A 576716-nucleotide genomic window follows, 5' to 3' on the forward strand; every position below is an offset into this window, starting at 1 on the left:
GTGTTCCCACCATTTGGCTATTAAAAACTAGTACTGCTGTGAACATTCATGCACAGAGTTTTGTAGGAGTCCTGGTTTTCAACTATGTGGGGTATGCGACCCTAGCCTCTGCATTCCCTCGTTGCACTGCCTGTCGCATATTGTGTGTTGTGTGTACCACTGTCGTTGAAAGACAGCGGCAGGTAGGTCTCCGCTGTTGGAGACCATAGGACTGTAGTAGCAATTATTGCCCACAAGGTGGCCCCATACACTTAGAAAAACTGCCGCCTTCTCCAGGATCTCCAGGCTGCACCAAGTTCCTTGTGTCCTTTATTTGGTCAGAAGTGGAGGCATTTCCTCGTGGGCACTCCGCAGGGCTAAAGGCAGAAACAGCTGCTTTACAACCCAATACTCCTGGGACTGACCCACATCCAGATACCCAGAGATCAGGTTGTTCATAACCTGAGAACTTTGTTTTTGCTTCAGACAGCTTCCCAAGGTTCTCATTGGTTCCTGTCCCTGAAAGCACAGGATTAGTTAGGTAATATGGACATTTTAACTATGTTGATTCATGTCAAAACCAACATTATAACTATTTCTTGATAGCTAGCATTTCCTTTGTATTCATCAGCTTAAAGAGTGGATTCTCTTCACATTAGTCAGTCTGATGCACAGAGCTCAGGTACAAGACACATTATATATATTTTTCCAATTCACTTCTAACAGGATTCTTGGCAACATTGTTTGGAATACTAAGAACAATGTTGGCAGCTCAGCAGGAGACTCTCCAGCCTCCATGTCCCCTCCTTCAGGCAAAAGCCCCAATTGGGGGTCCATCCCTGATCCTCAGTGGAGAGTGCTGTTCCAGGCTACAAGGCTGACCATGACTCAGGTCTGAGTAAATCACATCTCATCCCTCTGGCCACTGTGATTGGTTGAGGTTAGGGGGTGGGATGTCACATCAACTGCAGCCATCAGCCTGAACCTCAAGGTCTTTGCTTGCACTAGCAAAAAGGAGCTTTCTCCCAGCCTGTGCACCTGAGCCTGGCAGGGTTGAGGCCAGAGTTCGTAAGGGCAGTCGGCCCTTCCGGTCCAGTCCTGCCAGAAACAGAATGGATGGATACGGCCTGAAAGTGAAGCCCACGTGACAAAGGCAACCAGCAGATGGAAACTTTCTGAACCAAGCGATGGCCAAAGCCAAGTCACCAGGATTTTGGAATATGGGGACCTTTTTTTTTTAATTGATTTTTAGAGAGGAATGGGTTGAGACAGAAACATCTATATGTTCCTAAATGTGCCCTGACCGGAGATCGAACTGGCAACCTCTGTGCTCCTGGACGACACTAACCATCTGAGCTATTCGGCTAGGGATCTTTTTTTTTCCCCCACTGGTTTGAATTTGATATCCTGACACTTACAACTAAAATATCTTAAATGACAATACCTGTACCAAAAAAACTTCCCAGAAGTAATTCTGCCCTTCATCATAAGATTTTAGCTGAATTTGGTGGCAAGGGAAGACATCACCCTAAATCTCGAGTAAAGCATCATCTTTAGCTTATATATTGAAATAGAGACTGCAAGTACCATGAGGGGCAGGGACAGCCATTACTGCTGGCCAGTCCGTCCCTGGTGCCACCGCATACCCAGCTTGCAGCGGGCCACCCTAAGCCTGGGAGGAGGCCAGAGCAGGCTGGGAGGGTGGGAGTTCAGAGCTCCGCCCTTTGCCGCATTGTGTTGGTGGTGGTTATCAAAGCTAACGTACAGATTTGGATTTGTTGGCAGTGAACCCCACTTCATCTTGGAGCAACACAAACTGGACTACCCTGTCGTTGCCAGCTGGTCAATAAAACCCTGGTCTCCTCACTGAGACACACTTGTTTCAGGTAGGAACAGTTGTAGAGCAATTAGACTTATTTATATATGAATATACAACCTAAAGAATTTTTACTTGTATCTTCATTATTTTAAATTTAGTAACATTGCTTTGCTTTCATCATTTATATAACGCCTTCTATTCATGGCAGCTAGATGCTATTTTATATATGGCAATAAGGTACTTTTAAAACTTTTTAAAAGTATACAAATTGATTTAAGAGAAAAAGTAAATAATAGTCCAAGTATATGCATATATGACGAAAAGTGTGAAATGCTATTCAAATAAGCCAAATTAGTCGTTAGTGGACTGGGGTCATTTATCAGGATGTGGCTTAGCTTGAGTGAAAGACCAGGAGTCAAGCAGTGAGCTTTATTACTTCCCTGACACTGCCTGCAAAAATTATACAGGTGTTATTTTTGAGAGGATCAGACTTTCCCTCAAATTCTTAAAGGAAATCTGCAATCCAAACATGGTAACTAACTTCACAAACTACTACTGTGATTCAACTCTTTTTGCTCCAGTTTCATTGCTCACCAAGGCGTCTTCGGATTCCTAACTTACTAACAATAAATGGCCGACTTGCCAGGCCCCTTGACTAAAGGGAGGCAGTGTTCTGGACAGGAGGTTCCAAGTGTGGTCACTGGCAAGACAGACCTCACTTAAAATGACTGACATCTGGTTTCCACATCAGTCTCATGATTGGTCTAGCACGAATCTGTCCCATGTGATCCACATCATGTTTTTCTAGTTCGAGCACGGAGAACCAATCTTAGACATGAAGCGTCTCTTTCCTGGTTCCCTCCCCCTCTCTGCGGGCAGGGGTGGGAGTCCCGTGTCGGCGTCATCCTTAGTGCCTAGCACAGAGCCTGCCACAGGCGGACAGGCCATAGGTATTTAATTAAAGCACGCGAAACAAAAGCTCTTCACCCAGTCGGGGAGGGGTGTGGTGGTAAATAACGTGACCCGGGAGCACAGGGACGGCTTTTCTACATGGCAGCCTGTCTTTGGGTCACTGAGACGGAGGACGGGTTACCCAAAAAAGCGAAGAAAGAGTAGCACTGTTTTTAATGAGTTTTAGTCTGGAATACAAAACAAGGTGCTAGCTGTGGCCTCGATGTTAGTACAAGTGTAAACAATGACTCCTCCTTCCCCCACAGAGGCAAGTTATGAAAGTGTTTCAGATGGCCGGGAAGAGACAGTTAAGTCTGTTTTTGAAAAATCACCCTGAAGCTGGTAGGACTGTTGCAGTTTCAGAGGCTTTTCACACCCTCTTTGCCGCACACCCACCCAATAGCAATTCAAATTCTGGGACCTTGAACCAAAAGATTTTTTGTGGGAGAATTTTTCTTTTGAGATTTTTAGAGTGCAGGGGTCATTTTTCTCGGTTTTATTGTTGATCTCGTTGAGCTTTCCATTGCTGGATGGGTACGGAAGCTGGAGTGGTTCTTTATGAGTTCTTCTGAGGAACTTTGACTGTGATCTGTAGGAAAGGTGCAGAGAAGTGGTTAGAGCTCTCTGCTGCCCTGTGGCACCTTCAGCTCCGTGCCGCCAGTAGGAGCTTTCCTCCCCTTCTAACATCTGCATGGCCACCTGGCCAGTCCCACAAGGCTATGTCCAGTGTGAGTTCACACTCTGTCTTCCTTCACCCCATCATTTTTGGCTGTACGGGATGGGGGTGGGAATTCCTGCTGGCATCTAGAGGACAGAAGTCAAGGATGCTGCACAGCTGTCCCGCAGTGCACAGGACAGTCCCCCTGACAATTATACAGCCCCAAGTGTCAGAAGTGCCAAGGTTGAGGGGCCCTGACCTAAGTCTGTACTTTCCTCCTAAAGAAGCAAAGGGAAATGTCATGTGCAGAAACTTGCAGGTGTCTCAGTGTCTTGAGTGAGAAGATTCTAGATTCAGATGGGTTTACCCCCTACAGGGCAAGGACTTTCCTCTACATGCCTATTTCCTCATCTGTAAAATAGGATAACAACTGTATCTACTTCACGAGGTTGTGAGCACTAAATGAGGCGACACAATAAAGTCCAGCACAGATTCTGGCCCAACATAAGCATGCAATAAAAATGAGTTTGAAAGGAAATTTTTTCATCAGTCCCCCTTGCAAACTTGACTTCTTTCCTGAAAAATCCCTGTTGTTTTAGTACAGTATCCTCATTTGAATCCCAGAGCTCAAAATCCAGGAATCTTTATCACAAGCACTAAGCACAGTGCCTGGCACACTGAGTGCTGAGCTGATGGGTCAAGTCCTGCCACTTCTTTCTTCAAAAGCTTTCTCTCCTGCCTGACCTGTGGTGGCGCAGTGGATAAAGCGTCGACCTGGAAATGCTGAGGTCGCCGGTTTGAAACCCTGGGCTTGCCTGGTCAAGGCACATATGGGAGTTGATGCTTCCAGCTCCTCCTCCCTTCTCTTTCTCTGTCTCTCTCTCTCTCCCTCTCCTCTCTAAAAAAAATGAATAAATAAAAAATTTAAAAAAAAAAAAAAAAAAAAAAAAAGCTTTCTCTCCTCTTGGCCCCAACATCTCAGTTCCTGAGGCCTCCAGTGCCAGCAGCCTGGCGCATTTGGCTTCCTCCCTGACCCACCTCAACTCAAGCCCCCTCTTTGCAGGCTCTCCGCCCCCCATCCGTCCATAGATACTGGGATTCCTTGGGCTCAGTCCTAACCCTGCCCATCCCCTCCCCCACACCTCAGTAACCTCATCCATGACTGTTGTTTTGATGAACATTTATAAGCCAGTGTCAACTTCAGATCTGGGTCTCTCCTCTTGTCTGTAAACAAGCAAGTATGTTTACTGTGTTCCTGTGAGCCTCTTGAGAACACAGGTGTGTCTCGTTAGTCATCTGTTCTCAGGCTCACCACCGCCGGACTGAGTGAAGTCCTCTGCCTTCTCTTACCCTGCACCCTCCCTCACTGGTCTGCGTCCCTAGCAAAGCCATCTCTCTTTCCTTTAAATGTCACTTGTGAGCATGTTTCCTGGTTAAACTGGAATTTGTGTTCACTGTAGAGAGAAAATCCCTCTCACTTTAATGTCTGTCTTTCCTTTTTCATATTTATAAATAAAGGTATCTAAGTACCTACATATGTGATACAGCTTTCGGTTGGACTCGTACTGCATATATTACTTCATATTGCTTTTTTACTTTAAAGGATAAGCATTTTTCACATCAGCTATTCTATAAAAATTATTATTATTATTTTTTTGGTATTTTTCTGAAGCTGGAAACGGGGAGAGACAAACAGACTCCCGCATGCGCCTGACCGGGATCCACCCAGCACGCCCACCAGGGGCAACGCTCTGCCCACCAGGGGGTGATGCTCTGCCCCTCCGGGGCGTCGCTCTGCCGCGACCAGAGCCACTCTAGCGCCTGGGGCAGAGGCCAAGGAGCCATCCCCAGTGCCCGGGCCATCTTTGCTCCAATGGAGCCTTGGCTGCAGGAGGGGAAGAGAGAGACAGAGAGGAAGGGGGGGGGGGGTGGAGAAGCAAATGGGCGCTTCTCCTATGTGCCCTGGCCAGTATAAAAATATTTTAATGGCATTTTAGTGCTCCATGATCTGGGTATTCTGTAAATTACTGAACATTTATGTTGCATCTGATTTCTGCCTTCTAGACAGATAATGCTGCGATGGACATTTCTGGAAATGAGGCTTCCTTTGTCTTTCTGAAGTTCTTCAGGCTATATTTCTATCACTGAAATTGCAAAATCAATGTGGGTATGGATATGGGTATACTTATGGCCCTTGATTATCTAATGCAGACGTCCCCAAACTACGGCCCGCGGGCAGCATGCAGCCCCGAGGCCATTTATCCGCTCCCCCCCCCCCCCCGCACTTCCGGAAGGAGCACCTCTTTCATTGGTGGTCAGTGAGAGGAGCACTGTATGTGGCAGTCCCCCAAAGGTCTGACGGACAGTGAACTGGCCCCCTGTGTAAAAAGTTTGGGGACCCCTGATCTAATGCCTCATGATTGATAATTACTAGATTTTCCTCAGTGCTTCGGCCCACGGGGATCTCGCCTTCCTCTCGGGTTCTACAGAGCGTGGCGCGTGGTGAAGCCCAGCAAAAGGCTGTGTAGGTGGAGGGGCAGTCAGGCCTCCAGTTCCTTCTGACAGGACAGAGCACAGACTGGGTCACTGCCCTATCTTGTAGCTTCTCTGGCTTTAAACAAGAAACCAGTGGTAGATACAAGTGGACTGGCACGGCGGAGCGGGCACACTCACCGTCTTCACCTCGGTGTACGCCTGCAGGCCGTACTCGCCCAGCTCTCGGCCGTTCCCGGACATCTTGTAGCCTCCGAACGGCGACTGGGCCCCAAACACGTCGTAGCAGTTGACCCTTTAATTTGAAACAAGATTTCAGAAGTGACTCTTCGGAGGGGGGTCACACCCCTCAGACCCCCGGTGCTGCCCTAACATTTTACTGAGACGAGATGGACGGGAAGAGCCAGCCCCGGAGGAGCTGAAAGCAGCCGACGGCACCTCTCCTTCGTTATGTGCTCCCAGACGGGTGTCAGAAACAGGGAGCACCCCATGACGTCTCATTTTAGCAACTCAATTTTGCTCATTAGGTGCTAAGCCCTTTTTTTCTTTTTTGCAATTTAAAAAAATTATTAAGTTTCAATTGTTTTTAAAATGCATTAAAGTGTACAATTCGATGTTTTATAGTATGTTTACAGTGTTGACCAAAACGTCACCACTAGTATTTCTATCACCTCACAAAGAAACCCTGAGTCCTATAAGTGGTCACTCCCCATTCTCCCCTCCCCCCAAGGCCTGGCAGCCACTAATCTACTTTCTGACTCAATGGAATTTCCTATAAGTTGAATCACACAATATGTGGCCCTTTGTGCCTGGCTTCTCTCACTCAGCCTCATGTCTTCAAGGTTCATCCATGTCGTGGCAGCTGTCTGTGCTTCATTCCTGTTTATGGCCAAATAAGATTCCATTGCATGGACAGACCATATATCTGTTCATCAGTTGATGGACTTTTAGGCTTTTTCCAGCTTTTCACTATTGTGAATAATCTGCTATGAACATTTGGGTACACTTTTTTGTGTGTTCATGTCTCTCTTTCTCCTAGATTTATACCTAGGAGTAGAATTGCTGGGTTCCATGGTAATGCTGTTTTCTACAGTGGCTGTAAGGTTTTTACAGTCCCAGCTGTAAAGTTTTACATTCCCACCAGCAACATGCAAGGGTTCCAATCTCTCCACAGCCTCATCAACACTTGGTATTTTCTGGATTTTAAAATTACAGCCATCCTAATGAGTGTGAAGTAAGTGCTAAGCTTTTAAGATTGTGTGATGGACCCTTACCTCTAGTCTACCGCACTTGTTACAGTTTGGTAAGGAGCCCCTGTCATCCATCTGCTTGTCCAAGAATAGGTGCAAAGACATATGCAATCGGGGGGAGGGGCAGGAATGCCCTCACCTGTCTGCTGTACCACACACACCCTGAGCCAGGAGCAACTTGAGCCCTGTACCGCAGATTCTGTGATGTGAGCACTGATTCTGGAGGACCCTGGCTCGGGGGGACCCCTGCCCGGATGCAAGGGGCTGCTGGGAGGCTCTTACCACACAGTGCCAGCCTGGAGGGCTTGGGACAGATAGTTGGCTTTGTCCAAGTCCTTTGTGAAGACAGCAGCAGCCAGCCCGTACTTGGAATCGTTAGCTCTCCCGATGACTTCCTCTATGGTCTTGAACTTCAGGATCTGCATTACTGGCCCAAAGATCTGGGGTGAGAAAGCAGAGTGGGGAGACAGTGGCAGACCTGGAGCCACCTGTTCTCCAGCTCACACCGTGCTGATCAGATTTCAGATGTGGCAGCGGGTCCCCAGATGGGCCCTCACAGTCCCAGAGGGAGATGACAGCACCTGAGGTCATTGAAGCACAAAAGGAAGAAAGCTAACGGGGATCAGTGACCTTCTGTGTACCGTGTGCTTTACATACGGTGTCTTATTTCCAAATGACTCTGCAATGTTCTGCATTAGTGGCATGTTACACATAGATTTAGTGTCATTCAGCAAGGCATACTTTAGAGGCTGAAGAAACAGCTGTGAACCAAATAGTCTCTGCCCTCGAGACATTCCAGATTTATCTTGTATTTTCACTGCCCTATTCCTGGAGTGAGCCCTTTATTCAAGGAACTCTGGTTCCTTTTAGTGAAGCATGGGATCTAGAAACCAAGATGTGGAAGCTAAGTGTGCTCATTGATGTCAGGGTGATGGCTCATTGATGGCAGTCCTCGGTCCTCTCGGGAGAGCACTGGGGAGGGGGACTGAGTGATCATAATGTAATCAGGTGATTAGAATGTCACCCCTATAAGCAGTGTAACGAGTGGTAGGAGCCCAAAGGAGCTTCCTGGCCTGAGTGGTGGGGGAGAGGGTATCTCAGGAGACCTCAAAAAAGTGGCAGCTGAGCTGTGATGTAGGAGCAGAAACTGGCCAAACCAGAGTGGACGTGAGGAGCAGGGTGGAGGGAAACAGAGCTCCAGGCATAAGCACACTTGGTGCCCCTGCCCCGTCTCATGAAATCCCTGTAGGAAACTAGGACGTCTTGAAGAAACGGCTGATTCAAGGGCTGGAAAGAATCGAGACAGAGGGAGAAGAAAACTGCAGGAGCTCTTCGTGTTGGGAGCAGTGACTGTGAGCGAGGCATCATTCACCTTGGGCGCTAGCAAAGCAGAAGCACAGCCCCCCTCACCCTTCCAGAAAATTGATACTTGAGATTTCCCCCAAAAAGCATCACAGTATTCATGAGGGAAGAAGGAAGAACTCTGTTGGAGTGTCTCACTCTGATTTTAGATTTTACTTAGAATTATACATGAAAGGAGGTGACACTATAATATTACCCCTGAGGGGACCACTATAGGGCTTAACCCAGCTGGGGGACGTGGAATAAAGGCACAGAACATGTTTTGCATGCCCCTGGCTCTCCAGGATCTGCAGAGAGCCTGGCACGTAGTAGGCACTCAATCAGTATTTGTGAAACAAATGGATGAAGCAGAGTGGCTGCCCTGTGTTCCCAACAAGTGCCGAGGGAAGACCACCAAAGGGAATTCCGCCAGGTGGGGAGGTCAGTCCTTTGGTCTAGTCCAATGTCCTACTTATGTGAAGACCACAGGAGAGGCTAGACAATGTCATTCCTTGACTCATGGTTGGCAGGGACCAGAACACAATAGGCCTACAGACGGTGCCAGGGAATGCAGACGCCCTCCCCAACAGTGGACAGCCAATGAGAGGCTGAAGAGATGGATGAGATCTGATGTGAATTGTAAATAACTTGTCCTAGGCATAGAGCCGGGACTTGTCCTAAAGCAGCTGCCGGGTCACAATGTCAAGATGCTGGACGGAATGGTCCAATTCCAAGAATATTCCCCAGAGCTTGAGCCCCACGCTAACCTCCTCTTTTGCAATGGTCATGCCATCTTGCACATCTCCGAACACAGTGGGCTGAATGAAGTAGCCACGGTCCGCGGCTGCCCCTCCGCCACACAGCAGCCTCGCCCCCTCCTCCTTCCCGGACTTGATGTAGCCGAGGATCTTCTTAAACTGAGTCTCGTCCACCTGTGGGAGAAGGAGCCCAGGGTTAGAGGTACTAGAGCCAGAACCACACTGGCAAGGAGATAACTGGGAGATGGGCCAAGGCCGTGTATCACAAGGTCCAGAGAGGAACTACAAAGGGCCAGTAAATATAAGAAAAAAGTTCTAACAACCTCATTAGCCCTCAAAGAAATGTACAGCAAACACAGTTATTTTTCAACTATGAAATTACTAAAAATTTAAAATAGAAAATACACTGATAGCAAGGATATGTCACAGACACTGTAATGTTCACACACTGTTAGGAGGACTAATACCTATGTTCTATGTTACTTGTATCTCAGTTTTTAAAAAGGAGGACCGTAAGCTGGTACAGCTCTTTTGGCAAGTAGTTTATTAATATCAGACAAAAAAATATCACCTCATACTCTCTGACTGAGCGATTTAACTTCTAGGAATTAATTCTACATATGATGAAGGGACCTAAACAAGGATATTCACTGGTGGGGGGGGAGGGTACTTTGTATAAGCCAAAAAAAAAAAAAAAGATTAAGAAAAAACAATTCTAGCCTGACCAGGCAGTGGTGCAAGGGATAAAGCGTTGAACTCGGAGGACCCAAGTTCGAAACCCTGAGGTCGCCAGCTTGAGCGCGGGATCATCTGGTTTGACCACAGCTCACCAGCTTGAGCCCAAGGTCGCTGGCTTGAGCAAGGGGTCACTTGCTCTGCTGTAGCCCCCCAGTCAAGGCACACACGAGAAAGCAATCAATGAACAACAAAGTGCCTCAATGAAGAATTGATGCCTCTCATCTCTCCCTTCCTGTCTGTCTGTCCCTATCTGTCCCTGTCAAAAAACAACAACAAAAAAAAAGTTCTAAATATACATTAGTAGAGGGAGAGGTTGATATAATTACATTATATTCATTTATTGTGTTATCATTAACAACAGATCTGTAAACTGACTAACACAGAAAGCCTAAGATATTTTATAATGAGGAAGGAAAGCTTATAAAACAATATATATTACATAATTCTGTTTTTGTTAAAACAAACACAGAAATCTAACTGTATGAGTATGATACATGATTCCAATAGGGAATGGACATGGAAGGGAGCATGGGGTGTCTTCGATTGTAAACACTTTTTTTTTTTAATGTATTCATTTTAGAGAGGAGAGAGAGAGATAAGAGAGAGGAGGGGGGAGGAGCAGGAAGCATCAACTCCCATTATGTGCCTTGACGAGGCAAGCCCAGGGATTCGAACTGGCGACCTCAGTGTTTCCAGGTCGATGCTTTATCCACTGAGCCACCACAGGTCAGGCCTAAACACTTTTTTTTATTGTTTTATACAAATTTATATTACCTTAATAATTAAATAGCCATAAACCACAAAGAAAAACGAGAGAAAAAGAGATGTTGAGATTCATAGCATTATTTACAATAGCCAAAAAGCAGAAACCATTCCAGGGTCCATCAGTAGATGAGTGGATAAAGAAAAGGTGATATATCCATTGAATGGGATATTATTCAGCCACGAAAAGGAATGAGCTATCAAGTCATGAAAAGACATGGAAGGGCCTAAGCAGGCAATGGCACAGTGAATAGAGCACAGGCCTGGGATGCAGAGGACCCAGGTTCGAAACCCTGAGGTCGTGCTTGAGCGCGGGCTCATCTAGCTTGAGCGTGGGGTTGCTGGCTTTAGTGTGGGATCATAGACTTGAGCCCAAAGGTCACTGGCTTGAGTTCAGTGTCACTGGCTTAATCAAGGGGTCACTGGCTTAGCGGGAGCCCCCCAGGCAAGGCACATATAAGAAAGCAATCAATGAACAACTAAGGTGTGCCACAACTATGAGTTGATGCTTCTCATCTCTCTCCCTTCTGGTCTGTCCCTTTCTGTCTCTTTCTGTCTGTCTCTTGCAAAAAAGGAAAAAAAAAAGTCTGTTAATTAAAAGTTTCCTGGCTGCCCTGGTGCCTGGGGACACCACAGCACAGACCGCCTCAGGAGGACGGAGCCTCCCCAGAGATACCCGTGGGCCCAGAAGGAGGCTCAGGGCCATGTGACCAGGGACTTGTGAGAGCTGGGAGCATCCCTGACCCTACAGACTCCTTGTCACTAGAAGGGTTGGCTGGAGGTCAGTGCAGGACCCTGTGGAATGACCCCAGGGCAGGCTGGGTCTAAGGGCAGTGCTGGAAAGAGGACCAGGACGTGAGAGGAAGTGGTGGGGAGATGCACTGTATTTCCTATAATTATCATTGACTATAGAGATTTATTGATTAAAATGAACACAGAGTCCTGGTTAAAAATAATTTTAAAAATATTTTAATCATACAACTCAGTAGAATATGAAATGAAGTCCCTCCACCCTTCATGTCATGGCCCTCCACCACACTGCCCAGAGATAACCATGGTTAATAGATCCGTGTCTATCTTTCTGGTTGATGCATTTGTATGGGTGGCCAAGGTCCAGGAAACAAGCATTACGTTCTACATTGACACTCCTAGTATTTTTTATGTACTGTCATTTACAAAGTGCTTTCTATTATTAATTTCCCCTCCACAGCCACCCTGTGAATTATGAAGGGCAAGTGTTAAGGATGAGAGAATGGCAGCTCAGAGAGGGCATGTGCTTCTCAGGGACACACAGCTGGTACATGGCAGAGGCGAGACTTGAAGCGAAGCCTGCCTGACTCCATGCTGGTCCCAGACACCCAGACCCACCTGCAGCTGCTGGCTTACCTGCGGCCCCTGCTCAGTCTGGCTGTCAAAGGGGTTCCCAACCACCCGAGACTTGGCCCGGGCAACACTCCGCTCCACAAACTCGGCGTACACATCCTCCTGTACAAAGGTCCGGGAGCCCGCACAACAGCACTGGCCCTGGTTGAAGAACAGGGCAAAGTGGGCCTGCTCCACGGCCCAGTCCACTGGGGAGGCACAGAGACAACCATGAGGACAGAAGAATGACCCTGGCCCCCGGGGCTGCCTCCCTCAACCCATTCACGCCACCAACGGCATGGAGCCTGCTGAGGGCTGACCATGTGCCAGAGCAGGAGGGGCCTGATCTCTCCCCTCTGAGTGTGGAGAGCACGTGGCAGAGAGACACGGTTGGTAATGGTCATGACCCTCAGTGGTGACGGAGCCAAAGGCGGCTGAAGTTGGTTCCGACGGATGAGGATTGCCGGAATGAGGGACCAGAGTAGGGACAGCGACAGGCTGCCTTCAACGCCAGACCTCCTCCCCCTGAAAACTCACTGTCCGCATCGGACATGATGATGTTGGGGCTCTTTCCCCCCAGCTCCAGGGTCACTCTCTTGAGGTTACTGTTCCCCGCAGCAACCTGGATTAGGCGGCCAACCTGCAAGGGAACAGAAACAGAGACAAGCTCTCAGGGGGAGAAGGAACCAAACACTCTCACAGACACAGAACAGAGGACTACACAGCTTGTGGGAAGTGACAAGACACCTGGAGAATTTCACCAAATCGGCCATACACTTGACTACCGCTGCCCAGCGCCTGCGTGGTTAGGATGACAATGACAATAATGACACAAGTAGAGTCACTGCCGTGTGAGCACCACCTACATACCAGGCACTGTGCTAAGTGCTTTATGTGCATCAAGTTCAATCCTCACGATCATGTCAGAGGTAGGGGAGACCCCTTTCCTTGATTTAGAAGCAGAGGAGCTGCATCTCAGCGTGGCCAAGTCATGGACTCAAAGTCACACTGCTGGTGAATGTGGAATCAGAATTCACACTTGGCCCTGGAGGGCTAGCTCAGTGGTAGAGCGTTGGCCCAGCCTGTGAAAGTCCCAGGTTCAATTCCTGGCCAGGACAGGAGAAGCCCCCATCTGCTTCTCCACCCTTCCCTCTCCCTTTCCTCTCTATCTCTTCCCTTCCCGCAGCCAAGGCTCCATTGGAGCAAAGTTGGCCCAGGCACTGAGAATGATTCCATGGCCTCCACCTCAGACACTAGAATGGCTCCGGCCCAGAGGGGCAGTACATCGCCCCTGGTGGGCATGTCGGGTGGATCCCAGTCGGGCACATGTGGGAACCTGTCTGCCTGCCTCCCCACTGCTTCTCACTTGGCAAAAATACAAAAGAAAAAAAAAAAAGAATTCACACTTGGGCAGCCCACGTCCAGCAGCAGTGTAGACCCGCTATCCTGCCTCCTTCCCATGATGCTGAGAGTGCAGTCCCCTGCACACACAGCACCCTCAATGAGGACAAGGGGTGCTTCCCACCTCCACAGTCTCAGAGCGGGTTGGAAGGCACAAAGCCGCCCCGGGAAGTCATCCCTTTGGCTAAGAAAAGGAGTAACCCGGACAGTGTTATCCTGGCCACTGTTCTGCGGGAACCACCAGCACTGTGGACACACCGAATATTTGAAGGTGTCTGTCTCAGGGCGCACTCTGAAGACTACATTACATCACTCACAGTGTCTTCGCTGAAGTCATGCGATGAAAGCCTCCCAAGAATTCAGGGATAGGAAAGAGCGACCTCTTTAGGAGGAACGGTGTCCCTGCTTTTAAGATTCCTTTTAAGGTTTCATTGGGCACCTCCTTCACCTTCGTCTCTGGGGGGCCTGGTTCAGAGCTGCACCGTACCCCCCACTCATTCACTTGGCTAGACCACTGCTGGACACCTCCTGAGCTTTACCTCACTCGTTCCACTCCTAGGAGGTGGGTGTGCTTATTATCCTCATTTTACAGATGGAGAAATGGAGGCTTCAGGAGGCTAAGTGACTTGCCCAGGGTCACATGGCTAGTAAATGCTGCTGAGACAGACTCCAAAGCCCATCATCTAACCCACTACACCATCCATACTCTTTCTGTTGCAGATACTGCCCCCTCATTTTAAAGACAACAAACAAGGCCCTGGCCGGTTGGGTCAGTGGTAGAGCATCGGCCTGGTGTGTAGAAGTCCCGGGTTCGATTCCCGGCCAGGGCACACAGGAGAAGCGCCCCTTTGCTTCTCCACCCCTCCCCCTCTCCTTCCTCTCTGTCTCTCTCTTCCCCTCCTGCAGCGAGGATCCATTGGAGCAAAGATGGCCCGGGCGCTGGGGATGGCTCCTTGGCCTCTGCCCCAGGCGCTAGAGTGGCTCTGGTCGCAACAGAGCGGTGCCCTGGAGGGGCAGAGCATCGCCCCTGGTGGGCGTGCTGGGTGGATCCCGGTCCCCGTTTCTAGCTTCAGAAAAAATAAAAAAATAAAAATAAATAAAAAATAAATAAAAAAAATAAAGACAACAAACAGAGCCCCAAGGATATCCAGTGAATCACCCCAGGTCAAATGGCAGGGCCAGAACTTGAACTCATGTCTGTCTGAAGCCCACGCTCTCTTTAACCACCAGGACAGTGCCAGTCAAGGAGCCTGAAATGGCCAAAGTGCTTTGACCTTAGACAGGCAGTCAGCTCTGGGCTTTCTGGAGTCTAGGCAGTCCCGCCTCTTTATTCTACATGGGACGTGGCCCCTCCAACAGCAGCCGGTGTATCAACCCACCCACAAAGGGCTCGACCCTGCACAGTCAGTCCTGGCACGTTCACTCGAGCTACTCGGAGGCAGTCCTGGGGCAGACTCCACACGCAGCACCCAGAGGCTGATCTCGAAAGCATCATCCTTTTTAGGAATAATGAGAGCTCGAGCCAAACACTCAACAAGCTTCAGGTCCTGGAGACACCTTACCTCAGTGGAGCCTGTGAAGGCCACTTTGTCCACATCCTTATGGGAAGCGATGGCAGCCCCAGCCGTGGGGCCAAACCCAGGAATAATGTTGACCACGCCGGGGGGGAAGCCAGCCTGAACGCAAACAGCCAGGAGACAGCGGGCATCACTCTCCCACTCCAAAGGGCCTGGACGGAGAAGCACACACCCTTCCCAGAGAGGCCAGCGCAGTGTGGCCCGGACACAGGAGCCAGAGCAGTCTTATGGGGTGCCTCTCAGGACTTCTAAAATGGTACAGCAAGGAACATGTATCGTGGAGCTCCTGGTGGCTGCTATCCCTGACCCCATGGTATTCACTTAGAACAGTTTTATTATTCAAAGGGGCCTTACAGTGCAGCCCAAGCTAGAAAACAGGTAAGATGGGCAGGGCCTCTCTGGCTGAAGTATGGCGCTAGGGGGGGCTTAGCCCCTGCTCTACAAACACGCCCTCAGCTTGGGCCCGAGGCCCTTCCTCAGCACCGCTTTAGAGACAGCCTGTACAAGAGCATTCAGAGGTCACACGGACAGCCACGCACCTCCTTGATCAAGTTGGCCACGTAGAGGGCGGTGAGTGGAGTCTGCTCTGCCACCTTCATCACAACCACGTTTCCGGTCGCCAGGGCTGGGCCCAGTTTCCACGCTTGCATCAAGAGCGGGAAGTTCCACTGCAATAAACAACAGCCACTCCCGGAATCCAAGCCACAGCAGGTGACTCCTCTGAACCCCTTCTGTCTCCCCACAATGCAGTCGCAGGTTTAAGACAGATGGGGGGACAGGTGGCAGGTGAAATAGCAGCAACTCGGATTCATGAGTGCTTTTTCTGTACCGAGCACCCTGCTAAGCCAATGCACCCCCATCCTAACTGCCCTTACACCCTGGGACAGGCTCTGTGTTCACATCCACTTCCCGGATAAGGAAACTCAAGCTTGGGGCCACAGAGACTGGACCAAGGTCACAGGATTCATGAGTGGCAGGGCTGCGACCTGAACCCAAGTTGGCTTTGTCAAAGCCTACAAGCCTGCCGGAGACAGCTGCATCTCAAGGCATTCCTGATAAACCTTTGCTGATTGATTATGAGGCTGAGACTCACCGGGATGATCTGTCCACACACCCCCACAGGCTCGTGGCGGGTGTAACTGAAGAAGTCCCCATCGATGGGAATGGTTTTCCCGTGGTACTTATCGGCCCAGCCGGCATAATAACTTAAAAATAAAAAGTCCAAGCTTCATCAGTGACTGTCAGGGACCCCTGTAAACCCTGGCAGAAAGAAAAGACTCAGACTCTAACTGGGTGTTTCTCATAACTGCCCTTGCTCTTGGCTTCTTCCCAGAACAAGTTAACTGCTAAAGTCACAATAATCCATTCGAGGGAACTAACCTCTAAGTCTAATAAAAACACCAAATTCTAAGAGCCCACTTCTGATTTAATCTGGCTCTCTGGGGTAGGTGCCCAGGAATCGGTATTTTTAATAAACACTCAGATTTATTAAACAGTGACTGCTGTACCAGCCCAACACCACAGGTCAGCATCTGACAAGCACGGAGCGGGTCTGTCGGAAAAGTGCAAACCCACCTAGCGGCCGGCACGTCCTGTGTGCACAGTGCTGTGCTACGTCTGAGTGGACAGTCACCAGAGAAACAAGTCCACACCTGGGCCCCAACCCTAGTAAACCTTATTACCTAGCACAGGGGCACAAGGATCCCACAAGCCTGAGCTGGGGAGGAAACAGCATGTGTTTATACTATGCGATGGTTGAGTTTTCAGGGAAGTAGGAAGAATGAAAGATGTCTGAAATGAGTGTGTCTGGCAAGGTCTGCCCGAGACCAAAGCTGACCTGGGTTTGAACACGGGTTTGTGACACTGGAAAGAAAAACAAGCCCAGGGAGTTATACAAGTTAGGGCATCGCTGGTCCCTTCCTCCCAGGTCTGTTACTGCATGGGTTTGCAGGCCTCAGTCGTTACTTAATCAGCACAAAGGCATACTGCTGAAACTCAGGGAGGCGTGGGGCTCTTCCCAAGAGCCACCGGACGGCTCTCTGGGGCATCCTCATAGAGCGAGGCTCTCACTTCTGTCACTGTTGACATGTGGAGCTGGATGACTCTGTGGTGGGGGGATTTCTGGTGCACTGTAGGATATAGCACAGCATCCCTGGCCTCTACACACCGGATACCAGTAGCGCACTTTCCCACCCAGTTGTGACAACCAAAAAATGTCTCCAGACACTGCCTACGGTCCCCCAGGTACCATAACTGTCCTAGTTGAGAACCCATTATGTTGTCCAACCCCAACGTTTCTGGTGTTGCTTCTCTTTCCCCATCTCAGTCCACACGGTCACAGGGGAGCAGCCATTGTTTACAAAGTGATCTCTGCCTGCCCCCCACCACAGCTGGTCAGACTCAGGGCCAGCCACTCAGTGTCCCTCCCCCAGGAATCTGGCTGGAATAGCCAGGTTCCAACATGCAGACTGGCCCCGAAGGAGGGTGGGTGCGCAGCTGTGAGACTCGGTGGCCTTCTGGATTTAGTAGTCCTGACTCTACTGCCCACGTGAGACCACGTCTCCATTCCTGACTGTTAGAGAGCTCTAACAAAGCTCTCACTCCTCATCCTGGATTTCTTCATCACTAAAATGTTCATGATCAAACCGACAAAGCTAGCCAGAAGGAAATAATAAAGATTAGAGCAGACAGATGAAATGGAGGATAAAAAATCAACAGAAACAATCAACAAAACCAAAAGTTGGTTCTTTGAAAACATTCACAAAATTTATAGCCTTCAGCTTAATTTTTTTTTTAATTATTTATTCATTTTAGAGAGGAGAGAGAGAGAGAGAGTCAGAGAGAGAGGAGAGAGAGACGGGGGAAGAGCTGGAAGCATCAACTCCCATATGTGCCTTGACCAGGCAAGCCCAGGGTTTCGAACCGGTGACCTCAGCATTTCCAGGTTGACGCTTTATCCACTGCGCCACCACAGGTCAGGCCAGCCTTTAGCTTAGACTAAGGAAAAATGGAGACAAGTAACTAAAATCAGAAATGAGAGGAGAGAAATTATGACCAACCTCACAGAGATAAAAACGATTATAAGAGAATACTATAATATGAACTGAAGCCAACAAATTAGATGACCTACACGATATGGACAAATCCAACTAAAACACGAATTACCAAAACAGACTCAAGAAGTAAGAGAAATGTTTGTGACTGGATTACAAGTTCAGCATTGAGGGGTTTTCCCGAGATGGAGCCTACAACATGTCTCTCCAAGCCTTGTGATCCCCTTACTTCTTCTCTTTCTGCCTCCCCAACAGTACTCCCTCCTCATTGTCATGGCCAGAACAAAACCTGGAAGCCCGAGCCCCTACCGGAGACACTTGAGGACCATGTTCAAATCCACCAGGTAGGAGATGATGTAAGGCTTGCCATTGTCCAAGGTCTCCAAGGCCTGGGAAAAGAGAACAAGGTCAGCGCAGACGGGCTGCAGCAGGAACTAGTCAAAGCAGGCGAGTGGCCGGGCAGCGCAGAGGCTCAGCATGGGCCAGGAAGGGCCGGTGGCCGCTCTGTGCTGCTGACTGCTGTGGCGTTTCTGGGTCGCCGCCCCTCCTACTGCAAAGGCAGGGAGAGTGAGGGGTGGGGCAGGAGGAATGACACCGCCTCTTTTTTTTTTAAACTATTTATTTAATTATTCATTTTAGAGAAGGGAGATAGAGCTAGAGATACAAAGAGAGATAGAGAGAGAGACAGAGAGAGAGAAGGGGGGAGGAGCAGGAAGCATCAACTCCCATATATGCCTTGACCAGGCAAGCCTAGGATTTTGAACTGGCGACCTCAGCATTCCAGGTCGACACTTTATCCACTGTGCCACCACAGGTCAGGCGTCCCCTCTTCTCAGCCAGTCATTTCACCAACATTTTTTGAGCGTCTGCTCTGTGCCAGATCCAGGTGCTTGGAAGACAGAGACAGACAAGGGTGCCCAGAGCTAAGAGCAGGTGAAGAAAGACATGACTCATCAGTCACAGGGGGTAAGAGTGCTTGGACGAAGGAGGCCAGGCTGCCCAGTCCAGTAAGAGAAATTCTAACCTGAAGGCTACATAGGCAGTGACAAGGCAAAGGGGAAAGGCAGAGATAGTGAGGAAGGAAAAGAGCTTCCCAGACAGAGGAATGGCATGTGCAAAGGCCCTGATACACAAAGAAGCTTGGTAGTCAGGAAGTTGAGGGAAGGCAGGCGAGCTGAGCTGTGTGTGGGGCCATGGTCCCACATGAGCTGGGAGATGGAGCCAGGCCAGGCAGGGCCTCACAGCCCATGTTGGGGGAACAGGACTGGATCCTAAGGATACAGGATGCCACGGAAGGCTTAGAAGTGGAGCTCCATGGTGTAATTTGCCTTCTAGAAGGCTCACTCTGCCTGCTATGTGCAGAATAGATTGAGGAGAAGAAAAGGTATTGCCTCTTGGTTTCTTCTGTCTCTGGCAGCCGGAGAAAAGGCCCAGGAGAGGTGTCCATCCCTGGGGGTCTTTCCCGGGAAGGCTCCCCAACATGGCCCCCACCTCCTAGTCTCCTCCTTTCTTAGCCAAACCCACTGCATCAAAGGAGACATGGAGAGACTCCTCTGGTTGGTACAGAGGCATATCCCAAAAGGTGTCCAGCCTATGCCATTCCGACCAGTTACTTGTCATCAGCGTGGCCCCTTCCTGGCTGTCTACAGGATGCTCTGAACACACCTACCACGTGGGGTGAGAGGAAAGAGGGCTGGGAACTCACTGCCAGGTAGGTCCGGTCCCGCTCAATCAGATCGGCCAGGCGGTTCAGCAGCCGGCCCCTGTCGGACGCGTCCATGCGGCGCCAGGGCGAGCCCAGCTGGAAGGCGTCCCGGGCAGCCTTGACTGCCCTGTCCACATCTTCCTAGAAAACACCAAGCAAGGCAGCTCAGGCCTTCTCAGCAATGACCACCTCCAGATCCTGCCCCCACTGCCGCTCCAGTCAGTGCCTGAGCAGCAGTCTGCCCCTACCAGGCCTTCCCCACCAGGAAGGGCCCGCCGCGAGCTTGACTCTCCTTTCCAGGAGTCCAGGCAGAGTGAGGACCCCGACAGTTTCTATATATTTCTGTATTTGCATTTCTAAATCCCCCAGAGTTCTGGAAGGAGAAGCACTCCGGGGTCAGTGCTTAGAATGTGACCGTTTCCCCCCTTCCTATGAAAGCATGCCGCGTGAACTGAACCACTCCTCAGGCGACTGGCAATGTCCAACAAGGGCAAACTCCCCACCTGCCCTCTGCATGGGGAGCAGTAAGCCAGCCCAGCTGGCATTTTTCTTTTTTTTCTTTCTTTCTTTTTTTTTTTACAGGGACAGAGAGAGTCAGAGAGAGGGATAGATAGGGACAGACAGACAGGAATGGAGAGAGATGAGAAGCATCAATCAACAGTTTTTTGTTGTGACACCTTAGTTGTTCATTGATTGCTTTCTCATATGTGCCTTGACCGGGGGGCTACAGCAGACTGAGTGACTGACCCCTTGCTCGAGCCAGCGACCTTGGGTCCAAGCTGGTGAGCTTTGCTCAAACTAGATGAGCCCACGCTCAAGCTGGCGACCTTGGGGTCTCAAACCTGGGTCCTCCGCATCCCAGTCTGACACTCTATCCACTGCACCACCGCCTGGTCAGGCCCAGCTGGCATTTTTCATGTAGGGAGACGTGTGTCAGGAGGTAGGGAGCGTGGTTTTCATTCATCACACTTACCATTAGACTACCCTATAAGCTACAAGAATATTCGCATTTGCCTTTAACAAAGGGAGCAAGGCCTTACTCGTGAATGCAGCAGACTGTCTTAAAGCAGAGAGCAGGAGGCATTTTGAATTATTTTTTAATGCCTTTTCTATTTATGAAAAGTCTTAATTTTTAAAGTTATTATTACTATTACTATTTAATTCCCACAAGTATACATATTGCAAACAAAACATACTACTAATGCCAGAACTAGATTTCAGGAGACCCAAATTCTACTCATTAAGATTTCCATCTAGCTGTGTACCACCCTCCAGCTCTGGAAAGGAGAGATTGGATGGGATATCCTCAAATTCATTTCATCTACAGTACGAAACAGTATGAATTAGTGAATGTGGATACCAGCCAGCACCTGTCTGCAGGGAAGGGTTTCCGTTGATTCATTTACTCAAAAATTAATTTAATTTGCTTTTTTTTAAGTTATGAAAGTAAAGCACACATTAAAGTTTTAATCATATAAAAACACATTAAGTAAAAACTTAAATTATCCTCGCCCGCCCCTTCTTCCCCTCTCAGCCCCTCTCCGAGGTAAGTCACCAGTCCTCACCTTGTCCCCTTCAGCTACTTGACAGATGATCTCCCCGGTGGACGGATTGATGGTGGGGAACGTTTTCTTGCTGACAGCATCGTGCCACTCGTTGTTTATGAAGATCTGCAATGAAAGGGCAGAAAGTTTTCAGGACTAGGTCCCAACCCAGACCTGACCACCAGTGAGTGATGTTTAAAAAGAAAGAGAAAGAACACGTGTGAATTAGCTTCAGACGGATGTGACCTGGAGATAATCCGAACTTGAGTGCCTGCTCTGCCAACTGACCTTGGGTAAGTCATTTGATCTTTCACTGCCTTGGTTTCTTTGATCTGGAAAACGAGGTATCGTCCTGCATTATCGTTTATCCATATAGATTGCTGTGTAACATGACTTCAGAACATGGCAGCTTCAACTGACTTGTATCTCACAGTTGATTCCACTGATTGGGCTTGCTCATGTGGTTGCAAAGCAAGGGTGCCTAGGGCTGGATGTGCAAAATGCTTCTTCTCTCGTGTCTGGCACCACATGGCTGCTTGGGCCTCCTGACCATATGGTGGACTCAAGCTAGCCAGACTTCTCACATGACAGCTGGCTTGCTCAGAAAGAATGTTCCAAGACACCGAGGCAGAAGCTGAAAGGCTTCTGAAGATCTAGCTTTAGAAGTTACACGGCCTCATTTTTGACACCAAATTCCTTTGGTCCAAAGTGAGTCGCACGCCCAGGCCGCTTCATGGGCAGGGGAGAGAGCCTCCACCTCTCCTAGGGAAGAGCTGCAAGAATTGCAGCCTTTTTTCCTTAGCACACCAGTGCACAGGGTTGTGGTGAGAACAAGGTAGATTATTTTTTTGTCCACCCAGGAAATATTTAGTGGGCACCTGCGATGTTGAGCCAGGCATGGGTTTAGGGCTGAGGACACAGTGGAAACCAAACCCAATAAGGGCCCTTCTCTCATGGAGCTGGCATTCTGGTAGACACAGAAAATAAAGAAGCAATCAAATACACAAGGCAACCTCAGACTGCCCTGGTAGGTGCAAAGGAGGAAAACAGGACTCACAGAGAGGACTTGGAGGGGAGGGGGCATAGAGAACTTTTAACAAGGATGAAGAGGGCGGGGGGGGGGGGTCTGAGGAGCAGACATTTGACTTGAGCCCTGACCAATAAAAAGAAGCCACCAAGCAAAACTGAGTGCTTAGCTCAACCCAGGGCCAGCAGGGCCCAGGGAGGCTCTCCCAGCTCAGTGCTCAGGAGCAGGCATCGGGAGTAGAATCCAGGGGCTTTCCCTCCGGTAGTGTCCCCTGGCACAGCGCTCTTCACCTCCCCATGCCTCTGGAATCACTACAGTGCCCTCCTAAAGGGGCATGTGACAGTTCCAGTGCTTGCGTTAAGCCTCTCGTGGAGTAAGGGTACAACGCTGTGACAGTGACAGTAGGGACAGGAAGGAGCCGGTCAGGAAAGGGCCTACCAAAGGTCACTTTCCCAGGCTCAAATTTAGCACTCCCGCGCCATCCCTCCCCCCCCCCCCCCCCACACACACACCACACATACAGCGGCGTCTGCAATGCTGCACCTGCAGTAAGAGGCTCTTGGTATCTGGCAGGAGAATGTGGGTAAACATTAGTCAGGTTCTTTGGAAATGTTTGTGTGGTTTCAGACTGGTTGGTTGATCATTAATCTTAAGGAAAATGACATGTTTGTTTATTCCCAAAGAGAAACTGGAGGGCTGGGTCGTGTTCACCGTGGGGAGCAGGTGTGACAGTCCAGGCCCCAAGCCAGGTAGACCTGAGTTCAAGTAGGACTTGGCCTTGCCCTGGGGGAACCCCGCACAGTGTTCCCCTCTCTGAGAACCCGCCTCCTCCTCCTGGGGAGCATGGAAGGGGCTCCCAGGGAAGGGTAGAGCCCACACCTGGGGAGGAAGGGAGGAAGGAGGGCCTGGCACCAGCTCTGCCACCGTTTGCTAAGTGAGCATCTTGCCCTGGCTGCCCTGAGTGTGGGTCGGGTTGCCCAGCCACTTCCCTGAGCTCTGGAGAAGCCAGCGTGTGCGCGGAGGAGTGACCAGGGCACAAGCTGAGGAGAGGCCAGCGTGTACGCAGAGGAGCGCGGGCTGCTCCTGCCCTGCTGCACCCCGTGGTCTGCTCGCTGCCCTGCCCAGCCGCACGTTTGACTTGGAGTTTTTATTCTGGGTGCTGTAAAAAGAACCAGCCTGAGCCACACAGTCCTGGGTGGAGTCCCAGCTCACTCGACCCCTGTGACCTTGAGCCACTTCCAGATGGTTCATCAGTCCTTGGGGGTAATACGTCTTAGGGCTGATGTGAGGATTAAATGCAACAGGGGGCGGAAAGTCCCTAAACCAGGCCTCGGGCTCACAGGAGTGTCACCCCTGCACTTAATAAAACACTCCAGCCTGACCTGTGGTGGCGCAGTGGACAGAGCGTCGATCTGGAACACTGAGGTTGCCAGTTCAAAACCCGGGGCTTGCCTGGTCAAGGCACATACAATAATCAATCAATGAACAACTAAAGTGAAGCAACTATGAGTTGGCATTCTCCCCCACTCTCTCCTTTCTCTGTAGAATCAATCAATAAAATCTTTTTTTTTTTTTTTTTTTTGTATTTTTCTGAAGCTGGAAACGGGAGAGACAGACTCCCGCATGCGCCGGACCGGGACCCACCCGGCACGCCCACCAGGGGACGATGCTCTGCCCCTCCGGGCGTCGCACGACCAGAGCCACTCTAGCGCCTGGGGCAGAGGCCAAGGAGCCATCCCCAGCGCCCGGGCCATCTTTGCTCCAATGGAGCCTTGGCTGTGGGAGGGGAAGAGAGAGACAGAGAGGAAGGAGGGGGGGGTGGAGAAGCAAATGGGCGCTTCTCCTATGTGCCCCGGCCGGGAATCGAACCTGGGTCTCCCGCACGCCAGGCCGACACTCTACCGCTGAGCCAACCGGCCAGGGCCTAATAAAATCTTTTTAAAAAGCCAAAACACTCTAGATCCCGGGGATCTCTTGGGTGTAAGATTTTTTCTTTCTTTTCTTTTCCTTTTTTTTTTTTTAGCAAAAGAGACAGAGAAAGAGACAGATAGGGACAGACAGACAGGAAGGGAGAGAGATAAAAAGCATCAATACTTTGTCGCAGCACCTTAGTTGTTCATTGGTTGCTTTCTCATATGTGCCTTAGTGGGGGGCAGGGCGGGGACCTACAGCTGAGCCAGTGACCCCTTGCTCAAGCCAGCGACCTTGGGCTCAAACCAGCGACCTTGGGGTTTCAAACCTGGGTCCTCTCCATCCCAGGCTGACACTCTATCCACTGTGCCACCACCTGGTCAGGCTGGGTGTAAGATTTCTAGGCGCATGAGCCAGGTAGGTCTGTGAATCTCTTTCCGTGTTGTTCCCTGCACAGCAGTGTGTACTCAATTAGTAGTCTGTCCTGACAAAGTTCTAATTGTTATTTTGCAAAGATCAGGAAGGATGAAGCAGAGGTGGGCTAGTCTGACTAAATTCCCACTGTCCTCACCCCTCTCTCAGGCAGGACCATGTCCCATCCCGTGTCGTGTCCTCACCCCCACCCAGATCTTAGACTGAGAACCCTGGAAAGGCCACTCCCTGGCACCTCTCTGCCTTTCAGAGCTCTGAATTTGCTGAGTCAGTCTCCATTGTTGAATGTTCAACAATCCTCCCTCCTTCCTAACTGATAAGATAATCCTGGGTTTGCAGGAATTTGGCATTTTCCTTCTGTTGAGAGTTCCCATTTCCCTTCTGCGAGAGCCAGGCCTCAGTGGTCTTCCCTCCCTCCCTGGGAGGGGGCCAGGGTGGGAAGTTCTGCATCCAGTGAGGAGCTCCACGGTGACTTCTGAGTAAGCGCAAGGGCAGCCTCCAAGCCAAACGCACCATAACCTCCTGCCAGAAACCCAGAGCCTGACTTACATAACATGCTCAACTCGGTCACCCTGGGAACTGGGGTGGGATGCGGTGGGGAGGGGGCTGCTCACAGCTCACACTTCCTCGCTGTAGTTTCCAGAAGCAGAGCAACACTCCAGCCACCTCAGGATTGGGCGCTTTGACTCTGGACTGTTGGCAAGACTCCTAGAGCTCTTCCATCAAAATGCTGTATTTTCTATACATTATAGTAAACCTCAATTCGTTTTGTAAAAGTTGGATTCACTTGTCCACACATTCGATAAGTTTTAGCCAAGCGCCACTGCCACAGCAGGCACTCAGTGAAAAGCCGAGTCCTGCATCCCTAGCCAGTGTCCCAGGTGGGAAGGGCCCAGCCAGCCAGCAGCCTGTCCCTGGTGGAAAGGGCCCAGCCAGCCAGCAGCCCGACACAGTGCAAAGGCAAAGGGGAGACAAACAGGCCAGAGTGGGGAACAGCCCGTGGGATCAGAGGGCACCAGGGGTAACCTGAGGCCGAGCATGGGGACAGGAGGGAGCAAAAGGTGGCTGCGGAGGGGCGGTGGGTATGCGTGTGCTGGGACACTGGAGGGGACGGCAGGGATGGGGAGCGTCCGTCCTAAGTGAGGGAGCGTGGACTTCCCATTTTGTAACTCGCTTTTCTCAGTAACCAATTGCCTTGGACAGCATTCCACAGGCAGACCCACCTCATTGTTCTAAGCAGCAGAGCATTGCTCACTACGAACCAGACCACAGCTGCTTTAGCCATTTCCCACGAATGCAATTTTAGGACAAGTTTTCACTATTTCCGACTGTGTTTGCTGCAGCAAACACCCTTTAATCCACACCTTTGCAAACTGGGGACAGATTATAGTGTAACTATTAGAACTGCTGAGTTTACGTGATCCTTGGCTGCCTCGGGTGTCTGTCTTCCAGACCCCAGTGGGTTAGGAATGGCAAGCAGAAACTTGGCGGTGGGAGAGGTGGCTTAGAAGCTAGGGCAGGCACAGCAGAGCCAGGAGAAGGACTGCAGGACCCTGGCAGGGTGATGTCCTCATGCCACCTCCTCCCACAGCAATGGACAGTCAGTATCTGCACAAGGTCCCGCATAAAAGGTTAAATGACGTTTAGCAATGCCAATTTAAAGAGGTAGGACACGTTCTAGAAAGATTTCAGTTCAACCTTTGATGCATGAAAGAATTGGGATCTGTTACCTAGGAAATCGACATCCCTGGAATATGTTATTTTCCCCAAGGGTGAGTGAGCAAACACTGCGATTCTCCATCCTGGAGTGGGTGACTCCTGCTGTCATTTCCTTTTCAGTGGCAGTTAAGTAGCTTCTGTCCAATAGACAGCATATGCTATCTTTTGTATTACAAGATCCCAAGGAGAAAAGTTCAAGATAAACACGGAGTGCTACACACATTCACACTTTTCCACACAATGATCTAAAACCTCGGTCGGCAAACTGTGGCTCGCGAGCCACATGTGGCTCTTTGGCCCCTTGAGTGTGGCTCTTCCACAAAATACCATGTGCGGCACTACCTCAATAAGGAACGTACCTACCTATATAGTTTAAGTTTAAAAAATTTGGCTCTCAAAAGACATTTCAATTGTTGTACTATTGATATTTGGTTGTGTTGACTGAGTTTGCCGACCGCTAATCTAGAAACTTCTGGGCTAGTTTGGGATTAAAGCCAAGAGACAGCCACTTCCCCCCGAGTCGGGGTAGACATGCTGGCACCTGACCCCAGGCCAGGCTCCTCCCCCCTTCCCGGGTGGGAAGGCTGGTTTGACCCTGGACTGCCAGCTGCCAGCCTTGGTTTCAATTCATTGATCTTGCTACAGTCACTTCCCTTGCCAGTGTCAGCATTTCCTGCATGTCCACACAGGCCGGTTCATGTTAGCTCCTAAACTCTTTGCAAAAAGGCCTTTGGAGTGGAGATATTCGTTTCCCATTCCTTGCACAAACTGTAAACAGTTTCATAAGTCATAAGTGGCAAGCATTCTTGCCCTCAATAAATAGTTACTTAGCAACAGTCATATTCCAATCTCAGTGCTTGGTGCTGGGAATACAAATGTGAACAAAAACATGGCTCCTCCCTCTTTACTTTCAAATATTACATTCAATTGTCCCTTAAATATTTACATCCTTAGCCCTGGCTGGGTAGCTCTTTTGGTTGTTAGAGCACCTTCTGATACACCAAGGCCACGGGTTCAGTCCCGGGTTGGGGCACCAATGAATAATCAACCAATGAATGCATAAATAAGTAGAACAAAGTTGATGTTTCTCTCCCTCCCTTCCTCTTTCTCTAAAATCAATTTTTAAAAATTTTAAAAATACATACATCCTTGTCTGACCATAAGACCTGGTCATGAGGCAGCAAGCAGGTGGCTAAGGGCATGCATGTCCCCAAGGTGGATAGGGCTAAGTCTGAACTCTGGTACAATACTTACTACTTGTGGTCAAGAGGCTAATAACACAGATATAAATTTAATGCACCCCAACTCCCGTTCAGGAAGCAAGTCACATCTCCAACAGCACCCATTGCTGGAGTTACATCACCATTTTCTTGAAAGCACTGTTACCCCCGGCTGTTTAAGGCTCTGCAGTAAATAGGGAAGCACCAATGAGCCAGGCAGCTGCTAAGGGCTGTACGAGGAAACCCCATCTCATCCATCCAGCAATCCTATGATGTAGACGAGGTTTTCACCCCATTCTACAGATGCAACAACTGAGGGTACAGAACTAAGCAACTGTACCACCCTCCCTCCATAACCCCCTTTCCTGCCTTATTTTTTTTCATAACACTGATTGCTTTGTGCCATACTGTCCGTTTCACTTAGTTGTTTGTCTGTCTCTACCTTCTATGACACAAGGTTCCCACAGGCAAGGACTCCTGTCTGTTTTGTTGACTGGAACTGGGGGAGCTGAGGAAATGTCTGATGAACGATGGATGAACCTGCCCATGCAGATACTAGTGACTGCCAGGCAGTCTGAGTTCAGAGTGTGAGACGGTGTCTAACAATAGTCTCGTCTCCATCACTGTACCTACCACCATGAATTGGTGAGGCTGAAGGTGCAAGTACTAGCCACGCCCCACGTGGAGGGAGTATTTTGCTGAAACCAGTCCAGGGGGTTTTCCTGAATTGCTTTTCCAGATCTCAATTACTCTCCAAGTCAGGGAAGAAAAAAAGTTATGTTACCAGAGGTGTGTCCCTGAAATCCACCAAGGATGAGAAATGTTGATATTCAAGGAGCATGGCCATTCATCAGCAACCTCCACAGGTCCCTGCTGGTGAGTGGAAGAAGGGAAACTCACCCAGAAATCTTCCCAGCGCAAACAAGAAGTTTACCCCAGCGTGCAGCCCTACCCAGGGCAAGTAGAAGCGAGAGAGCCCTAGGAAGGTGGACCAAGGCACCCCGCTCAGCCTCTTCTGAGCTGAGAAACAGAGGTGGGAACTATTGTAGAAGACTTTTTCCCTGTGCCCAACCTTCCATCCAGGTGAGACCTGACAAGGTTGAAGTGCATGCACTGCTGTTGGGCAAATAAGTTTGTAAAATTTGTGTTTTTTGAGTTTGCTCACTTTTATTGTTAAAAATGGCGCTGGTGCCTGACCTGTGGTGGCGCAGTGGATAAAGCATTGACCTGGAATGCTGAGGTCGCCGGTTCAAAACCCTGGGTTTGCCTGGTCAAGGCACATATGGGAGTTGATGCTTCCTGCTCCTCCCCCTGTTCTCTCTCTATCTCTCCCTCTCTCTCTCCCCTCTCTCTCTAATAAAAATGAATAAAAATGAATAAATAAAATCTAAAAAAGTAATTAAATAAAAAATTAAAAAAACAAAAAACTAAGCTTTAAAAATGGTGCTGGTCTGTGAAATTGCTAATTACCTTCCTGCTTGGGACGGGCCATTTTTATACTAATGTTTGCTGGAGGAGGAGTTTCATGCCAAAATGTTTTAAAAAGAGAAGGAAGAAGGAAGCCAAGATGGCAGGGTGCTGAAGGAGAAGCCAGTTTGTGCAGAGAGAAGGCAGGAGAAGGTGTGCAGATGGGGAACCAGAGGTGACTGAGACTGGTGGGGGCCTCTGATTCTAGGAAAAACTGGATGTGTCAGTAGCTTTGTGAGCTCTGAGTGAAAGGGAAGTGTTCCCTGCGTGTATGTTTTACTTGCCGGCCAATGTGAGGCTAGAATAAAGGAATGACCCACTATTTTTTGGCTCCACTGTTTCTTTCCTGTCTGCCGAAATCTAACGGGAACCTGCATGTGCATGGCAGCGATGGTGGTGGCCCCTGACCATACAACTCCCCTACCACCACCACCAAAGTACAAAAGCCCCCAAATGTCCTCAGCAGGAAAACCTGCGCCTGACCTGTGGTGGCGCAGGGGATAAAGCGTTGACCTGGAACAGTGAGGTCACCGGTTCAAAACCCTAGGCTTGTCTAGTCAAGGCACATATGGAGTTGATGCTTCCTGCTCCTCCTCTTCCCCTCTCTCTCTCTCTCCTCTCTGAAAAAAAGTTGAGTAAATAAAGTCATTAAAAAAAAAAAAGAAGAAAAGACCATGTTTTAAAAAGAAAAGGAAAATCTGCTTCTAGCACCTGCAGAAATATCTTCAAAGCTTATCCGAGTATCTCCTTTTGGAAACTCAACTTCAGACTCCAGAACAATTCATTGACCGTCAAGGAACTAATAACCTCCAGGAAGGTGTCAACTTTGTACCCAGAGTTCCTGGCAAGAGGTACAGGAAGTTTAGGATTAGGCCTCAGCATTTATTTATTTGTTTGTTTATAGAGACAGACAGGAAGGGAGAGAGATGAGAAGCATCAACTCATAGTTTTGGCACGTTAGTTGTTCACTGATTGTTTCTCATATGTGCCTTGACCAGGGTGGGAGCTCCAGCTGAGCCAGTGATCCCTTGCTCAAGCCAGCGACCTTGGGATTCAGTGTGACCTTTGGGCTCAAGCCATTTGACCATGGGATCATGTTGATGAACCCACGCTCAAGCTACTCATCCTGCATTCAAGCTGGTAAATATGCACTCAAGCCAGATGAGCCCGTGCTCAAGCCAGCAACCTGAGGGTTTCAAACCGGGACTTCAGCATCCCAGGTCAATGCTCTATGCCCTGCACCACCACTGGGCCTGGCAAGCCTCAGCAATCTTGCCAGCAGGATTTGCAACAACCTAACACTGAAAACAGCCTAAGGAACTTTAAGAGGAGCCAGTGCCAGCATGGTGGAAGACAGCAATCCTTGGTAAATATAAGGAACATGTGCAGGTGCCACTGAGAAAGATAATGCAGATACATGGTTCAATGAGATAGCTGCAGAAAAGGCAGTGCTAGAATCTCATTTACATTAAAAAAAAAAAAACACCTGGTGCACCCTCTCGCTGTTTCTCTCACTCACAAATGCAGAGAAAATGTCTGCAGGTCACACCCTGTGCTAACAGTGCTCTTAGAGGGAATGCCTTGGGCTATGTGGGAAGTCTTACAGTACACTCTGCATTTGTATACAGTGGGCACAAGTTACTTTTATGATCTCAGAAAATCTGATTTTAAATAGCCGCAGAGAGAATTCACTGTGCTCCCCAACTGATCTTCCTGGACTAAATTTAGAGAACAGGACTTGGGCTGTCTACCCTGACCTGTGTGTTTGTTTGTACCCCTTTTTCTCGCCTCCATGTGAGCACAAGGGAGAATATAATTAGATCCTGTTGCCATAAAGCAGCGGTTCTCAACCCCGGCGGGGGTCGAACGACCAAAACACAAGGGTCGCCTAAAGCCGTCGGAAAATACATACCATAGGTTGAGAACCGCTGCCATAAAGGCTCTGGATGCTGATGTCTTTCCCACAAAGATTATTCTGCTGGACCTTTTGATGTTCAAGTCTCTCAAGCATGAACTCCTCCTTACACAGCTTACCAAGGGAGCTACAGCTGCTGCACTTCTGCTTTGTGTTATAAAAGGACATTTTGTTTTTATTCTCTTGAAACATTCCTTAACATCACATGGATGTGCCTTTACCCATCACCTGTGTGCAGATTTGCAGCCAAACTCTGGGCCAGACAAGCAGGTGCGCTGTTGAAAGCAGTGACCTGTGGGCCTATCTCCAGCATCCCAGGTCAGCAGGAGGGGGTCCCCTATTCCCGCCCAGAGTTGCATCTTTAGCACCACAGAATGGTTTGGTTAGGGGCTTCCTCTTGGGAATCTTGATATGAACCCCAACTCTGCCACTGACTTCAGTCTTTAAGCAAGTTACTAAACCTCTTTGTAACTCTCTCTTCATCTGTAAAATGGAGATAACCACAGTACCTACCACAAAAGGCTGTTGTAAGGATTAAACAGCAAAACAGGTCAATGCTTATCATGGTTCCCGGAGCAGAGGTGGTGCGGTAACGGTGGGAATGGAAGGCACCCCCCTCGAACCCCTTCCCCACCCACAGAAGAAACGGAAGCTTGGAGAAGAGCAGCAACAACACTTGTTGCACACACAAAGTGAACGCTTTTACAACTGATTTCTTTCTCTGTGAATCCTAGCACTTGACCCCAACTCAAAATCAAGAGAGAAAACATTACAAAGTCCTGTTTGAACAGGAAACCGGCCACTGGAAATGTGTTATCCTGCAAAGCACCCCCTTGGTTTGGTCAAAGAAAGCCAAGTCCCCGGAAGACGAACACACTGGGGGACTGAAGCACCCTTTCCCAGTCTTCAGCACTGAAAGCAGCCGGCGGTGCCCAGTGGCCTTGGCCTGTTCCTAAGCAAACCATGACCCTTAGCTGAAAAGGACCTCCTTTCCTTGTTTTGCCTTTTGGAATTTCTTGGAAACAGGAATGAGGAGAGGAAAAGAGGTGACCAGAGGAAAAGTTCCTGCAAAGCGGGGCTTGCAAAGATGTCCTCTGGGTGGTAATGACGAAGACCGCCCGCAGACACAGGGGCGACGAAGAGGACTGAAACCAAACACGGGACGGTGGAACTGGAACACCAAGAGTTGGAAGGGTGGCGGCAGTCGTACGAAAATCAGTCAAGGACCCAAGTCACAGCTGGATTGCAGAACGGCAGCTGCCAGAGGTGGCGAAAGGTTCAAAATGCTCGCAGGCAGGGAAGGTGTGCACGAAGGCCAACCGCAGCTAACTCCTCGAGCCCAGCTCGGTAAACTGAGGCTCACAGAGGCCTAGGGCCTTCCCACCCAGCGGGCTCCGTTCCCTGGGGAGAACAAAGCCCCGGCGGGGTCGACGGCCTCACCTGGTTGTAGAAGACCTCCGGCTGCTGGTTAGGAACTGGCACCGCCTGGGTGGCGGCGCTGGACAAGAGGCGGCGGCCCAGGCGGGGTCCGAGGCCGGCAGCCGAGAGCACGGCAGCGCGCAACATACTGCAGCGGGAGCGGGTGTGAGCGACTGGCGCCGGGACTGCGCGTGCGGGGCGGCAGGTCCGAGGGGCTCACTGCGTCCGCGACCTCTCCCCGCCCCCCTGCACGGCCGCCAATGGGCAGGCGCGGGCGGGGCGGGGCGGGGCGGGGTGAAGGGCTCGCCACCTCCCCCGCGTTCAGGGCGGGGCTGGCCTGAGGCTGCTGGTGCGAGCGCTAGCGGCGGGGAGCGGTACGCGTGGGGCTGCGGGCCAGCCGCCCTCGGCCGATGTCCCACCACCCGCGCCCCCTCTGTGCTCGGCACTGCCCCCCGCGTGGCACCCCGCGTGTCTGGCTGGGACGACCTGGTCACACGACTTCACATTGGTCGAACCTAATGTGAACTTAATGTGCATAGGCCTGAACGGCAGCACCCCGAGCCCTGACTTCAGGGGCTTTGCGCTCCACTGGAAGAGGACAACGTTAAACCGGACGCGAGATGGCGTCAGAGAGTGACAAGGGTGATGAAGGAAATTAATAGGGTGAAGGCATGGTTGGGGCACAGAGCATTGATGGGACCATCCTGGCACGTGTTAGAGAAATGGAAAGAGTGGAGCCCGGTGAACGAGAGGAGCGTGTTGGGAGGGGAGGGGAAAGGAGGGGAGAGAAGTGGGCTGGTAGTGCCTTCGAGGCTGTGATGAGTTTAGAACGGAAGGAAGACTTGCTTGATTTGCATCTTAAACTTACTGGTTTCTCATTCCGTGGACAATGGGCTACAGGAGGGCAGGGGTGAAAGTACTGATCTTGCAAAATCATATTGCGTGGACATCCCGGGGTTGGGCACTGAGGATGCAGGAAGGAATGAGAGAAATGTTGGATAGGGTGGGGAATGGGTACAGGTCAAATTCACTCCAACCAGATCATTCTGGGCAAAAGTCCAGGGAAGAGGTGAAGAAACGTGGCAGGATGAGCTGAGTTGTGCAAACATAAATACGTTGTGCAGCAGAGGAGGGACACATCTAGCAGCAAGTATTGCTGTTTGAGGCTTGAACCCCTGGAGCTGAAGCCCAAGAGGTTGACCAAGGCCAGCTATGAGGTTCCAGGCAAAGGTGTTGATCCACAGGCTGAAAGAAACCAACTCTGTGTGCGCGTGTGTTTTGTTGTTTTACTTTGAAGCACTAATGTGATATCAGCAGGATAACATAATACATAGTTAACAGAGCTGCCATAACAAATATGCCATGAAATTCCAGTGGCTAACCACAATAAAATCCCTGTTCAAATTGAATCTCACAGTGACATTCCCCTCCAGGCAGGAACTAGGGACCCAGGAGCTTTTCTATGTGTAACTGTTGTCAACACCTGATTCCCAAGCCACAGCCAGAGGAGAAAGTGGCACAAGGGAAGGTTTTGGAGGCTGAGCCTGTTTCATTAGCTAGAATTCAGTCTTGTGACCATTCCTCCATATATAGGAGTCTGGGAACTGAGTCAAGCTGTGTGCCCAGAGAGAAGGGGAAATAGGATTGGAGATCGGTTGCAGAAATAAACTGAAAAATGAGTCTCCCTCTCTTCTCTCAATGCATTCCCCTCCCCCCAACCTCCACTTCCTCTTTCCCCAGACAGCTTGTAGTTTTCACTTGATAATGTGTGTGGGAGATGGTCCTGTAACAGCATACGGTGAAAGTGTCCTGTTTTCTTTCAAAACGACATAGAATTGGCCCTGGCCAGTTGGCTCAGCGGTAGAGCATCGGCCTAGCGTGCAGAGGACCCGGGTTCGATTCCCGGCCAGGGCACACAGGAGAAGCGCCCATTTGCTTCTCCACCCCTCCCCCCCCCCTTCCTCTCTGTCTCTCTCTTCCCCTCCCGCAGCCGAGGCTCCATTGGAGCAAATATGGCCCAGGCGCTGGGGATGGCTCTGTGGCCTCTGCCTCAGGCGCTAGAGTGGCTCTGGTCGCATCATGGCGTCACCCAGGATGGGCAGAGCATCGCCCCCTGGTGGGCAGAGCGTCGCCCCATGGTGGGCGTGCCGGGTGGATCCCGGTCGGGCGCATGCGGGAGTCTGTCTGACTGTCTCTCCCTGTTTCCAGCTTCAGAAAAATGAAAAAAAAAAAAAAAAAAGACATAGAATTCAATTGGATACCTGTACCATTTTTTATTTAATGAATTTTCTATAGATGGACATTTAGATTGTTTCTAACCTTTTGCCAATACAAACAATGCTAAAATGTGTTGCATCCACCGGGTACGAGAACAAACGTCGGAGACTTTCAGGAGTTTAGATGTTACTTTATTGGCCAGTTTAACCTGCACAGGGGCGAACTCCCAAGATGTCCGGAGACACCGTGCTCACTAGGAGCTACAAATGGAAGCCGTGCCTGGCGCTTACAGCTAGGTCCTTATATATCCTAAGTGAGCAAGCAATAATACAGAAGCAAATGTGGCAGTTTAGCTATTGGCTAGGGAGGTCGCACGCAGCATAGTAACAAGGGCTGGCATAGCAACAGGGGCCAGTTTTAGCTTAGTGGCAAATTTCAAACATAAACTTCTCATAAGGGTCTCTGACCTTCTTTGTTCTCAGCCTCACAGGGGCCATATCAGTACTCCCGGTTCCTTCAATAGTTACACTCTTGGCAGCCCCAGAATATCAGTACTCCCTGAATCTAACATTCCCCCATCTCTTTTGGGCATAAATCAAACCCTTGATTCTTCATCAGTGGGGAGACTGGTATAAGGTTGGGGCTTTTCCTTTTTCTTTTCAAAAGTACCTCTACACCTTATACCTTCTATTATCAAAACTATACAATTCCTTTCTAACTAATCAAAATTCTTAATTCCTAAAAACCTTAACCTTTAGTGACAATTAAGTTGACTTTCTTTTTATCCTAGTTTCCCTTTTCCTAAAGCCTGATTAAAAGAGTCCTTAGTTGTTGTTTTTTTACTCTAGGCATTAGCCATGCGTGGACTAGTTAACTTCTGGTTTGTGGCTGAAGCAGGGCATGCTGTCCTTCTTCTAAGTTCCTATTCTTTAATCTGTTTGCAAGTACCTTAATATTCTCTCTAATTACTCTAGAATGGTTAGCGTAAAAACAACATTCTTCTTTTAAAGCAGCACACAGTCCTCCTTGCTCAAGGAGGAGGAGGTCTAGCCCTCTCCTATTCTGAAGGGCTACCTCGGCTAGGGAGTCTATTTGCTTCTCGAGGTATATTACCTGGTTTAGGTGGACTCTATTGAAATTCACTGACTAGGGTCTCATAACCCTACTTTTTACAAAAATAATCTGAGTGAGACCCGTATATGCGACGCCGTCCAAAAGGGGGTTCGGGGCAAGCATAGTGTGGAGTATACTATAAAGCCCTATTTTTTACATTGGTGTTACACCTATTACCTAAGGTGTATGAGCTAGGCAAATCATCAGCGAGAGGGCTCCTGGCTGAATCAGAATGTCTCCAAGCTGCTGGTGAATCACAGAACTTGTCTTCAAAGAACTTTGATAAGTCAGCTTGGAGAGTTATGGGGTTATTATCCTAGGTGTTATTCTGTGCTATAACTGTGCCATCTGCTGTCCTGATTAAAACCTATTTCTGTAACTCTAGTCCCTTGCTGGATAAACAATAAAAAGTCATCAGTCTTAAGTGGAGGAGAAGGTGAGCTTTAGAGGCTCTCCTTGACTTGCTATCTCCGAGATCCTTCGTCAGGTGGTTGGGCCGGTTACACGTGGGAAAGGTGGATCCAGTAGGGCTTTTCAGCTACCTTAATAGTTGTGGGTGTACTCAGGATCACCTGGAACAGTCTATTCTACTGCAGCTCAAGGTTGCCTCGTCGGTGGTTGAGAATTTACACCTACTGTCTAGGCTCTAGTGGCTTCGGTAGTCGGGAGCTGTGTTCCTCATTCGATTGGGCTGATCTCTGGAGGGCCTGCACCTCGCTTCTGATGTGTTGCAGGGCCTGTAAGGACTTGAGGAAATTATGATTAGAAATCTCTAGTTCCCCTCTGGTCAATCGAGGTACAAGGGGCACAGGTTGCCCAAATAAGGTTTCATAAGGGGTCTATTTATTAAGATAGGGGGTACATCTGGTTCTAAAAAGGGCAAAAGGGAGGAGCTCAACCCAGTTTTCGCTGGTCTCCCCTCTCAACTTAATTATAGTTTCCTTCAGAGTCCTGTTTATTCTTTCTATCTGTCCTGAATTTTGGGGCCTATAAATGCAATGCAATTTCTAATTAATACCTAACTTAGTGGCTAATTCTTGAGATATCCTGGATATAAATGCAGGTCCATTGTCTGATCCTGGGCTAGGGGAATGCCATATCTAGGTATGATTTCCCTTAATAAGACTTTACAGACTGTGGAAGCAGCCTCTCCTCGCGTGGGGAATATTTCTACCTATTCTGAGAAGGTGTCTAATAATACTAATAGATACTTATAACCTGACTTCCTAGGGGTCATCTCTGTGAAATCTATTTCCTACAGTTCTCCCGGAGCTTTCCCCAGATACCTCATAAAGGGGGGTAGCTTCTTATTCTGCGCATTTACTCTGGCACAGATGCTGTACCTTGAGACAATGTAGTGGACAATATCCCTGATGTTGGGCCCTACATAATACTTCCTGATAAGTTGTTCTAGCTTGTTTTGTCCTAGATGGGTACTAGTATGAATACTTCCTACTATTTCTCTTACTATTCCTTGGGGTATATAGAGCCGGGAGTCAGGAAGCTCTATTTATCCCTGCTAATTTTTCTTCCCTTTTAACTGCATCCCTTCCTGCTCTTCTTCTGGGGAATATCTAGGATCCGGAGGTAGCGTTGGCTTAGGCAGCAATGGCAGAAGGCTTTCTAGTGGCCTAGTGGCTGCCTCTCTTGCAGCTGAGTCTGCTAGGTTGTTACCCTTTACAATAGGCGAGTCCCCTCTCTGGTGTCCTTTGCAGTGAACGATGGCAACTTTGGTAGGTAGCCAAATGGCATTTAGGAGGGCAAAAATTTCATTGCGATTTTTAATGTCTTTCCCCCCTGCTGTCAGTAAGCCTCTATCCTTGTATATGGCTCCGTGGACATGGGCAGTGGCGAATGCATACCAGCTGTCAGTGTAGATGTTGGCAACTTTTCCCTCTGCTATCTGTAAGGCTCGGGTTAGTCCTATTAGCTCTGCCCTTTGTGCAGATGTTCCTGCGGGCAGTGCTTTCTGCCACAGGACCTTATTTTCCGTGGTCACTGCTGCCCCTGCATGTCGCTGTTTATCCTTAATAAAACCGCTCCCATCAGTAGAGGGTCAGGTCTGCCTTCCTGTATGCTTGATTCCTTAAGTCCGGGCGGGAGCCAGTTACTGTGTCAAGGATTTGTTTGCAACTGTGGACCAAAGTGGAGTCGCTGGGTTCAGGGCCGCAGTTTTGAGGAACTGAACAGATGGAGGGTTCAGCAGCTGAGCCTGATACTGCGTTAGCCGCGCATTAGATAGCCACCTGTCAGGAGGTGCTTACAGCACTTGCTCTACGTAGTGTTCCTCAATGACTTTGATGTCCTGCCCTAAAGTTAATTTACTAGCCTCCTTGACTAGTATGGAGGTGGCAGCAAGTGCCCTCAGACATGTTGGCCATCCCGAGGCTACAGGATCGTCTCTTGGACAGTTAGGCGACAGGCCTCTTCTACGACCCAAGTTCCTGGCTCAGTACCCCTAAAGCAGGGGTCTCAAACTCAACTCAGCATGTGGGCCGCAGAGCAAGATCACAACCATTCGGCGGGCCGCACTAGGTCTACAAAAGGCAACTGTTACGCAACACTTTTCTTGAACCTCGTGGATTAGTCTGCGGGCCGCACAAAATTGTTTGGCGGACCGCAAGTTTGAGACCCCTGCCCTAAAGCTACCCCTCCCTTTTCTGCTATAAATAGCTGAAAGGGTTTGGCCAGATCTGGCAGGGCCAAAGCTGGGGCAGCCACCAGGGCCTCTTTCAGCACTTGGAACGCTTGTTTCTTCTTATCTGTCTATGTGAACTGCTCTTCCTTACCCCTGGTTAGTTCGTGCTGGGGTTTAGCTAGTTCTGCAAAGCCTAATATCTACAGTCGGCAGTATCCTACTGCATCTAGGAATTCTCGTACCTGTCTCTTGTTAGTAGGCTCGGGGATCTGTAAGACCGTCTGAATTCGCTGGCTGGGCAATGTTCTTTGCCCTCTCTGTAAGTTATATCCCAAATAACTTACAGTTTGAGTCACAATCTGGGCCTTCTTGGCGGAGACTCGATACCCTATTCGCCTGAGACCTTGTAGCAGGTTCAAGGTAGCTTCCTTACACTCTCCTTCGTCCTTGGCAGCTATGAGGATGTCATCCACATACTGGAGCAGTACGATCGATGTATAGGAGGAGTGGAAAGCCTGCAGATCTTTGCTGAGGGCTTCGTTAAAAATGGTGGAGGAATTCTTTTTTTTTTTTTTAAACAATTTTCTTTTTTTTTAATTAATTAATTAATTTTTTATTTATTCATTTTAGAGAGGAGAGGGAGAGACACACAGAGAGAGAGGAGAGACAGAGAGAGAGAAGGGGGAGGAGCTGGAAGCATCAACTCCCATATGTGCCTTGACCAGGCAAGCCCAGGGTTTCGAACCAGCACCCTCAGCATTTCCAGGTAGACGCTTTATCCACTGTGCCACCACAGGTCAGGCGGAGGAATTCTTTTTTTTTTTTTTTTTTAAAGATTTTATTTATTCATTATAGAGAAGGGAGAGGGGGGGGGGAGGAGCAGAAAGCATCAACTCCCATATGTGCCTTGACCAGGCAAGCCCAGGGTTTTGAACCGGCAACCTCAGCGTTTCCAGGTTGACGCTTTATCCACTGCGCCACCACAGGTCAGGCGGAGGAATTATTAAACCCTTGTGATAGTCTGGTCCAAGTGAACTGCCCCACCAGTCTATTATCTGGGTCATTCTATTCAAAGGCAAAGATACCTTGGCTCTGAGGTGCCAGGGGAATACAAAAGAAGGCATCCTTCAAATCCAGGACAGAATAATAGATATGGGTTGGGGCAATGAGCTCAGTAAGGTATACGGATTGGGCACCATGGGATGAATAGAAATGTATATCCTTGACATACTTGAGAAATTCATAGAAATGCAACTACTAAGTCAGGGTATTTACAATTTTATTTTATTTATTTATTTTTTTACAGAGACAGAGAGAGAGACAGGAACGGAGAGAGATGAGAAGCATCAATCATCAGTTTTTTGTTGCGACACCTTAGTTGTTCATTGATTGCTTTCTCATATGTGCCTTGACCGCGGGCCTTCAGCAGACTGAGTAACCCCTTGCTTGAGCCAGAGACTCTGGGTCCAAGCTGGTGAGCTTTTGTGGAGGTTTTATAAGATTTTATTTACTAATTTTACAGAGAGAGGAGTGGGGGTTAGCGAAAAGTATCAACTCACAGTTGCTTCTTCACTTCAGTTGTCATAGGTGCCATGACCGGGACAAGCCCAGGGATTCGAACCGACGACCTCAGTGTTCCAGGTCGAGGCTTTATTCCCTGCGCCACCACAGGTCAGGCTAGTGTCCTCTTTATCTTTGACAGCTCTTACCAGTTAGCTATCTGCTATCTATCTAATGACGATAAGACTTCTTGGTGAGCCCTGGCTGGATGGCTCAGTTGGTTAGAACATCATCCCGAAGCACAGAGGTTCCCGGTTTGATTCTCAGGGCACATACAGGAGCAGAGTTATGTTCCTATTTCTCTCTCTCTATCTCTCTCCCTTCCTCTCTCTCTCTAAAAAGAATCAATAAAATATACATTTAAAAAAAAAAAGACTTCTTGGTGAGGCCCTGGCCGGTTGGCTCAGTGGTAGAGTGTCAGCCTGGCATGCAGGAGTCCTGGGTTCGATTCCCGGCCAGGACACACAGGAGAAGCGCCCATCTGCTTCTCCACCCCTCCCCCTCTCCTTCCTCTCTGTCTCTCTCTTCCCCTCCCCGCAGCTGGAGCTCCATTGGAGCAAGGTTGGCCTGGGCGCTGAGGATGGCTCCGTGGCCTCTACCTCAGGCGCTAGAATGGCTCTGGTTGCAGCAGAGCAATGCCCCAGATGGGCAGAGCATTGCCCTCTGGTGGGCATGCCAGGTGGATCCCAGTCGGGCACATGCAGGAGTCTGACTGCCTCCCATTTCCAGCTTCGGAAAAATACAAAAAAAAAAAAAAAAAGACTTCTCGGTGAAAAGAAACTCTGCTCCCAGAGTACTTGTCCCACAGGTAACACCAGGTGTGGACCCCAGGTTGCTGGAATCTAAGTCCATCTGTCTGTCCCAACGAATCACAGTTGCTAAGGTCTGGGGGAAGGGGGCGGGACAAGCCTGTAGCCATGTGGCACCACAGAGGGCAGAGTAAATATAGACCTCGATGTCTCTGAGGTTATTTTTTTATTTATTTTTTTAACAGGGACAGAGAGAGAGTCAGAGAGAAGGACAGACAGGGACAGACAGACAGGAACGGAGAGAGATGAGAAGCATCAATCATCAGTTTTTCATTTTGACACCTTAGTTGTTCATTAATTGCTTTCTCATATGTGCCTTGACCACGGGCCTTCAGCAGACCGAGTAACCAGCGACCTTGGGTCCAAGCTGGTGAGCTTTTTGCTCAAACCAGATGTACCCGCGCTCAAGCTGACAACCTTGGGGTCTTTAACCTGGGTCCTTCCGCATCCCAGTCCAACACTTTATCTACTCTATCTACTGCGCCACCGCCTGGTCAGGCTGTCTCTGAGGTTCTTAAGTGACCGCTTCAGCCTTGGGGCTGTGCTGCATTTGCAGTGACTACAGACAGGCCCTAGCATCCCTCACGGCTTCCCTGGGGAACTCTGAAGGCCTGGGGGTGACAGACAGGGGCGTCTCTAGGCAACCACAAAGGACTAAGCTGAGGGGGGGGGAATCTGTGGCAGAGAACACTGGAGCTGTTCTTGCAGCCTGACTCCCAGCTGCTGCCTGGAAGGGGCCACACCTGGGCGAGCTGCTTGGAATTCAGTCTCTTTCTGCCTCTATAGGATTATCTTGGAATTATCTGACAGTATCTGAAATCAGGACTGGGGGAGCACAGGCAGCTTGTGGATGCCAAGGCCACAATTCAGTGCAGACGGAAGTGGAGGAGGGAGAGCAGGGAAGGACGGAAGACTTCTCCAGAGCTGGCATCTTTTTTTTTTTTTTTTTTATTTTTATTTATTTTTTTTTCTGAAGCTGGAAACAGGGAGAGACAGTCAGACAGACTCCTGCATGCGCCCGACCGGGATCCACCCGGCACGCCCACCAGGGGGCGACGCCCTGCCCACCAGGGGGTGATGCTCTGCCCCTCCAGGGCGTTGCTCTGTTGCGACCAGAGCCACTCTAGCGCCTGGGGCAGAGGCCAAGGAGCCATCCCCAGTGCCCGGGCCATCTTTGCTCCAATGGAGCCTTGGCTGCGGGAGGGGAAGAGAGAGACAGAGAGGAAGGAGAGGGAGAGGGGTGGAGAAGCAGATGGGCGCTTCTCCTGTGTGCCCTGGCCGGGAATCGAACCCAGGACTTCTGCACGCCAGGCCAACGCTCTACCACTGAGCCAACTGGCCAGGGCCCAGAGCTGGCATCTTTGATGGAACCCTGTGGTCCTGTGGCTGTCACCAGACCCCTGGGGAGGGCTCAAGCTAGCCACCTGTGCCTGCCAGGAGAGCAGCAGAAGAATGTGTGTTCAGTTGCTTTGGGATAGAATATTGCTGTAAGAAGAAAAATGATTAGTACGTTATGATCACATTGTGTTCTCTTCCCCAAGATGGGCTAATAAGACAGGTCCAACCACATAGGGATGGTGGCAAGATGTGTAAGATGTGAAGTGTCTCAACAGATAAAACTGGCTGGGCACAGCCACTGCCACACCAGGCTCATTCATGCCCAAGCAGGCCCCCCAGACACAAGCTGACTTCCCTTCCAGAGAAGCACCTGCCAAGGGCATCTCCATGACTCAGTACCATGACTTAGCACATTTGGCCAACCAACCAGAAATGCCAGTTGTTGTCTGAAGGTGGAAAGGGCCCCTGGCTCCTTTACCCTTATTTTTTTAAGGCCCTTCCTTTTCTTTTTCAAATTTTGCAGGTGGGGCTTTTGGGGCCCTCTGCAATGTTAGGGAACTCTGAACTGGCTCTAATCTCCCTTTATCCCTTCTTTGTCCTGGTGAACTTGAAAGAGCAGAGGATATTTTAAAAATTCAAATCAAGTCCTATCAAACCACAACCATTTTGTCACATTTATTTTTCACTTAAAAAAAAAAAGATTTTAGCCTGACCTGTGGTGGCGCATTGGATGGAGCGTTGACCTGGAAATGCTGAGGTCGCTGGTTCGAGACCCTGGGCTTGCCTGGTCGGGGCACATATGGGAGTTGATGCTTCCTGCTCCTCCCCCCTTCTCTCTCTCTCGGTCTTTCTCTCCTCTCTCTCTCTCTGTCTCTCCCTCTCTCTCTCTCCTTTCTAAAAAACAAACAAACAACAAAAAAAACCAAAACAAAACAACAAAAAAAAAGATTTTAGAGTGGAGAGAGCAACCAAGAAAGGGGAGGAGCACAAAACATCAATTTTTAGTTATTGCTTCTCATATGTGCCTTGACCGGCAAGCCTGGGGCTTTGACCCAGCGACCTCAGCATTCCAGGTGGACGCTTTATCCACTGCACCACCACAGGTCAGGCTATTTGATGACATTTAGAATCAGCACCAAATCCTATGGCCCCCACATGACAGGCAGCTCCTACTTTCTGCTCCTCATCCCAGACACGTGGGCTGCTGGCCAGGGCCTCTGCACCTGCGCCCGTCTTCTAGGACAGTAGTCCCCAACCCCCGGGCCGCAGACCGGTACCAGTCCATGGGCCATTTGGTACCGGTCCGCAGAGAAGGAATAAATAACTTCCATTATTTCCGTTTTATTTATATTTAAGTCTGAACGTTTTATTTTTAAAAAATGACCAGATTGGCCCTCGCCGGTTGGCTCAGTGGTAGAGTGTCAGCCTGGCGTGCAGAAGTCCCGGGTTCGATTCCCAGCCAGGGCACACAGGAGAGGCGCCCATCTGCTTCTCCACCCCTCCCCCCCCCTTCCTCTCTGTCTCTCTCTTCCTCTCCCGCAGCCCAGGCTCCATTGGAGCAAAAGATGGCCCGGACGCTGGGGATGGCTCCTTGGCCTCTGCCCCAGGCGCTAGAGTGGCTCTGGTTGCGACAGAGCGACACCCCGGATGGGCAGAGCATTGCCTCCTGGTGGGCGTGCCGGATGGATCCCGGTCGGGCGCATGCGGGAGTCTGTCTGACTGCCTCCCGTTTCCAGCTTCAGAAAAATACAAAAAAAAAAAAAAAGACCAGATTCCCTCTGTTACATCCGTCTAAGACTCACTCTTGATGCTTGTCTCAGTCACGTGATACATTTATCCATCCCACCCTAAAGGCTGGTCTGTGAAAATATTTTCTGACATTAAACCAGTCCGTGGCCCAAAAAAGGTTGGGCACCCTCGCCCGTTCCCGTCAGGCAGGTCTGGCTCCGATGCCTCTTCCGGAAAAGCCCCTCCTGAGGCCCCGGACCCCCACCCCCAGCAGCACCTGCCACCTGTCCACCAGTCTCGGGGCACTCACTGCCACTCCCACTTGAGATGTGAATGCCCCAGGAGCAGCAGCTTTGCTTGGTTTCCTGCGCATTCCCCAAGGGCGAGAACAGTGCCAGGCCCGGCTGGGTGCCGCTGGCAGTGGTGGGTAGGATGATTTAACAGAGTTGGGGACCCTGGGTGAGGGGATGCCAGTGGCCGCACCTCTGAGACTTGACGTTCCCAGGGGACGTTCGCCACCCCACCTGAGCGCCTCCACCTTTGCAGTGGAGTATTTGAGGGAGGCGCAGGGTCACCACACATACGGCTTCTGTTTCATCCATGCTGTTGTACCAACTTGTCCACTAGTTAAGCAAGGTTAGCCTCAGAGGCCACAAGAGAATTTCTGGGGGTCATGTGCTATGTCAGGCCACAGCGGCTGAGGCACTTCCTTTCTTTTTTTTTTTTTTTAAATAGCACTTTATTTTTAAGATTTTATTTATTTATTTTAGACAGAGGGGGGAGAGAGAGAGAGAGAAGTGGGGAGGAGCAGGAAGCATCAACTTCCATATGTGCCTTGACCAGGTAAGCCCAGGGTATCAAACCAGCAACCTCAGCGTTCCAGGTTGATGCTTTATCCACTGTGCCACCACAGGTCAGGTGAGGCACTTCCTTTCTTAAAACACCCCCTTTCCTGCTGAGGCCTGAAGCAAGAACTTAGGCTACCCTGAAAGGCTTTGCAAAAGATTGTTTGCCGTGTGGCTGGTGTTGTGATAGCCATTAGTTTGGGGGTTTGAATTTAACATGAGCTTTCATGAGCAATAAGCACTATGGTAGGAGACGGCCTGCCTCCCTAGCCCACTGGGACAGACTGTCTGGGGGGCCTCTCACAGACCCACAGCAGTCTCCAGACCCTGAAGGCACGAGGCCCTGGCTGCAGCGGGTGGGCACGCTCTTGGGTAAAGCAGTTCCCTTGAGGTCAAGTCTGCGATGCAGGGGACAAGGGGGATAAGTCCCCGCCCATCGGGTCTGACCTGAAATGGGCAGCTGTTGGCCACATCATCACGAATTATATTAGCAGACGGGGTCCTAACAGGTGGTGGCTTCATCCTCACGCTGCCTGAGCCCATGCAGCATCCACTGCTGGAAGAACTCTGACCTCACATAAGCGAGCATTCCCACGCTCCTCCCGGAGGGGGCGGTGCTCTCTGCAGTGCAATGCCCGTCCTCTACCTCCTGCCTCTTTCCCTGTCAGCCCCTCCCACAGCGTCCCCTGCCAACCCCTCCCTCCCACCGCACTCGCTGACGACCCGAGTGGGTGGAGGAGTGCAGAAGCCCAGGGGCCCTCACACACCAGACAGCCACGGTCCTTTGTGACATTCACACGAGCAATGATGAGGGGGCTCATCCGGGACCTACCCCACCAGAGGTCACAGCTTTTGTGTCCCCCACATGTGTGGGCTGAAGCTGGGCAGGTTCCTGTGTAAATGCAAGTGTGAGGAGACAAGTGACGCACGGAGAAAGAGGGGCTGAAGTGTGAACCTTTATTTTCAACTCCTTTCATATGACATACAGACACTCATGAAGTATGAGGTGTGTTTTCCTATTCTTCCGTGTTCCCAGAATGACACCTTAACCAGCGTTCTGTGTGGTGGACGTGCAGACAAAGATGATCAGGTGGCTGTGACTTCACAATTTCCGTTTCCCTTTCCCAGCAACTCTCGCGTGGGTCGCTGCCCTCTGCTCTTGGGGAGGGGCCCACAGACTAGGAAGCCCCCTCCCTGTATTGGGAGCCAGCATGGGCACAACACTCAGCAGGGCTCCTGACATTTGTCCAATTCCCACAACCTTAGCCAGCCAGCAGCAGAGGGCACGTGCGGGCTGCCCCTGCAGCAGCGAGACCAAAGACCAGTTTCCACTCGGCTCTCAGCCGTGCCCTCCCCCCTGCCTGGAACAGCCAACTCAAGGCTCCTCGTGGAACTGCCTTCTGTGGGGACCCAGAAAGGTTGTGTTCACAGTGACTGTCCCAGGAGATGGCTGCTGATGGGATGCAAGAATCACACATACTGGGCCTCTCAAAGTGCATCCTTGAACGATTTGGGTGTCGTGGCCCAGGAGAAGTTCTGGCTGTTGCAGTTCTGCCCGTCTAAATGCGGTGCTTCAGTTCCATCTTGGCCACCACCGCCCGGTGCACCTCGTCAGGGCCATCGGCGAAGCGGAGCGCGCGGGCCCAGGCAAAGAACTGAGCCAGCGGGTAGTCGTTGCTCAGCCCTGCTGCTCCGAAGGCCTGGCAGACAGGGCGGGAGGAAGGGAGCCTGGGTGAGCCCTCATGGGAGAGCCCCAGAATATGGGCCTGCCGAATGCCTCAGAACTCTCTTCCTGGGGAGTCCCCAATGCCTGTGTGCCAACTACTGTTCTGGAAGACTTCAAGTGGGGCCACACTTGCTGTCCCATGAACACAAAATTCCCCAAGTCTACTCTGCTTGGTCACTTCTGCTACCAGGAAACTCAGTGTTGGCGCCAGGTGTTAAGATTTAGGAAGGAAAAAATAAAAAAAGATTTGGGAAGGAAACATCCTGCATGGTTAGGGGGCAGGCTGTGGTATAACAAGTTCCCATAAATCCAAGATCAGCTATCTCTAAGCCTAGTGACCCTGGACAAGTCACTGCACTTTTCTGTGTCTCTGTTTCCTCATATTCAGAGTAGGTATACAAATGTGCCCCCTGTTGTAGGGCTGTCCCAAAGGGAAGAAGGGAAATGACATACACGGTAAGTGTGTGACAATGGGGGCTGTTAGAGTTTACAGAAGGCACAGGAGTTCTGCATGAGTTGTGAATAGTTCAGAGAGCCAGCGATCCACAGTCCGTGCTCACCTGTATAGCGCGATCGATCACTCGGTACGCCATGGACGGGGCCACCATTTTAATCATGGCAATCTCTAAGGCTGCAGCCTGCGAGGAAGCGGAGGAGATGAGATTAGAAGGGCAGACCTGAGGGCAGAATACTTGCAAGAATAAATAGTTTCACAGAGGAGCAGAAACAATGGCTCAGAACAGAGACCTGAGGTCTAGCTGGACCACAAGGTCCGTGAGGCGGCCCCTGCCTGGTACACGGCCGTGCCCAGCACCTGGGGGGATGGAAGGCTCAGTGGTAGTGACAGTGAGGGTGATTGAGGATGTGGTGAGGTGTGAGCAGATGCCTGGTCAAGGACAGCCCTGGGCACGCAGATGTCCTCCCAGATGAGGGGGAGCATCGCCAACACACACAGAAGGCAGCATGGGGAGCGGCTTGTGCTCTGATGACAGTCACAGCTGGCTTTGTCTCCAACCTGACAGAGGACTGGGTCAGCCAGGACTCCAGAGACTGAGCTGTAGGAACCTGCCCTGGGTTGGGGCATTGGAGCCAGGCCAAGCGCCTCCACTATGTCCAGCACCAGAGTGCCAAGGAGCCGGGAATTTGAGCCTGCCCCTCTCCCCCCGACTGCTGAGGCCTCTTGGCTAAGGGGTAAAGGCTGCCCCGAAGACGGCTGGAGAAGGCAGGGGTCAATGTAGGCATCGTGCCACTAAATGCACTCAGAAAGAGCTGTTTAAAGAATAATGTCACATTTGAAAATACAGCTGCTCTTGGGGTGAATTCCCACACTTATTCTTAGTTTGCCTGATGCCTGCACCAACAGGGCCTCAGGTTTAGGCTGGTGCAGAGCTGAGGCCGGGGGGCCCTGCGACCCTGTCAGGCCCACTGTCTTGGACCCAGAAGTTCACCAGCTCAGTAAACGGAAAGTTCAGTCCTATTCTAGTCCTTGAACATTTTCAAAAAGCTGTCTGGAGAGTTCCAAGTGGAGTTGAAGCGAAGTTACTAATGTCGAGAAGCCAAGCACTTTCTCCAGGGCTGCTGAGTGGGGCAGTAAGGGCCAGGATCTGTAGATTCCCAGAAGAGACTCCCTCAGGACCGGTCACCTAAGGCCCCTTGGTCTCCTACCTTATTTCCTGCTACATCCATGAGGTGGGCGGCTTTCAGCACCAACAGCCGGGCCTGCTCGATCTCCACACGCGACTGGGCGATGTCTGCCAGGATTGTGCCCTGCTCCACTAGGGGCTTCCCAAAGGCCATGCGGGACTTCACCTGTGGACACAGGAGATACAGCCTGAGGCATGGGGCACGGGGCTGGCACCTGCAGAGGAGGTGGCTGGGGCATACAGGAGAGGGCAGGAGCAGAGGCAGGAGGGGGCTGCTCATCTGCCAGTCTGCCAGCTCCCTAGCCAGCCAGATTCCAGGGAGATCAGCTGCAGACAGCATTCATGTGGCCTACAGAGCCAGCCAGCATGGTGGCAGCACAGATTACATCCCAGAAGCCCTTTACTTCAGCGATCCTGCTGCTTCTGGGCTGCCAGGCAGGAACAGTTCTTTTGATCTGAGCCAGCATCTGGTCCAGGGCTACTCCGGGAACTAGGTGGTGACTTCCAGTCCTCCACACAGGTTGGGGGAGGGCGCCCTCTGCTGACGGAGGCTCAACTTTACGTTCGGGTGCCAGAGCCCCATTGTGGGCAGCTGTTTCTGCAGAGGTCACTCTAGGCGCAGGGGTCCCCAAACTTTTTACACAGGGGGCTAGTTCACTGTCCCTCAGACCGTTGGAGGGCCGCCACATACAGTGCTCCTCTCACTGACCACCAATGAAAGAGGTGCCCCTTCTGGAAGTACGGTAGGGACTGGATAAATGGCCTCAGGGGGCTGCATGAGGCCCATAGTCCAGGCAGTAGTTTGGGGACGCCTGCAGGGTCTTTGAAAACCTTAAGCCAGGGGTCCCCAAACTACGGCCCGCAGGCCACATGCGGCCCCCTGAGGCCATTTATCCGGCCCCCGCCGCACTTCTGGAAGGGTACCTCTTTCATTGGTGGTCAGTGAGAGGAGCATAGTTCCCATTGAAATATTGGTCAGTTTGTTGATTTAAATTTACTTGTTCTTTATTTTAAATATTATATTTGTTCCCGTTTTGTTTTTTTTACTTTAAAATAAGATATGTGCAGTGTGCATAGGAATTTGTTCATAGTTTTTTTTATAGTCCGGCCCTCCAACGGTCTGAGAGACAGTGAACTGGCCCCCTGTGTAAAAAGTTTGGGGACCTCTGCCTTAAGCAATCAGAAAAGCTTTAAGGGATTTTTTTTTCTTTTTTAGTTTTTGTTTTGTTTTAACTAAAAGCTATTATTATACTAATAATATATTGCATGACAGAAAAAGTATAAATTTTCAGACAAAAAAAAGTGGATTCATACTCTACATATTGCTTTGTAGCCTGCTTCTTGTCATTTAAGAGTAACTGAACAAGTCTCTGTTAAGAAACAGATTTCCTTGCCTGACCTGTGGTGGCGCAGTGGATAAAGCGTCGACCTGGAAATGCTGAGGTCGCTGGTTCGAAACCCTGGGCTTGCCTGGTCAAGGCACATATGGGAGTTGATGCTTCCAGCTCCTCCCCCCCTTCCCTCTCTCTCTCTCTCTCTCTATCTCTCCTCTCTAAAATGAATAAATAAAAAATTAAAATTAAAATAAACTTTCCTTTAAAAAAAAAAGAAACAGAGTGTTGGACTGGGATGTGGAGGACCCAGGTTCAAGACCCTGAGGTCGCCAGCTTGAGCGTGGGCTCATATGGCTTGAGCAAAGCTCACCAGCTTGGACCCAAGGTTGCTGGCTCAAGCAAGGGGTTATTCGGCCTGCTGAAGGCCCGTGGTCAAGGCACATATGAGAAAGCAATCAATGAACAATTAAGGCGTAGCAATGCTCAATGAAAAACTAATGAGAGATGCTTCTCATCTCTCCGTTCCTGTCTGTCTGTCCTTGTCTATCCCTCACTCTGACTCTCTCTCTGTCTCTGTAAAAAAAAAACGAAAAAACAGATTTCCATAGCAGCATTTTGGAATTTCACTGCATGCCTGTACCAGCATTTATCTGACCAGGCTCTCTATTCATTAGCCTTACAAGTTGTCCCCAACATTTGTTTTTACATTCAGTGTTGTGGTAAGCCTCCTAGTGTCACATCTTCTGTAGACTCCTAATTAGTCCCTTGCGACCAAGTCCTACAAGTGGAGCTGCCATGTCACTGCTCTGCCCCCTGAAGATGGCCTCCCCCCTGTGTGAGGCTCAGCACAGGGCTCCGAGAGCCAGTCTGAGCCCTTCAAGGACAGCATTTGCAAAATAATAATAATAATAATAATAAATTGGTCAGTCTCAACTTGAAGGGCTGTAAATCACAGGTCTGATCAGTAATCCAAATGCACTGGACTGCCTCTGGTCTTTGTATATGGTTTCCTGTGAGACATTTGTTTGGTCTCAAGGGTTTGCTTCATCTCTGTGAAGTCGATACCACTGATGTGAATGACCATTCCCAGCAACAGCTCTTTTCCGTGGCCTTCCAGTCTTGGAGGGCAGTCACAGCAGAAGAGTTTTCTGGACACGCTCAGGGAAGAGGATGGTAGAGGGTTAGGTGCTGGAACTCCAGGGACATACCTACCAAAAGGGGTTCTTCCTGGTATCTGATTTTTTAAGGTGAGTTAGTATCAGGAATGGCCCTTCGCAGCCTGTGATCCTTTGGATGTGGGAACCTTGCCCTCTGCTGCTACAGAGCCCAGCCTTTTCCTTCTAGTCACCTCAACAGGGTAAGACCCATTCTACTCGCAGTTTCAAACTTCAGCAAAGTAGCAGATGCAAAGCAAAGACAGCTTCTTGGCAAGAACATCACCTCGTTTCATTTGCTAAGTCAGCTCTCAGAAAAGTTATGATTTAAGGTCTGATAGCAAAGCAGATAGGTGGCTGTGGGTCAGATGCAGGAGCGAGGAGAAGCACTCACGCGGGCCTTCATGAGCGCCAGGGCCCTCTCTGAGTGCCCGATCAGCCTCATGCAGTGATGGATCCTGCCGGGGCCCAGTCGGCCCTGGGCGATCTCAAAGCCTCGGCCAGGGCCTAGGACCATGCTCTCCTTGGGCACGCGCACCTGCTCAAACAGGACTTCACCGTGGCCACCTGAAAGACCCAAACAGTTCCTCCTGAGAGATCTACCTACTCGTTCTGGATGTGTTTATTATCCCTTGCCTCAGTTCAAGCCACTAGCTGGCAATTTTCCTGCCTTTTTTCAGCCTTCTAACTGGGACAAGGTTGGGGGCAGGGCCGGAAGGAGACTATCAGAGATGGAAAAATAAATTGCTGACTTACAATGTCCGCCATTCCTCTTCTAAAACATAACAGACTCTGCTGTAAGCTGACACTTCCTGTGAGTATGGGACTATACAATGTAGTGGTCCTGGGAACACTGGAAGGAAACGTGTGAATGCAGCCAGCAGATGGAAAGAGGACCTCCAGGCCTGCACGCCAGCTGCCCATCGGGACCCAGAAGAGACGGTTGGGAGTGCACTCCTGCTTCTGTCCTGAGGGGCCTGTTAATCTCACAGATTCTGGCTTAGCTTCTAAGTTTAGAAGAAGGAAAAAAGAACAGATAATTCCCTGCCTGAAATTTGCCTATGTGGTTGATGTTCACCTATGGAAATGAAAGGCGGAGCATGTGGCCATCCGAATGTCATCATGCCCTCAGAGGTCTTGACTGCATCCTGATGTATTTCGCAGGCACAGACCCTCACACGGACAGGAGCAGCGGGGCCTCACCTGGTGCGTCATCTAGTCCATACACCGTCAGAGGCCGAATGACCTTTATCCCCGGGGTATCCATGGGAACCAAGAGCACGGACTGCTGCTGGTGGCGCGGGGCATGCGGGTTGGTTTTCCCCATAAACACACAGAGCTGGCAGCGAGGATCCAGGATGCCTGCCAGCAAAGGGGAGAGACAGACTCTCATCATGTGACGCCAAGGCCATCGGGCCGCTCCACAGACTCAGTCCTGGCCCAGGGAAGCCTAAGCCAACATGCAGAGATCTTTTTTTTTTTTTTAGCGAGAGAGAGTGAGAGAGACAGATAGGGACAGACAGACAGGAAGGGAGGGAGATGAGAAGCATCAATTCTTTGTTGCAATTCCTTAGTTGTTCATTGACTGCTTTCTCATATGTGCCTTGACTAGGGACTATAGCAGAGCAAGTGACCCCTTGTTCAAGCCATCAACTTTTGGGCTTCAAGGCAGTGACCTTGGGCTCAAGCCAGTGACCATGGGATCATGTCTATGATCTCATGCTCAAGCCAGCGACCCCATGCTCATGCTGGTGACCCCCTGCTCAAGCTGGTGAGCCCTCGCTCAAGCCAGTGACCTCAGGGTTTTGAACCTGGATCCTCAGCATCCCAGGCCAATGCTCTGTCCACTGTGCCACCGCCTGGCCAGACCAGAGAGAGCTCTTTAAGACGTCACATTATCAGATGACTATGAGCAGGTTCTAGACCAGGAGTGAGTGACTGGTTTTCATTCCAGTGAGGAATGAATCCAACATCATAAGAACAATTTTTTAAAAGTGCTATGTAGAGTTGAAAAGACGAGAGGAAAACTGCTGCTGTCGCTGGCAGCCACTCCGCTCTCCCGGACGGCACACACACACCGGCTCTGGGCACGGGCTCACAATCAGGCTAGAGCTGATCCAGATTCCCTACTTCCTTGTGTGGGGGAGTGTTGGTACCTGAAGTCACTTCTCTGACCTAGCTGAGGAAACTACGTCCCTCCTCTGTGGATGGGGATAATCATATGCACCTCCTGGGAGGTGCAGGGACTCAAGTGTGGTGAGGTCCGTGCAGCACATGGGGGGACCCTGTAGAGTCAGCCTGCGATGAATGGTGGATTACCACTAAACCCTGATGTTGCCACCTGATCTCGCAGCAGGGGGAGGCCACTGAGGAAGTGACCGTCTGCCTTTCCAAAGGCAGAAGGAAGGCAGTGGGGAGAGTAAGTGAGCATTCTAGAACTCTCATAGGTGTGGTCATCTGTGACCTACGCAGAACCTCTGGCTCCCCTGGGGTTTGCTGAGAGCACAAAGGCAGAATCTCTTTTGCATCAACTGAAAAAAAGCGGCCCCCTACCACTGTTTCCCAGACAACAGCAGGGCAGAGAGAGACGTACTTATCAACAAAGACCCACCGAAGTGTAACTGAAAAGTGAATTTCAGGCCACATACCTGAGATCCACCACTTGCGGCCATTGATGACATAGAAGCCATCCTCCTCTCTGATGGAAGACTCAATGTTGGTGGCATCTGAGGAGGCGACCTGATTGAGAGCACACTCTGCTGAGGGATGGCAAGGGTGCCGCGTCCCCTGTGCGGCAGGGACCACATGGGGCCTGGCCTGGGTCTGGCCTGAACAGGGGCCCCTGGGGCGGTACCTGGGGCTCCGTCATAGCGAAGCAGGAGCGGGCCCTTCCCTCCAGCAGCGGAGGCAGCCAGCGGGCCTTCTGCTCCTCGGTGCCGTAGCGCACCAGAAGCTCCATGTTCCCTGTGTCTGGGGCAGAACAGTTAAATATCTGAAAAGGAAAAAGCAGAATAGTGACTCCCAGGTGCATATTTAACACTTCCAACACCCAGGAAGTGTGTACCGGGGCATCTTCTAAGTCACAGGCCCTGTGACCACCTCATGAAAGTTCTTCCTCTCCTGAAGGACGTGCAAAGACACCAACACTCTGAATATAGTATGTCAGAGCCCAAGAAGCCCAGCCATGGACCTCCTTCGTTGAGAGGAGACTGGAGCTAATGGGTTGGAGACTCAGAGGACCACCAGGCTCGTGCCTTGCACGGCTCCACCTTCCCCAAAGAGTTTAAGTTCGTATCAGCGCTCCTGAGTCCAGTTCAAGCTAGAGGAGGCCCCATCAGTTCAGGAGGGTGAACGGTGTGCCATGGAGGATGAGGACATCCTCACACAGGGAGAACTTTAAAGAAGGTACCTCAGGAGCATACAGAGACATGCCCATGAGCTCGCACAGATGTGCATACTCGACGTTGGTCAGTCCTGCTCCATATTTTCTCTCGGGATCGGTCTCCAAGGGTAGGAAAAGGTTCCAAAGTCCTTCGGCCTTGGCTTTCTCCTAGCATGGGAAAAGTAAGTCAGGGAAGCACAGTGATGGTTTGGTTTTACTTTGGCCTGTGCAAAATAATGGAAAGGACTGGAGAGAAGAGGGTAGACAGCTAAAGATGATGCACGTGCCAAAAATAATGACCTGAGTCCGCACCTTTGGGCTGGATCTGGGTGACGCCCAAGGAGGCTTGGGACGGCCAAGTTCTAGCACCGACAGCAGCAGTTAGTTCACTCCCCAGTCTGCACTTCCCAGACACCCCACATGTCCCACCTCCACCACCGTTGACATTACTAGCGTCATAATGATGAATCTTCTGAGCACATGCTCCGTGTGGCCAGGAGACTGAAGGACCCTTTCGCATGCCTGAGAGGGATCGCCCAGCACACTTGGCTGCTTTGCTGTGGCACCTAAGGAGATCCCCTGAACCATCACCTACTGTCTTCTAACGCGGGGTCTGCAGCCTCCTTGTCCATGTCAGCAGCTCACTAACAGCCATGGCTCCTTAACTGACCCACAGTTGGCTTCTGTGACTTGCACCAAGACTGTTGGCGCAAGTGTACCTCAGCCAAGGGAGGGCAGACAAAGTATGGTGCACTCACACTGCAGAACCCCTCAGAGGTCCATCTCAGGCGCTGGCATGGGGAGGCGATATGTTATATGAAGCAAGCAGGAGATTCGAATGTACAGGATGATTCCATTACAACACAGGAGTAATATATGTTAGTATGTAACAGAAAAAAGAAGCTGGCAGCCTAAGACACTAAATTGTTGATGGTGACTCTTTCAGAAGGCAGAGTTTCAGAGAACTCTATGTTCTGTACTTTGTCATGTTTGAGCTTTGCAATAGGTTTGTAACTAGAAAAAAGTGATAATGCTTTTTTTTTCTTGAAGTGAGAGGAGGGGAGATATAGACTCTCACATGCACCTCAACTGGGATCTACCCAGCAACCCCCATCTGGGGCCAATGCTCAAATCAACTGAGCTATTTTCATTGCCCGGGGCTGACACTCGAAGCAACAGAGCCACTGGCTATGGGAGGCAAAGAGAGAGACAAGGGGAAGAGGGAGGGAAAGTGAAGCAGATGGTCACTTCTCATGCCCTGACCAGGGGTCAAACCCGAGATGTTCACACACCAGGCCGAAGCTCTATCCACTGAGCCAACCAGTGAGGGCCTATTTTTTAAAAAGTAGATGATGGTTGTATCATAGGCAAAATATGTGTTCCTTAAGACCTCAAATAACTTAAAAACTAAAACAAGGCAAGACTAATCCTGACAAAGAACTGAGTACTTTTCTTTCTCAGCTGAAGTGGTGTCACCATGTGACAAAAGCACAAACCCAATTTATAACCTATTTGGCCCTTTAGCTTTGACATACGGGTTCTTTACAGAAAGACTGTATTAACTGATGTATTTAATATCACACTGCTTCAAATATATGTAATTCAAATATGCACAGTAAGCCCACCCGCCCCAGGGTCATAAACCCTAGGCAAGAAAGACCACTGTGATCTAGGAAAGCAAAGACAATTCAACTCAGCTCTCCTGTCCCCTCTCTGCTGGGGAGGGAACAGATGTGCCGGGAACAAGGTCTCACTGAAAGGCTGCTTTACCTTGAGCTCTTCGAGCAGGGGGGCGGGGGTCCATCTCTCTGCAGAAGCCTGGTGGCTCCGCAGCGCCGGCTCAGCGGGGTACACATGCCGTTCCATAAACTGCTTCAGCTGCTCGTACAGCGCCCTGACTGGCGGGGAGAGGCCCTCTGGAGAGACAACCAGGGCTCCCTTTGAGGCACGAGCTGAGGAAGACTCTGGATGGGGGGTATAGCTCCTCACTCCTGGGGTGCTCAGCAGGGACCGTGGGCCAGCCCACGTGTGGTAGGGCCTTGTTAAGGGCTTTGTGGCTGGCATCTCTTTGAAAACCCGGAACCCTTCTTTGATTGCGAACTCCCAGGCCAGCTCAGACGTAAACTCAGCTAGCTTTCCACTCTGTTCAGCCGTGGTCGAGCTTGCTTGCCCTAAGCGAAGAAAAACAGTGATTACTCCCAAATAACCCTTAATGATAATACTAACGTGAGAATACGGTATCACATTAGCCACTATGACCATTTGCAGAGTGCTTGCCAGGACCAAGACATGGCGTTTCGTGCTTTACATGTGTCCTATGGCTGACTGGACTCCTGGGGCAATGTGAGTTTCAATCCCACTTTAACACAAGGATGTGATTCTTAAGGAAGGACACGTGTCCAAGCTTTCCCCAGGGGCCCGGGAGCTGCAGTCTGTCCCCCACGGCATGCTTCCTGCTCTCTATCTCTTCTTTTCTTAAGGAAACTACATAAAACCAGTAACACTCCACATTACTCCTGCTGTCACCAGTGGGCGACAGGAAGCCCTGTGTTGCCCTGGACGGCCTGTGCTGTGAAGCTGATAATAAGTGACAGTGTCACAGAAACAGTGGGTTAAGGGCAATTTCTGGGCACCATCCTGTCAGATCAGCACCGTCGCCAGCATCACAGAGCTCACTGGTCATACTCTCTCTGTCCGGTTTTCTTTAATATGTTCTTCAACACTTTAAAAGAATTAAGGTATAGTGTATATATACCTTCTTTATAAAGTGTATAATTCTGCGGGTTTAGTCAGGTAACCACCACCATTATCAAGATAAAGAATATTCCCATCATCCCAAAACTTCCACAGTGTCCCTTTGTACCCAACCATTTTTCTTTTCTTTTCTTTTCTTTTTTTTTGACAGAGACAGAATCAGAGAGAGGGACAAACAGGAAGGGAGAGAGATGAGAAGCATCATTTCTTTGTTGTAGCACTTTAGTTGTTTATTGATTGCTTTCTCATATGTGCCTTGACCGAGGGGCTGCAGCAGAACAAGTGACCCCTTGCTCAAGCCAGCAACCCCTCGCTCAAGCCAGCAACCCCTCGCTCAAGCTGGTGAGCCCATGCTCAAGTCAGTGACTTTGAGGTTTCGAACCTGGGTCCTCCGCGTCCCAGTCCGATGCTCTATCCTCTGTGCCACCGCCTGGTCAGGCCCAACCATTTCTTTACCCCAGCCCCTGGTAACACCGATCTCTGTGCCTATAGTGTGTCGTTCCCACAGTGTCACAAATACACTCAGCGAGGCCTCTTCCACTCAGCGTATGGCATCTGAGGTCTATCCAGGTTGTGTGTATACTGACTCCTTACAGTGGACTGTCTTACAGCCAGCTCTCCTGAGCTATTTTTAGCATTTCCAGGGTCTAAAGAGACTGTTTAACATTCAGTTCTTTAAAAATTTTCTGAAGCCCTGGCCGGTTGGCTCAGCGGTAGAGCGTCGGCCTAGCGTGCGGAGGACCCGGGTTCGATTCCCGGCCAGGGCACATAGGAGAAGCGCCCATTTGCTTCTCCACACCTCCGCCGCGCTTTCCTCTCTGTCTCTCTCTTCCCCTCCCGCAGCCAAGGCTCCATTGGAGCAAAGATGGCCCGGGCGCTGGGGATGGCTCTGTGGCCTCTGCCTCAGGCGCTAGAGTGGCTCTGGTCGCAATATAGCGACGCCCAGGATGGGCAGAGCATCGCCCCCTGGTGGGCGTGCCGGGTGGATCCCGGTCGGGCGCATGCGGGAGTCTATCTGACTGTCTCTCCCCGTTTCCAGCTTCAGAAAAATGAAAAGAAAAAAAAAAATTTTTTTCTGAAAATTCACAACACTTTTGACAAGCTCCCAGCATGCCAGTATCTGCAGCAGTGACTAACTCTGTGCACCACGTAATAACATGTACCCCTCAGGAGGCAGACGTGTGCGAAAAATCAGACCTCAGAAATAACCCTGAGCAGTAGGACATAACTCCCACGTTACTACTGTTCCACTAAGGGAACGTGAAGCATAAATGGGTTGGTGATTTAAAATTTAAATATTTGAAAGAATACAATCATATGATACATATTTAATTACAAATGTACAAATGGTTGAACTAATGGAATCTTTTTTTTTTTTTTTTGTATTTTTCTGAAGTTGGAAATGGGGAGGCAGTCAGACAGACTCCCGCATGTGCCCCGACCAGGATCCACCTGGCACGCCCACCAGGGGGCGATGCTCTGCCCATCTGGGGTGTCGCTCTGTTGCAACCAGAGCCATTCTAGCACCTGAGGCAGAGGCCATAGAGCCATCCTCAGTGCCCAGGCCAACTTTGCTCCAATGGAGCCTTGGCTGCGGGAGGGGAAGAGAGAGATAGAGAGGAAGGAGAGGGGGAGGGGTGGAGAAGCAGATGGGCGCTTCTCCTGTGTGCCCTGGCCGGAAATCGAACCCGGGACTCCTGCACGCCAGGCCGACGCTCTACCACTGAGCCAACCGGTGGTAGAGCGTTAATGGAATCTTAAAGATTCTGGGCAAACTGGTCCCTTGGAAGCCTCTGTGACCATGGAGCTGACTCCAACCCCAGGCTGGCTCTCTCAGGCCACCATTACCTGTGAGCGAGCGCTTGAAGACTCCCTGTAGGATCGCAGCCACTCGGAAAAAGGAGAAAGCCATGTAGAAGTTCCAGTTGTCAGTGGGGGGGATCCCCATGTGAAGACAGTACATCCTGAAATACTCCTCTGCTGTAGGGATGCCCAGCTGAGTCAGATCACAGCCACTCAAACCTGCAAAGACAGAGCCATCCTGGGCAGTCACCCCATACTCCTCTGTGGCCACAAGTATTTAAATTCTGAAAATCACTTCCTCCTCCCTCGGAGGTCAGTTTCACAGCTAGTTTAAAGGGTTAGCTCATTATTTCCCAGGCTTATAATTATTAAAAAATATTACTGATTTGCTTAATTTGTAACATTTTCATAGTTTAGAAGCATATTATATGTTCCATTCCTAGGAATTTATCCTAGGAGTATACCTTATATATATAAGTAAATATATTACTACAAAGATGTTCACTGCCTTTTTGTGAAGGCAGGGGGTAACATATAAAAAATTGGAAACAAATTAAATATTCAAATAGGAGTCAAGACAAATGTCTTAGGTTAATTCTATATAATAAAATTCTAAGTTGTCATTAAAAAATGATACTGGGCCTGACCTGTGGTGGCGCAGTGGATAAAGCGTCGACCTGGAAATGCTGAGGTCGCTGGTTCGAAACCCTGGGCTTGCCTGGTCAAGGCACATATGGGAGTTGATGCTTCCAGCTCCTCCCCCCCTTCTCTCTCTCTGTCTCTCCTCTCTCTCTCTCTCTCTCTCTCTCCCCCTCTCCTCTCTAAAATGAATTTAAAAAAATTAAAAAAAATGATACTGTAGAAGAAATACTTAATGACATGAAGACATGTCCAAGGTATATAATTAAGTGAAAAAAAAAACAGGTCATGAAATCATATAATCACATTTTTAACTTAAACAAATGTATGTTTAACACATCGGAGAAAAGATGACAAGAATGGAAAGATTAGCAGTGGTTCTCTCTGGGCTACTGACAATTTTAACTTTCCTTTTTGTTACCTGTTGGTTCTTTAAAATTTTAAATAAACGTGTTTTTAATTTTAAAAAGTAAATAGAAATTAGTCATGTAAAAGCATAAGAGGTGCCTATACTCATATCCTTCTCATTTAAAATACTCCCTACACCCATTCCGCCCGCTGTGACAGGAACGCATCCCAAACGCATTTTCTATCAAAACCACCAGGACCTCAATTTCATGCACCAGCCCAATCACAACTACTTCCGTGAGTCTGCCCAGATGCTGGAGAATGGAGCTGGAGCAACCCCTCCCCCTCCCGTCAGCAGTTCCTACCTCGCAGTATGGGGAAACTGGGTGGCAGGTGGTGAGCCAGGCAGCTGAAGGCCACATCCACAAGCGGGTCTCCTAACGTGGAGAGTTCCCAGTCAAGGACAGCAAGCACCTCGGGCTTTTCTGGGTGAAACACCAGGTTGTCCAGCCTGAAGAAGCCACAGAAGGCATGAAGAGACAACTCTAAGAAAAGTGACCACTAAGGGGGTACTCTGTGCTGGGTATCTTCCATTGGCTCTCCAGATGCACCCCTTCCTCGGCCCCTCCCCTCCATGCCCTGGAGCCTCAGGGGCTGTGGCCATACCCACCAGCTCCCCTGCCCTCTGGCTCAGCTGGGCTCAGCCCATGGGGGTCCCAGCAGGTGATGGGAAGGGGGGGATGCAAGCAGGTGAGGGGAAGGGGCTATGTGTCAGCCAGCTCCCTCTCAGACAGCTGAGGGCCGGCTGTACTCCTCTCCTAAGGGCCACAGCTTTGGTCAGGTAACCCCCTCTACATAGCTGACCTTGCTGGGCGCTGGTAATTTGGCCTTCCCTGTGGTGGTTTTAAAACAGGGCCATAAATTCTTTGATAATCCTTCCACAAAAGGAAGAGTCTAATTTTTCGCCCTGTGAAGCGACTTGTTTCTGACAGATCTAATGTAGGTGGAAGCGATGCTGAGTGACTCCGAGACTGGGTTAGAACAGGTGACCAGCCCTGCCGGCCCTCTCTCAGAACACACACCTCTAGAGTGCTCTGCCTCGAGGCACAAAGTCCAGCTACCCTGAAGCTGCCGTACCAGGGAGACCATGTGGGACGCCACAGAGCGACAGAGAGGGGCCCAAGGAGTCTAGCTGTTCACATCTCCTCTGCCACGGTGCCACGCATTTGAGCGAGCCTTCGGGTGGTCCCAGCCCCCAGCCTGAAAGCCACCCAGTTTAAACAAGCTCTCCTGTTCCCAGACTGCAGATTTGTGAAAAACAATGGTGTCATCGTTAACAGCCAGTTTGGGAGGAACTGGTTATGCAGTACAAACTGGAGCACATGTGTGCACCTTCAGACCCAGATGTGGTAATAACCCCCGCAGCTGCACAGAACAGCCCTCAGCACAGTTATCTGGCCCAAAATGTCTGTGGAGCCAAGGCTGAGAAACCCCACCTTAAAACGCCATGCACAGGGAGATCCTTTGCATTGGGAATAATTCACAACTGTAAATTGGGACAGGACCCGTGGCTTAATTTCCCCTTATGATGACCTTGACATCACTTTTCACATCTAACTAGTAACTCCTCGCATCTACCTGAAGTCCCCATGCACCACCGTGACCTTCTGTTGTCTGGGCAGATGAAGCGGCAGCCATTCAATGAGCCTCTCCATGGCCGGGAGGGTGCTGGTTTCCGAGGCGCGATACTGCTTAATCCAGGTTTGCACCTGGCGCGGGATGTAGTCCCCTGAGGGAAAGGGAGTTCAAGCATGGAGCGCCAGTCCAACAACCTTGGAAGGTTTCAAAGATTAACCAGGGCCTTGAAAGCCTCTGAATGCTCTGTGGCACCATCATCCTGTGATTGGGATTCCCCACAGGATGGTCCTGCTGTCCCAGATGGAGGCCACTGGATATTTTGTCTTGGTTAGATCAGTGTGACCTGGACATTGTTCCCGGCCACGCGGCCTCCAAACCTGATCCCTGACCCTCTCAGAGATCCTGTGAACTTCCTAATAGCCTTTAGGAAATCCCTTCTTGGCTAAACAACAATGGTTGTCTAATAGCATGGACGCTAGGGCCAGACTGCTGGGATCTGAATCCTGGCCCTTCATTCTCTCTCTGTGCTCAGTTGACCCTTATCAGTGCGATGTCCTCATCGAGCTGTTGGGAGGTTAAAACAGGAAAACCGTTCCTAGCATGTAGGTAACTCCTACATCAGGATTTGCTGTTATTATTCAGTTGTTTGCTAAGAAAGCCAAGAGATAAACAGTTGAGGAAATTGCAAGTTACATCTGGGACCGGACACTGAAAGGAATTCTGGAGCTCACCTGGTTCACAGTCAAGGTCTTCAGCTGCGGCACCCTCTGTGTCTCCCTCCCTGCTTCTTCTGCCTGAGTATACTGACACTGAACTCCGTAGGACTGTCGTAAAGGCTACGTGAAACCCATACACGCCGTGCCAAACACCGAGCTAGTGCCGGAGGAAGCGCAGTGAGTGTGGACATTGCTATTGAGACCGTGTCACCGTTATTGTGGATGGACAATTACTGATTATCAGTTATTATGACTGATAATAAACATGTCAGGACCTTGGCTTTAGGCCAAGCCCTCACCCCTCCTGTGAGAGAAAAATGGTCCCCAGAGGCTAAGGGGTTTGCAGACAGGGACAGAGAGGTCAGGCTTCCTCTGTGCAGTCCACTGCACGCACAGAGCATCCAGACACCTGGCCTTCAGAGGACCCAGCTGGGCTGAGAGGTGAAGGTCCAAGTCCACAGGAATTTAACCCGAAACAAATCAACCTGTTAGAATGAACTTCCGGTTTTCAGAATTACAGGAAATAGAGGGTAGCAGTAAATGAAACAATAAGGAACTAATCGAGATAAATATATAAGACAGCTGACTTGGCCTCTTGAAAAATTCATTAAAAAACAGGTGTTGGAGGGACTGTGTTAGATAGATTCCTGATTGGATCCTGATTTGGGAAAAACCTTCATTTATAAAAGATATGAGGGGGATAACAGGATATCTGAACATGAACTGAGTTTTAGGTATTCTGGAAAAATGGTATATTTTCTTGGATGTGATAACAGCACTGAGGAATGTCCCTATTTTTAGGAAATGCATACTGAAGTATTTAGGAATGATGTATCAGGTCTCTACAACTTTGTAAATCATACATGTGTGTGCGCACACACACACAGACTGATAAGTGAAATGGCAAAAGTTAACCATTGTTAAAATTAATAGTGGGCATATAGAGTTATTCATTGTACTATTTCATGTTTTTCTAAGTTGGAAAATTATAGTAGCAAGTCAAATACAAAGCCACAGGAGCTGAGCCTTTGTGGAAGGAGTCCCTCCAGGTGCTCCCCGGTGTGGACTTGGGAGCCGCCCCCATATACACCAACCCAGTGCCGCGCACATTCCCTCATGAGAGGCAGGTGCAGCTGTCCCTGTTTCTCTGCTTCTGTTGGCCACTGGTCCCTAGAAGGCCTCCTGCCAGGGCACGGAAACGTCCTTCCCTTCCAAAGCCGCCTGCCCTCAGGGGTGACAAGAGGATTACATGCTCCCTGCAGGTCCTCGGTGGAAAGGATAATTGGACTGTACCTCAGTGATCTTTGTCAAAAGACTCTTTTGCTTAGAAATCATGTTTGTGTCCTTTTCTTTTTTTTAAATTTAAATGTGTTTCCTTGAATAGCTAATACATTCACACGGCTTGAAATTAAAGGGACAAAAGGTAATGCAGTGGATCTTTCTCTTATTCCTCTGCCCACTCAGTTCTTTTCCCCTCAGAGTAACCCGTGTGACCAATTTCTAATGTGTCATTTTATAGATATTCTTCACTGAGCAAACAACATTTAAATTTATTTAAACACACCCTCTTTTACACATATGGTAGCATATACATCTAGCCAACACCCTGCCCAGCAGCTGGGTTCCAGACATAACTTGAGAAATTGTGGGATTCTCAAAAAGGAAGATCTGATGGCCCTGTAGCTGGATCAGTGACTGAAATAGGATGAAACTACTTATGCTCTCAAGCTCAAAACAGCCAGTGGCCCAGGAGGCTGCCCTGGGTCACATGAAACCAGTCAGATTTCTGCTTTGTCTCTACTTGCTAACAGGTCAATGGCAAAAGCGTCAAAATAGTCCACTTTAAAAATAAAAGGCAAGCCTGACCAGGAGGTGGTGCAGTGAATAGAGCGTCAGACTGGGACACAGAGGACCCAGGCTCGAAACCCCAAGGTTGTTGGCTTGAATGTGGGCTCACCAGCTTGAGTGCGGGCTCACTGGCTTGAGTGTGAGATCATAGACATGACCCCATTGTCACTGGCTTAAGCCCAAAGGTTGCTGGCTTGAAGCCTAAGGTCACTGGCTTGAACAAGGGGTCACTCAGTCTGCTGTAGCCCCCTGGTCAAGGCACATATGAGAAAGCAATCAATGAACAACTAAGGTGCCACAATGAAGAATTGATGTTTTTGCCCTGGCCGGTTGGCTCAGCGGTAGAGCGTCGGCCTAGCGTGCGGAGGACCCGGGTTCGATTCCCGGCCAGGGCACACAGGAGAAGCGCCCATTTGCTTCTCCACCCCTCCGCCGCGCTTTCCTCTCTGTCTCTCTCTTCCCCTCCCGCAGCCGAGGCTCCATTGGAGCAAAGATGGCCCGGGCGCTGGGGATGGCTCTGTGGCCTCTGCCTCAGGCGCTAGAGTGGCTCTGGTCGCAACATGGAGACGCCCAGGATGGGCAGAGCATCGCCCCCTGGTGGGCAGAGCGTCGCCCCTGGTGGGCGTGCCGGGTGGATCCCGGTCGGGCGCATGCGGGAGTCTGACTGTCTCTCCCTGTTTCCAGCTTCAGAAAAATGAAAAAGAAAAAAAAAAAAAGAATTGATGTTTTTCATCTCCTTTCCTGTCTGTCTTTCCCTATCAGTCCCTCTCCCTGTCTCTGTCACAAAAAAATAAATAAATAAAATAAAATAAAAGGCAAGCCAAACCTGGTGGTGGTGCAGTGAATAGAGCATCAAACTGAGACACTGAGGTCCCAGGTTCGAAACCCCAAGGTCACCAGTTTGAGCACAAGCTCATCTGGCTTAAGCCCAGGCTCACCAGCTTGAGTGTGGGGTCACCAACTTGAGTGCAAGGTCGCCAGCTTGAATGTGGGATCATAAACATGACCTCATGGTCGCTGGCTTGAGCCCAAGAACAAGGGGTCACTGGCATGGCTGGAGCCCCCTGGTCAAGGTACATATGAGAAGCAATCAATGAACAAGGAGCTGCAACTACGAGTTGATGTTTCTCATTCCTCTCTCCTCCTGTCTGTCTCTCTCTGTCAAAAAGAAAAAAAGAAAGAAAGAAAAAGAAGGCAAAAGGTTCATTCAGCATTAAGGGAGCCTTCCTTCAGCTGTCCTCCTGTGCTGGGATGTCAGTGCGCATTTCTTCAACTGCCAGAGGCTGTCACCTATTTTGCTTTTCACATCAGCCCTGTAAGGGAGGCAGGGCTATTTTTTTTTTTTTTTAAGATTCCACTTATTGAATTTTAGAAGGAAGATATAGAGAAATAAAGGGGAAGTGGAGGAACAGGAAGCATCAACTCCTAGTAGTTGCTTCTCATACGTGCCTTGACCGGGCAAGCCTGGGGCTTCGAACCAGCGACCTCAGCATTCCACAGAGATGCTTTATCCACTGCACCACCACAGACCAGGCTTTTTCTTATTTTAACCACTATTACTATTGGAAAACTGTGACAAAGTGATGGTGATGTGACTTGTCTAAGGTCACCCGACAAATTAACATCTAACTTCTGGTCCAGTGCTCTTTCTATCTGAAACAATGGATTCATATAGGTGACATTTGCTGTCTTTGCCTGTTGGCCCTTTCGTAGGTAACTAGGGCTGCCAGATTAAATTCAGGGTGCCCATTTAAATTTGAATTTCAGATGAATTATGAATATATTTTTAGTATTTCCCAATGTGGCCACCAAGATGGAGGGGAACCCCCACTGAGTGTGTATATCTGGTCAACAGGCTAGAATACGGGGGATGATATGGATCTGGTTATACCTGGAAGGGGTGAGGAGGTGAGGACCCCTCAATTTGGACCAGGAATTTGGCAAGCCTGCTCTGAAGTAGCAAAGTATCTCAAACTGTTAGTTTTGGAGACTCAGATCACGTGCCTGCGGAGTGGTGAACTTGAGGTAACTTGGCAGAAATATGTTAGGAAGATGAGGTACTTTGATAATGGTCCTATAGAGAACAGGCATGTTTTGGTTACAAGCAGAGAAAAAAGAAAATATAGCTTAACTGAAAGATTCTTTTGGCTATGGCCAAGACTCCATGCTGGTCAAGAGTCAGATAATCTTGAACTCTGCAGGATAGAAAAAGGGAGATTCTTTGACTCAAGCTGAAGTTTCTGCCTGCAAAATCATGGAGATGATGGTGGAGGTGATAAAAGTGCATTTGCCCAGATTCACAAAACACTACACTTCAACACACTGACTTAAAAAACAAAACTGATGCCCTGGCTGGTTTGCTCAGCGGTAGAGCGTCGGCCTGGTGTGCGGGGGACCCAGGTTCGATTCCCGGCCAGGGCACATAGGAGAAGCACCCATTTGCTTCTCCACCCCCACCCCCTCCTTCCTCTCTGTCTCTCTCTTCCCCTCCCGAAGCCAAGGCTCCATTGGAGCAAAGATGGCCCGGGCGCTGGGGATGGCTCCTTGGCCTCTGCCCCAGGCGCTAGAGTGGCTCTGGTCACGGCAGAGCGATGCCCCGGAGGGGCAGAGCATCGCCCCCTGGTGGGCAGAGCATCGCCCCTGGTGGGCATGCCGGGTGGATCCCAGTCGGGCGCATGCGGGAGTCTGTCTGACTGTCTCCCCATTTCCAGCTTCAGAAAAATACAAAAAAAAAACCAAACAACCCCCCCCCAAAAAAAAAAAAACTGATGATATCAGATGCTAGCAAGGATGAAGAGCAACTGGAACTCTCAGACATTTAAAAAAAAAGGCAAAACCAAACTATACAAACAAAACATCGACATATTGGCATTTAAAAAAAATCTATTCCTGTTGAAAAGGATATTTAAGGGAAAGAATGAAAAGCAGAGAGGAAAGTAACTTAAATATCCTTGGCCAGTATCAGGAAAAAGACAGATTTAAATGATTTAAATCTGAGCTAAAAGTTGCAGGGAAGAGAGATTCTGTAGTGCATGGAGGAATTTCTCCCAGGACAAAATGTCTGGGTAAGTGACACCTCCATTAAAATGAAACTGGATTTCAAAAAAAAAAGAGAAAGAAACTGGATTTCCACATGAGAAGCGTATAAGCCCAGCTCACACTTGGCAACCACTTGGTGCACTGCCACCCTGACACTGTGCAAATGCCAAAAGCAGAGGCAACAGTGAGGAAACGCTCAGCACAGACACAAGCGGCTCGCGCTCACCGTGTTTCCCGTAGTCTCCCAGGCCCGCAGCCTTGAAGTCCACACTGTGGATTCTGCACAAGACTCTGTTCATGGCAGTGTATATGGCCTGCCTCTGGCTGGGCTCCAGGCCTGGCAGAGAGGGGTCTTTGTAGATGAGGCCTGGACAGTACTCCATCAGGTAGAAGGGCGTGCCGATGACGCTGGGAGGGATACAGACAGGTGTTTCAGTGGCTCACAGTGTGGCAGCTGTTGGTCACAGCACTGCTCTTTCTGTCCCGTGTGTACGCTGAGTGCTGGGGAAGGATTCGGACCCAGCATACTGGACATTCCCTTTTTCCTTCACACATGAGCATAGGGGGTTAGAGGTACTCCCTTCAAACCAGTTCACACACACAGCCCTGTCCATACTGTTGACCAGCATGCTCTCTTTTCTTTGGTCCACGTGTAGAAGTCAGTGGAATGGGTTTAAGATTGATAACGGGGAAGCAGCATGCTTAGAGGAGAGGGCTATGGAGTCATACAGAACCTCCACCCCTTCCTAGCACTGTGATTATGAGAGATATACTAAACCTCTCTGGGCTTTGTTTGTTTTTTAAATCTGTAAAGCTTCAAAGGGTTGTCTTGAGAATCTGGAGAGCAATATGTATATATGGAGTGTCTGGCATAGGTGTCGTTCCAATGAGGGGTCAATAAATGTCCCTTATCAATTTTATCCTTATCCTTATCCAGCAGTACAACTGGCGCATCCACCACCCTGTGAGATGACGGTGACACATTGAAATCTCATCTCTTAGTCATTACTAGAAATCAGTTTACTACTCTAAAAAGTTGTTTCAAAACTTCTACTGTTATAACTTTGTCCCGACTTGAACATGAACTAGGTATTAAGTAATATCATCAAGTTATAACTAATTATCTTAAGTGTAATAATGCTGCTATGGTCATGAAAGAAAACGCCTTTATATTGAGGGATGTATGCTGCCTGCAACTTCAAAAGGTTCAGCTAAAAATAATGTGTACAAACACATAAAATATACTTATGTATAATATAATTGTATGATTATACTATAAAGTATATGAAATACTATTTACATACAATTATTTTATGTATATAATCCAATCCACATACACACACACATATAGAAGGAAAATGTGGCAAAATGGTAACAATGTTTTAATCTAGATGAAGTGTAAATGGGTGCTCATTATGCTATTATTTCTTCTTTCAACTCTTATGTATGTTTGACAGTTTTCATAATTAAAATGTTAGGGAAAAGGGACAGGCTCAAGATAACATAAAGATCTGTGAACTTCTACGGGAGTTGCTATAAAGTCTCTTTTCTCTCCTACCCAAACTTATTTGTTTTTACTGTAACAAACTGGAATCTGAGTTAGTAAATTGGCTTTTCTCTTCTGTAGCCTGAACATGCAATGGAAAAAATAAAACTGAACATTACCTTGAATCTTCACAGAGGTCAAGAACTTTGGGGACAGGTATTCCAGCATTGGCAAGGGCTTTCATTATCCTGCTGGGACAAAGAAAATGAGGATCACTGCTGGTTGAACTGATGAGACTGTCTTACAATTATTTTCCTGATTTATTTATTTATTTATTTATTTTAGTAAGTGAGAGGAGGGGAAATAGACAGATTCCTGCCTAAGCCCTGACCGAGCTCCACCTGGCAACCCCTATCTGGGACTAATACTCGAATCAACCGAGCTATACTCAGTGTCTGAGGCTGACGCTTGGACCAACTGAGCTATCCCTAGCACCTGGGGCTGATGCTCAAAGCAACTAAGCCACTGGCTGCAAGAGGGGAAGAGAAAGAAAAGGGGACGAGGGAGGGGAAGAGAATCAGATAGTTGCTTCTCATGTGTGCCCTGACCAGGGATCAAACCCAGGATGTCCACACACTGGGTCGACACTCTATCCACTGAGTCAACTGGCCAGGGCCAATTATTTTTCTGATTTAAAAATTGGTACATAAGCCTGACCAGGCGGTGGCACAGTGGATAGAGCGTTGGACTGGGATGCAGAGGACCCAGGTTCGAGACCCCTGAGGTTGCCAGATTGAGCGCGGGCTCATCTGGTTTGAGAAAAAAAAAAAAAAAAAAGCCCACCAGCTTGAATCCAAGGTTGCTGGCTCCAGCAAGGGGTTACTCGGTCTGCTGAAGGCCCGCGGTCAAGGCACATATGGGAAGGCAATCAATGAAAGCTAAAGTGTTGCAACGCACAATGAAAAACTAATGATTGATGCTTCTCATCTCTCTCCGTTCCTGTCTGTCTGTCCCTGTCTATCCCTCTCTCTCTGAAAAAACAAAAACAAAAACAAACAATAAAAATTGGTACACGCAGCCTGACCAGGCAGTGGCACAGTGGATAGAACGTCGACCTGGGATGCTGAGGACCAGGTTCAAAACCCCAAAGTTGCTGGCTTGAGTGCAGGCTTGCCACCTTGAGTGCAGGGCCACTAGCTTGAGCGTGGGATCATAGACATGATTTCCTATACCCATGACCCAGTTCCAACAACTGTCAACTTATGGTCATGCTTCTTGAGCTGCAGCCCCACTAATATATTGATTGATTTATGACTAAAGGTCTTAGACTAAAGCACTGGTTCTCAAAGTGTGTTCCAGGACACACTGGTATGCCCTAGAAGATTTCCAGGTGCGCCCTATGGTATTACAGAGAAATATGTGCCTGTTGGGGATCGAAAAGCCAACAGGGTTTTTGGAGTTTAGAAATTTGGGGGACAGAGGTGTGGGGAATTGGCTGTAAGCTGACAGTCTGCCCAACACCCCACCTCATTTGCCTGATTAGGTTGCAAAATGCTGTTAAGCTGTGATTGTTTACACTACCCCTCATGTTCCTCAGAAAGACTGGAGCCAAGTTTCTTCTATCCTTTGTTTGGTGTAAAGTTAAGATGATATGTATGGTGGGGGTTTTCTGCACTTGGTAAAAATTCTTGGGTTGCCTTGGAAACATGATCAAAGATCTCATTGATTTGTTAATGGTCCACTTGCCCTATAAATAAAGCAAGATGCGGTTTGGGGGCGCATTTTGTTCTTGACAGCAGCAATTACAGGGCACTCCCAACCCCATATTTTCTTTTTTTTTTTTAAATTTTTTTTAAAATTCATTTTAGAGAGGAGAGGGAGAGACAGAGAGAGAGAAGGGGGGAGGAGCAGGAAGCATCAACTCCCATATGTGCCTTGACCAGGCAAGCCCAGGGTTTCGAACTGGCGACCTCAGCATTTCCAGGTCAACGCTTTATACACTGCGTCACCACAGGTCAGGCCCAACCCCATATTTTCTTAATTCTGCACCATTCCCACTCGGGACTCAGAATTATTAGCTGTGCTGGTTCGCCGCATGTGCCCAGATATAAAAATAAATATAGTTACTCTATTATATCATTTCATTATGGAAATACCGCTCTTTGTTAACACATCATTATTCTATTTATTATTAACACATTATTATATTATTTTTAGATAAATACACCCAAATAAAATGGATAGATTTCTCAAAAAGAAGCGTGATATTGAAGAATCTGATTCTGGTAGTGAGCAAAAGTTAAGTGTAAATAAAATAGGACTTGAAGGCTGACGGGCAGAATTTAATTTATAGCATTTTCCATCATTTAACACTGAACAATACAATTGGATTAGAAACCCATTCATGGCCTGACCAGGTGGTGGCGCAGTGGATACAGTGTCGGACTGGGATGTGGAAGGACCCAGGTTTGAGACCCCGGGGTTGCCAGCTTGAGCGTGGGCTCATCTGGCTTGAGCAAAAAAAAAAAAAAAAAAAAAGCTCACTAGCATAAATCCAAGGTCACTGGCTCGCGTGGGGGGTTACTCAGTCTGCTGAAGGACCACGGTCATGGCACATACGAGAAAGCAATCAATGAACAACTACAGTGTCGCAACGAAAAACTGATGATTGATGCTTCTCATCTCTCTCTGTTCCTGTCTGTCTGTCCCTATCTATCCCTCTATCTGACTCTCTCTCTGTCCCTGTAACAAAAAGGAAATTAAAAATAAATAAATAAATAAATAAATAAAAATAAATAAAATATAAAAAAAGAAACCCATCCATGGAAGCTTCAAGTGATTTTGGTTTAACATTAACAGAAGGAGAAGAACTGGCAGCTATATCCACTGATCGTGGACTGATGATTAAACACGAGGAATTGTCTCTTGAAGCCTTTTGGATTTCTATAACAGAAGAATATGTGGCAATATCTAAAAAAGCTTTGAACATTTTACTATAATTTTCAACATCCTATTTGTGAATTAGGATTTTCTACCCTCAACACAAGAATAAAGAGGAATTCTTCAATGTATTGACGAGGAAATGAGAGTTTGCCTTTCAAACATATGCCTAAACATTGAAGAAATCGCTAGGACACATCAGGCTCATGTTTCTCATAAACACAAGAATGAAAAAACTTAACATATTTGTGCCGGGACCTGCTGAATTTACTAAGTCTTACTAAGAATGTATCTATCTATCTATATATAAAGATAACTTTTTTTTGTTTTTTTATTTTTTAACCTCTCTTTTTTATGAATTCTAAAAAGCATAACTCAAATAATGTAACATAAAAATGTTTTTTAATGTCAGAATAAATTTAATTTTGGATTTATTTCATTTAATTACCATAAAAGCATGCTTGGACTTTATATATTTTTTCTTTAATATCTGACTTAATTATTATAACATATTTCTCAGAAATTTGTATATAGTGCATCTACAATTATTTGTAGGATTTTTTATTCTTTTATTGTTTTTATTTTTATTTTATTTATTCATTTTTAGAGAGGAGAGAGAGAGAGACAGAAAGGGAGAGAGAGGAAAGAAGGGGGGAGGAGCTGGAAGCATCAACTCCCATATGTGCCTTGACCCGGCAAGCCCAGGGTTTCGAACCGGCGACCTCAGCATTTCCAGGTCAACGCTTTATCCACTGCGCCACCACAGGTCAGGCATTTTTTTATTGTTTTTAAAGACTTTATTTATTTATTCATTTTAGAGAGAAGAGAGAGAGAGAGAGAGAGAGAGAAGGGAGGAGCAAGAAGCATCAACTCCCATATGTGCCTTGACCAGGCAAGCCCAGGGTTTTGAACCAGCGACTTCAGCGTTCTAGGTCGAAGCTTTATCCACTGTGTCACCACAGGTCAGGCATTTTGTAGGATTTTAAATGTGCCCCGACTTCAAAAAGTTTGAGAACCACTGGACTAAAGGGTAAGACTAAAGAGTATCTTAATGATGCTTTTGTTCATCTAGAACAGTGGTAGTCAACCTGGTCCCTACCGCTCACTAGTGGGCATTCCAGCTTTCATGGTGGGCAATAGCGGAGCAACCAAAGTATAAATAAAAAGATAGCTTTAACTATAGTAAGTTGTTTTATAAACAGATTTATTCTGCCAAACTTAGCGAAAATCTGACATAAAGTACTTGGTAAGTAATTATTATTATATGCTTTAACTTGCTGTAACCATGCTTTATAAATTTTATAAAGTAAAGTTACTTCCCTACTTTATAAATTACCATTACTATGGAACCGGTGGGCAGTTAGAAAATTTTACTACTAACAGAGATACAAAAGTGGGTGGTAGGTATAAAAAGATTGACTACCCTTCCAAAAGTGTCTAGTCTCCTACAGTTTAGGTATAGAAAAGAAAACAAACTTATGAATAAAATTAGGTTGCATGTTCTAAATTGAAATAATTTTGGATGGTCACACTTGTAGTTTTTTGGGGTTTTTTTTTGTTTTGTTTTGTTTTTGTATTTTTCTGAAGCTGGAAACGGGGAGAGACAGTCAGACAGACTCCCGCATGCGCCTGACCAGGATTCACCCGACACGAGGCTCTGCCCACCAGGGGGCGATGCTCTGCCGCAACCAGAGCCACTCTAGTGCCTGGGGCAGAGGCCAAGGAGCCATCCCAGTGCCCAGGCCATCTTTGCTCCAATGGAGCCTTGGCTGTGGGAGGGGAAGAGAGAGACAGAGAGGAAGGAGGGGGGGTGTGGAGAAGCAAATGGGCGCTTCTCCTATGTGCCCTGGCCAGGAATCGAACCCGGGACTTCTGCACGCCAGGCCGATGCTCTACCACTGAGTCAACCGGCCAGGGCCTCACACTTGTAGTTTTAATCTCAAGGCCTTGAGTAGAGCGCTGACTTGTCAGCTCAGGGTCTGGGTGGTTAGTGCGCCGCAGGCCCTGAGACCTCACCTGAATTCCCTCTCCACTGCATGGGCAGAGGGAAGCAGTGTCCCTGGGGGCTTCTTCCTCAGAACCAGCTGTTGCTCGGCCAGCCTGATGAAGTAAGTTGGATTTGACTGCCCGTGATCAAACTGTCGAAGTTCCAGTGGGCCTGCAGATTTGAAAACAAAGAAAACTCACACCAGCGCTGAAGGGCAGACCTGGAAAGACATTCTTTGTTTCTACCGAGTTCAGCATTTGGGACACATAACCTCCTGCCTCAGGACGCACTGTAGGAACGGCACCATCCCCCCAGCGTGGGTCCTGGACCACATGCCACCACAGTGTAGCAAGGTCACTGGATTTACACCACAGTCGTATTCCCCCCATATGGGTGTCCAGTTTGGTCCTGCTTGCCAACTCCTTCTCTGGGACAGGAAGCTTTTCAGTTCTGTTTACCAGCCTCGGGCACAGTCATGGCAACCCATCCTGCTAAATGGAATGCTCTAAGCCTGAGAACTGCCCTTGTGCGTCCCTCAGCCCGTGCTCAGCCAGGCCACGTGTGACACTGGCGTGGCAGCTGAAAGGGGCGACGCAGAGGCCCACAGCCTGAGCCGGAGCTGCTTTCACAGGATGCCATTTCCCACCCCTGCGGGCTAAGCCCTGTCTCCCCACAAAAACATCCTCATTAGCCCTCGGCTCCATAACAGGGCTGAACTCTGGACACAGATTCGTTTCATTTGATCAGAAGAGCAGGAAAGGGAGTTTGCCTGAGTTTGGGCAGAAAGGGCTCCTCAGTCTATGGCCATACCACCTGCACACACCTGGTTCCATCTGATCGCAGAAGCTAGGCAGGGTCAGGCCTGCTGAGTACCTGGGTGGGAGGCAGGTGGCCCCGCGGCTCTGCAGGGGCCCTAAGAAAATGCCAATCCCTGGGACACACCATCGTGTGAAGCTCCACACAGTTTTTCTCTAGGATCGCCTGGGTGAGGTAAAACCATCATCACCAGGGAGACATTTCTTCAAAGGCTCCTGAGGCACCTTGTTTCTCAAGTGGGAATGTGAAGGAGGGTGGGAGCTTTGAAGAGACAGAGACAACCTGGCACATTTTATATTTACGCAGGGGCCCCCAAACTTTTTACACAGGGGGCCAGTTCACTGTCCCTCAGACCGTTGGAGGGCCGGACTATAAAAAAAACTATGAACAAATCCCTATGCACACTGCACATATCTTATTTTAAAGTAAAAAAACAAAACGGGAACAAATACAATATTTAAAATAAAAAACAAGTAAATTTAAATCAAGAAACTGACCAGTATTTTAATGGGAACTATGGGCCTGCTTTTGGCTAATGAGATGGTCAATGTGCTCCTTTCATTGACCACCAATGAAAGAGGTGCCCCTTCCGGAAGTGCAGTGGGGGCTGGATAAATGGCCTCAGGGGGCCACATGTGGCCTGCGGGCCGGGTCGTAGTTTGGGGACCCCTGTATTTACGCAACTTCTAAGTCACCTTTACAAACAGGTTGTCATCTCAAAAAAAACCCAAAACAGAAACATTCAAATGCCCCTGAGCACACACTGAAGTCCCCACGTTCCTCCCCTCCTCGCCAGCTGTTCGTAGGTGACTGCGACCACATCACACCCTCAGTGGCAGAGCGGGCAAGTATACTCTCGGGGATCCACAAAAAATAGGTTTATGCTTTTTCCCAAGCAAGACTGAGAGCAGTGCTCCAACCCACTGGGCTGACTAGCTGCCTTCGTCACCACACTGTGTCTCTGTCTCTGGCACATTCCATGAGGGTCAGGAAGTGAGAACGAACTGAAAGCCTAGCCTTGGAAAGAGTTACCAAGATACAGACACTTAAATACCTGTGGTCCGGGTCCCCAGCAAGGCTTTGAGGTGCTTCTCTAAGGACTCTACTGGAATTTCCATCGTCTTGCTCATGGGGCGAGTGTTTGGAGGAGCCTTCCTCAAGGTAAAGCCCAAGAGCGCTTCTAACTCCTTCACTGCAACCTCTGGGTCATCAACCTGGTTTCAGAGACAATACTGAAGACACCACCAGTCAACCCTGACCTCTCTTCCTGTCTGTTCTCTAAGATGGAAATTTTTAGAAGAAAATATCTGAGAACTCAGTTCTTCTCTGAGCAAGGACTTTAAAGTCAGGATATTCTGCTAATGGGGAAGCACAGAATGGGTTTCCTCTTCCCGTCTAATTCCTAAACACATTAACCTTTTTTTTTTTTTTTTTTCATTTTTCCGAAGCTGGAAACGGGGAGGCAGTCAGACAGACACCCGCATGCGCCCGACCGGGATCCACCCGGCACGCCCACCAGGGGGCGATGCTTTGCCCCTCTGGGGCGTCGCTCTGTTGCATCCAAAGCCATTCTAGCGCCTGGGGCAGAGGCCAAGGAGCCATCCCCAGTGCCCGGGCCATCTTTGCTTCAATGGAGCCTCGCTGCGGGAGGGGAAGAGAGAGACAGAGAGGAAGGAGAGGGGGAAGGGTGGAGAAGCAAATGGGCGCCTCTCCTGTGTGCCCTGGCCGGGAATTGAACCCGGGACTCCTGCACGCCGGGCCGACGCTCTACCGCTGAGTCAACCGGCCAGGGCCTCACATTAACCTTTCTATCTGCCGGGAATAGCCCCAGTTAAGGGCCCACGGTGCTCCCTCGGGCCAGGAGGGAGGACTGTTGTGCTACAGTACCCCTCGTGTCCCCCTGAGCCTGTCGGCTTCGAAAGGAGAACGCAAACGTCAAAGCTGGACACAAACCTCATGTGGCTTCTCATGCTTCATAGCCATGACCGATAGTGGCCCATGTGGCCGGGAGCTCCTGGATCCCCCCCAAAAGTGTCACTAGGACAGCCTGACTGCCATCCCGAGTGTCTGACGCCTGCCATTCAGCTCCTTGGTGTAACTCTTCTCAAACTGCCTTCTTAGTGCATGTTTGTCTTAACTTCCCATTAAAAACACAAGCAGCGCCTGACCAGGAGGTGGCGCAGTGGATAGAGCGTCAGACTGGGATGCGGAAGGACCCAGGTTCGAAACCCCGAGGTCGCCAGCTTGAGTGCAGACTCATCTGGTTTGAGCAAAGCTCACCAGCTTGGACCCAAGGTCGCTGGCTCAAGCAAGGGGTTACTCGGTCTGCTGAAGGCCCTCGGTCAAGGCACATATGAGAAAGCAATCAATGAACAACTAAGGTGTTGCAACATGCAATGAAAAACTAATGATTGATGCTTCTCATCTCTCTCCATTCCTGTCTATCTGTCCCTGTCTATCCCTCTCTCTGACTTACTCTCTGTCTCTGTAAAAAACAAACAAACAAACAAAAAAAAACACAAGCAGCTAGCCTAACCAGGCGGTGGCGCAGTGGATAGAGCGTCGAACTGGGATAACAAGGACCCAGGTTCGAGACCCCGAGGTCGCCAGCTTGAGCGCAGGCTCATCTGGTTTGAGCAAAGCTCACCAGCTTGGACCCAAGGTCACTGGCTCGAGCAAGGGGTCACTTGGTCTGCTGTAGCCCCCTGGTCAAGGCACATATGAGAAAGCAATCAATGAACAACTAAGGTGTCGCAACGAAAAACTAATGATTAATGCTTTTCATCTTTCTTCGTTCCTGTCTGTCTGTCCCTATCTATCCCTCTCTCTCTCTCACTGTCTCTGTAAAAAAAACAACAAACAAAAAAACCCAAAAAAACACAAGCAGCTAGTCACACAGATTTCATAATTAAAAAATTAACAGACTACAGCAACATGGGGAGGGGGGCCCACTAAAGGCAGCTATTGATACAACTCTGAATGTAAGAGGACTGCACAGAAATGCTTCCACAGTGCCTGGAGCACAGTAGGGGCTCAAAGACCAGTGACGTTACCTTAATGGTGCGGATACCAAGGCTGGCAGCTGCTTTGAGATTGTGTCCAAGGTCATCAAGAAAGATGGACTCGGAAGGCTGCAGGCCGAGCCGCTCTAAGCACAGCTTGTATATCCAGGGGTCTGGCTTACAGACACCTTCCACACAGGACTCTACAACCTGAGGGAGGGGGAGGAATAGGAAATAAATGTCTCTAAAAGTGCTGCTCCCACGTGCATGCTGGTACATGGAAGAGCAGAAGGAAGGCAGTTGAGATTTGTTATAACAAGTAACTGAAGAGTATTATGATAAAAAATGATGCTGCTTTTTAAAATTGAGTGATTTGAACATGCTGGATTAAAACCTGGGGGCAAACTCAGAAAATCAGAGTTCTGGGTCAGATACAGCAGCCTTGTGCAAACAGAGAAGCCACGGCGGGGCTCATTTCATCATTCGTACAGTGGGAATAGCCGCCTTACCTATCCTAATGGTTGTTGTGAAACTTAATAAAACTTGAACGAGTTCCAAAATGACAAAGCATTTTGCTGTTAGATGCCGTGCCTACACTGAGCAGAGGAAAAGCTGTACATTTCAGTTTTAGGGAAAGTATTTCACAATTTTTTCAGAAAGAAGGCACTTTTTTACTGCTATAAAAGAAACATAACTTTAATGTCTGTATTTCAGGAGTTAAAAAACAGCCGTTCTCAATTTATACAAATAAATCCTACAGGAGGGCTGACACCAAAGATACCACCAATGACAAAGACACATCCTTTCTTTTAAAGAGCCTCCTGTATCCTGACAGCCTGGCTTCCACTGTGTATCTGATCTGGAACCACAGGGTTTCTGAGGTTCAGGAGAAGCCTGAGAAAGCCACCTGAGCATCAGGCCATCTCTGATCCAGAAACCCCCTGGAAGTCCTCTCTTCCACTGTCCCCAGGGCTTTAAGCTCCTATAAAGTGGGCCTCAGCTACCATTTGTTACCTCAGCCTGTAACAAATAGCCTCTGGTCTGCCCTAAGAATACAACTCAATCCCTGGCTCACTCTTGGGATGACCCATGCTCTCCAAGACCAAGGGCAAAAGTGAGGGCCCCTCCCTCTGCTACACATTGGCCTTTTCAGCATTAGGCAAGAACTGCCCTTTCTGTTAAATAAATGTCCTGAGTCAACAGGCTCTCTCGACTTTCTCTTCCTGGTCTCCTAAGGACCTGAGTGAGCTGAAGGAAGACAAAGAAACTCCTTCTAAAGAAAATGGCAGTAGTAGGTAGCACAGAAGCCAGCATATCAGACACCAATCAATGTATCCCACTTCAGGGAAGCCACACAGCGGTGCAGGTTGAGACAAGACAGGAGAGGGGGCCGAGAGCCCAGGGGAGCGGGGCCAAGTCCAGTAAGCACACGTCTCTTTGTGTGGGCGGTTATGTTTTGGGGAAGTAAAAAATTCTTAAAATTTAAGATTTTAAAAAAATTGACTTGGCCCTGGCCAGTTGGCTCAGTGGTAGAGCGTCAGCCTGGCCTGTGGAAGTCCCGGGTTTAATTTCTGGACAGGGCACACAGGAGAAGTGCCCATCTGCTTCTGCACCCTTCCCCCTCTCTTTCTCTCCCTGTCTTTCTCTTCTCCTCCCACAGCCATGGCTTGTTCCAAGCCAGTTGGCCTTTGGCACTGAGGATGGCTCCACGGCCTCGCCTCACCTCACCTCAGGCGCTAAGAAATGGCTCAGGTTGCAACATAGCAACGCCCCAGATGGGTACAGCATCACCCCCTATGGGCTTGCCGTGTGGATCCTGGTCAGGCACAAAAGGGAGTTTGTCTCTGCTTCCCCTCCTCTCACTAAAATACAAAAAAATTTTTAATTGACTTTTAGCCTGACCAGGCGGTGGCGCAGTGGATAGTGTTGGACTGGGATGCGGAAGACCTAGGTTTGAGACCCCGAGGTCGCCAGCTTAAGTGCAGGCTCATCTGGTTTGAGCAAAGCTCACCAGCTTGGACTCAAGGTCGCTGGCTCAAGCAAGGGGTTACTCAGTCTGCTGTAACAGCCCATGGTCAAGGCACATATGAGAAAGCAATCAATAAACTAAGGTGTCGCAATGAAAAACTGATGATTGATGCTTCTCATCTCTCTCTGTTCCTCTCTCTGTCCCTATCTATCCCTCTCTCTGACTCTCTGTCTCTGTAAAAATATAAAATAAAATAAATAAATAAAAATTGACTTTTAGAGAGAGAGAGGAAGGAAGAGAGAAAGGTCAATTTGTTGTTCCACTTATACAAGCATTCATTGGTTGATTCTGGTTTGTGTTCTGCCTGAGGAGTGAACCCACAACTTTGGCATATCGGGATGAAGCTCTAACCGACTGAGCTACCTGGCCAGGGCCTTAAGATTTAAGTTTGATATAACCTCTGTTCTTCTCATTCTGTTCTACCTTGCAAGATGATAAAGTTCTGGAGATTTGTTTCACAGCATTGTGAGTACACTTAACACTACTGAATTATACGCTTAAAAGTAATTAAGGCCAACCAGGCAGTGGCACAGTGGGTAGAGCGTCAGCCTGGGACGCTGAGGACCTGGGTTCAAAACCCCGAGGTCGTGAGCTTGAGCGCAGGGTTGCTGGCTTGAGCAAGGTGTCACTGGCTCTGCTGGTGCCCCTGGGGCAAGGCACATATGAGAAGCAATCAGTGAACAACTAAGGTGTTGCAACTATGAGTTTATGCTTCTCATTTCTCTCCCTTTCTGTCTGTCCCTCTCTTGCTCTCCCTTAAAAAAAAAAGATAGTGAAGTTTATGTAATGTGTTCTTTTAGAATAAAAACTAATGTGAAAAATTTTAATTTAAAAATTAGATGAATTCTTTTAAAAAGCCACGTACACCTAAACAGAGACAGATTCCTGTCTGAAGAGTTCGGGAAGAGCCTCAAGTGTTGACAGAGATCATAGGAGTGGTTACACTATCTCTACCTCTATCAAAATAATTTTTTTTTCTGCCTTATACTTAGCTTCAGAGAACACACACTTAAACCCTTGTTCTTGAAGAAATGGTTTTTCAAAACTCTAGGTCTCTTACAGACCTAAAATATGAAAACCCATCAGAAAAGCTGGCAGTCCAAATAAACAAGTCTATTGTTTTAAAAAACACACACAGATCTTTTCAGGTGTAGTTCCTAGTAGAAGAGCCCAGTGTGAGCCTGGCTAACTTAATTTGTCCAGATGAAATTATCAGACCTATACCCACACTTGATAGGAAGAATCTCTGTATTGAACCCTCACCTATAGGCCAGACACTGTGCAGAGTGCTCTGCATGCATTATCCTCTGGGATCTGCACAGCTGCCCTATAACACGAAACTGCTATTCCTATATTACAGGTGAGGAAACAGGTCAAGGGAAGCAAGGCTGCCGGCCATGGTCACCGGGCTGGCAAACTGCGAGACAGGACTGGATCCTGGCTGAGGTCTCTGAGCCCTCGGAGGGGAGAAAGCTTGGAAGAGGGCAGCTTTGCAGACGAGTGGGGAAACCAACAATCAAAGCAGGTAAGGAGCCAGGCAGTGTCCAGATGGGAAAAAAAAGAGGGCCGACAGAAGTGTGTGTGTGTTATGTGATGACTAAGGTTCAAATCTAGAGTATATAAGGAAGTCTCAAAAGCTGAGGTTTCAACCAGTTGTCAAATCCCATAAATGTTTGACTTCACTAAGAGCTCAGAGATATTTTAAAAGTTCTCTCTTCATCCTGTTATGTGTAAACCTAACTTAGTCAGTGTCTGAATAAAAAGGCCCATTCACTCAAGACCTGCTGAAAGGCAGCATTCAGTGTTGTGTCTTAAGTAAGGACAGACTGTTTTGATAACTGTTTTGTATCGCTTCAAACTTACCACATCAAACTGTTTCCGGTCCAGGGGCAAAAAGCTTTTGCCATTGGAAAGATAAAAATTATTGCTCAAGACTGCAGTCTTGAGGCCTTTTGCCCGAATCTGAGTGATGGCCTCAGTCATCACTGGCAGCTGCTTTGCCACTTGCTCACTGGTCAGCAGAGAGAAGAAGGAGTCCGCGGGTACAGAGGTCTCTGCCTAGAATGGGGGCAGGAAGGAGAGTGGCAATCATTAAGAGTAAAGACAGAGACAAATACGCATTCTCAGCTTCCTGGCTATAGAAGCCCTGGCCTTTGGCTTGTTGCCTAAAGAGGATTCTTCTTCCTCAGTCATAGTGTAGAAATTTGCTTATAAGATTATAAAAAGTGCCTGACCAGGTGGTGGCACAGTGGATAGAGCATCAGATTGAAATGCAGAGGACCCAGGTTCAAAACCCCAAGTTCGCCAGCTTGAGCGGGGGCTCACCAGCTTGAGCGTGGGGTCTCTGGCTTGAGTGTGGGATCACAGACATGACCCCATGGTCGCTGGCTTGAGTCCAAGGTTGTTGGCTTGAATCCCAGGGTCACTGGCTTGAGCCCAAGGTTGATGACTTGAGCAAGGGGTCAATCGCTCTGCTGTAGTCCCCCAGTCAAGGCACATATGAGAAAGTAATCAATGAACAACTAAGGAGACTAAGGAGGCACAACAAAGAATTGATGCGTCTCATCTCTCTCTCTTTCTGCCTGTCTGTCCCTATCTGTCCCTCTGTCTCTCTCTCTGTCTTTGTCACACACAGAAAAAATGATAAGAAGTGACTTAGAATTAGTTACAATGATTAGAGAATGGAACTATTTATATCAAGATGCATTAAAGGAGTTCTTTATTTCACTACTGGGTTATCAATTTTAAAAAGAAGCAACACCATAAGAGAACACATTTAACTCTAAAAGCGTAATAAGTAGATGTAATTTAGTATTTAGTGGCCCAGAAGATATTGAATGACCTCAGCATCACCATTATGAACTGCAGTTTTTGGTCAATGTTTTTAAAGTTCAATCTGTGTGGTTTTTGAAAAGTTATTTGATCATGTTTTAAAATCTACAAAGGCAAGTCTGCTATTTTGTACACATACACATTTTACAACAGCTTTAATGAAATACAATTCACATACCATACAACTCACCCATTTAAACTGTACAATTCAGTGGTTTGTAATATATGCATAACCATCACCACAATCAATCTTAGAACATTTTCATCACCCAAAAAAGAAATCTCATATCTCTTAGCAGTCAAATCCCTCACGCCTCAAATACTCCCAGTCTGAGCAAACCACTAATCCTTTTGTTTCTTATAGATTTACCTATTCTGGACATTTCATATCAATGCAATCACAGTCTGCGGTCTTTCTTGCTGGCTTCCCCCCCCCCCCCACTTAGCATGTTTCCAAACTATATATATTTTTAAATTGTGGTAAAATATAAATAACATAAAATTTACTATTTTAAGCACTTTAACTGTAAAGCTGAATGCCAGTAAGTACACTCATTGTTGTACAACCATCTCTACCAAACATTTACAGAACTTTATTTACTATTTTGAATTATGTTTGTAAAGGTTACATGAGTTAATAATGCTTAGAAAAATGCATAGCAGAGAGAAAAGGCTCAATGTTATTATAGCCTTAAATCAGCTTTCTGATCAAAGCCATTATGCAGACAGCTCCTGTTTTGGATGAACAGTAGCTGCGGGAGGGGCTCAGTAAAGGAGTTTTACTTATTCATATTTGCACTTAAAGTTGAGTGCCTGGGGATGGAAGAAACAGTTTAAAAACTTATAATGGATTTTTAAATTTTCACTTCTTTATTTGCAGTTTAATAAATATGGATGAGTGTTACAGCCATTACTCTAGGCGAGAAGAGTATGGGAATTCAAGCGTGTTTATCACTCACAATTTCAGAGCAGAGTCTCCCAAATTCTTGTAAGAAATCCTCTTCTGTTAGCTCTCCTCTCATAAATGTCATCCAAGGCCCATTTTCGCCACCTGAGATGAAGGCCTTCAATATTGTTCCGGAAGGGATGCGGTTTTGTACCTCCCATTCTATAGGAAGTAAAATAGGCAATAAGTCCAATCCAGTAACAAAGGGCTGGAGTTTAGGGAGCTCCGGAGAATTACCATACCAGTTCCTGTGGCCTCACTGGGGTGCCAACTGGGTTCGCTTGGGAATTAGGAGAAATTCCGGAAAGGCAAATCTCAGCCTTAGATCTCCCAGGGAACAGCAGTACTAATTTGTGTGACTGCGGGGACACTGCTGCTAAGCTTCATGTCCTTACCACCTGCTTGGGATGACACTGGACGCCACATTAGAAATTGTCTTCCCTGGTTTCTCGTTTCTCATTAGCTGGCTCATATATATGAGGTTACTCACACAGTCCTGGCCACATAGTAAGGAGGTACACATGGTAATAAACCAGACTGACAGCACTCCAAAACAAGCCTTTCATTTTGTAAACTGTAGTAATACACGGAAGCATTCACTTGGGGGATGTCATTTTCGTGGAACAAAGAAAAAAATGTCTCTCTGCTAAGAGCTAAGGCAGTGGATCAATGGGCATGTGTATATACTGGAAGCATTTGGACAGGGCTTGCTTTTTCTTATACAAGGTTGTTCTATAATGCAGCTGCTATGAGACAAATACATATGTACTTATATATATATATGAAACATTCATAATATATCTAAAATAATAGAATTACACTTATCTTTTGGTTTGTAAAGTAGTGACCATATATTGAAAACATTTCAGACAAAATAGAAAGGAATAAAAAAGAAACTAAAATCACAAGCAACCTCATTCTTAGAAATAACCAATGTCATCAATTTAGAGTATGTCTTTTGAGAACAGAAAGACTTTTAAAACTCATTCCAAATAGCAATAGTTTTTTAATTTTAGAACTAGAGGGTATCATATCTTTCATGGTCTCAGAGTTGGCTGGTATGGAAGGAAATTGGCTCCCTCCGGTAGTGTTGGCAGGATTATAAACAAGTACTACCTCAATGGAGAGCACAGTTATAAATGCACATACATTAATGTAGCAATTCCACTTCTAGGAATTTCTCTAACACATGTATTTATAAAAGTAAGCAAAGAGTATGTACGAGCTGTGCAGAATTGCTTGTAATAAAAATATTTAAATATATTAATCAAGAGCTAATTAAATCAATGATGGTAGATCCATATAAAGGAATACCACACAGATGTTAAGACTAGAATAGCAATTTTCAACCTTTTCCATCTCATGGCACATATAAACTAATTACTGAGATTCTGTGGCACGCCAAAAAATACATTATTTGCTGATCTGATTAAAAAAAAAGGTATAATTTTGATTTATTCATACCATATGGCTATTGTCATTTTCTTATTTGACAATCCATCTAAGAAAGAAAAAAAGTCAGTGTCCCTGACTAAATAGTCAAGTATTGCATATTTTAAAAATTCTTGCAGCATACCAGTTGAAAATCGCTGAACTAGACCACAGACTGGCAAAATGTGGCCTGAGGGCCAAATCTGTCTCCCATCTGTTTTTGTAAATAAAGTTTTATTGGAACACAAACACACTTATTCTTTTACTATTGTCTATCACTGCTTTCTCCCTACAACAGTAGAGTTCAATAGTTGAGACAGAGACATACGGCTCTCAGAGCCTATCTAACGCTTTATTTTAAAAGTTTGTTAACCCCAGGCCTGACCTGTGGTGGCACAGTGGATAAAATGTCAACCTGGAAAGCTGAGGTCACAGGTTCAAAATCCTGGGCTTACCCAGTCAAGGCACATATGGGAGTTTATGCTTCCTGCTCCTCTCTTTCTCCTCTCTCTCATGAATAAATAAAATCTTTAAAAAACTAAAGTTTGCTAACCCCTGAACTATACCAATGCCTAGTGATGTAAAACAGTTGCTAAGAGGCCTTGACTGGGTGGCTTAGTGGATAGAGCATTGTACTGGCACACCAAGGTCGCAGGTTTGATCCCTGGTCAGGGCACATAGGAGAAGCAACCAGTAAGTGCACAACTAAATGGAACAAGTGGAACAATAAGTTGATGCCTCTCTCTCTTTCTCTCTCCTTCCCCCCTTTTCTCTCAAATCAATAGAAAATTAAAAAAAAAATTGCCAAGATACTCTACTGAATCAAAAAAAGGAAAAGTAGGGAAAAGTTTGTAGAGTATGATCCAATCTGTGCATACACATTTTATACACACATACATATACATACACAAGAGTGTGTGTGTATGTATGTATGTATATGTGTGTGTATTTTTACATATACATGTGCAATTTTTTTAAGGATAAACAAGAACCATTTCACAGTGATAACCAATGGAGCCTGGGACCACCAGGGAAGGGTGGAGGTGGCAGCAGAAATGTACCTTTGCATTTTATACACATTTAGCACTAACTATTCAATAAATGAGGCTAGCACAACTTGAGTTTCAATATGAAAAAAAAAATTAAATCTCTCTTGCACACCATCACAAAAATCAATTCCCAATAGAGAAAATTCCAAATCAGAAAAAACCCTCAAAAACTTAGAAAGAAAACAACACAGAACATCTTTATAAACTTGAAGAAGAGATTTTCTTAGCCAAGACTCATAAAGCTCATGCCATCAAGAAAAACACAAGTGATTTTGATGACACTGAAAATGAAAAGTTTGGCTCTTTCCATCTCCAGCATCTGCAGTGCTCGGAGCTGTTGCCAAGTCTACGCACCTGCAAGGGGCAGGTGTGCAGAACCGCTCCAGCTCCCTCAGCAAGAGCAGCAAGCTGATCTGCAGCACCGAAGCCAGTAGTCAAAAAGCCTGTAACTCCATTCTCTGCAAACCAGCTGATTCAGAGCAAGACCGTGGGTGTGGAGCCCGCAGCTGACTGCAGAGGTGTGGTCGCAATGAAGCCAAGATCCGGCCAGTGGAAGCCAGCCACCTCCAACATGCAGACCACCATCAATCAACAAGAGGCCCAGGTCACCGGGGGCAGCATCCTGCATAAGATCCACAAGGACAAGTGCCAAATGGATCTGCCCAGGGCCGCCACCTGACTATCCAGCAGAGTCAGAAGCCTGGGATGGTGAAAAGGAAGCGGCTGCCACATCAAGATGTCCTGAACACCCCCACCCCCAAAGCAATAAAGGTATCTGCCAACTTTTCTTTTTTCTTTTTTTTTTCTTTTTTGCATTTTTCCGAAGCTGGAAACGGGGAGGCAGTCAGACTCCCGCATGTGCCTGATCGGGATCCACCTGGCATGCCCACCAGGGGGTGATGCTCTGCCCATCTGGGGAGTCGCTCTGTTGCATCCAGAGCCATTCTAGCGCCTGAGGCAGAGGCCACAAAGCCATCCTCAGCACTCGGGCCATCTTTGCTCCAATGGAGCCTCAGCTGCAGGAGGGGAAGAGAGAGACAGAGAGGAAGGAGAGGGGGAGGGGTGGAGAAGCTGATGGGCACTTCTCTTGTGTGCCCTGGCCGGGAATCAAACTCGGGACTCCTGCATGCCAGGCCGACGCTCTACCACTGAGTGCCAACTTTTCTTAAACAAAACAAAACACCCAACTTTGATATGGCAAAACACTACATATAAAATAAATGACAAGCCATAGAAGGGAGAAAATATTTGCAAGAAAATATCAACAGGTTATTACTGCAAATCAGCAACAAAAATAGCCATTCTCAGAAAGGAAAAAATGAATAACCAATAAATATACCAAAACAGAGCTCAACTCAAATATTAAAATAACTGCAAGAGAGAAAAAGAGAATACAGAGAGTGCATTTTCAGCCATCACACTAACAAAAATTAAACAGTCTGACCATATTATACACCCTGAATACAATGCTAAGTGGTTTGGGTTGCACTCTCAATTTTTGTCATGTGTATACTAATTTGATAGTAAACCAGCAGTTCAAATCAGAAGTTGGCAAATTTCCTGAAAAGGGCCAGACGTGAACAAAATGTAAACCAACGAGCATGGCTGTTTCAAAATAACTTCATTTTTAGGGACACAAATTTGAATTTTGTATAATTTTCACATGTCACATAATATTACTCTTGTTTTGACATTTTTCAACTATTTCAAAACATAAAAACCATTCTTGGTTGACAAGCCATACACTAAAACCCTATACTAGCAGGCCAGATCTGGCCCACAGGCTGTAGTGGACTGACCCCTGGTTTAACTGTAAAAAAATATTAAGAGTATGGTATTGGAAGCAATCTTTTTATTTATTTATTTATTTATTTATTTATTTATTTATTTATTTTTGGTGGGAGAGTCAGAGAGAGGGACAGATAGGGACAGACAGACAGGAAGGGAGAGAGATGAGAAACATCAATTCTTCGTTGTGGTTCCTTAGTTGTTCATTGATTGATTTCTCATATGTGCCTTGACCACGGGGCTACAGCAGACTGAGTAACCCTTTGCTCGAGCCAATGACCTTGGGCTCAAGGTGGTGAGCTTTGCTCAAACCAGATGAGCTGGCGACCTCAGTGTCTCGAACCTGTGTCCTCCACATCCCAGTCGACGCTCTATCCACTGAGCCTCCGCCTGGTCAGGCTGAAGGCAATCTTAATTCTAGTACTTGCTTATCACAACCATAAGATTTATTGAGTGCTCAAAAGATTGCAGGCCCTGAGCTGAGTAAGATTCCACTGAGCTTGTCATTAAAGGTATGAGTAGGATTTGAACAGGCAGAGGAGGCAGGAAGAGAGCTGCCAGCAGAGGGAACAGAACTTGCAGAGGCACTGGGCTATAAAAGTGTTTGGCAAATTGGAGAGAACATTGAGTAATCTACGGTGGCTGAAACACAGACCCTCGGTGGGAAATGGTATGACAGGAAGATACAGGGGCTAAGTGTGAAAGGTGCTGAATATCAGGCGAAACCTTCTGGAACTAAGTTAAGGGACAAAGTGCAGACAATCAAGGATTTGACGCAGAGGAGGGAAAGGATAAGATCTATGTTTTAGAAAGGTAGTTCTGGCTTGACCTGTGGTGGCCCAGTGGATTAAGCGTCGATCTGGAACGCTGAGGTCACTGGTTCAAAATCCTGGGCTTGCCTGGTCAAGGCATATATGGGAATCAATGCTTACTGCTCCTCCCCCCTTCTCTCTCTCCCTCTCTCCCCTCTCTAAAATGAATTAAAAAAAAAAAATCTTTTTTTTTTTTTTTGTATTTTTCTGAAGCTGGAAACAGGGAGAGACAGTCAGACAGACTCCCGCATGTGCCCGACCGGGATCCACCCGGCACGCCCACCAGGGGCAACGCTCTGCCCACCAGGGGGCGCTCTGCCCCTCCGGGGCGTCGCTCTGTTGTGACCAGAGCCACTCTAGCGCCTGGGGCAGAGGCCAAGGAGCCATCCCCAGCGCCCGGGCCATCTTTGCTCCAATGGAGCCTCGGCTGCGGGAGGGGAAGAGAGAGACAGAGAGGAAGGAGAGGGGGAAGGGTGGAGAAGCAAATGGGCGCTTCTCCTGTGTGCCCTGGCCGGGAATCGAACCCGGGACTTCTGCACGCCAGGCCGACGCTCTACCACTGAGCAAACCGGCCAGGGCCAAAAAAAATCTTTTTTTAAAAGTCTTTATTAAAAAAAAAAAAGAAAGGCCTGACCAGGCGGTGGTGCAGTGGATAGAGCGTCAGACTGGGATGCGGAAGGACCCAGGTTTGAGACCCCAAGGTCGCCAGCTTGAGCGCGGGCTCATCTGGTTTGAGCAAAGCTCACCAGCTTGGACCCAAGGTCGCTGGCTCCAGCAAGGGGTTACTCGGTCTGCTAAAGGCCCGCGGTCAAGGCACATATGAGAAAGCAGTCAATGAACAACTAAGGTGTTGCAATGCGCAATGAGAAACTGATGATTGATGCTTCTCATCTCTCCGTTCCTGTCTGTCTGTTCCTGTCTATCCCCCTCTCTGACTCTCTCTCTGTCTCTGTAAACAAACAAACAAACAAACAAACAAAAAGAAAGGTAGTTCTGGCCTGACCAGGCAGTGGCGCAGTGGATAGAGCATCAGACTGGGATATGGAAGACCCAGTTCGAGACCCCAAGGTTTCCAGCTTGAGCACGGGTTCATCTGGTTTGGGCAAGGCTCACCAGCTTGAGCCCAAGGTCACTGGCTCAAGCAAGGGGTCCCTCGATCTGCTGTAGCCCCCCAGGTCAAGGCACATATGAGAAATCAATCAATGAACAACTAAGGATGCAACGAAGAATTGATGTTTCTCATCTCTCTCCCTTCCTGTCTGTCTGTCCCTATCTGTCCCTCTCTCTGACTCTCCCACAATTTAAAAAAAAAAAAAAAGAAAGGTAGTTCTGGAGGCTGTATGGAGGGTGGTGGAAAAGCCAGAGAGCCAGAGGCAGAGAGCAGAGTTAGGAGGCCAATTGATCATGCAGGCAGGAAGAGACAGGGATATAAATGGGTAGAGGCAGTGGGCATGGAGAAAACCCAATAGGTTCTCAACATATTCCAGAGAATGTCAAGAGGATTCCTGCCCAGTAATCTTCAGGTTCTCTGTCTGCCAAATATGAAGGTTGGGGTGGAGGAGTACCATGACTCGTGAGGTGTTTGGAAAAGCCCTGTGGTAAAAGCAAGAAGAACCGGAGTGGAGGAATAAAGGCTGAGGGCCCAGCTGCTGCTGGAGCTTAAAAAAATTTTTTTTTAAATAAATAGCTCACTTAGCCGGTTTGCATAGTTGAATAATGTTTTACCACGAAGCACAGGAAACCTGCACATGCATTGATTTAGCACGCAGAACTGCCCACTCAGCCACTACAGGAGGTCAAAAGGATAGGGACAGCTGTTAGGCCCTTTTTCCTTCCTGCTGGCTGGAATGAGAATGTAATGGCAGCAGGTGAAACAGCCAAGACAGACCATGAAGTGAAACTGGAAATGAACTCACAACAAAGCAACACAATGGAAGGAGCCTGAATCTATACTAATATCACAGAGCAACACAACATACTGGCCCCAGGCCCTATACCTGGGCTTTCAGGTGCAAAAGAAATAAACCCTATCTTGTTTCAGTCACTGTTTCCTTAGGTTTTCTAACACCTAGAGCCCAAACAACTCAAACTTAAGTCAGTTGAACTAAGTAGGAAAAATGTCAAACCAGGAGGGGGCTGATAAAGAAAGGCTCTTCCAGGTGGCTTAGTTGGTTAGCCCTGGTCGGCAAACTGTGGCTCGCGAGCCACATGTGGCTCTTTGGCTCTTTGAGTGTGGCTCTTCCACAAAATACCACGTGTTGTACTACCTCAATAAGGAATGTACCCACCTATATAGTTTAAGTTTAAAAAATTTGGCTCTCAAAAGAAATTTCAATCGTTGTACTGTTGATATTTGGCTCTGTTGACTAATGAGTTTGCAGACCACTGGTAGAGCATCATCCCAATACGCCAATGTTGTGGGTTCGATCCCAGTCAGGGCATATACAAGAATCAACCGATGATTGCATGAATAAGTGGAACAACAAATTGATGTTTGTCTCTCTCTACCTCCCTCTCTCTCTCAAATCAATTTTTAAAATTTTTGAGGAAAAGAATCAGATGGTCCTGCCTGGACAGCTCAGTTGGTTAGATCATCATCCCAAAGCAAGAGGTTGCCAGTTTGATCCTGGGTCAGGGCGCATACAGGAATGTTCCTGTCTCTCTCTCCCTTCCTCTCTCACTAAAATCAATTTTTAAAAAAAGATCAGAGCCTGACCTGTGGTGGCGCAGTGGATAAAGCGTCGACCTGGAAATGCTGAGGTCGCCGGTTCGAAACCCTGGGCTTGCCTGGTCAAGGCACATATGGGAGTGGATGCTTCCAGCTCCTCCCCCTTCTCTCTCTCTGTCTCCTCTCTCTCTCTCTCTCTCTCTGTCTCTCCCTCTCCTCTCTAAAATGAATAAATAAATAAAAATTAAAAAAAATATATCAGAGACTGGAGGTTTGCTCTTGCAGGTTTAGAGGAGGCTGGTGGAATAGGGAAGGTTGTGATCAAAGGTGGGGGCGTTTCAGCATTCATAATTTCAGAAGTAGCACAGTTCTCAGGGAAAGGCAGTTAAATCCTACCGACAACACTACAGCTCATCACGTGTTGAGAACTTGAGGTGAACCGAACACTCACTGTGCTAAGCAAGTGCTTTGCGTGAACACCTCGTCTCACTCTCCTTGGACGCCAACGAAGTAAAGGCTATTAGTCTTGATTTAATGATGAGGAAACTAAGACTGCAGAGAAGCTATATAATTTGCCCAACACAGTCACTAAGTGGTGCTTGGGGTTTGATTTAATAGCCAGAATATTACCCCCTTGGACACACTGCTGCCGAAATGTTCCCGCCTGCCCTCCCCACCCTCCATTCCCCCGCCTCCACCACTGCTCCTACCCCAGTCTTCACAGGTGAAACCCAAGGATGCGCTCACCTGCAGCCACTCTCCCTGGAGAAGGAATGAGAACTCCACCCATGTCAAAAATGACGGCTCTGTAGGGGCCACCTCCAGAATGTGTCCATCGCCAGGCTCCCTGGTGCCCACACTGGCCGTGTTTCCGGAAGGCTGCCCGCCAGGCCCGCTGGAGAGGCGAGAACTGGAGAAGCCGCCTTAAGCACATGCTAAGGCCAAAGCTGCCTAGGAAGGCACAGGGCACAGTTTGCACAGTTTACCTTCACTGCTCTAATCCAGACCTCCGTCCTGGCACTCAGGGGTGCCAACTTGACACCTCCACTGGTCACTAACAAACACTTCAAACCACCACCAGAACTGAACACTCTCTCCGCCCTCCCGTACTACTCCTTTTCCTGGGTTCCTTAGCTCAGTGAAGGGCTTCGCCATCCCCTAGCTGCCCATGTTAGAGAACTGGAGGTCGCTCCTGCTTCCGTCGTCCTCCAACCAGCCACCTCAGCTCCAGTCGTCCTGGGCTGTCACTTCCAACATCTCCAGAACCTCTCCCCTCTCACTGCTGTTATCTCACCCACAGGTCACTGCAACAGCCTCCTAAATGGTCCCTTTGCCTCTTCTCATAGCTCCTGCCCATTCTCTCTTCACTCTTCAACCAGAGTCATCTTTCAAAAGTGCAAATTTAATCACATCCTAACCCCATTTAAAAACTTTAATGGCTCCCCATTGTCCTCAAGATAAACTTCCTTAAGCCCCCAGCCGGAAGCTCAGTTGGTTAGAGCATCATCCGGATTCGCCAAGGTTGCAGGGGTTTTTTTTGTTTGTTTTTTTGTTTTATTATTTATTTATTCATTTTAGAGAGGAGAGGGAGAGACAGAGAGAGAGAGGAGAGACAGAGAGAGAGAAGGGGGGGAGGAGCTGGAAGCATCAACTCCCATATGTGCCTTGACCAGGCAAGCCCAGGGTTTCGAACCGGCGACCTCAGCATTTCCAGGTCGACGCTTTATCCACTGCGCCACCACAGGTCAGGCAAGGTTGAAGGTTTGATACTTGGTCAGGGCACATACAAGAATCAACCAATGAATGCATAAATAAGTGGAACAACAAACTGATGTTTCTCTCTTAAATAAATAAAAAATTTTAAAAACCTCCTTAACCTGACTTAAAAGACCCTTTGAAATCTGCCTCCACCCCCCCACGGCTCTTACACTTAACCTGGACGATCGCGGCACAAATCTTCACACAGCTTCCTCAAGCAATGATGCTCTTTTCCTGCTACAGTTGTTTCGGATGCTGTTTCCTTGGCCTGGGATGCTTCCTTTCACCCGTCACCTGGCTAATTCCAAACTGTTGTTTAGGTCATAGTGTACCTGTCACTTCCAGAAGTCTCGTCTGGCTACAAAAAAAAAAAAGGTAGATGAGGAGTCTCTCCTGTGTGTCCCCAAGATGCCCTGTGTGCACCTTCTCCTAGCACGTCTGATGCCACCATCACACCCTCATCCCCCCTTCAGATGCCTGCAGTGGCCTCCTAACTGTTCTCCAGTGCCTCTTTCCTAAACTTATTTTCAAAAGGTTCAGGAAAAAAACAAACATACACATTTATAACACACACACATATAAATATATAACTATAGACACATGTAGAGAGACAAATCAAATGTGGTAAAATGTTCATAGTCAGTGTAAGTGAGAGGTATATGATGAGGGTATTGAGAGATCTTATACTATTCTTTAAATTTTTCTATAGATCTCAGATAAAAAGCTGGGGAAAAACAAAATAATTAAAGCAAATTCTATTTGTAGTCAGTGCCTCATGAAAATCCTTAAGCTTTTTTTAAAAAAGACTTTATTTATTCATTTTAGACAGGAGAGAGAGAGAGAGAGAGAATTTGTGTGAGAGAGAGAAAGAAGGGAGGAGCAGGAAGCATCAGCTCCCATATGTGCCTTGACCAGGCAAGCCCAGGGTTTTTTGTTTTTTGGGGTTTTTTTTGTGGCAGAGACAGAGAGAGTCAGAAAGAGGGACAGATAGGGGCAGAAAGACAGGAAGGGAGAGAGATGAGAAACATCAATTCTTTGTTGCGGTTCCTTAGTCGTTCATTGATTGATTTCTCATATGTGCCTTGACTGGGGGGCTACAGCAGACTGAGTGACCCCTTGCTCGAGCCAGTGACCTTGGGCTCAAGCTGGTGAGCCTTGCTTAAACCAGATGAGCCCACGCTTAAGCTGGCGACCTTGGGGTCTTGAACCTGGTTCCTCCACATCCCAGTCTGACGCTCTATCCACTGCACCACCACCTGCTCAGGCAAGCCCAGGGTTTTGAACCAGCGACCTCAGCATTCCAGGTCGACGCTTTATCCACTGCGCCACCACAGGTCAGGCTCCTTAAGCTTTTTATGTGATTTCTCTAGTTGAAAATCTCACTGAAAATCAAGTTAGGGCAAAACACGTTGGTAAGACAGCCTACAAGTTAAGCGAGTCATTTTGGTGCTACCATAAGGATTCAATAAACTAAGAATTCAAAGTTAAGATTCTTTTTTTTTTTAAATCTTTTATTTTATTTTTATTTATTCATTTTTAGAGAGGAGAGAGAGAGGGAGAGAGAGGAGAGAGAGACAGAGAGAGAGAAGGGGGGAGGAGCTGGAAGCATCAACTCCATATGTGCCTTGACCAGGCAAGCCCAGGGTTTTGAACTGGTGACCTCAGCATTTCCAGGTCCACGCTTTATCCACTGCGCCACCACAGGTCAGGCCAAAGTTAAGATTCTTAAGCAGTAAATCTTCAAAATGATAAAATGTGTTTCTCATGTAATTGGAAATTTACTGAATTGGGGAGTGAATTTTGAAATAAAAAACTTAGCCTGACCAGGCGGTGGCGCAGTGGATAGAGCATCGGACTGGGATGCGGAGGACCCAGGTTCGAGAGCCCAAGTTCACCAGTTTGAGCATGGGCTCATCTGGTTTGAGCAAAGCTCACCAGCTTTGGACCCAAGGTCGCTGGCTAAAGCAAGGGGTCACTCGGTCCGCTTTAACCCCCCCCCACCCCCGTCAAGGCACATATGAGAAAGCAATCAATGAACAACTAAGGTGTCGCAATGAAAAACTAATGATTGATGCTTCTCATTTCTCTCCGTTCCTGTCTGTCCCTATCTATCCCTCTCTCTGACTCTCTCTCTGTCTCTATAAAAAAAAAAAAAAAGAAATAAAAAACTTATAGGCTGATTTGCATTTTCAGTTTTACTTACATTCATATGCCAAGGCGAAAGTTTATCATGGAAGGAGAAATTTATTTATAAGCTCCTAAAAGTATCAACACATTTCGTGTGAGGGCTCAACAGAGATGAAAAGTGTCTCTGGGGCCTGAAGGACTGACTTTCATCCTTACCGAGGACAGTGTCCTCCACATACTCCAACTAATGGACGAGTGGGCAGTGCTCCCATGACTAGCTTGCTTATTCTTTCCATTTAGAGACGACAGCTCTGTTCTAGCCACTTCCCAACACTTTGTTCAGAGAAGGAAAATGCTGTGATTTCTCATGTCTCCAGGCTGTGGGACCTGCCATGTCCACGGACTGAACCACCTTTCCCTGCCTTACTGACCTGGTGAGCTTCCGCTCACTATTACATGACAGTCTCAGCTCCAGAGGGAGAGAAACTTTTTTTTCTTTTTCCAGGCAGACTGTTAACTCCTTTTTTTTTTTTTTATTCACATTGCTTTTTCTCCATAACTTCACTAGAACAGTTGGTAATCCCATTACACAGTAACTGTTTTCGTGTCTATTTGCTCCTATAATTGTAAACTTGTCAGGGCAGGGGTTATCTTATTTTTGTATATATCCACCCTCTAGGAACTAGCAGTGTCTAGACACATAGCAGATGCTCAGTATTAATGAGTGGGAAGGATGAATAAACTGGATGAATCAGAAAACAGGAAAACAGGGGGACAGGTTTAGTTGTTGCCAGCCCCAAAGTACTGTTAACAAGACCAACTTGCCCACTCCTCAGCTAACAATTCTAGGCCTCTGAAACAGGCATCTTCCTACTGTATTATAAACTATATCTGCCTTCTCTCTGCCTCTCAGAATGACATTAGTAAAATATAGATTGCTATCGAAACTATGTTATCGTAAAAATGCATATACACACTGCATGTTGTCATACATTAAGATGATCTAGTAAAAAGATTGAATGTTGGCTCTGGAATCAGATTGCCTGGGTTCAGATTTCCAGCTCTGACACTTATTAAGAGTGAGATCCTGAACAAATTTCTCTCTCTTTCTGAGTCTCAGGTTTCTCGTCTGTAAAATGGGAATGATTTTTTTTTTTTTGTATTTTTCTGAAGTTGGAAACGGGGAGGCAGTCAGACAGACTCCCGCATGCGCCCGACCGGGATCCACCCGGCATGCCCACAAGAGGGCGATGCTCTGCCCACCTGGGGCATCACTCTTTTGCAACCAGAGCCATTCTAGCGCCTGAGGCAGAGGCCACAGAGCCATCCTCAGTGCCCGGGCCAGCTTTGCTTGAATGGAGCCTTGGCTGCGGGAGGGGAAGAGAGAGACAGAGAGGAAGGAGAGGGTGAGGGGTGGAGAAGCAGATGGGTGCTTCTCCTGTGTGCCCTGACCTGGAATCGAACCAGGGACTCCTGCACGCCAGGCCGACGCTCTACCACTGATCCAACCGGCCAGGGCCTAAAATGGGAATGATTTTAGTACCCGTCTCATAAAGTCATTATTACTATTACATGAGGTAACATGTAAAGCACTCAACTTTACATGTTACTTTACTACTGTAATATACTATAAAATGTTCACAAGAGGGTTCATGTTATATGCATACACTGTGTGCATATGGCATATGTACTCTCACATAAACCAGTGATTCTTAAAGGGGACCTTTGGCAACGTCTGGAGACATTTTGGTTGTCACCACTTGGGGAATGCCACTGGTATCTAGTGGGTCAGGCCAGGAATGGTGTTAAACACCTTAGAAAGCATAGGAAACACATACACCAGGAAGAATGATCAAGAGCCAAAATGTCAACAACGCAGGTTGGGAAACCCTGTTATAAACTGTGTATACCGAAATATATTTCATAGGGTACAGTTACAAGACATATATACACATGTCATGTGGTCATGTTATGTGGATATATAGTCTATACATCTATACATATTCAGGCCCAGCTGTGACACATCTCGACATCATTATGGCACACCTAGAATAGCGCCTGTCATGTATGCACGTATGTACAGATTGTGGCTCTCAATACCTATGTACTAAAGGCATACTGGAAAGAATGCTGAATCTCAGAAAAACTGATGTGTATAGAGCCCCAGGCTCTATTCATTTCATCCTCACAGATGTATGAGAATAGTATTCCAATTTTATGCAAAACTTAGATCAAGGTCACACAACTGGTGCTCAAGGACGACTGCATAAGAACAGGTTAGGGATGTTTATCTTATTCACCAAACTACTCCCACTAGCCCAACAGTGCCCTGGGCTCTCAATAAACGTCTGTGTAGTGATGGGGCGGGGGAGCAGTGTCCAGATTTATGTCCAGCACTTTGCGCTTAACCGGCCCACCGCCCTACCTTAGGAGAGTCGGAATCACTGCAATCGAGTCCCTACTCTTCCCACCGGTCCTCAGAGAGGTGGATTCGCCCGAGTCTCAGCGACCCATCCGCAAAGTGGGGTTGACACAAAGCAACTCTACCTAGAACTAGGACTGGCAGTTAAACAACAAAAAGAGGAAAGGTTTCCCCGGAAACGCGGGTTCCTCCAACAATTCAGAGACCTCGGGGCTTCAGCTGGCGTGGTCTGAAAGCGAGGCGGCTCCGGTAGACTAACTCTGGCCTGGGCTCAGCCCACCGATTGGCTCAATGTGGGGGAGGAGTGCCCGCAACACCCACAACATACCTCCTTCCCCACCTTTCGAGATCCGGTTCTGAGGACTCAGAGTCCACACCACCACGCCAGTCACGTGGCTGCCACCCTAGCCAATCGGGGCGCGCTAGTCCGCGCATGCGTAACCCTGCGTGCCGGCGACGGCGGCCGGGAGGCGGAAGTGAAGGTTGTTGTGGCTCTGAGGGTTGTGAGAGAAGCTGCTACGCTGAAGCGGCGGCTGCGGCGCTGAGGCGGTGGCGGCGCTGCCCCCCTCGGGCCTCTCGGCCTCTCGGCTCGTCCCCCAGCCTCTCCTGAGCCCGCCGGGGCCCGCGCCGGCCAGCGCCTGCCCTATGAGTGTGTCACTCGTTGTCATCCGACTGGAGCTCGCAGAACACTCGCCCATCCCCGCCGGCTTCGGCTTCAGCGCCGCAGGTGAGTCCTGCGGCCTCGTCGCCCTCCGCGTAGCCGCGCCCGGGCCCCGGGGCGGGAGGGCCTCGTCCCCCCAGAGTACGGGCGCCAGGAGAGGCCGCGGCGGGGGCCGCTGCCTCAGGAAGCAGCCGGGAGGGGGTGGTCCCCCTCGCCCCATCCTCCCGTCGGAGGCCTTCCCAGGTGTCCTCCCGGGAAGCCCTCCCCGGCGCCTCTGGCCCGGTGCCGGTCCGCAGAGCTCTTCACACCTGGCGCGTCCCGTCCGTTCCGCGGGTTTCGCGAAGGCAGGAAATGGGTTCCCAGCGACGCTGACGGCCCCCGGTTGAATGAACCCGTGTTTAGACGCGCTGTAACAGTGGCAATGATTAGAACTAGCATTTGCGTACTTCCTGTCTTCCAGCCCTGCACTGGACGCATTTTTGTCTCCCCAACAACCCTATTCAGTGAAATGGGTGGGTGCCCCTTTTCACAGACTGGGCAGCTGAAGCCCCGCGACGAGGTAGATGCCTTGCCTGCGAGTATCAGTAAGTGGTGGACCTGGGATTCTAACCCAGGGAGCTGGACCGGAGAGCCGGAGCTCTGCCCTGGGCGCCAGATGACCTCCTTAGGTTGGGAATGCAGCTGGGTCTGTTCCCTGGGGCCCAGGTAGTTCCCTAACAATAACATTCGTTCGGGAAGTACTTACTGAATGCGCCCTATCTTCGAGAGCTCTCGTTTGTGTGCAGAATCAGGCATGGTCCCCGCTTGGATGGGACCAGCAGTGCGCTTAGAGAGACAAGAATAAATTACAGACTAAATGTAGAACTACAGCTGTGAGAAGCGCTGTGAAAAAACTGTTTGGAAAAGGATTGCAAGAAGGCCCGTTTGGTTTGGGGAGGGGGACTGAGGCAGGTGGGGATGCTGTGGTCGGAAACCTACCTGAGTATGTGAATTTTGGAGCTGCAACTTAAAGGTTAAATATGGTTTAATGAGTTCTGGGTCTTTTTCAAGGGCTAAAAGCCATGTCTGAGTTCTGAAAGGCGACCATATCTACATTAGCCACATAGTCACTTCTACATGGGTCAGTCATCAATGCATTTAGTCATTTATTCAATAAATCTTTAAAGAGCTTCTAGTGTGCGCTAGGATTGGCGTGTAAGTGGTGGGCAGAACAGGCCTGGTCTCTGCCCTGATAGAACTAATATTAAAGATATTTTAGTCGAGTCCTCAAATTTCTTTAGCATTTTTGTGTGTTTATTTATTTATTTTTTTCATTTTTCTTAAATGAGAAGCAGGGAGGCAAAGAGACAGACTCCCGCATGTGCCCCTACTGGGATCCACCTGGCAAGCCCCTATGGGGCATGCTCTGTCTGTCTAGGGCTGATGCTCTGTAACTTGGCAATTGAACTATTTTAGTACCTGAGGCAAGGTCATGGAGCCATCATCAGTGCCTTGGTTGGCCAACTTGCTCCAACCAAGCCAAGGCTGTGGGATGGGGAGAAAGAGAGCAAGAAAGAGAAAGGAGAGGGGAGGGGTGGAGAAGCACATGGTTGCTTCTCCTATGTGCTCTGACTGGGAATTGAACCCGGGACATTCACATGCCGGACCAAAGCTCTACTGTTGAGCCAACTTGCCAGGTCCATTTTTGTGTGTTTGTTTCATTGATGATTTGCATGATATGAACCATAGCATGAGTACAACACCAGGTGTGTAAGAAGACTACCTCAAGGATTTTTGAAGGTTTTTTTTGCTAATGACAATAATTTGATTCCTTCATTTTGGGCACTTTATTAGGTATTATAAAAAGGATGGTTTAAAAAAAAAAGAAGAATGGTTTATCTGGACATAATCACTGTCAAACCTTTCAGTTATTACTCTCCTTGAATTGCTTGAAAGTGAGTAAGTTCAATAGAACAGTCCTGCATGTCTAAATTTTTGTACCACTTGTTTATTAACTGTATGCTGGGCACTGCAGGAGAACCAGAAGTAAGTACGATGGACACTGCAAAGCATCTTAATATCAGCAGAGAGAAAGGGGAAACCTTTCAGCGGGTACATTAAGAGTAGAGAGGAGCCTGTTTTATTGTCAGGTATTAATCATTCATGTGTTCTTTAGCCGGGGAAATGTCTGATGAGGAGATTAAAAAGAAGACACTGGCTTCAGCTGTAGCCTGTTTAGAAGGGAAGTCACCAGGGGAGAAAGCAGCAATCATACATCAGCATCTTGGCCGTCGAGAAATGACAGATGTGATTATTGAGACCATGAAGTCCAACCCAGGTATGCTTTCTGAAACCCTCTTTTGTTACATAAGCCCCCGGTTGCCTGTTTTACACATGTTGGTCAATGAGCCTGTGATTTTGACCTCTAGCATACTTTTATTTTTCACTGACCGTGCCTTGTGTGAGATTGTCAGGCCACATTTCACCTTCCCCAAATATTTCTCCTACCTTGATCCTAACAAGCTGGGTTGACAACTCTGTTCAGTGAAGAGAGCTACTGACACCTAGGTCAGTGGCAGATCATGAATGAATCCAGATGAGCATGCTGTGTCTCCCTTTGCTCTGCCAGCTTATTCCAACCAGGGAAGTGGATGTGTGGATGGATCCTACATCTCCAACATGGAGGCGGTTAGAACTGGTAGGGTTAGTTTTCAAACTTAATAGCTCTGGATGCTTGTCCCACTTAAAAATGCAGGATGTAAGGCACCTGCTTTTATTTTGGTGCTGCTAAATGTAGGAGCCACCCTTGAGTTTCTGAGGGTGCTAATGAGATTTTTGTGGGACAAAGCACTTTCAAGTTGATTGCGGTGCCCCCAAAACACAGCTGTTCTGTGAATATAGTTCTCTTTTTTTTTTTTTGTATTCTTCTGAAGTTGGAAACAGGGAGGCAGTCAGACAGACTCCCGCATGCGCCCGACAGGGATTCACCCGGCACATCCACCACCAGAGGGCGACGCTCTGCCCATCTGGTGCATCGCTCTGTTGCATCCAGAGCCATTCTAGCGCCTGAGGCAGAGGCCACAGAGCCATCCTCAGCGCCCAGGCCAACTTTCGCTCCAGTGGAGCCTTGGCTGAGGGAGGGGAAGAGAGAGACAGAGAGGAAGGAGAGAGGGAGGGGTGGAGAAGCAGATGGCGCCTCTCCTGTGTGCCCTGGCTGGGAATCGAACCCAGGACTCCCGCATGCCAGGCCAACACTCTACCACTGAGCCAACCGGCCAGGGCCTGTGTTCTTAATGCAGCACATTACAATTCCTCTGTCAGAGTTTATTCTTCTGACTCAAAATTTTAATTCAATTAGAACCTTTCAGCATATTTCCCATCAGTTTATAACCTACTAATTTTTGATTTGTGAAAGATGAACTGAAAGCTACGATGGAAGAAAGAAAGTCTTCAGAAGCATCCCCCACTGCACAGAGAAGTAAAGATCAAAGTAATGAAAGCATAAATGCTGCTCCCGATTCCCCATCCAAACAGCTTCCAGATCAGATTTCATTCTTCAGTGGAAATCCGTCAGTTGAAATAGTTCATGGTATTATGCATCTATATAAAACAAAGTAAGAAAAACCTTTTCCCTTTTAAGTTGGTCTATGCTTTGCTTTAGGAAAGAGAAAAATCTTTTGTCCTGAAAGGAAGTAGATGTTTTAAGCTTCAAAAAGACAGTACTTTCATATATTGTGTGTTCCTCTTATTGACAATTCTTAAATGTTTTACATTTCGCTAATCTTGTAGATTGTATTAGAGCTTCTCCTAATGAAACATGTAGATAGACTTCTTAAGAAAATATTCCCTGAGAAGGTAGGCATGCAAGATGATTGAAAAATTGAAAGAGAATAGAAAACAAAAATTGTAGATGATTCATAACATTGCAGTAGTCTTGTATCCCCACTAAATCTTTATGAAAGAAACTAAGAAATCAGGTAATGGATTGCAATTTTATCACCTCTTTATGCCTGTTTTTTGTGTGTCCAAGCAAAGCTTGCAGGGGGCTAAAAGAAAGGAGGCATTTGGTTAGATAATCTATAAGCTAGGCGATCAGCTCCTGTGATAATTGGCAGCTAATCTCTTTAAAGGCCCAACTTGTTCTAATTTGTTTGCTAAATTCCCACCAGGAAACAGTGTACACTCAGATAGCCATTTGGACTCACAGCTGTTGAAATGGGTTTGCAGCATTTCAAAAGCAAATTGTTTTATGGGAGGATTTTTCTCCCCCTCTCTATTCTAGTTATTCAACCCAGCAACACTTTGTGTAATCTTCAGAGTCACAGCCTCATGGTTCAGAATTGTCTTTCATATATTTAGAGCTCTTTCTTTTCTTTTTAGACTCTTTAGAAAAGTCTACAGTTATAATTGTGCTTCTAAGTTACATAATGAGAGATTATTATTTAAAAAGCTAATGAAAATAAAACACGAACTTCAAATTTGCTTAATGCAGATTTGTAACCATAACAAGCCTTTAACTGAAGATTAAAAATTTCAGTACTTGGTGTAATGTAGAACATTTCGAAGTTTACCTTAAACTCCATTGCAGATATGTTTAAGGGATTCTGCATTTACCCATGTAATGTGGATATTCAGGTAAAATAATAAGCTGTTTAAATTGATTTGTGAAGTATTAAAAGTTCTTGTTTTTTCCTATTTTTTAGACATAAAGGTTGTCTAATTAGTATTGTGTGAACTAACCATACCTCATCTATTCAAGACAGTCTAATTATTGTCTTATTAGTAAGATGACATCCTTAAAAGAAGACGTGAGGCGCAGTGCCATGCTGTGTATTCTAACAGTCCCTGCTACAATGACCAGTCATGACCTTATGAAGTTTGTCGCCCCATTTAATGAAGTAATTGAACAAATGAAAATCATCAGAGACTCTACTCCAAATCAATATATGGTGCTGATAAAGTTTAGTGCACAGGTAAAAGTTAAGATGTTAGAAATTTCTTTGCCACAGAAACTGTGTTTTTGAAACTGTATGATACTAGCTGTGTATGATTTACAACATTTTGAACTTTAGATTCTAGGGTATTGTAATTCTAGAAATAATTCTGAATTCATAGGCAGACACTAAATTCTAATTCATACCTGTACTTTTTCATAAATAAGATTGGTATGAAATTTGGGTTGTGTTTGTTTGTTTATCCAATAGTAACCCAGTAGAACAGTAGTTTCCAAACTTTTAAAAATTGACACCAATTATTTGCCATAAAATACTGTTCCCCTGCTTCTTTCATTCTCTTTTTAAAAGACTTTCTTTGGAACATTTTAGAATATAGTTATTTGTTTGTTTTGGTGATAAGGGGTTTTTCTGACATTCTTTAAAGTACTAAAGATGCTTTAGAATTCTGATTGGAAATCACTGCAACAGACAAACACTGAGTGGCGATATTAACAGTTTTTTTGTTTTTGTTTTTTACAGGGACAGAGAGAGTGTCAGAGAAATAGATAGGGACAGACAGACAGGAACGGAGAGAGATGAGAAACATCAATCATCAGTTTTTTGTTGCAACACCTTAGTAGTTCATTGATTGCTTTCTCATATGTGCCTTGACCGTGGGGCTACAGCAGACCGAGTAACCCCTCTCTCAGGCCAGCAACCTTGGGTCCAAGCTGGTGAGCTTTGCTCAAACCAGATGAGCTAGCGCTCAAGTTGGCAACCTCAGGGCCTTGAATCTGGGTCCTCTGCATCCCAGTCCGATGCTCTATCCACTGCACCACTGCCTGGTCAGGCGATATTGTCGGTTTTTAAAAGTACTTGTGCATTATAACACATAATTTGATATATGAAGGAGGTCTCCGTCCACTTCAGTTTACTAGTTGCATTCAGCAATATTTTCCAAGGGTCTCAGTTCTAAAGATGTTAGAATGATATTCTCGTAGTTTTTCATGTTCATTTTGAGTATGCGTATTTCTATATGAATATAAAAATGAGGTAAGCTTTAGGTATTATCCAGCTACCTTATCTGTCAGTTTCATTCCATTTATTTATTTTCATTCAGTAAATAGCATTTTTTTTTTTTCCATTTTTCTGAAGCTGGAAACAGGGAGAGACAGTCAGACAGACTCCCGCATGCACCCGACCGGGATCCACCCAGCACGCCCACCATGGGGCGATGCTCTGCCCACCAGGGGGCGATGCCCTGCCCATCCTGGGCGTCGCCATGTTGCCACCAGAGCCACTCTAGCGCCTGAGGCAGAGGCCACAGAGCCATCCCCAGCGCCCGGGCCATCCCCGCTCCAATGGAGCCCTGGCCGCGGGAGGGGAAGAGAGAGACAGAGAGGAAAGCGTGGCGGAGGGGTGGAGAAGCAAATGGGCGCTTCTCCTGTGTGCCCTGGCCGGGAATCGAACCCGGGTCCCCCACACGCTAGGCCGACGCTCTACCGCTGAGCCAACCGGCCAGGGCCTAAATAGCATTTTTATATCTATCCACTCAGTAAAATGCAGCTTTGTCAAAAATTACTTGTGTCTCACCTCATTGATAAACAGCTTACCTGAATTTACCCCAGATAAACTGTTCCAATCTGCAGATTGATAAACTTGGGTGTGCCTACTGTAGGATCATTTGCCATTGTTTCTGGCTGGTCACTGAGATTTGTGGGTGTAAAGGAGCCCATGACACAAGGCCCACTTGTTGTTTCCTTCTCCCTTATTATAGAAGTCCATAGTTGACAGCAGTAGCAGCCATTTATTGGCCATGGGAAGGAAATTAGAAGTGTGAGTTGGATTATATGTGTAACTGTGCCATGGCCCACAGAAAGAGAGCCCTTAGCATGGAGTTCAGTGTACAAGAAGGTTCACAATTATTTTCTTTACCCTTTCGAAGCACCCTCACATTGAAGGAGACATTTAAAACAAGTGTTTCAACTATCCTGGAGACTAGACTTCACAAGTTGAGAATGGAAAAGCACTTAAACAACTACTTTCACTGTCAAGAGACCTTCCAGAGTCACTGGAGAGCTTTGCAAACAATGTGCAAAAGACATGCTAAACCTTTTCAATTTGGCAGCAGGTGTAACAATAAGGGTGATAACATGCAAGCTTTATTAACTACTTACTTTATACTATTCACTGTGCTAAATGCTTACCTGCCTTATTTCATTTAATCTGCACTACAACCCTTTGAAGTAGACAAGTACTGTCGTTATTCTTGTTTTACAAATGAGGACACTGACTACAGCTAGAAATAAGTGACTGAGTTGGAATTGAGCTCTCACTTTTAATCTTTAGGTTGTACCCCTCTTCCAGTAGGAATAGGATGAAAGTATAGGAAAGGGAAGATAGTCACTGTCGGCAAGAAATCGTGTAATGGCAATAATTTAGTTACTGCTGCTTAACAATGAAGGGCATTCGGTGAATAACACAGGAAAAGTCACAGAAACAGATTGGGGGAAATGTTTAACGTATAGACTTATTCGATAGCTGAAGTCTAATAAACCATTTTCCTGTAACAGGTGCTTTGTAGTGTATATGCCACAGGAGTTCTGTTACTTTTAATAGGTTTTCTTTTGTACTCGTACACTGTTCACCTGTCTTTTGACAAGTGCAGGTCACTCAAATTGGCAGTTGTTTTCCGAGACTTTGAAACAGCTTCCTGCATGCTCTTTCCTATGGGGATAGGAACCTTGACCTTAATATCGTAAGTTGTATTATTTATTGCTAATGCTGAATCTTAGGGTCTGAGGCTCATCCTATCAGGGATTTTCTAAGGCCTAAAAACTCTCCTGGTGTAAGACTTGATGGTTGTTAAATTAATTTTGGGCCCTAAAGTGAATAATAGACTGAATACCTACCAAATGTTGGACACTCACTAAGTATCGGGCCTGTGCTGAGTGCTTCTTATGCATTAGCTTCTTAGTCCTCAACAAACCGATGCGGTAGATGTTATGTTACTTTTATAATTGAGGAAACAAGCATGGCTAAGACACTTGCCTAAAGCTACACGACTAACAGGGTCAGAGTTAGGATCAAACCCAGGCAGCCTGCCTGACTACATAGTCTGGGCAGCTAACTATATTCTTATTCTTTTCTCTTTCTCACCAGAGAATTTTTATTAAGAACTAGTGGGCCTAGCCTGACCTGTGGTGGCGCAGTGGGATAAAGCGTCGACCTGGAACACTGAGGTTGCCGGTTCAAAACCTTGGGTTTGCCTAGTCAAGGCACATATGGGAGTTGATGCTTCCTCCTCCTCTCTCTCTCTCTCTCTCTCTCTCTCTCTCTCCAAAAATCAATCAATAAAATATTTTTTTAAAAAAGAACTAATGGGCCTTGCCTGACCAAGCGGTGGTGCAGTGGATAGAGCATCGGACTGGGATGCGGAGGACCCAGGTTCGAGACCCCGAGGTCGTCAGCTTGAGCATGGGCTCATCTGGTTTGAGCTAAAGCTCACCAGCTTGGACCCCAGGTTGCTGGCTCGAGCAAGGGGTTACTCGGTCTGCTGAAGGCCCACGGTCAAGGCACATATGAGAAAGCAATCAATGAACAACTAAGGTGTCGCAATGTGCAATGAAAAACTAATGATTGATGCTTCTCATCTCCGTTCCTGTCTGTCTGTCCCTGTCTATCCTTTCCTCTCTCTCTCTCTGTCTCTGTAAAAAAAAAAGAACTAATGGGCCTTTCCTGACTGGTGGTGGTACAGTGGATAGAGCGCCAACCTGGGACACAGGTCGCTGGCTTTAGTGCAGGTTCATCTGGCTTGAGCACAGGCTCACCAGGTCGTGCGTGGGATCATAGATGTGATCCCGTGGTCGCTGGCTTGAGCAAGGGGTCACTGGCTCAGCGAGAGCCCTCTCATCAAGGCTCATATGAGCAGCAATCAATGAACAACTAAAGTGCTGCAACGACGAGTTGATGCCCCTCATCTCTGTCTCCCTTTCTGTCTCTGTCTGTCTCTCACTTTAAAAAAACAAAAAACTAATGGGCCTTCTCTACATCTTTTATAATTTCCTGAATTTCTTTTGGCCTCATCTTTATGCTGGAGGTGTTATAAAAGAGATGTGCTTACAAAGTTATACTGTGACTTTAGGAATGCATCAGGATACAGGAAGGCAGGAGGGCGTTCAATTTTCTGGTTCCTGGAGATGAAACAAATATAACTGTTCAGAATTGGCCATCCTTCCTCAGCTGTTTAGCTCCCTTGCTCATCTCAAGAAAGCATAAATAATCAAGAATCCACACTTGATTACATCGTCAGAGTGAAATGAAAAGCTGCTGAAAAGCTTACAGATTTTTGCTGTTAAGAGTCAGGACCCCCCCCCCCAAAAAAAAAGAGTCAGGACCCCATGACGGTAGGCCTAGGGGACAGTTTTGCCTGGTACAGATTTGACTCTCTTCCTGGATGTTAACGGTGCGGAATTTCCTTTTGCAGAACACTCTTCCTCCCCACAAGCAGCCTGTCTACAATTGATAGCGCCAAAGCACACAACTTTCTGAGTTTTTGGGCTAATGGCTATGTGAGAGTGAAATCCAGACGAGACTTGACCTCTCAGCTGCCTCTAAAAATTGAGTTTAAAAACTGAAATCATTTCTTTGTTACTTTCTATGAAGGCTAGTCTAAAAGGTGTGATTTACTTGTACCCACATTCACAAATGTACATGTGCCTTTGCACAGGAGTGTTTCTTCTGATCCCATCCTTCTTCTACTCCAAGGGAAGGAGACTCTTAATATTTCAAAGCCTCCATCTTGATTTTGGCTAAGAGTTTTGCTTTTTGTATTACATATTAGGTTGTTTAACTCTAACTGAATCATTATCTATCATGTATTATTATTACTTGTTTTATTGAAAAGGAATTAGCTTCTCACTCCATACCAGTTCCACTGGTCCTTTATTTTTTCAAACACAGATGTTGACATTTTTTTTAAAAGACTATTCCCTGACAGTCGTCAGTTATGATTTGGTTCCAAGCTTTGCAAAAGTGTTTACTTTTAACTGCTGCAAAAGTGCTGACTAGAGGAAAAAATACTGCTATCAAAGGAAATGTTGACTGTTACTAGTTGAATATTATAATTATACTAGCTGTCAGCTTATTGCACTTCAGTAACTTCTGCTAGTTCCAGTAAATTGTCACACATCAGGAAATATTGCAGAGATGTCGGATGAACCTGTAGAGTTCGATTAGCCTATGAACCTGCTTTCTACTTCCATAGATGTTACGGTTGGCTGTTGCTCTCTTTCTCTTAAGTATAAGTTTAAAAGCTGATGAAGGTAGTAATTGAAGCTATGCATCTTGAATGTAAAGCATGTTTTCAGGATATCTCTCTTAATTTTTTTCTTTTCCCCATTGGTGTACCTAGGCTGATGCAGATAGTTTTTACATGGCATGCAATGGCCGCCAGTTCAACTCCATAGAAGATGATGTTTGCCAGCTGGTCTATGTGGAAAGGGCTGAAGTACTGAAATCTGAAGATGTAAGTGTGAATAATTCTTATACACCTATCAGAGTGGTATAAAATTGAACATTAAGATACCTATGAAGATGTCCAGAATAGGCCAATCCACAGAGACGGAAAGCTTAAAATGGTTGCCAGAAGCTGGGGGAAGAGAGAATGGAGAGTAACTGCTGTTGAGTACCAGGTGTCTTTATAGGGTGAGAGAAATTATCTAGAATTAGGTAGTGGTGATGGTAGCTCAAACTTGTGAATATACTAAAAAATCCACTGAATTGTGCATTTTAAAATGCTGACTTTTATCAATTTTTTAAAATTGCCAAGAAATTTATATAAAAATTTGTAATTATTCTAATGTACTACCCCCCCCATCGGAACCTTTCCTGCAGTGTGTGCTCACTTGAATCAAAGTAGTAGATTCAGCTGTTATATTTTTAAGATTTCTTTTTCTTTAAAATAGACCTAAATGTCGTTATACCTTGAAATCAGCTTGATGGAAGTTCTTATTACTTTGTTCTATCATTGGATTAGGTAAAATAAAAATTGATAAGTGGTAAAATTAGGCTTCTTTTGTGCCAGGCACCCAGGGCCTCAGTTTTAGAGATTCTTTTCTCTAAAAGAACGTGAGGTGTCCTGTAGATATGTACACTTCAGGGACCATTGATTCTGTGACTTTTCTCGGCATGTCTTTAGGTGCATGCCTCAATAATTCCTGTTCATCTTTTTTTCTTCCCTTAAAAATAATCTGCTTTAATTGAGCCAACATAATTAATGAAGTAGCCAAGTGTCAAGATAGCCACAACTTTTATATTACTGAGGATTCCACGACTTGTAATTTCTCTAGCTGTGGCTCCATTTTGAAGTCTTACAGAGAAATTGGGCACTACTTTCTTGACTGAGTGCATGAGGGTTTTTACTCTGTTTTCTGTAGCTCCATTGAAAAATATTTGCCCCCTGCCTGAACAGGCAGTGTCACAGTGGATAGAGCGTTGACTGGGACGCAGAGGAACCATGTTTGAAACCCCAAGGTCGCCGGCTTGAGCGTGGGGTCACTGGCTTGAGTTTGGGATCATAGACATGTCTGGCGTGAAGCCCAAGGTTTCTAGCTTGTGCCCAGAGTCGCTGGCTCGAGCAAGGGGTCACTCGCTCTGCTAAAGTTCCCAATCAAGGCATATATGAGCAAGCAATCAATGAATAACTAAGGTGCTGCAACAAAGAATTGATGCTTCTCATCTCTCTCCCTTTCTGTCTGTCCCTATCTGTCCCTCCCTCTGACTCTCTCTCTGTCTCTGTCAAAAAAAAAAAAAAAAAGTTTGCCCCAAGTACTTAATTCCTACTCATCTTACAGTTGGCAGGTGTCAGGTAAATATTACTGCCCTAGGGGTGCCTTTCTTGACCACCTACATCATCATGTCCCCTATTTCACATCCTGTTATAACTTCCTGTATTTCTTTTTCATAGTACTTACGACTCTTGGCAGTTTCACTTTTTTTAAACTTGATTTTTGTCTCTCTACTAGATTGTCAGCTCTATGGGGCAGGGCTGGCTTTGTTGTTGTTGTTTTTGTTTTTGAGTCACTGAATCTGTTTTTACTCCCCATGTTCCATACCTAGAACAGCATCTGGCACACAGACTAGGCATTCTCCAAGTATGAATTAAATGAATAAGTAAATAAATAAAACCAGTGTTGTTGATATTATTATCACTTACTAGAAAGTGTTAAGCTTTCATTTACTCTGTGAACAGTCATTCAGATCCATCCCTGTTCTGCTTTTCTTCAGTTGCATTCTGTTGTGGTCATAGGCCTCAAGAGTTAGAGTGAGGGGTCCAGTAACATTTCAGCCTCTCTGGTAAGGTTGGCAGCAGTCTGCCTTCCTAGAATGTCAGCGCCAGGAGGGCAGGGGTTTTCGTCTGCTTTGTTCACCTCTGCATCCCCAGTCCTAGCACCGTGCCGGGGACGTAGGAAGTGCTCAGTCAGTTTTCATTCAATTGGCCTGAATAAAAATCTGGCCAATTAAAATTGTTTGCACAGAGCAATAACATTGAGAACATCCTGCCAGAAGTCAAAAAGCAACAGGAAAACTAGTTCTTAAAAAATTAGAACCTGTGGGTGAAGAGTGAGGCTTATGTGAGGTGCTCACTCTAGGGTGCCAGCCTCCCCGTGATGGACTTGACCGAGCTGCCCAAGTGCACGGTGTGTCTGGAGCGCATGGACGAGTCTGTGAACGGCATCCTCACCACGTTGTGTAACCACAGCTTCCACAGCCAGTGTCTGCAGCGCTGGGACGACACGACGTGAGTACCCTGCCAAAACCCACCCTTCCCCGGAATTAACAGTAGCCACCACCAAAACGAACCTTTCCAAGTATTTTACTTTTTGGATCTGGGTTCACATGGAAGGACCTTCCACTTTTCATTTTTGCTTTCCCAAGTTCACATGGCAGTCAGCATTCTTAGACAAATTCCTTTTTAATATGCTGATTCTGGATCCTTGTGGAATTTCCCAAGGCAGTAGATTTGTTTCCTCCCAGTAGCCCAAGAATGAGGAAAAAAAATAGAGTGAAGCTTAGCTTTGAGGCTCTTAAACTAAAATTAAACCTAGGTCTAAAAGCTTGTTTATTTCCTGTACTTGATTATTTATTATTTTAATTTATTTTTTATAGAGACAGAGAGTGAGTCAGAGAGAGGGATGGACAGGGACAGACAGACAGGAATGGAAAGAGATGAGAAGCATCAATCATTAGTTTTTCATTGCGCGTTGCAACACCTTAGTTGTTTATTGATTGCTTTCTCATATGTGCCTTGACCGCAGGCCTTCAGCAGACCGAGCAACCCCTTGCTGGAGCCAGCGACCTTGGGTTCAAGCTGGTGGGCTTTTGCTCAAACCAGATGAGCCTGCGCTCAAGCTGGCGACCTCAGGGTCTTGAACCTGGGTCCTCTGCATCCCAGTCCAACGCTCTATCCACTGCGCCACCGCCTGGTCAGGCTCCTATACTTGATTTACTTCAGCTTCCTTATCCACTGGCCTGTACCAATCTGATATCTAAGATGTATCACTGCTAATAAACATGACGCATGCTGATGGCTCAGTGGCCAGTAGTAATAGCAGTCACTGAGTATGAGGTGCTCATGTACCTGCAGTGTCCTGTTTCCCTGTGCAGCAGAGGCCTTACTTGTACGGTGGGGTTGTGCAGATAAAGAACCTATTCCTTTTTTTTTTTTAAATCAAGCATTGTTGCTCCCTTTGCAAACTGCACTGTGGGACTTAGCTAGAAAGGCAGATCAGACCTTGGCCTCATGGGTTTTCCAGTATAGAGAGAAAGAGGCAGAATCAAATAATTATATAAATGTGAAGTCATAGCTGTAATAGGGGTTACAGAGGAGCAGTAGGCAGCATTGTGACTGGAGAACTAGGCTCTGACACAGCCAGAGCTGTCTGGGGAGTGACTTCTGAAGGAGGAAGAGGAGGAGTTACCCAGGATGAAGGGGGAACCTGAGAGAAGGCAGTGCAGGGGAGTAGGTGGGGTAATCACAGGAAGGGGGGGGGAGGGACACCTAAAGCCCAGAAGTTAGGAGGGGTGAAAGTTCATAGGAATCTGTTCTCTGCAGTGACTAGATGAATGCCAGGTTTCACAGAGCAGGGACCTGGTCTGACTTGTTCACTTGATATGCCCTTCACACCTAGCCGGAGACCTGGTACATAATAGGAGCTCAGAAAATATTCTTGAGCAAATAAATAAACTTGAGGTTTTCTGTTGCTTTTTTTTAGCTGGAAAAGAATCTTGCCCCAATTCTGTAGAGTCCTCAGTTAATTCTGTGGTGTCATTTGCGAGAATTGTCCAGGTTTAACTTTGCTTTGAATAAAGCCACGCAGTTATGTGCATTCTGTGAAGTGCTTGTTTATTATCTTGTGTCCAACTGCTATACTGTGTAAGTTCTGGACACTTCTTTGTTCCCTGCCACTCTGAATTTAGTTTCAGTACAGGTTAATTGCCATAGAACCATAGCATTTTACACTTGATCTTAGCCCAAAGGCCAAAAAGTGATAGAACCATAGCATTTTAAAGTGAGAAGTTTCCTGAGGTCCAGAAATGATAGTGTCTCAGCTAGAGAATGCCAGAACTGGGACTAGAATTCAACCTCCTAACAGAGGTGAAGGCAGTTTCTTCAGCAACTTCTGAGCCTTAGTATATGCACAGTATAGCAGGGAGAGAATCAGAAACAGATCCTCCTCAGGACAGTGCAGTCTGCTAAGGGGCTTTCCCCACGTAAGAAATGCGTACAGTGCAGGGAGAGAGGGAGAGATTGGAGGAGATAGTGAGGGTTCCCCCATGAAGGTGGTCAGGACAGGCTGCTGGAGAAGGCAGCATGGATACCAGGTCTTAAAGGGTGTTTTTTTGTTTTGTTTTGTTTTTTGACAAATGGAGGTGTCAGGGAAGGGCATTCCGGGAAGGTTTCCCCAAATACTTCCTCAAGAAAATTAGATGACAATTCACAATCTTTTTTATTTTTTTTATTTTTTTATTTTTCCAAAGCTGGAAACGGGGAGAGACAGACTCCCGCATGTGCCCGACCGGGATCCACCCAGCACGCCCACCAGGGGGCGATGCTCTGCCCCTCCGGGGCGTCGCTCTGTCGTGACCAGAGCCACTCTAGCGCCTGGGGCAGAGGCCAAGGAGCCATCCCCAGCGCCTGGGCCATCTTTGCTCCAATGGAGCCTCGCTGCGAGAGGGGAAGAGAGAGACAGAGAGGAAGGAGAGGGGGAGGGGTGGAGAAGCAGATGGGCGCCTCTCCTGTGTGCCCTGGCCGGGAATCGAACCCAGGACCCCTGCACGCCAGGCCGACGCTCTACCACTGAGCCAACCGGCCAGGGCCCACAATTATTTTTGAAGGGGAGAGCAGGAAGAATTGAATAAACTATTAATTATTATTATTATTATTTTTAGAAAGATGAGATGATACATCATAGAGTGTTAGTTGTATAATACAAACAAGTTTATTTTACTTTTTTATTCTCAGGATCATACTTACATTCCAGAAAGACCGTTCTGGCACAACAGAGAAAATTCTATTTCAGAATTAGTTGTTTTATTCAGCCACACTGCAGCCACCACAGGATCAAAGGGATGACAGAGAACTACTTTCTAGCTTTGACAAGATGCCTGCTGCTTACCAGCTGCCCTTTTGTTCTTTCTTCAAGTTGTCTCTGTCTTTTCTTGATACTAAAGAAAGAAACAGACTAGATCCTTTAACTTTCTCTTAGGAAACACAGACAGACTGTTCCTTAATTTATGACAAGAGCTTAGTGTTTTTCTTACTGATTTCCTTTTCTTGGTTTTATTTGTGCAATTGGGTAACAAACTGATACTAGTTGTATCTTGAGTATTCTTGTTGCCAATTCAGTTTGCCTCAACTATATATAATTCACTTGGTATCATTTTTGCTTATCTGACAAAAAATACTGGCCTGACCTGTGGTAGCGCAGTGGATAAAGCGTCGACCTGGAAATGCTGAGGTCGCCGGTTCAAAACCCTGGGCTTGCCTGGTCAAGGCACATATGGGAGTTGATGCTTCCTGCTCCTCCCCCCATCTCTCTCTCCTCTCTCTCTCTCCCTCTCTCTCTCCTCTCTAAAATGAATAAATAAAATAAAAAAAAATACTAATGGCTGGTATTTAACTCTGTTACTTTGTCTTGAGTATAATAGAAAAGGGTTAATGGATTTTTCAGTGTCCCCCATTTTTCATCTTTATTGAGGTATTGATAGTCAGAAATTATATATTTAAGGTGTATCACTCCATCTGATATACATTTTGAAATATTCACCACAACCAAGCGAGTCAACATATTCATCACTTCATACCTTTACCATTTCCCTTTTTTTGTTTCTTTGTTTTTGTGGTAAGAACGCTCAAGATCTACCTTCTTAGCAAATTTCAAGTGTACAGTATAGTACTGTCAACTGTTGTCATATTGATGTACACCAATTCTGCAAAGGTACTCATCTTCCATAACTGAAACTTTGTACCCCATGACCTCCTCTTCCCTGGTAACCACCTTTCTGCGTGTATCTATGACTTTGCCTTCAGTGCCATTTATATTGGCTTTTCATAAGTTGAAACCTGTGTACTCACAGAGCACTGTTTCTTCCACATGATTTCATTGTATGGAAATGTCATGTGCATTTCAGGAAGTACGTTAACTTTTTTTTTTTAAGTTGGTGAAGTTTCCTGTAAATTTTAGTTCCAACTCTTAGCAACCTTGAGAGGACAAAATACATTTTAAATTATTCAAACCAAAGTAGGGATAAGATAGAGTGTTTTTAAAGTAAAAATACCTTATGGATAACCAAACATGAAACAAAACTAGTAACTTGTCTCAAGTCCCTGAGTCTAACCTGTAGATGTTCTTTGACAGTAGAGTGGGAAAAGGTATGAGGCTGACCAAGATTTCTCTTTTCCTCTGCTTTATCAAGATTTTGTATTTTTTTCATTTTGTTTGCAAATAGCTTCGGAAGTGTCTTTTTTAGTGATTTTTTTAGTTGGGATAAAAATATGTAAGAGGGAGGATTAAAAATTCAGTTTTTTACTTTTGGGTTGTGTAACAGCTGTTTTATATTTAATCAGTATCATTATCTTCTGGTGTCCTGGACAGGTGCCCTGTCTGCCGGTACTGTCAGACTCCAGAGCCAGTAGAAGAAAATAAGTGCTTCGAGTGTGGTGTTCAGGAAGTAAGTAATGGGTGGTGGGAAAGAATAATGAACACAGCTTTAATTGTCTGGGCTTTCTTCTTCCCTGCATGGCTTAAATTCTTGTAAATTCTTTTTTGGGACTGATTTTTTGTCTTTTTTGTCTCGTGTCAGGCAAGAAATATAACTATGGAAATTATTTGACTTCTAAGCAAAAAAAATTTTTTTTTTTTTTTCATTTTTCCGAAGCTGGAAACGGGGAGGCAGTCAGACAGACTCCCGCATGCGCCTGACTGGGATCCACCCGGCATGCCCACCAGGGGGCGATGTTCTGCCCCTCTGGGGCATCGCTCTGTTGCATCCAGAGCCATTCTAGTGCCTGAGGCAGAGGCCACAGAGCCATCCCCAGCGCCCGGGCCATCTTTGCTCCAATGGAGCCTTGGCTGTGGGAGGGGAAGAGAGAGACAGAGAGGAAGGAGAGGGGGAGGGGTGGAGAAGCAGATGGGCGCTTCTCCTGTGTGCCCTGGCCGGGAATCGAACCCGGGACTCCTGCACGCCAGGCCAACGCTGTACCGCTGAGCCAACCGGCCAGGGCCAGCAAAATATTTTATTCTTTGAAAAACCTTAGACACTTCTTGATAAATTAACTTTTTCTTGTTATTTACATAGAGTTCCATTAAAATCAGAGTGAGGAAATGATCCATGAAAGCACCCTTGCTTGTTGAGTTTTAAAATACAGTTATTCAAAACTCTAGATCTTAGTTCTGTGTCAGCCTCGTTCCTACCATGAGTGGGGCAGGTCATGTGTTTTTATTTACCGAATTAAATCATACCTTCTTTCTGGCAGAACCTTTGGATTTGTTTAATATGTGGCCACATAGGATGTGGACGATATGTAAGTCGACATGCTTACAAGCATTTTGAGGAAACCCAGCATACGTATGCCATGCAGCTCACCAACCATCGAGTCTGGGACTATGCTGGGGGTGAGTGCCACTCAGTCTTGAATTTGGGTTCATTCTGTATGAACACTTCTTCAGACTCTCTTCATTTTCTCTCACAGCTTGAAATCTTCCTGATAGCTGTGGCAGTTTAGAGCCCTGTAGGGCAGTGGTCCCCAACCCCTGGGCTGTGGACCGGTACTGGTCCGTGGGCCATTTGGTACCGGTCCGCAGAGAAAGAAGAAATAACTTATATTATTTCCGTTTTATTTATATTTAAGTCTGAACGATGTTTTAATTTTAAAAAATGACTAGATTCCCTCTGTTACATCTGTCTAAGACTCACTCATGATGCTTGTCTCGGTCACATGATACATTTATCTGTCCCACCCTAAAAGCCGGTCCGTGAAAATATTTTCTGACATTAAACTGGTCTGTGACCCAAAAAAAGTTGGGGACCACTGCTGTAGGGCACCATTTCCTGTGAATGGCTTGAGTTGCCTGTTATAAAGAGAGTAATACTTTCCCTCTCACTCTTTTTTAAATTCAAATGAATTAGCTCACTTTTAAAGAAATACTGCAATTTAGCTCTATAAAAAAATTGTTAGTGAAAGAGAGACAGGAAGGGAGAGGGATGAGAAGCATGGACTCCTAGTTGTGTCACTTTAGTTGTTCATTGCTTCTCATATGTGCCTTAGTGGGGGGGCTCCAGCTGAGCCAGTGACCCCTTGCTCAAGTCAACGACTTTGGGCTTCAAGCTAGTGACCTCTGGGCCCAAGCCAGTGACCCCTTGCTCAAGTCAACGACTTTGGGCTTCAAGCTAGTGACCTCTGGGCCCAAGCCAGCAACCATGGGATCATTTTGATGATTCCACGCTCAAGCTGGGAAGCCTACACTCAAGCTGGATGAGCCCGTGCTCAAGCCAACAACCTTAGGATTTTGAACCAGGGACCTCAGCATCCTAGGTCAACACTATCCATCACCAGTCAAGCTATAAAAACAAAAATCTATCAGAAGAGAATGGAGACCCTTTTCATTCTGAGACCTTGGTTGACTCATTCTTTTCTTTAGATAATTATGTCCATCGACTGGTTGCAAGTAAAACAGATGGAAAAATAGTACAATATGAATGTGAGGGTGATACTTGCCAGGAAGAGAAAATAGATGCCTTACAGTTAGAGGTAAGATAAGTTATTAGTTATTACTAAGTAACTATTGCTACTGCTTTTTACTAAATTTCTATTACTGCTGTGAAGGATTATTGAAATATTTTTATTCTGATTTTCTTCTCTGAAAGTCTAATTTTTGCTTTGCATTATTTTCAGTGTGATGTTGTGAGTTGTCTCAAGTTCAGTATTAAGGTTGTACTCTGTAGCTGCAATGAAACTGGAATTTAGACTCTTCCTGTTGGCATTATGTCAGCAGTTGGAAACTGAGTGGACTTGGTCAGAATGAGGAAACCCCCTTAGTATCTGTCAATGCCTGAGGAGCTTATCCCTATACATTGGACTGGCATTTTATGAATTAGAGGTTTATATAGACAAATATATACCCAAAGTGTCTGTTTTCTAATTTGACACTTGTATACCTAAAACCATTTTGGGGGGTATTCATGTATTTGAAGAAACAACAAAAATGAACACAATCTGATTTTTCTCCGTAGCAGTAAATCCCATCTACTATGAAACTGGTGTCACGTAAATTTTGTTAATGAAGAAGTTTAACATGAGTCCTGTTTTATATAAATTTCAAAATGATTGTTTTAAAAACAAATACCTTAACCTTGGGAGGAGATGGACATTTGAAAACTTGCTCAACTCCAGACTTTCAAGGTCTGATAGATCAGTAGAGTGGCTTAAAATAAGGCTGGTGTTGTTACCATTAATAAACCGTGCTGAGGTACCCACTTCCTCCCAGGAGCATTCCCACACCTTCCCCATCTCCTCTGTCCCAGCTCTTCTTTCTCCTCCAGTATGTTTTCCTTGCCTCTCTTTCTCTTAAGCTCTAAGGACCCCACAACACTTGCAACCAGGATCAGCGGGCAGCGGCAGCTCATCCCAGGCTCACCCCCTGAAGCTGTCTCCAAGGCCCCCCTTTCTCCGACTTCCCAGTGTGGGCTGCTTTCCCATCAGGTTTTCAGTGAGTTGAAGCAGCCCTGCCTAGGCTCTCCTGCTGCTTCTTTGACCTTGTCCCTTCCTTATTTCACTTTCCTGAGCTCTGTAACTAGTCTGGGCACTCCTTCTCTCTAGTGAGTTGCCCGCTTACTCCCTTCTAAGTGCATGGCCAATAAATTCTTGCTTTTCCTGCTGCAAAACAAACAATAATAAATTATGTTGATATGACAAAAGTTCAAACCTTTTACATTAACTTTTGAGAATAAGTAACCCTTCCACAATAACTGTAAGTATGTCCATTCGGTGAATATTTATTGAGGGCTGTTGTCTGTCAGCCACTCTTCCTGGTGGTGGGATTGCAGCATTAATCGAACTGCCTGCCCTCACGGAGCATACGTTCTGGTGACACACATTCTCCCAATTGGCCTTTTTCCCTGTTGCACTTCTGTAGCCTGCAAACATGTTTAGCTCTCTTCTAGTCTCCTAGAATAGTCTTTCCAAAATGCAGATGTGATCTGGCCACTCCTTGTAATACCACATTCTCAGTGTAATACCCCAGAGCCTTGCATAGATCCCATCTCTCCATATGCTACATTGCAGTCTCTTTAGTGTTATTTCTTCTCTGAAGAGACCTGACCATCCACAGTTCACATCAGGGTCCAGTAGTTCTATGGAATCAGACCTCTGTCTTTCTGTCTCCTTCTCCTGTCTCTCAAGAACCCTCTCAGATCTACTTTCTTTCAGAAGTCCTCCCACACCCTCCAGTCAGAAGCCATCCATCCTTTCCCTGCATTACACAGCACTGCTCATGTCGTCAGGAAGCAAACATTTCTAAACACCCACTGTGTGCCAGGCCCTGGGGGTACAGAAATAAAGATATAACCCTTGCTTTTCAAAGAGTTCCCAGTCCAGTCCAGGAAGACAGGCAGATAAGCTGGTGATTAAGTGCTTTGTGCTATAAGTGCTATTAATGATAGGAATGGTGCTGAGAGCTGAGAAAGGGGGTGCTTAACCCAAGGCTGGGAGGGGCTAGGACAGCTTCCTGCAAGAGGGGTGAGGTGGGATTAGATGAATGAGCTGATCTGAGTTACATTTTCATATAGAAACCATGTGGTTTTTCTTAAAGTCAGCTTGAACAGGACCATAAGGTGTTTTTACTATACATTTCTGTTTGTCCCTGACTAGATTGTAAACCCTGGGAAGACAGGAGTATAATTGTGGTTTAGGGAGTAGAGTGGAACTAAGGTACATTATATATTTTGATGGTTACTCTTATTCTTCTGTAGGTTGTTAAAAGTCAGGTTTTAATTGGATTTCAGAGACTGACGGCAGTGACTTATGTTTTATTTACTCTGTTTCCAGTATTCATATTTACTAACGAGCCAGCTGGAATCTCAGCGAATCTACTGGGAAAACAAGATAGTTCGGATAGAGAAGGACACAGCAGAAGAGGTAAGTTTCTGGTTTAGTGGCTGCTGAAGTGCCATGTGGCCCGGTAGTCTGATGTAAGGTGAAAAAGCAAAGTATTGGGACAGAATCTTAGAATCTTCCTTTTTAGTCTGATAGGTGAAGAATTGTGTTGCTTCTAAAAAAAAACCCTTTGTTCTACATGTGTCGGTTATATCTCAGGAGAGCTGGAATTTGGGGGAAGAAAAAAGAAAACATGAATTTGGGATCATTTGGCTCATCCCAGTAACCTTAAACTCTAGAGAAGTGGTGGGTTGTCATATTATTAGAGACTTAGCCTATGAAGGCAATATCAGGGAATAAGCACGTCTAGACCACAATGAGAATGACAATCAAAAAGATAAAGAGGAAGAGATGAAAATACTTTATTGTAAATGCAGCCAAATCAGTATAATTTAAGAAGGGGAGAATTAATGAATCAAGAGGAAGATGTTAAAATCTTGTACGCTGAGCTCTATACCTAACTTAAGGAAGAAATAAAATACCTGGCATGTACCCTAAAAAAAAGAAACCTTGAATTTAAAGGCTTTAGTATTTGGGGGCTTGGGATTAAGGTTTTCTAGTTCCTTGTGTAATTCTATTTAAAAAATGTAAGTGAGGGGCCCTGGCCGGTTGGCTCAGCGGTAGAGCATCGGCCTGGCGTGCGGGGGACCCGGGTTCGATTCCCGGCCAGGGCACATAGGAGAAGCGTCCATTTGCTTCTCCACCCCCCCCCCCTCTGTCTCTCTCTTCCCCTCCCGCAGCCGAGGCTCCATTGGAGCAAAGATGGCCTGGGTGCTGGGGATGGCTCCTTGGCCTCTGCCCCAGGCGCTAGAGTGGCTCTGGTCTCGGCAGAGCGACGCCCCCTGGTGGGCGTGCCGGGTGGATCCCGGTGGGGCGCGTGCGGGAGTCTGTCTGTCTCTCCCCGTTTCCAGCTTCAGAAAAAAAAAAAAAAAAAAGATGTAAGTGAGGGTTTGTAATTTGAGTCAGCCAGTTGGTTTGTCAACTTGGGAACAGCTGCTTTATTTAAGGAGCTGAACGTGGACCTCTGAGGCAAAAAGATGTTACTTCAAAGTTAATGGAAACAAAACTGGGTAGAAATGCTGGAACTTCATTGATCACCGTGGTTCCTTATTGGTCTAGGACAGTGGGCTTCAGATTTTAACAAAGATGCCATTTAAAAAAAAGGTGCTATTCACTACTCCAACATTTAAAAGGGAAAAGTTATGAAATTTTGGTAGAAACCCAGATGGAGGGCCCAGGGCTCCACCGCCTTGGATTTCCCTTTGTCTCCAGCATTATAGGGAACCCAGAGGATTCCAAAGAGCAGGGGTCCCCAAACTACGGCCCACGGGCTGCATGCGGCTCCCTGAAGCCATTTATCCAGCCCCCACCGCACTTCCGGAAGGGTACCTCTTTCATTGGTGGTCAGTGAGAGGAGCATAGTTTCCATTGAAATACTGGTCGGTTTGTTGATTTAAATTTACTTGTTCTTTATTTTAAATATTGTATTTGTTCCCGTTTTGTTTTTTTACTTTAAACTATGTGCAGTGTGCATAGGGATTTGTTCATAGTTTTTTTTATAGTCCGGCCCTCCAACGGTCTGAGGGACAGTGAACTGGCCCCCTGTGTAAAAATTTGGGGACCCCTGCCAAAGAGGGTGTTTGGGAACCAGTGAGCACTGGAGGGTTCGCGTATAATTAGAATTCTAGGACCATTTTCTGGACCTGCAGACGGTGTTCATAATTCATTGATTCCCGTAATATTAAAGAAAGGCTTTGAAATTTTTTTTTTGTTTGTTTTTTTGTTTTTTAAAGAGACAGAGAGAGTCAGAGAGAGGGATAGACAGGGACAGACAGGAACGGAGAGAGATGAGAAGCATCAATAATTAGTTTTTCGTTGTGCATTGAGACACCTTAGTTGTTCATTGACTGCTCTCCCATATGTGCCTTGACCATGGGCCTTCAGCAGACCGAGTAACCCCCTGCTCGAGCCAGTGACCTTGGGTCCAAGCTGGTGAGCTTTTTGCTCAAACCAGATGAGCCTGTGCTCAAGCTGGCGACCTCAGGGTCTCGAACCTGGGTCCTCGGCATCCCAGTCTGACGCTCTATCCACTGTGCCACCACCTGGTCAGGCGGCTTTGAAATTTTTTAAATGATTATTTTAATAACTTTGTGGATTCCCACCACTGTTGAGCTGGGGTTAGGGCTCACCTCCAAGTAGGATCATCTGGAGCTTAGCAGGCAGGTCTGAACTCTCACTTTATGCCAGGCTCATGGGCCCCAGTTGCTAGGAACACCTACAAATGAGGAGAAATCAAGTTTTTAAAAATAAGGATTGGCCCTGGCCGGTTGGCTCAGTGGTAGAGCATCGGTCTGGCATGCGGGGGACCCGGGTTCGATTCCCGGCCAGACACATAAGAGAGGCGCCCATTTGCTTCTCCCCCCTCCCCCCTCCTTCTTCCTCTCTGTCTCTCTCTCCCTTTCCCACAGCCAAGGCTTTATTGGAGCAAAGATGGCCCCGGGCGCTGGGATGGCTCCTTGGCCTCTGCCCCAGGCGCTAGAGTGGCTCTGGTCTTGGCAGAGCGACGCCCCAGAGGGGCAGAGCGGCGTGCCGGGTGGATCCCGGTCGGGCGCATGCAGGAGTCTGTCTGACTGTCTCTCTCCGTTTCCAGCTTCAGAAAAATACAAAAAAAAAAAAAAAAAAAGAAGGATTAATACCGACTCTAAAATGATCTTTAGTTAAAAGTTCCTGATGAAATTCTTACAAGAACCTTCCAAGCAATGGCAAAGCCTTTCCAGAGGCATTCAAGTTCTGAATAGGACTTGATTGGAGTACATGGGGAAAGGACACGCCTCTGACAGCACTTGGGAGAGAGCACTGGTAGCTGCCACTTGGTGTCAAGTTATGGACTCCCGGGGAGGAGGAGCGCTGGCAACCCAGCAGCCTCACTAATGGGTTTTCCACGGGCTGCACCAGCGTGACCACCTAAAGCACTTCCTGCAGACCCTTGAGAGCTAAGCTCAGGATTCTCTCTGCCTTTTAAGATTCTTTAGGATTAACTGCATTCTCTAACTCATGCCCATGAAAAGTTGAGGGGCGGGCAGGGAAGTTAAAAACTGTGAAACTTGTGTTTACATTTAGATAGGGGCAAGATGGAGGCAAGAACTTATGTATTTCCGATGGCTTTAGGCGACCCCTGTGTTTTGGGTCGTGACCCACAGGTTGAGGACCCCTGACTTAAAGGGCTTGAAAAGGATGTTTTGTTTTCTGATGACAATTGTTGCTTACTCATAAGTGAATGGATGATGCAAGCCTTTTGTTCCTGCCACTGCCCTCCTTTTGACCAGTCCTCTGCCTGTTGGCACCTCCAGCAGCAAAGCATGTGCAGGGATTAGCAGTAACCGACTGTGGGTTTCACTGACAGAGATTCTTGTTCATGGGCCTCATAAAAAGTTAATGTGGGGGTGGGGAGGGAATGAAGGCTGAAATCTATTGTGAACTTCAGTTGTAGTACCAGTACTATATAGCATGTGAGCAGAGTCTGTTCTAGAAAATAAAGCTCATATCCACTTGAAATTCTTAGTTTTTTTGTTTGTTTGTTTTTTAACAGACAGAGAGAGAGTCAGAGAGAGGGATAGACAGGGACAGACAGACAGAAACGGAGAAATGAGAAGCATCAGTCATTAGTTTTTCGTTGCACATTGCGACACCTTAGTTGTTCACTGATTGCTTTCTCATATGTGCCTTGACCACAGGTCTTCAGCAGACCGAGTAACCGCTTGCTCGAGCCAGTAACCTTGGGTCCAAGCTGGTGAGCTTTTGCTCAAACCAGATGAGCCCTCGCTCAAGCTGGCGACCTCGGGGTCTGGAACCTAGGTCTTCCACATCCCAGTCCAACGCTCTATCCACTGCGCCACCACCGGGTCAGGCGAAGATTCTTAGTTTTAATGGAGTTGTGTCTGAAGAACACAGATAGGCTGTCAGGACAGGTGAATTCCCCTCAAAATACAGCTTTTCTTTTTGGACCTCTAGATCATGTTATCAATCGTTTTTTTCCCAACTGTACTGTGAAATGAGTTTGAACCACAACCAGCATTTTTATAAAACAGAATAGGATAGGTGTAAAATAACAGTGTGTGTCACATTTAATATCGTTTTGTGAAACTCCTTTTCAAGTGTTTGTGTGTGTGTGTGTGTGTGTGTTTATGTACCACGTGTTTTGGGCTAATGGTCAACTATTTTAAAAAGCACTAATTTAAACCATTGTAACATTCATCTATAGCAGTATTAAAAGGCTTTTTGGGGTTACTTGTATTTTTCATTTTGGCTTAAGTATCTGGAATGACCAAAACATTACCATTTGATCCCATTTCTGTCCTTTCCAATTTCTCTAAACTAACAGGAATCGGTTTAGGAGAAAATGTCAAAAGGACCTGATGGTCTTTTATTTTAAAGCAATATTCAGGAGAAAATGAATACCAAACTAGAATTAAAGCAATTTTAAAGCTATTTTTATGACAGAAAAACTTCTAGAAATATCCCGTTAACTGCCTGTTTTTCCAAACTTAATGGTAGTTAGTTATAAACTTAATTTCTCCAAAGCAGTTATTTTCTTATTATTAAAAAAAGGGATGGGGGCAATGCTTTTAGAGACCTGCTGGGTGGGCCATATGGCAAATGTATAAAAAGAAAGTGTTTAAAGCAGTAGTGGCCCTTTCTCTGGGATGATGTATGCATCCTAGATCTCTGCTGAGTTTAGATCTTGCCCAGAAATCACTTTTCCTTCGCTATACAGCTTTGGCCTCCTGTCTGGTGCAGAGAGAGGTTCAGAACTTGGCTTGGGGGCCATACTTGTGGTCCAGACCTTTAGTACACTCTAGCTAGGTGAACTTGGATGTATTGCCTCACCTTTCAGTAAGCCTCAGTTTCTGTAAAAAGTTGACATATCTAAGTCATAGGCATGTTATAAGGAGATACCGCTTATAAAACACCGAGCAGGTGCCTGGGCCATAGGATTTAAATTCTGTTACTTTCATTCCCTATTATTATTGCCTCATGCTTTACCCAGCCTCACTACTTCCCCTTCCCACCTAATCTCCTCATGTCCTGAGACCAGTAAAGTTGTGGCATTTCCCAAGTCTGTAGATGTTCACACCTAAATAATCTAGTGTCGGCCTAGCTAGACTTCAGACTTTTGTCTAGGATTACTGCCATCTGACACATAATATGGCAGAATTTTCAATTCCCTTAAGTTTTTAAGACAATGTGATTTGGATTAGTTCTATATATATTGCATTTATAAATGAACTCAGTAAAACAAGAACCAATTATGTTCCATATGGCTTTATGATACATGAGAAATTTAATAGTAAGTTGGACGTGGGGAACCCCAAACAGAATCAGTTATCACATATTTCTTAGGCTAGGTGAGTCTCTTGGATTATTTGGATAATTGATTTTGTAAGGTAATCTTAAGAGGGAAAAAAATGATGGTGAGTTAAGAATGGGAGGCCCTGCCCTGGCTGGATGGCTGGGTTGGTTAGAGCTTCGTCTCAAAGGGCAGGGGTTGCTGGTTTACCCTTTGTCTGGGCACATACAGGAACGAATTGGTGTTCCTGTCTCATTTTCTCTCTCTCTCCTTTCCTCTCTCTCTCAAAATCATTTTAAAAATATGCCTGACCTGTGGTGGCGCAGTGGATCAAGCGTAGACCTGGAACGCTGAGGTTGCCGGTTCGAAACCCTGGGCTTGCCTGGTCAGGGCACATATGGGAGTTGATGCTTCCTGCTCCTTCTCCCTTCTCTCTCTCTGTCTCTCTTCCCTAAAAAAATGAATAAATTAAAAAAAATAAAATAAAAAATAAAAAAGAGGCCCTGTTCTAATGTCTTTGACATACTATCTCCTGTCCTGCTGTTTGAAGCTCTTTCTTTACTTTCAAGCAGCTTCACTTAACGTTCAGAGCTCCTGGTCCCTTTTGTTCATCCTGGGATAGAGAAATAGTAAGAAAAAAAAGGATTTCTCAAGGTTTTTTTTTTTGTTTGTTTGTTTGTTTTTGGTATTTTTCCAAAGCTGGAAACGGGGAGGCAGACTCCCGCATGCGCCCGACCGGGATCCACCCGGCATGCCCACCAGGGGGCGCTGCTCTGCCCATCTTGGGGCGTCGCTCTGCCGCAATCAGAGCCATTCTAGTGCCTGAGGCAGAGGCCACAGAGCCATCCTCAGCACCTGGGCAAACTTTTGCTCCAGTGGAGCCTTGGCTTCGGGAGGGGAAGAGAGAGACAGAGAGGAAGGAGAGGGGGAGGAGGAGGGGTGGAGAAGCAGATAGGCGCTTCTCCTGTGTGCCCTGGCCGGGAATCGAACCTGGGACTCCTGCACGCCAGTCCGACGCTCTACCACTGAGCCAACCGGCCAGGGCTGATTTCTCAAGTTTTTTATTCCTACTACAGGAATTCTTTTTTTTTTAATTTACTCATTTTAGAGAGGAGAGGGAGAGAGAGAGAGAGAGAGAGAGAGAGAGAGAGGAGAAACAGAAAGAGAAAAGAGGGGGAGGAGCTGGAAGCATCAACTCCCATATGTGCCTTGACCAGGCAAGCCCAGGGTTTCGAACCGGCAACCTCAGCATTTCCAGGTCGATGCTTTATCCACTGCGTCACCACAAGTCAGGCCTACTACAGGAATTCTTTAAAATGACTGTCTTATCTTTTCTAAGTTTGGGTTGTCAAGTTATACATAGGTAATTGGGGAAAAAAATATTTGAGAAGTTAGCCCCAAAGGCCACACAACCTTGTCTTTGTGAAATGAAACTGATCTCTGTTTGCTTTTTCAGATTAACAACATGAAGGCTAAATTTAAAGAAACAATTGAGAAGTGTGATAATCTGGAGCACAGACTAAATGATCTTCTAAAAGAAAAGCAGTCGGTAGAAAGAAAGTAGGTATAATTGGTTTAATCTTCAAAGTAGGTATTTTATTGTAACAGCAACATAAACAGTTAATTTCCTTCATTCCTAAGGAAATACTCATTTTCAAGTATATCACCAGATTTTTAGGGGTCTACCTTTATGTGAAACACACTTACTGTTACTTATTATAAAAAACATGTTTGCCCTGGCTAGGTTGCCAGGTCACCAGGTCATTCAGTTGGTTAGAGGGTTGTCCTTATATGCCAGGGTTATGGGTTTGATCCCCGGTCAGGGCACATACAAGAATTAACCAATGTAACAACAAACTGATGTTTCTTTCTCTCTTCTCTTCCTTTCTCTCTAAAATCAGTCAATCAAGAAATTTTTTAAAAGACCCACAATGTTTTATGCCAGGTGGATGCTGTGTGGAATACAGTGTTCTCTCCTGATATTTGTGTGCCTATGATATGCGCCACTATCTTCCACTTTTGCCTGTAGAAAGTAATTTCCTTGTGCCCAGAGCCTGTAGCTTCTATGAGCCATAGTGGCTGAGAAATGGCAGTTAGGAAAGAGACTGTGTCTTAGTTGGCAGTGGCACGTGTTCTGACCTTGGACAGTAATTAAAGGCCAAAGATGTTGAACATGGAGCAAACAACTCATGAACAGCATGACTAGAACATAACTTGACTACTGTTATATGGGAAGACAATCGCTACGGATTGAAATTGCCTTTCTTGTTTAAGTTATACTCACAAAAATAACTGGATTTTCACCTCTGGACAGATGAATAAAAATAACCTTCAGGGGGATAATTGTTCCTTAAAAAGTTTTTTTTAATAGAACTTTTATCTTGGAGTAAATTTAGATGTACAGAAGTTATAAGGATAGCACAGAGAGTTCCCGTTTTTTGTGTGTGTGTGAGATAAAAAACTATATAACATAAATTTTTCCACTTTACCAATTGCAAGTGGCATTAAGTATATTCACAATGTTGGGCAACTGGAACCAGTATGTTTCCAAAATTTTTCATCACCCCATTCAAAAACTCTTTACCAAAGGTTTTTAACTGTTGTAAAAACACTGCAACATGCCTGACTAGGTGGTGACGCAGTGGATAGAGCATCAGACTGGGACTCAGAGGACCCAGGTTCAAAACTCCGAGGTCACGGGCTGGAGCACAGGCTCATCTGGTTTGAGCACAGCTCACCAGCTTGAACCCAAGGTCACTGGCTTGAGCAAGGGGTCACTGAGTCTGTTATAACCCCCCCCCCATCAAGGCACATATGAACAGCTAAGGTGTCACAATGAAAAATTGATGCTTCTCATCTCCCTCCCTTTCTGTCTGTTCCTCTCTCTCTCTGTCACAAAAACAAAAACAAACTGCAACATTAGTAGAAATAAAAATTTTTTAAAATCCTCCTATACTTTTATCACCCTAATAAATTGAACTGTATTGGCTTGACCTGTGGTGGCACAGTGGGATAAAGCGTCAACTTGGAACACTGAGGTCGCCGGTTCAAAACCTTGGGCTTGCCTGGTCAAGGCACATATGGGAGTTGATGCTTCCTGCTCCTCCCCCTTCTCTCTCTCTCTGTCTCTCTCTCTCACTCCTCCTCTAAAAAATCAATAAATAAAATATTAAAAAAAAATTGAACTGTATTAAAGAATTAAAAAGTTAAAACTGGAAATTTTCCTAGATCTCAATATCTGGAGGTTACCATTATTAATGGCACCAGTGACTATTTCCTCTTGTAGATCTTTTGCTGTACCTATGTAAGCATCTCACACACAGCATCTTTTCTTCTACAAAATCAGAATAATATTAGGTATTCTATTTGGTAAAATACTCTGTTTTGGAGGGGGGTTTTTGTTTTGATTTTTTTGTTTGTTTTTGTTTTTTGCATTTTTCCGAAGCTGGAAACGGGGAGGCAGTCAGACAGACTCCATGCACCCGATTGGGATCCACCCGGCATGTCCACCAGGGGGCGATGCTCTGCCCCTCTGGGGCATCGCTCTGTTGCATCCAGAGCCATTCTACCGCCTGAGGCAGAGGCCACAGAGCCATCCTCAGTGCCCGGGCCATCTTTGCTCCAATGGAACCTCGGCTGCAGGAGGGGTTAGAGAGAGACAGAGAGGAAGGAGAGGGGGAGGGATGGAGAAGCAGATGGGCACTTCTCCTGTGTGCCCTGGCCGGGAATCGAACCTGGGACTCCTACACACCAGGCCAACACTCTACCACTGAGCCAACCGGCCAGGGCTCTTTTTTCTTTTTTGTGTGTGCTGGCACATTTAGCTCTATCTTTATCTTTGTAACGGCTATGTGTACCCCATTGTGTAGCAGTCCCATAACTTCAAGCAGTTCCCATTGAAGGACATGTTAAGTTGTCTCAAATTTTAAACAACGTTGCAATGAGCCTCCTTTTTTTTTTTTTTTTTTTTTTTTTAATTTTAATTTTATTTATTCATTTTAGAGAGGAGAGAGAGACAGAGAGAGAGAGAGGAGAGAGAGACAGGGGGGAGGAGCTGGAAGCATCAACTCCCATATTGTGCCCTGACCAGGCAAGCCCAGGGTTTCGAACCGGCGACCTCAGCATTTCCAGGTCGACGCTTTATCCACTGCGCCACCACAGGCCAGGCTTTTTTTTTTTCATGAAGTGAGAAGCAGGGAGGCAGAGAGACAGACTCCCTCATGTGCCCAACCAGGATCCACCCGGCATGCCCACTAGGGGGCAATGCTTCACCTATCTGGGGTGTTGCTCCCTTACAACTGGAGCCATCCTCAGAGCCTGGGCCAACTTTGCTCCAATGGAGCCTTGGCTGTGGGAGGGGAAGAGAGAGATAAAAAAAAAAGGAGAGGGGAAGGGTGGAGAAGTAGATGGACGCTTCTCCTGTGTGCCCTGACCAGGAATCAAACCCGAGACTTCCAATGCTGGGCTGATGCTCTACCACTGAGCCAACCGGCCAGGGTGCAATGAGCCTCTTTCTCCATGTGTCTTTCAGCACTGTGGAGTATAGCTATTTTATAGGATACTGTATTTTTTGCTCCATATGATGCAGTTGACCATAAGACACACCTAGAATATTAAGGAGGAAAATAAGAAAAAAATATTCTGAACCAAGTGGTGTGTTAAAATATTTAATGAAATACCGTATTTTTTTGTTCCATAAGACACACAGGCATTTTCCCCTCAGCTTTTGGGTGGAAAAAAGTCTGTCTTATGGAGCGAAAAATATGTCAAGTTCCTAGGAGTAGACTAGCTGTGTCAAAGGGCATATGAAATTGACTTTTTAGTCATCTCCAAGTTGACTTTGAGAATTTGTACCAGTTCACACTCCAGTGCCATGTGTGGGAGTGCCTCTTGCCATGTGTGAGCTGGTTGGCATTCTGATGTAAAACAAATGGTGTTTAAGTTTGTGAGTCTTTACTTATGAGTAAGATTGAGCATCAAGAATAGGGCACTCCCTGTTCTTGAAAACCCTTCTCCTGTAAATGCAGTGAGGTCAGATCACTTGACTCTCCAAGAATGTCACTTTTCCTCATAACTTCTTTATCACCATTACCCTCTCTGAGCCACCGATTTAACCACTGACTACAAAACAGGGAAGCAGTAGTTTTACCATGAGTCACAGAATAGTTTCTTCTATGGAAAATTTTCTATGCTTAAAAAAGAAAAATTATCTTGAAACTATGCTTGAGTTAACTCGAGCAAAATTCTTGTTTTGTGTAGCTGTTGCAATGGCAGCAAACCAGTCTCCCTGAACAGGGAGGGAGGAGTCCACCCTAAATGGATTCTGAGGTCATGACTCCTCTGTTCAATCCCAGAGCAGAAAGGGGACTGTGTCAGCAAATGAAAAATGTGCTTTTGTCTTCCTTTGTTTTGCAAAAGGTGCACTCAGCTAAATACAAAAGTAGCCAAACTCACCACAGAGCTCAAAGAGGAGCAGGAAATGAACAAGTGTTTAAGAGCCAATCAGGTCCTCCTGCAGAACAAGCTGAAGGAGGAGGAGAGGGTTTTGAAGGAGACCTGTGACCAGAAGGATCTGCAAATCACTGAGATCCAGGAGCAGCTGCGTGACGTCATGTTCTACCTGGAGGCCCAACAGAAGATCAACCACCTGCCTGCTGAGACCCGACAGGAAATCCAGGAGGGACAGATCAACATTCCCATGGCCTCTGCCTCAAGCCCTCCCTCTTCCGGGGGCAGTGGGAAGCTGCCCTCCAGGAAGGGCCGCAGCAAAAGGGGCAAGTGACCCTCACAGAAACAGGTGTCCCTGAGACTGTTTTCCCTGGCACAGCTAGGGTGTGCTGGGGCCTAACTGTGAGGGTGGGTCCTAAATAAGTACAAATGAGGATCACTCTGCAGTTGTTTGGATCTTTCATTTGCTGTGTTTGGTGTGATGAATGTAAAGGGTTGAGGACTGGGAGAACTGATGGCAAGGGGCAGTGATTTTTAGAGGGTGGCTGCTTTTTCCAACCTAATAGTTCACTAACCTCAGACATTCTAATGACCATTTTGCCTTCCTACTTAATAGATGCCCCAAATCTGCTGTGTATTTTTCTGTTGTATTTATTGAGTTGATGTTTTTGACATTCAGTTCTGGGTCAGTAGGTAACTTGATGTTACCTAGCACTAAAGCACCAAACCTCCCTGAGGTCATAGCAGCTGCCTTAGAGTGAGGTGAGGTTCCATGAGATTTATGAAACTTCCCGTGCATTAGTCTTCTATCATTGTCATCCATCCCTGCCTCTGGGGAATGGAAGGACTGGTCAAGTGTTATATGAATAGAGGCTGGGCCTGTAAACCAGGCACTGGCTTGTCTCCAGCAGCCATATCATCTTGCTCTAGGGCTAGCCAGGAAAAACAAACAACCCTGGGCAGACTGAGTAGACCTAGTATAGGAAAAATGGTGGTGTTTCCACTTTATTTTTGATGACTCTACACCTCCCTGTGAACCTCAAAGGAGGAGGAAGCTTAATGGTGACTCCAAGACTCAAATCTCAGAGTGAATTTCCTTGCATCTAGCAAGAATGAGTAGGCAGATTTATCATCCGTGTGAAAATGTAGAATGAGGCCTCTAACTATTTTGCTGGGATCAGTATTTTTTGAATGTTTACAAAAGATCAGGCTGCATGTTCATATTGCGGCTAGAGGGAGCTTGGGCAGATTTTCAATTATGCTTTCAAGCTATAACCAAAGGCTGTTTCTAAATCCGAAAATTAGAAGTTTTACAGAGCCCCCTTTACAACAGTCATGTAATGCTTTTTGTGGGCCTACAGAGGGGCTGTGCACATTCTCTAGAAACATCAAATAATTAGTAATGTGCAGTAATGAGCAAAGTTAAAGTAAGAGCTGTTGGAATTTCGCTTCCAAAAGAGGTAGCTGGACAGGTTAACAAGACATACTATTAAATGATAAGTTTTCTGCATATTAGCCAAAGTTCAAATGATCACCTTTCAGAATTTTTTAGCCTATGGTTAGGCCTCATCCCCTTTGACCTAAGTGTCTTACAAGTTACTTGTTAGCACACCAACTGTGTTGTTGATCACCATCCATTGTTGTGGGATGTGCTGCCGCATTTCCCAAAGAACCTTATCTGTAACTGCAAAATGAATGTACTTAAGACATTCTCAATTTTTACTTAGAGCAGACTGACTATAAGTCCCCTTAGGTCCTATTAGATACCACAGATATCCTAGAGCAAGAGTGGGAATGTAAAGCATAACCTAATTCTCTTTCCTATAGAGATTCTATTTTATTTAAAATCTATTTTTACACTAGTTAGAATCCTGCTTTTTTGGCCAAGACTTGTCTTGCGTGTCTGACCTTGCAGAAGCTGAGGTGGATCGTAGCATACTAATGACAAAAACTAGAAGTAGTTTACAAAGCTTGCTCGCTCCTCACTTCCCTGTGATCACCTCCAGCAAGCAGCCCCCCCACACACACACACACACCCCTGCTGGGAGAATGCAGGTTTTCTGTACAGGTGGGATAAATGTTCTGAAAGGCTGTACCCAGGAATGAGCAAGTAGGCAAATATTTCCAGACTACTTAAAGGTTTCTAAAAAATGTTGCAGAAAATAAAAATCTTAAGATACATCCAGAAAATGTTTTTTAAAAAGTGGTTAAAGAGTTTTGTTTGAATATGACAAAATTATATAAGATAGAAGTTAGTGTTTTCTCCAGGATGGACATGAACCACTTAACATATCCATACTACCTTGAACGGTGAAATTGGATTAAAGTAATCAAACTTTGAAATTATTCTGTTTCATGTGAAATTTGTTTTTCTTGTTGATATTTGCTTGGGAGCTTCTATCTACATCTAAGAAAGTATTAGTGGCCTGGATTTCAATCTCACAACAATGTAGTGAGCAGCTAGATTATATTCATCTTTCTGCTGCTTTGCTCCAACTTCCCTAATAAATACCTGAACAGAGACAGAATAGGAAAAAAAAAAATTTAATTTGGAGGATTGGGGTAGGGGAAGATCCAGGCATGACTCTTGCAAACTTAAAAGCAATGAATTTATACACCTAAGACTTTTTTCCAGGCCCAACAAACACCAAGCTGAGATTGTTCTATTTTTAGAAACTGTCACAAATGTGACTTGTTAGGATACTCGGGTTAAGATAAAGCACTGAGTAGCCACCCCCTCCTTGCTTGCATGGTGAAATTGTCCTCATCAAAAAGGCTGAGCCTAAAACAGCCAGCCAGCTGAGTGTGGAGAGCTTGGCAGATCATAAATGAACAACCTTCTGTCATCACTTGGAAACCCCTCTCCTAAGGCAGTCAGGATCCACACAAGCTACAAATACTACCCTTAAGATTTGGCTGCTGTGTCGATGCCCCATTGCATGGTCTTGGTGGCAAGTTCTGGCTCATGTACTGGAGTCCATGGGCCCATTCAAAAAAGGGAAAGTCACAACATTTGAGGAAAGCTATTTCGTTTTCTCCAGGAAAAAGAACTGAATTAACTGTCATGGTGATTTTGGTGTGGTACTTCTTTCTTGGCAGCAGGAAGGAAATTTTTCAGGAGTCAAGCCCTGACTCCTCCGTAATGGCTCCGAGGGACACCTAAACCACTCAAAGACCTCACCTCTGGCGAGTTCAGGAAGCCACCAAGTAAGTGTTCTCTGGCAGGCCTCCACTGCTGGCCAGACTTCGTTCTTGCCTGTGAAAACTTCTGAAATGAGGGACCTAGAATATCTATATAAGTGCCCCCACCAATAGATGGAGCTTTTCAAGTTAAATTTTTAAGTGACAGGAATGAAATGGTACCAGGGAGAAAGGCCGTTTCCCTCCAGGAACCGAGTGTTGACCCTGCAGCCAATGCCGAGTGTGTTCTCTGAGGTTGTTTCTTCCCCCAAACAGTGCTGTGGTCAGTTTGGAGCAAATGAAAACACATTCTTTGTATTTGTGTGTTAGGGGATTTCAGGGAAGTTAAATAAGGCTCTTATTTTTTTAAACTTTTTATGGGTGGGGGAGTAGGGAGGAGTTGTGGCCTGTTTATCCTGATTAATGTCATAATCTCTTCTCTTCCGTGCTCTCTTCATTTTTTAAGAAGTTCATGGTAACCGTTTACCACTGAATGGTGACCCTCTTTACTTTGCATCCCTGGCACTCATGCCCACCCTGGAATGCTCAGACACTGTTTGTGATAATAGGTTTTATCAAACGCTAATTTTGAAAACTGTATTTTCCAGAAGCCAAAATTCTTTCCGAGTTTTTTTAGCCAGTCCAGTTTTGGACCAGTCTCTCACTGTAACTTTGGAATCTTAGGAGAGCGTGAGAGGGGCCCCGCAGTTGTTTCTTAATCTGGATTTTGCATTCTCGCTGCATTAAAGAAGGCCAGGAAGAGATGAACAATCTGTTGTTTTATACAAGATGATTGGTCTTTGGGGCCTAATGTTGAAGGGCTTTGGGTCAGAAACATCTCGCTGGAACCATTTGGAAAATGTGGCTTGATACTTGGCGTGGGGCTGCGCTGGTGCAGATAACATTTGTTATTCGGAGGCTAATTACGTGAACTAAAGCGGCTTTGCTTCTTTTCAGACGTCCTCTAAATCCCCTGACCTGAGGCTCCTTTTAGATTCAGCCTCTCAAAATAAATGCAGAGAGGTTTGTCCAGAGAGTGAAATCAAAGAGTGAAATCAGCTGCAAGGTTTTGGAACCTGGTGTAGGATACCCAGGACAGCGCTACCCTAGCATAGGAGTGATAGTGCAGTTCTTTTCAAGAGACAAACCTGTAGCATTGAGCATACATGTTGAACAGGAAAAACATTTCTGACTTGGCCTCCCTGTCTGTGCAGTCCCACAGAAAATCTTATACTTTTCCTCCCTCATTAATGCACTGGCCAGGTAGCTCATTTGATTAGAACGTCATTCCAATATGCTAAGGTTGCAGGTTCGATCCTGGTCAGGGCACATACAAGATGAATGCATGGATAAGTGGAACAACAAATCGATGTTTTGCTCTCTATCTCAAATCAATAAATAAAAATTAAAAAATTAAAAAGAAGAGTCCACTGAGACCCCTCCAGCTGTGTCAATTCCTGATTTTAAATTGGTTGTGGCCCAATGGGCCAAGTTCACACCTTCCCTAGAGGGCTGGGAGAAATGGAGTACCATTAAAAGAAAGGTGTTTCCACCACTTGAGAAACTTGCCTGTATCACTTTACATCGTTAACATAATGCTTAGCACCAAAAGACTTTGGATGCTAACTGAAAAGAAGCACAAACTAATGTCTGGGCTGGGGAGCAGATCACAGAGAAAGACCTGCAAGTAAAGAAGAGTAAGCGGAAATTTTAGGAGGGATAAGGAGGGTTGCTGACTTGGAAACGTGCCAGCAGAAAGCAAGCAGATTGTGGTTTATCACACATAGCCAGAGGCTCCTCCCGCAGCATTTTCCAGGAATTATCTTTTGTGAAAGACAGCCTTCATCATAGCTATGCCCATTCACACGGTGGAAACAGCCCGAAAGGGGTTGTAAAGGGAAAAGCAGGGGAACAGCCACATCACAACTCCCCCACCTCCCCACTCCACCTGTCCTTGGGTAAAAAAAATTAAAAATTAAAATCCTCATTTCAAAATGCACGCCTCTGGAAAACAGCTTCATTACATTTGTTTCCATGCTGTGGAAAATCAACACTCACTGGCTTTGATCCCAAACGGGACCAACTGCAGAATGCGGAGATTCTGCAGCCAGGAAGAATCCTGAGGCCTCCTCAGGCCACCCTCCCCCAGCACATTCGACTTCAATTATGTAGGAACATGCCTGGGCTGGGGGCTGCTGCCAGAACTCTCTTGGCCTCAGTGGAGGAGGCCTCGTGCTGTGGCCCAAAATCTTTCCTAAAAGTCTACACAGGATCTCTCAGTTGCTGCCAATACTGCACTTTCTTTTTGGCAAGATTCCTGGCTTTCTTGAGCCAGAGTAACTCTAAAGCTTTCTCTTGTTCCTTTCTCCCTATACGCTGGGTTCTCTTCCTGCTGCCCCTTTGTCCCACACAGCTGTAAATGTTCCTGCTTTTCAGAGCCAGAATTATCTCGAAAAGGATTGTCCACACCAACCCCCCACACACACACACATACACATACCCATTTTGGTTAGCCCTTAGGAGAGCTGCCTTTTTGGTGAACTCTTAAAACTAGTGTTCTTTTCACCTTTGAGGTAACATTCTTGTGGGAAAGGAGGTAACTGATGCTAAAGAACCATGATTGGGCCCTAGCCTGGTGGCTTAGTGGATAAAATGTCATCCAGACACACCAAGGTCGCAGGTTTGATCCCAGTCAAGGCACGTATGAGAAGCAATCAGTGGAGTGCACAACTAAGCAGAATGAGTTGATGCTTCTCTCTCCCTCCCTCCTTCCCTTTTTGTCTCTCTCAAATCAATGGAAAAATTTAAAAAAAAAGAAAGAAAGAAACCCGATTGGATTACTGTTTGCTTGTGTGAACCCAAGTGGACTAGGAAAAAACTAGAACATCCCTATGAGAGACCTCTTTCCCAGTGCTGGTTACCCTGAGTAGGCAATCCAGACTGGCAGACCAATAATCTCAGTTTTATTTGGTAGGACCCAAAGCTGATAGAAACACCTAGCCCTTGCTGAGAATCAGGGGTGGAAGCAAATCTTGTTCTGCCTTGACATATTTTACTCTAAAGCTAGCCCCCACTTCTTGTATCTCGAAGCACTTACCGAACTACAGTCACTATGCTAAAGTACTTGCCATGTACTGTTTCATTCAGCCCTCAACACCAGCCTGCAAGGTAGGCAGAATTACCCCATTTTACGAATCAGGAAGCCTGCGCTCAGTGGAAGAGAAGTGAGAACTCGACCAACATTGACTTGAAATCACATAGCTAATATGTGGTAAAGGAGTGAGCAATCTTAGCATTGGCTGACCCCCAAATCTGAGCTCTCACTAGTGTACTCTACTTCCCCAACTCTGGATCTTGGGAGCAGAAAGGACACAGTTCCCAGTTTCTGTCTGGTTGCTTTAACTCAGCATTCTGCTTACAACTCAGCAGAGTACTGAGTTAAGACCACTTTTGTACCCTGGCTGGGTAACTCAGTTGGCTAGAGGGTCATCACAATACACCAAGGTTGTGGCTTCAGTCCTGGTCAGGGCACATACAAGAATCAATGAGTGCAGCCCTGGCCGGTTGGCTCAGCAGTAGATCGTCGGCCTGGCGTACGGGATTCCTGGGTTCGATTCCCAGCCAGGGCACACGAGAGGCGCCCATTTGCTTCTCCACCCCTCCCCCTCTCCTTCCTCTCTGTCTCTCTCTTCCCCTCCCGCAGCCAAGGCTCCATTGGAGCAAAGATGGCCCGGGCACTGAGGATGGCTCCATGGCCTCTGCCTCAGGTGCTGGAGTGGCTCTGGATGCGACAGAGCAACGCCCTGGAGGGGCAGAGCATCGCCCCCTGGTGGGCGTGCCGGGTGGATCCCGGTCGGGCGCATGCGGGAGTCTGTCTGACTGCCTCCCCGTTTCCAGCTTCAGAAAAAAGAAAAAAAATAAGAAAGAAAAAAAAAAAGAATCAATGAGTGCATAAATTAGTGGAACAATAAATTGATGTTTCTCTTTCTCCCCCTTCTTCCTTTACTAAGAACAATAAAAAATTTTAAAGGTTTTTAAAGAAAAATATAAAAGAAGACCACTCTTGTGTGAATAAATAAACCAGGCCTGTATACCCACCCTCTTCATGGAACTTTCTAACTTCTCCCTGTCCTTTCTCCCACTCCACTGGGACATGAGCCAGAACTGATAAAGAAGGAAGAAAACAATGCCAATTTCTTTCCCCACTTAACCCAAGGGCTGGCTTTGGGAAAAGAATTGCGTAGCAGATTGTGGGACCTTCAGCAGTGGGAGGCCTGGGCCCCAGTCCACACCAACCACTTAAGCTGACACCTCAGTTCTTTTATATCGAGCTTCCTGGGAACCAAGGTGCTTCCCTAGCTGGAAAAGTTGCTTCTGGAACAAAACTGTCGAGACTTTAAGGAGTCCTTTCTTTGAGAGTGTAGACTCAGTTACTGCCCCCAGAGGCACAAACAGGCATAAACAAGCTAACTGCAAACTTTAGATTCTGGAGGGATCAGCTTAATTTGCGGCTTCAATTTATTACAGAGAAACAAGGGAGAGAGCCTAGAACAAAAATTTTCTAAACCTACTGGGAGATATTATAAAGCTCTGTTAATTTGGCCAGTATAAATTGGTGTGTATGCTGTGTGCAAATGTCTCCCAAGAGTTTTTTTTTTAGAGTTTATTTATTGATTTTACAAAGAGAGGAGAGGGTGATGGGAGCGAGAAATATCAACTCATAGTTGCTTCACTTCAGTTATTCATTGGTTCTTTGTTATATGTGCCTTGACTGAGTTAGCCCAGGGTTTCAAACTGGTGACCTCAGCATTCCAGGTTGATGCTTTCTCCACTGTGCCACCACAAGTCAGGCCCAAGAGCTTGTTATTTATTTATGTAGTTAAAAATTTCTTTTAGCCTGACCAGGCGGTGGCGCAATGGATAGGGCGTCAACGACTGGGATGCGGAAGGCCCAGGTTCGAGACCCCGAGGTCGCCAGCTTGAGCGCGGGCTCATCTGGTTTGAGCAAGGCTCACCAGCTTGGACCCAAGGTCGCTGGCTCGAGCAAGGGGTCACTTGGTCTACTGTAACCCCACGGTCAAGGCACATATGAGAAAGCAATCAACGAACAACTAAGGTGTCACAGCAAAAAACTAATGATTGATGTTTCTCATCTCTCTCCGTTCCCGTCTGTCTGTCCCTAACTATCCCTCTCTCTGACTCTCTGTCTCTGTAAAAAAAAAAAAAAAAATTCTTTTAATTGATTTTAGGGAACAGAGAGAGGAAGCATTCATTTGTTGTTCCACTTAGTTGTGCATTCATTAGTCATTTCCTATATGTGCCTTGACCAGGGATCAAACCCGCAATGTTGGTGTTTTAGGACAGTGCTCTAACTGACTGAGCTAACCAGCCAGGGCTCGAGAGCTTTTTCTTATTCTTTTTTAAAAAATATTGTAACAGGTCAGCCTGGCCTGTGGTGGTACAGTGAATAAAGCATCAACCTGAAATGTTGGGGTTTCCAGTTGGAGGTCCCAGGCTTCCTGGGTTGAGGCACATGTGAGAAGTGACTACAAGTTGATGCTCCCACTCTTTCCCCCCACCTTTCTCTTTCTCTCTCTTCCTCTCTCAAATCAATAAACTATTTAAAATATATATTATAACAAGTCTGATTTATCATATAGACCCAATATCTATTTTATGTTATGTAACTTTTGTGTGTGTGTGTGTGTGTGTGTGAGAGAGAGAGAGAGAGAGAGAAGAGACAGAGACAGAGAAAGAGACAGGGACAGACAGACAGGAAGGGAGAGAGAAGAGAAGCATCAATTCTTCGTTGTGGCACCTTAGTTGTTCATTGATTGCTTTCTCATATGTGCCTTGACTGGGGGGGCTCCAGTTGAGCCAGTGACCTCTTCCTAAAGCCAGCAACCTTGGGCTTCAAGCCAATGACCTTTGGGCTCAAGCCAGTGACCACGGGGTCATGTCTATGATCCCATGCTCAAGCCAGTGACCCTGCACTCAAGCCGGGTGAGCCCTCACTCAAACCGGTGACCTCGGGGTTATGAACCTGGGTCTTAAGCGTCCCAGGCTGATGTTCTATCCACTGTGCAACCGCCTGGTCAGACTGTTATGTAACTCTTCTGCTTATTTCTATTTATTTTATTTATATAGTCTAAATGCTACAAAACAATAGCAAGAATGTTATCTTTTAAAATACACAAGGATGCCTAACCTGTGGTGGCGCAATGGACAAAGCATCGACCTGGAACACTGAGGTCACCAGTTCAAAACACTGGGCTTGCCTGGTCAAGGCACATACAAGAAGCAATTACTATGAGTTGATGCTTCCCACTTCTACTCTCTCTCTTTAAAAATCAATCAAAAAATTTTTTTAAAAAGATGCTTTATAAAAAACACAAGGATATCATTCTTATTTTTTTTTCATTCTTATTTTTAAATTTTTGAGATATAATTAACATAATAGAATGTAGTTGTTTTTTTTGTTTTGTTTTTTTTTACAGAGACAGAGAGAGGGATAGATAGGGACAGACAGACAGGAACAGAGAGAGATGAGAAGCATCAATCATCAGTTGTTTTTTTTGTTTTTTTGTATTTTTCTGAAGCTGGAAACGGGGAGAGACAGTCAGACTCCCGCATGCGCCCGACCGGGATCCACCCGGCACGCCCACCAGGGGGCGATGCTCTGCCCCTCTGGGGCGTCACTCTGCCGCAACCAGAGCCACTCTAGCGCCTGGGGCAGAGGCCAAGGAGCCATCCCCAGCGCCCGGGCCATCTTTGCTCCAATGGAGCCTTGGCTGCAGGAGGGGAAGAGAGAGACAGTGAGGAAGGAGGGGGGGTGGAGAAGCAAATGGGCGCTTCTCCTATGTGCCCTGGCCGGGAATCGAACCTGGGTCCCCCGCACGCCAGGCTGACGCTCTACCACTGAGCCAACCGGCCAGGGCCAATCATCAGTTTTTCATTGCCATTGTGAAACCTTAGTTGTTCATTGATTGCTTTCTCATATGTGCCTTGACTACAGGCCTTCAGCAGACCGAGTTAACCCCTTGCTCAAGCCAGTGACCTTGGGCCCAAGCTGGTGACCTTTTGCTCAAACCAGATGAGCCCACGCTCAAGCTGGCGACCTTGGGGTCTCAAACCTGGGTCCTCTGCATCCCAGTCTGACGCTCTATCCACTGCGCCACCGCCTGGTCAGGCTAGAATGCAGTTCTTAAGCGTTCAGTAGAAACATTTCCATCTCCTTCCAAAAAGTAGGATGCTTTATTTTTAAAGCAGAAAAATAGAAGAAAATTAATACCATTATCTCAACAGAATTTCATTAACACCTTGTATTTCTTCCAGCATTTTCTGTGCATACTGTTTTTATATATTTTTTTAATTTTTAAAAAATGTATTGATTTGAGTAAAGGTAAGCAAGAAAGACAGAGAGAAACATCAATTTGTTGTCCCACTTATTTATGCATTCATTGGTTGATTCTTGAGCCCCTGACTGGGGCTCAAACCAACAACCTTGGTATATAGGAATGACACTAATCATCTGAACTACCCAGCCAGGGCTCTGCATACTGATTTTATAAGGTTTATTTGGTGTCTTAATAATTACTTAAAGGCCTACTAAGTGCCAGACACTGTCTAGATCAGGGGTCCCCAAACTTTTTACACAGGGGGCCAGTTCACTGTCCCTCAGACCATTGGAGGGCCGGACTATAAAAAAAACTATGAACAAATCCCTATGTACACTGCACATATCTTATTTTAAAGTAAAAAAACAAAACGGGAACAAACACAATATTTAAAATAAAGAACAAGTAAATTTAAATCAACAAACTGACCAGTATTTCAATGGGAACTATGCTCCTCTCACTGACCACCAATGAAAGAGGTGCCCCTTCCGGAAGTGCGGCGGGGGCTGGATAAGTGGCCTCAGGGGGCCGCATGCGGCCCGCGGGCCGTAGTTTGGGGACCCCTGGTCTAGATTCTGGGGATGCAGCAGCAAATATAACAGTCCCAGTCAGAGCCATCCTACAAACAAACACATTTCAGATAATGGTAAGTGCCAGTTAGGTAAATGACACGGTGTAAGGGGAGAGGGGGAAGAGCTATTTTTAGGTAGGCTGGTCAGGGTATTCCTCCATGGTCGAGTGTGTGCAAAAAAATGCTTGATTCAGACTATGGGTCTCCAGAACTATGAGAGAAGGACTTCTGTTGTTCTAAGCCCTCCAGCTTGTGATATGTCATGATCCTCAGAAACTAAACCGCTGGTTTTTGCTTCTGTTCCCTCTAACAGATACTCTCTTCCCCTAGTCAACTCATGCATGCCATCAACTTAACTTTAAACTCGGCTTAAGACAGTTATCAAATCTATTAACAGTTTTCCTAGTCTCAGAATAAAATCCAGTCTTACTCAAGCTTGCAAGTTCTTGTGTGATCAGGCTTCGACTTGCCTTTCTAATCTCATCTCATACCACTCTCCTCCTTTATTTCTTCCCAGCTACCTTGAGATTTACATGGTGGATTGCTTTGCTAGGGCCACTGTAACAAAGTGCCACACACTGAATGACATAACCAACAGAAAATTACCGTCTCCTAGTCTGGAAACCGAAAGTCTGAGGTCAAGGTGTCTACATAGAGTTGGTTCCTTCTGAGGGCTGCGAGGGAAGGCTCCATGCCAGGCCTCTCCTGGCTAGCAGATATCTGGTGAGTATACCACTGAGCGTGGGTGGGCACTGTGGTGCAGAGGTTTGTGCCTGGGCCTGCAGTCAGCCTGCCTGGGTTCGGACCCCAGCTCTGCTGCCCGGCTGTGTGATCTGGGGAAAGTTATTTGCGATCTTCGAGCAGAAAACAGATTTCAGAAAAAGTGGGGATGATAGTCATGTCGGCCAAAGATTATTGTTTGGTAGCTTCCATCCTGCTCCCTAGGGGCCCCTGGGTTTATCGCTTTCACTCTTCTCTGGCTAGACGAGCATTTTGAAAGTGGGGACCATTTTCCTTCATCGGCACAAGGTCTTGCCCAGAGAAGCCCCTCAATATGGGACTGTTGGAAGGGATGAAGGAACGAACATGGGCCAAGCAGAGTAAAACCGAGCTGACTTTGTACAACTGAAGGCAAGGAAGAGGCATCATCACCTGTGCACTGCCAGCACCTAGCGTGTCCCCTGGAATGTACTGGTCTTTAAGGAACACTTGGAATGAATTAGAAAGGGCAATGAGAAGAATGCACAAAATGCCAGAGAGATTCAGAAAAGGGCAAGGTCATGATGACTGAGCATGCCAGGAATGGCTTCAGGACATGGTGGCATTTGGGATGAACCTAGAAGGACAGAGCTACTGGCCTGCCCTGGGGCCTCTGTCTCTGGAATGCCAAGGTAAGTTTGGAGTATTGCTTTGAGCAAATTCTGCGGGAGTTGGAAGAATGTATCTATGAAATGTTTCTTACTGCAAGTAACAGAATCCCAACTCAACATGGCTCCCATAATGAGGGGATTTATTATTGAACAATGCAAGAATGGAGGTAGGTTATTTCTGGATTGGTTAAATGAGTACCTCAATGATCTTACCAAAGACTTGGTCCAGAATTGCTCCCAAGAGACTTTCCCCATGTTCCATGAGGCCAACCACGTCTCACCCCCCAAGACTGGGGAAGGGCCTTGACAATATCTGTACAACTGTGCTGCATTCTTTTTTTTTTTTTTTTTTTTAATTTATTCATTTTAGAGAGGAGAGAGAGAGAGACAGAGAGAGAGACAGGGGGGAGGAGCTGGAAGCATCAACTCCCATATGTGCTTTGACCAGGCAAGCCCAGGGTTTTGAACCGGCGACCTCAGCATTTCTAGGTCGACACTTTATCCACTGCGCCACCACAGGTCAGGCTGTGCTGCATTCTTATTAAAGAGATAAATTATGATTAGTTGTAGCCAACCTTAGCAATCCTTTCCCCCTATGTAAGAGATTGGTCAGGGATGGTCATATGACTTGATTTTGGCCAATGAGAGGGAGAGAGGGCTATGCTGGTGGTTCTGAAAAAGATTTTATTTAGCCCCTGGAAAAAAGGTGAAAATGAGAAAGCTCTTTTCGCTCCTGCCTCCTTCCTTCTTTCTCAGGATGCCTGTGTGAAGATGTGGTGCTCAGTGTCACAGCAGCCATTTTGTGATCCAATGGGACAGTGCTGCTGACATGCTGAGGATGGCAGAACAGAAAGAGAAACAACCTAGCTCCTGATGACATAGTTGAATCATTGAACTAATCTTGGGATTGCTTACCTCCAGACAGTTAATACAGGCAAACAATAAACCATTATCATTTAAGTCCCACTAGTAGGGTATTCTGTTACTTAGATTAAAGCATTCCTACATGATAGAGTCTCTAACTCTATCAAAAGAAGGGAAGGAGAGGTGAAAGGAGGAGACAAATCAGGGTGTTGGAAAGAGATTGTTGCTGAGTCTTGACACTGTGCAGAGCATTAGACCATATGGCCTTACTTAAAACTTGTATTAGTCAAGATTCATTCAGGCACAAGTGTCGGAAATCCAACCCCAATTTGTTTGAAGCTAATCATTTAGTCCAGCCCAGTTACAAGGGAACTAGAATTAAGCTCACTTCTTTAAAAAAAAATTTTTTTTTAAGCTCACTTCTTAAAGAGGCATATCAGAGAATTTGTGGGCACATTTTAAATGTTTTATTTAAATTTTTATTGATTGATTTTAGAGAGAGGGGAAAGGAGGGAGAGAGGGGGCAAAGGAGAGAGAGAGAGAAAGAAAGAAACATTAATTTGTTTTTCTATTTATTTGTGCATTCACTGGTTGTTTCTTGTATGTGTCCTGACCGGGGATTGAACCCACAAGCTTGGCATATCGGAACAATGCTCTAATTGATTGAGCTACCTGGCCAGGGCCATGAGCACATTTTTTAAACCACCATGCCGCCAGTCAAGCTGTCCCCTAACACCTCGTTCATGAGATTTGGGCCACAGGGCTATTCCTGAACCAGTCACTGGTAAGGGGAATGGATTATCCTGATCAGTCCCTCTGGGGCTGGGCACAGCTTCCCTGAGGCTCAGGGCTGTGTGGGCAAAGGGAGTTGCCTGAACAAAATCGGTACTTTGGGAGGAAGGAAAGGATGGGTGCTGGTGAGGAACCAATAGTGAGTGCTGTGGGCAGCACCCTGGGGCGAGTAACTGGAATAGGCAGGGAAGATGTTTCAAAGGAAGAGGAACTCAATTGAATACATAATTAAGCACTACATTTTAGTAATATATATTTACCAGAAGAAGGAGGAAAGTAAGATGAATGGAGTTCCCTCTCTGACTTGAAACCCTGTTTTGTTCCTTGTGCCCTAGAAATTTTGTAATTTATGTTCTCTACAGAGACACAATAATCCTTTTTATCACAGAGTTTTTGCAAAAATAGGTATTTTATAATGAAAATGAAGGTTGTGCTAATTAAAGGATCTAACATGAAATCAAGACAGGTTTTGTTTTCAATTCAAGTGAAATTGACATAACAAAGTTAACCATTTAAAAGTGAACAATTCAGTGGTACTTAGTACATTCACAGTGTTGTATGTCCACCACTCTATCTAGTTCCAAAAACATTTCATCACCTCAGAAGGAAACCCCATACCTATTAGCCGCCTCTCCTCATTCTCCCCCCTACCCCTGACCCTGGCAACTGCCAATCTGCTTTCTGTCTCTAAGGATTTGCCTATTCTGGACATTTCATATAAATGGAATTATATACAATGTGTGGCCTTTTGTGTTTGGATTCTTTCACGTAGCATAATGTTTTTGAGATTCATTCATGGCGGTATGTATCAGAATGTCACTCTTTTTGATGACTGAATAATATTCCATTGTATGGATAGACCACTTTTGTTTATCTATCCACTCAATTGAGGGCATTTGGGATGTTTTACCTTTTGGCTATTGTGACTAGTGCTGTTATGAACATGCATGTACATATATTACTTGGCCTGTTTTCAGTTTGGGGGGGTATATACCAGGAATGAAACTGCTGGGTCATTTAGTACTTCTATGTTTAACTTTTTTGAGGAACCAACAAAGTTTTCTAAAACAGCTACACCATTTACATTCTCACCAGCAATGTACAAAGGTTCCAATTTCTCCACATCCTTGCCAACACGTTATTTTCCACTGTTTTTTTAAAAATATTTTTTAAACTTTATTCAGTTTTTGTTTGTTTGTTTTAGAGAGTCAGAGAGAGAGAGAGAGAGAGAGAGAGAGAGAGAGAAGGGAGAGGAGCAGAAAGCATCAACTCTCATATGTGCCTTGGCCAGGCAAGCCCAGGGTTTTGAACCGGTGACCTCAGCGTTCCCAGGTCAACACTTTATCCACTGCGTCACCACAGGTCAGGCCTATTTTCCACTGTTTTGAATGTGGCCACCCTAAGTGGGTAGGTATGATAGCTTTTAGAGGTGTCCATTAATAACCTATTTATCTATTTCAGACCAACAGGGTTAAAATACCAAGAGAGTCAAAATCTTGCATTTGATTTAAAAAAAAAAAAAAGAAATGCAAGGAAGAAATAGACCTAGGCTTCTGCCCTTCATTCTCAATAATGCTTGGCCTTATTCATAGTGGAAATCAACACCCTTAGGAAGTTTAAATTCATGGAGATGTGCTGGTTGTACAAAAATGTGAGTGTACTTCATATCACAGAACTGTACACTTAAAAATGGTAAATTTTACATATATTTTATCACAGTAAGAAATAAAAAGAGGCAGTGGTGAAGATTAAATGACATAATCTACCTAAGGTATAACCAATTCTTGTTACATACATATATATCTTGGTATATATCAACTCTTGTTATTTGTTGGGTATGAATTCCCAGTAGAGGCTTGTTCTGTTATTTGGTGCTCCCTTACCATTTACAATGGAAAAGACAGGTTATAATTGTTCTATGATTCTGGTCGTTCTGCTCCAATATTAGAGCAAAATAGACGAGACTGGAGTGGAGAACACCATGGAAGTGAATTTGGCTGTCATTATTATAAAGAACAACTGACAATGAGCATACTTGCATAATCCTCAGGTTGGCTTATTCAAACGCAATACAAAAAGGCTGTTCCCTGAGCTGTAACTCATGAACTTTGGGGGTTGAGAAGTTATGAATTTCCCTCCTCAGTTCCTGGTTACCTAAGGCTTTCCCAACAGGCCAAACTGGCACCAGCCAAGCCTGTCTTTTGCCACTGTGAGGTGGCCTTGCACCTCAGTTGCTTCAGGTCTGTCGCAGAACATAGAACACTCAGTGTTCTGAATGCAGCATACCCAGGGCCTCGTTAGGACTGAGGTGGGAAAGGCTAGAAAGGCATGGCCCTGAGGGAGACAGATAGGCACAGGCCTCCACACACCCCTTCTCTTCTCCCTTCCTGACAGCTTCTTGCCTTTCTCTCCCTTTGGGCTATGGAGAACACACAAGGTAAATTCAGCCCAACTCTTATTTTTCATCTGGAAGGGGATGGAGAAGAGTGTGAGTGAATCCATTACTCAATTACTAGAAATATACAAAAAAACAAAGCCTGTAGCTTAGTATATAATAGCCTAATCAGCCCTGGCCAGACAGCTTGGTTGGTTAGAGCATTATCCTGACATGCAAAAGTTGCCAATTTGATCCAATACAATGGAATATTATTCAATCCTAAAAAGGAGAGAAATTCTGGCACATGATATAACTTGGATGAACCTTGAGAACATCATGCCAAATCAAAGAAGCTAGCTACAGTCAGGCACATACAGTGTGATTCCACTTACATGAGGTCCCTAGAGGAGTCAAATTCATTCCAATGGACAGTACGACATTGGTTTCCAAGGACCAGAGAACAGGAAGTTAGAGTTTCAGTTTGGGATGATAAATAAGTTCTGAAGTCCTGGCTGGATAGCTCAGTTGGTTGGAACGTTATCCTGACATGCCAAGGTTGCAGGTTCGATCCCTGATGAGGGCACATATGAGAATCAACCAATAATGCATAAATAGTGAATAACAAATTAATGTTTCTCTCTCTCTCCTGCCCCCACACTATTCCTCTCTCTGTCTAAAACCCATTAAAAAAAAGTTCTGGAGATGGATGGTGGTGATGGTTGTATAAAACTCTGAACGTGTATGACACCACTGAGGAGGAAGAGGAGAAGTAAGTTGATTGGCAGAAAATAGATAAGGGGAGGAATGGGGAGTGATTGCTAATGGGTATGGGATTTCCTTTTGGAATGATGAAATGTTCTAAAATTACACTGTGGTGATGGTTGCACAATTCTGTAAATATACCAAAAACCACTGAAATGTACACACTTTAAAGGGTGAATTATCTACAATGTGAATTATATGTCAACTAAGCTGGACATCTTAGGGAATGTGCTAAGTTAACAAATTCTCTTTATTCATTTACCTTCATGCTCTTTTCTCCCTTCCTGGCCTTCATTTATTTGAACATTTTTAAGCACCTGCTACATGCCCTTCTCCCTTTTTAAATCTAGTATTGTTGAGTGTCTCACTAACCATGAATGCCCTTCAAGAAATGGGGGAAAGGAAAGGATTCTAAGGTCAGCCTGGAATAAATGGTGTGTTTGTAAAGTGGCATAACAATATTGCCCAATAAAATGAGATCAAAGGGTTTAATCGGGCCTATGAGGAGGAAAAGCTGAAAATCACAGACTCAAAGACTATGCCAACAATATGGATGAAAGCTGAGGATTTCAGCCCCAAGCTTGGTCGTCTTATCTCTACACGCAGGGCTTGGGTCATTCAGCATGTGCCCTGTTGTCCTTTCTTTTTCCTGCAACAACTTCAGAAAGGTCCTGTGTAACTCACCATCTAGGGTAGCTCTCGCTGTCAACAAAGGACAACGAGGATGACCTTCCCAAGGTCATGCGATTGCATTTCTGGAGAACCAGTCTATTAGGGTCCTCCTGGCTCACCTGATTATGGAGGTTAAGAAGTCCCACAATCTGTTATCTACAAGCTGGGGACCCAGGAACGTTGGTGGTCTAAATCCAAAGACCTGACAACCAGGAGAATGGATGGTGTAAGTTCTAGTTCAAGTCCAAAGGCCTGAGAAAAAGGAGTGCTGATGGCATAATTCCCAGTCTGAGGGCAGGAGAAGACCTATGTCCCAGCATGAGTGGTGAGGCAGAGAGAATTCTCCCTCTACCTTTTTGTTCTATTCAGATTCTCAATGGATTGGATGTTGCCCACACACATTGGAGAGGGCAATCTGCTTTACTAAGTCTACCAATTCAAATGTGAAAATTTTTTGCCCTCACAGACATATCCAGAAATAATGTTTAATGAGATATCTGGGCATCCGTTGGCTCAGTCAAGTTGACACATAAAATTAACCATCACAACTAGCTTTGCAGAGACTATGCCTGGTACTATTTTCTTTTTTTGTTTGTTTTTGTAAGATATTTTATTTACTGATTTTAGAGAGAGGAGCGAGAGAGCAGGGGGGAGGAGCAGGAAGCACAACATCTAGTAGTTGCTTCTCATTTGTACTTTCACCAGGCAAGCCCAGGGTTTTGAACCAGCAACCTCAGCATTTCAGGTTGACTCCTTATCCACTGTGCCACCACGGCCTAGGCACCTGGTGCTATTTTCATCAGGACGGTTCTACCAGTCTCGAGTGGAATGACCAGAACTGGAGGTTTGAAAATCATCAGATTGCTAAAAGTAGCCTTCTCAGCATCAGCATTCTTCTGACTACTCAGATGCATCTTACTAAAAAAAAAAAAGAGAGAGAGAGAAAGTTTTAAAATTGATTTTCTTTCTTTTTTTTTTTTTTTTACAGAGACAGAGAGTGAGTCAGAGAGAGGGATAGACAGGGACAGACAAACAGGAACGGAGAGAGATGAGAAGCATCAATCATTAGTTTTTTCATTGCATGTTGCAACACCTTAGTTGTTCATTGATTGCTTTCTCATATGTGCCTTGACGCGGGCCTTCAGCAGACCAAGTAGCCCCTTGCTGGAGCCAGCGACCTTGGGTTCAAGCTGGTGGGCTTTTGCTCAAATCAGATGAGCCTGCGCTCAAACTGGTGACCTCGGGGTCTCAAACCTGGGTCCTCTGCATCGCAGTCCGACGTTCTATCCACTGCGCCATCGCCTGGTCAGGCAAAATTGATTTTCAAATGGCATAATTCTACTATGATATATTACCAAAGAAGGCCACAAATCCTTTCCTCCCTGCATGCCCATTCTTTGCAAAGTGTTTTTGCAGCTTATGCTATCAAGAGATATAGAGTTTACTTCTCTACCTCTTGAATCTGAGCTTGGCCATGTGTCTTGCTTTGACTTAATGGAACATTAGTAATGTGACACAAGAACAGACCTAAAAAGTGCCGGTGCCTTGGGTTTGTCTTCTCTTGCTGCTCTTGGGAATCTTGTGACCACCACCACGTGAACATGCTCAGGACAGTCAGCTGTATGACTGTAGATACGTTGTCTTTATTATTCTCCAGCTGACATAGAGCCAATTGCTACAGACATCAAAAGGCCATCCTAGACCATTCAGCCCCAGTTGAGGCAGCCCAGAAAGGAAGAATTGTTCAGATAACCCACAGAATTTTAAGAAATAAAATAAGGTGTGTTGTTTTAAGCCTCTACGTTGCGGGTAGTCTGTTACACAGCAGATGTTAACTGATACACAAATATTCAGGATGTTCTTAAAAAGACTTATCTAACTTTAAAAACAAAACAAAACAAAACAAAAAAACTTCACGTGTCAGGATTCCTGAGTCATTTTCAGGAAACCAGAAGCCTACCATTTGCTATTGCTGCATAAGGACTTGCCCTGTATTGACCCTCTGAGGACAGAAATGAACCACTGTGCAATGGAAGAGAACCCTGATCAAAGGAGAGTGAAACTAATCTTCACAGGGCCTCAGCTCCAGCCTCCTTTAAGGCTACAGAAGGCTAGTGACTAGGAGTTACTTCTCCAGAAGGCCCCTCGTGGTTTCTTGGCTCCAGTGTCTTCTAATGAATTAGACGGACACTTCCCTGAATGCCTTTAAGGACACATCACAAGCTATTAACTGGAAGAGAAATAAGTGTTATCCAGGGGTGAATGCAAACCCTGCCCAAACCACATGGGATGGAAACATGTGAATAAGAAAGGCTAGTTGTTTAACTGTCCCCCTCACTGCCTGGAAATGCTTGGGTCAGTCAGGGCTGGCCTTGGATGTTGGCCCCATCATGGGGGCCCATGGCTGGTAGCAATTAGCAGATATGAATAGGAAGCATATGTCATTTCAGCTCAAATAAGCAAACATGTATAAAATGAGAATTAGTGTCTATCAAGTCAAAGCAACTCAGCTTTATTAAGTGCCTATTACGTACAGATGGACTCTGAAGGTGAACTTATTTCTGGAGCTCCAGTGTGGCACTTCAGCAGAAAGCAATATAAACATGGCAGAAAGGGACAGGCCTTTTCTATTTCTATGTGACCAAGGATTTACTGCCTAGAGCTTGAGAATGGCAGCTTGCGGCTGAATAAAATAAAAGTGGTAGAGACAGTAATTGATCTGACTGAGGGAAATGAGAAAGGGCAGCATGTGGGGGTGTGGACAGGGAGTGACTTTGGGTAGTTCATGCCACTTCTCTGCTCTGGTGGTGTTGCCATCTTTGGTGAGTGCCAAAGGGAACAATGCAAATAAAACTATGCTTTGTAAACCCATGAAGTGTGGTACAAATATTAGCTACTTGTTATGATGCCCTGACATTTTATTTTGTTATATTTTTTGAAAAAGATAACTTGTACATGGTAAAATAAATTTTCAAAAGTAAATTTTCAAACAGTCCAGAGGTATACGGTAAGTTTTTCTCCTCCCTAGTATCAATTTTTTCATGGAAATATACACAGACACATACACATACATATATATACTTATACTTACTTCCCTTTGATGAACACAAATTGGTGTATACCATAGAAATAGTCTACACATTTACTTATTGCTTTATTTTATTTTTAAATTTTCTGCTTTTTGACTTAACAGGTTTCCTCTGCCCAGCTTTACTGAGGTATAATCGACAAAAACTTTATGTATTTTAAGCATACAACATGATCTGATATTTGCACATTGTGAAATGATTACCACAACCCAGTAAATGAACACATCTATCACCTCACATTCACCTTTTGAATTTTTTTTTAAAACAACAGGTCTTAAAGATCTTTTTTGCATCACTGCAAAGATCTACCTCTTTCTGATTGAATAGCTAAGGACATTCTGTATTCCACTGCATTTGGGAAACACTATAAGGCATTTAACCATCCCTGCTAGAGTTTCTAGTCTGTGTTCCAAATAACACTCCAATGATTATCCTTTTTTATTTATTTCTTTTTTTACTGAGAGACAGAGAGAGGGACAGACAGGGACAGGGAGACAGGAAAAGAGAGAGGTGAGAAGCATCAATTCTTTGTTGGGACACCTTAGTTGTCCATTGATTGCTTTCTCATGTGTCTTGACCAGGGGGCTACAGCAGTGCAAGTGACCCCTTGCTCAAGCCAGCAACCTTGGACTTCAAGCCAGTAACCTAGGACTCAAGCCAGTGACCATGGGGTCATGTCTGGGATCCCACGCTCAAGCTGGTAAGCCCACACTCAAGCTCGATGAGCCCACGCTCAAGCCGGTGACCTCGGGGTTTCGAACCAGGGTCCTCTGCCTCCCAGAATGACGCTCTGTCTGCTGCGCCACCACCTGGTCAGGCCCAATGATTATCCTTATATATTCAGGTTTTTTGTTGTTTTTTTTTACAGAGACAGAGAGTGAGTCAGAGAGAGGGATAGACAGGAACAGACAAACAGGAACGGAGAGAGATGAGAAGCATCAATCATTAGTTTTTCATTGCGCATTGCAATACCTTAGTTGTTCATTGATTGCTTTCTCATATGTGCCTTGACCATGGGCCTTCAGCAGACTGAGTAACCCCTTGCTGGAGCCAGCGACCTTGGGTTCAAGCTGGTGGGATTTTGCTCAAACCAGATGAGCCCGCGCTCAAGCTGGCGACCTCGGGGTCTCGAACCTGGGTCCTCTGCATCCCTGTCCGACGCTCTATCCACTCTGCCACTGCCTGGTCAGGCTATATTCAGTTTTTCACCCTTGTTGGAAAGGTGCTATTTCAGTTCTGATAGGCGCTGCTGGCTTGTCCCCTGCTGATGGTGACTTTTATAATGGTAAGCTCTCTCCCTAATCAAGAAATAGGCAGTTACTGGTGGTGCCAGTGCACTAGAAGCTTGCATTGGATGAAACCAAAGAGAGAAGTTTATTTTTCCCAGAGAGTCACCTTGGGCCTTCACTAGTTCATACAAACAAAGTGGCTGAGAGCCAAGATGTTGGAGACCGACTTTGTGGGTTCAAGTCCCAGCTTTGCCATTTAATGAGTGTGACCTTAAGTCAAAGTGACTTAACATCTCTGTGCCTCAGTATCCCCACCTGTCAGATGAGAAGATCCCCTCTACTTCACAGGGTTACTGCAAAGTTTCTCAACCAGCCTTGTCACTGCTGATGTTTCTGGCGGGCTATATGGTTCTCTGTTGGGGCTGTCCTGTGCTCTGTACGGTGTTTAGCATCATCCCTGGCCTCTACCCACAAGATGCCAGTAGCATTTCCCTTCAATTGTGACAACCATAAATATCTCTGGAATTGCCAAATGTTCCCTGGAGGGTGGGGCAAAATTCTCCCCTCCTATTGAGCATCAGTGGATTACTGTGAGTGTTGTATGAGTTATTATGTAGAAAGACAGCACTTAGAACAGAGCTGGTACTAGTAAATGCTATAGGGAGGTTTACAGTCCTCATCGTTCCTGAGCCCTAAGGCTTACCTTATGTAAAATAAGTAGTTTTGATCATATGTGGACTTGAGCAAGACAGTGAGCATTGTTAAGCCCATATCTGATTCCACTCCGGAACAAGACTCCAAGTCCCTATTCTGAGACCACAGGTCAGCAATGTCAGTATTAATTATAGTCTGATTCCTCTGGGGTTCCATTGTGGGGCTCCCGGTATCCTGTAGCAAACTTAAGAAGATCCCAGCTCAGCTGTCGCCCGAGCTGCACACATCCATTTTACATCCCCTCCTAAATTCTCCAAATGGTGCATACTTCACATCTCTGGCTTTCCATAAATCTGTGGCCCCTGAAACAACAGGCTGCCCGCACGCAACATTCTCCACAAAAAGGGGGCAAATGAAAACAGAAAGGGAGAATGAGGCAGAACAAAAAGGCTGAGTTTCTTTAAATGTCTGGCTCTGTACTGCACAAGCATTTCCAATAAAAAATAAAGAATTCTTTCTTCTGTGTCTATTTCAGCTGGCATCCAGCTTTTGCCTTGTGAATAATGTCACCGCATCATTATTCTGTCCCACAAGGTAAAACAAAATGAGCAACTTAACAACCAGAAGTGTGCTTGTGTGGAGGAAAGAGCTCATTTAAAAACGTCTTCAAATAATATTGCTGTGGTCCTTATTTGATCACACCATCCCTCAGTATTTTTCAAACCTATGGAAAAGTTGTTACTTTGTAGACAAGGTGTATAAATAATGCCTATTGGAAGCAACCCCGCGCCCCACATTACACTTTTTTTTTTTATTGCTTTTAGTCTTTTGGGATTCCTGGAGTGTCTACAAATAGATTAGCCTCTAAGAATTCTGAGTAACCATGGTTAGAAAAAAACACTGGTTTAATTAGCCATGGTCCTATTTTTGAAATTACATCTGCTCTCTCTCTTTCTCATTTTTTAAATGAGGGTTGGTCTATGCAAAAACTTTAAGAGGATGGATTTTTTTTTTTGGGGGGGGTGCATGTTAGTTTTGATTTGAATTAATTTTCATGCTTTTGAAAGTGAAATCAAGAGTTTTGAGTGAATAATGTAGCATCATACATTAAACATGATCAAATGAAGAGAGCTGAAGAGAAATGATTGCAGAAAAATGAGTTGCTGGAAATACTGGATCATCGGATGCGTCTGCTCTACTGAGTGTGACAGCAGATCATTCTCTACATTTCTGCTTTGCATGGCTACATTAGTTTTTAGGCCCCAAATCCCCAGACTTGATTAATCATTGAAGTGATGAAAATTAGAGGGCCGCGTGGCTTGCTGAAGGGTCATTGAGAATCAGAAAGCAAGTACAGAATCCACAGGACTGGATTCCCCATTTGAAAGTCTAGATGGTTTCTCACTTGATACTAATTTTCATCTCTAAAATAGTGGTTAAAATGGCCGCAGCTTTTTTATTTATTGGATTTTAAAAAGCAAGGAAAGGAGAGAGAGAGAGAAATACATTGATTTGTTGCTCCACTTATTTATGTGTTTGTTGGTTGATTCTTGTATGTGCTCTGACTGGGAATCAAACCCGCAACCTTGATATATTGGAACAACGCTCTAACCAACTGAGCTATCTGGGCAGGACCATTGCCTGTTTTAGAAGCTAAAATATTAGCAATACCTATTCATATCAGAATTCTTTCAGGACAATGTTCCTCATTGCCTTTGATGACCACTCTCCAGTGATACTTGGGTTTTTTTTAATTTTTTATTTTTTTGTATTTTTCTGAAGCTGGAAACGGGGAGAGACAGTCAGACAGACTCCCGCATGCGCCCAACCAGGATCCACCCGGCACGCCCACCAGGGGGCGATGCTCTGCCCCTCCGGGGCGTCGCTCTGCCGCGACCAGAGCCACTCTAGCACCTGGGGCAGAGGCCAAGGAGCCATCCCCAGCGCCCGGGCCATCTTTGCTCCAATGGAGCCTTGGCTGCGGGAGGGGAAAAGAGAGACAGAGAGGAAGGAGGGGAGGGGGTGGAGAAGCAAATGGGCGCTTCTCCTATGTGCCCTGGCCGGGAATCGAACCCGGGTCCCCCGCACGCCAGGCCGACGCTCTACCGCTGAGCCAACCGGCCAGGGCCACTTGGTTTTGTTTAAATGGCTTCCCAAGAATCGTTAGGGGGTCACTCAAAAATTTAATTTGGATTGGATATAATATTAGTTCCTGACTTCAGTATCTGTCTTTAAAGAATTCTGAATGCACTTTTTGTAAGGCATCTATATTCTCTATTGCTGCAAATTACCCCAAAATTTATTAACTTGAACAACAAGAGTTAGGAATCTGGTGTGTCTTAGCTGAGTATCTCTAGTTCAGGGTCTCTGACAAAGCCTAATTAAGGTGCACTGACCAGGGCTGAGGTCATATCGAGACTTGTTGGGGGATGATCCGCTTCGAATCTCACTCGTGTGGCGGCTGGCAGTCATTAAGTTCTTGCCATGAAGGCCTCTCCGTAGGGCCACTCTTAACATGGCGCTGTCTTTCTTCAAAGCAAGCGAGTGAGAGAGGACAGTCCAAAACAAAAGCAACAGTCGTTTTTAACCTAATCTTGGATGTGAAGACCCCTAATTTTTTCTTTCTGTTAGAAGGAAGCCACTAGGTCCAGCTCATATTCAAGGAGAGGGTATTTCATAGGATCTGAATACCAGGAACAGTATCATGTGGGGTCATCTGAAAAGCTGCCTGCCACACCATTTTGTCTGGGGAGCATTATCTTTTCATAACTGAAAGCCCTCTGACACCACAGGTGCTGATAAATAACCACGACTTCAGATGTCTAGAATTCAGGTGAAGAGTTTGCAATAATAGATATTCCTTGATTTGGGGTGGTAATCCTTCCATAAAGAAAAATGGGTGGTAGTGGTGTATACAATAGAATGACAGTAGAGGTTCTCTCGGTTTCCATTTTAATATGAAAGCAGAAATCAAACTTTAATGATAAACAAACATTCCAAGTATGACTATAAAATGGCACAGTCACTTTGGAAAAAAAGTCTGATAGTATCTTTACAAAGTTAAATATAAATTTATCACGTCACTGAACATTTCATTCCAAGGCACCTACTCAGGAGAAATGAAAACGTGTTCATGGGAGGACATGTTTACAAATGTTCATAGAAGCATTATTCTTGAAAACCTGAAACAATTGAAATGTCCACCAACTGTAGAGTAGATACACAAATAGAACAGAGTACTACCCAGTGATAAAAAGTGAAACACTGCCTGACCTGTGGTGACACAGTGGATCAAGCATCAAACTGGAACGCTGAGGTCCCCAGTTCAAAACCCCGGGCTTGCCCGGTCAAGGCACATATGGGAGTTGATGCTACCTGCTCCTCCCCCACTTCTCTCTCTCTCTCCCTCTCTTTCTTCTCTAAAATGAATGAATAAATAAAAATAATTTTAAAAATATTTTAAAAAGGTGAAAAATACTGATATATGCTGCAACATGGATAAGCCTCAAAAACAGTATACTAAGAGAAAGAAGGCAAAGACCACCAATTGTAAGATTCCATTAATGTGAGACGTCTAGAACATACACATTCGTTGAGACAGAAGGTAAATTAGTTGTTGGGATTGAGGGTGGGAACTGGAGTAACTGCAAATGGGTATGAAGCAGTCTTTTGGGGTGAGGAAAAGTTCTGAAATTAGTAGTCATGGTTGCACAACTCTGTAAATTTAATGAGAATCACTGACTTGCATAAAGAACAGGTGAATTTCCTAACATGCAAATTATGCCTTAATAAAACGGATAAAAAATATTTTCAATGATCATGGGTAAAAATGTGAGTTTTCTCAGCGTAAATTAAATCAAGGTCAGCTGTGTCTGCTTTAGATCTTTTTATTCCACTTCCCTTTTCCCTCCTATCTGTCTGAAATTCGATTGTAAGATTGAATTCTGGGACCTTGGTCTCTGATATGGCTAATTTAGTCAAATCATTAAACCACAGAAAGTTGATTGTATTTCTCTTATGGCCCTTCTATTCCCCCCCCCCCCATCTGGTTTTTTATTTTGTTTTTTTTTTTTTTTTAGTCTCAATTTCCTTTTGGTTAATTTTTAAAAGATTTTGCAACTACTGGTTTAAAAGAATACTACTCCCCCTCCCCCAATCCCCTTTTTACCTCAGATGGGAGATAAAGCTGATACTTTTCAGGTGTGTGCAGAATTAACGATCATTTCTGCCTGGGTCATATAGGAGATTAATTCCAGTTTGGCTACTGGAGACTCGTGGCTTAATGATTCTCAAAGTTTTTCTATGTCATTACCTTTTTATCTGACAGTTCTGGATACTGAGGGGAATTTTGGTGTTTTCCTCCTATCATTTCCTAAAGTAATTTCACTCTTTAAGAAACTAGATTCTTCACTCAGACAGTTACCTACTTGCTTCCAGTTTAATTGCAACACATTTACAAAACGGACTACTGTGCTGGCTAGCGACCTAAGTTAAAGTAAAACTTCTAAAGGGGTCAAGGTCTAAAGTTCGCACATTCTTATGAGGTCTGTTCTGCCTCCACCGAAGGAGACCCCATTATCCATAGCTCTACCAATCACGCACATTTCCTTTTGAGTCTCATGAATGAAGAAAAAGAAGTTCAAGGGACGGGAAATGGGTTCAAATGAAGGTCAGATCCCCAAGTTTTCTGGTTACTGTGTTGCAGGGGTGGAAAAAGTGGGGAAAAGGTGACCAGATATGAGTGGCCCTGGGAGGTTGCTTGATTCCAACCATTAGTCTTGGCAGGGAAAGAGAGGACGGCCTGCCTTTGAGACACTTAGTAAATCACTGAGAGCGCCTACTGTGTGCCTGATGCTGGGGATACAAAGGAAACTATGGGATGCTTGTGCTCAAGGTGCTTTATACGTAGCAAGACGTAGTGTCTGCCCTAAAGGCCCTCGCAGTCCTTTTTTTAGGTTGCATCAGGTGGGGGCAATCTCGGGTTCTCCCAGCAATCTGAGGACGTTGAAGGAATATCAAGGGGCGGGGAAGAAACGCTTCCCTCCGGTGCTCTACACTAGGCCGGCACTGAGGCGAAGACAGACACGGCCTCTCCAAAGGGCAGACCCGCCTCGAGGAGGGCGGATCCGGGCAGGACCGGCCGCCGGGCCCTAACCCGACCCCCGCGAACGCGGCCCAGCGCGGCGCCCGTTCCTCACGTGTCCCTCCCAACCCTGGAGCCGCCTTACATTCTGCTTCCGCCTGACCCTTCCGACTTCCGGTAAAGAGTCCCCGTCCCGCACCTCCGCGCCCACCCGGCAAGGCTACGGGGCGCCGCTCTGCGCCCGACCTCCGATGCGCTCGGCGGCCACAGGTCCTCGGGGCCCAGCAGCAGCCATCGAGCCTCGCCGCCTCGCCACGGCCAGGTGGCCCGGGCGGCGCTCGCTCCCGCGTCCGGAGCGGCGGGGCGGCGGGAACGCAGCTCCAGGCCCGTATCCCTCCGCCGCCCCTCCTCCGCCCGGCCCCGGCCCCCCTCCCTCCGGGCAGCGCTCGCCTCCCTCCGCCTCAGACTGTTTTGGTAGCAACGGCAACGGCGGCGGCGCGGCCCGGCCCGGCTCCCGGCAGCTCCTCGGTCTCGGCGGGCCTCCCCGCCCCTTCATCGTCCTATTCCTCCCCTTCGCGGGCCCAGGCGCCCCCCCGGCCGCACCAGCCCGCACCGCCCCGGTTGGCGCCCGCGCGTCCCCGCCGCACTCCGGCGTCCCCTCGGCGCGCCCGGCTCCCGGCTGTCCCCGCCCGGCGTGCGGGCCGGTGTATGGGCCCCTCACCATGTCGCTGAAGCCCCAGCAGCAGCAGCAGCAGCAGCAGCAGCAGCAGCAGCCGTCCGCGGCCGCCAATGCCCGCAAGCCCGGTGGCGGCGGCCTAATCACGTCGCCCGCCGTGGCGCCGTCCTCACCCTCGGTCTCGTCGTCCTCGGCCGCGGCTTCCTCCTCCTCGGCAGTGGCGAGCGCTGGCGGTGGGCGGCCGGGCCTGGGCAGGTGGGTGTCGCGCCCCAGTTAGCTCCGGGCCGGGACGAGCCCGGGCCTCGCGTCCCCTCCCCCGCAGCCCGCACCGCCGTCCCCGCCCCGTGACCGGCCGGGCTTCGGGGGGTAGGCTGGGGGCCTGCAGTGGGGGTGGGGCTCCCCGCTCCGGGCTGAAACCCGGGGGGTTGGGTGGGAGGCGCCGCGGGGTCCCTCCGGGAATGTCAGGCCGTGTCCAGTCTCCTGCAACACCCACGGCCCCTCCCCCAGACGGTCAAGATGGAAGGACTGGGCAGCCTCCGTCTCTCCATCTAAGTGTTTGGGAGCGGTTCACAGGTCTTGGCGATTGTCAGCCCCTGTTCCACCTCCTTCAAGTCTCCGCCCCAAGTGGGGGGCCGCTTGGGCAGCGCCCCCACCTTCAATGTAAATAGTAACGTGTGGAAGGGTCTGGAGGTTTGGGTGCTGTCTCCCGAAACTTGCCAATGCCCCCAATGGGGATTCACGGGGGAGGGGGGAAAGTTGGGGCCGCGTCCCCCCCCCCCTTCCTGCACCGTTAACAGGGCAGCCCCAGGGCACATCTGGAATCATCAGGATCCATCTAGTGCCCTTAGCCACCTCGCTGTCCTGGGACAGCTGGGAGGACTGACCGGGCTGGGGCGGTGGGCAGCGGTCCCTGCGCCCCTCCGCACTCGGTGGCAAGCGGCGGGGGCCCAGAACTCCGCGGAGTCGGCCGGCTCGGTGCGGTGCCCCGCAGCGCCTGCCCTCCCCCACCTGGGGAGGGGGTGCGTAGTGCCCGGCCCCCTGCCGGCCTCCCTTCTTCCCCCGCGAGGCCTCTCCCGCGCGGGTGGTGGCCGAGCCGCATTGCTGTTCCGAGGCCGCGGAGGAGAAGGCGCCTTTGAGTAGTGGTGGGCGAGGGCCGGACCCGGGCGTGCGCTTAATTCCAGGTTGGACTGGGGGCCGGGTGGGGTGGTTATGGGGCAGGGAGCGGCACATTGCGCACTTCTCCCCAGCCCCCGCCCCAGTTCTTTAATTTTGAGTGGAGAGGGATTGCAGCAGGCAGCATGGTGGGGGTTCCTGAAGGCAGAAATGCGGGTGTTTCCTTGCATGTTGTCACCTCCATCCCCCAGTACCCAGGTTTGTGGTAGGAACGGGGGGCTCGGTGTTCTCAGGTAGCCGGGTCTTACTCTGGAAGGTGTGTTGGTGCAGCAAGTCCTGTGGTGTGTGTAGGGGTTGGGGGTGGTGGTTCGTATTCCACGAACTAAGAAAATGCTTAGTGTTCAAATGGGGCAGCAAATGTCAATAGACTCCATTCCATTGTGGCCAGTGTCCTTAACATGGGGAGTGCCGCCAGAGCTCACCAAGGGCACGCAAGTCCATTTCCCCTGTGCCCCGAGCCCATTGGTGCTGTCGGCATTGCCATGTCTCCCTTAGGCCTAGGCGGGGTTGGCAGGGTTGGTGATCAGGGTCCTCCTTAAATAGACAGGCACCCTGGCCTTTAGAAGGAGGGAGAACGGGACTTTTATTTTTTTCGTGGACTGAGTTTTCTTTTTGAGAACAGTTTTCAGCAGTCTAAAGAATTTTTATTTATGGCAGAAATTACCCATCAAGATGAAACTGAACTGATTTTTAAGTAATGCTGCTGTCTTCAGTGGGGGGAGGGGGAGCATTGGTTTTTTGACTTCTACCCTACTACCTCTGCTACCCCCAAACAGTTCCCTCTTCTCTCAGACATCTGCAAAAGCTGTGTAGCTAAACTAGTTCAAGTAAAGTGCCTATTTCCCCAGCTTTGTCCAATTAGGATTTTGTAACTTAAGTTTCCCTTTCTCGGTGGCATCCATAGTAGAAAAATGGAAAAGATTTAAATATAATTTTTATGGAAAAAGATACACTGTTTTTTCTTTCTTAGGTATCAGAAATTGGCAGATATATTCAACTTGTTCCAATAAGAATTAAAACTAAGGCTTTTAAGTTGCGGAGGCTTTCCTTAGGCTTCAAGTTCTTTTACTTGAGGCATAAATTGTAGCCCTTACTCCTTTTCATAAAAAGTGGTTTTGTTTAATGTATCAGATTCATAGAATGTGAAATTGTATTGTGCAGATCTTCAGCTAATGTACTTGTAGAATTGTTTAAATTTTGAATCACTGTTATTGGGTTCTTTATAAACCAATTGCAATTTCTAGAGTATCCTCACTTGTGTTTAACTTGAGTGTTTCAGCAGTTAAAATAAGTTTCTGGGACCAAAGGTGAAGAAAGAAAATGATGCATTGGGTTTGACATGCTCAGAGATAATAACAAAATATTCTTGAAAGTCTAGAAATTCACATTTGCTTTTTTTTTTTTAATTTTTTAAAATTCATTTTAGAGAAGGGAGGGAGGGGGAGAGAGAGAGAGAGAGAGAGAAGAGGGAGGAGCAGGAAGCATCAACTCCTATATGTGCCTTGACCAGGCAAGCCAGGGTTTTGAACTGGCAACCTCAGTGTTTCCAGGTTGACACTTTATCCACTGCGCCACCACAGGTCAGACATTATTGCTTTAAATAATACAATATTTCTTCATATTTGACTTTTGAGGTTTGGAGGGGGTAAATAGTGGATTTGGATGGCTTTCAAAAATTTGTCTTTGTCATATATGTTTCAGAAGGTGGCTTTTTTCCTTAGAACAATATAATCACAATGTTAACAGTTTGAATATAATTTTACCTTAACTCAATTTTTATTTTGGCTTTTTACTGTTTCGTTTTTATGTATTTTTTTAAAAAATGTAGTTTTAGTGTGTGTCAATTTGTGTTCAGCTTTTTACTTCAACGCTTTTTTTTTTTTTAGGTTTCTTTTTAACTGTTCTGTTGTTGGGAGATGGGTTTCCACATTATTGATGTTATAGATAATAATGTAGTAAATATCTTCATACTAATAGCTTTTTGGTTCAGTCTAATTATTTCCTTAGAGAAAGTTCCCAGGAGTGGTTTACTAGGTCAAAGGGCTTGAAGATTTTTATGGCTCTTGCTAACTGTGCCATATTACTCTTCGGAAGACTTGTGTAAGTTTCCAGTGCCAAGAAGGTGGATCTTCTATAGAGTGGTTTCTTCATAGTTTGTCAGACACAGTGAGGATTGTCAAGGGAAAATGTTGCACTTACTGTTAAAGTGCCTACATTAATAAGTGCTTTTGTTAGTTTTATGATTATTTATATTTGAATTTGAATTTATTTTTTCTGAGGATTTAATGAAATAGTATCTATTGTGTTGGTTATTTCTCTTGAATAAGCAGAGGAATGAAAGTCCTGACGAACTCGTTTATAAGCTTTTTGGTGGTTTGTTAACTTTCCTCATTCATCAAAGTATTTTTTGATTAGCTGCTAGCCTATGACCAGTTTATTTTTGGTAACTTTCATGTAGTTTCATGATACATTGGGAATTGTCACTGGTTAACCCATATCTTTCATTTTCCCCATTTAAAAAAGTGGTTTATAATCAGAATCTCAATTCTAAATAATATAACAAGAATTTATTTCAGGAGATTAAGGGTGAATAAAAAACTTTTTAGTAATTTTCAGCTTAGTGTTGTTACTGTTTCTTTCTCTAAATACCTTGCAGCTTAGAAATTATGCTGCAATTTAGGGTAACTGTTCATGATCCATTTAAACATCAATGAGACATTTATCCTTTAAATTAGATACCTTTAGAAGAGCCTAAACACATCTACAATTATTCAACACAAATTTATTGAAAATATATGTATAAAGCAGTAGCTGTAGGTGCCTGGGATATATCTGAATAAAAGATAGCTACTCCCTTGGTGCTTAATGTGATGAACCAGACTATAGACATGACATTAAATTAGCAAACTATTCCTGTTAGGTAAGAGTGATGAGATTAGAGAGGAGCATATGAAAGATGTCATATGGGGGTCTGGGGGGAGTGAGTTGTAATATCAGATGGGTTAGGGGAGGCCTCATTGAGAGATTAACATTTGAGCAAAGGTTTGAAGGTGAGGTAGTTAGCCATTTGGTTTTTATCTTGATTAGTCACATAGCCCCATTTGCAATTTATAAGGTTTAACAAGTGAACTTGACTCAAAGGAATCACTGAGCTAAAGCCAACCCGTGCAATTTTTAAGGTTTAAACTGCATCATCTTTTGTTAGAAGGCTTTTTTTTTTATATACAGAGAGAGGGATAGACAGACAGGAATGGGAATGGAGAGAGATGAGAAGTATCAATCATCAGTTTTTCGTTGCAACATTTTAGTTGGTTTTTTTTTTTTTTGTGTATTTTTCTGAAGCTGGAAACGGGGAGAGACAGTCAGACAGACTCCCGCATGCGCCCGACCGGGATCCACCCGGCACGCCCATCAGGGGCAAAGCTCTGCCCACCAGGGGGCGATGCTCTGCCTCTCCGGGGCGTCGCTCTGCTGCGACCAGAGCCACTCTAGCGTCTGGGGCAGAGGCCAAGGAGCCATCCCCAGCGCTCGGGCCATCTTGGCTCCAATGGAGCCTTGGCTGCGGGAGGGGAAGAGAGAGACAGAGAGGAAGGAGGGGGTGGGGGAGCAAATGGGTGCTTCTCCTATGTGCCCTGGCCGGAAATCGAACCCGGGTCCCCCGCATGCCAGGCCGACACTCTACCGCTGAGCCAACTGGCCAGGGCCCATTTTAGTTGTTTATTGATTGCTTTCTCATTATGTGCCTTGACTGTGGGCCTTCAGCAGACCGCGTAACCCCTTGCTCAAGCCAGAGACCTTGGATCCAAGCTAGTGAGCTTTGCTCAAACTAGATGAGCCTGTGCTCAAGCTGGCAACCTCGGGGGTCTCGAACCTGGGTCCTTGGCGTCCCAGTCCAATGCTCTATCCACTGCGCCACCACCCTGTCAGGCAATAGAATAACCAAATTTGGTGTTGACAATAACCAAATTTGAAGTTGGACTAAAATTTAATTGGCATTTAGATCATTAGAAGCAAGCTGTGAATGGCTGTTAAAAGAGGTACATTCTCGTTTTTCTATTGGCCTTATTTACTTTATCTAATTAGTTTAATTTTCATCCCAAGTACCTAGAGAAAATATACTTTTTAAGACTTCAAAAACCTACGTCATATTGCTTATCAAAGAAAAATGTCTATAGTTGCTCAAAGATTTGCATTCTTAAAAAGTCAAAACATTCATTGTATTGTGTTCCTTTTTTGGTTAAATGTAATCTAGTATTTTCTGTGTTTCTCTGATTAGGGAGACAGTTACAATTTTACACAAGGGATGTTAATTCATATCGTAGCTATTTAATAGCCATATGTTTCGACTTAAAGAGGATCTGATTTTGTCCTAAATAGCTACAGCTGCGTTAGAACAGCTTTTCACCATAGCAAAGTGTTTTTATACCTTGAAACGAATTTTAAGTTTTTAGAAAAGTTTTTTTTCTTAGAACTGTAATTTTCTGTTTTGGCTAGATAGTAATAGTATTTTGATTTTTTTTTTTTTACAGAGACAGAGAGTGAATCAGAGAGAGGGATAGACAGGGACAGACAGACAGGAATGGAGAGAGATGAGAAGCATCAATCAGTTTTTCATTGCGCGTTGCAACACCTTAGTTGTTTATTGCTTGCTTTCTCATATGTGCCTTGACCGCGGGCCTTCAGCAGACCAAGTAACCCCTTGCTAGAGCCAGCGACCTTGGGTTCAAGCTGGTGGGATTTTGCTCAAACCAGATAAGCCCGCACTCAAGCTGGCAACCTCGGGGTCTCGAACCTGGGTCCTCTGCATCCCAGTCCAGCGCTCTATCCACTGCACCACTGCCTGATCAGGCAGTATTTTGATATTGTATAGAATGTTGAGCCTGAACAAAACTCTTTTGGTAGCTATTTCAAATGATTGGGACTACTTCAATGGATATATAAGTAGTTTATTAACAGGCCTACCTGCTAATGCATCTTTTTAAGTGAAGGTACTTTTTTTTTTTTAAAGCATATATGGGCCATCTTTGACTATTTCCAATACCAGGATTTTTTTTTTCTAATTTTTTTTCTTATAAATTTTTTTTTAATTTTTTATTCATTTTAGAGAGGAGAGGGAGAGAGAGAGAGAGAGAGAGAGAGAGAAGGGGGAGGAGCTAGAAGCATCAATTTCCATATGTGCCTTGACCAGGCAAGCCCAGGGTTTCGAACTGGCGACCTCAGCATTTCCAGGTCAATGTTTTATCCACTGAGCCACCACAGGTCAGGCTCAATACCAAGATTTTAAGAGATTGATTGATACAGTGATCTTTTTAGCAAGAATGTTACTAAAAAGTAGAGTGCTTCTTTCTCTTGAGGTCTTTTTGCCTCCTTAGATGTTAGACTTCAAAAAGGATTTTTTTTTTTTTTTTTTGTATTTTTCTGAAGCTGGAAACGGGGAGAGACAGTCAGACTCCTGCATGCGCCTGACTGGGATCCACCCGGCACGCCCACCAGGGGCTGGACGCTCTGCCTACCAGGGGGCGACGATGCTCTGCCCCTCTGGGGCCTAGCTCTGCCTCGACCAGAGCCACTCCAGCGCCTGGGGCAGAGGCCAAGGAGCCATCCCCAGCGCCCGGGCCATCTTTGCTCCAATGGAGCCTCGGCTGCGGGAGGGGAAGAGAGAGACAGAGAGGAAGGAGGGGGGGTGGAGAAGCAAATAGGCGCCTCTCCTATGTGCCCTGGCCGGGAATCGAACCCGGGTCCTCCGCACGCCAGGCCGACGCTCTACCGCTGAGCCAACCGGCCAGGGCCAAAAAGGATTTTTTTTTTTTTTTTCTTTTTTCATTTTTCTGAAGCTTGGAAACAGGGAGAGACAGTCAGACAGACTCCCACATGCGCCTGACCGGGATCCACCCGGCACGCCCACCAGGGGCGACGCTCTGCCCACCAGGGGGCGACGCTCTGCCCACCAGGGGGCGATGCTCTGCCCATCCTGGGCGTCGCCATGTTGCGACCAGAGCCACTCTAGCGCCTGAGGCAGAGGCCACAGAGCCATCCCCAGCGCCCAGGCCATCTTTGCTCCAATGGAGCCTTGGCTGCGGGAGGGGAAGAGAGAGACAGAGAGGAAAGCGCGGGGGAGGGGTGGAGAAGCAAATGGGCGCTTCTCCTGTGTGCCCTGGCCGGGAATCGAACCCGGGTCCTCCGCAAAAAGGATTTTTTAAAATCAGAAATATTCTCATCGGTGATTATGAAGCTGGTATAAAGCCTTTGAAATATTGTAGCATCTAAATCAGGGGTCTCAAACTCAACTCAGCATGTGGGCCGCAGAGCAAGATCACAGCCGTTAGGCGGGCCGCACTAGGTCTACAAAAGGCAACTGTTACGCAACACTTTTCAGTGTCACAAAACGACCAGAAACTGTAGTTCGTGGATTAGTCTGCGGGCCGCACAAAATTGTTCGGCGGACCGGACCGTGAGTTTGAGACCCTTGATCTAAATCTGGAGTTTGTAATGTAGATACTTTTGAACTTTTGTTAGCATTACTTATGATTGGAAACAGGTTGAGCTATATTTTAATGTTTTTGATATTCATACAGTATGGTTTTCTATTCAAAAAGAATTTCTTCTGCTCTTAAAGATGAACATCCTATGTAGAAGAATAGTATTCCCCACAGAGGTGCTTGCCAGACAAAGTGGAGGTATATAATTTTGTAGTTAGTTGTTTTGTAAACTACTTTCCTGTTACTTAGAACAGTGGTCCCCAACCTTTTTTGGGCCACGGACTGGTTTGATGTCAGAAAATATTTTCACGGACCAGCCTTTAGGGTGGGACGGATAAATTTATCACGTGACCGAGACAAGCGTCAAGAGTGAGTCTTAGATGGATGTAACAGCAGGGAATCTGGTCATTTTTAAAAAATAAAACATCGTTCAGACTTAAATATAAATAAAATGGAAATAATGTAAGTTATTTATTCTTTCTCTGGACCGGTACCAAATGGCCCACGGCCGCTACTGCTCGGCAGCCCGGGGGTTGGGGACCACTGATTTAGAACACCTATTTAAAAGATTTTATGTAATATATATTACATATAAAATTTATAGCTTTGAGACATGTAGAGAATGTGGTCCTTCATCTTAAGCTGCTTATAGTATAATAGAGAAAGGGACGTGCTTGAACCAGTGTCCAGAACAAATTTATTCTTTTTTTTTTTAATTGGGTTTTTTTTTTTTTGTTTGTTTTGTTTTGTTTTACAGAGAGAGGGATAGATAGGTCAGACAGGAACAGAGAGATGAGAAGCATCAATCATTAGTTTTTTGTTGCACATTGCAACACCTTAATTGTTTATTGATTGCCCTCTCATATGTGCCTTGACCGCGGGCCTTCAGCAGACCGAGTAACCCCTTGCTAGAGCCAGCCACATTGGGTCCAAGCTGGCGATTATTTTGCTCAAACCAGATGAGCCCATGCTCAAGCTGGCGACTTCAGGGTCTTGAACCTGGGTCCTCAGCGTCCCGGTCCGATGCTCTATCCACTGTGCCACTGCCTGGTCAGGCTATTTTTATTTTTTTTATTTTTTTAATTGATTTTATAGAGGGAGAGACAGAGACAGAGACAGGAACTTCAATCTGTTCCTGTATGTGCCCTGTCCAGGGATCGAACCGGCAACCTCTGCACTTAAGGACAGTGGTCTAATCTACTGAGGCCAGAACAGATTTACTTTTGAAATTAATGAATTGAAATATTCTTTGTATGAGTACTCTATGTTGGTTATATTTGAAAGTTCTCATTTAATTTGAAAAAGTTTTATTTATTTTTAATACTCATTGTAGAAAAGTAAGAATGCAAAGAATCGAGCCAGTTAGGTCATTTGGTTTGAGTGTCATTTTGATACTTCAGGGTTGTGGATTTGATTCCAAGTCAGGGCACATACAAGAATCAACCAATGAGTGCATAAATAAATGAAGCAACAACTTGATCTCTCTCTCTTGTCTAAAATCAATCAATAAAAATTTAAAAAAGGAATGCAGAGAATCAAGAAACAAAAGCCCAAATTCTTTTTTTTTTAATTTTATTTTATTCATTTTAGAGAGGAGAGAGAAATGGAGAGAGAGAGAGAGAGAGAGACAAAGAGAAAGTGGGGAGGAGCTGGAAGCATCAACTCCCATATGTGCCTTGACCAGGCAAGCCCAGGGTTTCGAACCGGCGACCTCAGCATTTCCAGGTCGACACTTTATCCACTGCACCACCACAGGTCAGGCCCAAATTCTTATAAAGTTAAAATTGCCCACAATTTTTCCTTTGGGCTAACCACTCTTATAAATTTGGTGTTCATCTTTTAGATTCTTTGTGAACATACACATATGTTAAAGTAGATTCATGTAGTACATACTGTTTTAGATTCAATGGTATATGTCATCTTTTTAAATATATTCTTCCCTTAAAACAAATTTTTTAAAAATATGATTATAGAGAGACAGGACAGGTGGGGGAGAAAGAAGTATTCATTTGTTTCACTTAGTTGTGCACCCCCTTGTTGCTTTCTGTATGTGTACTGACCAGGGATCGAACCCACAACCGTGGTATTTCAGGATGACACTGACTGGGCTAACTGCCCAGGGCCTAAAACTGTAGACTCTTAGAACAAGAAGTAGTATTAGACAATATTATCTTACAATAGAAGGGAAAAACCCCGAAGCTTTGAGAGGTTATTGCCCTGATGGCAAACCTTTTTATAAAAACCGCCCACTTTCGCAGTGCTGGTCAACCTGGTCCCTCCAGCCCACTAGTGGGCGTTCCAGCTTTCATGGTGGGCCAATCGCGGCATGCTTTGGTTGCTCCCCTAAGGTCCACCATGAAAGCTGGAACGCCCACTAGTGGGCTGAAGGGACCAGGTTGACCAGCACTGCGAAAGTGGGCGGTTTTTATAAAAAGGTTCACCAACACGGGGTTGTTAGATTCAGTACAACATACGTATTTGTAGAATTTATGACATCCCTTCCTTTAAATAAAGGCAGACGTGGACACAGACAAGATCATGTTGTGTATTTTAAAGAATATACAACTACAGATAGTCCTTGCCCTTCAAGAAATCTTTTTGTAACCTTGAATTTGGCTTGCTAAAATAGGAAGTCTAGTTCTTTATCTTTAATATATATATATATGTAATTTTGTACATATTTGGTATGATATTTAATGTGAATTCCTTGGTTTAAAATTTTTTAATGATATAGCATTGTTATGGGCCTGGGTGGTTTATGAAAATGACAACTATTATTAACCTTGGGTTTTATTTGCTAAAAGTTATTTGTAGTTGTATGCTTGTGAAAATTTGAAATTCCCTGTAAAATTAAAAAAATTCTTATGTAGTAGATTACTTACACTTTAAGCCTTGAAGTTGAGTGGCTATAAAGTATCAATTTATGGCCATAATTAATAGCATTTTGGGAACTGGATAAAATGGCATTCTATAATGGAGTCTTTGTAAATCCCATCAGTTTGTGGTATGAGGCTTATCTACAGTGTAATTATAAATGAGTGGCTTATTTTTATCAAGTGTATCAGAACTTTAGAATGTTAAACTCTTATAAATGTTACCTTGAGAGGATTTATTTAATAGTATTGTCAGTGTTTGTGATTGTCAGTTTATGTTCAAATTGCTTTTTATAAATCATGTAAAAAAATATTCTCTTATAAATGTTACTTTGAGAGGATTTATTTAACAGTATTGTCAATATTTGTGATTGTCAGTTTATGTTCTGACAATACTGTTCATACTGCCTTTTTTTCCCATATTGCTTTTTTTTTTAAGATTTTATTTATTCATTATAGAGAGGGGAGTGGGGGGGAGAGGAGCAGGAAGCATCAACTCCCATATATGCCTTGACCAGGCAAGCCCAGGGTTTTGAACTGGCAACCTCAGCGTTTCCAGGTTGACGCTTTATCCACTGCGCCACCGCTGGTCAGGCCTCCATATTGCTTTTTATAAATCATGTAAAAAATATTCTTGGCCCTGGCTGGGTAGCTCAGTTAGTTAGAACGTCATCCCCATACACCAAGGTTGCAGGTTAGATCCCTTGTCAGGGCACATAGAAGAATCAATGAATGAATGTATAAGTGAAACAAAAAATCGACTTCTTTCCCTTCATCTTCCTCTCTCTAAATCCAATCAATAAATAAAAACATAAAATTTAAAAAAAAGATTCTTGGCAGTAATCTTTGTAAATAGTCAAGATTAATTTTTTTTTCATTTATTGATTTTAGAGAGGAAGCAAGGAAAGAGGGAGAAACATCTAATTTGCTTTTTTAAAAATTTTATTCATTTTAGAGAGGAGAGAGAGAGAGAAAGAAAAAGAAGGGGGGAGGAGCAGGAAGCATCAACTCCCATTTGTGCCTTGACTAGACAAGTGCAGGGTTTTGAACTGGCAACCTCAGCATTCCAGGTCAGTGTTTTATCCACTGCACCACCACAGGTCAGGCCTACTTTGCTTTTTTGATTGACAGATTGCTAGCAAATAGAAAAGCCAAACTTTTAGAGGCAAACATATTGACAGCAATTAGAAATAATAATGGTATGATAAAAAGTTAAAAGATGGGCCTGATCAGGCAGTGGCACAGTGAATAGAGCGTCAGACTGGAACACAGAGGACCCAGGTTCGAAACTCTGAGTTCGCCAGCTTGAGTGTGGACTCATCTGGTTTGAGCAAGGCTCACCAGCTTGAGCCCAAGGTCCCTGGCTTGAGCAAGGGGTCACTCGGTCTGCGGTAGCTCCCTTGGTCAAGGGACATATGAGAAAGCAATCAATGAACAACTAAGTAGCCCCAATGAAGAATTTATGCTTCTCGTCTCTCTCCCTTCCTGTCTGTCCTTCTCTTTGTCTCTGTCAAAAAAAAAAAAAAAAAAATTATAAATAAGGAACTCAAAAAGTAGTCATGAGCTGCTCATTTATGGGAATACGTTCTAAGAAATGTGTGGTTAAGGTAAATTCTAGTGTACTTACACAAATCAAGATGGTATAACTTAGTACTGTGATTGTACATATACTTTTATATGGTTTGTTTGTTTATACAGCATTAACAAAAACGTGATGCATTGTATTAAGTGAGAGGAATTTTTCAGCTCCATTATAATCTTAGGAGTCTACCATCATAGATATGGTCCATTGCAGACCAAAATGTTACACGGTCCATAACTATTAATATATACCATCCTGGTTGTGACTATAAGTTTTTAGCTCTACACTATAGCAGACCCCAGAGATATTACTGTTTTATAGCACAGTGTAGTTAATTGGTGTGCTCATAAGGGTGACTCATAAGACAAAGTTAACTTGTTTTTCATATTTCTCAAAGAAATAATTTTTAAATTGTAGGTCTTGACCCCTTAGTACAGCGGTTCTCAACCTGTGGGTTGCGACCCCAGCGGGGTTGCCTAAAGCCATCGGAAAATACATAATGCATATCAGGTATTTACATTCCGAATCATAACTGTAGCAAAATTAGTTAAGAAGTAGCCACCAAAATTATTTTTTGGTTTGGGGTCACTGCAACATGAGGAACTGTATTGCGGGGTCACGGCATTAGAAAGGTTGAGAACCACTGCCTTAGTAGATTGTAAAACCACTTTAGTAGATCATGACAAGCATTTTTAGAAAAATGAAAAATAGCCTGACCAGGTGGTGGTGCAGTGGATAGAGCATCGGACTGGGATTTGGAGTACCCAGGTTTGAGACCCCGAGGTTGCCAGCTTGAGCGTGGGCTCATCTGGTTTGAGCAAGGCTCACTAGCTTGAGCCCAAGGTCGCTGGCTCGAGCAAGGAGTCACTTGGTCTGCTGTAGCGCCCCGGTCAAGGCACATATGAGAAATCAATCAGTGAACAACTAAGGAGCCACAATGAAGAATTGATGTTTCTCATCTCTCTCCCTTCCTTCTGTCTGTCCCTCTCTCTGACTCTCTCTGTCTCTGCCACAAAAAAAAAAAAAAGAAAAATAGTGGAAGATATTAAAATGATAAATTGTTTTAAAGCACTGCTTCACGTATACATATGCTGTGTTGCAGTGGAAACTTTTTTTTTGTGACAGACAGAGATAAGGACAGACAGGAAAGGAGAGAGATGAGAAGCATCAATTTGTTGTTGCGGCACCTTAGTTGTTCATTGATTGCTTTCTGATATGTACCTTGACCTGGGGGCTCCAGCAGAGCAAATGACCCCTTGCTCAAGCCAGCGACCTTGGGCTTAAGCCAAGTGACCTTTGGGCTCAAGCCAGAGACCATGGGTTCATGTCTATGATCCCTCGCTCAAGCCAGTGACCCTGCACTTAAGCTGGGTGAGCCCTCGCTCAAACCAGTTACCTCGGGGGTTTTTTTTTTTTTTTTTTTTTTTTCATTTTTCTGAAGCTGGAAACGGGGAGAGACAGTCAGACAGACTCCCGCATGCGCCCGACCGGGATCCACCCGGCACGCCCACCATGGGGCGACGCTCTGCCCACCAGGGGGCGATGCTCTGCCCATCCTGGGCGTCGCCATATTGCGACCAGAGCCACTCTAGCGCCTGGGGCAGAGGCCACAGAGCCATCCCCAGCGCCCGGGCCATCTTTGCTCCAATGGAGCCTTGGCTGCGGGAGGGGAAGAGAGAGACAGAGAGGAAGGTGCGGCGGAGGGGTGGAGAAGCAAATGGGCGCTTCTCCTGTGTGCCCTGGCCGGGAATCGAACCCGGGTCCTCCGCACGCTAGGCCGACGCTCTACCGCTGAGCCAACCGGCCAGGGCCTACCTCGGGGTTTTGAACCTGGGTCCTCAGCATCCCAGTCTGACGCTCTATCCACTGTGCCACTGCCTGGTCAGGCAAAACTAATTTTTCATTGGTGTAATCAAAGTCACTATGTAGATGCACTGAGATGCAGTAACAGGACTGAAGAAGGGTTTTGCGGTTACGTCTAGGCTGGGGTTACCAGATTTAGCAAAGAAAAATAAGGAATGTGCAGTTAACTTGAATTTCTGATAAACATGATTAATTTTTTAGTATAAATATGTTCCAAAATTGCATGAGACAAAAATATTATTCATTTGAAATTCAAATTTAACCGGGCATCCTTTATTTTATCTGGCAACCCCAGTCTAGGCTAGAATTGGGTTCACCTCTTCGAAACTAAAATTGAACTCTGTGGGTGGGAACTTTATTTTGCTCACTGCTATATTCCAATCTCCCTGAACAGGCTTGGCACTCAGTGAATCACATGTTTGAGAGAATGAATGGGCAAGTCACTCACTCTCAGGCTTAGTTGTTGTATCTATTAAAAGGAGAAAAAATACTTTTCTTCAAAAGTGGGATACTACATTTTTATTACATTCTATTCTAGACACATAGTAGACCCTCAGTATTTTAGAATTGTACATTTTTTAAATTGAAGTGGCTCTGGTGATTTTTAGTTTCTTATTCTCTTTACAAGTGAGGAAACTAAGGCCCCAGAGATTATTTTTCAGAGTTCTCCCATCATTGGTTGCATACCTGGCTTTAGAATCTTGTTTCCTTTTCTTTCTAATATAATATGTTTCTTAAGACTTGTTTTCAAAATTTGATATTTATTCAGTAATCTAAAAAAAGATTGATGTATCCAGAAAAAATTATTTTCTAAATGTGCCAATTAGCAGAGGCTCTACTTCGCTGTTTTTTTGTTTCATTTTGTTTTTTTGTCACATATTTCAAGTGGAAAAGTGTGTTCATCCTTTTTTACTTAGGAACTCGGATTCAAAATAAAGTTCCTCTGTAGTGTTTTTTTTTTTTTTTAATTCAACGAGAGGAGGGAAGGAAGAGACAGACTCCCACATGCACCCCAACTGGGATCCACCCAGCAAGTCCACTAGGGGTGATACTCTGCCCATCTGGGGCATTGCTCCATTGCTCAGCAACCAAGCTTTTCTTAGCACCTGAGGTGGAGGCCATGGAGCCATTCTCAGTGCCCAGAGCCAACTTGCTCCAATTGAGCCATGGCTGTAGGAGGGGAGGAGAAGGGAGAGGGAGAGGGATGGAGAGGTGGATGGGCACTTCTGTGTGCCCTGACTGGAAACTGAACTCAGGACATCCATATACCTACACTCTACCACTGAGCCAGCCAGCCAGGGCCCCTCTGTAATGTTTCTACCAGACATTCCTTTCTTCTCTGAGTATCCTATTTTGATCCTTAACATAGATGGCAAATAGATTTTACCTCACATGCCAATTCTGATTGATTGTAGTGTTGTTATGTAGAGCAGGGGTCGTGAACCTATGGCTCGTGAGCCAGATGTGGCTCTTTTGATGGCTACACCTGGCTTGCAGACAAATCTTTAATTTAAAAAAAATGTTAAAAATATAAAACATTCTCATGTATTCATGTATTACAATCCATTCATTTCCTACCGCTCATGTGCATGGTTGCGGGTGGCTGGAGCCAATCACAGCTGTCCTCTGGGACACCACCAAATTTTTATGGGATAATGCGTAACCTACATAGGTCATTGTATGGCTCTCACGGAATTACATTTTAAAATATGTGGCGTTCATGGCTCTCTCAGCCAAAAAGTTTCCTGACCCCTGATGTAGAGGATTTTGAGATTTCTTTTGGTTTTAGACAAGTGTTGTGAATAGGGAAGGAGGTGGGGTGATTTTTTTTTTTCTGTCATGAGTACCAGAAAGTTTATATGCTGACTAGCTGAGCAAGCCTCCTCATTGGTCATTTCTTGTTCAGATACTTTGTACACACTTAGCCTTAAAAAATCTCCCCAAACATCTTTCATCGTGTTCTCTTTCTATTGAGAAACTTTTAGTGGCTCTCATCACTAGCTGAATCAAATCCAGACTATTTGGCCTGATGGTCCAGTCCCTTTACAGACTGTGTTTATTTTTTCAGCATAAATCAAATTCTTCCAATCTAGTCATTTTGTCCTTTAAACATAAGTCTTTAAAGGCTTATCCCAGATTCTTTCCTGCGTAGTGTCTCACCGTATTTACCCTAGGAAAATGGAATTCCTTCTTCTGGCAGCTTCTCATTCATTGCGCAGTATCTTGTATTTAAGTACTGTGCAGCAGCTTGTCTACTTACAAACTTTCTACTTAGGATATACTGAGATAGGAGCAAAGCTACACCCCAGAACAAAAGTGGGTTAACCTCATCAGCAGATGGTCTTTTTAAAAAGTTTGTTTATGGTCATTTCACAGTCAAACCATTCCTGTTGTTGTAAAATTCTCTATGTGTTTACTGTGTTTGAACTTTGTTGTTAAAGCTGCGATTTTAGACAGTTACTGCAGTACTGAGTATTGACAGTATTAGCTTTTTTTTTTTTTAATTCATTTTAGAAAGGGGAGGGAGAAAGAAAGGGAGGAGGCAGGGAGGAGCAGGAAGCATTAACTCCCATATGTGCCTTGACCAGGCAAGCCCAGGGTTTGAGCCAGAGACCTCAGCATTCCAGGTTGACACTTAATCCACTGCATCACCACAGGTCAGGCGACAGTGTTAGCATTTAATTGTGGTAGAAATGAGAAATTTTTTAAAAATTCATCCTTTTATTTTTTTATTTTTTTTATTTTTATTTTTTACAGGAACAGAGAGAGAGTCAGAGAGAGGGATAGATAGGGACAGACAGAAATGGAGAGAGATGAGAAGAATCATCAGTTTTTCATTGCAACATCTTAGTTGTTCATTGATTGCTTTCTCATATGTGCCTTTACTGTGGGCCTTCAGCAGACCAAGTAACCCCTTGCTCAAGCCAGCGACCTTGGGTCCAAGCTGGTGAGCTTTTTGCTCAAGCCAGATGAGCCCGCGCTCAAGCTGGCGACCTCGGGGTCTCGAACCTGGATCCTCCGCATCCCAGTCTGATGCTCTATCCACTGCGCCACCGCTTGGTCAGGCAGAAATGAGAAATTTAAAAAATTGTAAGTTGTAAGAAAATGATGGCATGGTACAGGATGAATTATTCTGAAGGACAAATTATAAAGTACCATCTTTAATTTTTATTTATTGATTTTAGAAAGAGAGGGAGAGAAAGAGAGGGGAGATGAAACATAGAGCTGTTTCTGTATGTGTCTTGACCAGGGATTGAACCTACACCTCTATATATTGGGACAATGCTCTAACCAACTAAGCTATCCAGCCAGGGCACAAAAATTACCCTCTTTATTTAGTCAGTAATCAGCAAAAGACCTCTCAGTTGCTCAGTCAGTTGGAGTGTCATCCCAATGCACCAAGGTCTCAGGTTTGATCCCTAGTCAGGGCACATACAAGAGTTAACCAATGAAGGCATAAATGGGTTGAACAACGGGTCATTGTCTTTCTCTCTCTCTCTAATAAATAACTTAAAAATAATTAGCAAAGGAAAAAGAATTAATGATATGGAAAAACTTGGAAATTTTCAGCTAAAGATGGGAGAAGTTTGGGAGAGAGCTGAAGTAAAGTGCAATAGCTGAAACTTTTGTCAGACCCACAAACAGTGTTATAGTTTTACAGTCCATTTATTTTTTTTAAAAACAATTGTCTTATATTTCTTTTAATGTTTATTTTTAACAATTCTATTATTCAGAGAGGAGGGGAGGCAGAGACAGACTCCCACATGTGCCCCAGCTGGAATCCACCGAGCAAGCCCACTAGGTGCCGATGCTCTGCCCATGTGGGATGTTGCTTGGTTGCTCACAACTGAAGTCTTCCAAGTGCCTGAGGCAGAGGCCATGGAGCCATTCTCAGCACCCCACCCAGGCCAACTTGCTCCAATTGAGCCATGGCTGCAGGAGGAGAGGAGAAGAGAGAGAGAGAGAGAAGTGAGAGGGGAAGGGGTGGAGAAGCAGATGGGCGCTTCTCCTGTGTGCCCTGACCAGGAATTGAACCCAGGACATCCAAACACTGGGCTCACACTCTACCACTGAACCAACTGGCCAGGGCCTATTTTTTTTTTTTAAGTTGGAAACGGGGAGGCAGTCAGACAGACTCCTGCATGCACCCGACTGGGATCCACCCAGCATGCCCACCAGGGGGCGATGCTCTGCCGCAATCACAGCCATTCTAGCGCCTGAGGCAGAGGCCATAGAGCCATCCTCAGCGCCCGGGCAAACTTTGCTCCAATGGAGCCTTGGCTGCGGGAGGGGAAGAGAGAGACAGAGAGGAAGGAGAGGGGGAGGGGTGGAGAAGCAGATGGGCGCTTCTCCTGTGTGCGCTGGCCGGGAATCCAACCCGGGACTCCTGCATGCCAGGCCGACGCTCTACCACTGAGCCGATCGGCCAGGGCTTTTTTTTTTTTTTTTTTGTATTTTTCTGAAGCTGGAAATGGGGAGAGACAGTTAGACAGACTCCTGCATGCGCCCGACCAGGATCCACCCAGCACGCCCACCAGGGGATTGACGCTCTGCCCCTCCGGGGCATCACTCTGTTGCTACCAGAGCCACTCTAGCGCCTGGGGCAGAGGCCAAGGAGCCATCCCCAGCGCCTGGGCCATCTTTGCTCCAATGGAGCCTTGGCTGCAGGAGGGGAAGAGAGAGACGGAGAGGAAGGAGAGGGGGAGGGGTGGAGAAGCAGATGGGCGCTTCTCCTGTGTGCCCTGGCCAGGAATCAAACCCGGGTCCCCTGCACGCCAGGCCGACGCTCTACCACTGAGCTAACCGGCCAGGGCTGGCCAGGGCTATTTTTGATGATTATAGAACCAGAGCCAAGTGGTGGTAGTAGCCTTTTTTTTTTTTTTTAAACAGAAACAGAGAGGGATAGATAAGGACAGACAGACAGGAATGGAGAGAGATGAGAAGCATCAATCATCAGTTTTTCCTTGCAACACCTTAGTTGTTCATTGATTGCTTTCTCATGTGTGCCTTGACCGTGGGCCTTCAGCAGACTAACCCCTTGCTCAAGCCAGCGACCTTGGATCCAAGCTGGTGAGTTTTGCTCAAACCAGATGAGCTGCGCTCAAGTTGGTGACCTTGGGGTCTCAAACCTGGGTCCTCCGCATCCCAGTTCGACGCTCTATTCACTGCGCCATCGCCTGGTCAGGCAGTAGCCATTGTCTTGAAGAAAATAATTTAGATATCTGTGACATAAAAACAGTTTATGGAGAATTTTTTTTTTTTTGGTGACAGAGCGTGACAGATGGGGACAGACAGGAAGGGAGAGAGATGAGAAGCATAAATTCTTCATTGGGGCTCCTTGTTTATTGATTGCTTTCCATATGTGCCTTGACTGGGGGACTTCAACATAGCGAGTGACCCCTTGCTCAAGCCAGCAACCTTGGGCTTCAAGCCAGCGACTGGTGGGTTCAAGCCAACAACCATGGGTTTTCAAACCTGGGTCCTCCCTGTCCCAGTCTGACACTCTATCCGCTGTGCCACTGCTTGGTCAGGCTGGAGAAATTTTTTAAAACTGATTTTTAAGAGAAACATCAGTTTTATTGTTCCACTTATTTAAACATTCTTGGTTATTGCTTTTATATGTGCCCTGACTGGGAATTGAACCCACAACTTTGAGTATAGGGATGATGCTCTAACCAACTAAGCTACCTGGCCAGGGCCTGTGGAGCACTTTCTATTTATATAATGATAATTACCATTTATTATGTGCTTAATTAGGTTTCAGGGATGCTTTCATACATATCCTTTACTCCCCTACAGCAGCCCAGCCTGTCAGGTTTGATAGTGCCATATCCATTTTACAGATGAGGAAGAGGTGGTTCAGAGAAATGAAGGAACTTGCCCAGGGTCAAAGAGCTAGCAAGTGATGAAGTTGACATTCTAACCCTGTAAGACTTCAAAACTTTTGCTTTTAAAAATTTTTTAAAGTTTTTATTGGGAAAGAGACAAGAAGGGAGAGAGGCAAGAAGCATTAACTTGTAGTTAGTTACGTTGCTTTAGTTGTTCATTGAATGCTTCTCGTATGTGCCTTGATTGGGGGCGAGGAGTGGCTCAAGCCAAGTCAGTGACTCCTCACTCAAGTCGGCAACCTTGGGTTCAAGCAAGCAACCTTGGGATCCTGTTGATGAGCCTGTGCTCAAGGTGATGACCTTGATGTTTCTAACTTGAGTCCTCAGGTTCCCAGGTTGATGCTCTATCCACTGTATCACCACTGGCCAGGCCAAGATGTTTAAAGATTTTATTTATTGATTTTACAGAGAGAGGAGATGGAGGGTGGGGTTTGTGACAAGTATCAACTGAGTTGCTTTACTTTAGTTGTTCATTGATTGCTTGTTGTATGAGCCTTGAGTGGACAAGCCCAGGGTTTCAAACTGGTGACCTCAGCATTCCAGGTCGATTCTTTATCCATTGCACCACAAGTCAGACTAAAACTTTTGTTTTTAATATCTGTGCTCTCCTTCTATTAATAGTATCAGTTCATGACAAAAGAAAAGATGATAAAAGTCAATAAAGAAACAATTCAGTCATCATTGTTATGCATAAAATGAGTTTAATTACCCATGCCTTAGTCCTGCCAGTACTCAATTTATAATTGAGTCTGGGTCCGAAAGTTTATGGTTTTTTTTTTTTTTTCCCTTTTATTTTTCTGAAGCTGGAAACAGGGAAAGACAGTCAGACAGACTCCCACATGTGCCCGACTGGGATCCACCCGGCACGCCCACCAGGGGGCGATGCTCTGCCCCTCCAGGGCGTCGCTCTGCCGCCTGGGGCAGAGGCCAAGGAGCCATCCCCAGCGCCCGGGCCATCTTTGCTCCAATGGAGCCTTGGCTGCGGGAGGGGAAGAGAGAGACAGAGAGGAAGGGGGGGGGGGTGGAGAAGCAAATGGGCGCTTCTCCTATGTGCCCTGGCCGGGAATCGAACCCGGGTCCCCCGCACACCAGGCCGACGCTCTACCGCTGAGCCAACTGGCCAGGGCCCGAAAGTTTATGGTTCTAATTTTCAAATTTGGAAACAATGTTATAAGTGGTAGTTAATTTTCTATATCTGCCTATTTTATCAGATAGTCAATTATAACTCATAAGTAATTTGAATTAAGTAGTAGTATACCATATTGTGGGTTAAGAAGGTGTTTGTGGCTTGATCCAAGAACCCAAACACCACTTAGAATGTTTCATTAGGAAAATTTGAGTGTAGAACCCCTTCTCCACTCTCCATGTCCGTGATGTTAGAGGCTGCATGGCCTTTGGGCTGGAAGGACACACTGAACAAGACTTCTGTGTGCATTAGTTCTCCAAAAAGAAGGGATTAAATAATTGAGAAAATAATTCCTGTTTTTTGTGGCTTGAGGGAAATCCTGGCTATGTTGGAGTTATTTATGTGAGCCAAACAATCATGTTAGGCAATCATACATTTATTTCTTAATTACTGCAATGCATTAATTTTGCCACCAGTTTAACCTAGATTATTTTTTGTTATTAGACTTAAACTCTTGTTGGGTCACTCTCCTGATCAAAAATTACCCTAGTCCTGTCTGAGCAGGCAGTGGCACAGAGAATAGAGCGTCAGTCTGGGACGCTGAGGACCCAGGTTCGAAGCCCCAAGGACACTGGTGTGAGCGCGGGCTTACCAACTTGAGTGTGGGGTTGCTGGCTTAACTGTGGAATCATAGACATGATCCCATGATCGCTGACTGGCTTGAGCCCAAAGGTTGCTGGCTTGAGCAAGGGGGTCACTGGCTTGGCTGAAGCCCCCTGGTCAAGGCACATATGAGAAAGCAATCAATGAACACCCCAGGTGTTGCAACTATGAATTGATGCTTCTCATCTCTCTTCCTGTCTGTCTGTCTCTCTCTTTTTTTTTTAAATTACCCTAGTCTCAATCCTGAGGCCCTCTTCACCTTCAAGGTGTTCTATGATCTAACCCAGATGTTGGCAAACAATTTCTGTAAACAGCCAGATAATAAATATTTTAGGCTTTTTTGCAGGACACATAGAGTCTTTTTTTGCAGATTGTTCTTCTTTTTAACCCTTTTAAAATGTAAAAAGCATTGTTAGCTCTGGGCCATATAAAAACATCATACGACCTGGTGGTGCAGTGGATAGAAGTTCAGACTGGGACACAGAGGACCCAGGTCCGAAACCCCAAGATTGCCAGCTTGAGCAAGGGGTCACTCACTCTGCTAGTCAAGGCACGTATGAGAAAGCAGTCAGTGAACAACTAATGTGCCTCAATGAAGAATTGATGCTTCTCATCTCTCTCCCTTCCTGTCTGTCTGTCCCTATCTGTCCCTCTCTCTGTTTCTGTCACACACACAAAAAATATATAGCAATAACAAAAAAAAAACACAAATAAACCCAGACCATAGGACCACGGGCATTTGCTGATCCTTTACATAGAACACCATTTTATCTTCCTGGTCATGTTTTCCATCAATTCTTCAAAACATAATCTCTATTTAAATCACGATGGTTTCCTTCCTCAAATTGCTTCTGTAGGTTCCATCTTTCCACGGCTGTGCTTCCATTATTGTTCTGCCTTTCCACATCCTCATTCTTTAAGATCTAGCTCAAATCTTCCATGAAGCTAATTCTCATTTTTTTTACTAACTCTTGTAGATCTTAGTTTGTCTTATATAAGTTAAGTTTCTTAACTGAGAACATTTTCTATATTTTTCCATAGTAGATTTTTATAAACTACAGAAATAAAAGGATTTACATTTTTTCTCAAATTATTTTATGGAGATTGCCAAAAGTTACTTTTTCCTTCATAGTGTTCCTAGTATTTGACATCTATTTCCATCCCCAAATCTGAATTTTAGAGTTGGAAGCTTGCATTTAAGATCATCATGGCTTATCTAATTTTCAGCAGGAGCAGGAACTTTAAATGACTTGTCCAAAGTCACACAACAAGTTACTTAGCATTCCAGCTCCTGTTGGAAGGCAGGCAACTTCACTTGTGCTTGAGTTTCTTCCTCTGTGAAATGGGGATGATTAGGATTAAAGGAGTTATATGGGTAAAGTGTTTAAATCAGTGTTTGGCTTAGTAACTTTTTTTTTTTAGGGCTTAGTAACTTTTAGCTGTTATTAGCATGCTTGGAAACCACTAAAAAACTACACATGCAAGTTTTTTTATTTTTATTTTATTCATTTTAGAGTGGAGAGGGAGAGACAGAGAGAGAGAGAAGGGGGGGAGGAGCTGGAAGCATCAACTCCCATATATGCCTTGACCAGGCAAGTCCAGGGTTTCGAACCAGCGACCTCAGCATTTCCAGGTTGACACTTTATCCACTGCGCCACCACAGGTCAGGCCTACACATTCAAGTTAAGATTGAAAAGTGGTGTCAATGGGTTTGATGTAGTGCTGTTTGAATGAATGCTGTCCAGCATTTCGTTGAGCTTGTGTCTATATATACCGTTCATTAATTCAGTGAAAGTCTGAAGCTGTAAGACTGGGACAGTTAAGAGAGCAGTGAAACACCTCTGCTTCCGAGTTACCCTGTATAGTGGGGAAGGTAGGCATGCAGATAGTGTAAATTAGCACTGAGGACGGAGTGAATGACAGCCTTGGGTGCGTGGGTGCGTGGTGAAGAAAAAAAGCTGAAGAAAGTGATGATGGTTGAAGTGGATCTTGAAGAATGATAATCAGTTTTCAGTGAGGCCATCGGAAAAAAAGAAGTTCCAAGCTGGGACAAGTTTGTGCTAAAGCACAGAGATGCTATAAGCACTGTATGTATAGAAAAACTTGATTCACAATGTGGTAGAAGAATTGGAATAGATACTTAACTGAAAGCAGGGAGACAGATTTGAAAGGCCTTGTAGTCAGAGAAGAAATGAAGTGAGCTTGAAATTAATGCTAATACATTTTAATAGAAAATTCCAACATATGAAAAATATTGTAGAATAGTTAAATGTGCCTTGTGTGTCTATCAGCTTCTGCAGTTATCAGTAAATGGCTCATCCTGTTTGACCTATACTCCTGTCTTCCCCATTATATCTAGTCTTTTTTTTTTTTTTTTGCATTTTTCTGAAGTTGGAAATGGGAGGCAGTCAGACTCCCGCATGCGCCCGCCCGGGATCCACCCGGCATGCCCACCAGGGGGCGATGCTCTGCCCATCTAGGGCATGCAATCAGAGCCATTCTAGTGCCTGAGGCAGAGGCCCCAGAGCCATCCCCAGCGCCCGGGCAAACTTTGCTCCAATGGAGCCTTGGCTGCGGGAGGGGAAGAGACAGAGAGGAAGGAGAGGGGGAGGGGTGGAGAAGCAGATGGGCGCTTGTCCTGTGTGCCCTGGCCGGGAATCAAACCCAGGACTCCCGCACGCCAGGCTGACGCTCTACCACTGAGCTAACGGGCCAGGGCCTCTTGTAGTCTTTTGAAGTTGCTTCGAGGCCCCAGGAAAGATTAATGACCAATGGATAAAACCATTGGGAGAGAGACTTGAGTTTACTTATAGGGAAGCACTCTTGGTGCATTAACCCTAGGGGGTGAGTGCTTTGCAAGGTAGATACTGCCTGTCATTGGAGAACCTCGATCAGAGGACTGGAACTACACTGTCCTGTATGGTGGCTGCTGTCCACACACACCTATTTACATTTAAAATTAAGTTAGTTAAAATAAAAAAAATTAGTACCTTAGTCACAGTAGCCATATTTTAGCCACCTCATGTGTTTAATGTCTACCATATTGGGCAGCATGAATATAGAACTTTTTAAAAAATAATTACAGGAAATTCTGTTGGAGAACATTGCACTTGAACCCCCCAATGTCTCTTGTTACCTGAATCCTGTGGCACTTTTGGTGTGTCTAGGTCACATCTAATTATGCAAAGCTTTATGGCCAAGCCTCTTATTCTTTCCTCTAAATAAAACAATGTGAAGAAGTTCCCTCTCCACCCCAACTCTAGTGTGTGCTGGAATATGAGGAACAGAATTGTATTAGCTAACAATTATTAGGTACTTGGTAATGTGCCAGACACTGTTCTTAAGCCAGACTGTGTATATGGAATATCATTTAATTCTCACAACCTGATGAGAAGATACTTTTTTAAATTTTTTAAAACTTTTTTATTTTTTACAGAGACAGAGAGTGAGTCAGAGAGAGGGATAGACAGGGACAGACAGACAGGAACAGAGAGATGAGAAGCATCAATCATTAGTTTTTCATTGCACGTTGCAACACCTTAGTTGTTCATTGATTACTTTCTCATATGTGCCTTGACCATGGGGCTTCAGCAGACCGAGCAACCCCTTGCTGGAGCCAGCGACCTTGGGCTCAAGCTGGTGGAATTTTGCTCAAACCAGATGAGCCCACGCTCAAGCTGGCAACCTCAGGGGTCTCGAACCTGGGTCCTCTGCATCCCAGTCCGACACTCTATCCACTGCGCCACTGCCTGGTCAGGCGATACTTTTTTTTTTTAAGCAAGAGAATGAGAGAGGCAGACAGAAAGGGAGAGATGAGAAGCATAAAGTCTTTGTTGAGATAGTTGTTCATTGATTGCTTTCTCATGTGCCTTGACTGGGGTGGGGGCGGTTACAGCAGAGTAACTGACCCCTTGCTCAAGCCAGTGACCTTGGGCTTCAAGCCAGCGACCATGGGTCATGTCTGTGAGCCCTCGCAGAGGCTGGAGATCTTGGGGTTTCGAACCCAGGTCCTTAGTGTACCAAGCTGATGCTCTATCTACTGACTACCACTTGGTCAGGCGAGAAGGTATTATTTTTTTTAATCAACATTTTATGGATGTTGAAATTGGGACACAAAGAGCTGAAGTCATGAGGTTAATGTCACAGAGCTGAGAAGTGATAGGGCCAATATTTGAACCCAAGTAATTTGCAGACAACTGAAATTATTATTACTATTTTATTTATTTATTTATTTTCATGAACTGTCACTCATGCAGCTCCTACACCAAAGACATCAAACTCAAGGGCAGGAAAAGGGCTACAAAGCATTTAGTTTACGCCTTTTTTGACACCACATGCACTAGTTTCCAAAAGTGAATGGGCAACACAAAGGCGACCTGAAATTATTTTTTGTGGGGATTGTAGTCAGTTTGAAACTTTGATTCTAGATGATTTATGTGATGGGATTAATCTAGTAATTGTTATGTGTAAATTTAGGGTTGCCCCTCACCTCAGTTTGCTAAAAAAAATCTCTAGCTGACCCTAGAATTTTGCTTAAAATTTTTTTTTAATTTTTATGTTTGTGTTGTCTTGAGCTGCTCTCTACTGTCATCTTGTTTAACTCATCTTTTCAGTGAGTGGTTATTCAGTATCAGTATACAGTTTCCGTTTTTATTATAAAAACTGAGATGTGAAGGACAAAATGATTTGCCTAAGTTAACGAGAATAGCTGGAATTAGATTTCTAGTTAATTGCCTTTTTTCTTTTTTCTTTCGTTTTGTTTGTGTGTGGCAGAGACAGAGTCAGAGAGAGGGACAGATAGGGACAGACAGACAGGAAGAGGGAGAGACGAGAAACATCAATTCTTCGTTGCAGTTCCTTAGTTGTTCATTGATTGATTTCTCATATGTGCCTTGATTTGGGGGGCTACAGCAGACCAAGTGACCCCTTGCTCAAGCCAGCAACCTTGGTTGGACTCAAGCTGGTGAGCTTTTGCTCAAACCAGATGAGCCTGTGCTCAAGCTGGCGACCTCGGGGTCTCAAACCTGGGTCCTCTGCATCCCAGTTTGATGCTGTATCTAATGTGCCACCGCCCAGTTAGGCTAATTGTCCTTTTTCTTGACAGCTATAGTTTTTCTGGACTATAAAGACATTGAATTAGTCAATACTTGTCATAATTCACATAAACTATGCTATATACTTAATTTACCTTACAATTTAAGAGTATTTACTATGTACCAGCTCTCTTCATCTTTATTTTTATATCTTATTTTTAATTTTTAATTTATATTGATTGATTTTTAAACAGAGGAAGGGGGAGAGAGTGAGTGGAGCATTCATTTGTAGTTCCACTTAGTTGTGCATTCATTGGTCATTTCCTGTATATGCTCTGATTGGGAATCAAACCCCCAACCTTGGACAACACTCTGACTGAGCTAACTAGCCAGGACCCCAAAGTCTCTTCTTCCAAGATCAGAGGAGATCAGGTGCATTCAGGGTGATTTGGCTGTAGACCAGGCTCTCTTCTTAAGCTCCGGGCACACAGTGGTGAAGAGACAGTCAGAAGTGTTTGTCCTTACGGAATTTATGTTCTGGGGGTGAACAGACAGAAAGATGAGCACATAATAAAATTTCAAATACCATATTCCCCCATGTATAAGACACACCATTTTCCCCAAAAAATTGTGTTCTAAAAACTGAGTGCGTCTTATACAGTGGCTGTAGATTTTTTTACTTGCATTTCCTGCTTTTTTGCGCTTGTTGTCTTTGCACTCATTGTTTCATGATGAATAAAACTTGAGTTCAATAACTTTATGTAATACATTTTTTTTTTCAAATTTCAGGCCCCAAAATTAAGGTGCGTCTTGTACATGGGAGCGTCTTATACATGGGGAAATACGGTAATAAGTACTATGATATATTAATATTAGTCACAAGTACCAAACGGTGATATAATAATGGTTAGGGAGCAAATTTTTTTTTTTTAATCCATTGATTTGAGAGAGAGAAAGAAAGGAGGGGGGAGAGAGAGAGAAAGGTAGGGGGAGAGAGGAAAGCATCAACTTGTAGATCCACTTAGTTGTGTATTCATTGATGCTTCTCATATATGCCCTGACTGGGGGTCAAACCCATGACCTCTGGAGTACTGGTTCAATGCTTGAGCCACTGATCTCTCCCTGGCCAGGGCAGGGAGCTACTTTTGATGGGGTTGTCATGGCAGGCCTGTCTGAGGAGGTGACATTTAGGTTGAGATCTAAATAGCAAGAAGCAGTTGGCCATGTGAATATCTTGAGAGAAGAGTATCATTATAATTTTACTGGGAAGGATTTGGAGGTATGTAGTTTTTTTGTTTTTTTTTAAAGATTTTTTTTTTGTTTATTTTAGAGTCAGAGACAAGAAGCATCAACTTGTAGTTGTGACACTTTTGTTGTTTATTGATGCCTCTCATAAGTGCCTTGACCAGGGGACTCCAGCCGAACCAGTGACCCCTTGCTCAAGCTGGTGACCCTGGGCTCAAGCTGGCAACCTTGTGCTTAAGCCAGATAAGCCCATGTTCAAGCCAGATGACGTGCTCAAGCCGGCAACTGCGGGGTTTTGAACTTGGGACCTCAGTACTCTAGGTTATGCTCTATCCTGTTGCCACCACCAGTCAGGTTGTAGTAGTATTACTATGCTAAAAAGTATTAGTTACATCTGTATAGCTAGTTTGGTTCTACAAATCTGGAGAAATGAAAATTTGATTTTATAAATCTGTTACTCAGGCCTGCTGAAATAGTTGTAGAAATTAATGAATGACATGTATCAGTATAGTGTTGAAAACAGGTGATGAATGAGCAGAATGGTGAAAAATGAAAAAGTAAGAAGTTCTATAATTATATTGTATAGTTACAGTGCAAAATGGTGAAAAATGAAAAAGAAGTTCTATAATTATATTGTATAGTTACAGTGCAAAATGGTGAAAAATGAAAAAGAAGTTCTATAATTATATTGTATAGTTACAGTGCCAGTAGAAATTTCATGATTTCCCCCAACCTGCAGAATTTTGAAATAGTGTTGAAAGGAAATTTTATTCTTTAACTATTTTTATTTTATTTTATTTTATTTTATTTTATTTTTTTTTATTCATTTTAGAGAGGAGAGAGAGAGGGGGAGAGAGAGAGAGAGAGAGAGAGAGAGAAGGGGGGAGGAGCTGGAAGCATCAACTCCCATATGTGCCTTGACCAGGCAAGCCCAGGGTTTCGAACCGGCAACCTCAGCATTTCCAGGTCGACGCTTTATCCGCTGCGCCACCACAGGTCAGGCCAACTATTTAATATGTTTCACTATCAGGAGTGCTATTGGATTATTTGTCTTTATTTTTACTTGTTAATTCCAGTGGTAAATGAGACAGATAAAATACAGGTAGGAAAATATTGACTATAATTGTAAGAGGTTATTTCTGGGTTATCAGTGCATTTCATTGATTTGTGTATCTGTCCTTATGCCAGTACCATACTGTCTGATTACTGTAGCATCTCCAGATTATTTTGAAATAATTACGGTATCAAGTCATTTCTTTTTGTAAATATTTTAATATATTGCTCTTGAAGAGAATGGAAGTTTTATTTTTATTTATTTATTTATTTATTTTTTTCATTTTTTCTGAAGCTGGAAACAGGGAGAGACAGTCAGACAGACTCCCACATGCGCCCGACCGGGATCCACCCGGCACGCCCACCATGGGGCGACGCTCTGCCCATCAGGGGGCGATGCTCTGCCCATCCTGGGCGTCGCCATGTTGCGACCAGAGCCACTCTAGCGCCTGGGGCAGAGGCCACAGAGCCATCCCCAGCGCCCGGGCCATCTTTGCTCCAATGGAGCCTTGGCTGCGGGAGGGGAAGAGAGAGACAGAGAGGAAAGCGCGGCGGAGGGGTGGAGAAGCAAATGGGCGCTTCTCCTGTGTGCCCTGGCCGGAATCGAACCCGGGTCCTCCGCACGCTAGGCCGACGCTCTACCGCTGAGCCAACCGGCCAGGGCCGAAGAGAATGGAAGTTTTAAAAAAATACTATTATCACATGTAATAGTTTAACATTAATTCCTGAGTATTATTTAATATCCATTCAGTTAAAAAAAATTTTAAAGATTTTAATTATTGATTTAATTTTAATTTTAATTTTTTTCATAAGTGAGAAGCAGAGAGGCAGAGAGACTCCCACATGCGCCCTGACTGGGATCCACCCGGCAGGCCCCCTATGGGGCGATGCTGTGCCCATCTGGAGCTGTTGCTCTGTTGTTCAGCAACCGAACTACTTTAGTGCCTGAGGTGGAGACCAAGGAGCCATCCACAGTGCCCAGGGCCAACTTGCTCCAACCAAGTCATGGCTGTGGGGAGAAGAGAGACATAAGAGAGAGAAGGGAGAAGGGGAGGGGTGGAGAAGCAGGTGGAAGCTTCTGTGTGCCCTGAGAATTGAACCCAGGACATCCACACACCAGACTGATGCTCTACCACTGAGCCAACCACCCAGGGCCTAATATTGATTTTAGAGCGAGATGGAAAAGGGGGAGGTAGGAGTAGGAAGCATCAACTTGTAGTAGTTGCAGCTTATATGTGCCTTGACCTGGGAAGCCCAGGGTTTTGAATGGGTGACCTCAGCATTCCAGGTCAATGCTTTATCCACTGTGCTACCACAGGTCAGGCTCTTCAGTTAAAAATTTCCCAACTTTTTTTTTTTTTAATCAGCTTTACTGGCCCTGGCCGGTTGGCTCAGTGGTAGAGCGTCGGCCTGGCGTGCAGGGGACCCGGGTTCGATTCCTGGCCAGGGCACATAGGAGAAGCGCCTATTTGCTTCTCCACCCCCCCCCCCCCCCCTCCTTCCTCTCTGTCTCTCTCTTCCCCTCCCGCAACCAAGGCTCCATTGGAGCAAAGATGGCCTGGGCGCTGGGGATGGCTCCTTGGCCTCTGCCCCAGGCGCTAGAGTGGCTCAGGTCGCGGCAGAGCGACGTTCCGGAGGGGCAGAGCGTCGCCCCTGGTGGGCGTGCCTGGTGGATCCCGGTCGGGCGCATGCGGGAGTTTGTCTGACTGTCTCTCCCGTTTCCAGCTTCAGAAAAAAATAAAAATAAAAATAAAAAATAAATCAGCTTTACTGAAGTTTGACTTACAGTGAAATTTGAAATTCACCAATTTTAAACATGCGATGTAATGAGGTTTTTTTTTTTTTTTTTTTTTTCTTAAGCTGGAAACGGGGAGAGACAGTCAGACAGACTCCCGCATGCGCCCGACCGGGATCCACCCGGCACGCCCACCAGGGGCGACGCTCTGCCCACCAGAGCCACTCTAGCGTCTGGGGCAGAGGCCAAGGAGCCATCCCCAGCGTCCTGGCCATCTTTGCTCCAGTGGAGCCTCCGCTGTGGGAGGGGAAGAGAGAGACAGAGAGGAAGGAGAGGGGGAGGGGTGGAGAAGCAGATGGGCGCTTCTCCTGTGTGATCTGGCCGGGAATCGAACCCGGGACTTCTGCACGCCAGGCCGACGCTCTAACACTGAGCCAACCGGCCAGGGCTGTAATGAGTTTTTAACATCATAATTATTTAGTTACAACTTACCATAAAATTCATTCTTTTTTAGGTATAAGTTTTAGAGGTTTCTTTGGCTCTACCTTTGGTTTGTGGGGTGGCATTTTTTATTTTTTTTTATTTTTTTAGAGAGAGAGGAGTGAGAGAAAGAGAGAGAGAGAGAGAAAGGGGAGGAGCAGGAAGCATCAACTCCCATATGTGCCTTGACCAGGCAAGCCCAAGGTTTCGAACCGGCAACCTCAGTGTTCCAGGTTGACGCTTTATCCCACTGTGCCACCACAGGTCAGGCTGTGGGGTGGCATGTTTTTTGAGATATAATTTACATACAGTAAACTCAACCTACTTAGTGTAAAGTTCTTTGAGTTTTAACAGATGTATATAGTCATGTAATTAATACCACAAATAAAGATACCACCCTGTGAAGTTCCCTCTGTGCTTTTATATTAAATCTCTTCCCTTCCCTCAGTCTCTGGCAATCATTGATCTATTTTCTTTATTTATTGATTTACCTTCCAGAATGTCATATAAATGGAATCATGGATTATGTAGCTTTTTTCACGTAGACAGGTTTCTTTCTCATAGTGCTTTTCAACTTCATCTGTATTGTGTGTAGTAGTATGTACCAGTAATTTGTAACTTTATAACTGTTGGTTTTTCCTTTTTAAGGATGTACACTGTATAATCCTCAATATCCATAGGGGATTGATTCCAGGACACCACTCCACCCCAAGATGTTCAAGTCCCTTATATAAAATAGCATAGTATTTGCATATAATTTATGTACATCTTCCTGTATACTTTAAATCTCTAGATTACTTATAATACCTAATAACCATATAAATGCTATGTAAACAGTTATTATACTGTATTATTTGGGGAATAATGGCAAGAAAAAAAGTATGTACCTGTTCAGTACAGCCACACACACCCATTATAGGCCTAACAACATAGTGCGTGTTGACAACACTTTTTTTCCCTCATGAATAGTTTTGATCTGCCATTCGTTGAATCTGCAGGTGCAGAACCCATTGATACAGAGGGCTGACTGTATTATTTATCACAGTTTGTTTATTCATTCACCAAAAATTGAACATTTGGGCTGTTTTCCCATTTTTGGCTATTATGAACAAACCAACTTGGAACATTTACATTCATTGCTTTTGAATAATTACCTAGGAGTAGGATTTTTAGGTTGTATATTTAAGTTTAAAAGAAACTGCCAAACTTTTTTCCAAAATGACTATACCATTTTCCCTTCCTACCAGCAATGTATGACAGTTTCAATTGCTTAGCATCCTCACTAGTAGTTGGTATTGTCAGTTTTTAAATTTACCCAAGAAATTTTACTTGGTTAAATGAGCAAGTCTATTGAATATCTATTGGGCTTTTTAAAACCTTTTTATTAATAAGCTATATGAGTTCTTCGTGTATTCTATGTCTGTTATCATATATTTGCAAATATTTCCTCATCTGTGATTGACTTTTCATTTTAACAGCATCTTTCAAAGAATGGAATATTTAAAAATTTGATGGTCTAATTTACCAGTTTTTTGCTTTTATGGTTTGTATTTTTTTTCCGTCCTGTCTGAAAACTTTGTCAAATCCTAGGTCATAAAGATTTTCTCTGGTTTTATTTAAACCTTTTATGATTAGGTCATTGATCCATTTCAAGTTAGCCTCCTACTACCCTCTTATTTGTAGTAGATTATTTGTAGATTTGCTTAGGATTTTCTGCATAAATGATCATGTGGTCTTTTAAAAAAACAGTCTTCCTTCTTCCTGTGCCTTTTCTTTTTCTTGCCTTTATTGCACAAGCTAGAAGCTCCAGTTTGAGTATCTCATCAGTTTGTTTATTTTTACAGTTTGTGCTAATCAGGATTCACACGAGGTTCACAAGTTGTTTGATATGTCTCAGGTCTATTTTAATCTATCTATAGTTTACCCCTTCATTTTATGCTGTGTGCTGTTGATTCACTGATCAGTACAAAGTTCCTGCCTTTATGGAACTTCTTTATAAAATGTACATTAAAAAAATATATACCTTGATGTTTTGTTAACAGGTGGATCAACCTCATTGGATTCCATTGTAAAGCTTAAAAATAATTAAATGAGAATAAGAACATTTTCATGACATTTCTCAATTATGTATACATTAAACTTTTTTAAGTGTTCTTTTTTAAAAATTTTAATTTATTTTTTAATGTGGTGACATTGATAAATCAGGGTACATATGTTCAAAGAAAACATCTCCAGATTATTTTGACATTTGATTATGTTGCATACCCCTCACCCAAAGTCAAATTGTCTTCTGTCACCTTCTATCTGGTTTTCTTTGTGCCCCTCCCCTCTCCCCACCCCTCTCTCTCCTCTCCCCCCTTACCATCACATTCTAGTCCATGTTTCTGAGTCTCATTTTTTTATGTCCCATCTATGTATGGATTCATATAGTTCTTAGTACATTAAACTTTTATGAAAAGCAATGCTATTGGGAAGTTTCTGTTAGAAGTACTGGTTTATGTAAAATAGCAACAGACTTTTTTTTTTTTTTTGTATTTTTCTGAAGCTGGAAACGGGGAGAGACAGTCAGACAGACTCCTGCATGCGCCCGACCGGGATCCACCCGGCACGCCCACCAGGGGGCGACGCTCTGCCCACCAGGGGGCGTTGCTCTGTTGCAACCAGAGCCACCCTAGCGCCTGGGGCAGAGGCCAAGGAGCCATCCCCAGCGCCGGGGCCATCTTTGCTCCAATGGAGCCTCAGCTGCGGGAGGGGAAGAGAAAGAGACAGAGAGGAAGGAGAGGGGGAGGGGTAGAGAAGCAAATGGGTGCCTCTCCTGTGTGATCTGGCCGGGAATCGAACCCGGGACTTCTGCACGCCAGGCCGACGCTCTACCACTGAGCCAACCGGCCAGGGCAGACTTTGTTTTTAAATTGCAGTTACTGACACTGTAGCCACATTTTCTTTTCTTTTTTTTTTTACAGAGACAGAGAGTCAGTGAGAGGGCTAGATAGGAACGGAGAGAGATGAGAAGCATCGATCATCAGTTTTTTGTTGTGACACCTTAGTTGTTCACTGACTGCTTTCTCATATGTGCCTTGACCGCGGGCCTTCAGCAGACCAAGTAACCCCCTTGCTCAAGCCAGCGACCTTGGGTCCAAGCTGGTGAGCTTTTGCTCAAGTCTGATGAGCCCGTGCTCAAGCTGGTGACCTCAGGGTCTCGAACCTGGGTTCTCTGCTTCCCAGTCCAATGCTCTATCCACTGCGCCACTGCCTAGTCAGGCACATTTTATTTTCTTTAAAAAAATTTTTTTAAATTGTTCTCAAAGTGAGAGCAGGGAGGCAGACAGATAGATTCCTGCATGTGTCCAACCGGGATCCCCTCGGCATGCCCACCAGGGGGCGATGCTCTGTCCATCTGGGGCGCCACTCCGTTGCAACCGGAGCCATTCTAGAGCCTGAGGCAGAGGCCATGGAGCCATCCTCAGCAGGGGCCAACCCCGCTCCAGTGGTGCCTTGACTGCAGGGGGGGAAGAGAGAGACAGAGAAAGGAGAGGAGGAAGGGTAAAGAAGCAGATGGGTGCTTCTCCTGTGTGCCTTGTCCGGAAATCGAACCCAGGACTTCTACACGCCGGGCCGACATTCTACTGCTGAGTCAACCAGCCAGGGCCTGTAGCCACATTTTTTTCAGGACAGATGTTGGCAGACTATTCTTGTAATGACCCAGACAGTAAATATATATTTTAGGTTTTATAGGCTAGATCACTTCTTTGTTGCATAGTCTTTCTGGCTTTCCTGCCTTTTTAAATTTTATTTCTTGAATTTATTGGGGTACAGGTTTGAAGTGTACAACTCAATAAAACATCATCTGCATGCTGCATTGTTTTTCTTTTCTAAAACAAACTTTTAAGAACAAAAAAAATCCCAGAAGCCAAATGAAAACAGGTTGCTTGCTATAGTTTAATATTTTATTTCTATTTTTTTCTTTCTCAGACTGAATTCATTGCCTTATTAAATAGTTATTAAGTGTGTATCATGCACAATGCACAGTTTCTTTGTGCTGACTTTGGTTGGTGATACAAATATGAATTAGAAACTCTATTGCCAACCTTGCTTGTCCCAGCTTTATTTTGTCCAAGTGCTCTTAGACAAGGGCATGCACGATAGGTGTAATCTAGGAGTTTCTTTGGTCATGTGATGTGCTTTTTCAGGCTGCATCTGTTCCTGGTGTCTGCTCATCTTCACAAAGGGTGGCTACTCACTGCGCCCTTTCCTTTAGGGTGGGGCTGTGACCCCCTGGAGGAGCATCATTTTCTTTCTTTTTTTTCTTTTTAAAGATTTTATTTATTCATTTTACAGAGGGCTCAGGGAGAGCGTGAAGTATCAATTCCTAATTGCTTCTCTTCTGTTGGTTGTTGGTTGCTTCTCATACGCGCCTTGACTGGACAAGCCTGGGTTACCAACCAGTGACTTCAGCATTCCAGGTCAGCACTTCATCCACTGCACCACCACAGGCCAGGCCATCATTTTCTGATTTGCACCAAAGCACCATGTGGTCAGGACCAGAGTAGTGAGCGTATGACCAGTTCACCAGTAACTATACTACAAAGCAGATCATGCTGAATTCCAATCTAGAGACTTGAAGACAGTACCTTGTATTTGATTAGGATGGCATAATTCAAGAAAAGCCTCTTAAAAAGGTGGCATTTGTATAGACTGGGCAGTTAAATTTTTTACTTATAAAAAATTGAAGATATTTTGGACAATAAAGTAAAAGTTAATAAATCACAGTTTCTAATTTTTTTAAAATAGTTTTGTTTAGATCTGTGGTGGCGCAGTGGATAAAGCGTCAACCTGGAAACGCTGAGGTTGCCGGTTCAAAACCCTGGGCTTGCCTGGTCAAGGCACATATGGGAGTTGATGCTTCCTGCTCCTCTCCCTTTTCTCTCTCTCTCTCAAAAAAAAAAAAAATAAAAATAAAAGTTTTGTTTAAAAAAAAGGAAACAGACCCTGGCCGGTTGGCTCAGTGGTAGAGCGTCGGCCTGGCGTGCGGGGGACCCGGGTTCGATTCCCGGCCAGGGCACATAGGAGAAGTGCCCATTTGCTTCTCCACCCCCCCCCTTCCTCTCTGTCTCTCTCTTCCCCTCCTGCAGCCAAGGCTCCATTGGAGCAAAGATGGCCCGGGCGCTGGGGATGGCTCCTTGGCCTCTGCCCCAGGCGCTAGAGTGGCTCTGGTCGCAGCAGAGCGACGCCCCAGAGGGGCAGAGCATCGCCCCCTGGTAGGCAGAGCATCGCCCCTGGTGGGTGTGCCGGGTGGATCCCGGTCGGGCGCATGCGGGAGTCTGTCTGACTGTCTCTCCCCGTTTCCAGCTTCGGAAAAATAAAAAAAAAATTAAAAAAAGGAAACAAAAGTACCCCCCCAAATTTATTTTTTTCATACATGAAAGTTTGCAACAATTAGTACAAAGAATTCTATATGCTTCACCTATCTTCAATTAACATTTCACTGTGTTTACTTTTTCATTTTCTCTTTAATATTAAATTAATATATACACATTTAATATACAGTTAAAATTATTTTATTAAATATATGAAAGAAATATGGTATTCCTTAGCCCTAAATACTTCAGAGTGTATTTCCTAATAACAACATTCTCTTGTGTGTGTGACAGAGACAGAGACAAGAGGGACAGATAGGAACAGACAGACAGGAAGGGAGAGAAATGAGAAGCATCAATTCTTTGTTGCGGCACCTTTGTTGTTCATTTCTTTCTTATGTGCCTTGACTGGGTTGGGGGGCTACAGCAGAGCGAGTGACCCTTTGCTCAATGACCTTAGGCTCAAGCCAGTGACCTTTGGGCTTAAGCCAGTGACCATGGGGTCATGTCTAGGATCCCACGCTTAAGCCAGCGACACCACACTCTAGTTGGTGAGCCCTTGTTCAAGCCTGATGAGCCCACGCTCAAACCAGCGAACTCGGGGATTGGAACCTAGGTCCTCTGCATCCCAGTCCGACACTCTATCTACTGTACAGCACCTGCTCAGGCAACGTTATTTTCTTACTAAACCACAGGAAATAACTATCATGTCAAACTGTTATCAATAGGTCTTACTTATTTTACCCCCCTGGTCCAAGAACTATTCCAGGGTTATACGTTACACACGTGTCATGTCTTTATAGCTTCCTTTAATCTGATGGAACTCCTTAGTTTTTCTTGGTCTTTTAAGACTTGACACTTGAAGATTAGTTGTTTTATAGAATGTTTCTTAATTGCAGCTTACCTGATATTTCCTCATGATTAGATTAAGATTATATGTTTTTAGCAGGGATAACAAAAAGTGATGCATATATGTATTTTTATTGTATATCAGGAGATACATGGTGTACATTTGTCCCTTTGCTGGTACAGTTAACTTTGAAGACCTGATTAGGATGGTTTCTGGGAGATTCCTTTACTACTAAATAATGTTATTTTTCACTGTCATTAATCAATACCTGTGGAGAGTTATTTTGTGAGTTTATAAATATACTGTTTCTTTTTTTTTTTCTTTTTTTTTTTTTTTTACAGGGACAGAGAGAGAGGGGGAGATGGATAGGGACAGACAGACAGGAAGAGAGAGAGATGAGAAGCATCAATCATCAGATTTTCATTGTGACACCTTAGTTGTTCATTGATTGCTTTCTCATATGTTCCTTGACCGTGGGCCTTCAGCAGACCATGTAATCCCTTGCTCAAGCCATCGACCTTGGGTCCAAGCTAGTGAGCTTTTTGCTCAAGCCAGATGAGCCTGCGCTCAAGCTGGTGACCTCGGGGTCTCGAACTTGGGTCCTCAGTATCAGTCCAATGCTCTATCCACTGCGCCACTGCCTGGTCAGGCAAGTTTATAAATATACTGTTTCTACGTCACTCAATTTAGCATCCATTGGCAATTTTTGCCGGAAACAGTTGTTAGTATAGTGGTTCCCAAATGGCAGCCTTCTAATCCCATCATTCCTTCTGTGTTTGTTAGTTGGGATTGGGTTGTCAGGTCGATCATATGATGAGGAGATGGAGCATGAGATACACTAAGTGGAGGAGTAAGGCTCTGGCTCAGGGTGGACATATCATTTCTGTGAAGAGTTCATCTTCCTTTGCTCGACAGGTAGCAGCACAATGGTTACAGTGTCGACCTGGGCACAGAGGTCCCTGGTTTGAAACCCTGAGGTGATCATCTCGAGTGCATCATCATTGACATGATCCTGAGATCACTGGTTCTGCTTGAACCCCCCCTCCCCCATCAAGGTGCATACGAAAAGCAATCAGTGAACAACTGAAGTGGAGCAGTTATGAGTTGATATTTCTCGCTCCTCCCTCCCTCTCTCCTCCCTTCCTCTGTCTCTTTTTCTAAAAAAAAAAAAGTTTATCTTTTTTAGTCCAGGAGTTTATGTGAAAGGGTAGGGAGAGTCCAGGTAGAATGCCTCTTCTTCCTTATAGTTTGACCCTTTTGTTATTGTAAAATAACCCTTTTTATCTCTATTAACATTTTTGTTTTAAAGCTTGTTTTGTCTCATTAATACAGCTTCTCCAGCTTTCTTGTATGTGCTGTGCACAATACAGCATTTTCCATCCTTTTACTTTCAGTCTATTTGTGTCTGACTAGAGTATCTCTCTTACAGACATTTGTGTAGTTGGATCTTATTTCTTATCCAGTTAAGCCTGTATCTCTAGTGATTCTACTAATCTACCAATTGCCATTGACTATAATCTCCACTGTTTTGGGAGCACTTGTAGGCATGAACTTCTTTACACACATGTGCAAATGAAGTTAACTTCGGGAAGAAAATCTGAGCTTATGTTTTGTTTTTGCTTTCTTTTTAATTGTGGTCAAATATACATAACATCAAAGTTACCCTTTAAACCATTTTTAAAAATCTATTTTTAGCCCTGGCCGGTTGGCTCAGTGGTAGAGCGTTGGCCTGGCGTGTAGAAGTCCCAGGTTCGATTCCTGGCCAGGGTACACAGGAGAAGCGCCCATTTGCTTCTCCACCCCTCCCCCTCTCCTTCCTCTCTGTCTCTCTCTTCCCCTCCTGCAGCGAGGATCCATTGGAGTAAAAATGGACCGGCGCTGGGGATGGCTCCTTGGCCTCTGCCCCAGGTGCTAGAGTGTCTCTGGTCGCGGCAGAGCGATGCCCCGGAGGGGCAGAGCATTGCCCCCTGGTGGGCAGAGCGTCGCCCCCTGGTGGGCGTGCCGGGTGGATCCCGGTCGGGCGCATGCGGGAGTCTGTCTGACTGTCTCTCCTCGTTTCCAGCTTCAGAAAAATACAAAAAAAAACAAAACAAAACTATTTTTATTTATTGGAAGAACAATATTGACTAATAACATCATATAAATTTCAGATGTACAACTTGATAATACAGCATCTGTATAGTCTGTTGTGTGCTCAGCTCTCAAGTCTAGGTAGGCTGTTTCCTTCCTTCACCTTGTGTTTGACCCCCTCTACCCTCTTTGTCTTCCTTACTCCCTTCCCGGCTGGTAACCACCATTCTGTTGGCGGTTTTTATGAGGTTTTTTTTTTCTTGCTTGTTTTGTTTGTGCATTTATTGCTTTTTGTTTTATATCCCATATCTGAGTGAAGTCATAAGTTTTTGTTGTTTTTTTCATCTGACTCATTTCACCTAGCATAATACTCTCAAAAGAATCCATGTTGTTGCAGATGGCAATATTTCATCTATTTTTATGGCTGAGTAGTATAACCACTTAAAATGTAGTTTAGTGGCATTAAGTATATTCACATTATTGTGCTACCACCACTTCTATCAAGTTCCAAAAGACTTTTACTCCAAAAGGAAGCCTGGTACCCATTAAGCTGTCACTTTCTATTCTAACCATGCTCTAGCCCCTGGCATTTACAACGCTACTTCTATGAATTTGACTTTTACATATCTCATTTAAGTAGCATTGTACAACAGTTGTCCTTTGGCTTTTTTCACTTAGTATATCTTCAAGGTTCATCTATGCTGGAGCATGTACCAGAATTGCATTTGTTTTTACAGCTGAATAATATTTCATTGTATGGATGTTCCATACTGTGTTTGTTCATTGGTTAATTGACATTTCAGTTTTTCCCCGCACAATTTGTCCGTTGTAAATAATGCTGTTATGAATGTTGATGTACAAATATTTGTTCAACTCCTTGCTTTCAGTTATTTTGGGTATATATTGATAGGTGCAGTTGCTGGGTCATAGGGTGATTGTATGTTTAATTTGTGAGGAGCTGCCATGCTGTTTTCTACAGCAGTTGTACCATTTTACATTTCCACTAGCAGTGCACAAGGGTTCCTCTTTCTTTTTTTTGCCACCATGTTATTTATTTATTTATTTTAATAATAACCATCTAGTAAGGCTGAAGTGATAGCTGTTTTTGTTTTTTTAATATTTATTCATTTTAGAGAGAGGAGAGAAAGAGAGAGAGAGAGAGAGAGAAGGGGTGGAGGAGCAGGAAGCATCAACTCCCATATGTGCCTTGACCGGGCAAGCCCAGGGTTTTGAACTGGCGACCTAGGCGTTCAAGGTTGATGCTTTATCCACTGCGCCACCACATATCGGACTCACTGTGTTTCTGATACACATTCTCTAATGACTAGTGATGTTGATTATATTTTCATGTGCTTTTAAAAGGCCAACTGCTTTGGAGTAATGTCTATTGAAGTCTTGCCCATTTTTGAATTAGATTGTATTTTTTGTTATTTAGTTGTAGTTCTTTAGGTATTCCGGATATCAACTCCTTGTTAGATATATGATATACAGATACTTTCTTCCATTCTGTGTGTTGTGTTTTCACTGTCTGATAGCATCCTTTGCACAGAAGTTTTAAATTTTAATGAAGTTCTTGTTATCTTATTTTTTCTTATGTTGTCTATGCTTTTTTTTTTTTTTTAAATATTTTATTTATTGACTTTTAGAGAGAGAGAGAGAGAGAAGGGGGGGAGCAGGAAGCATCAACTCCCATATGTGCCTTGACCAGGCAAGCCCAGGGTTTCAAACCAGCGACCTCAGTGTTCCAGGTTGACGCTTTATCCCACTGCGCCACCACAGGTCAGGCGTTGTTGTCTATGCTTTTGATATCGCAGTTAAGAAATCATTGCTAAGTTTTAGGTCATGAAGATTTTCCCCTATGTTTCTTTCTGAGTTTTATAATTTTAGATCTTAAATTTAGGTCTTTGATCCATTTTGAGTTAGCTTGTGTATATTGTATAAGGTTAACTCTTTAGCTTCATTGTTTTGCATGTGGAGATCCAGTTTTTCCAGAATCGTTTGTTGAAAAGATTGTCTTTTCCCCAGTGAACACTCTTAACCCCTTTATTAAAATAAAAAATCAGTTGTCTGTCTATTCGAGGATTTATTTCTGAGCTCTCTATTCTTTTCTGTTTTTTTAATGTCCTTATGCCAGTACCTTACAGATTTATAAGTGTATCTTATACTAGTGTACTATTTTGATTATTACAGCAATGTAATAAGTTTTGAAATTGGGAAGCCACACTTAGCTTTTGTGCATTTTTAAATTTATAGTAATTCTTCCTCCCTCAATGCTATTTTTTTTGTCATGCCATTGAGTTGTTGAAGAAACTGTCATTTGTTGAATTTACCACATTCTGGATTTAACTGATTTGTAACCTCATGATATCAGTTAATCCCTTCTTCTTCCCCGTGTTTCCTGTATCCTGGTAGATTTGTAAACTTGATTATATCCAGGCTCCGACTGCATGTCATCAGAAGGCAGTTTTTCTTTTGGTTTTGAGTTAAGGAAATTGTCACCTGTCACCTACTTCAACAATTACCAACTCATGCCAGTCTTTCTTTTTTTAAAAAAAAAAAAATTTATTGATTTTTATGGGGTGGGGTTGGAACAAGAAGTGTCAACTCGCCTGACCTGGCGGTGGCGCAGTTGATAGAGCGTTGGACTGGGACGCGGAGGACCCAGGTTCAAGACCCCGAGGTCACCAGCTTGAGTGCTGGCTCATCTGGTTTGAACAAAAGCTCACCAGCTTGAACCCAAGGTCACTGGCTCGAGCAAGGGGTTTCTTGGTCTGCTGTAGCCCCACGGTCAAGGCACATATGAGAAAGCAATCAATGAACAACTAAGGTGTCGCAACAAAAAACTAATGATTGATGCTTCTCATCTCTCTTCGTTCCTGTCTGTCTGTCCCTATCTATCCCTTTCTCTGACTCTCTCCTCTGTCTCTGTAATTAAAAAAAAAAAGTACCACCTCATAGTTGCTTCCTTCACTTTAGTTGTTCATTGATTACTTGTCATATGTGTCTTGACAAGCTCAGAGTTTTGAACCGGCAACCTAAGTGTTCCAGGTTGACACTTATCCACTGTGCCACAACAGGGCAGACTTATTTCATTATGTTTTTTTATTTTTTTTTTTTACAGAGACAGAGTCAGAGAGAGGGATAGATAGGGACAGACAGACAGGAACGGAGAGAGATGAGAAGCATCAATCATTAGTTTTTCGTTGCGACACCTTAGTTGTTCATTGATTGCTTTCTCATATGTGCCTCGATGGGGGGAGGGGCTACAGCAGACCAAGTAACCCCTTGCTCGAGCCGATAAGCTTTGCTCAAACCAGATGAGTCCACACTCAAGCTGGTGACCTCGGGATCTCGAACCTGGGTCCTCCGCATCCCAGTTTGACGCTCTATCCACTGCGCCACTGCCTGGTCAGGCTTATTTCATTGTTAACCTCATCTACTTCCTTCTTCCTGTATTATTTTGAATAATAAAAACTTTATTATTTTTGTAAATTGATTTATGCTAATTGGACATTTTCAATCACACTTTAACATCACTTAGTAACTATTGGAAGCTTAGAATCTTGGATATAGTTTTGTTAAATCTTATCAATCTAATCATAAATATATTTAGGACCAGAATGTAATCTTCACTTTTGAGATTCAACGTTTTGTTACTATATGAAATATGTTACTATAGGGTGGCTTTATTTCAGAATACCAAAGAAAAAAATTAAAGCATAATCTGACTGGATATCCTAAAAGAGAAAAATGAGAACGCGTTTGGGATTTTATCAGTTTCAGAGAATGCTGCTCTTAATATGCTGACATTCCCCTTGGTGGTTCAACCACCTGGTATATCAGGGGAAGTCAGTGTACCACTTTACACCATTGTGAGTCTTTTATTATTTTCCCTGTTGAACTATTCTAAGTAAATTGGATTGCAAAACAATTGCTCTTTATTAGTCACAGATATAAATGCATAATTAATAAAAAATAGTGTTAGTACTATAAAAGTTTTATGTTCTAAACTCTTAAGTAGCTTTGTGGGGATACCACATGAGTTTAAGGAATAATTGGTGGCATTTGCTTAAGTCTTTTAACTGTGGCATCTCAGCAACTACTAAAATAAGTAATCCTTCTAAACCAAGATTTAGCTATTAAACCTTTGGTTACAGACTACAAAAAATAGAAAAACCTAATAAATTCAGATAATGTTAGAAAAAAATGTGCATATTTGGTTAGGCTTAATTGTGAGGTTAGTTTATTCCCTGTGATGCAATTTCAGAGAGGCAGCATCACCTGAAATGAAAAGTCTGGATTTTGTATTGCTCGGTTCAAAAAGCACTCTATCGCTCACAAGATAGATTTGGTCAAGATGCTTAACTGCTAAGGTTCATTTTCCTCACCTGTAGAGTGGGGGTGAGAGATTTGACATTGTACTCACCATAGTGTCTGGTTGGTAGTCAGTTTGATACATGATGAATTATTGGTCGCATTTCTTAGACTTTAGGAATTTCTCTCTCCGTGCTGTGTCTGAGGCAAAGAGTCACTGAGTTAGAATATTAGAAAAGGAAGGAATCTCAGAGGTAATTTGGTTCAAAACATTATTTTCTAGATGAGAGAAAGTGACAAATGAAATCAGCTCTGGCCTCGGATTGCTGAGATCAGTGCTACTTTACTGGGAATTGGCACCGTTCTAACTGCTAGACTTTTTGGACCTGAATTGTGCTTCTCTTTGACTGTTTTAAGTTTGGCTTAATTTGAGAGTTGTGATTTTATTAAAACGAGATTCCAGTTTTGTTATTCCAGAGTAACTGATGTTTATGAGGAATGTAGCATTTCACTTTTAGTGTTTTTATCATTGTATAGTGGGCCTAATCTTTTCTAATGGTACAAGCCTTAGGGTGTATTCTGTTCTATAATTCAGTTAACTTGAAAATAGAGTCCACATTACATGACAGCCAGCTTTGTTGGTACTGCATTGTTTCAGAAGTGGGGGTGGCAGGGAAAGGCACTTATTACATAGATACTGCTTAGAGGTGAAAGTGCTTTGAGTGATTTAACTTATTCTCAAATGTTTTTCTGCAGTTGTAAACATGGTACCTATATTTAAAAGTGAGGGGCAAACATGAGAGGTGACTTGGTGTCTGTCACATCAGGAACAGAATCTATATTTCGCTCCTGAGTAGCTTTTTATAACAGAGTTATTGGTTATTTCTTCCGGTTGGCTATTTTTATTTTTACTTCATTTATTTGAGTTTGATGACATTCACTTTCTTTCCATGACCCATACCTGTTCTGGGCCTTTGAGCCAGCAAAGTGCAGAGAGCGCCATACCATACTAAAGTAGCTTTTATTCTTAATATTAGGTTGAGCCCACCCCCCCAGATGATCACTTGTGCTTTATTTGAATGGAATTACAAGATAATTTAAATTTGAAAATATTTTTAACTTGTTTAGCCTGTTGAATTTAACAAACATAATCTTTAATCTTTTCAGAGGTCGTAACAATAACAAGGGACTGCCTCAGTCTACGGTGAGTATCTTGAATGTTATTTGTTTGGAAAAATTGGTAAATAAAATGTGATTTCTAAACCATAGACCAAAAACCAAGGCAAAAAAAATTCCCCTTTTCAATTTTGTATCTCAGATATCTTTTATGGATCAATATGTATAAAATTATTAGCTGTATGTGGTTGTTGATGATGACTGTAATATTATCTATAAATAATATATTTCATGTATAATAATGTCATTTGTTCTTTTGTAAGTGACTGAAGGCAAATTGAACTCCTGAAAGATAAGTAGAACAGCAGAACTGGAGTTTGCAGAGTTCTTTCAGTTTTTGATTTTGAATTAATGTGCTTTTTATTCCTTTTGTTTTTTTTTATTATTATTATTTATTTATTTATTTATTTTTGATATTTTTCTGAAGCTGGAAACGGGGAGAGACAGTCAGACAGACTCCCGCATGCACCCGACCGGGATCCACCTGGCATGCCCACCAGGGGGCGACGCTCTGCCCACCAGGGGGCGACGCTCTGCCCACCAGGGGGCGATGCTCTGCCCCTCCGGGGCGTCGCTCTGTCGCAACCAGAGCCACTCTAGCGCCTGGGGCAGAGGCCAAGGAGCCATCCCCAGCGCCCGGGCCATCTTTGCTCCAATGGAGCCTCGCTGCGGGAGGGGAAGAGAGAGACAGAGAGGAAGGAGAAAGGGAGGAGTGGAGAAGCAGATGGGTGCCTCTCCTGTGTGCCCTGGCTGGGAATTGAACCCGGGACTTCTGCACGCCAGGCCGACACTCTACCACTGAGCCAACCGGCCAGGGCTGTTTTTATTATTTTTAATATTTTAATTTTTTAATTTTGGTGAAAGAGGAAAAGAGAGAGAGAGAGAGAGAGAGACAGGAACATTGATCTGTTCCTGTTGTGCCCGGACTGGGCATCAAACCGGCAACCTCTGTGCTTCGGACGATGCTCTAACCAACTGAGCTATCCGGCCAGGGCAGGGCCTTTTGGTTTTAAATTTTAGAACTTGATCACTGAAATTAAATTGGGTAGAAACGGGAGAAGGTATAAGTTCCACATCATGGAAGAAATGAATGAGAAGCTAGCTCACTAATCTTTGAGACTTTGTCTTCAGTGGACAGATACTCTTCTTTAGCATCAGGAGGACACACACTTATGTGTTATGTAATAAGGAGTGGTGTGGTCGATTAATCCTTAGACCACTATCATTATTTCATATATGCTGAAAGCATATAGTCGGGATGTTCTACAAAGAGGTCCCCAAATCTATCTACCCCATTTATTTGTTAAGGTATTCTTAACTCTGTTTAGTGTAGGTCTATGAATTTTGATGTATATATACAGTGTGTAATCACCACTATAATCAAGATAGTAGAACAGTTCTATCACCTCCAAAAATCCCTGAGGCCACTTTGTAGTGACACCTATTCCCCAACCATTGCTCTGTCTCTTCTGTTTCTTATTTATTTATTTATTTATTTTTGTATTTTTCCGAAGCTGGAAACAGGGAGGCAGTCAGACAGACTCCCGCATGCGCCCAACTGGGATCCACCCAGCATGCCCACCAGAGGGCAATGCTCTGCCCATCTTGGCGTGTCACTCTGCCACAATCAGAGCCATTTTAACACCTGAGGCAGAGGCCACAGAGCCATCCTCAGTGCCCGGGCCAACTTTGCTCCAGTGGAGCCTTGGCTGCGGGAGGGGAAGAGAGAGACAGAGAGGAAGGAGAGGGGGAGGGGTGGAGAAGCAGATGGGCACCTCTCCTGTGTGACCTGGCCGGGAATGGAACCTGGGACTCCTGCACGCCAGGCCGACACTCTACCACTGAGCCAACCGGCCAGGGCTGTCTCTTCTGTTTCTATGGTTTTTTTTTTTTTTTAATAAATTTTTATTTTAATGGGGTGACATCAATAAATCAGGGTACATACATTCAAATAAAACATTTCCAGGTTATCTTGTCATTTAGTTCTGTTGCATACCCATCACCCGAAGAGAGATCGTCCTCCGCCACCCTCCATCCAGTTCTCTCTGTACCCCTCCCCCTCCCCCTCTCCCTCCTTCCCTCCCCCCACCCCCCATAACCACCACACTCCTGTCCATGCCTCTTAGTTTTGCTTTTATGTCCCACCAATGTATGGAATCCTGCAGTTCCTGTTTTTTTCTGATTCGCTTATTTCACCCCGCACAATGCTACCAAGACTCCACCATTCCGCTGTAAGTGATCCGATGTCACCATTTCTCCTAGCTGAATAGTATACCATGGTGTATATGTGCCCCATCTTCTTCATCCAGACCTCTATTTTTTTTTTACAGTGATTAAAAGCCTTTAAGCAAACTCTTGGCCAATACAGCAAGGATCCATTAAAGAGTAGTGTCCTTAACATGTTCACCAAGTCCAAGTTGGCCCCGTCACCATGCCAAATCCCTGAAAAATGCAACCCAACCACAGTTCAGTCTGTTAGGAGCTGTCACAGGAAGCAGGAGTCCAGGAAAGTTCCCCACAGGAAAAGTCCGCATGGCACTGGAATTGTTGTCACCATTCTATACTTTGCAGCTCATGTCCAAGTCCCAATGACTGCTGCTTCTAGCTGGTAATGATTCAGGTAGACTGGAAAAAGCCATTTGCAGCATGCGTGGATATGGAGCTTCTGTTCTCCTCTGCCTGGAGAGTTGAGACCAGGTTGCTTTTCCCTGGAGCTCTGTGACTGTGGCATGGTAAAGAGAACCTTGGGATACACTAAGCTGGGTGGCAAAGGTAAATTCATAATACAAGTTGGTAAAAGGAGGAAAGAGAGCTCTAAATTAGGAGTAGGTCCCAGCCTGAAATATGATGGGGCATTGAGGTAGGAGGGATAAAGGAAACACTATATATTAAGCAAAGCAGCAGAAAATAGGACTATCAACACCCACAACAGAGATCTTTGAGGGAAGAATAAAAAACCTGACTATTCAGGCAAGACATAGTTAAGTGGCCCTTGTGCAAAGAAGATCAGTTTACCTGCTTCTTGGAAGAAATACCCTAGGCTCGTCCACAGTGTCGTAGATGGGGCCGACGGCCCTGGGCACCTTCAGCCTTCAGTGGCAAATCCCAGCTTTCTGGGCAAGGTTAGGTCATAGATGGCTGGAGCAGGGCTGGAAGAGACTGAACCCTCCCTTAGAGGAGCGAGGGAGAAGCCCACCTTCCAGTGTCCCTGTTTCCTCACAGCAGAGGCGTGTAAGCCTGGCAGACTTTAGCTCAATGACCTTCCTTTCCACTATTGAAGCAGGATCCAGATGGCATCCTATGAACCCCTTTGAGGCGTTGGAGCCTTTAAGGGTGTATCCTAAAAGCTGGTAGTTCCCCTGATCTCTATTGGGCTTTTTCTGCCTCTAGGTATCTTAAAAGCCATTCTCAGAAGATCTCGCTGAGGGGTTTGAGGATCCCCATCCGCCTATATAAATCTTTTCCATATATCTGGAGCTATTTGGAAAAAGACAAAACAGTGTTATTAGCTAGATCTAATAAAGAAGGTAGTAGTTTGCAGGTGAAAAAGATTTGGTGTCTCCTGTTCATCAGCATTCAAAAGAAATGTAAATTTTTTTTTTTTTAAGTAAAAAGCATGATATGGTAGACCCGTCGGAGTCATTGGCCTGGTGTTCAGGATTCCCGGGTTCGATTCCTGGCCAGAGCATACAGGAGAAGCGCCCATCTACCTCTCCACCCCTCCCCCTCTCCTTCCTCTTCGTCTCTCTCCTCCCGCCCGCAGCCAAGACTCCACCAGAGCAAAGCCACCCCGGGCACTAAGGATGGCCTCATGGCCTCCGCCCCATGTTTCTATGGTTTTATCTTTCCTTATATATGATATATAAGTTCGCTTTTACTTTTTGTCAAAACATTGTTAGTTGGCATGACTGATTTTACTTTTGAAAATGTAAGCTTCTGTTCTCTAAGGAATCAAAAGACTGTAGTAAACCAAATCTTTCTTTAATGCATGTAAGGTATTACAAACCTAACTGAACATTTTATAACAAAATAAATGTTAACTTTAATTATATATACAAGGATAAATACTGATTGTTAATAATGTTTTTTCTTAATATTGCAGATTTCTTTTGATGGAATCTATGCAAATATGAGGATGGTTCATATACTTACATCAGTTGTTGTAAGTTATCAGATTATTGGGGAGAAACTGCCTTGGGAGTAGAATAAAGTAATTTTATGAAGTTAAAATGTAGGTAAATGAGTCTTTATGTAACATTTCTTAGATCATGTATAATCAGGATAATTTAGAAAAAGATTAGTATTTTACCCAAGTTACTGTAACTCACTATAAAAAGCTTTCTTGCTGTGTGCATAATATTAGTGGTTGTTTTAGTGTATTACTTTGTCACCTAATAAAATTGGCGTCAGAAATACTTAACTTAAATATTTAAGTTCATACTGTAAATTCTGAGCAGGATCCTCTGAAGAATTTTTTGAATCTTTGTATTGCTGACGTTTTAAAATTTTTTTTATTGTTCTGTGAATGAAGTCCCTGATATATTGAATGAAGCCTGATGAGCTATGGAAAGTAAATTACCCCCATGACTGGGTGGCACTGTTTGATAAATTACTTATATGTTTTTAGGGATCCAAATGTGAAGTACAAGTGAAAAATGGAGGTATATATGAAGGAGTTTTTAAAACATACAGTCCTAAGGTAATTTTTGCTCTTTTCCTTTTTGTGGTACGTGAAAGTCTATGAATCTTAGACTGCCATATGTTTGTGTGGCTTCCCAACAGTTTCTATTAGTGTCTGATTTAGCAATTTATAGTTGTGAGGTGGGTTTGTTTGTCACATTTTCTTTCTTTCTTTTTTTTTTTTTTAACAGAGACAGAGAGTCAGAAAGAGGGATAGACAGGGATAGACAGACAGGAACAGAGATGAGAAGCATCAATTATCAGTTTTCTGTTGTGACACTTTAGTTGCTCATTGATTGCTTTCTCATATGTGCCTTGACCGTTGGGCTACAGCAGACTGAGTAACCCCTTGCTTGAGCCAGCGACCTTGGGTTTAAGCTGGTGAGCTTTGCTCAAACCGGATGAGCCGCGCTCAAGCTGACGACCTCGGCCTCTCGAACCTGGGTCCTCCGCATCCTAGTCAAAACACTCTATCCACTGTGCCACCACCTGGTCAGGGTGTTTGTCACATTTTCATGCTCAGTGCTTTACTTTAAAAGCACTTTTTAAAACCACTCTGAATGACTTCTGCTCTTCAGTTTCAAATTCTGATTATTTTATAGATGGTATGTATAAGCAAAAGACTTTTTGCTCTGTGTGTTTATTAAAATATTTTGGCCTTTTCAAGCATTGTTGGGCCAGAAGAGGGAGGGATTGGGTTGTTTTGTTTGTTTTCCTTTTTATTACTATTAATGTGCTTTAAGACATAGCATGATAGCAAGAACCAACTTTTAGGTGAGAACATTTTTGAATGATGGAAATGGAAAACAAATCATATTTCTGCAAAAAAAGGTACAAATTTTCTTGAGATAGATTATTTTTGACAAAGGCATATAATAATAGTACCTTGATGTGCTGAAGAATTCCTGTCAAGTTTTATATTGTAAATGCTTGAATATTTACTCATGTTTTTTATTCTAGTGTGATTTGGTACTTGATGCTGCACATGAGAAAAGTACAGAATCCAGTTCAGGGCCAAAACGTGAAGAAATAATGGAGAGTATTTTATTCAAGTGTTCAGACTTTGTTGTGGTGCAGTTTAAAGATATGGACTCGAGTTATGCAAGAAGAGGTAAGTTTTGATTTCCAAAATATCCTTTGTGGTTTATGAGATTCGTTGAAGCAGATTCTACAGACTTTCTTTTTTTTAAAGAAATATGGGCTTTTAGCCTGACCAGGCAGTGGCGCAAGTGGATAGAGTCGGCCTGGGACACAGAGGACCCATGTTCAAAACTTCAAGGTCCCTGGCTTGAGGGCAGGCTCATCAGTATTGAGCATGGGCTCACCAGCTTGATTGTGGTTTTGCTGGCTTGAGCATGGGGCCATAGATATGACCCTATGGTTGCTGGCTTAAGCCCAAGGTCACTAGCTTGAGCAAGGGATCACTGGCTACACTGTAGTCCCCCGTCAAGGCACATATGAGAAAGCAATCAACAACTAAAAGGCCGCAACAAAGAGTTGATGCTTCTCATCTCTCTCCCTTCCTGTCCTTCTCTCTGTCTCTCTTGCTAAAAAAGAATAAGGAAATATGGGCTTAAAATAACCTAATTAAAACAAATGAGGGTTTTAATGCATTTTATTTGGAAAATAAATTCAAAACTTTAGTGGAAGATTTCTTGGTACTTTTAGTAACATAAATAATAAGAGATTGTGTTCTATTAAAAAATAGTTTGTAAAGGATTTTCTACAGTTTTGTAATTAAGAATGCTACTGATTATACTCAACTGAAAATTTCTTGTCCCATTTGTTGTACAGCGCTTTAGTTTATAAATTTTTAGTTTTATAATGCTTATAATTAATGTTTACAGTTTTATTATGCTTATAGTTCTATAAATGCTTTAATTTTAGTTCTATAAATGCTCTGGAAAGAAATCAAAAGCACGGGGCTAAGGGAGAAAGGCAGAGAGCTGTGGATGGCAAACAAGTATCTAATGAAGATAAGTGGTAAAGTAGAACATGTATATTTCAAAAACATTTAGAGTATGAGACTACTTTTGAGAATATACACTGTTGACATGGTTAAATTAAAATTTAGTATGTTTCAAGTGTGCACTGAGGAGGAAAATGTAGGAATTGCTGTTAATCATTTAGAAAGCATACTTTGCAGTGCTGAGTGTTCAATAACATTGAAAGACTTTTGGGCAATTTTGAACTTGGTTCTAAAAATTCTCAAATAGAGTTTTTTATTTCTTTTGGTCAAATTTCATAATTCTTTTTTTTTTTTTTTTTGTATTTTTCTGAAGCTGGAAATGGGGAGAGACAGTCAGACAGACTCCTGCATGCACCTGACCGGGATTCACCCGACACGCCCACCAGGGGGCGATGCTCTGCCCCTCCAGGGTGTCGCTCTGTTGCGACCAGAGCCACTCTAGCGCCTGGGGCAGAGGCCAAGGAGCCATCCCCAGCGCCCGGGCCATCCCTGCTCCAATGGAGCCTCGCTGCGGGAGGGGAAGAGAGAGACAGAGAGGAAGGAGAGGGGGAGGGGTGGAGAAGCAGATGGGTGCTTCTCCTGTGTGCCCTGGCCGGGAATCGAACCCAGGACTTCCGCACGCCAGGCCGACGCTCTACCACTGAGCCAACCGGACAGGGCCACAAATTTCATAATTCTATTGCAAATTATAACTCAATTTTTTTATGTGTGACAGAGAGACAGATAGGGACAGACGGACAGGAATGGAGAGAGATAAGAAGTATCAGTTCTTTGTTGCGGTACCTTAGTTGTTCATTGATTGCTTTATCAAGTGCCTTGATCGGGGGGCTACAGCAGAGTGAGTGACCCCTTGCTCAAGCCAGTGACCTTGGGCTCAAGCCAGCGACCTTGGGGTTATGTCTGTGATCCCACGCTCAAGCCAGCAACCTTGAGGTTTTGACCCTGGGTCCTCCACATCTCAGTTTGACACTTACCCACTGCACCACCGCCTGGTCAGCTAACTCAGCAACTTTTAATTTTTATGATTGAACTTATGTCAACAACTGTTTTCGTTGTGCTAATTTTTCTATACTGTTATTTAGAAGTTATAAGCCACCCTAAAGTTAGAGCCTATCTCTTGGACCTCTTAGTAAAAAGTTCTTACCTATAGTTAACAGGTTGCTTTTTCAGTAGCTAACAGTGTTAGTTAGGTAGTCTATAACTGCTTTACAGTGCTGATGAAAGCACTGTGTCCTGTTCTTATATTTTTTCAAGTGTTGGTGTCTTTGATTCATATCTCTTTGAGAGTCTTTCAGTGGCCCATACAAGGAAACAAGTCCTTCTTTAGTTGCTGTCTTTGTTTATTGGTTATGCCTAGTAGCACAAATATGTAACTTGTACTGTTGAAGTGTTTCACTGTTTTAAATTTAAAAATTGACTTTGACCTGACCAGGTGGTGGTGCAGTAGATAGAGTGTTGGACTGAGACGCAGAGGACCCAGATTCAAAATCCCGAGGTCGCCGGCTTGAGCGCGGGGTCACTGGCTTGAGTGTTGGATCATAGACATGACCCCATGGTCACTAGCTTGAGCCCAAAGATCACTGGCTTGAAGCCCAAGGTCATTGGCTTGAGCAAAGGGTCACTCGCTCTGCTGTAGCCCCCCCCCATCCCCCCGCAAGGCACATATGAGAAAGCTATCAATGAACAAGCAATCAACAGAAAACTAAGATGCTGCAACAAAGAATTGATGCTTCTTATCTCTCTGCCTTCCGGTCTGTCTATCCCTATCTGTCCCTCTCCCTGATTCTCTTTCTCTGTCAAAAAAAAAAAAAAAAAAATTGACTTTGGATCATAAGCCAAAGGGAAAATAAAATTTTAGTTGGATTTTGTACATAGCACTCTCAGAAAATGTATTGGCCACAACAACAAAATTGTGAATGGCTAATAGCCATTCACAATATACTTTGTTTTTTTATTCTTAAAGTGAGTTGGCATTCACCAAATTTCAAGCCTAACTATTAGTTGGAGGTACTTAAGGGATTCCATTCCTCTTCAAAATTTATATCTTTACATTTTATTATTTTATTTTATTATTCCTTTATTTATCAAGTAATTTGTGTTTATTTTAGAAAGCAAATACAGATCAGACGTTGACAGTCAAATACAGCTTTGACAGTGTTCAGTACACTCAGTAAGGATGGATGCATTTTGTTACATACTTTTTTTTGTTATGAGACAGAGAGAGGGACAGATAGGCAGGAAGGGAGAGAGATGAGAAGCATCAATTCTTTGTTGCGTCTCCTTCATTATTCATTGATTACTTTGTCATATGTGCCTTGACTGGGGGGCTATGGCAGAGCCATGACCCCTTGCTCAAGCCAGTAACCATGGGGTCATGTCTGTGATCCACGCTCAAGCCTGCAACCTTGAGGTTTCGAACCTGTGTCCTCCACGTCCCAGTCTGATGCTGTATCCACTGCGCCATCACCAGGTCAGGCCTAAAAAGAATCTTTTTTATCCTGAATTTTTCTAGTGACTATCCTGTCCTTTCCTGTTTATTTATTTACTTTTTTTAAGCAAGAGAGATAGGGAGAGACAGAAAGAGGGACAGACACAGGAAGGGAGAGAGATTAGAATCATCAATTCTTCTTTGTGGCACCTTAGTTGCTTTCTCATATGTACCTTGATCAGGGGACTCCCGCCAAGCCAGTAACCCTGGATCAAGCCAGCAACCTTGAGCTCAAGCCAGCGACTAAGGGGTCATGTTTATGATCCCACGCTAAAGCTGGCGACCTTGGGGTTTTGAACCTGTGTCCTCAGAGTCCCAGGCCAACACTTTATCCACTGTGCCACCACCTGGTCAGGCCTTTTTTCCTTTCTTTTTTTCCTTTCTTATGACAGAGACAGAGAAAGTCAGAGAGAAGGACAGAAAGTAGGGACAGATAGGGAGATGAAAAGCATCAATTCTTTTTTTTACAGAAACAGAGTGAGAGTCAGAGAGAGGAACAGACAGAAATGGAGAGAGTTGAGAAGCATCAATTACCAGTTTTTTGTTGCGACACCTTAGTTGTTCATTGATTGCTTTCTCATATGTGCCTTGACTGTGGGCCTTCAGCAGATCGAGTAACCCCTTTCTCAAACCAGCATCTTTGGGCCCAAGCTGGTGAGCTTTGCTCAAACCCGATGAGCCCGCGCTCAAGCTGGCGACCTCGGGGTCTCGAACCTGGGTCCTCTACATCCCAGTCCGATGCGCTATCCACTGTGCCACTGCCTAGTCAGGTCTTTTTTCTTTTCTCATCCAAACTTTATTTTTTCTTTCTTTTCTTTTTTTTTTAATACAGAGACAGAGAGAGTCATAGAGAAGGATAGACAGGGACAGACAGACAGGAACGGAGAGATGAGAAGCATCAATCATCAGTTTTTTGTTGCGAGTTGCAACACCTTAATTGTTCATTGATTGCTTTCTCATACGTGCCTTGACCACGGGCCTTCAGCAGACCAAGTGCCCAAGCTGGCGACCTCGAGGTCTTGAACCTGGATCTTCCGCATCCCAGTCCGATGCTCTACCCATTGCGCCACCGCCCAGTCAGGCTCTTATTCAAACTTTTTAATTCTTATTTTCTACTGACTTCTTATCCCATTGTAATCTCCCTTTTATACTCACAACTTGGGAACTTCTGAGGTTACCAATAATTTCTAATTGCTAGGTTTTTTGGACTCAGCCTTTACTACTGATTTCACCCTCCTTCAGAAGTTGTTACTCTGTTTCTTTTTTTTTTTGCACTTTTCCGAAGCTGGAAACGGGGAGGCAGTCAGACAGACTCCTGCATGCGCCCGACTGGGATCCGCCCGACTGGGATCCACCCGGCATGCCCACCAGGGGGCTATGCTCTGCCCCTCTGGGGTATCACTCTGCTGCATCCAGAGCCATCCTAGCGCCTGAGGCAGAGGCCACAGAGCCATCCTCAGCGCCCAGGTCATCTTTGCTCCAATGGAGCCTTGGCTGCCGGAGGGGAAGAGAGAGACAGAGAGGAAGGAGAGGGGAAGGGGTGGAGAAGCAGATGGGCACTTCACCTGTGTGCCCTGGCCGGGAATCGAACCCGGGACTCCTGCACGCCAGGCCAACGCTCTATCACTGAGCCAACCGGCCAGGGCTGTTACTCTGTTTCTTATCTGTCTTACTGCTTTATATTCCTTTCCTGCTTTGTTTCTGTCACATGTGTTCCCAGTGTTTCTTTCTTTGCCCTCCGCTTACCATATATCAGTCTATATCAGTTGCGTGGATATGCTCATAATTTCAGCTAGCACACAGAAGCCCTCTCCCCGTAATGGCTGTATCATTGCCCATGTAACATGTTGTATTATAAGTAGATGTTTCTGTCTTTCTCATTATTATACTTTGAGCTCCTTATATGTGGATACTGTAGTTTTTTCTTCTCCAAAATAGTGTTTTGGCATCTAGTTGGTATAATATAAATGTCTGTTGAATGAATAAAATTAGAGCCTTCGTGTGAAGAGTGAGAAAGCTATATATATCATACGTGTTCTTATAGACACAGCTTGCCAACAAATACTTAATGAGTAGTGGGATGTGTTCATTGCTCTGCTCTCGCTATGGACAGTACAGAGAAACTTAAGACTTAAATCTATTTTGGGTACCTTTTGAGAACTTAGTGAAAGTGTATACCCTCATCCCAGGACAAAAACACACACAGACGTCTGCACTTAATTCTGTGGTGTTCACAGTTCCCTAGGGAGTTCATATACTCCATGTGAAGAAGCCCTACTCTAGGCATTTTTAGAGTTGGAGATACCAAGCATATGAAAGAGATCAAGAAAAGTGGAATGTTGAAATTGGTGGCATTGTTTTCCAAATGGAATCCAGACACATGAAGAGAACTATATAAATTATATTTGGAGGAATTTGTGATGTAAATGTGTAATAGCAGTGAGAAATAATATAGAGGTTATTTTATTCTAGTGTTGCATTATAATGTTCTCTTGTGGGTGCCCTGGAGGTCTGATATGACAAGGCTCTATGAGTGGCAGTAGAAAGATCTCTTCTGTAGGGTGTGGCATTAGTAGTGCCATGGCTGTCATCTGAGGAAGAGGCAGGTCCCAGAGAAGGGTCTGGGCAGCCTTGGATTCTGAGGAGTTCAAACATGTTTCAGATTCGTTTATATTTGGTGCTCTCGGCACGTTACTGGAGATATAAGCAGTAGGCTCCTGTAGATGGGCCAGAAGTGCTAAAGTTGGGCAGGCAGTCAGCCTTAAAGCTGTCCTCCAGAGAGCAGGCTGGAGGAGAGGCCCTGTGTAGGTAGGCAGGTGGGATGATGGGTAGGCAGATGATCTTGTGGCTGGGGGCTGTCCAGGTAGTGGGACAGGAAAGCCCTATAAGGAGGTTGGCCTGGCCTTGTGGGCTTTGAGGAGTAGCTTTTCTCAGGAGCCAGCTCTGAGTAACTCCATGTACTAATATTCTTTTGTTAAAACTGAGCCATTAGCCTGACCAGGCAGTGGCACAGTGGATAGAGTGTAGAACTGCGATGCGGAGGACCCAGGTTCAAGACCCCGAGGTCGCCAGCTTGAGCGTGGGCTCATCTACTTTGAGCAAAGCTCACCAGCTTGGACCCAAGGTCTCTGGCTAGAGCAAGGGGTTACTCGGTCTGCTGAAGGCCCGTGGTCAAGGCACATATGAGAATGCAATCAATGAACAACTAAGGTGTTGCAAGAAAAAAACTGATGATTGATGCTTCTCATCTCTCTCTGTTCCTGTCTGTCTGTCCCTATCTATCCCTCTCTCTGACTCTCTCTCTGTCTCTGTTAAAAAAAAACAAAACAAAAAAACAAACTGAGCCATTAGAAAGTTTACTGCCTCAGCTTGGCTGTATACTAGTAAAAGGATATAAATCTTTGCTGGGGGCAAGTAGTAAATGGAGACTAGCATTTATAGAGGGGACAGACAGACAGGAATGGAGAGAGATGAGAAGCAGCAATCATCAGTTTCTCGTTGCGACACCTTATTTGTTCATTGATTGCTTTCTCACATGTGCCTTGACCACAGGCCTTGAGCAGACCGAGTGACCCCTTGCTCCAGCCAGCGACCTTGGGTCCAAACTGGTGAGTTTTTTTTGCTCAAGCCAGATGAGCTTGCGCTCAAGCTGGCGACCTCGGGGTCTCAAACCTGGGTCTTCCGCATCCCAGTTCAACGTTGTATCCACTGCGCCACCATCTGGTCAGGCAATATTTATACATTTTTAGAGCATATGGAAAATCTCTGCTAAGGTCAAAGCAATAACTATTTATTAAAAACATAAAAGCAAAAAACTCTATAGTATAAAGTAGAATTTTATCTATTTATTTATTTATTTATTTTTTTTTTTCAAAATTTTTAAAAATTATTGTTTAATTCACTATTATTTTGTATTAGATTGAGGTGTATAGCTTAGTGGTCATGGTGTCAAGGTTTGATTTAATTATCCTGTTCATGAATATATACCATATTTCCCCATGTATAGATGCACTTTTTTTTTTTTTTTTTTTTTTTTTTTTTTTAAATAAATTTTTATTAATGGTAATGGGATGACATTAATAAATCAGGGTACATATATTCAAAGAAAACATGTCTAGGTTATTTTGTCATTAAATTATGTTGCATACCCCTCGCCCAAAGTCAGATTGTCCTTCGCCACCCTCTATCTAGTTCTCTGTGCCCCTCCCCCTCCCCCTAACTCTCCCCCTGTCCTCCCTCTCCCCACCCCTGGTAACCACCACACTCTTGTCCATGTCTCTTAGTCTCATTTTTATGTTCCACCAATGTATGGAATCATGTAGTTCTTGTTTTTTTCTGATTTACTTATTTCACTCCTTATAATGTTATCAAGATCCCACCATTTTGCTGTAAATGATCTGATGTCATCGTTTCTTATGGCTGAGTAGTATTCCATAGTGTATATGTGCCACATCTTCTTTATCCAGTCTTCTATTGAAGGGCTTTTTGGTTGTTTCCATGTCTTGGCCACTGTGAACAGTGCTGCAATGAACATGGGGCTACATGTGTCTTCACGTATCAATGTTTCTGAGTTTTGGGGGTATATACCCAGTAGAGGGATTGCTGGGTCATAAGGTAGTTCTATTTGCAGTTTTTTGAGGAACCACCATACTTTCCTCCATAATGGTTGTACTACCTTACAGTCCCACCAACAGTGAATGAGGGTTCCTTTTTCTCCACAGCCTCTCCAACATTTGCTATTACCCGTCTTGTTGATAATAGCTAATCTAACAGGGGTGAGGTGGTATCTCATTGTAGTTTTGATTTGCATTTCCCTAATAACTAATGAAGCTGAGCATTTTTTCATATATCTGTTGGCCATTTGTATCTCTTCCTGGGAGAAGTGTCTATAGAATTTTATTTAGACAAAATAAAAATAAAATACTGTGGTACCTTGAGATACGAGTTTAATTCGTTCTGTAACCGAGCTCGTAAGTCAGTCAACTCGTATATCAAACAAATCTCTCCCATTTAAAATAACTGAAATAGATTTAATCTGTTCCAGCCCTGTGAAACATCCCCAAACCATTCTAAATTATGAAAAAGACGTTTTTAATTAAGAAACACACATGTATACTTTACCAATGCATAACAAAATATATGAAATAAAAGAAAAAAGTGTTATTTAGTACTGTATTCTTACCTTGGAGACAGACGAGTGCGGCTAAAGGAGGTGAATGGCGGAGGAGGAGGGAGGGAGGAAGGGATGCAGGCACTGTAGACACGTAAACTAAAACTGCACTTTCTTAACACTAAATGTAAACTAAAACTTCATTTTCTTTACTTTAAACAAAACTAAAACTGTACTTTAATTAAAATGAAACCACAAAAACTTAATTGTAAAAAAATGCATTTTCTTAACTTTAAACTTAACCTAAGCTTAACATTACGTATTTTTCATTTAATCATCACCGGTTTTTGCCTTTTTGCCTGCACTTTTGGCACTTTCACTTGCAGGATTTTTGAATAAAAGACTATTCAAAGAAGTTTGCTTTTGCCTGCCTTTTAAAATGTTATGGAAATGTGACAAACAAGTGTCATTAAAAAGTGCTGAAGCACGACCAGTTGAAACTTTTTCTGGGTATTTCTTTTCAATGAAACTTGAAAGCTTCTCCCACATTGCCAGCATGTCTTTAATTTCACTTGTAGAAATCACTTCCTCCGACTCTACCTCCTCCTCACTACTAATCTCTTGCAGAAGCTCCATATGTTGCATCGTCTGTAGCTCCTTCAACTCCTCAGTTGAGAGTTCCTCCTCATGTTACTCGATGAGCTCTTACGTCACCCTGGTCTACCTCCAGACCCATCGACTTTACGAGGGACACAGTCTCCTCCAACACTTCTACCTCGGTCTCGGTCTCTATTTCGAATCCTTCAAAGTCCCTGTCTGCAACAACATCAGGCCGTAACTTTTTCCATGATGAGTTCAATGTTCTTTTTGTAACCTCTTGCCATGCCAAGTCAATAATGCATAAACATATCACAATGTTGTAGTGATCTTTCCAAAACTCTCGAAGGGTTAGAATTGTATTCTCAGTCACCTCAAAGCAGCAGCGGAACAAGTGCTTTGTGTAAAACTTTTTAAAGTTAGAAATGACCTGCTGATCCATAGGTTGCAAGATTGAAGTTGTGTTGGGTGGGATGTAGAGGACTTTCATGAATTTGAACTCATTGAGAATGTCATCTTCAAGACCAGGTGGGTTGGCTGGAGCATTATCAAGGATTAGTAATGCTTTCATCAGGAGTTTATTTGCTTGAAGATATTTCTTCACTGCAGGACCAAAGATGAGATTTACCCATTCAAAAAAACTGCTGTGTAACCCATGCCCTAGCATTGGTGCACCACATAACCTGCAGTTTTTCTTTAAGAATCTTGTGAGTCACCTGACTAGGTGGTTGTACAGTGGTTAGAGCATCGGACTGGGATGCGGAAGGACCTAGATTCAAGACCCCGAGGTTGCCAGCTTGAGCGTGGGCTCATCTAGCTTGAGAAAAAAAAATAAATAAAGCTCACCAGCTTGGACCCAAGGTCACTGGCTCGAGCAAGGGGTTACTCCGTCTGCTGAAGGCCTGCGGTCATGGCACATATGAGAAGGCAATCAATGAACAAATAAGGTGTTGCAACGAAAAACTGATGATTGATACTTCTCATCTCTCTCCATTCCTGTCTGTCTGTTCCTATCTATCCCTCTATCTGACTCTCTCTCTGTCCCTGTAAAAAAAAAAAAAAGAATCTTGTGAGTCTTAAAAGGCTCGAGGATTTTTTGGAATGATACACTAGTAGTGGCTTTACAGTTACCGACAGCATTTGCATACAATGCAAGGGTCAGACGTCCTTCATGGGTTTATGGCCTGGCAGCTTCTTCTCCTCTGTGGTGATGAAAGTCCTCCAGGGAATTTTTTTCCAAAACAATCCTGTTTCGTCACAGTTGAACACTTGTTGGGGGCTGTAGTCTTCCTTTGTGATAAGCGCAGCAAAATGTGCGATATATTCCTCAGCTGTCTTAATGTCAGCGCTTGCAGCTTCACCATGCCTCACCACCAAGTGGATGCTAGATCTCTTCGTGAAATTTTCAAACCAGCCGTGACTTGCTTTAAACGTATCTTCTGTTGGCTCTTTTGAGGTTGATGGTTCTTTTTTCTTCAGGTCACCGTAAATAATACGTGCCTTTTCGCATATTAAAGTCTCCGTCACTGTATCTCCTGTCAGCTCTTTCTCTTTCACCCACACCAGCAGAAGCTTCTCCATTTCTTCATGGATATTTGTCCTTAATTGAGACAGAATTGTAGTTCCTTTTGCTGGATTTGTGCTTTTGATGGCATCCTTTTGTTTAAGGATGGTATAAATTGTAGATGTAGTACAGTCGTACAGCCTTGCCAGTTCAATCACTCATACACCATGCTCATGTTTTTCTATTATTTCTTGCTTTACTTTTATCAACATCATTCTCTTCTTCTTCTCACCACTGTCCTTTACACTCACTTTCTTCGGCCCCATAACAGCACACAAAAAAAGTTAGTAAAAAAATGCAAATATGATGCAAGAACAAGTACAGTGCATGAGATTCGACTTGATTCTGCGGGTAATACGTGAGAAAGAATGAGATGCTGGTGTTGTGCTGCCGATACTGGACCTGTGTGCCAACGCGCCAACTAGCGGCAGCTTCCCAAATCACTACTTGTATCTCGGAATTTTGCTCGGATCTCAAAGAAAAATATGGACCAATTCGCAGCTTGTATCTTAAAAATTTGTATGTTGGTCTGCTCATATCTCAAGGTACCACTGTATTGTTTAGTAATAATAAGATAGAGTAAGTGGTTTGATTCAAGTTATGTATGGAAGCTACTGATTTCTGTGTATTTAACAACATTAACCAGCTAGACAGTAAAGAATGAAAACATTCACAATAGGAACAGAACTTCAAGTGTGTAAAAATAAGACTAGCTTGGCCTGTGGTGACACATTGGAGAGAGCATCAAGCTGGAAAGCTGAGGTTGCCATTTTGAAACCTTGGGCTTGTCCAGTCAAGGCACATACGAGAAGCAATCGATGAATAATTAAGGTGAAGCAACTATGAGTTCATACTTCTCGCTTCTTGTTCCTCTCTCTCTTCTTTCTGTAAAATCAATAAATAAAATCTTCAAAAAAAAAAAGCATACTATGTGGATATACTGAAGACTAAAAAAACTATGGAAGGACATAAAAGATTTGACTAAATGAAGAAATGTTTCATACTTTGGGAATATGTAACACTCTAAGGCTGGAGTAGTCAACCTTTTTATACCTACCGCCCACTTTTGTATCTCTGTTAGTAGTAAAATTTTCTAACCGCCCCCGGTTCCACAGTAATGGTGATTTATAAAGTAGGGAAGTAACTTTACTTTATAAAATTTATAAAGCAGAGTTACAGCAAGGTAAAGCATATAATACTTTATGTCAGATTTTTGCTAAGTTTGGCAGAATAAATCTTTATAAAACAACTTACTATAGTTAAATCTATCTTTTTATTTATACTTTGGTTGCGCTGCTACTGCCCACCATGAAAGCTGGAATGCCCACTAGTGGGTGGTAGGGACCAGGCTGACTACCACTGCTCTAAGGTTTGGTCTCAAAAGTAATCTTGAAAGAGAATATCTATATTGTAGAAATTGACAAAATGAGTCGAAATTTGTAAGTTAATATAGTATGTAATAACAGTTGGATTTTGGAAATTTTTTTCTAGAAGAGTCACAAAACAGGACTTGCCCTACCATATAGTAAAATGTATTAGTATTAAAACATAGTTATCATAGTGGTAAAGAATATAGAATCCAAATATAATTTATATGAGTATTTTATTATGTGATAAAGATAATATTTATATATGGAGCAAAGGTAGATTATTCAGTAGATGGTGGTTCAAAATTTGGGGTGAATTAGATTTCTGCTTAACACCTATCACCAAAAAAAACTTAAGTGGGTAGCCTGACCGGGCAGTAGTGCAGTGGATAGAGAGTTGGACTGGGGTGCAGAGGACCCAGGTTCGAGACCCCGAGGTTGCCAGCTTGAGCGCAGGCTCAACTGGCTTGAGCAAAAAGCTCAACAGCTTGGACCCAGGGTTGCTGGCTCGAGCAAGGGGTTACTCGGTCTGCTGAAGGCCCACGGTCAAGGCACATATAAGAAAGCAATCAATGAACAACTAAGATGTCACCATTAAAAACTGATGATAGGCCCTGGCCGGTTGGCTCAGTGGTAGAGCGTCGGCCTGGCGTGCAGAGGTCCCGGGTTCGATTCCCGGCCAGGGCACACAGGAGAAGCGTCCATCTGCTTCTCCACCCCTTCCCTTCTCCTTCCTCTCTATCTCTCTCTTCCCCTCCTGCAGCCGAGGCTCTATTGGAGCAAAGATGGCCTGGGCGCTGGGGATGGCTCCTTGGCCTCTGCCCCAGGCGCTGGGGTGGCTCTGGTCTCAAGAGAGCGACGCCCCAGAGGGGCAGAGCATCGCCCCCTGGTGGGCGTGCCGGGTGGATCCCGGTCGGGCGCATGCGGGAGTCTGTCTGACTGTCTCTCCCCGTTTCCAGCTTCAGAAAAATACAAAAAAACAACAACAACAAAAAAACCCCAAAAAACCCTGATGATTGATGCTTCTCATCTCTCTCCGTTCCTGTCTGTCTATCCCTGTCTATCCCTCTCTCTGACTCTCTGTCCCTGAAAAAAAAATTAAATCTTTTTTTTTTTTTTTTTTTTTTCATTTTTCTGAAGCTGGAAACAGGGAGAGACAGTCAGACAGACTCCTGCATGCGCCCTACCGGGATCCACCCGGCACGCCCACCAGGGGCGATGCTCTGCCCATCCTGGGCGTCGCCATGTTGCGACCAGAGCCACTCTAGCGCCTGAGGCAGAGGCCACAGAGCCATCCCCAGCGTCCAGGCCATCTTTGCTCCAATGGAGCCTTGGCTGTGGGAGGGGAAGAGAGAGACAGAGAGGAAAGCGCGGCGGAGGTGTGGAGAAGCAAATGGGCGCCTCTCCTGTGTGCCCTGGCCGGGAACTGAACCTGGGTCCTCCGCACGCTAGGCCTACGCTCTACCGCTGAGCCAACCGGCCAGGGCTAAAAAATAAATCTTAACCTTAAAAAAAAAAACTTAAGTGGGTAAAGAGGAAAAACATTAAAAAAAAAAACTGTAAAGAAATATGGAACAAATCTTTGAATTTGTATCATTTTGAAATGGAGAAGGATTTTCAAAGCAAAAATTCATAAGGAGATTGAAATAGATTATAAAAAAATTAAAGTCATGTATGCAGAAGTACCATACATTTTATTTTTATTCTTTTTATTTAAAAATATATATACATATAGGCCCTGGCTGGTTTGCTCAGTGGTAGAGCGTTGGCCTGGCATGTGGAAGTCCAGGGTTCAATTCCCGGCCAGGGCACACAGGAGAAGCACCTGTCTGCTTCTCTACCCTTCCGCCTCTCCTTCCTCTCTGTCTCTCTCTTCCCCTTCCTCAGCCAAGGCTCCATTGGAGCAAAGTTGGCCCGGGTGGTGAGGACAGCTCTATGGCCTCTGCCTCAGGTGCTGGAATGGATCCTGTTGGTAACAGAGCAACGGCTCCTGGTCAGCATGCCAGGTGGATCCGAGTCAGGCACATGCAGAGTCTGTCTTTCTGCCTTCCTGCTTCTCACTTCAAAAAGATACACAAAAAAATTTTTAAAAATTAAAAAATACATATAGAATGCTTCACAAATTTGTGTGCCATTCTTGTGTAGGGGCATGCTAAAAGTCTGTGTATTGTTCCGATTTTATTATATGTGTTGATGAAGTGAGCACTGAAACACCATACATTTTAGAAGACATGCTCCAAATGGGTAAAAATAGAATAAAAGAAATTTTACAAATGGCTAGTTAACATGTGGAACGATAGTTCCCTTCACTCGTAATCAAAGAAATGTAGTTTCAAAGCAGCAGAATGTGATTTTTTCATTTCTCAGCTTGCTGAGTGGTCAAAGTGTGGAAGATTAATATTACCTGTGATAGTGAGGGGCTCAGAATATGACTTACACTCTGCTAGTGGGACAGTTAAGGAAAAACAAGTAGCATTCTTGAACTCTGTAGTTAGGTAATTCAGAATGGGTCCACAGCATTTTCAGGAAGACAGTTTACTTGGTAGTATTGCATAATGTTAGTATACCCAGCTACTATCTGGTTGTAGTTTTATTTTTTCTTGCTCTGCGGACTCTCAGTGGAGTCTAACGAATAGCGAATATTATTAAAACCAGTAATAAAGCAGGGTGTGAAAGACTGTGGACAAATTGTCTCTGTTTTAATTTCTGTTTCATCTAACTAAATAGAAAAATGATTGCTTTTTTACCCAGTCAGCACTGGCAAAGAGTTTTAAGTGAGCATGTGCATTTGAACAGTTGTTCTTCTCATTTATATTAGAAAAGAACAGTCTGAATCTGTAAACTGTTTTAGATATTTGCCAAGGAAACAGAAAGGCATGCATGTAAACTAAGAATTGGGATTAATTTAATTTACTTTTTCTTTATTTCTGAACACTTTTGCTATAGGTTTGTGAAAGGACTAATGTGTTTGCTAATAGTACTATCCCCGAATCTGATTTTTTTCCTGTATCTTTCTGAATTTACTTTTTTTTTCTCTAAATATTCTCCAAAATTTATTTTCGTTTTCCTTTCTTATCCTTTAAATTTTGAGGTGAAAACAGTACCTTTTATAAAAATCTGCACAATGATTAGAGCCGTTTTGATCTTTCAGATGGTACAGACTTACAGCTCCCGCCCTCTGAAGGGGGTTCTGAGCCAGGAGCCCAGTGGAGAAGCTGGAAGTGGCATGTTCCCTTCCTGAGGCCTCACCCACCAAGTGTATCTTTATGTTGGCATCGCTGTTATAGTTTCTTTTGATGTCTTTTGGAGGAAATGCAGGAATAAGAAATCTTACATTTTGTGAAGTCTGTCACCTTGTATTTTAAGTATAGCAAGACTCATGAAATGGTCTTTTGTTTTTCTCTGGTTTTTCTGTGTTACACTAGTCTGGCTTTGCTGTGGAATTGGGTATGAGCTTGATTCTGTGGAGTCTTGACTATTGATCTTCATTCAGATCTTCCAAAAGAATCTGGTTAGTGGGTTTAAATTTTCCCTTGATACTTCATTGATTTTTTAAGTCAAAAACAGCAGCACTTAATTTTTTAAAAAATTTCTATTTTTTCCTTTTTATCGTTTTTTTGGGTGTCACACTGGTTAACAAAATTATATAGGTGCATCATCTGTACACTCACTGTATTGTGTTCACTACCCCAAGGCAAGTCTCCTTCCATCATCATTTATCCCCAATACTTTCCTGTACCCTTCCCCTGGTAGTCACCATACTGTTGTCCATAGGGGTGCATTTGTCTTTGTGTATTAGTGTTTTCTAGTTTTTTGGGTAGATACCCAATAGAAAGATTGCTGGGTCATATGGTAGCTCTATTCTTAGTTTTTTGAGGAACCACCATGCTGTCTTTTATAATGGCTGTACCAGTTTATATTCCCAACAGCAGTGAATGGGCGTTCCTTTTTTTCCCACAGCCTCTCCAACACTTATTATCTGTCTTGTTGATACAGTCAATCTATAGTTGTGAGATAGTATCTCATTATAGTTTTTTTTTCCCCCCAAAGCTAGAAGCGGGAAGTCAGTCAGACTCCTGCATGCACCCGAACAGAACCCACCCAGCATGCTCACCAGGGGGCATTGGGACCCCATCTGGGACATTACTCCGTTGTGGCTGGAACCATTCTAGTGCCTGAGGCGGAGGCCATGGAGCCATCCTCAGCGCCCGGGCCAACTTTGCTCCAACAGAGCCTTGGCTGTGGGAGGGGAAGAGAGAGATAGAGAGAAAGGAGAGGGGGAAGGGTGGAGAAGCAGATGGGTGCTTCTCTTGTGTGCCCTTGCCAGGAATCAAACCAGGTACATCCACACACCAGGACGATGCTCTACTGCTGAGCCAACCGGGCAGGGCCTCATTATAGTTTTGATTTGCATTTCTTTAATCGCTAGTGAAGATGAGCATCTTCTCATATATCTATTTGTTGTTTGTATGTCTTCATGGGAGAAGTGTCTGTTCAGGTCCTCTCCTCATATTTTTTTTTATTCTATTGTATTTTTCTGAAATGAGAAGCGGGGAGGCAGAGAGACTCCCACATGCACTCAACTGGGATCCACCAGCAAGCCCACGAGGGGGCGATGCTCTGCTTGTCTGAGTTGGAAGCCATAGAGCCATCCTCAGTACCCGGGGCAACTTTGCTCCAGTGGAGCCTTGGCTGCAGGAGGGGGAGAGAGAGATAGAGAGAAAGGAGAGGGGGAAAGGTGGAGAAGCAGATGGGTGCTTCTCCTGTATGTCCTGACCGGGAATTGAACCCAGGACTTCAACATGCTGGGCCAACGCTCTACCACTGAGCCAACTGGCCAGGGCCTATTCAGGGTGTTTTAATGGTACCATACAGATCGTTCTATGTCTTTAAAATGTGACATTGGGATTTTAATGGGGATTGCATTAAATTTGTATACTGCTTTGGGTAATATGGACATTTTAAGGAAAATTTTTAAAATTTGCTTATTGAATGTTTAATTACTTAATAAAGTGCCATTTTTTAAATCACTAGCAGGCTTAGCAAAACTAAGATTAAATATTTTATTTAAAAAACATTTTGCGCCTGACCTGTGGTGCCGCAGTGGATAAAGTGTCAACCTGGAAATGCTGAGGTCGCTGGTTTGAAACCCTGGGCTTGCCTGGTCAAGGCACATATGGGAGTTGATGCTTCCAGCTCCTCCCCCTGTCTCTCTCTCCTCTCTCTCTCTCTGTCTGTCTCTCTCTCCTCTCTAAAAATGAATAAATAAAAATTAAAATTAAAAAACATTTTGCTTCAAGTTTTAACTAGAAATTTTAATTTGTGCATCTCACAAATAGAGTTTTTTTAGTAGGGAAAATAAGAACCAATGTTTTTAAATATTTAAGTAGGATATATTTTTCTCTCAGGGATATTTTTCTGATTTTATTTCATTTTATCACAGTACTATAAAATTTAATTATTTTATATAGGAAGAATATGAGGTTTCTTCATTATTTATGCTTTCTGGAGCAAATGTGTTGCCTAAATAGAGCTATAGGCTCTAAGCAATTTATTCTACCTTTGTATGAAATATTGTATCATCAAAAGTATTTGTATAGTCATTTATGAAGTCTTCTGCCCTGTGCTCTTTCTGAATGGTTCATTGATGGAGATGTGTGCTTTCTGGTCATATTCTAAACTTTTTTGTTTGTCTCCATAAGAGGGACAGAGGCATAAATTAAATTGCAAACTATTTTTAACAAGAACAGTACTTTGGGGTTTGCTTTTTCATGTCAGTTGACTCTTTTCGGACTTTGGTCAAAAAGATACTTAAGTCAGATCTCAGAAAAGAAAATCAATTGGATGGTTTGCTTTGTTTTTTAACTCTTAATTTTTCTTTTTTTTTAACAAAGCAGTTGATGTTTGGACTGAAACTAAATATTTAACATGACATTCTATCCTTTAACTTGGAGCTGCTTGTTGCTATGGAAAGAACTTACTCAGGTAGTTTACTGTGTTTAAGAGTTCATTACTTCTGCTTTCCCTCCACTTCTTGCCCTTTTGAAGCTGGCATCTTTTACATCTCCTGTTGTTCCACTTATGCATGCTGTCATTTGTTGGTTCTTTTTTTTTTTTTCAGAGACAGAGAGAGGGATAGAAAGGGACAGACAGATCGGAATGGCAGAGAGATGAGAAGCATCAATCATCAGTTTTCGTGTGGCACTTAGTTGTTCATTGATTGCTTTCTCATATGTGCCTTGACCGTGGGGCTGCAGCACACCGCATAACCCCTTGCTCGAGCCAGCGACCTTGGGTCCAAGCTAGTGAGCTTTGCTCAATCCAGATGAGCCCGCGCTCAAGCTGGCTACCTCGGGGTCTCGAACGTGGGTCCTCCACATCCAAGTCCGACGCTCTATCCACTGTGCCACTGCCTGGTCAGGCTCATTTGTTGGTTTTGTGTGAGCCCTGACCAGAGATTGAACTAGCCACCTCGGTCTGTTAGGACAATGCTCTAACCAACTGAGCTACCCAGCCAAGGCCTTATAAAGATTATTTTGAGGGGTCATATTCTTACTGTGTTTCTTTGTAGTTTCAAAATTTAACAGTACTTTACAAAACAACTTGTTAGAGATAAAAGGAAAAATCTTTCCTTATCATTTCCTACCTTCGAAGCAAATGATAAAGTAAAATGGTCATTTATTGTACTACAAGACTTTGACATCTAAAATGGCCATTATCGATTGAGTTTTCAAAACCAAACTTATCTGAATTTATTCTTTTAGCTTAAGATAGTGCACTTCCAAAAAAGGTTCACATCTTTTTCATCCACTATTTTTCTTCAGCTGCTTATAATGAAATAAAATTTATACAATGGTTCTTTCAGTTTAAATTTGGGAAGGAAATTGTTTTTCTTTTCATGTTGCTCTGTAAACTTTTCTGTGGTAATATTCACATTCTTGTCTTTCTATTTGATAATTTATATCCAAACATTGTTGTAATTTCCTAATTAAGTTTTTCTCCAAATTCCATCACTTCCAGTTAACCTTGGACATTATCAGAAAGAATTTTTTTTTTTTTCTGAGAGAGAGACAGGAACATCGAGCTGCTCCTGTATGTACCCTGACCAGGGAATTGCACCGGCAGCCTCCGTGCTCTGGGACAACGCTCCAACCAACTTAGCTATCCAGCCAGGGCTTAATTTTTATTGATTTTTAGAGAGACAGAGAAAGGAAAGGCGAGAGAGGAGAAGGGGAAGAGATGCCTCCCGTGTGTGCCCTGACCAGGGATTGAACCCACAACTGTGTTGTTTTGGGACGATGCTCTCAGCTTGCCAAGCTTAACTGGCCAGGGCCCAAAGAAATTTCTTAAACATTGCTTTCATTATTATTATCTCAGAAATCTTCAATGGCCAATATTGTTTACAGAATAAGTTTGGATAAATACCTGGCTTTCAGAGCCCTTCCCAGCGGAACTTCTCTTTTTTCAACCTAATCTCTCATTACCTATCAATGTCAACTAAACTTTATTGTATTTTATTTTTTGCACAGAATAGTTTTTTCTCTTTATTCCCGATGAACTGTCAGACTGAATCCGAGTTACAACAAAGCAGGTGGGAGGTGTTCTGTAACCTTACTCAGCTTTCCATCTATTGGATTGAGGTCTCCTTAAGAAATCATAGGGATCTACAGAGCACAATTCGAGAACCAGTTGTCTGCCTCATCCTGAACACTTAGCTTTACAAAGCAGTGTGTGGTATCTTTTGCCAGTATATTTTGTCCCCATGCGTTACAGTTTTCTAGAGTTTAAAAATTATGTTAATAAAACTAGGGATGTGTACCCCCTTTGCTGTCTAGCATAATACCTTACAGATAGTAGGTACTCAATGTATATTTATTTTTTTCTACTGAAATATTTTAAATTTTATGTATTTTTACACTCACTACACCAAACCGGGAAAAAACTAGTTTAATCATTTTTTACATCAGCGGTTCTCAACCTGTGAGTCGCGACCCCAGCGGGGGTAAATAGCTTTAGGTGACCCCTGTGTTTTGGTCGCGACCCACAGGTTGAGAACCGCTGTTTTACATAGACATGTTGCCATAGATGATTAGAATTATAATTACCACTCATTTATAGGAAACTCAAGAAAGCAGTTGTTTCTAGCTAAGTCTAAAAACAGCTTCCCTATAATATGACATATCCAGAGTCTTTCCCTAACAGAAGGTTGCTCTGGTAGGCATTTTAAAATCCTTTTGAAATATAAAATACAAAACCCAAGTGTTAACTTTGAAAATAAGCCCCAAGTGATCCTTATTCAAGTGAGAAAAGTCAGAAGCCTAGATAGAGAAGGAAGTGTGGTGTTAAAACATGTGCATGGCATTCCCGGTCAGGGCACATACAGAAATCGACCAGAGAGTGTATGGATAAGCGGAACAACAAATCAATGGTTTGTTTTGTTTTTCTCTCTTTATCTCTCTCTCTCCCCCCCCCAATATAAATCTTAAAAAATTAACATGTATTGTTTTAAAAAGCATGCATACAGGCTAAATGAAGGTTTTTTGAAATAATTAATTTGCCTGGCTGTTGTTAGAAATGCACACATATTTCAGTGTATATCTATGTACCTAATGTATTCATTTGTGAAGAATAGAGGAAATCAACTTTACTTTGGTTCAATTTGAAATCATAGGATTAAAAGTTACTATACCTTAGAGATACATTTGCTTTATTTTTGTGCTAACTAGGGTAAAAACAACCCCCTTTCTACTTAAGATTCACAAAACTAATTTTTTTTTTAATCAAGTGCCCTAGAGACAAAGATATGATTAGGTGACATCTTTTTTTTTTTTTTTTTTTTTACAGAGAGAGGGATAGATAGGGACAGACAGACAGGAATGGAGAGAGATGAGAAGCATCAATCATCAGTTTTTCATTGTGGCACTTTAGTTGTTCATTCATTGCTTTTTCATGTGCCTTGACCGTGGGCCTTCAGCAGACTGAGTAACCCCTTGCTCAAGCTGGCGACCTTGGGGTCTTGAACCTGGGTCTTCCACATCCTAGTTCGACGTTCTATCCACTGAGCCACCACCTGGTCAGGCTGGCCTTTCATTCTTAATTTTGTTGTATTGGGCTGTCCTGCTCTGCAAAAAGTTGTCTGGTCATATGACTGCTCACCATTGTGTTTTCTATGGTAACATCTTCATCTACTGGGAAGCCACGATTTTGCCACCGTTGGCTTTTATTTTATTTACATGAAAACTTTTAAAGACCGGCGTATAGTCAAGAATTTCAGCTGCTGGGACAAGAGATTTTAAGCAAAGAAGGCTCAGTTGCCCATTTTGGGGGTATATTTGTTGCAGAGACGGATCCTAGGTTTTTGTCCTGACCCTACCATGTGTGAATTTAGGATGACCCTATGTTATGTTTTTATACTAGTTATTTCTGGTTCATTCTATTCTAAAATTATTTCATGGGAAGGAAAGACTTTGGGACTGACTTTTATGGATCTGATCTCAAATACTTGAATTTTATTGTTATATAACTGTCATTTCCATGGTATAGCATATCACATAAACCACGTCTTACATTTCAAATACGAAATAATTCTGCTTATAGAATTACAATTAGAAGATAGTTGTGTGGTCATTCAAAATGAACATTGTGGACAATGTGCTTGTCTGGTGTATTTTATAATGTAGCTTTAATTTCTAAGCATTTAGAACAAAGTCTTTCAAGTTTCCCATAGTTTTGTGACTGGGACCCTGATACTTTCAAATGTTAGTGTACAAATGGTAGATTTTAGGAAAATTGATTTTCAAGGTTGTTATTTGGAACAGAACTCGATTCCTGTAGAAACCAGTCTTCTGAGCTCTGTTCTTCTGTGTCTTTCATCTCCCTCCGATTTCTGCAGCGCCCGTGGCATATCCTCCCTTGTCACTGCTGCTCTTCCGGAGTGCCCTGAGCTCCCTGCATGGCCGGCTTGGCCTGGACCCTTCCTTTCGCTTTCCTCTTTGCTCCTCACGGCTTTTTGATGCTTCCCTGGCCTTCCATTTGTTTAGATCAGGGGTAGTCAACTTTTTTATACCTACCGCCCACTTTTGTATCTCCATGAGTAATAAAATTTTCTAACCTCCCACCTGTTCCACAGTAATGGTGATTTATAAAGTAGGGAAGTAACTTTACTTTATAATAAATTTATAAAGCAGAGTTACAGCAAGTTAAAGCATATAATAATAATTATTTACCAAGTACTTTATGTTGGAATTTTGCTAAGTTTTGTAGAATAAATCTTTTTATTTATACTTTGATTGCTCCGCTACTGCCCACCATGAAGGCTGAAATGCTCACTAGTGGGTGGTAGGGACCAGGTTGACTACCACTGGTTTAGATGAAGAAATGGGGTCATTTGTTTGATCCTTCTCTGGCCTTCCATTTAAAAACTCCTCTCTTTTACTCCTGTAGCTGCCCACTGGGTATGGCTGGGAAAGTCCTGTTGTGCGGCTGGTTAGTTAGGAATAGAAGGTTTCTGGTTCTTGGTGGAGCTACAGGAGAGGTCACTAGACCTTCTTTTACTTGTTTCTCTGATCTTTAATGGCCGCGTTCTTCAGTCTCTTACCCCGTTTACCCCATTTCCTTTGTCCAGAGCAGAAAGCTCGCTCTTCCTACTTTTTAGAGCATACAGTTAATCCAGATCCATGGATTCCCACACAGTTCGTGGAACAGATTCAAGGCATCAAAGAACTTGGTTCGGAAAAAGTATTATATTTTTTATTTTCTTTAATCTTAAATCGAAATTTAGCATTTTTCTCCATTACTAATGTTGGCAACAAGCAACTAGTATTTGCAATATATATGACTAACACCTGTAGAATTCACTTAATATTACTTGTATGGATGTGGATATGTCAAAATACTACTTATGCTTGTTGCCTCTTTATAATTGCAGTAGTTATTAGGATTAGGATTGCTGTTAGGTCTGATTGTTTACTGTTTAGTAACAACATAGTGTTACTGTGGCACCAACTGGTATTTTATTTTATTTTTTATTTTTATTCTTTTAAAGATTTTATTGAGGAGGGTGACAAGAAGTAGTTGCTTCGCTCTGGCTGTTTATTGGTTGCTTGTTGTATATGCATTGACTGGCCCACCCCAGGGTTTTGAACCAGCAACCTTAGTGTTTCAGGTTGGTGCTCTATGCACTGCGCCAGGCCAGGCCAGACTTGGTTTTTTAGATTTTGATACCTGCATTATAATCGATTTCCTATGTATTTTACACAATTAAATCCTTAAAATGCCCCAAAACGCCAAAGGGGTACATGGATCAAAGAAAAAAGGATAAGAATCCTTAATCTAGAGGCTCTCTGTGCCCCGCCCCCTCACACAACACCCCCCACCCCCCACCCGGTATCCTGTCTCCCTGCAGTCCTCTCTCATCTTTTTTCTTCCTTCTCCTGGAAAGCATTGCCTCTACTTGTCCCCTGGTTCTGTTGTTCCTACCCATACACCCTGGACTGGACCCTTGCTATGTTCATCATTCCCATCTTGTTTCTTTATGCTATTCTTTAATATTGTATTCTTTAATATTATCTATATTATAAAATACATGGTTTAGTATATACTTATAGTGTGCAAATTCATAAAAATAGATGAATACAAAATACCAAGTTAATCTCACCTATTGACTTGTGTACAACTCGGAGAAATTTTATTTTTAATGCTACTGTAGTCTATGTAACAGCTCCTTTACTTCCCCCTGCTTAATTCTTGCTTGTAGTCCCCTCCCATTGATTTGAGAGAGGGGAAGGCGGAGAGAGGGGGAAGAGAGAGAGAGAGGAGAGAAGCATCAAGTTATTGTTCCACTTGCTTCTTGTATGTGCCCTAACCAGGAATCAAACCTGCAACCTGGGTGTATCAGGATGACACTCTAGCCTACTGAACTCTTTGGCCAGGGTTCTGATGATGATTTTTTAAACTTTGTCTAGTTTTTGTCATTTTTTAATTTTAATAAATTTAACTTATAGTATTTTACTAGCATTAAACTTATTTCACCATTATTCTGGCTCTTTAAAATATTCTCAGACAACTTTTTTTTTTTTTTTTTTTACAGAGGCAGAGATAGACAGGGACAGACAGGAACGGAGAGAGATGAGAAGCATCAATCATCAGTTTCTCGTTGTGCGTTGAGACTTCTTAGTTGTTCATTGATTGCTTTCTCACATGTGCCTTGACCGTGGGCCTTCAGCAGACCGAGTAACCCCCTGCTGGAGCCAGCGACCTTGGGTCCAAGCTGGTGAGCTCTTTGCTCAAGCCAGATGAGCCCGCGCTCAAGCTGGCGACCTCGGGGTCTCGAACCTGGGTCCTTCCGCATCCCAGTCCGATGCTCTATCCACTGCGCCACCACCTGGTCAGGCATCAGACAACTTTTCTTTTCCAGAGTTATAATTGAGAAGTAAAAGAATAAAAGTTTAGGAGGAGAGCAACTGTCTTACTCCTGGGTGTGGGTGGGGCTGAGGGATACCCATGTGCCAGAGGTGGGGAGATGGTAGCATATTGGTGGAGGCATTTCTTTCTGATTACCACCAGGTGGCATTACTGGCCCAGAATGACTGGCTTTCTGCCCGGAAGCAGAAGGAAAGGAAGGCTTTGAGAGCCCACCTGCTGTGGGAGTTGAATAGGGGGGTTAGGAAGGGGAGGAGGATAATCTTGTATTCCTTTTTCCTTCTAGTCTAGAGACTTTTGTAAATTGGATGTTCAAAAAGCAAGGAACTATAAGCACATGATGAATTTATATCTATTATAATTTATATCTATTATTTCAACTGATCATTTTCATTGTTTTAGTTTTTCTTTCTGCACCTGTAGTTCCTTCAGAAACAGGTAACATTTTTGTAACAGTCACTTTGTATTCCTGCATCATGCCTTTATAATGTTTTGTTTCTTACCATAGAGGATAATGGTAAATTAATATACTCTGATTTACGGCATTGGAAAAATCTACATGTAAACTCCCACAATTGCAGTTAGATTATAGCCAGCTGATTTTCTGAACTTTGCAGAAATTCTGGATACAACACTATACTATGTAATTCCAACAATGTTTTTTCAAAAAATCCAAACATGGCTGTTAATAAAATAGCACTTTTAGAATTTCCAGTAGTGGATATTGGTAACAGTATAGAATGGAGTATCCAAGTCTTGCTCTCTTCTAGCTAATGATACAGTGTTGACCTGAAATAAAATATTTATGACCTGAGTGCTCCCCAGCATCCTGATACTATAGCCTGATTTTGTGCTGACTCTCTACTTCTGCACATCTTTCCCTAAAACCTTGACTCGTTTTTTAAAAGGGACTTTCTTGCCGTGGCCAGATAGCTCAGTTGGTTAGAGCATCGTCCCGAAGCACAGAGATTGCTGGTTTGATAGCCGATTAAGGCACAGAGAGGAGCAGTCTCTCTCTCTCTCCTTCCCCTCTCTCTCTCTCTCTCTAAAATCAATAAATTTAAATATTAAAAAGGTAATTTCTTTGGGGAAAATTTTAAAAGGAATACCATTCTTTATAAAGAGAAACAATTATTTTTTCTTCCCCTATTGCTGCCTTGAAAGAAAATGATAATGTTAAGTAAAAACATGAATAGTTATATAGTATTATATAATTCCTTTTTATCAGGTTGGTATTGTAAACAGAAGATTTAAGGTAAAAATGTAATGTTGAAAAAAATAGGTTATTTAATAAATGGCCTCTTACTACAACCTAAATTGTGATCATCAGATTAAAACTTGGTTCAGTGAAGTTTGCTGCTTCACCTTGGCTTCCATTGAGGAGCCTTTCTGTTTGTTTAGAACAATACTGATGAAAGTACATTTAGCTTTCTTTAATTTTTTAATTTTAATCTTAATTTCAGGACAGCTTGGCTTAGTCTCTAGTCTTTCCTAAATATTTTCCCATGCACACACACAGACACCTGCAGTGAGAAAAAATCCATTTAAGTGGTTCTGTAAAAAAAATTTTTTGCTGGTTTGAGGTTTAATTTTGTGAATAAAAAGAATGTTATTTTTATTGCTGGGTTTCTATCTAAGTATATGCTTTATTCGCTTAAATTTATGCTTTTTAAAAATTAGTGTGATTAGTCTGACCAGGCAGTGGCGCAGTGGATAGGGCATTGGACTAGGACGTGAAGGACCCAGGTTTGAAACCCCTAGGTTGCTGGCTTGAGCACGGGCTCATCCGACTTGAACACGGGCTTACTAGCTTGAGTGCTGGGTCACTGGCTTGAGCATGGGATCATAGACATGAACCCATGGTCGCTGGCTTACAGCCCAAGGTTTCTGGCTTGAACTCAAGGTTGCTGGCTTGAGCAAGGGGTCACTTACTCTGCTAGTGCCTTGACACCCCCCCCCCCCCCAGGTCAAGGCACATTTGAGAAAGCAATCAATGAACAAATGAGGTGCCACAACGAAGAATTGATGCTCCTCATCTTTCTCCTTTCCTGTCTGTCTGTCTCTATCTGTCCCTCTATCTCTCTCTGTCTCTGTCACACACATACACACACAAAATTAGTGTGGTTAAAATATTAATAATCCTGTTGCTTCTTGTAGAAGATAACATGACTGGTGAAAATTAGGGAATTTCAGCATCCTAATGTCAATTATTATTTGATGTTTTCTTGGAGCATTTCACATTTAAAAAAATATATGGCAAAATTAACTGTCACCAAGATTTTGTGTAACTTTAAGATGATCTAGAGTAGGGCTTGATTCAGGTAAATGTCATATAAAGCCAAGTTTTTAGGACCATCAATGGCTTCCAGCTGAAGATAGCATTATGAAGACAGCATCGGTCTTTCAGAACCTCTAAGAAAGCTTTTCCCAGTTGCAGTCACCTTCTAGTGACAACTCCATCCCACTCCCATCTGGGGTGTGCAGCTCTGGGAACCCCTCTGTACCCTCTCGGCTCTTATAATTGCCAGCAGCAGGAGTCGTGCTGCTGATAGAGCTGGCAGCTTGGCCCATCAGTGCAGTTAGCACACACACACACACACACTCCGTCTACCCCTAGTTTGTGATGAGAGGGGGTCACAGCTGGCTAGACTTGTAGTGCCTTCCCTAAATTTGCTGGCTTAAATTTCTTATTTTGTCATCACCTTGCCCATCAGGGAGCTGATGATAGTTACAGAAGCCAAGTCAAAAGTCCCTCTGAAATTGGCTCTTTCAGAGGAGGCACAGCTGTTGCTTCTACCCTACTCCCTTCCCTTGGTGGCAGCTTGCAGTAAAGGTGAGAGCACAATGATTGGGAGCCAGTTCTCTCTAGAAAAGCCAGATTGGCAGAAGTATCACTGCCTAGCCCTGTGCTAAGCGATACCCGAGTGGTCCAGCCATACAAATGCAAGCCTTTATCGCCACAGCATTTTCTAACACTCATTGGACCTTTATTTAGCTGGGTCCTAACTCTCAACTAGGGAAAAATGTCCTTTGCTGGATTGCAGCTGTAGATAAAATAGTTCCTATCAGCTGAACATACTGCTGATGGCCATGACGTTCTCACGAGCCAGTGGTCCTCAGTAACATTAGCAGAGTAAAAGAGGACATGAGTGAGAAAGAGTTGATAGGAAGTCCAGAGAAGCTTGCTGCTTAGGGACTGGTAACACTGTAGGACCTGAGCTTTGTAGCAAGGTGGCTGCAGGGGAAAAGAGGTTCTGTGAAGGGACAGGCCGTTTAGAATAGTTAAGTTACTCATGGCAAGAGCGTACTCAACAATAGGATATTTGCATATAGACATTGGTTCAGAAAGTTAAAAAATCTTATGTTTGGCTACAGGAGCTCTGAGAGTATCTCTGATTACTGGGTTCATTAAATGAAAGGGATCTTGTTTTAGATGGATGGATAGAAATTTCCTGGATTACTTCTAAAATGCTAATTATTTTTAGTGTAATTCAATGACTTGTGAATACATGAAAACATTTCATGTGGCTTAAAATTATGTGGGAACACATATCTTCATTAATAATTAACCTGTGAATGATGCAAAGTAATTTTTTTTATTATTATTATTTTCCATTGATTGGAGAGAAAGAGGAAGGAAGGAGCTTGGAGAAGGGAGAGAAGCATCAACTCGCTCCACTAGTTGTTCCATTTAGTTGTGCACTCATTGCTTGCTTCTCACATGTGCCTTGACCGGGGTCAAACCTGCGACTGCGTGTGAGCTGGAACAAGGCTGTATCCACTGATCCACCTGGCCAGGGCACCAATTAAGTTTTTTGAAGGTTATTGTATTAGAAGCATTACATATCTGAAAGCATACTGTTAATGAATGTTATTCTTTCTGTATTAGAATTCCCTTCCCATTATTATTTTTAGCATACCTCTTTGTTGATAATTTGTGTGTGTTTAGTGTAGGCCAGTGATAGTCAACCTGGACCCTACCACCCACTAGTGGGCGTTCCAGCTTTCATGGTGGGCGGTAGCGGAGCAACCAAAGTATAAATAAAAATATAGATTTAACTATAGTAAGTTGTTTTATAAAGATTTATTCTGCCAAACTTAGCGAAAATTCATCATAAAGTACTTGATAAGTAGTATTATATGCTTTACCTTGCTGTAACTCTGCTTTATAAATTTTATAAAGTGAAGTTATTTCCCTACTTTGTAAATCACCATTACTGTGGAACCAGTGGGCAGTTAGAAAATTTTACTACTAACAGAGATACAAAAGTGGGCGGTAGGTATAAAAAGTTTGACTATCCCTGGTGTAGTCCATTGTCTAGTTGGTTTTATGATCTTTTAGAACTTTATTTTTTATTTATTCATTTTAGAGAAGAGAGAGAAAGAGAGAGAGAGAGAGAGAGAGAAGGGGTGGGGAGGAGCAGGAAGCATCAACTCCCATATGTGCCTTGACCAGGCAAGCCCAGGGTTTTGAACCGGCAACCTCAGTGTTCCAGATGGACACTTGATCCACTGCGCCACCACAGGTCAGGCCACGGTTTTATGATCTTTTAACCAAAAGTATCCTTTGCAGATGCTTTTACTGACTCTGCCATCAGTGCTAAAGTGAACGGTGAGCACAAAGAGAAGGACCTGGAGCCCTGGGATGCCGGTGACCTCACTGCCACTGAGGAGCTTGAGGCTCTGGAAAATGACGTCGTAAGTAAACTCTTGGGATTAGTATCAGGCTATGGCCATGTGACGTGGTGTGACATTTTATCACTTGGCTTTAATTTAAGTATCTAGTTATTGTTGTCATAAGTATATGTAAAGCAGCAGTTTTATTGTGTAAATACAGACTGTCCTCTATATTTCCCACCACCACCCCAGGGCAGCAAACACAGGAAAATGTTTCTTTGGGATGCTTATGTATTATTTCTGTGTTTTAAAGGTAAGTCATAAAAAGAAACTTAAAAATTTAAGTTGGAAACCATGAGAAACTATAAATACAAACATATTTTGTTTTGATTGTTCTGCCCCAGTAAGGCAGCCCAAGGCAAGTGATGTGGGATCTTAATTGTCTTACGACTTATGGTGAGGTCAGAGTACAACCTCTAGGCTTGTCTGAGGGAAAAGTATTCATTATCAAGGTATATAGTTAGGTTATATTAGAATCAAAGCAACAAGTAAATTTCTTGGTCTTAAATTAGGATCATTCTCCAGAAAAATCTGTTTCTAAAAGCCTGTTGGCAAATATTTTTACTTTTCCTATAACACATCATCTATAAATCAAATGCTTAATAATGACTCTATCTTTAGAATTCTGAAAATTAATTTTCTAAACTGTGTATATAGAAAGCGAAGTCTCCTGACAAAAATTAAGTGTTTAGGTAGCAAAATTGGAATTGGATTGAGAGTCTACCATTGAATATTACAGAGAAGTCTTTATTACAAACCTGTTTTATCTTTAAGTCATTGTTCAGTTGTACATATATAGAAAACACATCATTATTTGGAAATACATAAGTAACACATTATTAATTTTTAAACTTTAAAGAGTCAAAACGTAAGGTGGAGGATCCCAGGTCTGTAGCAAATGACATGTGAAGGGTATAGAGAAGAAGGCACTCCTATTTCGTTGATAGGCAGGTAAATGGACAGATGCTTTCTAAAGAACATTCTGGCAATATCAAAATTTCTAATACACATAAACTTTGGTCTAGCAGTTCTGCCTCTGTTTATTTTTGCTTTAATATACTCATAAGATGTGCAAATAATTATGTACAAGGATGTTTTTTGCAGCCATTTCTGATAGTGAAAAATTGGGTACATCCTTGCTGTCCATCAGGAGGGTGGGTTAATTTATTGTACCTCCATTCAATTGAAATACTATCTGTCCAATAAAAAGAATGGTGTACTATGATGTGGAAAGGCGTGCAAGATCTAATAAGAGAAGCAAGTTGCAGAACAAGAATATCCTATTAGAATTTTTTTTTAAAGACAGAGCCAGTTATATTCTTATATGTGCATAAAAGACTGACTGAATTATGCCCAAGAAGTTGTTAATATTGGTTATACACACTGGAATTGGAAGACATTTACTTTTTATTGGATGTCTTTCTGCATGGTTTAGATTTTTTTTACATGGAGTGCATACTTCTTAAGTAATTGTAAAGCCTCCATAGGTAACTTTTTCTGTCCACGTGTTAGGCCGAAGGAGTTGCTTTAATGGTGGAATTACACTATAGGTGGGGTTTTTTTTGTATTTTTCTGAAGTTGGAAACGGGGAGGCAATTAGACAGACTCCCGCATGTGCCTGACCGGGATCCACCCGGCATGCCCACCAGGGGGCGGTGCTCTGCCCATCTGGGGCATTGCTCTGTTGCAATCAGAGCCATTCTAGTGCCTGAGGCAGAGGCCATAGAGCCATCCTCAGTGCCTGGGCCAACTTTGCTCCAATGGAGCCTTGGCTGCGGGAGGGGAAGGGAGAGACAGAGGGGAAGGAGAGGGGGAGGGGCAGAGAAGCAGATGGGCGCTTCTTCTGTGTGCCCTGGCCGGGAATCGAACCCGGGACTCCTGTACGCCAGGCTGATGCTCTACCATTGAGCCAACCGGCCAGGGCCTACACTATAGTTTTATCTGGAGTAGCACAGAAGAACCATGATGTTGATGGATGACCTTAGAGGCAAGCTTTAGTGTTGAAGTTGCCGTCAACATGGTTTGGATAATTCTGTGTTCTCTATTCTGAGATGGATAAAGATTATATACTATATCTTATTCCCTTTCACCAGTCAGGCTTTAAAAGAGGAATTGAAAGAAGAGAAAAACGATTACCCAGACATTAGTATTCACCAGTGAGGATTCTTCCTGCCTCTGTTCCTGATTAGTTTATTTTTAAAAATTAAAGAATGTAATTTAGCTTGTGAGAATGATGATTTTCTCATAGAATTGTAGTTATCTACACTGAGGTTACAGGTTAGGGCAGTGGTCAGCAAACCGTGGCTCGCGAGTCACATGCGGGTGGCTCTTTGGCCCCTTGAAGGTGGCTTTTCCACAAAATACCATGTGCGGGCACTACCTCGATAAGGAATGTACCTACATATATAGTTTAAGTTTAAAAATTTGTCTTACAAAAGAAATTTCAATCGTTGTATGTTGATATTTGGCTCTGTTGACTAATGAGTTTGCCAACCACTGGGTTAGGGTACTAAGGCCTAGAATTTCAATGCTGAGGACCCACAACTATACATGGCAACACTAGTTCTAAAACCTAGCTCTTGCCCTGGCTGGGTAGTTTGGTAGCTCAGTTGGTTAGAGCATCATCTAACATACTAAGGTTGCCAGTTCAATCTCCAGTCAGGGCACAGACAAGAATCAACCAATAAGTGCATAAATAAGTATTCTCTCTCTTAAAAAAAACCCAAACAAACAAAAACCAAAAAAAAAACCCAGAAAGAAAGAGAAATAAAACCTAGCTCTTATGACTTTGTCTCGTGATGCCCAGGAGAAGGGAGAAGATCACGGTCAACTCAAGATTTGCAATAAATACCCTATAGAAAGATGGCTGTTAGAGAGTAGGGAAAGACTCATATTTTATGAAGTAGCTTTTACTAATAACCTCTCAAATAATTGTTTTTTATAGTTAGTTATCAACTTGTAGGGGCTGATATAGAAGAAAAATTTCAGTATAATATTGTTAATGCAGATATTGCTAATAACTGAATTAAAGAAGACAAATATTTTATCATTTTGAAAAATGAGCTTCATTTTCTTCTAGTCTAATGGATGGGATCCCAATGATATGTTTCGATATAATGAAGAGAACTATGGTGTAGTGTCTACATATGATAGCAGTTTATCTTCATATACGTAAGTTTAAAAAGTTTGCTTTTATTTTAGTGCATTTGGTTTGATTATTAACTTAAATTATGATGGTGAAGCCTGACCTGTGGTGGCACAGTGGATAAAGCGTTGACCTGGAACGCTGAGGTCGCCGGTTCAAAACCCTGGGCTTGCCTGGTCAAGGCACATATGGGAGTTGATGCTTCCTGCTCCTCCCTCCCCCTTCTCTCTCTCTCTCTCTCTCTCTCTCTCTTTCTCTCACTCTCTTCTCTAAAAATTAATAAAAAGAAAAATTAAAAAAAAAAGATCATTAAAAAAATTATGAAGGTGAATGTTGGATTTTTTTTTATTTAGAAAATTAAATTTAATGGGGTGACATTGATCAATAAGAAGAACACATAGGTTTCAGGTGAATGTCTCTAGCATTTGAACTGTTGATTGTGTTGTGTGCCCATCACCCAAAGTCAATTCATTTTACATCATTGTATATTTATCCCTCTTTACTCCCCTTCCCCTACCCTCTTTTGAATTTTAAATTAAACAATTCTGTGAAAGCATATCCTGTTACTGCCTAAGCTGATACATTTCCATTAGGACAAGGGAATACATGTAGTTGACCTATACTCTAAATTTATGTTCTAAACAAATTTTATTTTTAAGATGTAAAAACTAAACTTGCAAGTGTAGAGGTTACGTACAGTTTAACCAATTTTGGAACAGTCATCTTCTTTTAGGGAAAAGGTAATAACATAATTCAAATTTTGACTTACAGATAGACAGGTTACTGCAACATTCTTACAGTTTTTATCAGCATTTCAAACTCTATCCCATTGGTAGTCAACCTGGTCCCTAACACCCACTAGTGGGCATTCCAGCTTTCATGGTGGGCGGGAGCGGAGCAACCAAAGTATAAATGAAAAGATAGATTTAACTATAGTAAGTTGTTTTATAAAGATTTATTCTGCCAAACTTAGCAAAAATCCGACATAAAGTACTTGGTAAGTAATTATTATTATATGCTTTACCTTGCTGTAACTCTGCTTTATAAATTTTATAAAGTAAAGTTACTTCCCTACGTTATAAATCACTATTACTGTGGAACCGGTGGGCGGTTAGAAAATTTTACTACTAACAGAGATACAAAAGTGGGCGGTAGGTATAAAAAGGTTGACTACCCCTGCTCTAAACTGTCTTAATATTTGATTGTGATGGGAATATATAAACTATGACTTTAAAATACTCACTTTGCTTTTTCTTTTTCTCATGTTTCAGGGTGCCCTTAGAAAGGGATAATTCAGAAGAATTTTTAAAACGAGAAGCAAGAGCAAACCAATTAGCAGAAGAAATTGAATCAAGTGCCCAGTACAAAGCCCGAGTGGCCCTGGAAAATGATGATAGGAGTGAAGAAGAAAAATACACAGCCGTTCAGAGAAATTCCAGCGAACGTGAGGGTCACAGCATAAACACTAGGTATTTAAAGGCAATCATGATGCAGTGGTTTGGATACACAATTCAAGGTCTGTGTGAGAAGGTGTATTATTATAGCTCATCTTTCTTTAATATAGCTTAGGTAGAGAAGACAGATGGAATTGGTTTAAGGTTCTATTAGAGAAAAGATGATGGTAATCTTGGAAAATATTTTTAGAGGGTCAGCTTTGTGGAACCAAGTGTTGGCTACACAGTGATGAGTAAGCCACGGTCCAGGAGGGCTCATTTAGATTAGAGGTGTGTTCAGATACTGGAAGCATCCAGAGTGTGAGGAGGAACTTGTATAACCTGTAGAGTCAGGGGAGGTGACATTTTGTAATGGGATAGTAGATCTGTGTGCCACTCAAAGAGAAATGAGGGAAGAATTCCTCACATGGTAAAAGATGTGAAAGAACCTGACTGGCTGAGGAAAAGACTAGTTGTTTCATGTTATCTGTAATACAGGGTGAGTGTCAGAGGTGCAGTGGTGGTGCTGGTGATAGCAACTGATGTAGCAAAGGACTTTGCATGTCATATTAAAAGAGGGCCTTATAGGCAAGCTATTTTGTTTTTTGGGTTTTTTTTTGTTTTTGTTTTTTTTCCCTCATTTTTCCAAAGCTGGAAACGGGGAGGCAGTCAGACAGACTCCTGCATGTGCCCGACCGGGATCCACCCGGCATGCCCACCAGGGGGCGATGCTCTGTTGCATCTAGAGCCAGTCTAGCGCCTGAGGCAGAGGCCATGGAGCCATCCTCAGTGCCCGGGCCATCTTTGCTCCAATGGAGCCTTGGCTGTGGGAGGGGAAGAGAGAGACAGAGAGGAAGGAGAGGAGGAGGGGTGGAGAAGCAGATGGGCGCATCTCCTGTGTGCCCTGGCCGGGAATCGAACCCGGGACTCCTGCACGCCAGGGCGACACTCTACTGCTGAACCAACGGGCCAGGGCAGGCAAGCTATTTTGTGAAGGAACTCTGGGACTTTAAGAATTGGCTGAAACATGGAGCCCAATTAGTGTTTTGAAATAGTTCAAATGTAAGAACTTGCTAACCAACTAGAGCAGGCCTAGCGACAGAAAGGTTAGGAAAACCAGGGGTGACCCTGAAGATTATTTGTTAACTAGGTGGACTGATGGTTGTACTGGTAATGAAGACAGAAAACATGGAGCAAGTTTGAGGGGAGATAGGGTGAGTCCATGAGTTTGAGGGGCTTGCTGGTCTTCCATTCGTCCATGCACAAGCGTGTTGAAAAGCACTGGCTGTGCATCTAGTAGAAGATAAACATCCTGTTTCAGGATATGCATGGCTTCGAGTCTGGTGGTGTGAGTTGGAGTGCTCAGTGGGAGGTGTTGGGACTGTGGGACCAGCGGTGCGGATTGGGATCTATCGGCATCGCTGGCCCTAGAGCTGTGCAGAACCAGGAATAGGCGCTGGGAGAAGAGCTCAGAGAACAGAGAGGCCTAAGAAGAAGGAGTTTCAAGGAGATAGACCGTGATTGGTAGACTCAGCCAGAAAGAGGCCCAGTAGATGAGAGTGAACACATATCTATTAACTTTGTGCTGAGGGAAAGGAAGGGCCGGAGGCTAGAACTCAGGGTGAAGTTGAAGGTTAGGGTTGTCTGGGAGAGAGGCAGTTTGGTTTAGTGTTTAACATTTTTATAACAAAAATTTTCTTCAGCCTAAATTGCTTTTAGGTTTGTTTCATTGGCCTGGTACTTTGAAGGATAAAATAATGAGAGGATCTCTCATTTTCAGGGAAAATAAATATATTCCTCCTGGACAAAGAAGTAGAGAAGTCATATCGTGGGGAAGTGGAAGACAGAATTCACCGCGCATGGGCCAGTCTGGATCGGGCTCCATGCCATCAAGAGCCACTACTCACACTTCAGATTTCAACCCGAATTCTGGGTCAGACCAAAGAGTAGTTAATGGAGGCAAGTATTTTGACCAAATTTGTCAATGTTATTGATCAAATATATAGCTTTCTAAATATTTACAAGTTTATGTAATGATAAGAATGTGCATACCTTTATTGATTTCTGTGGAGTAGTTTTCACTTAAAAAATTATCAAAATTTACCTTTGTGGATATCAAAATAATAAAATTAATAAAAAATAGTATAAGTCATTGGAATGTATTTAGCATGATGAAATTCTCATGTATTAAGGAGAAGTGCTAAATTTAACCAAAAATATTCACTTGGCCCCCCCAAAAAAACAACTCCACATACAAAGAAATTGGAAACTTTGGATAGGTTCTCAATTTTAAAAACAGAGGATGATAAAGTTATTTACACAAAATTTAAACAGAAAGTCCTAATTAGTGTGGAACACGTAGTGAGTTAATACATATTCCTTTTTATTTACTGTTTACTTATATATTCATATTCTGCCAACTTCAAGAACGGATTGGAGGTGGCTTGTCCCACAGGACATGACCAAGAGTCATGTGAGGAAATTGAAGAATAAAATGTGCTTAAAAAACAATAAAAACAACTCTTAGTGTAAAGGTGGATATTGTAGTTTAACTTAAGTACAGTAAAAGAAACTTGTATCTTCAGTAGGAAGGTATTTTTCTACTCTCCCTCTTAGTCTAGACCAGGGTTAGTCAACCTTTTTATACCTACCGCCCACTTTTGTATCTCTGTTAGTAGTAAAATTTTCTAACCGCCCACCGGTTCCACAGTAATGGTGATTTATAAAGTAGGGAAGTAACTTTACTTTATAAAATTCATAAAGCAGAGTTACAGCAAGGTAAAGCATATAATAATAATTACTTACCAAGTACTTTATGTCGGATTTTCGCTGTTTGGCAGAATAAATCTTTATAAAACAACTTACTATAGTTAAATCTATCTTTTCATTTATACTTTGGTTGCTCCGCTACCACCCACCATGAAAGCTGGAATGCCCACTAGTGGGTGTTAGGGACCAGGTTGATTACCACTGATCTAGACTGAATATGGCTCATAGGTAGTGAATCTTACATGTAGCAGACCTACATGTAAGATTCACTACCTATGAGCCATATTCAGTCTAGTACCAGCAGTACCGTGGGCACTGTGGAAATACAGTAATTAAGAGCGATAGGATGTTACTAACTTAAAGGAGAAAGTGGTAAATCAATTTTAGGTATTTAAGTTAGGAAAGTTTGGAGGAAAAATAGAGAACACTAAGTTTCCAATTTCATTTTTTTTCATTGAGTCTTTCTCCAGAATTCCTCTCCAAATGAACACTCTTGAGTATTTTCTGTACTTAGTATGGGGGGTGAAATTTCTTTGCTCACTGAGTAAAGAATTTTAGTTGTTCATGAACAGAATTTTCAAAGTAAAACCCTGAAAGGGGCTGGGAAATGTATGATACAGTACTCAAGTGTGGGGAAGCCTCTGGAGAGGAGCCCTGGACTGTTTGCTAAGATAAGGTAAGTGATACATTGTGTTTACATGTTAGCTGTATTTTGACTTGTGCAAATCCATCAGTGTTAGCTTATTGGTGATGACTGCTCTGTAGTTGTATTGTTTATTAAGCAGTCTCCTAGATAAGTTAATTAAGTAAGTTAATTATCTCTTACATAAGTAAAAACTGTAAAATTATACAAAGGGTACCCCTTTTCTAATTTGATAAAATTAAAACCTTTTTTGAAAAGGCTATGAATGTTAACCTTTGTCACTCTTATGACTCTAGAAAATAGTGGAAGGAATGTTTTATTCTACTTAAATGAACTTACTTGATGAGATTTCAGGCTGGACCTTAATGTTCAAATATAAACTAGATGAAAATCACAGATGGTTATGAGAAAGCAGCATTTTTATTAGGATTGTATAGCTGTTGTTTATTTTTATTGTTTCAAAAGCTAAAACTAATGTAAATTTTATTCCTGTGTTTTGTGATTTGTGTGAAATTATCTAGTATATCTTCTACTCCTTTTATCTATTGATTACTGAGAAACAGTTATAGAAGCAGGATTAATAGGCAAAGTCTTAACTGTCTTCTTCAGTAGTATGTGTAGATCCTAATTAACCCTTTGGGAACGTGTATTCATTTAAACAGACTTAATTTTAAGGAGGTTAAAGTAAAATGTGAATTTATGTCAGTTTAAGTTATGCTAAAATTTATCACAAATCAAATGACTGTCCTCAAAGGGTTAAAATGTACAAGAAATCATTTTTGTCATTTTACTTTTTTTTCTGTTTACTTTTTTCCCTCATTTTTTTCTTTAGTTTTTATACTTTCCTTCATATCATTTGTTCTGTCAGGTGTTCCCTGGCCATCGCCTTGCCCATCTCCTTCCTCTCGCCCACCTTCTCGCTACCAGTCAGGTCCCAACTCTCTTCCACCTCGGGCCGCCACCCCTACACGGCCGCCCTCCAGGCCCCCCTCGCGGCCATCCAGACCCCCGTCTCACCCCTCTGCTCATGGTTCTCCAGCTCCTGTCTCTACTATGCCTAAACGCATGTCTTCAGAAGGTACAATACCACAATTTGTTCATGTTTTTGTTTGTCTTTGTTTAACTCCTGTGTGAGTTTATAATTAGAAAAGTTTCCTCTTCATTATTTGATAACCTATAATTTCCGTGTTTTAACTTTAGTTTATTAAAACTATTTCTATTAACCTTTTGTTCATTAGAGAGAAATTTGATAAAATGCTGTGTGAAGCTATGAACTGTCCTGAATTGTAAGAGCAATTCCTGGTAATGGTGATCCCTGCCTGCCCCGGCCTGCTCCCTCCTGGCTTGCGCTGTGTATGAGGTGAAGGGTGAACAGTGAACTCAGTCACCCAGCTTTAGAACCTGTCACCTTACAGCTCCTGGGCCGAGGTGCTAGTGAGCCTGCCTATTGGCTGGGGGCAGGAGTGGAGATTTAGGGATCCCTTTTGGAAGGGACATTTCATGTAGCTACCTTTGTGTGTCAGTCCTTAGATTACAATAATGTTTAGTTTTATGGTTGTGTAATTAACAAAATAGTTTTGCAATATTTTATAATGAAAGTCTGCTTAAATCTTGATCTAAGATAAAATTGTTAATAAAACCATGTATGAATTTTAATCTTTAGGCATTTTTTTGCCCTTATCAAAATAAAAGAATAAAATTCTGTAATTCTTAATATTTGGTGCTAATTCACCATTGCTACATATCAAATATATAGATATATTGTAGGAAGGTCACCTTGTAACTTAAATGCAGTTAAAAACCTGTTTCTGAATGATAATGTGCTTTTGATGTTCAGATATTTGTGTTAAAATTTTAATCTGAGTTCATTAAAAATTGCCATTGATAGTTTTCTGGCATAAAGTGCTTCCCTGGAGGAAACAATGTTGGCTACTTTCTAATGAATTGTTGTCATTGATTCAAAGAGGTCATGTGATCCTGACTCTAGCAGCTAATCTTTAGCAGCACAGGGCACTGATCTTCAAAAGTGCCTGTTAGGTGGTCACTAAGCAACAAGTTAAATTCTGCCCAAGTATTTGTTAAAGTTTGTTGTTTAAGTGGTTCATATCATGAGAATATGTTAGCTAAAACAGGACTCCTTAGTGTGAATATCTTCACTACAGTAAAATGCCAGGATTGTTTGTGGACTTTTCATGCAGAAACAAACATACTTGGTGCATATTCAGGGATGCTAGAGTCCAGGTTTCTTTTAAACTAATTTGAGTCAAAATGTTTTCTAGTCATGTTTGAGTCAAAATGTTTTCTAGTCATGTAGTTAGGTGACACCGAACCTTTTTTTTTTTAAGTGTGAACTTCAAAGTTCAAACTGTTAAATATAGTGGTTTTCTGTGCTTAATAGAGGAGAGTATATTTGGTTTTTGTATTTGACATATTACTAAGAAAGAATGACTTTTTTAAAGTTGCAATTTGATTGCATTGACCTGTGCCAACCAACTTGATTGGTCTTTTTCTAAAAGATGCAAAAAACATGTAAAAATATGCAGATAACCAATTCTTAAGTCATTCTTTGACACAAATCAATCATGTCTCCAATTGAAAGCTGTAATATATGAGAATAACATTCTTAAGATTGTGTCTATTATTAAATTCCTACTGAGGACACAGAATAGTTTGATGTTACAGGAAGTTTGTCAGCAAGGAGAGAGTGAGGAGCCTGGCTTTGACATGGACAGTGAGTTTTGCCAAGTGTTAGCGCTGTCAGGCCTCTCTCAGCCATCCTGCCCAGTTCTCACCTGTTGTGTTTGAAAGTACAGTAGCTACTTTAGAAATAGAAATTGTTAATGAGGCAACAGAATTAAAGATACAGAATTTTGTAATTCTCATATAGTGCAAATTTCTTCTCCAAATGTCAATTATTCTGGTTTTTAAAGTCATGTCTTAGCAATAGAACTTTCAGCTCTGAACCTGTTGAGTCTGAGGAACTGCTTACAAGTGAGGATAAGCCATGGCTTATAAAATTACCGTGACAGAAGAGGTAGAGAAACTAAGATTTGGGGGAAATTTAAGAAGAATATATATATATATATATATATATATATATATATATATATATACATTTCAATAATACAAAGATATATCGGGATTAATGGTTTTTTGTTTAAATTTTTTTTTTATAATTTTAGAAGTAATACAGAAAATTTGAGGGAAAAAGCTAAAGGTGTATGGTAAAATAAAAATTATTCCATCATTTAGCCATAACTTCTGTTAACATTTATTTTTATACGCTTACAAATAATGGTTATAGGTTAAACAAACTGCTAACATCTGAAGAGTTATGACGTCTTATTGTTTAATTTTTTACCAACTTCATCCTTCTCTTTTTTAAAAAATAAAGAGAAAATAAAATTCATTCATAAAACCTTGTGGCATCTACAAAATAATTCTGAAAGAATACAGCTAAAAATACATGTGGCTTTCCCCTTCCTCTTTTTTAATCCAAGAAAAACCTAGAGAGGGAGAGAGAATGGGGTATGTGTGAATGGGTTGTGTATGTATTTAGCAGGAATATTGTACTGATAGACATTGTGGCATTTATGTGATATTCACTGTTCCTTTCTTAGGGCCTCCAAGGATGTCCCCAAAGGCCCAGCGACACCCTCGAAATCACAGAGTTTCTGCTGGGAGGGGTTCCATTTCCAGTGGCCTAGAATTTATATCCCATACTCCACCAAGTGAAGCAGCTGCCCCTGCAGCAGCAAGGACCAGTCCTGCGGGGGGCACGTGGTCATCAGTGGTCAGCGGGGGTAGGTAACACTTGGCCTCGAGTATAATGACAATGTTCATTTTTTTTTTTTTCCCCCAAAGCTGGAAACGGGGAGAGACAGTCAGACAGACTCCCGCATGCGCCCGACCGGGATCCACCTGGCACGCCCACCAGGGGGTGATGCTCTGCCCACCAGGGGGCGATGCTCTGCTCCTCCGGGGCGTCCCTCTGCTTCGACCAGAGCCACTCCAGCGCCTGGGGCAGAGGCCAAGGAGCCATCCCCAGCGCCCGGGCCATCTTTGCTCCAATGGAGCCTCGGCTGCGGGAGGGGAAGAGAGAGAGAGGAAGGAGAGGGGGAAGGGTGGAGAAGCAGATGGGCGCTTCTCTTGTGTGCCCTGGCCGGGAATCAAACCCGGGACTTCTGCACGCCAGGCCGACACTCTACCACTGAGCCAAACGGCCAGGGCGACAATGTTCATTTTGTAATTCTACTAGATGTAAAAGGGTTGAGCTCAAGCTGTTTGAGGAAATATAAGTGTATATATTAAAAATGGAGTAACCAGGAATTGGAAAACATTCTGGTCTTTACAACTTACTCTTACTTTAAGTTAGAGTAAATTCTGTGATCATTCTGAATTTCAATTTTCTCAATGAGTAAAATAATTTTTGCCTAGTCTACTTTATGGACTTGTGATGAGATTTGTGTGATACTCATAAGTATGAATATACTTTGTATACTTTTTATAAAGTGCCATTGAAATATAAGTCAAATACAGAATGTAATTCTGTTTGGAGGGACGGAATTTCATATCTTCTTAGTAACTTGATTCATTCCACAAACATTTAATGTGGGCTTACAGTGTTGTGTGTTTCTATAGCATCTGGATATGGCACTAATGCCTGACTACATTTCCCTTATAAGGAATATTAAGCACACATGAGGGGCCCAAGTTTTAAATGTGATGACAGCAACTATGAAAGTGTAAAAAATACACTTTGACAAGATCTTATAATTAAACTAAGACGGCTTTTGCTAAATTGTGTTTTGCTTCCACGGTAACTAGAGAGAGCAAGCAGTGGTTGTTTTTGTGGGTATAATCTAAGTTAGTGCATTGAATCTTTAAAAGAAAAAATCTTTAAGCTAAACCAGTGATTTTCAACCTTTTTTGAGCCGCGGCACATTTTTTACATTTACAAAATCCTGGAGCACAAACCACCTACCAGAATGACACAAAATGACACTCTAACACAGTACATATTATACATATAGTTAATAATATAGTTTCTAAATGTATTTATACTCACTTAGTGTGAAACCTGGGCCTGTTTTAATGAACACAAAAGGGATATCCTGGCAGGAATGGTAGAAAGACACACACGAAGCTCTTCCTCAACAGTTCTCAGTCTCTCTCTGTTTTTAGTTTTTATCACAGTCAAGCTTGAGAAGCTCAGCTCACATAGATATGTGGTTGAAAATGGAAGCAATGTCAAAATAGCTTTGTTGGCCAGAATGGGGAACTCCTTGGCAACAGATAACCAAAAACTGTCCAAAGGAAGATCAGCAAACTTTAGCTTTAAAGTTAGATAACATTGTGATGCATTGTAATGCATTGTATATCACCCTCTGCGGGGGCCTCTTTTAAAAAGAAAAGGGTCAAATATCTATATACACCATCAGGATAGACATAACCAGCTGAGGCTGAGGCTGAGGCTTCATCTAGTGGTGGCAACATTTACCTCCAGTCCTGACCAGGATTAGAAATCGGGACCATGGGAAGGAGTAGCAGCTTCAACTACTCACTGCGGCAACGGCCACACAATGACAAGTGCGCGGCAGCCCGAGTGGGGACCTTCCTGGGTGTGGATGAGAGGCGGCCTACTATTGGTTCATTGCTAGTGGTCGGGATGAATCCTAGAAGGTGATTGGTCAGTGAGTGTTCCCTGTGCCTCCACTCTTCCTGTCACTGATAGCTGGAGGGATTGTGAGGGGAATGTTTATGTTCAGATGGAGGCGGCTGGTGGCAGGCCGGATAAATAGCCTCCACGGGCCGTATATGGCACATCTGACCATGTCTCGCGGCACACTGGTTGAAAAACACTGAGCTAAACAATCTCTACCCAACTCTGTTAAATGTCTTCAGTTGATTTGCTATATACTGCTCAGCTTCGTGTATGTATAATTATGTTGTAAATTCCTTTGTACTTTTCTATTTTCTTCTTTAGCCCTTCAATGACAAGGAAATAACAAAATAGAATTTCTAAAAATCTTTATTTCTTCATTTCTGTCATTAATCATTTGATATACTCAAATGATCTGGAAATGAATTTTGAGAGTAAAGTATGATTATGTAAGTGAAAGAACAAAAACATAGTTGTTAAAAATACATATAAATGGGGGCACGGGAGTAAAGAGGGACAAATACACAGTGATGGAAAATGATTTGACTCTGGGTGTTGGGCACACAACATAATCAGCAGTTCAAAATCTATAGAAATGTTTACCTGAAGCCTTTGTACTCTTATTGGTCATTGTTACCCCATTAAGTTTAATTTTCTAAATAAAGTACAAAAAAAAAAAAGAAATACACATAGAACAGTGTAACAAGTTTGTTCTTTACACTAATTAGGAAATTGGTCATTGTTGAATAATAGTTTCCCTCTATGACCCTTTTAACTTAACCACTAATGTGAAGCAAATTGAACCATTTTTCTATAAACCTTTGAATATCTGAGTTCTACAAATGAGTTTATAATGGAATGTGAAACCTATTAGATACTTAAATTTTGAAGTTGCGGCACACTCCTGCTTGGGTTATCTTCCCATTGGCTCAATTGGAGCTCCAGTTTCCTTAGTTACTGCACAGTGGATTTTGATGTGGCAAGAAAGAACATATAGGATTGGCTGCAGGCTGCTAAGAGGTTTTTGAATTGTTTATTGGAAGGAGAAATGCATAAACCTACTTCTGAGGGATCGCCCCAACACACTGTTTTTTAAAGAAACCATGCCCCTTTTAGTAGAGAATATTGCTATCTTTTATTTTTTTTAAACATTCTTTTTTTTATTTTTTTGTATTTTTCTGAAGTTGGAAACGTGAAGGCAGTCAGATAGACTCCCGCATGTGCCTGACCGGGATCCACCCAGCATGCTCACCAGGGGGCAATGCTCTGCCCATCTGGGGCATTGCTCTGCTGCAACCAGAGCCATTCTAGCGCCTGAGGCAGAGGCCACAGAGCCATCCTCAGCGCCCGGGCCAACTTTGCTCCAGTGGAGCCTTGGCTGCGGGAGGGGAAGAGAGAGACAGAGAGGAAGGAGAGGGGGAGGGTTGGAGAAGCAGATGGGCGCTTCTCCCGTGTGCCCTGGCCGGGAATCGAACCCGGGACTGCCGCACGCCAGGCCAACGCTCTACTACTGAGCCAACCGGCCAGGGCCGCTATCTTTTATTTTTTAAAGTGGCATTTATTTTGCCTTAGAAATCCAGTATCTAACTTCACTTAAAATACTGCCTTTGAATAAATGTATTTAGTTAGAAGGAAAAACTATGGTTGTACTTAGGTATTAGTAAATTCTCAGTCACCACCATTATTCCTAAAATGTGGAAAAGGAAAACAGGGTGATAGAATGAAAAGGTATTGGGAATGGAGGTCAGATAGGACTACTTTTAAATGTTTCCATAGACTTGAGAGAGAAGAAGGAAGGGAGAGAGAGAGAGAAGCATCAGCTTGTTTCATTTAGTTGTGTTCTCATGGATTGTTGTCTTGTTGGTGCCCTGACCAAGGAAGGATCAAACCTGCGACCTCTGGTGTGCCTGGTCAACACTTAATTCATTGAGCCACCTAGCCAGGGCAGGACTACTTTTACCTAAATCTTAAGAGGAATTTCTTTGAAGAGGTGACATTTAAGCTGAGAAGTAATGGATAACTTTTTCTTTTCTTCTAGTTCCAAGATTATCCCCCAAAACTCACAGACCCAGGTCTCCCAGACAAAACAGTATTGGAAATTCTCCTAGTGGACCAGTTCTTGCTTCTCCCCAAGCTGGTGTTATTCCAGCTGAAGCTGTTGCTATGCCTGTTCCAGCTGCATCTCCTACACCTGCCAGTCCTGCATCCAACAGAGCTGTTACCCCATCTATTGAGGGTATGTAAGAAAGGCTTCCAGACCCATCATGTTGTCTGTAGACTGCATTGTTACAGTTTGAACATTATACAAAAATTCTATGTTTTTACTCAAAGGTAGATATTTCCGTGCATGTTTAAAATTTTAATGTAAGTCCCTGGCCGGTTTGCTCAGTGGTAGAGCATCGGCCTGGCGTGTGGAAGTCCTGAGTTCGATTTCCGGTCAGGGCACACAGGAGAAGTGTGCCCATCTGCTTCTCCACTCCTCCCCTTCTCCTTTCTCTCTGTCTCTCTCTTTCCTTCCCGCAGCCAAGGCTCCATTGGAGCAAAGTTGGCCCAGGCACTGATAATGGCTCCGATTGCAGTGGAGGAACGCCCCAGATGGGCACAGCATCGCCCCCTGGTGGGCATGCTGGTGGACCCTGGTCAGGCGCATGCGGGAGTCTGTCTCTCTGCCTCCCCGCTTCTCACTTCAGAAAAATACAAAAATAAAATAAAATAAAATTTTATGTAAGTGAAGTTAGCTGTTTAAGTAATGCTGCTAATTTCATGGTTTTCTTGAATGTCTTTTGTTAGGAGGATTAATATTCCTGAGTAGTAAATTTTATAAAATAAAATTATTGGTGTTTCATATGTCTGCAAAGGAGAAATGTCTTTTTAAATGGCAATATTCTTTTCCAAAAAAGATCCAAATTATTGAATATTTTTCTATTTTACTTTTCTAACTTTTATCTAACTTTGAATTTTTAAAATAATTCTCTTCTAGCTAAGGATTCCAGGCTTCAAGATCAGAGGCAGAACTCCCCTGCAGGGAATAAAGAAAATATGAAGCCCAGTGAGGCCTCACCTAGCTTCTCAAAGGCTGAAAATAAAGGTCAGAGCCTTAAAAAGTATTTAGGTATAACTGTAGATAAGAAGGAGTATGTCTGATCTCATACCCAATATCGAGTATTTTTGGTGAACACTTTTTCTTAGTATTGTGCACATTTAAATGCATAATTTGACAAATGCCAAAGTTTATAATTAACATATTAAGATTTTAGTTTGGTAATAGAACTTATTTTTAATTTCTAACATCTCATTCTAAAAGAATTTTAAATTATAGATTAGAAATAAATCTGTATCTAATAGTTATTAATTTTACAGGTATATCCCCAATTGTTTCCGAACATAGAAAACAGATTGATGACTTAAAGAAATTTAAGAATGATTTTAGGGTAAGTGTTGCATTAGAATTTTAGAAATAAATATTAAACATTACTAAGAGTTTTTATGTCATCTGTGTATAAAAATTTATCTATACAACTACAAACATCGGACCATGTATATAGAAAGTTAAACATTCTTAAAGGTGTCTTTGTGCTTTAAGTTGAGTATCTGATATCAGGAAGATTCGATAAGAAAAATACAGCTATCAAATGAAAGAGAATATAATTTTGATATTTGAAGCTACCACTACCATAACATAAGTTATTATTTGACGTTCGTTTGATTACTTTATTCGCTAAAGAGCAGAGGCCAAGGCATTGATTATCTGAAGTGGCGAGAAGATACCCTGCGCCCTGGCATTCTTACGTAGTTGCAGATTTAGCTTTTGTGCACAAATATATTATGGTAGAAATCTTCGATAGACTTGCTGAACATAGTCTAATCTCTCCTGGATAACTGTTTTATTCTTTTGCACAACATTTACTATATATACTGTGCATATCAAGGTATATTTTGAGACCAATTCAAGAAAAGTCATCCTGAAACTTAGCTTCTCAGTGGGGAACAACTCTGACGCTCAGACTTTCCCTGGCTAACATCCTCCTGTGGACTCGTTCTCCTCAGCTGCACTCTCCTGCCAGAAGGCAGGGTTGATATTCTGTATACTTTTTTTTACTGCATATGAATAGATCCCTAAGCAGATGATATTTTGCATAATCTTCACTTTGATGTCAGTGATGTCATACTATAGATATTCTTTCCTGTTTTCTTTTGTTTCCTCAGCATTATTTTTTACAGTCATTCAGACCTTCTTAGAGTACACTGGCTTTGAGTTTATTATCCTATGAAGGAAAGAAATATTTTTGCTTTGAAGCATATGAGTGCGTCTATTTTTGTACAAGTTTTGTTGATACATATTATACAATTTAGCCATTTTAAAGAGTACCATTCAGTGGGTTTTAGTAGTGTATTCAGAGTTGTACCCATCACTACATTCGATTTTAGAACAGTTTCCTCATCCCAAAAAGAAAACTCATACCTCTTAGCAGTCACCCCTGTACCCCCCCAGGTCTTAAACAACCACTATTCTACTTTCTGTCTTTCGGGATTTTCCTATTCCGGCCATTATATATGAATGGAATCATACAGTATATGACCTTTTGTGACTGATTTATTTAGCATGATGTTTTCAAGATTCATTTATGTGGGATGACTCACGTGCCATTGTATGGATAGACCATGTTGTTGATCCATTCATCAGTTGATGTATCTTTGGGTTGCTACTACTTTTTTACTATTATGAATAATGGCTGCTATGAACTTTAGCGTCCACTTTTTTTGTTGATAACATGCTTTCATTTCTTTGGGGTATATGCCTAGGAGTGGAATTTCTGGGTCATATGGTGACTCTGTTTTTAACCTTTTGCAGAAAACTTCCAGGCTGTTTGCCAAAGCAGTTGTACTGTTTCACATTCCCACCAGCAGCATATGTCACAGTCCTAAAGATTTGCTCTTATTTTCTTCTGAGACTTGCATTTAGGGCTGTGATTATTTTGAGTAATTTTTTTTATATAGTGTGAGTTAGAGTTCTGGATTCATTCTTTTGCATGTTGATACCACTTTTCCCAGCACCTTCTGTTGAAATGACGTTGAATTGTCTTTGTAGCCTTGTTGAAAGTCTGTTGCCCGCAGATGTGAAGGTTTCTTCCTGGACTCCAAATTTCTTCCGTGGAGCTGGGTGTCTGTCCTTCATGTCAGTGCTGCACCATCTCAGTTAGAGCCAGTATATTTTTAAAAGCTTATAACATCTTCCTTTAATAGAAAATGTTTTGACTCTCATTATCAATTCACAACTTTCTATAAATCATTTTCAGTACTTGACTCCTAAATTCCAGGTAGATGCAGCATTAAAACTCTCGTCTCTGTAGGGTTTCTGGTCCTGTTACTGTTTGGGGGCTGAATCAAATTTATTAATAATTCTTTTTAGATGAAATGTTATTAGTTTATATTTATTATTTCTTATGAATCAGACACTGAACTAAGTGTTTATGTGATATTTTTTATTGTTTTAACATCCCTTTGAAGTATCTCTTATTATCCCCAGTGTGTATATAAGGAAACTGAAGCAAAGACAAGTTAAGTAATTTTCCCAGAGTCACATTGCTAGTAAAAGATAGGCCTTGCTATCTGTGTGTTTGAGCTTCTAGCAATGTTTTGGGCAGTAGCAAATGCACAGTATGTACTGCATGGTTCAGTGAATGACTCAGCAAATCCACCCTCATGACATGCACATGTCCTTAAACTATGATGGTTCACAAAAATCTGGTCTTTCATTGAGACAGAAATAGGAGTACTCTGGTATCTTTCCTTTTTTTCCCTTGAGAGCCAAAAGCAAAAATAAACAAGTTGGACTACATTAAACTAAATGGTCCACACAGCAGAGGAAACCATTGACAAAATGAAAAGGCAACCTACTGAATGGAGAAAATATCTGTAAACTGGATAAGGAGTTAATGTACAAAATATATAAAGAACTCACACAACTCAATAGCAAAAAAAAAAAATTAGATTGAAAAATGGGCATAGCATCTGAATAGATACAGTATTTTTCCAGAGAAGACATACAGATAGATAACAACAGATCCATGAAAAGTTGCTCACCATCAGTAATCATCAGGGAGCTGCAAATCAAAATCACAGATCTTTTCATACTTGTTAGAATAGCAATTATCAAAAAGACAAAAAAAAATGCCTGACCTGTGGTGGCACAGTGGATAGTGTCAATCTGGAATGCTGAGGTCACCAGTTCGAAACCCCAGGCTTGCTTGGTCAAGCCACATAGGACAAGCAGTCAGTGAACAACTTAAGTGAAACAACTATGAGTTGCTACTTTTCACTCACCCCCTCTGTGAAAATAAATAAATAAATAAATAAATAAATAAATAAATAAATAAATAAATAAATAAAATAAAATAAAATAAAATAAAATAAATAAAATGTTATTTAAAAAAAAAAACAATATAGCAACTGCTGGCCAGGATGTGTGAGAAGGGATCCCTGTGCACTGCTTCATGGGAATGTAAATTGGTGCAGCCATTATGGAAAACAGTATGGAGGGTCCTTGAAAGTTAAGAATAGAACTGCTGTATGATCCAGCAATTCTACTTTTGGGTATTTATCCAAAGGAAAGAAAAATGCTAACTTGAAGAGCTGTTTACACTCCATGTTTATTGCTGTATTGTTTATAATAGCCAAGACATGGAAGCAACATAGGAGTCCATTTTTGGGTGAATGGATAAAGAAAATATGTGTTTGTGTATATATATTTAGCCATAAAAAGGAGGAAGTCCTGCCGTTTGTGACAACATGGATGGACCTTGAGGGCATTGTGATAAGTAAAATAAGACAGAGAAGGAAAAATACCATCTGATCTCACTTATATGTAGGATCTTTAAAAAACAAAACAAAAAGCATATATATATACAGATTGGTGGTTGCTAAGGGCAGGGGTTGGTGAAATTGGAGAAAGTGGTATAAAGGTACAAACTTATAGTTATAAAATAAGTCATGAGGATGCACTGTACAGTATGGTGACCGTAGACAATACTACTGTTGTATATTTGAAAGTTGCTAAGAGAATAGATCTTAAAGGTTCTCATCACAAAAAAAATTGTAACTGGTGATGGCTATTAACTAGATATATTGTCAACATTTCATAATACACTGGATCATTATGGTGTATCACTGAAACTAGTAGAATGCTGTATATATCAAATTATATCTCAGTTTTAAAAAAGTGATCCTATTGGGGGGCAGAATCTCGGTTTTTCCTTATTTAGTGTACTGCAGATAGGAAATATGTCAGAATGCTCAAAAGCATGAATTTTGCCTTAGTTTTTCCATTTGTAAGATGGCAATAATAGTGTCTATGTCAAATAAGGCTGTTGTTTGTAACTACTGAATGAGTTTGTAGATAGTTTAGAACAGTGTCCAGCTCATAGTGAGTGCTATAGATATGTTTACCTCTTATGAATAATGACAACAAAAGTCTCATTTTGCCTTACTCAGAGACCCTAGTGATAAACACTGGAGGAGTCTTCTATACTACACAATTGGTCTGTGTAGCTGGTATTTAAGATTTTTATGAACAAATGCTGGCTTAAAAATTACTGTATTTTTCGCTCCATTAGACGCACCTGACACTAAGATGCACCTAGGGTTTTAAGAAGGAAAATAGGAAAAAAATTGTGAACCAAATGCTGTGTTAAAATATTTAGTAAAATATACCACAATAATATTTCAGCAATGTAAACTCAACAGCAGTATTAACAACCATTAGCACTGTTATTAACAAATGAGAAGAGACTTGAATGTTCAAATACTCTTCAAGTTGTCCGGGAACCTGCAGCAGCTAAAAAAAATGAACATTCACTCCATAAGATGCACGGGCATTTTCCCCTCCACTTTTGGGGGAAAAAAGTGCATCTTATGGAACGAAAAATACGGTAACTGCCTAGCCTGACCAGACAGTGGCACAGTGGATAGAGCATTGGACTGGAATGCACAGCACCCAGGTTCGAAACCCCAAGGTCGCCAGCCTGATTGCAGGCTTGTCCAGCTTGAGTGCGGGATCATAGACATGACCCCATCATCGCTGGCTTGAGCCCAAAGGTTGCTATCTTGAAGCCCTTGGTACCTGGCTTGAGCAGGGTGTCACTTGCTCTGCTGTAGCTCCTCTCTGCCGGTCAAGGCACATATGAGAAAGCAATCAATGAATAACTAAGGTGCTGCAATGAAGAATTGATGCTTATTTCTCTCCTTTCCTGTCCCTATCTTCCCCTCTCTCCGTCTCTGTCATATATATACACATACATACACACAATTTTTTTTTTTTTTTAATTAAATGCCTATATTGTGACCTAAGTTGTTGCTGGGTCCAAATAAATATCCTAATACCTTTTGCCCTCAGCTACATTGGTGATGTGAAGCCTGAGATGACCCTGAGATACGTAATGCTGCTTGCCAGAATGCCAGGGCCTCACAGTGAGACTTTGACATCACTTTGCAGCCACTTCTTCCCAGAGCTGTTCTCATTTCTACCTTGACGACTTCTACTTGCTGCCCTTTTCCTTCTCTTTCCTTGCCATTTCCTTCTCTTTCCTTGCCATTTCCTCTTTTCTTGCCATTTCCTCCTCTTTCCTTGCCATTTCCTTCAGCTCTTCCTGTTTTCTTCTGGAGTATGGCATCTTAAATTATCATCAGGCAGGATGTAACACTGATTCTGTTGTGCAAACTTAAAACCCCATCACTTATTTTACTTCTTTATTACTTCTGTTTTTCTTGCTGGTTGGTACTTGTTTTGTGGTTTCCTTCTTTACTTATGGGTTAGAAGGTCTTTTAAGGTCAAGTACAGACCAACATGTCTAGTTAGGTCTCGCTCTGAGTCCACCTACTTCTGATTTTCCAAGCTACCGCTTCCCAGAGCCAGGCCCTAGTCTTTGTCCAGCCTCCATAATGGTGTCTGTACATTCTCACTTGCTTCCCTCCTGTTCATTTTCCACAAGCTGCTATACTCATCTTTATGAAGTATAAATTCTGCTCAATATTGCAACCTGCTTAAAATTTTTTAGTGACTTCCCATTACCCTGTAAATTAAAAACTAGAGTCCTTAACATAGCTTTCAAGTTCCTTTATCTTCTCATTCCTCTTGGGTGAGTTTGTCATTTCTTGACCCACTTGTACAAATGTGCCTGCCTTTGCTCCAGCCACAAGTGCTCTTCTGTTTCACAGGAGGCCATCTTCTCCCTTTCCCCTGAATTTTTAAGTATACCATTCTTTTGCGGAGACCATTCTCTTTGCAAACTTCCCTCCTCCCCCAACGTCTTTCACACTTTGGACTAGCTGACACTTCCATTGAGGAGTCTTCTCTTTCTACGTGCATTACCGCCTTTCATTAGGTATCTACTCTCATCCAGGTGGTAACCTCTGGGGGGATAGGTCCTATTGAATATGTTTCAGATCCAGCAGGCACCATTTATGACACACAGTAGGTAATCAGTAAATACATATTTCAATTTTAAGGTTAGGACATTTGAGTGCATAGATGACTATGGTTGTGTTATATAGATATTCTATTATTGCCTTAGAATAAAGACATTAATTACTCTTAAAGTATGAAAAAGCCTTATTTAGTATATGTCATGATTATAAATATTTGTGCTCATAGATTACTAGAGTTACTTAAGATATTTAAGTATAATTGTTTCCTTTATTTAGTTACAGCCAAGTTCTACTTCTGAATCCGTGGATCAACTGCTAAACAAAAATAGAGAGGGAGAAAAATCAAGAGATTTGGTCAAAGACAAAATTGACCCAAATGCTAAGGATTCTTTCATTGAAAATAGCAGCAGCAACTGCACCAGTGGCAGCAGTAAGCCAAGCAGCCCCAGTGTCTCCCCCTCAGTCCTCAGTAACGCAGAGCACAAGAGGGGACCTGAAGTCACCTCCCAGGGGGTTCAGACCTCCAGTCCGGGATGTAAACAAGAGAAGGATGACAAAGAGGAGAAGAAAGACGCAGCTGAGTGAGTAAACCTGGCATTTTGCATGTCCTGTTACTTACTGAAGTTTTTCTTGAGGGGTCCAGGGCCTTCCAGCTCAAGAATTTATCTGGACTTAGACTGTTTTATAAGTAGCTCTCGGATTACAAACAACTTGTCTAAACAAATGACATCTTAAGTAAGTTAGGTCATTGTACCTGGACTCTTCTCTCGTCCCCCATTTTTGCATCTGATGGCAAAAGAAAGAAAACCTAGGCATAAATTAAGAAAGGCTTTTTCTGTAAATGTACAGGAAGCTGAAAGCTTACTGGCTTTGAGGACCTTTATCCCTGGGATGCCAGTCAGTAGCCAGCTCCTGGCTGTGCTGCTAGGAGTCACACCTGTCACTGCCAGCAGGAGGGGGTGCTGGTCCCGACTCAGGAGTCAGCGTTTTCTGTCAGAGCAATATTGTAGTTGATGGTTACATTTTTTTTTACATTATTTTGCACAGTAGATATATTATCAATTAAATGGATTTTTATGGACTGGCCTCAGAACCTAACTTAAGCATCATTGATTTATTTGTTCTGGGTTCCATACAACCCAGTTCCAGCTGAACTTTTGAAATACAGCTGGTTGATAAGTTAGGGGTGCATATTTTTTATTTGAGGCAAAGTATTTTTTTTAATTAGTTATACTTTTTCCCAAAGTATGTCATTTAGAAATACTTTGTCACACTAAAAAATAGTGCATGCGCCTGACCAGGCAGTGGTGCAGTGGATAGAGCGTTGGACTGGGATGTGGAGGACCCAGGTTCGAGACCCTGAGGTCGCCAGCTTGAGCCCAAGGTCGCTGGCTCGAGCAAGGGGTCACTTGGTCTGGCACATACAAGAAACCAATCAATGAACAACTAAGTAACTGCAACGAAGAATTGATGTTTCTCATCTCTCTCCCTTCCTGTCTGTCTGTCCTTGTCTGTCCCTCTCTCTAACTCTCTCTGTCTCTCCCACAAGAAAAATATAATGCATGCTAGGAAATTAGTTTTATATAAAGAATTACATTTCAGGATATATTATAAGAGGCTACTGCTGTCTTTTAGTTAAAGTATTTGTTGATTGCCTTTGACAGAATCATTATACATTATATATATATATATATATATTGTCCTTTTTGAGCCAGTCTTTATCATATTAAGGAGTGGTAGCGTGTGTGTGTGTGTGTGTGTGTGTGTGTTGATGAAGTAGATTAATAATCTGGTGAATTGTTTAAATGTAATACATGTGCAATTTTTTTAAAACTGTCAGATATAGAAGACTTTAGAGACACATCAGTCCATGCAGGTTTCACGGCCCTGTATATTTTTTTGTTCTGGTTTAGGCAAGTAAGGAAATCAACACTGAATCCCAATGCAAAGGAGTTCAACCCTCGTTCTTTTTCTCAGGTAAATTTATTTCCTCTTTGAAGTAATCTAGCCTCTAAAAAAATTAATTTTTTATTATTAGTAATATTTCTTAATAGCTGACATCTACATTCACTTATAATATACTAAAACAACCCTAGAGCTCCCTTTTCTTATGGTCATTAAATGAATACTTTGAGCCATAGGAACAATCCTTGTTTTGTCATTAATTAGATGCTATCTGGCATAAATCTCCCTCTTTTGACTCTAAATTTGAAGATGGTTGGCTAGGTAGACTTTCAGGTTCACAGAGATATTATTATCATTCTACTTAATTTATAAGAAAATAGATTTATTTAAAAAAATTTAAAAAACATTTTCTAGGCCCTGGCCTGTTTGCTTAGTGGATAGAGCATCAGCCTGGCATATGGATGTCCCAGGTTCGATTCCCAATCAGGGCTCACAGGAGAAGCAACCATCTGCTTCTCTCTCTCCCCCTCTTCCCTTTCTCTTCCTATTCCCCTCCTGCAGTCAGTGGCTCAATGGGTTTGAGTGTTAGCCCTGTATGCTGAGGATAGCTTGGTTGGTCCATCAGCCTCAGGCACTAAAAATAGCTCAGTTGATTGGAGCATTGGTCCCAGACAGGGGTTGCTGGGTGGATCCCAGTTGGGGTGCACCAGGGAGTCTGTTTCTCTATCTCTCTTCTTCTCACTTAAAAAAATAAAAAACAAAACAACAACAACAAAACACATTTTCTACAGTTTCATTTTGCAAAAATTTTCAACTTTTTAGCAATGTATTTTCTTTTATTTGAAACATGTTTATTTTCTATAAGTTTTTCCTTTAAAAGGGACTAATTAAAAATGAGTATAAAGTGCTCGCTTCAGCAGCACATATACTAAAATAATGAGTGTAAAACTTACAAAGATGGGAGAAATAGTCTTTAAGTTGCAATAATAGTTAGTTTTTCCCCTTAAGATACTTGATTTTTGTTTCTATAGCCAAAGCCTTCTACCACGCCAACTTCGCCTCGTCCTCAAGCACAACCTAGCCCATCTATGGTGGGTCATCAGCAGCCAACTCCAGTTTATACTCAACCTGTTTGTTTTGCACCAAATATGATGTATCCAGTCCCAGTGAGCCCAGGCGTGCAAGTAAGTCATAAAATTTAAAGTTCATTTGCTCTCCTTGGTTATTTTGATTTGCTACCAAGTACTCTGTAGGTGTGTGGTGGCTGGAGGTTGTGGTGGTGGAATAGAAGTATTTGAAGAGGGGATGCATACAGTGGTGTGCTGTGTGGTTAGTATAAGGACCTAAATCTGAGAACGTTTTCTAGTGAGAAAGATGGTTTAGATTTACTATGTTTGGGTGTTTGTCCTTCTAGTTGTGGGTGTAATTTTATTTTTTTAATGACTCATAGAGAATCAGGGAACCTCAGAGCTAGCTCGGTAGCACTATACAGCTGAGAGAGTGGTAACATACGTTCTTATTATCTTGAAAGCCTAATCATCATTTTTTTAATCCCTCAAGCCTTTATACCCAATACCTATGACGCCCATGCCAGTGAATCAAGCCAAGACATATAGAGCAGGTAAAGGTGAGAATAATCCTGCCTGTGTTTGCTTGTAGTCTGCATGCTGCATGAATTAACTCAACTTATAATGAAGAAATACTTGTAGTTCATCATTGACTTTTGATGACCAACATTACAGCAAATATTCAGATGCATTTTTAATGAACAAAACAGGAGAAATACTCATCAGTGGTGATTGTTCTTCAAAAAGAATAACTGACCTTTGAAGTTTTCAATGTTAAATTTGAAGAGGGTTTGCTAAATTAATTTACCAAGGTTCCTGACATTTTAATTTTATATTAACATATATAATTTTTCCCAAAATCCACAATTTCTATTAAAGCAGAGAGTGGCTCATTTCAGAAACCATCAGAATGCTACTAGATAGATGTTTTCTCATCTTTTTTTTCCCTCAAAGTTAGAAATGGGGAGGAAGTCAGACTCCTACATGAACCCAACCAGGATCCACCCGGCATACCCACCAGGGGGCGATGCTCTGCCCATCTGGGGCATTGCTCCATTGTGGCCGGAGCCATTCTAGCCCCTGAGATGGAGGCCATGAAGCCATCCTCAGCGCCTGGGCCAACTTTGCTCCAATGGAGCCTTGGCTGCAGGAGGGGAAGAGAGAGAGAGGAAGGAGAGGGGGAGGGGTGGAGAAGCAGATGGGCCTTTCTTCTGTGTGCCCTGGCCAGGAATTGAACTTGGGACTTCCACACACCAGGCCGATGCTCTACTGTTGAGCCAGCCAGCCAGAGCCAGATGTTTCCTCATCTTTAAAATGAGTATTTCACCTCATAGACAGACAACAGTATGGTGGTTACCAGTGGGAAAGGGGAGTGGTGGGGAGGGGGAAGAGGTTAAAGGGGAAGCACATGGTGATGGAAGGAGACTTGACTTGGTGTGGTGAACCCACAGTACCATATACAGATGATATACTGTAGCATTGTGCCCCTGAAACCTATATAATTTTATTAACCAATGTCACCCTAATAAACTCAATATAAAAATTAATGTTTTATAATCTATTTGTATAATAGAGTATGATATACTTGTATGACTAAAGAACCTTCATAAAAGAAAACATTTATCTTCTAATGTTGAAAAATGCTAGAGGGCATCCTTTTTTACCATCCAGGTAATTGAGAGCAATTAATAGCTATAATTTTACTGAGAAACAATAGTTTAATGCTTTGTATAAAAGAAACATTTCTCAGCCTGACTAGGTGGTGGCGCATGGATAGTGTCAGACTGGGACACAGAAGACACAGGTTTGAAACCCCAAGGTCACTGGCTTGAGCGCGGGGTCATCTGGCTTGAGCATGGGCTCACCAGCTTGAGTGCGGGGTCACTAGATTGAGCATGAGATCACAGACATGACCCCATGGCCGCTGGCTTGAAGCCCAAAGGTCGCTGGCTTGAGCAAGGGGTCACTTGCTCTGCTGTAGCCCCCCCCCTCCGCCCCCCATCAAGGCACATCTGAGAAAGCCATCAACAAACTAAGGCGTCGCAACAAAGAATTGATGCTTTTTATCTCTCTCCCTTCCTGGCTGTCTGTCCCTATCTGTCCCTCTCTCTGTCTCTGTCACACACACACACACAAAGATCTCAATGCTCAGTACTTACCTTATGACATAAAAATTTCACATCTGAGCTTTCCTCAGTATTTGAAGTAATGGTAATTTTCTGGATGTTAATAATTCAAACTTGTAATGTTTTTATACATATGATACCTTTGTGCCTCAAAACACAGGATTCTTTTGATGTTCTCTAGTTACAGGATTAATCTTATGCTAAGAGCCAGAAAAATTTAGGGGAAACGAAGTTTTTTTGTTGTTGGTACTTTGTTTTGTTTATTTGAGTCATTTTGAATGAGGTTATTATTATGATGTTCATATATTGCCACCTGGTGTTGCTGATTTAATGACTACTTGAAGCAATGAACTAGGAATGTTTCTAGGTTAAAAATAGAAAGGATTATTGGAGTGAAAGCAGGTGTACTTTAACTCAGGAGGCACTGTCATTTTAATAGAGGAGAAATGATATATTTTGAGGGTACTGCAGCTAATTTGATAGCAGTATTTCTAATTAGATAGGATAGGGTTACTGCAAAGAGCATCAGCTAGAAACTTGCTATGCTAAGAAAATAGGAAACTACTAGTAGCCTACTGTTGACTGGAAGCTTGACCCATAACATAGTTGATTAACACATACTTTGTATGTTATATGTATTATAATACTGTGTTATTACAATAAAATAAGATAGAGAAAAGAAGTAAAATGTTATTAATAAAACCATAAGGAAGGGAAAATACATTCACAATATTTATTGAAAAAAATCATGTTTAACTGGATTTGTGCCGGTCAAACCTGTGTTGTTCCAGGATCAACTGTATAATTGTTCTGTTTTATTATGTTATTGTTGTCAATATCTTACTATGCCTAGTTTATAAATTAAACTGTATCATAGGTATGTATATGTATAGGAAAAACAGTTGATAGAGGATTTGGTACCGTCCTCAGCTTCAGGCATCCACTAGGGGTCTTGGAACATATCCCCTGTGGATGGGGGGGGTACTCGTGTGTTCAGTGTGTATATTTAAAAGTTTTATTCTTTCTTTTTAAAATCAGAGTTAATATACCATTATTCACATCTAAAAATATCAGCAGTTATTTCTTGTTCATCAAATATCCAGAATACAATTTCCCTTACTGTCTTACATATTTTTTTTAATAATTGGCTTGTTGAGCCATAATCCAAAGTTCATGCTTTTCATTTGCTTAATTGTAGCTCTTGTAATAAGTATGTCTCTCTTTTTTTTTTTTTTTTTTTTTTTACAGAAACAGAGAGTCAGAGAGGGATAGATAGGGACAGACAGACAGGAACGGAGAGAGATGAGAAGCATTAATCATCAGTTTTTCATTGCAACACCTTAGTTGTCCATTGATTGCTTTCTCATATGTGCCTTGACCATGGACCTTCAGCAGACCGAGTAACCCCTTGCTCAAGCCAGCAACTTTGGGACCAAGCTGGTGAGCTTTGGTCAAACCAGATGAGCCCGTGCTCAAGCTGGCGACCTTGGGGTCTCGAACCTGGGTCCTCCGCATCCCAATCCGATGCTCAATCCACTGCACCACTGCCTGATCAGGCAATAAGTCTCTCTTAATTTCTAGTTTCCCCTTAGTATTTTTCCTTTACATCTTAAATCCAGCTTATTTTGTTCATATTCTTTTCCACCATTTGAATTTTGTAGATTGAATCCCTGTAGTGGTGTTTAAAGTTGTCTTCTGTCCCCAGTAATCGCTACAAAATGATACTACCTACGTATGAGAGGCTTGATAAGATTAGGTTGTTTTTTTTTTTAAACTTAATCTGGACTGTTTCATAGATAATGTGTATATTTTTGTTAGGAGTCATGTAATGTCTCGTCATCTCTTTTTTTGTGATAGTAGGAGTAACTTGGCCAGACATTTCCCATTAGCTCTTCCGTATTAGTTTCTTTTTCTTTTAAGGGAGAAGAAGAGAGACAGAGACAGACAGGAAAGGTGAGAGATGAGAAGCATCAACTCATAGTTGTACCACCTTAGTCGTTCATTGATTGTTTCTCATATGTTCCTTGACCGGGGGGGCTCAAGCCGAGCCAGTAACCCCTTGCTCAAGCCAGTGACCTTGGGCTTCAAGCCAGTAATTATGGGATCATTTCAGTGATTCTCACACTCAAGCTGGTGCCCAGTGCTCAAGCCAGTGACCTCAGGGTTTTGAACCTGGGACCTCAGTATCCCAGGTCAACACTCTGTCCACGTGCCACCACCAATCAGGCTCTGATGTTATTTTTAGCAGCCATCGATGATCATTGTCTAGACCTAGAGCAATTCTTTCTTTTTCTTTTTAATTTTAAGATTTTATTTATTGATTTTAGAGAGTGGAGGAGAGAGAAGAAGGTTTGGGGGTGGAGACAGGAAGCATCACCTTGCTTCCCTTAGGTGCCTCGCGCGGGCAAGCCCGGAATCTTGAACCGGCGACCTCAGCATTCCAATTCGACACTTTATCCACTGCACCACCACTAGAGCAATTATTTCATTAAGAGTTGCAACATGATGACAGCCTCTGTCATCCTTGTTCAATTACTAGCTGGAATATTTCTGTAAAGAAAAATTATATCTTAAAAAAATCTATCTTGTCTAACTCTATTGTTACCATACAGTCTTGTTTGTGCAGGAAAGGCACTCTCATGCCCACCGTTTCAGGGCAGTTCTCAGAACGGCGAGTGTTAGCTCTCACTGTCCTGTAAAGGTTGACCATTGACAGGTTTTTTGTTCTGTCATTATGCTCTCATGGATTTTAACATTTAGTGTGACAGCTGGCATTTTTATTAGAATCACATCAAATTTTTATATTGAGTCTTTCTATCCAAGAACAAATTTCGCTTTTCCTCTTATATAAGTCTGTGTCTGTGTCTTTATCTTCAGTAATATTTTCAAGTTTCTCTGAAAGGTTTTGTGTGTTTCTTCAGTTTGTGCCTTAGGTATTTTCCTTTTTTGTGTGTGTATTTTTTTTTTCTGAAGCTGGAAACGGGGAGAGACAGTCAGACAGACTCCCGCATGCGCCCAACCAGGGTCCACCCGGCTCGCCCACCAGGGGGTGATGCTCTGCCCACCAGGGGGCAATGCTCTGCTCCTCTGGGGCGTCGCTCTGTTGCGACCAGAGCCACTCCAGTGCCTGGGGCAGAGGCCAAGGAGCCATTCCCAGCGCCCGGGCCATCTTTGCTCCAATGGAGCCTCGGCTGCAGGAGGGGAAGAGAGAGAGAGGAAGGAGAGGGGGAGGGGTGGAGAAGCAGATGGGCGCTTCTCCTGTGTGCCCTGGCCGGGAATCGAACCCGGGACTTCTGCACGCCAGGCCGACGCTCTACCACTGAGCCAACCAGCCAGGGCCAGGTATTTTCTTTTTTTATTGTTACTGTAAACTGGAGTCATCTTTTCCATTGTGTCTTCTAAGTTATTACTTTTGAAGTTCATGAAGTACTATAGATAAAGGCTATTGCTGTCTTTATGTTAATTTTGTATTCTCCTGGTGTGCTATGTTAAATAACAGGCAAAGTCAGTCACCTGATCAGATGATAGATGGCACAGTGGATAGAGCATTGGCCTGGGACACTGAGGACCTAGGTTCGCAACCACAAGGTCGCCAGCTTGAGTGCCGGCTCACCAGCTTGAGCATGGGATCATAGACATGACCCCATGGTCGCTGGCTTGAGCCCAAAGGTCGCTGGTTCAGCTGTAGTCCCCCAGTCAAGGCACATATGAGAAAGCAAAGGTGCTGCAACAAAGAATTGATGTTTCTCATCTCTCTCCTTTCCTGTTTGTGCCTGTTCCTCTCTCTGATTCTCTCTCTGTCTCTGGCTTTCTCACTTCAAAAAAAGTAAGCTTGACTACCTTTTTCAATTTGTTTTAATATGCAAGGCTCATAATATGTATCAGACGAAATAGTGATAATGACTAGGTTAAACTCAGTGAACTTAATTAGACAAATTTTCATTTGAACTTAATTAGACAAATTTTCATTTGAGAAAAATGATACTCTAGCCCTGGCTGGTTGGCTCAGCGGTAGAGCGTCGGCCTAGCGTGCGGAGGACCCGGGTTCGATTCCCAGCCAGGGCACACAGGAGAAGCGCCCATTTGCTTCTCCACCCCTCCGCCGCACTTTCCTCTCTGTCTCTCTCTTCCCCTCCCGCAGCCAAGGCTCCATTGGAGCAAAGATGGCCCAGGCGCTGGGGATGGCTCTGTGGCCTCTGCCTCAGACGCTAGAGTGGCTCTGGTTGCAACATGGCGACGCCCAGGATGGGCAGAGCATCGCCCCCTGGTGGGCAGAGCGTCGCCCCTGGTGGGCAGAGCGTCGCCCCTGGTGGGCGTGCCGGGTGGATCCCGGTCGGGCGCATGCGGGAGTCTGTCTGACTGTCTCTCCCCGTTTCCAGCTTCAGAAAAATGGAAAAAAAAAAAAAAAAAATGATATTCTAATTTGGAGTGGCTTCCTTTACTAAAAAGAGATGCTTTTTTGCTATAGGAAATCTCAAGGTTAAATTCAGAAAAATAATACTGTATTCTTCTGCTTTCAGGTTTGCTTTTCTAAATAGATAAAACAGTATATAACTGGGCCTCATAAATCTCAGCAGCAGTTATTACATTTTTAGCAAAATATTCAAGTTTGTAAAATAAAAACCAAATCCTGTCTCTAAACCAGCAGCTACTTATATAAGTAGTTCTGATAATTTTATGAACGTACTAAGTCACACCTTTTTGTGTGTGCCTCATACCTGTTGAAAGCAAGTAGTTCATGACTCTTTCCCTTGAGTGACTTATTTAAAACCTCACATTATAAACCCATTGCAGAAAACCGTGCTATAATAGACACGTGAGGAAAAGGCAGAGGGGGCTTGCAGCCAGCTCTTTCAGGGGACTGGGAAAGACATTATAGAGAAAACGACATTTGAGCTTTAACGGGGAGGACCATAGGCAGATAATCTGTGTGGAATAACAAAAGACATAAAGTAATTTTTTTAAAAGAGCTATTTGGAAACCTACCACATGATAGTGTGCAATTCTGTGTTTGAGAAAGCAAGAGGTTGTTGAAGAATTTAGTGGTTAGTAGGAAACTTAAGAAAGATGGAAGGCCCTGGCTGGTTGGCTCAGCGGTAAAGTGTCGGCCTGGCGTGCAGGAGTCCCAGGTTCGATTCCTGGCCAGGGCACACAGGAGAAGCCCCCATCTGCTTCTCCACTCCTCCCCCTCCTTTCTCTCTGTCTCTCCCTTCCTCTCCCACAGCCAAGGCTCCATTGGAGCAAAGTTGGCCAGGGCACTGAGGACCGCTCCATGGCCTCCACCTCAGGCGCTAGAATGGCTCCGGCCACAGCGGAGCAACACCCCAGAGGGGCCGAGCATTGCCCCCTGGTGGGCATGACGTGTGGATCCCAGTGGGGTGCATGCGGGAGTCTTGTCTGTCTGCGGTACCCCCCTTCTCACTTCAGAAACACACACACACACACACACACTCACACACACACAAAGAAAGATGGAGTTAAGATTAGTGTTGGGTCTATTTTGGCTTTTTTGTTGTACATTTTTCTTTGAATAAATCCAGTGCTCTTCTCTAGCACGCAGCATATATTGGTGTTATAAAACAGGGATTATCTGAGAAGTAGTATGAAGGAAAGGTTTCATAGTCTGATCAAGTCTAGGGCTTCATCGTAGAGGGTTTCTCTAAGGAAGCTGCTCTCAAGCTGACACCTGAAAAGCCAGTCAGTATCATCGGAGCTGGGAGTTGGGGATCAGTGTTTGTGGCTGAGGAACAGCATGTGTGGTGGGAAAACAACAGAGGAGCTGAAGTGAGGGTGAGGGTGGTGCAAGCAGGAGGGGCAGGTCTTGCAGAGCCTTGTGGACCATGTTCCCATGTTTTGTGCCACAGAGATGCTGTTTTCTTACACTGAGTCACCTTTTTCTGCAGTACCAAATATGCCCCAACAGCGGCAAGACCAGCAGCATCAGAGCGCCATGATGCACCCGGCCTCAGCAGCAGGCCCGCCAATTGTGGCCACCCCGCCAGCTTATTCCACACAGTACGTTGCCTATAGTCCTCAGCAGTTTCCAAATCAACCTCTTGTCCAGCACGTGCCACATTATCAGTCTCAGGTAAGACTCACAGGACCAAACTCTCCACTTCTGTTCCATTTAAATAACTTTTAGTATAGTAAAGGGATTTTCCTTATACCTCTGCTTTTTGTTATGCTGTGGCTGAGAGCTAAGGATTAGAGGGGGACTTCAATTACATATCAGAAGATTGTTGATCATTTAAAGTATTTCAAAAGAAATAGCTAAGAAAAGTTTTAAATTTTTCACAGAGTTTTGTTTGGAACTCTGGACACTGTATAGTTAAGACATTTTACTAAAATCTGCTTGAGTTTGATATTTGAGTGTGTTTTTGTCGTTTCCCCTTTGCACACAGCACCCTCACGTCTACAGCCCTGTCATACAGGGCAACGCCCGGATGATGGCGCCAGCGGCCCACGCCCAGCCTGGCCTAGTGTCCTCTTCAGCAGCCCAGTACGGGGCCCACGAGCAGACGCATGCGATGTATGGTAGGAAGCACTTTGTCTTTCTCAGTGTGTGACTGTTCTTCATTTGTTTTAAAGCTCTAAAAAGATACTGTTTAAGAATAACTTGGCCTTTAATGACATGGAGGGGAAAGGATCTAAAGAAAAGATGGACCCATTTCTCTCTCTTACCTGCTTTAAGTCTTGGCTAATTATTTCTACTTTTGTTCCTGAAATTCCTCTGTTCAAATGTTTCTCCTTTAAATGTAGTAATGGTGTGTGTAACAGAGCATCTGCTGTGGAGAACAGGGTCTTTCTCCTCTTCCTCGTCAGTGTTATGTGGTGTCTACCTTGCATGGGGCGTGCAGGAAAGTGTACCGTAATGACAGCCCTCACCGGCATATGTCAACCTCTGGCTCTGAAGGCACTGGCGTTACATATTCTTATGGTCATTTGTTGTAATACTATTGTGTCTTTGCATCATGCTGTATTTTAAGTGGTCAAAATTCTGTAATAATTAGATCTGCTGTAGACATTTACACTTTAAATATCAATATAAACTGGTAAAATGAAAATGAGAGAACTATTAAAGTTAAATATATATATAAGAATAATTAATAATAAGCAAGTATTACATTCTGAACTTTGTACAGATCAGTTTAGCAGCTGACTAAAGTTCTAAAGTGATATGATTTTCAATGTTGAGAATTTAAAACAAGGTTTTCATTTATAGCTGTGTAATACTGTATAGAATTAATGGGTTTAAAATGCATATTTAGGACCAATTTTATTAAGATGTAAGTTTTGTTTTGAACTTTTCTGAGAACTAGTGTGCTATCGTTCAGGTTTTGGAGTTTCAGTTTTTTTTGGAGTAGCAGGAGAGAGATTTAAGTGTCTTCATACAGTTGAAAAGAATGTCACTATGAGAACAAAAGTACAATTATATGTAACTACATGGACATTTCATTTTTTTAAACCTCTTTAAACTTTTTAAATGACTGAGAATGTAAAGATTTCAATTTTTAAACATTTATTTATCTTTATTGAGTAAGAGGTGGGGAGGCAGGGAGGTGGAGAGACAGATTACCCACATGCACCAGCCAGCCCCTACAGGGCGATACTCTGCCCATCTGGGGCTGCTGCTCCATTGCTTAGGCAATTTCAGTGCCTAAAGTGAGGCCATGAAGCTATCCTCAGTGCCTGGGGCCAGCTTGCTCAAACCATTCAAGCCATGGCTGTGGAAGGTGAAAGAGGTGTGGTAGAAAGGGGAAGAGGGGGTTGGAGAAGCAGATGCTCACTTCTCCTATGGGCCCTGATTGGAAATTGAACTTGGGACATCCGCAAGCTGGGCTAACGCTCTACCACAGAGCCAACTGTCCAGGGTCCATTTTTTTTAACTTTATATAACAGTTTATAACATTTATGGGTTAATAGGAATGGGACTGGGGCAATAGTAATCATCTTTTTTGTCACTCATAGCCCAGCACTTATGCTTTCTTCCAGGAGGCATGTTCCTGTTGTACGGGGTTCACCAATTTTACATGGCCAAAGGCATTATTTTTATAAAATGCTTAAGCCTGATTTTAATTTTCTACATTATTACTTAAAACTTTCTGTTGTAGTTTATGCCCTTTAATAAAAATGATGTAATTGTTACATTGCTTTTAAGAAGCCCATGCATAATTTAATTGAAAAATATACGACAGACTGATTTGACTGATAATTTTGGTTATGATCTCCTGTCATTGGCTTATCTTTAGTTTTCTTAACCAGGACTAAGTATGTATGAAAAGGCATCTTTGATTCTTCACACTGGCTCTTAAGCAATCTGTATACATTTCAACAATTTTTCAGTTTGCTAAAGGTTTTGGTGTAATGTTCATTATGACTGTTTTATATTTCTGGTGAGTACATCATGATTTAACAAGTGGAAAATTTTATTTTCTTCCCTTTTCTGGCATACTCATCTTGGAATAAGATCTGAAACTTTAGAGCTAAATTTTCCATTGCTTTTAGAGAATAGCTATTTGTGCACCCATGATTTTGAGACTTTGTAGTAATACTCTGATGTTGAGCAGGATCTATCTCCTTGATGCCAACATCTGGCTTTGCCTTTTGGATGGTTGTTCATTGGTTTGAAACAGCTTCTTTGGTTTGAAACAGCCTGTACAATAAATACTGTTATTTGAGGCACGAGTATTTTTATAACTATCTTCCCAGAACATCTTCATGTTTAAAGCTCTTGGTCTTAGACCCTGAAGTCCATTTGAGTCAGGTAAATAGTAACTATTGCAAACAAAACAAAACACTAGGCTTAATGATACTGGTCACCAGAGCCAGTTCTGTAAGGCCAGGAAAGGGTTGGCTGGCCAAATCTGACTGCTCTCCTGCAGTTTACACAGGTTGTATTTCATTGATGCCTGTTGGTGAGGGCTGGCTAAGAGCAAGGCTAATGACTTGGTGATTGTTGCTGGTTAATTGAGGTTCTCTTGGTGATTGTTGCTGGTTAATTGAGGTTCTCTTGGAAACTTCATACATTAAAAAGAACACTAGGGAATTATTTTGTTCTTTGTTGTCATAAACCATAATTTCATCTACTAAAGTGAGTTTATTTAGTTCTTCAGTAACTTATTTCAATTATTTTAGATTTTCTAAATTCTAATTATCCCAAATATAGCCAAAATTTAAGTACATTATTTTAAATTAAGACAAAACTGTTGCATAGAAATGCTGATTGTATAGTCATCACCCTTGAACAATTTATATTTGATATTCCCAAAGGAACCAAATATTTTAAGTATGAATTATCTTTATTTTTAAGTTACATCCTATCTAGATGTAAACAATGAATATGCACACATGTTGGTGACAATTATGTCATCTTTTTGTCATTCATTAATTGGTATGATCATGGCAAAGGCTTTGAGAATAGAAAGGACCACTAATGATGGCAACATGAGAAACTGGTTATTGTTTTTGAATTTTGGGTATATTTAATATAAATATGCTAACAGATTACTGAACAGTTAAATTATTAGGAGCTATATATACAAGTCTAAGTATGTAATTGTTGATCTTGTTCTCTTTCTAGCTATTTTAGAAAGGATTTTGATCACAAACTTCATCTCTTTGATCTTCATCTAACTTTTCCTTGTTGCCTTTCCCCCCTCCCTCCCAAGAGGTTACTTTTTGTTTCCTTAACATCTAGTTTTCTAATTCATCTGCATTGTTTTGTGGCAGTGGTGTTTCCCTTTTAGAAATAGTAATACTGAAACTTTCTCTGCATAAAGCCATCAGGAAGGGTTAGAGCCAGAATTCTTTTTGGTTTGTTTTTGGTAGTTTAATGCAGGTATATTAGAAAATACAGTAGGCAAAAAGGTTTAAAATGCACCTATTATCCCTCTAACTGACAACACCTGCTAAAATTGGGTGCATGCCCTTCCTGCTATGTATTTAAACACATGCATTCCATATGTGGTCATTTTAATAAGAAATGATACTATACCCCTGTTTAATATTACTATTATGATGTTTCTAAATTTTTGGATATAATACCAAATGCCTAATAAACATCTTACAGAATAATGACTTTTTTTTTAATAGTGATTTGCAAATTTGTGCCTTTTGAATTCAACTTGGTAAATATTATTTTATTTTGGTACATTTTGACATCAAGGTTGTTCAGTGGAATGCCATGCTGGTCTGTTTATTAGATAATAATTTTATTCTTTTCATTTAAGCAAGTCAGCCTGCAGAGCTTGACACCCCAGTGCAGAAGAAAAGTGTCTTTTCGTTCAGCCCTATCATTTAATTTTGTAGCAATGTTTAAAATGCTTGTCATCTCTTGTAAAATAAGAAGAATGAATTATGCATGAATATAAAAAGAAATTACTAAATATGTCAACCTTTCCAGAAAATTAGGAAAATGCAGACCTCAAAAGGCTAATTTACCTTTCTATTTCCCAAATTCAGCATGTCCCAAATTACCATACAGCAAGGAGACAAGCCCTTCTTTCTACTTTGCCAGTGAGTTGGGTTTTTTATACTCATTTTAATTAAACAGTAAAACACTTTTTAAAGATGACATGTTAAGGGAGTGGACTTGTTGAGCAATGTTTTCCTTGTGCCAGACAAAATTATTGAAAATATGTGCATCTATAAATCAGGTTTTCAAAAGGAAGCATAACCCAGCTTTAGAAAACTGGGGTTAAAAGTATTGAGTTGTTTCAGAAATTAATTTTTGCATACCAAGCAAACATGTGACTGTTTTGGAAATGCCTAATATTTTCCTTGTGTGAGAAACGTTTCTTGAATAGCTTTTTTTTTAAACCAAGCCACAAACTTGGTGTGTGTGTGTGTGTGTGTGTGTGTGTGTGTATTAAAATAAAAACAACTTTAAAACATTAGTTTTTTTTTAGTATCCTGCTAAGAAGTTTATTCTCACAAGGATTTTGAATTGAATGGGGTTGAAAGACTAGAGGAGAAACATTTCTATCTTTTTAGTCTTTGCATGACTGAAGGTCTGGAATATTTAGGTAGCAGACTTCACAGGGAGTCTGAGCTTAAGCAGGAAAGCATGGCCCACCAGATTGTCTTTGGCAACACTGGCCCCTCTCACCACCAGGGGAAAGGGAAATGATCGCTCCTAAAGGGAGAAGGTCTGGACAGAGCTTTCTTCTGGAAATGAACTTGTAAGGTGTGTTTTCTCTATTTGTAGGACAGTTTTTAAATTAAGCTAGTCATGGACGTTTGGTATTTGAATAGGAATGATTCTAACTTGCAGAAATCCTTTAAAATTTATGCCAGTAATGTGTCACTTTATGTGAAATACTATATTCTAGGGGATATTAAGGATTAAAATTTTATTTTGGAGACTAAATTTTGAATTATTTTAGGATGACTCAGTGTCTGAATCTACTAAGTGCCAGATTTTAAGAAGCATTTAGAAAACATTTTGACTTAAATTCTCATTAATTATGCCATGACTTGGTATCCAAAAATAAGTGTATAAATATTATTTATGTGGTGCTAAGAAATGTTAACAAATTTAATCCTTTAATAGATGCTCTTTAAAAAGGAGTCTTGCTGTGTATATATATATATATACTATTAAAGGGAAACTATGTATGTGATGTAGTATGTAAAAGACAGTGTCAGTAATTTTATTATGTACTTAATTTGAGGTCTCAAATATAGTTATCCTCACCATCTTACTGTCTCTGTTAGTTTTAAAGTCAGTCATTTCCTGGTAAGTAGCTGAAAGGGCCTTAATCATCACACCTAAGCATTAAATGCCTTAGCAAACTTCCCTTTAAAAGGAGTATCAGCACTTTTTAAAAGAAATAGTGGGGCTGCTATTTGTAATTTACTTCGCTGCTTGGAACTCTCCTCTCCCCTTTCTAAACCATTTTGTCGTGGTTTGGTCTAGTTGCCTTTCAAAGAGTTTTCAACTTTCCTTTGCTTCTTGTTTTCTAAATTTAACATCAAATTTAAAAGTTGGAAGATTTTTGTTTTGCTCTGTTTCATTTTTAAAGTTTTACAGTGCTTGTGATCTCTCATGACTTGTGCATCCAAGGTCAAAATGAAAAAACCTACTTAGAAATTAAACACACAGCTTTATGGACTGAATTGGCTTCAGTAAGATCATGGCTTAGGAAACTATTTTTGGAATGTGGTTAGTGTTAGGAGGATTTGAAAAATCATGTATTTAGAGTTTTAAACATTTATAGTAAGGAACACACACAGCAAGTAGGAAACTTCTGGACCATGTCTGGCCCAGGAGAGCGATACTTCTTTGATTTGCTTGATCTAATTCAGATTTCATGAAGGCAACCTAAGTTTTATAAGTAGAAGTTTAGCTAATGAATAGCTAATTCAAACTTTTGAAGAAAATGCACTTTATTGTTAGCCTGTCTAAAATCTTCAGCTAAATTAATGAGCATGTGTAATAAAAGCAGTTTAATGCTACACTTAATAGAGATCAGAACTTAGTGCCCTTTGCTCTCCACTTCTTTGTCCCTGATTGTGTTATATTTTTTCTTCATTTACTCTGTATTGGTCCCTTTCTCTTGTCTCTGTTCTTTCCTTTCAACTCCCCCCTACCCCAGCCTCAGCCTTTTAATTTTCCTTCTGTCCCACCTATTTTCTCTCATTCTTCCGGCCTTTCAAGGAACCAAACTGTATTTTTGTGATTGGTATTGAATTCATTAGCCAGCCACTCAGTTTTCATATTTAAGGAGGAAAAGAGATTCTTGGCTAAAGGTACTTGCTTTTATATCTTTTAAGCAAGAAGATGGACATAGGAAAATATTTCTAATTAAATTTCCTTAAATTATATTTGCAGTTTATGGATTATATATTACATCTGCTTGATTTTTCTTGTAATACATTGTACTTTAATGTTGATTAGAGTAGATGGGCTTTTCAAACAAAAGCATATGTGGGTGCACTCAGCTTGAAGTACAGTGCTGTGAATGCAAATGAGATAGATTAGATTACTCTGTTTTGTTTTGTTTTCTGTATTTTTCTGAAGCCGGAAAGGGGGAGAGACAGTCAGACACACTCCCGCATGCGCCCGACCGGGATCCACCCGGCACTCCCACCAGGGGGCGACGCTCTGCCCACCAGGGGGCGATGCTCTGCCCCTCCGGGGCTTCGCTCTGCTGCGACCAGAGCCACTCTAGCGCCTGGGGCAGAGGCCGAGGAGCCATCCCCAGCGCCAGGGCCATCTCTGCTCCAGTGGAGCCTCGGCTGCGGGAGGGGAAGAGAGAGACAGAGAGGAAGGAGAGGGGGAGGGGTGGAGAAGCAGATGGGCGCTTCTCCTGTGTGCCCAGGCCGGGAATCCAACCCGGGACTTCTGCACGCCAGGCCGACGCTCTACCACTGAGCCAACCGGCCAGGGCCTAGATTACTCTGTTTTTTTCTTTTTCGTATTTTTCTGAAGCTGGAAACGGGGAGAGACAGTCAGACAGACTCCCGCATGCGCCCGACCGGGATCCACCCGGCACGCCCACCAGGGGCGATGCTCTGCCCCTCCGGGGCGTCGCTCTGCCGCGACCAGAGCCACTCTAGCGCCTGGGGCAGAGGCCAAGGAGCCATCCCCAGTGCCCGGGCCATCTTTGCTCCAATGGAGCCTTGGCTGCGGGAGGGGAAGAGAGAGACAGAGAGGAAGGAGGGGGGGCGGGGGTGGAGAAGCAGATGGGCGCCTCTCCTATATGCCCTGGCCGGGAATCGAACCCGGGTCCCCCGCACGCCAGGCCGACGCTCTACCGCTGAGCCAACCGGCCAGGGCGAGATTACTCTGTTTTATAGCTTTAAATATTGGTAAACTATCACAGAGATGCCCTTTACAAAAGCGTAATAGTAAAAAATAGTAAAAAAAAAAAAATTCATCTTTAATTTTCTTCAAATAATTTTAAGGTTTTAACTTTTTTAATTGATGAATAACAATTATGAGACTTCATGGGCACAGTTAATCTTTGTGTGAGTGAAAATTAATCCAGCATCCAGCTAGGGTTAATTTTTTTTTTATTACTACTTTTTATTTTCTTAGTACTTTAGTTATAATTAAAAGTGAAATTTAAAACTTTTTAGTACAGAAGTTTCTTGAACAAATAAAGTTAAAAAAAATAGAAATTCTTAAGATTCTATACTCTATGAAACCTCATAAGTAGAATGTGGGACTCAAGAATTGCTTTTCCCCAGATAGGGTTAGTATTGCTGCAAATGCAACATTTAGGAAGCTTGAAAGTAGGGAGTACTTGAATGCTAATGGTTTGAAAATATAAGGGAGCATGAATGAGTCGAGACATCACTATCCAATAGAACTTTCTGAGGTGATGGAATTCTGCTGTGTAATCAGCCATTAGGTACATGTGGCTATTTTAGTTATTTAAAAATAAGTATAAGGTTTTTATAAGAACAAATATTCAAAATTTATGTTCAGTCTCTTAGACCAAGTGAGTGCCTAGATAATTTAGAGGGATCTGAAAGTTAATGAGCATGATGGTGAAGAATGGCCTTTTTAGTAGGCCCATAAATTCAAAGAAAGACACTGACTACTTTCAGAGACTCATGAAACTATGAAAGCAGTTAGCACATGATTTTTCCTTGCTCCCAGAAAAGTCACTGACTCTTCTTAAAAACACTCAGAGAAATATATTGTATACCAACTATACTTAAATTTAAAAAAAATAAAAATGTTTTAAAAGGAGAAAAACCATCCAGAGAATATGTTGTCACAGTTTTCTTTGTCATGTTTCAGTGTATGCTAACTCTAGGGAGATTTTCTAATGTATAAACAAAAGTACTTTCTTTGTTTAACCTAATCTGGTTATTAACACCCGCTTGGCGTTGGCAGTGGATGCACAGGAGATCCTAGCACTGGCTTTTTGCCTTGCCCTTCCCTCTTTTAAAAAATACATGTGCTGTTGGGGAGGTAACCATTTGGGCTGGTGGCCTTTGGCCCTACAATGTCAAGCGTTGCAGAATTGCTTTGTATACCTAACCCTCTAACATTGACATGGGAGTGTCCCAAAGTTACCGTATTTCCCCATGTATAACACGCCCCATGTATAAGACGCACCTTAATTGGGGGGGGGGGGGAATTACATGAAGTTATTGAATTCAAGTTTTATTCATCATAAAATTCATTCAACTCCTCATTAGCACAAAAAAGCAGAAAATATAAGTAAAAAAATCTACAATCACTGTATAAGATGCACCCAGTTTTTAGACCCCAAGTTTTTCAGAAAAAAAAGTGCATCTTATACATGGGGAAAATGGTATTTTTTCTGGTGACCCTCAGCACCCTTGCCTGTTAGACTGCTGCAGTTAGGGTGCCTGATCCCAAAGCAATGCTCGCTCCTCCCTATCGGCCCTCTTTATGTCTGTTGGGCTTAGCTTCCCAGGGGTTTTAGGAGTAATTTGAGAGAAGGCTGGGAATCACAAGTTGCTAGGACACTGTCCTCAGCTCTTGGCTGCATCATGGTTAGTTTTGTAACAGTGTGCTTGCTATTGATAGTCACTGGAAGCAATGAACTCATCTTATTTTGCTTTTTATTCTCAAATTACTCTTTTGGGAAGACTAAAACAAATGCATTTATACCCTTTCCCTAATTTTGTACCAAGGTATCATCTGAGCCGAGATTCACAAAGAATTGGCTTTGGGTTTTTATCTTTATTGAATACGTTTTTACTTAAACTGGCTCATCATGTTTCCTTCGAAGTTACTCTAACTAGTAAAATTCTTTCAAAAAGCTGAGATGCTTTGAAGAGAGTTCATTCTTCTACATACTTTGGGTAATTCCATCTCTAGGCTTTATAAAGCAAGGGGAGAGATCCTTGTGCAGGGAGGGCCCAGCCAGCTGCTATGATAGCTGAGAAAAATTGTGGTCATTGGCCCTGAAGGTAGGGCCTTGACCTTGCCAAATATCTTGTCCTCAGCCCCATGGGACACTGTGCAGCTCCAGGGCAGTAGCATGGTGAGGTTAGCCAGATGATGGCCTTGAGCTAAAATGTGTGGGTGTGTGTCTGAGAGAGGGGGGGACTGTTTGAATTGTTTCTGAAGATGTTACCTTTTCACAAAAACCTAGTGATTGTTTTAAGAGTAAATTTAAATTAATTAGATTTTAACATAATGTATACAGCTGTGTTATATGAAAAAATGACTGTTAAGCAACAACTTTACACTTACTTTTTCATGAAAATTGATGGTTTAAATGGAGTCAAATATAGAGATTGGTAACAGCAGACGTTAAGCCTTGAGCATCAGGAAAGGTCAGTTGAAGAGGCATTAGAAGAGCAGCTGTGATCATCACACCTGTCAATTGTACACGCTGCTTTTCCTTTCACTTCAGTTTCCACGGGCTCCCTTGCTCAGCAGTATGCGCACCCGAACGCTACCCTGCATCCCCATACTCCACATCCGCAGCCCTCAGCCACGCCTACTGGGCAGCAGCAGAGTCAGCATGGTGGAAATCACCCTGCACCCAGTCCTGTCCAGGTGAGGAGAAACTCAAAAGACTTTCACAGCATTGCTTCCTCTTCTGTGTACTGGGTGTTTCCTTTAGAGCCAGGGCAGGCGGCTGGGTACTATGTGATCAAAACACCTAGCAGCCCTGCCCTCCCACAGCCAGCAGCCTGCTCTGCAGACTGTGCCCCTGGAGCTGGTTTCAAGCCACATTAAGATACATAATAAGGGCCCTGGCCAGATAGCTCGGTTGGTTAGAGCATCATCCCGAAGCGCAGAAGTTGCCAGTTCAATCCCTGCTCGAGACATACAGGAACAGATTGATGTTCCTGTCTCTATCTCTAAAATCAATAAACATTAAAAAAATAAATATTAAGAATGATTGGATAAATTCTGGAAACCTCAATATTAAAAAATCTTAATTTAATGTAGAGTAAGGAATTTGCTTGGACTTTTTTTTTTCTTTATATGATGAGGTATTTTTCTTTTCCCTATTAACTTATTTAATCATGTTTTTTAACAGAAGTGGTTAAGGATCTCTGACATCTGTCAGTTCCCTGGGGCAGTAATGTTTTGTTTTGTTTTTAATTTTTTTTTTATTGATTTGAGAGAAACATCGATCTGTTGTTCCACTTATTTATGTGTTCCTTGGTCGATTCTTGTATGTGCCCTGACGGGGGTCGAACCTGTAGCCCTGATGTATCGGGATGCCACTCTAAGCAGCCGACCCACCCAGCCAGGGGCAGCCTGTTTCCACGTGCACGGCTCAGCTCTGTGTGTTGTTATTGAAGACGCGGTTCTCCTCCTTCTTCCCTGTGGCTGCAGCACCACCAGCACCAGGCCGCCCAGGCTCTCCATCTGGCCAGTCCGCAGCAGCAGTCAGCCATTTACCATGCAGGCCTGGCGCCCACCCCGCCCTCTATGACGCCCGCCTCCAGTACGCAGTCTCCACAGAATAGCTTCCCAGCAGCACAGCAGACCGTCTTTACCATTCATCCTTCTCATGTTCAGCCGGCGTACACCAACCCACCCCACATGGCCCACGTACCTCAGGTAAATCAGCTTTAGCCAACCTTCTGTGAAGACCAAATAGAATATGAAAGTTATCAGATAAGCAGCAAAGAGCCAGATGCTCTCCAAGCTAGGAAACCCTGTGTGTGATTTGCCTGTCTCCCTTTTCCTGCTCAAATACATGTGATCTGGCCCTAAATGGATGTTTGTGTGGTTTTGTAATGGGATCAGTGAAGTTGCTGATTGGTCAGTCCTTGAACGTCTCCCAGCTAAGGCCATATAAATATCTTTTACTCTGGAATGCAACCCAGTCCTTCTTTCCTTCCTGTGTCTGCTTTGCTATGTTGAAATAGCTTCATTGATAAATATATATGTATGTATACATATATATAATCTCTCCGTCTCTCTCTCTGTCTCTCTTACACACACACACAAACACACACACACACACACACACACACACGCAAACAAACATGTAAAGTATGGCAGGGAGGGTGGACCTTCACAAATTCTTAACTCTCTAACTACTCTGGGTCTGTCAGCTTGAATGTTAGTTACATAAATTGCAGAGAAATCTGTCCTCTTTGTTTTCTCTGGCTATCTATCTCTACATCCTATTTGACCATATGTTGTACTTCTTGAAAAGATGTGGCCTTGTACATTGGTGCAGTGTGCCTAGAAGCTGAAAGCACCCAGGTGTTCGCGTTTTCCTTAGAGAGCAGCTTTGCATGTTCTTCGGAGCTCGCCTCCGGTGTGAGCTTCCAAAGGTTGGAAGATGTGTTTGCGTCTCAGGGGGTGCTATCTGCATCAGATGCAGACAGAAGTCCAGGGTGGTCCAGGGCCGAGTTGGAGTGTCTTCATGAGGAGGAGCCGCACTGAAGTTGGGCTCTCACAGTGTCTGAGTCCCGCCCTGGAGCTGCGAAGGGCGAACTGGCTTTATTTGAGGTCTCTTTCTACTGCTTTCATGACAGCACATAGGCAGGTCTAAGCTAGACTGCCTCGCTGCACTCCGGTTCATGTCAGACCGTTTGCCACTGAGGCTGTGGTGCGGTAGGAGCTGGAGATGTGACTCAGAGCTAACTCTCAGGTGACCTTGTCATAGAGTCCCACAGCTCTGGGAAGTGTGGCATCCTCCCCGCACACGCGTAGGTGCTGTAGTGTGGCGCACTGCTGTGATTGCTCTGGACGGTGGGGAGGGGAGCTGGTGTGGTCAGGTGTGGGCCAGCATGGTGTGGCTTGGTCAGGAGCTTCATGAGAGCTGGGACCCTGTAGGTGTCTAGCAGAGGCTGGTGGCAAAGTAGGTAGGTGAATTTACCTGGAGCTTGGGGTTCCTAAAACCTCACTTTTGTGTTTTTGTGCTGAAAGAGCAAAATGGATTAACACAGGGAAGACCAGATATGCCATGGATCCATTTGAATATATCAGATAGTAAAAGAAGCATTTCATTGAAGGCTTATCATGGTCTAGAATTGTGCACAGTGCGGGAGGTAGAAAAATGGCTCTTCCTGCCCTGCCACGTCCTTGTGGAGCTGGGATCTGCCTGCTTGGTACAGGACATGGGGCTGGCCTGTATCGGTTCTTATTACTCCTCCCATCTCACTGGAGCTGTTCACTGCATCTGCCGCCTCCTGCTGTTACGGCTCCATCAGTGTGTCCTCCAGCAGGGTAGCGAGGGCTGGAGTATCGCTGGTGAGCTTCGGGCGCATGGGGTGGGGCGGGGGGGGGGGCAGACAGGAGAGGACTTGGGGAAAACAGTTGGACACTCCCTGCTAATGTAATGATCTGCTTTCCTATTTGAAAGGAATGTCATCTTTAAAACCACTTTAGGCCCCACTTGGCAGCGAGATTCTGAAGCGTGGTTGCATCTTGCCTGTGAAGTTGAGCACAAGGCCCTTGGCTTGGGGGATGGATCTTTGTAAAGACCTTGCCCCATACTTAGAGTCTAGGGGTCAGGAATGGTGAAGCTTGGACATTGCAGCCCCGATCTTACTCAGACTCACTGGGTGCCTGCTCCCTCAGCCTTGCAGGGATCTGTCTGTTAAGGGGGAAGCATGTTTGTAGGTCCCCAGAGAAAAGGACGTTCCACTAGTGAGTGTCCCCAGAGAAAAGGACGGACCCTGAGGGCCCGCCGTTGCCCTTTCCCAAGAGCCCTAGCCCTGTGACAGGAGCACGTTGACATGTTGTGTAAGCTGGAGATGTTGCCTGTATGCGTAAAAGAGCTCTCTGTTTCAGGCTCATGTACAGTCAGGAATGGTTCCTTCTCATCCAACTGCCCATGCGCCAATGATGCTAATGACGACACAGCCACCCGGCGGTCCCCAGGCCGCCCTCGCTCAAAGTGCACTACAGCCCATTCCAGTCTCGACAACAGCGCATTTCCCCTATATGACGCACCCTTCAGGTGAGGCGTGTGTGTGCAGGGGCCGCCGGGCATCCCAAAGCATTCTGCTGGCACAGGTCGAATGGTAGGCAGGGCCAGCGCTTCAGCCCGCATTTGAGAACTAGCAACACCCGTCAGCGTGCACAGTAGGGACCATGACGGTCAGTCAGCGCCAGGGCCCGGCTCCTGTAGCCGGTCTGTGTGTGTTCTGATGGTGCAGGCTTTGGCTTGATGGCAAGCAGCGGCAGCACTCTGGAGCTGACGCATGCTTAGGACTCAGTTGGCCTTCCTTGTTCATGACAGGCTGGGCAGGGCAGTGTTTCCTTCCTGAGCCCCACAATCTGACATGGGGGGTCCCATGGTGGCCAAGTTTGATGGTAGCTCTGGAGAAGACTCCTGGCGAGAAAGTGCTGTGTGTGGATTGGTTTGGGTTTAGTGCGAGCTGCAGCCTGTGCCCTGACGGAGAGAAGGCCCGTGATTGCACTCTGCCGCTCGGTGGCTGCCATGGTGAGAGTTCAGGCTGGCCCGTGCCTCTGAAAGCAGTCCTGATCTTGGCTAAGACTTGAGGAGGGGGCATGTCAAGGCCTGTTTCCCTACCCCATGAACAAGTCTTCTGGGAGTTTTATCTGAAGTGGTTTATGTCTTACTGGTTTGTTTCTACCCACCCCTCCCCCTCCCCCTTTTGGTACAGACGGGAGGGGGGCAGTGAAGTAAATTTTGAGTCGTGTTCAGCTAGCACGAGAGTAGTGTACAGTCGTGTGCTGCAGACACTAGGCTAGCATGCAGTGTTGCCAGTTTCCTGTTTAAATATTCACTTTTCTTTTTTACAGTACAAGCCCACCACCAACAGCAGTTGTAAGGCTGCCCTGGAGGAACCGAAAGGCCAAATCCCCTCCTCCCTTCTACTGCTTCTACCAGCTGGAAGCACAGAAAACTAGAATTTCATTTATTTTGTTTTTAAAAAATATATGTTGATTTCTTGTAACATCCGATAGAAATGCTAACAGTTCACTTGCAGTGGAAGATATCTGGACTGAGTAGAGGCATTTAGGAACTTGGGGGCTGTTCCATAATTCCACTCGCTGTTTCAGAGTCCTGCAAGTACCCCAGCTCTGCTTGCTGAAACTGGAAGTTATTTATTTTTTAATGACCCTCGAAAGTCATGAACACATCAGCTAGCAAAAGTAACAAGAGTGATTCTTGCTGCTATTACTGCTAAAAAAAAAAAAAAAAGAAAGAAAGAAAGAAAATCAAGACTTGGAACACCCTTTTACTAAACTTGACAAAGGTTCAGTAAATTCTTACCGTCAAACTGACGGATTATTATTTATAAATCAAGTTTGATGAAGTGATCACTGTCTACAGTGGTTCAACTTTTAAGTTAAGGGAAAAACTTACTTTGTAGATAATATAAAATAAAAACTTTAAAAAAAATTAAAAAATAAAAAAAGTTTTAAAAACTGATATCCAGTTAGTGTGTGTTTGTATAAGCTACTAGTTAATATCAAGACAGGAGGGCTAAGTGTGCTTAATATCCTGTAAGGTTAGTTGTCAAATGACTTTTCTTCTTCACCTTTAGTTCTGGTTCAAGGTATCTCTAGAAAAAGACAAGACCAAGATATTCTCTTTGGTGGATAGAGGTCTGGTTCCGAAGGAGGAAGGCTGGCCAGAGTTGGGCAGTGCTGAAATTCCACATCCTCAGCCTGACACTGCTTCCGTAAGCTTCCTTTTTCATATCTCCTGAACCCAAATGAGTGTTGTTAGTCAGTTGTCCTGATTCAGGCATTTGTCTATTTTACCAGTAGGGGGCAGGAGATACGTTGTTTAAAAGCTATGATAAAGCTACACCTGAAACTAATGGAATATTGCACATCAACTGTTGTTGAAAAATACTTTTTAAAAAATAAGATGGGGTGGAAGAAAACTGATAAACCAGAGGGCAGAAAAGATGCAATGATCTACAAAACCACTCATGGCTACAGAGAGACTCATAGAGCATCTGTTAATGTCCCCAGTTTGTGGGAGAAGGACACAGGGAAAAGCAAGCCTTTGTGTGGGCGTGGGTTTCACAGAGCCCATGGACGCAATAGAGAGTCTTTAACTAGTGTTGGCCATAAATCAACATTCTGAAAACTTTTTTTTAATTCACATGTAGCAGTTTGTACATTATAGCAAAATTTGCATTATTCAAGAATAAGTTACTTGTACAGTACATAAACAATACATAAAAATTTGCGGAATACCTTCTGCCTATAAAGATACAAGCTGAGTCCATTTTCTGTGTTGTTACAATGTGCTGCTTATTCCAAACACTGGATGTCAGATGTGTCCTTGTTAAGAGGCAGTGGATAGTATACTCTAGTTCCTCTAGCCTGTGGGAGATGTTAGAGCTCACATGACATTTGCGATAGAGACTTAGCCCTGAATAAAAGCATGAAGAAATCTCAGGCAACTCTTAGGGAAGGGAAGAGTTCAAGGCCTTGATTTTAGGTTACGAAACTGTATACAAAAATAGTGTTCTCTGATCAAAGATTTTAATGATTGCTATTCCTTTTTCCTACACGGTCCAGAAGTGATCAAAGGCAGAAGATTTATACCAGATAAAGCCATATGGATTGCTGGTCTAAAATTCAAGGCAGGTTAGTTGACTTAATTCTTTGGTGCTGGTGACTGTTAGTTTGTAAAAGTTCGCTAAAGTCAGATTAAGGAAGTGATGGTGCTAGGAACAGTCAGCTATTCTTGTCGTCTGTAATTAGAGATAACTGAAGAGATCGTGATGCTTACTGTCCCTTTGGCACTCACAGCCTGGGCTCTTGAGGCTGCTGGTGTGGCCTCTTGCTGCCAATAGCAGTCACATCAGGACTGGAAGGAAGGTGCTCCCATGCTGTGGGCAGGCTGCAGCCAGCATCAAGCCCAGGGACCCACTGCTCCCTCCCCTCCAGCTTGACCTACTCTAGCAGAAGGGCAAGGCAATGGCTTAGTGTCACTTCTTCCTAGGCCAGGACAGGGCTTTCTGTTGGAACGTATTTGAGCTGTCCTGGCAACTCAGTCATGTTTAGAAAGGAAATGTTTTTCCTGAACATTTCGTGCTAAAGCAGCCTGGAGGTTGGTGACTTCCAATTCTCTGTCAGAGTCTGAGCTTGTACTTTTGTAGCCATTGGGTCAGAGCTGCTAGTTGCTGTGTCTGGCATACCTCTTGGCACTACCTGAACTGCTAAGAAGTGAGTGTCCCTGGCTTGAAGCCGTTGCAGCCCAGATATGGAGGGAGGGGATTTGCTTGGTTCATTGTCTGTTTGACCCCTTTCTGTACCAATGACTTGTCAGCATTGACATTTCAGGGATGAACTATCTTTTTTAAAAGAGAAATTCAAAATAGTGCTTGCTCCCCTGGTTCCCACTTTGCTTAGCACTCATTCCTTACGGAAGCCCGCTTGGTGTGTAGAAAATGTATCCTTAGAAATGGATTAAAAATCTGGATCAGGGTCAGAGCTGCTTTACAACCTGTGAAAATACCTAGAAGTGTTGGTTTTAAAGTAAAAGTGAAGAGGTGGCTACTTAACAAAAAGACCCCAGAAAATTCCAGAAGCAAAAGTCTGAACTCTGACCTCATAGAGGACGGAGAATGGCTGCGGGGAGCAGACAGAACCCTCGCCCCAGATAAAGCAAATCAATAATTTTAGGCCCAAGTTTAATTTTAGCCTCTAATTGATCTGTATATATAACACGTTAAAACTAAGCTTCCAGGTCCCTGGAAGCCGCCTCAGGGAGCCTGGCTATACTGAAGGGCTCTGTGGCCCGGGAGCAGGTAACTTCACGCTGTCACCTACCCCCTCGTTACTGAGCCTCCTCTGGGGGCAGCTAGCTCCCTTCCCCCCCCCACCCCCCTGGGCGGTGTCACGTGAGAAGGCAGGTAGATGGAGAGGGACTACAGGTCGCGCAGGATGCCGCTGCTATGCGCGTGCGCAGTATCCATCAGCTGCGGCAGGGACCAGCTGGAGCAGAGTGCGAGTGTGGGAGGGTAAAGGAGCTCCTCCTTAGCTGTGGCCCCAGATTCCCTGCTTCCATTTTGGCTCAGGAATGAACCTAAAACCTTATGGGGTAATTTAATGAGCCATTAGCCGCTGGAGGCTCTGAGCCAGCCCTGTTGGTGAAAGGTCTATGAGAAAGGCCAGGAGCCCCACTTTCCTGCTCGCTGATCCCTCCTGTGCAGCTCACCCAGTGCTGCTGGCAGGTCGTCCGGTTTCTATTTGTAAGGCACAGGGTAGAACTGTGGCTTGCCACCCTCCTACTTCAGTGACAGCCTGAATTTCCCTGAAAGGGTGACATGCTTCACTTCTCTACATTGAAGGACATTGGCTACTCAGCAGCAGGTGGCTGTCCTAAGGACACACTAGACAAGGTGGCCAGGCACTATGGCTGGGCCAGGAGCTGTTGGGCTGGGTTTGCATAGCCGTCTCGGACCTCAAAAATCAAGTGGGCATTACTTCAAACAGTGCAATGAAATGAGCAACAGTTTAGTTTTGATACCTGAATCCTTGGAAAATTTTGTCTGAGGTAAAATGTTTAAAATTATTTTAACCTTGAGCCTGTCCATGTGCCAGAGCTTTGTTGTAAGGCTGAGTGTCAGAGCAGGATAGGTGTGGTCACCGGTGGTAAGGGTACCGTGGCTGCCACGTGGATGGAAGCGACAAGGGGAAACCATCAGAATCCAGGACTGTTAGTGTTTTGGGCTTCCTGATGACCCCTTCCCCCCAGTAGAAAGTCTGTCATCAGCTGTGACAGTGTCAGTGAAAAAGAGAACAAGTCACTGCCAGTTCCGGCCCTTCCCCGGCCCTCCTCTAAGTGAGGGGTCAGTCCCAGGACCAGGGCAGGGGCTGGGGCGTCTGCAAACAAGAACTACAGCTGTAAACAATGAGGAGAAAGCAAGGTTCCAACTCGTAGGAGGCCCTTTAACAGGCCTAATAGAAGGATCACGTCCACACTGGAAGGGGCAGTTAACAGTCCCTTTTCTCTCTCTCTCTCTCTGAAAGGAAGGAGAGAAAGTTACATTCACAAGGTCCTGTCTGCCCGCGGGCTGCTCTGGGGTGTGGGGGGGCCCCCCTGCCCATCAGAGAGGCGTGTACTGATTGTCTATGGCCCGCAGGTGGCTCCGCGCCGAGGAGTCCAGCTCGTAGTCCATGTCCCGTGCCGGCCGGCCAGCGGGCTCAGACTCCAGGCGCCGCAGGCTGCTGGCCAGTTCCTCGGGGGAAGGCACCAGGTGGAAGATCTGCTCGGGGGGCGAGGCCCGGCCTGGGAGGCCATCAGGGCCGAGCGCCCGCGCACAGCTGGCTGAGCTGAGGTGGGGCAGGCCCAGCTCCGAGTCCCAGCGCGACAGGGAGAAGGGGAACAGATCTGTGCTGGAGGACCCTGGGGGACAGACGACAGAGACCCCAGTCAGGGTTCACAGGGCAGGGACGTGTTGGAAGGAGACAAGGTTTGCAGCAAGCTTCTCCCCTCCCTGGCCCCCTGGGGCACACCTGGTGGCTGGGAGACCACGACCACGTAGCTGGACAGCCGGACATCGCAGGCAGCGCCGCACTCGAGGGGGATGGGCGAGCGCTGGAAGTGGCGGAGCATGTCCATGACCGAAGGGAAGTGCAGGTGCTGCACGCGGCACTGGCCGCGCTCGGTCAGCGACAGGCGCAGGTGCTACAGGGGGGGGGAGGAGAGGCCGGCTCAGGCAGGGCGACAAGCCCTGCTTGGGGGGGGGGACAGGGACGCGGGTGCCCGTGCTGGCCAGCGGGGCCCGTACCTTGGCTATGCCCTGGAAGTTGAATGTGAGCACGTACTCCCCACGCCGCGTCTCGCTCTGCCGTACCAGGAAAACGCCGTGGGCATCGGGCCCCTGCAGCTGAACCAGCTGCGCTGCCTTCACTCGGGAGATGGGGCCGTGGAACCAGGGGTAGCAGGACAGAAAGTGGTCCGTTTTCTGACAGGCTGGGTCCAGCACACCTAAGGGAGAAGCGCCTGCGAGAGAAGATGGCAGTGGTGACCCCTGTGGGTGCTGTGCCTCCTGGGCTGCGGCTGGGCCCACACGCCCGGAGCACAGAGGCCACTCACCTTGGTTCAGGGAGTCTGTGCTTCCCCGTGGAGAGCTGGCCGCGCTGGGTTCGGGGGCGGGAACGTGCGTCTCAGGGTCTGTGCTTTCCTGGCTGCTGGAGAAGAGGCTGCGGTTAAGGGTGGGGGGCAGGGTGGAGTGACGCTGTACGGGAGGGGGTCTGGGGCGCCTCACCCTTGGCCTGTGCACTGCCGGAGCTCGGCCATCCAGGCACTCAGCTGCTGCTCGTCCCCCACCTCAAAGATGACGTCTGTCCGCTCCTTAACCTGGTGGAGGGAGGGCACGGCTGTGTGAGGTCCTTGTGGTTGGCGCTTACCCCAGTGGCTGGGGGTGGGCAGCTTCACCGCTCACCTTCAGCACGAAGGTGTAGAGGTTGTCGGGCATCTCGAGGCGTGTGCACCGCCGGACCTCCTGGATGCTGGAGCAGGCTGCTTGCAGTTTGGGCTTTGAACTCTAGGAGACCAAGGGGTGCTCAGGGCTTGTCTCTGAGGGCCCTGTGTCCCCCCAGGCACTGTGGCTCACAAGAGCCCACAGAAGGTCCTCACCCTGTAGTCTCTGAAGCATTGTCCCCACACTGAGATCCCTAGAAATCTGTGGTTGAGGGCCAGCCCCCCCCCCCTTTCACCTGGGCACGTGGACAGTCCAGCACTGACAATCTGCTTCTCTTCCCACTGGTGGAGAAAGAGCTCCATGCAGCCCTGTCACATGAACTGTCTGACCCTGTCAAGCCACGTCTCGCTCTGGTGCTGACCGCCAGGGGCCCCAAGTCTCTGTCATTCCTTTAGCTCCCTGCCGGCTAGGGCTCTCCTACCTTGACAGCACCTCTAAGAAGCAGGTACTGTCACCATATCTTACAGAAGAAATGCAGATCGTGGAGGGGAAGCTATTTGCCTGAGAAGGGGAAGACCCAAGTTTTGAACCACTAGAACATTAGATTCCCAAACCTTACTAAACTGTCTCGCCTCCAAGTCTCAGGTACAAGGAAGGGTAGATTTGGCTTGGGGGGGGGGGGGGCAGAGTAGTTTAGCCACAGGCTTTTGGGGCTTATGCCAGTGCTCCCAAAGAGGCCGTGCCTGGCATGCTGGCCCCCATTCCAGCCAGCCAAACCCTCGCAAAACTGTGGGGTCTCCCATAATGTCCCCCACACACGATGGGAAATAATCCCCTAACCCTTTGCCAGCAAGCACCCTTTCCTGGCAGAGGCCTGTTCCCAGAGAGCAGGAGGCTCCAAGCCACCCTATAGCCCAGGAGCCAGAAGGGGGGCAGCCCTTTGCTGCCTCCATCTCCTCAACTTTCTCTTGTGATAGAAGACTGGTAAGATTGTTTCTCCAGGGGTCGTGAGGTGACTGAGGCTGCTTTCTGCAGAGGCCGAAAAGATAAGAATGGTTGCGAGAGCGAGAGGAGTGGGGATTGGACAAATGAGGCCCAACAGGGCCCCCTGCCTCCAGCAGCTGCTTTTCCAAGGGCCAGGGGATAGCTGGGCGCACCTGGGGAGCAAGGCTGGGAGGCTGCAGTGAGGTAGGCTTTGGGGGATTCCAACCACTACCTTCTCTGCCCAGAAGGGCACATCCTGGCAGGGGCTGCCTTCCCCTGTGTGGTGTCAGAGCCAATCCCCTCAGCCGTATCCTTAACCGTGCCGTGGACATGCGACAACCAGGCACTGCTGACAGAGCGATGTGACCACTGGGCCCCTGCCTGACACCCCCCACCCACCCCCACTGACAGAGGTCAGAGGGTGGCATGGGGGCTGGTCAGGCTGTGGCTCTTTCCTCTCCAGGCTGAGCCCAGCAGGTCTCCTGGTCCTGCCCTGGTGCTGGGACCTGCCCAGTTATGCATCGTCTACATAACTTTACAGATGAGGGAACGAGCATGGAGGGGCTACACAACCAGTAAGTCCCAGCCATGGCAGTGTGACACCCCCCATGTCTCCGCTTGGGGACGTGGGGAGCATGGCAGTCTCAGTACCTGCAGGGGTGCTGGCTGTGCCTGGGGCGTGGAGTCTCCCTGCCCCTGGCAGCCCTCACAGCCCGACCAGTCTCGGCCTGCTTCCTGTCAGCAGAATGGGCAAGGAGCGGAGGGGTTTCCTTCCTTCTCTAGCTGTGCAGTTGGCCCTGCCGGGCCCCCCGCCCTCCCGCTGGCTCTGGGCCTCAGGATCCCTGAGAGGAAGTAGGCCAGGCCAAGAGGGGAACAGGCTTAGTCTCCCTTTCAGTTCCGCCCCAGGCCTGGCCCAGTCCCAGCCCCAGTGAGTGCAGAGATTAAGCAGCAAAGCCACTGGTTTCCCTCTGAATGTGGGGCCCTCCGTGCCAGCTCCATCTCCAGCTCCACCCCCGCAGCTGAGGAAGTGCTGACCTGGAGGCAGTGGTGAGAAGAGGATTCCCCCTCTGCGCCCTCGGGGCCCTGGCTGCACACCCCCTCCTCACCCACGGTGGGTGACTTCTGGCTGCCATCTGCCTGCAGGGTGAGCGAGACACAGGCTCTTCCCAGCAGCCCTGGGTGAGCCGGGGCCTGAGTCAGTGGTCTGTCAGCGAGGGGCAGGGCCACCTGGGGCTGCCTTTCTGCTTGAGCGCTGGGGTGGCACAGAGCTGTGATAGAGCAAAACTGAGCCCTGGGTCAGTAGCTCCAAGAACATTTGGGGACGTCAGGTTCCCCTTCTCCATGTCCTGGTTCCCCTGCCTTGCAGAGGAAGCCCAGCCAGCAAGCAGCTGCTCTCTGGACTCAGCTAAGAGCCGCACTGCTTAAGTGACCAAAACGGCCCAGCCACTCCAGGAACTTGGGGTGCAAGCTGTAGAATCCCCCCACAGCCTGCAGCAGCCACTCCTGGGGAGCAATCTCCTCAGCTCCCAACATCCAAAAAGTGGGCTGCTTTCTCACGGCCACTGTGACTCCAGTGGGAACAGCCCGTGTCATCCTTCGCCAGGAAGCTCAGAGACCAAGCTGCAAACCAGCACTGCCAATCCTTCCAGTTGGACTACGTTTCCACAGCTTAGCTTATCTGGGCTTTATAACTCTGGTATCCCTCGGAGCTTTAGGGCTCAGGCCTGACCCTTGTGTAACCCTGGGTAAGTGGCTCAGCCCTCCAGCCTCACTTAGTTTTGTCATCTGTCAGGTAGAGTTGTTTAATATCCCCTCTCTTCACAGGTTGGTATGGTGGTTGGCTGCGGCCTGCGGCCAGCCAAGGTGGGCAAAGCCCTCCTGGGTCACAACAGCATTAGAGTCCCATTGCTGCAGCCGTGCCCCAGGGCCGCCACCTGCTGCCTCACAGACTGTAAGGTGCTCCTTCCCACCTGCAGTGCAAGTCCCATGTGATACACTACACACCTAAGATAAAGGCAGAGCTAATGGAATGTAACTTCCATTCAAATAAAACATATTCCACTGTGACTGTGTAGACAATACAATGAACTACCCGGGGGCATCTAAGCTTGTTTTGAAAAGGTTAAGAACATGAAGGAGCCAGAGGGCAGGTGAGCCCCATAAGGTCAGTCCGGTCAGCGGACATTAAAACTGGGCAGAAACTTCCATGCAGCTCTACTGGAGACAAGCAAGTTCTGGCTCTAGGTTTGTCAACTCATACTTCTGAAGGACGGCACATACAGCTCTGGCCCACCCACGGCTCCCTGTACCCTCACAGGGGTGGGGGGCCCTCAGGCCTGTCTGGAGGGGGGGAAGTGACTGGAACAGTCTCGTGCCTTCCCCGGTAGCTGTCCCACAACTGGCTGCTGCTCCCTGTGTGCTGAAGGGCCTGGGTGGCCCTTCCGGAGTCTTCCAGGGAACTGGGCTGCACCCTGCTCGGCCATGTCCTCGCAACTGCCTCGAGCAGGGCCCTGCCCTCGCTGAGCTCCAGGCACAGGCTCTCCAGCAGCGGGACCCCGCCCGCTGACGACACTGGGTGCCCAGTGGAAAGGGGACAGGGTGGGACAGCAGGGGAGCTGGCAAAGGCCACCCTGGCTTCACCACGCGCAGGCTATGCCTCCAGGCCTGCGCTGGCCAAGGCCCTGTGGTGGGGAAGCATGGGGCACCCGTGTCCCATGGGTCCAGAAGTTCCCACAGGTCTGGGGGCCTGGGCAGTCGGTCTGGCTCATCTGAGGTGGAATGGAGGAGGGGGGCTCACGCCGGAGCCCTTGGCAGAGGCAGGCTTGTCCGAGGGGATGGGAGCAGCTCCAACCACCGCTGCTGCGAGAAGCCGGGCTTGGCACAGAAAGCCCCGTGGTGCGGGCAGGCCAGACCTGACATTGGCCCTTCCGTCCACTGCCACCTGCCTGGCCACTGAAGGGCCTTATCTGAGCAAGAGGCTCATGGGAGAGGACCCACCACCTGGAGTCCTGCAGGCCACACCAGTCCCTGGAGCCGTCTCTCCAGGGCTCTTGGACCCCCATCCACACCGCACAACACTGGGCAGGATGTAGGGCAGCGTATGGCTGGAGGTCTGGGCTTAGGCCACACGGTCAGCCAGGGCAACCATGCCCTTGAGCTGGCATCCTGGCGCCTAGCTTTGGAGGTGCACAGATGAGCCCTCGCTCTACCACTCACTACCTGTGGCATCTCAGGCATCACACAACTGCAGCTTCAGTGGACAGCGGACAGCAAGCAGACCCTGACGGCACCGGTGCGTAGGGGAGAGTGGGAGGTTTCAGGCCTGAGGGCCTGGAAACTTCAAGGCTCAGCACACTGCAGGTCCTTGTCATGGACAGCTCGGCGCCCCCAGCCCAGCACCCAGAATGGAGGCTGCCTGGATGATGCATGGTGAACAAACAGGTGAGACATCATTATGGAAAGTGCTTAGTCAAGTCCTACTGATTGGTGTCAAAACAACCTTTTTTTAAAAACCCACACAGGAAAAAATGTCGTCTTATTCCAAAAGGATATGAGTTAGGTGACAGGGATACTCAGAGAATCCCACTTGCCACAGTTTGAGCTCCCTGGCAGCCAGTGCACAGGACTGTCCACGAGGCGCTGAGGTGCTGGGGCAGAGTGGCCCCGCACTGGCCATCACTGTCCTGCTCAGAGCCTTGGGGCCTGCACAACTGCCGCCCAGCTGCCTCCCCGTCCTGGGGTTTGGGAAGTAGTCCTGGCCTGAGTCCCAACTCTGCCTCGTCCTTCATGGACAGGCAGCTCACCTCTGCCAGCCCAAATCTCCACCTTTGTGAGGTGGAATAACACCGCCACCCTGCCGAGAAGTGAGCTCACAGAAAAGAGCGTCCTATCAAGGAATGGAGGCGCTAGGACCAAGGAAGCAGGAAGGTCATTGTTCCAGAGTAAAAGACAATCCTTCATACCAGGGGTCCCCAAACTTTTTACACAGGGGGCCAGTCACTGTCCCTCAGACCGTTGGAGGGCCGGACTATAAAAAAAACTGAACAAATCCCTATGCACACTGCACATATTTTATTATAAAGTAAAAAAACAAAACGGGAACAAATAAAGAACAAGTAAATTTAAATCAACAAACTGACCGGTATTTCAATGGGAACTATGCTCCTCTCACTGACCACCAATGAAAGAGGTGCCCCTTCTGGAAGTGCGGCGGGGGCTGGATAAATGGCCTCAGGGGGCCCCATGCGGCCCACAGCCGTAGTTTGGGGACCCCTGCTTCATACTAAGTGTAGGGATATTCCAGTGAGAACCCTCACCCTGCTCTATGCCATCTGTCTGTCTGAAGACCAAGTATTGGGGGGCTCCTATGACCAACAGCCCTTGAGGCTGGTGTTTTATTTCCACTTCACAAATGAGACAAAACTAAGAAAAGGTCCATGGGGACAGCACAGAGAACAAGTGAGCCCGTTAACCTGGACTCCAGGTAGATTGAAACCCCCTGGCATCTGAGGGGACTGCTGGGCAGGGAGACCACCCCCTTAACCCCCTCCTCCCCCAGACACCAGGGAACCACAGGAGACCTGAAGGAGGGAGGGCACGGTCCATCCCATGGAGGCAAAATGGTGGATGCTGGGGGCAGAGGGGGTACTCACAGGGACCCCTATAATAGGGTGAGGAGTCAGAGTGACATCCTCAACTCCCTAAGATGGGCAGCATTGAAACTGAGCTGCCATGCTAAGTCCTCCCAGATATATCCAGTTCCAGCTACTTTCCACCCCCCACCCTGCTCAAAACTCACTTGTGGGCTCCACTGCACTAAGTGAGGAAGTCCAAGACCTCACTGTGGCCCATAGGAGCCTGCACAATCTAGTCCTTATTAGCGCCTCCACCTCAACCACTCACTCTCCCTCTTACTCTGCTCCAGTCACACCGGCCTCCAATGTTAAATATACCAAGCACACTCTATCTACCTCAGGGCCTCTGCACCTGCTGTTCCCACTGTGACAGGCAGTTCCCCACATCTGCACAAATCTGGCTTTTCTCAGATTCAGGTCTTGGCTAAAGTGTCACCTGCTCAGGAAGGCCTTCACTGACCACAGTGTCTAAATACACTCAGTCACCACCACACAGCCCTTCAGTTCCTTCACTGCATTTATCAGCCTGTGGAAGAGGCTCTGTGGGGGCCTTGTCTTGTTCATGTGGCGCCCCCAGTCCCTAGCACAGTGCCTGGTAGCTTGTACGTGCTCAATTTTATTCCCACAACCAATACCTGTCACTGGAGTGCTGGGGATCTGGGGCACAGGGTATGGCCCTACTGCAGGCATCCAACCCCAGTGAGGGCTAAGGAGAAGCGGTCAGGGTGAAGATGGAGGACATGCCCCCCCCCCCCGGTCTCCAGCTGACCAGGGGAGAAGGCCGGCTGAGAGAGGGCCCTTAACATCCCACACGAGCATGGTTACCAACCAACCCCATGTTACAGATGGAGAATTGAAAGCCCTGAGAGGCAAAACCGCTTGTCCCAGCCACAGAGGGGAGAGCTGGGGCTCAGACCCGCATCCATCGAGGCCCAGGGCCCATGGTTTCCCACTGCAGGTTTTGGTGAAGAAAACCTCCCCTCGTCCAGGGAGCCTTCTCTGGTCGCATCGTGGTTAGTGCGATTCCTGTGGCCTCTCCCTCGGCTTGGGGCTTATCAGGCCTGGCCATAATTTCCTGATGATGCAGCTGCCCCCACCATCTGACTGGGAGTTCCTCTGGGGGTGGGGACAGGGCACCAGGCCTTTTTCGCAGCAGGGCCCCAGCACCAGGTCTGGTCCAGAGGAGGGCCTTAGGGTTTGTCAGTAGCAGGGTGGCTGCTTGGGGCCCCAGCCCTCCAGGGTCTGGAGAGCACTGGTAGACGTGGGGCGTGGTGAGTTATCTCACCCCTTGTTCCCAGGCTCCTCTGGGGGCAAACTGAAGGCAGGGAGCCAGTTCCAGGGACTGAACAGATGTTGGAACTAGCAGCCACAGGTCCCTTCCCTCGTCTGCCCCTAGCCAGGGCCACAGGCCCCTCAGATGCTGCCTCGCCATTTTCTCTGCATGACCTTGAGCAAATCACTTCACTCCTCTGCGCTTGTTTCCTCAGTCTGTAAAATGGAGGCTATAACAGGGTGCACAGTCTGTGAGCAGACTGGCCTGCTGTCTAAGTGCACAGGGGTCTCCCTGATGGCCCCAGGCTCAGTGGGCCAGCTCTCTCCCCTGGTCTGCCCTCTGTCGCCACAGAGGTGCAGGAAAGAAGTTTCCAGAAAAGCCACATGGATCGAGTCAGCTTCCCGTTTTTTGGCAAATGAGAGTCCCCCACCCCCACCCCGCCAAGTTCCAGAAACAGAGAGCTCCCCAGAGCTGGAGGAAAATATAACCACCCTTCTCACGGGCAGGTCCCCCTCGTCTCACGGCCCTTCTCTAGGTAGGTGGGGCTTAGTTCACGCCAAGTGACCAAGTGTGGGGCCCTTGGGACCCTCGCACTCCTGGACCCTCTGAGGCTCCAGGGAAGTTGGGATGGTGGTAATTAGCCAGAGCTGCTGGGACAGATGGGCTGGGGGGCTATTTAAAGCCCTACCTGTAGGGAGTGCCCCCTCAGGCCCAAAAGGTCCCCCCACATCAGAGACTCACAGTGACAGAGACACAAAGCCCCTCTTAGATGCTAGAGCTACCTTACCCATGGGACAAATACCCAGAGACAGAGACCCCCATACAGGGAGACACCACCGCCCCCAACCACACACAGAACCACTCTGGGGTCTCACAGCCACCCGCCACCCCCAAGATGTGGGTGGCGCCCAAGGGTGGAGGGGCCAGCCGGGAGGGCCACCTGCCCATGGGGCCGCACCCAGCATGGGGGTGCCTGTGGACTGAGGGGCCACCCCTGGAAGTCCTCACCCACTGGCACCTTCACCGGCTCCTCCCGTCAGCCCCTCAGGGATGGAGTCCAGGCTGGTCTGGGCCCTCCCGGGGTGGGCGTCCCAGAAGGGGGCCTGGTGGGGCAGGAATGGAGGGAGTAAGCCCCCCACTGAGCAGGCCATGTGTGGAGGGCTCCAGCTCTCTCCCCTTCGCACCTGTGCTTACGCTGTGCCCTCCACACGGGCCTGTTCCTGCCACGCCTCTGGCTTGCAGGGTGACGAACTAGAATAGATGACTGCCCAGACTCGTGCTGAGTTGCCATGAAAAGTGAGCTGTTGGGCTGCCCAGTGACCAGCCTCGATGACCCTGCAGTCCCGGTAGCCGGGCCCACTCCCATGGGCACAGCGGCACTCCTTGGAAGGACCCAGCCAGACCCCGTCCCTGCTGCCTACTGCAAAGCAGCTGCCACCAGCCCTCACCTCAAGTGGCCACACCCTGCTCCCAGCATCCCTACCTGCCTCCCACCCTGTCCCCATGTGGCCAGAGACCAAGGCCCATGGGCCCTGTCCCCATCCACATCTTCACCTAGGCTATACCTTCCTCTCCTGGTGCCACTCGTGCCCCCCACAGCTCCAGGGACACTCCAGGCCAGCCCCTCCAAACAGAAGGGGAAGCCATGGCTCAGAGGTCATGCCATGTGTTCAGGTCCCTGAGCAGGGAGGGGACACACCCAGCATCAAACCTGGCACTACCCTGCACCCCGAGGCCTTCCTGGGGGCTTTGTGGACCCCACACTCCAGGAAAACAGACGGGCCGTGGGAGTCTGTGGGTGATCATAGTGGGTGTCATAGGGCCAGCAATCTCAGAGCTGATCAGCCCCCTGGGATCTGACTGGGGTGCCCACCTCCCAGCCCTGCTGTGGGACCAGATTGGACTGGGGAAGCCCCTCACCCCAGCACGCAGCCTGGCTGGGCCCAGCGTCCGCTCCACACCTGCAGAGGGTGGAAAAAGTTGTGGTTAAAACACAACAAATAACCTCCATCACTGGCCTGGGTGGGGGCAGGGGCGCATGGGACGGGAGGAGGGCTCGTCACCACCAAGATCCCCAAACGCCCTGGATGGCGGCTGCCGCCTGCCTTCGAAGAATGATGATTCAGAAGAAGAGGTGACAGCGTGGGCCTCGGGCGTGAGGGGCTCGGGCTGCGCTGAGGGAACCGGGGCGGGTGAGAGTCAGAGCCTGGTGCTGCCAGGCTATGGCTGCAGCCACCGGCCCAACCCTCCCTACTCCCCACGCACGCCTGCGGGCCTGTCACTACCATCCTCAGCCTGCATTCAGTGAGTGCTTAGTATGGGGTGTTGTACCTCCACACAGCCTGTCACTGACACACACACACACACAAACAGGAAATCACATTAGCCACAAAGAATAAAAGCCAGCTGCAGTAAATAATTAAAAGTGAAAAATAAAACCTAAGTCATTATCTGGTCCCAGGCCTTTCTAAGCAGAAAAAGAATGAGACGATAAAAAAAAAAAAAGAAAAAAGAATGAGACAATAAAAGGAAAAAGATCACTCTATCTTACTGTCCAGACTTAAAAATCTCCATAATCTAAGAAACTCAGGATCAAAATTGAAAAGCCAAATGGCTAACTAGGGAGACCTCTGCAACATGTGACAGAGACTAATGTCATGTAAGCACCTTGCCCACAAAAAAAGAAAAAAGCAGACAGTGCAGAAGACGAGCACACAAAGCAAATGGCCTGCAAGTCACAAGAAACACATATGGCCCAGTGAAGAAAAACAGTCAAATCTGTAGGGACAGAAAGCGAATTAGCAGTTGCCAGGGGCGGGGGTTGGGGAGGGGAAGGGGACTGACTGCTCATAGGTGCAGGGCTCCTTTCTGGGATGAGGGGGATGTTGTACACATTGAATATACCAACAACCCATGAACTGCACTTTAACATGGCAAATTTTTATGTTATGTGAATTATATCTCAGTTATATCTCATTGCACTCGTAATCAGAAAGGACAAGGAAAACCATTTTTCACCTAGGAGCTGGTAAAGGTTTTTAACATCATACCCAGTGTTGGCACCATGGTGATAAGATGAGTGGGTATAAGCTTTCTGGAAAGCTGTTTGAAAAGGAGATATCAAAAACATTAGAGATGACTAGTAGTGAGCACACGGAAAGATGCTCAACAACATTAGCCATCAGGGAAATGCAAATCAAATCCACAAGATAACTTTTCATGCCTGACAGGTGGTGGCACAGTGGATAGAGCATCACCCTGAAATACTGAGATCCCAGTTTCAAAACCCTGAGGTCACCGGGTTGAGCATGGGGTCGCTGGCTTGAGCGTGGGATCATCGACATGACCCCAAGGTCTCTGGCTTGAGCAAGGGGTCACTGGCTCTGCTGGAGCCCCCCAGTAAAGGCACGTATGAAAGGCAATCAATGAACAACTCAAGTGATGCAACTATGAGTTGATGCTTCTCATCTTTCTCCCTCATTAAAAAAAAAAAAGATACCTCTTCACATCTAATCATAAAGACTGACAGTAACAAATGTCGGTGAGAAGCAGGAGAAATTGGAATCCTCATACAGGAGTATAAAATGGTTCAGTGCTTTGAAAAACGGTTTGGTTAGTTCTTCAAATATACTGCTCACAAAAATTAGGGGCTATTTTATAGCTTCATATCCATTTTGAAATATCCTCTAATTTTTGTGAGCAGTATATTAAACACAGAGTTAGCAGATAATCCAGCAACCCTACTCTGTAGATATAGACCCAGGGGAAACGAAAATACACGTCCAAACGGAAACACAGGCACTCCTCGCTAGACTGCGCATCACGGACGTTTTGTTTTCTTGCACACTCGAAGCAAGAAGACCCTCCTCTGGCAAAAACCAAAACAAAACTGTAACTCACCTGGTCTAGAAAGGAGCCCACAATATCCCCGAGCTCAGCCTGTGCACCAGTGTTCACGGCAGCACTACTCATAGTGGCCTGAAAGTGCAAACCGAGCATCTACCTGGAGATGGATGGATAGACAAAATGTGAACTTTGAAAACATTACACTAAGTCAAAGAAGATCACACAGAATGTGAAAAGAACAGAATGGGCAAATCCAGAAACAGTAGATTAGTGGTTGCCCGGGGGTGACTGCTAATGAGTACAGGGTTCTTTCTGAGATGGTGACAATTTTATTAAACTGGACCACAGTGAGAATTGCACAACTCTGCAAATGTACAAAAAAACATCATAAACTTTAAACAAGTTAACTCTATAGTATAAGTGACATCTCACTAAAGCTGAGAGAGAATGGGCTGCAAGTGTTCAGAGCGGCCTGGCCAGCACCCCGTTCTAGCAACCCTGCCTAAGAAAATAATCAGAGATGGGCACCAAGGTTTATGTACAAGATGCTCATCAGCACAGTTATCCAGTTGAGCAAAAAAGTTAGAAGTGATTGAAATGAGAATCTGGATAGTAACAGATAAAGACATCATGGCCTAACTGCTGTGTGAATTTCTCTGCCACCAGTACTTTAAAAAAGACCTTCTTGACAAATATTTGAGAAAAAAGAAAGAGGGTAAAAACATGTAAGAAAAAAACAAACAAGAAACAAACAGGTAGACATCAGTCCCACAAGGGCTGGGCTTTTGCCCCACAGCTCCCTGCATCTGCGAGACCAGGCACACCACGGAGCCCAGCGGGTGGGGAAGTGACCGTGATTGGGGGGCGACTGGGGGCGAGCAAAGAGAAGAAGAAAAGGCTGCAAGGACAGCTGCCCACATGGAAAGGCTGCTTCTCTCCAGGTGGCGGGTGGTGTTTCAGTTACTTTTCTTAATTTTATAAGCTTTCATGAGCTTTATCCATTGAAAAAACAATTACTAGATTACAGGAAGATTTGAGATGAGACAAAGCAGCCCCCACCCCGCCAGCCATTCCCGATGGTTCCCTAGAGATGGTTCTCTCTCTGCCAGGGCTGGGGACTTCAAACACCCCCCACCTAGGCGCAGTTGGGATTCAAGTCAGGCCTGGGGGTGGGGTTCCCAGACAGCAGCCATGAGTGAGGGAGGACACAGGGCCCCCAAGTACGCAGCCAGCCACTGGCTCCAGAGCCTGAGGCCCATGGCCTGAGGAACACAGTGGCCTCCTCCTTGGCTCAGAGGGGACACAGGAAAAAGGGGTGTGGAGCCCCAAAAAGGAAGCTGAGGTGGCCCCTCCTGCCCTGGGGGAGGAAGCTCCCCCCCAACACCAGGGAGGGCTGGCCGCCCCAAACGCAGAGATCTCTTCTTGTGCAGTTTGGTTTCCTTTCCATTCACAAAGCAGTGGGTGGGGGATTTCCAGCAGCCACCCGGCTTGAGGTCGTCAGCTGGCACCTGGGCCAGGCTGCTGTGAGGCCAGCCAGGTGGCTGCCCACTCCAGGGAGGTGGCCAGGGGCCCACCTCTGGATCTGGCCACTTCCTATGCAGGAAGCCCCTTCTTCCGCCTCTGAGGGTGGGGACATATCATGTCAGGCTCTCCCGAAGCCTGTTTTGACTCAGTCACCCAACAAGGCAAGTTCTGACATCCTATTTTTGCAGATTGGGAAACTGAGACTCAGAGAGGCCGAGGTATCAACCAAACCTCCTCCAGGCCGCCAGTCCACAGCCCAGAACCCCCAGTGATGGTCTTGTCCCAATACCCAGTCCCCAAAATGAAAACTGAAGACCAACTTCCAAGAAGCTGGTGGCAGCAGACAGGCCCCACGGGGCAGAAGAGGACGTGGCACAGCCCCAGAGGCACGTGGGGTGATAATAAATGATAATAAGTGAATATCGTTTCCCGCCCTCCCCCTATTGGAAGAGGGCCCTTTCTAGTCTGTGGATTCATAGAATTTGGGCTGGAAGGAAACATGCTGATACCATCTGCCCGCGGTCTCAGCGTGGTCGCGGGTTTCTTCTAAGAGGCAAAGCAGTTTTCAAAACTGATCTCACATAGAACCCCAATAAGGGGCAGATGAGGCCGCTGTGTGTGCGGTCGGAGGCCCCAGTAAGGGGCAGACGGGGCCGCTGTGTGTGCGGTCAGAGGCCCCACTGGAGCCTGCCCACCAGCACCCCTTTCCTCTGCCCGCCGGTCCCGAGAGGCCCAGACTAAGCCCCTAGGTCACCCATTTCACAGCTCGGAGAGGCGCAGGGACCCACGTGAGTCACAAAATAGCCAGGCAGGGCAAGGATTGAATCTCACTGTCACCCGGAGAGCCTTCTGCCCCTGGTCCTCCCAGGGGAGGGTGAGGCAGGGAGCCACTGGCCTCCCAAGGTCCTGTCTCCCCTCTGGGACATCAGGACTCTGTCTACCCCAGAAGAGCCACCTGGCTGAAGGGGTGGGTGGGGGTTTCCCCGCCTGTTTGGGGGACAAAACACTAACCCCTGGCCTGGCAGGCCCACACAGGACTCCATTCTGGGCTCTGTCACCCCCCTGCTTGTGGCCTTAGACAAATCTCTCTACTTTCCTGTGCCTCAGTTTCCTGATTTGTGTGATGGCCTCATCATTGTCCCTATCCTACAGGGTTTGTGGCCATCCCACAGATTTGTCAGATGCGGTGCCTGTCACATTAAAAACAAGTAACAAGAAAAAAAACCAAAAAACAAAACAAGTAACAAGAATGGTGACTTGGGCAACGAAGCCCTGCTTGCCGACGCTGCGCAGGCGGCTTCAGTCAGTCCCCGCAGCGCCCTCCCTGTGGGTGCCGCCATCCAACAGCCTTCAGAGAGCCCAGCGGCCTTCAGAGAGCGAGGGCAAAGCACTGCCCACCGAGGGCAGGGGCAGGGAGCCTGTGGGAGAGCCCACGCCGCCCCACCCGCCCACTTCCTGCCCGGCCCTCCACCTCCTCCTCCTCCTTGCACTCCTGCCTCGAGGAAACCGCCAGGCCTCCGGTGGACGGACGTCCCTTTCTTTCTACTTCCTCTTTCCCACACTCAGGGACATGGCTCCAGGCTCAGGCCCACAGCCCGCATCACAGCAGCTTCTGCCTCAATTTCCTCACCTGTGGAGCAGGTGTGGTGACACTGCCCACCTGAAGGGTCACAGTGAGCATCAGCTGGGCCTCCATGCTGCACGGTGCCCGGGGTGCAGGTGTCAGCCGACTCACCACCCATGCTTCACGGGGACCTGCTGCCCACATGGCCTGGCCATACCCACACCTCCAGAACTGCCTGCTCCTGGGCAGACCCTGGGCACAGGCGGGGAGCGAAGGGGTCCCAAGGCCTGGCTTGCCTCTGGTCACAAACCCAGGCCCCTATGCTGTCTCCCTGGCTGAACTATGCGCTCTATGAGGCTAGGGCCAGGTGACCTCATTCCTGGCTGGCCAGGGGCCCCAGGAATGGCCGGCGCCTGGATACGGGGCCCAGGCTGCCCCTCGCTTGCCCAGGCAGCACCTAGTATACCCCCAGTGTCCCCCACACAATCACACCCCGCAAACGGGCAGGCACTGTGACCATCCCATCTTACAGATGAGGAAAGCTGAGGCCCAGCAAAATCAAGTAATTTGTCCAAGGGTAACCAGCTCTGAAGGAGCCAAGCGGGAAGGTCTCTGGCCCTCACTGCCTGGCCCACTCTTGACTGCACCCAAGACCAGCCAGACCAGCCACTCCCACTCAGACCACTTCCCCTGGGGACACAGGTGAGGGGCCCAAGGCCCCCTTGAGATATCCCCCACCTTCCTCCTCTGCCTCTTCTCTGGACTGAGCAGCAAAGCCCAAGGGCAGGACACACTGGGTGAAGGGGACACTGGCCATCCCTCTGGGCCTCAGTGTCCCCATATGTAATATGGTGGCACTGGACAAAATGGCCACAGGGAGCCTCTTCTGGTCTGAGAACTCAAAACAGACGCCTTTACCCAAAGAGGGCCACTGGCTGACTGCCGCAGCCAGCGACAGCGAGTCCCGGAGACTGCGAGGCACCAGGTGCAGCCTCATGCTGGCCCAGCCCCACCTCAGCACTGAGGGTTCAGTGACCCTGCTCAAGCCACCTACCCTCTCTCAATTCTCCATCTGTGAGGTGGGGGTCATTGCGATGTTCCCTCCCAAGGCTGCTGTGAGGGTTCAAGGACTCTCAGTCAGCAAGGTGTCTGGGATGTACCAAGTGCCAAATCAAGGCTGGCAAAAAAGGCATTTTTCAACAGTGAGTAGAACCCCAGCATCACCCTCTGTACAGGTGAAAGAAACTGAGGCTCAGCCCCCAGAACCACAGGGCTGGCAAGACTCTGAGACTGTCTCAGCCGCCTGGAGGCCTGGTCAGAGGGGACCTGTGGCCCAAAAGAGCAAAGGGCCAGCCAGTTATGCTCCATGAGAAAACGGACCCCCAGCTCCCGGGGAGCCTCTGCCCCACGGCCAGCCACCCTGGGCCCAGTGGCTGCTTCTGTCATCTCTCCCCTCCGCTGGGACCCCACGGCCTCCCTCTGCAGAGCTCGGGCTGGGCTCAGACCCACTCTCAGCAATGCTAGCCCCACAGTGCCAGGCACACAGATTCCGTAAGAGGAACCAGGAGTCTGGATTCTTTTTTTTTTTTTTTTTACAGAGACAGAGAGAGAGTCAGAGAGAGGGATAAATAGGGACAGACAGGAACAGAGAGAGATGAGAACATCGATCATCAGTTTTTCATTGCGACACCTTAGTTGTTCATTGATTGCTTCCTCATTTGCGCCTTGACCGCGGGCCTTCAGCAGACTGAGTAACCCCTTGCTAGAGCCAGTGACCTTGGGTCCAAGCTGGTGAGCTTTCTGCTCAAACCAGATGAGCCTGTGCTCAAGCTGGCGACCTCAAGGTCTCAAACCTGGGACCTTCCGCATCCCAGTCCGATGTTCTAACTACTGCGTCACCGCCTGGTCAGGCGAGTCTGGATTCTTATGTGAAATCTCTCCATTTTATGTTCTTCAATACTGGCAACCAATCCAACTTTCTTATCTTTCCTTTGACAGCCAAGTAGGGTAGTGCATGTCAGCTAGCTGGGAGCTGGCGCTCTGAACCCTCTGACTCTAGGGAGCTGGTTCAATCTTGTGGCGGCTAGCTTGGGAGTGGGGACCTCTTGGGATCAGAGGGGAGGGAGGTGCCACAGGAAGAGCAGACACGATGACTGAAGGATCTTCTAGGAGCAGAATCATGCCCCACTCTCCCACTGCCAGCCTGACGTCAAGAGATGCCAGCAGCCCCAGAGAGCTCTTGTAGCTCACACCCACTGCTGGACAGCCCCAGCCAGTGTCTCAGCCCCTCTGGGCCAAACTCTTCCAAAGGTCCCCAGTGCTCCCAGTATAAAATCTAAAATCACCATGCCCAACAAAGACTCCTGCTTCGTGCCCACCACAGGGCCTTTGCACTTGCCATTTCCTCAGCCTAGGACACTTTCACTCAGATCTTTCAAGATTGGCACATTCTCTTACCCCAGAGGTCACCTCCTGCCAAGGGGCCTTCATTGGCCATCCTCTGGCAGAAGCAAACCCCCACCTCCCCTGAGGGCCAATGCAGAGTGGAAGGGAGGGTTGCTTCACCTCCTGTCCACCTGTAGGGATGCCAGTGAAACCAGAGAACACAGCGACTTCTCTACCCCTCTTCAGACCTTAGAAAATTGCCACAGAGGTCTCCTCCAATTCCGTGTAGCAGCCTGGCTGGGGCTTCTGCTTACACATCCAATAACGTGAAGCTCCCTCCCACTGCAGCCCTTAGAATGACCCCACTTTACAGAAGGACAGACTGAGGCTCTGAGTGGGGAAGTGACCAGCCCAGGTCACACAGCTGGTCAGAGGTGGAGCTGGGACCCAACACTCATGAGCTGTCAGAAACTGACAGAATAGCCCTTCACTGTCAGGCCAGACACTGCAGTGGGGGGGGGGGGGGATGAGGGAGAACCCCCAGGGTTGCTCCCTTTGGGCAGCAGGGTCACACAGTGACCACTGAGCCTATGCCAGAGCCTGGGGCAGCCTGGGCAGAGGGGTGAGCCCCAGGGACATCGATGCCCTCCTCCAGGGCCAGATGACCACTGCTGAGCCCTGAAGACTCAGACTGGGGCCCTGGAAATAAGTCTGTGTTCTCAGCCTCAGAGTCATCACCATAACAACCATAATGATAGACAACAAGGAGGGCTGGTGACCCTGGGTGCTCCCCTGTGCCAGGCGCTCAGCAGATGCGCTTCCCAGTGAACACATGAGCCCCAGGATGCGGGAGCTATGAATAGGCCCCTTGTACAGAGGAGGAAACTGAGGCACAGAGAGGTGACGACACTGCCTGAGGCCTCCAAGCTGGGAAAGAACTAATTCATTATTCCAGGTCAGGCCCATCTGACTCCTGACACCTGGTTTTCCAAAATGGTTTATTTTAAGCAGCAGCAGTTTTGTTTTGTTTTTAAGTGAGGTTTTACAGGGAACCCCACACCATCATGCAGCTAAGATGTGTTTGGGCTATTACTTGTCTTTCACGGTGTCACAGCCTCGAAACTTTAAAAGTGATGAGAAAATGAGTTTTTATCTGAACTTGTATTTTTCCGACAGCTTCCTATTGTTTGGAATAAAATACTAAGTCCTCAGGGAACCTTTGCCCTCACATACTCCCCCCCAACCCCATCTTCCCTCTCTGCTCCCCCCACACCGGCCTCATCTGTTTTTCTTCAAAACACACAAAATGCTTTCCCACCTCAGGGCTTTGCCCATGCTGTTCCTTCTGCTTGGAACAGCCAGAGATTCTTAACTCGGGATCAAGATCTTAGTCCAAAGTCACTTTCTCACAACTCACTCTGAAACTTTGGTAATTAGACAGCGTGGTTTTGGCACAAATTAAACAGAAGTGTCCAGAAGCACTGGGTTTAAGATAAAAGAGCACATCAGCAAACAGTGCTGAAACATAAAGAACTGTGACTACCACGTCACACCACACACAGAATCTAATTCGAGATGGATCATGGTCCAAAACGGGTAGGCCCAAACAATAAAGCTGCTTTTTTTTTTTTTAATTTTCATTTTTAGAGAGAGAGAGAGAGAGAGGCAGGGAGAGAAAAAGAGAGTGACAGGAACATGGAGCAGCTCCTCTATGTGCCGTGATTAGGGAATCGAACCAGCAACCTCTGTGCTCTGGGATGATGCTCCAACCAATAGAGCTATCCAGCCAGGGCTTAATTTTTATTGATTTTTAGAGAGACAGAGAGAGGAAGGGAGAGAGGGGAAGGGAAGCATTTTTTGCTTCACTCAGTCATGCTTATTTTGGTTGTTTCCCGTGTGCGCCCTGACTGGGGATCAAACCCACAACCTTGTCGTTTCGGGACGCCACTCTTCACCAACTGAGTTAATTGTCTGTGGCCAATAAAGATGGCTTCCTTGTCTTGAAGAAAAGACAAGGAAGAGCTTCATGACACTGGGTAAGTAAAGATTTCTTAAACAGAACACAAAAAGCACTAACCATAAAGGAAAGCAATTGATAAACTGGACTTCATTAAAATTAAGAACTGTTCATGAGAAGGTTCCATTTTAATCGAGTAAAAAGGCAACCAACCCACAGAGCCGGAGATATTTACAATACAAAAGAAGTGTAAATATATCCAGTCTATATAAAAACCCTTACAAATCAATAAGATAGATAACTCAATAAAAACAGGCACTTCACAAGAGTTCATTCCAAAATCCAGTAAACACATGAAAAGGTGCTTAACTTCCTGAGTCATCAGGAAAATGCAAATTGAAGCCACCATGAGACACTAGTACAGACCACTGAAGGGCTGAAGTGAAAGTTCACATACACAGTCATGCAGCCACTCTGGAAAAGTTTAGATGTTTCTTACAGAGTTAAAGCCACACGTGATCTAGTAAGCCTACTTTTAGGCCTCTACCTCAGAGAAAGGGAAGCATCTGTCCACACAAAGACCCACATGCAACTTTCATAACAGCATTATTCATAAAAGTCCCAGAGTAGAAACGACCCAAATATCCATCAACAGGTGCATGGATAAACTATATAATTGTGGTGCATCAACAATGAAATAGTGCTCGGTGATGAAAAGAAATGATGACCTTCTAACAAACACGAGATCACGATCTCTAAAACATTATGCTGGGGCCAAGGAAGCCAGATGTAAAAGGCAGCATATCCTGTGATTCCACTTACAAAAAGTTCAAAAACAGAGAATTGTAATCCATGGGGACAGGAGTCAGTGTGGGCGGGGATACTGACTGAGGGAGCCACACACACACACTCCTGGAGCCTCAGGTGTACATCTCACACTTGAGTGTGTGCATGTGACACCACAATGCATTTAAAGACACGGTTACTGGCCCTGGACGGTTGGCTTAGTGGTAGAATATAGACCTGGCATGTGGAAGTCCCAGGTTCGATTCCTAGTCAGGGCACACAGGAGAAGCGACCATCTGCTTCTCTACCTCTCCCTCCCCCCTATTTCTCTCTCTTCCCTTCCCTCAGCCATGGCTCAAATGATTTGAGCAAAGTTGGCCCTGGGAAAGTGAGAATGTCTACATGGCCTCATCTCAGGCGCTAAAATATCTTGGTTGCCGGGCAACAGAGCAGTGGCCCAGATGGGCAGAGTACCGCCTGATATAGGGCTTGCTGGGTAGATCCCAGTCAGGAGGCATGCGGGAGTCTGGCTCTGCCTCCCTGCCTCTCAATAAATAATAATAATAATAATAAAGAGAGAGAAATGGTTACTTCACAAGAGAGGATTATTTGACAACACCCAGTCCCAACCACCAAATGAGGGGCCCTCAGTTAGCCTTGCAGAGACCCTGTTGCTCCACCTTTACAATAGAGTATGTATCAATAATCCCATGCTCACATGTAAGGTTACTTCTTCCATAGCCCCACCACAATGCCAGTTTCCCCCATCCCTAGCATGTGCCTGGTACATAGTAGGTGCTCATTAAACATCTGTTGAACAAATGAATGAATAACGGCCAGTCTCCTGACCCAGACTGTGACTCCTGAGAGCTAGGATCACATGTGCTCTGCTCCCTTTCTAGAGCAAGTCCTGAGCACAGCACAGGACTACCAAGAAAAAGGAATTATGAGAGCCCGAAGGTCCCTTCAACTTGATACACCTGAGTCAGAGATGGAACAGGTGTGTGGAACAACGACCCTCAGCGTCGGCTGCACAGCTAGAATTATGTTGGTTGAAAAGGGAAAAGACAAAACTGTTAAAAACAGGGAAGAAAGAAAGACATCCACAAAACACGGGGTCAGGGACCGGGATGGAGGATGCGCAAAGGAATTCCATGATGGTTAAAACAGCCTCCTATCTGTCATGGTCAGTCTGGGTCAGAATTTCCAAGGACCTCGAACGAACCTTCCACAGCCCAGGTGACACACACATGGTGTGTGTGACATTCTATAAATTCTCTGACCAGGACTCCTCAAAATTGTTGAGGTCATCAAAAACAAGAAAAACCTGAGAAACTGTCACAGCCACTGGGTGCCTAAGGAGACCTAATGACTGGATCGAATATGTATCCTGGAACAGAAATGAGACGTTGGGGGAAAACAGCAAAATCCAAAGAAACCTCAGTTTAGTTAACAGTAATGAGCCATGTGGGTTCCTTAGTTACGACAAAGACCAACAGTAATGCACAATGTTAACATTAGGCAAAACTGGGTGCTGGGTACAAGGAAATTCTGCACTACCTTTGCAACCTTTCTGTAAATCAAATAATTCTCAAAGAAACAGTTTTGACAAGGTACACATCTCTGGGCACTCTGCAGCCACCTGCCAAACACTAGAGGCCCGCCCTCCTGTCCCCACCCTCGCCCCAGCGACCGCGCTGACTGCTAGCAGGCAGTTGTGGCGCTTACCTTGGGCGGGTCGAAGAGCTCCAGCACGCGGTCGGCGCCGCCGCCGTCGGGGCACCGGGCGCGCCTCAGGGCCAGCCGCCCACGCTGCCAGCGCGCCCCGCTGTCCATGGAGGCCTCGTCGGCCAGGCTGTAGCGCAGCACCGCCTCCTTGAGGACCTCGGGCGGCGGCTCCCGGGCGAGGCTCCAGGGCAGGAGCTTCCTGGCCAGGCCGGCCTTGGCGCGGGCCTCCCCCGCGGGCCCAGCGGCCGGCACCTCCCCGGCCGAGCGGCGGCGGATGATGTGGCGGAGGCTGTGGCGCAGGTGCTGCAGGGCGCAGGGCGCCGGTGGCCGCGGCGGGGCCAGCTCCTCCGAGCTGCGGGCTTTGGGCAGGGCGGGGGCAGCGGGGCCCGTGGCCGGCTCGGCGGGGGTCGCCTCGGCTTTGGCGGGGGGCCCGCGGCCCGCCTCCCGGTAGTCGCGAGCCGGCGGCGCGGGCGCTCGGCCCTGGCGCACCTCGCGGCAGAAGTAGAGCTGGAAGAGGTCGGTGAACTGCAGCGACACGAGCTCGGCGCGCAGCGGCGCCGTCTGCGGGTGCTCACGGACGAAGAGCCAGTACTGCCGGGCCAGCTCCCGGGCCGTGGCCACCGCGTGCAGCTCGCAGAACTCGCTCCAGCCCCGCGGGGCCGGGACTGAGGTGGTGGGCACGGAGGTGGAAGGCGTGGAGGAGGCCGAGGAGGGCTGCAGAGTGGGCCCGTTCATGGCGGAGACCGAGGTGGAGCGGCCAGGCTACAAGACACAGAGCGGGGAGGCGACAAGCAGTGTGAGCAGGCCGCTGAGACATGACTACTTAAAACCACCACTGGGAACTTGTTATTCACCAGGCACAAGGTCTAAAATTGAAAATTATTCATAACACCTACTACTGGGGAAGATATAGCAAAATGGGCACTTTCCTACCAAGTCGCAGGTACCATTAAGGGCTACATAAAGCCTTTTTGGAGGGCGATTTGGCAAGATCAGTTTCAGACCCAGTCTTTCCACATTTAAGTATGCAAGAGAAATACTTGCTTACATGCGCAGAGAGGCACATACAGGACGCGCCCCGCTGGACGTTTTCTGACCTAATATTTATAATAGGGAAAAAGTAACTACAACCATAAACAAAAATTTTAACTTCCATGGCTGAAAGCCTTCCTAAAAGAAAGAGTTTATTAGGCCACTGCTAACAAAATAAATAAATAAATAAATAAATAGATGGCTGGCCTTGGGGGATGGAGTCTAACCTATCAGCAGCATGGCTAGGTAAGAAAGACCAACATGTCCTGGAGTTTTGCAAATATCGTATATTTTTGTTCATTTTTTTTTTTTTTAGAGAGGAGAGGGAGAGACAGAGAGAGAGAGAGAGAGAGAGAGAGGAGAGACAGAGAGAGAAGGGGGGTAGGAGCTGGAAGCATCAACTCCCATATGTGCCTTGACCAGGCAAGCCCAGGGTTTCGAACCGGCAACCTCAGCATTTCCAGGTCGACGCTTTATCCACTGCACCACCACAGGTCAGGCAATATTGTGTATTTTTATGTATCGAGTGTGTGTGTATGTGTGGGGGGGTGTTAAGCCGTTCTGAAAGGATTTACATTAGCTACAGATAAAGGGGATGGGGAAGCCAATGCAAACACCTCCCACTCATACCCTCAAATGCTTGCTCCTCTGGGCAGCAGATCAGGGACTTCAGGTCTAAATTAGAAGAGGAGGCTCCTGGGTTTCAATAGTTATGGAAATCACCCCTTGGAAATTACTCCTAAATTTCAACAGATACGCAGGAATGTGAGCAGTCTTTTGTCGGAGCTGGCCCACAGCTATGAACTGCTCTCTTTCACTCTCTGGGCTGTTGTAATTTTAATTTAGAACATCTCAGATTTTGTTTCTTGTCATAACCTAAATGCCCATCCCTCAGAGGCTGTGGTGCCCCTGCAGGCTGCAGTGTTGGGCAGCAGTGGGAAAGGGTGGGGAATGTCTGTGGCCCCCCCCCCCCCCCCCCCCCCGCCCATGAGCTCTCCAAGGTGCACCAGGAAGCACAAGAAGCCAGCCACAGAGCAGTACAAACTGAGATCTATTCACATGCACACGAAACCAAGTTGCCAATTTTTACAGGTACAAGAAAGCTGTGGTTGGAGCAAACACATCCAGAAACAGTGGTGACCTCTAGGGAGGAACTGGACTGGGGTGCAGGGGAAAAATAACCAAGGAAGACTGTTATTACTTGTCTTTTGAAAATATGGTGAAGAACACATAGCTTGTTAGCTAGATACTCTGTGTTGCATTGTTTCTGGGTCGCCTAGCAAGAATTTTCCTGCCCTGTATGTCTAGCTCATCCTCACCTACGAGTAAATCGCCTCCTCGCTTCTGCGATCAAATACCTGCTCCCCTTTTACTTTGTCCAAAAATGTCTTATATACCCAATGCTGCCTCACTGTCTTTGGAATGTCATGTTTATGTGAATTCCCCATCCACATGTATAAAAATTTTTATTTTCTCCTGTTTAAAATAACACAAAACAAAACAAACAAAAAACAGGCCCTGGCCGGTTGGCTCAGCGGTAGAGCGTCGGCCTAGCGTGCGGAGGACCCGGGTTCGATTCCCGGCCAGGGCACACAGGAGAAGCGCCCATTTGCTTCTCCACCCCTCCGCCGCGCTTTCCTCTCTGTCTCTCTCGTCCCCTCCTGCAGCCAAGGCTCCATTGGAGCAAAGATGGCCCGGGCGCTGGGGATGGCTCTGTGGCCTCTGCCCCAGGCGCTAGAGTGGCTCTGGTCGCAACATGGCGACGCCCAGGATGGGCAGAGCATCGCCCCCTGGTGGACAGAGCGTCGCCCCTGGTGGGCGTGCCGGGTGGATCCCGGTCGGGCGCATGCGGGAGTCTGTCTGACTGTCTCTCCCCGTTTCCAGCTTCAGAAAATACAAAAAAAAAAAAAAAAAAAAAAAAAAAAAAAAAAAAAAACAAACAAACAAAAAACAAAAAACACGAAGCCTGGCGCTTGTGTTCAAATCCCAGCACCATCACTTACTAGTCATGTGACTTCAGGTGAGATTATTTGATTTCTGCCTTAGTTTCCCCATCTGTTAAATGGGGACCATGACTATACCTACTTCATAGGAAAGTTATGAAGATTGAGTTAACTAATGTAAAGGCCTCAGAAACTAGGAAAAGCTTAATCAGGGTTGGCTACTTATATTATTATTTAAATGTTACAATGAGAGTATATTATTATTGCCAATAAAAATAAATATAAAAACATATCTAGCTAATAGCAAATGTAAATATAAAGAATAAACTGACTAGACTCACAAGGGGTGCGTTTCCTGCTCTGATGGGGGAACAGCAGGACAGACAACCCTTGCCCACCTCTCCCAGCTGGGGCTCCCTTCCTTCCACCCCCTACATCCTTTAAGGGGCACCAGCCATCAAAAAGGGCAGAAGCCCCCCACCCTCTGCTGTCCGCGGTGCTGAACCCTTGCGCTCTTGTCACCATCAGCACTGGCCTTCTTCCAACTAAACCAGGCTGGCCTTGGGCCCCCACCGGGGACACAGTCATGGCTGCTCATTTGCCTCCTGAGGGCCTACTATGTTCCAGGCACTGTGCCAGGCCCTGGGGATACAGCCGGAACCCACACAGGAATGCCTGCTCTCCTAGGGCTACATCACACACACACACACACACACAAACACACGGGCTGTGTGGCCTGACACAGATTGGATCTCTGAACTCTGGGTCCCTTGTCTATCAAAAAGGGTATGGCCTGACCTGTGGTGGCTCAGCGGATAAAGCGTCGACCTGGAAAAGCTGAGGTTGCCATTTCGAAACCCTGGGCTTGCCTGGTCAAGGCACATATGGGAGTTGATGCTTCCAGTTCCTCCCCCTTCTCTCTCTCTGTCTCTCCTCTCTGTCTCACCCTCTCCTCTCTAAAATGAAAAAAAAAAAAAAGGGTATGGTAGTGACCTCAGAAGATGGCTATAAGGAGTCCTTGTAAACAGAGATCTGAACCCAGAAATTTGGGTTCTTTCTGCCACTTCACCATCTCCAGGCCACGGAGGTGACCCTGCAGGTGATCAAAGCAGGACACCCCAGATAGCACAGAGTAGGTGCCTCTGCCCCAGCTGGGAGGGTACTGTGCATACAGTTGACATTTTTGCACATCACAGGGTCCTGGGCACATACATATAGGCTCTTTGCCTAGTCAGTAGAAGCTGTCAGGCAAAGGGAAGGGAAAGGAGCCACATGTGCCCCTGACCACCATGCTGCCAAGAACACAAGCCCTGTCGCTGAAGGGGGAGGGTTTTACCTGCACATATGGGTGATCTGGATGATCTGGACCCTCGTCAACCCTGCAGCCACCCCTCGCCCAGGCCTTGACATAGCGGAGGCAGGCACAGTCTTCACATCTTCACAGGTTGGGGGAGCTAGAGAGCTCTCCGAGTCTAGCCCCAAGCTCCCTTTCCACCCACAGGACTCTGTGGGGTCTGCCCCCAAGCATGCCAGCTGCCTCCAGCTGCTCTGTCTGCATCCAGTCTCACACACAAGAAGCCTTCCCTGAGCTCACCAACCAAGTCACACCCTGACTTGTCCTTCAGCACACACTATCATTCAACAGCCATGACTATTTCATTAGTGACTATCTCCCACCACACTGAGCTCCACGAGGCCAGGAGCCCCCTAATTCTATCCCTGGTTCCTAGCATACAGCAGGAGCTCAATAAATGTCTAGTGGATGAATAGATGCACGAGTTCAGCTGCATTTTGAATTTGCAACCCCTAGCTCTTCTGGTAGATGCATGGCAGCCAGTACCCCCCAATGGGCCAACCTACCTCCTGTGTACTCCAGGCCTCTGTCTGCCTGTCCCTTTGCCTGGGACACCTGTCTCTGTCCAGCCCTGCGTGTCAGTCTCGAAGTCTAACAGCAGGGCCAAACCCTCGCAGGAACCTTAGAACAGCTGTGCCCACTTCAAGCTCCGTCCTTGCCCAGGTGATGGCTGGCCATCCTCCTCACCAAATTCTCTATAAGAGTGATGTGTACTGGCCCTGGCCGGTTGGCTCAGCGGTAGAGTGTCGGCCTGGCGTGCAGGAGTCCCGGGTTCGATTCCCAGCCAGGGCACACAGGAGGAGCGCCCATCTGCTTCTCCACCCCTCCCCCTCTCCTTCCTCTCTGTCTCTCTCTTCCCCTCCTGCGGCGGGGCTCCATTGGAGCAAGGATGGCCCGGGCGCTGGGGATGGCTCCTTGGCCTCTGCCCCAGGCGCTAGAGCGGCTCTGGTCGCAGCAGCAGAGCGAAGCCCGGGAGGGGCAAAGCATCGCCCCCTGGTGGGCGGAGCGTCGCCCCCTGGTGGGCGTACCGGGTGGATCCCTGTCGGCGCATGCGGGAGTCTGTCTGACTGTCTCTCCCCGTTTCTAGCTTCAGAAAAATGCAAAAAAAAAAGAAGAAAAAAAAAAAGAGTGACGTGTACTGAGTACCTGCTACACCTCACACATCTTTCTAACTATCCTCATATTTTATTTTATATATATATATATATATATATATATATATTTTTTTTTAAGACTATTCATTTTAGAGAGAGAAGAGAGGGAGAGGGAAAGAGAAGGGGGAAAGAGCAGGAAGCATCAACTCCCGTATGTGCCTTGACTGGGCAAGCCCAGGGTCTTGAACTGGTAACCTCAGCATTCCAGGTCAATGCCTTATGCACTGTGCCACCACAGGTCAGGCATAATTACCCTCATAAATCATTAACTCCCCTCAAGCTACATGAGGGCACCCGGAGGTAGGGTCAGTAACTGCTCCCATTTTACAGGCGGAGAAACTTAAGTACAGAGGTCCCACAGCACAGGATGAAGGAAACCCTGCAGACAAGGCACCCTAACATGCACACCACAAGGAAGACTCGCTCCCTAGTGAACGATTACTGAAAGAATGAGTGCGGCCAGGACAGGATATAAAGGTCTCATTCAGCTCCTCTGCTCAGTTCCCAAACCCTCCAGGTGATCAGAAAAACTGCCACAGGATGAAAAGAGAGAAACAAAAATAAAAAATACTACTTTATGCTGTCAATGTGCTCTGCTCTGTGCCAAACACTTTGCATTTATTCACTGGAGTATTCCCCGTGGAGGGCAGAGGCCCAGCAATATGCGCATTTTATAGTTGAGAAAACTGAGGTGCTGGAGGAGTGGTTTGCCCAGGGTCACAGGGCCAGTGAGGGGCAGAGCTGGGATTAGAACCCTGCTTGCTTTCACTAAACGTGAGTGATACTGCCTGTCGTCCATCTCCCTCCACCAGGGCTGTGAACCCCGTGGACTGAGAGGCCCTCCTATTCCTGCCCACTCCCCAGGGCCTGGCCAGAGCAGGTGCTCTGGAAAAATCAGCTGTACCAATTAATGAACTCCTGCGGTGGACATAGGCTGTCAAACGGCACACTCTAGAGCAGGGGTCCCCAAACTACGGCCCGCGGGCCACATGTGGCCCCGAGGCCATTTATCTGGCCCCCACCACACTTCCGGAAGGGGCACCTCTTTCATTGGTGGTCAGTGAGAGGAGCATAGTTCCCATTGAAATACTGGTCAGTTTGTTGATTTAAATTTACTTGTTCTTTATTTTAAATGTTATATGTGTTCCCGTTTTGTTTTTTTACTTTAAAATAAGATATGTGCAGTGTGCATAGGGATTTGTTCATAGTTTTTTTATAGTCCGGCCCTCCAACGGTCTGAGGGACAGTGAACTGGCCCCCTGTGTAAAAAGTTTGGGGACCCCTGCTCTAGAATCACATTCCTGACCCAGGAGGACTGACAGAAAAGGCAGTCAGGCTCCGAGAAACTCGAGACCCCTACCCAGATGACCTCTCTGTGGTGGAGCTACCAACCGAACCTGGGTCACTTCCTTGCCGGGTGATGCAGAAGAGGAGCTTCCCTCCCTGAACCTCAGTGTCCCCATCTGTAAAATGGGCTGATGTTCTCCTGGCATTCACTAGGAGTATTCTAAGGACTGATGTCTGTGGGGTGCTTGGCACAGAGCTCAAGAAACGAGTGGCTGTTGCCACTTTATTACTATTGTTGTTAGAAAAGAGGCTCACCAGCTCCAGAGGTCAGGCACGCCTTCCATGAGGAGCCAGCAGGAGAGTCTGGCTTAGGGGGCGGGGCGGGGCTGGGCAGGGGGCATCGTGGGAACTGAACAAAAGGCCTTCTCAAGGGAGAGGCGGCTGCTTGGAGCAGGAAATGACCAGCTGGAGCCCTCAGCTGTGGCCCAAACCAGGGAGGGGGCAGTGCCTGGGAGGTTTCCTGGCCCTGTGGGCAGCCAGGCCCCAGGAAGGTGGTCTCCTTCTTAGGCATCGGCCCAGGTGGTAGCTATTTATTGAGCACTTACTATAGTATGTGCCAGGCATGGAGAAAGCAATTGATCAGATCATGCCAACTTTGGGATCAGGGCTAAAAAGCTCTTGACAGGAATTATTCATCACCTGGAGATTCCCATGAGTAGGAGTTGGGAGATCTTTGGAGCACCTCTATCCCCCCACCAGAGTATCTGGGAGCCTGGGATAAAGAGCTTTCCACACGGGGGTGGGGGCCTGAAAACCCAGAGGTTCCCCCCACCTGCTCAGCCTGGCCTTCTGGGACAGGGAGTTCCCAGTTGTGGGGAAGGGCTCCGGATTCCCCCAAACCCCACAGCAGAGTGAGAGGCAAGGAGGATGCAATGCCAGGAGGCCCTATCCTGGTGCCCCACTCCCAAATCTCCACAGTAAACACATGGAGATTCGGGAGCTGCCTCCCTGCCATCCTAGGGTCAGGAATTGCTGGGTCTGCCTCCCAGGATCCCAAGTTCAGAACAACCCTGTCCACCAGAGTGCCTGCTAAGGGCAACTGAGCCAAAGCCCTGAAGTCTTAACCTATCCTCTGGTGTCCCCTATTCAAGCACACCCACCCTAAGGGACCCTCAAGCCTCTAGCAAGTCAGCTGGGATCCTGGTTTTGAGCTGTGGGGCCCCTGATCCCAGAGACTATGGCTCACAGACTCACCTCCATCCAGTCACGTGGGTAATGTAATCTCAGCTAATGTTTCTTTTTTAATTATCAGGACCAGGTGCAGAGAAGGCCCTTACACACCCATGGGAATTCCTGTCCTGCCAAGGCTTGGGGAGGATATTTTAAATTATGGTAAATGAAGTAAAAGGAGCCAGTCATAGCCTCCACCCTCCCCCAGGTCCACAGCACCCCTGCTCCCAGGTGTTTGGGAAGGAAGTTTCAAACCTTTAGAGACACCTCTTCCAGAGAGGCCTCCAGGTTGACTCCAGGCCACAGGAACATTTTTGCCTTTCCCATCCACAGCACCAGCTTCTCCAGAAGCCCAGACCCCCTGCCCCAGGAAGCCCAGGGAGTTGGAGGGATGGCAACACACACTGGTGGCAGGCGACCCGCTGCCCTTGAGGCTGACAAGACTATGGAGAAGGCCCCGGGAAGCAGGGAACAAAGGCTCTGGGGCCTCTGGGAGGCTGAGAGGTAGAGTCTGCCCTAGACCCTTAGGCTGCCAGTGGGGACCCTGATGTACTTCCTCAGGTCACCTAGTGCTCAGGGACATTTATCAGGCCCGCGCAGTGTGCTAGACAGGAAATGTCCTCTGCTTCCTCTGCCTCCACCCTCAGCCTGACACCCTGGCCCCAACCAGGGGTGGGGAGTGGGGAAAGACAGGGACCATCCCCCCAAGAATAGGCAGTATGCTACAAACTCCACCCCCTCCCAGTCCCTGCATGTGACCTCGTCCTGTTACCTGCCCCAGGGTTAAAGGGAGAAGGGTGGGCTCCTAACAAGGGGAAGCATTCAGCAAGCTCCCCCACCCCCATCAGTAGTGCTGCTTTGGGGGGGGGGATTCAGGAGGGGTGCCCTCACACCCGCCTACTCCTGTGCCTCTCTGCATACTCATCACCCTCTCTGGGCCCCAACTGTGAGCTACCACCAGAGTGCCAGCTCTCAGAAGCCAGATTCCGTGCCTAAGGCCCTCTTGTGTCTACCTCTACCAATTGCATTTCCAGTCCCCTGGTCCCCCAAGGCCACTCTCCCTGCCCCCACCGTCAGGCGCCCTGTGAGTCAGCTCCCGGTGAGCAGGGCACAAACTTCCTCCCTCCCAGGCCTCCCTAGGGACACATGGGGCAGCAGCAGACTCCCCCTGGCAGCCAGGGTGGGGGCCCACATCCGGGCAGGCCCCCAGAGGCTCTGGGCCTGACTTACGAGGAAGCCTGCAGCCCAGCCCCCCTGCCGACCCCTGACAGGGTGGCGTGGGAGGAAAAATCTTCCAGCCATCTGCTCAGCTGCCCTGTTTCCGGTCTGGGCGGCCCGGGCAGCGTGGGCGGCCCTGGGGACGCCAGGAGGACCAGTTCTCCTGGGGAAATGCCCCTTGCCCCTGCCAGGAGGAAGGGCGCTGGGCTGAGCAGCCCTGCAGTGGCCAGTGGGAACCTGGAGCCCTGACCCAGGAAAACTGGTCACCCAGGCCTCAGGGTTTAAGTAAGCAGGATCCAGCTGTGATCTTCGGACTTGCCTAGTCCCCCAGGGACCTTGGGCCCCTGGAAGCCAGGGAGCTGGGGTGCAGGGCTCCTGGGTCCAATTAGACCTTACTCAGCTAGTGACCCCAGCTGAGTCACTTCCCCTGGGCAGCCTGCCCGCCTCAGTTTCCTCAGCGAGCAAGGGGAGCTGGAAATGGGCTGGCTGGGAACGAGCAGCCTGCATTATACCTTTGGTCTCTGTGAAGCAGGCTTCTTTTGTCTGCCAGATGGAAGTAGCTTCCCACCCCACCCAGCACCAAATGCTGAGCCCCCAGGGCCCCTTTTCCTAGGAAACCTGGCAATTAAGTGCCAGCCCCCTCTTGGGCATTAATAGTAGGAGCTCACACTTATTGGTTACTGACTGTATGGCAGGTACTGCGCATGCCTCTTCTCAAAACACCCTTATCGGGTAGTCATCTGTACTCCATGTCATAGGTGAGGAGACCTGTCACTCAGAGAGATTGGGGACAACCCAAGGTCACACAGCCATAGAAATCATACCCAACATTCTGTGCCTGGCTCATATACTTTGAATATGAGCTCACATACACCCTTATCTACCCTGGAGAGGCTGGGATTCTTGGCCCCCAAAGGGCAGGTGTGACCCAGAGAAGTCAGGTAAGTTGCCCATGGCCTCACAGCTCCAAGCTGGCAGAGCCCATATTTGGCTTCAAAGCCGCTGCTGCTACCTGAAGCAGGAACTTAGCAGGAAAGGCTTCACGTTTAAATAATAATAATAATAATAATAAGTGCCAGACCCAGCACTAAGTGCTTTATGTGTCCTGTCTCTGCCACTCAAAGTAAGCAGGCACTAGGACTGGCAGCGGGAAGTTCCTCCAAGTGCCTCCAGCCCCCACCTCCTCTGCCCCTCTGCCTAAGGAGAGGTTCAGTCCAGAAGGTGGAGGGTATTGAGGAGGGGGGCAGCTGGACCCTGACATCCAAGGGGCCCCACAGGCTGATCTCCTGCAGGGCTGCCTACCCAACACGAGATATGCTACTGACATTTCTGGAGTGGCTCTCCAGAACCTGGTTTGTGTTAGAAAGTTCTCTGTCAGAGAAGGCTCCTGCCCAGGGTTCAGAAAAGTGAGGGGGAGGAGGCGCTGGTAGGAAAACAAGCAGAGCTAGGCCCTGGCTGGGTGGCTCGGTGGATTAAAGCATCATCCTGACATGCCCAGATTGTCAGTTCAATCCCCTGTCAGGGCACAGTCAAGAGACAACTAATGAATAACAGCATAAATAAGTGGAACAAGTCCACCAAGTCAATTTTTCTCTGTCTCTCTCCCTTTCTCTCTCTTTAAAAGTCAATAATAGCCTGACCAGGTGGTGGCACAGTGGATAGAGCATCGGACTGGGATGCGGAAGACCCAGGTTCAAGACCCCGAGGTTGCCACCTTGAGTGCGGGCTCATGTGGCTTGAGCAAAAGCTCACCAGCTTGGACCCAAGGTTGCTGGCTTGAGCAAGGGGTCACTCGGTCTGCTGTAGCCCCCTGGTCAAGACACATATGAGAAAGCAATCAACTAAAGTGCCACAACAAAAAACTGATGATTGATGCTTCTCATCTCTCTCCATTCCTGTCTGTCTGTCCCTATCTATTCCTCTCTCTGACTCTCGCTCTATCTCTATAAAAAAATAATAATAATAATAAAATAGCCTGACCAGGCAGTGGCGCAGTGGATAGAGTGTCAGACTGGGATGCGGAGGATCCAGGTTCGAGACCCCGAGGTCGCCGGCTTGAGTGCGGGCTCATCTGGTTTGAGCAAGGCTCACTAGCTTGGGCTCAAAATCACTGGCTTGAGCAAGGTGGTTACTCAGTCTGCTGAAGGCCCACGGTCAGGGCACATATGAGAAAGCAATCAATAAACAACTAAGGTGTCGCAACAAAAAACTGATGATTGATGCTTCTCATCTCTCTCCATTCCTGTCTGTCTGTCCCTGTCTATCTCTCTCTCTCTCTCTGTCTCTGGAAAAATAAAATAAAATAAAAGTCAATAATTTTTAAAAAGGCAGAGCTTGCCTGGCCTGTAGTGGCACAGTGGATAAAGCGTCAACTTGGAGTGCTGAGGTCGCCAGCTCGAAACCCTGGCCTTGCCTGCTCAAAGCACATATGGGAGTTGATGCTTCCTGTTTCTCCCCACCTCCTCCCTCCCTTCTCTCTCCCTCTCTCTCTATTTCTCTTCTAAAATGAATATGTTAATTAATTAATGATAAACAAATAAAGCAGAGCTCATATCCACAGCAAACAGTATTAATCTCATTATTACTCCTCCTCCTGATCATGCCATTATAAACACTTGGTGAATTCACTCACTTATGGTTCCAAGGATCCTAAGAAGTAGGTACACCTCCATTTGACAGATAAGAAAACTGAGGCTGGCCAGGTAGCACTGTTGGTTCATCCAGAAATGCAGAGGTTGCCGGTTCAAACCCCAGTCAGGGCACATAGAGAAACATTGTTCCTCTCTCTCTCTCTCAAAATCATTAATAAAAATAAAAAACAAAGAGAAGGGCCCTGGCCGGTTGGCTCAGCGGTAGAGCGTCGGCCTAGCGTGCGGAGGACCCGGGTTCGATTCCCGGCCAGGGCACACAGGAGAAGCGCCCATTTGCTTCTCCACCCCTCCGCCGCGCTTTCCTCTCTGTCTCTCTCTTCCCCTCCCGCAGCCAAGGCTCCATTGGAGCAAAGATGGCCCGGGCGCTGGGGATGGCTCTGTGGCCTCTGCCCCAGGCGCTAGAGTGGCTCTGGTCACAACATGGCGATGCCCAGGATGGGCACAGCATCGCCCCCTGGTGGGCAGAGCGTCGCCCCTGGTGGGCGTGCCGGGTGGATCCCGGTCGGGCGCATGCTCTGTCTGACTGTCTCTCCCTGTTTCCAGCTTCAGAAAAATGAAAAAAAAACAACAACAAACAAACAAAAAAAAACAGAAAAAAAAACCAGGTTGGGGTGGTTAAGCAAAGTTTCCTAGCCAGGAAACACCATAGGCTCATCCTACCTGGGTCTTCAGCCTCTTCTCCCCAAGACTCAGGAAGCCCTGGGGCTAACCATGCTGGAGGTGCTTGAGGTGCCAATTAACAAACATTCCATTGCCAGTAACACTAAGGATGGCAGTGATAAAATCACTACCTCCACCTGTAACTGAGCCCTGTCTCTGCCAGGCAGCAGGTGCTTCTCATACACTCGCTCATGAAGGCTCTACCACAAACTTGTCATCACCCCATTTAACATAATGGGGAACCAGGGCTCCCGTATGTCATTTGCCCCTGCCCTCAGCTGGAAAGAGACTGTGAGAGAACCAGGTCCGAGCCTGCTGGGTGTTCCACGACCACTGCTGAGCCCTGCTGGTCCTCAGACCCCAGCAGCAGACCCCTCAGCCAGCCCCACCCCAGCCTCGCCTCCGAAGCTACAGGGACTCCAACAAGTTCTAGGAATGTTCACCCTTTGGCTCAGAGGATTTTCCTTCCCAGAGGGGGGTTGTGGGAAAAGGCACAGAAAAAGTATATTTAAAAACCCTTCCAACTTCCCCAACAGGCCTTGGCCTCTCATCCGCTGACCCCAGGCCGCCCAGGCGGACTCTGCCTGCTCTCCCTCCATTAGGGCTGGGTCTCAGCCCCTTCAGGCCCCGACAGCCTCCAGAGCTGTTTCCGCTCTGGCAGCCAGGTCAGTGATGGGAAATCCAGACACAATTCACGCCCACAACCCCGGAGCCCCATGCACCCGCCAGCTGGACCCTGTGGCTGGACTGTAAATGGGCATGTGGAATGGGCTGGTGGCCCCAGCTGAGCCTGGCAGCTGGCAGGTGTCAGGGAATTCTCACACCTCCTAGGCAAGGGGGGTGCAGATCAGATCTCAGCCCCTGCCGCCCCCAAAGCTGGACCTTGGCGCTCTGCTCTGAAACCCCTGTCCGCATCCCAATTTCACTTCCTCCCAATAGGTCCGGCCTGGCCGTGCCCCTCCCTGAAAGCCCCCAGCTGCAGGCAGTGACCTCCTCACCTACATCATCGTGGCCCAGGGAATGGGGAAGAGAAACAGGAGAATGAGGAAACTAAAAAAATAAAGAAGCAGGACAGGCAAATGCAGTTCCTCAAATGCAGCCCCCATAATTCCAAAAGCCCCAGTGGCTAAAGGGAGGGAGGGGATTTCTTCACTAGGCATTAAAGGTCTGAAATACCCTCCTGGCTCTGCTGACCTATCAATCCAACGCACCACCTCTATTTTCCATTTTTTCTTTTTGGTGGGAGGATTCCCCTGGAGCCCCAGGTCCTGGTTAAGGGTCCCAGACCAAAGTAACCTGGACTCTGGGAACCCCCTAACCCTTGTGAACCTTAAAAATCAGTGGCATGGGCGGCCTGACCTGTGGTGGCGCAGTGGATCAAGCGTCGACCTGGAATGTTGAGGTCACTGATTCAAAACCCTGGGCTTGCCTGGTCAAGGCACATATGGGAGTTGATGCTTCCTGCTCCTCCCCCCCTTCTCTCTCTCGGTCTCTCTGTCTTCTCTAAAATGAATAAATAACATTAAAAAAATTCAGTGGCATGGGGGTGCCTGAACCCACTCACCCCCACAATGCAGGGAGTGGGGAGAGAGGCTTCCAAAATTGGGGTGCCGCCACCTTAGCCAAATGGCTTTGCCTGGGAGAGAGGGAAGGGAGTGACCGCTGGAGAGCTCTTCCAGTCTCACAGCCTCAGTTTGACTACTTTCACTTTCAAGGTACCAAGAGGTGCCCCAGACCTTTCCTCACCAGGCACAAGTTGAGGGGACTGCTGCCCTCGACGGGCTGGGGGTGTTGGTCGTAGCCTCTCAGCGCTTCCCTCACTGCCTCGGCCACCCTCATTACATTTCCAACACGTGTGTGGGTGGGGTGTCGCAGGAGCTGAAGAAGGGTCGCCCCGGAACATCCTCATTCGAGTTAGCTGCAGGACAACACTGTGGGCTGTTGTGGGAGTGCGCAGACACTGGACAGCACTGGACACGGGCCTCCGCTTCCCCCATGAAAGCCCTCCCATCCCTGAGGACGGGAGCGCCGGGAAAGGCAGGCTTACCTGAGAGAGAGGGGGTCCGGGCCCGGCCGGCCCATGGCGTCGCTCGCCCCCGGCCCCTCGAAATCCCGAGGGGGTGGGCGGCCCCCGCCCCGGGCACGTTCTCTCCCGCGCGCCGGCTCCTGGCTCGCGGCTCGCTCGAGCGGGGCTCAGGCAGGAAACCCGGGCTCGGAAAATGGCCAGCGTCTCATCATTTCCGCCGTCAGCGCTTGACAGTTGCGGGAGGATGCGCCCCCGGGCCGCCGCCGGGGAAACTTAGCTGCTGCCGCCGCCGTCGCCACCGCGGGCCGCGATAGTCCGGGCGGACGGCCGGGCGGAGGCGGTGGCCCGAGCCCATGCCGCCCCGCGCCGTTATGTAAAGAGGAACCGGCTGTGCTAGCGGAGCCCAGAGGGGGAGGGCGGCCACGGCAGGGGCGGGGCCATGACGGGGCGGGGCCACACGACCCCCGCCCCTGCTCGACCGCGAGCCAGACTAGCTAGGGGCGGGGCTACGATAGGCCCCGCCCACAAACCCTGACTCTCCGAGTTTGACCAGGTCCTAGCCTAGAGTCTCAAACGGAGGGTTGAATGAGGCGGGGCCTTGTCAAGCCACGCTCACACATCGCCCACCCGATTCACATCGCGCAGCCTAAAGAAGGGAATGAACGGACTGAGAGGTGGGACAATTTTGGCCCCACCCATGTAGCGCTCGCCGACCACCGGCACTCAGACAGCGGGGGCGGGGACAGATGGACAGATGGAGAAGAGGCGGGGCCTGGAAGCGGGGCGGGGCCGGGCCGGGCCTCCCGGCTGCCGAGGGGGCGCCCCCGCGGACTCCCTACTGCCGGGCCTTATCTGCGCGCGCCCGGCCGGTCCGTGCAATAGCGACCGCAGCTTTCATCATCATCCGGGGAAGGATCCCAACCCCACCGGGCCCGACTCTCCGCGATTCCGTTGAGCTGACTGACTCGCCACGACCTCAACACCCCCATTCGGATTCCGTCCCCCCCCTCAGTTCTGCTCTTGCTTCAGCCCGTGCCGGTGTAACCCGGCCTCTATCCGACCACCCGTCACCCCACTCCAGGAGTGCATCTTTCTCTAGGGAGCTCTCCCGGATCGCTGGCTCCCATGCACTTCAAGCCTCCCTCTCTGCTCTACCTCGGCTTACTTTCATTTTCTGTACGGGCCTTATGTGAAGTGAGATTGACTATGGGGACCTCCCTAGTCTGAAGTGGAGCACAGGCTCAGCCAGCCCTTCCCCCAACACAGGGGATGAGGGGAGAGAGGAATTCCTACTCTTCTCTCCCCCTACACAGGAAACCAATCGTTCACGCCTCCAGCTTGCAGAAGCCACATCACCCCTTCCTAGGCCAGCATACTCCTCCATTCCACTGCCTCCCCCGTCCCACTTACTAGCCTTGAGCAAATGACCAGAGTTCTCCATACCTCAATTTCCTCATCTGTGAAATAGAAACAATGCCAGTACCCACTGCACGGGGTTCCCGTGGGGATCGAATGCGTTAATGCATTGAAGCAGTTAGCATAGGACTTTGCCCAAGGGAAAACATTGCTACGTGACTTTCTGAAACAATCAAGCCTGCTCCTGCCCTTGGAGCTACAGGAAGGGGTTCCCCAGAAGGTGGGGATTTCCAGACTCCACCCAGATTGGGGGAGGTGAAGGGGGCTGGTTGGCTGTAGGATCCTTGGAGTCCCATAACCTTGAAGGAACTGGCCACAAACATATGCTTCCCACAAATATGTATTAAATACTGTGTGCCAGGCTCTGTTCTAGGTGCTGGGGACACAGTGGTAAACAAGACAAATATCCTAGCCCTCATAGAGTTGACATTCTGGTGATGGGACAGAGAGTATAAATAAAGAAATGGGATAATGTATTATGAAGGTGACAAAACAGTTACAGGCTGGAGAGGGGGAAAAGGCTCAGACTAGAGACTCAGGGAGGACTTCTCCGAGGAGCTAACATTGGGGCTGAGACCACACCTCTGCCCCACAGCAAGAAGAATCTAGGCATGATAAAGTCTGAGGGAAGGACATTCCAGAACAAAGGTCCTGGGGGCTGGGGTCCTGGCGGGGGTAAGATTGGTGTGTTGGAGGAAAGTCAAGAAGGCAGTGATGATACCTAGATAGATGGGAAAAGATGAAGTTGGAAAGGTGGGTCTATCACATGGAGACTGGAAGGTATTGGTGGACTGGACACTCTTGAGGACAATAGGGAGTCATGGAGTGTTTTGAGCAGAAGGACCTGTTTAAGTGTGGATTTGAGCTTCAAGGTCTGCCATTGGCAACCCATTAAGAGGCGCCCCAGTGACATTCACACCCCATCTGAGGATGTGAGACAAGGTGAGGGAAGTATCAGGGAAGCCTAAACTATTCACCCTATATTATTGTCTCTTTATCACACTGTGGGAGACTGAGGCCCAGAGAGAGCAGTTACTTGCCTGCAGTCCAATAGCTGCCACGTGATGCCAACAGAGCAGCCAGGTACACAGCCGTTGTCAAATAGTTGCTGAAATCTGCCCGCCACAAGCACTTTCCCTCTCACTGCCCAGACGGCAGCTCTGCTGACTTAAATGGAGACTTGTGGTTCTTCCCCTTCTTAATCACCGTGCAAGTCTTCTCTCGCGCCAGATTTCTCTGAGGCCCACAGTGGTTTGCTTTCTCGCTTAACTTCTTCTCACCGGAATCCCCTCCAGGGTCCAATTGCTTGTTTCACTGCTTTCTGCGCTGCAGACTTCTCACTTTTATTTTTTCTTTCCCTTCCATTGCCTTGCCTTTCCCTAGATTTGAGAGCATCGCTGCTCAGAGCACCGATTTCATCTTCTCTTGGGAGGCTGGCCAAGTGTGGCTCCTCCTACTCCACAGGTCTCTGGGGCCCCAGAAGAGAAAGAGGTTTATTTGAATTCCCCGGAAACAAGCAAAGCTGTCTTCAGGGAGCCAGTTCCAAAGCCCTCCCTGCCAGTAGGTGAGAGCCCTTGCTTCCTGCCAAGTTCCAGGGACAGGGGACTCTCAGGATTAATAACAATAACAAAACAATAGTCAATGACAATATTAATAAATACTCATTCCATTAATAGTAATGTTAACAATGAACATTAACAATAATAAAATGCAAGTTAAGTGTTACAGGATTAATAATAAATGGGTTGATAACAATAAACATAATAATATAACAATAGTTAACAGGTCTAATTAATAATAATCATTACTATTAACTATCAGAATTAATAGCAAATATAAAATACTAATAGGATATTAATAGTAATAATAAACATGATAATAACAGTTAACAGGCCTGGGATTAGTAGTTACAGGAGCTAAAGGTTACAGGATTAATAATAATAACTATAACAACAATAGGTTAGTAATAAGGTTAATAATAAATATAATACTATAATTATAGTTAACAGTTCAATGGCTAATAATAGAGCACTTAATAGTTACAGGACTAATAACATAAAAATATAGTAAGCTAGGACAGGATTAACAGTAACAGATATAATAACACTATAATCATTAACAGATATAGGGTGAATAATATGATCAGCGGTTTTGGAGGTTTGTTCAATGCCAAGCATTCCTCTACACTAGTGCTAATAAATGGAACTTTCTGTAACGATGGAAATATTTTTTTTTTTTTAACGATGGAAATATTTTATCTGCGCTGTCCAATATGGTCACTAGCCACATGAGGCTACTAAGCACCAGAAATGTGGCTAGTGTCACTAAGGAATTGACTTTGTAATTTTGATGTTAATGAATTAAAATATAGATAGCCATGTGTGGCTAGCAGCTCTGGATGCTTTACATATATATTTTTTAAGATTTTATTTATTGATTTTAGAGAGGAGAAAGAGAGAGCGAGAGAGAGAGAAAAGGGTGTTGAGGAGCAGGAAGCATCAACTCATAGTTGCTTCTTGAATATACCTTGACCAGGCAAGCCCTGGGGTCCGAACCAGTGACCTCAGCATTCCCGGTCAACATTCTATCCACTGCGCCACCACAGGTCAGGCACTTTACATATGTTATAATTCTCATGGCAGCCCTGGGGTAAGTACTATTATTGTTATTATTGGCCACATTTTATGATACGGAAACTGAGGCACTGGAAAGTTAAGTCATTAGCCCTGATCAGAATCTCACTCCACTTCAAGGACCAAATGCCATGATCTGAGGGGGCTCCTAATTAAGAATGAAGGCTCTAGGGTCATTCAGACAGGTTTAGAATTCTGTGTTCAGCATCCTCCTAGCTGTGTGGTCATTTGGACTGTCGGTGCCTCAGTTTTCTCATCTGTAAAACGGGGACAATCACAGGGCTGACCTCATTGGTTGTAGGGGAGAATTTGATGACAGAACTTATTTTAAGGGCTTGTGAGTGTGGGTGGCAATTCCACATAACACATGCTCAATAAAGAAGGTTGATTTAATCTGTAATTGGATGTGAGAGTCGTACGTCCCTCAAGGGGTGTGAAGAGTGCTGGCCAGGAAGAGTAGTAGCCCTGTACCCACAGATGAGGACACTGAGGTTTAAGAGATAAGATCTCCCAAGATCACCCAGCCAGTGAATGGAAGCCTTGGTGTCCACATCTGCACAAGACACTTCTGGAGACCGGTCCTCTCCCTCCTGGGAACAAGGTCTGGGCCACAGGTGAGGAAGCCCGAGTGCTTAGTCTGCCCCGTAGCTTGGCAATGGCTGGTACAATGGACTGAATATTTCTAGCCCCCCAAATTCATGTTGAAACCCTAATCCCCCAAGGTGATGGTGTTAGGGAGGTGAGACCTTTGGGAGGTGATGTGGTCATGAGGGCATAGTCCTAACGCATGGGATCAGTGCCCTTATAAAAGAGACCCCAGAGACCTCCCTCTCTACTTCTGCCATGTGAGCTTACAGCTGAAAGGCCCCATCTATGAACCCGAGAGCCAGTTTTCACCAGACACTGAATCTGCTGACCCCTTGATCTTGAACTTCCAGGCTCCAGAACTATGAGAAATAAATTTCTGTTGTTTCTAAGCCAGCCACCCAGTTTATGGTATTTTTAAATAACCATCAGTATGGACTAAGACAGAAAAATGGTACCGAAAAATGGGGGTGCTGCTGTAACAAAGACCTGAAGAGGGGGAAGCGGCTTTGGAACTGGGTCATAGGCAGGGGCTGGAAGAGGTGTGGGGTGCATGCTAGACAAAGCCTACACTGCCACGAACTGAGCACCAAGGGCGATTCTGGTGGGGGCCCAGAAAAAAAACAGGAGGTCTGCAAAAAAAGATGTCCACAGCAGTGGAAGAAAGACCCCAGAGGCATTTTGGAGATCATCAAGACTCCCCTCCCCTCGTGAGCCCATTGTACGCGGCCCTGTGCGGTGGGAGGATTTCAAAGGAAAAGCTGTCGCTGGGCTCAGGCCCCAGGTTGGCAGCCCCAGGAACGGCTCCAGCAGGCAGGCCCCCAGCGGCCTGTGCAACGCCCAGCATTTGAGGGGACTGCCTCCACCTAGATTTTCCAAGAGCTGCCAGCAGCACAACCCACAGTGAGCACCACCTTCAAGGCTGGGCCATCTCCCGGAATCCCCACCAGGGCAGTTCCCTGCAGAGTCATGGGGGCAGGGCGGACAGCACACCTCCAGGCTGGGGGAGCCACCTGCTTACAATTCCAGCCCCAGAAACCTGTTGCCAGGGTTTCACCTAATAAAGCCAGAGATGGGCACAGAGACTTTGGGTGCAGGAAGGCCATCCTGGTGTGGCCAGAGGCAGAACTGCGCCAGCCCAGTGGAGCCAGAAGGTAGGATACAGCCCCGGCATGGCTGGAGGGCAGTACATCTAGCCAAGGAGTCTTAAGAATTTGGATTTTTTGGGACCTGCCACTCCTTTCTTCTTTTCTATTTCTCCTTTTTGGAATGAGAATGTTCATCTCCTTCCTGTCTCACCATTCATTGTATTTGGCAGCACATAACATGTTTGACTTCACAGGAGGAGCGGAATTTGTCTCAGAATGAATACTTGTACCTTGAGTCTCAACTGATTTAGATGAAACTTTGGACTTTTAAGCCACTAAGTTAGGGAGTGATTTCTTATATTGTACGTAATTAATACCGAGTTCAAGACGGCTCTGGGGATGCCAAACCAACCCTTTCCCCACCCATCAGGTTCCATCGGAGGCTGGGAAATTCAGGAAAGAGCATCAGGAAAGAATTTTGTAACCAAGCCCCACCTCCTTCCACCTGGGCATCGAGGGCTGGCTTCCCAGACTGTGGGTTGGTCTGCTGAGCACAGGTGCCTGAGGCCATCTATGCCTCCTGGCTTCCTTCCCAAGGCTTTGTTTCCTTTTTCAGTCCTCCCAGTGCCTTTAACTCTAAAATTGCTCCCAGTTCTTGCCTTAAAAAGGACGAACAGGCCTGACCTGTGGTGGTGCAGTGGATAAAACGTCGACCCGGGTTCAAAACTTGGGGCTTACTTGGTCAAGGGACATGTGGGAGTTGATGCTTCCTGCTCCTCCCCCCTTCTCTCTGCCTCTCTCTCTCTCTCTTCTCTTTCTAAAAATGAATAAATAAAAAAAGTTAAAAAAAGAAAAGGATGAACAGTTTCTCACATCTGGACTCTGTTTCCAGAAGTGTGCACCAAACAGACCATCACGGGCAATATTGTACCCTCCTACCCCCTCCCCACTGGGAAGGGTTTACTCTGAATTTCCCCATTTTTCAGATGAGGAATCTGCAGCGCAGGGCAGTGAAGTGATGGGTTCCAAAGTCACACACCTGGCTATGTGACTGAAGTAGCTGGTCTGTACCCAAGGCCCACCTGACTTCAGAATTCCAGCTCTTAACTACCTACTATGCCTGAATAATAATAATGATGATGATGGTAACAACAGAATCAATCATTATTAGAGCATTATGTACCCAGCACTATTTTAAGAGCTTTACATGAATTAACGATTTAATCTTTCCAACAATAATATGAAGGAATATTATTTCCCCCATTTGACAAAGGAGGAAACTGAGGCACAGAAAGGTGAAGAGACCTGCCCAAGACACGAGGCTGTAAGCGGCCAGGCAGGGATTTCCAGTCAAGCTTCAGATGCGCCCGTGGCCCTGTGGCCGCACACCCAGACCCACCCCACGGGCCCCCAGCCCAGCCGGGGAGCTGCGAGTCACCCCCCTCTTCCGCTGGAGAATCTGGTTTCTGCAGGGAAGTGACTCAGTGGCTTGAGGCCCCGCATTTAATTATTCATTTCCAATCCCGGTAATTAAAGGCCCTAATCGTTCCACAGAGGACAGACAACCTAGTTACTCCAGTGGTCTCCGCCCCCGCTCGGGTTCAGCGTGAGGTGCACCAGCTTCCCAGGCGCGAGCTTCGCCCGAGTCCCAGCGTGCAGGTCCGCTGCAGCCGGCTAGCACGGGCCTCTAGCGCCCCCTTGTGGCCAGGTGTGGTGGAGCGCTGGAGAGTGGCTTCCTGGGCAGTCCTCTGCCTGAACCCCCTCGCTCCTAGATGACCCCCAAGCTTCCCGGAAGCCTCCCAGGCTCCAGGTCTGATGCCGCTAACCCACCATCAAATAGCTACCAAGGCCAGTAACACGGATTTGGGGCATGGTTTAATGCCTGCTGGAGGGACAAGTGCCTTGGGCTTGCTGAGCCTGTTTCCTCATCAGTAAAATGATAATAAGAGATGAATTTATCTCATGGGGTTATAGTAAAAATTAAATAAAATAAATCATGTAACTGATCAATAAATGCTATTATTATTTTTTTTATTAATTTCCAAGGCACAAATCTGATTATGTGCCACGTTTTCCCCGGCTCTAAGCCTTCCATTATGAATAAAATTCAGACACCTCAACCTGACATTCAAGCGTCTTTACAGTCTCCAACCCCAAAGACCTCATTTTGTGACAACATCCACCAAACACCCTACGCTTCAGCCTCACCAGACTTCCTTTTGTACACTGTTTTGTGTTTCCAGACCTTGACTCATACTATTCTGTCTGATACTCCCTTTCCCTTTTGCTTGGCAAACTCCTACATATCCCTTAAAACCCCCTGAAATGTGATCTCTGCCTGAAGTCTACCCTGGTTTCCTGGGGATCAAGCCTCTGCATCAAGCATCTAAGGGGGAGAGGGCTTGTCCCTTAAGGTGCAATTACTTATTAATTTGTCTATGTTGTACCTCCCAAAACTTTTTCATTTTTAATTTTTTTTTTTTTTTTAGTGAGAAAGAGAGCAAGAGGGACAGACAGGGACAGACAAGGAGAAAGATAAGAAGCATCACCTCTTTTTTTATTTTGTGGCAGAGACAGAGAGTCAGAGAAAGGGACAGATAGGGACAGACAGACAGGAAGGGAGAGAGATGAGAAACATCAATTCTTCGTTGCGGTTCCTTAGTTGTCCATTGATTGATTTCTCGTATGTGCCTTAACCGGGGGGCTACAGTAAACCGAGTGACCCCTTGCTCAAGCCAGGGATCTTGGGCTCAAGCTGGTGAGCCTTACTCAAACCCGATGAGTCCACGCTCAAGCTGGTGACCTCGGGGTCTCGAAACTGGGTCCTTCCGCATCCCAGTCTGATGCTTTATCCACTGCACCACCGCCTGGTCAGGCTTAATTAATATTTTTAATTAACATTTTGAAATTATAAATTTTCCCCAAGAGCCCTGTATTTTTATTTATTTTTTCACCTGCAAGCACCACATCCCTCAGATACTGACTTAGTTGTCTTTAAATTTTTCTGTTACTCAAAGACGTATGAACTGCCTACCAAAACTTGTACACAGGAGAAGGTAACCTTAGAGTTATTGAGAGCTTACTATGTGCTGGTGCTGTTCTGAGGGCTTTCTATTATTACCCGGAGGGACAGCAGGGTGTAGACTCACACTCTAGACTGCCTGGGTTCAAATCTACTTGCTTACTGCATAATTTCATCTTGGTTTCTTTACCTGTAAAATGATGGTGGTAGAATCGGTCCTACTTCTCAACATTGTCATGAGAAGCAAAACACAGAGTAAATGCTCGGTAAAGGTCACTGTTATTCTTTTTTTTTTTTTTTTTTTTTTTTTCTGAAGCTGGAAACAGGGAGAGACAGTCAGACAGACTCCCGCATGCGCCCGACCGGGATCCACCCGGCACGCCCACCAGGGGCGACGCTCTGCCCACCAGGGGGCGATGCTCTGCCCATCCTGGGCGTCGCCATGTTGCGACCAGAGCCACTCTAGCGCCTGGGGCAGAGGCCACAGAGCCATCCCCAGCGCCCGGGCCATCTTTGCTCCAATGGAGCCTTGGCTGCGGGAGGGGAAGAGAGAGACAGAGAGGAAAGCGCGGCGGAGGGGTGGAGAAGCAAATGGGCGCTTCTCCTGTGTGCCCTGGCCGGGAATCGAACCCGGGTCCTCCGCACGCTAGGCCGACGCCACTGTTATTCTTGAACTCCCTCATACCACCTTATGAGATGGGGAATGTCACAAATATGCACACTAAATCCATTCATTTCCAGCTCAAAGCATGATCATAAGTTGCTTTGTGAGTTGGGGATTCATAGGCGAGTGAAAGACCTCCCCCTGGCCTTCTGCAATCCTGGGTGTGGTTTAGGGACCTAGACCACCAACGCCACCTCCCTTCAGGTCCTGACCTGATCTAGCAGAAAGAAAAACATATCCCACTTTATATAAATGCCAAAGGTGGCCTTTCGGGTATACTGGGTAGATTATCTTAAAGGAGGGGGCTATTAGTTTGTGAACTTTGCAAGGGCAGTGCCTAGAAATGGAGGTGGCTGGGTGCTTGGAATGCAGGCTTTGGTCTCCAACAGACTTACTTGCATTGTAGCCTTGGCTGTGCCCTTCCTGGGTGACCATGGGCCGTGAACCATCTTCTCTGAGCCGTGATTTGAGGATCAACATAAGGGGCTGTGCAAAAGGAACTGGCCCTGGGCTGACATGCAGTATATCTTGGTTATAGTTAAGGAGCAGTTGAAACTCAGAGGAGGTTTGAATTGCTCCTTGGGAGGAAGTATTTAGAAGTTTAGGGGTCTGCAGAAGAAGGAATTTGGTGAGAGGATGAGAGCTCCCATAAACGACAGAGGGGATGAAGAAAGGAGTTGGCAGTGCCACCTTTTAAGGCAGGCCCCTCAAATCCTCCATTTGAGGCTACGGAATGAGCTGGCAAGACCTCCAGGTCTCCAGGACTTCAGCAAAATGTGCCCACGCACCGGACCTGGGCCTCCAGCTGGTCATGCACAGGTCCCTATTCCAACCCCACACATACCAGAGGAGGGGGCTCCTCGTAGTGAGGTGACGCTGGCCCTTCCTATCACTCACTTCACCTCCTCTGTGCCCCTCCCAGCTTGTGGCCTGGGTCAGGTGTCTGTGGTGGAGGACAATTTCAGTTCCTTCTTGGGGCCGGCTGGTCCTAGCCACTTCTGGGGACGGACAGCCACCCATGGCGGAAGGAAATGCTGCTTCCTCAGCCCTCAGCTTGGACCACGGCCTTCCCCTGATGGTGGCTGAACGAAGTGGGAGAGAAGAGTGTGGAGGCTGAGCTCTGGATGCGACATGACAGGTCCTGTGGGCACCGACCTGGGAGGGCCTGGCTCAGGCCCTGAGTCATGTCTCTGTGCTCCCCAACACCTGCTATCTGCCAGCACTGGGACGCAGCAGGGAACATGGCAGACGAAACCCCCTGCCCTCGCCGACCTCCCTTCTCCCTGGAGGTGGTGGGGTCAGGGTAGGCACAGGGCCTTCAAACCCAGTTGCATGACCTACAATTGGCCTGTCCTGGTTTCCTCTGCTTCACTGTCTGCACCGTCCCATCTCCTTTGTGGGTTCCTCCTTCTCACCCTCCCCCCACACCCTCTGAGGAAGGCCCACAGGCCCCCTGATCTCCACACTCTTCTCCTTCCACTCTCTCTGCTCCAGTCACGCTGACTCCCTTAACATATTCTTGCCTCTGAGCCTTTACATTTGTTGGTCCCTCTGCCAAGAATGCTCTTCCCGCCAGATTGCTGCATGGCTTGTGCCCTCATTCATTGCGGGTCTTTACTCAAACGCTACCTTCTCTATGACCCTCCCAGTGAAAACCGCTACTCAGTTGCCTGCATTCACAGTTCATAGGCTCTCCCCTGCTTCATTTTTCTCCCTGACTTGGAACGTTGTCTGTAGGGCTGTATGAATGTTGCTTCCTTATTTATTTTTCCTCTGGTAAGGGAGGGCAGGAGCACTTGTTTGTCATTTAAAAAATTACAACTTATTGAGTTGAAATTCACATGACATAAAACTGACTGTTTTGAAGTGAATTCACAATGTTGTGCAGTCACCTCCTCTTTCTAGTTCTAAAATATTTTCATCACTTGAAAGTAAAACTCCCTCCCCATTAAGCACTCACTTCCTATTCCTGCCCCCCCACCCCCCGCAGTGCCTGGCAACCACAGATCTGCTTTCTGTGTCTATGGATTTACCTATTCCAGATATTTCATATAAACAGAGCAATACGATATGTGGCCTTTGTTTCTGGCTTCTTTCACTCAGCAGAGTGTTTTCATAATTCATCCACATTGTAGCATATGTCAGTGCTCCATTCCTTTTTATCGACTGAGTAATATTCCATTGTATGGATGTACTATATTTTATTTATCCATTCAACCACAGATGGAGATCTAGGTTTTCCACCTTTTGGTTATTGTAAATAGTACTGCTATGAACGTGCTTATACTTGTCTGTCTTTTTAACTTGCATTCTGGTCTCTGGGACATAGCCGTGCTCACTCAATATTGGTTGAAAGGATGACTAATTGGAGGAAACAAAGGTGTTCAACTCAGTGGGGTGGGGTTAGGATCATAAACCTTCCTGGAAGAGGTGACTGCTAAGAGAAGGCTTGAAGGATGAGCCTGGAAAGGACCAGCATGTGTAAAGTTTCAGAGGATGGTGCATTCTAGGAACAGAGGGAAGGCAGGTGGCCAGGGCTGAGGGAGTGGGGATAGGAAACTGTAAAGAGGCTGGAGGGGTGGGCAGAGGCCAGGTCAAGTACAGCCTCGTCTCTCACAGGAAGGGGTCTGGACCTACTCCTGAGGCAATGGGGAGCCATGGAAAGGCTCTGGCTTTCCATGAGAGTGCCATAATTTGATTTGACTTAAGTTTTACTAGAATCTCTCCATGGAGAATGGATTTAGGGGGTTCAGGGGCTGGAGTGACAAAAGGAGGCCTGAGAGAAGGTTACTGCACCCCCGACCTGGCGAGATAGGGTGGTGGCCTGGATGGGGAAGTGGCGGCAGAAATGGAGATGTGACAAAGTCGAGATGTGATTTGGAGGTAAAATCATCTGGACTTGGATGGTAGCCACGACCTAGTTCTAGTTCCCAGATTCCCCTCTCCAGTCCTTTTTTTTTTTTTTTTTTTTTACAGAGGCAGAGAGAGAGAGAGTCAGATGGATAGGGACAGACAGACAGGAATGGAGAGAGATGAGAAGCATCAATCATTAGTTTTTCGTTGCGACACCTTAGTTGTTCATTGACTGCTTTCTCATATGTGCCTTGACCGTGGGGCTACAGCAGACTGAGAAACCCCTTGCTCAAGCCAGTGACCTTGGGTCCAACCTGGTGAGCTTTGCTCAAAACAGATGAACCCACGCTCAAGCTGGTGACCTCAGGGTTTCGAACCTGGGTCCTCTGCATCCCAGTCCGACGCTCTATCCAGTGCGCCACCACCTGGTCAGGCTCCAGTCCTTCTGAATGACTGTCTCTTTTACAGCCCTCTACAGTGCTAGTCACAGTAGCCAGAAGATGGGAACTAATAATGTCTATTAAGGGATGAAAGATACACAAAATATGGTCCGCGCATACAATACAATATGACTCAGCCACACAGGAAGGGGGCACTGACACCTGCTGTATACCATGGGTGAACCTTGGGAACATGGCAAAAGAGGCCAGTCACAAAGGACAAATATGGCATGAGTCATTTGTATGAAAGGTCCCAAACAGGTAAATCCCCACAGACAGAGAGTAGTAACTACTAATGGATGTGGGGTTTTACTTTGAAGGGATAGAAATGTTTTAGAACTAGACAGAAACGGTAGTTTCACAACATTGTGAATGTACTTTTAAAATTCACTTACTTATTTTTTATTTTTTGCTGGTTATTTTTTAAATTTGGGAGTGGCATCTTTTTTTCTCTTTTATTTTCAGCTTTATTGAAATAAAATTGACAAGTTGTAAAATACTTAGAGTATACATTATGGTGATTTGAAATACATATACATTATGAAAAGACTCCTCCATCTAGTTGAGTAACACAACCATCACCTCACATATTTATGCAGTATATATAAATATATTTGTGTGTGTGTGTTGAGAGAGAACCTTTAAGTTTTATTCTCTCAGCACATTTCAATTATTCAATATAGTGTTACTGACTACAGTCAACATGTCATACATCATGTTCACATTAAAATGGTTAATTTCTTCACTTTAGTTGTTCATTGGTTGTTTCTCATATGTGCCTTGATCAGGCAAGCCCAGGGTTTTGAACTGGCAACCTCAGCATTCCAGGTTGATGCGCTATCCACTGCGCCACCACAGGTTAGGCAAAATGGTTAATTTCTTAAATGTAAATTTTACCTCAATTGAAATAAAAAAGACTCAAAGAAAAACAAAAAAGAAAAGCTAGGCTCCTGCTCTCCAAAAGCTGCCTCTTTCACCTATGTTAACCCTTGGCTCCAGCAAGTGGGGATCTGAAAGCCAAGACTCAGACCTCTGGAAAACTTCCCCCATATCAAGGACTAAATATCCATGTTCTGGGCATTTTATTTTATTTTTTAAAATGTATTGATTGATTTTAGAGAGAGAGGAAGGGAGAGAGAAATAGAAACATTGATCCGTTCCTGTATCCTAACTGGGGTTTGAACCCCCAACCTTTGCATATCGGGATGATGCTCTAACCAATTGAGCTATCCGGCCAGGGCTGGGCATTTTCTTTATGTGGTGAACATCTAGATTTGGGGAAATTCCAGCTTGCCTTTTCTGCCAGAGGATTAATGCAACATCAGGTATAGTTGGATCCAGGGGTTCAGCTGATATCAGATATCATCAGTTATCTATCTCTCTCCACCTCTAGAAGGCAAAATCTGTCCCATGACCCAGTAGTCCCTAAGCAACCTGGCTTTGCCAATACTGTCTGACCTAATTTCCTACTATTCTCCTACTTGCTAACTTGGCTGCAGCCTCATTGGCCTCTTCATTCAAACATGCTTGGGATGGTCCCACCTCAGGACCTCTGCACTTACTGTTCCTTCTGCCTGGTACACCCTTCCCCCAGATATCTATATCTACATGGCTCCCTCCTTTACTTCCTTCAGGTCCCTGCTCCTCAGAGAAGCACTCCCTGACCCACCATCTTGCTTACAAGTGCACTACAAGTCTTTCTAGCCCACTGCCATAGTCAATAGTCCTCCTAGCATGAATCACTTGCATAACTCATCTTATTTGTTTGACTTGTTGATGAGTTCAGAACAGTGCCTGGCACACAGGAGTCACTTAGTGAGAGGCTGTAGAATGAATAGATGATTCTAATCCATTCTGTTTCTCCCTGGCCCTCAGGCCAGGACTGGACAGTGATTAAGTGACGGGGAGGCCGCAGCAAGAGCAGGAGGTAAAATAGGAGTCCAAGGAGGTGGTCTGCGTTATTTTGTGCAGAACAAAAAGAACAGAAATTGCTATTTGCTGAGAGCACCTACTCTGTGTCATGAACTTTATATACCATGATTGTGCTTATTTTACAGATGAGGAAACTGAGGCTTAGAGGAGTGCAGCGTTTCTGTAAGGCCCTCCAGAACTTTCCCTCTTCCCCTGGGTCAAGGGGTAGGGTTGACAGCCGACCTGTACAAATAGTACAGACTTCTATTGACTCTGTCAGAACTCCAGAAATGTCCTGTATTCTGTTGTTCTTTTTTCTTTTCAATAAATCACAAATTTCCAGCATTTAGAGTTATTTTTCAATGTAGTGGGGCGTTAAATTTCCTAAATCTGGCAACCCACGCTAGGGAGGGGCTCGGATTCAGCCCTAGGGCTTCAGTGACTGGTCCCGCCCTGGTACCACCCTCCCGTCCCCCCATGCTCTGGTCCCCGAGGCTGCCTCGGGGCGAATGCTCCGTCTGTCCTTATCCCTGGGAACCGGCTACCTCTGAGGGATCCAGTTCTCTTTCCTGGGATCCAGCACGAAGACTCGCGCACGCGTCGCGGTCCCTTTAAGGGTGGTTTCAGGGACGAGCCCACAGGATGCGTGGAGAACCCGGGGGCGTGGCGGGTCGGGGCCGGCCAATCCGGGGGCGGGATAGCGCGGGGGCTAAAGGGGCGCGCCCGCGGGTGGCGGACAGTCCTGCGGCCCCCGCCTCCTCCATCCTAGCCCGGTTCTCCCGCGGCTGCGCCAGCCAGCGCGTCCGGGAGACAAAGCGCCGCGGCTGCGGCCGCCGCCGAGCGAGCGAGTCCCGGGCCATGGCCGGGCTGCCCTCCGGCCTCGCGCCGCCCGTCCCGCCGCCGCCGCCCTAGGCCGCGCCGCGAGGTAAGGCCAGCCGGGACGGGGGACCGGGCCGCCGTGGGCCTTGGGGTCCCGCGGCCGGCGGGAGAGACCTCGCTGGGGATCTGCCTGTTTGCGATTACACGTCGGTAGTGATTTCCCCGTTAGAGACCCCAGCTGCTTGGGGCGAACTTGGCCGATGACCCCTACCCCCCACGAGGCGCCTCTGCCGCTGGGGGAACTCTGGAGACCAGCCCCCCACTTGGCATCCACATTTTGCTGTTGCCCACCCCATCCGGGGCTCTGGCTGACCTTTGGGAAACTCCAGAGAGCTCCCCACAGGGCACACAAAGGGACAGAGGGCTGCTAGGAGCAGGGCGGGACCTGGAGACCCAGCCTCTGCAGGGGCAGCGGGGCTGCCTCTAGCCCGAGGCGGGTGCCCTGGCGTCCCTGTGGCCCCCGCTCCAGGGCTTCCAGCACATCTTTTAATGCCTGGACTTGCCACACCCTCTCCCTCATGCCCGCTACTAGGGGACACTTGTGGCAGCTGGATTCAACCACAGGACCTGTGGTGTGGTTTCTTTCCTTGGATTAAGTGCCAAAATGCCATGCCTCCGTTTCTCCCGTGTCTAGGATTCTGGGCTAGCTGTGTCCCTGGAGGCCTTGAGCTGATTAATTGCCTTTTGGATGGCTTTCCTGAGTGCCCACTACCTGTTAAGCATTTTGCAAAATGGCTTTTCAGGATTAATTCATTCAGCCCTTCCCAGAGGGAGGGATGTTAATGTTCTCATTCTATAGACAAGGCTGGGAAAACTCCCACTCACGGAGGCAGTATTTTTGGTGTCTGTCTCAGAGTTGGCCAGCGGGCTTTTCTCATTTTTGCTTATTGAATCCACAGCCTATTTGACAGATGAGGAAACTGAGGCTTGGAAAAGTGGAGTAACTTTCTTATGACTCTCCAGCCTGGACTGGTCCAGGTGAGAACTTGGCCTTGGGACCAGGGAAGGGCCAGTCCCCCAACAGCTTTCTGCTTAGCCATGGGCTGTTGAATCAACAGTCGTGGACTCTGAACTTAGAAAGTACAGGAGTGTGGGGAGATTAGCCAGGGACCAGGCTCTCCCAGAGGCTGGAGCCCTGCCTACCTCGTTCTTGCTGGAGCTGGAAGAAGCAGGGGCCATGAGTGGAGCAGTTCCTGTGTCACCGGTGACCTTGGGCCTGCCTGGCCCCATTTGGGGCTGAGGGGAGGAGGGTGCTGAGCATGAGGGAAATTGCTCTTTCTTTGGCCTTTATGGGGATGGGAGACCCCAGGATAAGTCCGTTGCCTAGAGCATGTGGTTCTGGGCACAGCACTGTACCTTTGGGCAAATACTAACCACTCTGTCTCTGTTTCCACATCTATTAATGTGGAACAGGGAACAGATACCTCATGGAGCTGCTTGCTGAAAGGTTTAAGTAGGTGATTGTCTGACTCATTCTACAGTTATTTGAGTACCAGCTACATGCCACACTCTGGAATTCAGACAAAACAAAACAAAAACCTGCTGTCCTAGAGCAGGCAAAGATGACCCAGGTGGTTTCCAGTTGCGGTACGAGACAGTGGGGGAGTTTCTTGTGTAAGGTGGTCAGGGGCTGCTTTCCTGAGGAGGTGGTGGGCAAGCTGAGGCTGAAGGATGAGGAGTCCGCCATGTGAAGATCTGGGAAGGGCATTCTAGGCAGAGGGAACAGCCAGGGATAAGGCCCAGAGGTGGGAATATGCCTCACATGTTTGAGGAACAGCAAGAAGTGTGGGGCGGCTGAAGCTGAGTGAGCAAGGAGGAAAGGGGAAGGTGAAGGGGACTTGGGAGGCTCGGGAGGACTGCATTTTATACTGAGAAGTAGGGAACAATGGAGGGTTTGGAGTGGTGGAGGGTTGTGGTTAGACTTAGTTTTAATCAAGATCTTTCGTGGGGAATGGATTTCAGCGGGGCCAGGGAAGGAGCCTAAGAAGGAGTTTGGCTCTTACCCTGAAGAACATGGACAGGGATGGGGCAAGGGTGGAGGTGGGGAGACCCCTGAAGAGGCTACTTAAGCCCTCCAGGGGAGTGATGATGGGAAACTAGAATGGAGAGGCTTCAGTGAGTAGAGGTTAGGCCATTGATTTGGAATAGGTTGGAGGGGGTCCGGTGGGTTTGATGTGGTCAGAGTCAGGGTGAGGGAGAAGCCAAAGGCAATGATCTACTGAGACAGAGTGCATTTGGGGAGGCCGAGAATAATGTCAAAAGCTACTACTGCTGAGCACATACTGTGTGCCTGGCACTATGCTCAGCATCATCCATGTAATCACTGTGTCATTGTCACCACAGCCCTGACTTAGGTGCTTTTATGATCTCATTCTACAGAAATAGAGGCCCAGAGAGGCTTAATGCTTGCCCTAGGTCACACAGCCTGGAAACTACAAAGCTGACATTTGAACCCAGAGAAGAGCAAGCCAAGAGCAGACTTGGGCAGAGGGCAGGGAGGCGAGCGGTGGCCTGAGAGGTAAGAGGGAAGTGGGACAAGTACAGTGTATGGTTCCTGTGAGAAATGGGGCTGGGGTCCACATGGAGTTATTGGGCTATGGGGAAAATGCATGAGTCCTACTTTGCAGAGAAAAGAAACTGAGGCTCAGAGAAGGGCAGCCTGTGTCTGAGGTCACACAGTTCAGGGAGGCAGAACAGGGATTAAACACCCTGATTCTTCTGGCTTTGGCCTGGCTGCTAGGTCAGGACAGGCTGACCTCAGCTATGAAATCTCAGCTTGTGATGCCTCTTCCAGAAAGGCATCTCTGACTGCATAGGCAGGTGAGATGAGGTGGATTCAGTTGGGAGCAGTCGTCCCCTCCACCCTGGGTCAGGTTGAACTGTTCTCTGGAGAGCTACCACCCATACCTCATTCCTCCAGGCCCCGAGCAAGGCACCACCCAGGCTGGGGAATAAACATTGAGCACTTACTGCATTCCAGGGACTTCACATACTTTGTCTCTTAAAAAATGTAGCTACTGTCTTATATAGAGTGAGGCTATGAAGCAGGAGCACAAGGTAGGTCCTCCTAATGGCTGTGGGAAATCCCAAGGGAAGTTGTGGTCGCATTAGGGGCCCACGTATCACCTTCCAATAACTACAATAACAACTACCTGGCCAGTGTTGCCCCATCTTGTGCTCCTTGGGGAAGATGGATAAAACCACTGAGCTAAGTGCATAGTTAGATTCTCCTGCTTCGAGTACGCGATGATCTCTCTTCATCCCCTTCCTCTAACCATGGGCCAAGCATTGGGCCTTTTTTTTAGATTGTTTCACCGCAGTCTTTTCTGTCTGTCTGACTGCCTCTACCACCCCTCCCCTTCATTCTGCTCCAGGATCACTGGCCTCCTGGCTGTTTCTCGGGCACAGAGCAGGTTCCCATTTCAGGGCCTTTGCACATGCTATTTCCTTTGCCTGGCATGTCCCAGGGCCTCCTTCCCTCACCTCCTTCAGGTCTCTGCTCAAATGCCACCTCAGTACAACCTTTCCTGACCCCCCTCTACCATTAAAATCACTCTTCTTGTCCCCAACACTCCTGAGCCCCTTCTCCATATTAGATTTTCCACAGCACTGAAGACCAGACCATTGGGCAGACTCCTTTTTTTCTGTTACTTTTCTGCCCCCTTCACTTGCCACTAGCACGTTAGCACCACAAGAGCAGAACCCTCTCCATCTTGTGTACTGCTGTATCCTAGTCTAGAACAGAGCCTGGCACACAGTGGGTGCCGAATAGATATTTGATGCATGGAGTCCCTACAACCCACTGAAGTAGGTTCATTTCACAGACAGGCAAATCAAAGCTGAGTTATGAAATGTGAGCTGAGGCCTGGGAGGGACCACAAAAGCTCAGCCCATCTGGCCCTTGGGGACAATGGAAACACAGTGTCTGAAAACCGAGACCTGGGTTTGAATTTCAGCTCTGCCCCACTTGCTTTGTGATCTTGGATAACCTCTCTGCTTTGGTTCCCCATCTGTTAAATGGGGATCAGGCTAGTCTCTGCCAACTAAGGTTTGTTGCAAGATGAGTTAAGATATAGAAAATGCTTGGCATGCCGGAGGAGTCCCCAATGTTATTTTGGGGAGGAGGATGCAAGAGGGTTATGAGTGCGGCTCTGAGGTCCGGGTTTGAGTCAGACCCGGCCGTGAGTCCTGGCTCTGCCCCTGAAGAGCTGTGTGCGCCTGGGCCGGCGCCTTCCGCTCCTTGAGCCTCAGTTTCTTTATTTGTGAAAGAAGGGTATTGAGTGTTGTGGCACCCGAGGGCGGCTGGGAAGTCAGGGTGAGGTGCAGGATGACCCGGGGGGCAGTGGCCGTGTGAGTGACAGCTGACCTGGTGTGGCACAGGCCCCGCCCCCCACCATCGCATCCCGTCCGGCCACCATGAAGCTGAACGAGCGCAGCCTGGCCTTTTACGCCACCTGCGATGCCCCGGTGGATAACGCCGGCTTCCTGTACAAGAAGGGTGGCCGGCACGCGGCCTACCACCGGCGCTGGTTCGTGCTGCGCGGCAACATGCTCTTCTACTTCGAGGACCCAGCCAGCCGCGAGCCCGTGGGCGTCATCATCCTGGAGGGCTGCACCGTGGAGCTGGTGGAGGCTGCTGAGGAGTTCGCCTTCGCCGTGCGCTTCGCCGGGGCCCGGGCCCGCACCTACATCCTGGCTGCCGAGAGCCAGGCGGCCATGGAGGGCTGGGTGAAGGCACTGTCCCGGGCCAGCTTCGACTACCTGCGGCTGGTGGTGCGCGAGCTGGAGCAGCAACTGGCCGCCATGCGGGCGGGGGGCTGCCCGCCGCCGCCGCCGCGCCGGCCCCGCGTGCTCCCGCCCAAGGAGAACGGCTGCGCCGTCTGGAGCGCCGAGTCCCCCGCCGCCTGTACGGCCACCCCCTCCAGGGCTCAGCCTGGCCCGGAGCCCCCACCTCTGCCCCCGCGCCGGCGAGCCTCGGCGCCCAACGGGCCCCTGGACTCGGCCTCGTTCACCCAGCTGCACGAGTGGTACGGGCAGGAGGTCAGGGCGCTGCGGAGCCAGTGGCTCCGGGGCCGGGCTCAGCCCTGACGTCCCCGGATGTCCTGAATCTGAGTGACTCTAGTCCTAGGCCTGCTGTGACAGGCCCAGCTCTGAGAGCCCCGGGCCTGGTCCTGAGGGTAACCCTGGTCCAGTCCGAGGAAAACAGGCCCCTGTGTGGCCTCCTTCCAGGGACTTAAGCTCCGAGAAGATGCTGGATTGTGAGGGGCGCCCCAGGACTCCAAGGAGGCCACTGTGCCTCCTGCTAAGGGATACCCACCCTGGCTGGGCCTCAGAGGCTGGAGGGCTGGCTTTGAAGGAACTCTAGCCCCAGGCCCAGCCCAGATCACCCAGCAAAGGCCTGCTGCTGGCATTGGGTCCTGGCTGCCGAGGTCAGGACCTGGTGAGGGTCTGGGTCTGTGGCCCGAATGCAGGTGCCCAGCCAGCCCTGGTCCCTGACGAGGCCTTGATGTGGACAGAGAGAAGGCTTGGGTGTGCCACACCAGGCTGGGCCTGACCTCCTTTTGCTGCCAGGAAGCTGGCCTGGCCATAGGCCACCTGCCTGCCTGCTCCCAGCAGCAGTAGGTGCACAAGATGGCAGCAGTTTAATGTGTAACCGGTATGGTGAGATTGCCTGGTTCCGAGAGCTCTGAGCCTGGAGTGGGGCCAGGCAGGACCTCACCCTGGGCTTCTGCCAGGCCTCCAGGTGGTGCTCCTGGTGCAGCAGCAACCCTCTGGCTTTGGGCCATGTCTGGGTTCCCGGGTGGCTCTCACACACTCCTGACCATCCTTGACCACATCATCAGTCCCCTGTCCCAGCGCCAGCTCTCCTACCGCTGCCTGGGACGAGGTCTCTTGGGAGCTCCCCTGACCTTGTCCCGTCTGGCTGGGTAGCCGTGGCCTGAGCTGACTTTCCAGCAGGTTTCACTAAGGAGGAGTGGCCCCGAGCTGACTCACTGCTCAGAAGGTGCCCAGGTGCTGATCTGGTAGGGGCCAAGAAGCGCTGTGAAGCTAGCCTTCTGGAGTCCCCTCCCCCACCACAGCCCAGCCCCTCCCACCCCCAGTATTGCCATTGGGAGGCTGACTGTTTCACTGTTCTCATCGCCAGGTGGTGTCCTCCATCCAGGGAAAGTCTGGGGGCTGGGACACCTCCTGCCCTGAAACTGGGTCATGTTTACAGTTCTCAGTGCCCCACACTAGGGAACCCCTGAGGACATCTACCCCAACCTTTATTTCCCAGACTGACAGACTTGGCCCTAAGCCCCTTCCTGCAGTCTTTAGAGACCCTGGAGTTCCGGGAAGGATGGGGGGCTGTCTGTGTGTCTACAACCACCAGCTCACTGCTGGCTCAGTTGACTGGGGCTTCTGTTTTAATATAACTTTTAATATTTAGGGTATTGGTTTTTGTTTTGTTTGTGTGTGTGTGTTTTTGTTTGTTTGGTTTTTGTTTTTTTTAAGCAACAAAACTTGCCTTTACCACTACTTCTGTTTCTTGCTGGCTGCTGGGAAGAGAAGTGTGCCTGGCTCTCAGCTTGGCTGGGTCGGGGTGAGCGAGGACAGTTGGCATGCCCCCAGGGAGAGGGCCAGGAATCTTGGCTGGAGACAAAGGCACCTCAAGAATCTCACCCTGTTCTTTGCCTTCTGCAGGCAAACCTCGATCTGTGACAGGTGCCTCTGGGGCCTTGGTACACTTCCTGTCCCCCTCTTTCCCAAGTCCTGGGCAGTGGGGGCGGGGACAGTGGCTCTTGTCCACAGTCTCTGGGTCTCCAGGGGTGTTAGGAGCTGCCCAGAGCCCATGTCATGGCCAGACCCAGCTGGTGGGATGAGGTGTTGGCCCCATCCTTGTGCAGGTTTACAAGATCTAAAGGTACAGTGCCCTGGTTTCCCTGGGAGGCCAGTGGGGATTGCCCGTACTCCCCCTCCTCCTCCCCAAAAGCACAAGATGGGGTCAGGCTGCCTCCAAAGTTGGGTGTGTGGGGGGCGGCTAAAGTAAAATAAAAGTTTATCAAGCAGTGGCTGGTTGTGTCATTTTTCTCATCAAAACCCTGGGTTGGTTTGCCTGGCAGAGCCAGGGCCAGGCCCTGCAGGAGAAGTGACCGGTGTGTGCTGAGCGGCCCCACGCCGATGCCCTGCCCGCACGTTCTCAACCACCTCTTCTGGGAGATGAGGAAACTGAGGCTCACAGAGGTTAAGAAAGCTGCCATGTTCCCACAGCTGCAAAGTGCCAGAGCAGGAACGTAACCTCTGAAACCCTGAGGAGGAAGGCCAAAGCCTTCCCAAGAAATACAGGGAAACAGAGCCGGAAGTTCCTCTTCGGAGGGGAGAGAAGCCCAAGGGAAGGTGAGCACAGAAGTTTGCTGTGAGCCGGAGGCCTGACTTGGGAGGGACTTAAGAATGGCAAATGGAAGAGTCAAAACCTAGCTCTTATTTGATCAATTCCCGGGGCTGGCCGGGGCTGCAGTTAGGATTCGGGCACCAATGACAGTCCAGGCGGAAAGACCATGCAGTTGTAGCAGTATCTGCCATGATCCGGCATGGATGGTGGGGGCTCACATGCCGTCTGCTACCTCACTCACTGAGTGTTTGCTGGGCTAATGGGGAATTCACAGATGGGACGGGGCTGGCCCAAGGTCACCGGGCATGATGGATGAGGCCCTAGGTCAGATATGGCCAACATACAGCCCGCGGGCTGTATCCAGCCTGTGTAATGAGTTTATGCGCCCACGATTAAATTTTTAATATTCTCCACTACTTTAAAATCTCATCTACTCAGAAGTGGAAGCATCTTTGATTATTGGAAATCGAGATATTAAAGAAGATAGTGATACGCGGAAAAGAATTCCACGTGTGACTAACTAGGGTTAACTTCCAATAATTGGTCGAATGGATTTGCAATACTTCTTTATTTTTTTAAAAAATTCCATTATAAAGATTTACAACTTTTGTAGTCGTCTGTACTCGATACGAACTGTTTGACATTTAGCGGCGATGTGAAACCCACATTTTTTTAGGTGGAGTTTGCCAGTGCGCACCTAAGGTCAAACACTTCGTTATTTTTGTGATCAAGTGTGCTGAATCAAGTGGCATTGTAGCATAGACAATAGCTGCAGTTGATAACTGAAAACGTGTCCAGGCTGTTTGTAAAACAAAATAATTGTTTTATTTGCGATATAACCCCTTCAAGCTCATTCTATTAATTAAATATTGTTTTGATTGATTCTGATATAGTTTGGATATTTATACAGTATGTAATTATATTTTTTAAAATATATTTTTATTAAAATATTGTATATTAAATTTTTTCACTCACATTTATTCATAAACAAATTACATAATAAAATTTTGTTTACTTAAATGAATTGTTTTTGTATTTAACATTTCTTAATTTTAATATTTCATCCAGCCCGTGAAAAAAGTTTTCTTTCTAATCTGGCCTGGGGGCAAAAACTGTTGGGCATGCCTGCCCTAGGTTCCCTAATGTGGATTCAGAACTTGGGTCACATGTCTTGTCAGCCTGGAAAAACCATGCACATTCAGGAAAATGTGGTTTAGGATAAGCAACCTACAGTTCTCAGTCCATGGAACAAGTACAAGAACAAGAAACGAAAAAAATCAAGGTCAGGGAATCATGCCACTCGTGAGCAGCCAGGGCATGCTGAATAATTCCTTCCACCTCTCCTGGGACCACTGCAGACCGGTGGGGGTGGGGGAAGTGGCTCCCCACACAGGCTGAGTCAGAGGACTGTCTCTGGCACTTGTGACCACAGCCAAGCCAGTACAGAGAATGGGGGAAACAGCAGAAGAGAGACGGCTAGCTTCAAGAGGCAGGGCCACCTGCTGGGCTCCCTAGGACTGGACCATGAATTCAACTGAAACGCGGAGGGGGAGACAAGCAGTCAAGACCTAAGTTGAGCAACCACCTGCTAATATGTCAGTGTTTCCTCTGGACCCAGGGGACATGTTCAGGGCACATGTCTAAGGGCTAAAACATCCCAGGAGCATGACAAAATAGAGAAGATTGTCTTCCCCTAACCAGTCTGGAGGATATTGTATGCATTCAGAAGGAACATTTTGGGAAGCCCTTGGGGCAGAGAGTGAGAACTTGCAGAGGGGCAGTCAGGCCAGAGATTATGTGCTGGCTGCTGCAACACCCATCCACCCTAAGAGATTAGTCAGATTCAATCAGTTATGCTGCTCTTCATGGTTTTCTGGGGGTGAAGTTATGTCTAATGCCTGGAGTTGTGGCAGCTATCTTGTGATCATGAAATAGGACACTCTAAGGATAAAGTATATCTCCTGCTGAGTTTAGCGTGCACCTGAAAATATCCTTGAACTTCTGAATCAGTCCTACCTCTGGCCGGCTTGTTATTTGAGTTAATAAATGGCCTTGTATAAAGCTTTAAGGGAGACCATTTATGATTTGCAGCCAGAAGCTTCCTAATGGATAAGCTAGAGAGACCGTAGCTGCTCCCTCTAAGGAGTACGGCTATGGTTGACCCACTGCTGTCGGCCCAGTGGGGTAAAGATTAGGGGGGAAAAGGGATTCCCTGGAACAGTCAAGGGGCCACTGCTTCTCATCTTTTCTCTGGAAGCCTTCCATCTCTCCTGTTTTAAAAGAGTGAACAAATATTCAGAGTAGTACTCCCCTGTACTTACTTCTGGCCCTGTACCTTGTGTGTGCCTACATGGGGCTGTTCTGTCCCTACTCTGGGGCTAGATCTGGTGCCAATAGCCCCCTCCCCCACAACCCCTCCCTGGATCACCTTACTTCACCGTACACAACTTTGTTATACAGAAGGTCCTGCCACTTGTTTCCATTTCTAAAATTGTGGCATCCAAAGTGAAACTTCCATGGTGGCAAAATAATAAACTGCTCAAAGCCCAGCTGCTGATTTTGCATTTTCTGATGGAGACTTTTTAAAAGGTGGACCCGTGAACTGATTTTGTCTTCGTGTTTCAAAAGTCACCCACTCCTGAGAGAGGGGTCAGGGCTGTCTTAGCTCGGTCTGCCCATCCTTGGGGCCGTGGTTGTGGCTGCCCTCGCCGGGTTCAGCTCTGAAAGCACTTGGCCATCAGGGTCACTGCCCTGCCCTCTCCCCATTGTCCAGGGGGCACTGTTGTCCTTGCTCCTCTCATTGTGGGCTGGGATACCCCAGGGCAGTGCACCCAGGCCTCTGGACTGCACTCCTGCAGAGCGGGGACCAGGTCTGCTTCCCATGTGTCCCCCCTGGGTCTGGCACAGAGACACCAATCACTGCGTCCTCTGCCCCTTGGCTCACGTGCTCCTGTCCTCCCTGTCTGCCTACAGCTGCTTGGGCAGGAGATGGTCCTGAGACACAAGCTAAGCAATCAGGGTCCTGGGAATGTTGAGTTGGGGAAATAGGTTAAATTAGGTCCCAGGCAGCCTTAGAGAGAGAATGAGCGAGTCAAGACAGATTGTGCCGGGCCCCAAAGCCTGGCTGAGCTGTTTGCCTTTGAACTTCTCCAGGTTTCCCCTGGGTCCCCCCACTAAACCCTTTGCACATCTTTAAGTGGATCACAATTTCTTTCAACACAACAGTTCCTGATAACGCCAAGACACCCAGTGAATATCTGTTCTGACTCCCATTTTCTCTTTCTGTCAGCACACTTCCCAGGGCCTCGCACACCCCATGGGGCCAAACAAAATGAAACAAATTAGAACGGCCTCCCATCTACTGAGGACCATTTACCTCGACCTATGATGTCTAGTCACCTGAAATATTTATTAAACATGCAGACCCCTGGGCCCCAGCTCTAGGAATTCTAGGCCAGTAAGTTTGGGGCAGGGCCCAGGAAACTGTATTTTGAGTAGGAAACAAGGGATTTTAGGACCACAGATTAAGAAATGCTCAGTGCATTCTCAAAAAAACTTATCAGGCAATGTGGTAACCAGCTTCCTGCCTCCTGGTGTCCACACCCTTGTGCAGTCCCCTCCCAAGCTGAATCATCGTAGGCCCGTGTGGCCTCAGGGATACTGTGGAAGTGACCGTGGGCTTCCAATTCTAGGTCACAGAAGACACTGCAGCCCCTGCCTTGCTCACGCCAAGCTGCCATGTTATGAGGACACACAGAGGCCCACGTGTGGGGGCACAGAGACACTCGCCAACAGCCAGCAGCCTTTTGCTAGCTCTACAACTGGCCTCAGCCCCAGCGGACAGCATAATCTCGTAACCCCAAGAGAGAAGGAGGAGCTGGAAACATGCAGGGAAGCCATGCCAAAATTCCTGACCCAAAGAGATTGTGAGAAGTGTTTATTGTTTTAGGCCACTGAGTTTTGGTGTTGTTATGTAGCAATGGATACCAGACACAGTTGGACACTATGAGGATCATACCCATTTTACAGATGAGAAAACAGTCTCATTGAAGGGCCCTAGATTACCTGATAGTGGAGTCAAAAGCAGGCCAGGCCGAGTTCAAAGCCAGTGCTTTTCACAACGACACCCTTACGGCCTAGAGAAGGTCACAAGCCATTAAAGAGATCAACTGTTTCACCCCACTCACTGTGGCAGACGGGGAAACCCACCAGGGTGAGGAGTCTCCCTGGCTAAGGGCACTCAGGCTGCTGTTCCTTGCCCGGTACCCACTGCTCTTGGGTTTAGAGGGGTGGCTCCAGCCCCCTGGCTGCCTGCAAACAAAGCCATTCCTACAGCAACACACATCCTGTCCCTTGGCTATGGACAGCATGGTCTCTAGAATGATCTCTAGATAGTTGCCCTAGTGGACATGAGCCTAGGGAGTCTGCTTTTTTCATTCACCAGGAGGTGATAGGAAGCAAGGCTGCTGACGCAATTCAAGTTGCTTAATTACGTGGATAAGGAGGGCTGGGATATGTGTGTGGGGGGGTGACCTCACAGGGTGATCTGATCTTCGGTCCCAACTAGGCAGGTGTGTTGGGTAGTCATGCCCCAGGCATACAGCTTCTTTACTAAACACTTATCTTTGCTTCAAGCAAGCCTTGTCCATTGTGTCTGTGCACCTAGGTTAACACTATTTGACATACCAAACATATTAACCCTCAAGAGAGCAGAGTCTTAACTACCTCGCGATCTAATCCCTGCCTGGCTTTCTCCCACCTCCACGTGCACTCCCTCCTTAATTTCAAATGCATAAAAGAAGCCGCAAAATGGTTCTTCTTGGAGCACTTGAGATCTTGTTCCATGGCAAATATCGTCAGTCTGGCTCAAACAAATTCTTATAAAAAATCCTCTACAGGTTTTGGGTGTTTCTTCCGTTGACAAATGGGAAGCAAGGACCATGGAGGTCTGAGGGTCAGGGCCTATGGTGAGACTGGGCCCCACCATCTCCCCAGGCAGATGAAACCTCCTTACCTCCTAAAAGTACAAGTCTGACCTAGCAACTTCCTGCCTCACATCTTCAGAGCTCTGCAGGGACCTCAGGAAAAGGTCTAGTTCCCACCATGCCCCAAGGGGCTTCAGAATCTGGCCCTGTCCATCTCCTTCCCTCTGCCCCCATGTCAACTTGAACCCTTGTTCACACTGGTTTCCCTGTGTCCTTGTCTCTGTCCCACATGTGGCCTGCTATTCCTTCTGCCTTCCTCTTTTCCCTTCTCTTCTAACTCCTATTGTCTTTCAGGTGTCAGCTGAGATGTCCCCTCCTCCAGGAAGCCTTCCTGACCCCATTACTCACGATCTCATGGTTCCCAATGTTTCTGCCATTGAAGCACTGAGCACATAGTAGGTACTCCTGAAATATTTATCATCTGATGAATGGTTGCCAAATAGCCCCCAACTCAGCTCCTCGTTCTCCCCTATCCTGACCCACACCTGCCTCTTCCTGCAAGGCCTTCCCACGTCCTCATTCTTCTCCTGTCTCTCCACTCCCTGCCCTCCCATAGCCCCTAGTTCAAAATTCCATATTTCTTTCTTTGCTACATTTTCCACTTCAGGTGGGCAGCATCCGCAGACACAACATCAACACCAGAGTCAATGACCCAGAACGGAACCTTAGTTCTCAGCCCAGGGGACCTACTTGCACAGGTTCTTAGGTGGCTTGTGTGTGTCAGATGGGGCTCCCCTCTCCAACCCTTCCCTGACCTACACCACGGGGCAACATCCTGGGGATTTCTAACATCTGACCTTCTTCAGAGCTGTGAACTGAGGGTCCAAAGGGCTGGTCCCTGGCTTGACTTCATTTGAATTGTTACAACCACCTCTTGCCCTGGCCGGTTGGCTCAGTGGTAGAGCGTCAGCCTGGTGTGTGGGAGTCCCGGGTTCAATTCCTGGCCAGGGCACACAGAAGTGCTCATCTGCTTCTCCACCCTTCCCGTTCTCCTTCCTCTCTGTCTCTCTCTTTCCCTCCCGCAGCCAAGGCTCCATTGGAGCAAAGTTGGCCTGGGCGCTGAGGATGGCTCTGTGGCCTCTGCCTCAGGCACTAGAATGGCTCTGGTTGCAGCAGAGCGTTGCCCCAGATGAGCAGAGCATCGCCCCCTGGTGGGCATGCCGGGTGGATCCCGGTTGGGCGCATGCAGGAGTCTGTCTGACTGCCTCCCCATTTCCAACTTCAGAAAAATAAATAAATAAATAAATAAATAAATAAATAAATAAAACCAAACAAAAAACCAACCACCTCTTAAGGGGCCATTACTATCGTTCTCCACTTTACAGCTGGAAAACTGAGGCACAGAGCAGGTTAGGCATTTGCCCAAGGTCATGTGGCTCCAACAGATGGAGCTGGGGTTGAAACCACGTAGTCTGGCTTTACACCCTGAAATATTGAACCCCATCCTTGTCCCCTCCAGTTCTGACCTAAGGTTTTGCCTAACTGAAATGTTACCCTTAATGGCTAGCTTGGAACTGCCAGGGCTGATGCTACTGTCCCCTGCTTGATAGGGTACTCAGATCCAGGGAACCATCCTGCTGGGTTTAGAGCAATTAGTTATCCTAACCAAGGGGGAGGTAGTTAATCATTAGATTCCCGCTGCAAGGGTGTGAGGAAAAACCGGGGCCATCGGAAGGTTTCCAGACAAAGAGGAAAGGTCTGTCTTGGGATGCCATGTGGCTTTGGCTCATGGGTGAGTAATGTTTAATGCCACTTCCGGGACGCTCTTGACATTATTGATTGAGAAAAAACAAACCTCCTGAGTCTTGATACACAGAGACTCATCCTCATGGGTTGGAAGAACCCAATCCCTACTCATGTTAACAATACTGAGCCCTTCAGTGCCACAAAGTTTTGTGTGTCTTACATGCACGATTATTCCCTATAATAACTTTGAGCTGGTGGCTATGACACCCCCATTTTACAGATGGGGAAACTGAGGCCCTAGTTCTATAGCTGGGAAAGGGGTGACATTGTGTTGGTCTCAGGAGGCTGGAGGCATCTGCCACTCACACACTCCACTGAGGTGGGCACAGCCTGTAAGATGGTTGGTCTCAGGGCCATGGCCTGTGGCCACTGATTTGGGGGCAGGGCATGATCTTTGCTCCTTGATCCTAGGCCCCAGAGTCTAACCTGCTTCCACCTTGCTCCTTGAATAGCAAATGGATTCCAATTCTACCATCTTTCTTTGCTTAAACCAACAGCACAATTATACACCAAGATGTCCACAGGATCTGGACAGGTGGCACAAGTGAGCACTGAGGCAAATCACGGGCACATGTCCTATGTAAAGGGGCAGCCACTCATCAGCTGGCTCTTGTCACGTTGTAAGGCAGGCCTGGTATGGTCAGATCTTAATGGTTTTCCAGGGAAGCTGGTAATTGCAATTTTTATGTGACCCCCCCCCCCCCATATTTCCATGGCGGCAAACTAATTCATAAAAACAGTTTTTAAAAACACCATTTTGTAAAACAACTCTGAGGGCCAGAACTGACCCCCAACTTGTACCCCTCAGCCCCAGAACAAAGCAAGCTGGACACCGAAACATTATTATACAATTCTGTATTGAGCGACGCATTTACAGAACATGTTCCTTGTTTTTTTTTTCTTTTTTTTAAATTTTAAACAAAGTTCATCAATATCTCATAGAAATGGTTTTGTGGGATTTTGTCTTGTTTTTACCGTTATAGGATGTGACACCGACAGAGTGGTTCATGGGCCCGCTAGCTTTAAGTACAACAGGATTTCTGTGTTCAAAAGACTATATACTAAGTGCTTCATCAAATCCTGTCACACAAAAGCGAGATTTAGTTCTCTAAGGACCGTAGTCTATGTGTAAGCCTGGATTTCAGTGGTGTGTGGGTTTCAATAGTAAAAAGTGGTGTGTCGTCCCCCCCCCCCCCCCCCCACGGTTGTCTTCATTGCAATGGGGCAGTGGTGACTAAAAGGAGATGTCCTTTTTGTTCCAGATTTGATGACTCTGAAAATTGGTCACTGTTTCCTATTGTCAAAATATAAAAATACCTTCATCTGGATAAAAATGTATACAGTGGAAAACTCTTCAATGCATAGCCTGGTGTACGGAAAAGGAGATTTTTCCTGCAGGGTTCACGTTCTTCGTTGATTGGCGTGGAGACTGCAGCCTGGGCTGGGTGCATGAGAGTTGAGATTTCTGGAACGGCCCTCAGTTGTCCCTTCTCTGGTCACTGGGTTTCACTGGCCTGGTTTCAAAATGCTGGCAGCATCCTCGAAACTTCTGTTGCCATCTCTCCCCCTGGCCAGTGGGCTGGCACCGTTTATGGTCACCTTCTCTTCATCATTCTGGAATCGGCCAGGGAGGCACCCAAGCCAGCGTTCCCACGGAGTTTGAAAAAGGATAAGAAATAAAGACAGGGGGCAGGTTCAACAACCAATATGGTGGCTGTTCCATCCAGACAGGGGACTCTCCCCTGTAAAAATCATGGAGATGCAGAGAAAAGGCTTCTCTAAGTTGTGGGGGTTGAGCCATTGCTCCCCAGATCATGCATTGGAAGGCAGGAGGGCCGACTGGAGACTGGTCTGTCGTAGGCCACGCCATGGCGAACTTAACTTTCTCACTGGTTCTGTGTAGACTTGGGCTTGCAGGTGCCTCCTGGTGCAGCCGCAGGGCCACTTGAAAGAGACGGCGAGAAGGGAGCTGGCGTCTCCAGGGTGACCAATCTACTTTTTGGCGCTGGGTGCTGAGCTGGATGCTTATGGGTGACTAACTGTGGTTTTCTGAAAACACAAAAAGGGAGGATGGCAGCCACAGTCCTGCGCTGGGAAAGCAATGGGGAAAGTCCCTGCACTGTGGCCACAAATCAGGTTGGGGGATGGGGTCAGCCTGGCTCAAGTGCCACCCTCCAGTCGCCTGCCCCCAGGCCTGGCTTTCTAAAGGATCTGGAAACACATCGTGTCTGTGATGGATGAGATGGACCTCTGACCTCTGCGGCCCACAGGTTTCCGACTAGAGGGAGTGGGGGCGGTTCGTTTTGTACCACGTGACATCTCTGCTAGGACAGTCAGCCCCAGCCCACATCTCTACAACATTTACAATGGCACGGGGCATTCTGTGTTAGCATGGTTGCAGAACGGACCACCAGAATGAAACACATCCTCAACGGCATCGAGGTTTGCATTTAGAGTCTTCTGGACTTTCTCTTTTCAGCACGGCATCTGAAAGGGCAGTCGTGATGCGATGCGCTGTCTCACAGACAGACGTGGGGGAAAAAAAGCACGGTTCAAAGGTTATCTAAATTTTGGTCAGTCTTAGAGCGTTTTGTGATGGCTTTAAACAATTTCCTTCTTTTAATCTCATCTAGTGGCAAAAACGACACAACTTCAGTGTATACTCCGCAACAGTTGTGACAGCATCCTGATTTTATAACTCTCTGTAATATCAAAACAGCATCGGCTGGGATTAAATTCCAAAGGATCCTTTATTAAAATATCTAAAAGAGGTCTATAAATATTTATTTATTTTTCTAAAAGAGTCTGGAGTTTCCAGATGAAAACATGGTGCCACTCTGCTTCTGCCTCCTGAGGAGAGAGGCCAGGGTGGAGAAGAGGGTGCTCCCTGGGGTGGGAGCGCCAAGAAGAGGAGGCAGCGGCATCTGCTGCACCTGCTCACTCACAATTTATAGAACCAGGATTACAACAAAAAACGTAAACGGCATAACATTGCTGTCCACATTTTGGTGGATGAATTCCTCCCTCCGGTGCCTGCCCTGTCTGGCAGAGGGCGTGGGAATGAGGGTGACCACCTGGGCATGCCCCTTGCTCTCAACTTCAGAACTCCCACTCCAGAGCCTCCTCCCGATTGGCAGCCCTCTCTAGCCGGTAGATGATGCTGTTCAGGTTGGCCATCTTCTCGTGCCGCCGCTGCAAGTTGGGGTTTGCCTTGGCGCTGGGGTGCAAGGCCCCAGCCATGTCGGCTGTGGGGCTGGCACTCGGCACTCTGGCAGGGGGCGCGCCAGGCGGGGAGGGGGAGATGGGAGCTGAGGAGGAGGGCACAGGTGACACAGACATCATGAGGCCTGGCGAGGAGGCAGCCGAGGGTGAGTTCAGTGACACTTCCAGGCTGCAGCGCGAGGACTCTGAGGCCGACTTAAAGCTTAGGGGGTCTGGGTGAAGCCGCTCTCCGCCCCTGCTCCCCTGGAGGGGCTGTAGTGAGGGACAGTCTGGGGTGGTCCCGCTTGGAAGAGGAGGCCCTGGGGCCACTTGCGGGAGTCTGTCGTGCTCTGCAGCATTTGGATGCACCTCTCTGGGAGAACCTTGGCCTTCGTCCGGCTCCCCCGAGTCCTGGAGCTGGCTGCCTGCCTCCTCCTCAGCACTGTCCTCGGTTTGCTCCTGCTTAATCCTCACTGGGGCCTTGTCCTGGGTGGTCAGGGGTGCACTGCTCTCCCCAGGGCCCTCCTGAAGCCCCAGTTCCTTCACAGTGGGCTTCTGGTCCTCAGCCTCAGAGTCAGGACTCTGCGGGCTGGGGTCTGAGTGGGAGTGGCCTGGTGGTAGGATGTCAGGAACTCCAGTGGGGTCGAGGTCTGGTTCATCTTGGGTCCCCTCCACCAACATCTCCCGGCGCATCCGGGACCTAGGGCAGAGACGACAGTGAGACAGGAAACTGACTAACCCTTGACTCACTGCCCAGGAAGGGCATCGGACCCCACTCTCTTCCCTGTGGGCCCACTACCCACTTAGCATCTTCACATGCAGCATCTCAGTAAGTCTTCTCCATAACCCTACAAGGTGTGTGCTATTACTATCCCCACTTCACTGAGGAGAAAACAAGGCTCAGAGATGTTGAGTGACTTGCTTCAGGTCACACAGCCAGTATTTTTTTAAATGTGGCTACTAGAAAACATTAAATGACACATGTGGCTTGCGTCGTATTTCTATTGGACAGTTCCGTTACAAAGCAACCCAGATCTAGTCTGTGGTGACAATTGCCTGCTTCTTTCCTGACGGGACTTCTAGACATCATCCCAGAAGGGGAAACTGAGGCACAGACACTGACTGGTCCAGATCACCACAGCACACTGGGGCAGAGCTGGACCCAGAGTCTGGGTACCCTGAATATTCTAGTCCAGAACCCACTTTCTCTTCACTTCAACAGCCTTCTACTTTGGTGTGTGTAGGGGAACTTAGTCTTCTACTTCATGTTTCAGAGTAGAAAGGGCCAGAAATGGGTCTAAGCCCAGTGATTATTTTTCTAGTAGCAGATGAGGTCCAGAGAGGTCAAATGACTCATCCAAGGTCATTAAGCAACAGGGCTTCCTCAGCTTCTCCAGTGCTGTGTAGCCTTCTGCCCATTTATATTAATAATAAAGTACATGTTGTTGATGTACAATACTAATGGCTATAATTATTATAAACATCATAATAATGGGTGATTATATGTACCAGGCACCAGGCCAACTACTTTTTGCAGATTATCTCATTTATTTTTCATAATAAACTTGTGAGGGGGACATTATCATTCTTATTCTCATCGATAAACGAGTCAAAGCTCAGAGGCATGATCACAGAGCCAGACGGCAGTACAGCTAGGCTTTGAATCCAGCAGTCTGGCTACACTATCCTGCGCCCCCATCCCTGCCCAGGAGGGGGTGGGGCACCATCCCAGGGCTTAGAGTGACTATGAGAAATCATCTGGTTCACTTACCTCTCTCAGTCCCCAGTCCCTCCACAAAGGTGGCCTTGTCCACCTTATAGGGACTCTGCATCTTCCTCAGTCCCCGCTAAAGAGAAAAGCTGCTGGGACCAGGGGCAGCCCTAGTGGCTTCCAGTAAGGTGGGATTTAAGGGAGGTTTAGGATGGCGCAATGCCTGAAGCTCCATCAGGAGAACTTACAAAGTATAGATCAATATAAATATGAAGCCAATAGTCATTCCTACTATAGTATAAATTAGTACGTGTGATTCCTGACTCCCAAATCTGTAACAGGGCCACCCCAGTAATTTTTCTCAAAACATCAGATTGTTCGCCTTTTGCAGAGCTCACTGCAGTTTGTAATGCTGCATTAATAGACGAGCTTATTAAATAGTGACCTTTCCTGATGGTCTGTAAAGATACTAAAGGGTAAGAACTTTGTCTTGTTTTCTTCAGTGCCTGGCACAGAGTAGGTCCTCAATAAATGTTTACCAAATGAAATAATATATTCTTCTATAACTAAAATTTTCAAGAGTAGTTTCTTTTGGGAGTGCAATTCTCCTTGCTCTTTGATACAAACTCCTATTCATCCTTCTAAACTCAGCTCAAATCCCATCTCTTCTGTAAAGTCTTCACCAGGAGGCAGAATTCCCTTTGCCCTCAGCCCCTATTCCTTCCTGTTTTACAGCATTTATTAGGTTATAGTGACATTATCTGGTTCATGATTTTAAGCTCCCTAAGAGCAGGGATGTTGGCTTTGACCTGTTTCTCCAGACTCTGGCTTACTGTACACAACTGGGCAAATATTTGTCGAAGGACTATTTTGGATAACAATAGAATGCTCAATTCCTGGGGGGAACAAGATGGGTGAGCATGTTCCTGTATCCCCCAGGGAGGGAAGGAGGAGGTGAGGCTTAAAGAAGCTTCTTCATTTGAAGTTTGGCAGGCTCTGGGTCTGAGCCACATAATAAGCAATATTTTACATGTCTACACCTCAAGTGTTTCATTTGATCCTTGATTCAGCACTGTTGGGTAGTAGGTTCCTTATCTGTAAAATAGGGATGAGACTCAGAGAGGTATAGTGACTTGCCCAAGAACACACAGCCAAACTGGGACCAGAACTCGGGTCTGCGTGATGCCCATGCCTGGGCTGTCGGGCAAGATTTCGTGTTCCACCATCCAGGCTCCTCCTTTCTCTTCTCCCTTGGGGATCAAGAGACCTCTGCCCTGTCCTGCCCGGGCACAAGAAGATGGACTCTCTCGCACCACATGGGCACCAGAGACATTTCCTGCTCAGAAAGCTTGACGGGGCGGGGTGTGTATATGTGAGTCTCAGATGGTCCCTTAAGTCCCCTCAAGCCTCTGCTACAGGGCTCTCAGCTGGGCTCCTCAAGCCTGCCCGTCCTAGCCCACACCCCGACAAACCCCCAGCAAGCCTGGCCCACATGGGGCAGTGACTCCAGGACTGGGGCTATGAGCGTGAGTGGGAGGAGGCGGCCACAGAACCAGGAGGCACCCACTCCCCAGGGGGCTGCCGGAGGGCTTTCCTCTGGTCTCTCGAGTGGGAGACGCCAGACCCCCAGTCAGGGCTCCAACATGAGGTCCACTAGGAAGTTAGGTTCCTCAGGCCTGTGCCCCAAACGCCATTCCCTGTCCCTCATCCAGGAAGACACATAGCAAGCTGGAGAAGTCATAATAAAGATGGTGACAACCATAACATCAACACCCACCACACACTACATGCCAGGCATTTTATGTAAATATGTCAGCCCACTAAATCCTCAGGACAACTCTGTGACGTAGATCCCATCATGGCTCCCGGTCTACAGGTTGGAAGACTGAGGCTCTGGGAGGTGCAAGGACTTGCCCAGGGGCTCATAGCTAGAAATGGGGAAGCTAGGATTTATCTCCAGGTTTGCCTGCATTCTAAACCTAAACACCCCTGCAGTACAGTCACCCCGTCTCCCAGCAGGCATCTGGACTGGGCTCCCTCCAGGCCCTGGGTGGGGGAAGGGGGCCCTCCCTGGCTGGCCCACCTGTAGTTGTGGAACCAGTTGATGACCGTGTTGGTCTTGAGGTTGAGCTGGAAGGAGAGGAGCTCGATGGTCTGCTGGGAGGGGTAGGGCTCCAGCTGGTAGGCCTTCCTCAGGGCCTCCTTCTCCTCGGGTGCCAGCACCACGCGGGGCTTCTTGATTTGCAGGAGGCTCAGGTCCTGGGGCTGAAGGCAGGGGCTGGGGCACTCTGAACGGGTGGCTGGAGACTCGCTATCTGAGCCCGTGCTGATGAGGCCGTACCTGCGCTTCAAGTAGGCTGGGGCGGGGGTGGGGTGGGGAGGGAGGCAGGAGGCTGAGAGGGGCTGGACCAGACCCTCCCCCCCAGGGGCAGCAGAGGCAGGCCCACCCCAGGCGCTGAGCCTCTGGTCAGCCAACCCTGCTCAGAACCCTTTGTGCCCCAAGCTTGTGGGCCACTCCCAGTCCCATCCTTTCCTCTCCTCCTACAGCCTTCCAAGCCCTCTGCTGGGGCTCTGGCTTGCCCACACCTGCCTGAGAGCCTGGTCATTAGCACCCAGAGTGCTAACACAGGTAGAGGGCTCAGCAGGACACCTCACAGACAGGAAGTTCTCCAGAAAGAGTGCCATGAGGCATTTTCTTGATTGACAGAAGTGTCACTAACACTCACTAAAGATCTTGTTGGGGGTGGGGACAGGGAACCCAGTAAATGCATCTCAACTTCAAATCATCAAAACGGGGGGGGGGGGAAGCCCACTTTAAAAATGGAGAATGTTAGGTATTAGGGTCTCATTAAACTCTCACAGCAATGTGGAGGTAGATGCTACTGACTCTTAATTTCAGATAAAGTAGAAAGAGGCACAAAGAGGGGGAGTAACTTGCTAAAAGTCACACAGCCAACAAGTGGTGGGGCAATTTCTCAATTGTGAAGTCATCTGTGTCAATAGCCCAGCTGTGGCCTTGGCACATGTGTCCCTCACAGCCTGGCTTGCCCCTGGGCTCTCTCTCCTCATGAACTGTCTGGAGTTCCCTAGATGATGACTTCAACTTCTTGAACCCCATCTTCCAACCAGACCCTGAGCTTTGTAAGGTCCAGGAATCCCTGATGCATAGCATGAGATTGTGCTCAGTACCAACCATCTTAGGGATAAAAGGTAATACTGGACACCATAGTCCAATGAAATCTGCAATCTCCTGGCCCCTCCCCCCCACCCCGGAGTCCTGTTTGCTGGCTTAGCTCTTGCTTTGTGCAGAACCCGGGTAGTAGGCAAATGGGGGGTCCGTCCAGTGGTGGGATTCAGCTGGTTCACACTGGCTTGGTAGAAATGATACCGATTTTGTTGAGTTCGGCGAACTGGTTGTTAAAATGGCACTTGTCATCAGGGTTTTCTCTAGGGTGGGTGCCTGGGCAGCCGCCCATTGTGGAAACCACAAACTTATAGTCCTTACTCTTTATTAACATTCATCTGCGCAACAGCATATTTTAAACTCCTGCAGTAATGTTCATTCTATATTCAGGTGAAAAAAATTGCAAGTGAGGATGCCAATCAAGAAGCAATATGGAGGCCCCGGACAGTTGGCTCAGTGGTAGAGCATTGGCCTGGCGTGCAGAGGTCCCGGTTCGATTCCCGGCCAGGGCACACAGGAGAGGCGCCCATCTGCTTCTCCACCCCTCCCCTTCTCCTTCCTCTCTGTCTCTCCCTTCCCCTCCCGCAGCCGAGGCTCCAATGGAGCAAAAGATGGCCTCTGCCTCAGGCGCTGGAGTGGCTCTGGTCGCGACAGAGCGACGCCCCCCAGATGGGCAGAGCATCGCCCCCTGGTGGGTTTGCCGGGTAGATCCCGGTCGGGCGCATGCGGGAGTCTGTCTGACTGCTTCCCCGTTTCCAGCTTCAGAAAAAAAAAAAAAAAAAAAAAAAAAAAAAAAAAAAAAAAAAGCAATATGGACAAAAAAAAAAGCAATATGGAAAAATCTTAAATAACAGTTTTATTGTTTTTGTCAGGTATTATTTAATATTTTTCATTAATATTTTAAAACTCTTTCTTATGACAATCTAGTTTTGTGTACCTCTTTTATTGTTCTTATTTAAGTATTAAATACATGAAATAATAAACTACCTTTCAGTATATCATTTTTTTATACTTAAAAAAACAGTCATTAGGGCGGAGAACTGGTTGTTAAATTATTTGAATCCCACCATTGGATCTATATATTATACATCAGGGAGTTGATGCAGAGGATGGAAGATCAGAGAGGGAGCATTTCTGGGAATATACGATGGGTTGGCAAAGGCTTTACAGCTTTGGGCATGTGGAGGACACTGAGGGAGACGAGGGATTGGACTTTCCATGGGAGAAGTAGTAAGTATTTTAATTGCTTTCAATGATATTCTGCGGAATTACTATTTCTCGTGGTCTCACACCAAGCTGAGACCAGACCACTCGGGCCCGGGATTTATTTGGGCTACAACCAGATGTGGTTCTAACAAGCAAACCCAAGGCTGGACCCCAAAGGGCCTGCAGGCGTGGAGCTCACCTTTCTTCTCCAGCTTCTTCATGTCCCTCAGCTTCTCCACGTTGTGGGGGTCGCGGAGCCAGAGTTGCATGCGCACAAAGGGCTCTCGGCCCTTCAGGCTGAGCTTGTGCCAGGGTTTGGGCCGGGACAGCAGGTCGGACACAGAGCCCTGTGTCAGGCCCAGGATGCTCTCCCCGAACAGCCGCTGCCCTGGGGACAGGGGAGGAGGGTCACCTGTCACTCCAGGCCAGGCAGGGGTGCTCTCAGAATAGACAAGAAAAGGAGGGACAAAGGGGAGACCCAGGAGGCCTCCATTAATTCAGACTCAGGGACAACCTACACCCAGTGTGGATCGAGAGGGGACCTTTCTGCAAAATAGAAGATGGGGGGGGGACCAGAGAGCTACCAACAAAAATACTTTCATACTTTAGATGTTCTTCTTTCCTAGGGGGTCCCTGAAACTGTCTGCAAACTTCATGTGTACAATTAATATCACCTTGTTAGAGAGGAATTTGACAGCTTCTATCAAAATTTCAATGTGCATAGCCTCTGATCCAACAATACCACTGGATTTATCCTGCAGTTGTTCTTGCCCAAGGGCACAAAGACACATCTGGACATAGTTTCAAAGGCAGAAGGAAACTGGAAATAACCAAAATGCCCAGCAGCGGGGTAAAAAATGTAGGGCACCCGTGGCCTAAAACCCTTTACAACAGCTGGAAAGCATGCAGGTGGCCTAATTATTCTAATGTGCAAGGCGGTCCACAGTGTGAATTTTGAAAAGCAAGCTGCAGGACGGCATGTGCATGTCGCAACTTCATCTATACAGAAAAGAGGAAAGAAGAAACTAGTGTTCATATATTCATGTCTGTGTTTAGAAAGTGTTAGATACATCAAAACTGGATTGTGATTAGGCGGCTGGGGGATTTTATTTACTCTTTAACTTATCTTAATTCTCCAGGGACTAAGTCAGAGTTAGATGCCCCCTAGAGGGTCCTGGGTGCCTCAGGGCTGCCTGGCACCTGTAGGCTGGACTCCAGCCTGGGGATTTCACTGTGGAAACTTTTTTCAAGGAGAGCAGGAGCCAAGCAGGGTGGGAAGCAGCATCCCCAGCCCGACCATCCCGTACCTAGGTTATTGTCTGTGAGAACCTCTTTGACCCTCTTGGTGATGGAGTATGTGTCCAGCTCGGGGGACATGGCCACGATCTCCTGGATGCCCCCCGTGGCCTGGCTGCCCGAGTATATCTTCCCACTCAGCGAGGAGCTGGAGCGTCCTTCCGGCTGCTGGTTCTCCTTGCTGCTCTCCAGTGTCAGGCTCAAGGGCTCCTGGGAGCTCTTCTCAGGCTCCATGGGGCTAGGGGGTGGGGACGGTGAGGACCTTGGTTCGGTGGGACTGGCTGTGGGCCACAGAGAGACAGAGAAGGTGGTTACTGCCATCTGGCATAGACACATGCGTGTGGGCAGTCTTGTTAGAGCCAGGAGTCGGCCACAGTCTATTCTGCAACCACCTTAATAATATCTTGGGCAAGGACCACCCTAAATGGGAAAATAAGCAGATGGAAATTTAGCCCAGTGGCACTCACCCTGGGAGGCGCTGGGCTGCTGGCCGATGGCCTGGCCAAGCTGGTCCGAGAGCCACAGCTGCATGCGGATGAAGGGCTCCCGCCCCTTCTGTGTCAGCTTACTCCATGGCTTTGGCCGTGACAACATGTCACTCACACTGCCCTGCGACAGGCCCAGCACCTGGGCATGGGTGGGGCAGGAAGGCTGGGTCAGCAGGTCCCTGGGACATAGGCCATCACTTCTCTCCCCCTAAGACACTGAGGGATCACTGTCTACTCTGTCCCCTGAGAGTCAGGGCTGCCTTCACTTGTCCTCACTTCCCAGGAGCCTGCTGTGCGCCTGCGCTGCACCCCTGCCTGCACCCTCCCATTGCCCTACATGTAAAAGTCCTACCCCTCAGGAAGCCTCCCTGTGCTTCCCACTTAGGTGGCTTCTTCTTCCCCTGGGCTTGCCTGTTTTCCTGCTTCTCTGCTATAGGGAGAGGTGATGTTAACCTACTTAACCACTGGTACTGCAGGGGCACTGACTCATCGGGAGACCCCTGGCTGGGCTGAGCCCTAAGCACTGGCTGGACCAGTGAAGGGATGGAGGAGGGGGCTCAGTGGTTACCCCTAACCAGACGGAAGTGTTTCACTGCTCTAACAACCGCAGAACTGAACACCAGCCTTGCCCATGGCAGCCCTCCCCGTCCCACAGGGCCCATAGCAGCCACATGCAGAGAAACGGGCTTCTGAGGTCACAAGGACCTGGGTCTGAGTCCTGCTTCTGCCCTTTTCTTGCTCACACATGCTTCTTTCCAGACCATGGATGCTGGGGGCTGGGTCCTCAGGTGTCCTCGTTCCCTGGGGCCCCTAGCCCTGAGCCCTCTACCCTCCCCCAGCCCCGTCCCCGTCCTCACCTTCTCCCCAAAGATCCTCTGGCAGATCCCATTCTTGGCCAGCTTCTCTTTGACCTGGCGTGTCAGCTCCAGCGTGTCCACCTCACGGTACATGTAGAGCTCATACTGCTCTGGGGTCAAGGGCGGCACAGTGGGCTTCAGCGTGCGGGGTACATATGCCGGGTAGTAGGCCAGCCGCCCGCCGCTGCCTGACTCGGGGCTGCCCCCCTCGGCCTTGAGCTCACCCAGCCTGGGGGGCTCGTCCTCACCCCCAGCCGCTTCGTCCTCGGGGGCCGTGGGGGCCTCGTCCCCGCGGGGCCAGGCCCTGCCGTTGGGCTGGCCGGAGTGGCTGGAGGAGGAGGAGGAGAGGGAGGGTGAGACGGAGGCGTAGGGGCGGCTGAGCAGGCCGCGGTCAGAGGCCCAGTGCTGGTCGAAGTAGCCAGCGTCACCAATCTCCGACTTGACCTTCCGGATGATGCTCTGCACGAAGGCGGCGGGGGACAGGACGGTGAGGGGTGTTTGTGTGGCACTGCTGCTGGTCCCCCCGCCGCCACCGCCACCGCCACTGCCGTCCTCCTGCTTGACGTAGGCTGGGGCCCCGTTCTGGCTTGCAGCTGCCAGCAAGGGCCGCTCTGGGGGTGAGGGGGGCACCGAGCGGCTCCGGGGGCCAGTCTCCATCTCCAGCAGCGCTTGCTGCTGCGCTTGCATTTCCCGGCGGGCCTGCTCCAGAATGTTCTTGATGGCGTCTTCTGAGGTGCTGGCAGGGGTGGTGCCATTGGTGATGCTCACTGGGGCTGTCGAGGTCTTGGGCTCACCTGTGGGGTGGATGACAGGGAGGCCAGAGGCCCATCATCAGGATGTGGCTCAAAAGGCAAAGATGGTCACAGCATCAGTATTTATACCAGCATAATTTCTGTGTCCATCAGTGGGGGATTAGTTAAGTATATTATGGCCTTCTGTTTCATTTATTCTAACAGCAATATAATAGCATGAACCCAAATGGCCATGGCAGAGAGAATGGATAATAAATAGCAGCATGGGCACATAATGGAATACTATACAGCAATGAAAAAGAAGTCACTGTGCAAAAACTACACATAAATCTAAACATAACCTTGAATGAAAACAGCAAGTCTCAGAAGGTACAGAGTATAAACCACTTTCTATAGAGCTCCAAAACAAACAAAATAAACAATATATTATTTAGTGAAAAACCTTTTTAACAAGAGTAAACAAAAAGGAACAATAGAACAGCGCCCCTCTCTGCCTCTCCCACGATGGGTTCTCGACAGCCCTGGATGGAACCAGATCAACACAGCCCTTTCTCTACTGTGCGTTCTCCACCCCAGTTCCCACAGCCCCATTAAAAATAATGTTAATGGAGGCCTTGGCCGGTTGGCCCAGCGTGTGGGAGTCCTGGGTTTGATTCCCAGCCAGGGCACACAGGAGAAGCGTCCATCCACTTCTCCATCCTTCCCCCTCTCCTTTCTCTCTAGCTCTCTCTTTCTTCCCACAGCCAAGGCTCCATTGGAGCAAAGTTGGTCCAGGCACTGAGGATGGCTGAGGCTCCATGGCCTCTGCCTCAGGCGCTAGAATGGCTCTGGTTGCAACAGAGCAACGCCCCGGATGGGCAGAGCATTGCCCCCCGGTGGACATGCTGGGTGGGGCTTGGTCGGGCACATGTGGGAGTCTTTCTGCCTCCCTGCTTCTCACTTCAGAAAAATACAAAAAAAACCCCACAACAAAACATTTCAGTGGATTTCCAGTTAAAATGTATTACAACAATGGAATATTATTCAGCCATAAAAAGGAACGAAGTGCCTGCTACGACATGGAAGAATCCTGAAAGCATGATGCTAAGTGAAAGCAGACAAACACGCACAAAAGGCCATATGTTGTATAATTTCCAATCATACGGAATATCCAGAATAGGTGGAGCCATAGAGACAGAAAGGAGACTGGTGAGTGCTTGGAGATCAGGGAAGAAGAGGACGGGGAGTGACTACTAAACAGGTACAACGTTTCTTTTCGGGGTGATGAAAATGTTTTGGAACTAGATAAAAGTGGTGGTTGCAGGACACTGTAAATATAGTAATAAATGCCACTGAATTTACTATATTTAAAATTGTTAATTTTGTTATCTGAACATACAGTGATATATGCCTGTGGTAGAGAGCGAAGCAAGCACACAAGTAAGATGGAAATAAAGATCCCGTCCAATCTCTCTCCTGGAGGCACCACACAAAATATTCTCACGTGTCTCCTCGTGCTTTCCTACTCCATGTACGGGACGATTGTACTCGATATGGGAGTGTAGCCTGGTTTGCCCCCACTTTGCTCCCGCGTGCATTTTCCCCCTATGATTAAGTGTTCTCTTATCTTGAGAGGCCGCCTGCCGCACTGAAGGGACCACCTCTGCTTTCCTCACCCGATCCCCCACTGCTGGGCATTTAGGTTGTTCCCTGTCTGTCACTGTTGTGACAATGATAAAGGAAAAGCTTGTGTATAAATCTCTGTGCCCCATCTGGACATGCTCTTTGATTCCCAGAAGTAAAACTCCGAGTTGGATTTCATTTCCTCCCTGGAGGGCTGCTAGCTGTTCTCTGCTTAGTTATCATTCACTCTTGTCAGGGGTGTGGGGCCATAATCTTGGCCTAGTTCCTCTTGCTGAGCTCTTCACAGAATGGAAACCTCCTGGCTGGCTCACCTGTGCAAATGTTGCCTTTCTAATTTCCCTGTTGCCTTGTTTCTGAACCCCCAGTGGAGAAAGCACTGTATAGGGAGTTAGAAGATTGGGGTTCTCCTTTGGTCTCTGTGTAACTGTGAGCATGTCTCCTCCCACCACCGGCCTCAGCTGTCCCGTCTGTTTAGTGGGAGAGTTACATTAGACTGTTTCCCATGGTTCTTTTCACCCCAATATTGTGTTTCATTCACTCTGCAACCTGTGTTGAACACACAGTAAATGTTCACTGAATGGTTGCCTCTTGCTACAGGAGTTGACCAAGAGGAAATTAGTGTGTACCCAGTAGGAGAATGGCAGACTATATGGGTGGGCATTATAGGTTCCTAGCAGGGTAAGCCACCCTCCACCCCTCCCAGGGACCAGCTCCCTGTAGCAAGTAGAGGCTTGGGAATCTGGACGCTTGCTCTGAGTCACCACCAGGGGGCAGAAGACACTGCAAAAGAGAGTGGGAGCGCTGAAACCTGTTCTAAGTTAGCTACTACTACTGTCTTATAACCGTGTTGACAGGTACTGTGCTGGGTGTAGGGATGCAACTCAGTCCCTGGCTGCAACAGGCCTCCAGACCAGTGGGAAGGACAGCCACATCAGTAAACTGTAACGTGAACAAACGCAACAAGAGGGACATAATAACAACATTAACTGTCACAATGGCTAACTTTTCAGGGGCACCTTCTATATGCCAGGCCCTAGGCTGACGGTTTGCCAGGCCTTATCTCATTTGAACCTCAGACAACTTGGAGAATTATTAACACTGTCCTCATTTTATTATTTTTTAAGTTTTAAAAAACTTTTAAATTACTTTTTAATTTTTTTAAGTGAGAGGAGAGGAGATAGTGAGACAGATCCCACATGTGGCCCAACTGGGATCCACCCGGCAACCCCTATCTGGGGCCAATGTTCGAATCAAACGAGCTATCCTCAGTGCCTGAGGCCAACACTCAGACCAACTGAACCACTGGCTGCAAGAGGGGAAGAGAAAAAAGGGGGAGAGAGAGGGAAAGAGAATCAGATGGTTGCTTTTTCTCATGTGTGCCCTGACTGGAATCGAACCCGGGACATTCACATGTTGGGCCGATGCTCTATCCACTGAGTCAACTGGCCAGGACTGTCCTCATTTTAAAGGTGAGAAAATAGAGGCACAGAAAGGCTAAGTAAACTCGCCCAGCATCACACAGCTAATAGACAGCAGGGCCAGAATTTGCAGCAAGGCAAATCTGGCTCCATGACACCCAGCATATATATAATTTGGGGGGAATCCAAGGAGGGGCAGCATCCAATCCATCTGTACAGGGTTGGGGGACTTCCTGGAGGAGCTGACTTCTGCACTTGGTCATAAAGTATGAGGCGTCGTCCAGGGGAACGGCATCTGGGATGAGGATGGCATCGGGGATGGAGATAAGCACGACTAAGAACAGCTCACGCGAGAGGCGTGCAGGGATGGGGAGGGTCTGAAGCCTGCCGAGGACATGGGATTTTATCCTGAGGGCAACAGGAGCCATGGAAGGACTATGAACAGTAATGTGACCATGCATGTGCTCTAGAAAGATCCCTTTGGTGTCTGGGTAAAGTGGGGCCCAGAATGTCATTGGTAAGACGAGCGAAGAGACTATCGCTACGGCCTCACTAGCGGTGGTACTGGCTCACCAGGCTGGTGGCAACTGGGATGGGGGGGCAAGTCTGCAAAAAACACTTAGAGGGGGTGCTGACTGGCTGCTGGGGGTGAGAGGTCAAGGATCAGCCCTCACCTCACCCTGGGTTTCTAGCACCATCTGTGACAGGTTCCCAGCCCTGAGTGGGGGAGGGGGAGGAAAAGACACATTGAATTTGAGATGCCAGTGGGGACCCTGATGGACATGCCTAGCACTTGGCTTGTGGCTCTGGAACACTTGAGAAGTGACCCCCCACAAAGACATCAATGCCCCCATCCTTGGGACTGGTGAATGTCACCTTATGTGGCAGAGGCGACTTTGCAGATGTGGTTAAAGTTAAGGATCATGACGTGGGGAGATTATCCTGAATTATCTGGGTGGGCCCTACATAAGACCAAGGGTGCTTGTAAGAGGGAGTCAGGATGATCAGAAAGAGATGGAATGGGCTACAATGCCGGACTTGACAGGGAGGGAGGGGCCAGGAGCCAAGGGACGTGGGTGCCCCGAGAAGCTCGAAAAGCTGAGGAGATGGATTCTCCCCTCGAGCCTCCAGGGGGAACGTGCCCGCCAACTCCTTCACTAGCCCAGGGAGGCGCACTTTGGCCTTCTGACCCCTAGGACCCTAAGATAATAAATCTGTGTCGTTTCTGGCCACCCAGTCTGTGGCTAACAGCAGCACTAGAAGATGAGTCCAGCACCCCCGGGAAGGTGTGGAAGGCTCAATCTGAGAGGCGGGAGAAAGCAGACAAGTGTTTCCATGGGAACTAGAAGGTACAGATGCAAGGAGGGTGAGACCGACAGTCAGGGTGAGGCTCGGGCCCCGGTGTCTTTGATGAGCTCCCATGTGGTTACTGGTCACTGTATGTCCTGAAAGTTGAGGACATCCAACAGTGCCGACCAGTGCTGTCAGAACTGTGAGATGAGGGAGGCGTTCTGAGTTGTGCTGTCCCATACGGCTGCCACTTGTCACCCGAGCAATGTGGCTAGTGTGCCTGAAGAAGCTGTGACTTTAATTCATTTGAATGGATACAGACACGTGTGGCTAGTGGCTCCATATTGGAGAGCACGTCGGCACTTTCCAGGCCTAGACCCTGCCTGGCTGCGGACTGGGAGAGAGGTGAGGAGGTTCGAGGTGTTTGGATCTTGTCTGGGCGGACAATGGGGAGAGGGGGGCCGAGGCCTTTGCCTGCCTCACTCACCCCCCTTCTGTGACTCGATCTCCTTCTTGGCCTGCTCCAGGATGCTCTTGATGGCGTCGTCTGAGCCTGTCTCTGGCGTGCGAATTCTTGGGGTGATACTGCCTGGGAGAGGCAAGGAGGCATCTGTCGTGGGGACCTGTATGTTGGGGGTCAGTCCCTGGTGCTGGGTGGGGTGAGTGACTGGGCCGATCCTCCCAGGGCCGGGGCCAGAGGGGTGGGGGCCAGACTGTGAGTGTGAGCAGCAGGACCCCCACCCAGCTAGCCGATGTAACACTCTGCGGACCTGCTGGGGACTCGGGCTCGAGATAACAACAACAGAAACAGCCATGATGGCCGCTGCCACCACAGTCTATGGTTCTCAAGCTGGTACTTTGTGCTTTACACTCACTAAACTGCCCCTGGGGCTGACAGGTGGGCAAGATGAGATGCAGGAAGCTAAAAGTGAGTGGTGGAGGCCACCCCACGGGCGAAGAGTGGGACTGGGACTCTCTCAGGTGTCCGCAAGGCCCAGCTGGGGCCCTCTGTGTGGACTAGCCTAAAAATTGTCTGGCAAGATTGGTGGGTCACCCAGGCGACTCGCTGAGGTAGACTGAGGCCCTGAGGTACGCAGGGGACCTGCCGGGGCAGCTCCTGAGACCCAGCCTTCCCCACCATTGTTGAGTTGCCCCATGAGGGCCAGGTGGGGAGAACGGGCAGCCCCAGGCCCCAGAAGGAGGCAGACAGGGTGCTTTCCCTACTTCACAGAGGGGGAAAGCAAGGCACAGGAAGGCAAAGCCGCCAGCCACAGGCCGCCAAGCCGGGCTGGCTGAGACTGGCTCTGAACACAAAGCCCGTTCTTAGACCCGAGCTGCCCTGTGCTGGGCGTGGCCGTTGGAGAGGGCCGCCAGCACTCACCTCGCTGCCGCACCTGAATAGTCCTCAGGGCCAGCACGTTCTGCTCGTCTGACAGGAACTGCTTCATCTTGATGAAAGGCTCCTTGCCCTTCACCGTGAGCTTGCGCCAGGGCTTGGGCCGGGCCAGGATCTCACTGACGGAGCCCTGTGACAGCCCCAGCACGTAGTGGCCGAACACGCGCTGCCCAATGTTGTGTTTGAGCAGCTGCTCCTTCACCTGGAACGCGATCTCCGCCGTGTCCAGCTGCTCTTCCTCGGCCCCAGCTCCGGCCATGCTGCCCCCGCCCCCATCAACCGACTCCAGGCCCCCGGGGGGCTCAGGACCAGGGGCTGGGGTGGCAGGGGCTGTTGGGGGCTTGGTGCCATAGAAGGCTGGAGGGAACACCAGCAGGCTGCCCGCCTCTCCCTTGAAGGCGGCTGGGGGCATCATGTGCTTAGACAGCAGCACGTCCCCTGTCAGTCTCTCCCCTGCCGCCAGGCCAGGGAAGGGGGACAGCGAGAAAGTCTGGGGGCCATCGGGGCCCAGGCTAGAGCCCAGTAGGGGCTGCCCAGGGCCTGGGGACAGGGGGTCTTCCAGCCCTGGCGGTGGCGGGAGCTGTGAAGGAGACAGGTAGGACTGTTCCGTGCCCAGAGAGTCCTTGATGGAATCATCCTCTGAAGGGTCCTCCTCTAGAGAGAGACAGACAGACAGAGGGAGAGAGGAGAGACGGAGAGATAGTAAGACAGAAGCAGATGATGTGGGGGGAGAGAGAGACAGGTAGAGAAATAATGAGAGACACAGACAGAGGTAGTGAAAGAGGGGCAGAGAGAAATTACATGAGAAAGAAATCAGGTATTGAGAGAGAGAGAGAGAGGGAGAAATACAGATAGGAGACAGAGACAGTGGAAGACAGAGAAAGATACATGAGACAGAAATTCAGAGACAGGGAGAAGAAGTGGGAGAAGAGGGGAGGGGGAAAGAGGTGCTACAGGCACCCAGAGCTGACATGGGTTGTTCTGCCAGCGACCCCTCCCCCCTCCCCTTCCTCCCTGTCCTTCAAGGTCTGGGCCAAACATCTGTTCTGGGGAGTCCTCCCTCCTGTCATGAAGAACGTCAACTGAGCGCTTGTGATAGGCTCTGTACCTCGCCCCGGTTGGGGGGAGTTTGGATTAATCCAGCAGGAGGGCCCACTTCCAGGGCTCCCCATGGACCTGACCCTGCCTCCTCCATGAAGTAGCCCATCACAGTCCCTATTTTCAGATGTGGAAATAGAGGCAGCAGAGCTTTGGCCGGGGCCACACAGCTAAATAGTCGTGGAGTCACCGTGTAGGGAGAAGGAGCAAGTGGCCGAGAAGGTGATCTGGGAGTGAGCAATGTCTGTGTGGAGGCGCGCCATGGGTGCCCTCCCTGTCCTGTGACCTCATCCCCCTGCCCAGGAAGGCCCAGGCTGAGTGCAGCTGGGTGTCCCTGAGTGTGTATGTGAACATGTGTGGACAGCCTGTGGGTGGGCTGCCTGCTGGCTCAGCCACAGATGATGCCCAGCTCGGTGCCAGGCACACGGCAGGTGTTCATTCAACACGCACCCCTTTTCTTCATCCCGCTCCTGCCCAAGCAGAAGGCAGTGGTCCATGGGCATGCAGGAGGGCAGAGACCTATGGCAGCCCCACCCAGCCCCTTGGCAACAAGAACATCCCCTCCCTTACCAGAGCTGGCTAAGAGACCTGGCTTCTCCAGCAGAAACTTCTGTGCGGGGAAGAAGGCCTCCTTCGCCATGAGCAGAGAGTCCTCGGGCTTGGCCAGGCTCTGCGGAGACAAGAGGCCGGGCTGAGAGGGCATGGCTGGTGGAGGGCCCTCGGGGGCAGCCTGCCCCACGGAAGAGTGGCTGGGACACTCACCTGGGGAAGGCTGCAGGTGCTGGAGGCCAGCTTCATGGCTTTCAGGATGCTGCCGGAGAGAGTGGGGAGTGTGAGATCAGCCACATCCTCCGGGCTTGGGGAGAAACCTTGGAGGGGCATGCCCCCTAGCCCCTCTTCCCTGACTGAGAACTGCCCTCCCCTGTGGACCCCGCAGGACGCTGGGCTCACTGCAAACATGGCTTTGAGGAGTGGGCGGACGAAATTGGCTGCACTGTAACCAGGGGCGGCGCTGCGCTGCGCTCTCCGACTTCCACACGGCCCCCCCACCCGAACTTATCCTGTCAACCCCCTCCCCCCGGGGCACACCGCTGCCGACAAGCCTGGCTTTCACGTTCTCCTACAGGCAGCTCTTGACACAAAGGACCAAGCATGACGCCCAGGGTACCAGTGCAGAGCAGACAAGGGCAGCACAGAGTAGGGTTTGGTGGGAGGGAGGATGGTGATGCACTTCGCCAGGGAGTTCTGGCCAGGGGAGAGGGCTGGGGGCCACATTCTGCCTAGTACCTCAGCTCTGTTTTAATTTCTTCATAGTCAGACTGTGCCTGGAGCTTCTCTTCCAGCTTCTAGAGGAGCAAAGATGGTTGGGCTGGACAGCCCTGCCCCGGGATGCTCCGCCCACCTCCCCGCCACCCCCTCCGGCCCCAGCCTGACCTCGATGGCCTCAGACTTGGCTGTGAGCTGCTGCTCCAGGTCGGCGATCTGGCTGGCAGAGGCCTCCTCCAGCTCCTGCAGGGAGTTCTGGAGGTGCTGCACGTCCTTCAGCAGCCGCAAGATCTCCCGGTCCTTGGAGGCCAAGGCAGCCTCGAGCCGTGGGCCCGAGCACAGCGCGAAGTTCACCTTATCCTGAGGACGAGGGTGGCTCTGAGGGGCTGCAGGGCTGGCTTCCCCACCCCTGAGCCGCAAACACAATGGGAGACCCAGCTGTGGTACAGTCCTGGTGCTGAGCTCCCCAGAGTGACGGGGCCCCTGTGACAGGCCCCTGGCTTTCCTCCAGCCGCCTCTGAACCTTTGCGTGGGGGCTGGACCCACCAGCCTGGATGCCTCGCCTTCTATTCCTGAAACTCAACAGGCGGTGGTGGGGGAAGTGAGCAGGGAAGGTTTTCTGGAGGAAGATGTGTCTAGGCCGAAATGAAGTTCCAGGATACATTAGTGATTTGGAAGACTGTTTGGCAGCCTCCACTAGAGGGGAACATATGTGCTTCCAGTTGTTGGTATAGATGCAGGAGAAACGCAGGTCCCTGTGTACCAAGACACTGTTCACGGCAGCCCTCTCTGTAATAGCCCCAAACTGGAAACCCTCCAAACGTTTACCAACAAGAGAGTGTGGCGAGACTGTGGTATCTTCCCACTGGAGTACTACACAGCAATGAAAATGAATAAACAACAACTACTCCAACCAACATCTCCCAGATACAATACAGAGTGAGAGAAGCCAGGCACCAAGGTGTGTGTGTGTGTGTTATTCAATTAAGATCAAATAAAAACATCGGCAAAACCATCTGTGCTGTTAGAAGTCAAGGGGTAGCCCCTGGATGGCGACCCAAGCTGGGGCTTACTGAGGGCTGGGAATATTCTTCTTTATCTAGATGCTGGTCATGGGATGTGTTCGTCCTGAAAAATTCAATGTGCTGTATACTTATGAGGTGCACATTTCTCTTTATGTATATTATACTTCAGTAAAACACTTGTTAAAAAAGAAAAACAGCTGGGTCGCCCAGTGGGTTAGAGCGTCACCCCAATACACCAAGGTTGCAGGTTCAATCCCCAGTCAGGGCACATATAAGAATTAACCTATGAATGCATAAATAAGTGGAACAACAAATTGATGTTTCTCTCTATCTCTCTAAAATAAAAAAATTAAGTTAAAAAACAAAAGACAACAGATAAAGGAAGTAGTTAGCAGGGTGAGGAAGTGGTGGGATAGGGTGCTCCCAGCAGAGGGAACAGCACGAAGGTTTGGGTTTCTGGAGTGGGTGCAGGGTGCTCCCCTTCCAGGCAGTAAGAGACCCGTACAGTTGGACCTGAGACTCTGCAGCCACAAGCTGCATGAGGGGTGGTATGTGTCCCCCCCCCCCCCCCCCCGCAAGCCCTGCTGCTTCTCTAGATTTTAGGAAATGGTCCCTTTGTCCTGGATGAATATGAAGAGGCTGCTGTTTGAGGGAACCTGAAATCAGGCTGATTTTGAGCTCAGTTACAAATGAATCTAAGAAGCATTACAAAAACAAAATAAAAATCCACCACTGCCAACCCTGGGTATTCTTCCATGGAGACAAATGACACTTAGAACAGGAAGCAGATGCCATTAACACATTAAATTAATTAGCATTGAGTGCCACTGTTATGCTTAGAAAAGCTCCCCGACCCCAAACCAGCCAAGTTCCCTGTGGCTGATTAGCACAGGTATTTGCTGGGTTCCACGGGGGTTAATTAAGAACCATCAGCAAACTCTCTCTCAGGCATCCCCGGGAGCTCTCTCGCTCTCTTAGTCTCTCTTGTGTTCATTCTTTGTGTTGTGCTGACATCCATGCACACTGACACATGCACACTGCCTCCTGGGACATAGACACAGGTGGACACACCTGTGGACACAGCACACACTGACACACATACCTGCCTGAATACCCATGCTGACAGGTGCACACAGAAATACACAGGCACCAAGGAGACACACTCATACTGGTATCACCAGACACATACAGACATCTATGTGCTCAAAAAGACCATATGCTCTTGTGGTCAAAACCCTAGACACACCAAAACCACACTAATAACAATAGCAGTAGCACCAAATATTTACTGAGCATAGACTGAGCCAAACACCATTTTGGGTACTTTACATGTAATCTTCTCATTAATCGTAGATTTTACTTGTTCAGATAAAGAAACTGAGGCACAGTTAAAGATGGTGGTCTTTTTCCAAAGGTCACAGACACACATTCCAATATTCAAACAGAAAGACAGACATAGACACATGGCCTGTGTATCAGGGCGTCAAGGATTAAAATTATGTCAGTCACTTCAGGTTCCTGGGTAGAGGGAGCAAATTACCCTGGTGTAGACAGTTATGATGTAGGGGATTGTAAAGCTAATGTCTCTTATGCAGAGATCTGGAAGTAAGTGGACCAATTTACAGAATCCAGGGCTTTCTGAGAGAAGGGAGGAGACTCCTAATACACGACAGAAGGGTAGTTTGGGCTGGTTCTAAAATGACCTCTAGACCTCAAAGGGACACCAACCAGGAAGAAAGAGAAAGACCAATCAGACTTAAAGAGAAAACTCAGGGTTGATGACAGAAGATGGACTCTTTGTAACATGTGGCTCTTTGGGAAACCGCATTGGAAGCACCCTGGCATGTTTTGGGAACCAATGGCTGAGTGTGAACGTTAACCTCAGATCCTGGTATGTGGCCCCACTTTGTTCTGGGTCTTCAAGAATATTGAGAACCATTCACCCATGCATTCACCAAGAAGCATGAGATCAGTGGTCAACAGCGACACCTGGTGGCAGCCACCAAAACTGCACAGCTGCTCGGATTCATGGTCCCACCTCTCCTGCCCTCTTGCCCAGTGGGCATCCGGCAATAGGAATGAATAATCCTCTTCGGGCTGAGTAGGTTCCTGGCATTTTTGAATTTTTGAAAAATTGGGACTGAAGGGATTGTCAAAGGAAGATACTGGACTTTCAGTTAATCAGGATGTATGGAAGTTTGAGCTTGAAAAGTTAAAAGAGCTGGGCTGTATTTCTACCCTTAGATGGTTGAAGCAAGTCATAGTAATTATGTTTAACTACACAGTGACCTTGGCAGTTATGATGCTACTTCCACTGTGAACATACAGGGACTCACACATCCAGGGGCATAATTTCACATAGATGCACATGATCAACCCACATATTCATACCCACAACACATAGCCCTTCCTAACCTTTTCCTCTGGCCCTCCCATCATGCTTACCCCACCGGGGCCCTGTGGGGAGCAGCAGGCCAGGCGGATGGAGCTGTTGACAGAGGCGAGTTGTTCCCGAAGACTTTCCACCTCCCGCTGGGCAGCCTCAGCTCTCTGGAGAGAATGGGACAAATGTGGTTAGGAGGTGAGTGGGCCACACTGGATGTCACCCTGGCCCTCCACTGTCTCCCTGCATCATCTCAGGCATGGGCTGGAGAAGCAGGGCTCTGAGGGTTCGGGGTCCTACTTTTTGGGTTTGGGACCCTTTGGTTTTTGGTTTCCCTAAGGTTCTTGAGATCCCGAGAGGAGTCAGAACACTCCCAATCCAATAGGGCACAGAGGGATATGCTGTCTTGATGGGCAAGTTTTCACACACTTCCAGGCCCCTTCTGTCTGCCAAGTAAGCTGCAGGCCTGTCTGGTTAGAAGGTAGGTTTGTCCCCAGATCCCAGGCCACTAAATGTGGAATCCTGGATGGGGCATCTGCTGGGGTTGGCTTCCCAGCCCACAAGCTGTTGCAGACCCCTGGGCAAGTCACTTCCCCTCCCTGGGTTTCAGTTTTCCGTCTGTGAAATGGGGGACATGAAACATATCTACTGCAGAGGCGTGCTGAAACCCTTCCAAACTAGAGCAAGGCAGCTTACTGAATTGGGTCTCTTGGGGGAGCTTACCTCTTCAAACATTTCAGAGAAGAAAAAAAAAAAAAGCCTGGGAGGAAGCACCTAAATGTTAACAACACAGCCTCATGGCTTTGGGGAGAATTCTGTACTTTGTCACTTCCTGGGTGTGCGACCTTGGGCGAGAGATTTCACCTCCCAGCTTCAGTTTCCCTATCTGCAAAACGGGGAGCATACAAGCAACAGTCTCGCAGAGCTGCTCTCCAAGGAAGTGATTTGGGAAGCCCCAACTCATTAGGCGTCTCAGCTTGGTGCCCGACACGTATAAATGTGTCGGTTACGGGTTAACTTTATTAACATCGACAGGGTATGTGGGCTCTGGAGCCATCACTTGAAAAATTAAAACAGCTGTGGCTTTACTTTTACCTTCTGCTGGTGACACAGGCCACCGGGGTATGTTTCACTTACACACTGGCCTTCACAATCAAGATGCTTTCCCCACTCTGTACACACGGAGAATCACACACATCCATTGGCACACTGGTTAACTTATTTTTAACGGATTTGTTTGTTTATTGGAATCCTGCCTCATTCCCGAAAAGGATCAAGTCAGCTTTGTTTCAGGGGTGTGTGAGAAAATATTTTTGCTCCTGCCCAGTTAGGGTGTTCCGAGCAAATGTGACGGAAACTTGGGATCTGGGCTAAAAGACAAGCCTCGGAAATCAATTTCTGGCTGGTGAGAACTGCAGAGATTTAGAGATTCACCTCCCAGAAGGTACGTACGTGTTTACGTTTGTGGGGGAGGGGAGTGACCCAGGCTGTGGAGACGTCCCCTGTGTTGTAGAGCAGAGTTTGTAGCTACCAGTCTTATCTTCCCCCAGAGAGAAGCTTTTGCATTCCAGATGCTAATCACCCAGAGTCCTTGCCCTTCTGTTTTCCAGGAGAGAAACTTACCTCCCTCTCTCAGAAGATCCCTCGGCTATGTAACTACCCAGATTACTATTTGGGGTCCCTCACCAACAGTGCACACTGCGGCGCCTGGACGGTGACACCTGGTTTTCATCTCACCCTTCCAGGGTAAGAATTGGGGCAGACCGACATGGTTATGGCTGTGTGAGTGATAATATCGATCTGCTCTGCTCCGGAATCCTCTCGTTCACATCCAGGATATTAAAAACCTATTAGGATGACATTTATTTTCTTCTCCACACTTTTCTATAATAAGCAGGTTTTAGTTTTATACTCAGAAAAAGTAGACATAAAAAAATATTTCGTGTTGAAACTACTCTAAGATCCTTTTTCTCTAGCCTGGCTGGCAGGGATCCAGAAGTCTGAGGACACAGGGTGCCCGCGTGGCTACAGGGACAGGTCCCCTCCTGCCATGCTGGAGTGGGTATAGAGTGGTACAACCCTGCGGAGGGCAGTTCAGCCACATCTGCCGAATTATAAACACACAGACACTTTGCCCCGCAATCCCACTTCTGGGAATTTACCCGATACAGTGACTTGGGCATGTACGAAATGGCATCTGTACAGTTATTCACTGCAGTATTGACGATGATGGTAAAAGACTGGAAATACCATAAATGTTCACCAATAGGGGACTAGGTAGCCGGGGGGTGGGGGGTCGGCAAACTGCAGCTGCCGCCCGTTTTGTGAGTACAGTGTTGCTGGCACACTGCCATGCTCGCTTGTGCCCACATTGCCCGTGCTCACAGAGACCTGCAAAGCTGAAATGAACTGATCCCTGATCCTTTCCGGAGCATGTGCCATCTCTCGGCTGAGATGGGGATGTGTCAAACGGAGCAGGGCTAAGGAGCTGGGAAACAGAGGGGCTGCTGTGAATCCGCACACGGAATGAGCTCTGAGCAGCAGGGAAACTAAGGTTCAGGAGGGTGTGCATAGTGTGATATTGATTTTTGTTTTAAAAAGGGGTAAAAGTAGATATATTCATGGGCTTGTGAATGGAGCTCTGGAAGGAGACCCGGGGCCCAGGAAGAGGAGGGGAGGTGGAGCTTGCTGGTATGCCCTCCTTTATTTTCTGAGTTTTGAACTATGCAAGTGGATTACTTATTCAAAAAATTAACCTGGAAGTGCTATTATTTTCCAAGTATCCTCCGCAGGGGGCCACGTCTCTGCTGTGCCTTCTCCTGGAACTCAGGGTTGCTGGGCATGGCGCCCTGGCTTCAGTGGCCAGCAGCACCATCCCCTCCAGGCCTTCCTCAACCACCCCCAGGGAAGTGACCACTTGCCCTGTCACATGGCTGCCTGCTGCAGGGAAGTGGTGGGCCCCCAGGTCCCCAGACTGGACCCACGTGGCCATGCCTCACTGCTTTTTGGTGTCCTGCCCGGCTTGCCCACCTGATGATAGCACATCTGAAGCCAGAGGAAGCCGGACGAGGGACCCCATTTATAAATGTGATAACTGAGACTTGAGAGACTGAAGGGCTTGCAAGGACGTCCGCTGTGACTAAGAGGTGGTGCCCAGGGAAGGCTGGGTCGCCCCAGTGCTCAGCTGGTATGGCTGGGACCAAGTGAGGCGGCTGCAGGAGACCCAAAGTGGGCAGGGAGGGAGAGAAGTGGGCCCAGGCTTGTCCCTCGTCACCACCTCCAGCTCTTCACTCAGTGTGGCTGGGAAAGACCCACGTCCCAACTCAGCCTGGAGACGGGCACTTTGATTGGGATCACTGGCCACTGCTCTGTTTCCTTTCTTCTGCTGCCCAAAGACATCGGAAGAGCCTCCCGCCTCCTGGCCACTCCTGGCCTCTGTCTGGTGGCTCGCTGTCCTGGAATGCCATCCATTCACAGTCTGGAAGGCTGGTCCGGTCTCAGCTCCACAGCCTTCTTCCGGGATGTCTTCCCTGACCCCTGAATCCGGGTCAGGTACCCTTCCCTGACCGTTGCTGCCTGGATTGTCCTATTTCTGAGGGTTATATCTGCACCCTCGCTCCAGGAGCTCAGGGACTGGGTACCAGGCATCTCCCAGCCCCAGCCCTCTGCATGGCACATAGTTCAATAAGTACCAACTGAGCATAGCCCTGTCCTCCCGGCCTGGCCTGAGACTCCCACGATGTGCAAATGAGCCCCCAGCACACGTCTCCTTACCTGATTAGCTTTCTCCAGGTTGGTCATAATCAGGCCGACCTCATCTGCCCTGAGACAGAAAGACAAGGCCCTGAGGAAGAGAATCTGGACAGCGCCAGGGCCCCTCCCATTCTGATTCCTGCAGACCCTGCCTGAACCCAAGGGTCTTGGAATAGGGGGCTGAGGAGGCTGCCACCCACCCTTCCTACTGGAGAGACCCTGCAGGAGGTGCGGTGAGGGAGAACCCGGCTGTGGGGAAATGGGAATGGAGCCTCCATCTCTCCCAGTGCCTGCCCTCTGAAGCTGCCCGTAGAGCTGCACCTCCCAGCCTGTGCCCTGCTTGTTTTCCGCCTGGAATGTCTTCCTCAGAACAGGCCTGAGCTGCTCCAAAGTGTAGTCCTAGGTGCACTCTCTTAACTACCCCATGGTGGTCATTTACTTTGCTGCCCTCCTCTGACCAGCACCTAGGGGGTCAGGACAGACCTCTTCTTTCGCTTTGGTTGCCCCTCTTCCTGGTGTGGGGTGGGGGCCACAGGGGGCCTGTGGGGAGCACCTGGTGACTAAAGGCCATACGTGTGCTTCGTGCATGTTCAGGGCCGTCTTCTGCACCAGCTCTTCCAACTGCCCAGGGTACCCTTCCCCGCGTTCTTCACATGGTCACCTGCTGCTCACTTTTTAGGTTTCACTCTGAAAGTCGTCTCCCCTGAGAAGTCCGCCCTGACTACGCCCTGTTATGTCCTTTGGCTGTTCCCAGTTCTTCCCTTCACAGCACAGGACATACAGGAAACGCTCAGGAGTGTCTGAACGAAGGCCTTGACCATTGCTCCTCAGTCAGCGTCTGCCAGGGCCATGCTCTAACTTTCCTCCAAGCACCCAGCACAGCCCTGGGTAAACAGCAGGCACTAAGTGTTTGTGGACTAAGGGATGTTTCAAATCCTGAAGAAACACCAAGTACAGAGTGATTTAGGTAGATGACACTTGGCCTGAGGGTTGGACTGTGCAGGTGAAGGACAGGGACAGCCCCCGAAGACGGGGTGAGGCGCAGGCTGTTATCTGGTAGACTCTGCTCAGCCTGGGACCTGGAATGCTACTTACAGTCTGTGGTACATAAATGGCACAGCAATGACCAATGTGTAGCCGTGTGCCTCTGGGGGTGGGGAGTAGAGGGTGCATAATGAAGTGTGTATTCCAGGCAGAGTTAGAGGGAGAGGGAGTGCCAGACAGGGTCAGAAGGAGGGGTTCCCCGGAAGGGTCAAAAGGAAGGGCTGTCTAGCAGGGTCAGAGGGAGGGGCTGTCCGGCAGGGTCAGAGGGAGGGGCTGGCCGGCAGGGTCAGAGGGAGGGGCTGGCCGGCAGGGTCAGAGGGAGGGGCTGTCTGGGATGGTCAGAGGGAGGGGGCTGTCCGGCAGGGTCAGAGGGAGGGAGCTGTCTGGGATGGTCAGAGGGAGGGGGCTGTCTGGGATGGTCAGAGGTAGGGGGCTGTCTGGGATGGTCAGAGGGAGGGGCTGTCTGGGATGGTCAGAGGGAGGGGCTGTCTGGGATGGTCAGAGGGAGGGGCTGTCTGGCAGGGTCAGAGGGAGGGGCTGTCTGGGATGGTCAGAGGGAGGGGCTGTCTGGCAGGGTCAGAGGGAGGGGCTGTCTGGCAGGGTCAGAGGGAGGGGCTGTCCAGCAGAGTCAGAGGGAGGGGCTGTCCGGCAGGGTCAGAGGGAGGGGGCTGTCTGGGATGGTCAGAGGGAGGGGCTGTCTGGGATGGTCAGAGGGAGGGGCTGTCTGGCAGGGTCAGAGGGAGGGGCTGTCTGGCAGGGTCAGAGGGAGGGGCTGTCCGGCAGGGTCAGAGGGAGGGGGCTGTCTGGGATGGTCAGAGGGAGGGGGCTGTCTGGGATGGTCAGAGGTAGGGGGCTGTCTGGCAGGGTCAGAGGGAGGGGGCCATCCAACAGGGTCAGAGGGAGGGGGCCATCCAACAGGGTCAGAGGGAGGGGGCCATCCAACAGGGTCAGAGGGAGGGGGCCATCCAACAGGGTCAGAGGGAGGGGGCCATCCAACAGGGTCAGAGGGAGGGGGCATACCTCAGCAGGTGTTCACTTACTTGGATGCCGCCTCCTCATCATATTTCCGCTGCAGCTCCAGCAGCTCTGTCTGCGTGGCCTTTAACGCTGGGAAAAAGTAAAGAGCCAGGGTGAGGCCACCCACCTCCAGGGAGGTCGAGCCCACTCCTACAGGGCCTGGAAGGCAGAATGAGGTCTAGGGTAGTGAAGGAAGACCATTCTTTCAGTTAGAATTTGTGACAGGTAGTGAGTTTCATGCCCCTAAAGGAGCTTCAAGCTGGTGGGAGGCATGTGGAATGACTGGGGTGGCAAGGGCAGCAGAGATGACCCCTCTATAAATCTCAGAAGACCCATGTGGGTCTTCTGTCCTATGTCCTGGGGTATGAGCTTTCCAGCACCCTTAGGTCACTCCAGGACCTGGGTAGGACAATCCACCCATAGCTCACTCACCTTGAGGTCCAGACCTGGCAGGTGAGGGGAGACAGGGTGGAGTAATGAAGCCAACTGATACAAGTATATTATAATAAATGAGGTATTTCTCATAAAATTCCAGATTTCTGATTTCTCGAGAATTGAAGGGATAAGGGGATAAGTTACACTGGGCCATAAGGCAGTGCCTGGCTGGTGCTCAGCCATGGCCATCTCATTAGATAATGCTGAGTTTTCTAGTTTGCCCCAGACCCCAACCTCTCCTACTGCCTTCTCTAACCTGACAGCCTTGGTTGCATGCTGGGCTGCTAAAGGTCATATATTTGCTACTGCTATTTTAATTCTATTTCAAACCTTCTCTCCACAGTAGTATGGCCTCCAGAGATCGGAGCTCAGACCCTGACTGGGGAATGTGGGTCTCTTCTTCCCCTTCCCAAACTCTCTTCTTGCCCTCTGGATTCTAAAACACCTGAGCTTGTGTTCATAGCATCAGTGCCTGCCTCCGCCACCCCCTGGTCTGGTGGGGCCAGGGTGCTTTGTGAGGGCTGGGGCCACATGCCACATACATACCTGAATGTAGGACCTTGATCTTTTCCTCTGCCTCCCCCAGTCTGGCTGCCAGAGTGATCTGTACTTCTTGAAGGCCCCTGCGAAGAGACCGCTCCTGCTCATGCCAGCTCTGCTCATGTCCCTGTGGATGGGCCTTACCTGGACCCCACCCCAGTTTCCTGCCCCCTTGCCTATTCCCTGTAATCAGTATCTCTGTCTCAAACACAATGCAGCCCATGTCCTTAGACTCAACATCCAGACATTAAGCTGCCTTGCTGCTGACACGTGGCCTCACTCTGGCTGGCCCAGTTAAGTTTCTGGCAGCATTCTGGGGGGGGGGGGGCTAGAGTAGCCAGCAACCTCACCTCCCTACACCTCAGTTTCCTTGTCTACAAAATGGGGTTCTGATGGTCCACCTCAGGGGGTGTGTGAAGCATGCTCAGCATGTCACCTGGCACCCAGTGTTTCCTCAAATCATTACTATCACTGTTCTGGGAGGCATTTTTCCCTCTTTGGCAGAAGTTTGGGATGCCCATAAAGCCCATCGGGGCCTAGCATGGGTGCAATGTGAGCATCTCATCATAGAAAGAGAGGCCCTACCTGGACTGGTGGAGGGTGTAGGCAAAGCCAGGGCCTCACATCATCAGGTTCAGAGACTCTGGGGGAGGAGCTCCCCCAGAGCACCCATCCCCTGTATATCTGCAAGGCTCACTCCTTTGCCTCAGTCAGGCTTTGCTCACCTTCCCAGTGAGGCCTCCCCCAATTCTATTTAAAATGGCAGCCCTCCATCTCCTCCTCCCCCTTCCCTGCTTTATTGTTCCTCACAACCCTGATCATCATCTAATGCAGTGGTCCCCAATCCCTGGGCTGTGGACCAGTACCAGTCCGTGGGCCATTTGGTACTGGTCCGCAGAGAAAGAATAAATAACTTACATTATTTCCGTTTTATTTATATTTAAGTATGAATGATGTTTTATTTTTTTTAAATGACCAGATTCCTTCTGTTACATCCGTCTAAGACTCACTCTTGACACTTGTCTCGGTCACGTGATACATTTATCCATCCCACCCTAAAGGATGGTCTGTGAAAATATTTTCTGACATTAAACCGGTCCGTGGCCCAAAAAAGGTTGGGGGATACTGATCTAATGCATGTCACTTCATTTTGTCTTATTTATTTGTGTCTTCCTCCCTAGAACGTAAATGGAGCATGGAGTTTTGCACATTTTATTTATTGCTGTGTCTCTACAACAGTGGCTGGCACATAGTAGGTGGCTACATAAATGTGTGAAATGAATAAATGAAAGGATAAATGTATCACAAAACTGTCCTAGAAATGCCCCCAGAATCCAGATACTATTGCCATGGCACCAACTGTAAAGGCAACCATTCTGACACACACCCCTCTGTGTGAGTGCCATGCTGAGCATGTGCAGTCGTCGCCTCAGTTCATTCCCACACCAGACAAAGACTTGATACCACCTGTGATGGTCAGAGTTATGTGTTCTCATGGTGAGGCTGTAGTACCCACTTGTCCAGTCACACACTAGTTTAGGTGTTGCTGTGAAGTATTTTGTAGATGTTGTTAACATCTACAATCAGTCAACATTAGTAAAGGAAGATGTTCTCAATAATGTGGCCGGGCCAAATCGAATCAGTTGACGGTCTGAACAAAACTGAGGAAGTACAGCCTCAAGACTGCAACACTGACTGCTGCCTGACAGTCCAGCCTGCTGGCCAGATCGACCAATGTGGACTTGCCAGCCCCAGCTGTGTGATTTAAGTCCTTCAAATACGTCCCTTATGTATTTTATTTTTTATTTTTTTTTATTTTTCCGAAGCTGGAAACGGGGTGGCAGTCAGACAGACTCCCGCATGCGCCCGACAGGGATCCACCCGGTATGCCCACCAGGGGGCGATGCTCTGGCTCTGCTGTAGCGCCTGGGGCAGAGGCCAAGGAGCCATCCCTGCTCCAATGGAGCCTCGCTGCGGGAGGGGAAGAGAGAGACAGAGAGGAAGGAGAGGGGGAGGGGTGGAGAAGCAGATGGGCGCCTCTCCTGTGTGCCCTGGCCGGGAATTGAACCCAGGACTTCTGCACGCCAGGCCGACGCTCTACCACTGAGCCAACCGGCCAGGGCCCCTTAAGTACTTTTAAAAAATCCCACTGGCTAGGCCCTGGCCCTTTAAGTACTTTTAAAAAATCCCACCAGCTAGGCCCTGGCTGGTTGGCCCAGTGGTAGAGCGTCGGCCTGGTGTGCCAAAGTCCCGGGTTCGATTCCCGGCCAGGGCACACAGGAGAGGCGCCCATCTGCTTCTCCACCCCTCCCCCTCTCCTTCCTCTCTGTCTCTCTCTTCCCCTCCCGCAGCGAGGCTCCATTGGAGCAGGGATGGCCCGGGCGGTGGGGATGGCTCCTTGGCCTCTGCCCCAGGCACTAGAGTGGCTCTGGTTGCAACAGGGCGACGCCCCCGGACAGGCAGGGCATCGCCCCCTGGTGGGTAGAGCGTCGCCCCCTGGTGGGCGTGCTGGGTGGGTCCCAGTCGGGCGCATGCGGGAGTCTGTCTCTCCCTGTTTCCAGCTTCAGAAAAATACAAAAAAAAAAAACACCAAACAAACAAAAAAACAAAACCCACCGGCTCTGTTTCTCTGGAGCACTTGACACTGCCATTAGCCCTGTTTTCCAGATGGGGAAACGGAAGCTCAGGGAGATGATGTGACCTGCCTCGGGCCGCTGAGCTGGAGCTCGAACCCAGGCCGTGTCTCCGTCTCCTGCCTGCATCTGGATTCCCCAGCTATCCCGGGCAGGGGTGACCTTCCTGCCCTCCCCACTCACTTCTGCTTCTCCGTTTCATTTCTCTGCAGCAAAGCTTCTGTCAGGAGGGCTTTGTTGGGAATGCCTGGGAGGCGGCTCCCCTCGGTCAGCGTGGGTCCAGTGGGGGACGTCCCCTCTCTCTGCTCTGGAGGAAGAAAAAGATGGAGAAACACCCATTGTTTGGAGCGGTGTGACAGCCAGGGCTACTGTCTGCAAATAAGATTGATCAAAAGTGCTGCGAGAAGAATCCATTTCCCGAACCCAGTGCCGGGGAGAGCGCAGCTGCCGAGACCTGCTGTCACCGGGGCCACTGGGCGGTAGCTGTGAGTGCGCATGCGCGTGCACGTGTGCGAGAAAGTCAAGTTCCCTTCCTGCCAGCCTCGCACAGCGCGCCCAGAGGGCAAAGCCCTTTGCCCTCTCAGACCTGTCCCTGCCTCTTAGGCCTTCTTATTTTTCTTTAAAGTCTTGGTAAAATATACCGTATTTCCCCATGTATAAGGTTCTCCCATGTATAAGACGCACCCTAATTTTGCGGTCTGAAATTTGAAAAAAAAAATGTATTACATAAAGTTATTGAACTCAAGTTTTAGTCATCAAAAAATTTATACAACTCCTCATCACTGTCAGAATTCCCATCCATTAGCTTGTCCTCATCTGTGTCTGATGATGAATCACTGTCTTCAACAATGAGCACACAAACAAGCGCGAAAAAGCGGGAAATGCAAGTAAAATATCTACAACCGGCCCTGGCCGGTTGGCTCAGTGGTAGAGCGTCCGCCTAGCGTGGGGGGGACCCGGGCTCTATTCCCGGCTGGGGCACATAGGAGAAGCGCCCATTTGCTTCTCCACCCCCCCCCCTTCCTCTCTGTCTCTCTCTTCCCCTCCCGCAGCCGAGGCTCCATTGGAGCAAAGATGGCCCGGGCGCTGGGGATGGCTCCTTGGCCTCTGCCCCAGGCGCTAGAGTGGCTCTGGTTGCGGCAGAGCGACGCCCCGGAGGGGCAGAGCATCGCCCCCTGGTGGGCAGAGCCTCGCCCCTGGTGGGCGTGCCGGGTGGATCCCGGTCGGGCGCATGCGGGAGTCTGTCTGACTGTCTCTCCCCGTTTCCAGCTTCAGGAAAAAACAAACAAACAAAAAAACTACAACCACTGTATAATACGCACCCAGTTTTTAGATTCCAGTTTTCATAAAATGGTGCGTCTTATACATGGGGAAATACGGTACATAACATAAAATTCACCATTTCTAAAGTGTACAGTTCAGTGACATTTAATATAGCTATGATATTGTACAATCAGTACCACTAATTCCAAAACATTGTCATCACCTCAAAAGGAAACCAGTGCCTATTAAACAGTCACCCTGGCAACCACCCGTCCTGAAATATTTATTCTCTGGCCCTCTACAGAAGAAATGGTTATCTTGCAGAGCTGAGATGAATCCTACTCATTTGTTCCTTAGACAGTGATCCCTACACTGGACCCTTCCCCTCTTTCTTACCACCTGAAATCCTATAGAGCAGTGGTAGTCAACCTACCACCCACTAGTGGGCGTTCCAGCTTTCATGGTGGGCGGTAGCGGAGCAACCAAAGTATAAATAAAAAGATAGATTTAACTATAGTAAGTTGTTTTATAAAGATTTATTCTGCCAAACTTACCGAAAATCTGACATAAAGTACTTGGTAAGTAATTATTATTATATGCTTTAACTTGCTGTAACTCTGCTTTATAAATTTTATAAAGTTACTTCCCTACTTTATAAATCACCATTACTGTGGAACCGGTGGGTGGTTAGAAAATTTTACTACTAACAGAGATACAAAAGTGGGTGGTAGGTATGAAAAGGTTGACTACCCCTGCTATAGAGCATCCCCTTCAAACAGATCAAGCCTCTGGGATTTCAGCAGAAGTGTACCTCCTGTATCTAAAATGATCAAGTTGAGTTCCCTGCACACCCTCCTTCCCACCCCATGGTAAGGTTTGGCTGCCGAAGACCCACAGATTAGTTGTTTATGATGGATGTCCAGTGAAGGCCTTATCAGTACCTTTAGGGCTGAGGAGCTCGGGGTGCCTCTTCCACGAACTGTGGAGGTTTCGTGGTGGCTGCCTGCTGGTGTCAAAGCTGGGGGGCTGCAGTCTGTCGTCTAGGCTGCGTGTCGTCTCAAATACAGGCACAGGGTCTGCAGAGAGAGAGAACTGGGGCTTGAGGGATGCCCAGGCTAAGGCTGTGGGGCCTGGCAGGTCCCTCCAAGGGGAGCTGGGTTGGGCGGACAATCCATAAGAGCTGCCTGTCGCTCTGATGGTGTAGGGGAGCAGTGTGGTCTTGCTGCTTTATGAGGGAGCAGCCTTTTCCAGGCACCAGCTCAGGGGACCGTGTGCTGTCCCAATGGTGGCGGGTGTCCTGCACAGCTGGGAACAGTAATAACAATAATAACCGTCACCGTAATTGCATTTTCCAAATTCTATGGTGCCATCTGTGGTGGCCATGAGACTGTGTCTTGCATGCCTCCAACCACAAGGAATGTCACTGAGCAAGGACCCTGCTCTGAAATTAATCAGTTTGAGGCTGGCCTTCCCAGAGGCCTTTCTAGACAAGGCTTGTAGGCAGCGAAGAGAACAACAGACATGCTCCTGGGGACGTGGACTGCTCTGAGGGCACAGGACTCTCCCAAGGCCTCTCCTAGGGCTTCCTTAGGCTGTCTCTGGCCTGGATTCTTCCACCCAGTTCTCCTGGCTCCCTCTCTATTTTTCTTTCCCTGCGTTTCCTCATAGCATCCTTGCACATAGACTCCTTAGGGTGCTTCTTAGGACCTGGACTAACATACCCTCATTTTTAACACACAGGTTGATTAAATAATGGCTTTTCTGGAAGTGCACAGCTGCATCTTAGATGCCTTCCTATTTCCCAAGAGCTAAAGTGTGAGGAATGCTCCCTTGCCGACTGTCACCTAGCAAGCACTTCCTTTCTTCAGATCTAGAATCCAGCACCCCTTCTTCCAGGGGACTTTGCCCAATTCCCCGCTTGGGCAGGTACTAAGAACAGCTGGATAATGGCAGAGGTTGGTGTGGCACCTGCCAGGTTACAAAGCCTGTCCAGGGTAACAGGTTCCATTATGCACCCAGCATCCTCTGGAGGCTGGCTTGGACCCAACTCACTTTCACAGGTGAGGAAACTGAGGCACAGAGAAGCCAGGTAACTTGCTGAAGAGTGGAGGTGAGGTTTGAGTCTGGGTCTCTTTTTCTGATGTCTCAAAGGCTTTCCTATCCCAGTAATGTGGATATTTCAACCCCAGCAGCTGCGGGTAAGTGTTCATAGGGGCCCAGGGCAACTAGGGCCTCCTCACTCCTGATCAAGGTGCGTGGCTCTGGCCCACAGTCCTTTTAAAAGCACCAGAGCGCTCACTCTTCCTGGTCCTTCCACCAGCATCTCCTGCCAGCATCTGCTTGGCCACTGCTCTCTGCTGAGGGGCAAAAGGGTTAGGAGCATGGACCCTAGAGACAGATCCCTGGGTCTTGCCTGGTCTAGTCCATGCATGCTGCTCGGGATCGCTGTGTGACCTTGGCAAAAGACTCTAATTCTCTGTGCCTTACCATAAATGTACCCACCTCATGGGGTCGTGATGAGGATCCGTACAAAGACCACAACACGGAGCTGAACGCTTGGTCAGCTCAGAACAAACAGCAGTCCTTGCTATTTCTGCCTTTCTGAGCTCCAGTCACACTGACTGTCTTCCCTCAGTCCCTCACGCACCTTCCCATCCCAGAGACTCCCTACAGGCTTACTCATCTTTGCACCTCAAAGGTCATTTCTTCCAGGAAGCCTCCCTTGACCAGTCAGTCCTCTGAGATGAGCACTCCCAGCTACTGATACCTTTCCTTCACAGCTTTTACTGTACTTATAATTTTCATGAATTTGCAAGTCCACCTCACTAACACACACTAGACCGAAACGCTGCCACAAGACAGGTTAGGACCGACCGCATCTGTGTTTGCTCCCTCCCTGGACCCTTTGTGGATGGACACACAGTCTGACTCAATAAATATTTGCTGGCCCTGGCCAGTTGGCTCAGTGGTAGAGCATCGGCCTGGCGTGCAGGAGTCCCGGGTTTGATTCCTGGCCAGGGCACACAGGAGAAGCGCCCATCTGCTTCTCCACCCCTCCCCCTCTCCTTCCTCTCTGTCTCTCTCTTCTCCTCCCGCAGCCGAGGCTCCATTGGAGCAAAGATGGCCCGGGTGCTGAGGATGGCTCTGTGGCCTCTGCCTCAGGCGCTAGGATGGCTCTCGATGCGACAGAACAACGCCCCAGATGGGCAGAGCATCGCCCCCTGGTGGGCATGCCGGGTGGATCCCGGTTGGGTGCATGCGGGAGTCTGACTGCCTCCCCGTTTCCAGCTTCGGAAAAATGAAAAAAAAAATTTGCTGACAGAAGAAATGGGGTAGTGCCTATACATGGGCCTTCAGGTCTGGCTGGAACAAGGTCCCTCTCCTCCTGCCTGTTTGTCTAGGTGGTGGGAGCTTGGACAATGGAGTTTGGGCCAAGGCGGCAGGTGCGCAGCCGTTTCCTCTGCCAGCCCTCCCCCCATGCCTGTCATTAGGCAGGGCCTGCTCAGCGGGGTATGCCATTATGTCTCCCCGGGCTGATGTAATTATACATTGACATAATTAACCCAGCGAGTGCATTAGGCAGGCCAGCTAAAAATTCATCTATAATTATTTGTTGTGTGCATGCTAATGAGTTCATCTGCACTGCCTTTGTACAACACAGACAAATTAATTTACAAGTCTGGGTTTTTTAATAAGTTCAAGGAAATGCTTCCTATTTTGTCCTGATTTTTGAGAAAGGGAGAAGAAGGCGAAGGGCACTTGTCAGGGTCAGAAGAGTTAGATAAACACGGGAGGGGGCTGCTCCGGTCCCAAGGAGGTGGAGAAGGTCCAGCTTGTGGCTCGAATGCTAGCAGACTGTGAGCCCAAGCCAGGAAGACTACGCTTGGGTGAGAAAGGATGTCGCTGACCCCACTCTCAGGGTCAGGGATCTACGTTTCGTTCTGCATGGAGGCCCTGCAGGTCGCTTGGTGCTGCCCTGCGCACGCTGTCCCAGGGAAGCTGACCTCAAGTGGGCCCTGGGGGGCTGCGGGAGTGGGGCTAGGCAGACAGTACAGGCCCAGTGGCTCCAGCTCCGTCTTTCCCCTTCATTTGCTGCTACACAGAGTCCAAAGTCCAGTTCTGGGTCCAAATCCCTTGGGGCTTTGAGCCTCGGTTTCCCCACTTATAAAGTGAGAAAAAAAATAACTGCTTAAAAACTATTATTGGAAGATTTTATAGAAAACTGAGAGAGGGAAGCATTATGATTTAAAAACCTCTGGACAGTTAACGACTCAGAACCTCCACTTTCTCACCTGTAAAATGGGGTCGCACATGTAGACTGTGGTCGTTAGGACTGGTGTCTAGAGATTTGTGTAGTGCTAAATGCATAGTAGGGCTATTAAAAGTTGACTACTGAGAGGAGGACTACTGGTGTTCTGGGGGTCAGGTGTCTGCATGGGGACCCCCACAAAATCTCAGGCAGGGGATAGCCTCATGTATTCTCATCAGTCCCCAGGAGATCCAGAATTCCACAATCCTGCTTTGAACGCCACTCTGGGACCCAAAGACTCCAGCTTAGAAAGTCACACTGGGGAGGGGCCTATCGGGTTAATTTGTTCAACACCCCTCACCCCAGTGGACATATGGGGTACATGTTGGTAGCAGGGCTGAGATGGCCCTTGGGCCTCTTCTTCCCATACTATGTTGCCTCCTGTCTCCCCAGTTTGAGGGAGAGAATGGGGGGAGCAGCTCAGATGACTCAGCCAAAGTCAGGCCATGATGAACTTTAAACATTTCAGAATTCATTCAATCTTTACCACAGCACTGTGAGGTAGGTATTGTTGTGTTCCTATTTCATGGATGGGGAAACTGAGACATGGAGTGTGTGAAGGTAAAGTCCGGTGAGGGAGAGGCTGGCATCTCCACTTTCCAGACAAGGAGATGAAGGCCCAGAGAGGAGATGCCATGTGCCCAAGGTTACTGAGCTCAGATGTGGCAGAGATGAAATTTGAACCCAGGTAACTCTTTGCCGTGGGCCAAGCTGCCTTGAGGTAGGACATGGAGGATTTCTTACTATTAGGCCAGTAGCATGAGACTAAGGGCTCTGTCCTTGGCCTTGCCGCTGGCTTGTTGTGCTACCTTGGGCCAAGCACCCGGCCTCTCTGGGCTCTGGGCTTAAATTTATTTATTTATTTATTTAATTTATTCATTTTAGAGAGGAGAGAGAGAGACAGAGAGAGAAGGTGGGGAGGAACTGGAAACACCAACTCCCATATGTGCCTTGACCAGGCAAGCCCAGGGTTTCGAACCGGCAACCTCAGCATTTCCAGGTCGACCCTTTATCCACTGCGCCACCACAGGTCAGGCTGGGCTTAAATTTTTATGACAAGCATACCCCAGGCACACAATCAACATTGGACGGCATCAGCCAGGGGTGCAGTCCTGCTGGAGTGAGCGCTTTGGCCCTGGGCCTATTTCCTAGAGCTGAGACGCTCAAGGAGGGTGATCATTAAATGCCTTCACAGCTGAACTTGACACAGAAGGTGCAAACATTGTGACTCCTCCAAATTCCCAAAGCCACCCTCAGATAAAAGGGTTGGGGGCCTGGCTAGCATACCTTTGGGGAAAGTTACGTAGGCTCCCTGAGCCTCAGTTTCCCCATCAGTAACATTTGGATAACAAGAGGATCTACTGCACAGGAATGTGCAAGGGTTCTGGGAGCACGCTGAGGCCCCCTGACAGGGCCCGGCACTGGCCAGCTGAGAGGGTGTTGTCCTTGTTCTTATTATTATTACATGTAGCAGCAGTGGGGCATGCCACCCAGCTGTTCCTTCAAGAGAGAACCTCCTGCGAGGAGGTGGTGACCGTCTGTCCCCAGGTGCTGCACCTTTGCATCTACTGCAGCAGTCACCTGAAGGCCACACTCATCTAGGCGGCTCACAGCCAACGACTGAGCATGGCGGGGGCAGCAGGGTCACTCCTGCCAATGCTGGAACGGGCAACCCCTGTATCATGGACTGAATTGTGTAGTCCCAAATCCATAAGTCGAATCCCTAACCCCCGATGTGACTGTGTTTGGAGATGAGGTCTTTAAGGACATAATTAGGGCTAAACAAGATCATAAGGGTGAGGTCCTAATCTGATAGGACTGGTGTCCTTTTAGAATAGGAAAGGTCTCCAGAGCTCACTCATTTTCTGTACAGAGGAAAGGCCATGTGAGGACACAGCCAGAAGGCAGCCACCTGCAAGCCAAGAAGAGAGCTCTCACTGGAAACCAACCCTGCTGGTACCTGGGTCCTGACTTCCAGCCTCCAGAGCTGTGAGAAACATTCTGTTGTTTCTGCTCCCCTGCTCCCTGTCTAGGGTATTTTGTTACAGTAGCCTGAGCAGATCAGTACATCCTGCTTTGGGGTTCCCCGTCGGCCTCGGTAAGATTTCTCGGAGCTGCATGGCTGTCTGAGGTTTATTCTATCCATCCTCTGGGCTCAGCACTTTCACCAGAAACCCATCAGCTGAGACCCACAGCTTCCCAGAGCCATGAGGGGGACTTAAATCCCCCCCTACTTCACTCTTGCAACATACAGGCAGTTACTATATAGATAGACACGGGCAGTGGCAGAAGGAATCAAATGATTTGAGATCCAGCCTTAATAAAAATGCCAAAAACAGGGGACCCCAAATCAGAAGTGTCTGACTACAGCAAATCTCTTGGATTAACTGAGCACGTTGGCAGACACAGAAGATCAAACAGGAAACACCCAAGGTGGCAGGTCCGGAAGGGCGTGCAGGGAGGGGCGACATTGTCAGGAGGCAGAGTAGAGTGCCTTTGTCTTACAGCCATCAGCCTGCCCTTTATGCATAAACTGCTTAATAAAATGACTAATTCATTCTGGTTACATTGGATCTAAGCCCCTAGAGAATACTGCCAACAAATTGATAATATTTTAATACTATTCCAGACTTTCCAAAGGCACTGTTGGACAAGATGGGAGCAACCCCCACTATTCCATCTTCTACCACTAGCTGACGCTGTTGGTGCTTTTTGAAAAGTGTCTATGAGGTGGGGGAGAGTCAGAAATCGAGGAGAAGCTGTCTCATTCCTCCCACTGTGTCCATCTGAAGGAAAGCGGCATTCGGAGCTTTTTTTTAGAAAAGCTGGAATCACAAAGGCTGTCCGAGATGCTGTTTAGAAACACATATATGCAGAAGTATGCATGTGCCCCTCCAAAATACTTCAAGACAGAAGCCTTCTCCCATCTGGCTTAAGGTTTCTGTGTGGGTGGGAGGCTCAGGCTATCGATGGTGGTGGCGGCGGCAATGAAAATAACTTTGATTCTTTAATCAAGTTTTTGATAGCAGACAGGGTGTGGGTTCCTTATACACAGCTGTGAGCTGTGTGTCTGTTCACCTGTTCTTCCCTCCATTGTCAGGAAGGGGTGGTCTCCTGGCAAAAGCATGGGCAGAGAGGCTGAAGAGGGTCTTCCCTCTTGGCACTGGGTGGTGATGGTAATAATGACACCAACAAAACAATGACAGCCACCGTTTACTGAACATTTATTATATGCCAGACACTCAGCTAAGGACTTGACACTCTTCACCTCGTTTCATCCTCCCAGAGGCTCCAGGAGGTAAGTGTGCTTTTCCAGCAGGGGACCCAGAGGCTCAGAGAGGTAGAGACAGTACTCAAGGTCACCCAGCCAAGGAGCAACAGAACCAGGACTGAAACCCACGTCCACTGTAATAAAAACGAAGCTGAGCTGCACAGAAAGTCTCAGGTGCTGGCAGGAACAGCATCTGCTTCGCTCAGTACTGCGCTCAGGTGTTGAATGAACTGCACGGGGCTGCTACTCTGCCAGGCACCATGCCAAGTGCTCTGCATTCTCACTGAGCCCACCCGATAGCCTACAATTAGGTGAGATCATTGTCCCTATTGTGCAAGTGGGGAAACCATGGCTTAGAGAGGTCAAGTGTGTTACGGGAAGCAAACGGACTGAACAGGGTATGGCCCCACTCCGTCGCGGGGCCCTTCAGCCCGCGTTCTGCTGGTGCTCCTCCTGGACATGCAGCTCGGTGGCTCTGTTTCCTGGCAACAAAATCACCCATTCTGCAGTTCAGGCTTTGCAGCCCTGGGCAGGAGCACCAGTCGGGCCAGGATCCTAGCTAGTGAGGGCTAACTTGCTCCTCTCGGTAACACACCTGCATGTCAGTAAAGGGCCTCTCCACCCACTGGCAGCAAAGACCCTTAGCTGGTTTTCAATTTTTTTTTTAATTCCTAAGTCAATCACAATTAGCTTCTTTAAATCTTTTTTTTTTAATTTTTTTAATTAAAGCCTTTTTTTTTTAAATGTAAGACTTTATATATTTATTTTAGAGACAAGACAGAGAGGAAGAGAGAGAGAGAGAGAGAGAGAGAGAGAGAGAGAGAGAGAGGAGCAGGAAGCATCAACTCCCATATGTGCTTTGACCAGGCTAGCCCCAGGGTTTTGAACTGGTGACCTCAGCATTCCAGGTCGATGCTTTATCCACTGTGCCACCACAGGTCAGGCCAAACCCATTCAATTTTTAAGTTAACCCTGCTTCTGGGTTAGGAGCCAGGGGTCTAATATCAGGCTCCACTCCTTCTCTGCTGTGTGACCTTGGACAAGTGGCTTGACCTCTCTGAGCCCGCATTTCCTGAGCTCCACAGTGGCGCAAGATGGCACAGTTCCCTGCCTCCCAGGCAACTGTGGGCATCAGTGAACTTGTTTCTGGAAGGGACACAGCACAATGACCAACACATAGGCAACACCCTGGAAACAGTCCTGGAAGGGTGGCAGCTCATGCTTTGCAACCTAGTTCCAAGGCTGCCCTTTCTGAGATGACTCCTCCTCCAGCTGTCCCTCCTTGGAGCCCCTTCTTTGCTGTGTGCTATGGTTGCCCACAGGGCTCAGAGCACACAGTAGGTGTTCAGAGAATAAGATGATGATGAGCCATAACTGAAATGGCCATCCTCCTTTCTGAAGGGGAATGGCTGTTTATTGAACATCTTCTGGGTACCAGCACACTGGATGCTTTGGTTTAATCTTCTTTTATGTTACCCTTCAGTGTTCCCCTAACCCTTACAGTACCAACGACCCATGGAATGTGTGGGGATGTGTGGGGAGGGCGGGAAGGAGATGAGGACAGGCAGAGACAGTCTCACTATACTAAAATCCGTACTTCCTGTATCTGTGAAGGCGCTTATCCACTAGATGGCGACAGAACTAGTTATTTGGGACAAGCGCAAAGCTCAATTCTTAACTTCCCTCACTACTTCCACTTGAACATATATCTCACATGGTCCAAAGATTAAAATTTTTAAAAAGATCATGAGAGTATTAAATAAACCTGTAACCTTGAGCTGAGATGAGGCTTTAAAAGTATGACATGAGATCCAGAAGCTATAAAGCAAAGGTTTAGTAAAATTCCCTACTTTCCTGCAAACATTTTTTTGGAATGCCTACTATGCACCATATACAAGAGACATTGTAAACAAAGTTAAGAAACAGAAGGCAAACCTGGGAGAAGACAGAAATGAACACACTTACCAGGACAAAGGTTGCTATCTTTAATATACGAAGAGCATCTATAAATCAGAGATGTCCCTGGGCTAGGGCTATGTGAACTAATGATTCACAAAGGAATAAATATGAGTGGTTCATAACATATAAAAAGATATTAAGTGTGACTAATAAAAAGACATTAAGTGTAAGATGAATCAAAGAGAAAAAAAACTGTATTCTTTCTGACCACTGGTCCTGAGTTGCGGTCAATACATGGCTACCATATTTTCTTCTTCCCAAGTTTTCTTCCTTGTCCTGTGAACTACAGCACAGCACCACTAAGCTGTGTGTTCCTGAGTACTCTCAATGCCCAGTGTTGAGAGAGGTTTGGTAAATTACAACACAGACACACAGAGAGCGTTACACACAATGAACCAAAGTTACTAGGGATTCTTAATCACAGGGGGCCAGTTCACTGTCCCTCAAACTTTTTACACAGGAGGCCAGTTTACTGTCCCTCAGACCATTGGAGGGCTGCCAAATACAGTGGTCCTCTCACTGACCACCAATGAAAGAGGTGCCCCTTCCAGAAGTGCAGTGGGGGCTGAATAAATGGCCTCAGGGGGCCACATTGCGGCCCGTGGGCCGTAGTTTGGGGACGCCTGACATAGGGGAATATCCGGATGTTCGTGTTGGGTGGAAGGAAGCCGGGTGCAAAACGGTACGCGTAGAATGAAGGACCGTTTTGAAAAAGTACATGGGGAAGAGTTCAAAAAGAAAAACAAAATATTCTTTTTCCAGCTTGGTAGTTTTCTCTCGTTCTTTCTACTTTTCTGTATTTTCTGCATTTGACAGTGTGCATCCATGACTTTTATAGTTGGAGAGAAAAACAATGTAAAAGCCTTAAATATCATAAAGCATTTTCCTAATCCACAGACTGAGTACCTCTATTGGCTAAACTGCTAACAATTGACAATAACAAGAAGCCTGTGAAATCAACGGCAAACGTTTGTGACTTATACCCCGTGTCAGCTTTACAATGGGCTACTGATTATTAAATCCTCCAAATGCTTTCATGCACAGCGTTATCAAATCCTCAGGTCAACATATGAGTAGGATCTATTATTACCCCTCTGCTAAATACACAGAAACTAGAGCTCAGAGAGGTTCAGGCTCCTCCCCAAGGTCACACAGCTCAAAAACAGCAAGCTGACAGTCCTGCCAGCTGGAACTGCCATGGCAGTTTAAGCGCCCAAGCTGACCAGCCTTCTGCTTCCAGAAAGGAGCAGGGGGAGAAAGGCCTCTCAGGGGCTGTTGTCTCCCACACCGGGTATTAAAAAACCAAAGTAAAGGAGAAAAAAACATTTTGGGGCACTCACCTCTCTCATCTTATCCCGTCAGCAACATTCCTCAGCCTACCCTCTTTCTTACTTGCTCTTGGCACTTTTTGATTTTTTTCCCCTTTCCTTTTGCTTTTAACTAATCTCTTAGTTAACACGTAAGCTTTCTGAAGCTTGGGTCCACACCGAGAGACTCTATGAGCGCGATGAAGAAATCAGCCGTCGCCGATAGAGAAGTCAGAAAGGTTTAAATCAAATCATCCTCCACAACAATGACATTAATTATGCTTTTAACACGTTTTACTGCTTTTCTTTCTCACTTCACGCCACATCTGTGTGAACAATATCCAAAAGATTTACGGTTTTCTTTCGTAATTACAGGCATACAGGCTGCACACTTATCAAAATACTTGCTGAGCAATCACGCTATATCACATTCTCTGCCAAAGATTTGTGTTGGCAGCAGTCATTCAAAACAAAAATGTTGAATCAGGACTTGTGTGGCTTCAGGGGTGGGGAGAGAAGTATTTCGACAAATAATGTGCCTGTCAAGAAATATAAAAACAGGAGAGTGCATCCTGGCAAATTCTCCAGGAGTGTTATTTTTATGGAGGGGGCTGGGGCTGTGTGTGTGTGTGTGTGTGTGTGTGTGTGTGTGTGTGTGTGTGTGTGTAGACAGTGAGCCAGGGAGCTCTGAGCACCAAATACACATCTGACATTTGGTTCTTGTGTCTGAGGATAAAATTTAATGAGAACAAAAATATGTCTTCCTAATTCCCCCAAGAAATCATTAAAACATTTTGTTATTCTTAAATGTCTCAGAATGAATTAGAGCCCCTGAAGGGGCTGTTCATATGGTACGTCTCCATCAGTTAAGGCTCCTCATTCTCGAACTCAGTGACAGCTGGGACATACGTTTCCCCAGCCCCTCCATTTCTGGGGAGGGAGTTGAGGAATCAGACGTGTGGAGTCAGCACCAGGCTTGGAACAACCCTTTGGGGAGAGGGCGAGAGGGCACAAGAACCTTTTGGAAAGTTCCAGCCTGTCTTGGGAGCTCTCAAGGCCCCTGACTAGCACTGTAGTCCTGGCCCTGTGGCTGTGTTAACAGCCTTATCACGGGAAAGATGAGGGTCTCGCAGTGAACCCCAGAAATGCTGCCTCCTTCCCAAGCTGGGGCTGTAAGCTCCACCTCACCCCCAAGCACTAGAATCCTTGGCATTCCCCTGGGTTTGTAACAGGTTGGTTATCATTTGGGCAATGAACTGGTCACCGCTGCCACCAGAATGCATGCTCCCTGAGGGCTGCGCCCTTGTCTGCATCAGTCTCATTCCCAGTATGCAGCAGGCACTCAATAAATGCTGAGTAAGTAGACACGTGACAAGCAGAGGGCTCTGGTTGAAAAGTACCTCTTCTGTTCAAATAACCTTTCCACCCTTTTCTGCTTCTGAGTTATATTCCTGATTCATCCACGGAACAGCTTAGGTGCCTACTGTGTACTGGGTTCTGGAAATGCAGATTTAGAATGACTTAGTCCCAGGCTTGGAGCATTTTACTTCTCCTAGGGAAGTCAGACACATACATGTTTGATGATGAGAGTAGCTGACACTTAGCAAGTACCACTATGTGCCATGCGCACACTGAAGCCTCCTGCAATCGTAAGAGGCTGGTTCTCATATTAGTCCCAGTTTATAGAAGAGGAGGGAGACTGAAGCTCAGAGAGGTGAATTAATTCATCCACAGTCACCCAGTGAGTAAGTGGTACAGGCAGGATTCCAACCCAGGTCTGGCCCTAAACCTGGAAACATAAGCCTGTATCAGTGTTGTACCCTGGTGCTACAGGTGAGGTACTATGGGGCCCAGTGAAGGAGCCTGGTGTGAGGACTCCTAGGAGGCAACTTGGAAGTCTGTACTGAGTTACCCTCCACTGTCATTTGTTGCCGAGACTATGGCTCTTGAATGGTTGAAAAGAGTGGGAAATAAGACGATACATTTTTCTAAAAATTTTCCGGGTAACTGATGAGGGTTGAGACCTCATAAACAAAAAAGGCTGCAAGGAATAGGGCCTCTTGGATACGTGCCTGGTGTGGCCCTCAGGGTAATAACTGGGCCGCAGACACATGGCTGGTTCAGCCTCATGCTACAGGACCATGTCATCCAGGGTTGACAGGCAGAGGACGGGGGAGGCATACAGAGCCTGAGGGGCTGTGCTATCTAGCTCCAGCCATGCTCCCCACCAAAGCATTCTTCTAAAGAAAACCCCCATGGCCATGCTGCCCTCCTGAGAATACAGAATCAGAGCAGAGCACAGGACTGGGTAGAGGGGATCAAGGCTGCAGATGCCTCTGTAATAGGTGGAACGGTGGCCTCAAAACACATCCATGTCCTAAACCCTAGAATTTGTGAATATGACCTTCTTTGGAAAAAGGGTCTTGGCAAATGTAATTAAAAGATCTTGAGATGAGATCATCCTGGACTCTCTAGGTGGGCCCTAAATCCAGTGACCCCAAATCCTCATTAGAGAATAGAGGCAATTTGGGGACACAGAGACAAAGAGAAGAGAAGGCCATGGGAAGAAGGCAGAGGCGGAGATCGGGGTGATGTGGCCACTAGCCCACCCTAAATCCAGGATGATCTCATCTCGAGATCCTTCCCTGTTTACATCCGCAAGGACCCTCTTTCCAAATAAGGTGACGTTCTGAGGTTCAGTGTGGACAAGAATTATGGAAGGACACTATTTACCTTCTAAAGTTGTCTGAGACAGATAAAACAAGAAAACTTTCCCACCCTAAGAGCAAAGATCCCACAAACAACTTTTATTTCAAATATATATGACTCTGCCTTCTCCCTGGCGTGGCTTAGAGTGGGATCTCATTCTCCTCTTCATAAACCCTTGGCCCCGGGAAGCCCCCACGGCACTGATTCCCGCAGCTGCGTGGAAGAACAGGGGAGCAGGCTGTCTGGGAGAGGGGTCAGCACAGCGGGGTCTCTTCCAAGCCCCACCCTTGTTAGACAAATCACTGCACCTTTCTTGGCTTCCTTTTCTGAGTCAATAAGTGAGAAGTTGGCAAAGGATGGGCCATTTTTAAAAAGGCAAACTTTTTACAGAAATATATCAAGAAATAGCATCTCTAGTCCCCGGAGGTCCCTCCCAGAACTGTCACCACTGTACGCTTAACAACACAGGTTAATGGTTTTTTTTTATAAGAGAGGTGAAAATTTTACAACATAAAAGTAACCATTCGAAAATGTACCGTTCAGTGGCATTGAGTATATTCACGCTGTTGTGCAGCCACCACCTTTCTCTAGTCCCAAAACATCTCTATCCTCCTGGAAGGAAACCTGGTCCCCATTAGCCACTCACTCCCCATTTCTTCCTCCCTCACAGCCCCTGGCAATCACCAACCTGACTTCTGTGTCTATAGATTCGCCTATTGTGGACATTTTAAAACAGAATTTTTTTTTTTTTTTTAATTTATTTATTTTTTACAGAGACAGAGAGTGAGTCAGAGAGAGGGATAGACAGGGACAGACAGACAGGAACGGAGAGAGATGAGAAGCATCAATCGTTAGTTTTTCATTGCGTGTTGCAACACCTTAGTTGTTCATTGATTGCTTTCTCATATGTGCCTTGACCGCGGGCCTTCAGCAAACCGAGTAACCCCTTGCTGGAGCCAGCGACCTTGGGTTCAAGCTGGTGGGCTTTTGCTCAAACCAGATGAACTCAAGCTGGCAACCTCGGGGTTTTGAACCCGGGTCCTCTGCATCCCAGTCTGATGCTCTATCCACTGCGCCACCGCCTGGTCAGGCTATTGTGGACATTTTAGATAAATGGACTATGTGGCCTTTGGATCTGGCTTCTTTCATTTCACATCATGTTTGGAGACGTATCCACATTGTAGCAGGTGTTGGTGCTCTATTCCTTTTCATGACTGAATCATATTTCATTGACCGGATGAACCATGTCGGATTTATGTTTTCATTCATTGATGGACATTTGGTGTGCTTCCCCCTTTTGGCCACAGTGAATAGTTCTGACAGGTTCATCTTTGTCCTCATGTTTTATGTAAACGGAGTCATATAATACGTGATCTTTTGGGTTTGGCTTTCACGCTACATCAAATTTTTGTAGTTGGCTGCACCATGCTAGAGGAAACTTTTGAGGTCTTTCCTCCAGCACTTTCTGTTGCCCGAAAGCACTGGATACCATTTGTCCTCTGGTGGGCAAGACAGACTTGTTGGCTTCCCAAGAAAGTCCAGGTAGGAGACTTCACTAGGAGCCCCCCAAAGCTCCTTGGCTGACATCAGAAGGTGATGGGGAAAGATGGAGGAGCCATGTAGGGATGTCACACCAGACTGGGTATAAAACCCCTCAACTCCACAATCCTTATGAGTCTCAGCCTGCCCCCAGTTCCCACTATGAAGATGGCTGTTTCTTCTCATTAATTACTCAAGTGTGGAGCCCAAGCATTTCTTACCTGGTGCTTCAATTAATTGCTTGTAAACACTCAAGAAAGCAGCTTCGGCTTCTTGACTTCTTTTACTAAGGGCCACCACCTTTGGAAGAAAAACAAAAAGTCATGTGTAACCATGGTATCCGTGTATACAAGCAAATTTGATTATTTTCTACGTGTGCAAACAAGGGATGGGGACGGGGAGGGGAAATGAAGGTTACAAATATGGTGGTAGGAAGTTCAGGTTCACATTCCAGATCTACTGCATTGGGGCTACGTGACCTTGGGCAAGTCGCTGTCCCTCTCTGATCCTCAGTTTCCTCATCTGTAAAATGGGAATAAATAATAGAACCTATTTCCTAGGCCTGTTGTGAAGATTAAATGAAGCTGTGTATAAGCAGTTAGCACAGGGTACAGAGTAGGGTATTAACAGTTCCTATTATTATTCTTGTTATTAAAAGGCTACCCTGGAGGTTCAAACATGGCACATGTTTTGGGGAAAGGGGGGATATAGCTGGGGGTATTTCTTGCTACTGAAAATGAAAGAGAAATAGTTAAGTCTCTGGTAAGTTATCAAACGGCTTCCACAAATGTCAAGGGTGACAGAGTTACAGAAAACAGTTTCTGGTATACCAAAGGTGCTCAATAAATGCTTCTTCCTTTTTTAAAAAAATTATTGATTGATTTTAGAGAAAAAGGAAAGGAGAGAGAAGCAGAAACATCAACCTGTTCCTGTATGTGTCCTGACCAGGGACTGAACCCACAACCTCTGCGTGTCGGGATGATGCTATAACCAACCAAGCTATCCGGCCAGGGCAATATATGCTGCTTCAAGGATGAATGCAGGGTGACTAAATAACTCAGTGGTGAAGACCCACATTCACACACCCATTCTCCTGTTCACTGGCTTCTTCTGTTCTGCCAGTGAGACTCCATAAGACGTGTTTGGAAGAGGCTCTGCTGGGGCTTAACACCTCATCCTGCAACCCGAGCTCTGAACTGCGAGCTCTGGCCTCGCAGCCACCTTGGTGCTGGCTCTTGGTAGCCAGTCTGCTTGGCTTAGTACTGGGCGTCCCCAGCACATGAGCTCCTGGCACACAGGGGCTACCATCCCTACCCTCCTCAAGGACGTTCTGGGGGTGGGTACCTCCCTTTGGACTGGGACGGCTTTCTTCTCCCCAGCACCAATATACCTCTCCATCTGTTGCCAACTTCCTAAAAGATGAATCTATTGGAGCATCTACTTGTCAATCACCCTCTTTTGGTGTTGGGCTTTCCTTATGGATCTCAGTGATGCTAACTTAGAGGGTGTTTGTTACGGAATTCCTCCCCTTGAAGGAGCTCTGGGAGCCCATAGTCTGATGCATAGAATGTGTTCACTGTAATTTGTTAAAAGAACAAGTCTAAGTAGGTTGCACCAATTCTAGGTCCTGTCTGACACCATCCTGGGGAAATGACAGGGGCCAATTCTAAGACCAATTCTGGAGAAATGACGGAGGCCAATTCTGAGACCAATTCATTCTCAGAGGTGGCCTGGAGACAGGCTACCTGGGTTTAAATCACAGCTTTGCCACTTATTGTGTGTCCTTTAGCAAGTTGGTCACTTCAATCCCTGTGCCTCTATCTTTCCAGCTGGAAAATGGGGATAATAAAATGACAACTTCCCGCAGAGGGTTGAGAGAGGATCAAATGACCTAACACATGGAAAGGCCTGTGCAAAACTCCTGGCATGCATTAAACCCCATAGATACTGCTTGGTGTGACCAACCCTAGCCTTTTGCCTATTATGGGGACAGGTTGAAGCCCAAGAAAATCCAGGAGAAATGAAAGCCATGCATCTCCTGATTCCTAGACGGAGGATTATCGAAGAGCAGTCAGCAGGAAATTGGAAAGCTTCATGTTACAGTCATCCATGCTGAGCACACGTGGTGGCTGTGGTTTGGGGAAAGGTATTAGAATGTTCCATGGACTTCTGAAAAGAAACTCTGGGCAGAAGTGGGGCCAAGTGCCAGAAGATTCCTTAATGTTTCCCTGTCTCTGCCTACAGCACCCTCAACTTTCCATTCATGGCACTTACCAGTTTATTATGGTGTATTATTTATGTGTGACTCTCTCCTTAATCTGGGCTCCCCACTAGAGCTGTGCTGTCCAATACAGTAGCCACTGAGCACTGGAAGTGTGACTATTTCAAATTCAGATGGGCAATGCCCTGGCTTGGTGGCTCAGGTGGTTAGAATGTCATCCTGACATGCTAGGGTTGTGGGCTTGATTCCTGGTCAGGGTACATACAAGAATCAACCAATGAATGCATAAATAAGTGAAACAAATCAGTGTTTCTCTCTCTCTAAAACTAACTAAATAATAAATAAATTCAGATGGGATGCAAGTATAACATAGAGAATTTCTTTATTTTATTTTTTTAGCGAGAGAGATAGGAACAGAGAGAGAGAGAGAGAGAGAGAGAGAGAGAGAGGACAGATAGGAACAGACAGGCAGGAAGGGAGAGAGATGAGAAGCATCAGTTCTTCATTGCTGCATCTTAGTTGTTCATTGATTGCTTTCTCATTTGTGCCTTGACTGGGGGGCTCTAGCTGAGCCAGTGACCCCTTGCTCAAGCTGGCTACCTCGGGGATCCGAATCTGAGTCCTCTGAATCCCAGTCCAACGCTCTATCCACTGCGCCATAACCTGATCAGGCTAACATATAGGATTTCAAAGTCTTAGAATGTAAAAAGGATTGTATAGCATCTCAATTTTACATTGATTTTATGTTGAAAATGGTAATAGTTTGGACATTTTGGGTTAAATAAAATATGTCATTAAAATTAAATTCACCTGTTTCTCTATACTTTTAAAAATGTACCTTAAACAGTTTTAAATTAAATGTGGCTTGTATTATATTTCAACTGGATGGTGCTGGTTGAGATCAAGAGTTGGCAAACTATGGCCCTTGGGCCAAATCTGGCTCTTCCTCTATAATAAAGTTTTATTGGAACACAGTGAAGGCCACTCTTTTATGTACTGTCTATGGCTGATTTTCATGCTAATTCAATAATTGTGACAGATAGGTACCCTGGCTGCAAAGTTGAAATAGTTCCTGTCTGGCCCTCTCCAGAAAATGTTGCTGGTCCTAGCTTTAGAAGTGAACTAAATGGCTGGACAGTAGTTTTGAAAGCAGAGACCAGAAAATATCCTGGACTGGCACCCAGTCTGAATGGGTTCAAGGTTATGGCTTCCCACAGTAAATATGAGTCTTGAGGAAAGTGGCCATTTGAATGTCCTGCCTCATTCAGCCTTGTTTCAGAGCAGTGACCCTGTTTCCAGGAGGCCAGTTCTGATAGCTCAGAGCCCAATAGTGTGCTGGGCCCAAATGTCTTTAAGCATCTCTTGGCCTCAATTTGTCCATCTGTCAGGTGGGAAGAAAAATTTCCATCTGCTTAAAGCTGTTGGAGAGGAATGAGCTAACATTGTGGCAAAGAGTCCCATGGAAGTTGGCAGAAAGCTTTCTTATTAGAAAGCTTTAAGTCAGATAATTCTTCTTCCAACTGTATAGGATGTCTTTTCCAAGGTCTGCAGCTCTAATGCATTTCACTGACGTGCCCAGAACAGGTGAGCTCGGCATAAATAAAAGGCCACGTGCTTCTGCCTCGTGGCTGCATCCTATCACGCAGAAGGGCAGGAGAAGTGTCCAGAATGACAGATTTGGCTTGTGACAGACAGATCTTTGAAGGCCATCTGGGGGAGGAAGAGGAGGAAGAAAGAGTGGGGAGACGGAGGTGGTGGCCAGCTACAGAAACCGAGAAGGTCACTGTCGGAAATAGCTTAGCATCTGAGAGTGCGTGCGGCATTTGCGCCACCTGCTGTGATAGAAAGGGTGGAAATGTGCTCGGTCCCCTGAGTATGAAAATAACAGGGACAGAACTGATTAAGCCAGAGGAGAGGCAAAAGCCTCTTCTAGCTGCCTCTTCTAGCAGTTGGATAAAACCAACAAATTTTGGGACCCTCCCCCTCTGCCTGAGACCGAGTTTCCATGACTGAGGCAGCAGTGACATCTACTGGCTACTGAGAACTGCTTCATGCCCAGATCTTTGCAAGGTGGTTTGTCAAGTTCAGCTTCCGGAAACTGAACTTCTATTCTGTGCTCGCTGCTGTACCTTAGGAATCTCCCCAATGATGAGAGAACTAGTTGGTGCAGAGGTGGTATCCCAGCCCAGGATCCTTTCATTCCAGGGCCCAGACTTGCAACTAGAAAGCCTGTGCTTCTCAGTGCACAGTACAGTCCTGCAGGCGTGAGAGGGGGGTCTGAGTGCTCGTGTACAAAATGTATCAACACATTGGATGCTTGGACAAGAGCGGCAGGGGAAATTCTCCTTTATCTTGGCTCAGCCCAGTTTTCTCCCAAATGCATTTGGCCACATCACTTTATTCTTCAGAAGATAAACCTGGGAACTTGGGTTCCGTGAACACACTTGGAGAACAGCTTCCCTTTACCATGGGGTCCTGGGCTTTGGGGTGCGTGGGGTATAGTGGTTCTGAGACATGGGGCGTATCTGATGCAGCAGGATTCTGAAAGAAACCAAAGACTGAAGGGCAAGTGAGAGGAGGGGGGTGCTCAGAGGGTCTCAGAGTCAGCACCTCTGCGGAGGAGGCAGGGGACTGAGATCTAGGATAAAAGGAATCGGGCCAGGACGGCAGGGGCACCTCAGTGCCCTCTGAAGTATGGTTCTCTCTCTGGAGTGTGCATCTGTGGAACAAAAAGTGGCAAGAACCATGAGGGGAGACAGAGGAAGGGGCATGAGAGTGAAGGTTATGAGCAAGGGGGCATGGACAGCTGCAGATGCAGAGAACGTGGGGGTTCACGGACACTGAGGGGAGGAGAAAGAGGGGGTTGTGGGGAATAAGGGAGGCACTGACAGGAGGGCAGCAGACTTGAGGGTACGCACCATAAGAGCAACCTACAATTAGCTGAAGATCTTTCGGGCTATTTTGTTGAGAGAAACAGATATATTCTGGGCTGTAAATACTAGAGAGGTGAGGAGTAAATCAGGGGTGAGGAGAAAGTGTGAAAATTTCAAGGAGACCCAGTCTTAGAAAGTTCTAAATTCTCAAAATGGATTACTTTATGAGATACTGAGCTCCTTATCCGAAGAGGCATTCAAGTATGCAACTATCTATTTGTGAGGCTGTGCAGGGAGACCTGCACATGGGGAAAGTTTGAGTATCCAGAAGGCACACATCTAAGAGTCTATGTCAGGGGTCCCCAAACTTTTTACACAGGGAGCCAGTTCACTGTCCCTCAGACCGTTGGAGGGCCGGACTATACAAAAAACTATGAACAAATCCCTATGCACACTGCACATATCTTATTTTAAAGTAAAAAAACAAAACAGGAACAAATCCAATATTTAAAATAAAGAACAAGTAAATTTAAATCAACAAACTGACCAGTATTTCAATGAGAACTATGCTCCTCTCACTGACCACCAATGAAAGAGGTGCCCATTCTGGAAGTGCGGTGGGGGCCGGATAAATGGCCTCAGGGGGCCGCAAGTGGCCCGCGGGCCGTAGTTTGGGGACCCCTGGTCTATGTGATAGATGGCTTTTCCTTACAGTAATAATCTATTATTACTGCATAGTAACATTCTGATGTTACCTAGTTTCATACCAGGTAAAATGGGATAACATTTCCATTGTTTGGCTAATATGAGAATTATTATTATTAATAATAACAGTGACTACTAAGCACTGACTCTGTGTCAGGCAGGCACTGTGCTATGTATTGGAAACATATTAATTCATTTAATCTTCACAAACCCTTCAGAGGGGGGATTGTTACTACCTATTTAACAGATGAAGACACAAGGCTCAGAGGGTGAGGGTCACACTGCATTGGAGCTGGTGAACTCCAGAGTCCATGCTTCTTACCCTCACTTGGGACTGGGAAATTTGTGGAAGGAGCTGGAATATCAGAAACAGCTGGAGAAGCCAGGCAGGCGGGCAGGGGACTGGAGGCCAGGCAGAGACAAACCCCAGGTCTCCAGCAGGACCCCCTCCCCCTGCCTCACACAGTGTGTCTGCTAAGGGCCCTGTCCCTGGCTGAGCCCAACGCTCTCTCCGCCATAAATCATTGATGTGGCTGAGCAAAAGGAAATTACAAGTTAAAGTCGGGGCTTAAATAAAAAATAAGAGCTTGACCCTTGCTTTTGGTAGCTGCTATTGATTTGGGCTCTGTCTGTCAGCTCCTACCCAGATGGGGCAGAGGCTGAGACCCTCTCTGGAGAGGAAGAGATGCCAGGGGGGCAGGAGCACAGAGGAATACCGTGCGAGAGTGGCGGTCTACAATACAAGCCAAGGAGGGAGCTCCCACCAGAAACCAGCCCTGCCAGCACCCTGATCTGGGAATTCCTGCCTCCAGAATGATGAGAAAATAAAACACCGGTTTAGGACCCCCAGTCTGTGGTGGTCTGTGACGGCAGCCGCAAGCCAAGGCAGGTGGGCTCTCCGGTTATTCCCCTTTTATAGATGAGGCACAGAGATTAAAAAGCCACTGAGCAATACAGCAGCTATCCAGGGAGGCACAGGGTATGGGCACCGTGTCTTCTTGAGGACTAAAATATTACTGTGACAGAAAGCAGGGAGAAGCCAGCAGGTAAAAGGGCAGGGGGCCCTTGTGCCAAGAGGATGGGATGGACGAATGGCTGCATGAACAGGACTGTGTGAATGATGACAAAGGGGAAAGCAGCTACGAGGGGTTTTGAGCAGAGGAGGGACATGATGTGATATACATTCTACAGGAGCCCTCTGGTTGCTGTGTGGAGAAGGGACTGAGGGGCCAGCAGGGAAGCAGGGGGATCGGGGAGGTGGCTGCTCTAACAGTCCAGGTGAGCAGGGATGCGGCTCGAGACAGGGCCGTCCAGGTGGGCGGGGACGGCGGCTCAGGGCAGGGCGGTCCAGGTGAGCTGGGATGCGGCTTGGGACAGGGCTGTCCAGGTGGGCGGGGACGGCGGCTCAGGGCAGGGCGGTCCAGGTGAGCTGGGATGGCGACTCAGGGCAGGGCTGCCCAGGTGAGTCAGGTAGCAGTGGGGGTGGGAGAGTGCTCAGGCTTTGGGGTGATTCTGAGTTCGAGCAGGAGGATGTGCTCCTTGGGAGCATGGAGTGACGTGGGGAAGGACGAGAGGAAGTGAGGAGTTGAGGAGAAGCCACGGTTTGGGGCATGAACAATGGGATGTTCCTGAATGGCCACTGCTATGATTGTTTCTCCCATCAGAGTCGAGGACAGGACAGAACAGGTCAGGAGTGGGCACTAAAATCAACACCAGCTGAATGAACAAATGAACGTATGCGGGAAGGAAGGAAGTTAAGAAGAGGCTGTGTGAGCTAATCCTTCCGAACTACAAACTTAAATAAAACCCTGCGTCAAGATGACAGAATGACACCCTCCCAGTAGCCCAAACTTAGCTGCTATCTTGTTCGCTCTGTGGAGACCTCTAGCAAGCTCTCTTCCGGAGCAACTGAGTAACCCATGGTTAGGGGGCGGGGCAAGCCTCAGGGTCTGCCCCGGAGGTCCCGGGCACTTGTCCTCAGGAAGCCAATGGCAGGGCAGGAAAGAGGCAAAGGAGGACGCGGGAGTGAGCAGACCTGGGTTCTGGTTTCAGCTGGGGCCCTTTGGTCCCTGTTCACTTTTGGGCAAGTCACACCCCCTTTCTGAGCCTCGGTTTTTTATCTGTGAAAAACTCAGTTGTGCAATGATTCTAATTTCCCCAAGCAGACAGATGGATAGACAGACGGACAGACACTCACCTCACTTCCCCACACATCAATCCCCACCTGCCTGAGGTTTTAAAATCAAAGATAGTGCAAAGCCTTTTTCTCCCAGGCTGGGGGTGTATCTGCCAAGAGGCCAAGAGGCAGGGGAGAAAAACACTGTGCAATTTTATTCTAATATTTGTAATTATTCCCAGGCTAAAAATAAGGCACAGAGCAAAGTGTTTTCAAATGTCGGTGTTAATGAACACGTTTTATCCAACATAATACAGGCCCCCAAATGCATTTATGTCAGGTTCCCTGAGACCTTGTGAGCAGCACCCCACCCCGGGCTGGTTTCCATGGCTTGGAAGCGGCACAAAAATGCAATGTACTGCCAGCGCAGGCTGGCAGGCCTGCTATTAGCAACAGTGCAATCATCAATTACGACCAATCACAAGCTACTGATTTTATAATTATCAAATGAAGTTCTAACTTCTCACCTCCGCTCAGTGGCAACTAATAGAATCTCCTGGTTCAAAAAGGAAGCTCCCTCCCCCCCTTTTTTTTTCTTTACTGGGCATTTTCCTTTCCTCCTGGTTTGCTCTATCTCTCTCGCTCTCTTCTGGGTAAAGAATTTCCAGGCCTCCATGTAAGACTGCATTTAAATTGCTTGTCACTCAAAACAAAGGCGAACCACTCATTTGTAATTCACCAGCCACCTGAACAGACTGCCTGTTTTCCTTTAAGCATCCATGCACTGAAGCACAAAGATCATTTTTCTATTGTTGAAATTGTATAAGCCAGGGCTTTTTTTAGCAGCAAACACACAATTTCACTTCTCTTCTGAGGGCTCCTGGCAGAAAAGGGACAGTAGGCTTTCTTCAGTGCCTTATAAATAAATTTCGCTTTGAGGTATTAAAAAAAATCAACTATATGCTCATATAATAAGACAAAAGCTATCAAGGCTATATATACTATGAGGGCAGGATCAAAGTGACGTTTCCTGCCCTGCCCAGGGTGTGGCCAGTGTATGGAACTGGATGATTAAGATTCGTTCTTATGGGCACTGGAAGCATCCGTGTCCCTGTTCCTCTTTTTGGGAGCTGCACATGCCACGACTGGGCCTCCAGGCTGATGAGCATCTGGCCGGCAGTCTGTGAGAGCAGCAACAGCCCAGGAATGGATGCCCTAGCTTGGAACTTGCTGTTCCAGCCAAAGGCAGGCTGCAGCTGTGTGTCTTGACTTTCTGGTTACCTCAGTCCAGAGGGACAAGCCACAGACGACTGCCACAAAGGCCCTGCATGCGACCAATTTCCATGGCCCAGCCTCTGAAGGCCAGGCCGGCTTGGACAACAGCTCAGTTTTGCTGCAAAACTTATTATAATCATAACCACTTCCCATTTTAATCTGGAGCTCTTTATAATTTACCAAGGCCTTTCACAGGAATTAGTGCCTCTGACCCTGCACACACTCCTGGGGGTGGCCCTGGGCAGGGAGGCTCATTGTGTGAGAGGCCCGGGGAGGCTGACACAGCAACTCCAAGTCACACAGGGAAAGCTGGGCTAGGTTGTGAATGGTGTCTTTGGGCTAAGAACCAGCTGTGTGGCAGGAAATCTGGGGCTGGAATTTGTGTGACTCCCAACCTGAAGTGGTATAGTAGCTTCCATTTTGGGTAAATTAGCACAGACTCAGTTTTGTCCCTAAAATGTCCCCTTCTGGTGTCTGAATAGGCCACGCTTTCCTGAGCGGGGGAGTGAGGAATGTGGCTCCCGCTAGCCCACCAGAAGTTATAAACCACAGCTGGTCTTTTCTCTGAATAGGACTCACAAAGGTTCTGGATTTAAAACAGTGAAACCATTATGAACGACACTGTCATGGTGGATACATATTATACATTTGTCAAAACCCACAGAATATACAACACAAAAAGTAACCCCTCATGGAAATGATAGACTTGAGTTAATAATAATGTATCAATACTGGTTCAGCAATTGTAACAAATGTACCGTAATGCAACATGTTAATAATAGGGTGGTGGGGGAAAGGAAGAGGGAGTATGGAAGGGGGTCCTATACTTTCTGTTCCAATTCCCTCTAAACCTAAAACTGCTCTATAAAGAGTTTAAAATTAAAAAAAACAAAAAAACCAGACATCAGTGAGCATATATAAAGCAGTTACTATGTTCCAGGCACTGTTCTCGGCCTTTATCACACTAACTCACTTAATCCACCCAACAGCCCTGTGAGGCCAGTATCACTATCTTCCTGATTTTACCAGTTGGGGAAAACAAGACACCAGAGAGGTGAAGTGAGCTGCCCAAGTTACACAGCAAGTGACCAAGTCAGGATTCACACCCAGAACCTGTGCCCTTAGTGGTGAGAGTAATGGGATTATCATTGGGTTGCCACCAAAAGCCTGTCCCCTTCCCCATGGGGTCCTGTCCTGTGTGTGCATCCCATCTTGCTCACAGATGTAATACAGCACATTAGTCTAGAGGTCATGAACAATGGGTCCAGGGCCAGATACACCCCGTGGACATATTTTCTTGGACCCTCTAGTGTTTTAAAAATATTTGAGCCATCAAAATTCATCAAGTTACGTGCTTAACATTTGTGCATTTTGCCGTATGTAAATTTATACCTCCATAAAGCAGTGAGCATGAAAATATGTGCATATATATTGAGCCAACATTTAAAAACCAGAAGAGATCCAAATTGCTGGCTTCTCTTAGAAAATCAGAGGATCTGGCCACCCTGAGCCCACATTCCACCGACACCCCCCTGGAGCCCAGTAGCGGCCTGCTGCTGAGACAGCCCGGGGGACGGCAGTGTCCTCTGGCCTCCCGTGCACCTGCAGTATAGGTGTGGGCCCGTCCAGACCCCACCATGAGCATTAGCATTTCTCTCTGGCCTACATCGACAGCCTTTCCCCTTGCTTTGTTTTCCCTACACTCTTCTTGGGTTCCATCAGCCCCTGCACTTTCCTTCCTTCAAACAGTGATTTCACAAGCTGTATGAAAAACAGGCATGATGAGAGGGTGTCTTGAACTGGTCTTATGTCCCACTCCCAGGGAGGCCCACGTGGCTGGCAAACTGTAGCAAGATCTCCACGTGAGCCCTGTACCCCACAAACAGAACGGTTAGGCTTGGGGAAAAGGGGCCACTTAGAGAATCTGGATGATTCTGTACCTTCCTGGGTGATAAGAAACTTGTAAGCAAAGCAGAGAAAGACCCCGCTGGGCTTGGAGTGCTGGGTGTTCCAATGGGAGTGGCAGAGCAAGGAAGGTGGGTCCTGGAGGGCGGGGGGGGGGGGGGAGGCCGAGAGGCCACAGGCTCCCATACAGCTGGGCACTCACAGAAGGACTCTGGAGGCAGGTGTGAGTGACTGAGGTCTGAAACCTGCATCCTCGGCTGTGTGACCTTCGGCAAGTGACTGAGCCTTCAGAGCCTCCACTTTTTCAACTGTGAAATGGGTTCAGTGATGTGAACAACTGTTGAAGGACCAAATCAGGGAGGGGAAGCAGCTGGCCCAGTGTCTGCCTGGACAGCACTTCACGGATGTGCATGGAGCGAATGAATGGTCATCCTTTCCTTGACCTTTCTGTGCCTCAGTTTCTCTAGGGAGTATGGATACCAAGGGCCATCATGGGTGTCAGACACCAGCAGTTTTAAGATATGCTTTGTTCACTGTTAAATATGAGGTAAGGTTGGGCAAGCCATAAAGGGTTCTTGGGATTTCTGGGCACAGGGTTTTATGGGTGTTAGAAGTCAGTGTGATCTGGGGGGGGAGGGGTGAGAGGTGGAAGCCGCTGGAATTAGAGGGCTGGAGTCAAATCGCCAGAGTGCGGGGTGTAGGCAGAAAGTCAGTGATGCCAAGGATCATCCCACCCTGCCTGGCAACAAGTGCCCTTTGAAGCACAGGGCACTCCGGGAGGTTATGCCGGGCCCAAAAGACACCTGCTGCTCCGAGCTGGTTTGCTGCCCCTGGCCTGGCCTCTGAGCGCTTGCTGTCCTGTGTTCTATCGGCTACATGCTGTAGTGTCCTTGCTCCTGGGGGGAGGGCTGCAGGGGTCCCAGGTGGCTGCTGTCTCCTCTCTGGAATTCTCCAAAATGCCAGCCCAGAAGATTGGAGTTAAAAGAGCATGCGTGCCCTTTATGAAATGGCGGCCACCCAAATGTCATGCTAGCACCACCCTGCCCAGGCTTTTAAATATAGCAGCGTTCTTTCTGGATGTCTCTGTGGAGTGTGGCTCAAGACAGCCCCATGACAGCCTCAGTCACACATGTGGGGCACCACTCTGCCTCTAAGTTCCCAGCGGTGGTTCTTGACTATGGTTTAGCTTCCTGACTTGGGATCCAGGTTTGGGGGACCTGGGTCCCAATTCCAGTGTTCCCCCCATACACACACTTCTTTGTGGTCTTGGGCAGCCCCTGGCCTTCTCTGTGCCTTTGTTTCCACATCTGAGGATTATGTTAAAAATGAAAGTGATATGATAATGATTAAACATGATATGCATAAAAATTTCTCAGAGCACAGCCTGGCAAACAGACGACACTTAACAGATGTTGATTTTACTATTACTAATTATTGTCATCTTCAATGTGCAAAGCACTATGCTGGGATGAATAAACCACAGCCCCAGCCCTCAAGTTCTAGAGAAAGAAAGAGTGAGACCAAGGGAAGGGGCAGAAGGTAAGCAGCATTTGAAGAGAGAGAATGAAAGAAGGAGAGGTTTATTCTGCAGGGTACAGGCTAGAGGAGGGCTTCAAGGAGGAGGTAGCACTGGCTTATGAAGGATGAGAAGGTGGTTTGATTGGCAGAGGAGGGAGAGAGGGAGTTTGCTGTACAAACTTCATCAGCACATGGGTGGTAGGTGCAGTTACCATCTCTAGTGCCCAGATGAGGAAATGGAGGCACCGAGGGGTCAAGACACAGTTCAGAGAGTAGGCAGAGCAAGGATTGCAGACAGGGAGCCCTGACTTTGAGGTCTGTGCTTTTAGCCCCTGCAATGTGCTGCAAGACCAGACTTGCTGCAGCCTGTCCCAGTTGTATAGAGGTCACTCAGGTGGCACACAGAGTCCCAGTTTGCCTCAGTTCCCAGTACTCCCTGTTCCTTGTCTGTTGTCTGTACTATTCATTCATGAAGCTTACCTGCAGGGCCCCTGTGGGCAACTAAGCTCACATCCTTGCTTTGGGGTATGAAATGTCCCCCTGGTCCCAACTTTCCCCCTACTTCTGGGAACCCCATCGGGTACCTGGACACAAACAGAAGGCATCCAGGGTGGTGGAGAGCTAGGTTCTTTTCCCCTATCCCAATCCCATCCCTTAGCACCTGCCACAAAAATGTCAGCAAACCTTTTAGTTCAAATGTTCCCTGCTTTTTTTTCTTACTCTCTCTTCACCAGGAGTACTAACAGCATCAATTTAATGAAAGCAATTTTTCTGTTCTCCTCTTCCCTTCCCACCATCCAACAAAACTTGGAAACATGATTTGTAAGGAAAAACAATCAGAACCATTCACCTTGGGCTAGAAATGGAACTGCTTCATCCCCTCTGCTCTGTTGGGAGAATGCGCTTCTATTTGTCAGGGGAGGGGCTCGGGTGGGGAACCCCATTTTCTTTGCTGTTTCTTTGTGACAGGTGGCCCTTGCAAAGCCCCCACAACCCTCATTCTCCTAGCTGAGAGCCCAGGATGGCAGCACACAGGGGAGAGGCATATGTTTGGTAAGAAACGTGGAAATAATCAAGTGTGAGTAGATGCATGCAAGTAATTTAATTACCCCACACAGCTATGAAGTCTCTTGGTTTCTGCTTCCGTTATTAATGATGAATGCTAACTATCAGTAGACATCGGCTGAGGTTTCCTGATGTGATGGGTGAGGGGGTTTGGGTGCCCCCCCCGGCTGCCATACCTGGCTTCTCACTGACCAGGCTGTTCCCTGCTTCCAGCTGCCCCCCACCCCATATTGGGATTGACAAGGAGGTACACTACAGACCTTGTGATGGAAGCACCCAGCACCACCTATGAGTAGACGTGTCAGAAACACTGAACCTCAACTGGATCAAGCCTCTAGATCCAACTGGCACTGCGCAGCAAACATAAGGGACAGACGGACCAGTTAAATCACGCCACAGAGACACAATCAGCAAAATCTCAGCTAGGGGTGGGGTGACTCACTCAAGGTCACACAGCTTAGAGGTGGAGTTAGGATTTGAATATACATCAATTATATCTCAATTAAAAAAGGAAACTATTGCTAACTTATTTTTTTTTTAGGTAAGGTGACATTCTGCTTGTTTTAGGAACTCAAATATTTACAGGTAGAAGGGCACAATGATTTGGATTTGCTTCAAAATAATCCAGGGTGACAGAGGAGACTGAACTGTTGAAACTGGGTGCATATGGCTCACTGTTTTATATTCTTTCTTTCGTGTGTTTGAGTTTTTCCATAATAGAGAGTAGAAGAAAGAGGAAGGAAAGAAAGAAGGAAGACAGGCAAGCAGGAGGAGAGAGTGGGAGGGAGGGTAGAAGAAAGAAAGAAATGATTGCAGGAAGATGTGCATTCTCTGAGTCAAATTTGACCACTTGAAATTTACAAGTCTGATCTAAAACATGGGTCAGCAAACTTCTTTGTGGCTAAGTTACAACTCCTCAACTCTGCCCTCATGGTGTGAAAGCAGACACAGATAATATGTAAGTGAAAGGGCATGGCTGTGTGCCAATAAAACTTTATTTACAAGAACAGCCCGTCAGCTGGCTTTGGCCCAAGGGCCGTAATTTGCCAATCCCTTGTCTAGAAGGATACCAGCTGGATTCAGCAACACCCCTTACTTGCTCTTGTGATCTTAGGAGAGTCACCTAACTTTTCCAAGTCACGGTTTCCTCCTCTGTGAAATGGGGATTAAACAAGATAATGAATGGATGGAGCTGGGTCCAAGTCAAAGTGAGCAGGCCCTCAACAAACAGTAGACTATTATTGCTATGTTATACGTGCTAGCACGTTTGTTCACTGCTTACAATAGCTTCTGGCATGCCGTACAAGCCTAACAAATATTTGTTGAAATGATGAATGATTATATCTGTCGCTATCAAGCAAAGAGAGTATGGATGACAGAATGTGGTCTTCTTACTACTTTTCAAAATGTCGAAGTCCCCCTGCCTTGTATCTTGAAAAAGGAAGATTGAGAACAGAGACATCTAAGTCTTACTTGTTCTACTTCACACTGCTAGGAGTTAGCTCCTGAGAGCCTCCTAAGTGGTCCAGCTGAGTCTGCTAAAGCATCAGAGACCCTTCAGACAAACTGGGCTGACTGAGGTCCACATACCTTCAGGACTCCTGAGGTGGGTGGTGGTTGACCATCAATCTCTGTCTGCTGATAATCATTCTATCACTGCTCCAGGAGCAAAACCCCAAATATCCGCAGTGACCTAAGAGTAACTTCAGCACGTGAAGCAGCCAATTGAAGGGGTGAAATGAGAGGGAGAAGTGGGACTGTGGGGAGAATGAATGGACAAAAAGATAGGAAGTTGAATGAGGCTGATGGCCATGTTGCGCATCTGTGATTGGCCACAGTGGTTGATGTTTGTACTGAGGCATTTTCCTGTCCATGGCTGACTGCATCAGGGGCTCGAGCTAGGCCAATGTCTTTGTTATCCCAGGAGTTTGAATTTGAGACTGGATGACTTTGACTCCAGTGACTGTGGGGGAAACCTACAGGCTGAGAAAGCCATTATGGGGGGCTACCTTCCATTTACCATGTGTGAAAAAAGCCAGTCTATAGAGAAGGGACTTCTCGTAGTGAAAGCAACTTCCTTGTTTTGGGGCAGCTCTTCCTGGGCCACCCTCTGGGATGCCCGGCTGCACCTGCTTTGGCCTCTTAGGCGGTCCCCAAAGAGTGCTGTGCTCATGGGCTTGGATTCAAATCCCTGTTCCACCACTAGCTACGGAACCTTAGGCAAACTTGATGGGCCTTTGTTTCTTTATCTGTACAATGGGGAAAGTACCAACACTGCCCTCACAGAACTGCTATGAGGATTAAATGACACAACTGTGCATACCACATACAAGAAATACCCTACACATGTCATTGTAGCTAACATTGTAATACATTCTTCTGTAGGCTGGCTTGGGTGGATTTTTGTTTCTTGCCCCCAGGAACTATTATTAAGATGCACCTCTGGCTGCCTTTGGCACCGACACCTCCCACTTGGAGGTAATGGTGGAGTTAGGGTCTCCTTTCTTCCCCCACAGAGGCCAGGGACAGAACCGAGCCAGAGAGAGAACACAGACGGAGGTGCTGCCTTGTTCCTGACAGCCCGGGCAGCCCACGCAGTTGCTGCTTTCCCATCCACTCACTGCAAAAAGCAACAGGCAAGGCAAACAGATGGCAGAGAGATAGCTTTTCCCCTCTCCCCTAAATAACAAGATGAGGGGGCAAAAAAAAAAAAAAAAAAAAAAAAGAAAAAAAGAAAAAGAAAAAAAAATGAACAGATTTGCACCAGCTAGGAGATCAAAGAGAAATGGCCATTTTTGCTGATAAACTTTGCTTAAACGCTGTCCCTGTGCCCAGGCACCCGCTAGTTCCGGGGTGAGACCAGGAAGGGGCCTCCTTGTTATTGCCTGTTGATGTATCATTAATTTCTTTCTGTTTCCTGCTACGGCATCCACCCGACTCAAGGTGAAAGAACACAACTGGGCTGAGACTTCTCAGATTGATAGATTGCATTTCTGTGCTGGGTCCGTTTCATGCTTGGTGACTTTGCAGCAAAGCAATTATCACTGTGGAATGCATAATGGCCTAATTAATAACTAATGTCAGGTTGGCCTCTGAGCCATGATTATACCTTAGCAGGCCAAGTTTTTTTTTTTTCTTTTAAACATTCTAAGAAAAAAATATTATCATTGACTGGTTAAACTGCCCAAGTGTCCCTACGCTGTGGACACAGGGTGTAGCAGCAAACATGGAAGCCTGGTAAGAAGAGAGGTGATTCACCACCAACGGCTGTGACCTTGCTCAGTGTCTGAACATTTCTGTGCTTGAGCATCTGCACCTGTAAACAGAGCCACCTTTCTGGAAGGGAGTGAGATTCCTGTCATACTTATATGAAATCTAGGGCACTTAATAATGGCTAAAGGCAATGATTCAAGCCAGACTGCCTGGGTTTAAATCTGTCTCTGCTCCTTACTAGCTGTGTGACCTTGGGCAAGTTACCTAGCCTCTCTGTGCCTCATTCTTCTCACCAGTAATGTTGATAACATTTACCTATAAGTTGGTCATGGAGATTAGTGAGCTGGTATCTGTAAAGTACTTGGGATGCTGCCTGGAACACAGCAGGAGCCACAGCAATGTTTGCCAAGATTACTATGTCAACATTCATTTAATAAATATTTACTCAGCACTTATTGTGTGTCAGGCACTGCGAGGGACCTAGGGACATAATGGTCTATGAAGTGCTCCCTCTTTGTCACTGCTCAGGCCAGGGCAGCATTATTGCTGCATATCTCAAGTGTTCCAAATCCGGACCCCCTTCCCTCCGCCCCACAGCCTCAGAGGGGTCCAGAACAGGCTTCCAGGCATGCTGTCCTCACATAAAGACTTGTGGCACCTCCTCTGTTTACAGACAAGGTGCAGACTTAGGCATTCAGGGGCTCTCTCTTTTTTTTTTTTTTTTTTTGTATTTTTCTGAAGCTGGAAACGGGGAGAGACAGTCAGACAGACTCCCGCATGCGCCCGACCGGGATCCACCCAGCACGCCCACCAGGGGGCGATGCTCTGCCCATCTGGGGCGTCACTCTGTTGTGACCAGAGCCACTCCAGCGCCTGGGGCAGAGGCCAAGGAGCCATCCCCAGCACCCGGGCCATCTTTGCTCCAATGGAGCCTTGGCTGCAGGAGGGGAAGAGAGAGACAGAGAGGAAGGAGAGGGGGAGGGGTGGAGAAGCAAATGGGCGCTTCTCCTGTGTGCCCTGGCCGGGAATCGAACCCGGGACTTCTGCATGCCAGGCCGATGCTCTACCACTGAGCCAACCGGCCAGGGCCTCAGGGGCCCTCTTGTCCTGTCCAAATGTGCTTCTTGCCCTTGTCCTCTCCCCAGATCCCCATATATCGTAGCTCCAGATAAGGTTTAGTGGCATCACTCACAAGACAGCCATTGAAAAATAATTATTCTTCACTTTAAGCTTTGTATGTGCTATGTATGCATTGGGCCGAGCACTCCACACACGACTATCTTATTTAATCCGCGTGAAAAACCTGTACACTAGGTACCATTTTGTTGATGAGGAAACTGAGGCTGAAAGAGGGGAAGTGACCTGCCCAAGATCACCCAGCTATTTATCAAACTAGAGCTTGAATCCAGGTCGGCCTGACACCAAGGCCTGTGCTCTTACCACCCCACCTCACTTTCCATGTTGCATTCTGTCCAAGTCTTCCTAATCTGAGCTGGGATGTCACCTCCATCAGGAAGTCTTCCCTGATCTTCTTGGCATACCCTAGAACATTAATGGACAGTGAGTGTGGGCTTCTGATGGGTGGCTTGGCCTCCTTGTTGGCCAGAGCTAATTCCTTCTCTTACCCAGTCCAGCACAGAGCAGGGCACACAATAGGAGCTTTTTTAACAACTCTCACTATTAAAAATCCTTCCTTGTTCTTGCTTTGCTCTTCCCTGGAATTGGAAAGACCCTTGAATTTCATCTCCTGTTTACCTGTCCAAAAAGTACCGATCCTACTGTGTAAAAAAGTGTGGGTCCCAGCTCTGTCTCTAATAGCTATTGAGGTAGGTGCTTCATCCATCAGGGAGTCCACAGTGCAGCACTCAGGGTTATGCGAGCTATGTGAGCACATAACCCCAATTATTATTCCCTTCTTGGGCATACAATGTTATTGTCAGCCTTCCTTGGGCATGACCTTGTAACTGAGTCTGGCCAAGGGAATATTGGGCATGACCTTGTAACTGAGTCTGGCCAAGGGAATATGGGCAGAAATGATATGGCCATTTCCAGATCTGGCCTTTGAGAACCTCCTGTGAGATCTACCATATTTTCTTCTTTCTTCACATGCTGACTAAATAAATGAAGGGGACCATGGGACACAGTGAAGAGCAGAACCAGGAGATGGGAGAAACCTGGATTCCTGAATGACTGTGTGGAGCACAGTCCCTCTCCCCCACCAACCAGCACTAGACTGATGAGCCAGGAATAAACTTCAGTTGTGTTTGGTGTTGCCACTATAGGAACGAGCCACAGTGACCAGTGCAGACACACACAGGTTGGAATCCCAGTTCTTCTATGTCTTAGCTGTGTGATCTTGGTGTCTCAACCTCTCTGAGTCTCAGTTTCCTCATAAAAGAAACACAGTCATCTCTAACTTAAAATCTTCTAGAATATTCCACAACATCCCAGATGTCAGATAACCCACCCTGAGTGTGGCTCAAGATATGAAAACCCACACCCATCTCCTGGCCCCACCATCTTTTTCAGTTCCTGGGTCTCAGGCAGCACCTCTGCTTAGTTCTGGGACATAGAATCATCTGGTTGATCTTAATTTTTACTAGTCCCCACGAATATGTAGTTTTATGTATTTTAATTAAGTGTTATTTTTTTGTGCTTGTGCTGGGAATAATTTTATTACAAGGCTGGAGCTTATAAATCTCAGGGAGGAAATAAATAAGAGACCTTTGTCTGTTGCAATGTGGGCTCCAGGGCCAGGAAGGAGGAGGGTGGAAGGAATTTAGGAGGTGGTCTTTGAGGGTGGGAGGCATTGGAGAGGCCAGCGAGCCAGGGTGAGCCTGGTTTAAGGTGATTCTGTGCTTGGCCGGGTAGATCTGGGAGAGAGGGGTTAGAGGCTGGGCACAGGCAAGGACCTGGGGATTCCAGTCCCTTGGCTTTCAGCACTGGCAATCCCCATGGTCCCTCCTGCCTCAGGACATTTGCATGCAATTCTGTCCTTCCTGTGGCTAGAGTGTTCCTACTTTAGCTTTAGTTCACAGGTCATTTCCCACTGGAAACCCTCCCCGACATCCCAGGACACTCTCATAGTCCCATGGTGCTCATTGTCACACCCCTTGCTGTAGACAGCAATGATATATTTACTTGTTGTGTGAGGGTCTTCCCCCAGAAGGTCAGTTCAGGCAGGGGATGGACTTTTTATTATTTACTCCTGTGCCTAGAACAGTGTTTGGCACATAGTGTTTGGCTCTGTAAATATCTGCTGGTAAACAAATGAATGAGTGAAGGAATAAATGAATGACTAGGTCAATTCAATCCCTCTCACTCTCTGGATACCTAAAGGCAGGAGCCAGCAAACTTTTCCTATAAAGGGTCAGATAATAAATATTTCTAGCTTGGCAGGCCACGTGGGTTCAACTCTGCTGTTGTGGAGGGAAAGAAGCCACAGGTAACACATAAATGAATGTTCCTGGATGTATTCCAATAAAACTTTATTTTGTCCAGAGGGCCATAGTTTGCTGACTCATGTCCTAAAGCATGCCATTTGTACCTCTGTTCTTACTTGGTACAAGGATTACTTTCAGTGGTAGGCTGGGAGCTGGCCTGCGGCAACGTGCAAAAGCTGACTGTTAGATTTCCAGAAACTTTGCAAGCTGGTTGCTAAACACAGCCATTAACAAAAATTAAATCATATAAACCTATAATTATAATAAATAAATTATATTAAAAATAATGGTTCTACAACATGTGTAAATCTTGAGGACATTATGCCGAGTGCAATTAGCTCATCATGAAAAGGCAACTAACTACAGTATGGTTCCTCCTTACATGAAGTACTGAGAGTTGACAAAATCAGAGAGACGGAAAGTAGAATGGTGGGCACCTGGGTGGGGAGCTGGTGTGTAACGGGGACAGAGTTTCAGTTTGGTAAGATGAAGAAAAGCTCTGGAGATGGTTGAGGGTGATGGTTGCACAACAGTAAGAATGTACTTAATGTCACTGAATTGTACACTTAAAAATGGTTTAGATGGTAAATTATATGACTATTTGGCCACAGAAAAATTGAAAGAATAAAAAGGAAATAGTGCTCATCACTTCCTAATTATTTGATTGCATTTTACTGTTCTCTGGGCTTTGAGGACATCTAGATCTACTGTGTCTGTACGGCAGAAATACTACATCTGAGAGGCTACTGCTGCATGTGTCTCAGCTCCATGTTGGCAGCTGGAAACGGGCATTGGGGGGGAGCACGGACACCACGAAAATGCCAGGCTCTTCCCTGCCATAACCCCAGGGTCTAGCTCAGGGTCTGAACATAGTAGGAGCTCAAGAAATAGTTTCTGAGTCAAGAATGTGGGCTGGCTTCATCTCCTTCGGTGCAAATCCTGTGATTGTCACTGCCACTGAGGGGTGGGGTGTCCACAAGGCTGTGAGTGCCATGATGACAGGAACAGTACCGGGGGCTGCTCGCAGCCTCATCCCTAGAGGCTGGCACTCCCCTCTTATACAGCGCGTGCCAAATAGATGTCTGCTGCAGAGTGAAAGTCTCAGGGACTAAGGAGGGAAGCAGGGGTGTGCATGTGTGTTTTAGGGGAGCTGATGGGAGGGGAAGGGATGACAGCACTGAATAATCATGATCCTATGGCCCTACCTCTGGGAGGCTTACACGACATCAAGACCTTTACCTGTGTGAATCCTTCTGGGGAGCAAGGGCTGTGCCCATCCCCATTCTACATCCAGGGAGACTGGGGTTTACTGAAAACCCTGGCAAAGGACAGAGCTGGGATGTGAACTCAGGTCTGTGTGACTCAAGTCATTTCCACTGTACCACAGGTGCCCGATGAATAAGTAGAGGTGTTCACCCTCTTACCTTTAAAGCTTAGCACAGTTTCTGGCATATGATAGGAACACAACTATTTCTCAAACACATGAGTCCATGATAATGTTGACAATCTTAGCCCTGGCACCTAGCACCATGCCTGGCACATAGCAGATGCTCAATAAAATCTACGAATAAATGAATGAAAGCATGAGTGACTGTGTGAATGGCCACATGAGCTAAGCCACATGTCCCATGACACCGGCATGGCTGCTGCACCAACTTTTGCTTTTGCATCCCGCCACAACCCCCTGCCCCAACGCCTAGGTAGACACAAGTGCTAAGAGACAGTGGCATGAAATGGATGCGCTTCCTGAGGTCTAATCTCCCCACTGACTGGCCCCTCATGGCCTCCCATAATGCAGTCCATTAAAAGGCTTGTAAATTTTCATACACGAAAGCTGACCATGGCATCAGCATAGACTAATTGTTGTTAAATGTGCGGGAATGTTGCCGCCGCGCCGCTGGAACGATCACTCTTCCCAGCTCGGCCCATTCCTCTGCAGGCGGAAAGCTTACAACGTTCACACAAGGCCAAAAAGCAATTCATGTCAAAAAGATCAATAATATAAAAATAAAGCATGAGAATTCTAGTTAAAGGGAATGTCATATAAATATGGGCTTCACGTCCGTGATTCCAAGATTAAAAAAAATCAATCAATATTGTTCTTTAGATGATGTTATTTCTAATGAGAAATACCCGGAACAACTGCAAATAACTGCTTAACTGGGGGGGAAAAGCATTAATAATTTACTTTATAAAGCACATGATACCGAATGAAAGAGGATTGCTGCTGGTTCTTAATTTGGTTGTAATACAGCATGACAGGTTCAATGATGCTTTGGTGAGTTCTTAATGTTAAATTCAGAAGAATGTTCGGCTCATTATAAGTTTTACCCCAAGCTGGGCAAGGTAAAGCCAGAGGGGCAAGACTCGGTCATGGGGGCCAAGGAAACTTGAACCATCAACGTTAAGTCATCAAAGAGGCGGCGCAGGTAGTGTGTGCATGTACATGGGCTAGCGGGAGGCAGTAAAGACGGACAGAAGTTTTCACTGCATCTGGCTTAAGCTGCAAACGACAGCCTGTTTATTGAGCACTTAGTATATGCCAGGCCCTGGGCCGAGTGCGCAGACCAGGGTTTGAATCCCAGCTCCCCGTGCGCATTGGGTTTCCCTGGAAGAGTCTGCCTGAACAAGCTCGCAGAGACACATCTGAAAGACGTGGGTCTGGCTTAGCGACAAAGTCTGCCCTAGCCCTACCCACCTGCAAGTGTCCAATTTAGGCCCTCAATCTAAAATCTCCATCCTCAGCTCCTCCAGCATACCCCCAGGTCCCCCGGGTGGGCTCCATTCAGCAGCTCCCCAAGCCAGGTTCTTCCATCACCTCTGCTGAAGAGCTGTGTGGGCCTGGGCATGCCACATCACCTCTCTAAGCCCTGGCCCCTCACAGGGAGAGAACAGCCCAGCAGCACCTCCCTTGCCATGCTATAGGGAGGGGTGCTGTATGAGGGGCATTGCTAAATGCTCCAGGAATGTCGCTGGCTGCGACCCAGCCTGAGTTAGCTAGCACTCCCCACCATGTGCAGCGTGTTGCACCTCGGCGACCTCGCCTGGGAAGGGGATGAAAGCGGAAGCCTCCTCGCGGGGCCCTCAAGAGGAATTGGGACCAGCAAGTCTCAGTCAGTCTGCTCAACACACCGCCTAAAGTTCAGGGAGTGTGCACTACGTGCTGGACTCTGCTCTTGGGGCTTTTCAGTACTGACTCCTTTCACTCTCACGCTGACCCTGTGAGGTGGGCACTATTATCATCTTTACTTAGAAGTTGACACGGATGTTAACTAGACTTATTGTGGTGATCATTTTACAATATATAAATATCGAATCATTAAGTTGCACACTTGGAACTAATATAATGTTGTATGTTAATTAAACCTCATGAAAGGGTGGAGGGGAAGCCAAGGGAACTGAGACGTAGTGAAGTTAAGTGACTTGCCCAGGGTCACACAGCTGGGAAGTGGATGAACTAGGATGCAAGCCTCAGACCCCACATGTGCCCACCTCCAGTTCACCTTCCTGCTGGTCAGCAAGGCTGCTTCTCCCTGGCCTTGCAGACTGGCCAGGACTGCACATGTGTAAAATCTACTGTGTCCCTGAGGGGGCCCCACTTACAAAGGAACAGTCGTGCCAGTGCTGGGAGCAACAGAGAAAGGGTACTTTGAGGAGCAAGATAATTATGACTTCAAAGAGCAAATAATGTTAAAAGGAAAAAAAAAAAAAAGTCCCTGTAATTAAACTGCAGCTCAAAGGGAAGGGCAGCAGTTGTGCAGGCAGATGCAGAACAGAAGGGGACACAGGGACCATATTACGATGAGGCATGCATGGGTGAGGGACCCAGGGCCCGGGCAGGGAGGGACATGCCTGTCTCAGGCAATCTGGGCTGTGATGACACCTCCATGCCCTTCTCAGGCAGCGTGGCTGCAGAAACACGAGCTGACCCCTTGGGGGTCTCGTCCTGGGTTAAGAGCCCTCTACCACTCACCACTGCCTAGGAGGGAAAGGCAGGGAGTCCTCAGCGTCTGGGGCTGGGGAAGACAACTGATGACTTCAGGCTCTGGGTACTGTATGTGCGCAGTGAGCAGAGGCTTGGGTGGGAGTATGGGGGGCTCAACTAGAAGTCTCCTCCTCTCAGTAATCTTTGAAAAATGTCACCCCCCCCCCCCCGCCACACCATCTGATTAGCAGCCAGAGGGATGCTGTTAAAACCTGACTCAGATCTGGTCCTTCCTCCAATCTAAAGTCTCCCATGGCTCCCACCTCATTCAGAGTCACAGACAGAGCACTTCAAGTGGCCCCTAGGCCCTGAAAGATCTGGTGTTCCTCACCTCAAGATAGATGCGTAAAGGTGAATAATGCTGAGTGCCACAGCATTTAAGTCTTCGTGATGCCTAATCAGGAGGTGGCATGTGGCACCCTGGCCTTTGCTCTCTCTTCTTGTCTCCTGCTGGTCTGACCAGGGTCTAATCAACCACCAGGATTCTGGCAGGTGGATATGGGCAAAAGAAGGGAGTTTGTGCCTCTCTGCTCACCTGAAACTGGGAGGGACTCAGGTGGACTAAGTCTGGCACCTTTGCCTGCCAAGGTATGCAGGGAAGAGTCTGAGATGCCTAGGACCACAGCAGGTCATGAAGTCTTAAATTTCCTACCAAGGGGGCAGCCTGAAATCCATGTGAATCATATTGGCACAGTATCCTCAACACATTTTACAGGTGGTACAGAAGAGGGTAAGTGATTCAACTAGAGCTATACATGATTGATCAGGTCACTCACTCATCCAACAAACATCCACGAAGGCTGGGAGTTGTCACAATGGCAGGCGCCATGCCATGCTGCACTACCTAAACCACCCACAGAGGAGACAGCAAGACCCCAGCTTTTGCTTTCTGGCAAATCCCTATTCCAACAGTACCCCTCTGATCCTCCACAAACAGAACTTCTACTGAGCCTGCTCTCGACTGCCTTCAGCCATGAGGGTTTTTCTTGAGATGCACCCACTCCCATTAAAAGTACTAAGAAGGAGGGACAAAAGCCTCAGAACTGTTGACACTCCCTACCCTGGCCCATGAAGGGCAATGCCAAGCCTGAAGCTGAGGAGGCCATGTGCCTTCTGTGTGCCCTGGCTCCTGCCACAGCAACACCTGTCGCTCTACCTCCAGAACGAGGAGGGAGAAGGCTGCACTCTGTGGAGATGGAGGACTAGGGATTTGGCTCTGGGGAAAAATGTTTTGAGGAGGCTAAAGCCTGCTATGAGGCTGAGGCAGAGGGGTCAGAGGGTAAAGAAGAAAAGGGAGGGGGAGGTGGAAGAAAAAAGGGGAGAAGAGAGAGGAAGACAGGAGTAAAGGAGAAGTAGGGAGGAGAAGAAAGAACCTATACATGAATTATAAAAATCTGGGTGTTCTGGTGATTGCTTGCTGTGTAAGCAACTACCCTAGAATGTAGTGGCTCAAAACAACTTCATATACTCTATCATGGTTCTTTGGGTTGACTGGGCTCAGCTGGGCATTTTCCCTTGCCATCTTCTAGCTGGAGCTGCATTGACCTGATGGCTCAATTGGGTTTCATGGTCAACATGGCTCCTTGACCATGTAGGACCATGTGTCTGGCGCCTTGGTGTTCCTCTCTCATCCACCAGCCTCTCCATGCAAGCTGGACTCCTCACGGCGGGGTGGTGGCAGGGTAGTCACACTTCTATGAGAAGGCTGGGCTGGAGGTGGGATTGCCAGGCCAGCTAAGGCCTCTGCTTGGTACTGGCACAGGGGTCACTTCTGCCACATCCTATTGGCTGAAGTGGACACAGGCCCAGATTCAAAAGGTGGAGAAATGGGTACCACTTCTTGATGACAGAAAGCCAGCACACAATGCAGAGGTGTATGAGAGGGGAGGTGTTGTGCAGCTGCCACGGGGATGGGTATGAATATGAAGCTCAGCAAACAAGTGGAACTTCTAGGAGGAAACCAAACAGGCCTCCCACACAAGCTCCTGACATGATTCCTGGAAGTTGTTTCAGTTACAGGGACTGCACTCCAGGGATGCTCTTTGCAGGCAAGGATGGTGTCTCACCATCTTTGGACCTCCCACGGCCCTCACCTGGAGCTGGCACATGGTAGGTGTTTCATGAGTGTTTGCTAAGTGGACCTGCAAGGTGCCAAGTAGAAGGGTGGCCATTCTGAAATGGCACAAATGCCTGCCCTTCCCCACATGAAGAGGAGTCGAGCTGACAGCAGGTTGAGATCTTCACTGGGTCCAGCATCTGGAACACCTGGTAATGTAGTGATATCTCCACAAATCTTTGCTGAGTGAGTAAATGACTGAGTGAGTAAATGACTGCATACTCCACTGATAACGAATACATCCCTTGGTAAGTAGCATCTTGGCCTCTCCTCTAAGCTCCTAGATGGTGGTCACATCACAAGAGCTCCCTCTGACTCCAAGAGGACACAGAGAGAACATCTCACCCATGTGACCAAACACACCCACCACGATGAGAACGAATGACTCAATCCCGAATGAGAAAGCCATTAAATCTCATACATTCCTACAGAGGCGTCCGTCACAATTTACAGACAAGGACACAGTGGCTCAGAGACATAAAGTCACCTGCCAAAGTCAGCTAAGCAGTGTTAGGGTGGGATTCAGACCCTGGTGCCTGACCATCATGCTCCCCTGCCTCCCTTGGGGTTAGAGGCCCGGTCAGTCCTCTTGGTTCCCAAATTGCTATGGTTTGTTCAGACCCAGCTGAACAGGTCCATTCCAACTCAGCCCAAAGGTCCTGCTGTCATGCAGGCCGTGCCGCCATGGGTGTTTAAGAGGGAAGAAGAAATAAAACAAAAACTCCTAGCATGGCCCTGCCACCTTCCCAGCCTGGCCATTGCACGCACCCCTTAGAAAAGTTTCACCTCCGGTTTAGCATAACAAAACTTTTAATTTAGATGTTTTCATCTCTCTCCCTCCAAGTAAAAATAAGTTTAAAATAATGACTGTAATAAATGAAGGTAATTAATTGTAGTTTGTTCCTTTACTGTCTAGTCAGCTTAATTTTACCTTTTCAACTAATAATGAGAAAATAATTTTTGTGCTCGGAGAGTTAATGATATGTAACTGTGAGAATCGCTAATTGCATGTTGCAATCCATCCATCAGCAACCCCATCTGTGCGACTTGATTATGTTTGCTAAATTATTGCTTTGAATTATCTTTCATAAAGCAACTTTTGTAATTAGCGGGGCTTTCGTCTTGCTCTTTTCTCTGCGAGCAAGGATATTCAAACTTTGGCCATTTCAAGCTGTCTCCATTAAAGCCACCTTCTCTGGCTGTCTTTGTTCCCGAGCAGGGAATCAAGGCTGGCCTTTAAGCAATCAAGGCGGAGAGGAAAAGCTTCCCTGATTCACAGCAGGGCCGACTGGCTTTCTCCCCGCCCCTCCCACCAGTGTGCACGAGCAGCGGCGGGGGGGGGGGGGGGGGGGGGGGGGGGGCGCGCACACACACACACACACTAAAAAAAAAAAAAAAGACCCACACTCACACACGCAGTATGAAAAGATAAAAAGGATGCCTGATTCTGTAGATACCCGGCTGGTGGAATGAAATTAAGGGATGAACTTGAACATGTTATATTTCAACAAGAGGCCTGCACCCCACCAGGGAAGGAGAAACTGACAACGGTACGATATTCAGCCCTGTGGCGTTTTATGAGCTACTTTATGTGAGGAGGGAAGGTGTTTGCCTCAGGGAATATTCCTGGGAGGTGATTAATGCCCACTTGGGAATCCTCAGCTCTGAGCCCAGAGCCTGGTGGATAGTGAGAGGGAAGCAGCATAAAGGATGAACCCTCATTAAAAAAAATTAAAATGAAAATCAAATTTGGATTATGAACGGCCTGTGCGTGTGCGTCTGCTCTGGATGAAGAAGAGGCTTTTTATTAACACCTCTCTTTGGCGGTGTGTCTCCCCTGAGGCGTGGGGAGGGACGTGGCTGCCACCTTGGATTAGTCAATAGATCATGAGGAAAGCAGGGCTTTCGTGAATAAAACTCCAGACAAATGTAGTCTTTTTGGTACATTAAAGGGACAATGGAAAGCCATCTTAAGAAAATTAATGAAGTTCTTTGAAGATCCCCAGCTATTACAACAGCCTCTATTCAACTTGTAGAGTAGGTTTGGAAATGAGAATTCAGCGTTGTCTCTCCATTTGGCTGCACGAAGACTTTCTCTGACCCAGCACTGACTGCGTACCAACGGTGTGCCACATACCCCATCAGCTGCCTCTGCTCGGTTCTTTAAATCCCTACTGTCAGTCTCATTTGCCAGAGAAGAAGAGCCGCAGCCCAGAGAGGTTAAGCGTTTCCCCCAGGCCACACAGCTAGTATTTGCAAGCAGGGCTGAGATTCAAGCTGGATCTGTCAAAGTCCTATCTGGCTCTGCTTCCCACCACCTTGCACTTGGATCGTCTCTGGGTCATCAACCAAACCTAATGTTTAATGCTTTCTCATTGAAAAGATGACGTGGCCCTGGCCGGTTGGCTCAGCGGTAGAGCATCGGCCTGGCGTGCGGGGGACCCGGGTTCGATTCCCGGCCAGGGCACATAGGAGAAGCGCCCATTTGCTTCACCCCCCCCCCCTTTCTCTCTGTCTCTCTCTTCCCCTCCCGCAGCCAAGGCTCCATTGGAGCAAAGATGGCCTGGGCGCTGGGGATGGCTCCTTGGCCTCTGCCCCAGGCGCTAGAGTGGCTCTGGTTGCGGCAGAGCGATGCCCCGGAGGGGCAGAGCATCGCCCCCTGGTGGGCAGAGCGTTGCCCCTGGTGGGCGTGCCGGGTGGATCCCGGTCGGGCTCATGCGGGAGTCTGTCTGACTGTCTCTCCCTGTTTCCAGCTTCAGAAAAATACAAAAAAAAAAAAAAAAAAAGATGACGTAAGTTGTGCCTATTTTCTACAGGGACAGAAAGGCTTCTTCTTTTGGGTAAAAAGCCTTGAGCACCTAAGAAAGAGGCAGATTTCCCCTGGTACAGTGAAGGCTAAATAAACCTATGTTGGAGGTCAGTGATAATAAGAATAATAAAACAACCAAGACCAAGGCAATGTTCTAAGCCAGCGGTTCTCAACCTGTGGGTTGCGACCCCAGGGGGGGGGGTGTCGAACGACCAAAACACAGGGGTCGCCTAAAGCCATCGGGAAATACATATTTTATTTACATATTTACTTAATGTATTTTCCGATGGCTTTAGGCGACCCCTGTGTTTTGGTCCTTCGACCCCCACCGGGGTCGTGACCCACAGGTTGAGACTGCTGTTCTAAGCACTCCATAGATATTAGCTTTGTTGTTCTTTGATTACAACCCTATGAAGCAGGTAGAGTTATCATCTAATTTTACAGATATTTGAAACACAGGTGCAGAGAGGTCAAGGAAGTTGCCTGAGGTCAAACAGCTAGTAACTAGCAGAGGCAGGATTCAAACCAAGGTTGATCCTGTAGTCTGTGCTCTTCAGTCCCTAGCAGCTCTCTATGTGCCAGGCATTACATTTAACCCATTTCCCTGTATTATATCTCAGTTCATTCTCAAAACAACATGGAAAAAAAATTGATAGTGTATTCCCATTTAACAGATAGGAAAACCGAGGCTCTATGTGGCAAAGAGAAGCTCTACCACACCAACCCAAGCAATGGAACAGCTGGAAAAGTGATGCTCTATAGTAAAAGCTCAATGCCCGTCTTCAGGCTGAGGAGAGGGATCAGCTGCCCTGTGCTGAGTGCCCCTCATGGGACCAGGAGTTGGCAGATGGGGACCTCTTTTTTAAAAAACACAAAGCCATGACAACACAGTCCCAATGTTATTAGTCTCCTTTCTGTTTCCTTTTTTTCCCCCTCCTTTCCAGCGCAGGCACCTCACCACCAAATGAATCAATACTGAATGGCCCTATAAATAAATAAGCACATCAGTCAACTCAGTAATAAAATGAAGGGATGAAAAATATGGAAATCAGCGACATTTGTGTAAATCCAGTTATTGTTTACTTTAATACTGCCTTATGCGCTTATGTGGTTCCAAAGAGACAGATTTAAAGTAATGTGGCGCTTGGTGGATGACAGACTTTAAACGCATCTCTGCCAGTGAGCTCTGAGAAGGGCCAATCCGCCCAGGGTCCTGCTCGAATCCAGGGGAAGACTGAGAAGAGCCCCGTCAAGACTGAACACGTGAGAGGCAGCCTCCCCTTGCACTCCCTGCCCCAGTGTAATTCCATACTTTTCCTTGCTGACCTCCTGAGCCAGCCAGACAAATGGACCTTCTGAGAACTCTGGTCACAAAGTCAAGCCAAAAGGAGAAACGGGGGAGGTTCAGCCCCCTCCCAGAGCTCCAGGAAGGTGAGAGAAACTGCTGAAGACAGCTCAGGTATGGGTGGGCAGGAAAGAATGAGAACAATGCTGCCTTTATACTCCGAGGGTGAGCTGGCAGAGAGGATTTCAGGATAGGCTGGAGAGGGTCTGGACTTACATGCAAGGCTGCCTTAGAGAACCAGAGCGGAGCAAAATGCCGGGGAGAGCAAAAGCTACCAAGTACAACCCCCCCGCCAAATGAGAAACCAGCTTGGAAGGTGAGGTGGTTTGTTCCAGGTCACAGATATTTTATGTAGCAGAGCTGGTGGAAGGCTGGGAAATTTCTAGGAAGAGGAAGATTCCTTGGGATCAGACACCGGAATCCCATCAAACACAACAGAGAACCTACTCTTATCACAACACTACTGGCTGATCTAGAGGGGATGGAGTAGAGACGTTTCTCCCAAACTTCCAGAGGCTGCTGCTGGCCTCCCCCGGCTACTGCAGGTGGGACAGGAGAGTTAACTGGGTTTGGAGTATGCCATGGGCCTTGGGTCTTACCTCAGCTTGGAAGCTTTTTAATACAGGAGCCACCATCTCTCTGATTTCCTGAAAAAGAGATCAGTGAAGAGTTCACCACAGTGCTAGGTGGGACTCCCATGGCCCCTGACTGCAGTTCACTGTCGTCCCCTAGGTCAGCATTTCCCAAATACATCCTGTGGACCTGGCGCTCAATGGAATTTTATAAGGGTTCCTCATATATACACCTATACACACACTGACAAACACACAAGGGGACATTCAAGTTTCTTCCCTGCAGGACTTTTTTGAGCCTTTTACTACAATGCACACTGGGGATTTCTGGCAGAGGGACAGAAGTAGCATTTCATGAAATGCTGATTTGATGCAAGGCATCTGTGTGACTGGTGGTCCATCATGGGATACTCTTTGGAGTGGGGACTGGAGAGGTGACCCGATTATCCACACCCAGGGTCATATCACCAGGGTCCCTTCATGAGAACCATCCATCCGTTAGGTGGTACTCAGGGGCTGTCTCCTCCGTTTCCCCACCCAGCATTTCGGCAGCCTTGCTCTGTGCTCATCCCTCCTTCCACAAGAAAACATGTGGTTTCTAGGGGCTGGGCTGGGTCACCTTCACAGCGCCCAGCTCAGAGGATGGGCTCTGTAAAGGTCTAGTGACCTCTATGGAATTGGGCAATCTTCAAAGGGAGCTGCCTATTTCCAGGCCCTCATTTCTTGCTTTTCCCAAGTGACCTCGAGTTTCCCAGCCCTGAGGGCTGCCCTGGTAGACTCCAGTGAGTTCTCCCAGCATGCAAGAGAGAGGCTTTTAAAACCAAGTGTCCTCAGATACCAACCCTAAATGCTCTAGTCTTTTCTGACCCTGTGGTGACCCACCCAGCCGCTGTCAGCTGTGGCCCACAAGAGACCCCCATGGGCAGAGGAGCTGCAGGCACTCTAGAGCACAGGGATCGAGAGCAGCAGAGAGAAGCAGGGAAGAAAGGGACGGGCAGAAAAATGCCTATGTTCAGGTAAAGAATAGCTTATATTGCTTCTGACCTGGAAAAATATCCCTCTTCTGGGTCCTCGGTTCCTCTCCTCACTGGCTCACGTGTCCCCTAGAGTTTCTCAGAGCCACTGACAAACAGATAAATGCTGGAGATCTTCAGAAGGGAGAGAGGGAGTGCATGGGAACCTAATGGATTTGGTCACAAGGAACAACAGGTATGTGGGCAGAGCAATGGAAAAGAAAACTTCAGTTCAAAGGCTGTGAACTGAAGTGCCGTCAGAGCCAGGGGAAGTGGACACAGTGAGGCAGGCTGGCAGGTCCCATGGCTCATCTCTGGAGAGGACACAAGTTCCACGGGGATGGCAGCTCTCAGCTCTGTGTGCTGACCGTCACATGGGCATGGAGTCTCCGCGTGGCCAGATCTACCAAGTAGTCTCACCAATACTGGAAATCCACATTTTTGGGCAAAATCTCCTGAGATGCTGAACACTGGTCAAATTACTGTGAAATTTAAAAGGTTTTATGGACCAAATAAGACATTTGGGCAGGAAAGCTCTGGCTCAGGTTCAGGAAATGTCAGTGCCCGAAGGGACTCAGACACTGACTCTCCAGTCCCCTGACCTTACAGAAAGGGAGGCTGAGGCTGCGTGGGGCTGGCTTGCTCAGGGTCCTGCAGGATTGAGCAGTGGCTGGAGTCTGACACACATCAACAGGTTTATCAAAGAGCATCTTCTCAGAACCTTACGCTGAGATGAGTCTAGGGGATTCAAGTGTGAGGCTCCCTGGGGGGGGTGGTAAGAGGACTCTGGGCTAGTGTCCTGTCTGCTTAACCCCTGGGGAAGATGGGCAGAGGCTCCGGCAGGACCTGGGCCGGGCCCCCACCAGCTGATGTTCTTAAATAAAGCCTTGGCATAACTCTCCCCATCAGGCGAGATGAGTTCCAAAAATGAAAAATTTCAAAGGCACAACTATAACGGGAATGGAAACTTATTCCTCCTAATTACATAATTACATAATTATGCAGTATTAAAATTACATAAGCCAAACTCCAGGCTTAAAACCTGGCCTGGATTTCCCTCTTCACCTGGGCCTGGGGAGGGGCGGGGAGGCAGAACTTGTGAATATCTCCGGCCCTTTTATCTGTGCTTCCAAGAGACCAGAGAGCCAGAGGCAAAGATTCTGCTACTCATTCGGGGCAGAAAAATAAGTTGAAAGACCAAGCTATTCTCTGTTGGAAGAGGGAAGGGACAGTGGCTCAGATTACCACTCTGAGCTCCTGGAGCCAAACCGAGGATCTGACTTGGCCTTTTTGCAGCCGCCACCTGGGAAGCAGAGCTGAGACTCCGGCTCCCTCCCTAAGCGCACATTCCCTCAGCTCTGGAACCCGATTCCTTCCAGGCTTGCTCCATGGCCAAATTCTACCTACATCCCACTTTCCTCTCTTGCCTTGAAGAATCAAAGATATTCCTCCTGACTTGTGTGAGGAGGAGGTCACAGCTAAGACACTGCCCCCTCTGCCCAGGTGGCCCGATTCCTGCCTCTTCTCCATCTTTCCACTGACCCCTCCCCCATCAGCAAGATGACCAGAGGACCCCTGAAGATCCCAACAGGCGGAATGGAACCAACATCTCCAGGTCTGATACCCCCAGAGTGCTGCCTCCTGCTCCACCCTTCTCCAACATCCAGGCCACTTGAGCAGGTTTGGACAGACAGCTGGACTAACCTCTGCCGACCAGAGCAGCACAGGTGGCGCTGGGGGTGAGCGAGGTCTCTGTTTCCACACGCCCCCCCCCCCCCTCTGGTGCCACACAACCACCAACATTACACGGAGTCAGAAGGCTTTATTTTCCCAGTTTGTGTTTACTTGATCACTAAAAACAAAATTGAGAAGCCGCAGGGGACCTGATAGAGGAGGGAAATGGATTCACACATTAGCCCCTGTAAAGAATGGGAAACAAGTCCTTTCTAGTCTCTTCTCTTGGGGAGCCCCTTCCATGGCTTGGCTGGTCATTATCTGGACCACCCTCATGGCAGCTGGGAAGGACAAAGCTGGTGCCTGGAGTTGTGGGGAGGTGGGGTGGAAGGGAAGAATAAGGCAAATATATGGGGGTGGGAGGCAGTTTCAGAGCTGGAGGGAAGAACCGGAGGGGGTGACTTGGCTGTAGCTGTCATCTCTCAGATGCCAATGGAAAAGCAGAATAGGATGAAGAACTCTAGACAAATTGCTTTTGCCACAAGGCCAAGCATTTGACTTAGATATGAATGGTGGGGGTGGGGTGGATGTTTTATAGAGCCCTCTGAAACGATGACTTCAGGGGAGATGTGTACTGCCCTTATTTTAGACAGCGCCGCTGAGCACCACTATACTGAGAGGCCCCGACAGGTTGGGGGCCGTAATTCAGCTCTGGGGCTAATTAGCTTCTTTTCTTGTTAGTCACTTATGTCTACAGTTTTCAAAATATAGTTTGAACAGAGAAAAATCTGCATTCTTACTGAGATAATTCTATAACAGCAAATATACTGTACCTCAGGTACATTTTTCTTAAATTCCCGGCGGAGTTCAATTAAATGTTTATGAGAATGTTCGCTCTCCTCCTGCCGCGCAGACAGCTCAGAAGCGACGGAATTAAGCTCCTTCTGGAACAATAAAAAAAAAAAAGAGAGAGAGAGAGAGAGAGAAAAGAAAAAGATTTTTCCCCCTCCTTTTCCTTTTTAATCATCATACAAAACAGCATTCCGAACAAGTTTTCTTAACTTACAAAACTGAGAAAAGACAGGATATCGACTCCTGGCACAAATGAATAATTTACAACACTGGGGATGCAACCGAAAAATATCCAGGACAGCTTCTTTTTTTTTTTTTTTGCCGGTCAGAAGCTGAGCCAGATCAATAATCTCCCATAAAGTTGGGTGGGGCTGTTTTTTTCATCTCTCCCCCACCCACTTGCCCCACCTCTTAAATTTCCAAAGGAGTGATGGCATAAGCTTGTCAGTAACTGTAGAAAACATCTCCAAACCGTGTCAAAATAGTCAAGTACGGCATATTGTATGGGCATATTATAGTGTAAGAAAGTGCTGTCGACAGCTTTCATATATCAGAGGTGGGAACTGTTCCAACTATGACTTACTTACACTTAAGGGTTCATAAATACGCCTCTTAAGATATAGATGGCTTTTTAATTTCAGTAGATTTTGGAAATATGAAGGTGCCAATAAGAAGTAAGCTGACCTTTTTGTGTATCCTGCAGTAAATCATTTAAGGTTCACTTCAAGTGTAAGAAATATTTCACTGAAGACTCCCGGATTCAGAAGAAATGGCTTAGAAGGTGCCTTGAGTATGTGCAATGAAGGCGTCAGACCAGATTTTCCCAGCACATCCCATTCGAGGGGGAAAAAGAGACTGAAGGATGGAATGGGGGGTGCTCTAGCTCACCCACATCCCAGGCAATGTCTGCTGGTTGTACATGTATATTTATATGATCACCTCTCTTGTAGCTTTCCTCACTTTAACGGTGGCAGTTTCACAAGCAGAGTACAATTCACCATGAGTTGTCATGGATTTCATTTGCATAATTCAAGAAACACTCTGTTTATGTGGTCTGCTGCTTTCTCGCACCATCCTGAGATGGGCTTTTTTTCTGGACCATAACTCGAGGAGCATTTCTGTATTTATCACCAGATTATATCTGCACAGCAATCAAGCCCTATAATTTCCTAAATCTGGTGATGCAATAAATTTCTGCAATCAGATTTATTAAAAACACACACGCAGATGCGAGACTGTATTTCTAGGGTGAACTCCTTAATCTAACATATGTATGACGAGGCCTGCACCGTGTTGAAAGACCCCATTTGTCATCGCTAATACGCATTCATCTTGCACACACAATGAAACACTTTTACCATTAGATAATGAAATAAAAGTACTATTAACCCGCTGCAAATCCTTTTCCCTCTAAGAGGCAAAATGCATGGTAATTGTCTTATATCTGAGAGTCAGTAAATCTGCTCAAGGGCGGTCCACCATACCACCATGAACCTCATCCCCGTCGGGGGCGGGAGAGCCTACCCCATTCAGGAATGAGCATCTCTGCCTATGGAACATTCGGGAGCAATCTGGGAAAGAATTTCTGTTTTTGGAGAAATATCTAACCTCTTTGAGGAATGCTGAGACTAGAAGGGAGAAGGGGTTGACCAGGTGGTGGCGCAGTGGATAAAGCGTTGGGACTGGGACACAGAGGACCCAGGTTCAAGACCCCGAGGTCACCAGCTTGAGCGCGGGCTCATCTGGTTTGAGTAAAGCTCACCAGCTGGAGCCCAAGGTTGCTGGCTTGGGCAAGGGGTCACTCGATCTGCTGTAGTCCCCCCCATCAAGGCACAAGTAAGAAAGCAATCAATGAACAACTAAGATGCTGCAATGAAGAATTGATGCTTCTCATCTCTCTCCCTTCCTGTCTGTCTGTCCTATCTGTCCCTCTCTCTGACTCTCTCTGTCACAAAAAAAAAAAAAAAAAAAAAAAAAAAAAAGAAGAAGAAGGGGGGGGGGGGGGGGGGGGAAGGGTGAGGAATAAAGGTAATAGTGATGAAAACCGTGAGTGTTGTCTGGGATGGGACTTGTGGTGCTATCCAAGGTGCTGAAACCCATTCTGTGCCACCGTAGTGGGTACAGCAACATGAAGGGGCAGGGGCTTAGGGTCCAAACAGCCCATGGAATTTTTTTTTTTTTTTTTGTATTTTTCTAAAACTGGAAACGGGGAGAGACAGTCAGACAGACTCCCGCATGCGCCCGACCGGGATCCACCCGGCACGCCCACCAGGGGCGAGGCTCTGCCCACCAGGGGGCGATGCTCTGCCCCTCCGGGGCGTCGCTCTGCCGCGACCAGAGCCACTCTAGCGCCTGGGGCAGAGGCCAAGGAGCCATCCCCAGCGCCCGGGCCATCTTTGCTCCAATGGAGCCTTGGCTGTGGGAGGGGAAGAGAGAAACAGAGAAAAAGGAGAGGGGGAGGGGTGGAGAAGCAGATGGGCGCTTCTCCTATGTGCCCTGGCCGGGAATTGAACCCGGGTCCCCCGCACGCCAGGCCGACGCTCTACCGCTGAGCCAACCGGCCAGGGCCAACAGCCCATGGAATTTTAAGCCAGGTGAGGAACAAGGTGTCATGAGAAAAAGAAAAAGAAACAGTTTCTAACAAGCTACCAGGTGACAGAAGAAAAAAAACTGAATTGAGATTTTTGGTTATCATCATTTAAAGAGAATCAGTTTTCAATAAAGACACTACAATCGATTGCAACCAGAAAAAAAAAAATCAAATGCTTGGGGAGAAATCTGTATTTGCAGCAATAAGACTAATACAAGGTGGGCAAACTAGGTGATGTAGCCAGGTGGACAAAACCTCTCTTGGCAGCAAAGAAGAGACCGAGTGTCAATTTGGTCAATCTGAGCTGTGAGCTGTGTCGGATTGCACACAGTTGTCCTTAGCTTTTCTCATCTATCTCAAAGACAAAGATGTGATTTTTACATTGCTGGGGGACAATTAGAACTGGGGCTTGAGTTGACATCACTCAGTTTGGGATTATCACACATTTGACACAATGTTCTTATTTCTAGGTCACTGCCCCTCCCTGTACCACAACAACCAATGTACCTGGTGGGGGAGGCAGGACTTGGACTCCTCATTTAAAACATATAACCCAGACCCTGAAAAGAAATCTCAGAGCTTAATAAGCCCAACTGCTTGATGCAACTATATTGGCTTCCTTCACTCCAAACTCTTAGGCTGCGGGTGGGTGTGAATCTGTCTGCTGTGTCTACCCTTCAGACATAGCAGAGGCAAGATTAGGCTGGAGCGTATCAGCAGGGCCCCAGCCCTGGCCCTATGCAAGCCTAGATCTTGGTGTCTTTCCTGCTCAGCCCTAGAGGAGCAGACAATATGATTGATGCCCACATTCTTCTCAACTCTGCCTAAATATGCTCATCTTTTAATCCTAAATTCTTGACACATTTCTACGGTAAACTCACTAACAACAACAACAATGATCATAATGACCATTGATTGGGTGCTTACATGTATCAGGCACTGTGGTAAGCTCCCTATATACATCACCTCATGTAACAGATATTAATGTGTCTGCTAGGTGATTCAAGCAGGGACTCAGAAATAAACCAGGCTGTTCTAATAATTTAGGTGTGAGTTATCTCCTTGGTGGTTTCTAAAGGCAAAATTGTAATGTCCTGCTCTTCATAGGGCTTTTATTCCACTTCCCCACTAGCTGGGGGATGTTCAGGGAGCTTGTTTTAAACGTTATAAATGTGAAAGTGTTAAGCACAGTACCAAGTGTTCAGTAGATGTTGGTTGATATTAATCTTATATTTAGATAAACAGAAAACACCCCTCTAAATCAGTGATTCTAATAGTTTTAGATTTCACAGGTCAGTAAAAATATCACCAAAAAAGGGGGGGGGGAAGGAACCCGTGAGACCGACGGAATATTGCCAAGTTTTACTGTATCACACAAAGGCATTAAGAACCATTCTCTCCCACACTAAGAGACAGGACATTTGAACATCAACAAAGGCAAGTGGGCCAGGGACAGAATTGACGAGTGTTTAAAAAATAAACACATCTAAAATAAAAAAGCTCACAGCACTGTGTTTTGAAGGAACAGAAAAAACTTTCATCCACATAAACCTGAATGGGTCTGAAGTGGAGTTTTTTTTTTTTTAATTTTTATTTTATTTATTCATTTTAGAGAGGAGAGAGAGACAGAGAGAGAGAGAGAGAGAGAGAGAGAGAGAGAGAGACAGGGGGGAGGAGCTGGAAGCATCAACTCCCATATGTGCCTTGACCAGGCAAGCCCAGGGTTTTGAACCGGCGACCTCAGCATTTCCAGGTCGACGCTTTATCCACTGCGCCACCACAGGTCAGGCCTTTTTTTATTTTTTATTTTTTTTTAAATTTTTATTTTAAAGTGGAGTTTTAGAAATGAGTATCTGAATTCCCGTGCACATACACAGCCAGCCTCTCCTCTGATGATCAAGCAGAATTCAGGGCCCTCTCCCACCCCAGCTCCAGCCCCCAGCCCCAGGGAGTCATGATTAACACAGCCCCAGACTTCAGGCCAGGCCCAGGCGGAGTGGAGACTCATCTGATTAACCGCCCATCAGCAGCAGACAGACAGCCCGGAGCCGGTGCAGACCATTCAAATAATGATCATCATAAACAGCCCATTTGCAACTAAAAAGAAATAATTTTAATGAGCTTGAAGCAGATGATAGATGCAGCTGAGGCTCAGGCCAATGTGCAGAGAGAAAGGAAGCTGGGATTGGGGGGCACCAGGACCAGGAGCAGCAGGGACAAGCTGGGGTGGTGAGGGAGGGCTCTCCTGATGGGAGGGACAGCTGTGCTGCTACCCACTGTAAGTGCCCACTGCCCAGGAATGCCTCTGCCTCTCTAGGGTTTGCCACCATCGGTACTGGACAGACTTGGGACTTAGGCTTCCTAGGCGCCCAGAGTTTCAGAACGTCTGAGCCAGAAGGAAACTGGGTTGTCCAGTCCATCGCTGCCCAAACTTCAACCACATATACCTCTCTGCGTGCATTTTGCCATATAGATTTCCCCATGAATTCCTATTTATTTGATATTTCTATTGTCAGATCGTCTCCTATTTCTTTTTGGTTAAGACATGCATATCCTTAAGTTCAGCCTTAAGATGGAATTTTTACATCCTTGAGACCACTGCTCAGATAGAGGTATAGAATGTTCACATTCTAGCATCTCAGAAGGCTCCCTCATGCCCCCTTAGAAGTAACTACTGCTTAAAGGTAACCATTATTCTTACCCTAGCATCAAAGGTAAGTTTTGCCTGTTCCTGGCCTTTATATAATGAACTTTCTTTTTAAAACCTAAATAAGTGCATTAGAAAAGGAAATTATTTTATGACTAGAGAATCCTATGCCACAAACAGATTGTAGCTGTTAAAATAAAAGTACAATGAAAACAAAGCATGGATGCCTGTCATTGTAATAAAAGAAGGTTGGTTGGCAAGTACTGGAGAGGTATTCAAAGTAGTGCAGTACCACACAGGGTCTTTCCTATTGTCAGAATTAGAAGGGATGGAAGGGCTCTGAGGCAGGATGACCAACTGCTCTGCCTGACGTGAGTCAATCAATCCTTTTTCAAGCCAGGTCTACTTACTGCTAATAATCATCTCATGTCCCATTGGTGGGTGCATGCCCCACACTTTAGCAAACACTAATCGAATCCAATTTTCCCATGTTACAGATGAGGAAACAGGAACCGATAACTTAGGCTACCTGCCCAAGCCACACAGCTGATTAAGAGGTTGGATTTCCTCAGAGGGTAGGGTGGGTCTTGGGTGGGGAAGGGAAACTGTTGGTTATCTATGAGGAGGAAAGTTAAACAACCTTAGTTCAACTATTTCCCCAACTTGGAGGGATTTGGGAATCTTATAAGAGTACTTAGTTTTGAAAGAAATTTAACACCTGATTCCGAAGTATTAACCATGTACAAAGTTTTGAGCTAGATGCTATGTTCCTACAGGGGAGAAACACAGAAGACACAATCTAGGAGTTGTGTGTATGCATGTCAGTTCCTCCCCAACAAATGTCCACATTCTTTTCAGCTCTGAAGACACCCCACACTCAGATGCGTCCCCCTAATACCAACTCTAGAAAGAATGCAGTAATTGTTAGAGATCAGGGTTACGGGAGTGAGGACCTCAGGTGTTTCCATGATTTGATGAAATTCATGAAGGGAAACACTTCCTCAATATGTCCCTTCCCTGCTCATAACCCACTATGGGTCTCCACTGCCCTATGACAACTTCCCCACTTCTGATTTAGGCATTACTGGGTCCCTGCTAGCCCCTTCCATTCCCTCCTCTCTTTTGTTTCCTTCCCAACCAGACTGAATACCGTGTAGAAACCCAGATGCACTGAGGTTTTCCAACTCCATAGCTCCACTGACTTCATCCCTCAATCCAGATGATCTCATTCTGTCTTTGCAGTTGATCTGAGTCATCTTTTATCTTGGCTTAAATGTCCCTTCTTCCAGGAAGGTTTCCTGGACCCCCTCCCAAGCATCTCCTTTGTGTCTCTGTTAACCTTCCTGATATTTGCCCTCAGATCTTATTTTTTTTTAAATCCCTAGAACATGTTCTATAAGGGAAATCTTACACAGAAGTTCATCATGCTTATTATCTCCTATAAGAATTTGTGGGTAAAGTGACAGTTGAGATTCTAGGCCAGGTATAGAAAATCAGGATGAGCAGTGGTTATGATTTCTAATACAGGCACCAACTTCCACAAACACAAACACAGAACTCTGCTTTCTCTTTACTGTAGGGAGATAAAATAAGACCCTCATTTACCCATTCACCCATCCACCCACTCACCCACACGTCCGTCCATCCATCCATCCATCCATCCATCCATCCATCCATCCATCCATCATCTCTGGTGTGTTAGATGTTAGATAAGCGAGATGGCAATAATGAATTAGATACTACTGTATGTTCCGAGAGTTCAGAAACCAAAATAGACAAGTTAGGGCATAGATTACTTTGGTAAAATGGGCCAAAGGCCATCATGCTGAGATATCACCTCCAATGCAGACTTGGAGGGATGTAAAACCCTAATATAGCTCCTATATTTGAGATGGGTATGGAAACTGATGGCACAAGGGAGAGAGGTAGAGTTTTACCTGCCTCTTCTAATTAAGTCACTGTGTGGTACTCAACTTGGGCAGGTGCTGCAGTACCAACTAAGAAGTTACTCAGGCTGCAAGTCCTTTATCTCACCTCCATCCAATCACATAACTGACCATCCATTTATCTATTCATCCAATCATCCATTTATCCATCCAACCAGTTATCCATTTATTTAACAGAGCATTTATTTTCCAACTAATCATTCATTCATCCACTCATCTAACTGAATATTCAACATCATCTATCCAATCACTCAACCAGTCATCAACCAATCATCCATCCACTCATCCATCCTCATCCAATTCTCCATCCAACTAATCACTGAGCCCAAATTCTGTGCCAGGACAGTGCTAGGTACTAGTATATAGAAATTAACCAACCCAGGCTTTGTCCTTGAGGAGTTCATGGTGCAGTGGAGAAGAGAGATGGCTCAACCCTAATACTATATACTTAAAGACAATATGAAAAGTATAAATAAGTATTCAGGGAACACAGAGAGCAAGGTGACTTCCTGTGATTGGGAATAAAGGTCCCCAAGATGGGAGCATCTGACCTGGCTTCAGAAGGATGAGTGTATCAGATAAAGAAGCCAGACATCCCAGGCAGAGGCAATGGGATAACTGCAACAACCCCCTTAACTGGTTTGCCTATTCCTGCCTTTAGTTTTCTTCTCCTTAACATGTAACACTATCAAATCCACTATGCATTTTACTTACTTATTTTATACACTAGAACAAAAACTCCATGAGAGCAAGGCAGGTATCTTGGTCCTTCCCTCCTTATTATATATTCAGTGCCTGGCACAGCTTCTGATACTTAGTAGGCACTCTAGAAACGTTTGTTGGTGAAATGAATGAATAAAGGAATACTATGTATCAGAAACCCTGAAAAAGCCTGGTTTGTCTGGGAAACAATGACATGGTTTGATTGGCATCCTCTCTCAAGGACAGCCTACTGCAGCAGGACCAGGGTTGTTTTTCTGTGTGATGCTTGAGGGTGGGAGTAGGGCACTGGAGGTGTGGCAAAGCACTGAGTTGGGGGCAACTCCAGGGGGTGGGGGTTTTGGGCACTAGTTGTCTGGTCCCTCTTTTATTTGTTCATTTATTCATAATGTTCATTCATTCAACAAGTAGTGAGCACTCACCTTCACCATGTGTTGAGAATTGAAGATAGATACATCAGTGACCACAGACCTGTTCCAAATTCTGGCTTTGACACCTCACTTGCAGCATGGCCTTGGACAAATGACCCAACCTTAATTTCTGTTTCGGTAAAATGGGGATAAAAATTTATGCCCACAATGTTATTAAGATGACCCCTTGAGAACCAGACTGCAAGCAGGTAAAGTGCTTAGCACAGTGTCTAGCGTCTTTAGTGTTCACACTCTCCAGGAAAACGTCAGTCCCTTAGGGTGGGGATTGTGTCTGTCTTGCTCACAGCTATAGCTGTTCTAACTGAATGTCAGGTGCATTGTAGGTACTCAATACACATTTGTGAATGAATGATTGTTAGCAGACATAGCATGGAAACCTTTTTGGCAGCAGCAAGGGGGAGTCCCTTTTGTGCGTACCGTGGGTCCATGGAGCCATTCAAGACTTTGTCATCAGAATACCAGGCAAGCACCGAGGAGGGGGGTTTTAAGGGATTCTGTGGGGTGTGGTGAAAGTGCTATCCTTGGAGGGGCCTCAAAGGCTGGCTCTGGGGGGAGGGGATGACCTGGGAGGGAGGGCACATGCTGGCCTGCCACGAGCAAGGAGACAATACAAGATGGATGGTTCTGCAGCCCGCTGAGATGGATAACTGAGCCGTACTGAGAGACAGCACAGGTTGCCAGAGCCATCCATCACTTCCTGCACCATATGTAAATTTAGATGCCAAGATGTATTGGGCCAATTATCTGAGGCCAGGGCAAGGGGTGGTGCCTATGAGAAATAGTTCCCAGCCAAGCTGTCTTTGCTGCATTCCATCAGCTGGGCCAGGGTGATAGACAGTTCACACTCGGGTCAACTGTCAACCTTGAGACCTGGATGTGTGTGGGTGAGACTGCCAACAACTTCTTAGCAAACTTTCTATAATAACTGTCCCACAGAGGGCTTATTATATATAATCCGTCCACACTAACTGGCACAGAGAAGTTCATTTAATTCTCCCAATAATACTTGGCTTGCAATGGATTCTCTAGCAGAGGTCCCCAAACTTTTTACACAAGGGGCCAGTTCACTGTCCCTCAGATGATTGGAGGGCCGCTACATACAGTGCTCCTCCCACTGACCACCAATGAAAGAGGTGCCCCTTCTGGAAGTGCGGCGGGGGGCCGGATAAATGGCCTCAGGGGGCCACATGCGGCCCGCGGGCCGTAGTTTGGGGATGCCTGCTCTAGAGCATCTGTTGAGGGAGTAAATGAAGGATCCTATGATTGTATACATCCTTTCCTAGGTCTGTCTCTCCTGATCAAGGACTCATGTGGTCTGAAAACAGGAGCATTGGCTGGACCTGGTCAGTCTGTCCATCTGTCCATCCATCTACCCACCTGTTCACCCACTCATTCATTCACTCAAGTGCCTACAAGCCAGACTCAGGTCCTGCCCACATAAAGAGTTTGGTCACACACAGTGCACAGACAATGACAGCTGTGTCCCTCAGGCCCTCCTGGAAGCTCCCATAGCTCTGGCTTCCAGAAAATCCAGTCGGCAATTTACTTTTAGCAGGAGGCAGGCCAAGAGCTGGCATTTGGCAGCAAGAGTAGGTTCGAGTCCTGAGGCTCCTGCTTATCGGCTCTGTGAGCTTGAGAAGATCTCCGGTCTCTCTGCATCTAGGATTCACCACTGTTAAATGGAGTCATAATGGCAACCCCTCCCTCTGAGCAGCGAGGGCAGGATGAGAGACCTGTGGCCGGCAGGGGTCCAGGCTGCAGGATGTGTCTGGAAGAGCCAGGTGCTCTGGGCCCAAGACTAGTGCGTGGGCTGGGGCCACTGCCAGCCCTGAGACCCAAGACTGTGGTGGGGACACTGCTCTCCTCAGCACATCTTGTCAGCTGGAGCCCACCCCTTTTCGTCCTCTCAACTGCTGCCACCCTGAGCCAGGGGACTGTCATCACTTGTCTGGGGGGTCACAGGAGCCTCCTCATTGGGTTCCCTGTTGCTGCTCTCACCACCTTCCTCCAGTTCCTTCCTTACCAAGCAGCCAAAGGGAGCTTGTTAAACCTAAGTCACATCTTGTCCCTCCACTGCTCAAGCCCTTCATTGACTCCCACCTGACTCAGCATCAAGACCAACATGCTCACCAGCCATCAAAGGCCCATGTGGTTCATCTCTGGCCTCACTTCCCTCCCCTCTTTCCTCACTCACTCTCCTCCAGCCACATGGGGTCCTTGCTGGCAAACACAATCAAGCTCATTCTTTCCACATGGCCTTTGCTCTGGCAACCCCTTCTGCCTGAAATGCTGTCGTCTCCCTCCCCCCCAAATTCCACACGGGTCTGCCCCTTGCCTCCTCTGGGTCTTGGCTCTTATAGCACCCTCTCACAGAGGCTCATCCTACCATCCTATTTAAACGGCAAGCACCTCTTTCCTGCCACATCTGTCATTCTCTCTGCTTGTTTCTCTCATGGCACTGTCATCAACATGTTTATATAGTTACATTTCTATTTGTTCAGTGCATGTTCCACTGCCTGCCCTCCTCCGATGTCAGCTCCAGAAGGACATAGACTTTGTTTGGGTCACTGATGTATCTATCTTCAATTCTCAACACATGGTGAATGCTCACTACTTGTTGAATGAATGAACATTATGAATAAATGAACAAATAAAAGAGGGGCCAGACAACTTGTGCCCAAAACCCCCACCCCCTGGAGTTGCCCCCAACTCAGTGCTTTGCCACACCTCCAGGGCCCTACTCCCACCCTCAAGCACCACACAGAAAAACAACCCTGGTCCTGCTGCAGTAGGCTGTCCTTGAGAGAGGATGCCAATCAAACTCCTAATTATCTTGCACACAAACCGGGAACCACATCTGATCACTTCCTCCTGCCCTTGATTGCTGCTTTACATTCTGGAGTTCTCAGAATGTAAAACCTCGTGATACCAAGAAAATAAAGTAGCCCCCACTATGGTGGGTATCAGATGAGAGGTGGGGGACCCCTTGTGCACCCTCTTAGGGCTAACATGTCTAGACCAGATGGGCAAGTACTCTCTCTCCTCTGCACCTCTCTCTGTTAAAAGGGGGGGGGAAGGAGGAACATCAAGTAATCGTTCGTTCATTCATTCGTTCGTTCGTTCATCAAACAAGCATATATTTGAGTGACATCTGTGCCCGGTGCTGTTTCAGGTGCTGAGGACCCATTAGTGGTGCAGTAGGCAAGGTCACTGCCCATGTTGTTGGGGTTACATGGCATTTATACAGTTCTAGGGACTGGGCATACTAACATAATAAAGATAATACCGGAAGCGGATACTTTTCTGTGTGTACTGACGGACACTGTGTCAAGGGATTTGTAATCATTCTTCTTTGAGCCTTTGGAAGTGATGTTACTAATCCATTTTTTCAGATGAAGAAACAGAAGTTCAGAGAGGACAGGTCACCTGTCCCAGGTCACAGACATGGTTAAGTAACAGGGCTAAGATTTCCACCTGGTTCTCCTGGTTCCAGAGCCCATCCACGCTCTTATCCTGCCCCTACAGCACATTTCGACCCAAATCCCCAGAATTGCAACTTCTGCCACCTCCCTTTCCATCCTGAGGCTCTGTGTACTACTTAGACATGACATTCTAGGACACATGGAGACCTGTAACCCCCAAGCCCCATGTTTACCTTAGCTATCTGTGATGAAAAGAGCTGAACTCTGATCAATCCCCTGAAAGATTTATCAAGGCCCTTGAACAAACTGATCAGTGATCTTGAACTTCTAGAACTGCACTGTCCAATATGGTAAACACATGCCTGTGTGGTTAAATTTAGTACAGCTAAATTAATTCAAATGAAATAAAATTACAAATCCAGTTCCTCAGTCTCACAGGCCATATTACAATGTGCTTAATAACCTCAGATGCCACTGGCTACCATACTGGACAGTTCAGGTATACATAATTTATGTTACCACAGAAAGTTCTATTGGACAGCACTGCTTTACAACATCTAAGATGTGTGGTTTTGCACCATGTATCCCTATGCCCCCCGCCTTTCATTCATCTCTTCAAGCTCCAGCAGCTCCCATAATCCCCAGACTAAACCCTGATTGAAACTGAGGTCCAGAAATGCATGTTTAAATCTCGAGAAGATATGACTAAATGGTGGTGAGGACGTGGAACAACTGGAGGACCCAACTACTGCTGCTGGCCACATAGAGTGGTATAGCCAGTCCCTTTGGAGGACAGTTTGACAGTGACTTAAAAAGTTAAACATAAAAAAAAAAAAGTAAAACATAAATTTGCCTTATGGTCCAGCAATGCCACTCCTCTGCCTAAGAGGATCGAAAATAGTTGTTCACACAAAGACCTGCATATGCATGTTTGTAGCAGCATTATTCACAATAGGCAAAAAGTGCCAACACCCCAAATGTCCATCAACTGATGAATAAACAAAATGTAATCAACCTTTATAATTTAATATTATTTAGCAATAAAAAAGAACACAAATACTCAGACCCATTACAATGGATAAACCGTAGAAACATAAATAGCACGTGAAAGAAGCTGACACAAAAGACCACATATTGCATGGCCTCATTTATATTAAACGATCAGAAGAGCTATAGACATATAAAGTAGATTTGTGGTGTCCTGGGGCTAGAAGTAATCAGGAATCAACTGTAAATGGGCACAAAAGCTCTTTTTGGAGTGTTGAAAAATGTTCTAAAACTGGATTGTGAGGATGTTTACATAGCTCTGTAAATATTAAAAAAAAAGTGAATTGTATGTACATGTACAATAGGCGAGTTTTATCACATGTAAATTATACCTCAATAAAGTTCTTTTAAAAATCTCAAAAGAAATTAGGAGGTGGGGAGAGAGCTAGGCTCAGCTGCCACATAGAACCCATAAAGCTCGTGCTAGCTTTCTTTTCAGAGTCCTCTGTTTTTCCAAGGGACTGTCATAATACTAACACACTTTTATGGACAAGTCATGGGGTGACCCCAGGCGTCAGGCTCTGTGGTCAGCATTTTCTCTGAAGTGGTGACTAGTACTGTTGGTCAAATAAGTTTGTAAAATGTGATTTTTATGTTTGCTCGCTTATACAGTGTGTCTGTAAAGTCATGGTGCACTTTTGACCGGTCACAGGAAAGCAACAAAAGATGATAGAAATGTGAAATCTGCACCAAATAAAAGGAAAACTCTCCCAGTTTCATACCTATTCAGTGCAGTTCGATGTGGGCTCACACACAGATTTTTTAGGGCTCCTTAGGGAGCTATCTCATATAGCCTCTACAGCGGGGGTCCCCAAACTGCAGCCCCACAGGCCACATGTGGCCCCCTGAGGCCATTTATCCAGTTCTCGCCACACTTCCGGTAGGGGAACCTCTTTCATTGGTGGTCAGTGAGAGGAGCACAGGATGCGAATGCCTTATGGCATCCTGTGCTCCTGGAGTACTATATGTGGCGGTGCCACAAAGCACAGCGCCGCTCATGTACAGTACTACTTCCGGTGACGTGGGACGCATGCATCACAGCTCCGGAAGCGTGTCATATCACTTGTTACGGCTAGTAGTGACAAATATAGAACCGGACATTGACCATCTCATTAGCCAAAAGCAGGCCCATAGTTACCATTGAAATACTGGTCAGTTTGTTGATTTAAATTTACTTGTTCTTTATTTTAAATATTGTATTTGTTCCCATTTTGTTTTTTTACTTTAAAATAAGATATGTGCAGTGTGCATAGGGATTTGTTCATTTTTTTTTTTTATAGTCCGGCCCTCCAACTATCTGAGGGACAGTGAACTGGCCCCCTGTGTAAAAAGTTTGGGGACCTCTGCTCTACAGACTCGTCACTGACTGATGGCCTACCAGAATGGGGGTTTCTCCACCAAACTGCCGGTTTCCTTCAACTGCTTATCCCACCAAGTAATGTTATTCCTATGTGGTGGCGCTTCGTTATAAACGCGCCGATATTCACATTGCACTTTGGTCACAGATTTGAATTTAGCAAGCCACAGAACACACTGAACTTTCCTCTGTACCATCCACATCTCGACTGGCATGGTCGTGGACTGCTCCACTGTATGCATGGTGTTACGTCATCATCTGTGCATGCACACATGCTGCCACATCATCCTCCAGAAACTGGGAGGGTTTTCCTTTTATTTGGTGCAGATTTCACATTTCTATCGTCTTTTGTTGCTTTACTGTGACCGGTCAAAAGTGCACCATGACTTTACGGACACAGTGTAGTTTGCATTGGGGGCTGGGCAGTGGCAGGTATATGTGGGTCTGCGAAATTGCAAATTACCTTCCTGTTTGGGTAAGGACCATTGTTTTGCTAATGTTTGCTGGAGTAGAGGTTTTCCCGCCAGAAAGTTTTGAAAAGAGAAGAAGGAGGAGGCAGAAAGAAGCCATGTTTGCAGAGTGAGAGCAGAGAGAATGCAGAGTGCTAAAGGAGAAGCCGTGTTTGGTAGATGGGGAACCAGAGCTGAAGGGTTTTGGGAGCCCTACCGAGGTTTTGGAGGCCTTTGATTCTAGGAGGAACCGGAGAAAATTCTCCTGGTGTGGAACCAGAGAATGTGTCAGGGATTTGGGAGCTCTGAATGAATTAAAGGGAAGTGTTTTCCCTGTGTGGAGCTTGTCAGCCAGTGCGAGATTTTAATAAAGGAATGGCCCACCATTTTTTGGCTCCACGGTTTCTTGACCGTCTACCAGAATCCCATGAGAACCTGCATGCAAATGGCTGCGATGGCCACCACTACTGGCCAAACATATCCCTGTCACAGATAGCAGAACTGAGGGCTCAGAGAAGGTCTTCCCTGGATCAAGGACACAGAAAGTGGTGGAACCAGAGTTTAAACCAGTGTCCGTCTGTCCATCCCATCCCAGTCCACAGGATACAGCATCCAGTTCTCCCAGAGATCCTGGTAAAAACTCAGAACAAATTTCACTCTGTGCCCCTGAAATCATGAGTTGGTGGCTGCTGCCCATCCCTTGTGTCACCTGATGCCCTGCTGGCCAGAACCCACGGGGTCAGTTTCAGATGATTTCTATTCTGAAGCAGTATTTTGTGCATTTCTTCCTTTTTTTTTTTTTCCAGGGGTCTATAAATTCTGTCTTTTCTGTATCAGGTTGAAACTTAGAATACAGGTTGTCAGCCAACATGCCAGGCATTTTTCTAAAAATAACTCAAATTGGTTAAGCCATTTTTAAGCAAGTCAGGGGAGAGGAAAAAAGTTGTCGGGTAGGAGAAGGAGGGAGGAATTTTAAAGATGGTTTCAGACCATTTTTTTCTTTTTGAACAGCTTCAAACTAAATATAAAGAAGGTCTCATCTGAATGAGATTAATTAGACCAGTGGCCGTGGGTACCAGCCATGTGACAGTGTGTGGCCTGCATGTCGGGCCTCAGACGGCTTCTCAGGGAGGCATTTCAACACCTCTGTGTGTGAGCCTGGAGAACACCTCGTGTAGAGGGCCACTTCCTGAGAGCACCCCCCCCCCCCCAACACCCAATGATGGAAGGCAGAACTGATTGCTGACTGCCTCCTGGACAGCATGCAGTCCCCAGGCCAATGGACAACCTGCTGGCCCACCCGCCCCACACCTCCAGTCCCTTCCTCTCCACACCTCCAGTCCCTTCCTCCAAGGATCCCAAACAAGGAGCCAGTTTACAACATAACGCTCATTACCATTTCTATCCCCCCTTTATCTAGCAGATGTGCAGCTTGGTGTTACAATAGAGGGAAGGAAAATAGAAAGAAATTTCAGAATTTGTTCTCCAAAGATATTCAAATTAGTTAATCAAGGGGCTTATTATTGCTTCTCTTCTCCCCCCCCCCACTCCCAAACAGCTATCCATGAGGATAATTGATCAGCTGCTAATAACTGATTACACTTTACAAGTGTTTTCTTACCCCATTACCAGTGTGTTTAAAGACATTTTGTGAAGTTTTAATTATTTCAAATTGTTCTGTTGTAGCAAACTCCTTGGAACAGTCAGTTGGTGGCTGTGTCAGGGACCCCTGTGCTGGTCAGAGCCTATGTGGAGACAGTGATCAGGGGCCTGGGTAACCCCTTACCACCCCCACCTCTGGCACCCCTCCTGCCTCCCTCTAATCTGTTCTCCACATGGCCAGAAGAATGCTGTCTTTTAACCACCATCCCTTAGAGACAAGCCAGGTCCAAACTTCGTAGCATATACTTCATTCACTGATTCACTCACTCACCGATGCATTCACTCATTCTTTCTCTCCCTTGTTCCTTCACTTGTTTCATTGAAACAAACTCTTGTTGTCTCAGGACTCTTTCATACACTTAACATGACTGAGGGCCCCAAAGAGCTTTGTTTACATAGATAATAGCGATCAATATTTCCCATGTTCAAAATTAAAACTGAGAAAATGTTAAAGCACAGAATACACAAGCACACAGTCCATTAGCCATCAGAGTGATGACACCATCCCATGTCAGGTAGCTACTGGAAAATTCCACTGTGCATTCTCTCACAACACACATACCAGGTTAAAAGCTGAGGCACTGGGATATGGGGGCACAGGAAGTGCAAGGGGGAAGGTTCTTAAGCAGATGGAGAACTAAACCAGGTGCACATGGACACAGGCAGCCCGCCTGCCTCCCTTGCCTTTGCTCTTGCAGGCTTCAGGCCTGGGATCAGCCACGCTCAGAGAGTGGTTTTGGAACAGACGTGGGTTCCGCGGAGCTGGTAATAATGCAGGCGTTCTCTGGATGCCCGGGAAAGATGAACTAATCTAGTGGTCAAAAACCGTCAGAGGTGGAGAGATGTCAAAGAAGTATGAGGGTCAAAGAGATGCCATAGTCTGAGCAACTTGGGTCATGGGGGGGTAGGGTAGGTGGAGGAATGTCCACCATGAATGTGGGGAGAAACCTCTCTTCGAAAGGTCAGTGGCAAGAGTGTGAGTGTGTAAGTGAGCAAGAAGCTGAGGGATGATCCTTCTGGTGACAGCCTCTGAGTTAGTTATGACAGGCAAAATGGGATGCTGTTCTCACCCCCCACAAGTCCTATGTGGTAATTGTCGATTAAGAAGAACAGGTGGAATAAGGTTGCAAAGGCAAGGCCAGAGTGGGAAAAGATATGTGTAGTTTACTTAAAAAAATGATTGTGTCTAGAATAAAAAATGCCTAAAACTTCATTTAAAATAAAAGAGACTACCTAATAGAAAATGGGTGAGACTTGAACCAGCACCTCTTCCAAGAGGAAGTCCTAATAGCAATGAGCACGTGAGAAGATGCTCAACCTCACCATCATCAGGGAAATGCAGCGTTACACCATAACACGAAACCTCTATGTGTCCGTGAGAACAGCTAAAATGAAAGACAGATAGTATCAAGTGTTGTCAAGGATGTAGGGCAACTGGAACTCTCACACACCACTGGTGGGGTGTCAAATGGTATTTGGGAAAACTACTTGACAGTGTCTACTAAAGCGAAACATGACTTATGTATGACCCAGCAATTCCACTCCTGGGTATCCACCCCAGAGTAATAGGTCCACCAAACAGAGCCCACTATTCAAAGCATGGTTGTGGGGTAGCAATATCAGCATCACCTGAGAACTTGTGAGAAATGCAAGAACTGAGGACCCACCCCAAACCCACTCCATTGGTGTTTGTATCATAAGATCTCAGGTGATGCATGAGTACATTAAAATTTGAGAAGCCCAAAGAAATGTTCTTAGAAGCATTGCTCAAAATAGCCCCAAACTGGAAATAACCCAAATGCCCATTAACAATAGAATGGATGAATAAAATTGCAATGTATTCACCCACTGGGATACTATAGTATGGCCACAAGCACGAATGAACTACAACAACACTGAAAAATCTTACAAACGTAATGTCGAGCAAAAGAAGCCAAATGCAAAAGAGAACACATTCAATGATCTCATTTACATCAGGTAACACAACAGGAAAAGAATCAATGCAGTCAGAAATCAGGAGAAGGGTTATATCTTGGTGGGGGAGGCTACAAGAAGGGGTACAAGGGATGCTTCCAAGTGGGTAAAAATGGTCCGTTTTTTTATCTCAGTGTTGATTCATGGGTGTGTTCAGTTGTGGCAACTTGACAAGAAATGCCCATAGGATTTGTACACTTCTCTGAACGATTGTTCTGGGGGGTATGGATGGGGGAGTGTTGGGGGAGGGAAAATCAGCTCTTTTCCTTTTGTGCAAAATACTCTGGAATCTGCCCGAATCTTGCCATCTCCACCTCCCCTGAGTCCCCGGCATTGCTGCTTGGACTGGTGTAGTGACCAGGTATGAACCTTCCTGCTGCTCCAAACTACCAAAGCTGAGTTCTGCCATAGCACCCAAGGGTACTTTTACTAACATGAACCAGATAGCATCATTCCCAGGTCAAAAACTGTTCAGTGACTTCCCGTCATCCTTGAGGCTGACATCCCAAATGCTGCCCAGGGCCAGCGAGTTGGGTGTGAGCTGGTCTTGCCACCTCTGCTGGGGCTCATGACTCCCAGCCACTCTGCCTTTCCTCACTCAAGCATTTAATGATCTCAGGGTTTTCACACCTGCTTTCCCCCTTGCCTGGACCTCTCTTCCCCAGCTTTTCTTGTAACTTCCATCAGGACTTCTCTGAACATGAGACCAAAATGGGACTGTTTTTTTTCTCTCATGGCCCCTGGTGGCTTCCTTCAGAGCATTCGAATACACCTCTGTTTGCTTGCTTCTTGCTGTCTCTCCTGCTCAGTGTTGATAGCAGTATCTGTGTCTGTCTCGTTCACTATTGTGTCCCGGGCTTGTGACAGCACCTGGGACACACAGTGCCTGCCTCCTTGGGCAGAAAGAAAAGAGTTGGCCCTCCCCCCACTGCTTCTTCTCTATGCACCAGAATCCTCTTCCTTGTCCGCCATTTCTCACCTCTTCTTTATTCTGATGTTGTGAATACTTCGTGTTAGTCACCTATTTTTTGAGGTAGAACATCCATTCAGAAAAGTGCACACAGTAGGTGCTCAAGAAATATTTGCTGAAAGAACAAGGCAAGAGGTGGGGTATATTTGCAAAGCACTCCTGAGCACCTCTCAATGTTTGGCTGTCACTGATTTGAATGGCTGTGCCACACACATCTGATTGGCCCACTTACGGTTTGAAAATATGTCCTTGAGAGATGTAAAAAAATGAGACAGAAAGGCCAAGTTTAAAAAGAGTGATTCAGTGAAAATGTCTAATCAATGGCTTTTAGAGTGTGGTGTGACCAGCAGCCATGCCCGCCCAGCACTCTGGGACCTGGGCCCCTTAGCTGACCTGAGCCAAGGGGGCAGCTTTATCATGGGAAGCAAAGGTAATGTGGCCAAGGGGTGGGGTTCAGGTAAGGGATTGGGGGTCACTTAGGACTCCCAAGAAGGACTGGAAATGGCTTTCAGAGGCCGCAGCCTTCCCTGGGACTCAGCTCTGGAAATAGTAGGCTGTCTTACGCGATGGGATGGCCACTTCTAAACTAATTTATTCTCTTTCTCTGATTCATGAGAAAGTGTTGCATGGGTGAGATCTCTGAATATGTCCTTTGAGAAATCCTCCTAGCTTTGAGGGTTGGGAGGATCTGAAGACCCTTTAAAAGTTTCCCTCGAAAAGGGAAGAAAGGAACAGGTATTTGTTGAGCTCTCCCTACAGACTAGGCACTGAGCAAGGTGCTTCCACGGGTCATCTTATTTACAACCACTTACTGTGCTAGAGCCCTTTTGTATAGTATGTCATTTATCACTATTAATCATAGATTGTCACTGTTATTAAGCCCATTATACAGATCCAGAAACTGAGATTTAGAGAGGGTCGGTATAAAACCAGAAATGGGCCGCATCGGTCATTGAATCTGAGCCTGCATATACCCAGCTCGATATTGCTAATATCTGTCCTACCCACCTGTGAAAATGGACTGTGACTCCCTCATGGTAGGTGAGGAAACTGTCGAGACCCTGAGGGCTAATTTGAAGGGGCTCCCATGGGTGAGAGGTGGGAGGCTTTGAGCATCAAAAAGTAAAGTAACTGTTAGGGACTGAAATCCATCAGAGAGGTTTTAAGTCCTATTCACAATAATACAACAAAAGGGAAAACCTACCCCCACCCCAAACCCTTCAACTATCACTTTGGAAGAGGCTGAGGAACCAACCCATTGCTATGAAATCTGGTTAAAAGAAAAAAGGGGAAGAATCAAGCAGGGTGCCCCACATAGGGCTCTGGACCCAGCATTGCCACAAACACTGCCTCCTTTCAGCCAACAATACCACTATTGGTTTACATGCACAATCTCACTAATCACCTGTCACCAGCCCATGAAGTCACCATTTACAGACAAGAAAACTGAGGCTTAGAGTATTTCTACTCCTTCTCTAAGGTCAGCAGCCAGTAAGTAACAGAGCCCGTATTTGCTCCCAAGTCTGATTCCAAGAATCCAGGTTCTTCCATAGAACCTGTCTTTAAAATAATTTTAATAGCAAAAAGTTTACACTGATAAAGTAATATAGGCATATGATCAACACCACAACAGCACAAAAAGATTTAATATTGAGATGTCTTTTTTTCTTCTTCCTGCAGAGGTGCTCACTACTACTCTGTGTCCTTTCAAAGATATTTCATTCATTTTCAGGCAGATACCTAGCTTTACTCAGATACAGCATGCTACATACCATGTTCTGCAACCTTGCCATTTTCACTGAATGTATCAATTTATCTTGCCTGCTCCTTTTATCAATACATAAAGAGCATCTGTTTTATTTTTAAAGCCGCAGAGTATTCTTCTGCGTGGAGGTACCTTATTTTATATCTGATCCCTCATTTATGGACACTTAGGTTATTTTCAATCCCTAACTAATGCTCACTTAGGTTATTTCCAGGCTTTGCTATTACTCCCAATCCCACACCAAGGCACTGAGACATTGATCTTGGTGCCCCTGTGTGGATGTATGTAAAGGATAAGTTCTGAGATGAAGAAGGGCTGGGCCACAGGGAAGGCCCATTTATAAATGTGATATATACCGCCTGCTTGCCCTCCAGTGGGACTGCATTGATTGTTGCTCCCACCGATCGCATTAGGGACTGGCTCTCCCCACAGCCATGCCTGGACTACCAGCCACACTTTTATCAGAGGAACAGGACAGTAGGGATATGAAAGAGAAAGGAAAAGAGACACGCACAGTTGGAGTGTGTCCATAAGAGGGTGACAAGGAAGATGTTGAATGTCCCCAAGGACTTGCTCTGTGATTTCAGAGAAGTCACTAAATACCTTTTTCTCTGGCCAGAAATTCCCCTTGAACTATATGAACTTGTTAGTCACAAATGTCCGCAGGGGTGCTAGGTGTCCCTGACTGCCCTAGATGAATGATCACTGCCACGAAACAGCACAGGCCAGACACTGTATAGGCTGACACATATCACCTCACAGAGTCACCTTGAGAGGAAGGTGCTATTATTAGCCCTATTTGCAGATCGAAAAAGTGAGGCCCAGGGAGGTTCAATTGGTTGCCCAAGGCCACACAGAGCTAAGAATATGATGACCCCAGGATTTGAACCAAGGTCTACCTGCCTTTGGGGTTTGAACCCTTAACCACTGCGTTATTCCAGTCCAAGCCTCTCTGGCTCCCAGCCCGGTGAGCTCACTCTGCCTCAAGACCCCATTTTTACTTCTCCTTATTGCCAGACCCCTCATCCTTGAGATTTCCTTGCATGGAAGCTTCTTGGTCACAGAGTGACTTCAAACTGGTCCCTCTGAGGGGACCGGAGCCTGGGCACAACTTTATGCCCATGAGGACACAGCAGAAGTTGTCTTCAGGATCCCTGGGGGCCCCACCATCAGGTTGCCCATGGAGGTCACTGAAATTTCTGTATTTCTGGTTTCTTATTTCTCCTCTGTAGAGATGGCCTGACCCCGGCATCATTGACTATCCTGGAACCCAGCTGGGTCCCCACTGGAGGTGTCTGCCTCATTCATTCATTCAACAGATATTTATTGAGCATTCTCCATTGAGGTTAAGAGCCCAGACCCTAGAAACCAACCTGAACTTGACTTTCAGCCTCACTACTTAGCTGTGTGACCTTGGGAAGCCACTCAATGCCTGTGAGCCTCGGTTACTGTATCTACCAAATAGGAATAATTATTACCAACTTCCCAAGGTAACTGGGTAGTTGAGGAAGGAAGGTGCGTTTGGAAGATCTGAGGCAACTGATAATGAATAAGTGGCAGGTTTTATTCTGATTATTGAACAAGACTGACACCTTCCCTGCCCTAAGGGAGCTTATGGTTACCCTCACTAGCTCCCCTGGAGCAACCCTGAAAGGGAATTTGAATGTCTGCCCTGGGGGGATCATGGGCCATGTTCTTTGCCCTTTCTTCCCATGGGGGGATCAATGCCCACCTTCTGATTCCTACACTACCCCCTTGGCTGACCCCAAAGTCAAAGCTGCCACCTTCTCCTTTTCCATCCTCCGTTATGAACGTTCAAAAATTAGCCAGCAGCTGCCTATTCCAAGAGGAACTGGGTTCTGGGAACTGGGAGGCCTTGGCTCTGTCACCTGAGCCTTTGTCTCTGCCCCATCAAGTAACGAGCAGTCAGTCTCGGCCACCCCACTAATGGTCTTGAGTGTATAGCTGCTCCACCATCAAGGACACTGGGGCTAACGGCTCTGAGACGAGAGATGGCCTGGAGAGCGCTGAGATGATGGATGTGCACGCCCAACACCAGGAAGCCAGCCCCGGGGCCGCGTGTAAAAGGGAATGCTCACTTTGTTCCGACCCACAATTACCTGGAGCCTGTTCTTCGGGTATGATTGAGTGCGGAAGGGGTCCCAAGTGCGGTCTCTGTTTGGAGGAATTAATTATTTCAAGTGGCGCCAACCTTTGAGCTCAGTTGCTTGGATAACCTCCCTCACCCAATGATGGGGGCACAACTCTGGTTAGGTACTGCCTGATGTGGAAGGAGACAAGGAGACTGAAAGCAGGCATTCTGGAGGGCTTTGCAAATTGGTTTTCTCCCCCCACCTTGCCCGAAACATTTTTGTATCAAGCCATCACCCTGCACACTTTTAAAGAGATGCCCCCCCATTCTGTGTCCCTCCCCTCAAGAATCTGCGTGCCCCATCAGTGATAATTCAGGGCGCCAGTGGGCCACGGCACCCCTGCTGAATTACAAGGATTTCTCCTGCCAACCAAATATTTCATCCAGCTGTATATATCATGAGGAAACGGCAAACAAAGAGAGAGATTTAATAACTGGAAATAAGACTAAGGATACAGATAGTTTAATTTTTTTTTGTATTGCATCTAATTGCAATCAACAGTAGACATCTGACACAGTGACAGCCTCAGCAAAATTGCTGCTGAGAGAACAGAATCTTTGTCTAAAAATAATCAGACATTCTGTGCACCACTGTTTGTTATAACGGTAATCGATGCTGGAGGCTTTGAATTCCATCAATTTATAGATCTGCACCGGCCTGCCCGGCGATGGGGCGCGGAGCACCGGGGCCCTTGCCGGCGCGAGCAGTGCAGGGGCCTGGTGTGTGATTAAGATAAGCCCCGGTTCCTTTCATGCATTCCTTATCAGGGTCTAATTCTCCAGCAGGTAGAGATGTTCACAACAGTTAAAGATTAGTGCAGCTTCTCAGACGCCAAATTTGAGGGTATTGATCAATAAATCAAATCAGGCCAATCAATCGCCCAATCAGGAGAGTCTAGCCAGTGCATTATTACCGGCGCCTCCAAGCCAAGGCTTTTCATGGGTTTCATCAAAACAGCCTCACCTTGGCTTCCCGCCAGCTGATGGCTTGCCTAATAGACTCCACAGCTGAGAGGGGCTCCTGCCCAGCGGAAGAGCAATAAATTTCTCATCAAACAGCCGATGGAGAAACAAGATGAACATCTGTTTTGCTGCAATGAAACTCCTGTGTTCTTCAGAATGCGCAAACCGCCTCTGACAGACCACCCCAAAGGCGGCTTCCCTGGCACGTGGCGGCCCCGCGGAATATTCCGCCAGTTATTTCAATCAGGTAATTTAAGGAGACTTTTGCATTCTTCTCTCTGCAGCTGCCGGAGCTCTGCAAAGACTATTCCGGTGCAGTCGATAATAAATGCCATCCTGGGACCCTGTAGTATGAAGGCAATTTTATGATACCCATTATGTGGCAATGTAACTTCATTAAAAGCTGTTTATTCCCTCTAAGCATTTTAAGCACTTTCTCTCACCCATAAAGGAGGAGCCGGGAGGTTATTTTTACAGAAAGGGTTCTAGGCTGTATTTCTTCCCTCAACAACATGCAGGAGCCTCACCCACTGGCCTTCTTGCTTCAAGGAGAGAGGGCGCCCCTGGGGGCCCCAGCTGAGAACACGGTTTCCCTTAGGACCCACACATGGGGCTACTTCAGCTGCAGAGCTGCATAGTCCAAGGGACCAGGAGGCCCAATCCCATCAGACCCTCACAAGCCCTTTGTTCTAAGTCCTGTAAGGCAGGAATGAGGAAAGTTCTGGCATATGCCCGCTGGGAACATGCCAGCCAAAGGCAGCGTCTTCCAAACTGGAGGTCCCTTGGACCTTTCCTTTTGCATTTCTATGTTGACACTATTCCAAAGAAATCACTCCTGGCCTGTTGTGAAGGCCCAAATTCTCTTTTGCAGAGATAGAGGCGGCTGAAAGATCATTTCAGACCCTGAATTTGAACGTCATGTGTCAAGCTTTCTCTGGTGGAGGTATGCATACTCCCCAGGGCGCAGAGAAGCAATTCTCAAAGGTCTGCAAGGTTTGCTTCCCTCCCTTTCAAAGTGTCTGTTCGCCTCATGAGCTTGGATAGTGGTGGGGGCAGAGGACGATGGCATTTTACCTCCGTGAAAGTAGGGGAAGGGAAAGAAGTTGCGTGAATGCTTCTGCAGTGAAGAGCACCCTTCAATTACCAGAAGGACCGAGAATACTGCCGGTCTCCCTCTGTGCCTCAGTCTCTCCATCTGCCAAGCAGGGCTGATGATACTCACTTCCAGATTCTGCTGTGAGGGCAGAGATGAAGCTGGGCACAGAAAAGGCCCCGTTCAGTAAGTGATGACGAGGGTTCCTGAGCTCGCTGTCCAAGAAGACAAAGGACATTGAATCAGAGGCTCATGGCAGAGCTGGGCAAGCAGGTGGCAGGCTTGTGGTTGGGCCAGGGAGCCTGGGAGTCACAATTCTATTTGGGGTGCACTGGGGCACACGAGAGGGTCTGGAAGGCAGAACGCACAAGGCGGAGGGGAATGGCTGGTGAGGATTAACCACATCTAATGTGGTAGGATTCAGACCCAGGATATGCACCACGGGCCCCCTGACAACCACACACTGTATGGAGCCACAGGAAAGAGAACAGTAACAACAACAGTAGCAACAGCTGTTATAAGCTTATAACAGTGCCTATAAGCCCCAAACTCTGTGCCAGACACTATTCTAACCTGTTTAATCTGTTAGTATAATTATTATCCCCATTTTGCAGATTAGGAAACTGAGACCCAAAGAAGTAAAGTTAGTCTTTCTAGTCCACAGAGTTAGTAAGCAGAACTAACCATTTCTTGCGTGATCACTGAGTGCCAGAAACTGTTCTCTGTTCTGTGCACTTTATGTGCATTCTTCATTTATTTTTATAATATCCCTCTGAGGCATTATTACCTTCATTTTACAGGTGAGGAAACTGAGGCAGAGAGAAGAGATTGAGGCAGTTCAGTAGGGGTGGAGCTGGGACTAGAATACATTCTAAAATCTCAACACATTTGGGGGCTGTTTGCTGGTCTCCCTGTACACTGTGATGAGAAGGGGAGTCCATGGCCCTTCACAAGGTTCCACTACTGTCCTGTCTAGCTTGTCCTCCACCAGGTTTTTGCCTAGACTCCCTCCCTCTCAGTGTCCCCTGGCTCTGTGACCTCCCTGCTGTCTTTTCCTGCCCTTGAGTCTGGGCTCTTTCCTGAGCATTGTAAATGCCCACCACCCTCTGGTGAGCTTTAAGATGCCACTTCTTCAGGAATGTCCCGTGGGCACTCACAGCCTCTGCATTTCTCCATCAGAGCTCTCAACACAGGCATAAATAATCTGAATTCATTTCAAGTGAACATCTCATCAATGCCTCTCCCATTGAACTCTGAATCTATCTTGTTCCTCTCTGTATACCCGGCCACACAGAAAGTGCTTAAGAAATATTTGTCGAATGATCTAAGTGGGAACCCCTGCCTTCCCAGGGTCCCCAAGGTGACACAGACCCCATGTGGCAGAACCAGGGGTACACCAGCTTCCCAAGAAAAGAACCCAAGTCCGTGCTGAGTTTCTAGTGGCCTTCCCCAACCAGCCCCCCCCCCCAGCTGTGTCCCCATCAGTTCAGTCCCAGTTTTGAGCCATGTTTCCGTTTTAAATGTGGGGACAAGGTGGCTGACTATGTGGCTTAGCGAGGGGGGAAACTCAGGGAAGACTAAAGAGAGGGTACAGAATCATCTGTGTACCCTCAAGATAAGGAAGCTGTGGGACAAAGACAAGCCAGTCAGAGGGCTGGACTTGTCCAGTGGGGAGCAAACTAGAATCCTGCCGGATCATGGGGCTGTCCACCAAAAATACAGATCTGTGCAGGGGACTCTCCTACAGAGAGGCCACAGTATATTAGATTTATCACACACTCCAGCCAAGATGTGCTCTCGAGATTTCAGGGCAAGATTTATTATACTGGCTGGTTTTTAAAATGAAAGCGAAAAGAGGATATTCTGGCAAAACCACGGGCTGTTAATAGGGTGAGAATCACATAAAATGGATCATCTTCGAATCTCTCCCTCCGTATGCACAGACAGACCTTTGCAAAAACCCTGGGGTTTCCAGAAAAAAAAAGATGCCTGACCCAAAGTTTTCACTGTGACCTGTTCGCTGACCTTGGGCGAATTACTCTCATTCCTTAGAGGCGTATTTCTTAATTGCAAAGAACAATAGTAACATGAAATAGCTATAACTGCTTGGTGATGACTAGACATTTTGCATGCATCAATTCTTTGAATTCTAACAAGGATTTGAGACAGTTGCTATTTTTACTCCCATTATACAGATGAGGAGACTGAGACTCAAAGAAGTATTGCCACTTGGACTATCTGTGGCACAGTCAGAATGCTAACCTGGAGCCAGCCCCAGTCAGAAATCTTCACTGACCTACTTACTGCCCTGGAAGGTTAGCTCTACCTGTTTAGACAAAAGCTACGGGATAAACTTATCATCGTTTCTGTCCTCAAAATGGAGATTCCAACAAGGAAGCCCAGCCACTTTCCAGTCCTGGTGGTGTCTGCTTTTTGTGGAGACAGCTTCAGAAAGAAAGACAGGCAATTTTATTTTGGTCTCTCATGATAGCTGCTTGTGGATTCTCCGGATCTGGCAGGATGTTGGCACACAAGAAAGGGCAGAAATGAAAGGGTGTGTGAAGCTTCTTAGGTGAGAGCTCAGGATACAGAGGACCCAACACTCTCAAACAGTGGCTCTCAACTGGGGGGTGATTTCACCCCTTTGGGGACACTTTGGCAATGTCTAAAGATACTCTTCAACTGTTCCACCTGGGGGGGGGGTGCTACTGGCATCTAATGGGTAAAAGAAACCAGGGATGTTGCTAAACATCTAACATTGTACAGGACAGATCCCACCACAAAGAATTATCCAGTCCTTAATGTCAGTAGTGTGCATGGTTGAGAAACCCAGATCTGTAGAGAGCTGTGGGCATTCACTCAGAGTATAGAAGACTGGGGATGGGAGGGGGGGAGAATCTACATATTTGAAGAACAGGAGAGGAGTTTAGATCCATGTGGGCAAAGGGAGTTACACATAAACGGGTTTCAGGTTAACATAAGGAAGAGAGTCTGATGGTCAGAAGTAACTTCCCTGTCCCCAAAGCTGTCTAAGCACACACTGGCCCACCAATGGGCTCTGTGAAAGGGAAATAAGGGCTGGAACAAGAGGCTGGACACAATGGCCTTTATTTCCCCATCCAAACCTGACACCGGGTAGAGCCCCCAGGAGAACAGGGATGCAGTATGAGGTTCCTTCTAGAACCCTCCATGGATGATCCCATTTAATCCTGTCTGAGGCTCAAAGAGGTTAAACTCACTTGTCTGACATCGTCACAAAGGGTAGGGAAGGGGGGAAGTGAGGATTGGGACCGGAGTCTGTCTGATTGCAATGCACATTAGGAAGATACGCCCCAAACTCAGCCACTCTCTGTAAGATGGAGCGCAGCCCCCAGCCGCCGCCGTCACCGCTATGATTTAGGAAATCCGGACCCGACCAACATTTGAGACCCAAGTTCAACAGTTCAGCCCTCTCTCATGTTAAGGACACAAAAACATGTTCCATAAGCTGCCCAGCCCCCCACTTATTATTTTTTTTAAAACAAAAACACTGCTGCCAGCAGTGAAAAGACATTGTCCCCAACGCACACTTTAATTGATGTCCCCGACCATTCAGGAATGTGGATGAAAAGAAACTTGCTTTATTAATAGGCCGTCATGCTAATTAGCACAATTTACTGTTGGAGAGGCCGCCCCTGCCTTTCTGCAAACGTTACAAGTGTGGACAAAAAACCTTTTGTTGTGAACCCAAGATGGTGTCATGGTGTGACCAAGGCGGCCAAGCCCGCCACAAAGAGACGGGAAAAGCATGAAGCTTGAAGTGGCCGCTCGGAGGCAATGGACTCTGCTTTGTAAATTTATGATGTAACCAGACCGTTTCTCAGTCATAAGAGAGTCTCGAATTTAATAAATGTTGGCCAGTTCTCCATGCAAATACACATTTCTTGCCACTCTGAGAAAGCGTCCCTAATGACTGAGGAGCTTTGTGGAAAAGTGCAAAAAGGTGTGGACAGGGAGGGTTGGGGAAAAAAATCCTTAAATGTTTAATATTCAATAAATGTGTCAATTTTACATACAGAGGCAAATGGGTCTTTATTGAGGAATTGGTAAATTTCCTCCGAGAAAAGTAAGTGCATTTCAGCCTTCAAGGGGTCCCAGCTGAATAGAAATGGAATGTGATTTGTGATAAAACTCAGCTGCTCTATAAAAGACGTTAAATAAATGTTGCTGTTTCACCAGGGATATACAAAATTGATTGCATTATAGACTGATTCTAAGATGCTGCATCCCTGTACGGCCCGCTCGTCAGCTTCCGTGTGTGTGTGAAGCTGCTTTCAGAGACAATTTAGATTCCATTGCAACTCCTCCTCCTCTTGCTGTGGCAGAATTTTCTAGAAATGCAACATTTTCTGCCCATACTTTGTTTTAGGTTGAACCACCACAGGGAACTGCTAATAATTGACTATTTTTGACTTCCAAAAAAAAAAAAAAAAAGACAATTTTCATCTATAGCTACTTCTTTCTGGTGGACAGGCTTTTGCATCTTAGGGAAGGCCACTGAAACCACATAAGGGAAAGTTTGCTGGCTCAGATTCCAGATAGAGGGCTCCCAAGTCCTTCTGTCTGCTCACCAGAGGGCACCGCAGGCCTAGATTAGACTCTTGCCTTTCCTTTAGCCCAGCTGGGTGAGTTTGGGATTATCTCCTGCCCTTTCTGGAACCTCAGTTTTCCCCATCTGCAAAATGGGTACAACTCTACCTTTTGCTCAGGGTATCTGGAAAATCAAAAGAAGTAACAGATGTGACCCTAGCTAGTAAACTGTCACTTGTTCAGGACCAGGTAATGTTATATTTGTTGTGCATCCAATCAGAGGGCTGCAGGTAGACTACACAAAGTAGATAGGACACACACAGCTCTGCCTTCAAGGAACTGATAACATCACTATTAATATACGACTTCTGCAGATAAGAAACGGAGTTTTAGGGATTGAAGGATGGACCCAAATTAATTAGGTAGGCTTTCCAATTAAGTCTAGGACATACCCAGCCTCCCCATGCCCACTGGCACCAGTGCAGCCCAGCCACCACTGGTTCTTGCCTGGGTGTCTGCAGTAGCCTCGTTGTGGGGCTCCCTGGCTCTCCACCTATCATGCTTCCACCATGCCATTTCCCCTGTGCAGCCAGACAGAGCATTTCAAGATACAAAGTGGATGCTGACACTTTCCTACTTAAAACCTCCTCCGGCTTCCCATCCAATTTCAGATAAAATCTGAACTTTCTAGCTTAGCCTGGAAGGCTTGTGTGGTCAGGACCCTGCCCCTTTCTTCAATGAATCTTCTCCCACAGTCTCCTTTACTTTGCTCCTGTCATTCTGTCCCTTTATTCTGTGGTGGGAAACTGCCAAGCTCATACTGACCCCAGGGTCTTTGCATGTGCACCTGGATGCCCTCTCCTTCCAGCTCAGTTTGACAGTTCCCAAAGTGTGGTCCTTGGACCAGCAGCATCAGTGTCACCTGAAAACTTGTTAGAAATGTAAACTCTTAGACCTGCTCCAGATCTCTTGAATCAGAAACTCTGGGGGTAGTCCCCAACAAAATTTTTAACGAGTCCTTCAGGTAATTTTAATGTCTGCTCGAGTCTGAGAACCACTGGTCTAGCTCAGTTCCAACCCTCTGTCAAGTTTCAGCTCACAAATTGCTCTCACAAGACCAGCACCACAAGTCAAAGTCAGGTTCTTACTACTGTGAGCCCCCTGACCCCCCTCCTCATTTCTACGAAGCACTATTGCAACTGTGATACAATAATTGTTTCAGGTCTGTGTCTCTTGTTGGCTAGACTGAAGCATCATGAGGACAGGTACCAATGTGCCCCCAGCACCTAATTAGTTATGCCTGGCAGAGAACAGGTGCCCAGTAACTATGTGTTGGATGAGCAAATGACAGAATACAGGAAGGACCTAATAAATGAGAGAATGACAGATGTTCATAAAGTTCCCCTAGGAATTCTATTCTCAGTCTGCCAATCCATAGAGAATCCCTAACCCCACCCCCGTCTGATATTCTAAGTATTACGCCCAAGCCAAGTCAGGAGCCAATCACAGTGGTGCATGGAAATGACTGTCAAATTAGAAAGTCAGAAAAAGACAAACGGGCAGAGAGGTTCCTATCCAGAGGGTGACCTAAGCCCAAACATTCCCCAAACCTTTCCTTCCCCAACAGCAACTGGTTGTGCAGAAAGCTTCCAGATAAAAACTTGCAGACTGACAGAACTGCAAGCAGGAGATGTGTCAGTCAGCTCAGAAGGTCCTGGCCCACAGTCATCGGGCCCTTCAGCAGAGAGACGGAGTCTGTACTAAGCCTGAGTTTATTGGAAGCTTCCTGACGCTCCATGGCAGTTTGCTCTGCTCTTACAGCTAAAGCTGGAAGGAAATCATTTCCTTTCCTATAACTCAGAGCAATTATATTCTCTTAACGTGGACATCTGGCTCACTGCTGCTCTCTTTACTTACATTTTCCAAACGATATCAGTTCTAGGAAGATCAATTATTACTGAAAAGTCAAGAAACGCTCACCAGTTATTTGCATTGATTTGGTTGACAAGACACAGGTTCCTTACGAACCACCAATGTCTGTGAAGGGGACAGGGAGGAGAAAAATGCAAGACTCTGGGCCAGCTCAGGCCTCCACTGCTGCAGGGAGCAGAGGGGTTAGAATGTGTTACCCAGATTGGGGACACTGAGCTGGCCTCCTAGAATCCCCCAAACAAAGCCGTTTCCACAAGGACAAATGGGTGGCTGGCGTCAGCCAGAGCTACAAGCAGCCACGACGCTATAATTGGCCTGTTACCACATCATCTTTAATCAATAGGATCCAGAGTTTCTACAGTTTGTATGGCCCAAACCTCCCTGGCAGCCAAGAACCAGCAGGTTGTTAAAAGGCCCAATAGTTCTGCCTTGCTAATAGGTCGCTTGTTCCCTCAACCCTGCTGATTTTTAAAATAAACCTAAATTCAATAATTGTTTAATGTTTATTTTTATTTAGTTCTGGTTCAGATGCTCTGCGTCTCTCTGACAGAAATTGATATCTGGCTCATGGTGAGCTTTATTAAAACATAAACACACACACCCATTTGCCACATGCCCGTTGGGAAGTGATCTATTCAGCCTGGCTGAGGCGTGGACCCACAGATCTAGCAGAGATGGACAGGAGGGTAAATTTGCCAAGTTCTGCTTTCCCCACTGTCTCCTTTCCAGGGATCTGGAGAGGAACCCTGCTAATCTTTCATCAGGGATCCCCGTTCTTCCCTTGGGCAATAGACGCAGGTGACATGAGGTTTCTGTGACGTGCGTTTCAGCAAAGAGTGCTGGCTTCTTCAGTGTCTCTGAAGTGGCCAGAGCTGGAATGATGCACCAGAGAGGACACCGTGCCTTTCCTATATGTGTTCATAGTAAACAGGTGCCTGTGCTCTAGAGACCCACAGAACCACCTGGTCACGTGTACGATAGCGACGCGAGCCGAGGTGTCCTGGCACACCATGGAAACCGGGAGGCAAGCTGCTGGCACTGGGCTGGAGAGAGAACCCCCCCCCCAATACAAGAAGCCCCTCTTGTCTTTCCTTCTGTCACATCTCAAAGAAGCAGAGGAGATGCTGAGTATAAAGGTGAGGTTTTCGGTGCTGGTCCTTTTTTAAGCTAACCAGCATCGCACGCTTACAACGTGCCACTCATCATACTAAGTGGTTCGTGAGTTGGTTCCCCAAATCACCTCAAACCAGTGATCTGAAAATCGAGCTTGCCAAGGTAAGTAAGGTTGAACTGCAGACGTTCTTCCCACATCCTGCATTGCATACATCAAACTGGGGGCTGCCCCACCTTTGCATTGTCCTCATCCTCACAGTGAATCAGCCATCGGTACCTGTGAGGTGGACGTAGGGTATCACCGTTCCCTCCTCTCGACGCCAAAACCATTGGCTAGGGCACACTCACACTGGCCTCTCCCCGCCTCTTCCTCTCTGATTCCCAGATTCCCACTGCAGTCACCGATCCCAGACACAGGCCCGTCTGGCCACTCCTCTGTCCCTCCCATGGTCTCCTCCTGCTTACTGGGAGACGTCCAAACTACTCCCATGGCATCTGCGCTCCTTTCTGCTCCTGTCCCCTCCACCTTGGCCTTCCCAGCACATGGTACTGGAGGTCCAGGACCCAGACACTGAGCAGGGACAATGTGCTGCTATTTTCATCTTGCCAACACACTAAATAAACACAAGAGGAAATGATGTTCAAGTTCCCCTTTCCATTGGAGAAAGGGAAGATTGGAATCATCAAATAATTCTGTAGGGGAAGTATGGAGAATCCAGGTCTCATCCAAAGAGTTGAGTTTGCACCTGGTTTTGGCCACTTGCTAGCTGTGTCCTGGGCATGTCACCTCATCCCTTTGATCTTTGTAGTGGCTGCCATGTTACGAATGAACCATCTCATCCTGGGTGGCCTGGGGTGATGCTCAGGTGTGACCCCTCACCATTGTGGGGCTGTTACTATTGGCAATCTCATTGCTAGAAGTGTCCCTTCAAATTCTATCCCCTCAAGACCCCTTTTATCGGGGCGGTCAAATAGATGACAACCTCCAGCAGACCCCTTGCTTTCCTTGTAGGGTCATGGGTCATTTTGTGCCCCCATGCCTGCTGGACCACGCTGTCCTGTCACTGACCTTAACAGTGGAACCGTGTTTCTGTGTGGAACCCACATTCTAATAATTGTCCCAATACATACGATAAGTACTCAGGCTCTGTTATCAGCTAATGAGTAAGTAATATTCTGTTCTAAATCCAAAAGCACTATTAGATACCAGAGGGGGACTAATGGGTGTTTTAAGACCCCTTTAATCACATATTAACATGCTGCAAAGCTGGCTGCGGAGCCCATATGCCAACAGCCCTGAGCCTGAGAAGACTTCTTCCTTTTAAACCAAGAACAAAGAGGGGGGTGAGGGTTAGGGTGGGGGGGGAGTATAGAGAAAAAGCGGGCTTGCATCCTTGGGTCTGGTCAAGCAGCTGGGCCAACCCCGAGGCTGGAGGAACACCCCAAAGCGGATTTGCTGTCTTTGAGTGAGATGGATTTGCTGACCCTGCCTCTCCTTTTCAGGGAGTGATGGGAAAGGTGGTAGATTAGTGCCCCGGGGCTGCTGTTAAAAAGTACCACCAATTGGGGGGGCTTAAAACAACAGAAATTTATTCCCTTACAGCTCTGGGAACCAGGGATCCGAAATCATGGCGTCAGCAGGGCAGTGTGTCCTTTCCTGCCTCGACCAGCTCTGGTGGCTGCCGGCAACCCCTGGTACTGCTGGGATTGTGACTGGTAGCTGCCTCACTGCAGCTTCTGCCCCCGTTGTCACAGGTCACCTTCCCTGTGCATCTGTTTCTTCATATGGCCCACCAGTCATTAGACGGAGGGCCCCCTCTAATTCAGTATGACCTCATCTGAACTAATTATAATGGCACAGTCTCTCTTTCTCAATCAAGTCCTATGCTGAGGTTCTAGATGGACATGAACTTTTGGGGGACACGACTCAACACAGATGGGACCCCTGAGTGAACTCTGAGGGACTGGTCTATAAGACGAGGCTCCTGCCCTCTCCCCTCCCCTTCAACCACCCGCCACTGAACATTCCGGAAAAGTTCAAGCACCCGACCCAAATTCCTCCCACCAATCCATCACGTCATATTAGCAACTTAGTTTCTTATTAGCCACTTCCCATCGAATCATATTAATATTTGTTTTCCCTAATACAATAAGAGAGTCTTCTCAGATTAGCAACTTTCTCATCACATTAGTGAAAACAACTGTTAATACAATACCATCCAAACATGACACAGTCTGATGGGGAGTTGCTAACACAATGCGACTTGACACTACCTCGGCACAGGAATGTTGGTCTGTTGTTGAGCAAAGCAGGGAGACAGTTGAGACAATCAGTCCTCTGTGAGCAGAGCACATGGGCCCCCCTGGACAGGCTGGATGAGCTTTGGGTGTAGAGGAAGGTTCCCCTCAGAAGGAACCAACTTAGGGGGGTCTCCTCTGTTTCCAAACACCCCTTACCTCCATAAGGAACGTTTCAACTCTTTTCTAAACATCAAAGCAACCCTGAAATCTGCAGGGAAAAGGAGACAGGGCAGAGAGAGGGATCCAAAGCACCCTATGTAACCCAGTTCCTGGCACGAACTTTATTGGTGTGACAAGGCAAGGCCAGCGTTGCCAAGGTTAATTCATCAAGGATGTGTGGACACAGCAGAGTTAGGGTGACATGAGGGGCCAGCAAACTGCGTTGTTGTGCTGACAAAGCCGCAGTGGGGAGGCGGGGGAGACGGCATAGCTGATGACAGGCTCTCACAAAGTAGTTCAAGGGAAACCCATCTCAAGCCAGCTTGGGCTCTGGACTGACTTGGGTTCAAATCTATCACTGTCATGTGCTAGTTGGGTTATCATGGGCATATAATTTAATCTCTCTGTGCCACAGTCCCGCCTCTGTAAAATGAGGGAAACAGGGCTTACCTATGGCGTTGTGATTAGGAATAAATGAGCTGGAAACAGAAAAAATGTAGAGGCTTGCACTGCATGTGGCATGTGGCAAATCAACCTTAAGACACAGTAATGGCAATGACAGCAAATCCCAAACTGAGTCAAGTTCATCCACGTATTCTGAGTGAGCTCTATGCTAGGCATTGTGGAAAAACAAAAAGTTGAGAACAATATAGTCTCTCCTGGGGAAAATGATGTAGAGTCAGGAGGCCGGGGTCATATCACAAGAGATCTTTAAGCCAAACCAAGGAGTCTGAACTTTTATCTTGAGAAAAACTGGGATTTGTGGAAGCAAAAGCCCCCAGGGTTTAGGGGAGTGGAGGGACTGGTGGCGGTGCTTCTCTCCCTGCTAAACCACCTATCATCTTACTGGTTCCTTAAGTCCCAGCAAAAAGCGAGGCTTGAAGAATGGTAAGAGCCAGAGAGAGGCAGGGAAAACAGCAAAGGAGCTGAGTACGGGCTCCTCGGTGAAGGGTTAGCTCTCTTAGTCTCTCTGCCAGCCTACCTGAGAGACTGGTAGACACCCCCCCAGCCCATTTGAAGCTACAAGGTTGCCTCCAAATGGCACTCCACGAGGTAGCCAAGTGCCTGCTGCCAAGAGGCAAGTGGCCAAGATTTCCTTCCAACAGAGATATCCCCTTGCCAATCAGAATGCAGCCGGCACACGACCCGGAAAATTGAACTGTTTGCCATCCGCCAAGCAGATGACACTGTCAGGGCTTACTGACACCGGCCAATGTCCACCTGCTCCCTGAAGCCTCCCAGCAAGGAGGATGCTCCGTACCACAAGGAACCACACACTGCCCTTCTACGTTTACCTCTATGGATCTACCTGATGAGAACACAGCCTCTGCAGTCAAAATGCATGGGTTCAAAGCCCGGCCGGCCCCATCACTGAGCAGCGGCACAACCTGGGGCAAGTACTGAGCCCCACCTGAGTCCACACCTTGGGTTCATACCTCACAGGCTTGCTAGGGGGATTAAGTGAGATCATACAGGAGCAGTGCTTTCCCAGCACCTGGTATTTAGTCCGTGCTCAATAAATGCTTGTTTCAGGTAGCTATGAGATGCTTCATCTACCTAGAACTCGGCTTACTGACAACATTAGCTAAAGGCCTCCGAGGAGTGAAAATAAATATTAGAGTCAACTCACATAAAGTCCTCTCATGAAAGCATTTAATATACTATTAGTAATGTTATGTCCTATAATGAATATAATAGTAGAGTAATTAGCAACCATCACCCCAAGCATTGGGCATGAAAATTCAAAAACATCTTATCATTTAACCAGTAGTGTGCTGGTAAATGCTTAACAACCAGGTCTCTGGAGAAAAAGAGAGCTCTGATGTGTACCACTTCCATGGTGTAAATGCTTCCACCATGGTCAATTTCATGCTCCCGCTATGATGTCACTACATCTGGAGTTAAGAAACGAGGCTGTCGGCTCTGGTTCACACCTGCATTCACTTTCCCCACATTCCTGTGACACCAGTGCTATCTTGGCCCCATTTCTTAGGGATGGCGAGGCTCAGACTCCTCTTTCCCCACCCAAGATGACGGGGTGCGAAAGCGCAGCAGCACCGTGGTTGGAATCCAGATCTGCATGGATTTTTGAGCTCTTACTCTGCACTTGACCCAAATCCTCTCCGTCAGCAACTAATACTGCCTTTCCATCCTCCTCCCCAAGCCTATGCATTTTCTGAGCCTATCTCTGCCCATTCATTTCCTGGAGGCCACTTTCCCAGCAAGGTCACTCTGGTTTGGTTCTGCAGATGCTCCTGTCGTCCCATCTGCTGTGACCTCCATGACCTTCCCACTCTTTTTCCCCCAGGCAGTGAGGATGCACTTCTCCCCACTCTAGACAGCTGGAACCACACAGTTCCTTAAGAAAATGATCCAAAGGCTCACGTCCCCTATGTCCTCCGTAAATAGCCCCAAGTGACACAGGGACCCTGTTGGCAGCATCTACACAATCTCTCAGCTTCTTAAACTCTAATGTGCATGATACTTACCCAGGGTCTTGTCGAGCATAGATGCTAATTCTGGAGGTCCAGTGTGGGGCTGTTCCCAACATTTCAACAGGCATTCGGGTGACATCAATAGTCCGTGGTGGACTACTCTTTAAGTAGCAAAGGTCTAAGCACGCCAAACATTCAAATCCCCAAATTGCTAGTGGGACCCCTCACATTCATTCCTCTAAGCATCAAGTTTCTGTAAGTCCCTGAACTAATGAAGGCCTGACTCCTAACTGCAAACAGCTCGGCATTAGTCCGGATCCGGGCAGCTCCCTCATCATTAATTTCTCTGATTGTGTTTAGCTTATTCTAATTTATTCAACAAACATCAAATGCCAACTCTATACCAGGCCTGAGCTGGTGCTGGGAATAAGGAAAGATCCCACCCCTGCCTTGGGGAGCTGGTGGTCTACTTCAGCAGGTAGACAAGGCCTAGAGTCTGTGAGCTTGGTGTGCAGGTAGTTAGTAACAGCAGGCACTTAGGTGGTACTTACTATGTGCCAGGAACTGTTGTTCTAAGTGATTTATTAATATGAACCCTTTTAACCCACCCCATGCAGTAGGTCTGATGATTAACTTCATTTTACAGAAAGAAAAACGAAGGTTCACTGAAATGAAGTCACTTACCTGCTCAAGATTAAACGACCTTGAAAAGGAAAGAGAAACTATTTAAACCTCACAAGCAAAGAAGGTGTGGCATGTGTTTACGTGTTGGGGACAAAGGAATGCTCTTGGGTAGTAACATGAACTCGACCCCCAGTAGGAGTGGTTGGGAGTCAGCAGATATAAGTGGGCACGTGGCTGTGCCTGGCAGGAGTGGAGAGGCAGGAACAGGGAGGAATATTCCTCTCTGCATACTATTTGGCACTCTTGGTTGTAAGCAGCAGAATCCAGCTCCAAGTGGCTTAAACATAAACCATTGCTCATATACCTTACCAGTGCAGGGGTAGATTCAGGCATGGCTGGATCCAGCATCTTGAACAATACTGACCGTCTGATTTTTCCCTTTGGCTGCCCTCTGACCTGTCAATCTCTCTCGCCATGGCTGGCTTCTCCAGTCATCTAGGGGGAATGGCTGCTGGCAGTCCCAGGTCACACTCTCCCGGAAGAAAAGGACCTTCCTCCCCCATGTTCACACGTAAAACACAGGGAAGTTTTACTGGAACACAACCACATTCATCCATGTACACATCGTCCATGGTTGCTCTCCTGTTAGAGCTGCGGGAGTGGAGCAGTTACAACAGACCATGTAGCTCGTCAAGCATAAAGTGTTTATTATCTAGCCATTTTCAGAAAAACCTGTTTTAGGCAGCAATAACGGCAGTAATAATACTTAGCTAAACTAACATACACTGAGTACACACTGTATGCCAGATACAGTTCTAGGCACTCATTGGCTTCTTTCAATAATGCTAAGAGGTGGGGAAGGAGAGGTGTGACGAGGTTAAGTGCAGTCAAGCTCAAGGTCAGACAGCCAGCAACACAGATGAAACTCAAATTCAGCAGCCTGACTCCAAATCCCATACTCATAACAGCTCTGCTAATCAAACATGGGTCTTCAGGAAGCTTCAGTAGTAGGTTTCTAAATCAGGGTGTCATTTTCCAATTACTGGTTCAAGAAACACACACACACACACACATGCTGAAGCAAGTAGTAAATCTTACTCAGCTCCCTCTGCTACCCATTAACACTTTGATGGACAGAGATACATCAGGATCTTCTGGTGCACAGAATGGCCTGAACCCCCATACGCCAACCAAGGCTCCATGTCCCAGATGTGGGGGCTTTAATGCCACACGAGTCCAACATGAGCAGCAGCTCCAGGCATGGGCTCTAGTGATAAGCCCACCTCTCTCAGAACAGCCTCTCACCAGGTCTGGCCACAGAGCTCCAAGGAGCTCCCGAACCTCTGATGTTTCTCGCTGATTTGTAAAGCCTTGCCTAGGAAGTTGCTGGGGCAGCCCCCAATATCCAGTCCCATCTCCTGCCCTTGGAGGGTCACTGCGGGGAACCAGACTTTTGCTCCCAGTAGAGGGAGGCAGGGGCTGGTGGCCAGGAGCATGCCCATATCCAAAAGAGTTCAGAGCTTCCTATAGGCCTGGGTTCAAATCGTGGTGCTGCAACTTGCCAGCTGTGTGCCCCTGAGCAAGGCCTTTCTTCTCTCTGAACCACAGTTCCCTGTCTGTAAAATGGGTGTAATGACAATACCCTTAAGAAGGATAATTGTGACTTTAAGAGAACATATAGCAAGTGTTTGGCACAGAATGTGAAGACAAAGGGAAGGGGCTTTGTAGTCAGACTGCCCTGGCCTCAGTCCTGTCTACAGTACACTGCTGTGCAAATGCCACTTTGTTGAGCTTCAGTTTCCTCATTTGCACAATGGGAATCATTGTAAAACTTACCTTTTGTGTTGGTGTGAGAATTAACTGAGCCTGTGGGTGGTCGGGGACAACACAGTAAAATGCTCAACAATTTTAGCTTTTTTTTTTTTTTTTTGTATTTTTCTGAAGCTGGAAACGGGGAGAGACAGCCAGACAGACTCCCGCATGCGCCCGACCGGGATCCACCCGGCACGCCCACCAGGGGGCGACACTCTGCCCACCAGGGGGCAATGCTCTGCCCCTCCAGGGCGTCGCTCTGTTGCGACCAGAGCCACTCCAGCCCCTGGGGCAGAGGCCAAGGAGCCATCCCCAGGGCGCGGGCCATCTTTGCTCCAATGGAGCCTCGGCTGCGGGAGGGGAAGAGAGAGACAGAGAGGAAGGAGAGGGGGAGGGGTGGAGAAGCAGATGGGCGCTTCTCCTGTGTGCCCTGGCCGGGAATCTGGGACCTCCACACGCCAGGCCGACGCTCCACCACTGAGCCAACCGGCCAGGGCCAACAATTTTAGCTTTTAAGATTACCATCAAACAAGGCAGCCAAGAGATGATTATCTCAGCAATGCAATGTTTCCTTCTTTTCTGAGCTAAAAGTGACATGAACTGGCCTGCAGGAAGCCTGCCCCAGCACTTGGTGAGGTGACCCAATGTTCCATGATCCTGTTTTAGGGGAAGCCTGCCCTGAAAACATGCAAACTGCATTCAGCTCCCTGCTGCTGTGGTTTGGGGCAGGGTCCCAGAGGAGACATTCTTCTAACATTAGTGCTCATGGGCTGTGCTGGGATAAGTGGCGGGGAGTCCTCGGTGCTCTGGCTCGGGGCCTCCAAGACCGGGAAACCTTGTCTGCCAGGTCCACAGACATGGCTGGGTCCTCTGGGCTCTTGCCTGGGTCTTACCTTCAGCCTACAGCACTCTGAGCCCGCCCACACACCCCTGCAGACCTGACATTCCTACCTCAGATTTCCCTTGGCCAACAGAGAGCACTGGGCTGCTGCTGGCTGCCCATTCTTTCTCCCAGCATCTGCCCCTCTCAGGAAGCAGCGCCTCATCTACCCAGATGCTCAGGCCAGGAGCCCGGGAGGTAATTCTATTCATTCTGTTCTGCCACATTAAGTCACCCACTAGTGAACCCCATCGACTCAACGTCCAGGGAAGCCTAAGCCATCCTCTGCCACCACCCAGCCTCCTTCGGGCCACCCACTTGCCCCCTGTACTGCTGCTTCATAGGGACCCTGACGATGTTGTAAGAGAGCATCACTCCTCTGCATAACCCTCCGTCAGCCAAGTCAAATGAGGCTTGCACAGCTGGGTACCACCCTGCTCTCCACCTGCATCTCCCTGCCCCTCCAGACTCTGGTCACATGAGCTTTCAGACCCCAGAGCAGTTCTCCTGAGACAGGCCATACACGTGCACCAGCCCAGACACACGGACATCCACAGAGCTAAAGCATACATCTTCATAGGCAGGGATAAAAACACACGCAGCCTGACACACCTGCACTAGGCAGACACTCAGACACCCACACACGCACACACAAGCAGACATCGATGCACACCTCACATGGGGATACATGCCTCTTTCCACAGATGGCTCCACTTCAGCCTTCGGGTCCACTGAATAATCCACTCCCCTGCTGCTCCCCACAGCGCACTGTTGATTTTCTTTGTAGGGTCACAATTTATGATCCTTTCATCCTATTTGTTTACATGTTGCACTCACACCTGCCTTCCCAGCCCCCTCCTAGACTGTCTGTGCCAGGAGGTCTGGGACATTTTCTTTTGTTCATCCTTGTATTCTCAGCACTCAGCACATAGTAGGTGATCAATAAGGATTGAAGGAAGAAAGAAATGATCCCTAATCACTTTTCTCTTTTAAAAAGGGGGCTGCACTTGCAGGCTTGTGGATGGGTTGAAAAGTACTGGTAAAACGAAATGCGGAACAGCCAGGAGGGGGCTGAAGTTCCCTAGGAGACTTACTGTTCATCCCACATTCGGCTTTTATGTCTGTTTTTAAAAACGACACATATATTACTTGCAGAATAACGCGTCTTTGAAAATTATTATTTTAAAACAGGGTAGCCCAGCAGTTCTGGCAGGAGATGCCAGGTTGGGCTCCCAGGTGGGTGCTGTCAACACCTGGGTGCCAGATGGCGGAGATGGGTCCAAACCCCAGCTGGCTTTGAGAGCTGGGGAGTCTGCACGGCCCTCCCCAGGAGCGAGGGGAAGGGGCCTCAGTGGAAGTCTCCCGTGGGCCTGGTTTCCCATGCCTTCTCTCCCTGTGGCCTGTCTGTCAGGGAAGGAGATGGTGTTGGCCCAAGGCTGGACGTTTGGAGCCACATGGCTGGCTGGGAGAACTGAGGGTGGAAGGGCGAAGACTGCAGTTCACTGTTGAACAGTTCTCCCCGACTCTTCACAGGAATGGAAGCTGAGCAGACTGGCCTACAATTCCAAAGTCTGTTCTCATACCGTTGTGTTTTTTTTTAATAGAAAGTTATACATTATACATATTGCCCTGCTCAGGATCATAATATCACAAAATTTCGCTTATCTTGAAGGATTTTTAAAAATTAGTGAGAAGAGTCACGGGTACCCTAGGCTGTAGTCTGGCCACATAATACTCTTGTGGGTACACCAGGCTTTCAAAATGGCTCTTCCCTCCCAAAGTCCAGGCTGTCTCCCCCGCCCCCACCTAATCTCATGATGATAGACATTCTCCAAGTGTCTGAACACAGCCGATCTTAGAGAAGACAGGGGTTTATAGGAAAAAAAACCCAAAGGTGCTTTCAGTTGGTCATTTGCTATTAAACACCACCCTCCCCACCCCCACCCCAACTGGGTCCTTCCGTAGGAAGAGTGGAGATAAGAGAGGATTGTCTCTGATCCTCTGTTTCCACCTGACATAATTGAAAACTGTTTTTCTATTAACCTGTTCTATCGGTGGCTGTCTGCCTTGCCTCTTTTCTTTGACCCTTCCTGAAATCACGTTGGTCTTTTGCATATCTCTATTGGGATTTGGTCTAATTTCTACGTCTTCTGAGGGTCCCATCGACCTTATTGATCCCTGGACAATGTCAGGTGAAGTCAATGTGGCATCTTACACCCCTTCTCTATCATTTCTCCATAGTGAATATTCCCCATCATATGTACTTCATGGCATATCTGTAGCCTGTTGCAAAAGCCACAATTACTATCCATCAGCGATTCTTTACCCTCTCCAACTCAATTCTTCGTTCTCTCCAACTCCCTCCATTGTCCTAAAAATGACACACAAGGCAGAGATGGCAAATATAGAGCATGCACATATGTGGCCATTGCTGCCTCCTCACACGTGTGGCAGACATTACTAATGGATTGCCCACTCCTACCCTACAATCCAGCCCATCGAAGAATTCAGTCTGTTAGACCTCTACAGTTGATCTCAAATCAAATAATTCTTACCCATCCTCCACCATTCTTTGCTCAGAGATCTACAGCAACTTTGAACTATCTCTTCTAACTTCGCCTCCTGTCTCCTTTCCCAGAGTGCTTTTTTAAAGAGTTGGTCTTTTAAACATAGATCAGATCCTAGCACTTCCCTATTGAAAATCCTCCGAATAGCTTTCCATTGCAATTTCCAACATCTCTTTCCTGTGCCCAAGCCCTGACTGAGCTGGCCCTGTTGGTATCTATGGTCACCCTTTTCCGGCTAAAACGTGAATTTCTTTAGGGGAGGGATTTTGGCTGCCCAGTTCAAAGCAGTACCTGGTACATCAAATGTTTGTTGACTGAATGAGATGCGTCCCCTAATCCAAAATGTGGTCTGAGAAATCTCAGTGTGGTACCGTAGGAAGTTACAACTGAATTCTCTGAATTGGCATGCCAGCTGCAACCTACTTTCAAAGCCCATCTGGGCAGGTCTACACACCTCTAATTATTTGGGAATGAGACCACATACACATAAATCATTTTAGCCCTCTCGACCCGGTGACTTTCTTTCCTTATATGTACAGAAAACCTTTTTGTCCTTTACACTTTGTAATGGGAAATGGTTTGGTGGGGTTAAGCTTTGTGCCCAAACAGGGCCCCCCTGTGTTGGCTATCTGTTGGCAGGGACCTTGAGGAGCGTCTAAGGAACTTCATCCATGTTTGAACCAATGCATCAGTGAGGCTGCACTGTAGAAAAAGTCGCTTGGGAAAGTTGGGCAATGCGCTGCTGCCTCCTCCGGCCATCACTCTTCACAACTTGCTGAGTCACCAAGATGGCTGGAAACAAATTCTAAAAAAAATCTAAACTTCTGGAAAGCCCAGGACTCCCAGAACTGGAGGAACCACTGGTAGGTAGAGGAAAAATATTTTCAAACAGGGAGTGCAGGGGTTGGGGTTGGGCTCTGGGTTTGCTGACTGGCTTTCCTGTGCAGGGATATCTCAGCGCAAAAGGTGAATATTTCTGGTGCTTTCAAAAGGCTTCTTGAGGAGCGGGGATGATGGCAGGAGGAAAAGGAGACGGAGGGAGAGAAGAGTAATTAGTGCTATTAATTACATCTCAACCACAGCCCACGTTTCTGCCCCGGGATTAAAGAAACATTCATTTGGAACGACTATTAAGGTCTTAAATTCAATGCTTCACAAATCAGGTCGGTGGAATGAAAATTCTTTCCCTGTAGGGACCAGGAGGCAAAGAGCGGAGAATTTTCTACGCAGGTTGCTGCAGCCCAGCTGGAAAAGCCAGGCTTGGGTGCCAGGGTGGAAGACGGTTCACTTGCTATTGTTGCTGGCTGTTTTTGTGTTTGGGTTTTTTGTTGTTGTTGTTGTTGTTTTTAAAGCTGCTTCAGTCGGGCATGTATATTCCAAATGTATTATCTAATGTGCTATAAAAGTCACTAATGTGATTATACTTTTATATCATATTAGAGAAAATGAATACTAATTCAATATCAAATGTTAATTCAGTAGAACCCCAAATTGCTGAGAGCCTGCAAAACATTCACTATGCTGAACTTCCTGGCTGGTGCCTGAGAGAGTGGGGTGATGTTTCCAGGAGCTGGGGTACCCAATTTGGTGAACTGGGTGGTCAGAGATGTGAGGTCTGCCATCTCCCTTCTGGTGGACAGATGCTAGGGTGGTTCCTCCCAGGAAACATACATCCTGTCCCCTAAGGAGGGAGTTCTCAATGCTCAGAAGAGTTTTTCAAATTACAAGGACTGCAAATCCTTTTGGATTTGAAAATTAAGTGCGTTGTTCAATAGAACAGTGTTGGTATGTCTGAGTCAAGGTTGGGAAGAGCTTCTTGGAAGGAAGACCACTAAGAACTGTCCTAGAAAGTTAATATTAATGGCCAATATTTACTGAGCACTTACTATGAGGCAGGTACCTGATAAACGCTTTCCTTCCATTCATTCATTTAACCCAAGAAGACCCTATGAAATAGGAACCTTTTTAAAGCCCATTTGACAGATGAGGAAAAGGGAGGCTCAGAGAGGAGAAGTGACTCATTTAAGGTCACACAGCCAGTTGAGGAACAGACCTGGGAAGCCAGGCCAAGCGATCTGGATACAGAGCTGCATTCTTATCACTCAACTTAAATGCTACCTAGGTAAAGAGTCTATTGGGCCTGTTGACCAGACAACTATACTTTATCTGCACTATTTCATGTTAGTCTCGAGGCAAGTCTTGAGTGGAGTTGTTATTATTCCCATTGTACAGATGAACAAACTGAGGTTCAAAAAAGTGACTGTACTTGCTCCATGTCACATACCACATAGGAAGCAATAGAACCAGGACTCAAACTCAAGGCTAGTTGGCTCCAAAGCCAGGCTGGCAACCACTGTACTACACAATCTCCCCAGTCCCCCAAACCAGGGTCACTCTCCTCAGAGGAAGTTCCCCAAACTGCTGTTTATCAGGCCCTCTCACACCCGTCTCTCCATATTTTCCTGGAGACTTTTCTCCTCCTACTTCTGACTTGGAAGCCCATGGAAGGGCAGTGTGGGTCCACTTCTGGAACAGGCCTCATTCCCTGGAATCTCCCGAGGGACCCCTGACTCCTTGATCCCCCAAAACCTTCATCTCCTGGGCACTGTGTCCCAGTTTATCACCAGACATCACCTGCATCTCCCCGTTCTGGCCAGCCGCATCCAGAAATGCGGGGCCAGAATTACAACGCGTCAGTTCGCCTTCATAAATAATATTTTGCAATTTCCTCATCCGGGGGCATGGATAAATTATTCTGCATCAAGGTTACGATGATCAAAAAGGTGGCCTGGCTGGCCTTCCTCGAGAGTAGGGATAAAAAGGAGGCTCTGATTACATCAAGGCGCCAGGCTGAGGGGGGAGCTCTGGGTCTTGGGCTTCTGCTTTGTGGCTGCGCGACAATCAGATATCTGAAAATGCATGAACTCTGATTTGAAGGTCCTGCAGGAGAAGGGATTGACGTGTCAAACAGGTCCGACTTTCACATTAGTCGTGACGGCTGACAGAAAGAGCCCTCTGATTAGATTGCATTTAACACCATTTTCTTGTTCCCTTTGCCGAGAGCACCTACCCACCCAGCCACAATCACACACACACGCACACTCGCACAGCCACACTCTCTCTACATGGGGTGCTATGGGCCGAATTGTGCCCCCCAACTTATATGTTGGAGTCCAAACCCCCAGTAACTCAGAATGTGTGGAGAGAGGGTTTTTACAGAGGTAATCAAGTTAAAATGAGGTCATTCTGTTGGGCCCTAATTCAATAAGATGTGTCCTTCTAAAAGGGCAAACAGGCCCTGGCCGGTTGGCTCAGTGGTAGAGCGTCGGCCTGGCGTGCATAAGTCCCGGGTTCGATTCCCGGCCAGGGCACACAGGAGAAGTGCCCATCTGCTTCTCCACCCCTCTCCCTCTCCTTCCTCTCTGTCTCTCTCTTCCCCTCCTGCAGCGAGGCTCCATTGGAGCAAAGATGGCCCGGGCGCAGGGGATGGCTCCTTGGCCTCTGCCCCAGGCGCTAGAGTGGCTCTAGTCGCAATAGTGACGCCCCGGAGGGGCAGAGCATCGCCCCCTGGTGGGCAGAGTGTCGTCCCCTGGTGGGCGTGCCGGGTGGATCCCGGTCAGGCGCATGCGGGAGTCTGTCTGACTGTCTATCCCCGTTTCCAGCTTCAGAAAAATACAAAAAAAAAAAAATAATAATAATAATAAAAGGGCAAACAGGACACAGTTATGCACAGAAGGAAAATGCCTTATGAACATGACGGCAGCCTTCTCCTAGCCAAAGAGAGAAGTCTCAAGAAACCAACCCTGCTGACACTTTGCTTTTGACCCAAAGCCTCCAGAACTGAGAAGATAAACTTCTGCTGGTTCGGCTCCCAGTCTGTGGTGCCTTGTCATGGCAGCCTGAGGAAATTAATATGCCAAGACACACTTTTAAAAGCAAGAAACAAGCTATCAGGTGGATACTGCAGGAATGTGGCCATTACTAGCATCTGAAGCTAACTTGTGTTCTTAAATATGTATCTGCTTCTAGTCTGTCTGTCCCCACTAGACCAGAAGCTCCGTGATATCAGGCCTATCTGTCCACCACTTTTCCCCCAGAAACTAGTTCCCGACTTGTAATATTAATTTGTTGAATGAATGAATAGGTAAGTGAACTAATGAATGAGTGCAAGAAAGAAGGAGTTTTGCTTGGATAGGCTGCAATTGGGAAGGACACATCCTTCTGCCTGGAAGGATGGTAGCCAGAGATGCCTCTTAAAACAGAACCCAGTGGCTTGCCTCTGCAAAAATACCCTTGCACCCTGTGTTGCTTTGCGAGATGCAAAGAAGAAAAAGCAAGAGAAAATGTTTGCCCTCCCCCATTTTCTTAGGTGCTCAATAAATACCCACTGAAGGACTGAACAAATGGCAACCGAAAGCCCAGTTCTTGATAATCACTTGGAAATGTCCAGTGAGATGGCCAGACCCAATCCATGAACACCTGATGGTGGGAGCCTTCTGCAACTCTCAGCAAGCTAAGAGACTTCCCTGCCCTGCGAGGGGACGCCGAGAGCACCAGACCCTTTCCTGGCTGGCCTTCTGCACTGAGAGCTAGTGACAGACATGGTCTACTTCTGCCCACACACACGCACACTCACGACACCCCCCATCCCGCCCCCCATCTCAGCAGGATGACACCAAGACTCAGCCTTCCCCCTGCCACCTGCCCCTCAACGCATCCAGCAGGCGCCCAATTCTCAGTGTCCTCCCAAATCCGGAAGAAACTGCGAATTCTTCCTGTCAGTGCTGTATATCACTTTGAGATATATACCATATTAGCAGAAAGAACTGAATTATATTGCATTCATGATGCAATTAAACACTTCACTAGGAATCAATGTAAAACTGATGAGGCCTGAAAGTAGTGCATATGGCTTAGAACATTATAAAACATTACCTTCACTCAAATCCTTTTCAGTAGCAATTTAAATCTTCTTACAGTTACTGCTGCCAATGGTAAACCATCTACTGATTCATAACAGTGCATGGTAACGAATGAATTTTTTTAAAAATTTATTCAACTACTAAATTACCCATGAAACCGGAATAGCTGACAGGAGTAATCTGAATTATTATTAGCTCTGCAAGTATTCTGCATTAGCCAATTTAAAACCACGGTTCCCAGGCAGGAACCAGTTAGTACAGCCAGAGTGTTAAATGACTGCAATAGTTCTTCATTTTACTGCTGCTTACATTTAAAGGTCAAGAGATAAAAATTACATATGACTCCAAACATAGGAAGGGTGTTTATCTTTTCCTATGAATCAGGTCAGTTGTAAACTTTAAAAAACATTTGAGATGCCGCTGTACAAACACAAAGGCCTTTTGGAATATTTAGAAATCGGAGGCTGGTGCGTGTGTCTGTGTGTGTCTGTATGTGTGTGTGTGTGTGGAGGGGGGGTGTCTTTTCCCTCCTAGATCAACTGTATCCTTTGAAGGTCTTGCAACTTGTTCCCCAAATATTCTAGCCCATATTTTTCCTCTCTGACCCTCACATGCCCCCAAACTTTTCCCAGAGCTCCAGGCAGCTCTGGAAGGATCTCAAAGCTCTGGAAGGAGGAAGTCACAGGAATGGGAGTTCCTTCCCCACTAAGAGGTTATTTGGTGCAGGCCTCTGCCTCTAGCCCCGGGCAGCAGTAAGACTGAATCTTCCCAGCCCACTCACTTCCCTACACTGCCTTCCTGTCCACACCCACCGTCTGTTCGTGGTTTTTTTCCCTCCAAAGCCCAAGGGGAAAACCAAATGAGAGAAAGAAGCAGTTTTCTTCAGGAGTCCAATGTTATCAATGCATGACTGAACAAGGACCATAAAACACCAGCCTCGTTTCTTTGTGTGGCCCTGGCAAGACGGGAGCATGGGTTTTGAGTTCTAGAGGAAAGAGCTAGGCAAGTTCAAGGCGTGATTCTTTTTCTTAATTTCCTTTCTTTGAGGAAAATGTCTTTTCTCCCCCTTTAACCACAAAGTTAATATATGCTCATTATAAAAAATTCAATCGGCAAAGAAGCACACAAAAGAAAAAGTTTGACAGCCTTATCTTCCCACTTTGCATTCAACTATCAACAAATAATGATTAAGCACCTACTGTGTGCCAAGACTCTGGGCTACAGCTATAAACAAAACCGCTGGAATGCTCCGGGGTCCCCCCTTCTGGGCTTTTCTCTACCTGGCAACTAACACATACATTCCTATGTAGAATTCTTTTTTTTCAAAAATGGGATCCCATTCTACTACTTGCTTTATTCACCCAATCAAGTGTCCTGGACACCTTTAACTGAAAGGCTACAATTTTACTGTGTGTGCAGACCATGTATCTACCCAGACCTGCATGGACATTTTTCTGCTAAGATGAACCATCTTACAAATGATGATTATTCAAGCTAAAAGTATGGGTGTGCCCAGCCTTATGTCAAAATGGATGTTTAACCCAGTCAGACATTTTAAGGGTGAGTGGGTGTGGAGAGTGGGGGCAGTCCTGTGAAAAAATCCTTTCACCAGGCAAAGAAAGCATTTGTGCTGCGACCCCCCCCAACACTTTCCTCAGATAATCTTTTGTATACAAGCTGATTTCCATGGATTGATGTAGCTTTAAAATGTGAGCACTCACAAGCTTACATGCAACAGAGGCATGAACATCTGCTCTTTGCAGGCTGCCGACTCTACCTTGGCAAGAGTAACAGCAACTGCTCAATCTCCTCTACACTACTGGAGGGCGGGGGCCAGGTTAAACCAGTGGGTCTAGCCAGGGTGGTTCTGCCTCCTGGGGGACATCTGGTAATTTCTGGAGACACTGTTGGTCATCTCACTTTACGGGGAGGGTTTGTACTACTGGCATTGAATAGAGACCAGGGATGCTATAAAATGCCTGACCATGCACAGGACGGCTCCCCAAACAAAGGATCATCCAGCCCAACAGTATCAAGTTCAACCTTGCTCTCATCAAAGTCGGAGGAAGTTTTAGGGTGATATGGTTTAGACACAGGGTTCAAAGCCTTGTTCAGCCACTGGCTACCTGGGTGACCTTGGAGAAATGACTTAACCTCTATGATCATTGGTATTGTTAATGTCCTTACCTACTTATTAAGAGTATCAACTTAGGGATTACATAAGGTAATTTCTGTTACCTATTATTATTAGCATAGCCGCAGTAGTGTTTAATGGCATTATCACCATCACGCAATACACATTGGACACTAACTCCCCCACCCCCTGGCAACCGCCATTCTACGTTCTGTCTCTATGAATGTGACTCTGCAATACAGCGTAGAGTCAGTACAGTACAATACAGTGGAACCATAGAGCATTTGTCCAGGTTTCTCAGGTCCATCCATGTTACAGCAAGTGACAAGATTTCCTTCCTTTTAAAGGCTGAAGAGTATTCCATGGTCTAAACACACTCTATTGTGTTTATCCATTCATTTGTCACTAGGCACTTGGAGGTCTGACTCTGGAGTCAAAACTCTGACCACCATGTAGACAGGCACCAGACTTGTCATAACACTCTGACTCTGATGAGTCTTCTGTAAGGTGGGATAACGAGAGAGTCCATCCGAGGCACACACTACAGGCTGGCCCCTCAAAACTACATCAACTCCTTCCTCACTGACCGTTTGCATTTGTTTGCAAGGGCTGCCTTAACCAGGTACCATGGACTGGGCAGCTTCAACAACAGAAATTATTTCCCACAGTTCCGGAGGCTGGAAGTTCCAGACCACAACAGTATCGGCAGTCTGTTTCTGTGAGGGTCTTCACCTCCACGTGTAGATGGCCATCTTGCCCCTGTGTCTTCATGTGGTCTTCCCTCTGTTCACATATGTCTGTGTCCTACTTCCCTCTTCTTCTAAGGACACCAGTAGCTGAGCGCACTCCTTACAGGAGCAGAACCTGAGAGGGTCTGGGGCCACTGGCTGGCCACAAGGGTAGAGGGGCTTTGAACAGACTAAAGGAACCCACACACTAAGACACGGGAGCCAGCAAAGCCTGGTCAGACACTATGTGAGATTGCGGATCCTGTGTGGGCTCTTCTGCCCTGATAATCCTACAGAAGGTGGTTGGGGTGGTCAAAGAGAAACGTTTATGGCTCTGAAGAGCTCTAGGGAGAGCTGGAACTCAAACTCAAGGTCGGGAGGTGTGATTAAAGATAGAGGTCAAGCTGCCCCCAGGGACTACCCCCCCCCCCAATCCCTTCTTACCATTCTTCCCCTAGGTCTCAGCAGAACACTCTGCCTGGCTTATCCCGGAGGCACAGAAACCTCCCACAGGGAAAGGTGTAACTTGAGAGGCCAGTACCCAGCTCACGCACTGTCTGCTCACACACAGTCTGACTCAGCGACACGAGGAAGCTGCTCCCATGGCCCACATTTCCCCCCACATTCAAAGTTGCAGAAGGATCTTTGGACAGGTCTAAGAATTTCACTCCCAAGGCTGCCTTCAACAGCTTCACCTGGCCAAAAGGGATGCAAGCTCAGCTCAATCCATGGAGGTGGCGGTAAATTAGGGCATTCATTTGTTCATTTGCTCAGTCATCTTTAAGCAGAGATTTCAAACTGGACGCTGGGACTCCGGAGTGAACAGGATGGGAAGGGGACCTCATGGTGTTCTCAGAGAAGTGCAGGAATGGGGAGTGTACACAGTCTTCCCGTCCTGTGTGCTGTGCTTCTACGGACATGAGCTCAAAGAGGGCTCAAAGAGAATCAGGGCAGCCCTGGCCGGTTGGCTCAGCGGTAGAGTGTCGGCCTAGCGTGCGGAGGACCCAGGTTCAATTCCCAGCCAGGGCACACAGGAGAAGCGCCCATTTGCTTCTCCACCCCTCCGCCGCGCTTTCCTCTCTGTCTCTCTCTTCCCCTCCCGCAGCCAAGGCTCCATTGGAGCAAAGATGGCCCGGGCGCTGGGGATGGCTCTGTGGCCTCTGCCTCAGGCGCTAGAGTGGCTCTGGTCGCAACATGGCGACGCCCAGGATGGGCAGAGCATCGCCCCCTGGTGGGCGTGCCGGGTGAATCCCGGTCGGGCGCATGCGGGAGTCTGTCTGACTGTCTCTCCTTGTTTCCAGCTTCAGAAAAATGAAAAAAAAAAAAAAAAAAGAGAAGCAGGGCAGATGTCTGGGGGTTCTGGAAGGCTGAGACAGGGCAGACGAGGCTCTTCATTTAAGCCTCTCATGCCCAGTGGGGAACCAGGAAGTCAGTAATTCATCGAGTAGTCATTAAGCACCTTCTGTGTCCCAAATACCATGTTAGGCACAACCAGGGGTGGGGGTGGGAGCCAATCAATACCCAGTCCTAGCCTCTGAGGACTTCATGGTCTAACAGGGGAGGGATCATAAGCAGGCACCAGGCAGTGGTGGCTTCACTCTGAGTCACCCTAATCTGAGAGATGTCAGAGTTCAGAGTATAGCAGGGCTGGTCAGGGAAGACTTCTTGGAGGCAGCAGCCATCCTACAGCAGAGCCTTCAAAGCCAAATCAATTTGGACAAACAGCTCTAACAGGGACGCCAAGTAGGTACCCAGGAAATGCAAAGACGTTTTGATTAGTCATCCCCAGTCCAACTGGATGACACCCTCAGGAAGAATAATCTCATGGGAGATGTAGACGGAGAGGGAAACTGAGTCCCAAGAATATCAGAGAGTTGATCTGTACACCCATCCCATGCCACCCATGCCGGGAAGGCGGGTGCTGGACAGCTGCTTAGCTCTCGTATGCACGTGAACAGAGGAGCCAGGCGCCGAGGCCTCAGGAAGAAGTGGGCTCCAACTTGGAAAGGAGGTATTGTCTCTTTAAGTGAGCATAACACTGTATCATCCTTTCTCTTCCTATTTTGGGTTTTATTAGCAAAGCAGTACAATGTTTATACTAGTGGGTATTACATTTGCCAGAACAATTACAGTATGACAAATGGTACATCAATGTAATCCATCAACCTCCCCAAGACAGAAATCCTTTACTCAGGACTGCCATTAATTCTGTTTTCTCGTCTCTGGGGTCCAGGGCCCATGTAGCCATGACAGCGTGGACGACGCCTGGTGAGAACGCTAGGGCTCCGTGAAGGATGGGCACCTCCTTGGTCTGCTGGAATTTAACCTCCAACACCCTCGTATTAGTCTAATCGGAGCAAGAAATTAGATTTTGGGGCTGGAGATATGCATGGCACTTAGAAAGGGTGCCTTTTCTCCTTTGTCACGAGCCACGCCTCCGAAGCAGGAAACCTATGGGTCCTGTGGCTGACCTGTCTCGGGTCTCTGGATACCAGTTCCAAAGACAGGAGCAAATTAAGGAGGGATGTATCAAGTCTCTATAGCAATGGCAGCTTTTATGGAAAGGGGACCCTATGCACAAGGTACAAAGACGTTGAGCATTTGGAGACAGGGAAAGGGACAAGTCATTTTTTGATGTATATAGAAAGCCTCAGAGATGCCAAAGATGCAAACACCCGCTTAGGTACACAGAGGAAAGATGATTTGATGCACAAAGGGCTCAGATCCCTTCTGACTTGTCAACTCCAGCCTCAAATAATTGAAATACAACTTCTTTTACCTCCCCCAGCAGAAGCTTCTCAGAGCAGCTAAATCCCAATGGTTAAACATGCCCCCAGATGAGACCGCCATCATCAGCTGCACTGTTACCAGGAGTTTCAGGGTTCCTTGATTCATCCCAACCGGCAAATTACAAGCTGGGAACGGCTTTTTATAAAATATGAAATGACTGCTGTCAGTTTTTGCATCGGTTCTACATATTTTGCTGTTAACAAAAGGAACTGATAACCACTTCTCATAAGGAAAAACAAGAATAAAATCAAAGGCCCCTAATGGAGACAATCTCCAAAGTGCAACAACACAAGCCCATTTCTTTCTTTCTTTTTTTTTTTTCTTCTCTGACAAATCAATCTGGCCATGGTCCAAGGATTCAGGCAGACAGACGGAGCTACCTCACCTGTTTTATTAAGCCATTACCAGAATCATTTTATTCCCATTTATAATGTTCAATACATGGTCTGAAGACTTTTCTAATATAGTAATTAGATGGAACACTAGATAGATGGATTAAATTGGGATGATATTTTATGCCATTGTACATTGCTTTACAATATTCTGCCTGGCTTCTGAGATACTAAAGTGTGAGTGTGTGTATATATATAAATGTATCCCTTTTATTTTGGACGGGGAGGCTGTACTTTGCATGTGGCTCATTTCAGCATTAGCCTTTCCTTTTGGAAATCTGGTGGAAATTTATGAATACATGATAGAACTTGCCAAGAAATGCATCCTACATTCTGTTCCCCTGCCCCCAAGCAAAGGTTGCCCAAGCATCACCACTGTTGTCATGGCCACTGTAGCCAATAGTTACTGGGTGCTTACTAGGTACCAGGCATAGAGCTGAGACTTTGATATTCATCAAAAGGTCACATAACTTAGGGGTTCAAGAGCATAGGCTTTGAAATTGCCCAGAGTTGGTTTTGAGTTCCAGTTCTGCTATTTACTTGCTGTGTGACCTGAAGAAGGTCACTTCATCTCTCTGAGCCTCAGATTTCCCCATCTGTAACATGGGGATAATATTGGTATCTATCTTACAAAACTGTTCTCAGATGCTTAGATACTTAGATCATGCTTAGGGTGGGGCTGGACAGAAAGTAAGTGCTTAATAAATGTCAGTCATTTTTCTTATCATTTTGTTTAGCCCAAGGAGATGGCATCATGCCAAGTTTCCAGATGGGGAAACTGAGGCTTGTAAAAGGGAAACGCTTCACCCACATTACTGAGCAAGGAAGTGGCAGGCACAGGTATCTGAGTTTAAAGCTTGCTCATTTAACAACCACAAAAGATGTGTCCTTTGAATAAAGAAGGAGGGATACCTTTACCAATAACTGTATGTGGCTTTGTGCATGAGGGGGATGTTGAGCTAAGGTCCTGGGCCTCTATTTGTACCTCAGATGTGGATTTAAATCATAATCTTAATTCTAAGGGACTAAGAAATAAAGGCTCAGTGGTCAACAGAGATGTCCCTTCATGTACCATCTCCTTTCATCCCTTGAGATAACATATCCCACAAAATAATACCAGAGTAATGAGTCCCATGTGTGTCATCTTAGGTTCCCCACTCCCTTCTCATAAAAAGATATGATGCCACTTTATAGAGGGGAATACTAAGCTCAGAGAGTTGGTATAACGTGCTCAAGGTCACACAGCTTTGGAGGTCACTTCAGGATTTCTGCAGCCTTAGAGCCCCATCCAGGGGTGAAAGGGGCTACAGGTCCTCCTAATTCTGATCATGCACAGAGAACCCAATCCTGTTCCCTCAACTTCAGCCCACCTCAGCCCACCTGTGCAGGGGCTCTTTTTAGCAGTGGCATTTCCCCCATTTTGTGTATACATGGAGAACAGAAAAGGGATGAAACCTATTAATATAAAAGAGGACGCACCCAGCCACGAAGCTGGGAGCTGACTGCTTTTGAAGACCTGCCCTTGCCATGGTCAGGAAAGTAAAATTACCCACTGTACACATTTTTCTGTACCAAGAGGGGGGGGGGGGTGTCTCAATTTGACAGGTGGTACTATAACTCATTAAAAAAAACTTCCAAACTTCCTCAAACTCCAAATATCTCTTTGCTGCCAGTTCAATCTACAGTATTGATGGAAAAGTGAGACATGTCTCCATGCCAACTGTCCCCCATCAGCAGGCTCTGTCTCACTCCTCTGCCCAGGAAATCGGGCTGCTGTACCGCCCTACACGGATGCTTGGGAAGTTGTTTAATGGGTTTCTAGCTTGCCACAACAATTCTGCTGTCCTTGCAAGCACAGTCAACATGGAAGGTCTCCACTCTGGAAACATTTCTATAAGGAATAAGGGAGCTGAACCCAAACAGGGAAGTTACTAAAAATGCCAAATCCTGACATTTACTTCCAGCCAGGACGCATGACTTCACTGCTTCCCCTCTCTGTCCATATCCTCATTTTACAGATAAGAAAATGGAGTCTCAGAGAGGTTAAGTGACTTAACCAAGGTCACACAGCTAGTTCAGGGCAGAGTTAGAATGTGAACCCAGGTCTGTCTGATGTGAACGTCTAGGATCTATAAATATGAACAATCCTTCAGCACAGTGAAGGTGGGTTCACACCTATGACACAAAAGGCAGTTTCTTGGGGGAAAATGTTCTTTTGAAATCTTATCCTATTTGAAAGGACCTTGGGAAGCTCAGGCCTCTGGAAGGAACGGAGGAGCCTGTACAATGCATATTACCATCCCTTTGTTCATTGCTTGTATAATAGATTTTCTTATATCAGGTTTTCTTTGCCACAATACAAAAGCCTCCCAAGGAACAGGAAGCAATTGGCTGGGTCTAAGACAAAGTGGGGAAACGGATGAGATAAAGCCAGCAGCTCCCACTGCCCTAGAAGAGCACCTGCTGAGGACCCAGGAAGCTTCAACCTCACCCAATGCAGAGCTAGAATAACAGGTCTCGGTAACAACAACCTCAATCGCCGGTATTTCTGAACATAAAAACCCATTTCTATAAACAACTGTTCAGAGGCTCCTTTCCTGGATCACTGAGTCTCCCAAGGCGGGGAACTTTTCAACAGCCCAGAGGTCCACTCCACTGACTGTTCCTTATGGAGTCTGACTCTAGTGTTTCTTACTGCAGCCAGACCTCACTTCCTTACAGAAATATCTGTAGTGATGACAATACTACTTGATCTAGCTTACCCTTGACTGGCAGTGGCAGAAGGGACTCTTGTGATGTTTTAGATGAGCAAACTAAGGACCAGACAAGGGAAGTGACTTTCCCAGAGTCACACAGCAAGTGAGAGTCACACTTTTCCCAACATGAGCACTTGCCTCTTCACTGGAGGGCTCCAAGGGGTGGGAGGAGATGCTTACATCCAGCTTCCCCTGCTCAAGGACCCTTGACCATCCCTCTCTCCTGCATATAATCTATCACTAAACCCCCAACATTCTGCTTCCTAGATGCCTCCTGAATCCTGCCCTTTCGTCCCCACTGTCCCCACTGCTGTGTTCACTGGGCCCTTCACAATCTTGCCTTGAGCTCCCACCTCTATGCTAGGCCCCTCTAAACTCTTTTCCATGCAGCATCACAACAAATGTTAGTTTATATCATAATATTGTTTGCCCCTGGAGGATGGCATTATGCCCATCTTACAGATGGGAAAACTGAGGCTTGGAGAAGGGAAATACTTTTCCTGGGTTATCAAACAAATAAGTGGCAGGCATGGGTGCCCATGAGCAGAGCCTGCTCTTACTCAATCACGTTTCCTTCGAAGGGTGGAAGGAGGGACGCCTCTACCAAGGTGTCTAAAACCTAAATACAGTAGTCCCCCTTTATCTATGCTTGTGCTTTCCGTGGTTTCAGTTACCCGTGGTCAACCGCGGTTTGATAATATTAAGTGGAAAATCCCAGAAATAAACAATTCATTAGTTTTAAATGGTAGGCTGTTCTGAGTATTGGGATGAAACCCCACGCCATCCTGCTTCGTCCTGCCCAGGACGTGACCCAGACCTTTGCCCAGCATATCCACGCTGTGTATGGTCCCTGCCCGTTTGTTACCCAGCACCCGCCAGTTACCAGGCCGACTGTTGCGGGACCCTAGTACCCCTCATTTTACTCCATAATGTCTCATTCACCTCACTCCATCTCTACACATACGCACTGGACCACCTCACATCATCACAAGAAGGGTGAGTACAGCACAAAAGAAGATATGCTGAGGGAGAGAGACCACGTTCTTGTAACTTTTATTATGGTAAACCGTTACAATTGTTCTACTTCATTATTAGTTATTGTTGTTAATCTCTTACTGTGCCTAATTTATAAATTAAGTTTCATCATAGGTATGTATGTATAAAAACAAACAGAATATATACAGGATTTGGTACCATCCCAGGGACTTGGTATATAACCCCTGAGGATAAGAAATATTGTGCCTGTCTGAAATCTAAGCCAAAGCACAAAGCACTCCCTGCAGAGGCCCGTCCATGGCGCCTCCTGCACGGGAGGGAGATAGAGTCTGGGCCTTTACCATGACCTCATGGCTCTGCCCACCTCCTTCTGCCACTGGGTCCCTGTCCTGACTCAGTGCTCCCGCTCCATGGACCTTCTTTGGCATCGCATCCCAGGCTCTGCCATGTAGTTCTTTTGGCCACAAGTGCCATTGGCTATTCTTCCCTCGTGGACTCTGCCTGTCCACTCTCCGCAGGCTACCCCAGGATGGGCAAGCAGAAGATGTCCCTAGTGCATACCCCTCACCTTTCCGCTCCCCAAACCCTCTCCATTTTCTTACCACCAACTGAACTTGGACCACTCAAACCAGCAGGATCCTTCTTGGCCCTGAAGAGAGCCTCCAGCTGACAAAAAGAAATGTCACATGCAGGACTGTCCCTGACCCTTGTAAACAACCCCCACGACTCCCCACCACCACTACCTATGACCCTGGCTCAGGAAGGGTGACAAACTGCTGAGATCACACAGCACAGAAGACGAGACTTGAGCCAGGCTGGGTTCTGTTTTGGGTAGAATGCTCTGCAAGCAGCCCTTAGGTGGGGATTCTAGTGCAGGTGACTATGGAGGGAAGGCACTCAGGAGGAAGCTGGAGGGGGGGGGGGGAAGCAGGGAAGGGCAGGGGCAGAGCTGTGCAGGAATGTGGGCTAGGCAGGAGTCCTTCTCTGCCTGATCCCAGGGGCAGCTATGGGGGGTGGTCCTGCCTTGCCAAAACTTAGCCCCCTAAACCACTCAGTCAGTGGCTGGGGGCTGCCAATAAAGTGGGGTGGGATGAAATACATCTGGGCAGGCCGCTCCTGGAGGCTGAGAATTCCCTGGAAAAGGTGGAAGTGGGGAGCTGCTATCAGCCAGCTCACAGCAGCTGACAGTGCTGGCAGGTAAAGGGCTCTGGGGGCCACCACCAACATCCCCTACAGGTCCGGGGCTCGCCATCTTCCTAGGATTCAACTAAGAACAAAGGCAGGGTTGGGGATTCCTTGCCTAACCCAGAACCAAACAGTAGCAGTCCATCTCCTCAGAGGTAGACCCTGGGGGCTGCTGTGCGGAAGCTGAGGTTCAGAAAGGTTGAGCTGCCTGACTGAGGTCACATAGCGCTGCATCCCACTTACCACTGAGCCATGACCCTCTGTAATAAGGCGGGGCTGACAGGCAGCCTCTGGGCTGTCCCCACCCCCACCCCTACTCATACCCTCTCCCTACCCCCATGTAGCTGTACCTCCCCTGCTGGCTCTCCAGAGCCCCAGTGCTGGATGGGAACAGTGACACCTTGTCAAATAGGCTTTTGATAAATGCAAATCTCTCTTAATTTGAATTTAATTATCAATGAAGTGAGCGACTCCCAGATCATTTCTCCCCATCAGAAACTGGCAGATACATCTGTGCACAGAGCAAGACTGGCATCTGCTGGTCCTCATGCCAAGTCCCTCCCACGGCCGGCGGGCCGGCCTGGCCAGAGCTGCTCTGTAGGAAGGGGGAAGCAGGGGAGAGGAGTGCAGAAGTCTTGACAGCTAAAGCCCCAACCTCTGCAGGTTTCTATAGCCCAGACTAGAACCTTTCACACAGAGAGGTTAAGACACTTGTCCAAAGCCTGACAGCAGGGCAGATGACCTGACTGTATTATGGCCAGAGCTCATTCCATTGGCCAGCGGCCAGCATCAGGAGTTGGGGGGGGGGTCGCCCTATACCTCATTCCTGCCCTAGCTCCATGATCACATCACTAAGTAAACTCTGGAGAGTTTTTTATTATGGGGCACTGCCTGTCAAGCACGGTACTATGCCTTTATTCATGCTACTTCATTCCATTTGTGCCAACCAGCCCCATGGGGAAGGTGCCATGACCACCTAGACATACTGACGTGAAAACTGAGAAGCCAGGTGACAGCCTCCTAGGGCAGCGGTTCTCAACCTGTGGGTCGTGACCCCAGCGGGGGTCGAACGACCAAAACACAGGGGTCGCCTAAAGCCATCGGAAATACATATTTTATTTAAAAATGTATTGTCCTAGGGTCTCTACGACCGAAGCACAGAGCCTGCGCTCTCACTGTGAAACGTGTCTTACCCGCTACACGTAACATGGGGTCGGCCTAGGAGGTGTCCCCAAACTATGGCCCGCCGATGTTGCCCGAGGCCATTTATCCGGCCCCCCGCCGCACTCTCGGAAGGGGCACCTCTTTCATTGGTGGTCAGTGAGAGGAGCACTGTATGTGGCGGCCCTCCAACGGTCTGAGGGACAGTGAACTGGCCCCCTGTGTAAAAAGTTTGGGGACCTCTGGAGAGGGTGTATGTGCGTGTGCAGGGGGCGAGCGTATGGCAGGTCTAAGCAGAGCAACTCAAACTATGGGTAAGAGCCTAAAAGCAGAATCTGTATCTTAAACACAATAATACAAATAGCAACACCTGTGCTGTGACAACCCTGACATCGGCACGTTGCAGAGATGAGGTCCAAAGCTGGAATGCTGCTCTCCGACACACACCTGCTCCTCTCCTGGGCACCCCTGTCACAGGAAGGGCAGCTCCATCCTTCCCATAGCTCAGCCCCAAACCCTTGGAGTTATTCTGGGTACCTCACACATTTCACACGCAACCCATCAGCAAGTGCTGTGGGCTCAACCTCTAAGTTATTATAGCCAGACTCAGGTGCCTTCTTACCCCTGCGCTACCCTCTCAGCCCCGTCACCACGTACTTGGAGGCTGCAGTGGCCTTCTGGTGGGCTTCCTGGCTCCTGTCCACAGGCCCTTGAGTCTGTTCCCTGTATGGCAGCACGAGATGCACTCAAGTCCGTGACCTCATTCTTCTTCAGACCTCCCATGGCTCCCGCTTCCGCAGAGTCCGCCGAGGTCCTCACCCAGGCCCTGTGCCTGCCAGCCTCCGTGCTCTCCCTTCAAGCATCAGGTACTAATTGTCCGCACAACATGAAATTTAACGTTTTAACCATTTTGAAGTATTTAATTCAGTATCATTTCGTATATTCATAATGTACGACCATCACCTCTATCTAGTTCCAGGTCATTTTCATCCCCCCTCAAACCCAGGAAGCACTCATTCCCCACGCCCTCTTCACCCCGCCCCTGGCGACCACCAATCTGTTCTTTGTCAGTGAAAGGGCCACCTCACCCCCAGTGGGACCGGCTTCTCCATCCCCCAGTCTGAGCGGACCAACCCTGCGTTGTCTGGGGAAACTGTAAAGCCCCCTCACCCAGGCAGCTGCCATTCAAGGCAGAGTTGACTCTCCTCAGGACCTGCCCCTACCACCCCTTCTTTGCCTCTCGACCTGTAACTAGACTCAAGTCCCAGCAGGCCCACAAAGGTAAGACGCAAAGTATGACCCATGTGGAAGTGTGCTACACTGCAGAAGAACTATTTGAATTTTCTCGTTTATACAGACAGATACCTTGGGGAATATATGTGGGAATGGGTATTTAAGGATGCGGGATGACAGTGGAAGGAACATAAAGTTGGACCGGGCTGAATTTACGGATAAGGGCTCTAATAGTGGTTGGTGGTTGGCTGAAACGCGGACCGAAAAGTGGCCATAATGAATGATGGAGATGCAGACTTGCCTTAGTTAAACGTAGAAGAAAAAATTCAAAAGCTTAGGGCAATGGTTCTCAAACTTTTTGAAGTCAGGGCGCATTTAAAATCCTACAAATAATTATAGGCACACTATATACAAATTTCTGAGAAATATGTTGTAATAATTAAATCAAATATTAAAGAAAAAAATATAAAGTCCAAGTGTGCTTTTATGGTAATTAAACAAAATAAATACAACAAAATTAAATTTATTCTGACATTAAAAAACATTTTTGCTCAGTGGTAGAGCGTCGGCCTGGCGTGCAGAAGTCCCGGGTTCGATTCCCGGCCAGGGCACACAGGAGAAGCACCTATCTGCTTCTCCACCCTTCCCCCTCTCCTTCCTCTCTGTCTCTCTCTTCCCCTCCCGCAGCCAAGGCTCCATTGGAGCAAAGATGGCCCGGGCGCTGGGGATGGCTCCTTGGCCTCTGCCCCAGGCGCTAGAGTGGCTCTGGTCGCAACAGAGCGATGCCCCGGAGGGGCAGAGCATCGCCCCCTGGTGGGCAGAGCGTTGCCCCTGGTGGGCGTGCCGGGTGGATCCCGGTCAGGCGCATGCGGGAGTCTGTCTGACTGTCTCTCCCCGTTTCCAGCTTCAGAAAAATACAAAAAAAAAAAAAAAAAAAAAGATCACTGAGCTAGTTATAGTCCCGTTCAGGTACTTTCCACTCATTATAGCATGTTTCAGGTGTCCAGGTTGACAGCTTCCCAGTGTTTATGGAAAAAAAAAAAGGGGGGGGGGAACAAACATTTTTATGTTACATTTTTTGAGTTATGCTTTTTAGAATTTGTAAGAAAGAGGGATTAAAAATTTTTTTAAATGACAAAAAAATTATCTTTTTATATACATAGATACATTCTTAGTAAGATTTAGTACATAGATACTATGGAATACTACTAAGCCATAAGAAATGATGACATCAGATCATTTACAACAACATGGATGGACCTTGATAACATCATACTGAGCGAAATAAGTAAATCAGAAAAAACTAAGAACTATATGATTCCATACATAGTGGGACATAAAAATGAGACTCAGAGACATGGACAAGAGTGTGGTGGTTATGGGGGGTGAGGGAGGAGAGGGAAGGGGTTAGGGGAGGGGAGGGGCACAAAGAAAACCAGTTAGAAGGTGACGGAAGACAATTGGACTTTGGGTGATGGGAATGCAGCATAATCAAATGTCAAAATAACCTGGAGATGTTTTCTCTGACCATATGTACCCTGATTTATCAATATCACCCCATTAAAATTAATAATAAAAAAGACTGTAAAAAAAAAAGATACAAAAGAAAAAAAAGATTTAGTAAATTCAGCAGGTCCGGGTGCAAATGTGTTAAGTTTTTTCATTCTTCTGTTTATGAGAAACATGAGCCTGATGTGTCTCGGTGATTTCTTCAATGTTTGGGCATATATTTGCAAGGCAAACTCTCATTTCCTCGTCAATACATTGAAGAATTCCTCTCTTTTTACTCTTAATTGTGTTGAGTGCAGAAAACCCCCATGATACATATCATCTTAACTTTACACCAAACAAAGGATAGAAGAAACTTGCCCCCAGTGTTTCCGGGGAACAGGGGGGGGGGTAGTGTAAACAATCCAGCACCACAGCTTAACAGCCTTTTGCAACCTAATTAGGCAAGTGAGGTGGAAGGTTGGGCAGACTGTCAGCTTACAGCCAATTCCCCACACCTCTGTTCCCCTAAAATCTAAACTCCAAAAACCCTGTTGGTTTTTTGGTCCCCAACAGGCACATATTTCTCTGGAATACCATAGGGACACCTGGAAATCTTCTAGGACATACCCAGTGCGCCCTGGAGCATACTTTGAGAACCACTGGCTTAGGGAGACTACAATGTCAGAGTGGATTTTTCATTTAAAACCTACACACCCAAGGCAAGGAATAGGTGGCAGCAAAAGACATACCTTTCACCACAACTCTGAGAAATAAATTTGTGGGGGCAGCCCTGGCGGTCTTTCTTGAAAGAGCTCTGTGGTCACGGTTCTCTGCAGGCTGGATCTCACAGTGGGGACTGCAGTCACTGAATTGGGAATCCCAGGTGCAACAGGAATACTGGGTCCCAGGAGACAAGTGGGAGCACTCACCCGCCAAAGGTGAGGTGGGCACGGTCACCATAATGAACGGCACCGTCAGAGTAGCCATCAAATCGGTTTGATTCGACCCGACCTATGGTGCTGGCTAGCTGACCGTGCTGTTCCTAGAAGTGAAATAGCTGGAAAGCAACTAAGTTCGTACCTGGTCTACAGAAGCCGAAAGTTCTAGGTCCACTGGACAAGTCTAACCTGAGTCATAAAAACAGTGTCATGGCCCCTCAGTAAACTCCCAGACTTGAGCCAGTTTACAGACCCAGAACCCCCTGAATGGAGAGGCTGGGCCCCCTAGAAGAAGGACTCGGTACACTACTGAAAACTTGTATTGTGAAATCTTTTGCCCAGCCTTCCCCATGGGATCTATGGCTTTGTACCATAATAAGGGCTTGTGGAGGTCCGGTGACCAATAGATTTTCAGGTAGGTCTGTCTCACAGTTAGCTCAGTGGGTCCCGGAACCCATCTTGTGGTTATCTCCCCAGGTTTGGAATATAATCAGGAGCCAGCAGAATCCCCATATTGACCCCCTGACCTGTGAAGTGAGGGCAATTACCATGGGAAAAGGCCAAGTGGAAGCCACTGGAACGGCCTCCACTTAGGACAACAGTTTATCAAAAGCAATACTGCTTCCTGGAGGGGTGGCAGAGATGAGTGACACCATCAAGGACTTGAGAGAGGCAGGGTGGTGATTTTCACATTTCCATTCAGTTTGCCTATCTGGCCTGCAGATGGACCTTGAAGAATGGTATAGGATTATCACAAGCTTAAGTAGGTGAGGACTCCAACGGTAGCTGCTGTGCCAGATGTGGCTTCATTGTTTGAGCAAATTCACACGTGCACACACACACCCTTCCTGTACCTGGAATGCAACTATTGATCTGGCAAACACTTCCTCTTCTGCACGTACCACCAACGCCCAGCAGAATTAGCTGGCTTTCAGCTGGAAAGGCCAACAATACACCTGCACTGCCCTACTACCTTGGGGTAAAGCCCTCCAGCCCTATGTCACAATTTAGGTCTCAGGGATTCTGATCTCCTTTCCCTTCCATCCGATATCACACTGGTCCATTACAGTGAGGACATGACGCTGACTGGGCCTAGGGAGCAAGAAGTAGTGACTACTCCTATCGGTAAGACTTGTGTGACAGAGGCTGGGAAAGAAATCTAACAGAAATTTAGGGGCCTTTTACCTCAATAAATTTCAGGGGTCCAGTGGTGTGAGTCGTATAGGGGTGAAGGACAAGATGCTGCATTGAGCCCCTTCTACAACAACAACAAAAAATGTGAAAAGGCACAATGCCTAGTAGACCTCTTTAGATTTTGAAGGCAACATATTCCTCATTGGGGCATGTTATGCAGCCATTTACCAAGTGGCTCTGAAAAGCTGCTGGTTTTGAGTGGAGCTCAGAACAAGAAGAACATCATTCAAGGACTTTACCTCCTCTACTTGGGAAGAAGTTAGTGCATTTCTGTTTTTCAGGGTGGTTGTATTGTGTTAGGTGGACTTATGACCTTTGTTGTTGTCTGTGTTTGGAGATTAAACATAGTTTAAGGAGATGCGTGAGGGTACCAAGTTGACAAGGGCTGGACTTGTGATGGTTAATATTATGTGTCTACTTGACTAAGGCACAGGATGCCCAGATATTTGGTCAGACACTGTTCTAGGTGTGTCTGTGAGTGTGTTTTTGGAGGAGATGAGCATTTGAATTGGTAGACTGAGTGAAGCTCTTTTCACTCCCCAATGTGGGTGGGCTTTGTCGAATCAGTTGAAGGCTTGGACAGAGCAAAACGCTGACCTCCCGCTAGGAAGGGGGGAACTCCTCCTGCCTGTTTGGCTGGGGCATTGGTTTCTCTTTTTCTCCCTGCCTTTGAATTTAAACTAAAACACTGCCTCTCTTTGGGTCTCAAGCCTGCCAACTTTCAGACTAGAACTTCAACCATTGATTCTCCTGATTCTGATGCTCTTGGACTTGGACTAGAATTACAGCAATGGCTTTTCTGGGTCTCCCGCTTCTCTGGAGAGAACCCTGACAAATACAATTCATAACATGGTGGCTCCTTTGCCCTTCGGGTATGTTTTGTTTAGTTTCTGCTGTATCTTAAATATCTGAGATATTATACAAATACCCAAAATTCTGGTTTCTTTTGTAAAAACTGGAGTATCTGACCACACTGCATGTACACTTCTGCTTGGGCCCCGTCCTTTAGAGCCGTTAGCCTGGGCATCCCCTCTGCAGTGAGCCAGGGTTTCTACCACTCACTACAGCTGCCTCTGCTCTGCCCCCCTCAACCCTACCCACCGGGAGCCAGTGGGAATATAATGGAGTTTAACTCAGCCACAAAAAGGAATGGAGCACTAACACATGCTACAACACAGATGAACCTTGAAAACACTATGCCAAATGAAAGAAGCCACATATATGATCCCATGCGTGAGAAAAGTCCAGAATAAGCAAATCCACAGGACAGAAAGTAGACTGGTGGTGCGAGGGGTTGGGGGAGGGGAATGGTGAGCGGCTGTTCTGGGTATGAGGTTTCCTTTTAAAGCGATAACAATGCTTTGGAACCAGATAGAGGTGACAGTTGTACAACACTGTGAATGTACTCAAGTCCACTGAACTGTTGATTTTTAAATGGTTAATTTTGCGTTATGTGAATTTCACCTTCATTTTAAGAAACTGTCGACTAGAGCCAGACTGCACAGGTTCAAATTCCAGTTCTGACATTTGCTAGCTGTGTGAGTTCCACCCTTTTGAACCTAGGTTTCCTTATTGTGACAATGAGACCAAAAATAGCACTGCCCTCCATGGGTTTTATGAGGATTATGTGAGCTAAAATATAGAAAGTACCTGAGCTCTGGCATACGCTAAAGTGGTAAACGTTAATCATTCCTGTTACCACCCCTGGGGTTGTTGAGTTTCCTCAGTTCCTCTGGGACCAGGTCAGCCAGAAGCCCAGCAGGGCTGGCCAGGACTCCCAGACCCCGTGGCTACATCTGACATCCAAGGAAGAGATCAAACATTTCCTGCCCATTAAATTAAAGCAATAGCTGTGTATCTAGGAAGAAATAAAAACTAAATATCAAAGCTGATGCATAACAGTCCTGGGCTTCTGTTGCAAATTCCTTTCTTTAATAATTATTGTTTAAAGAAGCTCGGGACAAGGGTGGGTTGGCAGAGCAAGGGGGGGGGGGGAGTAGATGGATGGGTCTTCCACTCCATTTAAAGTTCACTGCACGCACTGACTTGTGTCCCCATATCAAATATCTGCAGCCACGAGGAACTAGCCAGTGGCTGTTTGCTCTCCAGACATTATTTATTGCTGGTGTAAATTGGTAGGATTCCCCCCACCCCACCCCACCCCTGCGCATAACTTTTTCCCTGACTTGTTTCTTTCCAGAAGATCCCAGACTGGGGAGGGCAGCCTTGCAGACGCCAACAGAACAATCTTCTTTCAACAGCATTAATTATCTGTATGGCTTTCCATAACAACAAAAGAAAATATCTTGACCCCACTGCCTGCCAATATTTAAGGCACTCAGAGAGGGAAATCCTTTTATCTTTGCATCTCCCAGAGCAGTTCAGTTTGATGAAACATCCTTCCCAGACCCCTCCCCCGCCTCTCCCTTTTTATATTCCGAACTTTCTGGCCTGATTAATTCGCCCCATCTCCGTAAAGGGCTGTGTATACTCTTGAGTGTTGACTTGATTTTCTTCTATAAAAACATTCTCGCAAGAAATTAAAACAGCTTAGCCCATACTTGCTCCAGAAGCTACTTGTAAAGAGTCTTATTCCTCAATAGTGGAAGTGGGGGGTGGGGTGGGGAATAGAAATTAAAAGATTTGAAGGGGCAGACAAAAGGGTGGGGGGAGAGGATGTGAAAAATGGAATATGAGTTGAGAAGATTTCTTTACTTTAAATTAAAGTTAAGGATTAAAGGCATCAGGCTTTCAAGAGTTATCGTGAAAGGCTTTTTAGCAGTCCCAAGTGGACAGGCCGTAATCTTCTTTCAAATGGCTATATTTAGACCACAGAGCACTCAGGAAGCCGAACCAGAGACTTCCAGCAGGGGACTGCATGCAGACTGCAGGACAGCGTTTTTTATATTAGCTGCGGAAACGGGATTTAACCACCTTCGAGCGATTTGTTTTTGAGGAACATGTAACACCTGGAAATAGCACATATATTCTAAATATCAGCAGAGGAGGCTCACAGCCAGAGTTGTGCCAACAGTAAACCGAAGAATTTGGGAAAGCAAGACCTCACCCCAAACACCTCTCCATTCAAGGGGTGTTGGAGTCACACCTGTAATAACACCTTCGATGTAAGTAAGCATCGATGAATTATAATTCCTACAGATGTTTTTCAATTGGAAAAAAATTACCTTAAAACTTTGCTTCTCGGCCCTGGCCGGTTGGCTCAGCGGTAGAGCGTCGGCCTGGCGTGCGGGGGACCCGGGTTCGATATCCGGCCAGGGCACATAGGAGAGGCGCCCATTTGCTTGTCCACCCCCTCCCCTCCTTCCTCTCTGTCTCTCTCCTCCCCTCCTGCAGCCAAGGCTCCATTGGAGCAAAGATGGCCCGGGCGCTGGGGGTGGCTCCTTGGCCTCTGCCCCAGGCGCTAGAGTGGCTCTGGTTGCGGCAGAGCAACGCCCCGGAGGGGCAGAGCATCGCCCCCTGGTGGGCAGAGCTTCACCCCTGGTGGGCGTGCTGGGTGGATCCCAGTCGGGCGCATGCGGGAGTCTGTCTGACTGTCTCTCCCCGTTTCCAGCTTCAGAAAAAAAGAAAAAAAAAACAAAAAACTTTGCTTCTCTGAACCAATCAATTAGTAGATAAAGCCAAGCAAGAAGGAATTATTTATAGGAAATACATTTATTTCATTCTCTGCCTCCCAGTTTAAGCTCCATGATCATGTTTACTGAAACTGAATTTGACTGAGTTTACCGCTACCCTGGATCAGGACTCCTGGTTGATTTATAAAGGTTATTTGAGTGTGGGCTACATGTTAAATCAATATGGCAAAAACAATTCACCCAGAAATATAAGATACCAAAAACCAAGTTAGGTTTTTTAAAAACAATTTTAACAAGATTTTATTTTACTTTTTTATGTCTGAAATAAGACATCAGTGTTGATGCAGCCCAAGAGCAGAACCCTTAAAAGTCTTGACGGGTGACAGGCAGAAATCCAGACACAGGAGTTCGGCAGAACAAGAATACTTTGGGTTTCTGAGACAGCAGGATCTCCTGGGCTGGTTTCCATGTGGCTGGGTTTCTGTTCATTACTGGAAGCACAAGTAAGTGTTCTAAAATCAAAAGTGACAAAGACCCAACTTGCAAAGCAACAGAATCCTCTCCCATGAAGCAAAAACACGTTTCCCACATTTATCTCAAATTGCAAATCAAAGAAGATCCTGACATATTTTTCGAAGCTAATCATCAGCAGCCTGGTAACTTTAAGGAGGTTTAAATTAGACCAGATATTTTTTTCTTCCATTTTTTTTTGTGGTCACCTCCTTTCCTTACAGTACTAGGACACTGGAGAGAAGATGTCAGAGAATTTCACGACAGGGAGTAGCTGTATAACCCTGGGAAGTGCTGGGATGGGTGGGAGCTAGATTTTCCTTTACCTGCAAGAGTCTACCAGGATTTCCCAAATGACTGTCTTTTCAACAGCCCAACTCCTAGAAGTGGGGCCTGGGAACCAATAGGAATAAAAACATCTCCAAGGATTTTGATGTCCCCTGCAGATGCCAAATCACGTTTATTAGTGGTTTTAAATGCAAGGAGTCATAATTTAACGTATAATATTTCCAAGTCTATGTAATAATAGCTGGTGTTCATCCTGGTAAGTCATAAAGCACATCTAAATGCACAAGCTTTCCTTTATTCTTTCATTCGGCCTCTGTTCACAGTACCAGGGCATGTATAGCAATGCACAGGATAATGGAGAGGGTCCCAATCCTCATGCAACTGAGAAACATACAACAAAGCAAGGAATTTCAATCCAGTGTTGGAGCTGGGCAATGGTATGTGGAGATTTTCCACACTATCTTCTTTTTATGGATTTTTGAAATTCTCCATAGTGCAGTCAAAAAAAAAAAAAAAAAGAGTAAACGCTGTTTATTTTATCAATTTGTTCATCCAACAAATATTTGTTAAATGAGGCCCAAGAGTCAGGCACTATGCCAGGGGGCTCTTGCCTCCAAAGAGACCAGTCTGGCAATGGTGGATCTTCATCTATCAGATGAGGCAGAACAGTTAAGACTGTTTAAGGAATTGGGGAGGGGGGTAAGAGGGACACTCAACAGACTAACACAACCTGTCAGTTCAGCAGGAACACTTAACTGTGATCTATGTATGCAGAGATTTTAAGAACAATCTCTGGACATGCATGGCCGCCATTTAAAGAAACACCATAGACTGTGATTAGCAAACTATGGCCCATGGGCCAAATCCAACTCGCCCTAATTTTGTAAGTAAAGTTTAACTGGAACACAGGCATGCTCATTCTTTATCATGAATACTGATAAAGAGACGAATACTGGGGCATAGACTGTATGGCCTACAAAGTAAAAAGTATTTACTATCCAGCTCTCTAAAAAGAAGTTTGCTATTCCTTGTCCTTTAGTGATCTTATATTGGGAAAAGTAAGAGAGTTTTCTGTGAATTAAGTCCCCAATCCCCAATCTACGTTCCTTGGTGGAATGTAGCACACTGAGTTTGCTTAGAGCTGTATCTCTCTACTATGACTATAGCTGGAAAGCTGTGCAAAATACTCATGGTGAGGCCACACACCAGACCAATTAAATCAGGCCTTCTGGTGATGGGTCCTATAAAACAATTTGTATTTTTTAAAGCTCTCTCAGGTGATTTGATTTGAATGGGCAGCCAAGGTTGAGAACCACTGGCTTAAAAGGAGGGAAGCCAGTCTGGTGTTAAGTTTTTAAGGATGAATGCAGCAGCCTCATGGAAGCTAACCCACCTCTAGAACCATCTGAGTCCATTGAGGGAACCAGTTTGTTCTGGACAGATACTGATGGTGTTGTCCAATGGGAAAGCAAGTAGACTGCAAACAATGATGTGCTGGTAAATGTTCAACTACTGTTTCTCTTGGGGAAAACGTCTTGATTGGTAGTGCTTGCCAATTTCTGTGGTGTAAATACTTCCACTACAGCCAACTTCAAACTGTTGACTGTATATCAATCACTGAGTTCAGAGCTAGAGAAAGATGTACAAGTAGCACATTATTTTATAGTATTTCCATCATACTGATATGATAGAGGCAAATAACATCAAGAGCATGTAACAGTAAAATATAGTTAAACAATTAGAAAGTGATGAGTTTTGAGTATCTATTACCTTGTTTTGAAATAAATATAACTTATTTAACTGTAGTAAGTTTGTATCATTTATTTTGTAATTTCTTTTTTTTTTTTTTAATTTTTTTTTTTATTTTGTAATTTCTTATAAAAGTCCTGGAAATCTGGCCTTTGGTTCACATGAGCTGGTACAAGTTGGCTCTAGCACAATTGTCACTTTAGGGCTTAGAAGGCCAAGAGTTAGTTGCGAGCTATCTACATGGGAAAGCAATAGGAGGTGGAATGGCTGGTAGTGACTAACAGAATTTACATGGAAAATATAATGAGTTTTAGGAACCGAGGCTTGCTAATTCCTGACAGGATGAGCTTGGGCATGTTGGTTCACTCCCCGAGCCCTCAGACTCCCCATCTATTATATAGGGTTATTATACCATGGGCTCTGCAGTCCACATGGCCTGCATTCAAATACTAACTCTATGCTGTCCTAGCTGTGTGACCTTGAGCACGTAACTTTACTTTTCCAAACTTTAATTTCCTCATCTGTAAATTGGAGATAATTATACTGTCTACCTCAGGGGTCCCCAAACTTTTTACACAGGGGGCCAGTTCACTGTCCCTCAGACCGTTGGAGGGCCGGACTATAAAAAAAAACTATGAACAAATCCCTGTGCACACTGCACATATCTTATTTTAAAGTAAAAAAACAAAACGAGAACAAATACAATATTTAAAATAAAGAATAAGTAAATTTAAATCAACAAACTGACTAGTATTTCAATGGAAACTATGCTCCTCTCACTGACCACCAAGAAAAAGGTGTCCCTTCTGGAAGTGCGGTGGGGGCCGAATAAATGGCCTCAGGGGGCCCCATGCGGCCCGCGGGCCGTAGTTTGGGGACCCCTGGTCTACCTGATGTACCAGGTAGTTCAATGTGCTCTTCCAGGTAAACAGTAGATGGCATATAGTAGATAATAAAGAAACATTAGCTCTCATTATTATTTTACAGGCTTGATGTAGGATCACATGAACTACTTATTGTTTATTGGATGCCAATGGCGATCATTAATTCTGTTTGCCAAATATTTCTGACTTTCTTTCTACCATGCACAAGGTAGGACTGCACTTCTTGGCTACTTGTGGCTGAGTGAGGGTATCTGACTAGATTTGGCCAATGAGGTGAAAGCAGAAGTTGATGTGTCATTTCTAGGATAGTGTTTTATTGTTCCCATGAGTCCCTGTATAGCAGTCTGTCCTTTTAGGAGAGTGAATAGCAACATTAGAGCTAGTAGCTGCTTTATTAGCCTGGGTTCCTGAATAACTGTGATGAGCAATGAGCAGTGCCCACTGCCCACCCACAATGGGCATGTAGCCAATGGACGTGCCAGGTGAGCAAGAAATATACCTTTGTTGGGTTAAGCCACTGAAACTTAGGGATCTTCTGTTACTGCAGTAGAACAGAGTTTATATTGATTGATACATTATTAAATAAATGGCATTCATTACTACTATTAAGAATAGTATTTAAAACTACAAATGTCATACTTTTACCCTGTCCTCAACCTAAATCATATGTCTCTAACGGGAAAACTTTAACTAGTATTGAGTCACTGAGAAGGGATAGAGAACAAAGCATGATATTAACTGTCCAAAGACCCGTATTTCAACCTGCCACTTGCTAACTCTGCAATCTCAGGCCGTGTATCACATCAGTTCTCTGAGCCTGTTTGCTAATCTGTAATATGGGAATAATAATGATGATCATATCTGCCCTCGCCTTACCGGGCTGTTGTACAAGTGCATTATGTAAAACATAGCTACTACCACTGAAGGAAATTACAATCTCTTATGGTGATAAAGTTAGATTATTTCCATTGATCTTCATCAAGCTCCCAAAAAACTCCAGTTAAGTTTTTTGCTTCGTTTTGTATCACACCCCCCCCCCCCATCTAATTCACAGTAAACAATACATCCTCCTCCGGGACTCCTGCGCAGGACTTGACCTTCCTGGCACCGTCTCTCTCTCTCATCTCTCTCTGAATCACCATCACTAATGTAGGTGCCTTGGCAACTTGTCCCAGCAATCTCACTCCTCTCAGAACATTCTTTCTAAAGTCTTCCTTAGGAATGTTTACCCTGAGATTTAATTAACGCTGGGACCTATATATCGACTTACAATCAAAATGCAGAATGAAATCTATATATCCAAGTAACATCCACAAACCAATTAGTTAACAACACAATTCCCCTTAAAAACCAACTTCTTGAACCTGAAAAAAAAAAAAGGCTCTCAATTTCATCACTTTGTCCTCACCACTTCTTAATGTTATGCAGGCCTTGGCATCTCCTAATTATAAGCACAAGCTCATTCAAGCAAGACTCCTCCACTGGTTTTCAAGTACTCCAAGTGATGCCGTAAAAGCAACACTTTCCCCTTCACTCCCAAAATAAATTAAACCTCCGTATTATAATCATTACTTTAAAGTACTCGGTAGAGGTATTTCATTTTAAAAAATCATAACTACACATATCTACTCTTCAAGAGAATAGGAGTGCTCGACCTATGCTGCATGTCCGCAGAAGCTAAAAGTTAGGCAGAAGGCCAAGAAAGGGGCAGATCAGGCCTTTGTTTCTCCAAGCAGAGCAGAGACCAAGGGGTACATCAGGTTGTAAATCACAATAGCCAACCACCTGCAGATCTATGCCAAAAGAATAAGAGGGCTTTCATTCATTCATTTGATCACTTATAAACCTTTACTGGAAACATACTGTGTGCAGTCTGTGAACAAGGCAGGCCTGATCCCTGCCCTTATGAAACTTATGGTCCAGTGAGGGAGAAGACATAACACAATCACACAAATAATTATTACTATTGTGATAAGTGCCAAGAAGGAAAAGGTGTCAGAGGATATAATAAGAGCTATATCATCTAGTCAGGAGGCAACAAAGACCTCCTTGAGCAGATGACACATAAGCTGCTATTCGAAAGAGCAATTAAATGTAAGCCAGAGGAAAAGTAGGAGGAAGAAAATGGAGATATACCATGTTCATGGATTGGAAGACTCAACAGCAGTAAGAAATTTTATTCTCTCCAAATCAACTTATAGATTCAATGCAGTACCAATAAAAATCCCAGGGGGCCATTGTTGTTGTTTTTTTTAATAGAAATTGACAAGCCAGTTTTAAAATTTGTATGAAAATTCGAAGGACACATAATATCTAAAGAAATCATAAAACAGAAAAAACAAGGTTGAAGGACAAATCTATCCGATTTCAAAACTTACTGTGAAGACATAGTAATCAATAAAATGTGGCACTGCTGTAAGGATAGACATATTGATCAATAAAACAGAATAAAGAGTTCAGAAATAAACCCACATATACACACTCATTTGATTTTTGAAAAAAAGGCACCAAAGCAATCTAAAGGGAAAAGGAAAAGCTATTTAACAAATGGTGCGGAACAACTGGCTATCCATGTGGGAAAAAAATATGACCCTCAAATCCCTACCTCGCACCATACAAAAAAATTATTTTGAAATGAATCAGAGACCTAAACATAAATGCTGAAACAATAAAGCTTCTAAAAGAAAACCTAAGAATAAAGATTCATGACTTGGGGGCAGGCAAAGATTTCTTAGGTAGGAAACAGGAGAAGAGTATTGCAGACAGAGGAAACAACATTGGGCAAAGACGCTGGAGGAGAAAAGAGTGTGATTTCTTTTTTTTGTTATGGAACTTCAGTGTGGCTGGAGTGGGTCAAGTGAGTAGAAGAGTGGCAGAATTAGAAATATCAATTGCTAAGGAGGGGAGTAAGGGGAGGGGAGTAGAGGGACAAATATACAGTGACGGAAAATGATTTGACTTTGGGTGATAGGCACACAACGTAATCAACAGTTCAAATGCGATAAAGATGTTTACCTGAAATCTATGTGTTTTTATGGACCAATGTCACCCCATTAAATTTAATTTCTAAATTAAAAATAAAAAGAAATACCAGCTGCTTCAGTGATCTTTATAAAAAAAAAAATCTGCACTTAAAGAGATGAAAAGACAAGCCGAAGGCTGGGAGAAAATACTGCAGATTACATATCTGACAAACAATTGATCTCCAGAAAATATAGAGAATTCTCAAAACTCAACAAGAAAACAAACAACCCAATTTAAAAAATGGGCAAAATATTTAACAGACACATGACCAAAACAGATATACAGTTAACAAGTAAGCAAATGAAAAGAAGCTCAACATTATTAGTAATTAGGAAAATGCAAATTAAAACCACAATGAGGCCCTGGCCGGTTGGCTAGTGGTAGAGCGTCGGCCTGGTGTGCAGAAGTCCCGGGTTCGATTCCCGGCCAGGGCACACAGGAGAAGCGCCCATCTGCTTCTCCACCCCTCCCCCTCTCCTTCCTCTCTGTCTCTCTCTTCCCCTCCCGCAGCCGAGGCTCCATTGGAGCAAAGATGGCCCGGGCGCTGGGGATGGCTCCTTGGCCTCTGCCCCAGGCGCTAGAGTGGCTCTGGTCGCAACAGAGCAACGCCCTAGAGGGGCAGAGCATCGCCCCCTGGTGGGCAGAGCGTCACCCCCTGGTGGGCATGCCGGGTGGATCCCGGTCGGGTGCATGCGGGAGTCTATCTGACTGTCTCTCCCCGTTTCCAGCTTCAGAAAAATACAAAAAACAAAACAAAACAAAAAACCACAATGAGATACCAGGACACACTTATTCAGAAGCGTGGGTAGTGTCTAAAATTGAAAAAGAAAAAAATTATAATACAAAGTGTTGGTAAATATATGGAACAGCTGGAATGTTTATATATTACTGGTAAAAATGTGACATGGTACAACCCCTTTAGAAAAGCAAATTCTGATATAACTGTACAATAGAATACTACTTAGCAATGAAAAAGAACAAAGCACTGATATAAGCAAAAACATGAGGGAAATCTTAAATGCATTGTGCTAAATGAAAGAAGTGAGATTTTAAAAACTATGTGTGTGTATGTGAAAAGAATATATATGACATTCCATTTAAATGACACAAAAAAGGCAAAGCTATAGAGCAGGGGTCCCCAAACTTTTTATACAGGGGGCCAGTTCACTGTTCCTCAGACTGTTGGAGTGCCGGACTATAAAAAAAAAAAAATGAACAAATCCCTATGCACACTGCACATATCTTATTTTAAAGTAAAAAAAAACAAAATGGGAACAAATACAATATTTAAAATAAAGAACAAATAAATTTAAATCAACAAACTGACCAGTATTTCAATGGGAACTATGGGCCTGCTTTTGGCTAATGAGATGGTCAATGTCTGGTTCCATATTTATTACTGCTAGCTGTAATAAGTGATATGACACGCTTCTGGAGCCGTGACATGTGCGTCCCGCATCACCGGAAGTAGTACTGTACGTAAGCGACGCTGCACTTTGCACCACCAATGACCACCAATGAAAGAGGTGCCCCTTCTGGAAGTGCCCGGATAAATGGCCTCAGGGGGCCTGCATGCGGCCCTCGGGCTGCAGTTTGGGGACCCCTGCTATATAGAGAGGCTATAGCTTTGGACAGAAAGCAGAGCAGTGGCTGCCAGGTATTGGGGTGGAGGAAGGATTTGAATATAAGGGAGCAACACAATTTTAAGGGGTGATGAAACTGTTCCACATTTTGACTGTGGTCAAAGCTTATAGAACTGCACACTACACCAAAAAAAAAAGTTACTATATACAAATTAAAGATAAATTTGAAGTCCTGGGTCAAAATGACGAGCAGGCCTGCTGTTGCAGCATCAAGCCGGTGGCTGGAGGGTATTCGAAAATGGTATTATAATGCTGCAGGATTCAATAAATTGGGGTTAATGCGAGATGATACAATTCATGTGAATGATGATGTAGCGGAAGCCATAAGAAGGCTTCCAGAGAATGTCTATAACAACAGGGTGTTTCGCATTAAGAGAGCACTGGACCTGTCCATGAGGCAGCAGATCTTGCCTAAAGAGCAGTGGACAAAATATGAGGAGGATAAATTCTACCTTGAACCATATCTGAAAGAGGTTATTCGAGAAAGAAAAGAAAGAGAAGACTGGGCAAAGAAATAATCATGTAATCAAAATCTGTGGATGCATCGGTCCTTAGTATTTTAATGATGTTTAAGCATGAAATGTATAATTTAGAACATTTGAGTTGCAGATACTTTAAATAAATGTCTATTATAATTAAAAAAAAAAAAAAAAAAAAGATAAATTTGACTAGTCATCTCATCTTCTGCTTAAACATTTTGCCAGGCTCCCCACAACCCACTGGAGAGAATCAGAAGTTCTCAGCCAGATGTTCAGGGCCTCAAAACACCTTTTGAAGCTCCTTTCCGCTAGCACTCCCTCCCCATGCCCACTCCCTGGCTCCCTCCACCACTCCAGCGAGCAGAGAATCCAGGGCTTCTTCTCTTCCCCTGTGGCAACCTCCTAGTCATTCCTCCCAACTTGGACCGTGTCACCTCCTTGATAGTCTGTCTGAAGGACCCTGCACTGAGGCTTGGTCTGCAGTAGCGCTAAACCCAGCCAGGGCAGGCAGACAAATGCTGCCCAGTGCTCCAGGACTTAAGGAGATGGTGGCCAAGCTACATCCTGGGTTAAACTGTCTAAATTCCAGTCCCAGGCCAGTTGGCTCAGTGGTAGAGCATCAGCCAGGCATGTGGAAGTCCCAGGTTCAATTCCCAGCCAGGGCACACAGGAGAAGCGCCCATCTGCTTCTCCACCCTTATCCCTCTCCTTTCTCTCTATCTCTCTCTTCCCCTCCCGCAGCCAAGGCTACAATGGAGCAAAGCTGGCCCGGGCAAGGAGGATGGCTCAATGGCCTCCGCCTCAGGCACTAGAATGGCTCTGGTTGCAGCGAAGCAATGCCCGAGATGGGCAGAGCATCGCCCCCTGGTGGGCATGCCGGGTGGATCCCAGTCAGGCACATGCAGAAGTCTGTCTCTCTGCTTCCCTGCTTCTCACTTCAGAAAAATACAAAATAAATAAAGTGTCTACATTCCATAAGGGTTATGGTGTGGGGAAAGCAGAAGAGGCAAAAGATGTTTGTCCAGCTGCAAAACACAGACTTTCTTAATAAGGCTTATCTCAACACAAAGAAAGACAATGAGCTGGAAAGTCTCAGGAGATGGAAGTCCAGACAGTGTCCAGCTATTCAAGAGGGAGTGGGTCCTTGAGTTCTACTACAAGCTTTCCAGGACCTGCCCCTTGGGGACCTCCAAAGTACACAACTTGCCCTAAGTTTCCCCCATGTCCCTCATGTCCCCATGTCACAAGTCCACGGTGAAGAAGCAGTTCCTGCCGCTTGAGATTTCTTAGGCCATGGCTCTGCGAGTCAGAAATAAAAAGTGGGTTTCAGCATCATGCAATTAATGCAGCAAACATTGATTTCTGCACTGTAAGAGGCTGGTTCATTAATTCCAGATGCTCCCACCAGTCAAACCGAGGCTCGGCTTCTTTGCAAAACGAGGCAAATGAGAATACTGAATTTTAAAATTCCTTTCTGCAGCAACCTTTATTAACAAACAGAGCATAGAACCCACCCACCCAGATTGCTTAATTCTTCTTAAATAATTAACAGCACCTGCTCACTCCCCATTTACATGGGTAAAAGTTACCACACCTCTCGGTGCCCAAGTGGACTATCCTTATAAGAGAGGAGATCTACTCCACTGACCTCAGCTACCCCCACCCGGCCTTGAACAAGCCGTATTTGCTAAGTGGAACTCTCCTTCATGCCTCCTAGCATCAAGACCTCTTTGCTGCATTAGATTTTTATCTCTGAATCACCTTTGGAAGGTAAAGACCCAACAGGGACTTTCTGAGAAAGATGTTGTGGTTCTTTGAGATGAAAAAGAGAAAGGGAGGCCCCTTGGGAGAGTGTTTTCCTTTGTAGGAGGCTTGAGCAAGTTGAAACATTTCTTTCTTTTTTTAAGGTAAATTTCCCTTTAGGGGAGTTGCTGGATTTAGCAAGGCTCAAACTGTAATTCAAGTCCAGGAAGGTGCCAAAATTGGCCAACTGTGCTGTTGGGTTTTCTTATCGTTTGACAGAGCGTTACTATTCAAAGTGTGTCCGCTAAGGCAGGCAGGCATCACCTGGTGCCAGTGAAAATGTGGAATCTCGGCCCCCCACCCAAGTGTTCATAAATCAGAACCCGCATTTAAACAAGGCCCTGAGGTGATCCACGTTGACACTGAAGTTTGAAACGCACAGGCTCAGGTGATCTGTTTCAGAGAAGTGACAATGAGGAGGGACTGGCTGATCCATCTATAGAAAGAGGAAGGATGGCTTCTGCTTGCCAAGCTCAGATGTCCTGCCCTGCCACCCCCAGAACCTCTATAACTCTCAGACAAAACCTTCCAATAAGGCTGCTGGCCAGTCATTGGGTCACTGACCCAGTGATGATGTCCCCACCCTTTTTTGGGCCACGGACCGGTTTAATGTCAGAAAATATTTTCACGGACCAGCCTTTAGGGTGGGACGGATATATGTATCACGTGACCGAGACAAGCGTCAAGAGTGAGTCTTAGACGAATGTAACAGAGGGAATCTGGTCATTTTTTAAAAATAAAACATCGTTCAGACTTAAATATAAATAAAACAGAAATAATGTAAGTTATTTATTCTTTCTCTGTGGACCAGTACCAAATGGCCCACGGACCACTACCAGTCCATGGCCCAGGGGTTGGGGACCACTGTTCTAGATGTTTAGAAAAACCAAAACCACAAAGCCCTTGGTACTACTCAAAAAGGGTGGTCCCTGGACCAAGAGCATTAGCAGCACCTGGGGACTTGTTAAAATTCAGAATCTCGAGACACCCCAGGCCTACTGAGTCCCCAGGGATTGAGGAAGCTTTCCAGGACAGTCTCGTGGACCTAAAATTCAAGGACTATAGACCACAACCTCCAGCCAGAAGGATTCCAGTGAAGTGGAAACCCAAAACTCACGCTGATATCTGATGGCCGTCATGCTGTTTTGATGGGGGAGAGACCCACGCTTGTTCTCTGAAGAAGTTGGGGGAAAGGAGTAAGATTGAATAAATGGCCCCCACTGGGTCAATAACCTGGGACAGGGTTGAGAAAGTGAGGAAGCATCTGGAATCCAAGTTCAAATCCACTGCCTTGAACGAATGATGCGTTTCCCTAGCTAGAGGCTTCAGCTGGCCCAACCCCTCCCTCCCCTGTACTGCATCCTCTGCCCCACCCTCCCCGTTCCCATGAACAGTTTCTTTATCCAAGAGGAATTCAGGGATGGAACATTTGGTCTTTCGAACATCCCTCATCCCCCAGCCTTCTCAGTTATCCTGGTGAACACAACGGGGATTTCATGCACCAAATACTGTCTGGCTCCAATTGTCATTTCAAGATTCGCACCGTTTTAATGAATGCCAAAACTGGTTTTTTTTACTTGATAGAGCCTGACAAGACCAACAATCACAGATTAGGGAGAAACTTCTTGCTTTTCAACAAAGGTTAATAAATAATGACAGCATTAAGTCCATTCTGATTAACTATGCTGAAAGATATTATTGCTGTTTGAAACATGAAATCATTATTGGATTAAGCACAGCATATAAAAATGAAATGTGAGTTTTAATCTCAAACACAGACACACACGCAGGCTTCTTGAATGAAGGCGGGGCTAACACTCAAAGGCTAGTATTTCTTCATTTTAAGTTGCTCTGATGAAGGGATATTACTTGTTTTCTGGTCTGGATTTGATGGTTCCTTGGTAAACTTTCTTATTGCTCCCCACAACCTTAAAGATACTAAAAGGCAGACAGCAGGGACAGCCCCCTTCGCACATCGACTGGCTAAACAAAGCATGGCAGGATCCAAAGGAATGGATGAACCACAAGTGGTCTCATTTTTTCAGCGGTTCTCTGACCTCAAAGACCTTCCCCAAGAAAATGCCAAACTCAAGTAAAGAGATGAGGGAGTTCCACCTTTGTTTTCTAAATAAAGAAGTTGTTGAGGGAATAAAATAAAAGTGAATAAATGGCTCCTAGAGAATCAGTAACCTGGGACAGGGTTGGGAAAGAGAGGAGATTCAAGTTCAAAGCCACTGCCTGCCCCCCTTGTTTGCCACCAGCCCTCCTCCACTGTGGACACTGAAAATAACCCCAGCCGCACTGTTCAAGCTGTTTTGCACATTCATTCATTCAGCAACCAGACTGTGGTCTCTAAATACCACTTTCCAACAAAGGGCCCCAGGGCTGCAAAGGTCGGGTGGCAAATGTACACAGCAAGTCTGAAATACCTTGTTTTCCTAGAAAGCAAGGAAGGTGTCCAGGACCCCTGGAGGAGGCCAAATGATTCGAAGTCGACTTGCAGATGCCCCCCAGCCCCCAGCACACACACACACAACAGAGATGGGACACTCTGAGCATGAATAAGGATAATGACTGAGTGAATGAAGTCACAATTATGCTTGCATCCATGGGTTTATAATAATTTTTTTTAACTCTCATTGGCCACTTTTGGAGGATGCCAGGAAACCAACTCTTTTATTTTGAAAACTGGCAGATACAGGGAAAGAATTAAGCATTTATTCTCCCTTTCCTGGACACACTTTCCTTCAGGGTAGGCATATAATTGATGAGGAGTGGTTTCTCTGTAGAGAAACGCGCCAGCTAAGAAAGAGAGAAGGAGGGACAAAATCAACATATCAACATTTTGCAACCCCTCACGAATTAATGGGCCCAGGCAATGATCGTCAGTGGGCACAAACCCCAGTGGATGAAGAGCTGATGGGGGACTTGACAATAGATGAATCCAGCTGACAGCTCCTAAGCCCATGCATCAATCTCTGTCACAGAGAGGGAGACGGTCAGACCTTGTGTACCTCCTGACAGAAGGGCACACTGCCACCTATGATGTGGTCTTGCTGAAAGTATCAAACCAGCATCCCATCAAGCCTCCGGGGCTACCACTAGTTCACAGAGGACCCAGGGGACGAAGGAGTGCGTTAACTGTAACCACGGGGACACACTCAGCCAGAGCCGATGGAGGGACGCTCCGTGGAACAAATAGCCTGGCTTCTTCAGCAAGAAATACGATTGTAAGAAAAAAAGAGAGAAAGAGAGAGAGAAACAGTAGGACAGAAAGATGGGGAACAAAGAGAGAGGGGAGAGAGGGGAAAAGAGAAAGGGAGGAGACAATAAAATATGATCTATGAGTCCATACTGACATAAATAAATAACTGAAAAGATAAATAAATGGGGGAGACGCAAAAGCTCTTCAACTAATAAATATAGAAGATGGAAAGAGAAAAATCACCATTTGGCAAACACTTTAGCAGAAACTGTTTTCAGGCAAGAAGCCTCAATAGATGCTAAAATTAGTGGGCAAAAGAATGTTGAGTAACAGAGTATTTACATTGTCTCAAAATGTTTCCCCACAAAATGCTTATTAATTACAAATGGAAAAATAGTAACTTCACAATGGAGGATATCAGCAGACATCCACTTAAGTAAGTTGGCTAAGTTAAAATCACCAAACAATGGGACAGGTAGACAGCATGTGCCTCCCTCTGATATGATGCACTGAGGACGCATCACTCCAGTAGCATTTCTGCCAAAAAAAGAACAAAACAAAACATAATCTACAGCTAATCATGAGTAAACATCCTACATGCCCAAACCAAGGGGCATTCTACAAAATAAATGATGAGTACTCACCAAAAGTATCAAGGTCATGCAACTGCAAGAGTCCTGCCCATTATAGTAGTGAGTGGCCCCTAATTCTCTCTCACTACGACACTGTCCCTGAAAAGTATATTTGAGATTCATTCATGTATCAAACAGTTCTCTTTCTTCACTTGGTTCCATAGGGCATCTCCCTGCCTCTTTTTGTTTCGCATGACCTGGAAGTTCCAGGTTACTGGCTTCAGATCTGGCCATATCCAGTCGCTGAAATGGTGGTACCTCACCCTGCTCATCTCTTGGCTCAGCTGTCCTCTGTGTGGGTGGCACTGCCCCAGCAGCCCACCTTCACCAGCTTGACAACGCTCCGGAAAGAAAGCACCTCTTTCCCAATAGCTCTAGCAGAAGTCACAGGGTTCACTTTGCTCAGACTGACTTGGGTCCACGTACTTGAATCTTAAAGGAGACTAAAGGGACATGACAACTAATGCAATGCATGATCCGGGAATGGGGCCTGGACCAGAAAAGGACATTAGTGGGCAATTGGCAGAATTTGTCTAACATCAGTACACTAGATTATAGCATTGCATCAGTGTTAATTTCCTGATTTTGTAATTGTTCTGTGGTTATGTTAAATGTTAGCATTTAGGGAATCTGGGTGAAGGGAACAGGAAGAATTCTTTATACTATTTTTGCAAGTTTTTGTAAATTATTTGGTAACTGTTTCAAAATACAAAGCTAAAAAATAAAAATTTTAAATAACTTTCCTAACTGCCTATCTAAGGAGGTTCTACCTCCAGACAACATTTTCCAACATTCCTTCTTTCACAGCCCTCAGAATTATAGATTCACTTGTGGCATCTTTGCCTAACGCATTCTCTCTCTGTGGCCTGTGAGCCTCTGAGCACAAGGCTCTTTCCTATCTGAGAGAAAAGCTGTTCTCCCCTCACCATTTCCTTCTTTTCCTGGGCAGCTTTTATCGCTCTTTGTAATTACATGTTCATTTCCACTTGGCTCATTCACTCATCTTTCCAGTCAATAAATATCCGAGGACACAGGTGTGTGCCAGACAAACAGTGGGTGTTGAGAGCCCAGCAGTGAGTGATCCAGACACACAAAATGTCTGCCCTCACACAGCTTTACTCTGTCTCTACCATCCCCAGGGGACAGAATGCATACCTGCTATTTCCTACCCTGTCTGCAGTGCCTGTCACATAGTTGGCACTCAAAAAGTGCTCACTGAATAAAGAAAAGTGCTCACTGAATCAATAAATGGATGAATGGTAGACACAACACCACTACCTCTTCCAGCATCTACAGCAGACATTGCTAACTGATCCCAGAACTCTTTCCCCTTGAGCTTGTCCAAACAGGTATGCAATAAATTTGCATAAATGCTCAAAAGGAGTCTTGATTAGCTTTTGTTTGAGAAATGAAGAAATGAGGGGCAAAAGGCAGGAAGTCATTGGCCTTAGAGCACCGACAGAACCCAGTCCCCTGACATCCAGTCCTGTGCAGGCCACAGTGTCTCATGAGGGAGGAGATATTTCTACAACAGCTGCCAAGACGTAGACAACTGCTGGGCCTCATTAGACCTCACTCCTACCTGGACCCTCCAGAACATCCTCTCTCCTGGTTCACTCCAACTCAGGGGGCCTGCATAGACACCTTCCCCCCAAACTGAGTGACTGTGCCCAGGTTTTGAAGAGCAAAGAAACGTCCATGAAAGTGGCCTCATACACTGAGGAGTTGTGCACAAAGCTGAAGTCGGCTTCTGATGCCCAGGCAGCTCCTGAAATAGGGGCAGGGGAGAAGAGCATACTCATCGGCAGTGCCATGACATTGGGCACTTAACTATACTTTATCTTCAATTTAACTCTACTTGTTTCACAGGTTTATAGTCAACTTAATCCTCTTGCCCACCAAGCCAATGGTTACAAGTATGGGGAAGTTCTACCTCTAAAAGACAAGCAAGTCCTGATCCCACTCGGGGCCTCAGTTTCTCCATCTGTAAGTGAAGAGAGGTGGTTTGAAGTTAAAGAACCCAGGGTTCCGATCCCAGCTTGGCCACTTCTCCAGAGGTTGTGGGCAAGTATCGAACCACGCCCTGCCTCAGTTTACCCAGATGTGAGATGGGTCGTGCTGTGAGAATCACTGGGGAATGCGGCTGGAAAAACAGCTCAGAAAGCAAGTGTTTGAGAAGTAGATGATACTCCCATCTAAGTTTCCCCTCACGCCTCACCTTCTGGGACCTTCTAGAATCACTGGCTTCTCTATTACACTGTGTGCACCTGGGGGTGGGGGGTGTGCTTGACAAAGATTCTGGAGTTGAAGTTACGCTGGAAGTGGGTGGGCTCTGTGCAGGGTATCTGCTCAAGTGAGCTCCCCAAGGGCAGGGACCTGGTGGTCCTGGACTTCCCTATACTGTCACTGCCTCGGGGAGTGTCTGGCCCAAAGGGATCTTGTGTATGCTATCATTTACCTGCTTTTCACCCTTCTGCACCTTTTTTTTTTTTTTTTTTGCATTTTTCTGAAGCTGGAAATGGTGAGAGACAGTCAGACAGACTCTCGCATGTGCCCGACCAGGATCCACCCGGCACGCCCACCAGGGGCGACGCTCTGCCCACCAGGGGGCGATGCTCTGCCCCTCCGGGGCGTCGCTCTGCCGAGACCAGAGCCACTCTAGTGCCTGGGGCAGAGGCCAAGGAGCCATCCCCAGCGCCCGGGCCATCTTTGCTCCAATGGAGCCTTGGCTGCGGGAGGGGAAAAGAGAGACAGAGAGGAAGGGGGGGGGTGGTGGAGAAGCAAATGGGTGCTTCTCCTGTGTGCCCTGGCCAGGAATCGAACCCGGGTCCCCCGCACCCAGGCCGACGCTCTACCGCTGAGCCAACCGGCCAGGGCCCCTTCTGCACTTTTTATTTCAGGTGTGTGTCTTCCTGCTGTGGCTTGCAGATCTAATCCCAGAGCTTTCCCTGCACCCTCCAGCCCCCACCTACTGTGTGAGCATTCCACTCTCCCTGCTGGCCAGCACAGATCGCCCAACCCTCCAAATTCCCCTGAGCCAGGGAGGATGTAGTCAGTTTGGTGCCAGTTGTAAATCAGGCCCTGCCCAGGTGAAGCCTGCAGCTTCCAGGAACTCCCCAAAGCAACAGAAGAACTCAGCTGGGACCAGGGAAAAGAGAATATAAGTGACGGCTAAATGACACCTTCACCTGATTAAATTAGGCAGGGAATCTTGAGGAAGGATGTTATGTGCCCTAGACAAGCATCAAAAAAGTTCCCACAGAGGAGAAGCATGCCACCCAAGGACTTGTACAAACCACTTCAGGTGGGCGGGGTATGGGAGAGGCCTGTGGACTTGGCCACAGGGCGGAAAGACAGCCTTGTCTCACCAGGACTTGACTGAAGGAAAGGGCAGCTCTCACAGTATATCTTACACCAGCCTTAGTTTCCTCCCCTGTAAAATGGGGATAAGAGGCAGAGTCAATTAGATGGTGTAAATACATGCTTAGCATGACAGCTGGCATGTAACTAATTCTCAACCCAGGGATACAGCGCTATGCAGTGTATTGCTACATCTGAAGTTCAGACGGAACAAACAGGCCCTGATGTACAGAGCTCTTCCATCACTCACTTCACCTGAGCTGCCAGAACAGGGCTCCTTGTCCATCATAGACACTCCCCTCCAGGGCCAGACTGGACAGCAGCTGCTCCCTCATTTCACCTGAAGCTTCTATACCTCCCTGCCTTTCAGCCTATAAATCCTCGAAACAGAGAAGCATTTTCTACTCCGTCCCCTTTCTGTCACACATGGTAAGGGCTGTCATCCAACGCCCCTCTCTTAGAACATTTCCAGGACCGCCTGCCTCTGTCAAAATCCATGACCCCTCCCTGCACTCCCACGGCCCTCGGCTCCTACAATTATCAACAAGTAATATGAATTATTAGTTATTAATATCACTGCGATCAGAGCTACCACAAGTTACTAACAAGAGAAATTCTCAATGAGTCCTCTGAACAACCTTATGCAGCAGGTATTACTTTTTGCCAGTTTACAGACAAGGAAACTGAGTCACAGGGAGGTGAAGTCACTTACGCAAGGCCACCTAGCCAGGATGTGGCAGAGGCAGGCTCTGTACTTGGGTCTGTGTGGTTCCAAAATCCTTGCTCTTCTGAGGAGTCCTGACAAAGGCAGCTGAAGAGGTAGAACCCCCATCCACATCTCCTGGGGTCTGAGAGTTTACAGGCCCTGAAGGGAGAGCAGAGCAGTGCACGCACATGCACACACGCATGCACGCTCACAGCCTATCCGGCTTCCTACAGTCATCTGCTCCTGAATTTCCAAACATCTCCCCTTTGCCGAGTCATCTTTCTCAGAGAAGGCGGGGGGAGAGAAATCAATACTCGTTGCTTATAGTCTCAGTTATCAAATCAGCTGGCATTGGCTCCCAAAACCAAGGCTGATCATTCCAAAACCCCAAACCCCATTTCATTAGAGTTAAAAGAACATTTCCTTTTAATCACCCCCAAATATTTCTGAGGAAGCGGAAAGAAATCAGAGTGCCCAGGGAGAAGTCCAGACAAATGCATCTACACGGAAGAGGCCCTGCCCATCAGAGAGAGGGCCTTGGGCCCCGCGGGGACCTCAGAGTGGCTCCCAGGTCTATCTAGGGAGCAGCAGTGAATCTCACTCATGGGGAGGATCGGTCTTAGAGAAGAGTAGATCTTAAGACACAGCAGCAACAATCTAGCTGGAGAAATATGGTATTTTGGGCAAAGCGACCACAGCTGAGATCCCGGTTATTCTGTGTGAGCCACATGGCACCATCCCCTCCCGCTCCTTCCTTCTAATGGAGAATCAACATTCTCTGAGGGCCACAGCGGCCTGCAAGCACAGGTGGTCCCAGAAAGAGCAGCTAAGGTGAAGAGCAAGGGCTGAAGCAGGAGTCAACGAGCGGGGTGGGGCTGCTCTGACACTTAGCGCTCAGTGATCTTGGGAGTGTTCACTGGGCTGCCATTTCTCCCCTATTTAGAATAGAGTTAATAATCCCCCTCTCTATCCCTCTCTATCTGGGGCTCTGGAAACAGCACAGCAATGATAGCAGTGAGCCATCAACGAGCACGTGCTGTGGGCCAAGCCTTAATCCTTAAATGTATTGTGTGAACTACCTCATTTTCACAGACGAGGAACCAGTTACACAGAGAGATGAAGCTACATGCTCCACATTCCTGATCCTGAGGATCAGGCACTGAGCACAGAACTATTCACTGAATGAATGAATGAATGAATGACATTCCCTTCGCAGTCTGTATACTTCTGAGGTCATATTCACTGCCTCAAACTCATCCCCTGGTCTTCGAGTCATGTGACAGCATCACAATTTTATGTCAACTCCTTTACCTCTGACCATCACAACCATAGTAACGTGATTAACTTCAAGAGATGCTCTGGGCACTGGAGGCTCACAGTGTGTGCAGCGCTAAAGTGGGGGTGCCCAGACCAGGCCCCCTCTTCCATGGGGAGCTTCCAATCAGGTGAGCTCTGGAGCACAGTCCATCACTCATACATCAAGCATTTGTTGAGCATTTACTACATACCAGACCTTTTTTTGCTCAAAGTGTCCAAATGAGTGTGGGCACAAGGGTAAACATTCAAGGGGAGTTTCTGTGAAACAGAAGAGGCTCTACCCTACACGCTGATAAGACCCTCCAAATAAGAGTAGTTTTCTCCATAGGCAGGAAACTTGCAAACTTACCTGCGGCCAATGGTGAATGCTTTTCTCCTCCTAAAATGAATCCCTCCCTGTAGACATCAAGGTGTCAAATTTGAATCTTGTCAATATCTGTTAAACAGACAAGGAATGATCCCTTGCAAAAACATAAAACAGCAGTAACAACAACAAAGATTTTAAAAATTATTTACCAAGCCAGATGCCAGGGAAAATGTTTTAGCTACACTGTTTCACTTAATCCTTGCTACAATTCTAGGAAGTGGGTAATTGGGGGTTCGGAGAGGTTAAGTAACTGGCCCAGTCACTCAGCAACTAATGGAAACAGGACTTTTACCCTGGAAGATTCCAAAACTTCTCCAAGCTCCAGCTTTCTCCTTCGTAAAATAGAAATAAGTAGGACTTACTTTAAGGTGTTTCTACAAAGATGAGATGTTCTGCATGCAAAATGTTTTTGCACAATCTTGTCTAAGGGGAGGGCTTCGCTTAGCTAGACTGAGTATTTCACCATCAACGTGCCCCTGACAAGGTGTAAGGTAGGTGGGCTCAGGACACCATTTGTGCCAGCCTCGTGGGGAAATACCCCTCTCTGAATGCAGCTCTCCCCTCAGCTGCCTGCCGCCAGTGCTCAGATGTCAGTCACCTACTGACAAGGTGCACAGAACAGTTTTGGGCACCCACAGCCACCACAAGCCCAAGCTCCATGGACCCACCCTGGTGGGGAGAACTGCCAGGTAGATCTCTTGCCGGCTGATGGCTCCTACCTCTGGCAGCTTCCCAGAGTGACTTAACCCAAGTTGTAGCTGCCTTGCCAAATGGGTGGAGGAGAGATGAGCACAGCATTTGGCCCAGCCCTCCCATGCAGAATACCCACCCCAGAACCCATGCAGCAACACGCGGGCACTCCCAGCCGGCTGCCTGGCACGCAGCAGTCGCCCGATAGCACAGAGCAGGCGAGGCTGCACAAAGAGCAGATTACATTGTGGTGTTTTTTGTTTTTTTTTTTAAAGTTATTGTGTGCTGATAGGATGTTTTACTGTGGGTTCAGAAATTCTAGAAATAACAATAGCTCATGTTCTATATAGCACTTACTCTGCCTAACCTTTTATGCAAAGTACGGAATTTAACCCTCATAACATCTCATGCAGTAGGTACTTACTATTATTTGCCCAATTTTACAGATAAAATAATGGAAACACAGAGAAGATGATTTGCCCAAGATCACATACAGGTAGGACACATTGAACCCAGGTTGTCCAGCTCATGCACATCTGCCACGTTCAAGAAAGGCTCTGAGGTGACAAGGGAGAGACAGCTCTGAGGCTGGCGCTCTCATAGCACCCATCTTACAGATGAGAAGGCTGAGGTCTGCATTTCGCACTGGTTCCCAATCAGACTGAATTTTGCACAGGACCTGATTTTCTACTCTGTAAACCTTGACTCCCTTGTCCAGCCATACCATCCTGCAGAAGGTGATAAAAAAGACACTACCCAATGACAAGGAGTGAGCTGGATGGGGACGAGAATTAAAAAGAGGTGCCTCCGTCTCATCTCAGCAAAGAAGCCCCCCAGCCACCAGGTTCCCTTCAGGGCATGGCTTTTTTGCCCTGGTGAAGCAATTGTGGCAGGTCACACCCCATGGTGAGGTTCAGGGCACTGTGGCATGGCCATCTAGGGGAGCTAACCATGTCCAGTGCTATGGCCAAAGCCCCCCCCCCAGCTTAGGGGTACCAGCCCAGGGCACTGGTTTCCCCTGGGCCAGACCAGCAACTGTCAACCAGGGGCTCCCATCACCGGGGCAAGTGCACCTTGACAAAGCATGTTCTGCATATTATAAAATGATTTTATATTTGGGAAGCAGCAACCCCTCCAGAAGCAAAACTCCCATTGCCTATGTGGCCCAAGCTACCGAGGTAAAGCTTGACAGAACCTTTTCAGCTGGAGCAGGGTGGGTAAATAACAGTGTAGCTTGCAGAGGCACCTGGAGGTCTCCAGAGCTTCTGGCTGGGGTGGGAGCCAGCGGGGTCCTGGATACCCATCGGCAGTGCCGGCCACACTGTGTTCTCAGACCCAGTCACCCAAGGACCACTCTGTTGGGGTTCCAAATGTGAGAGGGTGAGAGTGCCACACACACTCGCATGCAACATGCTCACACACAACACGTGCTCTCATATAGCTGCACTCACACACAGTATGGCTCACATACAACATGCAACACACAAATGCACACACGACATCCCTTGTGTGTTCACATGTTCCAATGCACATACTCACCTGTGTACACACGTTCACACGCACACACATACAGAGGTGTACAGACCCAAGGTCAGACACCCAAGTACCTCCCCAAGATGCTCACATACATCCATGCAGCCAGAAAAGGCCCCAGAGAGACACACCCAGACCCACACAGCCAGCCACACCATGGCCACCTCCTGAACACACACAGAGACAGTCACAGAAAGACATACACACAACTCAATAACACATACACACACACACACAAAGATCCATACCGAGTCTTGAATGTGGACAACCACCAAAGCCACAATGCACAGAGACACACAGCCACACACATTGGGCTGGACACACACACACACACACACACACACACAAAGTCACAACCTCCTGCTCTTACACCCCCAAGTCCTCTCAACGGACAGCAGGGCCTGGCACTCACCCTGGGCAGGACGTCCAGACACAGGCGGTGTCGTCCTTCCGGCCCTGGCCCGGCAGCCCAAGCCCACTCTGAGGGCCTGTGAGCAGCCCCACCAGCAAATAAAAAGCGACTGTGCAAAAATAAAACCAAAAGGCAGCGATAAACCAGCCCCTTCCCACAGGACTCGGCGCTGACGCAGGTTCTGCTCTCTGCAATAAACATTTTCATTCTAATTTTAAAAGACATTAGCATTACCTCTTTGGCTCTCAATCCAGCCAGACGGTATCTTGCCTGCTAGGATGCCCACTGGCCACACTGGGCAGCGAGGGTATGCAGGGTCCCAGGCCGTATACCCCAAGCCTGCAGGTCACCCAACACAATGCATGCTGATCTAGGGACCTGTTGGCCACTGGAGTCTCATTTTACATCATCCTTTCAGGCCCCCATAAAGCAAAGAGATACCCCCAAATTTCTCCCAGAGAATTCTGTCTCACCCTAGGCAAAACCCCTGTGGATCCAATCCTGTCCTCCAATATGAGTACCACACACAAGGCTGACATCTTTCAAATGGCGGGTCTGCCCCTGACAGATGGAGGGCTCCGTGGGAATCGGGGCACCGTTCTCTACCCCACCCCACAAACCACCCTGCCTGCAAGCTCGGGCCTTCCCTCACACCTCCCAGCAGTGACACTGTCCAGAACTTCGGGCACGGACTGACGGGGGAAGGGAAACCGGACACCAGTCGGGGAGAGCAAAGTGAGCTACAGTATTTTTATGAGCGCAGAAGCCTAGACCCCAAAGTGTAAGCCAGGGGTCCCCAAACTTTTTACACAGGGGGCCAGTTCACTGTCCTTCAGACTGTTGGAGGGCCAGACTATAAAAAGAAACTATGAACAAATCCCTATGCACACTGCACATATCTTATTTTAAAGTAAAAAAACAAAACGGGAACAAATACAATATTTAAAATAAAGAACAAGTAAATTTAAATCAACAAACTGACCAGTATTTCAATGGGAACTATGCTCTTCTCACTGACCACCAATGAAAGAGGTGCCCCTTCCGGAAGTGCGGCGGGGTCGGATAAATGGCCTCAGGGGGCTGCATGTGGCCCGCGGGCCGTAGTTTGGGGACCCCTGGCAGGGGTCCCCAAACTTTTTACACAGGGGCCCAGTTCACTGTCACTCAGACCGTTGGAGGGCCGCCACATACAGTGCTCCTCTCACTGACCACCAATGAAAGAGGTTTCCCTTCTGGAAGTGTGGCAGGGGGTCGGATAAATGGCCTCAGGGGGCCGCATGCAGCCCGCGGGGGGGCCGTAGTTTGGGGACACCTGCTAGTGGCTCAGGAGGCCTTGCCTGATTTGATATCCACCACCTGCTCTAAGCTTATCTCAATTCCCAATTAAATGATGCATCAGTCCCCAACACCCCTGGTGTGCATCCTCTGTGCTGATGCTCAAACTATTCCCTGTTGTAAAATGGCCACGCTTAATCCCCTGCCTGGCAGCCTCATCCTCCCAGACCTGCGGCACCGTCCCTCTGTGGCTCCTTCCCAGCTCAGGCTCTGAGCCCCTGTGCAGCATGTCCCCAGCGCCACAGAAAACCGCCATCTTGTGTTGTCATGGGTGTTCTGCGCCACCCAGGACGCCCTGGAGAGCGGGAGTCCCATCTTATTTATCCAGGGCCTCTCTAGATCGGGTCCAGAGTGGACACATTAATATGTATTAGCGATTGGTGCTGGGATGAATATATTTTTTAAACTCCTAAGCCTGATGCCTCACTCTAAGATCTCATATTAGCTTATTTCTAATAAATCAAGACAAAAGGAAAGAACCAAATGCTTCTGCTTCCTCTGCCAGTCCCCATGCTCCAGTCTGGAAGTAGAGGATTTGGGGATTGGCACGTGAGCGGGGGGGGGGGAGGGGGGGGGCTCCTCCAGAAATGACAGATAGGAGAGGGTAGATGGTGCTTGTCACACCAGGACAGGCACCTGAGTAGCTGAGACCCTCAGCCCATTCCATGGCCACCCGGTGGGTCTCAGGGAATGCACACTGGTCTGAGGCCTCCACATCACCTCCACGGAGCTCCTGTCAGCAGTTAGGACAGGCTTGACATGAGGCAGGATACGTGTGCTTTTAAAGACAGGTGGGCTCCGGAGAAAGGGATGAAAAAGACCCACACCTGATGGGCTGGTAAGGCCCTACTGTTAGGATGTAACACTTTATCTTAAGGAAATAGATGCACCCTCTGAAGCCAAGACCTGTGCTTCCCAGTTTCCTCTAGCCAGGTGTCCCGGACAGTTCCAGCTCCACTCACACATCCGCCCAGGGGTTCAGCTGGCCCTGCTTCCTGGAGGGAAAGAGGAGGCTGGACACTCAGCTGGGCTGACAGGTGGGAACAAAAAGCATCAGAGAGAAGAATAGGCAAAAGAAATGTCACGTGGCCTCCGACAAGTGATTTCACCTCTCTGAGCCTCGGTTTCCTCATCTGGGAAATGGGTGTAAGTAATAAAGGCTCCTGAGATCCCCCATAGGGAGTACTCAGCCTGGGGCCTGGCCTCCTGCTATGCTCCATGCATGGGGGACAGTATGACAATGTGGACAAACCCACTGGCTTCTGGAGAGCAGGAGGGAAGGCCAGAGGGGATGAGCATAGCTCAGGGCAGACACAGAGACTGAGCCTGATCAGTTAGGAAACTGGTTCATGGTTCCATCCCCACACACACACCTACCCAGAAAGACTCCACTTTAGACCCCCCTGGGCAACTACAAAACTGGGAACCAGGCTCTAGTGATGAAAATGCTCTGAGTGCCAGGCAGCTCTGGTTCTCCACACTGATGGGGGCCTCAGTGGCACGGATGGTACAAGGGCTGTCACTCATCCACCAGCCACTCTTGTCAGGGGGTGGCTGAGCCCCTCGCACTGCCTCCTGCCCCTGGATTCACTGCCGGCTCTGTTTGGTCCTGGGAAACGTGAAACTTCCTGGTCCCTGGGCCCTTGCTGGAAGAAAGGGTGGGAGTGCAGGCTCAGGGTCCGGGCTCTTGGGGCAGCTCACAGCTCCGACAAGCAGATCCACAAGAACTGCTATGTTTTATAGGGGACTCACTCCATGCCAGTTTCAGTGCCAGGCATGTTAGACCAGCATTTCCTGACTCTGCACATGTCTCAGTGTATCCCCCACTGTGGGTACAGACCTAGAAGGAGGCACAAGTGCCCAAAGGAGACAAAATGGACAGAGGCTATGAATTCTCTTGGGTCATGAAAAGCAAAAGTAGTGAGATAATAACAGTAATAGCAATAAAACATTAATAATGATAACAGCTATAACTTACTGAACACCAGCTTTAAGCCAAAGCTTATGCTGGATTCCTCCACCGGCCTTCTCTCATTTACTCCTCAGCATGGCCCTTCAGGGGGCAGGAGCACTGTTACACTTATCTTTCAATGAAGAAACATTTCAAATGGTGGTCACATCCCCTCTTATCCCATTTTACAGATCAGGAGGCAAAGACCCAGAGAGGGCAAGCCACGTGCCTGAGAACACAGAAGCAGGTCACAGACCAGAATCTGATCCCAAGGTTACCTGACCTTCATGATCTTAACCACAGCTGTTTCCTGCCCAGCAAAACCCCTGCCAGTCATTCAACAAACAGTGGCCAAGCCCGTAAGAAGCTCCAAGGAGTGTCGGGCAGGGAGGCTGCGATGAATGTGATGAGTCTGAGTGCTTGGCGGCTGACCAGCTGGTGAGGGAAAGGCAGATCCGGAAGGCTCCGTCACTCCTGAGGGTGACAAGGGCCAGGTTGGAGCCTAGGAAAGGACTTTATAACAGAGAGCATCTACCTTCTTCCCAAGATCAAGAGAGCCCTCCCAGTTAAACAACATGCTTCCCAGGCTGAACAAAAATTCTGACCCAAAGGTACAACATAGACATGCATTGGACAATTGTATAAGTCTTTTCTATTGCTTAGAATGGTGGGTGCTAGTGAAGGGCCAGGCAATGTTGTAACCAGGACCCAGCAAGACGACACATACCCGTTATCTGTCCCCACAGACCCTCCATGCTGGAGGCAACAGCAAAAGTTACGCACCTGCCATCGACCCTCCTGGCATGACCCTCACCTCCCCTTGCCAGCTCTGGGCCCCTGTACAGCCTTCCCTGACCTTCTGGCCACAAGGAGGTGACTGGGGCTGCTCACGTGGGGCCTAGCTGCAGCACCCTCCCTCACTTTCAGCATTATCGATTCTGCCACTAGAATGGCCAGGATAATTTTGCTTAGCTTCAAATACCTGGTTCTCATGAATTCTTTGACCAGAAGGTTATAAAGCTTCTTCTAAAACATGGGGGAAAGATTAAGCCTGCTTATGGTTAATAATACACTGTACCCTGTCCATCAAGCTGCCTGCCTGCTATTGAAAGTTCACTATTAGATACTTATTTAAACAGCCTCACAAGGCTTCCGAGGAAAGTGCAGTTATGCATTTTTCCCCTTCTCGCTGGCACAAACGACTATAGATAAACATCAATTCGCTCCTGCAGATCACAGTCACAGTATATAAATTTTTCAAGAAGCTCGAGATCCGTACAAAGGCTCCGCCAAGCTCCCATTTCACACAACATCAATGTTTGGCCTCCAAGAAATAAAAGCTCTAAGGTGCCCATCGCTAGGGCAAAATTATCAATTGTCAAGTCACTGTTCAAAGAGCGAGGACAGCGCATTTCTGAGAGACATGTCCTCCTGCAGAAAAAAAGGGGGTATTTGGAAAGTAATTCATTTCAAACTTAGCACTGGGACTTTTCGCCTAGAAGTCCAGGTGTCCGTCCCCCAAATTCTGGCTCTGACCCACCACACCCTGGATAAGCTGAAGCAACCATAGCTTGGAGAAGCTGCTTCCGGCTGAGTTCATGACTTAAGTGGCTCAGGCTTTGGGTTATTTTTACTTTGTTGAAGTGTGGTTTTTTTCACTACTTTTAGAAGTGGCAGACAAGGTCTGTCTATTATAAAATATTTGTTGCAAACACACACGTGCGCGCGCTCACTTGCTCACCACCCAACACACAGTTCTTGACTGTGTAAAAATCTCAGGTCGCCTTGGTGTGAGGGACAGGAGATGGGGAGGCTGAGACACCCTCCTGGGCAAAGCGGGGTTTAACTACAGGTCTCGTACTTGGCACAATTCCGAAGGAACCTCGAACCTGGCGTAGATATTTTGTAGATGGGGAAACTGAGGCATGGAGAAACCTAAGGAAGGGGGAGGGAACCGGAGAAGCGCACTTGGATGTACCTGCATTTGAATCTTAGCTACACCGCCTTCTAGCTACGTGGCCTCAAGCAGGCACCTTAACCCTGCTGGGGCCTCAGAGTCCTTAGCTATAAACCAGTAGTATTGCAACACTCTCGACCTCACAGGGCCCCTGTGAAGATTAGCATCTAAGTTACTATTTAGCCTGACCTGTGGTGGCGCAGTGGGATAAAGCGTCAACCTGGGACACTGAGGTTGCCTGTTCAATACCCTGGGCTTGCCTGGTCAAGGCACATATGGGAGTTGATGCTTCCTGCTCCTCCCCTTTCTCTCTCTCTTTCTCTCTCTCTCCCTCTCTCTCCTCTCTGAAAACTGAATAAATAAAATCTTTAAAAAAAATAAGTTACTATTTATTAGTTTTACTATTAAAGGGCTCAAACCCTCCTAGCCAATTGCTGGCAGGAGCAGGGCTGGATGTGAGAGGAGGGAGCCCCTGTTCTCGGAGTAGCATGACCCATCCCGAGTCCAGGACTGTCACTTCAAGTCAAGGTCATCCTCCCTGTCCCAGTTTCTCTGTCCAGACAATGAGGCTTCGGACACATCAGTCTCTAGAATTAAAATCACATCTGTGATGTCTTCACAATTGCCTCAAGGGGAAGGTACTCTTACTACCCCCAATTCACAGATAGGAAACTGAGGCTCGAGGAAAAGCAAGTTGCCAAAGACTAAGGAAACACAAATGGTCCCAGCCCTCGGCTCAGCTGCTCGGAAGCCTCTGCTCTTCCTCCTGAGGGCAGTCAAGACCCCAAGTCTCATGTTTTTCCATCAGTGTCACATTTACGTCTCATCAGGACTAACACTTGGAGCCCTTCTTCCTCCTTGGGGTTGGGGAGGGTCATCCCAACACCCACCCACCTCCTTCCCCACAGAACTCCAAACAAAGCTCAGGCTGAAAAGGACACGCTTGCTCCCAATACTGTCTAAAGAGATCTGCACTGGGTACAACAGCACACCCCAAACCTCCTAAATGTATGTCCACTCGGAACCTCAGACTCGGACTTTATTGGGAAACAGAGTCTTTTAGAAAGTAATTAGAAAAGATGAAGTCACATTGGATTAGGGTGAGCTCTAAATTCAATGACTGCTGTTACCGGAGAGGAGAGGACACACAGAGATGGAAAGAGAAGATGGCTGGGGGGCAATGGAGGCTGAGCTTGGAGAACTGCAGCTAAAAGCCAAGGAACAAGCACCAAGGGCTGCCGGCAAACACCAGACACTGGAAGGGACGAGGAAGGAGCCTCCCTGGCGCCTTCAGAGGCAGCACGGTGCTGCCAATACCTTGATTTCAGAAGCTGGCCTCCAGAACTGTGAGACAATACATTTCTGTTGTTTTAAGCCACCTGGTCGGTAGTAATTTGTCGTGGCCGCTCGAGGAATCTAATACCGTGCTACTTTATAAAATGTGTCAAGAACCATGACTGACAATTGTCTGGGCTTTTGGAAGGCTCTAGGCTGGCAAGGGTGAAAAACAAAACAGGCCCTGTCAGCTGGGCAACAAGGATGAGGTGGCCCAATTCGGCACCCCTCAACGGCCCCAGCCGAGTTTCTCTCTGTACCCAGGGGGCTCCAAAGGGAGACGTGCGGGCCATCCAGCTACACTTGAACCAGGCCAACAGCAACCCCACCCAGGTCTTCTCCAGGCCTCCATGGCAGGGCATGCCGAGGCAGGAAATCTGCCTTGGCAGTGTTCAGGTTATAAATCTCAAATCCTCCCCTAAACGTAGCACTAAAGCCAACCTCCCAGGGTTATTTACTGAGGCCTTTCTCTGCACCAGGCACTGTGCCTGGTCACCCACCTGGCCCCAGGCTGTGGTGGGCTCACTGATACCTCCAGCCACCTCTATGAGGTGAGTCTGAAGAGTGACCCTCACATGGATGTGCAAACTGAGGGTGGGAGCGGCTGAAGTTAGCTAGGATGTGGCAGAGCCGGACACAAACCCCAGTCTGTTGGACCCCATCACCCATGCCAGTATCCCAGAAGATAAAACAGGAGGTAAAACAGAGAAAGGCCTCGACACACAACAGGAGCGCCATAAACCTGGCGCTCGCTCAGGAACCTGCAGTTTGCAGATAGCACCATTTTTTCAGCGCCTTGTCTGAGAAAAGCAGAACAGAGAGGAACCCCGAACTTACAATGGAAAGAAAGGAAAAAAGAGCAATAGTTGCTATCTATGTTAAGCTGACCGGGTTGTGGCACCTTTGAAAAACCACTGGACCAAATAAGGCAGTGTTTGTCTTTAACACGAGGGGCCTTGCTCCCGGGTATAATAACGGGCTCTGGGTGAGCTTTGGGGTTCTGCTGTCACTCTAAGGTGCCAATTCAGGGAGCAGTTCACTTGACCCTCACTGGGGTCAAAGATGACAAGAGATTGGGAAGGTGAAAATCACCCCTATGGTTACAGATGAGGCCATGGAACAGAGAATTAAAGAGGCCTTCCCCAAGTTGCCCAGCCCAAAACTCAAGTTAGAAACCCAGTTCACCTAAGATGCCCCCTTCATCTGGCTCCTTGCTAAATTGTCTCCCACCTGTAAAGTGTGTATAACATCAACCCTGCACACCCACATCCTAGGCAGATGAAGGAGTCATGACTCCTGTGGTCAGCAGCTCACTCAGGAGCAGCCAGGGGGAAAGCCTAGGCCAACTCTTGGTCACTTCTCTCCCCTACAGAGTTGCCAGGCACTTGTGAAGAGGTCACCCATGGTGTCCAGCTATGCGGCCAGACATCAGATGGCCGTGCATGAGGGAGGTGAGCTTTGTGGCCTTGCTCAGCATCCAAACCACAGGGACTCAGAGCAGCATGTCCAGAAGAAAGAACACAGTCTCTGCGGCCAGACATTACCAAGTTGGAGGCCTACCCTATCACCTGCCAGCTGTGTGTCTTCAGACAGTCCCTCTACCCTCTCTGAGGTCATCTCTTTCCGTGTGAGATTGTGGCAACACATCCATTTACCTCATGTGGCTGCTATGAAGACTTGGATTAAAACATCGTAAAGCAAGAATTCAGCCCATCATGTATCTGTGATTAATGAAGCGCTTCTTTTCTGTCCTTCCTTTTTTTAAAAAATCGAACCTTTTATTGCGAGATAATTACAGATTCCTGTGCAGTCGTGACAAAGAATACAGAGAGCTCTCTTGGACTTTTAATCCACTTTCCCCCAACAGTAATAACTTACAAAACTGGAGTAGGAAATCACCGCCAGGATGTCAACACTGATACAGCCAAGATACAGAACATCCCCATCACCACACGGCTCTCTCGCATTGCCCTTCCGTAATGGCACCTGCCTCCCTCCCTGGCCCTGGCCCTGCTCTGTTCTCCATTTCTCTCTCTGTCTTTTCAAGAATGCTATATAAATGGGATTGTACGGCACGTCATCCTTTTGGGGACTGGCTTTTTTTACTTGGCATAATTCCTTCAAAATTTATTCAAAGTTGTGAGTGTATCAAGAGTTCAATCCTTTCTGTTGCTAAGCAGCATTCTGTGGATGCACCAGTTACTACTGACCTGCTGAAAAACACCTGGGTCATGTCCACTTTTTGGCTATTATCAGTAATATGTTTAGGTTTCCATATGAACTTATATTTCCATTTCTCTGGGTTACAGTCTTTTGTTTTTAAACCCCGATGCTCATAATTTCATTCATTCAGCAAATATTTATTGAGCACCTACTATGTGCAGGAGCTGGTCTAGGAACCGAGGACAAAGCAGCAAACAAGGCAAAGATCCCTGCCCTCTCAGGTAATACAAAACTTAATAACTGAGCATGCAATTACAGCAAAGTCCACTCTTTGCAATACATACAGAAATGGATAGAGTTCCCTGATTAATGGTAAAATTAGTAGCCGCTTCCACAAGCTGGGTCAAGTGCTAAGCACTTGAGTGCATTTTCTCGAAGAAGAAGCATTACCTTCTGGTTAAACCTGCACCACTTCAAGATAAAGCAACAGCTCAATGGGCCAGAACACTCTGTGGTGACTTTTCATTAGGGGCGTTTTCTTCGGGCAGCCCCTTGTTACACTGGAATGAGCCTCCAACGCTCCCAGTCCTCAAGCTTTAGGAAGTATCCACACCATCATGTGACAGCTCGGATAACAGTAACATTTCTTGAGTGTTCACCATCTTTGGTATTACATCATCACTTTTAATCCTTATAAACCATAAACCACTCCTGAAGTAGCCCATTTCACAGAAGAGGAAACTGAAGTTACAAGAGGCTAAGCAACCTGCCTAAGGATATATGGCTGGGAAGGGCAGAACCAGGATTTGAACTCTCAAGTATACCTCTCTCTACAGTAATTCGATGGCCTAAAAAAGGCATCCACTTCTTTGATGTTAACCGTCTTCCTCTGTGAGGCACCGCACACTTCATTACAGGCTCCGGGCAGTGACCATTTCCAATACAAATTGGACAGCTCCTCATTAACTATGAAAGATCTAAATGCTGATCACCTCAATCAATATGGTCTAAGCTTTCATCATTGTAAAAGAAAATAATCAGGTAAGCCGAACCTGTTCCCTGTGATCAAAATGTTCCCCTCCTCAACATACCTTTGTCCACACGATCCCCAATGCCTATGGGGTAAGCACTTTCTCCATCGTAAAATAAACTTCACCTTAAGTCCTAAACTCTTGACATCCATTGCACTCATGACAATAAAAATGCCAGACTTGATATAATAGGAATATTTAACCCCCAATGTCACCAGTGCCTTCAGCAGGAGCAGAGAGCTTGTTCTCTCTCACTGATACGGGTTGGCAGCAGGGGGAGGGACAATTACTGTGCCCCTTATCAGAGAAGTCCCAACTTGTTGCTGTGTTGCATCCAGACTACATGGAACGGGATCCAGGAGTTATGCTGCTGAAGTCAGGCTTGGCATGAGGTAAGACCCTCTATTCTCTGCTGGCTGCCTCTATTCCTGATCTCTGAACCAGTGCCAGGCACAGAAAAGACCTTCCATCAACACCCACTCATTTGACAATAATGCGCTGAGCCGCTGTCCTGTGCAGGCCCTTGCTGGAAGGCGGGGAGACAACAGGGAGCAGGAAGATTTCTCAGAGCTTATACTGTAAGGAGGGGAGACAGATCCCCAATGCAACAAACAACTCAATGCCCAGTTACATCTTGGGGAAAACACTGGAAAGAAAACCCAGGGTGCTTAATGTAAGATTAAAAGGAAAATGTGCTTTAGTAAAAGTGGTCAGGGGTGTCCTCTCTGAGGGGAGACCAACTAGGGAAAGAACATCCAGGACAGAGGGTACAGCATGTGTAAAGGTCCTGAGGCACAAACAAGCAGTTAAGGAATTCCCTTCACACCGTCTTCCACCATGTTCCTCAAACCATCCAAACACAGTCCCTCTTCAGGGAATGCCTAGAAAGCTCTCCCACAGCTTCCTGCATGACCTGCTCCAGATGTGTGCTGGTAAATGCTTAACAACTAGCTCCCTGGGAAGAAAGCCTCAAATCTGTGGCATTTACCAATTTTCATGGTGTAAATCCTCTGACCAGGCCTGATTTCAAGCTACCAACCAGACATCACTAAACAGGAGCTGGGAACAGAGGTGGACACAATTGGCTCTTGTGAGCTTGCACAAGCCAACCCCAGCACACCCTCATTCATCAGGCCTTTAAACGTCACTTCATTGGAGAAACCTATTCTAATCTCCGTTAAAAACAGCAACCCCATCTCCATCCTCTGCCCCACTTTACTTTTCTTCCCTATCCTGGTATTCATTTCTTTCTTTACTACCAATCTCCCCTGACTGGCCGGGCAGCCCCATGAATGTGGGAAATTTTACGGGCCTGTTCACTGCTAAATCATCAGTGTCCAGAACAATGCCTGGCACATTGCAGATGCTCAGCAAACATGAAGAACACAAGAAGACAATGAGAAGGGCCGTGTTGATGGGCTGCAGTGACATGAGGGAGCAGGAGAAGATGGGAAGAGGCCAGCTGGCTGATAGCTCATGGCCTGGAAACTCTGATGTGGGTGGGGCCTTGACTTTCTTCTGGAAAGCTTCTGAGCAACAAAACTGATGTTTTAAGAAGTCTCCTCTGGATGCTGGGTGGGGAGAAGCCTGGAGGAGACAAAAGTTAAAGCCAGGAGCCCCCTGAAGATGCTCCTATGGTTGTCCCAAGTAGCAAAGAGAGAAACAGATGAAGAGACACTCTGAAACAAATTCTAGGGGCAGAATCCTCAGGCTGTGGGGGTGGGTGGGGCGTGGGGATCCCAACTAGACCTCAGAGCCTCCCCAAATCCCTTGCGCTCTCCAGAAAGGGGTCCACCAGGCAGCCCGAGTGATGTTGGGCCTGGTGGGCTGTCTGCCAACCTGCCTACCACGTGGTCCCTCATTATTCAGTGTAGATGCTGCTGCCAAACCTTCGCAGCCACTTTCATACCATTTCGCTTTTAAAATAGAAGTTTCCTGTGAAATTACAAATAATTCATTGCTGAGAGACCTTAAAATGTTCACAGGTATTTAAAATGCTATATAATCAAGTTCGCAAAAATATAAAGTGTAAGCGTTAAAATACTTTAATGTTCTAATTAAAACCAACCACTTCTGCCCTGGTACCGACTCCTGTTTACTATTTCCGTAATAGCTGGTGGCCTGCTCGGCAGGAAAAAAAGTTTTGGTTTTTTTTTTTAATTGGCCATAAGAAAAAGAACGGGAAAAAGTTAAGTTTGCTTTCTCCAGTGGGTGCACTGCAGGAACTAAAAAGCACACTATCAAAATATTCACTGGTTGCCAACAGCTAAGGCGGGGTGGGGGGCAATCTATAGGCCCCTCTACTTTCTCCCTGGGAAACGAGACTGGGCAGAAATGGGAGGAAAAGGGAGCAAAACACCTTAACATCTCAGGGTTCTGAGAATGCCTACCACCCCAGTGGCCACCAACACCCCCCCCCCCCCATATCAGTTAGTTCCTCACTGTTGAAGCCAGGAGAGAAATCAAATTTATTTGTAAGACGATGAGTCAAGGTTCTATCTGCCCCATAAACCCTGGTCTCTGTCAAACACAGCCATGATGACATTGTATATGCTATTCCCTTGCACTTCCCCCTATAAACTTCTACTATCCACCCTTCCATTCTTAGTTCAAATGTCGCCTCAAAGAAGCCTTCTCTGATTAACACCACCCCAGTAGTTAAGGTAACTGCCCTATTGTCTGGTCTCCTCTCACTGTTCTGCTGTGCCAAGGGCTACCTTGTCGTCCTGGCCCCACCAAAGTGACCTTGAATGAGTAGGTTCTCTGGGCCGAACAAGAATTGCATCATGGATGACAGCCCCCAACTGGGTGCTGGGCTTCCCCTCCCAACTTCAGCTCCCAACATATAAAACTCTTTTGTGCTTCCCTTCCCAAAATGTTAATAAGTGTGGAGGTTGAGAAACCTTGTGATGAAAGAATTTTTTAAGCACAACGCCAAACATCTCATGCTCCTGCCCTGATGCTCACGGCTCCCTATGGCCCTCCAAGCCATTCAACAACCCCTGCTCATGACACTCAGTTCCCATAGCCTCCCAGCCTAACTCCCACATCTCCCTTCCACAGGTGAGCCAAGCTGCCAGCTCTGTGCTGCCCACGCGTGGGCCTGGCCTTCCCACCTCTGGGCCCTCACCCAGGCTACCTTCTCTGCCTTCCGTCTCACGGCCTGCAAAGTCTTCCCACTTGCAAGGCTTGTTTCCCCTGCCCCGGCCTTTCCTCCAGGGTCTCCAGCTGATCTCACAGCTGGTTTTCTTCTGCATCTTGGGCTCCCCCCCTCAGGCCACCTGCCACCCATCCACTCCGGTCACTGCTGTTTGTGGGTTCTCTCAAGACTCTTTAGGAAATATGGTCTCACACATCTCTCTCCCCCTAGAAGTGTCCAGCCCAGTACCTGGCATATATGGTAAGTGTTTTAAGAGATGTTGAACTAATTCAAACACCTCTTCCCACTGAGGTTTCAAATCCAGAAATGCATACCAGATCAGCCTTATATTTGGACAGATCCCAATCCCTTTAGCTTTGCCTTCCGATGCACTGTGATTTCACGTTTCCCTCTCATCTCAGCTTCCAACACAAAAGCCTGCACTGATTTAACCACAGTGTGAGCAGAGACACAGACGCTGTGAGCTACCTGCTGTCCCCACAAAGATACCCCCAACCTTCTGGGGATATTCCTGTCTTTTCCAGTGGGTTTATTTCTTTTTCTTCATTTTTTTCTTTTTCATTGAATTTATTGGGGTGAGAGACTCACAGAGAGCAGGCCTACAGCTATTGGGGGTGGGGGCTGAATGGGAAGTGGTGGTGGAGAGATTTAGGAAAAAAAGAAAAGAAAAAACTCATGGATGTGGCCAGCAGGTTAATTTCAAATGACAAAATAATATACATTCTCAATGCTGAAAACCTAAAACCTCTTTAAGAGAGTTAAATACAAAAATCGCCTACAATTTCTACAACCAAGAAAATTCAAAAGAGACCCCAGAATCATTCCACTCACAGGTGGGGGAGCTTGGGTATTTATATACCAGCTCCTGAGATGGGGTGCTGATCCCCAGGGTTACGTCCCAACACTTCTGCCCTGCCCCAGTCCCAGGAAAAGTGTTCTTATAGTTTGGGACAAAAGCCCCCAGGACACAGAAATAGATCATCAGCAGGTGTAAGCCTACCCAAGGTCACTAAAAAGTCCCCAGGGAATGGTAACAACAGTGACAGCATCGGCTAATCCTCTCGTACTTGTGCCTCGGACCACACAGGATGACCACTGCCCCAGCACCAATCCTCACTGTATCTAGAAATTGTACTTTACTTTGATTTGAGGATCCCTGTCCCATCCCATTCCATTCCCTCCCAACTGTCATAAACATCTGCCATACTTTTTTAGCCGGCCAGCATCAGAATCTCCTTGTGGGTGAGGAAGCCTATCCTTACATGAGTCTTTTTCTTTCTTTCTTTTAGAGAGGGATAGAGGGAGGGAGCAGGGGGGGGAGAGAGAGAGAGAGAGAGAGAGAGAGAGAGAGAGAGAGAGAGAGAGAAGCATTCATTTGTTGTTCCACTTAGTTTGTGCATTCATTGTTTGCTTCCTGTTCTTGCCCTGATGGGAGGTCGAATCCACAACTTTGTTGTTTCAGAATGATACGCGAACCAACTGAGCTAACCGGCCAGGGCCTCTTAACATGAATCTTGATAGGAAGCTGAGTTGATTTCTATTGCTTGCAATTAAGAGTTCTGGATGGGGTTCCTCCCTCACTCCGGAGGGTAAAGCTCAAGACTTAGTTAGGCTTAGGCCAATGAACAAATATCTCATTGGCTGAAAGATGCTCTGCTTTTTGAGTTACAGAAATTACACACTATGTGCTGCTCAGCTCTGGCTTTTATCCACATAGCAATATGCTGAGAACATTTCCCTGAGACAATAAATATCAATCAATCCTTTCCCTCTAAAAAAAAAAATGAAAACTTTCCATACTTGAAAAACAAAATCAAATAAACTTTGGAAGAATTAGAGACACCCCTTGAGAAAGCTGGCATGCCAGAGAGTATTTGCAAACCTTGGCTGGATACTCTGGGTCCACAGTAGTTGAAGGCAAACCGGAAGACCACTCTTCCACTGTTGCAATAGCTAATCAGGACCAGGGATGGGGTGTTCCCTGGGCCCCAGACATGAGTTCCACTTCCCAGAAATGCTCCCATAAACGGGGGAGGCTTTAGTATTCATTTTGTACTTATAACTTGTAACTTATAATAGCTCCTATTTATCGAAGAAGCCTGTGTCAGGAGCTGTACCAAGAACTGAGCATTCACATCATTATATCCTCACAACAACTCTATGATGGTTATTATCAACAGCATCTCAATTAATAGGGAGTAAACTGAGGCTCAGAAAAGCTAGATAGCAGTATTATTAATAATAACAACTCACGTTTGTTGAGAGTGTATTATGTGCCAGGGACTGTTTTAAGTGCCTCACATTCATTTGTTTCATTCATTCCTTCCACAGATATTTGCTGAGCACCTTCTATGTGTCAAACCCCATTTTCAGTGCTAGGAAGGCAGCAGAAAGCGAAAGAAACACCAAAGCCTGCCCTGCCGGAGCTGACATTTTAATGGAAGAAATCAGTAAACAAGATAGATAGTTAAAAGATACCATATGTTCAATCACATTAAGTATTAAAGATAAAAAATATACAGTGGGGTAGGAGAGAGTAGTGTGCCCGCCTCTGTGTGCCCGCACTGTGAAATTTTAGTTAGGATGGTCAGAAAAGGGTTCCCTGAAAAGCCTTTTTGAGTAACAACCACACAAAGTGAAGGAACAAGCTGTGCCGACAAAGGAGAGGAGAGGGAGCAGCAAGTGCTAAGGCCCTGTGGTGGGGGTGTGCCCTACTTATTCAGAGCAACAAGAAGGCCAGATATCATGTCCATTTTACCAATGACTAACCGAGGAACAGAGAACAGAAGTGACTTGCTCAAGGTCACAGAGCAAGCAAGTAGATGAGTAGATGTCCCAGGACTAGAACCTGGGACATCTGACACTAGATCAGAGGGTTCCATGAGATCTCTGTGAGCAATTACTGTGCACCACACACACCTGGATTAAGATGCTTGGGAGATCCAGCTTGTCACCCAGGAGAGCTGGGGCATGAGCTGGCCTCCCACACAGTCCCAAAGCTGCATGGACCCTCCCAGGCTCGTGGACATGCACACAGGTGAGCATGCAGGCCCTTCTGCCCCCTGACAGAGCAGGTACGAGAACAGCATCGCTGAGGGATGTGTAAAGATTAAGCTAATAAATAAAGCTTCCCAATCAATCGTTCTTGGAGCACTGGGGGAATGAGAAATCGCTACTCATGCCAGGGAAATCCAGCTCCTCCAAGTCCCACCAAATCCACGACCAACAGCAGCAAGGAAGACAAGCTGAGCCAGGAAGAGAGAGGGGATCTGGGCCCAAGAAGGGGCTGGAGCCCCCTTGGTAAAGCAACAGCCCCTCTCTAAGCCTCATCTGTAAAGCAAGGGGCGTAACCAGTCCTTGCTCCAAACGCCACTGAAGGTCCACCCCGGTGAATATCACAGAAAGTCACAAACAGTGTGGCCAATTTTGACTAAATAACTCATGCCTGTGGCATAAATTAAGATGTTATAAGAAAGTCAATCTCCCACCCACTCCATGCCCCCCTTGCCAGGGGCAGCACTGTTGACAGCTTCTTATGAGTCCTTCTGCATCAAAAATCATTCTCCCTTGTTTGCACATGCAAAGAACAATTTGTCTGAGGTCACCAGCTTGTAAAAGGAAGTGCTGAGAAGTGCCCACATCTATCTGACTTCACAGCCCTAGTCCCCAACCTTTGTGCCACTGTGTCCCCAGTTTTTCCAGTTTGAGAATGTCTGGATGCCCAGTCCTCAGACAGATGTTCTGCCACAAAGAAGCTACTCCCTGTGCTGGGCCTGGCTACTGCAGGCTGGGGGCTACAGACCTCAGCAGGCTAGCCAGTGCCCCAGCTGGCCCGAGCCCCTGACCACCAACCGGAATTGCTGGGTCCACCACTCCTCCCCGCTCCCTGCTGCATTTCTGGTCCATGCCCCTCACTACTCACTAGATGGTAATAGCAAGCCCTCAGCAGTCTCCCAGCCCCACAGCACACTCTCCTCACAGTGACCTTCTCTGATGTAAAATTTGAACAAACCACGCCCTTGCTCAAAACCTCTCTATGGTTTCCATGGCACTGCAGAAAAAAACCCAAGTCCTTCCTCTACCTAACCCAGCCCCTGTTTACTTCCCTTCCAGCCACCCCTGCCACCTCCCCCGGTCATCCCCTCACCTGCCACCTGGCCTTGCCTGGCTCCCCCAGCATGCCAGCCTCCAGGCCTTTATCTGCGCTGTTCCTCCTGACTGGGGCTCTTTCCGGTTCTCTCCATTCAGAGAACTTACTAGACCACAGATGAAATCACGTATTTTCTCTCAGTACTTCCTCAACAATTCTTCACATGTTTGGTAACCATGCACCTTGTTTTCTCTTTCCTGCCTACCCTCCCTCCCCTACACCAGAGTGTATGCTCTATGAGGGCAGGAACCTTGTCTCTTTCCATAACAGCTTCATCCCTGATGCCCAGTACAGTGTCTGGCACACAGTGTGGGCTCAACTGCTTATTGAATGAATAAATAAAATGACCTAAAGCAACACCCCTCCGCAGTGAACTTCCTATGCATTCAATTTGCTCATTGGCCCACTTCCATACCACTGTTGTGAAAATCTCAGAGGATGGGGCTGGCAACCCCAGCTCCACTCCACCCCCTAGCTAAAATGCTTCTGCCAGCCCCCCCACTACCAATCAGACTCCCTTTGTCTCCTCCCTTCTTCCTTGCTGTTACATTAAGCAGAATTTCTCCATTGGCAAATAAATGCTTTTTCCATCAATAAACCACAGATGACTAAATCAAACCTTGAGCTGCTGTTCTTATCTCTTAAACAGACCCATGGATTTCCCAACTAATCAGAAGGTGAATCAAACACTGCCATTTGAGGTGGGAGATAATCCGGTCAATTCCTTCCAGGAGGAGGGACCTGGGTGGGAATTTGCGTATGGCCCCCAAAAAACAAACACTCTTGTAAATAAAGCCGGCCTCCATCCTGTCTCCACAATGCAACTCTTATTGAGTGAGTCAGGTGTTTGGCTGATTAAAAATTGATCCATTTCAAAATCTAATCAACAGAATAGGATTCTTTCATACGTTATCAAGAGAGCTGCTGACATCGAAAACCAAACCTGTTATTAACCCATGAACTCCAGTGACCCGGTGTTCGCCGCTCGGCGGGACCGTAAATTATTCAGTGGTCCAAGACCAGGGCCACGGAGCCTGATGGATTTAGATGGGGGCGCAGTCCAGGGGGTTCAGGTCGATGGCATGGCCCCACCGGTCCCCGGAGGCTGGGGTTCCAGACACTAGGGGTCTTTGTATCATGACTGAGAATACATTAGCCACATTGCCTGGGCCTTGCCAAGGCTGTGCCTTTGACAGAACAGCCTCTCTCAACTCCCTGGGCAGGGCAGGCAGGCTGGCCAGGGCCTGGGTGGAGGAAGGGGGCGGGGGCTCAGGGCTGTAGAACCATATTATCCCTAATTCCCAAGTTAATATTTTCCTTGAACTACAGAAAAGGAAAAAATAAACAAAGATGAGAAAGGGGACCTGGTTGCATTTTGCAAACAGTTAGGGGCAGAGAATACAGTCAGTTCAAATATTTTACCTCCTCATGCAAGGAAGAGTTCTGTTGCAATGGGACTGTTTAAAAGAGGAGAGGAAAACAGCCAGCCATGGGCTGTTTACGTGTGTGGCAGGGCCCAGAGGGGTGATGGGCTTTCTTGCCAACTTCTAGACTCTCTGACCTTGAATTAAAGCCTCATTAAGAGTCATATCTTATAAAAACAAGAGCAGAGTAAGTAAAGGGTTTTTTAAAAGGATGCTTATACCCACGCCAAAGTTTCCATGCTGCTAAGCAAGCAGGAAATCGAGCAGCAGCAAAGGCCCATGTTCCAAAGAGGGAAAATGTGTCTCAGGCAGAGTTAAAAGGTGATGGGAAACTGGAGGAAGGAAGCCAGACGGTCAGCTGAGTGACGAAGGAGACCTAGGAGAGCCGTTTCCTCATTCTGAGCCTCTGGGAGACCCCAGAAGAGTGTAGCTGCCACCGCAGGTCCCTTGGAACCACTGCTGGGGAAAGGCTCTATGTGCTGGGCAGGCAAACAGTTTCAATTCCAATTCCGCCACTTCCTGGAGCTGTGTGAGCTTGGGCAAGTGATTCAATGTCTCTCAGCCTTGGTTTTCTCATCTGTCAAATGGGACTAATAAAAGCTGCCATGTATTTTAAGTTCAGCTACGTAGCTTAAGGTAATCGCTATCTGGGCTTACTCAAATGCTGAACAAATGGCATCTGCTGTTATTGTTGTTAACATCACTGCTATTCTTACATCTGGTGTTTTGCACTCCTTAGAGGAGTGTTTGCTAAAGTTGGCAGTGAATCAGAATCCTCCTCTAGAGCACACTATCAACCCAAATGCTTGACCTTTATAAAAATGATGATTCCGACCTTCCTCTCTAGTGTACAAGGCTACTTCACAGCCAAGTCTTGGGTTCAAATCCCAGCTCAGCCACTGGCAAGCTTTGTGCCTTTGGGAAAAGATATTCATCTCTCTGAGCTTCAGCTTTCACAACTTTAAAAAAATGGAATGATAATACAGACCTCATGAAACTCAGTACAATGTCAGGCACACAGGAAGCCCTCAATTAATGCTGGTAATGATCACAATCATCCTAACTTAGACTAAGTTTCCCACCTGATTAAGTGGTGAGAGTTGAATCTGGCAGGGGCCTCTTGCTGAGTGACTCTGGACAAGTCACTCCTCTCTGAGCCCTGGGTTCCTCTCCAGTAAGTGTAGGTAATAAGAAATACAAACCTTGGAGGGCAAGGCCCCCATCTGGCTTAGTCATGACACTATCTCTCAGTGTAAAGCAATGCCCAGCTTACAATAAGCACTTAAATAAAGAAAGAATAAAGAAAGAACGTACTAAAATTAAACATATTTGACGAGTTCTTCCCCAGAAAATGTCTGTGCCCAGCACAAGCTGTCAGTAGCAAATTGACATAGAAGGAAAGTGAACATCTTCCTCCCTCGACCAAATCCTGAAGACTGTCTCATTGTGGAGGGAAGCCCCCAGCCCACCCCAGCCTAAACCACCTAGACACTCCACCCCAGAGAGCACCCAGAAGGCCAGAGAGAAACTGACAATAAACTCTTACATACCACCAGGAATCCTCTCTTAAATAATCATTTATTTATAAGTCTGAGGCCCCCCTGACCTCTCCTCAAAGCAAAATCATCCTCTGAAGGGCCCTGGACCTGATCATATTGATTCCATCTAAGCTGTAATTTTGTGGCTTTGAGTTGAGCAGACGGGGTCAGCCTACCCAGCAGGCTGCAGCCTGGCAGCTCCAGGGGTACCCAGCAGCGGCTGGAACAAGAAAGTAAGCAGATCTGTCCCCCAAAGTTGGGGAGAGTAGCTACTCCTGTGGGCGGGGCTCAGGGCAGGGACAGAGTGAGGGTCATCAGGGAGACTTGGCCAGGCAAAACTTTATTTGGCCAGACAGTGGAGTCTCAGGAAGTCTCAGGCCAGGGCCCAAGGAGAACCATAAACCCATTGTGATGGCCAGACCTGGTGGGCACTTTGAGCTCTCAGGCCAGCCAGGTCCTCCCTGTGGCTGGGGCTGCTGTCACCTGTTTACCTGCTGCCTGTTTTCCACATGACAGGCCTGCAGACAGAAATCAATGAGCTGGTCCTGGTGCCCACACCTGCCACCTCTTCCTCCCACTACCAAAGTTCAGCACTGCTTCCTATTAAGCTAGGGCCAGCTCTGAGCTGAGCTGAGGGGCAGCCTGAGGTGTGGACACCGCCTCAGCTCTATGCCCTGGCTGGAGGCCCTGGGCACAGAAGTCAGGGGAAAAGCCATTTTCCTTATCCACAAGGGCAACAGCTGACCAGGCAGAAAGCAGCAAGGGAGAATCTTCCCTGCCCTACTTTCTGTGTAGCACATCACAAACATGGGCCAGGAGGGGTTGACCCTGAAGTCCTGGTTGTCTCTGAGTCACCTGGGGCCTGGTTAAAAGAATCAGATTCTCAGCCCAGCCTTGGAGCGTCTTTGGTTTCAAGAGCTCTGGGTGGGGGCCAGAATTCCACACTTGAACAAGCAGCCTAGACAGTTCAAATAAGAAGCTAAATTTGGGACACACAGCACGTGTACAAAGAGACAGCTTCGAGGATGCTGATTGCTGTGATGCTCAGAAGGGAAAAGAACTGGAAGTACGAGGCTAGCCAGATAAAATACTGGACCTGGATGAATCTGAATCCAGATAAACAATGTATATATTTTTAATATAGGTGTGTCCCAAATATTGCATGGGGCATACTTATATTAAAAATTATTGGCCTGACCAGGTGGTGGCGCAGTGGATAGAGCGTCGGACTGGGATGCGGAAGGACCCAGGTTCGAGACCCCGAGGTCACCAGCTTGAGCGCGGGCTCATCTGGCTTGAGCAAAGAGCTCATCTGGCTTGGACCCAAGGTCGCTGGCTCCAGCAGGGGGTTACTCGGTCTGCTGAAGGCCCGCGGTCAAGGCACATGTGAGAAAGCAATCAATGAACAACTAAGAAGTCGCAACATGCAATGAGAAACTGATGATTGATGCTTCTCATCTCTCTCCGTTCCTGTCTGTCTGTCCCTGTCTATCTCTGCCTCTGTTAAAAAAAAAAAAAGAAAAGAAAAAAAAAAGAAAAAATTATTGGTCATTTATCTGAAATCAAATTTAAATAAGCATCCTACATTATTATTATTATTATTATTATTATTATTTTGCAAAATCTGGTAGCCCAAACTGAAAACCATTTACCATCCCACACCAAGGACCACTGACATGAATCGTAGCTTAGCCATATGAGGGAATATGTATAGCCACTAAAATGGATGTTAACAGGACAGCACAAGCTACACGCCAGGTCCTGAGCTACATGCCAGGTCCTGTTCTACATGCCTCACACATATTAATGAACTCATGCAATTCCCCCAAATAGCAGATGCACTTGTTTCACAAAAGAAAAAACTGAGGCACAGAGGGAGAAGTCACTTTGCCGAAGTCACACAGCTAGAAAGTGGCAGAGAGAGATATTAAATTAAAAGAAGTCCGATTCCAGAGTTAAGTACAAACTTAATCACTTTACTGTTCTCTAATGGAATAAATAATAAACGATATAAAAGACTATACCATATAATCTAGCACGAGGTGGCATAATAGAGCATGATTTCATTACATAAAATGTATGTATAAATGATATATGAAGGCATTAGAAACGATTAGAAGGTCACACGCAGCTGGCAGAAGTGCAAACTGGTATAACCACTGTGAAAGACCACTTGGCATATATACATTAAAGCTATGCACACGCCTCCCTACAACCAAGCAATTCCATACCCTGATATATACCCGTGGGTTTCAACCAGAGATAATTTTGCCCACCCCCTGTAGGAAATCCCTGCAGACTCTTTTAATTGTCACAACTTGGGGGATGCTACTGGCATCTATCTATTGGGTAGAGGCTAGGGATGCTGCTAAACACCCTACAATGCACAGGAAGCCCCCACCACAAAGAATTATCCAGCCCCACATGTTAACAGTGGCAAGATCAAGAAATCCTGATATATACCCAAGAAAAATGTGTGTACCCATATGCCACGAGACACTCATGCACCAACGTTCCTAACAGCATTGTTTGTAGAAGCCCCAAATGCCCATAACAGGAGACCAGATGAACAGACTGTGATCCACTCACACAACTGAATACTGGACGGCAATGAGAATGAATGAACTGCAACTGTACACAGCAACATGGGTGAATCCCAAGAACATAATGATGGTGAAAGAAGCAGGACACACAAGAGCACACGTTGGGAGAGTACCTTCACGTAACATCCACAAATAGGCAAATATAATGTGTGCTGTTAGAAGTAAGGATGGGTGACACTTGATGGGGGCCGGGTGGCAGTGACTGGAAAGGACATGATGGAACTTCTGGGGTGGAAGGCATGGATGTCCCATTTCTTAACTTAAGCGGTGGTTCCATGGGCATGTTCAGTTTGTGACAATTCATCAAGCTGAGCCTGTAGGATCTGTGTTCTTTTCTGTGTGTTTGTTACACTTTGACAAAAAGTCTAAAGAAACCATGATAAAAGATTTATCTCAAAAGCAGGTGATTTTCATTTTCTTCTTTTTGCTTAGTTGTTTTTTCTACAATTGCCGTGCTGAACATGTCTTACTTTTTTAATGAATGAGTAGGCCTGCAGTAAATGCATTTATAGTTATTCATAAAAGAATTTGCTGTCCCCTGTGATGTATTGTGCCCAGCATGGGACACAGGAGGCGGTAGGGGTGAGCGCCCCTGCCCTCAAGGAGTTTACAGTCTCCATGGGGGTGGGGGAGCACAAACAACAACCTGGGTCTGGGCCACAGCAGTGAGCAGTCAGGCAGTCCATCGGTCCAGCCCAGTGTATTCATCAGTTTGCTTTCCCTGCAGTAGGATCCGGTCCCCCCTGCTGTCCGGCATCCTTGCTACCCCACCAAACTTCCTCCTGCTTATGCACGGCCCAATCAAGCATTAACGTTCACTGCCTGCCCCTGTGCTCATGGGAGTGTGCCACTCCCTGAAGTACAAGTTGCAATCAGCCTTCTCCTGTGACAGAGAGATGGACAAAGGATTATAGACATGGAGGAAGCTAAACTGTGTGGGGAAGAGGAGACCTAGAGGTTGAGAGGATAGCTCTTGACAATAACACAAACACATACGGACAAAATACCACTAGATAAATAAAGCAGGGTTTTATTTGAGGTCAACTTTGGGTTTAGGGGTTGCTGACCACGAATACTTAAAGAGGGGATGCCCAAGCCGGTGCTGACAGAGGAACAGGAATCCACTGGACAGATCAGGCATGGGAAACTACTGGGGACAGGAGCAGCACAGAGGGGGAACAGTGCTGTCCTCTGGAAGCTGCACCACCTTCACTATGGCTGGCACATGGGTCATGTGAGGGCGGGTCGGCCGGGCGCAGCTGTAGAGATGAGCAACCAATAAAATGTACTGAGCACTTAATACAGGCCTCATACTGTGCTAAAGACCTGCTTTACCTATCTTGTTTTTACTGAAACCAGTGACCTCATTCCTTAGATGGGAAAACTGGGGCTCAAAGAAGTGACAAGATTGGCTCAGCAAGAATGGTGGAGCTGGGATTTGAACCCAGACGGAGCCTGACTCCAGAGCCATATTCTTAACCATGAGATTCCCCCCTCCCATCCCCCAGGAGTGCCATGGCAGCACTGCCAGCCCCCTCCCCCGTCCTCTTAGGGTTTGCCTGGAGCTACAGACCCCCTAGGAGGCACAGAGTCAGAGAAGGGAGCAGAGTTGAACACGGAAAGGCAGAGCAGGTGAGCTACAAAGCACCGCTGCAGGGCCCTTTGGGAGCGCAGCAGAAAGCACCAGCTGCTTCAACCAGCACCGCCTTTAATCTCTTCAGAAAATGGATGCTGCTCCTGGGTCCCCGGAGAGCCCGAAGTTTGGGCTGAAGGCTTTCTGGAAAAAAAGCTCACTGTTGCCTGCGTCTCAACAGTCACCCCAGGTGACGTCTGACACTCCACTACGGCACTGGCTGACAAGCGTCTTCAAAGGACAGAAATCGGCAGCTTTGCCGTCTTTTCATACAGATGTCATTCACCCACAGGAAACGCTCCCCCGTGCATTGTCAGAGTTATTTTGGTTAGAGGAAGCCAACCCCAGAGTGAATCCAAGAAAGAAAGAAAAAGAAAGGGGAAAAAAGAGCCAACTGTGGCAAGATGAGAAAAAGTGGTGTTTGGGTAAACTGCACACAAAACAATCTTTCAAGATGGTATTTTTTAAGGAGAGCAAAGACGAGGCGAAGGAATTGTGCTGAATGTCAGCAGGTGCGGCGGGTTCAGGAAGATGTGTGGGATCGCATGGGTGTCTGTGGGCCACGTTTAAAACGTGAGCAAACACCATTCTCAAGGAGCCAGACCTGCTGGGCTGGAGTGTGACTGGGAGGAGGGTAGGTGACGGCGCCTGTTCAGGGGCCCAAGAGGCTTCTTGGAAGAGAAACCAAACCCAGAGAATGGGAACATCCCACCTCGCCCTGTGCTCCATACAGGTGGTTTCTCTGGGTGGTCACTGACATGCCTGCGGCTGAGTTACTGCCCAGCCCCTCTCCAGGCTTCCTTCCTTCCCGCATCCCAGGGAAGTTCTATGATTGACCAAGCTCGAGGCATGAGACTGCCCCTTGGACCAATCACTGTAGCTTGGGGGATAGAGTGCTATGATTGGCAGCTCCCCCTCCTTCCTGGGTTGAGCCACACGATTCAGGGGAGAAAGCAGGAACAAAGGAGGCCAGTACAGGAATGGGGAGGAGCAGGTCGGATACCTCAAGGTGTCTGCTCCATGTTGGAGCAATGGCATCTGCCCTGCTACCTGATTTCAGCATTCTATGAGCACCTAGGGGCCATGCCACCTTCCCGGCCTGATTTCTCTAGTAAGAAGCAGACTCACAGTGGCCACTGGCATGGCATCACAAACAGGGACATCCAGTGAGTACTCACCAGTTATCAGGCCCTCTGCCATGTGCCTTTCATTCATGATCTCATTGGGTCCTCAGAGCAACTCTCTGTCATCCCATCCTACAGTCAGAGAAGCTGGTGCTCAGAGAAGTGCTGGGGCTCAACCAAGATCACACAGCTTGGATGAGGCAGAGCTGGAGTTGAACCCAATTCTAGTGGACTTCAAAGCCAGTGCTCTCAACCCTGACCCCATTCTGACCCCTAGAGAAAAACATGTAAAGGAGTCAAGTTCCCCTAAGGAAGCACAAGGGGGGTTTACAAGGTGGGACAGAGGAAGGTCCGCAGACACAATGGTCGTGGGGTGCCGTCCTCTAGCACAGATACTTGTCACTCGTACAGTGCTGCACCCCTGCATCCCTCACCTGGGCCTGGCACCAGTAGGTACTTAACAAATACAAGTTGGATTCAGGTCCTGGGCAAAGGTAAGGTGCAGAAACCTCCCAGAAGACGTTTGGCCTGGACATCTGCACAAAGTGAGCCTGGACCCTAGGGCAAGTGATGAGTGTCAGGTCTCCTGAGAAGCAGTGGGCTGCCAGACATTCTAAAAAAGAAATCTAAAGGAGAAACCTTTCGTTATACTGAAAGGACTTCTGTGTCTAGTAACATGGGAGACATGATAACCTGAAAACGCTCCCACTACAAAACACCCGCACATGCTGGGTAAAATACACCAACATCCCTTCAAATATATAGGTCAGTTTGGTAAGAAATTAAGAGAAATTCCCAAGGGGCAAAACTGAAAAGGAAACTCAAAATCAGACTGGTTAATAAGTGAACTGGTATTCCAGTGCCCTTGGAAGGGGTGAGACAGGTGCCCATCTTGGTAGTCCACAGACCTTCATCCTCAATGAGAGTGTGGGTCAGAACATGTCTATCCACTAACACAGGAAGAACAAAATGTATTTGATTGGTCTCAACCTTGCCTCTAGATTAGAAAACCAAAAAGTAGCCTTCCCTGAGAAGGTAAACATGGGCCTGCCCCTCATCAGGATCCAGAATTCAATTTTATACTACCCTTAATACTAACCATAGGGTTCTCAGACTTGTACACATCAGAATCATCTGTTAAAACACAGACTGCTGGGCTCCACCCCCAGAGCTCCTGAGTCAAAAGATCTGGAGTGGGGTCCAAGAATTTCCATGTTTAACAAGTTCCCAGATGCTGTTGGTCCAGCGACCACTTTGAGAACTACTGTTCTCAGCCAATAAATTAACACAGAAATACCATGCTCCTCTAGGAACACTCCTGTCAAGCAAATGCAAATACAAAATCTCTCTAGCAAGGGTGAACAAACTATGACATGGGGTCAAATCCAGCCACACCCATTAGTTTATGTATTATGGCTACTTTTGTTGCACAACAGCAGAGTTGAGTAGCTGCGTCAGAGGATGCAGACTGCAAAGCCAAGAATATTTATTATCTGGCCTTTTACAGAAAAAGTTTGCCAACTTCTACACTAGGGTTAACCAACCACACTAAATCCAAGAGATACAATCCTCCTGAAGATGAGCTCTCAATCCAAAATTACAAAACACAGTGGGAAGCAGTCTCCTATGTGCAAGAATCAACAGACAACTAGCAGGATCTTCAGAGAATGGGATTATTATATAGAGACTACAAACAGAAGGGCAGATTCTACACTTAGCAACGCTTAGGTTCTCAATTAAGGGGAATGACAATGAGGATAATAATGAAGATGATATTTACTGAGGTCCTACTGCACACCAGGCATTGGGCCATCTGCTTTATGTGGTCCAAATCCTTTCCGTGTACAGTACTCCACATCAGGTATGTGACTGGAATTCGTATATGCCTCCTTCACTTGCCTAACTTTACACAGTAAATGTATATAAAGGACAGCCAGGATGAAACCCAGACCTTGGAGGAAACCCAGTTCTAGAAGGTTCTAGAGCCTATGACTCCTACTCCACAACAAGGTGATCCACAATAAAGATCAGGAGCTCTTAGAGTTAATGGCTAGATTTAGAGGATCCAACAACCCCTGAAACTATATGCAAAATGTTATGAGTCTCATGAAGAGAGACTCTATGGCTTTCATGAGATTCTCAAAATCAAAGAACCCCTGACAGAGATCCAAACACAAACCTTTTCCCCGTGCCACACCAGAATCATGGTAATAATGAACATTTTTTATGCACAATGCCAGGCAGCTCTGAACCTTATAAGTCTATGTTTGTTTAAATCCCACAACAACCCTGCGAGAGAGTATTTTTATCACCTCTATTTTACAGGTGAGGAAACTGAGACCGCAAAGGAGTCAAGTAACTTGCCTGAGTCCAACAATTACCAAGTGGCAGAACAGGAACCGCCGAGTAGAATCCATTCACCTGTGCACTTAACTCCTGCCACACTGACTCCTGAAGCCCACGGTAACCAGCCCTCCAGTTCTGAATCCAATCACTTACCTATACAAGCGTAGAGGGCCTGGGTCTTTCCTGTCCACTCCACAGCCCTTCCTACATGCAGAAAAAATGTAAGGGTCTTTCTACTCATACTTCATGGCAAAGCCCCTTCCCCAACCCTAATCTACATGTCCACAGAGATATTCCCAAGGCCTGCCAGACATGAATCAGACATTTCTCAACATATAAACCTTCCCCTGTCCCCCACCACCTTGCTTAGTGCCCACCCAGACACCAACTACCTACTTGGCTTGTGCCTTGCTCATTGCCAGCATAAATACACATTTACCCAATTTTTCGGAATGAGCAATATTTACTCAATAGCCCAGAATGGTTCATATGGAACTATTAAACCCCATTGCCTCAGTCTGAAGCTCAAATCGCGATAATGAATCAGTATTTTGGAGCGATTAGGATGCTAATAAGAATGTGTGAGGCACAGAATGCAGGGGCAGCCACCAAATTCCCTGGACTCCCAGCACCATCCCCTCCCGCCTCTCACTTGAGAATTCCACCATTTCAGAAACCAGCCTTCCTGAGAACCGCCAGCTCCTACGAGGGCCAGCCACGCCTGAGTTACGGGAACACAAAGCAGATGACAAACAGAAGGCCACCATTCTGCAGAGGGCAGGCCCTGCGATGCCAGCCTTCATCGGATGTGGGGGAAAATGGTGCCCCCCTCCTGACAGCTCTGAAGGCCCTAGGGCCCCCTATGCTGGCGGGCCTAGAGTTTTAGCATGGCATTTCACGCACTCTAACATGCACAAATATTGGAGAGAAAATACTTGTTCCCTCAGGCACCATGCCTGGAGCAATGTTAGATTTGGTGGGGTTCCCCTCTTTTTTTTTATCTTTCTCTTTTCACAAGCCCCTAGGTAAACAATAAATGGCAGAAAGGAAGCATATATTTGAACGTGATGAGGTCCTCCCTCGCCCCCCTCCCCTTCTGCTCAGGGAAGTTGCTTTATTCCAGTCCCTACCTTGGTCTATTCCATCCTGTAGACTGGAGAATTTTCTGGATGAGACTACGCATGCAGTCTTGGGCCAGGGGATGGTGGTATGGGCAGTTGAGCCTCCATGCCTAGCCCCTTCTCCTACCTCAGGCTCTAGGCCCTCACACCCTTCCAATTCTCTTCCTCTTTCATCCCTCCAATCCCTCCTTTCCCCACCATAGTTGCCCTCTGTTCAGGATAAAGACCTCAGAAGGGCTTATAAGCCCCTTTTGAGCCAGTCCTGTGTACCCTTGACAGCCGCGCTCACCTCTATGCCCCCATCATGTGCTCCAGCAACATTGGCTGTCTTTCACTTCCTGGCACCAGGGGTGTGTCCTCATACCTCAGGACCTTTGTGTGTGCTGCTCCTGTCCTCTCTCTGGACAGCCATGGCCACTCTTCACTTTGCTAACTCTGGAGTCCTTCCCTAACTTCTAGTTTGAATCTATTATATAATCTCATCATTCCTGTCTCATTTCCTCCACAGCCCTTAGCAGGGTTTGCTATTTCAAATATGTGTGATTATTTGATTAATGTTGGTCTCTTAAGGAATTTTACTTCTAAATATCGTGGAGACCTACAGTGCCATGAGGGCAGAAAGCATGTCTGTGTTGATCACCGGGGAATCCAAGCACATGTCCTAGGACCTGGTACATAGTAGGTGCTGGATAAATACTCCTTGAACAGCCAACTGACTGACTGAATGAATGTATCTTGTTGCCCAGCCCCACTCTGCTTTGTCAACCAGCTGCCTCTTTCCAAGTTGGGTTCCGTAGCTTTGCAGGCCTTTGCTATATGGCCCTGTTTTATCTACTACAAAGTGCCGCATTCATACTATAAGCACCAGACACTTAAACACAGTAAAATGCTCTAAGACCCTCAACCAGAATGGGTGTGTGCCCTCGTTTGGTTTAGCTGAGTGTGTGTATGTGTGTATATGTGCACACATCTGTATTTCTATAAGTCCCCAACAGAAACATACGCACAAGCACAAGTAGTAAAGCACCTATATGTGAATGTGTCCGCCACATTCATACAAGGATTAAGGGAGAACCCACTACAGGCACAAGTGCCCAAGGAAGAACAGTGAGTAAAACCGTCAGCTACATAAGAGGTACCAACACTGGGCACTTATTGTGTGCTGGACCCCAGTTAAATGCTTCAGGCAAAGTCACTCATTTAATCGCAACAACACTGCTGGTGAGCGAGGTTGCCAGGTACCGTGTCCCAGATGAGGAAGCTGAGGCACTGAGGGGAAAGCACTAGCCTACAGTCTTATTGGCAGGGGCAGAATTTGAACCCAGGTACCCTTGACTTTGCAGCCAGGTTCTTGGCCACAGGCACTCCATCCTTCACTGTTGAGAATAGGGCCAATATATAAAACCAGAATTACAATTTTTCCCCCATCACCTCAGTGTTTTAAAAGCAAAAATCCTGGACATGCACAGGGACAAGGTCTGGTCAAGGGGCGAGTGATCCGTTCACATCATAGAATATCAGGCCTTGTAAAATGCTTGTTCAAAAGACAGCAAAAAAAAAAAAAAAAAGCAATGGAAAAGGATTATGCTGGTGTACAGTGAAAAGACCGAAACAGAACCAGACAGACTTCTGCCGGCAAACCAGGAGGAAGAGTGGACGGAAGCATGCCAGAGTGTTCACGGGAGCTGTGCTCTTGGCATCATCTTCCCCTGTCCCTGCAATAACACAGCAACGTGGCTTTCACAGGACAGAATTAATTTCTACATTCTTTTCCTTTCAGTTCTGGGACTCTTTGATAATCCTTCTGTGGCCTATTGCCTCCCTCCCCACCCACAACCCAAAGCTTTCCTTGACAACTCTTGGTCCCCTAAGAATTTGCACAGAAATGAAAACAGGCAGGAAGAAGAAGGCAGAGGAAGCCGTGGTGCCATTGTAGGGACTCAGGACTGGGAAGATGAACTTCTCCGTCCTCCACGTGTGTGTACGTGTGCGCATGTGTATGCATGTGCTCAGGTGAGTGTACAGCGGAGGATGCCATGGGCCTGTAGCTCACCAAACAGAGTGTGGACTCCACACGGCTGCAGCAGGTCCAGTGTAGGAGTGGGACCCCTGCTTCCATCCTTCCTCCTCAGAACAGCGGAAGTGTGGTGAAATCAACAGATATTTACCGAGTATCTAACATCGGCCAAGCTCTGTGCTTGTGACAAGAGTCAACAAGACAGATAACAGACCAGCCCTGGTAGGTATTAAAAAAGACAAGGCAAGAAATCCCAGTGAACTCTGAAGTAATTATGGGGCGAGCCTCCCTAATCCAGCAAGGAGGTTTGGGAAAGGCTCCTAGATTAGAAATGGGAAGGATGAGAGACGTCTATCAGGAAGAGTGGTGGAAAAGAAAGTTCCAGGCAGGGGGAATAGCAAAGGTCTGGACCGGATAATAGTTTAGGTCTGCCTAGGGGTCAGGGGCAATGAGGTCCAGTAAGAGATGAGATGGTAGAGGCAGGTAAGTGTGGGAGGAGGTAATGACGGCAGGCCTGGTAAAGCCAAGGTAAACATGTGGACTTCATCCCATAAGCAATAGGGCGCTATTGAAAGGTTTTAAGTGGAAAAGAGGGTGTGGTAACCTGATTTCACTTTTTTAGTAAAGGTCACTCAAGACAGAGTTCAGGGTCCTCAACTCTTGACTTTAACCTCAAAATCAAACAAGGACATTACCATGTGACCTAATCGAAGTCACTGCCACCTCTCTACCATGATTTCCCAGGAATGCCTTCTACATGGGGTCCTGCGACCAGCCAAATAGACCATGTTGAGATCAAGGCCCTGGGTTCACATCCTAGGTGTCACCTCTCCAACCCTCAGTCATGCCCATCTGAGAAATGGGGATAAGACTCCTCCTGCCTCGGCTCTGGCTGGTTGGCTCAGTGGTAGAGTATCAGCCAGCATGTGTAAGTCCCAGGTTCGATTCCTGGCTAGGGCACACAGGAGAAGCGCCCATCTGCTTCTCCACCCTTTCCCCTCTCCTTTCTCTCTATCTCTCTCTTCCCCTCCTGCAGCCAGGGCTCCATTGGAGCAAAGTGGCCCAGGTGGGCGCTGAGATGGCTTCATGGCCTCCGCCTCAGGTGCTAGAATGGCTCAAGTTACAATGGAGCAATGCCCCAGAAGGGCCGAGCATTGCCCCCTGGTGGGCATGCCAGGTGGATCCCAGTTGGGCACATGCGGGAATCTGTCTCTCCGTCTCCCAGCTTCTCATTTCAGAAAAGTATAAAAAAAAAAAAAAAAGACTCCTCCTGCCTCCTCAACTTGTGCGGATTAAATGAGTTCATACCCATTAGAGCTCAGCACAATGCTTGGTGCTGGGAAAGCACTCAGTACATAGTCACTATTGAGATGATTCTTTTACCGGCTTAGAGCCCCCTTCAGCCCTGGGATAGACTTGAGGCCCAGGAGCCACAGGTCCAGTCTGGCATTTCTGCACAGATTTGATCTGTGTGCCCAGCATTTAATTCTTTCCTATTTCTTTCCTACATTTTCATCTTGAATCTTTAAAACCCTAGTTTCTGGCTTCTCTTGAAAATCTGAACCACCTGTTGAAAGCCACTGCTGCACTGCCCCTCGGACACACCTGAAGGAGGGAGCCAGGTCTCCTTCCCCTAGCTCCAACTGTCAGACCAGCTGAGGGAGACTCCAAGGTGGGGAGTTTCCCAGAGCTCAGGGCCGGTGGGGAGGGAAGGGCTGTGTAGCAAAGCCCATACTCTGGCACAAAGGCCCCCTTCCTGCCTGCCCCCACCTTCACTTTGGTAACATCCCTTCCAACTCATTCTTCCCTTCCTCCTATATCTAAGGAGCTTTGATCTAAAAAAAAATTTTAAAAATCCTAGCTCCAGTGTGGCCCTCAAGCCCTGCATGATCTGGCCCGTGCCCTCCTTTTCTATTTTCTTTTTCCTTCATTTTTCTGAAGCTGGAAACAGGGAGAAACAGTCAGACAGACTCCCGCATGCGCCCAACCAGGATCCACCCGGCACGCCCACCAGGGGCGAGGCTCTGCCCACCAGGGGGTGATGCTCTGCCCATCCTGGGCATCGCCATGTTGCGACCAGAGCCACTCTAGCGCCTGGGGCAGAGGCCACAGAGCCATCCCCAGCGCCCGGGCCATCTTTGCTCCAATGGAGCCTTGGCTGAGGGAGGGGAAGAGAGAGACAGAGAGGAAAGCGAGGCGGAGGGGTGGAGAAGCAAATGGGCGCTTCTCCTGTGTGCCCTGGCCGGGAATCGAACCCAGGTCCTCCGCACGCTAGGCCGACGCTCTACCGCTGAGCCAACCGGCCAGGGCCCATGCCCTCCTTTTCTAACCCTCACCTTCCCATCTCTAGGGTACAAAATAATAAGGCTGGGGCCCCAGAAATGTAAGAGGTTGGCGGTAATGTGCTCCATTTTGCAGATAGGGAAAACTGAGGCACAAAATTGGCTCTCACTGGAAACAAGAGATCCAGGAATTAGCCAGTGATCCCACGTCCCTCACTAAGAGAGCTCGGCCAGCTCTGCCTGGCATGCCTCGAACAGGGGCCCCTGGTCTTATCAGGACATTTGGAAGACAGGGTCTTCTCCATCCACCACCCATGACCCTCAGTGAGGGTCTGCACATTTTTTCAGAGACCAGGCCCAATTTCAGAAATAGAAAAAGCAACCCTCCAGCCACAGAATCCCTGCAAAGAAGGGCCTCCTCAGTTTAGGAGCTGCTCCTTCCGCTGGCCAGCGCATGGTGCCTTTATCTGCAAGGATGCAGGAAAACATTCCCTCGGGCCCCACCCTCTCAGCGGCTGCCCACCTTCTCTTGTATTGGAGCTTGGAGAATGGCTTTGTCTCTGTCTCTCTCTCTGTTTCTCACCTGTGTTCTCCCTTCCTCCCTAGCCAGGGAAATGGGGAGGGGAAAATCTCCCAAGATCCCCAATTTAAAATAAAGTCAGATGTTTTCCTCTCCCCTTCCTCACTACCTAATAACTACACTTGTGTGAAACTGATGCTCTACATAACGAAAAGAGAGGCCTCCTTGGAGAGTGTACAATCAGACAATTTTTAAGATCATGGAGCATTAGACCATTCCCAACTGGGTTTACTAATCAAACAGCCAAATCCTTCATAACCAGCCAATCCCTACAGGGCAATTAAATCCTTCCCCTTTAAAACACTTGCCACACTGTCTGGGGACAGAAAGAAAAATTTGCAAAATTCATTTGATAAATTAGCCAGGGAAAAGAAAGGAGTGAATCAAGCTTTGTTCTTTTCATTTTTTTTAATTATGGAATTCACAATGCCTGAATAATGTTTAATAAGAACTATGAAAATTCCTAACAGTATTACAACACAACACAAAAGAATTAACCTGGTTACCGTGAAAAATTGCATATTTAATTAAGAACAGAGAGTTCAAAACTATCCAGAGATTTCAAAAGTGCTGTTGCCTGAGGGGCCAAATTACATGCTTCCAGGGCTGCTAACGGAGTTAGTGCGTTCAGTCATTACCCAGGCGTTCCCATTAAGTGACTCTGGGCAGATGACATCAAATTCATTTCAAAAGCACCAGGAACTGAAGCATTCACTTGGGTAGTTTAAGGGAAAGCAACTATCCTGCTGGTACAAATCAGACCCCTTGTTGATAAAGGCAATAATTAAAGAATAATGTTAATTAGCTGCTTTTATTCGGAGAAAAGTATGGTAGTTGGAGCGCTTCCAGGTTGTAGTGGTGGGAATCACTCTTTCTGGAGGAAGGGGAAGCTACTGGTGGGAATGGGGGCTTGGGAGTCCCTAGGGAAGAGGGAACGGTGGTGGAGGCTGGGACAGGGGGCAGGTGTGGCCAGTGAAGGAGGGAGCTGGCAAGTCTTGGGTCTCCGTATTGGAACTGGCTTGGTCACCCCGAGGCTCTTGAAGGTGGCAGCTTGTAAAGTGAGGAAACGTGGTGCTGCCAGCCCCTCAGGCACTGTCACTGCTAAGCCCACTTCCGCCAGGGCGGACTCTGGTAAACCCAGATCTCCCTGTTTGGCCACTTCCTATCACATCTGCTCCCCTCACACAGCCACTTCTGTCACACCTACTCTCCTCACACAATCTCCTGTCACACCTATTCCCCTCCTCAGCTATTTCCTGTCATACTCACTCCATTCACGGCCAGTCACACCCAGCACTGAATCACCACCACCACCCTTATTGCAGCAGATTTCCCCCCAAAGATGACCAGCACAATATCTCTCATCACACGTGCTCTTCTTGCGAGGTGACCTTGACACTCATCTCACAGCATGATCCCACTTGCTGGCCCCTCCCTTTGACCCTGGATGGAACTTTGTGACCGCCTTGACTGGCAGAACAGAAGGTAAGTGACTCTCTCTGACTTCCAAGGCTAGATCATGGAAACACCTTCCCTTCCACATTGCTCTCTTGGGATGCCACCCCTGGAACCCAGCCACCATGCTGTGAGAGAGCCCGTTAAGCCTACACAGAAAGACCCCTTCGAGAGGCCACATGTCGGTGTTCCCGCTGGTAGCTGAGGTCCCAGGCAACAGCCAGCATCGACCACGAGAAGTGTGGGTTGTTGAGTTACCTCCACAGTTTGACAGTTACCTCCAGCTGCAGCCCCAGATATCATGGACTGAAGACAAGCCTATTCAGCTGGGTATCATCTCATTTCCTATTTTACAGATTCTGTGAGTATAAACAGTTGTTTTGCCTCGCTTAGTTTTGGTTTGGTCTATTACACAGCAATAGATGACTGCTATATGAACCAACCCATACAGTCACACATCTTAAGAAATGTCCTAACACCTTCCATTCCTCACAGACCCATCAAAGGGGCCCAGCATGAGAGTCAGGTCAATGGATCTGACCACAGTGACAAGAACTTCTCTCAAAGAAAGCCATGATCAGCTTCCACCTTATATGCCTCTTTGGTCAGCTCTCTGCAGCCTCAAGTTCTCCAAGTACCTGCTGTGTGCATGGGTAGGAAGGGCGCAGCAAACCACCACCCTGGGGCCTAGTGTCAGCGGCGAGAACACAGGAAGCCCCACAGTATGGCTGAGATCACCACGTGGCTAAGTGGTCTGAGCAAGACCTATGGCTGGTTCAGGACAGAGCTAGGCTCAGATCCACCCAACTCCCAGTGAAGTGGTTTGCCTCTCATTAGCAAGGTGCTTAATTAGGGCAGCTCATCTCTATATCTCAGAGAGACAAATCATGCTTTGACCCAAGCCCACTTGCCTGCTGGTGGCCAGGCCAACCCCAACTCACTAAAGGGGTATCCCGGGTAGGATACAAGGGAGTAGGCACTGATGGAGCAGCTAAGGCAGGGACACCACAGATATGGACGGGGTAAGCTGCCTTTCTTGGAATGCCCCCAACCTTAGCAGCCAGAGGGCACAGGAGCTGGACCAGAGTTTCTCTCCTCCTGGCTCTGGGGAGGCAGAAGGCCTCAGAAGGCCTCACCTACCATGAAAAGCCAAGATGTTCTGCTCTGCTTGGAGAATAATTTTTTTTTTCCAGAGATGAATTTCACAAAATAGGCCATAGGCCATGAGACCAACCAAATTACTTGCAGAGACTGAGGGGGATGCCCTCCAAGGGATGGCGCTGGCTCATAGAGGCTTCCAGGCTGCTAGCCCAAGGGGCTGAGGGTTCAGCTCCACCAAGACATGAAGGGCAGGAAACACACCCACTCCTCCCAGTCTCTGACTGGTCACCAGCTCTAACCTGGGCCCCTGGGATCCTGACACCCCAGCTGCATGTCAGTGCCCACTCTGAGAATCCTAGCGCAGGCTCCCTGCCAGTTAGCACTGACCATGGAGAGAAAAGCATTGTCATGTAAGACCTTTACAAGGTAAACATGCACATACTGTAGCCCCTTCCTAACTATACATAGTCTGTGCTTTGGGTATTCACAGAAACAACAAGAGGCAAGAGAGCCTACAACACAGACTCTGAAGTCAGAATGCCCGGCTCTGCTGAGTGACCTTGGTCAAGTCACTTTCTGTGCTTCAGCTTCCCCCTCTACAAAGTGGGAATATTAATAGTGTCTGCACCATAGAGTTGTTATGGTAATTAAATCATTTAAATGATGATATTTAGGAAGCACTTTAGAGTTGTGCTTGGCACACAGCCTCCCTTAATACACGTTTATTAAATGAAAAATAAGTTAAAAACGAAAAAGCAAAACTTCAGAGCTACTCTCATTCCTAAATAATTATGTAAATTCTGCCCATGTCTGGAGTGGCTACACTGAGGCCAGAGGAGACAATCATCTCTATGCTAGCCAAAGTCAGCAAAGCTGGCTCCTACATCAGCTAACACAGGTCTACGGGGGCCACACAGAGAGCATTATTGGAACAACTGGGCTCAGTGTGGGTTGTACAAAATAAGAAACCTACCCTCCACTCCCAGCTCAGCTGACTGCTGCCTTGCATGAAATGCAGGCCCAGGAACGCCTGTTCTTCTGCTGAAGAGAAGCCAGATATCTGATCAGAGCACCAGGCCTTCAGCAACCTTCACCGAGTACCACACCAGTTACTGCAGCCGGGAGGTACAGCAATGAGCTCACCATCTAGGGGAGATCACCAAAGAACCAAGGATTCACCTGGTGGCCTGAAAAGCAGCCCTGGCCAGGGATGTGTATGTGGGACATACAGGATGGTGCCCAGCCCAGCACAGAGTCAGGGAATGAGGGCTGGGGCCAGGATAGAACAAGGGGAACCATGATCCACAGAGGGAACAGCAAATGCAAAGGCTGGAAAGTGTGAGGAGTAAAGCAGTTTGGGGTTAAGGGAGGATGCAGGGGTTTGAGGAGTAAGACACAGAGCTGAGGCTAGGGACTATGGAAGCCGCTGGTAGATTTCTACATGCCAGAAACTCCTGGGGCAAAATCCCAACCCTACTGGGAAAATGCTGTGTGCCTCCAGAAAGCTCCTGAACTTCTCTGGGCACCAGTGGGATAGCACATTGCTCTCACTGGAGCCAGTGTGAACCCCTTCAACAGCCCCAGAAAAGCCATTTGGAAATGGCCCCTTTGAAGGAAGAAAATTCCTTAATCATATGCCTCCATTCCCTTGCCCGGAATCATCTCTCCTACTGCCAAGGTGACAGGTAACAGGGAACAGGCACAAGGGCAGGTGACAGAGTGACATTTATGGAGCACCTGGTATGTGCCAGATTCTGTGCTAGGCCCTTCACATGAATTATCTCATTTCTTCCACACCATGACCCTCTGAGCTATATGCCCATTTCACAGGTAAGAAAACTGAAGCACCCAAAGGGGCAGTCCCCTGGCTACATCACACAGAGATAAGAAGAGTTAGGAGCCCCACTCTGCCCCTGCACCAAGCTACCAATCTGGGTTTTCCCTCTGAGGGATTAAGTCCGGGCTCGGAGAGATGGGCAGGTACAGTGGCCAATTCAAAGGAGGCAGTTCCACCAGCTGGCCCTGCATTGCCCCATGTCACCTCCACTGCAGTGAAATCAATACTTGGGGGCCCGTGTTTAGCTTTGGGGAAATCATTAAATGCTACATCAAACTAGTCAAAAAATAACTGCATGGCAAGGAGGCATTAGAAGGAGTTGCTGCCTGGGAGTGTATGCACAGAAACATACAAATAAATGCACTAAGTCGTACACACAAAGACACACACTGATGCACATATGACACACTCAGGACACTCAGAAGAACACAAAGAAATACTCAGACACACATGCATGCAGAAACACACTAAAATACAAACACAAGGACACAGACACATAAATGTGCAAAGACCCACAAACATACTCAAAGACAGGCACACACAAAGATGCAGCTAACATAAATACCGCCACATGACATTCACATCCATCCTCATTTGTTTATTTGACTGAGACTTTTTGTGGGCCTACTATGTACTTAGCCCTCTTCTGGTATAGGGTACAAGTTGTCATGTTCCTTCATGGAGCTCACAGTTCCCAGAAGGAGGCAGTTAATCAACAATCCAAGAACTACGTCAGATACTCTCTGTTGTCACTACAACAGAGATGGGGTCTACCGTCTCAGGGGAAAGCAGGAAAGTTGTCCCAAGAAAATGACTGAGCAAACTCCCAGGGTCTAGGCATTGACAGGGGCAGCATGTGGGAAGCGTGTCCCAAGCAAGAGGGAGTAAGTCAGGCACAAAGACATATGATGCAGAGGAAAATGAAAGAAAACGTGTCTAGAACATGCAAGGCACAGGGAAAATAGCTCAAGATCAAGGTCAAGAACACAGAACATACTCGAATTAGACTAATATAAATCCAAAACCAATCATACTAAGTTAAGATGTATATGGTAAAACCTAGAACAACCACTAAAAAAAAAAACCTTCAAAAATATAATTTAAAAATCACTATTAGCCTGGCCTGTGGTGGTGCAGTGGATGGGGCGTCAACCTGGAACACTGAGGTCACCAGTTCAAAACCCTGGGCTTGCCTGGTCAAGGCACATACAACAAGTAAGCAATGAACAACTAAAGTGAAGCAACTATGAGTTGATGCTTCTTGTCCCCCTCCCCTCTCTGTCTCCCTCTATAAAATCAATCAATAAAAAATCTTTTTAAAGGATCATTAATAAAAGTAAAAGGCTAAACATTAGAAAATGATCACACATTGCAAAAGAAAGCATTAAAGGAGGAAGAGAGTAACAAAAAAGATATGAGATAGAGAGAAAGGAAAATGGCAAATGTACATCCAAACTATATCAATAATATTAAACATAAATGGGTTACACAATCCAATCAAAAGACAAAGATTTCCAAGACTGGATAAAAAGATAAAAAGATCCACATATACACTGTCTATAGGAGACACACTTTAAATTCAAAGACACAAGCAGACTAAAACAAAAGACTGGCAAAAGATATATTATGCAAACAGCAACCATAAGAAATTGGGAGTGGCTATGCAGATATCAGACAAAATAGACTTTACCAAAAAAAATTACTAGAAATGAAGAGGGACACTTTATAATGACAAAAAGGTTAATCCATTAGGAAGATATAAGAACTAAATATATACATGCACCTAATAACAGAGCACCAAAACACATGAATCAAAACTGTCAGAAATTAAGGGAAAACAATTCAATAACAGAGACTTCCATATCTTACTTTTAATAGTGGATAGAACAACTAGACACAAATTCAATAAGAAAATAGAAGACTTGCAACACTATAAACCAAAAACAGTGGCCCCTGCCCTTCAAAAAAGGAGGGCAGGAGCCACCCCATGCTGAGCCTGGAAGGTCACACTGGAGCCTTTGTCCCAGAGGTAAGGGAGAGCCATTGGAAATGATTTGTAACAGGTTTTTTTTTTTTTAATTTTTTTTTTCTGTATTTTTCTGAAGCCGGAAATGGGGAGAGACAGTCAGACAGACTCCGCATGCACCCGGCACACCCACCAGGGGGCAATGCTCTGCCCCTCCAGGGCATCGCTCTGTTGCGACCAGAGCCACTCTAGCGCCTGGGGCAGAGGCCAAGGAGCCATCCCCAGCGCCCGGGCCATCTTTGCTCCAGTGGAGCCTCGGCTGCGGGAGGGGAAGAGAGAGACAGAGAGGAAGGAGAGGGGGAGGGGTGAAGAAGCAGATGGGCACTTCTCCTGTGTGCCCTGGTCGGGAATCGAACCTGGGACTCCTGCACGCCAGGCCAACGCTCTACCACTGAGCCAACCAGCCAGGGCCTGTAACAGGTTTTTAATTATCTCACTATCTGCCATGTGTCAAAAAGAGTGGGGGAGGCCATAGTCAGTACAGGGATGCACTTTGGGAGACCAAAGTCCAGGAAGAACTGATGAAGGCATGGGTCCAAGAGCCAAAGGTAGAGACAGAAGTGGGGGAGGAGATGTATGAGCTATCTAAGAGGTAAAATCCCCATCAGTACAGGGAGAAAGAGGTAGTTGGGGCAGATGGGTCAAGACCTGGTATGAGGAGAGTCAGGTTTTGAATATCTTGAGTAGGACATAGCTTTGAGACAGACATTCAAGAAATGTCAAGGAGGCTGTTGAGTCGATAGGTCTGAAGCCCTGAGATAGAAAGGGAGAGGAGGCCACACAGAGTGTGAGGGTGAGAGAGAAGACATGAATTTGAGAGTGACTGACAAATTTAGATGCCAGCAGAGGAGAATGGGCATGGAAAGAAGGGAGGTGGGGGCCGGAGGGAGGATGAAAACAAAGAGAATGTAGCATGGGGGAGGGCCAATGGGAGCCAACAGGGGAAGCTCCTTTGGGGGTGGGGAGGAGCTGGCTAGTGCATGGCCAGGAGATAGAGAAATGGAGATAGTGTGTGAGCCAGACGTTCTAGAAATGTGGCTGTAAAGGGAAGGAGCATGCAGGGTGGAGGGTTCCTCTGCCCAGCCTTCTTAGGAAAGGGAATGAAGGTCTCACCTCCTCCATGCACCCTGTGCCTCAGTTTCCTCTATACCCAGCACCTGGCATTGTGCTGGGCCCATAGCGCATGCTCAGTAAATATTTGCAATTTGCTGAATACACATCAGGCTCAGAGCAAAGACTATAGCCAGAATAGACTGGATATGCCAGGGAGTGAAGCGACATCTGAGTCCCGGTGCCATTCGGGACCTAGTCCTGGCTCTGAGTCTTTGCTTCCAGAAACCAGAGCAAATTGGGAAAGTTCCTTCACAAAAGGAAAGAGCTTATGGAACCAGATATGAAATGTAGAGTGGGGCTGATAAGGCCAAGGACTGTGGGACTGGACTCAGCTGTTTAAAAAAAATTCTGAAAAACTTTTTTAATAAACTCTACAAGTCTATCCCTTTCCTTCTTTATCAACGACACAATTTATTGACCAGAGAGGCCATATTGACTAAATAAATCTTGATAATGACCAAGGCAGCAATCAATACCTGCTTATTATCAGCCCAGGCTGAGAATTCCATCTTGTGGAACGAAGGCATGACGACAGGGCGCACCACGTGGCCCAGGACTCCAGCAGGTGGGCTGCGATGGATGGGAAAAAGCTGGATGGTGCTCACTTTCCAGAACAGGAGATGGGAATCTTTCTGGTGTTAATTAACCACTCCACCCCATGCCTCTCAGGCTTGTGGGTCTAGATTCATTTCCATGAGTTGGAAAGTGTGGTAAGAGGCTTTTAAAAATGTTAAAGGGAAAAATACAAGCATAGTGACTACCTACGACGAAGCCCATAGGGGAGGCAGGGACATGGGTAGCCAACAAAGCTCTGCTGCTTGCTGGCAATGTGGCCTTGGAATCAATCTGCTGTGCCTCAGTCTGCTCAACAGTAAAATGGGACAGTAGTGGTTTCCTGTGCCTAGGGTTGTTGTGAAAATTAAATATTTGTTAAGGGTTCTAAACACTGTCTGGCATGCAATAAAGGTCCAATAGCTATTCGTTGAAGAACCGCCAGGCCTCCTTGTGCAGAGACTTCCTTCTTACATTCCAAAGCCTACAAAAGCCAGGCCTGGCCTGGCCTGGTCCGGCCAAAGCCAGTCCGGTGGCATCTGGAGAGACCTGACCTTCTGTTCAGTGTGTCTCTGCAAGGAGCCAGTCTGCCAGGCTGTGGGTTGAGTGGCTGGGCTGTGGGACTCTGGCATTTGCTAAGGAAGGCTGGTGTTCAGACTCCTGTGCTTGTTGGGCGCAGTGGAGGTCCTTGTGCCTGGCTGGACTTCATGTCAGCTTCTCTCATCTGATACTTA

General features: G+C 46.8%; 7 protein-coding genes, 2 non-coding genes and 1 pseudogene across 37 annotated transcripts in view; 4 read left to right on the forward strand and 6 right to left on the reverse strand.

The window, feature by feature from the left end:
- Window positions 1–2906: 2906 nt before the first annotated feature.
- ALDH2 (aldehyde dehydrogenase 2 family member) lies at window positions 2907–32703 on the reverse strand. Its single transcript, XM_066370907.1, has 13 exons — window positions 32523–32703; window positions 21413–21517; window positions 19848–19988; window positions 18452–18531; window positions 16183–16294; window positions 15629–15757; window positions 15075–15188; window positions 12649–12751; window positions 12136–12320; window positions 9259–9423; window positions 7433–7590; window positions 6081–6195; window positions 2907–3338 (listed from the first exon to the last, which is right to left on the reverse strand). The coding sequence occupies exons 1-13, from the start codon at window positions 32646–32648 to the stop codon at window positions 3306–3308; spliced, it is 1566 nt and encodes a 521-aa protein (XP_066227004.1). The 5' UTR covers window positions 32649–32703; the 3' UTR covers window positions 2907–3305.
- Window positions 32704–45695: 12992 nt separating this feature from the next.
- ACAD10 (acyl-CoA dehydrogenase family member 10) lies at window positions 45696–97282 on the reverse strand. Of its 10 annotated transcripts, none has more exons than XM_066370886.1 (22): window positions 97195–97282; window positions 92495–92675; window positions 91307–91510; window positions 82825–82973; window positions 80897–81091; window positions 77056–77214; window positions 75057–75216; window positions 73216–73357; window positions 68439–68507; window positions 67000–67181; window positions 61171–61321; window positions 59898–60043; window positions 58591–58764; window positions 55759–56159; window positions 54016–54156; window positions 53461–53598; window positions 53255–53345; window positions 51810–51968; window positions 51001–51173; window positions 48141–48284; window positions 47036–47113; window positions 45696–46449 (listed from the first exon to the last, which is right to left on the reverse strand). In XM_066370886.1, the coding sequence occupies exons 3-22, from the start codon at window positions 91491–91493 to the stop codon at window positions 46309–46311; spliced, it is 3180 nt and encodes a 1059-aa protein (XP_066226983.1). In that variant the 5' UTR covers window positions 91494–91510; window positions 92495–92675; window positions 97195–97282; the 3' UTR covers window positions 45696–46308. The 10 variants fall into 10 exon arrangements, with proteins under 10 accessions (XP_066226983.1, XP_066226988.1, XP_066226982.1 ...); XM_066370891.1 differs by having other exon boundaries at window positions 92650–92675; window positions 97195–97253; XM_066370885.1 differs by lacking the exon at window positions 97195–97282 and adding an exon at window positions 96992–97188.
- Window positions 97283–97336: 54 nt separating this feature from the next.
- Window positions 97337–132298, forward strand: BRAP (BRCA1 associated protein). The gene is made up of 12 exons (XM_066370898.1): window positions 97337–97593; window positions 99683–99844; window positions 100922–101120; window positions 102290–102479; window positions 107854–107967; window positions 110093–110241; window positions 114599–114674; window positions 115480–115618; window positions 116645–116754; window positions 119050–119139; window positions 125961–126064; window positions 129923–132298. Exons 1-12 carry the CDS (start codon window positions 97512–97514, stop codon window positions 130284–130286), a joined length of 1779 nt encoding a protein of 592 aa, XP_066226995.1. The 5' UTR covers window positions 97337–97511; the 3' UTR covers window positions 130287–132298.
- Window positions 132299–158186: 25888 nt separating this feature from the next.
- Window positions 158187–287987, forward strand: ATXN2 (ataxin 2). 6 transcript variants are annotated; one of them, XM_066370876.1, is made up of 25 exons: window positions 158188–158923; window positions 203620–203656; window positions 207731–207790; window positions 208256–208327; window positions 209269–209419; window positions 238397–238521; window positions 241580–241671; window positions 242917–243114; window positions 244859–245037; window positions 247359–247568; window positions 250111–250293; window positions 254191–254388; window positions 255133–255240; window positions 255513–255583; window positions 261852–262156; window positions 263489–263552; window positions 264512–264664; window positions 265041–265107; window positions 272577–272761; window positions 273075–273207; window positions 277135–277188; window positions 283020–283165; window positions 283958–284185; window positions 286376–286544; window positions 287354–287987. In XM_066370876.1, the coding sequence occupies exons 1-25, from the start codon at window positions 158244–158246 to the stop codon at window positions 287380–287382; spliced, it is 3897 nt and encodes a 1298-aa protein (XP_066226973.1). In that variant the 5' UTR covers window positions 158188–158243; the 3' UTR covers window positions 287383–287987. The 6 variants fall into 6 exon arrangements, with proteins under 6 accessions (XP_066226979.1, XP_066226973.1, XP_066226974.1 ...); XM_066370877.1 differs by having other exon boundaries at window positions 265041–265101; XM_066370882.1 differs by lacking the exon at window positions 247359–247568 and having other exon boundaries at window positions 158187–158923.
- Window positions 184555–184689, reverse strand: LOC136396075 (small nucleolar RNA SNORA13). Its single transcript, XR_010749498.1, has one exon. It is a non-coding gene; the product is annotated as a small nucleolar RNA SNORA13 (small nucleolar RNA).
- On the reverse strand, window positions 223504–223609 carry LOC136396547 (U6 spliceosomal RNA). The gene has a single exon (XR_010749818.1). It is a non-coding gene; the product is annotated as a U6 spliceosomal RNA (small nuclear RNA).
- Window positions 287988–288647: 660 nt separating the features above from the next.
- SH2B3 (SH2B adaptor protein 3) lies at window positions 288648–328584 on the reverse strand. Of its 7 annotated transcripts, none has more exons than XM_066370901.1 (9): window positions 328208–328583; window positions 327520–327663; window positions 313632–314393; window positions 292972–293073; window positions 292795–292886; window positions 292623–292717; window positions 292315–292529; window positions 292040–292211; window positions 288648–291929 (listed from the first exon to the last, which is right to left on the reverse strand). In XM_066370901.1, the coding sequence occupies exons 3-9, from the start codon at window positions 314364–314366 to the stop codon at window positions 291631–291633; spliced, it is 1710 nt and encodes a 569-aa protein (XP_066226998.1). In that variant the 5' UTR covers window positions 314367–314393; window positions 327520–327663; window positions 328208–328583; the 3' UTR covers window positions 288648–291630. The 7 variants fall into 7 exon arrangements, with proteins under 7 accessions (XP_066226998.1, XP_066226999.1, XP_066227003.1 ...); XM_066370902.1 differs by lacking the exon at window positions 328208–328583 and adding an exon at window positions 327907–328036; XM_066370906.1 differs by lacking the exon at window positions 327520–327663 and having other exon boundaries at window positions 292040–292121; window positions 328208–328584.
- A 14913-nt stretch (window positions 328585–343497) lies between these two features.
- PHETA1 (PH domain containing endocytic trafficking adaptor 1) lies at window positions 343498–360856 on the forward strand. 5 transcript variants are annotated; one of them, XR_010749372.1, is made up of 5 exons: window positions 343498–343723; window positions 346057–346195; window positions 354742–354975; window positions 356329–356433; window positions 359043–360856. XR_010749372.1 is itself a non-coding variant. In XM_066370932.1 (4 exons), the coding sequence occupies exon 4, from the start codon at window positions 348094–348096 to the stop codon at window positions 348763–348765; it is 672 nt and encodes a 223-aa protein (XP_066227029.1). In that variant the 5' UTR covers window positions 343498–343723; window positions 344577–344655; window positions 346057–346195; window positions 348058–348093; the 3' UTR covers window positions 348766–350335. The 5 variants fall into 5 exon arrangements, 2 of the variants coding, with proteins under 2 accessions (XP_066227029.1, XP_066227028.1); XR_010749371.1 differs by having other exon boundaries at window positions 356329–356429; window positions 359043–360855; XR_010749373.1 differs by lacking the exon at window positions 354742–354975 and having other exon boundaries at window positions 356329–356429; window positions 359043–360564.
- CUX2 (cut like homeobox 2) overlaps window positions 358705–576716 on the reverse strand; it is a 229700-nt gene continuing 11688 nt past the window's right edge. Inside the window, exons 2-23 of one of the 5 annotated variants that reach the window (XM_066370930.1) lie at window positions 442435–442545; window positions 438942–438989; window positions 407975–408053; window positions 393601–393735; window positions 391580–391703; window positions 388770–388846; window positions 387812–387878; window positions 385749–385797; window positions 382007–382141; window positions 378735–378926; window positions 378588–378646; window positions 378063–378111; window positions 377871–377991; window positions 376188–376856; window positions 375294–375395; window positions 369948–370517; window positions 369724–369833; window positions 368846–369005; window positions 368390–368659; window positions 367282–367470; window positions 364776–365049; window positions 358705–361681 (exon numbers count right to left, since the gene is read on the reverse strand). In XM_066370930.1, the coding sequence (XP_066227027.1) occupies window positions 360880–361681; window positions 364776–365049; window positions 367282–367470; window positions 368390–368659; window positions 368846–369005; window positions 369724–369833; window positions 369948–370517; window positions 375294–375395; window positions 376188–376856; window positions 377871–377991; window positions 378063–378111; window positions 378588–378646; window positions 378735–378926; window positions 382007–382141; window positions 385749–385797; window positions 387812–387878; window positions 388770–388846; window positions 391580–391703; window positions 393601–393735; window positions 407975–408053; window positions 438942–438989; window positions 442435–442545 (4392 nt within the window). In that variant the 3' untranslated portion in view covers window positions 358705–360879. Of the gene's footprint in view, window positions 361682–364775; window positions 365050–367281; window positions 367471–368389; window positions 368660–368845; window positions 369006–369723; window positions 370518–375293; window positions 375396–376187; window positions 376857–377870; window positions 377992–378062; window positions 378112–378587; window positions 378647–378734; window positions 378927–382006; window positions 382142–385748; window positions 385798–387811; window positions 387879–388769; window positions 388847–391579; window positions 391704–393600; window positions 393736–407974; window positions 408054–438941; window positions 438990–442434; window positions 442546–576716 lie in introns of all 5 variants that reach the window. The other 4 variants (XM_066370929.1, XM_066370928.1, XM_066370927.1 and 1 more) reach the window with 4 other exon arrangements.
- LOC136393368 (cytochrome b-c1 complex subunit 7 pseudogene) lies at window positions 519819–520282 on the forward strand (annotated as a pseudogene).

This window comes from Saccopteryx leptura, chromosome 2 (genome assembly GCF_036850995.1).
Source record: "Saccopteryx leptura isolate mSacLep1 chromosome 2, mSacLep1_pri_phased_curated, whole genome shotgun sequence".
Lineage (NCBI taxonomy): Eukaryota > Metazoa > Chordata > Mammalia > Chiroptera > Emballonuridae > Saccopteryx > Saccopteryx leptura.

Bases quoted from the DNA above. Each gene is read 5' to 3' on its own strand.
- ALDH2 (XM_066370907.1), bottom strand. From the start codon at position 32,648: ATGTTGCGCGCTGCCGTGCTCTCGGCTGCCGGCCTCGGACCCCGCCTG. The intron at 16,295-18,451 runs GTAGGGGCTCGG...TTTATTTTTAAG, and splicing joins ATGGTCCTCAAGTGTCTCCG to TTATTATGCCGGCTGGGCCG. The intron at 15,758-16,182 runs GTGAGTCTCAGC...TGTTTATTGCAG, and splicing joins TGTGTGGACAGATCATCCCG to TGGAACTTCCCGCTCTTGAT.
- ACAD10 (XM_066370886.1), bottom strand. From the start codon at position 91,493: ATGTGCTTAAGGCGGCTTCTCCAGTTCTCGCCTCTCCAGCGGGCCTGG. The intron at 67,182-68,438 runs GTAATGTTCAGT...TATCCCTCCCAG, and splicing joins GACCTCTGTGAAGATTCAAG to CGTCATCGGCACGCCCTTCT. The intron at 58,765-59,897 runs GTAGGAACTGCT...CTGTCTTTGCAG, and splicing joins CAGTTTCCCCATACTGCGAG to GTTTGAGTGGCTGTGATCTG.
- SH2B3 (XM_066370900.1), bottom strand. From the start codon at position 314,366: ATGAACGGGCCCACTCTGCAGCCCTCCTCGGCCTCCTCCACGCCTTCC. The intron at 293,074-313,631 runs GTAAGCGCCACA...TTGGTCTCCTAG, and splicing joins AGCTCTTCGACCCGCCCAAG to AGTTCAAAGCCCAAACTGCA. The intron at 292,530-292,622 runs GTGAGTGGCCTC...CTTCTCTCGCAG, and splicing joins CACAGACTCCCTGAACCAAG to GCGCTTCTCCCTTAGGTGTG.
- BRAP (XM_066370898.1), top strand. From the start codon at position 97,512: ATGAGTGTGTCACTCGTTGTCATCCGACTGGAGCTCGCAGAACACTCG. The intron at 97,594-99,682 runs GTGAGTCCTGCG...TGTGTTCTTTAG, and splicing joins CTTCGGCTTCAGCGCCGCAG to CCGGGGAAATGTCTGATGAG. The intron at 101,121-102,289 runs GTAAGAAAAACC...TTGTCTTATTAG, and splicing joins ATGCATCTATATAAAACAAA to TAAGATGACATCCTTAAAAG.
- ATXN2 (XM_066370876.1), top strand. From the start codon at position 158,244: ATGCGCTCGGCGGCCACAGGTCCTCGGGGCCCAGCAGCAGCCATCGAG. The intron at 208,328-209,268 runs GTAATTTTTGCT...TTTTTATTCTAG, and splicing joins TTAAAACATACAGTCCTAAG to TGTGATTTGGTACTTGATGC. The intron at 255,241-255,512 runs GTCAGAGCCTTA...TTAATTTTACAG, and splicing joins CTCAAAGGCTGAAAATAAAG to GTATATCCCCAATTGTTTCC.
- PHETA1 (XM_066370932.1), top strand. From the start codon at position 348,094: ATGAAGCTGAACGAGCGCAGCCTGGCCTTTTACGCCACCTGCGATGCC.